Source organism: Heterocephalus glaber, unplaced genomic scaffold, assembly GCF_053883595.1.
Source record: "Heterocephalus glaber isolate CG9 unplaced genomic scaffold, H.glaber_assembly_v1.0 deba00001190, whole genome shotgun sequence".
Lineage (NCBI taxonomy): Eukaryota > Metazoa > Chordata > Mammalia > Rodentia > Bathyergidae > Heterocephalus > Heterocephalus glaber.
The window spans coordinates 1981-553019 of record NW_028258211.1 but is presented as its reverse complement, the minus strand read 5'-3'; the positions used below and the strand labels follow the sequence as shown (position 1 = coordinate 553019).

At 39.6% G+C, this 551039-nt stretch overlaps 9 protein-coding genes, 1 long non-coding RNA gene and 3 pseudogenes across 35 annotated transcripts; 5 read left to right on the top strand and 8 right to left on the bottom strand.

Annotated features, from left to right (window-relative positions):
* The first annotated feature begins 2880 nt into the window (after positions 1-2880).
* Positions 2881-3749, top strand: LOC101721353 (ATP synthase F(0) complex subunit g, mitochondrial pseudogene; annotated as a pseudogene).
* Positions 3750-77188: 73439 nt separating this feature from the next.
* On the bottom strand, positions 77189-110629 carry LOC147828238 (uncharacterized). 2 transcript variants are annotated; one of them, XM_087210723.1, is made up of 5 exons: positions 110314-110629; positions 102550-105200; positions 102034-102212; positions 82273-82351; positions 77189-80128 (listed from the first exon to the last, which is right to left on the bottom strand). In XM_087210723.1, the coding sequence occupies exons 2-5, from the start codon at positions 102701-102703 to the stop codon at positions 80109-80111; spliced, it is 432 nt and encodes a 143-aa protein (XP_087066849.1). In that variant the 5' UTR covers positions 102704-105200; positions 110314-110629; the 3' UTR covers positions 77189-80108. The 2 variants fall into 2 exon arrangements, 1 of the variants encoding a protein (XP_087066849.1); XR_015451115.1 differs by lacking the exons at positions 102034-102212; positions 102550-105200; positions 110314-110629 and adding an exon at positions 84403-85322.
* Positions 88537-89731, top strand: LOC101699698 (vacuolar protein sorting-associated protein 26A pseudogene; annotated as a pseudogene).
* Nemp2 (nuclear envelope integral membrane protein 2) lies at positions 102205-164204 on the top strand. The gene is given in 14 exon segments (XM_087210724.1): positions 102205-102503; positions 110623-110738; positions 114490-114721; positions 114841-114913; positions 117156-117249; positions 118021-118135; positions 120521-120746; positions 125016-125192; positions 125684-125793; positions 125796-126081; positions 132217-132361; positions 135575-135777; positions 136145-136221; positions 138168-164204. Coding segments are annotated over 10 exon segments (1245 nt in total). The 5' UTR covers positions 102205-102436; the 3' UTR covers positions 125831-126081; positions 132217-132361; positions 135575-135777; positions 136145-136221; positions 138168-164204.
* Positions 132043-199654, bottom strand: Mfsd6 (major facilitator superfamily domain containing 6). 12 transcript variants are annotated; one of them, XM_087210720.1, is made up of 9 exons: positions 196966-197091; positions 182494-182634; positions 176812-178426; positions 150928-151025; positions 138197-138358; positions 137282-137380; positions 135662-135942; positions 133967-133991; positions 132043-133813 (listed from the first exon to the last, which is right to left on the bottom strand). In XM_087210720.1, exons 3-9 carry the CDS (start codon positions 178383-178385, stop codon positions 133803-133805), a joined length of 2250 nt encoding a protein of 749 aa, XP_087066846.1. In that variant the 5' UTR covers positions 178386-178426; positions 182494-182634; positions 196966-197091; the 3' UTR covers positions 132043-133802. The 12 variants fall into 12 exon arrangements, with proteins under 12 accessions (XP_087066846.1, XP_004869031.1, XP_087066847.1 ...); XM_004868974.4 differs by lacking the exon at positions 182494-182634 and having other exon boundaries at positions 196966-197104; XM_087210721.1 differs by lacking the exons at positions 182494-182634; positions 196966-197091 and adding an exon at positions 196148-196430.
* A 22052-nt stretch (positions 199655-221706) lies between these two features.
* Positions 221707-249458, bottom strand: Inpp1 (inositol polyphosphate-1-phosphatase). 7 transcript variants are annotated; one of them, XM_013067151.3, is made up of 6 exons: positions 249345-249458; positions 234329-234591; positions 232056-232116; positions 229000-229200; positions 226547-226721; positions 221707-225029 (listed from the first exon to the last, which is right to left on the bottom strand). In XM_013067151.3, exons 2-6 carry the CDS (start codon positions 234530-234532, stop codon positions 224474-224476), a joined length of 1197 nt encoding a protein of 398 aa, XP_012922605.2. In that variant the 5' UTR covers positions 234533-234591; positions 249345-249458; the 3' UTR covers positions 221707-224473. The 7 variants fall into 7 exon arrangements, with proteins under 7 accessions (XP_012922605.2, XP_004869038.2, XP_004869034.2 ...); XM_004868981.4 differs by lacking the exon at positions 249345-249458 and adding an exon at positions 249228-249242; XM_004868977.4 differs by lacking the exon at positions 249345-249458 and adding an exon at positions 248953-249083.
* An 18441-nt stretch (positions 249459-267899) lies between these two features.
* Hibch (3-hydroxyisobutyryl-CoA hydrolase) lies at positions 267900-332859 on the top strand. Of its 4 annotated transcripts, none has more exons than XR_015451113.1 (15): positions 267900-268053; positions 274902-274944; positions 281299-281439; positions 283189-283273; positions 290226-290306; positions 294527-294579; positions 300907-300985; positions 304332-304477; positions 309702-309788; positions 313213-313271; positions 313881-313962; positions 320261-320380; positions 327039-327124; positions 328907-328940; positions 332227-332859. XR_015451113.1 is itself a non-coding variant. In XM_004868982.4 (14 exons), exons 1-14 carry the CDS (start codon positions 268019-268021, stop codon positions 332340-332342), a joined length of 1161 nt encoding a protein of 386 aa, XP_004869039.1. In that variant the 5' UTR covers positions 267900-268018; the 3' UTR covers positions 332343-332859. The 4 variants fall into 4 exon arrangements, 2 of the variants coding, with proteins under 2 accessions (XP_004869039.1, XP_087066835.1); XR_002390593.2 differs by having other exon boundaries at positions 326982-327124; XM_004868982.4 differs by lacking the exon at positions 327039-327124.
* Positions 313277-315650, bottom strand: LOC147828237 (uncharacterized). Its single transcript, XR_015451114.1, has 3 exons — positions 315565-315650; positions 314319-314474; positions 313277-313554 (listed from the first exon to the last, which is right to left on the bottom strand). It is a non-coding gene; the product is annotated as an uncharacterized LOC147828237 (long non-coding RNA).
* A 699-nt stretch (positions 332860-333558) lies between the features above and the next one.
* On the bottom strand, positions 333559-538193 carry Akap19 (A-kinase anchoring protein 19). 5 transcript variants are annotated; one of them, XM_087210710.1, is made up of 5 exons: positions 538130-538180; positions 530388-530465; positions 405910-406045; positions 403802-403952; positions 333559-336780 (listed from the first exon to the last, which is right to left on the bottom strand). In XM_087210710.1, the coding sequence occupies exon 5, from the start codon at positions 336635-336637 to the stop codon at positions 336365-336367; it is 273 nt and encodes a 90-aa protein (XP_087066836.1). In that variant the 5' UTR covers positions 336638-336780; positions 403802-403952; positions 405910-406045; positions 530388-530465; positions 538130-538180; the 3' UTR covers positions 333559-336364. The 5 variants fall into 5 exon arrangements, with proteins under 5 accessions (XP_087066836.1, XP_087066837.1, XP_087066839.1 ...); XM_087210711.1 differs by lacking the exons at positions 403802-403952; positions 405910-406045 and having other exon boundaries at positions 538130-538193; XM_087210713.1 differs by lacking the exons at positions 403802-403952; positions 405910-406045; positions 530388-530465; positions 538130-538180 and adding exons at positions 360613-360704; positions 392788-392882.
* LOC101700046 (mitochondrial import inner membrane translocase subunit Tim21-like) lies at positions 373016-411035 on the bottom strand (annotated as a pseudogene).
* Positions 452555-458989, top strand: Mstn (myostatin). Its single transcript, XM_004868985.3, has 3 exons — positions 452555-453072; positions 454843-455216; positions 457114-458989. Exons 1-3 carry the CDS (start codon positions 452700-452702, stop codon positions 457492-457494), a joined length of 1128 nt encoding a protein of 375 aa, XP_004869042.1. The 5' UTR covers positions 452555-452699; the 3' UTR covers positions 457495-458989.
* Positions 501791-502590, bottom strand: LOC101700407 (translationally-controlled tumor protein). The gene is given in 2 exon segments (XM_013067138.3): positions 501791-502464; positions 502466-502590. Coding segments are annotated over 2 exon segments (516 nt in total). The 3' UTR covers positions 501791-502073.
* On the bottom strand, positions 516157-538193 carry LOC147828236 (peptidyl-prolyl cis-trans isomerase FKBP8-like). Its single transcript, XM_087210715.1, has 4 exons — positions 538130-538193; positions 530388-530465; positions 524587-526054; positions 516157-523150 (listed from the first exon to the last, which is right to left on the bottom strand). Exons 3-4 carry the CDS (start codon positions 524745-524747, stop codon positions 522064-522066), a joined length of 1248 nt encoding a protein of 415 aa, XP_087066841.1. The 5' UTR covers positions 524748-526054; positions 530388-530465; positions 538130-538193; the 3' UTR covers positions 516157-522063.
* Positions 538194-551039: the final 12846 nt, after the last annotated feature.

Genomic DNA, 551039 nt, shown 5'->3' with positions numbered 1-551039 from the left:
CATCTCTTGGGAGCCTGACAAAAAAAGAAAAGCGCGCCCGGCCCTCCCCATCCGTGCAAGCTCGGGGCGCAGGTGGGCGCCAGGTGCAGCCCCGGCGGCTCCGGGGAGGGGGTGGCAGGTGCGCGGCTGCTGTGACCTGTCCGCCCCCGCCCTCCTCCGTCTGGCTTCAGGTGCGCGGAGGGTGGGGTAGGGAACTGGAAATCTACAGACCGTAGATGCAGTTTTGACCACTGCCTCTTCTCGCTTGGTAGCTTAATTCCAACCTTCTCACCTCCTGATACCTGCCTGTTATTTTTCTGGTCATTTTTTTTCGATTTCCATAATGTGGAAAAGGACGGCATTAGCACAGTCTTGGAGTGTGTCAAAATAGAGTTCTCAGGACGCAATATAGAATGTTGGAGTTTGGTTTGCATAAACTTTTCTAGCCAGAGAAAGTATTAAAACACTGCCAAAAATGTACTTAAACGATTGCCAAAAATTTAAGATACTTTTAAATTTTATTTTTCATTTTTGGGGAAAGAAATGGAAAAATGAAAGACTTCAAGATCTCATACTGTGTTCTTGAGGATAGAGAGCATTAGTTAACACAAAATTACAATACAGGTAGAATCCTGCTTTAGCGTACATATAAAATGCAGTTTTATATAGGAGGCCATTCCCACATCCTGGCTGGCCTCCCAGCTCCTGCCTACTTTGCTGATGAGGATACAAGGCCTTCTTTGAGACGAAATTCTTCGAACCACATCTTTATATTGCAGCAATGAATGGGATGATGATAATATCAAAAGAAAAATTCTTATTAAAGAACTGGATCTTTTTTTTCCTTTCGCAAAAAAAAAAAACCCCACGTTATTCGAATGAGCAATGTCACAATGGAATGTATGTCACTAAAGTTAGATCTTTTCAGTCTTAGTGACAGGGTCTGTCTGGAGTAACTGAGTTGATATTTCAAATAAATAAGTACTTTCCCCAAATTCTGCACCTGAAGAAATCACTGCTGGAAGTTTCTCTTAGCTTCCCTGATCGTTGAGGTTTGGCTGCCATGGATCCTGTTCTGAGAGGGAGAGTTAGCTTAGGGGTGCTACAGTACGGCAAAGACTACGCAGTTTCTTGGCTGATTGCAGAAGGTGGGGGCTAATGAATGTTCAAAAAATGAAATCTGCAAAATTCTTTTTCCTCTCTGGAGTCTTGATGGTTTGCAGACCTTGTTGGTTCTGAACAGCTAGAGAAAAAGAACTTTTGTTCAGTGGTTCATGAGTCACAAAATGTGTGGACTTACCTGCACTGTTGGGATTGCTTCTAGAATTGGAGAGACAGTAAGTCCTTTCCCCAAGCTGGTGTGTGTCTGGCTGAATGTGATGCTGAAAGGAAATTGTGTCAGAGCAGGCTCTTTCTTCTGACTTGTAACTGGTGGTTTCTTTTCACAGTTAAATGCTGAAATCTCTCGTTTGGTTTCTGGGCACATTTAGATAGCGTATTCTTCCCACATTAAGAATGGCATTTTTGGCCCACTTTGCTTTGCTTAAATGCCCTGTGGCACTGGGGGAGGTGGTGGCAGGGAGGAAAAAGAAGGAAAGATAAAATGTTAAGGTTTTAGGCATCCAATTCTGTGTGTCAGTATGACAACACTGCAGTCTGCACGAGTGCTCCAAGAGAATTGAGGCATTTACCTGTACGTGAGACAACTCGGAGTCCAAGCTTGGGTCCTTGTTTGACATTTTACTACCTTTCCTCGACCAAGCCATCCTAAATACTACCCCCCACAAACACACAGTCTTGTCGCACTCCCAGGCCCTAGTGATTTAGGGGAAAAAGAAGAGGTATACAATCCATTCTTTTAAAGTAACACCACAAAATTATGGGTGCTGAAAGCTCTGTTAGAGATCCATTTCAAGGTTTTAGAGTTTTTTCTTGGAGGCAATTCCAGGCAGGTGTATGAGAATATGGAAACACAAAGAGTACTTATTCTGACCATGTGGATATCTGTTATTAAGTATCCATGCATGCAGGATGGTAAAGCACCAAATGGGGACCAGTGCTTCATGCAGATATGGCAATGCATGCCTGTAATCTCAGCTACTCTGGAGGCTGAGGCAAGCGGGTTACAAATTCCAGGATGGCCTGGGCAATTTAGTGAGACCCTGTCTCAAAGTAAGAAAAGGCTAAGGATGTAGCTTAATGGTAGAGTGCTTGCCCAGCATGTACAAGGCCTTAAGTTTAAGCTCCAGTACTGCCTGAAAAAAAAATCAAAGCACTAGTTTTGTTTTTCCTGGTTTCATGTTACTGTGAATACTTACGTATTTAAGTTACTCAGTACAGCTTGTCAAGTGCCAGTTCCAGGTTTGAGGCTGGGGCCCTGGGACATCAAGACACATTACACCATGGTTCCCTGTTTCCTGGGCTTTTCTGTGAAACAGTGAAAATAAAAAGAACAAAAGGAAGTCTAAGCAAGGCTACGGAGAATGCTCTGTTTCTTTTTACTGTTTTTATTGGGGTTTTTTTTCATACTCTCAAGGATGAGTGTACAAACTGAGAATTACTGAAGATTAAGATAAATGATGTTCTCCTTAATGTTCTTTTAAATTCCAATCACAATAATAAAATACAAATAATTTTCTTAAAAACAGAAGCATGATTTTCATGCTGTAATTCAATATGAACCCAAAGGATACTGGATTGTAGTTTCTAAAAGGGTAGATGTTTTTGTCTGCTATGGTCAACCATGCTGCTATCAAACCATTTGCGCAGAACACTGGCCAACACATACTAGTCTCTTAATGAATATTTGTTGACTAAATGAAATGCAAAATATAAACTGATTAGTGGAGTTTTTTATTTTATAAATGTTTTTAGTATGAATTACATTTCCTATTAGAAGTCTCTGAAATGTGTAATTATCTCCTTCTGATTAAATATATGACATTTCCAGTGAAGTACCGACAGTAAGAATATGTTTTAAAATAATAAGTAGGGCCAGGGATTTAGCTCTGTGGTTCTGGCGCCTGCCTTGCAAGTACAAGGTCCCAAGTTTGATCCCCAGTACCAAAAAAAAAAAAAGTAATAAGTACATTGTAGTTTGAGAATATTACTAGAGCAATTCATATTACATGTATAGGCACGAATTTCTTTTTTCTTTTAAACAAATTACATAGAGCAAGTTTTGAGTTTTAACACTGTTTGAAAAGTGGCCTTGGGAATACATCAATCTGTTTTCTCATTTATTTATTAATTTGTGTTCATTCTTAGGAACATCACCTGCAGGTACTATGCCAAGTTTAATTCTTCATCTACAAAAGTCAGGGTAACTGCCACCCTAGAACCATGGCCCAGTTCCTCTATAACCTCACGGAGAAGGCCCTGGCGCTGGTGAATGCTGCTGTAATTTACTCCAAGCCTTGAGTGGCCACATTTTGGCATTATGCCAAGGTTGAGCTGGTTCCTCCAACTCCTGCTGAGATCCCTGTGGCTATTCAGAGCCTGAAAAAAATAGTCAATAGTGTTAAAACTGGTAGCTTCGAACAGCTCACAGTTAAGGAAGCTGTGCTGAATGGTTTGGTGGCCACCGAAGTGTGGATGTGGTTTTATATCGGAGAGATCATAGGCAGGTGTGGCATCATTGGCTATAATGTTTGAATATCTTTAACATCTGATTATATTTAATGTAATATTTGGGTGTTCTTGAATTACATGATGAATCACGTGATCAGAATGTCTGCTATCTGAATAAAATGTGTCAACTATCAAAAAAATCAGGGTAATACAGAGCTATTTCTGTTGGCTTAAATAAACACAAGTCATACAGTTTTAAATTTTGAAAAGACTTCTTAAAAATTTTATAAGCCTTTTAGATGGTTGGCCTGATTTTTTTTTTACCGGATACAGGTAGATTTTGGAAGAAGCTTGTTTTACAGTTAGTTGCTAATTTTAACCAATACTGTGGAGGATGTCACAGTATACAGCCAAATCTGATATTATTTCTCCTCTCTGAACACCAAATTTTCCCTGTTGAGTTTAAAAATTAGAGATAAAGGCCAAAATGTTTCTGAGCTTCTGAGTGGGAGTTGACATTGATAAGAGAGTAGAATATTAAATGCCATTGAAACTATACAAACTATGCATGTGATGCACCTTTGAAAACAAGATTAGTAAGGGAAGAGTGCTCCTTGGCTTTATCTTCTAGTGGCCCTCACAAGGCATGGGAAGCATGCTGAGATGACTCAAGATAGAAGTGATGGCATTAAATAGCAATAAAGCACAAACTAAGCAAGTTATTTCTTTTCAGCCTTTCCAACGGTGGAAATCTGAGTTAGTACCAATATGCCTCTAATCCCTCCAATACTTGGTGAATTCTGTTTTTCTGTGCTTGTTTTTACAAAGAGGAAAAAGGCTTGTGCTCACAGCCTTTGGCATGCCTCAGTATATAGCTGGAATTTAATAGCATTGTTTTATTTGCTTTTATGGTTACCTTCTATGGAGGCAAATGAGGTTCATTGTCTAGAATAATGATATAAAAATATCCTCTAAATAGACTTGAGTAAAAGAAACCTGAATGTTTAAAATAAAACTGGAGGGGTAGAGGAAAGGAAAGAAGGGAAAGGGAAAATATGAGAAAAGGAAAAAATGGAAACAAAGTCTTTGTAAATAAGGAAGAGTGGAGGGGGTGAAGGGAGGGCAGGGGAATGGGGAAAAAAATAAGAACCAAGATACATCGCGTAAAGGTACAAGTTCCCAATGATAAGTGTAAATGTATTGTATACCTAAAATGTACCAATGAAAGAATTTAAAAAGAATAAAACTACTGAGATGAAAAGGCAAATTAGTATAGTCATGATGAAAAACAGTATAAAGATTCCTCAAAATATAAAAAACTGGAACTACCGTATCATCCAGCAATCCCACAGTGGATATATATCCAAAGAAAATGAAATCCGTGTGTTAAACAGCTATCTGCACTTTTATGTTCATTGCTGCAGTATTTTCAGCAGTCAAGGTACCAAATGAACTTAAATATCCATCAGTGGATGAGTGGCTAAAGACAATGTGGAATATGTACAAAACCAAATACTGTTCCGCCTTTTAAGTGAATGAAATCCTGTCACTTGCAAAAATATGGAGGACATTGTGTTAAATGAAATAAGCCATGCACAGAAAGACACACATGATCTCATGCAGAGTCCACAACACTTGATCTCATGGAAGTGGAGAATAGGGTGGGGGGCTGGGATGGTTGGGGACAGGATTCGCTGGGTGGATGTTGGTCACAGGATATAAGATTTCAATTAGGAGGAATATGATTGGGAGAGCTGTTGTAGAACTTTGGGACTCTAGTCAAGAATATAATACATTCTTGGAAAATGCTAAGAGTGTATATACTGTTCTCACCATGAAAATGATAACTATGAGGTAACATATATATAAATTAACTATTTTTAGTCATTCCACAGTGTATATATGTACTGTACCTCAAAACATCATGTTGTATACAGTAAATACCTACAACATTATCTGTCAATTTTAAAATGAAAGGAAACTATTAGTTACTGTTTTAGGGGTACAAATAAACAACATTTATTAAGGACTCATCCTGTACTATAGCACCTTGTAAGTATTAATTCATTTGATCCTTGCTACAGCACTGCAAATCCTATACCACTACCCACATCATCATCAACTGTTATAGACATCAGGAAACTGAAATGTGAGGTACTGGAATACTGTTGAGGTCTCACAGGAGAGCTAGGCTTCAAGGCCAAGAACCGTCCCAGAGCCCATGTCTCTGTCACCCCAGTAGGCTCCAGAATGTCAGGTCAGTGCTGGGGGGTTTCAGAAACGCTGACTCACATGTCTCTCCCATCTTTGGAAGTCCACGTGCACTTCTCTATCATTTCCCTCCATAGTCCCTGCTTTCCTTACTCCTCCTACACTCACCTTCTGTGCCACATGGAGGTTCTTACAGATGCTTACATCTTTAGTCACTTCATTGAGCTCAACTTCTGAAATATAGTGTCAGCCCCCTGGGAACAGGAGCTATGTTATGTCTTATGCTCTTGCATTCAGTAAACACATGGTTAACAAGATTTTTAAAAACTGATTATTGAGAATAAGAAAAAGTGCATTTACAAAAATAAGGAATTCTTTGACTAAAAACCCATTTCCATATTGTGAAACTAAAAACGTCTTTAATAAAAAAGAAAAATGCAAGAAAAAAATAAAAAAGAAAAAGAAAGTAGTGGTTCTGACATTTGAGTGAAAATTTTACTGAAAAAGCATTAATTTATTACTTTGAAAAGATTTCTTTAAAATGCTTCAGTGATTCAAAACAAAAGGGAGCATAATAGATTTCAAATGTTCTTAGAGGAAAGAAAGAATAACATTGTGGTTTATGACCTACAAGATCTAAGATACAATATAATTCTATCATCATATTCTATTATTACCTTAGAACAATTCTATACTTAACAAATTTTCCACTCTGTGTGGTGATGGCCCTACAATTAGGTGAGTCATGTACAATATTCATATTATTAGAAATGTAATTAAAATTTCCCTTATTTTGCAATATGAAATTTAAAACTTTGACCATGTATTGTAGATTAAATAGATTTTTTAAAGGTATATTAATAAGGATATATAATAACTGATGATTTCAAGAGCCATGACTTTAAAAAAATAACTACTCTTCTAAAAAAAAAAAGGAAATTGTTATGTACTGCATTTTATTACAAAATGCTATAGAGTCTTAAGTGTAAAGGATTATAAAATCCATCTAGTTCAACCTCCTTTGTATATTCAAAGTATATTAAAATACTTTACAGAAAGTCAGCATACAGGGCCAGGGATTTAGCTCAGTGGCTCCGCTCCTGCCTGGCAACCATAAGGTCCTGAGTTCAATCCCTGGTACCAAAAAAAAAAAAAAAGAAAAAGAAAAAGAAAGTCAATATACTACTAGTTTAGTTTCCAACAGTATATTTATAAATTGATAATTTTGAACTCATAATGCAATAATCCCTGTTGAAAGAAAAATATGCAGTGGGTGAAATGATTAGATTCCTTGTAGAGACTACAAATTTGTACATAATGCAAGGGAAAATATTCTATTACAGACTTTAGGGGACATCAGTAGGGTCTTAGAAGTCATCTGATCCAATTGGCTTCTACATCTAGGGACATTTATACTGTACACTGCTAACATAAAGAGAGTAAAATATAACATTAGTTATTAAGTACAACCAAATATTTAATTGAATGAAGAGTACTTGTGGTTTGAGTTTTAAAGTTTAAAATAGAAGCCAATATAAATGGAAACTTTTGAAGAGACTTTCTAAGGAGAATCTCGACATTTTTAAAGGATTAGGGCCTTGTTTTTCTTTCTCCTCTATTCTCTCCCTAGGCAACAGTGAGTACAGCTCAGCTACTCTGTTCTTCTCTTCCCATCTCTTCCCTTTTTTCCAAGTGTCCATTGTACAGGACTTGTATCATCGACATGCCGCAGTATTATCTTAGGTCTCAGTGACGTTGCTGACACCTCATCCCTGGCCATCCTAATTTTTGGCTAAAGTGCTCTGCTCACCATCTCTGGAATTCATTCAAGCATCTTCCATTTGCATGCATTTGATTCTTTGATGTGTGGTTCCTTGCAGTCCATGTTTGGTGTTAACTTCTGTACCCAGTTTGCTGATATTAACATCAAGCCTGTCTTGCCTACTCTTCCTGTCCAGTCTCTGACCTTGATTCTTCCTCTAGGTCTATGCTCTGCAGGTTGGAGGACCCCCTTTAAGTACTTCACATAAGGGTGGGAGGAGGATTCTGTTTTCTTGACAAAAGCTCTGTGACTGGTCAGCCAAGATGTGAATCTTTTTCTGCTCATAAAAGGAGCAAGGGAATAGAAAGAGAGCATAAAAGGAAGAGAGATTTTCATGAAGCTAATGGGCAAGAGTTGGAAGAAAGTGGAGAGAGGAAGGGAATTGAAGAAGGTATCTGCATACTCAGGAGGAGCTGACTAAAGTGGGCATAGTTATTGTGAGAGAAGTGAAAAACCAAAGAAAAAGTACCAGGTTCATGACCACCCCCACCCCGCCATGGTGAAGACCAAAATGAGGCAGAGAAGAGACTGGCCCCACATCTGTGCCTCTGAGCTAGCCTTGAAATCATGCTTTGGCCTGGGACAGATGTGATGAAGGGATGGAGTAGCTGACCTCCTCCCTTGCTTCTCTTGCCTTTTGTCTGGACTGGGCGAGCTGCTTTATAGATCAGGTGCACTTCCATGCAGGAAGCGCTTAGAACTACTCCACTGCACCAGGCGCCTTCAGTGTGCTGGCTGAAGTAGCATCCTGAGCTCCCTCATCCCTCACAGCAGCCACCGAGAGAGAAGTGGAGCGTGTTCACCCTGGTGAGTCGGGCTCATTGTCACAGCAAATCACTCAGCACTGACCAGGGCAGACCCTGTGAAAGGGCAGTGCAGGTGTTCTGCAGCAACTACTGGAATAAAGGACTATCACACGTGGTTGTGTTCACGTGTTGCAAAGTTACATTTTTACATCTTGCATTCCACTTGTTCTTACCCAGACTAGGACACAGTGACTCAGCAACTTGCACGGGATTGGCAATCATGTGTGGTGGTTGAAAAATTGTAAGACTTTGATTTCTTCATTTTTTATTTATTACTATTTTTTTCATTTCCTGTTATAACAATCTAATACTGCAAAGAGAGGGTTTTTTCCAACTCTAAAATATTTTCCTTAAGTAAAATGTTACCCATCCCCCTGGTATCAGTGAGATTAAGGGCTCCTAATTGCTATTAAAAAGTAAACAACCTTTAGAAGGGCAATTTGACAAACTGGACCAAGCATTTCAAAGTGTTCACGGGATTTGATCCAACAAATTCATCTCCAGGATATGATACTAATTTCATAGACATTTAAGAAAAGGATATTTATCACAATATTATTCACAAAATTGAAAACCAAGAACATCCAAAATAATTGGTTAAATCAATTCTATCACATCTATATTATAGAAAACATTAGATTAATATATAACAGTCTTATATTGAATGCTAGTAATATGACATTATAAGTCAAAATAGAACAGAGCAAAACAATCTATAATCTCTCTACCTAAATAAATATGGAAGGAAATTTACAAAATGTGACCAGTAGTCATCTTAGATAATGGCCCTATAGATAGATGGTTTTTATTTTCTTTCTTATATTTCAAAATTTTTTTCAGAATCCCAACAAAAAACATGCATTATTTTGAAAATTGGGGGATGTTCACATGTTATTTTTAAAAAAGATCCTGCTTCACAGGCAGTTTATAATAAAAGAAAAATGAAAATAGCCAGGTGCAGCGCATCTGTAATCCCAGCCACTCGGGAGGCTGAGGCAAGAGGATTGCAAGCTCAAGGCCAGCCTGAGCAATTTAGCAAGACCCTTTATCAAAGTAAATAAACAAATAAATACTAAAAAGGGCTGCAAATGTCACTCATGCTCAGACATTTGCCTAACATGTACATGGCCCTGGATTCAATTCCCAGCACCACACACACGCACACTGTAGTTTACCATATTCATCTGCTTGTTTGAAGAGGGCAACAATATCAGGAGCTTATCTAAAACATATGTACTGAGAATTTAGTATAAAATCTGCCCTGTATAGCCACGTTTGTTGAGTCCGCCATGTTTCAGATATGTGTATGTGCAGGTGTGTGTGGTTGAACTGCTTCAGTCTCTATAAATAGTCATTCTCTTTATTTTCATTAAAACATGTAACTGCTTGTGTGTCCTTCTTGAAGATTCTGCTGTTTCAGGGAACTGTGTAGTCCCAGGACTTTTGTACGTAGTGACTTTCACTGGGCATCCAGACCGAATGGTGACAGAATTAACCTCTGGGCAGGCTGTGGGCCTGGGTTTCTTGCCCTGTTAGCTGCGAAGGCTGGCCCCACAATGCTGCTGGTGGGCACTGTGGCTCTTCCGGGAAGGGTCCAGGGCCTACTCCCTCGCACGCTGTAGCTTGCAGGCTCTGCGGTTCCTTCATTGCACAAGTGCAACCACCTCCCAGGAGCCCTGGCCAGCATCAGTCCAGGCCCAACTGCTGCCCCCGCCCACCCCAGCCGGGGATCAAACCCCCAGCCATGGCTCTCTCAGACTTTCGCAATAGAAAGGGTCTGGATTTGTTGACTACTCCTTTCTGGTTTCAGTCAGTTCATTCTCCTCATCGTCCTTCCAACCTCATCTGCCCAACAGTGGAGGTTTGCCTGCATCGGGACTGTGACACTGCAGCAGTTCCTCGTGACTGGCTGCGCAGATGCTTCTGTTCCAGATCCTACACACAGGGTCCCTCTGTGTGGCCCACTGTCGCCCTCCATGCCCACTCACTCGTACTATGCATGGGTAAGAGTTTTGACCCTGGGATCAAGCAATAGGCAGGTTTCACTGACTTACAAGGTGGCATTTCTTGGGCAAGCATGGACTCCGACAAGCAGATGCAGTGTGAGGACAATAAGCGGTAGGAAAAGATGTAAGTCTCCAGAATAGTCCAGGATTCCCACCCACCGGGAGAGTTCTACCTGGGCAAGGAGGAGGCTTGGCTCTGTGCTGCCCAGAGCACTCGATGGCTCTGCCTCCGCAGGCCCTGGCACAGCTCTGGGCTCCACCAGCTCCCTCCTCTCCCTTCCTTCCTTGCTGTCCAATCCCTCTTCTTCTCTCTTTTTTTTAAGAGTAGGAAGAATTTATTGGGAGAAAGAAAGGTTGTCAGCTCACCCCACTTTTCAAAGATGTTTTATACAGCAAAGCCATGTGGTGAGCCGAATACAAAGTGGGACGAAACTAGAAGACTCAAAGGAAATTTTCAAGGTGGGCATGAGGTGGGCCAAAACCACAACCAACCAATAAGATTACAAGTACAGTCACCCAGGTAATACTGATCAAATGGAGGGGGGCAAGTCACGTAGCAAGCATACAAGGATTTTCAGTAAGGGTGGGTCAGGGATACTTCCTGGAAAGGCCATGTTAAGACCTTGGCTCCCCCTCCAGGGGATTGATACCTACTTAGAATATCAATCACTGCTATTCATCCTAATGGGTGTGGTGGTTTCTCTCCTTTTACAATGCTGGCCTTCAGTGACTGTGTCTTCACTGTCCTCCATGTTGGCTCCTCCTGGGCTGGCCCTGTCTAACTGCACACAAGATATCTAATTAACTTACCTATCTGCAATATTCTCCCCTCTGAAGAAGTACGCCTAACTGCTGTGAGGGGGGAAGGGTGAAGACCGTTCTGGCTGCTTCCAGCTACTTCTCCCAGGCACCTAGCATGCTTCCTATGTCTGGGTTTGTTTTCTGAGAAGGGAGAACACGATGAGTCGATCCAAATATACCTGGGGGTGTTAGGGTGGCAGGGTGCAACTTTTCCAAAGATGTTTCCACCTGGAGATTATCTGCTTGTTCAACAATTAAGTACCGACTCAAGGAGACACATTCAGCACAAGAGAAAAAAAAAATTCAGTGCCCTAATTCCTGGTCTAGAAAGTGGAAGAGACCCAGAAACCAGCAGTTGCGCTCACTGTAAGATGTTCTTCATCATGCAAAGAAAGAGCAACAGTCCTGTGGGCAGGACAGAGGGGTGAAAGGCCTATGGTCTTTCCAGAAAGTCACCACTGGACAAGTCTTGAAGGGTGGACTGAATAGAAAAAATCAGGAAGTGCAGGCCCTCAGCAAGACACAAACACAGAGGCAGGGAAACAGCCTGAGCAGGGAACGAGAGAGAAAAGTGCAAAATGAAGCAGGATTGGTTCGAAATGACATCGGAATGAGATGTGAAGGGGCCAGAAAAGGAGGTCGCAGGGATCAGATTATGTAGGGGCCTCATCTTGTGCTAAGAAGCAAGGATTTGGTTGTCCAGGTGGTTCTGCCTCCATGAGGTCTAGAAGTACTGGGGGTGGGGGACATCAGAGTATTGGGTACAGTTAGGGAAGAGGGCTGATGGGGCAGGAAGCACTGGGGTGCTGGCAAGGTTTCCTTCCTGTTCCAGGCTGTACTTAGGATGTGCACTTTGTAATAATGTAGTGAGTGGCACATTGATGTTCACTTCTCGGCTGTTAAAAAACGAAGAAAACATCAAGCTGGGTTATTGTACAGCGCAGAATCTGGGGCCTAACTCCCAGATGTAATGATTGAGTAGGCTGAGACTGGGACTCAGCAATCTGCACTGTTTCCAGCAGTTACCTTAGAGCAGCCCAGCCGAAGCCAGGGGGACGCCCTGGACCACACTCTGAGAACACTTTCAGGGCATTTGGGGACCCACTCAAAGACGGAAAAAAGATGCTAAGCACAAAGATTTGTGTCTCATTGTGCAGAACAGCAGGAGAGGAAGTTGAGGGTGGGCTTCCCCTCATGTCATATTAGCACTGACAGGTCTTGTGTCCCATTGCTTTTGTGCTTGGTATAGACTGACATGGTATTCTTCCAAACTCTAATCCCTGGGGGAAAATATGTCAAATTGTGTTGCAAAGTTGTTTTTCCTCTAGTGATGACAGTTTTGGAAATAGAAAAGGGGAAACCTTATTGGCCTTAAATAGAGAATGAGAAAGTCTAAACACCTGACATAAATTTCGCACAGACTTTCCCCCTCATAATCAAAGCACTAAAGAAATGCCATAGGATGTTTCAGTTGCCACACTTGACTTCTTTGAGAGCAATGTGCCTCCATTCATCACATCAGCAAAACATTTAAAAACTGACAACACAAAGAACTGGTTAGGATTAAGAACATAGAAACTTACATACTGGCAAGAGTATAAGTTGGTACAACCACTCTGGAGTTCAATTTGGCAGTATTTAGTCAAATTAAAGGTGTGCATACTCTTTGACCCAGAAATTGCAATCTGAGGTATATTCTCTGAGATTTCTTACCTATGCCCAAGGACATATATGTAAGAATATTCAAAGCAGCATTAACTTCAATCTTAAAGAAGTGAAAGCAATTTATATTAGATCAACAGAAGAATTCATGAATAAATTGTGAAATGTACAATAGATATATCTGTGAAAATGAATGAAATCTATATATCTCCCATGGAAAAACCTTGCAAATATGATGTTGAATAAAAGATAAAGCTGCAGATGAATGTGTAGAATATATTTATGTCCAGGTTAAAAACTTGTAAATATCATTCTTGTATGGGAAACTGTCTTGATACCACGGCAGCCTATAAGTACGTTAACCAGCTAGGTCACAGAACAGAAAGTCTGGTGGGCCAAAACGAGATTCTCAAATCTAAGACTTATTAGCTCAATTAAAACACTTCTCAGAAAGCAAGGCGAAAGGGCTGGTGTAGGTTAATACATTTAGATCTGGTGTTGGCAGAGTGGAAAAATGACACTTGAATCCTCAATCTCTCACACACACACACACATACACGCGCACACACACACCCACGCACACATGCACGTACACGAGCCTTTCTCACTAAAGGGTGTGCTCACAGGAACCAGAGTTAGAGATTTATACAAAGTGACCCTGCAGGCAGAAGATGTCCAGCCTTGGGAGCAAGCATGCCTGCCTGGTAGCCTGAGTCTGCCAGTTGGCCCCATGAGTGCCAGGGATTTCCTTGTGCCGAGGATGTGAGGAGCCAGCAGCTGGCCAAATTAAGACTTTGGGAGTTGCAGTGTCTTGAGTGCCTGAAGCATCTCCTGTGTGTCATGCAAATTTGATGATTCAGGCCTCTTGTATATTTAGGGTATCATGACTATTAGGTGTTCCTTGTTCTCTCCATCCTTTCTAATTATGTTCCCTGCACAAATGCTCTGCTCTATATATGTCTAACATACCCCACAGGTTACTAACTTGTCCTCATTTAATATATTTTACAAATTTTACTTTTCTCATGAGCTACTTGTCATAGGCCTTTAATTATATGGGTAATGTGTTATTAATATGTATAGTGAGTATATGGGTATTTATTATATTCTTTATAAATTTTGTGCATCTGAACCTTCTCAGGCTAAATTTAAGAAAAGTTTGAAATTATAGCTATGTACTTAATTATTTCTAAATCCTATTCTGAATACCAAATTAACTTTAAGACATATATTGTTGTGATCTTTGACATATAAAGTAAAGATATGAAGATGTGAATACATGAATCTTATGGAGTTACTTTGACATGATAACTGCTGTCTGACATTGTTGAAGGAAGGTGTGTTTCCTGCACTCAGAGTTCTCTGTAGTTTGTCAACACAGACCTGTGGTCAGAAATTTCACATGATCATCTCAAAGTTGATGGGGCCCTATTAGATCCTTTACTCACACCCAACAGGAAGAATTCAGGCTGTGCAGTAGGCCCACTGGTTTCCAAACTGCTTCATCTGGTTGAGAACATAAACATTTTGGAAGACACTGTTTCTTCCTTGTCTAGAATTCTGCAGTTATTTTCTAGCACCTTCAAAAGAATTCCAGCTCATCATGTTTTAAAAATTCTTGAGATTTTTGTAGCTGGTGCGCATGCTTGGCCTCTGGAAAAATTAAAAAAATAAAATCTGCAAAGGAGCATTATCATTTAGAGGGGAGACTAATGGCAATGTGCCTTTTACCGTAATAAACGTTTAAAATTGAAATATTCATTGTAGTTTTGAATCACCCCTTGTATTATCTGATAACTTCTGGTTCTTAATTATAGTTGGAATTCTTGAGATTTTGGACAAACTGGACAAAGGGCTATGATTGTGCTGTGTGATCAGAAAACTTGTGGATTCAATGTCTTAGGAAAGTTTTTTCATTGAGCGTAAGAGGAAGGAACTCTGGGCTTGTGTCAGGATCAGCGCAGTCTCCTGAGGGGCTGGAACCAGGAGCCAGGAAGCTGTAAGAAGCCAGGAACCTTGCTGTCTCCTCTATGTTCTTCTCTGTAGATTTACTTTTCTTTCCTCTTCATTGCTAGCAATAGCTGCAGATCTGTTTTCAGTGCAGGCTCAAACACTGCCAATCCTCGGCTCCCCGTGCAGAAGCAGGAGCGGGCAAAGATGAACGAGTCTTTCTGCTTCCTCTCCCAACTCCAGCGACTCCGCAGTGCGGCTGGACCCAGGAGAGGACTCAGCGGTGTGTGTGACTGCAGAGGCTGGGGCGCCAGGCAGTGCAGACCTGACTGCATCTTCCCCAGGAGAAACGCAGGCCGCAGGCTACGCTAGTGCAAAACATCCGGTTCCATGGGCTGCACATTCTGACCAGCCTCAGGCAAAGAAGCCAAGCCAGTGTCTTCCCAGCCCTTCTACCAGGGCACCGGGGCCACTGCTCGCCGACCTGTGCTTCCGCAGGACACGACGCCCAGGAAAGCGTGCAGAGCAGCCTGGGGCCAGCGCCCTCTCCAAGCTGACCCAGGGGGTGCAGCGCGAAGACTCGAAGCCAGGGTCCATGTGCAGAAAGCCGGTGTCCCAAGAGCCGGTCCAGAGCCACTCAGTTCCGGAACGCTGCGACTGTGTGGTTTCAGCGGCAGGAACACGAGGCAGCACCAGGAGCAGCTGGCGGCTCGGAAGGGGCCGCTGGCCGGACTGGCCCCGGGCCCAGGGTGGGCGGCGCAGCCTGCGCCCCGCAATCTGGTGCTCTCTGCTGATTAGCTTGGCACGCGCCCTGAGAAATGTACGTCTGCGTCTATTTCTGGCTTCTGAATGTGTAAAGGGAACACAACTTTATTATTTTATTTTTGTACCGTTAAAGGCAGAGACAGATGCCCCTAAAGCGGCTGCATTCTCAGAGTTCCTCTTCCCTGGAGGAGCATCTTTGGAAGCAAAGCCAAGGACAAATAGGTCATTGCCTCTGAGCCTCCTGGAGAAAGACAGAATCATCAGCATGGTAACTCATGGAGATGAGGGAAATAAAACCTGGGAAGATGTAAAAAAAAAAAATTTTTTTTTTAACTTTGAAAGGAAAAACAATGAAGTAAGTGTTGATGTAATATGAATATGTTTTATTTGTTAAACACTAAAAATACAGCAGTTTTAAATAGCTTTTAAAATTTTTAGTTTAGAAACATGTGAACACTTGTAGAAATTCCCTTGCCAGAGTATTTGGAAATCTTTAATGCTTTGTGAATGGTCAGTTAAATTAGGAATGAAAGAAATCTGGAAAATAAAAACACATTATCAATACAATAAATATATTCCTGACAGGGAGTGGTTATGATAAATTTAACGTCATTGGTAGTGCCATGCAGCTAAAGAAAAAAATCTTATAAAACAAAATACAATGGCATTCATTTATTGAAAAATTATTTCACGTGCTGTCCTAGTTACTTTTCTGTCATTGCTGAGACAAAATACCCAACACCCAAAGTTAAAGGGGGAAAGGTTTATAGCTCAGTTTGTAGAGGTTTCAGTTCATAATCAGCTGACTCCCAGGCAGGGTGGCTTGGGAGAGGGCATCACAGAGGAGAAATAGTTCATGGCAGGCAGAAAATAGCAAAGCAAGCAAGGGACGACTACAACTCTTTCTAGCCCTTATATCTTATCCAGGCTACTTAGGGTGGGCAGCACTCACACCTTTAATCCTAGTGCCCTTGAGCTTAGCATTGCACCATGAGTGAATCCTAGTGTCACACACTGTAGATTCAGCCACCTCTGAAAAAGCCCCACCTATGACTGCAAGAGGTTTTGGGGGGACATCTGGACACAAGCCATAGCAACGTGCTAAGCAGGAGAATGCACAGGTAAAGTGAAAGGATTGTCTTTACATTAATGTTCCTGCCCAAACTTTGAAAATATCATAATTACCAAGTTAAATATGTGGATAAGGCCTGAGAGATCGATTCGTCCAAATCTCTATTTTAGACTAAGAAACTAAGGCCCAAAATGTTGTATAGGTAAAACTGGCTGTGCTCTTAGCCTATTTTTGTTCTTTGAAAGAAATAAACATTTCTTATTCTATAGATCCTTTTTTAAATTCTCAAATTATACAACATATAACAAATGTAGACATTAATCCATTTCAAAATACTCTCTATAGACTTTCATTATTCCTCTGCTTTTCTGGAAATGAGACAGGAAATCATTTTTTTAAAAAAAAATGCTGTGGTCCAATTTTCAATATCTAATCCAGTTTTTTTTCAGGAAGTGTTAGCCACGTGATTCCTATTACCATCAAAAATAGTGGTATTGTGTGATCCTGGCCATCTGTTTAAGATACGGCTGACACACTTGGAAAATCCTGAATAATGGAAACTTAAAATTATTATTTGTTAGGTTATCAGTACAAGAAGCCACTTTTGGCACATGTGGATGAGGCATTATTAGATGGACCATCTGTGTCTCACGCCCACCTGTGCCCTAGGCTGTTCATGTGTGTCACTTAGTCGTCTGACCTGCAGTTGTACTGGACTCTTAGCGCAATGCCTGCCTCCCACAGGATGTTGTGACAGTTGCTGAAGTAAATGCTATACAGCATTGTGAGCAATTCAAAAGAAAGGTGCTGCTTAACTATCTGAAATCATTACCCACCCACAGGTACAGCTTCCCCCCCTACACTCTTAATACGGTAATATAAAAGGACACTCCTCAGGGTTTATTTAAATTTCTGTGTGTGCTTCATTGCATTTGTTGTTCATTCTGAATTTTAAATTAGTTATTATTTCCAGAATATTAAGTTGGCACTAAAAGGAACTTATCACCAGTTTAATATTTATACGTCACTGCTATGGACTGAATGTGTCCCTCCCCAATTCACATATTGAAATTTTAATCCCAGTGTGATGGTATTAGAAAGAGGAGCCTTTAGCAGATGATTAGGTCGTGTGTACAGAGCCCTCCCTCATGAATGGGATTGGTCCCCTGACAAGAGAGATCCCAGAGAGCTCTCACCCCTCCCACCATGTGAGGACACAGGCTGAAGTCGGAAATCTGTGGACCACACCCTGAATCTTCCTGTGCTTTGACTTTGGCCTCTAGAACTGTGAGAAATAAATGTTTGCTGCTTAAGCCACTCAGTCTATAGTGTTCTTATTATAGAGGCCGAGATTGACTGAGGTAGTCACCGTATTTGAAAAGGAATTAGTGCTATAATTAGAGAAGTATTTGGGTCTCTAAAAGTCTTCTGTTAATTTATGGCTAAAATTAATTTGTTCATGGTTTCCTATCTGAATCCAGATGGTTCAACCATGGAATCAGATATGTCAAAGACACATGTGTGGGAATCTATTTGGCTTGATGACTTGCTTTGAAGCTTCAAAGTAACACACACACACACATATAAAATTAAACACAAACTAATCAATGCAAATACCTGACAGCACTGAAGCATCCAGGCATTATGGTGTCCTAAATCATCATCAATCATTTTCTATATAGTTCTCTTTTTTTCCTGCTTCCTGCTTTTCTTCTTTCTTTTTTAAGCAACAGATTTATTGAGATGTAATCCACATACAAAAAAGTTTGTATATGATTTTAGCATGTTAACAAAGTTGTACAACCTTTATCACTAATTTCAGAACATTTTCATCATCCTAAAAGAAACCCCAAACCCATTAGCAGTCACTCGCTATCTTCCCCCAGTAATCTTAGAAACCATTAAACTACTTTCTCTTTTTATAGATTTGCCTATTGTGGACAGCTAATTCAAATGGATTGTGTGGTTTCTTTTACTCAGCATAATGCTTTTAAAGTTCATTCATCTGCATTCCTTTTTATGGCTGAATAATATTCCATTGTATAGCTATACCATGTTCTGTTTATCCATTCATCAATTGAACATTTGGTTGTTTCTACATTTTTAACTAATATGAAATATGTTGTTTTAAACAGTAGTGTACAAGTGTGTATACATGTATTTTTAATTCTCTTGGATATTCAGCTGGAACTAGCATTGCTGTTGTATGTTTGACTTTTCAAGGAGCTAGCAAACTGCTTCCAAAGTGACCGCATCATTTTACATTCTCACCAACAATGAATGAGGGCTCACATTTCTCCACATCTTGTTAACAGTTGTTGTTATTCATTTTTTTGATGATAGCTACTCTAGTGGATATGAAATGGAACCTCATAGTTTCAATTTGCATTTTTCTAACAACTGATGGTGCTGAGTATCTTTTCATGTGGTTATTAGCCATTTGAAGAAATGTCTATTCCAGTCCTTTGCCCATTTTTCAACTGGTTTGTTTCTCATTTATTTTTGAATTATAAGAATTTTTATATATTCTGATACAAGTTCTTTATCAGATACTTGATTTACAAATATTTTATTCCATTCTGTGGTTTGCCCTTTCACTTTCTTGAAGTCAGGCATGAAAGTTTTTAATGTTAATGATGTTCAATTTTTGCTTGCTTGTGCTTTGGTATCATCTCTAAGGAAACATTGCTGATCATAACAAAGACATACTCTAATGTTTTTTTTCTAAGAGTTTTATAATTTTATTCATAGTTTCTTTCCATATAATTCTTTGGTGTGATTTTAGTCAATTATTATACAAGAAATTAGGTCAGGATCCAACTTCTTTCTTTTCCATGTAAATATCTAGCTGTATCAGCACTATTTACTCTTTTTCTTTGACCTATCTGGAGTGGTTCCCTTACAGAAAAATCAGTAAATGTGAGGTTTCATTTCTGAAGTCTCAGGTTTTCCGAGCTATATGGCACTTCCACACTGTCTTAATTACTGTAGCTTTGTAGTAAGTTTTGAAGTAGAAGTGTGAGCCAATTTCTATTAAAAAGCAAATTGTAATTTTGATTTATATAGCATTGAATCTGCAGATCAATTTTGGGAGTCCTACCATCTTAACAATATTAAGTCTTTCCATATATGAACATGAGGTATCTTTCCATTTATTTAGATCTTTAATTTTTTCCATTCACATTTTGTAGTTCTCAGTGTATGAGTCTTTCACTTGTTTTGTCAAATTTATTCCCATTTTACTCTTTCTGATGTTACTACAAATGAAATTTTAAAATTTTATTTTCACATTGTTCATTGTTACTGTATTGATATTTATATATTGGTCTTGTGTCCTGCAGTCCTTATAGATTTTTATTAGTCTCAATAGTTTTTAAAATGGATTCCTTAGGATTTTCTACCTACAAGGTTACATCAGCTGCAATTTTTACTTTCTCCTCATCAGCATAAATGCCTTTTCTTTCTTTTTGTTACCTACGTGCCCTGTCTAGAGCTTTCAACACAGTGCTGAGTACAAGCAGAAAGAGTGGACATCTTTGTCTTTTTCCTTACAAAGAGAAACAGCCAGTCTTTTGCCATTGCGTATGATGTTAGTTGTAGAGTGTTGTAGATGACCTTTGTCAGCCAAGAAATTCCCCTGTATGGTTCTCATGTAATACCGCTGGCCAACAGGGCTGGAGGAATGGAATGAAAGTTCTTTTGGCCCTTTATGTCCCTTTCATTATTTGTAATAAGATTGAAAATGCCTATCAGAGATAAATTCATGTTTTCGTGTTCTCTCTCTGGAAAAGGCTAGATGTTGCAGAAGTCTCTCTCTCTCCCTGCCCCCTAACATTCTCTCTTACTTCTGCCCACTCATATGAAAGCAAACAACCAATAGTGGTAGGTAAATTTAATACCTTTCCTCCATTTTAGCCTTATGCTTGTAGGATGCAGTACATTTGTGCATGAATTTTGATAGTACATATGCCATGAATGTTGTATAAAATAAGCTGCAGGAAGTCAGTAAAGGTGTCAATTCCAGAAAACTTATCTCAACAAATTTCTAGGAGGAAAAGACATTTATTAAATCTAACTGAGAGGGCTGGGGATTTAGCTCAGTGGTTGCTGCCTGCTGCACAAGCGCAAGGACCCAAGTTCGATCCCCAGTACCAAAAAAACCCCAAAAACCCAAATCCAGCTGAGAGTTTAGTTCCCACTTGGGAAAAAGAACTGCTGGTTTCAGTGAGGACAATGAAGATGATGATGCATAACTTACAGAATAAGAGCTTCCAGTTGCTCACAGTACCGTTAAGAAGCTAAGACCCCTGAGCAATGAGGATAAGCCATCAGGTAAAAACAGCCAAGGAGAATACAGTGTGGCAGAACTAACTGGACGGCTTTGCTGACTGTTCTCCAACTTGCTATTGCCTGTTAGCTTGCTGTTTTCCCCAGCAGTCTGTATTCATCTCCCACTCTCAATTTTTAGCACTTTTTTTTAAAATTTTTTGAAAGCCTAGGTACCAATTAATGGTACCCTTGGCTGCCCCGTGAGTCTGTCCCTTAGATGACGGAATGAAAACACTACATTGTTCTCTTTTCTGGAACTGACCCTATCCACACCCCAGGTTCCACTCTGTTCAGCTTTGCATTATTTATGACAATTATCCATATCATTTAAAAAAATCTTTAAAAGTCCGTCTTGTGTGTTCAAAGCCAAGTAGCAAATGACTTGCTGTGAGTCTTAATAATAAGCCAGTTCTGCTCTTTGAATTGAGAACTAGTATTGGTATTTATGATAGAAGAGAAATTATTCTTTGCTTACTTCCATCCTACCAATTCCAACATTTTAGGCAAGAATTGTAGGGATTAAAAAAGAACTTTAAAAGAGCAAAAGATCTTCCATTTCAGGTATAACTCCAATTCAAAGATAGAGAAAGTTAAAAGTTAAATAATTGGAAATTACTGCCTTTGCCCAAAGATGCTATTATTTATCCCTAGCTAATAATTGGTGGCTGGTGGAGGGAGTATGGAGCCAAAAGCGTTGGGTGCATGGACACTCGCAACAGTGCCATACCTTTTTCAGGTCTTGGTGGTGGCGGCGTTTGGGTTTTTCTCATTACAGTGTTGTTAATCACCGTGACCAGATATCCACGTGTCTCCCTGTGAGAGATACATGGTTGTGCTCCATGCTGGCTCGGAGAGCCCAGGAACTGCTAGAACCTGATGATAAGAAGTAAGGAACTGCTTAGAACATCTGGCAAAAGGGAAGAACAGATGAGAAAAGAGAAACAAGACTTGTGTAACGTGGCCTATGCTATACAATGAGATAAAACGATCAAAAGGCAGGATGCTTTTGTTAAGGCTTTGGTGAGGTATCACACGGTCAGGCCGTTGGCAAAGTGTACAACCTGCTCAGGTCCTGGGCTTCTGAGCCAGCTCTGAGGTGAGGCACCATATCCTCAGAGGTCTCTCCTTCAGCCCTCTCTAAGGACCCTAGAAGAGCAAATTTCCATTTAGCTACTTGATAGTATAAGTCACACCCTGGTTTTCAGACAGTTTAAAGAATGGGCTGTAGCTAATGTCATAGTAAAAGCTGAAAATGGAAGGAAATGATCACAAAACTCTAAAAACTATTTTCAAGACTGAATCATAAAAATGTAGGCTAAATACTTAAGAGCAATAATCAGGTGATAGGAATAAAGAGGACTACACTGCAACCAAAGAAGTCATTTCAGTTCCCACGTGAATGCTCTAAGACAAGTAAGACTCCAGCCTAAAGGAAATGTCAAAACTTATTTTTAAAGTTATTAAGTCATTTTCAAGGGAATTTGCATTTGTGGTTATATTCTGAGTAAATTTCCCCAGAGAATCATCTGGGGATGTGGAGAGTATAAATAGAGTCAGAGTAAGAAATGGAAGTGGCACTCTGAAATTAAGTAGGGATCAAGTGGAAATACTGTGCAGGTGAAGCATCTTTTGGTCCAGTGAATATTCCTAATCTCTTTGATAGGGGTAATTAATTTTGGGCAGAGATAGAGTGAATTGTGGCAGGATAGAAGTAAGAGAAAATTGTGGTATCCTTAAAACTATGAGACTAGATAGAGAAATGAAGAATATAAAATCCACTTTTGTTTGTGCACCTGGATTGTTCTAAGCCATTTACAAATGGAAAATACTTTCTCAAGAATACTTCTAAAGACAGATTACTCACCCTCTAAATAGAACCTGACTTCAGATGACATAAAGCCCTCAGGAACGCCCTTGGGCAGTGGACTTTAATTAAAACCGAAATGTCATGGGTTACCTAAGGGCTAGGAATAGAAGTGTTCATAAATGCAATATTTAAATATTTTGAGGAAAATACAGAATTTAGTATCTGAATTCTACATTGTGTAGGAAACATCTTTAGAAATAAAACATAATCACAGTATACAACTAAGATTATTAGCAAGAAATTTTGATGAGGAAACAAGCCTCAATGTAGGATCAGGAGCCTAGCCCATGCACTCTGCTTCTGTGAGCTCCTAGGGGTGGAATTGAGAGGGAAGCAAAAGTCTAGTTTCCTTCTGCTCAGGAGAGGGGACACTGCAGTGTGATTTCCTTTGTTGTGGGGTTGTGAGCACATCTCACCCAACATGACCCATGATTTAGGAAGCTCAGTACTTGTTATGTAAAACTTTACTCTTCTAATCAAGTCAACTTGAGATAGAAATTAGTTTTAATCGTTTCCATTTTAACACATTTTATTGTATACTGAGTTATTATACTGCATAATAATTAGACATAAATACTACTCTGTTAATTTTTTCTTCTCATTTTGTCATTTCGTCAACATCTAAAACCAAACTCAGTTATTATATTTCCAATGCCAAATACCATTTAACCATCTGTCTTAGTCTATTTTCTGTTGCTATAATCAAATATCCAAATCTTGGTACTTATAAAGAAAAGAGATTTATTTGGCTTGGAGTTGGGAGGCAGAAAATCCAAAACACTGGCTCTGGCCACCCCACCAGCAGCAGCAGTCCAGCACTTACATCCCCCCATGCTGAATGGCAGGGGCATGTGTGAAAATGAGAGGTCACGTGGCTGGGTGGATGCTGAGGGGCATGTGGCCAGGCCTGCTATTCTTCAAACAAGAGAAAGAAGGGTCCCATGAGAACTCCCCTCAGCTCTTAGAGGACAGTGCCCCCGGTGACCTCAGTAGGGTGACACATCTACATCACACACTGAGAACCAAGCCTTCAAAGCATGAATGCTTGGGAGGCAAACTACATCCAAACAAGAGCACCATTACCCCTTTTCACCCTTAATTTTCTCATCCTGTACATGATTCACCATACCCCTCAGTACCTGAGCCCATGCCCTTGGGCTGGAGTCTTCTGTGTCTGCCTAGTTTATCCAGACATCTCTCTGCTATCCCCTCACCCTACCCATCCCTGCTCATTATGACTTGGGCAAGGAAAAGTTAAGGAGGTAGGAACCATGAGGCATGAGATTTAATTGCAGACTTCCACAGAAGAGTAGCAGTAATATCAAAAGGTTGTAGGTAAGGAAGAAAGACCAGAGGCGGGAAATGGAAGGTGAAGAGGAAGTAAGGAAGTGAGCATAGAGAGAACCAACTGGAGATTCTTGGAGACCTTAAATTCCTCTCTAAGTTATAGTAACGTACTAATGGTCCCCCAACTCCAATAGAGCAAAGCATGCAAGGGAGAGGTAAAATAACAGGAAATACACATCTGGTCTCTGCCCCTACCCTCCTAGCATACAGCTCCTAAAACCCTTGGAATTTTCTCAGCTCTGTCTTTTTTCTTGCTCATGAAATGATCCATGGCTGGGGCCTCCCAGAAAGTCTCTGGGTGGGGGCTGGTTGCTCAGGGAACCAACCAGGTGATTGGAGGGTTGGAACTTTCATCCCTACCCCCTCACCCCTGCAGACAGGAGAGGATTGGAGCTGAAGGTTGTGTTAATCATACAGGCCAACGACCGAATCAGTCGTGCCTATGTGATGAAGCTTCCCTTAAAGCGCAGAAGGATGGGATTTGGAGAGCTTGTAGGTTGGGAACACATGAATGTTCCTGGTGGGTGGCAAACTCAGAGGACCTGGGTGCTCTATGCGCCTCCACCATATTTTCCCTAGTAGTCATCTCTTCCAAATGACAATTCATCAGTATCTTTTGTAATATGCTTCATAATAAACTGGTAAATACAGAGTTTCCTTGGTACACTTGTAAACAAGTAAGTGTCTCCCTGAATTCTGTGAGCCTTTCTAGCAATGAGAGGGAGGTCTCAGGAACCTCTGATTTATAGCTGGTCAGTCAGAAGCAAGATGACAAGCTGGGGCTTGTGATCAGCCTCTGAAGAGAAGGGAAGTCCTGAGGAACTGAGCCCTTAACCTGTAGGATCTGCACCAACTCTGATTTGTGGCAGAATTGAGTTAAATTTTAGAGCACACCCAGCTGGTGTCAGAGAATTGGTCAATGTGGAAAAAACCAACACATGCATTTTGGGGGTGAGAAGTGTTGTGTGTTGAGAGTGTAGCAGGGGAAAGCACTTGGTAGGTTTTCTTATCACACAGACTTCTTTGAGGACTATAATGGATAATGCAGGAACCATTCAGCTATCAGCCTCTTTTTTGTTGTTGTTTTTTTGGTACTGGGGATCAAACTCGGGACCTTGCACTTGCAAGGCTGGCGGCGGAACCACTGAGCTAAATCCCCAGCCCCTCTCAGCCTCTTTCGAATTGCCTGGGCTGAAGACAGCTCCCTGCCTTTGGTCACAGCCCCTTCTTGTAGCACCCCATACCCAGCAACTACTCAAATATAACACCCATCCCCTCACCCCAGGGGACATCTCTGCAAGTCCTTCTCAGCTTCAGAATCCTCTGTGAGGTTAGCTGAGGCTTTCTTTGAGACTGTGTCACAGCCCAGTGTCTCTCTCTGCCTGTGCTTCTCTCCTTTCTCTTCCACAGGTAGAAATCCCATGAGCATTCCCTAAGATCCTCCCTGCACCAATCTGCTTCCGGGGGTGGAGGCCAACCTGCAGGACTGGGTGTACACCAAAGGCACAAGCAACAAAAGAAGAAATGCACTGGACTTCAAAATGAAAACCTTCTGGACTGGAGATGTAGCTCACTGGTAGAGCGCTGGCCTCATTGGTATTTGTGAGGCCCTGGGTTCCATCCCCAGTACTGCAAACAAAATCCTTTTCACATCAAAGGACATCATCAATAGAGTGAAAAGCAAACCCATGGAATAGGAGAAAATATTTATAAACCATATATCTGATAAGGGATTAATATCAAAGGTAAAGAACTCCTACAACTTAACAACAGAAGATCAACCCAAGTTTTAAAATGGGCAGAGGGGGGCCAGGGATTTAGCTCAGTGGTTTCGCCGCCTGCTGAGCAAGTGCAAGGACCCGAGTTTGATCCCCAGTACAAATAAATAAATAAATTAAATAAAATTGGTAGAGGACTTGAATAGCCATTACTTCAAGTAAGATACACAGGTGGCCAATAATATAATAATATAATAATATATTATAATTATATAATATAATAAAATATTATATTATGTTATTTATTATATAATAAATTCTCAACATCACTAATAATTAGGGAAATGCAAATCAAAACTGCAACAGATCCCACTTCATACCCATTAGGATGTTGTTGAAAAATGAATAACCAGAAAAAAAGTGCTGGTGAGAATGTGGAGAAATTGGAACTCTTATACATCACAGATAAGGATGTAAAATGGTACAATCACTGTGGAAAGCAGTATGGCAGTCCCACCAAAAAATAGAGTACATCCAGTAATTCCACTTCTCACTTCTAGGCACATCCCTCAATTCACTGAAAATAGGGAGTCAAACATATTTCTGTACCAATTTTACAGCGGAATTATTTACAATAGCCAAAATGAGAACAGTAAATATCCATCAGCAGATGAATGGATAAATATGGTATGTCCATATAACCGAACGTCATTCAGCTTTTAACAAGAAGGACATTCTGATACATGCTACAGCTTGGGTGGATATGAAATAAACCAGTCACTAACAGACAAATACTGTGTGATTCTACTTGCATGAGGTACTGTTATGACTTGTGTCTAGATGTTACCCCAAAGCCTCATGAGGTCATAGGTGGGGCTTTTTCAGAGGTGGCTGGATCTAGAGTGTGTGATGCTGGGATTAAGGATGTCTGACTACTAAATTAGTCCACTGCTTAGACACGTAAGGCATGTAGCATGGATATAATATAAGGGACAGAGGAGGGCTGCTGTGGCCACTTGCTGCTTGCTACTTTGGTGCTTTGCTGCCTTCTGCCCACCATGAACTGTTTCTCCTCTGTGATGCCCCTCTGCAATCCACCCTGCCTTGGAGCCAGCCAGCTGTGGACTGAAACCTCTACAAACTGTGAGCTAAATAAACCTTTCCTCTTTTAACTGTGGGTGTCAGGTATTTTGTCTCGACAATGAGAAAAGTAACTAAGACAGGTGCTTAGAGAAGTTAGACTCATAGATACAGAGTAGAATGGTGCTTGCAAGGTGCTAGGGGAGGGAGGAAAGGGAGTTAGTGTTCTGTGAGTACAGAGTTCAGTTTAGGATGATGAAGCCCTGAAAGTGGAAGGTGATGGTGGATGCACAACAATGTGAGTATCAGCAGAGCCCATACCCCCTCCCACCAGTACCCCTGAGGATTTGGCCATCTGCTTATCTTTCTGCCTCGTCTTTCCACCATCACAGCCAATCCATGGCTGAACCAAATTACTTGTCACTTACCCTCTCCCGTCAAGTCCTGTCTGACTTCTGTCCCTTTGTTCATGCTGCCTCTGACAAGTCTGCCCTACTCAGACTGATTCTAGCCCTAGTGGACCCCTCAGGGAACTTGTCCTCACCATGCCCCATGGCTGGTACCGGGTGTCCTTGCTCTGAATGCTGAGCGTTCTTCACAGGCAGCCCCTGTACTACAGGCTTTGTGAATCTGCACGTTTCCTGGGGCAGGACTTAAGTCTTTCTCCCATTCCCAGTGTGAGCTAGGAAGCCTGACACCAACAGAGTTGTCAGTAGATGTTAGTTGAAAAACTAGATATCTTTAATAGAAGACCATTCATTCCACAATTTAAAAAAACAATTTTTAAGCCAGTGCACTGGAAAGAATTTGTGTGTCAGTGTAAATAGGCTGTTTTTTAAAAATTAATTGAGCCATTATTATGCACCGGGGGTTTGTACTAATGCTTGGCTTGGAGTTTCTTTTTGAATTTTCATGGCAACCCCAGGAGGCAGGTACTATCATCTCCATGACTGAAACAGAATCATTTCAGACAGGTAAGGAACTGGTCCAAGATGACAGCTAGTGTGCAGCAGAGCTGGGAGTTTCAGCTGGGATGTAAGTGATGGGACGGAAACAGAGCAGAAATGTAAGAGGCCACTTGCACTCTAAGAAGAGGACAGGGGCTGTGACTGGTGGGAAAGAAGAGGCCACAGGCAAAAAAGATAAACTTTGAAATCTTTCATAGTTTGCTCAGGGCTCAGCACACTGTGAGTAGAATGTAAGTCACAGGAACAAAACTGGAAGGCAGGCACCATGAAACTTGCTCCTCAGATGCGCTGCAGTGGAATTCAATACAGTGTTTTATTGAGGTTCTTTGTCTGCCAAAAAAGTGCGAGACTCCTGGGTTCCAAGTATAAGGGGTGACAGATCTTTCCCTCTAAAGAGCTCTCACTCTTGTCGGGATGAAAGGAACACTACCAAGAGATACTCCAAGGACAAAGGTATGGGTTCTTATAATCGAGGTGTGTGTGAACGTACAAAGAAATTAAGTTTTCTGGGAAGACCGAAAGGGTTTTACAGTGGAACTGACATATGAACTTGGCCTTGGTGCATAAGTATGTGGCCAGAAGGAAAAACGAGTTCAGCGCTGGCAAAAGCACAGATTAGTGGTTTAGGAGCCCGTCGGCAATTCTGGGATGTGGCGGATGTCTCTGCCTATTTTGTGTTGCTATCACAGAACACCTGGTTTATAGGCAGGCTGATTTATAGGGAGCAGGGATTTGTTTCACACAGTTCTGGAAGCTGGGACCTGCACCTGGCAGGGCTTCTTGCCTTGGCCTGTGGTGGAAGGTGGGAGGGCAAGAGAGCACAGGGAGGAGGAACCGTCCTTTTGTCAGGAGCCCCCTCCCAAGGCAGCAACTTTGGCCCATGCACAAGGCGGAGTCCTCCAACCTAATCCCTTTTAAAGGTGCCACCTCAGCCTCAGGGCACTGGGGACTAAGTGCTGGGAAAGGGGGCACATCAAGCCACAGATGCGAGTAGTGGAGTGGGGTAGGGGACAAACTTAGGGGTCTCCTATGCCATGCTAAGGAATTCTGACTTTTTTCTGTGAATTAATAAAGTAAGAGTGACATAACTAAATATGTACTGAAGGAAGGAAAAATTATTTTGATGGCAACATAGAGTTTTGAATGCAGGAACAGTTAGAACTTTTACAAAGTTTGTGTGTGTGTGTGTGTGTGTGTGTGTGTGTGTGTGTGAAGCTGTAGATCTTGGTGACTAATTGAAGAAGGGGAGTAAGAAAAAGAAAAATCAAATGTCCCAGTTTTCTGTTTTAAACAACTAGGTAACTTGATTGAATTAACACAACTGAGAACATAGAAATATTTCACCATCTGTTTTGATCACATGGAATGTAAAGTGACCAAGGGACATACATGAACATATGTAGGAGACATGATTATGCGATCCAAGATGTCATGTTAGGGACAAAACAGAATAACAGTATTATCATTTTTAAAGAAACGAATGTCCTCTTGCCAGATGACATTAAAGCACATCTGGGAGGCAGAACGTTGCAGAGGTCATGGGCTTCTTTGCTGAAGAGACCCAGGCATCCAGATGCTTCTACTTAGTACCGTCACCTTGAGGATGTGACTTGGCCCCTCTGCATCCCACCTACAAAAGTGAAATAACATTAGGCTGCCCTCAGGGTTTTGTTCAGACTAGCAATGGTGTGTGCAGGGTTGGCACATTGTAATTTTTGTTGTTCAAGCACATGGAAAAAGATGATTGGCTTCAAGTTCAGGGAAGGGATTGACCTGCATTCAAAGGAGAAAGAGAAGCAAGGGAGGAAATGAATTTGCCTAAAGTGCCCTGATTAAGGCAGGGTAGAATTACCAGGTTCCAGAAGAAGGTATTTGGGGTAGTCCATACACCTTTTCCATTTGATCCCTTAGTTACCCTCAAAGGACAGAAATCACTGTAGTTTTAGGGCGGGTCTCTAGGGTGGTCCTATTTATGCCCTTTTCATGCTCCCTCCCCTAGGGGGAAAAAACCCCCCAGAATACAGGGAAGCCAAGGAGGAAGGAGGGGCCTACTGATAGTCAGAGGGCCCTACCTATCTGCTATTTATGCCTGGATTTCCTTGAAGGTGTGACACATTCTGACATTTTATAGTACAGGACAAAGTAAATGAAACTCATTAATCCTAACTGTTATCAGTCGATTAAGTAGAAATGATTCAAAGGAGATCCTTTCCTATTCTGATAAGAGGAAGGAATGAAAGGACAGGAGAGATTTGAACATTAAAAATAGGTACATTGTTGGGAGGGTCATTTAAAAAGGAAAATTATTTTTTAAAAAAACAGGAAGATGAAGAGTAAAGACATAGAAAACATACTTCAGATTTGGCCTTGAACTGGTTTCAATATTTGATAGACAGTGGCCCGAGTTATGATTTTTGCTATATGCAGATGCCAAACATGGCAGCTGTGCTGCGAAATTGTTGTTGTTATAAGCATTTTTGACTTTGTTCTAACGGAGCATTGTTCTCTGAAAATTTCCAACACTACCTCAGTATCCTCTGCCTTCTAAAATGCCAGAGCTCCACAGCCTTCAATGTTCAGCAGTTCAACACACAAGGATGCACCTTAGGCAAGATGTGAGACCCGACACCCAGGAGTAAGATGAATCAAAGGTAGCCCCATTCCCAAGGGGCTCCCGGTGTGGGGTGAATACAACTGGTGATGGGGTGCACGGAAAACATAACCACATAAAAAAGTATATTTGTTACTTCCCAAAAATGACCAGAGTCCTCACTGTTTGTATCCATTATGTAATCACTGAAACAAGTCCAGCTAAATTATTCAAAAGTCTCCAAATGCCAATTCCTTTTCATTTTAAATAACAAGCATCCCTGAGAGGGATGATTTTTCAGAACGATGACTAAGGGGAAAATATTTTCCAGCAGGGTTTTTGCAAAGGAGGAAAAAAAATCATTACTTCCATCCCTACATCCCACATTCCACACCACCCCTGGGTGTAAAAATATTTGTATTTAAATAATTTTAAATGTCATACATTTATGATTAAAAGCAATTCTGGGCTCAGAGAAACAGAAATTACTGACTTTAAATCAATGAGAAAGATTAAATTTTCCTCAAAGGAAAATTTCATGAGATTCAAAGGTAGTTTAAATGAAGTTACTGGATTAAGCCCATTGGTTACAGATGATCCGTGGTGGTCACCGAAATCCCTGCTACCTCCAGGGACAGGAGTGTACAGGACATTCTAGGAAGAGGCTTTATTTCTCCATGTGATCTTTCCTTACTCCTTTCTCTTCCCCATCTTTAAGTACCCCAGGACTACATTTACACAAAATGCTTTGTTTCCTTCAAAACCACGCTCCCCTACCCCTTACCTCTGGTTGGTGTGTTATTCTCATTTTCCCTGCTCCCATCCTTTCTCTGGAACACACAGCCTCTCTGTGCATCATCCGCCCCATCCAGAGAACAGCATTTGCTTGGCCACAGTGAATGGTTCACGTGTGGGCATCTCAGCCTTTACCAAGGAAGAGACAGAGCAGGAAGATGGGGAGGGGATCCCTGGGGTTCTGCTTGGTTCTGGTTAGTCTGGGGGTGTCGATGTGCATAGGATCTAGTGCTCAGTTGTTTGGTCAGCCTGTTTGTTTTGTTTGTTTTTGCTTTTGCAGTGCTGGGGAACGGACCCAGGCATTTACTGACTCATACCTCCAGCCCTTTCAAAGTATTACTTTGAGACAGGATCTCACTAAGTTGCCCAGGTTGGCCTCAAACTTGAGATTCTCGTGCCTCAGCTTCCTGAGAAGCTGGGATAACAGGTATGGGCCACTGTACTCAGCTGTTTTTAATTTTAAGATACAATTAATATTTCATTAGTAGACTTTAGGTAAAGTAGATTATTCTCCATAATGTGGGCGGGCCTTATCTGATCACTTGAAGGCCTTATGTACAGAAGACAGGGTCTTCCCAAAGAAGAACGAATTATTCTCCAGACTGCAGTCTAGAAACCCTGCCTGAATTTGCAGCCTGCTTCCCTGCAGAATTTGTCCTCAAGACTGCAGCATCAACCCCTGCCTGAGTTTCCAGCATGCTGGCCTGCCTCACAAATTGTGCCCGCAATCGTGTGAGCCAACTCCTTCAAGTCCCTCTCTTTCTCTCCCTTCCTCCCGCTTCCTCCTATTGATTCTGTTTCTCTGGAGAACTCCTGCTATTGCACTAAAGTTGTATCTTCATCCTTGAATTACTCAGGCTTTTATTTGTCTGTTTTCACCAGCTTGAGTTACACTTCTATCACTTGAAAGGAAAGTCTAGAACTGTCCTAAGTGTAAGTGGTAGGGATCCTCTATAGGTTAAAAAAAAATGGAAGATTCTCCCAGAATGCTTCCTTCCTTATCAGTTACTATGCAACACGGTACTTAATGGCAGAGATTGTGTCTGATGCTTTCTGCTACTGCCATTGCTTAGAATTCTTGGCACTTGGTCAGCTGAATAAATGTTGGCTGACCTGAATGGCAGGAGGAGATGGCCTGCAGGACCCAGCTCTTGGGATAGTACTTTTATTTGGATGTACAGATGCCCTGATGCTGAAGAAGCCCAAAGGTGATTATGGGTTTTTATCGTCTGGGTATCAATATACACAGGTTTTGTACAATATACACTGGATGTTTGGATTGGACAGTGCACGCTGCTTAACTCCAGCAGCCTTCCAGGAGCACTAGACAGCCCATGGCTACCATAACACACCACAAACAACAGGAACCTGCTGTCTCTCAGCTTTGGATGCTAGAAATCCAAGTGGGCAGGGCCCTATTCCCTCTGAAGGTGCCATGGAAGTGACATTTCCAGACCTTTCCCCAAGTTTCCAGTGGTTCCTTGGCTTGTGGCAGTGAAACTCCAGCCTTCACATGGAATTCTCTGTCTGTATTTGACAAATTTCCCCCTTTTATAGACACTGGTGTTATTGGCTCACAGGCCCACCGCACCCCAGTATGATCTCCTCTTAATTAATCACACTTGGGACAGTTGTCTCCAAGCAAGGAAGCATATTCCGAGATACTAGGGGCCAGGACTTCAATGTGAATTCTGAGAGGAGACAAGTCAACTCCTAGCAATTGTGTGTGTTCTCTCAACTTTCAGAGCCATGTGAGTGACCAGAGGACAAGAATGCTGGTTTGCAGAGCCAGGGGCACATTGATAACTCTGCCCACTTGGCCCCATCGCCCCCGCTAGATGCTCCCAGGTCAAACCTCGAATTTCTATTCTGGCAGCACCAGCCTTGACTTAAAATGCAGCTGATGAGCCTCCCCTTGCTTCTGCCCTAGTGAGTCCCTTTCCTTCTCCAATATTTTCTACTTTTAAAAAACTCTATTTCTGCCTCTTCTCAGAAGAGCAAATAATCTAGAAATAAGAGTTAGAAACCACAGAAAAAGAAAGGAGGAGATGAAAAAGAGTTTCAAGATAAAGTTGCTAAAAATGGCAAATATTTTGTTTTCTTGACACATAGAACAGAGACAAGAACGCTTCAAAAAGGAACTCGCTGAGGTTCTAGCTGCTTGTTCCACTCAGGCAGGGCACTCCGAAGACAGGGCCGTTCATTCTGCCGCTGCAATCTCTGTGTTGCTGCAGGAGTAGGCCATTGCTCCTGACCCTGGCCAGAGTTGGCCCGGGTGACTGGGGAGAGGGAATGTACTGAGATGAAGCAATGGGTTCTGGGAGGAGGTCAGGGAGTCTGAAGACAGCCACGGGGTCCCATGTGCCATCTCGGTCGTGCTTGCTGTCTGTCACAGGCATGGACTCTTGCAACCCTCCAGCATGGTCCCTGGTGCCTGAAGATGCGTGAACACCTGGCTTGTGTCTGTTGACAATATCACATAGCTCCTCCACGCCAAGTAAGCCAACACCGGATTAGAGCCCCAGCCCTTCGCATAAAAGACTCAGATTCTAAATTCAAGGAAGAATTAAAAATAAAAATTTTAGAATGCACTGGCAATGTTCATACTACTGCTATGGATGGATACATAACATTATAGCATGATTTTAAAAGACATATCTTGTTTTAATACTAAAATAAAAATGTGATTAAATTTGGTCTAACTCCTGGCTCACAGTCAGTGCTCAAGAAATGCTGGTTAAAACAAATTACAGAAGGGGGGAACCTGGTGTGTTCCAAAACAAATAAATCAAAACTAGCTAGTGTAGTGGTATTTTTTCTATTCTCTGAGAGCAAAATACAAGTCAAGAAATGTAAATCGCAAATAAAGGTACGTCCTTAAGTTTCAGGTTAAGATGCATATTACTTTCTAGTCACACTTAAGATGTGACACTTCGGGCCAGGAGTGAGCATTCTAGGAGGCTGAGGGAGGAGGATCATGAGTCTGAGCCCAGCCTGAGAAACTTAGTAACTCAGCAAGACACTGTCTTAAAAAAAAGGGAAAGGTTTATGGATGTAGCTCAGTGTGAAGGCTTAGGTTCAATCCCCAGAATAATAATAATAATAATAAGAATAAGAAGAAGAAGAAGAAGAAGGAGAAGAAGAAGAAGAAGAAGAAGAAGAAGAAGAAGAACAAGAACAAGAAAAAAATAATAAGAAAAATAATAAGAATGTGGATGTGGCTTGGTCATAAAGTCAATATTGTATGTAAATTATAATTTTTAAGGTAGTATACTATTTTAAGCCTTTATGGCATCATGATAAAATAGATCTAAGTAACTATTCATTCCAATTAAAAAGTATCTCACTAGTGGAAAAAGTGAGTAATTTCAGAATAGCAGTAAGTTCTAAGTTATTCTGCTAAAATGTGTTTTCAGCAGCTCATCAAAGTGGTTTGCAAAGCATAGGGGCAGAAAGCAGAACACTCCTGACCCGATTCCAAGCGGGAGGCCAGCAGGGATGCAAGTTGTGAGAACATGACGGGTCCCCAGCGCACCTTAGGGCAAAGGCTGGAGTCTGCTCAGGCGCTCTGGAGAAAGGCAGCTATAAATTACAGAGTTTAAAATATCTGTGTAATGCTGGCTTGCCTTGGAATAAGATCGGTTTCCTAAAAACTCTTGTGAGCATCTTTGAGTAACTTCCATAAATAGAGGAATCTGGAGAATAAAAAGCTCTCTCTCCCACTCTCCCTCTCTCTCTCTCTCTCTCTCTCTCTCTCTCTCTCTCTCTCTCTCTCTCTTCTCTCTCCCCCCCCCTCACTGCCTCCCTCCCTCCCTCTGTCTCTCTGAGTCTTCTCTTACCCTTCACTAAAGGTCCTCATCTCAGCCTGAAGCAGTGGTCTTTCAGCTGAGGTGACTTTGCACAAAAGCAGATATTTGGTGTTGTCCAGAAACATTTCTTATCGTCACCTGAGGGGCCAGGCGGAGGGCTGCTCCCAGCTCCCAATGGGTAGGGGCCAGGGATGCAGGGCACAGGATGCCCCTCAAGGCATGCCAGCCCCAAATATCCATAGTTCGGAGACTGAGAAACAATGGCCTAGAGGTATCAATGGGGTGAGGGTGGTATTGGCCCACAGACAAGTAGAATATTTTCATAATTGGACTCCAAGGGCCCTTTGAAACCCACATAAGCTGGCAACCTTACAGACCAACAATTGCAGTAAAGAAATCCAGTTTTCAAATTGGATGAGTGAAGAAAGCTCAGAGAGGATTGCTTTATTATTCGCCCCACCCCTTCCCCCAAGTAACAGTTCCAAAAGCATTGTAGTAAACAGTCAGATGCTACCTTGGTATTCTTTATCCCATCCCATCCCTTTGGGTATTTTGCTTTGTTCTTCTCCCTCTCCAAACCCTCATTCCAGACTCCAGTTAACTGTCAGGTCCCAGGTCTCCTTTTAGGGAAGTTATTTTGTGGATCATAATGGGGTTTTTGTCATCTGCAAGCTCGAGGGAACTTCAGTGTGATTTTACTTTCACACACCAACAGTCACAGTGAATGCCTTTCTCTCTTGAAAATCACACAGCAAGTTTCTATCCCCCATCCAGTCCTCTGTCCCACCTGCCAGAGCTCTGCACTGACTGTGCCGGTGACCCTAGTGGTCTTCAGGCTGCCACCAGAGGGTGGAACAGTGTCTGCTCACAGTAAACCCACTTGAGTGGGGGTTAGTGCAACTAAAATTTCAGCCAGTGTCAGAGGCTTTCAAAGTACAACTGTGCAGTGTTAGGAACGTCAGTTATATTCGTAGGAACCAAACACATAACTTTAAGCAAATAAGCACCATTTAGCAAAATTACCTGTGAATGCCCTTCCAACAAACAGAATGCAAGAGAAAAAAGGGAATGACCCATATAATTAACCTGTAAAAAATAGCAAGGACCCATATAATTAACCTGTACAAAGTGACACACAATATACTTTTAACAGTAAGAATCATAGAATGTCGCCCTGCTCAGATGGGCTACATGACAGACTCTCCTTAGGGTTTTTTCTTTTTTCCTCTCTCTTGCTTTCTTTTGGTGATGAAGGAATGAAAGACAGAGTTGGGCACACTCATCTAGGGAAGCTGTCAAAGTCAGAACTGGAAACAGAATGAGTCTTCCTCCACAAGAATAAAAGGCCCAAAACACAAGACTATGCTGTTGCCAGGCAGACTTCCGGTGCTTCTTTTTCTCCCTTTTTCTCTCTTAGCCCAAATTCCCAGCTCTTTGGATAAACTATTTTGGAAATTAGAAAACTTTTTAAAATGCAAATAATGCCTTTAAAAAAAAGTCGTAAACACCCACGACATTTTTATGTGTAGTGACTTGACGCCAGCCATGAATATTCATGGGTGTATTGGGATCTATAAATGTCATTCGTATATTCATATACATTCGTATACCAGATTTCCAAATCTAGTTGTTTTTATTCACCTCCCAGGACAGGAGTGCATCTGACATTTTGACAGCATAGTAGCCACCGTGCAGTTCCATCATGGGAATTTGAATTATGGACAGGCTTATGGTGATGGTAAAAATGTATTTCTTGATGGTTTCTTTCCAGTCATGTAAAAGAGAAGCAGTCAGTACTTTTCTGCAGAATTGCTTCTCTCCCCCTGCTCTGCAGAGGGGCCCTGGCACAGGGCATAGTTAGAGCTGCTGATAGATTCGTCTCTGCAAACCATATTCTGTGCTTTCTGTAATCATACCTAAAATATGTAAGTAAGGCACACAACCCAATTTAATTTCATCTTCATCTTCAGACTTGAAAATAAGTGTTATTTCTTGGCAAGTGTATTTGGCAAGTTTTCTACTTAAACCGCATATATGATATGATACCAATCTTTTAAAATCGTGTGTGTGTGCTTACAGACAAAAAGTCTATATGAATGCTTAGCAAGATGTTAACAGTGGTTTTCTTTCATTGGCAGGGCTTTCCTTTATATTTGTGTGTATTTTTTGAAAAGCTTATTTATTTCTTTAGTACTCAGAAAAAGTATGTATTAAGAATAAAATGATTATGTAAAAACTTCTCAGATGACACTTTGTCCTTCTGATTCACTGGAATTTGCATAGTTCTATTTATTCAACAAATATTTTTGGAAGACTTGCCATGTTCAAGGCCCAGTGCTAATAGCTGTTTGATGAATACTTTTACTATGTCACAGAGATGAAGCCTGTAAGTTAACAGAGGTGCCTGTTATGTGCTCAGAGCTACCTGCTGTAAGCTCAGGGTCCATTGGAACACAAAACAATGTCCTTGTCTTCAGGAGCTTATATACCATCCACACATAAAGCAAACATAAATAACAGTGATGTGTGCTGTGAAGGAGATACTCTTGGGTAATGTCATAGATGGTGACTGGGACAGTGTGGTTGCCCTAACTGGGGTGGTCAGGGAAGGGGTCGCTCAGGAGGTCACATCTGGGTTGAGGCTGGAATCTTAGGAGGAACCTTGATGAAGACAGGACCTTGAACAGAAGGAGTAACAAGAGGAAAAGACCAAGATGCAGGTAAGTTTGGTGTATTCAAGGAGCAAAAACAAAGACAGACAGGGAGCAGAGAAGGAAGAGAACTAAGCAGAAACTCATTGTGCAGCCTTCAGAAGAGGAGAAAGTGCTTAGATTTGCTTCTCATCACTATGAAAAGTCGTTGGTAAGTTATTGGTAGAGAGGTGGCATTCCCTGGCTTACATTTGCTAAAGACCCTGCTTGCTGTGAGTCACTAGTAGATTTGAGGAGACAAAAAATGTACACAGGGACGTCAGTCAGGATGTTGTTGAGGATGCAGCTAGAAGCCACCTCAGAAAAAGGACAACAAAGAGGGGAGAAACTAAAAACTTTAAATTGGGAAATTGATTTAGGGCAAAAACAGCAGAGGAGCTTCTGATCTTCCATTAGGCAGCCACTGTTATCTTTCAGTTTTTGTCTTCTGCAGTATAGCTGAGATTGCTCTCAGTATCTGTCCTCCCTTTCTTCCTATAATAGAGCTTCCCATGTTCAGGCTACACACAGGGCCATTCAATTAGACTATATTTCCTAGCTTTTCTGGCCACCAGGAGTGACCTTCTGCCTAAATTCAGACCAATGGACATAAAAAGAAGTAATGTGTACAGCTTCTAGGTTTCCTCAAGGACACAAATACAAGAGAGAAGGCGTCACTCTTCCCTTGGGCTGGAACTCAGGGCATCCACTGAGCTCTGACCAGAATGTCACCCTTGAGCCTAGTGGAGCAGCCAGATAGAGGGACTTGCTTCCCCAGGTGACCTCGGGGACAGAGGCCTCTGCCTGGCCACCAGTGCTCATCTTCCATCTATCTTCCATGAGAAAAATTAACTTCTTTCTTCTTCGAGTCCTGCTGGGGTCTGGGGTCTTTCAGTTAGATCCATTGCCCAATACCCCGGATTATTTGAGGAAGCCCAGGGAGGCATTGAAGCAGAGAAGGCAGGGCATGGCAAATGTCTTTGTGATTGATCAGCAGTTTTAATAAGAGAAAGGAACAGTTCTCTCTGCAGTGCCTCCCTGCCTGAGGTGGGAAGAAGGCATAACCAAGAGACAAAAGCAACCTAAACTCCAACCACCAAGTCAGAAGCCCAGAAACACACCTAAGCCCTGCGGGAGTTCTGACCCTCAATAAGATTTAAGGTGCTTAGTGAAGGAATATTCCAATCATGAACTCTGTATAATGTTCAGTTTGTGATTTGCTAATAAAGAAGAGACAGGAAGATAACAGATTTGTTTTCTTTACCAGTTATTTTTAAGAGACTTTACATTTTGGATTAATTAGTCTTAATGAATAGTATGTCCTCCCTATACATATAGAAAAAATACCAATCTCTAAGTCAATCAAACATATTTACACACTCGGTTACACACTCAGCCTTGACCCCATTGGTGTTGGGGGACTGAGCCATCTAGTCTCATCTGATGACACTGTTCTTAAACTGGAAGCCTTACCAACGAAAACAAAAGGTCTCTCAAGGTTAAATAGGGAGAAATGGAGGCAAAGGACAGTTTTTGTATAGCAATAGTAGGTGAAGCAACCACACATGCATGATAAAATAAATTAAGTCTTACTAAACATTACCAGAGGTAAGAAAATAATCTATAAATACAGGGAAACACTGCCTCTCTTATATGGTTTTTGTGAGGATTAAAAAACAAAATGTATGTGAAGCAGCCAGCAAATTTATGTTGTTAGTTTCTCCTTTCCTGTACTTAGTCAAGGATTCAGCTTTCAAATTTCAAAATACTTTGAAATCTGCCTTGGAGCCCTGAAAAAATAATCAAATGGTCATTCCTAGTAGTCAGATAACTTGGCTTTTCTACATCACTAAGTGTAGAGATGGGGTGAAGGGTGGAGAGAAGGGAGACTGACATTTGTGGGTCAGTCACCTTGTGTACACTTTACATGGGTTGTTTCCTTGGTCCTCATAACTCGGTGAAGTGGCACCATCTTCCCTATTTTAACAGTAAAGAAGCTGAGTCTCAACAGAGGTTAAATTCTTTACACAGTCATGGGACTATTAAGTGGTTGTTAACAGCAGAGCTGAAATTCAAGCCCAGGCCTTCCACGCTGGAGAGGCCTGAGCCTCGTGGTGTGTGAAATTTGAGTGCTATGTGGCATTCGTACACATAGTATGGGCTCTACAGCCATTTTCCACTTTCGATTTTCCTTTTTAATTCCAAGAAAAATTAAGCATTTCCTTCTTTGTGTTCCCACCTAGCATCCTGCACACACATCCCCTTGTAGAATAATTGTTGGTGTGTAGGCCTCCTCACGGATGCCCCTACTAGACTGCTAGCTTTCTGCAGGCAAACACCTGAGAGCTGCGTATTCTCAAGTGCCAAGTACACTACCTGCAGATCACAGGCACTCAGGAGTTATTTACTGAATCATGTACCACCAGTTCCCTTAGAGAAGTGATGTGTCACGGTGCAATTGCTGAAAGTTAGCCATGACAGTTTCCAGGTGTCTCTTGAGCGGTCTTCAGGTTCCAGACCTTAAGCCTCATGAGGTTTCCATGAACAGTGGCAATGACATGTATCCGAAGGCAAGTGAACTGTATCAGAACTGTCACGCACCAACTAATATAAGCAAAGACCTTTGGAGGTCATACTTTTTGTAACCACAGAAACCTTAATTAGTACGTTTAAAAAAAAAAAAACCTCTTCCACTCTGTGTGGCTTTGAGTGCTTGAAAAGGCTCTGAAAGGTCACATCACACACACACACACACACACACACACACACACACACACACTGCAAGCTAACATTATCCCTCTAGTACCAGGAACTTCCTGACCTGCAATCTCCCTGCGTGGAAGCTGAATCACAATAGTAAACAGAAGAGGAGCTTTTACAACAAAGTCTTTAAATACATTCATAGCTGTAGGCAACAATACTGGATTCAATTAGGCAACCCTGACTTATTGCAGTCTTGACTGTAATTAGTTCCATTGTTTCACCAGCAAGCACAGGTCATAGAGGGGCATACTCTCCCATAGGTAATCACTCCCTGGACCTACAAGTATGATTGGCAACTGGTAAAAATATATAAAATCTCCTCCCGTGTGTGGTAACACAAGGAGGACAAATAGTGCTGAACTACTCATTTCTATCTTTGCCAAAATGTTCTTAGTATAATCTTGCTGAGCCCATCAAAGCGTATAATAGAGTTATCACTAAGAGTGAGTGGGCAACATAGGCAGAAAGTAGAATGAAAACGAGATCATCCTGTAGGGCTCTGTGTTACGGTTGTTGTTTTACAATCTAGATTATTTTTCAGTGGTGATAGTATCAAGAACTATTAAAAAATCTGATGTTTTATGGACTCCAGTAAAACAAATTAAATGGACAGAAATAGGAGGGAAAGGATGGTTTATTACAGCCATAGCAGTTAAATCAACCAGACTGGCCTAATTGCCAGGTAAGAAAAAAATAAAAGCGTCATGTCCAGGAATAGTTTGAGCAGAGTCCTACATTTTCAAAATAAGTCTACATAATTCTCTACCTATCACATACTAATCATTACCCAAGAGGCAACTAAGAGAAAATGATCCTTTTCTGAGGAGAGTTGTGTTCAATAATCAAATTAAGGTGTGTGGATCCGGAGGAGATAAGAGATTGGAACTGGAAATATTACTGAGGAGCCATTTGTAGTAGTCAGCTTTCTACCTACTCAAAAAAATATCTGACACTCACAATTTAAAGGAGGAGAGTTTCATTTTGGTTCATGGTTTTATAGGGTTTAGTCCATGACTGGCTGGTTTCAAGGCAGAAGCATCATAGTGGAAGGGCACAGTAGAAGCAAGCTGCTCAAGCCATGGCAGCCAGGAATCAGAGAAAAAAAGGAGGAGCTGAGGACAAGAATACTCCCTTCCAGGTCATGACCCCAGTGACCAGGCCTCCTTTCCTACTAGCACTTTCAGCTATCAGCTGATCAAAGTATGAATCCCCTGTTGAGCTCAGTGCTCCCATGACCCATGATTGAATACAAAAGTCCCACCTCTGAACACATGAGACTTTGGGGGATGTTTTAGATCTAAAATATTAAACCAGGGCCTGGTGATTTGGCTCAGTGGTTCCAGTGCCTGCCTTGCAAGCACAAGGTCCTGAGTTTGATCCCTGGTACCAAAATAAATAAATAAATAAAATAAAATATTACACCATTCCAGTGTTTCAATATACCTGATGCCCATGGATGGCAGGGAGCATGGAAGTTTCATCAAATACCTTGACTGTCAGCCCACTGTTGAGTGGATTTTGTGCTTAAAAATACAAAAGCATACTATTGGCAGACTGCAAATGGTGCCAATGGCCAAAAACATGGATTTGTTTCAAGAGCCCCAGTGGTATGGCCAGAGTTCATTGATCACAGAGAACAAAAACACCATAACCTGGGAAAATTTCTATAGCAATGAGCTTCTCCATATCCCTGAGAGGGAATCAAGAGTCAACTGTAGTCAATCTCCATAGTGGACAGGGTCAGTGCCCCACGTGATGTGTCCTCTCTCATTGCAAGACAAACAGCCCAACTCTTGGTGGTAGTTGGATATCTGGCATGTACCAGCAGTCTCTGCATCAAGAACACTGGCACCTTTGTCCCCACCTGTGACAGTAGATGTTTCCCCATCTGGTGCTGTGATGGAGCCAGACAGCAATGGTGACAAGCTTGGTAGTACTGGCTTAATCATGAGCATGTAGACTCCTAGCATGGGCTTTGTCTGAATAGTTCCAACAGCACTTATAATTACTATAGTTTGCAGCCGTAAACCATGGCCTTTCAACCTACTGATCTTTTAAGTGACACACCAAGCAGCTTGACCATTGGCAACAGCCCAAGAATCAGTGAGGATGCTACTGGCCAGAGCTGTGAGACCAGCCTTGAGTTCTGCCCAGTGAGCAAAGCAACCTCATGCATTTGTATTTTGCTTTGCTGGCACTGAAGTTGGGCAGCCACAGTAGCCCAGTGATTACCAGGAGGTTTTAACTTGACAAAATAATGAAATGTAGGCATTTAGGGAAATGGCTTGTAGCTGAGGGCCCTACAAAGCCAGTGACTTTGCTTCCATTGGCAGAGTGAGTATTTGTGTTAACCAGCTTCCCATCCCTGTGACAAAATACCTGAGAAAATCAACTTAAAGGAAGAAAGATTTATTTTGGCTTATGGTTTCAGAGGTTGTAGTCCATTGCCACTTGGCTCCATTGTTTCTGGGCCTATGCTAAGATGGAGCATCATGGTGGAGCAGAGCTGCCCACCTCATGACAGCCAAGAAGCAGAGAGAGAGAGAGAGAGAGAGAGAGAGAGAGAGAGAAGGAGAGGAAAGAGCCAGGGACAAAATATACCTTTCAAAGGCACCCCCAGGGACCTGCTGACCCTACAGAAAAAAAATCAAATCAACTAGGCCCCACTTCCTAAAAAGTTCCCTGTCTTCCCAGGACTGCCACCAGCTGGAGACCAAGCCCTCACCACAGGAGCCTTTGGGGGAGTCCATTCCAGACCTACTCTGCAACAGTGGACCTCTTATATATGAGGCTAATCTGGTTGTGTTCTTTCAGTTATTCTTTTTTTTGGGGTACCAGGGATCGAACTGGGGTCCTTGGCTTGCAAGGCAGGCGGCGGAACCACTGAGCTATATCCCTGGCCCAAGCTGGTTGTGTTCTTGAAAGTACCATTTCTATCCGGCTAGTGAAGTTGTTTCATTCCTCATTTGTTAGTTACTGAATCCAAGTTGACTCACCTTAAAATAGAAATATCATAGCAGAAAGTCACAAGGCTTTCATGTGTCAGGCATTCAGTTTTGACAAGAGCACAATAGTAAGCTAATAGCTACTTTTTCAAAAAGGGTGTTCCTGGTAGCTGAATCAGGGAGGTAATGAGTCCAAAATCTCATGAAAAGAGCCTTTGGATGGAGACTGTCTCCCCTTTACCAGGGATTCCAATCAACAAATCATCAATCACAGAGACTTGTAGCTCAAAGGGGTCATGAGAGCTACGGGACTCCAAAGTAGAGAGTGTTTTAGTTTGCTTTGAAGGCTTCAAAGGCAGCTTGTTGGTTTGAGTCCCATTTGAAGAATGATGAGTTTCAAATTAGCCCAAAGAAAAACTTAAATAGAATTCCCCGCATGAGTCACATACTGTTTCTAGTAGTCAGAGTCCAATATGGCCCTCCTTTTTGGTGGTGAGGGTTACAGAGACAGTAGTTTTTCCTTGAATACCCATGAAATCAAGTCTTCTGAATCCAACTACATAGTTCCAAGAAACCTTGATTGCCCAACAGGTCCCTGAGTTTGTTAGGGTTTATCAAACACTTCTCATAATAGAAGAATGGTACTACTGCAGTTAGGGTGATTAAAGCCAGGATTTTGATTGATGATTGAGAAGAAATCATCTATGTTTTGACAGAAGAGTCCAGGCATCCCCTAAATCCTGATGCACACACTGGCAACCACATTCTGTTATTGACCCCCATAGCACCAACTGTTTTAGACATTGTGACTGCAACTAAATCCGTTTTGCAGACTGGTAGCTCACCAAACCACTGCTCTTAAAGATGTAGGCTCAATCGCAAGGCCTCCAGGATAGAGTTTTAGTGCTCCTCCAGGGGTATCTAAACTCCCCAGGCACTAGTAACATTTATGTGTCCCATTAGCATTCTCCACCTGCAGCTCTTCTCAGGAGAATCCTTCCTGCCACTTACAGGACAGGCAAGTGCAAGCATCAGATCCTATTCAGGTTGAAATGTAGAAGCAGCAACAATAAAACATTGGATTAACTTGAAGGGTCGCACTCAAAAAGCTAGCTTCCTTTTCCCACTATGAATCTTGCCCAAAGCCCATTAGCTGAATCTGCATGCCTTTTCCTTCCATGGGGCTAGGTGGGTTTGGGTAGTCAATGGAGTCCTAAAAATTTGATTTCCTTCTCTCTCCAGTGTTCTCAACATACTGAGATGGATGTGTATGGTCTTTAATCTCCCTTAAAGACAGGTAGATCTTAGTTGCATTTCTAATCATTTCTTCTTAAAATAAATGAACTCAGGGGAGTGGAGAGGAGAGGGAGAGGGAGAGGGAGAGAGACAGAGTGGGGGGAGAGGGAGAGAGAGAGGAAGAGACAGAGACAGACAGAGACAGAATGAGAATGGGAATGAATATAAATTTGTTAATGGCCTGGATCCTAGCCAATGTCTCATCTATGGTTTCCCACAGGAGTTTTTCTTTCTGGGAAATCTCCCTAAGAAGGCCAAGCTCCCTTTTAGCAGGCACAACTCACTGCAAAAAATATATATATTCTGAGACCTTTCTTTGTCATCTGCAAATGAATTTATCATCAGCACTATGATTTCTGTAGGGGCTGAGCTATCAGAAAGCCCAGCTCTGCTGTTCTTCCTTAATAAGCATTGCATATCCACCCCCTCATCTCCTAAGCAAACCAACCACAGTTTTAATGATTTGCCTGGTTTTTGCCCATGGTAGTAGCAAAGTTTCCTCCTTTCATGCTTACTCTAGATGAGTATCTCTGTAACCTGTCTGGAGGAGGGTGGAGCCAGCCAGGAAGAATCTTAATACTGGCTTTGGCAATGTAGATTTGAGGTTGACCTCTCCATTGGTGAGGAATTTCCCCAACCCAGAGGAGAGATAGCAACAAGCAGGGCACTGTTCAGGCAACTCTCTCTGCCCTGCTTCCTGATACTTAACCTGCAGTCACCTTCCCCTTCCTCCTTATTAGCAGGCAATAAAGTAGAAGACAGTTTATTTCCTCTTTGTCTATACAGTTTGGTCAATTCACTTCTTTTTTTTTCCCCATTAAATTTGTTGGTACATTTTAGGTATATAATACAGTTACATTCATCATTGGGATCTTGTACCTTTACATGATGTATCTTGGTTCTTATTTTTTTTCCCTTCCCCTGCCCTCCCTTCACCCCCTCCACTCTTCCCTATTTGCAAAGACTTTGTTTCCATTTTTTTCCTTTTCTCATGTTTTTTCTTTTCCCTTTTTTCCTTTCCCCTACCTCTCCCACTTCCCCTGCTCCTTTAGAGCTTTTCTTCCTGTTACACAATATCAATTATACATTTTTTAAATTACAATATCAAGATCTAGGAGACATTACCACAGATTTTACAGAATTTAAAAGGATATAGAAAGCATATTACAAAAATCTTTTTGGAAATAAATTTGACAACTTCTAAGAAGTACCTTGGAAGACAAATTATTGAAACTAACTCTGGAGGAAATATAAAATTTGAATAGCACCGATTAAAGAAAGTATATTCCTAGCTTGAAAACCTACCTATATGACAACAGCAGGCTCATATACATTTTAACTGATAAATTATATCAAACAACTAAAGCAGAAAAAAGAAGGAACACTTCTCCCCTCATTTTAGGAACTAAACATTGTGCTAATCCTAAAACTGGATAAAGATAATAGAAGAAAAAAGTATGAACATAGATAGAAATTTGTTTAACAAAACAAACTATTAGAAGTCAGGTCTGGCAGGATGTAGAAAGTGGTTTTGTTATAGGGATGGCAGTGTTGGTTCAGCATTGGAAGATCCACCCCCAAAAGTCATCATTTTAACAGAGGAAAGGAAAAAGCCATATGATCCTGTCACTAGTTGGAGAAAAAGTATTGGACTAAATTCTACAGCTGTTCATGGTAAAAGCTATCAGGAGACTAGAAGTGGAACAGAACCTTCTCAACAGATTAAAGACATGTACTCCATACTTCCAGTGAGAATGCCTTATATGAATGGAGAAGATACAATGCTTTCTCCTTAAGGTGGGCAACAAGGGCAGATATGCTTACTCTTTTTTTTTTTTTTTTTTGGTACACAGGATCGAATTCAGGTCCTGCACTTGCACAGCAGGCAGCGAAACCACTGAGCTAAATCCCCGGCCCTTGATATGCTTACTCTTTATCTGTCCATTAAACTTGGAAACCTAGTCCCCACCAAAATAGTCTGGCAATAAAATGACACAATTAGGATAGGATTGGCAAGGTAGAAGCAAAATCTTTATATGTAGATGAAATGATCATCTACAGAGAAAATACTAAGAAATCCCTAGGAGCCCCAAGAACTTGTATTTTAATTTAGCAGGATTAGAAAACACAAGGTATATATAAAAATTCAGGTCTGTGTATACTTGCTATAAATGAAGAATTGGATATTGAAATTTAAAAGTTATGTAAGAGTACAAAGGGCCTAGAAAAGTTAAAAAAAACAAAAAAAAAAACCAAAAAACAAAAACAGTGTTGGAAGACGTTTAGTACCTAATTTTAAGACTTCTTCTAAAGCTACAGTAATCAAGGCAGTGTTGGTGTAAGGAAAGACATATAGATCATTTGAATAAAACAGAGGATCTAGAAATAGGACCACACATATATGGTCCACTGAATTTTGAAAGATTATTTAACATTAGCATTTTATAGAATATAAACTCAATTCAAGAGCTGAGGAAGAGATAGTGTTTTCAGCAAATAGCACTAGAACACCTGGTATCCATATATAAAAAATTAACCTCAACCCATTATTTCCATACATGAAAATAACTTGAAGAGATCTATGAACCTAAATATCAAAGCCTAAAAGTATAAAAGTTTAAGAAGAAATTATAAGGGAAAATGTTTATGAATTCAGGGTAGGCAAGAACTACCTAGGATACAAAAGATATGATATATAAAAGAAAAAATTGATAAATGAGATTCCATCAAAATTTAGAACTTTAAATGAAATCATTAAAATGAAAAGTAGTCCTTAAACAGACCATATTTACAATGCATATAACCCATGACCAGAATATATAAAGAATTCTTAGAGCTCATTAATAGACAACCCAATTAAAAAGTAGACATAAGAAGATGATAAATATCCAGTATAGCACAAAGAAAGGTGTGCAACTCTAGAATCAGAAAAATTCTAATCAGTACAATAACAAGATTGAATTATACACTCACTAGGGAGATGAAGTTAAAAGTTTTAAAAGCCTTGTGATGACTTTTTCTTTTTGTTGGATTCTCCTCCTTTGCATTTAATTTGTCATGCCCAGTGGATTTATTCTGCTGGGCTTCCTGGGGTTGTGATTCTCATTGTCTTTTCCTAGGGTATTGTCTAAAATTTTTTGGAGTGCCAGTTTGGTATTCATGAAGTTCCTGAGGTGCTCTTTATCATGAAAGATAATTTCTTATTTCTCCATCAATTTTGAATGATAGTTTTGCAAGGTACATCAATCTGGGTTGGAGGCTGTTTTCCTTTAGGGCTTGAAATACATCACTCCAAGCTCTTCTTGCTTTGAGGGTTTGCGTTGAGAAGTCTGCTATGATTCTGATGGGCTTTCCTTTGTATGTGATTTGTTTCTTTTCTCTCACTGCTTATAGAATTTTGTTCTTCTGTTGGATTTCTGGAATCCTAACTATTTTATGCCTATGTGTAGATTTTTTTTGATCAAGGCTACCTGGACTCCTATATGCCTCACTTATCTGTATGTCAAGTTCTTTTCCCCTGCTTGGGAAGTTTTCTGCCATCACTTCTGTGAACAGCTTTTTTATGTCATCTGCACTCTCTCCTCTTTCATCATTGACTCCACTCAGTCTTATGTTATTCTTCTTTGCATCATCTAGCAGCTGCTGATTTGATTTCTCATGTTCCTTTACAATTTTAAAGCAATTTTTCCTTTCCCAGTCACTAATTGCAATCTTTTCTTCTATATCTGAAATTCTGTCCTCACATTGGTTCATTCTGCTATGCAGACTTTCAGTGGAGTTTTTAATCTCCTGGAAATCTGTTTGCATCTGTTTTATGGATTCCATTTATTTCCTATGTTGGGATTCCATCATGTTCCTCAGATCCTCTATTTTTTTTTATCTGTGTCCTCTCTAGATTTATTAATCATGTCTTGCACCATGAGCAAAATCTTTGCTGTTATCTGAGTAATTATTTCTGATTTCATTTTTCCCAGGTCCTCTTTTGTTGCCAGTTCAGAGAGTCCAGGTGGTTGAGTATCAGATTGTTCCATCTTGTTTCCCTTTGGGGTTACTTTAGGTGATCCAGAAGTCTGTTTTTGAGGCTTGTTTATGTGTCTTCTCATTTCTACAGTGGGGGGGGGAGGGTGCTTCTGGTGCCCTTCTCTGCCCTAGGAGCTTGGGATGGTGGCAGGGGAGCTTCCTTCTGGGTGCTGGGACTGGCTCACCTTCTCTGCCCTAGGAACTTGGGATGGCAGCTGGGGAGCTCCAATTCACTTCTGATTCCCATGAACTTTCCCTAAATCCTGTTCATTGGCCTGTTCACTGGCCTCCTTCTCCCTCTTCTAGAAAGCTATGTCTCGGTAAGCATCTCACTGTCAAAAAGCAAAAAGTTAGCCAGTGGTTTTAAGGATACTGGTAGAAAAAATCTAGCTCCTTAGATAAGAAATGAAGAACACTTTTATTACTCACATCAATAGTTACATCTAGAGTAGCAGTGTTTTTGCCTCTGTTCCCCAGTCCCAGTTCCAGTAGGGTTATACAAAAGGATAGGGTGACATCAGCCCATCCAGTAGGTTGAGTTACTGAAGGAGAATCTGAACTTAGGGGACCCAAATTTTTTATAATAGAAGAATGCTTGCCCTCTGCTTCAGAGAGAGAGATAGTACCTCTAATTTTCAAGTGTCTTTGCCTTAATAAATATCCATTAAAAGGAGCAAACAGCAAGTCAGTGCTTTGCTCACGAGGTGTACAGAAATGTGACAGATCCATGGAGAAGGGTCTCCATTAGGACAGAGAAATGTCTAGGAACACTGGGAATGGCACTCAGATACCAGTGACAGGGTGTTGAATCACCATCTCATGAGATTATGTATATGATGTGCATGGGGTTTTGGGGAGTTTATGGTTATGTAAATGAATGTCTAACTCGACATAAGAAGTTAAAACAAAAGTCCCCACAAGAGGAGGAAGGTTGGAGATGTGACTTAGTGGTACATGCACAGTGCCCTGGGTTTGGGTCTTCAGCACTGCAAACAAATAGGAGGAATAATCTGAGAATTTCCATCTCAGAAGGGAAAATTGATCTCAAGGCATGCTTTTTAAACACACACACACACACACACACACACACACACACACAAACTACATTAAATTCAAGGATTGTTGGTAATTATTGAATCAGAATGGTGAGTATCTAGGAGTTTCTTTTACTAGTCACTTTATTTTTATGTATTTAAAATGTTTATAATAAAAATTTAAAATATTTTTAATTAAATAACTTGAAACAGTTCTCCATTGAAAAGAAGGCACATAGGATAAGAACATCTATTGGTTGCAGTTGATATAAAAAATTTCTACCCCATAAGATCTCTACTAAAAAAGGAAGAAAAATATACAAGCATTTAAATCTATAGATAATTGAAATTTTAGTTTTAGAAATTGTAGATATATTTTAAATATGGGGGAAAGACCTGGGCTGAAAGAAAAGTGGACAATCACATTAAATTTCATTGAATGACAACTGCTGTGTCCAACATACTAGAAGGATCTAGTGCATAAACCAAGGATCCCTGAAGTTCCAATGTCCACTGAGAGCACAAGGATGATGTAGATCTTGAAAGTATTTATAACAGAGACTGCTGGATGACTTTAAGAGAACCTAGCCATCATTGAGAATCAACCAGGTGTCAGGCTCTGTGGTAGGTAAGGGTATCTAAAAAGGGAATATGGTTAGAATTTTTAAACTTGTGATCTTCAGTATTTTCTGCAATGTATTATCCATATATTGTTGATAGTTCTTACATTATTTAGGACTTGAGTGCATTTTTGGAAAGGAAATATAGAACGAAATCTGAAAGGTGACAGACACTTTGGTACAGTCTTGAAATGATGAAGATTAAATGAGGAAATATCACATCAAGCTTAGAAAATGTGTAGGAAAATTTTCTGACAACCTCCTACATGGACAATAAGCAAACAATTTAGGGCAGATTAACCTAAACTCTGATTATAAAACCATCATCTCCAGATTATCCACCCAAAGCCCTACAAGTGACTTGTTGCTCTTGCTCCCATTTCATAGCTACCCCTAAACCCGCAGCCTGCTGGTTGCATACCACTGCATCTGAAAGGGCCCAGGGAGAGGTAGGGGGTGGGGCTGCCCTTCAGCCCAAGCACCACATAGCTAGAGAAGCAGAGAAGGGTCAATGGGCTCTAAGGAAGGCATTAACAGAACCAAGAAGGTCCCTATAATGGTTAATCTTGGTTGTCAATTTGACTGGGTGGAGAAATGCCTAGAAAATTAGAAGAGCTCACTTCTGGGTGTGTCGGTGAGGTTGTTTCCAGAGACCATTGGCATGGAGGCCAGAAAACTGAGAGGGAGACCCGCCCTGAATGTTCTCATGTTCTCTCTCTCCCCTACCCCTTTACCCTTTACCCTCCCCCTCTCTCTTCCCCTCCTCCCTCTCCTTTCCGCTCCCCCTCTCCCTCTCTTTACTGGCTGCCTTGAGGTGAGCAGTTTTTGTCCACCACACACTTCTAATGGCATGAGACCAGTTTACCATGGGCTAGAAACTCTAAATCCATGAGCCAAAAAAAATTTTCACCTTTATGTCATTATTCCCAAGTTTCTGCCCCAGCAATGGAAAGCTGACTGATACCATCCCTTAGCGGATGACCGCTGGGGAAGGATAATATTAATATCATTAAAATCTTTGAGTGACCTTCATGATGGGGCCCAGAGCTGTGTATACCATTGTACTAGCTGTACCCTGCAAGGACACCAGCCAAGGGCATGAACTGGGGTGGAAGTGCCAGGCTGGCTTTCTAGCCATGCACCCAGCTCAGGGCTGTCTGCCTGGAAGAGGGAGCCCCCTTACTACAGCAATGCCTGGGGAGGGCACCATGTCCTATCTGCATAAGGCCTAATAACTGCAGCCCTGAAGTGAAAACATCCTCAAATCCTGGAATGCTAAAACTCAGGGGCATCCATTGAAATTCTATGAAAGTGGTTTAAAGATAAATAAAAGATGGCATTACTTTATACAGTGGGTAGTAAACATATGGAACTCATTATCCTCAAGATGTTGCATAGTCCACAAATATAAATAGGATAAAGAAAGATTTAGATAAATTCATGCTTGCTAGATTCACACGAGCTGCTAGAGCATTGTTAGAAACACAGAGGGAGCATCTCCAAATGCTTTCAGGAAAAACACCAGGTTTGTCTTCAGAGAGCCCCATGGTTCCAGGGCCATGAACTAAGCACAGAAAATGTCTAGCTTTCTTGGAGAAATCAACAGCCACAATGACTACATTTTCTAAATAAGTGAGGGTTAAACTACTATATTGTATGGATTTGATTTATATAAGCAAATTGTATAAAATTAATTCCTCAGTGCTGGCACGGACTTTTATGTGGTCTTGAACTGAGCTAGCTAGCCTTAACCTTTCCCTGAGAACTTTATGTGGTCTTGAACTGAGCTAGCTAAACTTAACCTTTCCCTGAGAACTCGGAATTCTCATGAACACCATCATTGTACTGGCCTGTAGAGGAGTGGTTTCTTAGAGTACAGGGTGTTAACTGAGACATGTGGCACTATTTGACTATAACCTGGTTCCAGGGAGCAATGGTGGGTTTTTTTCTTTCATTTCTTCATTGTTTGAGCTTACTTCAATAAAATATTTGGTCTTCTCCTGGGATATTCAAGACCCTGTTTTCACTATTGTGAATGGGCTTATAGGAAAAAAAACCCTTTCACTCCCAATGTGCTATTCTCCCTCTTGGACCTCAGGGAAAAGTACCCTGCTCTCTTTTTTGTCCTGTCATCTCGATGTGAATCAAACCTACCCTTACCTTGCCACAGGCGCCAGAGAACAGGCTGCACTTTTACTCAGCTTACCAGAAGGTTGTGGGATGACAGAAGAGAAGCACATTTTGATGCTACTGCTAGATGCTGACCAAGGAACCCGGGAGGCCAAACCCACTCCGAGTCCTGCCGAGGACATGCCTAGTTGGGCCCCATCCTTGTCCAGCTCAATCTAACTCCAGAACTGGGCCAAAGATATCTACAACTCCAAGTACAAGCTCATGACAAGTGTTCAGAGATGGAAGGAGATTCTCCTCTCTCTAGGCAAAGGCCCACTTCTCCAATCATCGTGTATTGACACCAGCACTGCATTACTCTTCCCCAAAGGACGGACCAGCAGAATCAAGAACTTGTCCCCCAGTGCCTGGGAGCACAATACATCAAGGCAAATAATATTCCATTGAGCTTAGCTATAAAAGAATGGAATCTTGTCACTTGGAATAACATAGATGAATCTGGAGGACATTATGTTAAGTGAGATGAGTCAGGCAAGGAAAGACAAGTATCACAAGTTCTCACTTCTATGTGTGGAAGCTAAACAGGGCAGCATGGAGGAGCTCTGCTCTGTCCAACCCACACCTTGCCCACCAGCGACCAGCTTAGCTACCTGGTTTCACACTACAGACAGACAGGGGGTCATAAAGGCCATTGTCCTGAGCTCCAGAAGATAGGGCAGAAGTGAACAACAGAAAGAGGGCCTCTCTCAGGCTCCTTGATGAAAACTGAAGCCCAGTAGAAAAGTGAAGAGAATCTCTGCAATAAAGGCACACCAGACCACCATAGTTGGTAAGTTGGAGGGATCACCATCTCCCATCAGAACCTCGACTATCTTCAGGGGAAGGGCAGCTGGAACCTGCAGTAGAACCTTGCAGAGTTCAAACCTGCAGGAGGACAGGGAGCTCAGCTTGGGACTTGCAGCCAGAAATCTGCCTGAATCTCACAGGTCTGCTACTGGCTTATTGAGACTCATTGACTTATATCTGCACACTGCTGCCCACATTGTCTATTATGACAGCAGAGACATAACTTGAAGGAGGCCCTTCATTTTTATTTTGTATTTGTTATTTTCAAAATTTTTTTTTGCTCTTATTTTCATTTTTATTTTTTTCTTTTCTACTCTTTTCAAATTTTTATTTTTCACTTCTTTTTTTTCTTTCTTTTCTCTTTTCTTCCTCTCTCACTCACTCTCTTGCTGTCCCACATTGTTCTTCATTTCCCTTTTTGTTCCTGTTCTGGCCCTAATTTGGATTTCTCCTTTATTTTTCTTTTCTTCTCTTTTTCCTTCTCTCGACTGTCATTAGTGTTAAAGAAAAGTAAATACAGTTTCTAGCCTCCCTTTTGCTGTTAGGTTGTTCTGTTTTCATCTTTGTTCTTTCATTCTGTCTTTAACAGTTTCTTAGAGTGTGTGTGATCTTCCTGTGTCCTCTGGCCTCATTGCTAACCTTCTCCTATCCTTCTACCTATCTATCCCTCCCTCCCCAACTCCTTCTAACTCCCCATCCCAAAGGGAAAAGTTGCTATATTGAAGAGTTTATTCACTATAAACATATGTTGGGTTGGTTCTCAATTTTGATTTAATTCACACAGTTAAAGGTGATAGATTAATAATTACCACAAATTGTCATTTTTCTAAGCTGTGCTTGATGCTATGGTGTTGCTAATTGTATAACGGGTTAAGGAGTTGTGATTGATCAGGAGTTGTCCTTCCTGGTATAATGAAAATGAGATAGCCTCAGAGTCATTAGAGACTCAAAACCTAAAGACCAGCTATATCTGGAAGACACCTCTGAGAAGCAATCATTCCATAAGGGTTCTAAATACAAGCAACAAAGATACAATAAGCAATTTTGAAGTATCAACCCAGGAATTAAACCAAGGACAGTAACAAAAACAAAAATGAGAAGACATTTAAGCAAGGTACAAACTCAGACTTCCACCCACCAAAAGCAAATTCTGGGGGAAACAAGGTGGAAAAGTCTAATAATCAACCACCTGGACACCCTGAACTGATAGCACAGAAAGTAACAAAACAGATGACTGAGGCCCTAGAAAAATTCAAAACAGAAATAATTTCCCAGATAAAAACAGAGATAGTGAGCAGAGTGAAAGACATGATTAGAGACTCTAGAACAGAAACAGATAAAAAAAATAGATGAGCGCAGAACCATGCTGGAAGCCATGAATGGCCAGCATAAGAAAGAAATGGAAACCATGATCACCCAACAGAAGAAAGAAATGCAATCCATGAAACAGATTCAAACAGATATCCAGGAGATTAAAAATTCCACTGAAAGTATCCACAGCAGATTAAGGGAACGTGAAGACAGAATATCAGATATAGAAGACAGGATTGCGGTTAATGACCATGAAAACAGAGATTTCTTAAAAATAGTAAAGGACCATGAGAAATCAATCTAGCAGCTGCTAGATGATGCAAAGAAGAATAACATATGACCGAAAGGAGTCCATGAAAAAGCAGGAGAAAGTACAATTGACATAAAAAGCTGTTCACAGAAGTAACAGTAGAAAACTTCCCAGACAGAGGTAGAGAAGTAGACATACAGATGTGAGGCATATAGAACTCCAACAAACCATGATCAAAAAAAATCTGCACCTAGGCATATAATAGTCAAGATCCCAGAAATCCAACAAAAAAACAAAATCCTACAAGCCGTTAGAGAAAAGAAACAAATCACCCACAAAGGAAAGCCCATCAGAATAAGAGCAGACTTCTCAACACAAACCCTCAAGTCAAGGAGAGCCTGGAGTGAAGTATTTCAAGCCCTAAAAGAAAATAACTTCCAACCTAGACTGTTGTATCCTGCAAAATTATCTTTCAAAATCGATGGGGAAATTAGATACTTCCATGACAAACAACACCTGAGAAATTTCATGAACAACAAACCAGCACTCCAAACAATTCGAAGCAATATCCTAGAAAAAGACAATGAAGGTCACAACTCCATGAGGCCCAACAGAGGGAAGCCACCAGGCAAGGCAAGAAACTAACGGGAAAGAGAGGAAAATAAAAAATGAAAGAGCCAACAACAGTAAAACATCATGACAAGGATGAGTCAATATCTATCAATTATAACCATCAATGTTAATGGCCTCAATTCACCAATCAAAAGAAATAGACTAGCAGAATGGATTAAGAAGCAAAATCCAACAATCTACTGTATACAAGAAACACACCTAACTCAAAAAAAAATTCATAGACTGAAAGCAAAAGAATCGAAAACAGTTCTCCATGCAACAGGAACCCAGAAAAAAGCAGGGGTAGCACTCTTATTTGCAGAGAAAGTAGATTTCAAACCAAAACTAATTAAGAGACACAAAGATGGTCACTACATCCTTGTGAAGGGAACAATCCAAGAGGAAGAGATGACAATCCTAAATATATATGCACCAAATATGAATGCCCCCAACTATACAAAACAAATATTAATGGACATGAAAAATCAAATAAGCACTAATACAATTGTAGTGGGGGACCTCAATACCCCACTATCACAAATAGACAGATCAGGGCCGGGGATTTAGCTCAGTGGTTTTGCTGCCTGCTGTGCGAGCACAAGGACCTGAGTTCGATCCCGGGTACCAAAAAAAAAAAAAAAAAAAAACAACCAAATAGACAGATAATCTAGAAAAAAACAACAACAAAATTCTAGAACTGAACCAAGCTATTGAACAAATGGACTCAATAAATGTTTACAGAGTGTTCCACCCCACAAAGTCAGAATATACATTCTTTTCAGCTACACACGGGTCATTCTCCAAAACAGACCACATGCTAGCTCACAGGACATGTTTAAGTAAATGTAAAAGAATTGAAGTTATCCCCTGTATATTATCAGACCATAGCGTAATAAAATTGGAGATCAATAACATAAGAAACCACAAAACCCCCACAAAAGCATGGAAAATGAATAACACCCTCCTAAACAACCAATGGGTCACAGAGGAAATTAAAGAAGAAATTAGACAGTTTCTACAAGTAAATGATAATGCCAGTACAATATACAGGAATTTATGGGACACAAAGCAGTTCTACAGGGAAATTCACAGCAGTGAATCCCCATATTAGGAAAACAGAGGGAACTCAAATAAACAACCTAATGAAGAATCTCAAGCTCCTAGAAAAAGAAGAGCATAACAAACCCAAAATTCATACAAGAGAGGAAATTATAAAGATCAGAGCAGTAATCAATGCAATGGAGACTAAGAGAATGATACAGAAAAATCAATGAATCAAAGAGTTGGTTTTTCAAAAGAATAAATAAAATTGATAAACCTTTAGCCAACCTTATCAAAAAAGGAAAGAAAAGGCTCAAATCCATGCAATTAAGAACGAAAAAGGTGAAGTCACAACAGATCCAGCAGAAATCTAGAGGATCATCAATACCTACTTTGAGAACCTGTACTCTAATAAAATGGAAAACACAGAAGAAATGGACAGATTCCTAGATGCATACGAATTGTCAAAGTTAAATGAAGAAGATATAGAAATTCTAAACACTCCAATTACAACAAATGAAATTGAAAACATAATTAAAAATTTACCAACAAAGAAAAGCCTAGGTCTTGATGGCTTCACTGCTGAATTCTACAAGACATTTAAAGAACTATCGCCATTACTCTTTAAACTCATCAAGGAAGTTGAAAGGGAAGCAATACTTCCAAATTCATTCCCAGAAGAGAGTGTTACTTTGATTCCAAAACCAGGGAAAGACCCAACCAAAAAAGAGAACTACAAGCCAATCTCCCTAATGAACATAGATGTAAAAATCCTCAACAAGATACTAGCAAACAGAATACAGAGGGTCATCAAGAAGATCATACACCCTGACCAAGTCAGATTTATCCCAGGGATGCAAGGATGGTTCAACATATGTTAATCAATAAATGTAATACACTGTATTAACAGAGCCAAGGACAAAAACCATATGACCATCTCAATAGATGCAGAAAAAGTATTTGACAAAATCCAACACCCATTTATGATTTAAAAAAACCCTACAGAAAATTGGAATAGAAGGTCTTTATCTCAACCTGATTAAGGCTATCTATGAAAAACCAACAGCCAACATCATACTAAATGCTCAAAACTGAAAACTTTCATGCTAAAATGAGGAACAAGACAAGGATGCCCACTATCACCACTCCTGTTCAATATAGTTCTGGAAACATTAGCCACAACAATTAGAAAAGAGAAAGAAATAAAAGGAATAAAGATAGCAAAGGAAGAAGTTAAACTGTCATTATTTGCTGACAATATGATACTTTACATAGAAGACCCAAAAAACTCCACCAAAAGACTTCTAGACTTAATCGACAGATTCAGTAGAGTAGCTGGATACAAGGTCAATTCTCAAAAAACAATAGCCTTAGGCCGGGGATTTAGCTCAGTGGTTTTGCCGCCTGCTGCGCAAGCGCAAGGACTCCAGTTCAATCCCCAGTACCAGAAAAAAAAACAAAAAAAAAATAGCCTTCTTCTTTTTTTTGGTTTTTTTTTTTTTTGGGTACTGGAGATCGAACTCAGGTCCTTGTGCTTGCGCAGCAGGCGGCGAAACCACTGAGCTAAATCCCCAGCCCACAATAGCCTTCTTGTACAGAAATAACAGACTCACTGAGAGAGATACTAGGTAAACAATTCCTTTTACAGTAGCGTCTAAAAAAATGAAATATCTAGGAATAAATCTAACAAAGGAAGCAAAAGACCTCTACACTAAAAACTACAGCACTCTAAAAAAAGAGATCGAAGAAGATGTAAGAAAATGGAAAGACATCCCTTGTTCCTGGGTAGGAAGAACTAATATAGTGAAAATGGCCATACTTCCAAAACTGCTATATAGATTTAATGCAATGCTAACTGAAATTCCAACAATATACTTCACAGAACTAGAGAAAACAATCCAAAAATTCATTTGGAACCAGAAGAGACCTAGAATAGCAAAAGCAATTCTAAGCAACAGAGAGATGGAAGGGGGTATCACAATCCCCAACTTGAAACTATACTACAAAGTTCCCGTGATAAAAACAGCATGGTACTGGCAAAGAAACAGACCTGAGGATCAGTGGAATATATTAGAAGATCCAGAAACAAATACAGACATACTCAGCCACCTCACCTTTGACAAGGGAGCCAAACACCCTCTGGAGGAAAGGTAGTCTATTTAATAAATGGTGTTGGAAAAACTGGATTTCAACCTACCAAAGATTAAAAGTAGACCCATATCTATCACCATGCACTAAACTAAGATTAAAGTGGATTAAAGATCTAAATATTAAGACAGAAACACTAAACTTGCTGGAAGATAAGGTAAGTAGAACTCTTGAAGACATTGGCATAGGAAAAGACTTTATGAACAAAACCTCAGTAGCATGGGAGCTAGCACAAAGAATCAATAACTGGGATCTCATCTTATTAAAAAGCTTCTGCACTGCAAGAGAAACCACCAACAGAGCTAAGAGACAACCTACAATGTGGGAAAAAATTTTTACCACCTGTTCCTCAAACAAAGGACTACTATCTAGAATGTCTAAAGAACTGAGAAAAATCAGACACCGCCCCCCTCCCCAAATATAAAGACCCAGTTCAAAAATGGGCATCTGAAATGAAGAGACATTTCTCAGACAAAGAAGTAAAAGCACCAAATAAACATATGAAAAAATGTTCAACATCACTGGTCATTTGAGAGATGCAGATGAAAACAACACTGAGATTCCACCTCACCCCAGAAAGAATGGCTGCTATCAAGAAGTCAACCAATAACAAATGCTGGTGGGGCTGTCAGGAGAAAGGAATCCTTCTCCATTGTTGGTGGGAGTGCAGACTGGTGCAACCATTGTGGAAATCAGTATGGAGATACCTCAAAGAACTAGGACTAGACATCCCATTTGACCCAGCTATTCCCCTGCTGGTTATCTTCCCAAAAGAATTAAAAGAATCATACCACAGTGATATATGTGCACCCGTGTTTATAGCGGCACAGTTGGTAATAGCTAAAGCTTGGAACAGCCCAAGTGCCCATCAACTGGAAACTGGATAAAGAAAATGTGGGTTTTTAAAAATAAAATGGAGTACTACTCAGCCATAAACAATGAGAAACTAGAGACATTTATAGCTAAAATGGATGCATATTGAGGCCATACTCTTAAGTGAAATAAATAGGACACACGTGTGTAAATACCAAATAGTTTCTCTAGTGTGAGAAACTGAAAGTGTTAAATGAGGATTAAAATAATTAGAATGAATAATTGATAATTTGAAATAGGAAGAAAAGGTCCAGGGCTGGGGATTTAGCTCAGTGGTTTTGCCGGCTGCTGCGCAAGTGCAAGGACCCGAGTTTGATCCCCGGTACCAAAAAAAGAAAAGAAAAGGTCCAAAGGGGTAGGGGAAGTGGGAGGGGAAGGGGAAAGGTAAGAAGGGAAAGGAAAAATGATGAGAAAAGGAAAAAATGGAAACAAAGTCTTTGTAAATAGGGAAGGGTGGGCAGGGAAATGGGAATGAAATAAGAATCAAGATGCATCATGTAAAGGTACAAGTTCCCAATGAGAAATATAAACGTATTGTATACCTAAAATGTACCAATAAAAGAATTTAAGCAAAAAAAAAAAAATAAGGAGAGAACAGAACAGTGGTTCCTAGAAACCAAGAAAGGAGACATGGGTAAGGGGGATGGAGAGAGGATGGTTAAAGAATACAGCATACAGCTGGATAGGAGGGACAGTGATAGTTGACAACAACTGTTTACTTCAAAATAGCGGGAAGAGAGGACTTTGGATCTTCCCAACACGAAGAAATGACAATTATTTGATGTGATCATTATGCCAATTACTTTGATATGATCATTACCTATTATATACATGTACTGAAAAATCACTATACCCCATCAATATGTGCAATTCTGTGTATCTTTTAAAAATTTTAAAAAGAGAATAAGCTTGCTGAAAATGTTGTGATTGAGTTGTTACTGTGAAGGCCTAACTGGACAGACGCCCAACTCCAGAGAACACATCAGTTGAGGCCACTTAAGGTGTTTCAGACTTTACAGACAAAGAATAGGAATCTAATATTTCCTGAAAACCTTCCATGAACACCTTCTAGGGGGGTCAATAAAGCTTCAGAATTAAAACTTGTGTGATGGATGTCTGTGATGTGGAAGACAGTTTGTTGGCATGAAAAAGCGATACATGATTTTGTTAATCTGTGTCAAAATATGGAATTCTAAGCTATAAGAAAGCCTTAAGTGATAGTTCGGTGGATAGTGTTTTTGCATATAGACATATAAAATAATGATGCTTGTTGATGGGACAGTGGTCCTCACCCCACAGTCCATCTGTTCCTCCTACTTCCCCTGGTCTTGTAGGGACCTTGTGCTTTGTGGCTAATTCCACCTAGAGGGAGATGGGTAGGAAATGATTTGTGTTATTTCTGGACTAAAGCGTAAAAATTAGCTTTTCTTATGACTCATTGAACCTAAAGCCTATGGAGGTGATGGGGCCTTGATCAGCACATGGCTTCCCTGTGCCTAAAGCAGAGGTGAGGCCCCAGTGGAGTCTCACTGTAGCATGAAATAAATTTTTTTTTAGTACTGGGGATCAAACTCGGGACCTTGTGCTTGGGAGGCAGGCAGCGGCACCACTGAGCTAAGTCCCGGCCCATGAAATAAATTTTTGTAGTATGTGGCACCAGTGTTTGGGAGCTGTTTTTTCTACATCATAGTCTAACATATTCTTACTATATAATACAGTTCATGCGATAACTAATGACATCTTGCATTGGATGAAATAAAGTATAGGCACACTCCGGTTTGTGGGTAAATACTTACCAACCAGCTCTCAAGTGGGTGGAGAGTCCCTGATTTGTAGCTCTTTTTGTGGTCTCCCATCATGACCTATTTCAAACTACTAATGTGACCTTAACCAGCCTGCAAAGTTCTCAAAACTTTAACAATCATCTCTGGTAAACCAATACAAACAGGGTCCAGTGTAGCACTAGACATACACTGCAAACACTGCCCCAGTTTCCCTCATAGAACATTTCTTGGTTAAGGCTCAACTTAACAGAACACATCTCTCTCTCCCAATATATTATTTTTGGCTATATTTTTGTTGGAAAACTGTATACCTATTTACACACTCAAAAAGCAATGGAATATTTTTAACAAAGTAATACATGAGAAATGAAATACAATTAGCAGACACTCAGAATCATATGCACACATTTTAAAAAGTGCATATGGTCAGAAAAGATAAGTTCCTCTGACACTGATACTAAGAGAGGCATTATGGCATATAAAATAGGTGTTAACAATTGTTTCAATTCTTCGATGACCAGGAAACATTATGTAGTCATTTTACTTTATAACAATAGTTTGTAATACACACACAAACACACACACAAACACACACACACACACATATATGCATTGTACTGTGTTTTGGCTACCATTTAAGACATTTGTTGGTTTCAGGTCAATGTGTTCCACATTATAATTTTTCCCATTTAAAATAATGGGAAATAGGCTTCTAGTCAACATTTTCTAAATAGAACATCTGATTTTTCAGTAATGGACTACTGCCATAAAGTGAGAAATGCTGATTACCTAAATACTAAAGCTTTGAGCTCTTACGAGCTTTAATGCATACATTTAATAGCACCTATTTTGCCTGCTCAGGGAATTTCATGCATAATTCTTGGTTCTTAGCTGTGCTCCAGATGGACAGCACTGTCGGAGAGCTAAGTTGTGGATGGTTGAAGCAAGTAATTCTTATATTCTTAGTACAGTTTAAAATATACGGTACAACATTAGTTACTATCTGTTCTGAGATGAGAAACAGGGTGGAATCTAATTATTCCTGATTCATTGAAGCAAAATAAATGAGTATCCACTTGGAAAGTAGTTAACAACTTTAGTTACTCCGTATGCGCATATGTCTTTCCTTTGGACCAAGACTATCATCCTGTGGCCTTCTCAGTGCTGGTCAATCAGAATGACACTGAGACCCTTCCTAGGACTCTTCTGAATGCTGTCACATGACCTTTGTCCTTTTAAAATTGGGTAGGACCAGTCTGTGGAGAATCAGAAGACCACTTAAATAAGACTTTCCACCTGTCAACATCTGACATTTTTCGGATAGAGCTTTCTCCCTTTGGAAATCTGAACTCTTTTTTTTTTATTTAAAAATTTTTTTTTATTTTTTTGGTACTGGGGATTGAACTCAAGACTTTGCGCTTGCCAGGCAGGTGCAGTGGCACTGAGCTAAATCCCTGGCCTGGAAATCTGGAATCTTAAAGAGCTCCCTGGGTGAGGTCAAATCATAACTCCTTTCCTCTCAGATCCTTTACAAGAGATTAAGAAAATTAATCTATGAAATCAAAGTCTTGAGAAAAACAAATCAAAGTTCTCTCTCAGGAAAAGGCATATTTTAGGAGTGTGAGCCAAGCAGATAAGAAAGGACTGAAATGAACTTTAACTACTTGATAGTGTCACCTGGAATTCCCAGGATGTCCCTGACATTCAACCTAATAGACTGGGTTATCACGACCCTAGGGAGACCCAACCCAGTGCACACTAGCCTCTTACTCCCTCACATGTGCCCCTGGAAAGAGAAAAGTGATGGATGTTAGATGCCATCTCAAGGCTTCTCTCCTTTTTTACTATTAATTTTGTGATTTCGTGCATGAAATGGCATTGAATCTTATCCTCTGAGTCACTGTGTGCCCTTGTCCAGAAAAACGCAGGCTTTCCTCCCAGCTGTGCTTTGAGAAGCGAGTGGACAACCACCATCAACATCCCATAGAATTACAGAACCCTCGCCCTACTGAATCACAATCTGCATTTTAATAGATCCCCCGGTGATTCTGGTGCACATTAAATGTGAGAAGTTGCATCAACAGTGCTTGGAAAGCTAAGGATGTTCCAAGAGCTCTGTACCGTCCCTTAAGCACTCGGAATGTGTCTAAAGTGGGTGGTCAACAGACATCTGAAAGTTATTAATGACTGCGAAGAAAATCCCAACATTCTTTCAGTACTACACAGAACTTGACTGGATCTCGCCTAGAAATCGATAGAAGTTATTCAGGAATGCCTAATGAGAGCTTTGGTCTGTTTTTATTGAATGTTTCTCCTCGGTAAAGAGCATAACCTACTTTCTTCACATTTAGTTTGTTTGGGGTTACTGGGAAAGACGTATACCTCAAGTTATCAGTTATTTACATGCTGTGCATACAGCCTGTCCTATAACACTGGTAATCACTCAGTGGACATTTTGTTGGTTGACCATTTAATATATATTTCATATCTAAGACACTTTAATAAAAAACTAGTTCTAGGGCTGGGGATTTAGCTCAGTGGTTCCACCTCCGGCCTCACAAGCGCAAGGACCTGAGTTCGATCCCTGGTACCAAACAAACAAATAAACCTAATTCTGTACGGCTTAAAGCATTGCATAGTACTAGAATCATAAAATCTCAGAGCTTTTGCATACAATTCTTCAGAGTACCTCAAATACACCTGTATTTGTGGTTTAAATTTCCCCTAAACATCCAGTAACCAGAAATCTTCTCTCCATTTGAATACATGTAATAGCCTAATGTTACTCCCGCCATGGCCATCTCTCCTGGTTTTGCATACCTATAACTAGGAGTTCTTCCTCAAATTGAACTAAAAATTCTCACCATTCATCTTTGTAATTATCCATTGCAATTACTAATTCTACACCACATTTCTGGTAGCTGGCTGATATTTTTTGTTAGAAAAATTGGGAACCAAGGCATAGAAATATAGTAGGGATCCAAAGGCCATCAGAAAGCACACGAAGAAACTAAGACTAAAAAGCATGTATTTATAATTTACAGTTCTACACACTAGACTGACAAGAAATGCCGCTCTGTGACCAACACCATAAGAATACGGAGGCAAAAACATCAGTCCCTGGGAAAAATCAGGGAGCAGGGCGCGGTACGAATTCAGAAACTGTCTCCCTCCCTCGTGGGTCAAACATTTGGCAGACATCCTGGGATCGGGTCAGATCTGAGGCCAGCAGCCACCACGGGGAGCTGATTTGTTCCCACACAGGAGCCGAACTCCCCGGCAGCTTGCAATTTTCCTTTGTGAAATGGGTGTTCCCGGAGCTCCACATAAAGTCCTTCCTCCTTCCCTCCGCCCCCGCGCTCCAGCTCCACACCCCGAAGCGCGCGCACTCTCTCCCACTCCTGCATCAGTAAAACCCCTCCCCGAGACGCATTCTGCACGCACGCGCACGCACACGCCCCCACAACTTCCTCCGCAAACACTCCCACGTCTCTCTCGGACACACGCCCAGGCATTCTCGTGCTGTCTTTCTTCTCGGTGCTCCTCACCCCCCAGGCCTCCCCCTCTTCTCATCACTGCCTCTTCTACGTCTTTGTTTCCCTTCCCTCACCCCTGTCCAGCCCCCTGGCTCCCTGGGCCTGGGATGTTGGCACCGCAGTCGTGTTCTGCACCTTGGTAGCCTGTGACGAGCAGGACCGCCGCAACCCTGCGTGTGCCTACCTGTTCTGCAGCGGGGCCAGGAGGATGGGAGGGAGCTGGCAGGCAGTGCTATTTCTGGAAACTACAAAAACTCTCATTTTCTCTTCTTAAATTCCTCAGGAACCTCTCCAGCTTGGCAATAGTCACCGTCACTCCCCCCCTCCCCACTCTGTCAAGTTCTCTCCTCTCCTTTCTTCAGATTCGTCTAGGCCAGGGGACCCCACAGACGTGGTGAAGGGCAGTAAGACTGATTAACCAGACCTTTGGTAATTTGAATGGACACCAGTTTTCTGGACTCTGTCCATGGATATAACTTGGAGCAGTGCAGAATCAGTGAAATACAGGACCGATCACATTTGCAGCATTTCCGTGCCCGTAGTTCCTGCTAGCTGCACTAGTGATCTTGGGAAAATATTTTGCCTAAATTGCCTGTGTTCTTTTTGACCTTGGTGAGGAGGCTAATAGTTTAGCTAAATAAATATCAAGAGCAACGGGTGTCTTCTATTCCTTCCATTCTGAGAATGCATGAATTTTTAATAATTGCTGCTATTTATATGAAGTAAAGGTTAAATATATGCTATAATATTGCCTTGGACATTAAACTAAACAAGATAGGTACTGTTTTGCTCACTGAAAGTTTAAGATCTACACAAATCACATCAATCAGACAAAAAATATGAGTAGCCAGAAACAACTTTGATCATTTTCATTTAAATGATAAAAGAAAAGGTTAGTGGGTTCCCCACTTTACAAAGAATGAAGTTCTAACATAGAAATCTGTCCTTTAAGAACCTAAAAGTCTTGGTTTAATGCACCTTTTCAACTCTTGTTTCCCATTTCCCTGCAAACACTGTAGCCTCCCCCAGACCCAACAAAAGCTTGAGGCCAGGGTCCTGCCATTTCTGCCTATGTCCCTGCAGTTCCCGCCCAGTATGTCATGCTGTACTTGCTATATAGACATTATAATTTTTTTGTTTTTATTTATTTATTTATTTTTGCAGTATTGGGGATTGAACTCAGGACCTTGTGCTTGTCATGAAGGTGCAGCACCACTGAGCTACATCCCCAGCCTAAATTTTTTATTTTTATTAGTACATATTTGTGGTATATAATGATTGCATTCATCACAGGGGGTTGGTTCATGCACATAATACATCTTAATTCTTTTTACATCCCCTTCCTTTCTCCCCCCCCCCTCCATTTTATGGCCCCTTCCCTTTTGCAAAAAATTTCCCTGTTTCCTATTATCTGTCATTTATTTTGTGCTTTATTTATACTTTGAGTGTCTCGTATAAGAGAAACTATGTGATATTTAAGCTTGTGTGTCTGATTCATTCGCTGAAGATAAGCTGCATGAGAACCAGGCAGTTATAAATAGGGTGAAGTTTAGAATTTACACGACTCACTGAATAAAGAAAAGGTGTGTCCTCTTTGCTTATAAAGTACGTGCTCTGTCTCTATGTGGCACCAATACCCTTAAGCATTCGTGAGCATCAGCAGTGTTTTTCGGTTGCTATAACTGCCCGATAATGTTAATGTGTTTCATGGCTCTGCGAGGTGCTTCTTGAAGCTCACAAGTTCAGGCCTCACAGCTCATTTGACTGGGTTTTACCAGAGGCTAACAGGTTGCTATCACCACCCGTATCCAAAACACACAGGAAACATGTCAGCATGGCACAAGTAGAGACTGGAATCAGACCCCCCATACACTGGTTAATGCACCCATATTCAGGAGCATATAAAAATTCATAAGCTTTATTAATTTCTTCTCTCCTCTCTCCCCCATTCGCTTAATATTTAGCTCTGTTTTGCTTCCTGTTTTATTTAACATAAAAAAAGTGCATTAGTTTCAGAACTCCCATCTGTCAACAAACCTTGAAAGCTGGCCCTAGGTCTAGAAATCATTGTTTTCTGTCCCAGGGTTCAGATGATGTGAATCTCACAGTCACGGATACTACCTGATTCAGAAAGGCATCAATACTTTCCCATGGCAATGAACATTGTAAAGAATGAGCCAAAAACGTGAAAAAGACAAAAAAAAAAAATTCTCATAGTAATTGTGAATATAGGTCACTAAAATTCAGAGGTGATCTTAATACTCTTTTGAACCATGAATTTCAATTCCTGCCTTTCTCCAAAGCAGCACATTTTAAAACTCAGAGTCATATGAGAACACCTTTAAATTAATCTCATCTATTTGATGACTTTTTATTACCAGTTGGAGGTAGTAACAAGCCGTGGGACAGCTCATGAGAACAGTAAAAGAGAAAGAAAGATTTTGCGAACCCTACAAACTGGTTAATCAGGTCATGTACAGATGAAAAAAAATTTTAAAGTTATACATTTTAACCATTAAGATTATATTACAAGGAAATCTGAACATTAGTAAAGTAAAAATATATGTATTTTATAAAAGAAAGTACTACACCAGGTGCTTCAGATTTTGGAATAAAAATAATTGAGCAAAGCTCTGCAGAGCTGGGGGTGAGAGGGAGGAAGAACCATTTGTTGAGGGTGGCAAGCAACTGACATTCGGGGAGCCCCTGCAGAAACAGTCCAGAAAGTAGATGGAAAAAGCCTAGGGGTGGGAGGAGGGTGAGAGGGTAGACTGGTTGGTGGTGATGGCTAAGGAGCATGGGGTTTCTTTCTGAGGTAATGAAAATGTTCTACAATGGACTGTGTGATTGATTCACAACTCTATGGATATACCAAAGGCCACTGAATTGCACACTTTACATGGCTGAATTGTGAGTTCTATCTTGATAAAGTAGTTAAAAGAGAGAGACAGCAGAGACAAAATTACTAAATCTTGGAGTTTGAGAATTTTCTGAATCTAATCTAACTCATTTTAATCTGACTCATTCCCCTTCAATTTTGAAACCATATTTTCCTTTCATAAGCACAAAAGTCTTAACTGCTCTTCAGTGTATTCAAGCCAAGAAAAATAAAAAAGGTACTTGAGTTCATAAGCTTTCTAGAGAACAAGCAAGGACTTGAATCATAAGCTACTATACCTTTGACTCACCTTATTTTTGTTTATTTTGCAGCACATTTAAGAAAATAGAGATTTTTGTCATAAGAATATATGTGAAGTTCATAAATATTATGAAGAAATTTCTATAATGTTGAAGGAACAATAATAAATAAAATGAAGCCATAGTTCCAAAGATAAGGAAAAGAGATAAAGATGGAGAGAAGCATTGGATTTGATCCCAGCTTTCCAGTTTCCTAGTTGGATTACATAAGGCAGAGCACCAGCCATTTAAACTTTATTTTTCTCCTTTACAAAATGGAGGGTTTTATAATACAAGGTGTGATCAAAATATATGGTGAATGTTCGTTTTTTAAAATTTTATTACAGTAAAAGACACATTGCCATTTGCCCCTCCTTGCTTCTAACACACTTATCCCATTGCTCTTGCCACTTTCTGAAGCAGATCTGGAAGTCCTTTCGTGAAAGTCTTCAGTTACACTGTGGTGCCAGCTTCAATGTCCTGAACTGATTCAAAACTTTTATCTTTCATGGTTATTTTGGCTTTGGGGAAGAGCTAGAAGTCTCATGGTGACATTCCATTGAGTAAAGTGGATGAGGATGCAACTTTATATATATATATATATATATATATATATACATATATATATTTTTTTTTTTTTTTTTTTTTTTGTACTGGGGATCGAACTTGGGACCTTGCACTTGCAAGGCAGGCAGCGGCACCACTGAGCTAAATCCCTGGCTCAATTTAACATTTCTATTCAAGAGAAATGGCCCTACCAGACGTGATACATGACAGAGACGGTTGTCTTGATGGAAGATCAAAGCATTTGCCTGTTCCCAGAGCATTTTTTACCCACGTGGTTTCTTACACACTCTAACATACCATTATAATGTCCTGCACTCAGCTTGCCCAGTCCCACCAAGGTCAAAACCCAATCAATACCACCTTGGATCTCGACTGACCCACTTTTCTCACATGAGAAGAACCAAGTGAGTTAGCATTGACAATCCTGAACCTCAGGATCATATCCATAGACCCAAGGATCACCTTCCATGATGACATAGCTTAAAAAGCAGAAATCTGAAGCAGCAGGATCTAGCAACTCCAACAAAATGAACAAATGCTGTTGCTTTTGCTCCACAGTCAAAACATGTGGAACAAAGTTTACACTTCCTTCATGTTCACATCTGTTGTTAGAATGTGTTGAAGGGAACCACAGTTGAAACTAGTCACACACTCTTACTAATGATCGACACGGCACTTCTTGTATTGACGATCCGTATCTTTCCATTAGATGGTACATGGCTGCAGCATTCACCCTAGGATTTGATTACACTGTGTACAATTGTCTATCCTTATCCTTGGATGATGCATTCCAAGACCACCAGTGAGTACCTAGATGAGTACCAATCCCTATATATCCCATGTTTTTATCCTATACTTACATACCATGATAGCATTTATACTATAATAAAATTGCCAGCATCACTACTTTTGCAATTATAGAAAAATAAGAGTTCTTTGAACACAAGCAGGGCAATGAGGATATGGTCACTGTGACAAGTGAGACACTACTAGGTGATAATGGGAAGGTCATATATACAGCATGGATACTCTGGACAAAGGATTTATGCTTATCTTGGGAGGGATAGGGTAGGACAAGCATAAGATTTTGTCACTCAGAACAGCACACAGCATAAAACATAGGAATTGTTGAATTCTGGAACTTTCCATTTAATATTTTTAGACTATAGACCATAACACTATGGAGAAAAGAAGACTACTGTACCCAAGATTGCTCTGAAAATTAACAATAATGTGCACAGATACCTAACACAAAGAGAGAATTAAATGACTGAATGGTAATTATTTACTGTAAAGGACATATATTGAGGCTCTACCATTGGTCCAATATCTTATGCATATTATATCATTAATTTTGAGACAATCTTCCCCAGTATGAGTAGGGGAGATTATGTTACAATAACAGACAATGACAGCAGCTTCAAAAAGCCCAAAGACTTCTCCATTTACCACCAATCCATCCATTGTAGGTTGGCTTGGGCCAATGTTCTGTGCAGTCCTTACTCTGGAACTGAGGTTTAAAGAGTGGGTATGGCCTGAAACACTTCCAGTTGCATGGCAAAATGAAAAGAAAGTGGCAAATATACAGACTTTTAAAACGTATGTCTGGAAATGGCACCTTATTTCTACTTCCATTTCCTTGGCTAAAACAAGCCAGAAGGTCATATCTCTATTTAGGGGGCCAAGGAATTGTGTTTCTGACATGCATAGAAGATGGGAAAGCAGGATAATTGTCAACAACCCTAATGATTACCACATAACCTTATGAGGGAGGTATTTGTAGTCTCAATTTTTAAATAATGAATCAGGTACAGGGAAAATACTTGCCCATGGCTATGAAGTGTCAAAATAAGGGATTCAGACTCATGTCCTGGGTTTTTTTGTGTTATTTCCAGCCAGATTCTGAAAATTGAAAACATTCTACCTACAAGGATATGTGAATATGTCTCTTAACCCACATTTATAGAAAAATGTGCACATTTCCTTTGGGAACAGATGGGTAACTGCCTTCTCAGAAACCAATTTGGAACAAAAATATTAAGAATCATAAAATGTTCACACACCCTTTGACCTAGTAATTTTAGTTCTGGGAATGTATCCTAAGAGAATCATCCCCAAAAGATAAAAAAAATACTGTTCATGAAAAGATCTATTGTAATTTTTTTAAATAGTGAAGAACTGGAAAGAAATCCACACTTTCAACAACAGGTTTCATTGATTATATACTCAATTATTGTAAAGCCAGTACTTTATAATTATGAAAACCATGTGGTAATATGACAAAAAATACTACTTGAGTACAACTTAAGTAAAAAGCATAATAAAAGTGGGTTTTTTTCTATATCACAACAATGTGACACATTTTTATGGCAGGGACTGCAAGCCTACCCCATAACTGTTCACCCCTTCCTTGTTTTAGTAACAGAATCTCCACTTTGGTGTCTGCTGGTCACAGGGATACTCAACCACTTTCCAGGCCTCCTTTGCACTCAGCCATTGTTGCCACATAACTGAGTTCTTGGTCACAGGATAAAAGTCGAACAAATATGTGTCATTTCCCATTTCGTCCAGAAAAACCATGAAGCACATGTTCTATAATGCCTCATTACTCTCTCTTTCAAGAAAGAAAATCAGGGATTTCCAAACCATTTGCCTTAGGACCAAAGATGAAAGACACAAGTTATGAATATAGGCATTTTTTTCTTTTTTTCTAAAACTTCCTTAATTCAGTTTTTATTATTTTAAAAAGATGTTTTAGCTATAGTTCTAATGCAATTAGTTATCAAGGTTTGCCTTAAATATTGCTTTCTTTAAGGGAGTGGTGCTAGGAATCAACCTCAGATCCTCATACATGCTAAACATGCTATCAGTATCTTAGTTATTTTTCTCATTGCTGAGACAAAAAACCTGACATCCAAAGTTAAATGAGGACAGTTTTATTTAGCTTACAGTTTGTAGAGGTTTCAGTCCATAATCGGCTGGCTCCAAGGCAGGGTGGCATGGCAGATAGGCATCGCAGAGGAGAAACAGTTCATGGTGGGGAGAAGGCAGCAAAGCAAGTGAGGGGCTCCTTTTATCCCCTATATCTTATTCAAGCTACTTAGGGCAGGTAGCACTCAGACACTTAATCCTAGTGCACCTGAATCAATCCCAGGGTCACACACTCTAGATCCAGCCCCACCTATGACTGCATGAGATTTTGGGAGGACATCTAGTCACAAGCCATAACAAACCACCGAGCTACCACAGTCAGTACATTTCTAAAAGGAAAATAGATCCTCTAGTATTTGTGGAGATGTTTAACCAAAACTTATTTTTAAAACCCAGGAAATAATGGAGAAACACATAAAAATGACATTTCTGCCCCACTTTGGTCAATTTTATCTTTCTGAACAGCCACAAATCATCAGGAAACATAATAAAGAAGGGCTCTAGAAGGCATCCTGCAGGCTGGAGGTAGAGAGATGCAGACAAGTCCAGCCTGGGGCAACAGGATGCTTCCAAACTCTGTGTGTGTGTGTGTGTGTGTGTGTGTGTGTGTGTGTGTGTATGTGTGTGTGTGTGTTTATGTTAGGGCATTATCAGTATTAGTCTATTGAAAAAAGAAGTGGGGATACAAGACAATCCATTATCATTCAATTTTACCAAAACCTACCTTCTCTCCTCTCCCTTTCATAAGGCAGTATGGAATATAACATTTAGTAGCTCAAGTAAAACCCTGTGATTTGACTTTAGGAATCAGTTTTTTGGAGGGAGAGTGCAGTCCTGGGACTTGAACCCAAGGCATTACACATGCTAGGGAAGCACTCTACTATGGAGCTACATTTCCAACCCTAGCATTTTAAAACTATCTACTAATGCAAAGCCGGAAAATATTGTATACCTGGAAATTGTTCTTTCTTATTTTTAAGTTGACAGACATTAATTGTATACATTTATGGGGTACAATGTGATATTTCAGTACATGCATACATTATATAATGATCAACCCAGGATATTTAGGTTACCCATCAACTCAAAGCCCATCTGAAATCTCATTTATAATTTCTGTGTGATTGGAAATTCTGAATAGAGAATCAGATTGTCATGGCTACCTAAGATTTTCAAGGGAAAAGTTTTGATTCAGGAAAAATATATTAATAGCTAACATTTGTTGAACACTTACAACATGCCAGACACTATTCAAAATATTTTACATATAGTAATTAATTTAGTCCTCCAAAATCCTACTGGATGGATATGATTATTATTTTTATCATTATCTTTTTTAAAAAAGTAAATTAAGTTTCAGAGTATTTAAGTAATTTTCCTAAGTTCACATAGCTAATAAATAAATGAACACCAAACAGTGCTGAATTGAATTTTTATTCCCTATCTGCACTCCGCTAAACATAAATTAAGTCCAGTGAAAATATGTAAGCAAGATCTCAAATAATGAATTTGCTAATTGGTCTTCCTTCATGCTAATATTAACCTAGCAGAATACATAAGCTGATGGACAGAGTTGTTTCATTTGAATTGAACAACATGGCAGTTACTAAAACATGTAAAGATGGCTGGCTGTGTGCGTATCAAATATCCATTCTCCCCTTTTCTCTCAACTTAACAGAACTTCTATTTTAAAATGGTCATGTTGCCACCCAGCTAGTGGCACCATCTCCAACATGCTTGCAGCTATGGGCAGAATCCTCATACTGAGACCCACATGGAAATAGCATGGTTACTTCCTGGAAAGTCTCCTCTAGTGGGAGACTTCTCTTCTTCTGCCTTTCTGCCCTCTGGAGTGTAGATGTCCTGGCTTATGCTTCCTGACAGGGAGACTTACACCTTCTCAATGTAAGGGCAAAAGCTGAAAAATGGCTGGGATCTTTGATGAGGAGGAAGGCACCATACTAGGCTTGGGCTGACTTTCTCCAGAATTCTATTTACAGGAGAGAGTGATGATCTAATTGTTTAAACTACTATCTCACTTACAAGTGTAAGTTCCTTGTAGCTGAACTTCCTCCAAACTCATTGATGAACCCAACATTACATAGTTTCCATTCAGACTTGGGAATATAAAAAAATCATTTACAGGCATGCAAGTTTAACTAGAGCCCCATCCTCCCACCCACACCACAGATTCTGAAATCCACACATGTGCAAGTCGCCTATATAAAATAGCATAATATTTGCATAAAACGTATGCACAACCTCCCACGTGGATTGAATTATCTCTAGATTACTCAGATTCCTTACACAAATGTTATGCAAAGAGTTGCTATACTGTGTTCTTTAGGGAACAATTACAATGGGGGAAATCTGTACATGTCCAGATTTTTTTCTGAATGTTTTTGATCTACAATGAGTCTATGAATGCAGAGGGCTGACTATACTTTCATTATAAAAAGACTACCTAAGTGACTACAAGTCCTTATAAATCACAGTTTTTATAGTACCCATTTAAGGCTGTGATCTCCATCCTTTTCTGTGATGTGACACTCAAAGGAAATTATGGGAATTGTACAGTTCTGGATAAAGGAGTTTACCTGCTCTTGCCAGAGTCTACTGATCCAGGGGACCCCACATGCTATGGGGCTCAACTCAAGCCCCCAACTTCACTACAGCCTGGCTTTAGCAGCATCCTTCCATGAGTGGACTGGTTGAAACTATCATTAGATCAGATTTGAATCTGGAACTCTTCCAAACTCATTCAAGCTTGAGGAAAGTCAAGGGAATAAATTATTGAACTTTTTTTTTTTGGTTGGGAAAAGAGTCTCACTGCAAGACTAGTCAAATTACACAAAGGTGTTTCTTATTTCACATGGGGAAATTAAAAATGACTTCAATATTCACATGTTTACTGAGTATTTCTTCTACACATAAAATGTAAGAGGAGGATTCCTGTGATCTAGAGAAAGAGAGAGATTTCAAAGAATGAGTGTAGACTACTGAGAACCAGGGACCTCCTTGTTTGAAGAAAGAAGGAAAACTTCATTGATCGTTTTCAATCTTCCCGTGCTTCCAAAGGTGTTTTCCCATTTACTTCTTTCTCTCCGTAATGAAGATGATGATTTTAAAGATTAGGAAGCTGCAAACAGCTGAGTTAAATTCAAATCCAAAGCCCTTCTTAAGTGTTACACGGCTGGATGCATAAGTGCAATTGCATGGAATTAAACAGCTTAATAATGGTTATAGCGAAGACTCCAGTCCTGATACCCAATGAAACCACTTTCAAGCTTTCCCTTTTTTAGCTTTGAGGATGTTTTCCTCCATAGATCAAAAATAAAATGCATATACTGTTGTTTTTCCCTTTAAGGTGATTCATATCCTCACACAGGTTATAAATGCATAGAGTTTCAAAAACCAGGTCACTCTTCAGAGACCTTAAGAAAAGAGCAGGCTGTTTTCCTGAACAACTGCATAGACTAGCTCTATTTCCACGGTCAACTCTCTTAGCTGTTTCTTTTGGTATTTATCTCCATATTTCTGACAACTATTTCTTAATTTTTTTCAGTTCCAGATATTATCTGTAACTCCTTTCTATGAAGGATATAGGTTTAGTTTCATATCCTCCTCTTATTCTCTCAATATACTTACCTCACAATGTTTTTCTCAGTTTATTTAATTTTTATTGAATACTGTCTTTAAGATAATGTAAATACTGCTCACGGCTGAGGTATATAAAATGCTATTATTATACTAACTTGCTTGGTATAAATTTGTTTTCTCTCGAAAGGATAGTTACCGTGTGTTATTTGTCTGCTTAATTTTTCATCTATCACAAATCCATCCCCTATCCTCTACCAGGAATGTCAATATCCTCTTACTATGTTCACATTCATGAAGCATTCTACACATTTTTCTTTTTTCGGAGACATCCTTACTGGTGTCCTGTGTCCTCCTGTGTCAGTTTGAATTTGTTGTTTTCTAGGCTTCTTTTGGAGCTGTTATGCTCAAATCAACTTAAATTCACATAATTCTCTTTTCATCTCTATTGTGAGCCCATCTTTTGGGGGTCTGGTGTTTTCCTCTTTCTTGTTTTTCTCTTCTACTTTTTAAGATCATATCCTGCGATAACTTTTTGTAAAAGAGTGCCTAGGACTTAAATTTCCTGAATTCTTCTGTGTCTGAAGATATTTTTATTCTGCCCTCACACTTTATTGATAGTTTGGCTGGACATTGAATTCTAGATTTAAAAAATTATCTCTCACAATTCTTAAGGCATGTTTTTTGCTTTCTCTAGTCTAGTACTGAAGTCGAGAAGTATTTTAATTCCTAGTTTTAGCATAGCACTTATTCTTTCTGCTTTTTCTGGAAGCTTTAGAAATTCTCTTATTATTCCCAGTGGTCTGACACTTCTCAATCATGTGCCTTAGTGTGGGCCTTTTCTATTTCTTGTAATGAGTACTATACTTAGTAGCCATTTTCAATTTTGAGTTGTGTGACCTCTAGTCTAAGAACTTTCCTTGAATATTTCCCCCTAATTTCTTCTCTTTCAGAAGCTCTGTCTAGTCATATAATGTACCTTCTGAAATGATTCTGTAAGTCTCATATATTTTCTTTTTTAATGTTCATCTGCTTATGTTCTATTTTGGGGTTTAATTAACTTTATCTTCTATTCCTGCTATTTAAGCTTTAAAAATGATATGTTTACTTTCCAAGAATTCTGTTTTCCTAATTAGTCTTTTATGGTAGCATTTTACTTTTATTTTATAGATACAAATTTCATAATTTTCAAGCTATAATCATACTTGAACAGTGTTTTTCTGTTCTCTGTAGTTTCTCCTTTTATTCAATTTTCCGTTTTCCATGTTGAGTCTTTGTTTTAGGTTGGAGGTGTGCTTTACCTGCCTGGTGGTCTGTTTTGGTCCATTAATATTATAATGGGGGCTACTTAGCTGGTGAAAGTCTCCATGTGGGTGGAGGGGTTTACAAAATGTAGACTTCACTTTTGGATGGTAAATACTTGTTTCTTTTCTGGGTCTGTTTAGCTTTTTCAGAAAAAAAAAAACAACTCTAATTTCTTGCCCAGGGAAGTGACTTGAACATTTTTGACAGTAAGAAATTATTTTCCTGGGCTGAGGATTTAGCTCAGTGGTTTCACCACCTGCTGTGCAAGCCCAAGGACCCGAGTTCAATCCCCAGTACCAAAAAAAAAAGAAATTATTTTCCTTCCATTCCTAGTCAATACACATACATATGCATGGGTGCTTGTAGATATATGCAAAAATATATATGCAAATAAATATACAAAATCTTTCTGGAAACAGTAAGTACTTTTCATTCTTATTATGTAATCTGATTTTTTTCTATGCAGTGTGTAGAATTTTATTTTCTTTGATGTTTCTGATGGCCCTTGGGATGCACCTAATGGATGCTCTGCAATGAAGGGACTCAGCACTGTCCCCAGGAGCACTGCTGGGTGAGTGTTCAGCTGTCAGGCCTGCCAGGGTTTCCAGATCCAGAGCTGCCCTGTCCAAGTTCTCACTGCCTGTGGCTACATCCACCGAGGGAGGGAGGTGTGTTGGTTTTCTAGGGTGACCATAATAAAATAGCCCAGGCTGGGTGGCTTAAACAGTAAAAAGTTTTTTTCTCACACTTTCGGTGGCTGAACGTCTAAGATGAAGGTCTTGGCAGGTCTTGTTCCTCCCTGGCTTGCAGGCGGTACCTTCTCACATGTGTGTGCCCACATGGCTTTTCCTTTGTGGGTGTGTTCTTTGGGCCCAGGGTGCATTCTCTTCCTCAAAGTCATCAGTCTTTCAGGATTAGGGCATCACATTAACAGCTTCATTTGAACTTTATGACCTTCTTCAGGACTTTGCCTCCAAATAAGGTCACATTCTGAGGTTCTGGGTTTTGGGACTTCAACACAGGGATTTTGAGGGACACAAGTCAGCCCATAGCCGCTGGTAAAAGCCAGCCTCAGCTGGGACAGCTCTGAGGAGCTTTGCAGTCAGGGCCCCAGTGCTGGCTGAAGTCAGGGCTTGTGACACAGCTCTGCTTCTCACTTTGTCCAACACTACAGCCTTCCACAGATGTTGACCCCAAGAGTGCAGTGCCCCTGCTACACATTCTGAACTCTCAACTCTGCCTCGAAGTCTGCTTCCTGGGGAACGCAGCCCATGAAACGAATTTCATAGACCGTTAATTGCAACTGATTTTGTAACTCACAGTTTGGAAAACACTGGCCTAGGGATAGTTGCCTAAGGACAGAACTTTGGTTGTGTTGCAAGGGAGAGAGCATTCCCAGTACAGCCAACCACCCTGGTGCAGACTTACAGTTCTTTTCACTGCTTGCATCCACATGATTCATCCCTTCTTCTATCAGGCCTGGTTCTTCTGATGCCCAGGCCTTTCTTCCTAAGAAAAACCCTCTATCGCCTCCTGGCACAGGTGGGAGCAGCCTGCGTGCTGATTTCCTGTGCCTGGAGCACAAGAATAATTGACTGTGCTGTATGTAAGCTTTCAACTTATCTCAAATTTTATGCCCGCACCTCACCGCCTCTCTCTGCCAAAACCCATGACTCCAAATCCTGAGCTGCTTTTGGATTCTTCACAGTAAAATTCTAGCTTATACCTACTACATAGTTTAGCTTTCTTTCCCGTTAGGAATGTTAATTGTCCTCCTAACAAATATTTTGTATTAGTCATTTTTTGTTGTTATAACAAAATACCTGAGGCTCAGTAATACATCAAGAAAACAGGTTTGTTTAGCTCACAGTTATGGAAGTTCCAGGGGATGGTGCTGGCTGGGGCAAGGGCTTCCTAGCTACATCCCAATATGGCAGATGGTAGCATGGCATGAGCCAGTGAGAGGAGGAGAGATCACATGGTGACTCAGACAAGGGACAGGCTTATTCTCTTATAACAATCTCTTCCATGGGAACTAGCTGGGGTCCCATGAGAACTACATTAATTCCATCCCAAAGCAGTGCCCCCAGTGCCCCAGTCACCTCCTACTAAGCCCTGCCTCTTAAAAGTCCCACTACTTCCGCAAGGTCAAGCTTCTAATACATGAACCTTGGGGGTACATGCACAAGCCATACCCAAGCCACAGCATATTTATTTCACTGTTTCATCCATTCATAACTCCTCTCCTGGTCTCTAATGAGGGGACGATTATGCTTATGCTCATTCTGCCATCTTCAGCTAGAAGTTAGCAACTTGAAACTTGGCAGCCGTCATATCACCACTGTAGCTGTGAAGTAGGACAGGAGGGATTTGATTCTTGCTTTTGCACCTTCCTTGCACCTTTTTTTATATGAGGAGATTTTTATGTAAAGAGCTCTACTTATATGAGGATATAAAGTTAAATCATATAGCAATCTGCCATAAAAGTCTTGATGAGCTGATAAGCATTTTATGGCTACATATGATACAAGAGAGAAAGTGATAAAATGCAGGAGAGCAGACCAAGTTTTGTGGAAATTTAAGGGAAAGGGTAGTTATATTCAAAATAAAGAGTAAAAGACTGGGGGATATAAAGTGGAATAAAATTGGCCCTAAAGTTTAGGGCAACCAAGAAAAATCACCAAAGATATGAAACAATTTTCTAGTTATGGATCGAGTGCTACTACATGTCAGGTACCGTGCTATACCTGGGAGAGATAAAAGAGGAAGAAAAATGGTCTCTGCTTTCCCTTGAAGAGTTCATATCAATTGTGATTGAGAAAGCAAAACAATGAAACAAATATACATATAAACAGGGCCAGGGATCTAGCTCAGTGGTTCTGCTGCCTTCCTCATAAGTGCAAGGTCCTGAGTTCAATCCCCAGTACCAAACAAAACAAAACAAAATATACATATAAACAGCAATCAGTTGTACACTCTTCAAAAATTCACTATTTTGCTCAAGAGTAGATTTGTAATATTGCAGAACTGATTTTGTTCACACCATGTGTCGTATAACCTAGCTCCTCGAGAAGATAAAAATAGTTGCCATGAATGGCAAGCAACTCCCACAGTATCTTTTTAATTCTTCATACTTTAAATACTGAGGGGGTTCAAGAAAGAATCTCTCCTTCTGGAATGTTAGGCATAGCAACATCAGGGTGATTGGGGGAAGGCTTCACGAGTCAGTTAAAAAATGCATTAAAACAGCTGAGGCAGGCTCCTCGCCTCCAGGAAGGAGGGTGGGTGCTGGCAGGGCTTCGATGAGTGGCTTGGGCCTCATTTCTGGTGTTGGCTCTGGAATCTTTCTGGCATAATTCACAGCCAATTAATCTTGTCAGGCAGCCTGGTAATGCCAGCTATAGCTCCGACACCATCATTCCACCATCCCGGCAGCCATTGTCTCATTGGTGGAGCCATTCACCCAAAATCTTAATAAAATATTTTCAATTGGACAAAAGGGCACCTGTCCACAAAGAAAGAGGTTACAACCCACAGAGCAGATACATTTTGATAGTTTTCAAAACCAGAAAATTCAATTCTTATGAGCATTTTGAAAAAAATAACAAGAATAAAATAACTTTTTCAATACCCATTGTGCTTAAAGCTTGTTAATGGCAAAGAAAAATTTGTCATAGTAGAAAAAAAGACCCCCTACCCCCCCCCGCCCCCCAAGCACCGCACTTTGCTAAGCAGTGGAAGTGTGAAGGTGTTTCCCTGTGCGAAGGAGAGAAGAGTGGGCGGCTTGCGGGAGAACGAGAGAGGGCGGGACATGGTTTGGGTCACTTAGCGTGTGGGAGGAGCACTGAGTCACAGGAGGAGGAGGACAGGACTTGTGGCAGGGAGTGGGCAGACAGAAAACTGCAGAGCCACTTGGCCTGCGAGTGTAGTAAGGACAGTGCAAAAGAAAAATAGAAAACAGGTCTAGCACAAAGAACAAAAAGTGATGCCTTGCTGATAATGCCACTGTCAGGTAAAAGGGCCGAAGACCAAGACCAGACCAGGCCACAACAAGCCTTTATTAGGGGAATAGATCTGCCGGGCTGTCTCTGAACAAAGGAGAGACAAAAGCAATATGGCTGGGGCAGGGAGAGTCTTTTATAGAGACTAGGGTGGGGCTTGTAGGGGCTGAGGCGGGGTTGAATGAGGTAGTGACTAGGGAATGGAGGAGCCGGTGATGTCACTAGGTGGTAGGAGGTGAGCGAGTATTAGGTTACTGTCTAGGTGGGAACAGGGGCATGCTGGGAAGAAGGGTTTGTTCTTTGGTGGGAGCAACCATCTTGGCATGATGTCACACAGGGGAGGGGGCAAGGCACCATAGGAAGAGGGCAGCTACTATACTTAATAGCTGCTGAGGTGGTGGGAGACCTAACAGCCACCTTACGGGAAGTGGTCCGAATTGTTGAGGTGTGTTTGTTATGTGGTTTTCAGCCTGATAACTGGTGGTGAACCCACTGACATCAACAGAGAACATTTCAGCTCCCCTTAGCTGTAACAGCAACCTCAGAGCTGCCTCCTTAAACCAGAGTAGCCGGGACACAGCAGGGGATGAGCTGAAGACAACACTGAAGAGATTTTCTGTCTGAAATAAGCCTTAAAGCCTGGGGAAGAAAGCAGCGCTTTTCTTTCCCCATTAGTCAAAGTCATTTGTTTGTTTTATTTGAAACTGTAAATGGATTTTTTTTTTTTTTAAATAATCTGCCTCCAGTCTGAAATGGGAATATGGACTCATAGACATTAGGGTGAAAAGGAATCATAGATCATCTTGATAAACACTCACATTTTACAGATGAACTTAGGCTTAGAGGGTTTAAAAGGACTTGGCCAACATGTTGGGTGGGGAATGGGAAAAGTTGGATGGATGATCAATCAGTCAATCATCGAGCAAACATGGATGAAATGCAAGGTGCCCCCTCACCACAGGCACCTCCCAGGACAGGGGAGGGAGGAGCTGGGGTGAGTTCCTGACTCGTGGAGAAGTAAGGTGCTCGGGCTGCCACCGCAGGATGTGGGTATGAAGAGCCTGCCCCTGGCATGCCTGTGTGTGGAGATGCTTTTCATGCATGTTTTCTGTGTATTGCAGACATCCAGTCAAGAGCAAGATGAAACAGCTGAGCAACAGTAACTGTACAGTACAACAAAAACAAAGGTCCTTTCATTAAGAAAAAAATTGGTAACCTGTGAGACTCTTCCAGAGGCCACTGAAATACGACACTGCCCGCAGTACAATCAAGTAACTGAATTCATTGTTATGAAGATAGCTGGGATGTTAATTGCAATACCGACATTAGGGTATTTATAGAATGTGTAAATATTTAATTTGATTTGTTTTACAAAAGTTGACAAATATTGTGTTATGGGCCGAACTGTGCTTTCCTCAAATTCATATGTTGAACTAGTGCCTCCCAATGTGACTGCATGTGGAGAGGCAAGCAGGATGGGCCTAACCCGGTATGACCGGTATCTGTGGAAGAAAGGTGGATAGGACAGAAACTTGCATGGAAAAGACCATGCGAAGATGGATAGAGGAGATGATAGAGAAAATTTAAACTATGGTTAGTTATTAAGGTATCTGAAGTAGAATAAGTAATGCATTCCTTTAAGATTTACCTTTCCCGTAAGTCTTGTTGTTTAAGGTGATGGCTAACTGACCCTTTGACCTGGAACGTAGCTGTAGATAACATTTAACCTGGAGAAAAACAAAGTAGAAATGTTTGGGTAGTTTACAATGTTTGTGTTTTAAGTGCCATCTGTTTGTTATATGTCTGTGACTATAACCATTAACAGGAACTAGTTGTAAAAGGGAAACAAATTTTACTGACTAAGACCACCAGGAATGAGGTAATGGCTAAAAGAAGATATAAAAGGAAATGTTAAAGCAAAGGATGGGGCAGACATTGATCAGAGGAGTTTCTGGCGATCCGCCCGCTTGCAAGTAAAGGTTTTGATTTTTTACCCAAATTCTGTGTCTCCGTGCATTTCTTTCCGCGATTACAGAACAGAGACAACCAAACCTGTTGATGCTTTGATCTTGGACTTTGAGCCTTTAGAATTATAAGAAAATCAAGATCTGCCACTTAAACCACAGTGTCTTCTTCGAAGAGCAGACTAAAGCATATGGTCTTCACCTTTGCCACACCCTATAAGAGTTCTCACTCTGAGACATGGTTAAAGTCCAAGGCAGAGATTTCTCTTTCCTACTTCCTGAGTCTTCTCGGTGGTTTGAGAAGAGGGTCCTGTTTGTAGTAAATCGTCCTCGAAGAAGAAGCAAGCTATGAGAGATCAGATAGGCCTGAAGGAGCAGGGAGAATCCAGTCCTAGGGGAAGGGGAGGGTGGGCTCACAAGGAAAAGGAATAACAGGGCCAGGGAACCTCCGCTCCAGCTGCCCAACAGTGTCTCTCATTCCTTCAGGGAGAAGCATTACAGGGCTGGAGATTTAGCTCAGTGGTTTTGCTGCCTGCTGCGCAAGTGCAAGGACCCGAGTTTGACCCCTGGTACCAAAAAAAAAAAGAAGCATTACAATGCCTCTTACTGGATACACCTCTGTTCCATTGGAAATATTAATACAGTATATAAATTCTCTGGGTAACTCTAGAAACAAACGGTTTTGATTTCTGATTTTTAAAAAATATTAAACTAATACTTTTATACCAACAAATATAGTATTTCAGTACTTTAAAATAGCCTGGAATATGAAAATTGATACTTATTTTCCTAATTCTACACAGAACAAAGCCCAGGGAGCTCACAGTTTGCAGGATTAAGTTAAAGCAGCCTAACTTCCTACACACCTTGGGGATTAGTTATGTGAATGAACTGAATTAGAAATAGGCCAATGGCACCATCAAACAACAGACACACTGAACAATCTTTTTTGTTGGAAGTTAATAGCTGTAAACTTCTTGCCCAGACTAGGCTCTCAATAAATATTTATTTTACCTAAAATCAAATAACATAGTTGTCCAAAAGTTCAAAGATTAATTCCAGATGTTCAGTTTTTTTTTACAAGAAAGCAATTGTTATACAAACATAAACTTTTCTTTAATTTTGGATTATGTATACTTTTAGAGTATAATTTTCAAAAAGGTAAAATGACAAACATGGAAATGAAAACGTAAAAAGATTTTATTCAACACAATGACCACGAGACAACAGCAAGACGTTAAACTCAGCAAGGACTGAATGTGGGAATTCAGGACTACAGGCAATTTTAAAAAGGAAAGGGTCTGGTTGTGGTGTCTCAGGCCTGGAATCCCAGGATTTTGGGAGGCTGAGGCTGGATGATTACAAGTTTGAGCCCAACCTGTGCAATTTAGTGACTTAGTAAGACCCTGTCTCAAAATAAAAAAGGGCCGTGGATGTAGCTCAGTACAAAGACTCTGGGTTCAATCCCAGTACCACGGTGGGTGGGCGTGGGGAAGAAATGCACCCAGGGATGGCCATTAGCCCAAAGACCACTACATTCATTATGTGCCCCTGTCCACTGTTCCCAACTCCAGCATTCCTGTCCCAACAGCCGGAACTGCTCTTACCTGGAGATTCTGGGACTCAGCAATTAGAGCCCTGTTGCCTCATTTTACCCTGAACTGTGCTCTGCAAGGACAAGTAGCCCTCTCCCATAGGTCCCAGGTCTGGCCTGCTGATTTTATACCTGCACTGGCACTGGCTTATTCCCTATTCCGGTTATAGTCTTGGCTACACCTGCCCCCCTCCCAGGACTGAGCTCGTGGCTCACTCACCCTGTCCTCCTTTACAGAAACTGCAGGCCTGCACTGGAACCCACAGCAAGGTTTGCAATTCTGCAATCTGCTGATGGATTTCTGGGCACCAGCTATCTCCCCGGAAGAGCAGCCAAACCCCACCTACTCCCGACCTCTGTGCTTATTCCTATCTACGCGCCTTCCCGGACACACCTGATTTTATTACAACCCTTCTCCCCACAACTGCTTGCCCAACCGCCACCTCTTTTGTTGCTACCCCCAGCACATGACATCCTCCTGCCTGCAGGTCTGACCTTACTAGGCCTTTCTCCAGCCTCGGATACTGCTGACTGTGCCTCTCTGGGAAGCTCTCCTGTGGCTCGGGTAGCATTCTGCTTTCCTGGTTTGCATCTCCGTTTCTGTTACAGGCTCTTCTTTTCTGCCTCTTCTTCATGAAGATGTTCTTCAGGACTCTCTCCTCGGCCCACTTCTCCACTGACTCTTCACTCACCCATCCCGACAATTTTATCCCGGTCTCTTGGCTCCAGTGTGGACACGGATGCTCCAGAGTCCCAAATCTTTCCTCTCCACCTCATATTTTCCTGAGCTTCAACTCAGCTACCTATTAGAGTCACTTCCCAGTGGAATTACTTACCAAACCTGTAGTTTTTGCTTTCCTTCTGTCCATGAACAGAATAGCCATTGACTCAAGCGAAAGAAGACTCAAAATCACCTTCATGACCAACTGGTGGCCAGTTCCTGTGGATTTTAGTGCTGCCAAACTGCCACTGCCTTGCCTTATATTCTAAGTAGTCTGGGCTCTCTGTAATTTCAATGGTTTCTTGTTTCTCTTCCCCCATCCTTTATATTATCACCCAAGTAATAAAACATTGTGAGGTGCACCCATCAGGGAATTGTGCAGCCAATTTAATGGATTGCATTAACTTCTCTAGATGAAGTAGATTAGAATGGAAAATATAAGGGTAAGTAAAATGTTGCTGTATTTTCATTTCAGAGATACATTCATATATGTATACATGTGTGTATATACGAACGTTCAGTGTGTTAATCACCATATTAATGTAAGTCTTACAAATGATCAAAGAAGTTCAAAAGCCATTCCTCTAAAACACACAAGTGAACACTTTACTTTCTTGCAAAAAAAACTTCATTGGCTCCTCTGCTTCTAAAGAATGGAGTCCAAATGTTTGGCAAAGCTTTCAAACTCCCACGGTGGGGCTATAGCCAACCTCTCTGTTTCCTCTCATGCCTGGAAATGGGAGAACCCATTAGGTTTACATGGTGATATGCTAGGAGGTACTCAGAACCACTGGCTAAACACTCTATGTCTCCATACCACAGCAGTTTTACCTGCTGGTAAGTAGTGTCCAGTATTCTCTTTGTTTTCAAACAGTACAGGTACATTATGACACAGAATTTAAGATTTGTGTGAATTTTAAGGGAAAATACTAGAATGTAATGGAAGATTTCCAGAGATTTATGATGAGGTCCTCCTCCTCTCTGCCTCTCAGAGCCTTCCAGGGTAAGCATGTGAGAGGCACTGCCAGTCACCAGAAATGCCCTGCCACCATCCTTGGGGGCCATGGAGGGACCCATGTCCAGCTTCCTCGGGGGCCCACTGTGAAGGGGGAGACCGGTGTGCAGCAACACCCAGGTACAGCAGTGCACACAGAGGTGCCTGGGCCCTGCAGACGGGCAGCAGGCCGCACAAAGTTCGCACCTGGAGTTGATGTTAGCTAATGAGAGAAAGCAAACCGCAGAGGGCAGGGCCACGATCACATGCTACTTCTGTCACAGGCTTTAAGGTGTCAGGCAAGCCTCATAACCCCATGGACAGTGAGAAAGCTCTGCCTGCAGCACCTGTCGCTCCATGGAACTGCAGGCAGCGTGTGCCTGGCCAAGCCTCCTGAAACAACCTCACAGATGTGTCCCCAGAGCTGAGCCCTCCAGGGTGTTCTCTGCAGATAGAGGCAGTGAGAGCCTGCCCCTATATCTTAAGGCATTTAGGTTCTCTTAGCTCAATTTCTTCTTCTGAATAATGGGACTCACACTAAGGATGCCTCCCTAGGGGGGTTATTTGAGGATTAAATGTGCTAATGTATATGAAAACGCTGTAAACAGACCTCCTCTTATACAACAATAAGATTATTTTTGTAATATTCAGCTTATAAATTGCTTTGTACCTGTTTTATATAAAAAGCTGTTTTCTATTAATGCCTGAAATACCTAATTTTTAAAAATGGCTCTAGAACACAAAAAGTTTCTCTCTTTAATCATACAGAAGCAGGCTGGGGAAAGTAGGAGATCACAGCATTTTTAGAGGATTTTATAACATTGAGAATATGTTCCTTAAGTCCTGATGGAGAGACATAAAATTATCAAAGCTTGGGAGTTTAATAGCAATTCAGCATTTCCAATTCTTGTGAAAATGGGGATAGGGAAGAGAATATTTCCAATCTGTTTAGTGAGTTCTGGAAAGATGATGGTGACAAGAGTGTATGTTTAAATCCGAATCTCAACATGAAAACACACCTGTAAAACCAAAGTCCATGGATATTTACAATGAGACTTAAGTTACAAAGCATTCACACCAACTTCAAGATGCATGGGAGTGAGGAAACCCTTCAGCTACCACAAGCCCCGCATGCTATCAGCAGCAGAGGGAGAAAGCAGAAGGAAGCTGGGTGGGCTGGAGAGCCCAGGACAGGGTGGCTGTTTACTGAAAGCATTCGGGAAGGTTGGCCAATGCCTGCAGGGCTCTGTTAGAGGCATGCAGGTGGTCGCCAGTCTGGACCCCCGAAGGCCTGGGTGGAAACTGAGCTGCTCTGCACCACCAGGACAGGCCAAGGCCCGGAAGGGAATTGCTATACCAGGGAGTGATTATGGAGTGGACCGGGATAAGGGGAAATTAGAAAGCGGGCCCAGCTGAGAGCAGAGGAGGAGGGTGGGATAGTGGCTCGCCTGGCATGCAGGAGACCCTGGGTTCCATCTCCTGAAAAGCAGCGGGAAGGGAGAACAGAACCAGAAAGTCTCTCAAGGCACCCCGACCCTTCCACCAGCATAACAATGGACAAGGAGTTCTGTAAGTTAGGAGAGCTACCCGGAAACAAAAGTCCTACTGAGAGTTCTGGAAATCAAGCTGAGCATGGGGGCACAGGCCTGTGATCCCGCATTTGGGAAGCTGGGGTAGGAGGAGCGCTGAGAGTCTGAGGCCAGCCTGAGCTACATACTGTAGTAAATTCAAGGCCAGCCTGGAATATATGGCAAGGTCCTGTCTCAAAATAAATAAGTAAATCTTAAAATTAAATTAAAAAAATAAATAAAAGTTCTGGAAAATCATTTTCACACACAAAAAAATGAGAAACAGAAAAGTATTGAGACCAAATCTCTTGCAGCTATTTCTAAGAAAAAAAAGGTGCTAAATAGCATCCCTAAACCAGAAAAACAGGCTCAGAGAACACATCAAAACCATAACTTTCTATTTCAAAGGAGCTAAAATGCATTGAAAAATACATGATATGATTAATCCAAAATTTTATGAAAATACGTTGAAAAATACATTGTATTATTAATCCAAAATTTTAAAGCTAAGAAATAAGATGATAGAACTCAAGAGACAATTAGAAATAAAACTAATTTCAGAAATGAAACTAAACTACAAGGAACAGAGGAACAAAGAAAACAGATCAGTCTAAAGAGAAGTAGAAGATAAAAAGCAAGAAATTTTAAAATGAAAATGAATAAAAAGATTTAAAGTTGAGACAAAGTGACATGCTGAAAAAGATGGACAAAGAAGATTCAATTACAATCAGAATCCCTGAAGAAGAAAAGCAAAACAATGGGACAAAACTAGTAGAAAATTTTCCTTAAATAACAAAAATGAAACTACCTGTTGACAAACCACATTATTTAGCTGAGAATACTAAGCTAGAACAACCAACATCGAGATATATTTTCAGTAAAATGAATAAAAATGAGAAGCAGAAAAGTATTGAGACCAAATCTCTTGCAGTTATTTTTAAGAAAAAGTATTCTGTATCATCAGCATAGCTTCTGACAATGCTTTAGGCTAGAAGAAAGCTCAGTGGCTCAGTGCCTGCCTGGCAAGTTCAATTCCCAGTACCAAAAAAAAGCAGGAGGAGGAGGGGGAGGGGGAGGAGGAGAAGAAGAAGAGAAAAAGCAGATGGAATAACAGATTTAAGAGACTCAAGGAACAAAATGTTAATCAACATTTAAAGGTTCACATGAGGGCGCACCTGCCGGGCCGGCGGGTTCTCTCGGCCATGTTCTTTGAGCGGCTCTGGGGGCCCTGACAGGGCTCCCAGCCCCCGCCTCTGCAGGGGCTCAAGTGGCGTCCCCTTCCAAGAGTTTTCTTGGAGGCTTTTTCGGTCCCATTTGTGAGACTGATGTTGTCCTTAATGATGGGGAAACAAGGAAAAATGGCAGAGATGAAGACTGAAGATGGCAAAGTGGAAAAACACTATCTCTTCTATGATGGAGCGTCTGTTTCAGGAAAGGTAAACCTAGCCTTTAAGCAACCTGGAAAGGGGCTAGAGCACCAAGGAATTAGAAGTGAATTTGTAGGTCAAATTGAACTTTTCAATGACAAGAGTAATACTCATGAATTTGTAAACCTAGTGAAAGAACTAGCTTTACCTGGAGAACTGACTCAGAGCAGAAGTTCTGATTTTGAATTTATGCAAGTTGAAAAGCCACGTGAATCTTACATCGGTGCCAATGTCCACTTGAGGTATTTTCTTAAGGTGACAATAGTGAGAAGACTGACGGACATGGTGAAAGAGTAAGATCTTATTGTTCACCAACTTGCCACCTATCCTGATGTTAACAACTCTATTAAAATGGAAGTGGGCACTGAAGATTGTCTACATATAGAGTCTGAATATAATAAATCAAAGTGTCATTTAAAGGATGTGATTGTTGGAAAAATTTACTTCTTATTAGTAAGAATAAAAATACAACACATGGAGTTACAACTGATTAAAAAAGAGATCACAGGAATTGGACCCAGTACTACAACGGAAACAGAAACTATCGCCAAATATGAAATATGGATTGTGCACCAGTAAAAGGTGAATCCATTCCAAAAGGACTATTTTTAGCAGGATATGACCCAACACCAACAATGAGAGACGTGAACAAAAAGTTTTCAGTAAGGTACTTTTTGAATCTAGTGCTTGTTGACGAGGAAGACAGAAGGTACTTCAAGCAGTAGGAAATCATCTTATGGAGAAAAGCTCCTGAAAAACTGAGGAAACAGAGAACGAACTTTCACCAGCGCTTTGAATCTCCACACTCACAAGCATCTGCTGAACAGCCTGAAATGTGAACTGAATAGGAGAAAAAAAGGAAAAAATCCATAACCATTAAGTTCAGCAGTTTAAAGATGGTTGCAGCATGTAGGGGGGGAAAGAGGACAAAACTCCATATATAATAGTCTTTCTTTATCTTACAGTGCTGCATTTATTTTACAATATAACTAAATGTTCTTCATGTATAAACACTTTAAAAAGTGCTTTCTTTGAAACGCTGGAGATTTCCTAAGCTGCCTTTTTTATTTTTATTTTTTTTAACTGCACACTTTGATGACAAGCACTCAGATATTGCATCAGCATAAACACTAAAGATTTTCATTTGAATAGGAAAAAAAAATAAAGGTTCACATGAAAGGCACAGGACAACACTTATTAATATGCTCAAGTTCAGAGAATATTGTTGTAATTAGCCCTTCCTGAAGAATTAACTAGTGTATCAGTTTGAGAGAACTGAGTTCGATCCCCGGTACCAAAAAAAAAAAAAAAAAAAATGAACAGAGAGGCATCAATATAAGGACTAGTGGTATACATTACAGACAGACTTAGCTGAATAAAGAATACTAAATGAGTTAAAAGCATAATACATAAAGGCTATGTTCTCATATAACATAGATATGGTACAGTGTACAATGGGATAGGAAAGGGAAGAGCATATAGAAAATATTTTAAGGTGTTCTTTGTAGTTATGTTGGTGGTGATAATATGTGTATTGTTACGCTGAGCCTACTGTGTGCATACTGTGGAATAAAGTAAATGAAGGATCACGAGACATTCCATCTATGGTATAATGGTTAGAGAGTTTGCTTCTCCCCCAAATCCACACGTTGGAATCTTAAGCCCCAAGGTGGCAGTGTTAGGAGGTGGGGCCTTTGGGTAGTAATTAGCCATGTGGGCGGAGTTCTCATGAATGGGATCAGTGCCTGTGTAAAAGATGCCCATGGGGTTTGTTCACCCAGTCCACTATGTGAGGACACAGTGGGAAGAATCCAGGGAATGGACCCTTACCAGACACTGAATCTACTGGCACTGTGATCTTGGATTTCCCAGCATCCAGGACTGTGGAAGTTTAGTTTATAAACTACTCCATTTGTGGTATTCGGTCTTAGCAATCCAAATGGACCAAAACACTATCATTTACTGTACCCTTTGGAAATAGCAATCTTTATATGGAGGCAAAAAGACTCTGACGTAGTATAAAAAAAGGCTAAGAAACCCTCATGGCCCTGGTTTTAATTGGAAATATCAGTATGATCGTTAGGAATCTTATGTGTGAAATTACATCTATATGTACACTTATTGCTAGACAGATTTCCCAGCTCTGTTACTGAAAAAGCCCCAGAAACAGTAACCAACCTAGCAGTACTACAAATTAGCACCCAAGTTGTGAACTTTTAAACATATTTCCCAATGACAGAAGTCAGGACTTTGGAAACACGACTGATTCCATGTCTGGGGCAGGAAGCATAGAAATAATCCTGGAACATCTGATGTTAGATATGAGGAAGGTTAAGAAAAATATTTAGGCTATGTCAAAAGGGCTCAGAAGCCAACTTGAAGAGGATTCTACTGGCCAGAGATAGGACAGTGAAAGCTCCAAAAAAGTAATAGCTGTGGGGTGGGGATTTAGCTCAGTGGTTTCAATGCCTGCTACGCAAGCTCAAGGACCTGAGTTCGATCCCTGGTACCAAAAAAAAAAAAAAAGTAATAGCTGCTATTGATTGAATCCTTATTAATATGTTGAAATCCATGAGTTCATCATAATTTTTTCTTAAAAAACAAATAATTATTCAGCCTTAGAGGAGAATAAGAACTCATTCATTATCTTAAAAACTGGTAACTAGGAGCAAAGAACCAAGCAGTATTCTGCTTTTTCTATTTGAACTGACAGTGGGTAGCCAAATGGTAGATGAGATATACCTCTTTATAAAAATACTCCAACTAATAAGTGAAAAAGAAATAGTGGGATTTTAGTGTCACCACTTTGCAGCCACCGACGAATTAATGGATCTAGACATCAACAGTCACGAGTTAGCCAGACACAGTATGCCACACTATGATGAAAGACCATACCAACCTGTAGTCTTACCCAAAGGGATAAGATCCCAGTCTGAAGCTGCTGAATCCATTTACCAGTTCACAGGAAATACAGAGGGCAGAGGAACAAGCCAAACTATATCATAAGACCTTAAGTCTGTAAACAATAGAATCCAACTGTTTGAAACTACAAATCAAATACCTCCAGTTTTGAGGTGTGTGTGTGTGTGTGTGTGTGTGTGTGTGTGTGTGTGTGTGTGTTTGGCATTAGGGACTGAACTACAACCCCAGCCACTTTTTAAATTTTTATTTTTGAGACGGGACCTTGCTAAGTTGCCCAGGCTGGTCTCAAACTTGTGATCTTCTTCTCCCACCTTCCCAGAGTGCCCCAACACAGCCTGCCTGCCCCACTACTTTAAAAGGTAAATCAGAAGGAAACGAAACAGTGTAAGGGTGAACAGTGTAGATTGCTGGAGTCTTACATTCAGAAAAAAATAGTAGAAAAATACAGTGGTGATGATATACACTCGGGCTGCCCAACTATAAAGAAAGGATGGGGGATGCTTGCGGAGGAAGGAGGGTTTATGTTGGAACACAGCACCTGATGACCTGCTGGAGAAGCTGGGCGTTCTGTCTTGATTTTGGCATTCACTAGAAGAATGTTTGCCATACCAGAACTCGTTAGAGTATGTGTTTATTTTGCATGGCTTTCTAAATCTACTTATTTTACAGTAAACATAAAGATTAAAAGGAATAAAGATCTATATAACTTAAATGATAGCTGTCACAACAAATGGAGATTTTCACCAAGATTCTCTCATGTGTCTTACTCGAGATTTAAAATATTGAACAGTACCTGTAATATTTCCAGGGATAATTATACCTGCCGAGGTGTAGAAAGAGGAAAAACTAGGGCAAGGCAATAAAGAACAAAGCGGACTAGTGAAATGGAAGGCAGGAAGAATGACCTCTAAATCCTAAAAAAAAAAAAAATCCAAGAAATCTTGTGGGTATAGGTGAGTTGCTTGCTCTAAAGTGGACTTAAATTTTGCATAGAGGAATAAATCTTTATGCAGGCCTCATTACTTAGAAACTCTGGCCGTTTTGAAATTTGGGAATAAAAATTTCCTTTCTGAGGATATTGCTGAGTGGCAGAGAGCTTCTCTGGCATGTGGGGGTCCCCAGCCTCTCAGGAAAGAGGAAAGGACAGGGGAGAAGAGAGGAGGCCAGGGAAAGGGGGGAGGGGAAGGAGAGGTGAGGGGGAGGAGGAGGAGGTGGAGGAGGAGGAGGAGGAAAAGAAAAGAAAAGAAAAGAAAAGAAGAAAAGGAAAAATAAGGAAAGGAACGGAAAAGAAGGAGAGGTAAAGGAAAGAAAAGAGGAAAAGGACGGATAAAGCCGTAAACTTTTGGGCTGGGGGGTAGCTCAGGTCCAGAGCAGAGGGTTAGCTTGCACAACCTGCACTCAATTCCCCAGCAATAGCAACAAAGCTTCCTTGGCCTGCTCTAACCTTGCTTTAATTACTGCCAGGAGACGTTATGAGCCTGAAATACTTAGAAGGCTTGTTGTAAGGATCACTCTTGGGCAAGGCACACCGGGTGGGGCAGGGGTGAGGAAAGGAGTGCCTCTAGAATCCCAGGGCCAAGCTCTGTGAGCACGCACTTCCGCACTTCCGGGCATACCTGGCCTGCGGCGGGGGACAGATTCTGACCTGCAGAACGCAGGCCTGGAAAGGACTCTGCTGCCTTCTTCTTTCTACTTTTTGTGTCTGGTGCCTTAATGTCTCATCCCGCCCATCGCTCCAAGGGGCAAGTGACCTAGTTAAACTGAACCCTCTCCCATCCGACCGTCCAGATTAGTCGCTGTTCATTCGCTCCACTCCTCCTTTTCTCCTGCCTTTTTCATCTTCTGCAAATTCTCTGTCCCTTACTTTCCTCATTATAACTCAATCTCCTTTGTGTAATTTTTCTCCTCTTTCATCATAAGAACAGAAAATATTTGCCAGTTAAGAAACAGAATTATTCCGAATAGAAATGTTATGCCAATCTACTGAAAATCAATAGAAAAAAATAACATCATTTATATAGAAGCAACTCCCATTTTGAGTCAGTGTGTAACTCCAGAAATAGAAATCATACTTGTCAAAGTTCAGAATAATGAATAAAACTCACTTGTTAAGTCACCAAAAAATTTCAGATTGCCATTTTCACACATTTATGAAAGCTTTGGGAGTTGTCAAAAATATCACCATAGTGATTTTTCCCCCGTCTATTGCTATTCCAGCTTTTGTCTTCTATGAAGCCACTTCCCACCATATGCCTGATAACCGACCCCCCACACACACACACACACAGCAAGGGTGTGTGCTGGTAACTTGCCAATGGGACAGGTGAAAGAGTCCACTGAGAGGCGTTTCATCTTCCTGTTCAAGAGATGGAAGGGAGGGACAGTCTCTCTGTTGTAGGCAGCTAAATTAGATGGAAATTAATATACAGTTAGAGGAGGACTAGGCCCTCAATGAACTCAGCATGAAATAAAATAAAAACATCAGAACAGTGGCTGGAGGTGAATCTGAAGACAGTCGGGCCTCAAGATGGAGAAGCAATAGCCAGGCCTGCGTGTCTGCCTGGAGATAAATGGCAACTTGGGATTAGACTGTAATCAGCCCCAGACAGGCATTGGACACACAGGTGTTGGCCAAACACCTGAACCCATGCTCCCCTCCCTTTCCAAGAATTCCTTTGATCTTTCCAGGTATCCTTGATACATGACTCATTTTTTTATAGAATCAATATTAGCTAAACGGCTATACTTATAACCTATAGGTTGATTATAGTTTGACAGACAATGTACCACATTGTGATTTTGCTGTATAAATTACCTCTGACAAAAGGCCTTGGTGGCCATCTTTTTTTGGAACCCCACCTTCTCTCAGGAACTTTCTCTTACTAAACCTTTCCTATCTTAACCTCCTTTGTCCCTTGGAATTATTCTTCGATATTCAGGGGACACAAACGGCACATCTGACATCTAGCAGGTCAGGAGTTATATTTTTCCCATATCACCCCTACATTTGGTCACAGTTGATATGTTGCCCTCTATGACAGCCTTTTTCAATTCTGAAAAGCGTAAGGACAAAGTGCATCAAACGGAGAGGAGAAGCAGAAAGTTGTAAACAGCCTTCATCTTTAACAGCATGCTTAAGCTGCTGAATCAACTTGTTTGGGGACTTACTGTCCTTCCTTCCATTCACATAATAAATGTTCATGGTTTAAAACACTCCTGTTGTAAGCTCTGTTACTTGTTGCTGGAAACATCCTAGCTGATACGTATCTTGAGAGTGCAGGTAAAATTCTTAACTCTGTTGGTAAGGACCAGCCTGTGTATCACACACAGCAGGGGACGGGAAGTAACTGCAAGGTACTAACAGTTATTATTCTTTTTCACGTGATTTCACAGACTTTGCTTAGTGCAAGCAAAATATGTTTAATTTTATTTAGGCTTTAGAGGCAAAATATGATTAATAACATTAGCAAAATGAGAAGTATATTAGGGGAATTATTTATACATTCCATGATCTCTTTTGAAACATGACTAGTCTAGAAATTATGATTTTGTTATAGAAACAGTTCAGAACAGATAGACTCACTTGTGTCAGTTTTTTTCACAAAATAAAATACTAGGAGTATCTAGGTTAAAGTTTCTTCCCAACAGCTGCTTACATTTGCTTTAACATTCCACTCCTATGAAACACAGTAACACCCTAGAAAAATAAGGGAGTGAGAAAATGTACAGTAACTCTAAAATACAATTGGCTGGAGCCAGATATAGAATACAAAATGATAGCAATATTGGAAATTGAGACTACTAAGACCTGACATTAAAAAAAAAAAGAATGAAAGAGAAAGAGAGAGATAAACAAAAGAACAAAATATGAGACTTTGGTATATTTATTTCTGTCTCCCAACTTCCACCCACCCCTTTTAAAAATATTTGAGTTATTTCCAAAGACACATAAAAGAAAATAGATTGAAGAATTTTCTGGGTAGACTGTGGCCGCTGGGGATATTGTGAAGTGGATGATCAGGAACCGAAAGTGAGAAAAGAAAATTTCTAGGTTTTAACTAAATTGATAGGTTCCTGAATCACACACAAATATTTTTCAGTCAATAAATGTCTAATGAAAGGAGTTGAAGAACGGAAGCTAAAAGGCTTCCTGCTGTTTACAGCGCTCTCCAAAAAGGAGAAACACCTTTAAAACATGATTCACCTGCTCTCCATATGTCATTTTAATGGAAATTGCCCTAGCGCAGCGCAAGGAGGAGGCACACTAGATGGTAGAGACGGGATGATTAAGAAAAATACTTCTTAAGGTTGTGTTGATTGTCAAGAAAACAGCAGAGGCCCCTTAGCAATCAAGGGAAGTGGAACAGTGGGGCTGGATGGTGTGACCAGGCAAGGACTAGGGTCCTTGCTGGGAGAAGGTATTTATAGTGCAATCCTGAGCCTACCGCAATTTAACCCTATTTCTCTCTGTTCTTGTTTTTTTTTTTTTTTTTTTGGTACCGGGGATGGAGCTCTGGTCCTTGCGCTTGCGCAGCAGGTAGCGAAACCACTGAGCTAAATCCCCGGCCCAACCCTATTTCTTTAACAATAACAAATAATAAGTGATCAGTTGTCTGTGTTCTACTTCCTTCAATGTACTCTTACAAAGCTGTAATTATTCAAATCTTTTTTTCAGATTAACAAATAATACTATTCCTTTACCATGGATATCATTTTTTAGTCATCAATCACTTCTGAATTTTTCCCCCACCACTAAATTTGTTAAAAGGAAAAATCATAAATTCAGGCTCCCAGGCCATGGATCAGACCTACTGAATAAAAATGTTCAGAGACAGAACTTCTATTCAAACTAAGATTTGAGAACCACTGCTTTAAGGGGTTCCAAATAATTGACTATTTTTTAACAAGGGCTTGCAATTTAGTGTAAAGAACATATTGGCAATTTCTAAATAAATCATGTATTCTAATTCTTCCCAATAGCACTTACTTATACTGAAAAGTTGTTACTATTAAAGAGATGGTAAATCAACTTCAACATATTTCCTAAATGCTAAGGAAAACATGATCCAAGACTTTATATTTTTATTTTTTTAATTTAGAAGGCTTAGGGAGTCTTTTCTCTCTCTCTCTCTCTCTCTTTTTTTTTGGTACCAGGGATTGAACTCAGGTCCTTGTGCTTGCGCTGCAGGCGGCGAAACCACTGAGCTAAATCCCCGGCCCTCGTTTTCCTCTTAATGTGTAAGATTTTAAAAACCATGGGGAATTTTTTCCTTAGGAAGAAATGACGGCACCCAGCCTCTGTAATCTTTATGGTACTACCTGGCACCACTGCAGTAAGAGGCTGTTTTTTTTATGGAACAACACAAAGTATCAGAACTCTTCCTATTTTGTTCTAACTTATTTAATTAAATGTTCTACCTGGAAACCAAGTGGAAGCTCCTAAAGAATTTCTGACATGAGCTGAATTTTTCTTCTGACCCATAGTGACTATAATCCTACAACCATTATGGGAAATTAATTAGATATAAAGAGCAAGAACTCTAGACGTAAAAATGCAGAGGCTGAAAACTGAATTGTCATCTTCCTTATACCCCAATGAACTGTCTGATGGAATTTTTAAAACTTAGGTCACTAAAATGATATTTTAAGAAGACCTTTAATATATGCTTTTTTAAAATCAATACCTATATATCCCACTATAGCAATGAATTACCTAACATGCACATATAATATTTTACTTGTGATTACAAAGTTGCACAAAATGTTACACTTTTGTCAAGCAAGAACCCTCTGAAGCTCAAAGTTTTGTGCATGCTCCTAATGCTTTTGCCTTGGGGACTCAACTAGAATCTCTTGACGCTATGCCCCGGGGATCTGCATTTATAACATTCAGCAATTATCATTACCCACACTGTCACTAGCATTCTGACAAGGATGCCAGTTTCTTTACCGTCTATGAGATCCAGATCCTCCAAGATCCCACACTTCATCCTGTCTTAGAGATATACACAAGCATTTGTCAGCAGCTGACAGCTAGGGTCCATAAGCACAAATGGGCAGCTGCTTCAAAGAGGGGATGAATTCTGACCTTATTTATTTATTTATTTATTTATTTATTTATTTATTTATTTGGTACTGGGGATGGAACTCAGGCCTTGAACATGATAGAAAGTGCTCTCCCACTGAGCTATATCCCTAACCCTGTCCTGTTAGCTGTTGTTTTTGGTGTAGAAATGTATGGGGTAGTGATGATATTCAGATGCAATCGTCTTATATCATCTGGGCAAATTTAATGATGACTTCAACTTTCTCACTTTACTGAGTCACTGATGGGCAAGCACTTTATATATTCTAATGGAAATGTGGAAAGAAAGTCTGCACAGGAGGCTTTGAACAGAAGATTCTGCAGGAGCCCTGTTTATATAGGGTTTTGTTGTTATTGTTTAATCAGTACTGTATAATTCATCTCCTAGAAATAGGCACACAAATCTTGGTGTAATTTTAAAACAATGGACAGCAGCGATTAGTTTGTTAATCCCAGCCAGTCCTTGCAAGAAGGAAGCATTTATACATGATGCCATCCAAGGACCCTTAGGCACCCTAAACGTGACCACAATTTCCATTCTGTCTTCCTGTATTTCTCCTTCTCCTTGGTGTCTTAGGGTGGAGGGTTATTCTCATTGCCATCATGGCTCAAACATGTTTATTTATCAGTACTGTAATATTCTAGCCTATGCATTCTCGAGTTCTTTATAAACTAAATTTGACTTCAAAATAAGACTCCATGATGATTATGATTACTGTACTTAAGATTCTAAACTTTGTGCATGGAATGTTCATAGATTCAGCTTGGGAAAAATAATTATTATGGCTTAAATTCTGGTAGAATATAAACACAAACCAAGTGCTTGTGTCTAATTCCTCAATGATTCTGCAATACCAAACAAGATTATTATGGAAACAAGACGGCATTATTGGGAAAAAACCTTAGAGCTAAATACTGGGTAGGGAAAGTTAAAGTAGTTTTCTATCTGCTATTGATTGCTGCATAATGAATTAAACTTAGCAGGTGGGAATAATGAACACTTATTGTCTCACAGTTTTCCAGGGCTAGAAATCTCAGAGGAGCTTACTAGGTGTTTGGGCTCAGGGTCTCTTACAAGGCTGCATCAAGTTATCAGCAAGGGCTGCAGTCATCACAGGCCTCTGTTGGAAACCTCCACTCACCCACACAGGGTGTAAATGACCAGAGAGGGTGACAGAGAGCACTCACGTTGGAATCCCATCTTTCTACAACCAAACCTTGGAAGTGACACCATCCCTGCCATAAACTATTCATTAGGAGTGAGTCAGTATTTCCAGCCCACACTGAGTGGGAGGGAACTCGCAAGGGAATGAGGACCAGGAGGTGGAGAGGATCACTGGGGACCATCTTAGTGGCTGCTTATTACAAGTTTCTTTCCTGTAGGAATTTAAAAGTACAGTCACACATCACTGGACAGTAGGGATGTATTCTGGCAAACACATTATTGGGCAATTTTGTCATTGTGTGAACATCACAGAGTGGATTTAGCCAAACCCAGATGGTGGAGCCCACTACACACCTAGGCTCTATGGTGTACACTGTACCTTTATGTAGTCTGCCATTGACTAAAACATGATTTGGCAGTGTATGACAATATATATACATATTTTTTTCTAGTACTGGGAACTGAACCTAGGGCCTTTGCACTGAGCTACATCTCCAGCTTTTTTTTTTTTTGAGACAGAGTCTTGCTAAATTGCCAAATTTTCCATTTGGGGTCAAACTTGTAATTCTCCTGCCTCTACTTCCCAGAGTGCTGGGATTACAGGGTTGCATCATCATGCTCAGCTTGCATGACTGTATCGAATACGCAATTCATCACTGTGGGATTGTGGGGTGATACAAGCTGTCTTCTCAACTGTTTGATCTTGAAGTCCTTCTATTTGCTTTCATTCTGCCAATATCTATCTATCTATCTATCTATCTATCTATCTATCTATCTATCTATGTAGAGTAGCTTAGTTAATGCCCAAGATAGGATCTTTGGACCAGGGAGTTTGTTAGAAACAGAGAACCTCAGGCCATCCCCAACCTATTTAATTATGAGTAACATCTCTTACTTTGGAGTATACAGTGTCTGATATTAATATAACTACTCAGTTTTCTTTTGATTGGTATTTATATGGCATATCTTTTGCACCATTTCTTTTTTATTACATTTCAGGGTTTCTTGTAGATTGTTTAAATAAGCTTAGCTGACAGTGTCTACCTTAGCTGGCAATATCTGCCTTTTAATTAGGGTGTCGAGGCCATGTATGTTTTCTATTATTATACATATAATAGGATTTAAATCTACCATCTTTTTATTTGTTTTCTATTTGTCTACTTATTCTTCAACCTTTACCCCTTATATTTTTGCTTTCTTTTAGATTACTGTATTATTCCATTTTATCTTTATACTAGTTTATTAGTTACACTTCTTTTTAAAAGATTTTAGTGTTTGTTCTAAGGTTTATACTATATACCTTTAACTTATTAGTCTAACTTCAAGTACTATTAAATTATTTCATATGTGATATAAGAACCTTATAACAGTATGCTTCCTTCCCTTTCTTTCATCCTTTGTTGTATTGTCATATATTTTAATTCTAAAGATGTATAAACATCACAATACATTGCAATTTCTTTTGCTTTAAATAATTATCTTTTAAAGTGATTAATTTCAAAGCTTTGTTTTCATTTTTGTCATTTCTGGAGCTGTTTCTGTGTCTAGATACAAATTTCCATCTGTCACATATTCCTTTTGTACGAAGAACTTTTTTTTTGGTACCAGGGATCGAACTCGGGTCCTTCCGCTTGCGAGGCAGGCAGTGGAACCACTGAGCTAAATCCCCAGCCCTGAAGAACTTCTTTTAACATTTCTTGTAGTGAAAGTCTATCAGAAAAGAGGAAAAGCAACATTTGTCTTCATTTTTTGGAAGATATTGTAGCTGGGTATAGAATTGGGGATCAGCAGTATTTTTTTCTTCCACTATTTCAAATATGTCACTCCATATTCTCGGCTTACATGGTTTCTGACATGTTGTTTCAATAAAGTGTCTTTACAGATGTTTACTAAGGGTCTACCACATGAATAGTGTAAATATTTAGTATGTTACTGTCTGTTCTTTTTTTCCTTCGGTACCAGGGATCGAACTCTGGACCTTGTGCTTTTGAGGCAGGCTGTGGAACCACTGAGCTAAATTCCCAGCCCTACTCTTATTTCCCTACCGATTCATCTGCAGGAAAATGGAGTCATCATTCAACAATCTATTCCTTTTAGTCACTTTTCACAGTGGCATCCAACATTAAGCCAAATCAAAATAATGAATGTGGCTAGGTCAAAAAGCTGTCTTGAGGGCCGGGGATTTAGCTTAGTGGTTTCCTCACCTGCTGCGCAAGCTCAAGGACCCGAGTTCGATCTCCGGTACCAAAAAAAAAAAAAAGCTGTCTTGCAAGAGGCAATGCATCCATCACTATAGGAACTTAGAGGAAAAACTGGGCCAGGAACTGCTATTTCTCTGGAGACACCCTGCAAGGGTGACCCATGGCTTATTTTTTAAAAATCATCCCCCTGAAGAGTCCCTTACAAGGAAATTTCTGGACATTAAAAAGTCATATATGGTATTCATAGGGTGCCAAGTGCTTAAGGGCAGTTGGCTAAGCCTTCCTTTAGATAAGGGAAACCCTACTCCATCGTGCTCAGACCTTCAGGAAAAATGAGGCTGAACTACTTTTAAGAGGGTGATTTCTCACATTGGATTTTCTAAGGGATCTCAGTAGAAGGCCAGTTACAAAACAGAAAATGACTTTGTGTTCTCGTCAAGTATGGAATATTAAATCACATTAATGGGTTCTGGCGCCTTAAGGTCTGTTCTTAAAACCATCCTAATTATCAATCTTAAGACTTACACAATATATCTTTATATATATTTTAATCCAATCTATTTTTGAGGCATGATTGTTATGTTGGTGAAGGAACTTTTACAGCTTCTTTGTCCTTTGAAATGTTTATTTATGAGCTCACCCATACAAGCCATTTATTTTAAGCAACCCAGTTTCCTGTTCGTTAGTTACCAAAGACGGGAATGAAACAGGTGAAACAAAGACACTGGCTTTTATCTATAAAACCGTAGCTGGCTGGCTGTCACTCACCCGGGCGCCCCAAGCCCAAGGGTCGTGGGTCGCGAAAGTTTCAGTCGACCTCACGGAGGAGACACCCTCCGCCAGCCCCTCCTGGCGCCAGACAGCATCCGGGGTGGGGCGGAGCCTAGCGGAGGGCGGGGCGATGCCCGAGGAGGTGGGACGAGGCCGGACGGAGGGCGGAGCGAGTCCTGGACGGGGGGCGAGAAACAGGAAAGAGGCGGGGAGAGGCTTGAGTAGGCGGGGCGCTGCCGCGAGGAGGGCAGGGACGCGGGCCGGACCCCCCCGCCCCCCGCCACCCCCCCCACCCCGCGGTTCCCGCCCGACGAGGGGTCCTCCGAGCCTTCCCGCGCGGGCCGCTCCATTTCCGCCGCCACCCCGCGGCCACCCGGAAGCCGCGGAGCCGAGCCGGGCGATGTGGTGGCCGCTGCTCTGGCTGGGGCCCGCGGGCGCCGTGCGCGGGGAGGACGCGGCGCTCTCAGGTAACCGGGGCCCCCTGGGCCCCCGCGTGTCCCCCGGGACCCGGACCTTCTGTGGTCCCAGGACAGGAACTGCAAAGCCAGGCCCGTTCCCTAGTTTTCCCGCGGCCGCCGAAGCGCACAGCTGCTTTGATTTGTCCGGAGCCACCCAGCCCGTCATGGGCACGCCCAGCCCTGGGCTCTGGGCCTGCAGCACTGTCCATCGGTTTGCGTTACTGACCGGCGTGGTGGTGCACGCCCGAAACCCCAGCGCCCCGCACGCCGAGACCAGAGGACAACAAGTTCGCGCCCAACACGGGCAATTTAGGAGACCCTGTTTCCAGGAAGAAAACCTTCTTTTTAAAAAAGGCTTGGGGTTGTAGCTCATTTTCGAAGGCCCTGGGTTCAATCCCCAGTACCACAAACAAACAAAACGCCTTATATCGCTAGCTATTCCTGTAAACTCAAGACTGGAGAGGGTAAGAGCTTCAGTCTGAGGATGAGCCAGACGCTCCCTTGCCCTTGACTGGCTGTAGTGACCTTGGGTAAGTCACCTAACTGGTCATGTGTAGGCTTCTGATGACACCTCCAGGGTCCTGGGTCGTTATGGTGTGCCCAGAACTGGTAGCTTCTCGTGGTGGTCATCGTCCGCGGGGTGATCCCAGGGGGAGTCAGAAAACGCGAGTTTGGACTCCAGAACTGCTTGTGATTTGCTGTCAGTTTAATTTCCTCTCTTCTTTCAGTTTCCTGCCCATAACACTCTTTAAAGGATTTCTTGAGCGCACCCTTCACGCTCTTCCTTCATTTTGTTGGTCACTCCCCGGTTGCAAGGGAGGGTGCCAAGTGTTGTCTTTAAGCTGGAACTGGCCTTCCCGCACAAAGCCAGGATTCCATGGATTCCTGGAAGGACTCTAAGGAAGAAAGAGAGAAGGCAGTTACTGTATTTGCTCTGCCGCAGCTGCCAGCCAACAGATACATGCAGTGAGTTCCACCTTGGGGAACTGTGCGCCAGCTTTCATCAAACACATAGCAGGTGTTCATGCCCTGGGCAGTGTTAAAAGTTCTTTAGCCTAATTATCTATTGTATTTAATAATCCTAGAAGCTCATTAGAGGTAGGTAGCAGTTATATTCCCATTTTACGGATTGGGAAATGAAGGATTAGTAATAAAAAATGTAACAAGTACATACTACTGAAAAAAATAAACACAGACCTCCCTAAGGAGGAGGGTTTCTGGGCATGGTAGCAGCCAGAGGATTAGAAGTAGCCCTACCAACACCCAGAACCTCAGGGTCTGGTTTAGGCATTACATTCAGCCGCTGCTTGTGATATAACCTGGGGTGAGGCTCATAGTCTTTATAGACCAGTTTTCTTACAGGAAAATGAAGATGTACTGCCGAACAGTATCCAGTATTTTCTGCACCTTTTAATTGCCTCAGAGAACCCAGTGTTCTTCAGGTTTCTGTATTACCACACTTAATGGTAATGATTTTCAGTTTTGTTTATTGGAAACGTACATAAATGCTTACCAGGGCTCCTGTTCTGCCTGAGACATGGAAGATGCCTACTGAATTGATAAAGTTCTAGTCTGCAGCTAAGCAACAGCAGCTTCTGTGGGCATCAAGTGAGGCTTGCGATTGCACATAGAAAGACTAGGAAGTACCAAGCTCGAACCATCCTGTAGTGTCCCAGGGCCACCATATTGGAACCCCTGGATTAAACCAGGCCTGAGAACTACTGCTGCTCTGAAGTTGATGTATGAGGAGACGAAACAGCTGGTACATTAGGTGCACCATCCACAGGGAATACTCTTGTTCCAAGGCCCCAGTGGATGTCAGAGATCCCTGTGTGTACTGCTTTCCTGTACATACACACCTAGAGTAAAGTTTAATGGAAATTAGGCACAGTAAGAGAATAGCAGTAATAACTAATAGAACAGTAACAACAATATGCTGCAATAAATTATTTCAACTTATGAATTGTGTATCTCTGGAATTTTCTATTTAGTATTTTCAGACTGGTAACTGCAGCCTCAGTGAGCAAAACTACAGGTGAGGCAGAGCTACTGAACATCATCCTTCCATAAAGTGGGGCCATCTACTACAGGAGAGGCTGGGTGGAGATGGGACACAGGGCCCTTCCTGTCGGAAATTCTGTCCTGGGGACACACAATTCCTTCCCATGTGAGAACATCCTGTCACCCTCTTTGGAGGAAAGTCAGGCAGTTTGCACTGGAGGCACAAGTGGCTGCCTGGCTGAGAGGAAGAGAAGCCTCACACCGAGGATTACTGTAATTTGTCACCACTGGATGAGGTCCCTGGGATGAGGTTCAGGTCACAGGAAGGTTCCCCAGGCTTACACTACAGGGATAGGTCATTTCCGTTTCACAGCTTTCTGTTCCTCTGTGGCGGAGGAAGATCTCTCCTGGAATTTAGGTCAGACCTGACTGCACATTAGCACCTGTTGATCTCACTTTCATTCTTGTGTCTTGAAGGAAGAAAAATCAAAGTGTGTGTTCAGATTAAAAACAGTCAAGCAAATTGGGGTTAGTAGAATAGAGATGTTACCTGTGTGCTACACCTTTAAGCATACATTTACAAAGGAACACCAAGGACAGTCCTAACCCCATCTGGGACCAGTTGGTTGCACTTGAACTCCCACAAGAGAAGGCTGGTTTGTGCTTGCTTTTTGTTTTTCTTGCTCTTTTTCCCCACCTTTGGTCCTAAAAGAAAAAGAATTACAGGTCAAAAGGAGAAAACATCAGTGTAATTTAATAAGTGCTTATTCTTATTCTGTTATAGTTTAATTTGAGGATAGTTTTTTATATGAGAGCCATCAAAGGCTAAAATTTCAAGAGGAATGTTGGTTACTATTTTTATATGGGAAGTACTTTAAGATCTGAGATTTGAGAAGTATTTGTGCTTTTTATTTTTAGAATATTCGGTAAGTCAGTTTAAGTACTACCTGCTCTTTTCTAAAGTTTTGACCGAATATTTTTACTACATGTATGACCAAACTCTTAAATTTAAATATATACTTAGACATTTACTAATAAGTGGCAAAAATACTACAGAGGAGTGGTTTTTTTTGTGTGTGTGTGTGTTTTTTGAGACAGGTTCTTACTATGTAGTTCAAGTTGGCCCTACACTTGGTGTGAAGCCCAGGCTTGTGTTGAACTCAGTGATCCTCCTGCCTCAGCCTCCAGACTGCTAGGCTTACAGGCATGTACCACAAGGCTCAGACGAGTAATTGTAAATTTAACTTATTAATTAAAGCAGGTAATACGCAGCTCACCCTCAGTGGGCACTTGAAACCTCAGTGCTCACCCCCATTTATGCTATGTTTTTTCCTAGATACACCTACCTGCAAACAAGTTTAATTTATAAATTAGGTACAGAGATTAACAATGGTAACTAATAATAAGATAAAGCTAATAAAACAATTATAACAATATACTGTAATAAAAGTTACTTAAAACTTATCTCTGGAATTTTCCACTTAATATTTTTGGACATGGTTGACCAGGTAAGTGAAACTGTAGAAAGTGAAACCACAGTACAGGGAGGACTCCTGCAGTCCTAAAATTATCGAAGGTGAAGATTTATAAATTGGCCCAAGGGCTCTGATCACAGGTTCGGGTAACCTTGACTTGCACCCCATGGTGATGTGAGTACTGTATTGTGGACACAGCGCCCCAGAAGTGCATGCTGTCCAGAAGTCAGGTTTCTCAGAAGGACTGAGAGCGCCTCTCTCCCACCCCAAGTCGGATTTGAGGATGTTAGCAACTTGGCTATGGAGCACCCTCCAGGGTGAGGGCATATTTCAGCCCCAAGTGGGAGCAGTGGGTCTCCCGAGGTGGTATTGTTCCCTTCTGGCTAAATGAATGATTGTCACTGCATTTTTATAAATTCTCAGAAATCTTTTCCATTTTCTGGATTGCATGATGCAGGCATTGTTGTTGGGATGTATCTTGAGTCGCCCACAATTGCCAGCAAGAGGTTCCTCATAGCAGAATTAGCCAGCAAAATCGAGGGCTGCATGAGTAAGTGAAGCTCACATACGGATAGGCGGCTGGCTTCTTGGCCTTCATTGTCCCTGCTTCTTTGAGGACAGAGGTGAAACAGTCAAACTGATGATGTTTTCTATTTCCAGCTCACCTGGACAATGAGCAGTCTTGAAGGTTACTGAAGGAAGGAGGAGAAAAGCCTAGGGAAGACAGGACTTTGGTAACCAGCCTAAGTAGAAAGACCTGGTCTCTGACAGCAGCCTTGTCAGAAGCCACAGTCTCAGGTCTTGTCCTATTAGGTCATGGCTTATGGTTCCCGTGAGCTCATTTGGGGTGAGGCCTGTACCTTCTTGTGGCTGACAGAGCTGCTGGTCTTTTAGATATTTCAGAATTCATGTGTGGGTTGATTGAGATGCACTCACCTCAGGAGAGGGGATAAGAACACGACCACCAGAGGACAGCGTGAATGCTGACACCCTCTCTATACTGTCTTGTGTGTTTTGTAAATTCTACATCAGCTTCACCTTGGGACCCAGAGGCCACTGTGGAGAATTGCAGGGAGATACTGCTGGCAACATGCTTTTAGTAGTGTGTCTAGTTGACAGTAGTCAGGTGGCCTCCCTCCATCTGTTATTCCCTTGATGTGCTTGAAGTCTGAGGGGCAATTTAGAGCAGGCTCTTTCCTGCTAACCAGGATACACAAGATACACAGAGGTGATTGCACTTCTTGCTTCCCCTGCCCCTCCTGTATCCAGTGAGGAGCGAGAAGGTGGTCCCTGGCCAGGAGCTCTGCAGGGCCCCAGGCTCAGCCCTCTGGTTAAGAGCTCAGTGGTGATGAGGTAGAGGAGGAAGCCTGAGGCTTTGCATATGGCCATCTGTGTGTGGGTTCTGCAGGGGTGGCAGTGGCCCAGGCTGAGAAGGTGTCCTGTTGCATCAGGAGGGCTCCAAGGCAGGGCCACGGGCTCCTCTTCTGGTGCTCACTGGCACTGGTGAGGCTCTTAGCAAAACTGGTTGGGTTTTCCCTGGCTGGGCTGCACTTGCTCATGTAATCCTTTAATTCTCTTGAATTTCCACACGCACAGATGACAGATATTTAAATGCTGTGGGATACACGGATGAACACACAATGTCCCTAACTCTGTAGGGGGAGTTAATATATTCATATATAATATGAAGACAGAAAAAGCAGAGTCAGCAGGAAGCAGACGCCCATGCTGGGTGTGTGAGTTCGGGCAGTGGGTCAGAGGGACCTGCCCAGGAAGGTGAAATGGGAGCCAACACCAGCTGTGGGACGCTTCTGCAAGCAGGGAGGCCAGCTAGAAGGCTGTTACGGTAGCCTAAGTGCAAGATGAATGTGGCTTGGTGACGGAGAGTTGTTGACGCAAATTCAAACTATGGCACCATACTCGGACTGCATGTGACTGCTCTTAACATAGAAGCTGCTGGTGTCAAACGCTTTAGAAGACAGTCAGTCCTAGGACCGGGTGGGAAAGACCTCGTGCCAGAGTTCAGCCCCACACAGAGGGTAGTTCCTCAGACCCTCAGCAAAAGGAAACTGCTCTGTGCACGTGGACTCAGCCCTTGGGTGGCAGAGCTGACCAGGAGAGGAGTTGCTGGGAGGGCCCTGGAGGCACCCGTAAGAAGCACAGGCACACAGTGATGACAGCACTGGACGGAAGTGAACCTTCTTGTAATGTCCTGGGACCACTGGGGCTGTGGACCCAGACCGCATGTCCTTCACCTGTCTTCCTGGAATGCGCTCCTTTGCAGGGCTAGGTAGACCCCTCACTTGTAGAGAGGACTCCCAGGACCATGTTCTCAAGCCTGGGCATCCAGCTTGGCCGCGGCTCCTGCCCAGAGCCCATAGCAGAGGACGGGATGCGGGCAGGCCAGCCAGGCGGCCTTCCTGCCTTGCTGTGTCGCTCACCACACGCTAGCTCTCGTGCGATCAAGCCCTTCGGGGTTCTCATTCTTTCCTGCAGGTACCGTCTACCTCTTGATATCCAGGGTTGCTCTTCCCCACACTGCCCTCGGCTGGAGTGGAGTGCATCTCAGGCCCTGGAGTGCCTAGCACTGCTGGTGGGCGTGTTCCATTCCGAGCACTGGTTCTGTGGTCTGTGCTGGGCTCTTGCATATAGACCATACAGGAGTGCGTTTTTAATTTTTAGTGTCCTGTATTTAACACAGAGCCTCTTGAGCTTCCTTCTTTTACCGCTTTGAAACCTGGCTCTTACCCTGGATTCTTAGATTTACATCTCAGACTCTCCAACTAAAAACTTGTTGATGTGTTTTTATTTTTTTGTGTGTTTTTGTTTTTGTTTTTGGTACCAGGGATCGAACTCAGGACCTTGTGCTTGTGAGGCAGGCGGCAGCACCACTGAGCTACATCCCTGGCCCCATTGATATGTTTTTAAACAGATGTATTTCCTCACAGTGTTAGGAGTGGGGATGGAAGGGTGTGACTGTCACAGTGGTGTACCCTGGGTCCTCATGGAACTCTGCTCTGTGTAGCCTCCTGGGAGACCTGAGGCTCAGGCAGCTGTGTTTCAGGAGGTGGGCATCCTTCCCCAGGATCTCTTCCCCAAGTCCGCCTTCACTTTTCTCCAGGTGAATGCTAAGGGCATTTCAAGCTCACACAGGGACCCATCTGAGCTCATTCAGTACTATTCCCTAAAGGGATGTGATTGCTGACTGGTTACTGCTGGTCACCCAAGCCTTCCCCCACGTTGGGGTAGCAGGACCTTCTAGCTTGATTTCAGGTTTTTTGTAGACATAGCTGGTCACCCTTTCCTTAGAGGAGCTGGGAGTTGGGCATAAGGCCCATTTCTCTGGGTACCCATGAAGGTTCCCTGTTCCTGTTTTCTATTTGAGAGACTTTCTGTTTGACATGCTATCTTGGATTCAGAAGAACTTATTTCATTTTAAATGCAAATACACCCATGGTCACCAAGGAAATTGAACCCCTTTAGTTTTTAATTTTTGTAGCATTTACCACATTAACATTCTGTATACAGCACCTGTTTTTCTTTCTCTCACATGTTGTGTTGTATATAATTATTATATAGTATATATACTACATGTACTTGTACCAAACACTCATACAGTATATATGTGCCTCCAGCCATCTCTAGCCCAGTTTCTCCTGTGCTGCAGACTGATTGTCTTCATTTAGTCCCACCAGTGAAAACAGGGTACACGTATGTCCAAAGCTGAGCTCACCCCTTCCTCCCCCAAGTATTTCTTCTTGGGTGAAGGCCCTCACTATCTCTCCACTCACCAGGAACTTTCATAGCATTTCTTCCCCTCCTCCTGCAGAAGAATTTCCAAAGCCTGTTGACTTCATGTCCAGTGGGCTCTTGAGTCTGTTCCTTCTCCTTCCTCACTTAGTTCCTAGCTCCAGTAACACGGGGTCCTCCTCTTGCTCTTCCAGGCCTAGAGCTGTTCCAGGTTTCCTGCTGCTGTTGTGTCTGGGAGCTTCACAGTGCCTTGTCATTGGTGCCTTACCCCGGCCCACAGCCTAACTGATCTCTCCTCAGTGAAGCCCTTTTGCTGTCAGCACTGTCCTGCAGGGGCTCTGATACTCACCTGTAATTCTTCAGCGCCTGCTTTCAAGATGAAGTCCACATTATTGGTGTAGGAGCAAGCACTGGTTACTGGTCCAGCTGCAGGTGTGAGGTCTCCGGGTCCCCCTCCACTCCTTCCATGTTCTCTCCGTGTAGCAGTCACACAGTCCCGAGCTGAGCCACTCCCATAAGTCCTCTCATCTCCATGACTTTGTGCACATTTGCCACCCCCCAGCCCTGGCCCTGTCCCCTGCCCTCCATCTTACCCTTCAGTCTTCCGCCCATATCTCATCCTTTCTGAGACACAGCTCTCAACCCCTGTCCTCCACTTCAGGACTGGAGACAGGCTTGTTCTCAGTGACCTTCCGTGCCCTCCATGTGTCACAAGAGATTGACACCAGACATACTTTCTGTGCGGTTCTTGCTATACTGGAAAGAGTAAAGGAATATAATTACCATGTAAAAGAATTTACTGGTCACAAAATGTCAAAACTCTTACTATCTCCCATTGGAAAAACTTTTAAGAGTCTAGGTGGTCATATATTTTGGAAATTATTTCTTTTTCCATCTCTCAGCTTCAAGATGTAAAGATTTGAAGGAAATGGATTTAATTAAAACTGCTGGGTCACACTGTTACTGCTACAACCCGAATTCTCAAATACAATGGACATATATGTGGTCAACTCCGGAGGTAAGGCCTACTTTTAAATCATGTCTTAAGGACAGGAAATGAGAATACACCATTTCAAGAATAAAAAGTACATATGGTGTGGCATGTGGCTGAGTATCAGGATGAAAGCTGACATCCAGAACACGAACAGGAGTGAGGAGGGGGATGTGGAAGGGGACATCTACTCCTCCATACACTCCTCCAGCCCCTTTCCAGACCACTCCAAGTGAATACACCATCTAAATGAGTACAGTGTGGCAGGTTACAGTATTAAAAGGAGAGGTCAGGATGGTTCTCATTGAAAAGGTAACATTTAAGAAAGATTTCAGCAAAGTGAGTTACCCAGAAGGGTATGTGGGGAACAAGTGCTCCAGGCTGGGGGGACAGGAGGAACATTGTTATCAGGAGGTACATGATGTTGATTTGTACCATTACCAATAATGCATGCCACTTTAATCACCCACTGCAGTGTTTGTCATGCCCTTACTTTAAAATTACTACCATTTCCCCTCAATGAATATTTTGAGAAGATAATTTCCAACTGTAGATACTCTCTTCCCCATCAAACTTATACCTCTTAGTTTTATAATCCATTAATGATGCTTTCTTGAACCAGTTATCATCATGATGTTTATCAAATGGTAATTTTCTAATTCATTTATTCTTTTTACATTCATTGGCATTCTACTAGGGAAGAGATTTTACTCCATTTATTAATTACTTTCTTGTTATCTACATAACCTTATGAATTGCCAGTTCATTCAGTGGGATACAAGCCATTACTCTTGTTAATTATTTTGATACTCACCTTGTCCCATATGTGGCAAGTGGGAACTCCTTCCGACTACCTCCTGCATCCCTTTTTGAGCACTACTTTATTTTCTAGCAAACAAGATATTTTAGGCTCAGACAGTTTCCTAGACCCAACCCTGCAATCATATATTTTTCCAAGGAGATTTCAGCATGAGGTGTGATTGTTACTAGGATATCATTGCTGTACACACACACATACACACACACACACACACACACCCTGCGCGTACATCTGTTTCTCTCTGCTTATTTACAACCATGAGTTCTGATATCGCAAGATCACAGGGTTCATTCTAGCCTTCCATTTTCCATATTTGTAACTTTCCACCATCCTCAGTGTATTTATTTGCCTAGTATGGAATTTGTTGAAAGTAGTTTCAGAATTGCTAAGTTATGCTGTTAGAAAACCAAACCTAGTAAGAGGAGCTTGATATTTGTTTATAGTGTTTTATCTGTACAGTAGTTTGAGGGCGTAGAGTCTTAAGTTTTCCACAAAAAACTTCCTTGGGTTGGTTCATGCCCATCCACCCCTCTTCAGTATAGCTATATCATTCACTCAAAATACTGTTTGTTTTTATGTGTTTTCATCAGAATTTATACCCATTTTGGTTGATTTTAATATTATCTTTGAGTATATACAACATTAATATGGGTTAAAAGTCAAAACTGTTCACAGAAATGTTCTCAGAGAGAGAAGCGTCAGTCCTGCAGCCCCCAGTCCCTTTATTCTCACCTGGTGCTTGTAGGCAATCATGCCTTAGTTCCTGGTATCTTCCCTGTGTCTCTTTGTGCAAAAGTAAGCAGCATTGTATCTTTATAGACATAGTACTTAAAACCATGAGACTAAGGAGTGAGATTAGATGGAGAAAAGAACTGTGTTAGTTGTTCATCACTGTAATGAAATAGCTGAAGCAAGCTACTTTTATAAAGAAAAGAGCTTTATTTGGCCTACCATTCTGGAGGCTAAAAGTCTGGACATCGTGGCCCAGACTCTGGCGAGGGCCCCCATGGGCTGCATCACCTCATGGTGGGTGGCAGCGGCAGGAGCACATGTAAAATAGGAAGCCAAGGAGATTCAGGGATTAGTCTTGTTCTTCTAACAACTTGCTCTGCAGAGTGCTGCAGCTCCCCAGTGATCTGAGGACCTCCCATCAGGCCCGCCCTGTTAGGACGCCATCACCACTCAGTGCTGCTACACTGGGACCATGCTCCGAACATATGAACCCCTGGGGGCACACTCAGACCATATCCAGATGACAGCCAGGACTGTGGCTGAGCCTGGGTCAATTGGGGAGAAGGAAGGAGCCAGCAGAAAAGAGGAGCGAGAAGTGAAAGTCCTGGGAAGAAAGTGTAACAGAGAGAAGGGAGAGACCAGCAGTGGCAGAGGTGAAGTAACTGAACGTGCAGTTTAGGAATGTGGTGGCAATGGTGACTTCGTCAGGACAGCCTGTGGGGGTGAGAGGCTGACAAAAGAGGCCAAGGAGAGAATGAGGAACTGAAGCCTGCAGATTTGGGCAACTTAAAAAGGAATTGTATTGCAGTAAAAAGTATAGAAACAGGAGACAGCAATGGGAAAGTGGAGTTCTTAAAAGATTGTTGTTTTTGTTGTTTTAAATGGGAAAATAAAGGTATGGTCTAGTAGAGAGAAGTGCCAGTGAGATGTCCTTGTTAGAGCAAGGTGGCCATTCAGGTTTGCCTTCAGTGGAGCATATTCATTTTCTCTGGCAGAGAGCCTGTGGCTGCAGATGCTGACAGGCAGGTGGCTGTGGGCAGAGGAGCAGGGCGACACTGACTGCTGAGAAAGATCATCAGCTGAGAGTGAGGATGGGGAGCTGCAGGAGTCTTTGGGAAATCATCTGTTGAGAGTAGATGAATGAATGCATAGGAATGTGGGGTGTGGATGATGATAGCTTCCAGGTCCCACTTTGGGCTCACTGTCAAGGATTTGAAGCGAATCTGCTGTGTGTTTCTATGATGGATATGGTAGCACAAATGCAAGAGTGCAGTAGGTGGAGAGCTGCATTTTTCACAACAAAGCAAGAGGGTTGCAAAGGAGTCATGGATGGCTTATGTTGATCATGGAATTTAGCTGGGTAATAAGGGACTGAGGACATCAAGGGGGTGAGGAGTAGGGAAAAGATGTTCTGATCCCTGGTGGGGGGCCAGGGTGCCAAAGGAGACATGCTGGAGAGATAGCAGGTGGTGTGTGGGGGCTGCAGTTTGCTACTCATGGGTCCAGGGCACAGCTATGAGAATGATTAGCTGAGGTGAGGTGGAAGACAAGAGCATACAAGGAAAGAGTTCCCAGAATGGAGAGACCCTTACATGTCTCTTACATGCCACAATGACTTGCTAGAAGAGAGATGTATTAGTCACTTTCCCATTTTGGGGACAAAATACCCCACACCCGTAACTTAAGGGAGGAGAGGTTTATTTGGCTCAAGGTTTCAGATGATTCAGTCTATGGTTGGCTGGCTCCAAGGCAGAAACAGTATGGTGGAAGGGCATGGCAGATAGTAAGCAGAGAGGAAAAGGAGGAGCTGGGGACAAGAATACACCCTTCCCGGTCACACTCCCAGTGACCCACATCTTCTGACTAGACCCCACCTCCTAATAGCACATTCAGCTAGGTACTCATCAGTGGGCGTATGCATTGATGGGTTTAACAGCCCCATGATGCATCATCTTCCAAATGGATGAGACTTGGAGGGGACACAAGAGTTAAGACAACTGTAACTCAGGAGAAGAAGCATCCATTTTCAAAGATGTTTGTGGTCCAGTGTGTGTTTGGACTAAATGTAGGTGTATAGGGTCAGCCCTGAAGACCAGAACATGACTGCGTGCATCTATATGTCCTTTCCTCAGGCAGTCTTAGGTTCTCCTTCCTCCTCTGCCCACCCTTTTAAGAAGCTTATGAAAAGTTTTTACTTCTGTGTTTATGGATTTGTTTGTTTTGTAGGTGAACATCACCAGTCCAGTCCTCTTTAGTATTGTATATATCACAGAAAGGCATAATTGCCAGTATCCAGAAACGATTCTATCTGTTATCAAATGTATATTTCATAACTTTTGGACACCAAAGGAGTCTAATAAAATAACCATAGCTATCAGTCCATACAAGGAGACTGTGTGCTTCACTGTGAACCCCATCAAGAAGACATATGTCTATACAATAAGTGTAAATCGAAATAGTAAGTCTGTTTTTTATTATACTTTGCTTCCTGGATTCAGTTTTTCTGGAATGACTTGTCTCTTCTTTTACCAATGTTATATTGACACAAAATATTTGTTGTATCTTTTTTTACTCCAGTTGTGGATTTCAAACTCTTCCTTGTGTTTGTGGCAGGCATTGTCCTTTACTTTTATGCAAAGACCTTAAGCCAGTAAATATTAATTTTTACATTCTTAACTTGTGATTTCAAAAGGAGATAGGCCATGTTTGACTCTGTGCTAAATATTTGCACACCTCTGGAGAGCTTGCAGTTCCTGCTTTAGGTTTTGCAAACAACAGATGTAAAGATAGTGTTTGAAAGATCTGTAAAGACAGCAACAGTTATGTGTGTAACCAGATGTGTAGTACACAGGGCTTTCACATACAGTATTTTGTGCATCAGTATTTCCATAACAACTACGTGAGCTCTGTGTCATTGGTCTCATATTTTTTTTTCCAGTACCGGGGATCAAACTCAGGATCTTGTGCTTGCAAGGCAGGCATGGTGCCCCTGAGCTAAATCCCTGGCCCCATTGTTCTCCTTATATTGATGATTAAAAAACCAACATCCATCATCACACGAGCAATCCTCGTCAAAGCCAAGCTTCATCCTCCTGTTTTCTAATCAGTCTGCTTGCTCTGTTATGTTAGAGGTGGCTCTGATACAGAAGATTGAACATAACAAATATCAGACTCTGAGAACAGTATGTTATTCTGATGTTTTGTTTCTTGCCATTTCCTCATGAAAAAGCAACCTCTAATATTTTACCTCCCAACTTGCTCATGCGAGTTAGTACCCAGCATTTGTCAGCTCTTCTTGGCAGTGCTCATCTTTGAGGTCTTCCCGATAGCACAGTCAAGCATGTGGAATGGCTGGCATCATCCCAAGGCTTTGTCAGCCTGACCCTGTGTACAGTACATGGTAGGAAGAGTGGAGCTGGACTCTGAGGAGTGCACTGTGACCCTGGGTCTCCAAGGTAGCATGTACCTGCTTGGGAGACGTGTGTATGTGGAGGAGGACCAGGATCCTACCGGGGGTGCCCTATCACTAAGCTCCATCCCTGGCCCCCATTTTTTATTTTATGAAAAGAATATTTTCACAACCGAATAATAAAGCAGTAATAATAGTGACTAACCCTGTGTATTATTATCTTCAAAGTACTCAGTACGAAACTTAAACCAAAGATTCTTACAAAAAAGAAACAAACAGGCCGGGATTTAGCTCAGTGGTTTTGCCGCCTGCTGTGCAAGCGCAAGGACCCGAGTTCGATCCCTGGTACCAAAAAAAAAAAAGAAAAGAAACAAACAGGTAATAAAACAAGCTTCTTTTCAATGAACTAAGATAAACTTTTAGTATAAGTGAAACAATTTAGCATATATATTGAAATAATTAAAACAATAGAATATATAATTTGAGGAAGTATTTGAAGTTTCGTATAAGAGAAACCATGCAATATTTGAACTTGTGTGTCTGACTTATTTCACTTAACATTATGTTCTCAAATTGCATCTATCTACCTGTGAATACCTCAAGTTTATCTTTATGGCAGCGTAATACTCCATTGTATATAAATACCACCTTTTCCTTATTCATTCATCTATTAGGTGTATACACTATTTCCAAGATCTAGCTATTATAAATTGTGTTTCTATAAACATGAGTATGCATGTATCCTTATAATATGATCTTAACTCTTTTGGGAAGATACCTAGGAGGGAAGTAGCTGGGTCAAATGGAATTTCAATTTTCAGGTTTTTGACAAATCTCTGCACTGATTTCCATAGTGGTTGCAATGGTTTATATGCCCACCAACAATGTACAAGGGTTCCTTTTCCCCCATATCCTTGCCAGCATGTGTTATTTTTAGATATTTTGATGATAGCTATTCATTCTGGAGTAAGATAGTATCTCAGTGTAGTTTTAATTTGTATTTTTCTCATCCAAGCCCCTTGTAAATCTTTATTTATTTATTCATTCATTTGTTCAGTTTTGAGACATAGTCTCGTTGAGTTGCCTGGAATTGGATCCTCTTGTGCCACCATGCCCGACTAGGGGGAGAGCAAAGCTTCTTGGTGCTTTAATTTCCTCTGTAAAACTTAGATGTGGATGGTTGTGGATGCATGTAAAGGTCTCAGACAGTTGGCTCCTATGTGTCAGGTGCTCAGTTATTGTCAGATCAGATTCTGAATAGAGAAGGTAACTCAAGCATTCATTTTGAAGTTAGTGACAAGGTATTTACCATACATTTCAAATACTGACTTCAATTTTAAGAGTATAAGATGTGATTAGAGTTGTCCTTTGTGTTTTTCTTCCATAGTATTCATTATGGCTACCATTGCTGTATCAAATATATGTTCCATATAGAAAGTCCCACTTAGCATTGAAACAGTTTTTAATCTTCTTGTCTTGACAGAAGCCCCATTTTCTATTACACCTCAGGGACGGTGCTAGGTGTTGTGATGACATTAGTCTTTGTCCTGCTGTTGGTGAAAAGATACATCCCAAAGGTAGGTTACTATGTGCAGATAAATAAAACATGGGAACTATGACCTCATAGATACAAAAAACTAATGGAAATTATGTAGCTCATTATGCATTTCTTAACTTAAACTTACTTTAAAATGTGTCTTTGTGGAGAGTACATTTTTAATTATTACTATATGTAGGCTTATCAAATTATTAAGTATTGGTGATACATTTTTTGATACTCTTTTGTAGGTAATTTTTTTTAATGAATGAAAAGAGATTCTGTATTGAGTAAAAGCTTTTCTCATCTTGGCAGAACTTGGGAATCTCATGATGCTAAATCTTTGTGACCTTAATTAATAGCATTGCTACATCTAAGGGTTTCTTTGTGATTAGTAGTTCTCCAACACACCTTCAACAAAATAAGGCCCTGAACTTAGCTGAAGGTAAAGTGTATTAATTTATGATGGTGATGTTGCATTTACCTATTAAAGCTTATTGCACAAGCGTTACTTTGAAATAAGCACATTCTTCTGAGTAGTGCTTTTCCAACTCTAACGTACATGGCAGCCCCCGGGATCTTAGTAAGATGCAGGCTCTGGTCTGCAGGGGGCCAGAGAGTCTGCATTTCTCACAGTCCCCCCGAGCAGAGCTGATACTGTTTGAGGACTGTGCCCTGAGTCACAAGATGCTATTGACTTCAGTTCAGTTTGATGCAGAAGTTTCTAATACAAAGGGTTTATTTGTTTCTTCTATTTTTGTAAGAGTGACTGAACCAAAAAAATATGTCATTTATTTTCTTCTGTACACAGTATAGCACCTTTTTGGCTTTAATGCTTGGTTGTTGGTTTGCTTCAGTTTATGGTATATACCAATTGATGGAAGAGCTGAAGTGGCTGTGGTATGAAAACGGAAAATATATATTAGGTAGGTAAATATTTTTAAAACCACATTCTGTTGGGCCAGGGATTTAGCTTAGTGGCACCGCGCCTCCCTTGAAAACACAAGGTCCTGAGTTCGATCCCCGGTACCAGAGAAAAAAAATGCACTCTGTTACAGTGAAGCTGAAAGTACAACCAGAGGACTTTTTCAACATGGGTTTCTCCCCAGCGTCTAAATTTTCATTTTGAACTAAGGAGAGATGCTATTAAAGTAATATTTTACTCATTTTATCCTCATAACTGGTGATTTCAGTTCATTCAGGCTTCATTTTAAACTATTTCTCTATAGTCTTTCTTAGTTTTCTATAGTAATGACCAGAAGAGTAAAAAAAGCCAAGGATAGTGGTGCACACTTATAATCCCAGCTCTCTGGCTGAGCCAGGAGGATTACATGTTCAGATACAGCATGGGTAATTTAGTGACTTAGCAAAACCGGTATCAAATCAAAATTAAAAATACAAAAGGCTGACGATACAATCATTATGAAGGCCCTGGGTTCAATCTCCAGTACTGGGAAAAAATGCTTTAAAAAAAATTTGTCCCCATGACTACATATGTTTCTGAATTGTGGTTAAACTCTATCCACATCTAACTTGTCAAAATTTCTCAAAAATGTGGCTCTTTTCTTTTTTCGTAATTTATTCAGTATGAAAGGTGAGAAATTCTAATTATAAATTGACTTAAAAAATGACTTTTCAGAAAGAGGAGACTAAAAAAATTTCTTTGCCTTGTTTTGTTACCAAAAAAATGTTTTTAAGTTAGGAAATAATTGACAAGAGAACCCTTAGAACCAAATTTTTCACATAAACATACCACGCCTGAAACAAAAGCAGTCATTTTTTCTTTTACCTGAAAACTTTATGCGAGGCCTCAGGCATGCTGGGCAAGCCCTCTGCCAGAGCTGTGTCCCTAACCCCTTATTTTTCTTTTCATGTCAGGTACTTTTAAGTAAATTACAGATGACATGGTATGGACCTCTAAATACTTTGCTGCACATCTCTAAAAGAAAAGAACATTTTCTATATCGTCAAATAACGTTTTGTTTTGTTTGTTTTGGTGCTGAGGATTGAAACTCTACCACTAAGCTACAGCCCTTGCCCCACTATTAAATTTTTTAAAAATTAATAATTACATAAATCATCTATTATCCAGATCATGCTAAAATTTCCCTGTTGTCCTTAATGGCTGATTTGAAAAAAACTAGTATGTAGTCTAGAAACATAGCCTGCATCCATTATGTTCTGTAAAGCTCTTAATCCATAGTAGTTTCTTTTTAAATCACGGTGGTATGCTGAAAAGACCAAGGGAGTTATCTCATAGACTGTCCGCCTTCTGGATTTACCTGATGACTGTGGCATAATTCCACTCATCTCTCTCTCCCCGACATGTCCTGTACATTGGCGATTAGATCCTGAGGTTTGCTTAGATATAAATTACCCCTTTTGGGTGGAATAGGAGGCGATGTGCACTTTACCTTGGCCCACATCTGAAAACACGGTACCACGCAGTCACACCACTAGTAACGGTTAACTAAGCACTGGCTTAGGAGAGTGACCATCTGACCCCGCCTGCCACTGTAAAGTTACTTTTTCCATTTGTGACAAGAAGATAAAAAAATGTAAGATAAGGCTTATAGCAGATAGTGACATCCACTGTGACTTATTTCTGACCCAAACAACCATGATAAGATTTGCCCATCTAGGTCACTGGACTGAAAACAGACATGCTTATATGAGACAGGATCGAAAAATACAGTGAATGTTTACTTTTTTTTTTTTTAATTACTAGTGTCTTTAGTTGTGGCTGCCTAGATGTCCTGATTTGATTCAGAACTTTACCTTTCATGATCGTGTTGACTTGGGGAAGAGCAGGAGGTTCTACAGTGGCACATCCAGTGAATAAAGTGGATGAGGACACGCTGTAATGTTTTTATGAGCCTGCCTTTCTGATGGATGGCACTTGTCGGTGACATTCACCATTTTTTAATGACATTTCATAAAGACTCGCAAAAGATGAACTTCCAGAAGTATCAGAATGTGGCAAGAATGATGGGATGTGTGTTTGAACAAGGGGGATTAGTGGCAATGTGTCTTATAATACATTTTCTAATTCAAACATTCACCATATATATGATCATATTCTTATATCATAAAAATGATTATAAAGCCTACATTATTACAAAAGGCAGCCTAATATTTCATTTGGTATGAAAATGAAGCTCTAAAAGTAAGATTTTTTTTCAACTTTCATCGCAAAAAAAAGAAAGTCAAGTTTTCTGGTAGCACTTTTAAGTCGAGACTTTCCCAGGTTTTCGCTTAGTTTTTGTAAGTTCAGATTTATATGTTTATGCCTTCGTCTTCTTCTTTTCCAGGCTATGTCCTGTTAGTCGGATGTCTAAGCTTTGCTGTCTGCTACAAACACGGGCCTCTTGTTGAGGCCCGGAGCAGAACTCTGCTGCTGTGGGCGCTGCGGCTGCTGTCCCTGGTCCTGATCCACGCCGGCGTGGCGGTGCCTCAGCTCGCCTACGCTGCAATGCTGCTGCTCCTGTGCTCCTAGAGTCTGCACTACCCACTAAGAGCGCTCAGTTATCTGAAGAGGTACGGTTCGGTTTTGTTCCCAGAAACGTGACACAACAGGCTCTGGTTTTATTTACTGTTTGGGGCATTTTTTGTGCATATCATATTTGATCTTATAATTACAACCAGTTACTAGGTTGTTAGAGCTCACTCAAATTTATTAAACTCAATGGTAAAATCACTTGGGCCCTGGGTTACCTAAAATTTCTACTTTTATGATACATTTTCTTTTATTAAAGTCACAGACTGCTTTAGTGATATTAGTTGTGCTTATAAGATAAGAATTAGGAAAAAGAAATGAATCATAAATGATTGAAGGTGTTCTTCAGTCCACTGTATGAAGGGATTTCTTTTCTCTTAGGTTTTAACTTAAGGCCTAAGCCTTTTGAAAATATATAAAGATGAATTGACTTCTGTTGTCATGGCTTTTTGTGTCTTCCTCAGCCCTGGAGTCTGAGCACCTGCTTTTGTGTCGGGTGCCCAGATGGGGATGGGCCCTGCCCTGGGGAGCACTTGAGGAGATATAGGCATCCATTTCTATATTTTAAATGTTAAAACAGAGCTTAGTGGGTGTGGTGGTGCTTGCTTGTAATCCCAGCCCTCAGGAGGCTGAGGCAGGAGGGTCATCATGAGTTCAAGGCCAGCCTGAACTACATAGCGAGACCCTATTTCAAAAATAAATAAATAAATGAATAAATAGAGCTTGCCTAGGAACTAAGATATACAGAAATTTCAGGAAAGCTGTCCTGCAATTGATATCACTGTGCTGAATCTTAAATAATGAACCAAAATGCCTTGGTGAATAAGCATGGAGAGTTCCCGAGAGAGAAAAGGCCCATCTGGTACCATTCCGAGGCAGCAGGTGAGGTGGGTACTGCCTGGGTTGGGGTGCATCACAGCCCGTGCCGATGAATCTGGTCTGATTCCCTCTGCAGGGAGCAACTGACCAGGGTGCAGCTTGGTCTGTCTTCTATGCAGGGACAGGCCAGGGTGAGACTGGGTGACAGGAGGACTAGGGGAATTCTGCAGTGTGCCCTCAACCAGAGAAGCAGTTACCACTCAGCTTGAGCTGATTACCACCTGAGCATATGAGTCCTGCATTGCCGGATCTGATTTTCTAGAAAACTAGAAACATGAATTTGGATTAGAATGTGAATCCTAATGGTTTTTAAATGTTGGCAACTCATCTAATCAAAATTTAAAATACATTCAACAAACAGAAATCAAATCAGAGACCATGAACATTGAAGAGCCAGTGGAATGTGGTCCCTCTGTCTTCTCATACAGGAGATGGGTGGTAAGGGAGACCTCTGTAAGAGGAGACCTAGCCTCAGATGCCACAATCATCTGGACAAGCATGGATAAGGACCCAAACAGGGCAGTGTAGTAGTCACTTTCCTACCACTGGGATGTGGTACCTGACACCCACAACTTAAAGGAAGAGAAGTTTCTTTAGGCTCACGGTTTTCAAAGGGTTCAGTCCATGGTTGGTTGGCTCCAGGGCAGAAATGGCACAGTGGGAAAGGATGGCTGAGTAAAACTGTCGGACACATGGCAGCTGGGAAGGAGAGAGAAGAAGAGCTGGGGATGAAGACACCCTTTCAGGTCACTCCCCCAGTGACCCATCTGCAACCAGCCCCCACTCCTAAGAGCACATTGAGCTCTGAACTCATCAGTCCACTGTGGAGTACAGTTCCCTCTTGATCCGGTCACCTCCACAAGCTCACCTCTGGACACATGGGACTTTGGGGGCCACTCTAGAGCTGCACCTTAACAGGCAGTGAGACCTGTGCTGGAAGGGGAGTGATTTGGCCATGAACCAAGAGACTCTATGGTAACAGGTAGTTTATGGATCTGGTGACTGCACAGCAGTGTCACAGGGTTGAAAATGCACCAGTTGACGGGCCAGGGCGTGTACACAGAAGCTGGTGGTGAGGCTGGAAGACACCAGTGCCAGTCAGAGGGGTGGACCCTGAGTGGTCCCAGAGTCCTTCTGCTGGAGAGGGCTGGCCACCCTCATCCTCCAGGCCCTGGATCCTTTGCCAGGCTGTGGCCCAAGGGACTCAGGACAGAATTCCTTCCTCCTCCTCTTTAACTGTTCAACTGCTCTGCTAAGAGCCAAGCAGGTCCTGTCACCTGCACAGTGGTTCTTTTCTGTGTTTGCTGTGCATTCCATAATAATCAAAATGTACTATAACTCCCTCAATTTTAAATTTTGCTAGTGAATAATTATATGATGAACGAGGAATAAAACAGAAGCTCATAGGTTAATAAACCAGAGAAATAATATCTTGATTTTGTGTAGTACGTTCTAGTTTGCAAAGAGCTGCTTCCATATATTTTACTATCTTTAGATTGTCCTTATTGAACACCCACCTTGTAACTCTAAGCCACACAAATCTCATTTAATCTGTGCAGTGACTTCATGAGTGTTCTGGCTAGTATCTAGAGCCTCGTGCACTCATAGCTGGGGCTTTTTAGAGCTGGCTGGATCTAGAGCAGTGATGGTAGCCTTTCACAGGTGAGTCCCCAAACCCACTTATTTATTCCCAGCACTGCAATTAAACCTGAATACGGAGGTTTTATTTTTTATTTTTTATTTTTATTTTTTTGGTACCGGGGATTGAACTCGGGTCCTTGCAGTTGTGCAGCAGGCAGCGAAATCACTGAGCTAAATCCTTGGCCCAAGAATACTGAGGTGTCAGTTTAGACAAACAACTCATACATTAACGTCTTTTGTCTTAAAAGAAAAACAAATAACATACATGCCATAGGTTTGCCACCACTGATCTAGGGTGTGTGATATTGAGATTAAGGTGCGTGATTACTAAATTAGTCCACTGATTGGTTTAGCATAGTTCTGGGTCTGGATAATGGGAAGGCCACTCTGGGTGGACTTGTAGCTTGGATGGGATAGAAGGGGAAGGGAGGCTTGCTTTCCTGTGGCTGCTTGGTGCCTGCTGCCTTCTGCCTGCCATGCCATAAGCTGTTTCTCCTCTGTCATGCCGCTGTGCTTGGAGCCAGCCAACTATGGGCTGAAGTTCTGCAACCTGTGAGCTAAATAAACTTTTCCTCCTTTAACTTTGGGTGCTGAGTGTTTTGCCTTAGCGATGAGAAAAGTAACTAAGACAACGAGGTAGATCTTACTGCTTTCATCATCATCATCATCATCATTATTATTTGGTACCGGGGATTGAACTCAGGACCTTGCACTTGTGAGGCAGGCAGCAGAACCACTGAGCTAAATCCCTGGCTCCTGCTTTCATTATTTTTAAATGAGAAAAGTGAGGCTCAGGACATTAAAGAATTGCAGTTAGTAAACCTCAAAGCCAGGGTGGGGCCCCAGACTTCTGGCTCAGAGACCAGGGCTTTCCTCCAGGGAGACCAGGCGGAGGATTCAGAGGAGATGGAGGTAGCATCCGTCAGTCCATCCCCAACTGGCACCTCAACCTTAGATGCTCTTAGATTTTTGAAGTCCTGACCCTCAAGAAAATATACATGTTTTAAAAACCACCCGGTCATTCAGATGCTTATTCACATTTGGAAATCTCTGGTTATATTAGCTTTAATACTAACCCAAAACTTTTTTTACACTCACTGATAAATATAAATGTTTCTAAAACTTTATCATCATTATTCTTTTTTATGAGATTCTTATATTCCTAAGTTTTAGATACCTGCATTTTATGAGGTTTAAGACTTTCTAGGTTGGAAAAAAAATTCCAACCATGAGCCTGTCAGCATATAGTATAAGAACTAATATAAATTATGGTACATAAAAGACTTTTGTATGGTATTTACTCTTTCTCTCTAGGATCAGTCAGAAGCACCACCACTAGGTGGAAGTGATTTTCCACAAATCCAGCTTCCTGGACTAGAGAAGTGGCAAGCGTGCATCGTGCTGGGTCCCCATAAAAGGATATCTCAGCAGCTTGTCAGTTCGTGCCCAAGAAAACCAGCAGGCCAAGCATAAAGAAGTCAGACTTTTATCTGATTTTGGGATTAGAAATCACTGAGGAAGAAAAGCACAATAAATGTCTCTGTCCGAACTTGATTCTCAAAGGCCTCAGAACATTATTTACATTAGCAGGAATCAGGGAGGCCTGAATTAGGCCCAACTGTACATCCTCTAGGTCTCAGTCGTAGTGGTTACAGTAATGACAGTGGAAAGTGTAGGTGTGACATTCAAGAAGCTAAGCAGTATTACTCTTACTGTCTGAAAGGAGTATTTTATAAATCCTAAGTATTGACTTGGGCAGGAAGCTAGCAACCAAATGCCACTTGTTTCAGGAGAGTGAAGCAGTGGCTTGCACTGGAGTGGCCAGTGGCTAAACACCTCACTGAAGACGAGTACAGGGAGCAGACTGAGGTCGAAACAGCCCGAGGTCTGGAGGACCTGCGCCAGGCCTGCCGCCAGCCCGGCTTCCCGACGTGGCTGCCCATCTCCAGACTCCAGGATCCTAAGAAGTAAGTCCTGCTCAGCTGCTCCAGCATGGCTTGACTTTGGACTATTCTGAAAACAGTACAGTGTTGTGGGACAGGTACTTCAGCTTAGAAGCAAATGATGCCGAAGTTGTCAGAAGTTCTTTTCTTCAGTACCCTGGCCTTGCAGTAGGACAGCTAATGTCTAAGTTAATATTGATCTGCCGGAGTGTACTGATCTTATGTGAGGTATTGACACTAAAATAATGAATGATAAATCTCAACATCTAAAAACTAGAGAGACGAGAAGGAATTAGCAGACAAGAGTGGGTACATTTGGCTGCCTGTTTCCTTCTCCCTTCCCTGATGGCGGTCACATCTGCCATTCCTCCTTTATACCCGGAGTAGAAGTGCCATCCTCTATCAAAACAAAGTCAAATTTCATTAAAGGGGATAAGTAGCAAGGGCACATATTATCTTCCCAAATAAACCTTTCCGTGCTAACAAAACTTTAAGAACAAAACAATTGTTATTAGATTTGCAGACTTTGTTCTTGGATCGAGCCACTTGTTGCCTAAGGAAATGAGTCTGCATGAAGAGCAGTATGGCCTGGGGGGTGCCTTCTTGGAGGAGCAGCTTTTTAACCCGCCCCTGACTGTCTCCCTGCAAGTGGACCTCACTGAGAACCAGGACACAGGCACGGGGCAAGGGGCTTGATACAATTGACCAGAGCTACTCTGACAGCAGCTGTAGAGAAAAATAAGCCAACTGGAAAGGAAGATGGCTCTTACTGAAGGGAGCTTGGTATTCCTGGCAGGTTCTGCTACCTCCTGTACTGTAGGTGGGCACCACGCTTCTGTGACAGCCATTACCGCTTGCTTCGATGAAGGCTTTCATTAGGAACAAGGAAATCATGTTGCTCTTCAAGGAACCAGTAAGTGACGGGTGCCTAGGTAACACGAGGCACTAATCCTCTTAATCCCCTGAACCAGTGTCACAAGACTGCGTTACTCTCCTTACATCTCATCAGTATCAGTGCTGGCAGAGACTGGAGTTACGCTGTTTCAGGGTTTTTCAGAGTACTAACATGAGCCAGAAAGGGATCTGAGGTCAGCTGAGATTGATCAAGGTTAATCGAATATACTGCAGGACTTCTCAGAGCCTTTCTGATGCTGGTGTACACTGTGACTCTCCTAAAAGGGAAAAATCATGCAGAGTTTCTGACTGAATTTGACCATGGAACCCTTTTTAATGAAATTAATATTCTTCGGAACACGTGACTGGAAAAAGTGCTTACTGGCAGAACTGCAGTGTGGGGAGGTTAAAAGACTGGTCCAAGAGCACAGAGCTAAGCAGAGGCAGTGCTGCTAGAGCTCCAGCCCTGGGGTGTCTGTCCCTTGGCTCAGGGAGAAAGAAGCCTCCCTGAGACCCATGCTGAGGGCCAACCCTACTCCTAAGGTTGCGCTGTGTTGGCTTCCTTTTGATTTTTTATTTTTCAACAGTGCCCACCTGGCTATTTAATAACTGTGATAAAAAGAAACGTTTCCTAAGATTATATTTTAAAGTTCTGATAGGACTTCCATATACATTTATAAGGACCAGAAATTGTAATTATTTTTTATATATTGAAATGGAAGGCATTTAACCTTTTGTGACATTTTGAGTCATTTTAAAAAAATTATTTATGTTTATAATGATGTCCTACAAAACAGACCTGTGATACTTTTTACACAAGTCTGTTTTGTTTCTTGATTCCTGATGTTAAACGCAAGTGAAATAAGGACTGAGATCCGACCCAGAGGGAAGGAGGCCAAAGTAGAGGTCTGCAGTTTGAACACAGCAGAATAATCCAAGCGCAAAGATGTTGCTGAATTGATTCTCTGAGAATCCAACCCAGGTGTTTTTCTGATGCGATCATAAAGGACGAGGAGTTCCTTTTATTACGGATCATGGGGGAGGGACCAAGAGAATTTGGGGACTGGATTCCCTGAGCCAGATTTAGTAGAACTTCTTTTTTTTGTTTTGGACCCGAGGATTGAACTCAGGACGTTGTGCTTTTGAGGCGGGCGCCAGAACCACTGAGCTAAGTCCCTGGGCCATTAGCAGAACTTCTTTACCCTGTGTGGTAGAGTGCAGCTGCTCAGTGAGAACTTGCTAGGTTGATTTTCAAATGGTGTTTCTTTTGAAGCCATATGTCAGTTTTTACAGATGTGCTTTTGCAAGACCTCTTTTAATGTCAGGAGCCTGGCTTTTTTTGTAAACCACTAAATTCACTTGGAGCCTTTATGTAGACTGATGTTAAACGATCAAAGCGTAGCTTCCATTCACTTTTATGATGATGGCGCAAGCAGCAGCTCTGATTACTTCTGTGACAGTTGAATCTGATTTTTACTTTTTATAACTATTTATTGGTGATGTTAGTGTATGAGGTAGGGCAGTGTGCTCACCCAGCTCGTCTCCTGAAAGGAGTCTGCCACCCACATGGTGGGTGTAACGTGAGCATCCGAGGGAGGGGACAGCTCCTTGGGCCCCTGGCCGGTGACATCATGATCAGAACAGCCTGCGAAAGAGAAGAGAACACTGCCAGGATCTCATTTCTCATGTTTGTTTTGAGAGGAAATCACGGATTTGTCTGTTTCTGTTACTTGAGTACCATGAGAAGCTGAACAATTAAAGGCATTACTGGTGATGTTGCTTGGTGTCTAAGTTGTTGTTTTATTTCAGCTTTAATATAGAACTGATCAAACTCAAATCCCCATCAAGTGATGCGCAGATTTTCCCCTCCTTGCTTCCTCCCTTCCTCGTTTTCTCTTTCCTTCCCTTTCTCTGTCCTGTTAAAGGTCTTTAAGCACTTTAAGGGACGATGCAGTCAGACGGCAGTGTCCCCCCTTGGGCGGAAGCTGGCTTCGTGCTCCCCACCACCATAGGTGTGGAGTTCAGGGCAGAACGAACCCTTTGCCGTGTTCTTCCTTACACTAGGTGCCTCACAAAAGCCTGCCGTTGTTAGCAAATTGGACTGTTTGACACCGCATGTGTGGGTGACACAGAGCGTGGGTGGCCATGCTTAGACAATCATATCATTCAAATGTTATTTTAAGGCGGTTTTAAAAACATTTTACATATCACAAAAATGCTTTGTGAATTTGTTATATAATTTGCCAATACTTCAGGTTGAATTACAGGGGAGTGTCCATCTGACATTTAGGACATTATTTGAATTTATGGCCTTTTTTTAAATCTGGAAATTTAAAAGATTGTAGAGTTTACAAGGTTTGGAGTAGATGATGGATTGCCTCGATGTATCCAAACATACAGATGAATTAAGACCTTGAAATGATGCCAAGAGGAAAAACAGGACCTGACATTAATCTGTGTGACTAGGCCCCAGAATTGGAGATGTGCATTTGTTTAAATTAGCTTTTTCTTCTTGAGCAGGCTCCTGTGCGTAGATAATAGGAATGGTGTTGGGATTTTGGTGAAGCCTGCAGTTGAAAGAGGTACTTTTAGATGACCCAGGAGCAAGCTGCTTTCTGAGTCCTTGCCGCGTGCAGTGGCACTGATGAGGTAGCCAGTGGGTGACCCTGGGCCGTCTTGACTCAAAAGTCTGATTTCTGCCATTGTTCTTTAAGATCTGTCTCCTGTTAGCCAGTTTAACGATTTAGTCCGTCCATTTAGTGATTCACAGTCGAAAATATAACTGGCATGAGGATAAAATTGCATGCCTTGGCAGCCTGGCACATTTGCAGAAGGCAGATTTATGTGGGGTCAAGTCAGAAGAAGCTTCCTTGGTAAACGGAAAGGGTGAAGAGTTTTTTTACAGTCCACTTGTTTGATGTCACGAGGCCAGAGTCCACTGCAAACACTCTTGGTGAGACAGGCTCGCTGCTGGGATGAGACACCCAGTCTGTGGCGGAGCCACCCCTGCCTTCGTCCACAGCCTGCCAGCGACCTCCTCTGTGACCGCTGGTTTTCCATCTTTATTCTTGACCCAGCACCCTACCCCCTTTCAGCAGGCATGTTTACTCAGGGCTGTTAAAATCGTCAAGCCTTTCTCTGGCCTAAGAGTCATACCATCTTTCTAAGGTAACTTTACATGGTTTTAGGTATGACCTTTAGGCGTGGCACGTGTCTTCATAGGTCACCAGCAATTTGGGATGGGCATACTTACCAGGATCAGTCTTGGAAGATGCTTTCAGTGGGATAGCTTCTTTTATTATTTAAAGAATTTGGAAGCAGTTTTTTAGATTTTTTTTTAAATTAGTGGTCAAAAGAAGAAGATAGTATCAACATTTATTGCTTTTGTTGATACTTCAGAGAAAGAGAAAATGGAAATTACGGAACAGCTCTTACAGGCTCTCTGCAGGCCTTGTTTGTTAAGGAATTGTTACTTATCTTTTTTTATCTTCTTCAACTTATGTTTTGATCAATTTTATTTCTCAATCAAGTCACATCTCCAGCCACTTAGTGTTTACAGTACATATTGGAACTGAAAGGTTTATTGCACAGTATATTTCGCAGGCACTTCAGTTTGTATGGAATGCTTATAAACTCAAATGTCAACAAAACACTCAGATCGAGGCTCTGGTTGGGAAAGAGACAGCACTGCTCTTGCAGGGGCCCTTTGCCACACAACTATATCCAGGCATTTATGCACAGGCACGGTGTCAGGTAAGCATCAGAACAACCTATAAAACAGACACTAAAATTACCTCCACTGCAGAGGTGGCCTGAGGCTCAGATGCTCCAGCGCTCACCTTCCCAGCCATAAGCCTACAGAGGTCCCTGAGTTGCCACGTGAGAACTGGGGCTTTCCTGGAGCTACAGGGGGCAGATGGGAGCTGGGTGAGTTGGGTACCCACCCGGACTGGCTCACATTTTCCCATCCCAGAGAGCAGTGTTTCCAGTTCCTTCCCTTAAAGCCACAGCTTGTGCCAGCAGACAGTCTGATACTTTCTCACTGGAGAAACCACTCTTCACTGCTCACCCCTTTTTCTGTCCCCATCCAAGCATCAGTCTCCCAACTGCCTGATGGTTTGGAGTTCTGGAGTCTGGTGTTCTTAAATACACAGGAGTGGTCTGGGGCTCCACACGGAGCCTGTTTTGTTCTGATGCACAAAAAAGGCTGACGAGCTTCTGAATGAAAAACCTTTTTTGATCCCTATGGGTCACCTCCATCACAAGCATACCCTCATCTTCACACACTATTAGAGTCCAGCTTCTCACACAGAAGTTGAGGAAACTGTGGCCCAGAGGTCTCCCACAGGTGATCTCCATACCTGTGCTGTCCACTATGGTAGCCCTGAGCCCCATGTGGCCATTCAAAGTTAGAAATTAAGTGCTCAGATGCACTTACCCATATCTCAAGAGACGCGTGGCTGCATGTGGCTCATGGCCGCCATATTGGACTGCACAGAGAATTTCCATTCTCGGAAGTTGGCCCAGACAGTGCTGTTCTCCAGGCTGCTGCCCCAGGATGCTGAGCTGTGACACATCTGTCTGCCCTTCCGATTCCAGGGGCACTGGTCTTAGGGTCCCTTTCCACCTCCAGCTTTTCTCTGCAGAGCTGCCAAGCCTGTCACCTGCACAGCATTGAAGGTCTGGGATTATCACCATTAACAAAGCGTCAGAAATTTGAAAGTGCTGGAGTGCCCAGAAACCCTAAATAGAATATAACCACACACCTGTCTGAGGCATCTATGGGACAGTTCCGGCCAGGGTGGCCTTAGGGTTTGCTCTACCGCAACAGAACCAGGGAATGGCTGCCCTGTCTCCTGGGACAGAGGAAGGTGCTGGGCAGACCAGGCCTTTGGTATCAGGAGAACTTGAGTTTGAATCCCAGCTTTGTGATTCTCTAACCTAAGCCAGTGATGGCAAACCTCTCAGAGCTTTCAATGATACAAACAGCCTGCTGCTCCACAGCATGCATGCCATAGTTCACCACCACTGACCTAAGCTCTGTTAGCTTCTGAATCCTCATTTTACCTGTCACTGGGGACAGTGACAGGTACCACCTGGGCTTCTTGTAAAGCTAGAACAATCTCATCAGCACACTCAGTGACCACAGGTGTGGTCCCCTTTCCCAAATTCACTGCTCAACTCCTAGTTGGTTGAGAGGAGTATTGAGTAAGCAGTGCCCCCAACTCCCCAGCAGCACTGGAAGGAACTGTAAACCCAGAAGCAGCTTCCAGCCAACTCTGCTTCATGTGCCCTGGCGGCACTGATGGCCTGGTAAAGCAGCACTGTTCTTCTGAGTGCCATAGGCTTTCCAGGAGGTACACTGCCTACTGGAATGTATTTAATCTATTCTTCTGCTTAAGGCTGTAAGAACAGTTTAATAATTAGCAATTAGCCTCTTTGGACCCACACAAACTCAACACTCTGGGGTAATTTACTATTTCTACAATCACAGGAAAAAGTAGGAAAATAAGTCATTAAGGCAGTGATTATCAGCCTGAGCTCTGTGACACCCCTAAATATTTCTTGGATCTCAAGAGGGGCTAAAAAGTTCTCCAAGCAAGATTTAATCTGAACTCACTTTAGTATTTCTCCAAGTGGCATGTGGCATGTTGAGCACAGGAAGAAGTCACAAGGTCCACAAACTCATGAAGGTGTCAGTTCAGAAGGCTGGCAATTACTGCATTATTGGGCCAGTTTTCATAACAAACACCTCATCGCAAAGGCATGTTGAGTTTGGTCTCATTCATGACAGAGTAAGGACTTTCACTTGTTTGCCCACATCTTTATCATTTAAGAAATATTTTAAAATGGCATTTATTTTTATTTCAACATGTCCACTGTGCATTTCCAAAACAGCAGGCTTTTCAGAGAATTGTAAACACAAGATAAAATATGAAGTTTTGACTTCCTACAGTCAGCTTCACAGAGTCACATACTGTACATTCACAGGTGAGGTTCAGCCCATCACCCACTACTTTATTTCAGTAATTACACAAGGATAATAAATACATCTGATTTTAAAGGTCACTTAAAATGAGTCACGATAATTTACAGTACAGTACGTTTCAGTTCAAGTGCAAAAATAACTATTTGCTTAATTCTTTTCTTTCAGTTACTTTATCTGTAGGCTGTGTTTTGTGGTGAAGCCAGATATCCAAGCAAGCATAGGATTTCTCCCAGATGCAGTATCCAGGGGAGCTGTCATGGACAAGCCTCTCTTTACAACTGATCTCGTCTAAGCATGGCCAGAGGCTAAAGTGAGTTGCTCATTTCTGACTGCTCTTCCTCTGTTTTAGGCTCCTCCACAGCTATTATGCATGGTACCATTGACCTTCATTCAGCTAAAGCAGCGATTCCTTTTCCACGGCCCTCCCCATGCCTCCCCTTAACCTCCCCTTTCACTCTTAGCAGCAAGCTTTCCATGTGATTCACCCAGCCACTGTTCTGACTGCAGTTGTAATATGCAAGCTCCGTACCCGAATCCAAACTGTCCAGTGTCCGACAGCATCTTCTTAGGAAAGAATATACTGAGATTTATTTCTTCAGTCATTAGAAAGTACTTATTCCCATCCTTCCCATGCCTGGTTGCCTATTTACCACCTCACAAACAAAACTGACCCATTACAGAATTTTAAAAAATCATATGGTTCCCCCAGGCACTTAAATCTTATACTGTTCTTTGTAAATAGTACTGCTTAAGTAAAGGAACCCTTTGGAACTTAGTGATTTTTGTTTTATTCCATCAACTAAGTAGAGCCCAAATCACTATAAAACAGCAAATAGTGATCAAGGCTATTACAGTATCACCATACTCTGTAAACCCTTCTCCGTCAAGCTGCAGGATACTGAATTGGTTGGTTTTTACTTTTTTCTTTTTTCTAAAAATAATTCCTCTTTTCTAGTCATTCTGAAATCCAGTTTAAAACAAAAGGCATTTTTAAAGCTCAGCTTAGCTTGCAGTAGTTGGTAACAGCTGTTGCTGCTCAGTATGACTATTTTCATTATATACCATACATATATAAAAATATATTTGCTAGGGATATGCAGGGTTTATAACGAAACATTAGCTTTTTTCAAAACAAAAAGCATCTACTAACTTTCACCTGGTTACTTTTTAAATATGTTTATAATTTTTAAATGGTTCTCTTCAAGAGAAGCAAAATTATAGATCTACTCTGATCCTTCCCCGTTTGCATGAAGAAGCCAGTAATTAGAATAAATAACCAGAAGAGGGAAATTCACGCAGAGACGAACACGAGTGTTCCCTGCACTTGGTGCCACTGGGGTTCGCACCTTGCTGCCCATCCAGCCCAGCCTAGATCCTTGCTGATCGTCTCCCTTCTGCCCTCCGCCGGGATGTGTGTGCTGTGGCTCAGGTGTGTGTGTGCGGGTCACGTTAACGAGTTTAGAGATTGAGAAGCATATGCAGTGTGTTCAGGTTGGGGCCGCGCCTTCTGTCCCAGCCAAGGAGCCCGGTTCCATGCAGGCATGGGATGAGCAGGTTGCCCTCAGGGTCCTTCCGCAGTGGGCTGAGCCCAAGGCTCCTCGGTGTCCCCGCTGGGGTCCCCACCAGGGTGGGCAGGGCTGGTCTGCAGCCAAGATGCTGCTGCAGCAGGGGATGGCTGGCTTCTAGGTGGGTCAGAGTGGGGCTCGCGAGGAACATGCCGGGCTGCACCTGCTGGGGCACTTTCCTGATTCTCACTGGTCACCTGGAAGGAAATCACAGATGCCCAGTGGTGAGGGACAGCAAGTAAGTGCAGCGCTTTGCATGTTTTCAAGTCAGACACAACACCCCCAGGAAGGTCAACCGGAGTGCCCATTTCAGGGCCCGAGTAATAGAGGATAAGGAGAAAATGGCTTACCTTTCATCTCTTTTCCTATGTGCAACTGCCAGAGCCGCATGAAAAGCACAAACACTATAAGCAGAGGTGTCTTGTGGATAAAGGAACGTTATGACCCCAATACCTAGCACTCCCAGGCAAGTCATTTCCAGTATTACTGCATGCCCCAGCCACATGGCAAGTCACTGAATGGAGGCCTCTTGCCAAGACCACAGAATTTAAGAGGTGAAGACACTTGGTCTAATTAAAGTAAATAGGGATTATTCTCATCCTGGAGAGAGCTGGGGACAGAATGTCCTGTAATTAAGAGTCCTAATGTATTTCTGAGATTTCAAAATGAGCACTAAGAAATTAGGAAAAGACAATATCTGCATGAAAAAAGAGGAATGTAAGCTAGCACTATGTAACTAATGATAACAATACACACACTCTAGTACCTTTTTATAAAATGCTGTATCGGTTTTACAAGTCAGGAACCACAATTTTTTAAAAAACGTTTTTCCTCTAAATTAGAACTCATTACTTTCCAGTAGATGAATACTCAAAAAAGAGACAGACAAAAAGAAAAAGGTTTCCAATCTCATGATTCTGAAATGTAAAAAAGCAATCTTAAAAGAAGTTTTCAATGCTACATAAGCTTAATAAGGACCTATGAAGACAAGGCTGGATGTGCAAAGGAAAACACTGCTGCTGGAGGAGCGGGCGTCATCCTTCCTCCTGCTTCACACGCCTGCCCTAAGGCACTGAAATCTTCCCCCCACTGCTCCTCCCCCAGCATCTAGTTCTGGACTGGGCAGGGTATTCGTGTGTTTATTATCTTGATAAATAGAGGATCACTCATGGGCTGAAGAATGAGATTGGGTTAAAGTTACATGAAGATTTTGCATTAGTTTACAAAGGCCAGATAAATTCAACTAAGGTCCTTCAATGAGCTTTCTAAAAAGGAAACTATGTAAACTACTCTTTCCTCTTTATTTTTAGTCTTTCCTCCATTTTTTTTTAACTTCTAGATTCTCTTAAACTACCCTAAATATAGAACTTGTGTGACTCATCAAGTAAGTAAAAGGGAGAGATGCATTTTAAAGGGGGAAGTGAGTTTATTCCCTCGGCCAGACTTTCACAAGAGTCACCCTTCCTTCCTTCCCCAAGTCACAGTACGCTCTGACCACATAAATTACAAGCTTTTTCATTCCTCTCAAAACAAGGAAAATCACATACTTTTATTTTTCAGGTGTAGCCACCACAGAACCATACTTCCATGAGTCAGATGTCCTGTCAGAGCTATACAGTAGTTCGGGTTGCTATCTGACTTAACTAATCGAACGGATATTTACTGCATTCCTCTTTTCTGTAAAACTCCCACCAAAACTCTGGGATTAGATCAATAAGTGTGGTCCCCCAAAACAAAAACCATATATTCCCACTACAACTGGTATCAATCAACACTGAAATTCGTAAGAAGTTAAAATGAATTTATTTATTTATATATTTTAAGAATTACGATCCCTATTGTGAAGCCTTCCTGAGCTCATACGTCAGAATTTTCCCTCCAAGGGACCTTGTAAAAAGCCCTAGGACACAGATATCACAGTGTACTGAAACTCTCTGTGCATCTATTTTTCCCACCAGACTTTGACTAAATCTCGATGGATAAAAAGTCATTAACTGAGTGTCTTCAGCGAAGACAGTACTGCTGGCCCAGCGGGCAGAGGTTACCTGTAAAGGCTGGATCTCAGAAGCTCGGTTTTCTCTTGCCAACTGCATCATCTCTTTAATTTGGTACAGTGCATAGACGAAGGTCACCCAGGGAGAAGAGCTGACCCCCCAAGCTGGTTTGTTCACATCTTCCTGTTCTTCCTGGTGCTTGGTTTTCTTGGGGGGAAGTCTGGGCTCAACGCGTGGCATGACATCTTCTGTCTGTTGCTGTACCAAGTCGATGGTTGCTATGGGAACAGGACTGGAGGGAACAGGAATCCTTTCTGCCAACATTGTTTTGTCTGGAGAGAAAACAATGTTTAAATTATTTTTCAGGGTTTCTACATATTTAAACAGAGGTACAAAACAATAAGCCAGGCATGTGTTATCCCAGCTACTCGGGAGGCTGGAAAGTGGAAAACAATCAGTGTTGGTCTTTTTTTCTGAGTAACTCATTGGGATTAAAATCGATCTCTGCAACAAGTGAGTTTTTCTCATTAACAGAAGCTTCGGAAAGATGGAGCACCCTAAGAAGATGAGCTGGGACCAAAGAGTTGAGCTGCAATACGTGCATTGCACTGGTGGGTCTTTTTCACTAAAAAGTTGATTTGTCTTGTTCTCATCTACACATTATATTTGACATAACTTCTCTTTCCTATAATAATTTTAATAAAGGCCACATGTGGCTCTGAGAAAACTTCAAATTTCAGATTTAGACTCTTGAAAAAATGGTAAAGGCATAGAGAGTAATATCATTCCTTATCCTTAGTACAGTGGACCCTCGAGTTACAACCAGCCTGACACATGAACAACTTGGGTTATGACCGGAATTTTAGTTTTAACTTATGACCAAAGTCTTGAGCTACGACCTAAATGCCAGCCCCTTGTGCTTCCAGATGGTCTCAGATCCAGACTTAACGCTTAAAGAGTTCTGAAAGAACATTACAACATCCTTTCCTGTGTGGGGTTAACTGAGAAATCTTGGGCAGTGTCTCTCTAAGGACACTGAGATCTGCCTGTATAAGGAAAGAGTCTTTGAAGGCTGTGTAGAGGAGCCCAAGCCTTCACTGACCAACTTGAATTACAGCCAGCCCTCAGGATGAATTGAGTTCATAAGTCAAGGGTCCAACTGTAGTAAAACTGCTGTGAAACCTTATGTGTATTTGACTTGAGTTTGAAATCCTTTTAAAATACCAGGGAAATTTGGGCTGGGGATTTAGTTCAGTGGTTTCGCTGCCTGCTGCGCAAGCGCAAGGACCCAAGTTCGATTCCCAGTACCAAAAAAAAAAAAAAACAGGGAAATTTAAAGCAGTACTTCCCTAGTACTTTGTATCATAAAACAAGAAAACTCCAAGCTACTCAACCACCAATATTTTTTTCCAGCATAGTAGGTAGTTTTTCTGTAAGTGGCACACACGAGTCCACTGGTACATCACTGAGAAAACCTAGCCAAGGTACTGGGTTTCCATGGAGCACATGCAGAAGTCCTCGGGGTTTGAGTCCTAATGGTGTGATCCATTAGAACCATAAAGAAATAATGGAGGGCAGGGATTTAGCTCAGTGGTTTCCCCACCTGCTGCGTAAGTGCAAGGACCCGAGTTCGATCCCCGGTACCAAAAAAGAAAGAATGGGAATGTTTACCTTCCTCCTCATCTGGCACCGCCAGCCACTGGATCAGGGCAAAGAGCAGGAGGATCACCAGGCAGGCCATGCCAATTCCCCGGAAGGTTGCAGCAGCCCCTTTGAAAACAAGCAGAACATGCTAGAGAGAAATTCCAGGAGGTGCAGGTTGTCCTCCAAAACTCAACGTTCTCAAGTTTGGGGCAAAGGAAGCACAGTTTTCAGTGAACCAGAGAAAAGTGCCCTTCTGCTAGCTCTGTATAGCGGAAAAGGCACAGGGCTGGAGCAGTGTCAGGGGCCCGGGGTGCTGTGGTGCCGCTGGTGATCTGGTAGAGCATGGCATGTGGGAAGGACTGTCACTGAATCCCTTCACAGTGCCCACCATCACCCACTGTTAAACAACCCGGCCTGCATAGTGACTGAGGAGCCAAGAGCCTTGGCGCACAATCATCTCAATTCCATCTGAGCCCTGTATTTCCCATAAAGGAGATGGGATGAGGTTGACAGTGTTACACAGATGTACTGACACAGGCAGAGCCAGTGCGTGGTCACATTTTCCTGGGTCAAAGTCTCCTGATGGGATAACTGGTGAATTTTCTTTCCTTTGGTGTTACTGTCAGCAGGTTTTGGGCATCCTGCTTTAAACCAGAAGCATGTGTGCTAATTCACTGGGGAGCTTACGGCTTCGGGGCGGTTATCTGTGTCTCTTCTCATTAAACTGTCAAGGCGTGTAAGGCGTGTGCACAGTTACAGCTGGCTCGTCACCCTAACAAACCAGGCTTTGCAATTATGACTACCAGGAAATCGAGAAAGAGAACACAAATTCTAGAGTGTAGCCTCTGGCAATATTCGGCAACAATCTGAGTGTTTATTAAGGTGTTACTGAATAATCACATTTTCACCACAGGAGCCAAAGAGAGAGAAAGCCATTCTTACCGAAGTAGTTGACTAGCAGGCCTCCGATCATGGCGCCACAGCCTCGTCCCAGGCCCAGGTGCAGGCCCTGCAGGATGCCCTGAGCAGACGTCCGCAGCTCGGGGGGCACAGCCGCACTGAGGTACGAAATGCAGGCCGCCCAGATGGCCGCGTGGGTCACCCCTGGAGAGGAAGAGCGGGAGGGAGTGTAGGGCCTGATCTAAATCCCTTTGGCTACCCTTTGGGAACTGTGAATTACTTATGTAACGAGGCACCTATTCTGTGTTCACAGATATGTATGTACATGTATAAATATATATTTTATGGTAAAATACACATAACAAAATTTATCATTTTAACTATCTTTAAACATGCAGCTCAGTGGCAATAAGGACACTCAAAATGTTGTGCAGCCATCATCTCCAGAAATTTTTTTCGACCCAGACTAAAGCTCTGTGCCCTTTCATCCCTCACCCCAGCCCTCCCTAGTAAGCACCATTACTCTGTCCCCAGGAAGAGGGCCACTCTGGGCATCTCATACATGGGGTTTCATACAGTTCTTGTCCATTTTGTGTCTGGCTTATTTCCCTTAGCGTAGGGCCTCCAAGGTTCATCTATGCTGTGGCATGTACCAGAATGACCTTCCTTGTTACAGCTAAGATTCCACTGTACGTATCAAGCACATTTAAGGTGCGTCTTTCTTCCAATGAGGGACAACTGTTTCCACCTTTTGACTACGGTGACTAGTGCTGCTGTGAACACTGGTAATGCAAGTGTCTGTGGGACTCCCTGGTTTTAATTCTTTTAGGTATGCATTGAGTGGTGGACCTGCTGGGTCATACAGTCACTGTATGTTTAATTCTTCGAGGAACACCAGACTGTTTCCTGCACCGTTGTACATTCCCACCACACAAGCACAGACCCAATTTCTCCACTTCCTTGCCAGAATTTATTTTTTATTTCTTTTAAGTAACAGCAATCCTAAAGGGTGTGAAGCAGTATCTTACTGTGTCTTCGATTTGCATTCCCCTACTTGTTACAGAAACCAAGCATCTTCAGGTGCTTATTGGCCATTTGTGTATCTTCTTTTGAAAAAGGTCTGGTTCAAGTCCTTCACCCACTTTTGAATTGGGTTGATTCTTTTGGTACAGAATTGCAGGAGTTCTTTATAGGTCCTGGATATTCACCCCTTAGTGGCCACCTACTTTGATATTAAGATTATTTCTATTTTTCCCATTTAAATTAGCACAATTCACATACCTTTTACATACCTATATTAACTATAATTTGGTAAGTGATGTTAATGATTCCAAGGATAAAGCAAGTTTTATGCTTCTGAATATAGAGTTTGAATTGGTTTTCTTAGAGTACAGAGGCACATTACCATGCCTCTTAACTATTTTATTTTTTCTTCACATTTGTTGGATGGAACAGAGAAAGGAGATAACAGGTTAAAAATCATTATTTTAATACATGGGAACTGTATGTTGTCTGAATTAAAATCTTCACTGAGGCACTGTTTTAAGTGTGATTTTTAAAAGATAGCATCAAAACAGTTTTACAGCTAGAAGGGATGAAGAAATCATCTGGTTTTGCCTAGATAGAGCCATGGCTCCCTCTTTTAAAAATAACCTCATTTGGAAATAAGATCATCAGAAGCTCTTAACCTATGCTTTCGAAAATTAAACTAAAGGTCAGTATCTTTTAAGATTTGACTTAGCATTAGTCTGTTTCTGGCCAGAAAAGAATAGCAGGGGCTGCATTTACTCTCCTTTCTGAAATAACTTAAAAATGGGACAAAGCATATGAAATAATGTTTTCCTGGACACTGCCCATCAGCAGTGGAGACTGATCCCTGAGAGACAAGAGGGCAGAGGCGCCTGCTTACTGTCCGGTGAGTCCGGATGGGGCAGGGGATGGAAGAGACGTGCTGGTCGAAGCTCTATGAAGCCAAGAGGAGAAAGCTTCTCAGGGAGAAGCAGAGGGTTCCCCTCAAGTGTTCAGCAGTGTACTGATCAGCACACTCACATGCAGAAAGTAGACCACCCAAGACCATTACAGAGAAAAGTACACAGCCCACCTGAGGCTGGGAATAGCATCTGTTCCCACCACCCAGACTCAAAACAACTGGGTCAGTATTATAAAATAATTATTCCTGATGGTGGGCACAGTGATGCACACCTATAATGACAGCACTTGGAAGACCTAGGCAGGCAGAGCTCTATGAGTTCAAGGCCAGCCTGGGCTACATTGTGAACCTGTGTCTCAGAACCAAAAACCAAACAAAAATAGCCCTAGACTAACAACTGCTCTAATTTCATGTAAGAAATCTTAAAAAAAAAAGACCCAAAAGGATCATACTATTTCCAAATGATGTAAGCATGTCCCATATCAAAGCTCAAGAATATTTATAGAAATGCAAAAATATTCAGCACCCAAATAGGGAAAACTCACAATATGTGGCATACAATCAAAAAATCACCTGGGCCAGAGATTTAGCTCTGGTTCTGCTGCCTGCCTTGCAGGCGCAAGGTCCTGAGTTTGGATCCCCAGTACCAAAAAAAAAAAGTCACCAGCCAATGGTGATCTTACTACATAGATTCACAATAGAATAAAACACTTATTTTTACACATTTACACATGCTTCATAGTTGACTAAGAAACATCAAACTATTTTTCTATGCCTTATACATTTTTCATTTAACTGTTTTTTTCCTTAGTACTGGGGACTGGACCCAGTCCAAACACATGGTAGGCAAGCACTCTACTGCAAGCTATAACCCTGACCCTAAGCAGTTTATTTCTTAACAAGAAAGATGGACTAGTTAGTAGTAACATACACAATTAATTAATTCCCAGAGCAGTCAAATAAAATATTTTCTTTATCTTGCTTAACAATGATAAAACCCTAGATAATGGCAGCTCTCTCAGAAATGAATAATACCTGAATAGAATCTCAATTATGAATGCTGACACAGTGGTACTCTGTGGGAATATTTTCATTATATTATTAAAGATGATGTTAACTATTTCTTTGCAGATATGCATATTTTTCATTATCAATACTAGAATAAAATTTAAAAGTATTCCCAAGAAATAAAATTGATTCAAAATTAGACTCTATAGTAAAATCTAAATTGCTGATTCATCCTTAAGAAAGGATTTCTAAAGATCTGAAACTACGTCAAAAAGTTGTAGGTTAACTTTACTGGTGACTCTGTCCAAGCAGTCAACTGCAGGATTTGTAAGTAAAGATGGGCATCGCATATATGCATATATATATATATATATCACAACATTAAAATATATTTTTGGTTATAATCTTAGATCAAATATAATTTTTTTTTTTGGTACCGGGGATCAAACTCAGGACCTTGTGCTTGCGCAGCAGGCGGTGGCACCACTGAGCTAAATCCCCAGCCCCATCACATATAATTCCTGAAGCTATTCTCTTATGGCGGAAGGCTTGGACACATACAAAATCTTCCAATAATGGGCAGTCTCTCTCTCTCCCTCTCTCTCTCTCTCTCTCTCTCTCTGTCTCTCTTGCTCTCTCCCTCTCTCTCTCTGTCTCTCTCGCTCACTCCCTCTCCCTTTCTCCCTTTCCTTCCTTCTCTCTCTCTTCCTCTCTGGGTCTCCTTCAGAATTTGAGTCTTTCAAGATAATTAAAGCATTTTTAGCTTTACTTGCAATGCTTTTAAACTATGTTTAGAATTTGTTTGCTGGTATTAAGTGGCACTTGTAAAAGATTCTCTCCAGTTAGATTTCTAGTTTTATTTTTTTTTCTTATTGGTTTTTGGGACTGATTAGATAATTGGGAGCTACATACTTTAAAGTACCTCAGAACTGGAAAAAAATAAGTCAGGCACAGAGTAAGAATTTGTTTCTGGTACTAATAGCAGAAGGAAAGCCATGCGGCCTATATATATAATCCAGTATTATACATATTCTAGGCAAGATGTGGGATTAAAATTGATTTCTCTGAAATAACTTATTTTGAAATATCTTATCAATGAAAGAATCAATTAAATCTATCCTACTTCCTAGGGGGAAAAACTGCAAAACTAAGCAATCTATAAGAAGGTACTGATTGAGTTAGTATCACCTTTAAAAGTTGTGGTTCTTGTGCTTAAACTTAAATACACAACTTTCCAGTAATCTTTACAATCTCAAACTCCTGTCAATGTTTTTACAACTGTGTTCTGCTCCTCTAGTTTTAAAATAATAAAAAGGCAACCCAGAAATCTAAAAACCTTCCAGAAATTTCCATTGCTATATTACAAAGTTAAGGATGTCTTAACATTTGCGCTACTTACAACAACTGTACTGTAAAATTTAGGAGGTAAAAAGTATCATAATCCACCAAAATGCCTCTGCTTTCTTTACCTTTTATTAGAGTACTAATAAAAAAGCAGTAGATGATTATTCTGTATGTGATGAAATAAGCACACTTATTTGGCGGCACTGTTGAGTGTATTCATACTGGAGCAACAAAATGATAAAGCCTTATGTCTGGGAACTCTGTGGCTAGATCAAACAGAAAAATAAAAGGCCGTAAAAAAGACACACAAATCCACTCTCCCAGCAACAGGAGCGAGCCCTTTGTTGGCTGCTTGTCAGAAATCCTCTGATGCACCCTAAGTGACAGTCCATCTCCACACCACAAAATACGTGCTTTGTAAACGTGATGACAGGTAATGAATGACTCTCGGGGACCGTGGAGGTCACACAGATTTAGTGTCTCGGTACTTCTTTGCCTTTACAGGGTCCAATCAGGGTTAGCTTTGAGGCCTAAGGGAAATAGAGGTATTTCCAACACCTAATCATCGGAGATTCGCTACATGTGAATAACCTAGAATCACTAAAAGTAATGATTAATACATTTTCTTCATTAATAGTATCATTGTGGCAGCTCACTCCACAGAAAACGTTGCTATTTTATACACACTATTTCCTTTATTCCTCCCAATCACAGGTACTACTATTCCTTCATTTTCCGAAAAGGAAACTAAGCCACAGAGAGATCAATCAGAGTGCTTTCTTCAAGGCCCCACAGACAGTGGAGCAGGGGACAGGATCTGAACCCAAGATACAGTATCTAAGTTTAGAACTTAAGGGCTTTAATGCCTCACTGTGTCCTCCCGATAACTAGTAATACTCTGTAATAAATGTAACCATCTGCTCTGAGAGCTTCTGTTGATATCAAGCATGCATAGCAATCTATCTTCTTAAAATAATGGATACTGTATTAACTACCTCCTTCTGTTCCTAAAGAGCTAACATATCAAGCATATTATCATATATATTTATAGGCCCTACCTCTTTACCTTATAATATTCAATACTGATAACCGATTCTGCAACATGCATTTAAAAATTACTCTGTCTTGGCCACAAGAGTGCTCCACTGCAATGCATGCATGTAGGAGCAAGAAAACAATTCCTCTCTTCTCTAGTAGCCAGCTGCGCTTTGTGAAATGCTGTGTGGCTTAGGGAAATCACATCATAATAGCTGGGAGGAGCAAGAACTGACAAAGTATTGCAAACTGGGATTGTTGTTTGTCCTGCTTCTGCCACTGATGCATGCTCACTGAACAAAATTATCCCCTCAGTACCGACAGAGAATTAGCGGTGACAAACCTTTCCCAGTGACAGACCAGAGCATAATTTCACTTAGTTCAGTGCAATTCTCCAGTGCCAGGGTGAAAGATGCTTCCAGAAGATCAGCCTGGTGAACATCAATGAGCGACTGCTCCACCTGAGAAAAGGCCTTCGCAGGGCAGGCAGAGTCTGGATTGATCACTTAAGGTGGTGCTAGCTGTTGTCACAGAGAATCCCCAGGATCTTCGTGGCTTTATCCCCAGATACTTTCTTTTCTTTCTCAGACAAAGTCCACTGTGCAGGAGGCAGGAGGAGCAGTGGCTCCACTCCATAAAGGAATTCAGGGACCCGGGTACAGAGACTCTGTGCTCTTCAATGCCTGGTTAGCCGGATGTCACTGTCCAGCTGGCAGAAGAGGGAGAAGACGGTGCATGGGACATTTTATGGGCACACATCATTTTTGTGTTCATTTCACTGGCCAGAGGCACTACCTGGTCAGACCTAAAGGATGCTGGGAAATGGAGTCCAGCCGTTGGTCCTCGAAGAGGAAGACAGCAGCTGAAGAGCAAGCCGGGCTCCTTGCCAGAGCCGGGGCCACAGACAGCACAGGACTCTCCAAAGCCAGAAGCCCTCACAACATGCTAGGAACCTAGCAGCGGCAGCACAAGTCTTCAGTGTGCCACACGAAAGAGACTTTATAGAAGACATGTTAACAATTACATATTAAAGGCCAACACATCCATGCCCACCAATGCATGACACTGTAAGACTCACCTTCATACATTTAGTCAGCACTCTTTACTGAACCACTGTACTACGCGCCAGTTACCCTGATAGGCTTTGAGAACATGACAGCATACAAGAAATGTCCCCAGACACCAGAGTTCCGTTGAGAGGGAGAACAGGACAGGATTCACCTGAGTGAGCAGCAGAGCAAGTCCCTGAGCAGACCCACCTGCCCAGCACAGGGGTTGGCACAGCTCTGTGGCTGAAGAGAATCCCTGGGACTAAGCCTTGGCAGGAGGAAGGCACTTTGGGTAAAAAGTACCCTGCACAGGGCTGGAGAAAACTTCCAAACCCCACACACGAGTACAATAGACAGAGGAAGTAAAATAGCAGACCTTCTATGAGCTGTAGCCTGCAGGTTTTTAAAAAAATGAGTTCCTGAAAAATAAAATCTACTCTTGATACGGCAGTGTTTGGGGATTACGCATGCTGACACTGCCTTCGGTGTGTTTTCAAAGCGGGTTTTAGAGATTACCACCCAAAACGAAGTGTGTTTAATGGCAAGACTTCACACACTTTACACTACATGCTCAGTGTTGTCCCACAGGAAGGCACATATGACAACTGCTTTTGTGTCAAAGCCAGCAAAAATGTCACTTCCTCAAAGAAAACTTCAAGAACAGTATGCACTAGATAGTCACGATTCCTTCATGCTCAGAGCCTACTTATAGCTTCCATGCATAATTGCAGTTTAACCTCTGAGAGTAGACTCTTAAATTCCATGCCCTGGTGCTGATTTATGTATGTATAATTTGTTTTCCATTTTTGTTACCGTATATCATCTGACATCTACTGGATGCTATGTGTCACGTCCTGTGCTAACCAGTTTGAATGGAGTGGTTTATCTAATATCCATATCAACTTCCATTATTAATGGCTCTGGAGTGTGAGGCTTAGAGAGGCTAAGTGTCCTCCCTAAAGACCACAGGGCTTGGGAAAGGGAGCTGGAATTCAAACTCAGTCTAATTCAAGCCTAGCCACTTTCCAGGTTCCAGATTATTGCACATTTTACAGAATGAGGTGAGAGAGTAAGTACATGATTAAAATCATCAGTGTTTTTACAGATGTGCCATGGAGGGCAAGCTGTCATGCTAGGAAGAACTATGATAGTGAAGGTTCAACTGTTAAATTTAGTTCTGAAATTTCTTTCAGATATTTATAGATTTTTTTGAGCTGGAACTTCATGTATTAGTCAAGAGATTTAAAAATTGGAAAATGCCTGAAACGTGGGACTATACGATGAAACAAGCATTTATAGTATATTCCCCTATATGCATAACTCTTCGGTGAATTTTAAAAGTATAAGGTCTTTGTATTCAAGAATTTAAACTAAGGAGACATAACGAGTACTTGTAAAATAGTAAGAGAGTACCTAAGTGCTAAAATGTGTACCGCAGTCCATAGCTTGAGAAGGACTCAGAAAAAGGAGAGCTAAGTGTGGGATTTGATTGCCAGAAAAGGATTCTTGGATCAGAGGACATTTCAGATGACTACCAAATGGACAAAATAATTCCTGTTTTGAAGAAAATATTTTATAGGAATTCTTAGTAACTATAAACCATAGGGTGACAAAGAATAAGATTATTCTATTACACTTCAAAAGACTTTTGATTAAAAATTAATTTTAACAGTAACACAAATGACTTATTTTAATTGTTGTTTTTTGAGACAGGGTCTTGCTATGTAGTCCAGGCTGGTCTCAAACTTGTGGTGATCCTCCTGCCTCAGCCTACCAGTGCTGGGATTACAGGAGTGTGAGCTACCACTCCTAGATATCATAGGTGACATTTTATGTCATTTTACCAGTTGAAATTCTAATGCATATCTGTCTATCTCAGTTATTCATGTCACAAAATGTTTGTATTTAAAAGGTTAAGTCAGACAAAATTTCCAATGTGGATAATAACCGAATGGAACCATGTTTAGAAGGTCTACTGTCAGATAGGGGCTGCATAGTAATCCTCTTATAATTTCCTCAGAGGAAGGAAAATGTGGTTCTTAGTCAGTGGAGTAGGCATGCTATTTTAGGCAAACAGAGGAAAGCTTCATAAATGTCAGCCCAGGCCCTCCTACTGGTCACATTAAAAAGTCATCTTTCATCAAAATCTCAACCCAGCTCCTACTGGGAGCACATTTCACAGAGAAGGAGCGACCCAGCCATCATTTTCACCCCTCAGCCCTGGAGCTGTTCACTCAAATGAGCTAAAAAGGCTCCTTTAGTTATAGGAGCCCTTGGGCTCCCTTTACATCTTGGTAGCAAGAGTAATCTTGATCATATGCATCTCTGAGTTTTGCAAGGATTTACTATAAGCAATACTCACATAGTTAAGGAGCATAACAAATTCAAGCCTGATTTTTATCAAATGTTTATATTCTTGATAACCATGCATGCTAAAGTGCTTCTTATACAAAAGAACAGGTGAACATTCCTATGAGGTTTGAAAATGAGATCTTGAGAAATAAATATAAACTCATCATGTCACCACCACCATCCACCAATGCGTGTATGCACTTAGTTCCGCTGTCTCTTTTTAAAAATATATTTTAGGCTCTTCCTGGGCAAGAAATATGGCTTGGGCTTCTTGACTAACATGTTTGCTGTAAATGGTAGCCGAACTGCTGAAAGGATCAGACTACAAAAGCACAGGGGCTGCTGAATGTGAGAAAGGTCACAAGAAACAAGCTCACAACACCAAACAGTACCTAGTGGTCTCATCTTGGCCCCCAAGACAGATGCCTCACAGCCCCTTTCCCATGAGGCTGGCCAGGAGGACATCTTCCCCCACCCACCTGCTAAGTCCTATCCACATGTCCTGAGGAGACAGAACGGTGAGAGGGTGATCCAGAACTGAAGGAAAACAAGGAATTCTCCACTGTTAGTTACAGACAACACAAAGGGGGGGGGAGCTGGCTAGTTGGTGACGGCGACCACAGCAATACTGTCGTATCCCACCTTCAGCTGCCCATTAAATGGTACTGGCTGCAGGATAATTGGGGGATGAGCCAAGGGGTGAAAGCTGAAGAGACTGAATTCACTATATCCTTTCTGGAAGACTCTCATGTGACAAGGAAGTGCTGGTCGTTCAGTGTCAAAATTGTTAGGGATGACGGGTAATAGTCCACTCCCAGCCTCCCTTCCCAAGACACTGATAAAACTCAGGCAAGAGGTGAAGTCAGTGATTGAAGGCGCATCTACCACGGTAGTGTTCTTATCCTAAAATTAAATCCTTCAGTGTCTTCTTGCATCCTAAGTAGAGTCTCCTTTAAGCACGGGGACTTTGAAGTCTTTTGGACAAGCCCTGTCAAAATCAGCAGAATCAAGGCTGCCAAAACAAACCTTTTTAGTCAGAAATGTATTCCTGTGACACAAGATTTATTCCACATGGATGACCCACTACTTTCTGTGGTATGGGCACAGATCCAACAAAGGCAAGCGATTTTGCTTTTGCTCTACAGCCGAGATACTCAGCACTTCCTGGTGCCAGGGAATGAAGCCATCTCCTCCAGCTTTGGAGACAGCGAGCTCTGGAACCTGCTCACAGAGCCCTCTGTTGGATCTGCATTTACAGATCTTTGTTTTCACTTGCTTCAGATCAGTAACCAGGTTCCTACTGGCACAGGGGAGAGTACGAGACACGGAAGTATAAGCCATAGCAAAAAGCCTGTTTAGAGTCAGAACATGGCCAGCTCCCAGATCCTGGGCTCACAGGCCCTGAGGTGCAGATGGGAACAGGAAAGATATGTCCTGAGTTGGCAGCCTGGGTAGGGACCCCATACAGCCCTACCTACACCACCCCCCACTTATATCCCTGATGCAACTTTTCCACCTTCTGCTTCCACTTATCTTCCACTTCCCACGTCCACAACCTGACAAGCACCTTCTCTCCGCTGAAAGGCTGAAGGCCACCTCTGAAGGCCACCGGGAGGATTCCTAGTGGCCCTTTCTACTCCAGCTCAGTGAGATTTCCTTGGGGAATTTCTCGGTCAAATCTTCATCCTCCACTCCCTGATTCACAAAGTTAATTATCCCCTGCACTGAGCTCCTGCCTGTTTCCCAGCACATCTTCCTGTGATTCCATCTAACACACTGTATAGTAATTATGTGTTTACACATCTGGCTTCCGGAACAGATGGTGAGACTTTGGACCTGAGTTAATTATTATTATTATTATTAATATTCCCAGCACCAGCATGTTGTCTAGCTCTTAGCAGCCATTTAATACATCTTTGATAAACTAACAGGAAAAGAGGTTTTAAGTTCACAATAACATTTGATTTTTCCTGATATTTTTCTGTTGTTCCTTTAACCATTTTATGAATGCTATTTTTCTTGAGTCTCTTATGCAAACTGTTCTTTTCTGTCTTCTTTTTATCTTTTACTTTGTCAGTGCTGGGGATGGAATCCAGGGCCTCATACATACTAGGCAATCACCCCACCACTGAGCTACCCAGCCCCAAACTGTTCTTTTCTATATAACTCATATTAAAAGGAGGAAAGGTATGTGTATATATTATTCCAATACACTCTTTACAGTAGGCACAGAAATCTTGTTATAGAGTCTATACACAGTAATATGCCAATTAAAAAAGCAATTAAGCCAGATACAGAGAAAAGAGGAACTAGAAGTGGGAAGTCTTAAGAACTGGATACATGTACCTTGTTGCACAATTCTTTTTTTTTTCCAGTACCAGGAATCAAACTCAGGACACCTTGTGCTTGCCAGGCAGGTGCGGCACTGCTGAGCTAAATTCCCAGCTGCACAGTTCTTTCTTGTAGTTCACATTCAGTGTTTTGTTATTCTGAAATACCTAAACCTCATACGTGTGCCTTACCTCAAAACGTCTCCTGAGTGGTCATCATTGCAGTCATTTCCTTTTACCTATTTGTAAATAGATCTCCTTTCACCAGTTACATCGCACAGAAGTCCTAAGAAAAAGCACCCTCCAAGTGTGTATAGTTTTGAATTTTATAACTAGAATATGACTATAAATTATATCTCCTTTAAGTTAGGGTGCTCTTTCTCATCACCATGATGGAGTCTGATGAATGAGGTTGTGCCATTTTTGTACATTTTGTAAGGATGGTAATTGTGAATCTTTCATCTGAAAAGACTGAAAGGGCTGAGTTGCATTTGCATCCACAGGGTCAGGAAAAATGATAATGGCAATCTTTACTAAACAAGTTATACAAAATCACTGTATAATTATAATTAATGATTGTATAATTAATGATACAGGAAGCTACGCTGTCACAGTAGATTCAACTCCAGTGATCCTGTCCTTGTCCTAAGCCTTTTTTCCCCTTTTGTGGTACTGGGGATTGAACTATGGGAGTATTGAGCTACATCCTCAGCTCTTTTTATTGCTTTTTTTGAAATTCTGAGGCAGGGTCTCATTAAGTTGCCAAAGCTGGCCATGAACTTGTGATCTTCCTGCCTCAACATGGGATTACAGGTGTGCACCATCACGGCTGACTTCTAAGCCTTTATTTTAATCATAATGTCAATCACTAGATAGGTTAGTTGAGCTGCTAACAGGGGTTTTGGGGATCTAGTCAGGATTATATGGGCTAATATGGCAATGAGCTTTGAATATAAATCCATGTTTTCAATGCTTTTAACACGTTCACGACAAGGCTGTAATTTGTATGCCTTGCTGCTGGACAGCTCTGAACCACCAATGGTACAGGCATGACTGTCCCAGCTGGTGATATGGGACAGTCCCATGTGGTGGTACAAGCCACCCGATGGTGCAGTCATGCCTGTACCACCAGTAGTTCAAGCCAGGCGGAACATGTTAAGCCACAGAGCAAGAGCCTCCTAGAAAATTTTTAAGAATTATACTTTGATGGAAAATGATGCCCTAAGAAGGAAAAGAACTTGGGTCAGGATACCTGAGCTGAGATTTAGAAGATTCATGGAAAACAGTCATATGATTGTAAAGCTCTAGCTACAGGCCACCAGCTGGAATAAAAGTATCTGGAGATAAAACAATTATGACAAAAATATTTTTCCAATAACTGTAGTTAACCTAAAAAACCAAAAGAATCTAAAGCGTTGAAACATAAAATCCTTTTTTAAAGCCACCTTTGGATGCCTATGCTTATGAGTGTCACTGGAGTTTATCTTGAGTTCCCTCTTTGTTTAATCACCAGGGTGTGGGTCAAATCCTGCCTGTTTGGCTCAACACAGAGCAGCACCCTGGGTAACTGAGGAACCAGCGCCCCGACGTCATCTCTTCCTTGACAACCACTTCACAGTCATGTCACAGGAGGCCCACCTTCCTTTGTAGAAGCATGTTGAACCCTTTTGCAAAGATGTGGCATGGTTAGGTTGAGAAACAACCCCAATTCCACTTCTAACTCACCTTGAAGAACTTCCATGGGGAGCACAGTCCAGGCATTTTCCAGGTAGGAAATATAAATATAGCGAGCTGTATTGCAGGCCAAGCCAATATACAGAACCCTAAAAAAACCAAAGGAAAATAAATTGAGGCTACAGTAGGAAGCACAAATCATCCAAATATTATCTACTTTTTTCCCCTCCTCAAACCACCCATCACTTAACAGACAATGTTCCAAGCTTAGGACCAGGAAAGCTAAAGGACAATTAAATTTAAGGAATTTAGGAATAAGAAGACTGCTTCTAACCTACCTGCCCTCAGCGTTCCCCAAATGCTTAATATAAAAGCGAACCTCACCCTTCCTGAAACTCACTAGTAGCAGAGACAATGCTTTTTTAAGATAGTCTGGGCACATTGCCATCTGTAATGACATTACTGGCTTCCTTCCAAGTGGCTGTAGGGTAAATATGCCCAGGATTGAGGCCTCTTAACAGTGACGGGGGGAGGACGGGATCCGAATTAGAACATATGAACACGAATGTGGTCTCACTTATAATACCCAGGACACCATGCAGTTTTACAAGGAAACTCAAGATCATTGAAAACTATCATCTAATGATGAATAATGAACTACTTAGAAATCAAATACTTTTTCCTATCTGTTCAAACGATACGTTCATTATTTTTAAAAATATTCATAATATCATGTGCTTAGAAAACTGATAAATATATATTCACCTCTTAATTTCCACCACCGCCAACATTACCACCACCAAAAGTCTAAGTACAAACAAAATAAGCAAGGCCCTGAAGTGGTACTCCAAGCATAAGATTACAGCCTCTCTCATTCTGAACTGGAAAGGCGGGTTGGTTTGGAAGCACCTGGCAGCTGCTTCTTGTACAAAATACAGTCTGATGGTAGAATTTCTCTTTCTCAATTGTCTTCCATTTTTTGGCTCATTTTCCTAACCTTCATGTTTTTCTTGTTTTCTGAGTCCAAACAGATGAAAGCCAGAAGGTAAAAGAAATAAACCAACATGACTACAGTACTGTCCTAATTTTGCTCAATTATATTTTTATATTAAACTCTGTCATATAAACAGTTTGTTCTGTTTTTCCAACTTTGAATCAAGGAAAAGAAACAAAAGCACCTGGGTGGCATTAATCATAAATACGGGGAAAAGACAAAAAAGGGTTGTGGGGTAGGAAGAGATAAGAAATGGGGTTAAAGGGACTTCGGGGTTCTCCCTGGAGTATCAGAAAGGCCGGGTGGTCCAGTTCTATGGCCATTATATCTTTCAAACTTGTTGTCTGAGGACAAAAGTTTTACTCTTTGATACAAATTTTGTTGAATAAACTTGCTCCAGCTGCTAGAGAAAGGAAGTTAAAATGCAAAATATACTAAAAAACCCCCACGCACACACAAAACATGTTCCACGATCCTCCTTCTGCTTCTTTTTTGAGCTGCGGACTAGCTCTGTGGATGACCTCTGCCTAGTGCAGCCCACACCTCAGCCCGTGTTTTCTAGGAGGGGCCATGAGGTCAGCAGTCTAGGCTTTGAGGCACACAGTCTGCTACAACTGCCCAACCGACTGTGCTGTGTGGAAGAAGCCCGACACAATACGTAACTGACTAAGCACAGCTGCACTCCAAAAAAATCTTGTATTATGAACAATGAAATCTAAATTTTATATAATTTTCATGTGTCATAAAGTCTTATTCTTGTGATTTTTTTTCTCAACTATTTTAAAGGTAGAGATGATTCTCAGTTTGTGGGCCATATAAACACAAGCAGCCAGCCAAATTTGGCCCATAGGCCATACATAGTATTGGCAGTACACGTTGACTGGTAATTATAATAAAACTGGTATTTTTTTTCAACAATGTGGAAGAAATAGATATAATTAATTGTGAAGTCATTCTGAAATTCCTAACAGTGCAGATTAGCTGTTGTGTCCCACTTTTCTAAGTTTAAGCAATTACAATATGGCCGAATGGCTTTTAAGTGACATACAAAACCATAATGAACATTAATTTCCTAATAAACATTTATCACAAGGTACTATACACTGTGCTGGACCCAAGGGAATGAAAATGAAGAGGAAATTCTCTTTGCCTTCAAGGAATTTAGTCAAATAGGTAGAAAGACACATACGCAAATGAGTCAAATAAAATATGCTAAAAGACATGTGCTATGGGAACACAAAGAAATGGCCCTAAGCCACCTATCCAGACCCCTGGGTCAGAGATGGACAAACAAGCTGGGGAGCATCACCACCAGCAGGAACAAAGTGAACAACGGTTAACCATTAAACATCACACATCTGTGGCCAAAGGTGGTTTGAAAGATAGAAGGGTCATAATCTAAGGACTGACGAAGAGATAAGTGGATTTTTCTAGTCCAGACACATTCTAGAAACTATTCCAGAGACAACACAGAGTGTGAGCAGCAAAAATGGCCTCCACAGGCTCTTCCTATCATGCTCTTCTGCATCTTTCCACATACTCATCCTTGGTGTCAGAGAATGAACAGAGATCCGGCCCTGTATTTCACACAGCTATAAAAAGACAAGGAAATGATGCATGAGTTTGGGCCCATGGTTCTCCAAGCTGATGGGGTCTTTATCTGGGTTTCTATTTTGGCTTAAGAATGATGCAACATCCCAGCTAAATTAGTATTCAGTATTATTACTATCTCTTGTATCTCTTGGGAAGCTATATGTAAATAAATCAGATAGTTGCCTGGTGTTTTTTTAAGGCACATGAAATAATTAGTGTTGCTATAATCATTTTATTTCTGGACAAAGAAAATGATAGTCTATAAAGATAGACTTAAGGAAAGTGCTTGTTTCCTTCAAGAGTCAGGGGGCATTTGTAACACAATGGGGACAACTGAACCAAAGCTGGTGAGATAAACAAGATTATATCACAGAATGTCTTTCCTTGCAGCCTATCTGGCACAACACTCCACCTAGCTTCCTGTCCTCCAGCCCCTATGAATGCCAGAGGGACCGACTGGGTCACAGTCTCCAGCCATGCCTCATCTTGATGATCTTGCTCCTCCTTATCTTACTTAGCTCTATCTCATACCAGGCCCAACCACCCCCCTTTACAGCTTCATGTGCCTCTCTGCATAACACTTACTTGTAACTACAGATGTGCAGCCTGACCATATCTCCATGGAGGGTGAGGACTCCAATATTATGTTAGCTCACTTTTATCCCCAGTGCCTGACACATTAACAGGCACTCAATAAATACTCATCAACTCGAGGGAAAATATGAATAAGTCTAACACCAAGTAATAGTTATTGAATACATTCTGTGCTAAATACTAAGGATACAGTGAACAAGATAATATATATATATATATATATATTATGTACATATTATACTTAGAATTGTATATGTATGTATTTTAAGATACCCAGTTATGGTATAGGGTTTGTGACAGAATGAATTGACTTATTTCTCCCCAGAAATAGGAAGATTAAAAAAATAGACGTCCATAATTAGCAACTGTTTTGGCTAATGTTAATAGGTTGTAGCTGAAGATAAATATGGTCACTTATGTGTGTGGATATGTGATAGTTCAGTGAACAACTGACCACAGCTTGCTTTCAGTGGGGGACATTCTGAAGCACTATGCAGTGGAACCTAACACTTGTACAAAAGCAGATAACAAGGTTCTGCACGCCACAGGCCGATCTCACCAGATTAGAAGGAGTTAGCCTGCAAGCCACAACACACAGCCACCGGTATTTTCATGAGACAGCTGAAGGGTTCACCAACAGAGTCCCTGCAGGCCACTAAACAGCGATCACCAAGTAGGGACAGCTGGCCCCTAACTCACCCTTACAGAACATAGCCTAAGAACTATACTGTATGTCAGGAGAGTGAATGAGGGCAAAACCATAGCCATCTGGCCATGTGTGTTTTATGCAACTACCAATACTTTCTTCTATTGTTTCTTCTAGAAAAAGAAAAGGCACAAATGAAGTACAAGCTGGGTGTAGTACTGCACAACTATAAATACCCCAGTTATTCCCAGTGTCTTAGTTTTCTTCTCATTGCTGAGACAAAATACCCAACACCACAAGTTATAGGAGGAAAGGTTCCCTTCAGCTTGTAGTTTGTCCAGGTTTCAGTCCATAGTCAGCTGACTCCAAGGCAGGGTGGCATGGCAGAGGGGCATCACAGGGGAAAAATAGTTCATGGCAAAGCAGGGAAGGCAGAAGGCAGCAGGCAGCAAAGCAGCAGCAGAAGGAACCAAGCCTTATATTTCATCCAGGCAACCTGCCCTTTGGGCAGTCCCAACCATACCCAGGGTGGGGCATCCTTAATCCCAGCATCACACACCCTAGATCCAGCCACTTCTGAAGAACCTCACCTATGACCACATGAGGCTTTCGGAGGATATCCACAGATACAATCCATAACACCCAGCTACTCGGGAGGCTGAGGTGGGAGGATTGCAAGTTCAAGGCTAGCGTGGGCAGCTTAGAGACCTCTCTACCCTGTCTCCAACAACAACAAACAACAACAATGTAAAATGTGGGTCTCTGCTGGGTTTAAATCATTCTTTATTTTGCAACCCTCAGTTCTTTCCTCTCTAAATGATTAATAAGCTAAGAGTGTGATTACCATCAGTAGAGTCACTGTGCTGGTTTCTGGCTATATTTACATCTCTTCATTGTTCCTTTAATTCATCTGTCTACTTTTAATTTACTGGCTACTTATTCTTAGTTGTGTGCATTTCCAGGTAGGCCATTAAGGATATTCAAAACCAAACAGAACCTTGATAAATGGAATCCAACCACATAGAAGACACAATATGCTGTTTTGATATGTTTTCCAGTTGGTAAAAATCAAATGAACACACACACACGCTATGATTTTGTTTAAAAACTTTTCATGATGTGGCCTGAGGTACACATACAAAACAAATGCTATAATTTCCCAGGAAGGGTAACTGATATTTGGTTTGGCATAGTGGTTAATTTGCAAAGGACCTCAATAGTTTTAGTTGGCCCAAACCTAAATTAGAGGGAACTAAACAAGTTCATTAAAATTCAGACTGAAGGAATACGATGACCAAATCACAAGAAGAGAATCATCCCACTGTTCTTGACTTTGGCTAGACCACAGCAGGAATGGATACAATTAAAAGTGATGCATTTTAAGAGGTCAATGATAAAAGAAAGAAAAATATGAAAAGAGCCAGAGTAAGAGGGGAAAAGAAAAGAGTGTCTTGGACAAGATGACGTGGAAGAAATCCCTTGGGAACTGGAGAGGCTCGGCTGCAGGTGAGACATTCAAGGTGAAGGCTTTTCGGCTGAAGAGGGCGCCACAGTTGGACCCAGACCAGTCAGGACAGCAGAAGCCACTGTCTTACCTGACTGTCTTTTTCAGCTGAACTTGACCCTGGAGCTGGCTAGGACCTCCTGCATAGCCTGGGTTAGCTCAGCCATGGGAGACAGTGCTAACAGGAGACTCCCAGGTTCTGGTCACAGCATTTGAGATCTGGTTAGAGCTCCACCTAAAGCCATTTACAGACTTTTCACTTAGATGACACATTCCCTGTTTTGTTTAAGCCATTTTAAGTTTTCAGTCACACTCACTGATAGTCCCAAGTGACACAAAAATCTTAGCTGTCTTGTGAGGTAGCAAGTTCCCCATCACTGGACGCAGCCAAGGGAAGGCTAGGTTTCCACCTGTCAAGGACTGTGATAGGAAGCCAGGTCTACGTGACTGCATTAATATTCTGGAGCTGCCATAAAAATACCACAGATCCTGTTTAAGTAATAGAAATTTATCCCCTTACAATTCCGAGGGCTAGAAGTCCAAGCTCAAGGGTTGCCAAGGGTTGAGCTCCTCCTTGGCTGGCAGGTGGCTGTCTTCTCCCTGTGTCATCACGAAATCTTCCCTGTCTGTGTCCTAATCTTTTCATAAGTACGTCAGCCATAATGGCTGAGGGGCCATCCTAATGATTTCTTTCAACTTAACCACCTCTTTTAAAGATTCTCTCTCCAAATTCAGCCAGTCTGAGGTTCTGTGGGTGAGGCCCTCAACACAAATTTTCAGAAGTCACAACTGTAGCCATCAAAATGCCACCCAAAGTCACTTATAATTCTGAGACAGCAAACTTCAGCAAGGAATGTGTCTTCCTGAAGAGCTACTAACTTCCTGGATTAGTATTGCAGAAGGTGATGCCTGCAGTCAGGCAGAGGTGGTGGCCTTACAGGATTGTTAGCCTTTATCATACCACCTAATCTAGCCATATTTGCTCATTGACTTTATCTGGGGGATTGCTATTTACTTTCCCAGTAAAGCAAAAGGCTTGTACAAACAGTGCTAATTACTGTGTTTTCATATGGGCAGCCAGTGGGCAATGGGCTGCCTCTGGCTGAGCTGGTAGAATTCCTGACATGGGCATAGTTGAAGTGGGCTTTTCTCAGGAGTGGTCATAACTGCTTTGGTTACATTTTTTAAAAGATCAGATAAGCCTATAAAGGAAACCTGCAAAACATTGTGTAAATCCGTAAACTATCATTATACCAGATGCAAGTATTTTACCAAGAGCAACCATAACTGGTACAGATTCTGCCTGAGCTCTGAATACATAAGAGAAAAGGCTGAGATTTTATGGTGCCAACTTCCATTCAGGTCAGTTGGCTCCAAAGAAAGAAAATTCTGTATACAGATGTTCCTCCTTTAACAACCTACCTGTTTAACAACTGTTCAGACTTTTACGACTTACAACTGAGGTGTTTGGACTTATGACTCACACTACACTTGCTTATATAGTACTGCAATTTTTGCATAAAACATAGGTTTTATGTTCTATTACACATTACAGTACTGCATGTAAAAGTTATGCAAATAAAAGCAAAGTCATCAAGTTGGAGTTTCCTTTGATCATTTCTTTGTTTTGAATCTTGTACCTACTATAGTGGACCCTTGAGTTATGACTGGCCTGACATAAGAACAACTTGGGTAACACTGGAATTTTAGTTTTAACTTATGACCAAAGTCTTACATTATGACCCTAATGTCAGCCCCTTGTGCTTCCAGATGGTCTCAGATACAGACTTAACCCTTAAAGAGTTCTGGAAGGAATGTGACAACACCCTTTCCTGTGGAATTAACTGAGAAATCCTAGGCCAATGTCTCTCTACAGATGCTGAGAGCTGCCTGGAAGAAAGTATGACCTAAAATTATACAGGAGATGGTCCCGAGTTCAATCCCCGGTACCAAAAAAAATAAATAAAATAAAAAATTATACAGGAGAGAGACTTTGAAGGCAACTGACTAACTTGAGTTACAACCAGCCCTCAGGAATGAGTTGAGTTTGTAAGTCAAGGGTCCACTGTATATATAATTCCTCATCTAGCAACCAATTCACTTAATGACCTAGTCACAGGAACAGAGCTTGGTCATTACATGATAAGTGTCTGTACAGATACCAGTGCCTCTATTATAAATCACATCCCTCCCACTGGTTCGACTGTCTGTTGTACCTGGCATGGACAAGTCTGCATGGATGGCTTTGTGCACATTTTTTTACTTCACAGCAAGAAACATTTGAAGTTTAAGCATGGGAGTGAATGATAAGAGTAGGCAGGGAAGGGCAAGGTCGACAGTGTGGTTTTCACACTAAAAACCACCAAAGCAGAAAGCTGAGCACTAGAGGCAGAACTATCAGAAGCTGCAACATCACCTCCAACTCTCATTTCACAGACAAGGGAAGAGAGGTCCAGAGAGGCGGGATGGGGTCCCAAAGTCAGCTGACCAGTGGATGCTGGAGGTCACTGTCCACCTTGTCCTACAGCACTCCCTTGGAGACTATGCACTGTGCCCCTCTCCTACTCCTTTGCAGCCCCTCTGCAGAGGACTGGCAGTGTGGAGCAGTCAGACTTCTGGACCCAGCTGTGCATTTGGATTAAGGAAGCTGATGTATATTTGCATTGGCTTTCGAAGACAACTGACATTTTAAACTTTGACAAACCACAGGTAAGATTGGGGTAAGAGGAACGTAGAAAAGCAAATGCCACTCAGCAGCTGCCCAATATCCTGGATCACAAAAGAAACAGCTTACCCAGAAGCGAGTGTTATGATGAAATGGGCCCAAAGGCCATGTCTGCCACAGAAACTGCAGGTGCATCTGCTGGAGCAGATGAAGGGGAGTGGGCCTTCCATGCACTGCCCACTGGCTGCACAGCGGCTACACTGCCACACACAGAGCAAACAGGATGGCGAGAGGTGTGTGTGGGAAAGGTCGCTGAGCCTGCAGAGACGTGGCTGGGCACAGGCTGCATCCGGCATCCACCCTCTGAGCTGGACCCACGATCCTTCATGTGTGACACTCAGGGAAAAGTCTTGACCAGCACAGAGGCCAGCTGGGTTTGGGGTCATCTCCCTCTCTTTCTTGAACTTTCACCACTTTCAGACATAGTGCAATCCAGTCTCTACTCACAATGCTAGACACCTTCTCTGTCTGCAGGCCCCCTTAAGCTATGGATTTTTCAAGTAAGGAAAAATAGCATAAATACAGTTACGATCAACTCCTACCCCAAACCTGTCAACTAGTTAAATTTTATGGCAGGAAATTTAGCTTCATCTTTTTTTTTTTTAAATAGGGAAGCCTGATTGAAGAGATTTTGTTCAAACCACTTCTGCCCCTCTTTCTGGGACATTAAGGAGGAGAAAACATCAGCTATGGGGACACAGGAGACCTGCACTTAATGCAAGTCTGGCATCATACTGACCTCTTAGTCATATTTTTATCTGTTCTCCAATATTTTAGCATTTTTCCTTTTTAGTATCTCAAATTTTCCCTTCCAATCATCTTATGAAATAGGAACGACAAGGATTACTATCAATCCTATTCTACAACTAAGGCAATCAAGGTCCTGAAAAGGGAGCCAAACTGGCAGGGTCACGTGGCTAACCAAAGGCACAATCAAGGCTGAAACGTGCTCTTCTGCTGTCTTATCCCAGGCCCTTTCCACTGTGGGCAGAACTGTCCCACCCCAATCGTAAACTTTTGGGGAATTTAAAATCTGTTCCTTTTTCACAAACAAAGTTAATGAACAGCCAGGCATGGTGGCATGATCCCAGCACGCTGGGAGGCTGAGGAAAGAGTATCATTAGTTGGGACCCATCATGGCCAACTCAGTGACTTAGTGAGACCCTCTCTCAAAATAAAAAATAACATGAGCTGGGAATGTAGCTCAGTGTGAAGGCCCTGTGTTCAACTCCAGTGCTGGAACAAAAAAAGTTTTAATGACCATTTTTCCTTAAAATATTGTTTCAAAAAGATTTGTAATAATATTCTAGCTGTATGTGAAACATTCAGTTTCTAACAAAATCTCATTAACAGAGCCAAGAAGAATATAATTAACAGAAATAATATGAAGGAAAGTTATAATTAATAGGAATATGATTCATGGTAGTGAATTAGTAATGATACCAGTCTTCATTTACTGTGATCCCACCAACATCAGTGTCTGGTATATATAAAAAAGAAAATGGGATTTATAAGGCAGAGAGCCTAGGATTATAGTCCCAATCTCCTCTCAGAAAGGTAGATGTTGGGCAAATCATAGCAAATCTGTTATTTTCTAGGCTTGCTTGGTGGATCTGCCCGACCAATCATGTATGTGCTACCAGGAATGTGCATACATGCGGAAGAGTCAGTCTGTCACTGCTGGATGCACTCCTACTATCGTCCCGCTGTGCCAAGCCCTGAGACCCGACGCTAGCGCCCTCTGACTCTTCACAGAGCTGGGGATCCCAAGGCTCTATGGCCACCTCAGCTCTCCCTGCTCTGCTCTCTATTCAGACGTGCATCTTGGTTTCCTGGGATGCCATAACAAGATGTCACAGAGTGGATGCCTTAAACAGCAGATCTTTATTTCTCCTGGTTCTGAAGCCTGGGAGCCTGAGACAAGGGTACTGGTACTGTCAGGTTCTGTGAGGGCATCTTCCTGGCTTGCAGGTGACCTGCATGTGTCCCCACATGGCAGGGGGTGGAAGAGGGAGGGATTGGGGGTACAGAGCAGAGAGAGCAGCTCGAGCTCCCTGGCGTCTCTTCTTATAAGGGCACTAATCCCATTCTCAGGGCCCCTCCTCATGACTTCATCATAACCTCCTCCCCTCCCAAAGGTTCAGACTCGATACCATCTCATTGGTGGTTAGAGCTCCAACATATGAATGCGCGGTGACTGGGAAATAACCCAGTCCACAACAACATACTTCTGGTCTTTAACACTTGCATTCTTGAACATCATTAGGAACCAGCCCGGGGCTCCAGGAACCCTGATGGCTCTCAGGCACTGCACCCCAGCCCCCCAAGAAGATGATCTGATCTATTCACCAATATCAGGTCTCACTGAGCCACTGTAAAAATGCATATAATTAAACTTAACTGTTTTGCAAGGTAGTTTTAACAATAAAATACTTGTGAAAACTATAAATTATAAAGCCCATAAGAATTATTTTTATTGGTGACCTAGACATTAAAACAATCATTATGTGATGTAGTCTAATTAGTTAATACCAGTGTTTATCTGTTTTGATGGTCCCAACATTAGTGAGCAAAAATGAGCTAACCTTCCTGTCGCATGTGACATTTCCTTTTTCATTTTATTATCTGGCCCTACCAGAAGGTGAACTCCATGGGGAGGGGCCTTGTCTGTCTGGTTCACCACTGCATCCATGGGCTAGAACCTCGTCACCCAGTTAAGGCTTCTTTAAAGAGATCATGAATGAACACAATCTTTAACTGTGAATTAATTCTTTCTCTATGATACACAATCACCTTTAGAGATGACTGTTTTGTCACTTATACTCAGTATGAAGTCACTTGGTCACTGACTCCCGTCCTGACAGTGCTAAGAGAGCACCCTGGGGCATAAGCATTTCTCTGGGGGCTGAAGGAGTCATCTGGGGGAACTGGGGCACTTCGGAGGAATGGAGAGCTTGACAAGAAGATAGAGAAGAGGCCTGAAGGTTGACAAAGTTGTGCCAGACACTGGTCACTCAGAACAAACACCTGGTGCCTAGGATTTGTAAAGCAGCAGCTGCGAATCTGCACTTTGGAGCCTGAGTAGCTTGAGTTGAAACTCGACCTCTATTGTTATAGTGCTGTCACCAAGGGCAACTTAACCACCAAAATTCTCATCTTTATAATGAACATAGCAATGCCTACCCCACAAGGCTGCTAATTACAAGGAGTAAACCAGGGTGCATAGGTAAAGCACTTAACGTCTGTCCTTGTGGGTACTTTATAAGTAATAAAGATTCAAATGACAGTGTGATTACTATTATTTTAAAAATATTTTCCTATAATTATATTTTTGTTATGGTTATAGGGTTCTGTTGGTTTTTTTTTACTGTACTTTTATTTATCCTGTAAATTATAGGACTATGCCGAAAGCTTGAAGTTACTAAAAAAAAAAAAAATCTTTCATCTGGACTGGGAACACATGGATCATGAGCTTATGAGTCAAGAAAAAGAACAACTCATAATTTTTCCGAAATTCAAAGAATGAAGGAAGATGGACTTTTCTGAGGCTCTATGAAATTTTTTTTTTTTTTTTTTGGTACTAGAGATCGAACTCGGGTCCTTGAACTTGCGCAGCAGGCAGCGAAACCGCTGAGCTAAATCCCCGGCCCCTAAGATGGAATTTTCTAAAGCAAGTTAAATAATGATTAAAATACATTCTCTACCCAAGTAATTGGCTATTAAAAACATGGAAGCAGAAATTTGCCCACCTTGCTGCCCTGTGCTTTCCCACACTCTGGACATTCACGCCCTGATCTCCTCTGCCCCCAGGTCTTCACTGAGGGGCTGCTATGTCCAAAGCCCCCTCTCCGCCTGGCACACTCAAAGCCTCTCCCTGCACTGTGGGACCCTTCACCCCGCTTTGTAACTCATCTCTACCAAAAGTAAATGGCCTGTTACTGCCTATGTCTACCCCAGTGGAACACGAGTCCCAAGACACCTCCGCTGTCTACCTCACTACATACTCCATACAGTCCCACAGTGTATAGGAGTGCCTCTCACCAGCCTGTGAGTAAACATACTTGTTAGTCAGGCACACTGGCTTGTGCCTGAAATCCCATCGCTCAGCAGGCTAAGGTGGGGGATCACAAGTTCAAGGCCAGACTGAGCTCCATAGTGAGGCCCTGTCTCAAAAAACCCCAAACTTACTGAAGGAGTTAATTAGTAACAACTGTAATAATACTGCCTACTACTCATAGCCGAGCACTTCAGGTGCTATATATTGTCTCATTTTATCTTAATAACAATGCTATAAAGTTAGATTAGTATAACTAACCGGTCTTGAAGAAGCTGAAACTTAACAGCTTAAATTATTGACTTACCCTAGGTCAGTAGAAGGTTTGAATCTAGGTCAGATTAAGGTGCATGCACATCCATGCATGAGTACACACACACACAGTTTGTAGTTGAACTGGCAAAATGAATAAAAGGAAACAAAATAACGGCCAAACTACACAACCGTCCTAGGGCTTATGGAGATCCATGGAGCCACGCATGGACAACTTTGTTCTCTTCTCTCTCTTGTGCTCCTGCCTGGGTGAAATGTCTGGCCAGGAGTGATAAGGACCACCCCCCAGCACCCCACGACTGAGGACTCCTCCAAGGCCAACCACAACCTGCAGGCGGAGCAGGGTCCAAAGCCGTGGAACACAGATGAGCATAACAGGCTTGTTCTTTTGGATAATGTCAGAGCTCCAATCTATATGCTATTATTTTTTCAGGAAGGGGAAAAAAAAGGTAAAGAATAATTGTTTAATATTTCAGAAATCAGATTTTTTTTCCATTCAGGATGGGAAGGCTATGGGGAGATACATCATAAAGTAAGCTTCTGAAAGTTTATTCTCTTCTCTTCCAAAGATCCTGCAAAATTATGTAATTGCAAGCTACCAAATATTTCCATGGATGTGTAGAAATAGAATTAGCCAGATTACATAGGCTTTTGATTTCTGTAAAAAGGCCATAAGTTGACACTGTATGACTCAAGATAATTCAGCAGCTTGTGCCAATACCCAGACAGTCATAAACTTAATGCTGTTTGGGACGACACTGTGCTTTTTTGCTATTTCTTTCTCTCTGTCTATTTGCGTGCATGTGTGTGTGCATGTGTGTGTGTGCGTGCATGCGTGTCTCTCTTGTCCTAGGGAGGGACTCTCACTCTAAGCAGTGCCTTTCCATTGAGCTACATCTTCTGCCTCTTTTTTAAAATAAAGAAATATTAAAATGACTACTCAAATCAGTTGTTGGGCAGTTTGATTTTGTTTGGCAGTGCTGGGGATCAAACCCAGGGCCTTCCTCATGCTGGGCAGTCGCTCTACACTGCATTATACCTCAAGGCCCTGAGGTTAATTCTTAATTAGATATCATACACTTGGACTTGATCTCATTTTAAAGAGAAAGAAATAAAACTTGAGGTCATAGTACTTATATAAAATAGAATTTTAGTCATTTATGCTATTTAGAAAAAGTATATATAACAATGTACATATTAGACACACAAAATCTCAATGCTGATCTGATAAATCTGGATGAACATATACAGCTATGGGCCAGGGATTTAGCTCAGTGGTTCTACCACCTACCTCATAAGCTCAAGGTCCCGAGTTTGATCCCCAATACCAAAAAAAAAAAATATATATATATATATATATATATATATATATAAACAGCTATAATTATACATGTACACATATATTTGGTCCTTCTAGGACCATTTAAGTCTATAAGGGCAAGTGCACGCATTAAGACTACAGCATATCATGCACCAGTAATAGAAAATTATGAGTAGTTTGTCTTATTTCCTTAAAGAAACCAGTATCACAAAGTACAAGTCTTCTTTGTTTGCCATCTTTGCTCCCCTTTGTTCCTTTCTCTTTTCATGCTATCCAAAAAGCCAGGTCTAATATGAATTTAGAACGTTTTCTTCCCCTCCAAATTCAAGCATTTTTCTAAGAATATTACTATAAACCATTAAAATGTTCAACTTTTAAAATTTGTTATTAAAATTTCCATAAATGTACCACACTATGTATCATTTTGAAACCTGCTTTCTCCCTCCATTCAATATATTTTTGAGAGCTTTCATACTGACCCAGTCTATTTCTTTTAACTGCTTGCTATTCCATCTTATGACTCTACTCGATTGGATGTACCCTTTCCTCAATCAATGGCTATTTAGATTGTTTCTGCTTTTCACTGTAAGAAAACTGGAGTAAGCTCATAAGCAAAGTACATGTCTTTGGGCATGTGCGTTAGGGTTCCTCTAGTCAAGACTTTATCTTAAAATGCAGTATTTAGGTCCTAGAGAATTCCAACTTGAACATCACCATAGACTGCTAAACTAGTCTCCATGGTAGTCATATAGAAAATGAGTTTATGGGTCTGTCTCTATGCTTGTCCTGGGGGACACTGACCACCAACCACCTTACCCACTGTTAGAAGGTGACAGTCTATAGCCACCAAATCTATGGCACAAATGCAGTTGGTCCTGCTGGGTTTTTTTTCTTCCAGTACCAGGGATCAAATTCAGGACCTTGTGCTTGCAAGGCAGGCGTGGTGCCACTGAGCTAAATCCCCAGCAGTCCTCCTGTCTTTAGTGCAGCAAGTGCCTCAAGCTACCCAGCCAATGATGGTGGAAGGTAAAACTGAAAGCAACCACCATAACTAAAAGCCCTGGACTCATTTATACTACACCTTGCAACAATAGCCTTTTGTTCTGAACCATGAATAGCTCAATTATAAGTAGTGATGTTACTAATAAGTCAGCCTGGTAGCTATGATATAATATGGTAATGTATTTCTTTGCAAAGATATTCTTTCAAGGAACTACAACAATCAAATTACTCCCTTTCAATTCCAGATCATAAATGCTTCTATTTTTGACATTCTACAGCTTACAATTTAATGATAAAAATCTATATTTAAAATGGCTCTAGGAGGTTTTTTCTGTAAAAATGGGTATCAGTGTCTTTGAAGGTAAAAAGGAAAGGAATAGGAAAATAGAAATCTACCCACCTGTAAGTAATAATAGGTACAATTACAATTATTGCTTATGGAAGCCATTAAAAAGATGGTAGTTTGCTATCACCACACCCTGAAACCATGGCACTAAGGAGCATATAGACAATTTACTTTATATGTGACATCTTTTAAAATCACCAGATGTGTTGTTCTCTGGTTTTCCTTTGTTTGTTGTAAGTGCTATGATATTAGTAAGTCTGTGTATCCTCCATGTATTAATTAAGGACACAGAAAGACAGGAATAATCCAGCACTGTTTCTATTTTTAACAGTTCCAGTCCTCTCCAGTCTGTACAAAATGAAAAATAAAATCCAATAATTACGAGCTCACACTGACCTAGTCTCATGGTCTCTCAATCAAACATTCACATCTCAGAGTACACTGTGGACTGCACTTTTGTCTAAAATCAAACAAAGCAAAAATTTAAGTCCCTAAATCTGTGTTCTCCAATTAGAAAAGCTCTAATTAGCTGTTAGAGCAACGCGTTGTGTTAACATCGTAAATCCATCTGAGATTCACCCAAATGCACTAGTATTTTTATACTTTGGTATGTCAAGACGGGCCTGTAAGGTGTTTTTCACTGCGCCTATGAATCAGACAGGAAGAGCACCTGCTTGGCTTCTTCTAAAACACTCAGGACTGTGTTACATGTTAGGGCTCTTAATAAATGTCTGTGGTGATGGCTCGCGACCTGTCTTAAAGAGGCCTGCACAAGCCAGCTACATTCTGAGAGCGACACACTGGGGCATCCTTGAATCCCTGCTAAAACCTTCGGGTCCCTCCATCCATAACCACCTAAAATCTGGCTCATTTTGAATTAGAATCAATACAGTCTTCGATGACTCTCTACAAGTTAACATGTGAGCACCGCTTTAAAGCCCAAGATTAATGGCACAGAGACCAGGACTAAGTATGATCTCTGGCTATCCCAGCCCAGTCCTAGGTCAAGCTGACTCCAAACAAGCTTACTACAAACAATAAATGCCCAGCTACCATAGATTTCCTATCTTGGGCCGAGATGGAATTTCTACTTCATAGTTCATGTTTTATTAGCTTCTTTAAACAACAAATGTGGCCTCACTTCTCTTCAATTTTGGAAACACAATCGGCATTGCCCAAAATTTTTGTCAGAAATTAAATCCCAACGAGTCACTGAGCCAGTTTTACTCCTGACAAATACTTCTCCAGGCAGAAGTACTTGCCAACTGGGTTGACTGTTCAGGAAGCTAGGGAGCTGTAGCAATGGGACAAAAGGACTTGACAGAAGTCAGCCAGTGCCTTTCTGTTGGGCAGAGTCCTCTACTGGGAGTTGAGAGACCTAGAAGACTCCCAAACTGCAGCCTGGCAGACACCGTGCCTCCCCCTGGCATCCCTATGCACAGAACCGAGAATTCCTCAGGGTTTGTAAGAATTCCACAATGAGTGGAATTTCCTTCCGACGAAGATCAGTGTGGGCAAATGGAAGCTTGGTCTCAGGGAAGTAAATCTCATCACAGGACAGGGGCACCTTGGGGATCATAGGGTGGCAACAAAGGTATTATCACTTTGAGAGAGTGCTATTGTGTGGGTGGAATTTTTAAAACTTAATCACAAATATTTAATATTGAAATTCATACTCAACTGGCCAAAAGATAAGTAGGTAACACATTTTCCCCTTCTGGCACCAGTGCTAATACATGCTCTATCTCCTTTGCAAATTACCTACAAGAAGGAGAAGGAGGAGGAGGAGGAGGAGGAGGAGGAGGAGGAGGAGGAGGGAGGGAGGGAGGGGGGAAGGGGGAGGGGAGGGGGAAGAAGGGGGGAAGAAGAGGAGGAAGAAGAGGAGGAAGAAGAGGAGGAAGACGACGACAACTGCTCACAAGTCATAGCTCTGTAATCCTTAGAGTTTAAAGGGAAAGGGGAAAATGGCCTTACTTCTTTCCATGGAGACAATCACCTATAGGAAGCATTAACTCCTTCCATTTTACCATGTCAGGAATTATTTGAAAGCAATTATTCTAATGAAAAAAGAAGCATGTATGATGTTTCTTCCAACTGATTCTGCAAGTAAAATTTCTAAATCAAGGCACCAAGAGAGGAATAAGGTCTTACGTTCTAAGTCTGCACCATAGGAAATGAATTATTTTCCCTTTTTTGCATCTTGCATGGTGCTATGTCCCATCTGTGGGAAACATGAAGAACCAGTTACTCAAATCCTCTGTGTTCTGAGGAACAGTGTTGAGAAAGGATAGCAAGCCCACAACATTCTAGCCCTTCCAACAGGGCATAGTGTGTTGGAAGAGGAAGGGGGGGGGCAGGAGAAGAAAGAGGAGGAGGAGCCAGAAAGGAGGAGAGGGGAGGGGAGGAGGATGAAGGGAAAGAGAAGGAAGGGGGACAAGGAGGAGGAGGACAGGGAAGAGAAGGAGGAGGAGGAGGAGGAAATTATGAAAAAGTAGCACAGAACACATCTGAGTCTATGGTTTCGTCTGTGAAATATGTAGATTCTATGCTCTTAAATACGCTGATGAGTTAGAAACAACCAACTCTTCAGTGTCACCAAATACCGTCCCAGTGACGGCAACTGCAACAGCTCCTGATGCTTTCCACGGCCTTGCTACTGCCTGGCCCCACACCACGTGCTTTACGTAAATTTCAATGAACTTTTCTCCAATATCCCTGTGAGTATTGCCAGCCTGATTACAGGTGACTAGAACCAAGGTCTGCTTGCACAGCACGACCAAGATGACGCAACCAAGTGAGGGGCACAGCTGGGGGAGCCGGGTCAGCCTGCGAGGCCAGCCTGAAGGGTGGAAGCCTTCTCTTGAGGGCCCTGGCCCGTTTCATCTCTAATGTACTCAGATTAGTATGCTAGAGTCAATTTATCAAAATATCCAGAATAATTTTTTGAAAGGAAAACAGTTATGTCCCTTCTTGCCACTATGTGATTTTGTATAAAAAGACTGAAACTTAAAATAATACCTACAACTTTGTCTTTGTGAAACGATTGCTTTTGAAAGAAATGGAAATTGCTTGACAGACCCAAAAACTCACTTTCAAAAGTTTAGCAACAGGGACTGGGGATTTAGCTCAGTGGTTCCGCTGCCTGCCTCGAAAGCGCAAGGTCCTGAGTTTGATCCCCGGCACCAAAAAAAAAAAAAAAAAAGTTTAACAATAAAGTTACCCAAAATGATGAAATTGTTAATCCCTATAGAAATATTTGGCTGATGTGGCCTGACATGTGTTTTCTTCTGTGCTTTACTGTACATTTTATATAAAAATCGAACAAATAGGATTTTAAAAAACCCAAAGCTGAGCTATGGAGAATGATGACAAGGAAAACTTCAGAAGAACCCTAAAGTCTCCTTACACAAAAAGCAAAGAATACAACAGTCTCTTCAAGTCTGCAGTCACCTCACTCAGATCTTGTGAATAAAATCCAACTGACCACAGTAGAGGACTCGCTCATTTCCCATTCCCAAACCTGGTCCTGATGTCACAGGGAGCCGCAGGTGTGGCCGACCTCTCCTCTCTCATGCCATCACTAAAGACAGTCATGCTTCAAACCTGAAGCCACGGTCAGTTCCACACACCACTCCAGAGGGAAAATACGGGCCAGAGGGCCTCCTCGTCTTACCAGTGGTAAGAGTCATCCCGCTTTATCTCATTAACTTGCCAGTATATACCAAATCACCAGTTTCTCACGTACACCTGCAAATTCTAGAAGACAAAAGTACTTCATTTTCTAGTACTAATTAACTTTAAGACTAGACCAATCCCCTAAGGCCATTATATGATTTGTAAGAACAAAGCATTCTATAATATAAAAGCTATATCTGGTGGTGCACTTCCAATTTAATACAATTCCATTTCTTTTGACAATCTATAGTCATAAACTGGCAAGAGCAATCCCAATTTGACCAAAGTGTTTGTGAAGGGGGAATATTAGGTTTTCTGAAAACCCCAAACATCTTGATTTGGCAGCCTTAATGATCTGTACACTTCTGAGATTTGTACTTTTATTATATTTAATGGGTCTTGTAGTTATAAACAATGTATCAGAAGATTGACAAATAATAAATTAGCTGAACTCCTAATATATGTGGCGAAGCCCAACCGACCTCCATTGTTGCTTGACAAAATTCCAGCTGGGGGAAAGAAAGGGTGGAACACATCGTACCCTCATGTTTTATTTTTTCTTGCCGTAATGTTTATAATTGTTACTCTGATCATAGGAGTCATTGTGTTTGTGACTAACAACAAACTCTCCATGAGGCAAATTGGTAATGATATATTAAAATCTGATATGGCTCACAAGTCCCAAATTCCTGTTTCTCTTAGTTCTATTGCCACATCCACTCCTAAAGAAACCTCTCCTAAAACCCCGTTTCCCCCACTACTATAACTCCCCCTCTTATTGCTGACATTCTTTTTACTAAAGGGGTCTTATAAAGAGATTGAAAGGACAGATTTTAGATGTAAGAAACAGTGGAAAATGGGAAAAAGAAAGAAAGTTAAGACAGGTAAATGCATTAAGGAGGCAAGTTACTCAATATTTCTCAAAGTGCTGTAAATATCTCCTGCTCATGGACTATGAACTTAAATGACATTTAGTTAAGATGAACAGAGGTAAAGAAAAATAGAGAGCTAATAGCAAACTATATTAACCATTGTGCAGTTTCTCAAGGGCCAGCTGGTGACCACAAGTTTGACACTTAGTTGATTAAATCTTGCTTGTACCCCCGCTGATATAAAGATTTTGATTAAGTTACTTTCTGTTCTGTTTAGGTGTGGGTAAATAAGGGGACAACTGTAATTTTTAAATATGTATTCATGATGTTCAATAAAATAAAACAGCTTAGAGGAATTGTACTTTATTTAACAAAAAATAACCTTTACTTCAATAGAAATTGCTAAGGCAACTTAAAATGTAAACATGTTCCGCCCAATGCCTCCCAGCTATTGCTTAAAGATATAAAAATAAATCAGACCCTGAGACTTATCAGAGGGAACCTGAACATTGCTTGAGAAGGTTCTTTTCTCATCGCTGGCCCAGGACATCCCTTCCTACCCTACATCGACATCGATTGCAGCTGGTCTGCGGCATATATGCTAATCAGCGCTGTAGGCAATTACCATATTTTATCTCATTTAGTCTTCATTTTAAAAAAAAGTTGAAATAGTACTAATAATATACTTATTTAATGATGGCAGAAAAGAGATACAAGAAAATTCTGTCACTTGTCAAAGACCATTAGGTTTCAAGTGGCAGATCCAGGCTCTGAACCGGGCAATCAGACTCTGAGACCATGTTTGTATCCATCATGTAATACTAATCCTGCCTTTCATAAGTAAGAACAGGAGGAAATCTTTCCCTGGAGAGAGCAGCTATTTCTTTTCTCTGCTTTCCTTTCTTTTCCTTATTCTCCTGCTTTATTTTCTTTCTCCCTTGCTTATGTCTTGGGTCCACTTATAAACACCCACAGCAGGTGCTGGCTCAGGCCTTGGTGCAGAGGGTGCTCAGACAGCCAGCTGCCCCTGAAGCAAGAGGTGGACACAGGCTGCAGTAAAGACCAAAACGCCACGATCCCTGATAACACCAAGTATGCACGGTAACGCTAAGCACAAGAATACTTACTCTAAGCAATAAAGCATAGACCAACACTTCAATAAGATCAGAAATTGGGAATGATATCTTGGAGACAACAATAACTGATTTTCCATGGCTCATTGCTCTCCTGAGCCCTCACAATGTCCTTGACAGTCTTACCCATATTTGTGGTTTAACTGTCCCCAAACTGTATCCACAACCCTAACCTCTCCATTAAGGTATTAAGCTTTTAATAGTAATTGTTTGATACCCCCCAGATGCTTCAGTTTCAAATTAAACCCAACACTAAATTCATGATCATTATGCTCCTGCCTCCCCAATCTACATCTCTTTTCTGAATTTCCATTAGATTTAGAGGACCTGGCACACCAAGCCGAAGATGGGTCTCCGCCTCATCTCTCACATCCAAACCGTTCTACCAGTTTTATCTCCCAAGTGATAAATTCAATTTGTTATGAAAACAGAACCTTTTAGAACATTGTTTTTTACCATGGTAAAAATTTTATAAAAGAATTAATCCTCCCTTAAGAGATCAAAAGGGAAAGAAGAGTTAAGGCCCACCACTGCTTTGTTTTTGAGTCAGGAACTGAGTTTTATTTCTGAGCTCTTTCCTCACTGTGGTGACTGCCATAAGGAGTCCTGAGCAGTGGAGGGAGCTGAGGGAGGTGGCTGCCATCAGGGAACCGGGCACCCATCGGTCTTCATTCAAGGACTTGGTCGGAGACCTGGAGAGCTGCAGGCAGCCCCCACACAGCCAGGTCAGAAGGATAAGGTTAGGGTGGAGATGCTGCCCAGGCCCAGGCTGCCCGCTGTGGGTGGATCCACAGCTGAGATGCAGCGCTGTCTTGGAGGGAAGCTTCGGGATAGACAGGGCATGGAGTGGAAGAGACAGGGCTGAGATTTCGGGGGCCAGGATGAGCCCTGGAGTGGAGAGACCCAGAGAGTGCCCAGAGATTCCACCTCTTACTCCGAGCTCATGCACAGTGAGGGAACTACCAGAGAGCAGGAAAGAACCACCCGGAGGGAGCAGGAGAACCATATCCAAAGTCACACAGATACACTGCATGCACTAGAAAGACAGGAAACTGCCCAGAGTTTCCTCTGTCTGCCTCCCTCCCATCCTCCTCTCACCTACGCCCCTCATGAACTCGCTGGTTCTCAACCTTGGCAGCAAACTGGAACCTAGGAGGGGGCTTTTAGAAGTACGCAGGCCTGGAGGGTCTGAGGTAAGTGGGCTGGATGCAGCCTGAGCTTGAAGAGGCCTTCTGGGGAGTCTGCTACTGGAGAACAATGCATAGCTGAAGCCAGCAGAAGACAGGACACCGGGTCCCGGAAGCACTCTCTGTACAGGCAGAGGACAGTCTGAGAGCCAGCAAGTCCAGGACCAGTAGGTAGCATGAAGAGATGGGTGAAGCAAAGAAAAAAACACCAAACAAACAGAAAACACAGACAGACCCAATCCTTCCGTCTTTCAGGGACTGGTTCAAATCGGTCACCCCCACTGCAGTGTCTCCCTCTTCTCGCTGTTTCTCCAGTGACTGCCCACTCACACCAACTCCTGTGCACCCTCCGCTGAGTGGGGGCCAGCCCCTCGCCACCTCTCCCGGCTTTTCCTGCAGTGTCCTCTCGGGAAAGCCTGGTGCTCCTCCTCTTGCTGTATGCATCACATATTCCCTTCTTTCGCAAACTGAGCCAGCCCATTTAGATACTTGGCTATTAAGTAGTAATTCATAGCTCAAATAGGTGACACATTATCCCTTCTCCATACTAAGTGCCGGGTAAAACTGAGCTTAGATGGAAGAATTTCGGGGTGAAGGCTGGGTGTGGAGACACACCTACAACCTGCAACTTAGTGACTTAGTGAGACTCTGTCTCAAAATTAAAAAAAAAAAAAAAGAAAAAAAGTCTGGGTATGTATATGTATCTCAGTGCAAAGGCCCTGGGTTCAATCTTCAGTACCACAAAGATAAAAAATAATTTTAGGTTAAACTTCTCTAGGAGATGTACATGTCTCTTAAAATGAAAATAAATTTAAATCAAATACCATTGGATAACAATGATTTACAAATTTACAAAGCACTATTACTATTGATGTTGGTCACACTCCTATTCATAAGAGTTGAAATATTCAGCTAAGACACATAAGATACGTCTAGTTAATTATCCTTACATAAATGGGCCTAAAAATGTACTTTCTGTACAAAGAAATTTATTCTCTTAGTATAAGCATTAAGTTATTTCCCTGAGAAAGTTATTTTTTAGAGGACATAATCCAGGGCCAAAACCCAAAATCATTTACTATTGTGTGTGTGTGTGCGTGTGTGCGTGCGTGTGCGTGTGCGTGTGTGTGTGTGTGTGTGTTAGGCCAGTACATTATTCCCTGAAAATCTGGGCCCAAACTGTAAAACACTGCCACTACTGCCACTATGTGGCTTGGAATGTGCTTTTTTTTTTTTTTTTTTTGGTTCTGGGGATCAAACTCATGTCCTTGTGCTTTCAAGGCAAGTGGCAGAACCACTGAGCTAATCCCTGGCCCTGAATGTGCTATTTTTTAAAAACTGTTTTCTGGTATAAATTCTTCTTCAGTCTGAATCTATGTAAAGAATTTGTGAACATATGCTTCTATGTTAGTATATACAATTTTTTTATGGTAGTGCTGAATCTTAAAACTCCTAATATGATAGTGAATACTGAAAAAATGTACAGGAATACATAATGGCCCCAGAAAGATCTCCCTTTATGATCCTACAAGGAAAACGTAAAGACTAAGGATTCCTCAGCTTTTTAACATGGTATTCTTCCAATTAAAATTTAAGCTGTCACCACTATACTTAGAAACTCTTAAATCTCAGCAATCACCACCTGTTTGGACTCTCAAAATTGTCATCAAGAGCAAAAGATCCATTCTGTCTGAGTACAAATGTGGCATAATCTTACGTCAGCTATCATACTCATTAAACTGTATTTAAAATAATCAATACTTTTTAATGGACAGAATCCAAATACAGAAGCAGCACATGACCATGTTCTGATGGGACCCCAGTAGGTTCCTGTGACCACAGGGCCACCTTCTTCCATTACATTGTTAAATAAGAAAGGAGGGGCCGGGGATTTAGCTCAGTGGTTCTGCTGCCTGCCTCCCAAGTGCAAGGTCCTGAGTTCGATCCCTGGTAACAAATAAATAAATAAATAAGAAAGCGGATGTTTTTTATACAGAAAATCAGAAAATTAAGGGTAAGTGAACAATAGGTTTTTCAAAGTAATGAGTAACACATACTACTCAAAAAAGAAAAACACAACTACATGCTTATGCAATTATCAAAAGTAGTCATGAACCCACTAGGATTTATGAAAACATCTACTACAGATAAAAGGCAAAGGCAGAAGAGAATGTGAGAGGAACCCAATGATATCTTTGAAAACAGAACCTACATGCACATTCTGTACTAAGTTAGGGTTCACCTGATGAAAAATGACATCTAGGAATTTCCCTCCTTGGCAACACATCACTGGGATGAATCACTGGTTCTAAAAGTACTATTAGCAATGAGATCGCTCATAAACCCTGGCTGTAGAGAAGTCTCTAAGTCATCACAGTGCATCCACACAGCTGAGAATGCAAATGTGGCCGGCCAAGGCTGAAGGGCATTCCCCATCCTTGCCAGAAGAAGGTTCCTTTTCAGCCGGTCCCACTGGTTGAGCCGAAGGGACTCTGTGGAGCTGGGCACCATCACACAGTGCCTGACTTTGTTTAATGACAACAAAGGGGTCAAAGATTGAGAAAGAGACAGGCAGGGCACAGCCTCCCAAAGTAAAACCAAGCCGAACAAGGACAAATATGCACAACAGTTTAGGAGAAAGGAATGATTCTAGGTTGAAGCTTTAAATTAGAAAACATCTTCCTCGATTAGAAAGGAAACAAAAGCTATAAAAATAAATGTTTTCCAACTCTTGCCATTGTCTATTTCTGCTTTTTGATTTCCTACAGAAAGAGTGGATTTAAAGACTATCACACAAAAACAAAATATACACATTTGCTTTCTTTTAGTGATGGCAACTTGAAATTTTAGGGATAGAGATGTCATACTTTTCTACAAAAAGGAATGTTTAAGAGTAGCTGGCTGCACATTTTACAGCCATTAATAGAGCACAAAGAACACCAAGGTACCATTCACTTGACAGTTATTAATGATATCAAAGAAACAGCAGGCTTTCATTGGTTTTGTGTAGACACTTTGTTTTATTTTGTTTTGATGGTTAAAAGGATAACATACGAAGTTTTTTATTTTGTTGGGTTTTTTTCTGGTTTTTGGTACCGAGGAACGAACTCGGGCTTGCGAGGCAGGCGGCAGAGCCACTGAGCTAAATCCCCGGCCCAACATATGAAGTTTTAAGAAAAGGAGATTTTTAAATACCCTAAGTCCTCAGGGCAGACCAAAAGAAAAAAGAAAAAAAAGCAAAGATTAGCATTACAATTACAAAAGAAGTTATATAAGAATATCTTCCAGGGCCGGGGATTTGGCTCACTGGTTCCACCACCTGCCTTGCAAGTGCAAGGTCCCGAGTTTGATCCCCAGTACCAAAAAAAAAAGAAAGAGTATCTTCCATGTGATATGATGGCTTTGAATTATGGTGGGTTATGTCACAGCTCTATGAAACATAGTGGTTTTCTTTTTTTAGTGCTGGGGATCAGACTCAGGGCCTTGTGCGTGCCAGGCAAGCACTTTACCACTGAGCCACATCCCAAACCCCTTGTCATGTGTATATGCCATGTAGTCAAGCTCTATCTGTATCAGTAAGTAATGTGAGAATAAATGAAGTGCGGAAATATACAACGCATTCTATCCACAGAAGCCCTCTGTCACAAATGCCTGAGACAGGCAGACCCTTCAAGTCTATGGGACAATATAGTTGACTAAGATGCTGCTCCTATATCTGAAAACATTACGTTAAGAGTCTTTCAGCACATGGTCAGGTGGCCTACAGATCACTTCTGAGCAGTTGGAGAAAGCAGGCAGTTAATACTGGTTTGCTTGCTTGTCTTAGACAATCCAGCTCGGTTCCTGCTTTCCTTCCATCTCTATATTCAGGAGGAACAGCAACAGATAGCCCCATCCCTACCCCAACCCTACCCTCAATACAAATTCTTACATCCTTCATTATGCTAAAATTGTTACAAGCTGTAAAAATATGAAGCTCGACTGCTGAGGGGCAGCAACAGTATGCATTTTCTTACCTGATGTGGCCAATCAATTCGATAAGCTTGTGACTAAAAAAATATGCTGTCAGCTCTGACACGTGGCTCAGAACTGAACAGACCCCAAAGAGGGTTGTGGTTCCATTCAAATCTTCCAAATGCCAGTACAGAAAAGTGAACACGAAGCCATAGCCAAAACCCATGAACCAAGCCACGAACAACACGGAGCCATACTGCACACTGCACAGCAGTTTGATTAGGTCCCAAAAGTTGAAGGTCTGTGAGTGGCTTGTGGCAGACGGTGTCTCCTCAGAAGACTCCGTGGAGGCATTCCTTTCCACCTGAGGGATCTCTACCTCTTTTCCTCTGTTATCATTGTTTTTGAAGTGGCTGTAGCGGAACCGGAACTGAGTAGCCACAATCAAGGCCATGGTCATGAGAACTCCAAAGACGATGAAGACGATCTGGTAGTTCCGGTACTCTGGGGGCTTACAGCCCTTTCCATCGATCAGCACTTCTATGTGGGTATAGTCGATGCCAATGCCCACCGACAGCATGGCCAGGCCCCAGCCCAGGGACCCCCACATGCGCTGCAGTCCATAGCGGTCTCTGTGTTTCCCCAGATACTGGAGCGTCACCGTGTCTACAATTGTGACAGAAGAAGCACTGAAAAATTCTCCTATTATGACAACTACTAAGATCACCAAGAATATAGCTTCCACTTCCTGTTGGTCATAAACAAGAGTGACTTGAGCAGAAGGTAAAGATTTGGTGGTGGTGACAACAGCCGTGGTTGTCTCCCTGGTTACATTTCCTGTGGGGACGGAGGTTACTGTGCTCGTGTTCAAGATCAAGTCCATAACATGGTCAGTCATTTCACCTGTCTGGGGCTGCAGACTGGGTTCAGTGGTCCTGGCTGAAGGCATTGCAAAGATATCTACCTCTGGGTTATCAAGCCCCGTTTGTAAAGTTGGTGGCCAATCGAAACTAGGCAGGTTCCTTTTCTCACGCATTTTTGGTGATGTGTTAAGGAAAGGCAGCACAGAGGAATTCGCTGGCAGGATGGTTGACAGGTGACTTGCGTTGGTGGGGTGAGTCGTTGGGGCGATCTTTGGTACACATCTCAAGGTAGCGGGTTTGACAAATCCGATGCCCAGGTTGAATAAAACCCAACACAAAAGAGAAAAGAGGAGGACAATTTTGCCTTTTTTGAAGCGATCTGCAACCACCCCCCAAAAAGGAGCACTACAGAATTCAATGAAGTACCGGATACCTACGAGAAGTCCGCTCTGGCTTGGTGACATTCCCAGCTGTTTATAATACACAGGCAGAAGTGGGTAAAGAGAGCCATAGGCAGAGTAAAAGAAAAAATAAAAAACTTTGGAAATTAGAAGATCGTTGTTTATTTTCACACAATGTTTCTCTATCCAGTCTATTTCCTCCTCCGGAATAGCAGATGTTTCTGTGGAGGAGGGTGTTTCATTTGAAAGTGGTTCTGGTTCCCTGGAAATACCATTGAAGGGATCAGCAAGCACATATTTTCTCTTCTGTTCCTCTTCATCATCCGTCAAGATAGCAACTTTATCATCCGCTGCCATGGTTACCACCACCATCAGAAAGTTTATGGTCTTCCTTCAAAATTTTGATCGCTGATCTGTAAAGCAAAATTTAAAAGATGGCTTAGCAATGAAAATCACAGAATACAGAACTTCATCTTGCAGGAAGATGAGGAATTTCAAATTACAGCTAAAATAACCGGTGAGAGAATTCTTATCATTGGTCACTGACACTTCTAGTAAAGAAAAATACCTTAAAATTAAATACTTATTGTGGCCACTGATTCATTACATCTTTCAGTGGCAGGCTTATAAAAGTTCAGATTCATTCACAACCTTTTCATCAATTTCCAAGGAAAACGTAAAAATGATAGAGATTATGTCTAAACCAAATATAGGGAGTTGAAAATAAACACTATTTATAACTTCTTGATTTTACAAATCCACTGCATTATGAAGTAAGCATTTTTTAGAAATTAAAGTAAGCTAAAACCATTCAGTATCTAGAGAAAAACGGAAAAAAGTACTTAACTACAATGACAAATATAGTGAAAAAGAGGGAGTCGAGAGCACTTTCTCAACTGGCACTGGTTACCAGAACCAAATGAGACCTCTGGTAAAGAGGTAGCTTCCCTTTGCTTCCTTTATGTGTATTACTCCAGATATGCTTTGATGGATTGCAGTTTAGGAAAATACTGGAAAAATAAATAGATCACATTTATTGGGGCCTTGTGTTATGGATTGTATTTAGATATTCCTCCAAAGCCTCATGCAATCATAGGTGTGGCCTTTTGGAGGTGGCTAAATCTAGGGTGTGTGAACGTGGATGAAGGGTATTATACTGGGATTAAGGTGAAAGGTACTGGAATTAGCCCAATAATTGGTTTATCATAGTTCTGGGTGTTAGTAATGGGAACCCTTACTCCGGGTGTGGGTAGTATCACCCAAAAGGCTTATAGCCTAAGTGGGATAAAAACACAAAGGAAGCTTGCTGCTGCTGCTTGCTGCTTTCTGCCTACCCTGGTTTTCCATGGACTGTTTATCCTCTGTGATGCCCTTCAGTCAGGCCGCTCTGCCGTGGAGCTAGTTGATTATGGATTGAACCCTCTACAAACTGTGAGCTGAGATAAACTTTTCCTCCTTTAATTTCTGAGTGTTCAGTATTTTATTTCAGCAGCAAGAAAATTAACTACGATAGCTGGGATGTAGCTTAGTGTATAGCACTTGTCTGGCACGCTTGAGGTTCTGGATCCAGCACAAGGAAAGAAAGAAAGGAGAGAGAGAGAGAGAGAGAGAGAGAGAGAGAGAGAGAGAGAGAGAGAGGGAAGGAAGGAAGGAAGGAAAGAAAGAAAGAAAAGAAAGGAAAGAAAGAAAGGAGAGAGAGAGGAGGGAGGGAGGGGGGAGGGGGGGAGAGAGAGAGAGAGAGAGAGCAAGCAAGCATAGAAAATTCAGTCTCCTAATCTTTTTTTAAAAATCTGTTGAGGATTTACTTTGTGCCAGGTAACATTTAAAGGGCTTTACCTGTATTAATTCACATTCTCTCACAATGCCTATCATTACATTCATTTCACACATGAGAAAAATGAGAACTAGAGAATTTAACTAGTAAACAGCAAAGTCAGGATTTGAACCCTGGTATTATGGCTTCTGCACACCTGATCTAATACACTCTACCAGACTGCCAAATGCTACATTTTAGATGGTAAAATGCTAGTAACCCTTTTTCAAGGACATGGTGTTTCATACGAAACCTTAGGAAAACATCAGCAATTTTACAGGAATTGTATCATGTTCCATCAGTGTTTCCCATTTCTTCTGCTATGTATAAGTGATTAAAGAGTCAAAAGGTTTCAACTGCACATTCTGATGTTAAGAGGTACATACATTAAGTACTTGTTAATTCCTTCTACCTTCTCTGAGAGAAATACCAACTTCACTTGGCCATCCCTTGTAATGATCTTGCTTTTTCCAAAATGAATTAGCATTCATAAAATCTTCCAGAATTGTGTAGGTTTTAATCTCCACAAAGCTCCCAGGTGGACATCAGAAACACACTTTAACGAGGCCTGTGTAATAAGTCAATTTATTTTTTATCTCCAAAAGCAGGACACTATGTAGCTACTAGCTTTGAAAATGTTGGTGTATTTTAGATTTTTTAGGTTAAAAGAATTTGTAACTTTAGGTTACATTCATATAACTTAAATTAACAATTACATCTTAAATTCCATGGCATTTCAAATGAACATATCCGCAATGTTCAATGGCCACCATCTCTATCTAATTTCCTTATCTTGTATTTCTTAACTGTGAAAAAAAAAATTCTTTCCCCTTCACAAAACTTCAAGGAAAAGCAAAATGAAGGGTTTTTCCTGCCTGGCCACAGAAGAATGCTCTATGTTTTTTTTCTTCATTAGTGTCTTAGCTACCCAGCTCAGCAGCTCCTGTTCTCTATTCCATCACCTGAAAAGAACAAGTTCTCCTTTGGACTTATTTCTTAAAGTAGTTTAATTCTTGAGCCCAAAACTGAAAGAAATGTTTGTTGTGTTTATAATATGTATAACTGCTGGGTGAACAGGGCCTATTAAACATGCCTAGTTTGGCTCCTTCTCTATACCCCACCAAAATGACAACACGTGCACACACACATGCACACACTCACACGCTCTCTTATAGTCATAACCCAAGCTTGGAAGCATTAAAGGGCAATAATAGCAACAAAATAAAGATATTTTACACATGCAATTTCTCCAACAATGTCTCCTTTCTCTCTTTCTCAGTGTGTGTTCTGCTATACCAAGGGGATAATCGAGAGAGAGCACGGCACAGAATGCAGGAAATAAGAGCTCCAACATGGGAGATGGGCAAAGGGAATATGGGAATGGCGGTGACCAGCATTCCCAGGATGACAGCTGTACATCAGACCCAAAGGGCAGTGGGGCAGGTCAGATGGAAAGGCTCCTGAAGAGACCTCTCAGCTAAGTTGCACTGGATAGAATCCCAGTACATTCGAGTAAGCACCAAGAGTAAACTGAGACAACTGCCGAAGAGTTGGGGGATTAATTAGTGATAAGTACAGATAAAGTTAAAAGAACATGACAAGAAAACAAAAAATCGCACAGGAAAAGAAAAACGAATCAAAGCTTACTATATTTCCACTATGATTACAGTCATACCAATGTAATTCAGAGCGAACCAAAATTGCCACGTAACAACCCTGGAAGGACAAGCGAGGAGAAGGCTGGGCGGGTAGAGACAGAGGGCAGACAACAATGCCTGCATTCAAAGGTCATGAAGCAAAAAGAGCAAAATCATCATGGGTAGGCAGAAAAAGCAGTTGCCTCTGGTAGGAGAAATAAGAAAGAGAGGACACAGGAGTCTCAAGACGTTTTTAACAAGCCTTGCAAGCTGGTTCATTTTTTAAAACTTTGTACATATATAGCTCTCTTTTTAAAAGTAAAAAGGGATGAATTGTATACTTCAGAAAATATAAAGTTTTCATTATAGAGAAGTGATAAATGTCTGAGGAGATAAGTATGTTTAACCTGTTTTAAACACACTACACAGTGTATATGGGTATTGAAACATCATACGACCCCACTGATTTGTACAATTTTTATGTTGTTATAGATCAGTTGAAAATAAATTTAATTTTACAAAAACGTATATAATCATCTCAGCTTTGGCTTCGTAAGAGACAATAATTTCAGGCAGATATTTCCACTCTTCTGTAGCTGGCTAAAAATATTTTTCAGAATTGTACAGAATGACACTTGACTGCATGAATTCTAATTGGGTGCCCTGTGGAGGCTTTTACCTAATTATCTCTCATAAATCAAGTGCTGAGACTTTACCAAGTAGGTCAGAGGAGGACAGAAAGTCCTCTTAAAAGGAGACAATTCCATGAACTGTCCAAGTGATAATGAACAGCTGGTGCCCAAATGGTAATCCAAAGCTGCAGACTATCTTACAGCAGGATTTTGGTTTAGATCCTGAAGCTGATGTTTTATCAAACCACTCTTTCCCGTCCACCTTATTCAAATGATTTTTGATTATCATACGGTCACGTAAGATTTCTCTTGTTACATAAGTCTAGATGTTAAGTTCTCTCAAAGTATCAACAAATCCAAAACAGTTAAGGAGTGTCCTCCAATATAACTTTCAGTACCTTTTAGATGAAAGTCATACTCAGTAACTTTTTTTTTTTGGTACTGGGGATCGAACTCGGGTCCTTGCGCTTGCGCAGCAGTCGGTGAAACCACTGAGCTAAATCCCTGGCCCCTCAGTAACTTTTATAGGAGCTGCAAACCTAAAATTACAAACAAAAATTTTCAGTTTAAATTCAGGACAGTAAATTTTAGCTTCAGTACCTTCAGGTAATGTTTCTATTTTAATGAAAAGGAATCAAACCACGGAGAAATCACAGACAGTAATGAAATAAAGCATACACAGTCATCTGTGTCATCACATGATTAAGGACAAAAGAAACAAACCAAATTTCTGTATTTTAATAAAATTATGCTCCAAAGAAGTGAGTGCATCTTTGGCTGAATGATACTGTGTAATATAACACAAGTATGGATAGAGAAAAAGGAGAAATAAAATCATATTTATGTGCTGAGCGAGGTACTTAACGTTTACAGAGGGGACATTTTCTTTACTACGAGTTTGGTGTGGGCTGAAAGCTTGGTCTGGCCTCCCCAAATTCAGAAGTTGAAGCCCTGATCTCCCATGTGACTGTGCTGGAGGCAGGTGCTTGGGTTCAGAAGACCCAGTGGCTGGGACCCTCATACTCCAGCAGGAAGACGGAGAAATATCTCCTCGCTTGCTAAAAAAAGGCCATCCAAGGACATGGTGAGAGCTGTCTACAAGCCAGGGTGGAAGCCCCCACCAGGAAGCACGGTCATCGCATCTCAATCTTAGACTTCCCAGTCTGCACAACTCTGAGAAATACTGTAAGTTGTTTAAGCCCCTCCCACGCATGATACTTTGTTTTGTTATAGCCGCTCAAGTAGATCTACACAAGGTCAACACTCACCGACCCATTCAGCCAATATCTTGAAACAAGTTTGAAACAAACTTCAACATCTTAAAGGTTTTTTTTTTTAAAGAAAGTTTTAAAAAGAGTGGGAAGACATTACAAATCATACACAGCAATCTATGAAGATTTCTATGGGAAATCTTCTCTACTGCAGGTTTGCTGTTCATCCTAACGGGAAGGGCTTTTGTTTATGTTTTAGAAAACCAGAAGAGTCTTCTCACCTACCACACTCTAGTGATAGCAATCAACACCACGACTGTGAAAATATAACATAGGCTTTTCAAACTCGGAAAGGCATCTGAGCAGTTACTATGCTGAGTCATTCAAATAGCAGGTATTTCTGAATTATTGATGAGAGGCAATGAAATCATGTTCAAATTGATAGCTTTCTTTGTTAAGTATTTAAATTAAAATTACTCAAACGTACATTGTTATCCATACATAAATAAGGGCACGGAAATGGATTAAACTTTTAAGGAAAAAACCCTCGGACCTGAATACATATTTGGAATAATCATTGCCAAAGGTCAGATTTCCAAACACGAAGATAATGTGTGCTATGACACAGCAGTGACATGACATCAATGATGGAGAGGAAACAACCCAACTAACACAGAAGGGACATTTTCCTTGTGCCACTGTCACTGTAACTCAGTGTTGTTCAGAGACCAGGACTGTGGCTGCGAACAGGAAAACCTACCCTACCAGCTGTTACTGACATCTCAAAGCCTTTGAGAACTGAGAGTCCCTGAGCAGGCCTCCACTGCTGCCACTTACAAGACACAGACAGAGAAACCACTGTAAACGAACCTCAAGGTCCTGGTATTTGCATACTACACTCCTGAACATACAGCACCTCCCGGAACACAGCTTCCACCCAACAGATCACTTTTTAAAACTCAGGTCTGCTGTAGCATCTGCTAGACGTTTAGCCGATGTCGTGAAAAAGGGTACAGGCGTGCTTTACAACAGTTACACAGCTTTAAACTGTGCAAAGGTGAATGACTGTTTTGGACTCTTCCTCCTTCTCCCAGGGTTTGTGACAGGGCTGCTTTAGGGCTGAGACAACTGGAAAAGCAAAACTGGTCCTAGTCCTGTCCGTCCAGTTTTTAGCTGGAGCCCTCCGGGCACTCGGCACCGCCCCCAGGCTGCCTGTCCCTGCCACCTGCCCGTGTCATTCTTCCAGAACCTGTCCCAGGCTCCTTACAAACTATGTCTGCTAGGTGACAAACAGCTCCATATGGGCAAACTGATCCATCTTGACAATGCAATTTTATCTTCACAGGGGCCTGGTGCGCTACCCAGTCATCACTATTACTGACTACCGCACCACACTTAAGTAACACTTGCCAGAGGTTAGCAGGAGTTGACTATGTAATCCTCACAACAGTCCTTGGGGTGGGCATGATCGCTTTCTGACCTTACAGCTGAGGAAACAGAGGTACAGAGAACACTAGCTCCACGTCACGGCAGGAATGGTAAAAGAGCTGGATTCAAACCCAAACAGCACTCAGATGTTAGACAGAGATGCCAAACGCCTGGTCCAGTGCCTCAAAGACTAGCTTGATAGTAGACAATATGAGCCTAGGACACAAGGAAACATCGAATAATGGGAAAGAGTTAAGTGAAAGAGAAGCCGCACAGCACTGCATAAAGAATTATAAAAAAGAAAGGTCACAGACAATACGAGTACTTCCGGGGTCCTGAGTAAGGAGCCTGTACTACTTACAGGGGCTGGCAAGAGAATGGGGTCTTCAGTGGAACCCTGGAAGACGAGAAGGCTTTACCGTGGGCAAAGATGACTGCAGAAACTTCTAGCCCAGGGGATGAAAAGGAAACAGAGCCTCTTTAAGGGATTTGTACTAGGAAGGTGAGCTACATGGGGTTACCAGTTGGCAAGAGATAACAGAAGGCCTTGAGTATCAGGCTGAGGCTGATATAACACAAAGTAGAATGCTGGAGACCTACACTGAAAATAAAGACTTTTTTTTTTAACCCAACAGCTATAAATTTAGAGGGGACAGGTGCTGGTGACCCACAGTTCCCTTGGGGAAGACCACGCTGGAGGAGATGAGGTGCGCACAGATACAACACACTGCGCCAAACCTTAAGACAGGCGACACTGAAGTCCCCGGGCCAGGCCTCGAGGGAGCCCAGAAGGACATGAGCAGCAGCCCGGAAGAGAACACTGTGGGCTTACTGAGGGCTGAGGACAGGAGGACAAGGAGGCAGAGAGACTGCAGAGACCGGAGCCCCAGCACCAGGCCTGCCAGGTGAGCTGAGGCCCTGGAGAGCTTTTCCAGGCTCAAAGTGTTAGTCTGCTTACCTACAGAGGAGGAACATGACGCTTTTCCAGTGGGGCAGCCGGAAGGGTGGATGGCGTTAACACATGCTGGACTCCTCTCAGTACAGTGCCTGAGGGACACCAAGAACTCGGAGGTATTGTTTCTGCTGACAGCAACGGGGAATCACTGGCGAGAGCGAAGCAGGAACACAGGATGGCCACGTTTACATTTTACATACATCACCCATCAGGGCTGCAGCCAGGAACATAAGAGGCCAGGGTTGTGCTCCAGCAACCTACTAAGGATGTGCTGACATTCTGATTTTTGTTACACTGAGCCAGTTTTACCACGAATGGCAATAACACCTCCTGTGATGGTTATCGGTTCAGAACAAAGGATACTTTGTGAATTGTACCTAATGCAACCTTTTATAACATCTGGAAATAGAACAAACTTGTAACACTGTCCTCACTCCATCCTCTGTATCTGGACATTGCTCTCATACCTGAGCTATGATGGGATCTATAGGTAATTTTATTATCACTATCTTTTTTTCAGATTTCTCTTGTCTATACAACAAGAGTATAACCCCCCTAAGAGAAGAATATAGTATTTTGCATATTGCCCTTTACTTCTGTAATCTCTCAACAAATACTGATTTTCATAAGCACTTGATGACAATATATGTATGAGATTTTTACCGAAGTTTAACATGGTCAGAGATTAATTTTAGAAGTAAAGCAGAGAGAAATCCTAGCTGTTCTCTTGGCTTTGACAAATCAATGCCTCTTTGAGCCTCCCTTTTCTAGATGTGAAGAGAGGACAAAAATACAAACTCAAGTCAACTAAGCCACAGAGGGCTTCTAGGGCTTACATGAAATACTGCATAAAAATGCATTTGGTTCATTGAAAAGCAACGTATGAACATTGGGTGGTGGTTGCAGTTTTATTGCAGGATATGCTATGTATTTTGGAATTATTCCAAATGCATTCTTCCCAGGTGAGTGTTCTAGAGTTCTCCAGCAGTACCCCTGGACAAGGCAAGGTGGGGTTTTTTTGGTACCAGGGATTGAACTTGGGACCTTGCGCTTGCAAGGCAGGCGCCTGAACCACTGAGCTAATCCTTGACCTAAGGCAAGCTTTTGACCCATAAATATTCGTGGATTTGTTCTCATGTTCTCTTCTTCAGTCTACAGTCCATCAGAAGGTGCGGGACGCAGGCTCACTAGAGAACACCCCTGTATTATGGACTGGAATGATAAGGCTCTCTCGGCCAGAAATAACTATGTAATTAAAACATTTTCCTCTGTACAACTATGTTACTCACATTTGTTACATGAGAAACCTGCAAGAAAGGAGCTGAAACCCTCTCTAACATTCCTCTTCAATCTGCTAAAAGAGTAAAAGGAACGATTTTTATCTTTAAAAGGTGGGGGAAGTCACTGTTAACCATAAAAGTGGCCTAATAATACAAAGACAAGAATATTTTCACTTTCACTTTGTAAACAGAAACAATTAAATGTCAGTTTTTTAAAAAATTACAACTTAGGCCCTTTCAACCATATCAATCTCATAAAAGCTGATTGCTATTTGTTTTAGGCCGTTAATTAACTACTGTGCCAATATAGGATAGTTTATCATCTAAATTTGAAGCTGGCTCCAGAACCTCATTTCCTTCCACCTCTTAAGTAAACTTTCTGCCCTAACACAAGCCCAGCATTAGGAACACACAACACTTCATATTACAGCATGAAAAAAAAGTTTACAAAATATATTTATATCTTGTGATTTTTTTTCTCCAACCAAAAAACTTCAATAGAGATTCCAATATAGGAAGTGAAATTCATTGAATTTGCTCTGATTCGGTGCATTTGTTGAGGAGGAAAACGAGTGAGTGAGGCGAGAGGGTCACAGAGGCCTCCGTGAAATCCTTCACCGTCAGCAGCAGGCGAGGCAATGAAATGCTCTGTCTGCGATAACCAAACGGACAGGCGGGGTCTGCAACAGGCACTGTGCTTCAACACTGAAGTTTAGAAACCAAGTCCCCGTTGAATAACATCACCAAGAGCAGGAGAACCATGGTTACGGAACTAAGAACCAAAAGGTTACAGTGCGTACTTTTTAAGGGGAAATTCTCTCCAAGTGGGGCGCCAGCAACACAGCTCACTGGGCGTTCCCACCAGGCCTCCAGATCCTACTCACGCTCTTCCAGCCACAGACCACGGACGCCAAGGCCTGGCATCCTCAACCACTCACAGACTCCATGCTAACAGTCCCAACAGTGGGGCCCACGACACTGTCAGGGGTCTCTGACAGCCCTAGCAGCTGGGTGCGGTGCATTCCTGTCATCCCAGCACTCTGGGAGGCTGGGGCAGGAGGATCACAAGGTCAAGCCCAGCGTGAACAACTTAGTGAGATCATTTCAAAATTAACCAGAATGGGGGAGTAGGGGTGGTGATAGCTCAGTGTGAAAGCCCTGGGTCCAATCTCTAGTACCAAAAAAAAAACCAAAACGTCCTACTAAACGTGTCACACATTTACATTCTGCTCATTTTCAAATGTATGTTCATGCTACCATCATTTATTTCTCTAATAAATGTTAATGCAACTCGGCGGTGGGGGGGGTGGCATTGGGGATTGAGCCCAGGGCCTTTGTACTGAGCAACATCCTTAGACCTTTTTAAAAAATATTTTTGAGATAGGATCTTTCTAAGTCAGTAAACTGCCCATGCCAGGCTCAAACTTGTACTCCTCTCGGAGCACAGAGCACTGGGATTACAGACATGTACCCCACGCCTAGGTGTGCAACTCTTCTCACCTTTCCATTACCATGTATTTGCTCAGACAGGGAACCCTAAGGGAGCAACTATCAGCATGTGGGAGCCTGGAAAATCTACATACTAAAAAGGAGTCTTCAAAGAACTACAAAGGCCAATAAATACACGAAAAATGTTCAACATCTCTGGCCATTAGAGAAATGCAAATTAAAACAACACTGAGATTACACCTTATTCCAGAAAGAATGTCCATCATCAAGAAATCAAATACGAACAAATGCTGGGGGTGGGGAGAGAAACCCTCCTACATTGTCGGTGGGAATGTAAACTAGTACAACCGCTATGGAGATCAGTATGAGAGTCCTCAAAATACTGAAAATAGAAATTCCGTCTGACCCAGCTATTTCCCTTCTAGGTACCTTTCCCAAAGAGTTAAAGACATGATATTACAGTGATACATGCACGCTTCATGTTAATAGCAGCACAATTCATAATAGCTTAACCTTAGAAGTGGTGTCTATATCCATCAACAGATGCATGGATAAAGAAAATATGGTATTTATATATAATGGAATACTACTGTGCCATAAAGGACAGATTGCAGTCATTTTTAGGAAAATGTAGGCAATTTGAGACCTCAATCTTAAGGGAAATAAATCAGACACACAACCTTAAATAGCACATGGATTCTCTTACATGAGAAACCCAAAGTATAAAATAAATAAAAGAGCAAAATAAGACATTAGGAAACAGGAAGATAGATATTTCGCAAAAGGGAAGGGGACAAAGAAGGGGAGGGAGAAAGGGAGATGGGAGAAGGGGATGAGAAAATAATAAGATGTGTTATATACATGTCCCAACTCTCCATGAGGAACGTAATCCTTATGTGCTACAAATGTGTACTAATGAAAAAATGAATTTAAAAAGTAAAGTGGTGCTTCCAAACACCACATATGCAACTCAACAGGTAAAAGGCTGGGCGGGAAAAGGGGGAAGGACAGAATTTCACACCGTCCAGGTCACAGCAAAGCTGAGTGCCACGGAAATTTACACTGACCACTGGAAAGCCATCTGTAGGATCAAATGATTTATTATTTCAAGGAATATAAATCTGTTTGTATGCCAACAAGCACAGAAAATGTTAGACTTCTGGTCTTTTAATATTATAAAACAAAGGATTTTTAAAAGTTTGGTACTGAAAGCAATTATTTATTTAAGGTTTTACAGAAAGATTTTCCTCAATTAATTACAGTTTGTTATACTTTAGAAGCAATTTCAATAGAATATATATCTGCTTTTTATAAATTATAATTTGAATGTTTTGGGGCTTCTTTTTAAACCTAGTTAGCCAAATTCCAGTTTCATATACAAATGCACCATTTTCCCCCAAATCTTTTCAAAAAAGGACTGACTTAGATAAATATAGTTACTATAGGACTCTAGGTTCACAAACACAAAATACTAAGAATACAGAAAAATATGAATTATAACAGGAAATTAAAACCATCTACAGGTATCAGTACTATATCAATAAGTTATAGCACTGCCTCGTGTTATATACTATATTTATAATAGGTCCTTAATAAATGCTTTTTAATAACAGAATGGTATTACCACTTGGTTTTTCTAATACTATTAGATACTGAGGAAGTTAATAAGGCTAAAGAAAGCACAACTTATCCAAAGGACAACATTTTAAGTAGGCCAAGCAGTTTGTTTTTTTTTCCCGGTACCAGGTATCGAACTCAGGACCTTGCACTTGCGAGACAGGCATGATGCCAGTGAGCTAAATCCCCAGCCCTGGCATATCCTTTGAGCTTACAAATGTAAACCAGAATATAGACCTCAAAGTTTAACATACATTTTCCTACAGACAAGTAGTTACCATCAATGATTTTAAATCCTAAATGTACAAAGAAAAATTCAGTATATGCTTAGCACATTCCACTATAAATAATCTAAAAATTATTTAATTTTGTTTCTTATGTTGTTTATGATGTGCTATCAATCCTAATGATGTAATTACTTCAGAAAAAGGTTTATTACCTGGCTTATTTTTTAAAAAGGTACTTTAACATACATGCTATACCAATACTGTTTTGTTTTTGTTTTTGTATTGAGGTACTGGGGATTGAACCCAGGGCCTTTACACTGAGTTATATCCCCAAACATTTAAAAAAATTTTTTTTGAGACAGGATCTGGCTAAGTCACCAATATTCCCAGGCTGCTCTGAAACCTGTGATCCCCCTGCCTCAGCCTCCCAGAATTCTGGGATTATAGGCATGTAACACCATGTCTGGATAGTGATACTTTTTAAGTGAAGATATTCAATGCAGTCGAAGATGAGGAGTCACAGGCTCTCTCATTCACTGAGAATAGAAATATAAACTTTCTAGAAAGCAAAGATTTAAGTTTGAAGATATTTACTGCAATAGTTTTTATAATAATTCAAACTGAAACAAAGTAATAAGCAATCAATAATAGGACAGTTAAGTAAATCGTGGCATATTCATATGAGAGAAAAATTAGAATCTTATGTCCATATGATGGGAAAACAGAATTTAATTACATGGGAAAATGTATCTCATTAAGTGAAAAAAGCCATATATAAACTTCTATGCATAGTAAATTTATATCTGTAAATCTACAAACCACATATGAAATATATTTTACAGAAAGACTTACAGAAAATAATACCAAAATGTTACAAGGAATTATCTCCATGTAGTAAAATTAGGATTTAGTGTTTTTCTTATACTTGGCTAGATCCTTTTTCTTTATGGGTACCAGGGATCGAACTCGGGTCCTTGCGCTTGCGACGCAGGCGCAATGCCACTGAGCTTGGCTGGATTTGTTTTCAGTGAGCACTTACCCTTGTTAAGAGACACTATTTTAGTCACGAGACACTGGGGCACCTTCGGGATACCCTGGACCCTTCAAGTTCCGGGAAGACCACAGGTTCCAGGAAGCCTGACTGTCCTCCAACATCTGGTGCTTCCCCAGAGACAGGACTGAAAGGCCTTTGAACTTGGAAGGGGGAACAAGAAAATCAAAATGTGTGTCATCTTCACTGAGCCCTCACTCTTCTTCTTTTTTTTTTTTTTTTAGTGCCGGGGATCGAACTCAGGTCCTTGGGGTTGCAAGGCAGGCGACAGAACCACTGAGCTAAATCCCCGGCCTGAGGCCACACTCTTAAGTGAAGTAAATAGGACATGCGTGTAAATACCAAATAGCTTCTCTGGTGTGAGAAACTGAAAGTGTAAATAAGGACTAAAAGGTATAATAGGTAATGTGAAATAGGAAGAAAAGGGGCGAAGGGGAAGGGGAAGTGGGAGGGGAAGGGGAAAGGAAGGGAATGGAATACGAGAAAAGGAAAAAACGGAAACAAAGTCTTTGTAAACAGGGAGGGGTGGGGGGTTGAAGGGACGGCAGGGGAAGGGGGAAAAATAAGGACCAAGATGGATTATGTAAAGGTGCAAGTTCCCAATGATGAACGTCACCATATTGTATACCTAAAATGTACCAATAAACAATAAAAAGTGTGTCAGTTAAACCCTTTTAAAAATAAAACAACAAAATCTTTTATCTAAACTCCCTTCTACAGGTGAACGGGTGGCACGCGTATCCACTGAACACGACTCCGCAGACATCATTTTGGAGCAGCAGTGAGAAGCCTTCAGAATCTCTGAAGCAGCTGGACCCCTCCATCAAATCAGGGTCATCAGGAACAGTGCACAATTAAGAGTCACAGAGGATGTGTGAGCCCCTTCGTAAGGCTGGGCTGTGCGTTCAGTCAGGGGACTTGGCCCTGTGTGAGAGGAACCCTGTTTGCCCTGGTCCCACCTTAACCCGTGTCCCTAGGAGCAGCCAGAACAGTCCTGAGAGGGGCGTTCCGGACAGGGGACCCAGGAACCCACTCCTGCCCGCTCTCAGGCTCTGCAGGCCAAGTACCCACTTCACCCGTGTCCAGGGGCTCACGGGGCCCTGGCTGTGGGCTGAAGGTTTCCCTGCGTCACCCCACACAGGCGGCTACCAGCCCAGACTCGTCCCTCACTTTCCCCTGGCGCAGCCAGCCCACAAATCAGGCATGCACAGGCAGCACCAGTTCCTCCTTCCAGTTCTCCTTTTCTTCCCCCGCAAAGGCTCACAGGAGCTCCCTCTGACAGCAGCTGACTCGTGATGTGCCTGGCTCCCCCTCTGTCTCCCCAGTCAGTTCCCTCCCGGTCTCAGATCAAAAGGCTTCTAAACTTTTCTTCAGAGTCGTTCTGAGTTGGACTTTCCTGTTTTCCACTTAGAGAATGTTTCCTGAATTAGACTCCCAAAGTGTCCACAACAAACGTCAAGAAAGGTGTCCAAGCCCTCCTTGATTCAGTCCTTCATATGGCTTTTTTAATAGCCGGAGTTTCTTCCGTCTTTACTTCATTCTCTTACCTCACTCCCACATCCTAGAATTCAATAGGACCACGGAGTCCAAAGGAACAGAGCCCGAGTTTACATTTCCAAATCGCAAATGCCTCCAACGCAGCGGTCAGTATCCACGGCTCAGTTTCGTTTACAGGGTCCAAGGAAGGTGGCGGCCACCTGAACACACCCAAAGTGCCTGGTGGGCTTGGCTTTGGCTGGTGCTGAGGTAGGGGTGTGCATGTGTCTGCATGTTTTAAAGACAAAATGTAGCAACCACAGTGGTAATACACAGCACACACGTTAATGTCTTAAGGCAAGGCAAGTGATCTAAATGCAAGATTTAGTTGTTTCAGTTTTAAAACTTTGTTTTGGTTTTCTTTTTCGGCTTCTGCATCTACAAATCAAACAGGGTTTGTCTTAACAAATGATTAGTAGTTACCCAAAGAGCAAACTTGAAACAGTGTCATTCTACTAAACAGTAAATAAATATCTTCAAATTATAGAGAATCAAAAAGTTACAACACAAAGGATACTGAATCCAGCTATGGGGCTAGGTACTCGGTAGCCTATCATTCAGGACCTATGAAAGACCAAGACTGCCACAAGCCCCTTTTACCCTCCAATGCCAGGACAGGAAATGGCCACAGAGAGCTAATGCTGGGTAGCTAGGTGTTCCACTGCCTCACAGAAAATTCACATCAGATGTGTGTTTGGTTTTCCCAGGAAGCCAAAATGCTACACCTGGAAAATGCTGTGACAGTTTTGCTTTAAGGAAAAAAGTTTCACCCAAACTTGCTTTTTAGTAGGGTAAGATTTTGCATTTGATTTAAAAGAGTCCTAAATCAAAACTTTGAGATTTCCTTTTATCTAAAACATAATTAAAACCTTAAGTGAAATGTTACACGACACCTAAAATTGTCAGTCTCTCTTTTGCAAAATAATCTAATTATCTTTTTCTCAGGATTACCTATAATGAATCTATAATGAACTGAATTTATTCAGATTTCCTTCGTGCAGAAAACATGAAGGATGTTTCTTGATTCTGAAAAAGTTGGAATGTATTTGGTTCTGGATTTCTAAGTCTGAGCAGGGATGTGTCTTAATTTAAGATTCTTACCATTAATTTTTGTTAACTTTACACAGAACTTGAGGGCCAAGGATTTAGCTCAGTGGTGCCGCCACCTGCCTTGCAAGTGAAAGGTCCTAAATTCAATCCCCAGTACCAAAAAACAACAACAACCAAAGAAAACACAGAACTTGGCAGAACTGTAGGATTCTATTTAATAAACATATATGCATCAGTCTAGATTATGTAAGGGTGACCTGCTGCTCCTGATAACATTATTAAAAATAATTACACATCAAGTCACAGTTTCATGAGAAACTACAGCCATAACTTCACGAGAGACAGACCCGCCAAACTGATTTTTCCTACTCTACCTTCTACAGACCGCTCTGTAGAGAAGAATGATGCTTCCCATGCTTATTGCCACTAGCAAGACCAGGAAGAAAGGAATTCTTCTGTGGTGTGTACCAAAGCCTTCTGATTGAGGAGGGAAATTGAGGAATGTAGAAGATGCTACAGCTCCTGTTAGACGACCGATTTTTTACCCCAAGACTCCTTACTCTCCAGCACCTGCAAAGCCACCAGGGTACCGCCGTTCTCTCTCATCACCTGAGTCTCGTTTCACTCCCTTAACAACACGATAGTTCAGGCACACACAAATTTCTCTTATTTGCGATTTTTATAAAGTGAATTAATTCTATTCCTTTGCTTCTCTTTTTAGTTTATATAATAGAAGAACATACGCTTGTTCCAAATATTTTTGAAAAGCCCAAACCTGACTTTATAAGGTAAGAAGTAAAAACACCACCTCCATCCCACCCCACTTCCTTAAGGTACCCACTTTCAACAGCTGGTACTTGTATGAAGATTGCAGAAAAAGTATATAAATATATCTTTTTTTTTTCCTAAGCCAATGTACCAAAGCAGCTGGCAGACCCACATGTATTGCATTTTTCTCACAAGAAGAATGCTAAATCAAGATTTACCAAACACGCATATAATAGATAATGTGAAATAAGAAGAAAAGGGGCAAAGAGGAAGAGGAAGTGGGAGTAGGGAAAAGGTAAGAAGGGAATGGAATACATATGAGAAAATGAAAAAAAGGAAACAAAGTCTTTGTAAATAGGGAGGGGTGGAGGGGTTGAAGGGAGGGCAGGGGAAGGGGGGAAAAAAAAAAAAGAACCAGAGATAGATTACGTAAAGGTACAAATTTCCAATGATGAATGTCATCATATCGTATACCTAAAATGTACCAATAAAATTAATTTTTAGAAAAAGATTTACCAAACACCAAAAGAAGCAAAACCAAAAAGCTAACATACACTAATATTCATCCATTACAGATATATAGTTATTCTCCCATGGGTAAATGTTCTCATGTACACGTAAACTGAAATGAAGTCAGTCTTCAAAGGCAAGAAGCAAGTAAAGTAGCTGGCAGTGGGAGCACTTAATGAGTCCTAGGTAGGGAGGGACACTGTGAATTTCCTGGGCTTTGGAGCCAGACACACGGGCTTAACTCTAACTCCACCTCTAACCGATTATGTGGTTAGCCCAAGCTGCCTAACCCTTCCGAGTTTCCTTTTCATCACGAACACAATTAAGGGAAAGACACCTTCAGAGATTTAAAAATGAACTCTTTAAGATGGTGTTTCAAGCATACTAAGTGCTCTAAATGTGTTTTAGGACTGATATTATCCACACATTGTATATAATGAAACTGGTGACCAACACCCACAACACCGAATACCTGCGAGCCGGCTGTTTTGTCCTTGTTTTCAGATTGCTGTCAGGTTTTTATATTTACCTTGTGTTAACCAGGAGAGTGCCTTAGAAATAAATTACTTGTAAACATGCTTGGTAGCTTTCATGCAGCTTGAAATACGACCCCCCACCCCGAGTGTCTTGCCCTGGGCTCATTAACAACGTTGCAACATTTTCCTAAGCAATGCTAAATTGTACTTACAATTTGAAACAAAAACCACCCATCCTTCTAAATACTTCGCATCACTTAGAAGCTGAAAACATTCCCCGTCTGCTAGTGACCAGCCGCAACTGTAAGCCAAGAGCTGAGCTTCTCAACAGCGAAGATTCCTTCCGCTTTTTCAAGACCATCAATGATGCCTACACCTTGAGCGGCTCAAGGCCCACACTGCAGACCTAATACTCTCTTACACGGCGCTGGTCCCTCCACTGTGTGCACCCACTCTTTAGTCCACCCCGCTAAGGAGGGTAGGCGGACACCTACCGTGGACTTCTACAAAGGCTAAGGCGAAATTCGGGTGCGGTACCATCCGACACCAGAGAAAATGGGCCCAGGACGCGTGACCCGGGCACGCAGCTGGACAGCAGTTTAGGATTTTAAGGTTCTTCCCAGCACTCCCGTGAGGCGTTATGGGCGTCTGGGTGAAAGAAAAGCTGCAAGACCCCCAGCGCCGGCCGTCCCGGGGGGGGGGGGTGTCCAGCTGTGTACGTGGGGAGGGCGAAGGAGGGGAGGCTGCGCCGGGATTTCGCTGGGCTCAGACTCCCGGTCGGGCAGGGGACGCTCGGACCCGGCGCCAGGCGGGGCGGGACGGGGCGGGACGGGGCGGGACGGAGCGGGGGGGGGGCAGGAGCGCGCCTTCTCCGGGATGGAGGCGCTGGAGGATGGGCGCCCCGCCCGCCCGGGTTTGCTCACCCGGGAGCGACGCCTTCGCCGCCGCCTCCTGCGGCCCCGCCAGGGCCTCGCCGCGTCCCGGCCGTGCGGGCGACAACCCGCTTCGCTCCCGGCGTCCGCGGCCAGGCGAGGAGCCTGGACCCGGCCCGGTGCCCACGCGGGGCTCCCCGGGCGGCGCCTTTGTCCCCGGCTCCCGTGGCGTTTCCGGAAGCGCTGCCCGCGGCGGGCGCTCCGGGGCCCGCGACAGCCACCCGCGCCGCCGAGGGGGCAGCGGTCCAAGCCGGCGCGGGCGGCCGGGGCGAGGCGCGGCAAGGCGAGGCCAGGCGCGGACCCGAGTCCTCGCCGCAGGTGCGAGCGCGGGCGGGCGGCGCTGGCGGCCCACGCGGGTCCCCGGCCCTGGCCCCACTCACCTGCGTGGCGGCGGGGGCTCAGCTGTCCCCGGGGCGCGGGGCGGCGGCGCGCGGCATCGCAGCCGGCAGGGCGGGTACCTGGCGGGGGCGCCCTGCTCCGCGCCGCCCTGCTCCGCGCCGCTGCTCTCGCCTGCTCGAGTCGGCCCCGCCCGCCCGCAGGTGCAGCGCCCGCCTCCTGCGGCGCCGGATGCGCGCCCGCCGCCTCCCGCCCCGCCCGGATACCGGAGGGGGCGAGGAAAGGAGGCCAACGGCGGGGTGAGCTGAGGGGCGCCCGGAGCCCCAGGCCGGGGGACCTTCCTGGCCGAGCCCCTCTGGAGGACGTGTGCGCAGTTCCGAGTGCGATCACAGCCTGCTTCTGGTCCAGCCTGTGGAGGTGCGGAGAGAGCGGAGCGGATCGTACAGTTACTCAACAAGTCTGTTTATGCCTGTGATGAGCCCGCGGGGATGCCAGACCCTGTCCCCGGGAGTTTACGGTTTGTCCTGGCACAACAGTAATAGCAGCTAACATTTATGAACGTGTGTTATGTACGAGGCACTGTTCAAGTGCTGCCTAAGCCTTTTCACAGCCCCATAAGTATGGGTGATATTGGTCCCATTTTACAACAAAGAAAACAACGCCTGAAAGTTAACATATCCCATCCAAAATTACTAAGTAGTGAAAGAGAAAGCTGCTTTTTTTAAATCCAAGGTTTAAGCTGCTCATCATGAAATATATTGAAGAGAATTTTATAGAGCCTGCAGCTTCGGGATTTGAAGTCCTTTCTTAGGAAGAATTAAAATAATTCTAAGTACGGAATAGCTGGTCCCTTCAGGAGCACATGAAAATTCTCTCTTGATAAATCCACTTGCAGTATTGACACATAAAAGCAAAACTTCAGTTTCAAACGAAAGCCATAAAGACTGTGGTCCAGTGTCCCCCGGAGATAGTGGCTTCCTAGTGCATTATTTGGAACTAAATGGCTCGTAAAGTCCCCAGTTGGTAGCTTTCACAGTAGAATTATTCTTCTTCTCATCACTTTGGCTGTTAAAGAAGCAACATGTTTTTAAAGGAAGAAGAGAAAGCAGACTCCAGGTCTGACTGCTTCATGCCTTTTTCTACATGTGGAGAAAGAGGAAAGAGAACAGAAAGAACTTGGGCAGCAACTGGACAGGTTTTGACCTACAAAGGCAGCTCCACGTTGAAAATGAAGCCAGGCTATCCTGGACAGCACAGCTGGCATCTCTGTTTCAAACAGGACAGGGTCAGCGTCAAGGACAGTGATGTTTTAATTGGCCTTGTTAGGGCAGAAATTTTTTCCTGGCAGCAACAATCCTTTTAATATATCAGGAGTTTGGGCCATTTCTTATAGGTCATTCTTCCAACTCATATGCACACTAAATGTTACCATGTTGAAATTTTTCTTAATTTTTCAATACAAAAATACGTAAAGAAAAAGGGACTTGTTTCTCTCCCCATACCTTCATGCCTTTTGTGAAATGACTAGTGGGTGTGGTGTGGAAAATTAGCCTCCAAATACACCCAGTGAGCCTCTCCCAGAAGGCTTTGCAGAGAAAGGCTCAAAGCAGAATTCAGATGTTGAAATCACAGGGCTCCTTGGAGCAGCTTAAAACACACAGCAAGAAGCCAGGGAAAGAGGCTTGCTTACCACATTCAGGGTAGGGTACCAATGGGTGTATATTTTATGAATATATTTTATGCATAGATTCCTGCCCTTCCTGCCTCCATTCCCAGCTGTATTATTCTTCCCTGCTGATGGGGTTATTTCAGAGGCCACAGGGGAGGTGAACAGGAAGCTTGGTAGCGGAAGGTGCCTGGGCCCGGATCTAACACACACTTGCTCTGTCAGGACACAGACACCACCAGTTAGTGTGGAGGGTAGCTGTGGATCTCATATGCATTTCTCAGGCAGAGAGCAGCCTGCACGGTGTCAGCCATGAGTGATCATTTTAAGCCTTGCCGAATATCGAATGCCTCACTAATATTTGGCATAATGAGCATATTTGGGCCCTACGTGGTCCTTCTAGCTTTCCTCTTCACACTAAGCTCATACATGCACTCCTTACTTTATCTCACAAGCTACTTTCATTTCATGTATCACCCTCATAATATCTGTTTCTCTCATTTCCTTGGGCAGAATTGTTTATTCTTGGTAAGAAAACACATTACAGTGGGTCACATTAATAACAAAAAGGCCACACACTTACATAGGACTTATCATGTGCCAACCCCTGTGCTCTTTCAATATATTTATCCACATAATCCTCACAGCAATCACATAGAGGTACCACTGTTATTGCCCCATTTTACAAGAGAGCCAACTAGTGCCTATAAAAATGAAGCAACTTGAGCAAGGTGTCACTCAGAACTAGTAAATGACAGCATGTGCATTTGAACCCACATGGTCTGGCTTCAAGCTCTGGCTCCTAACTACTCATTCCTCCTGTTCACTTATACACTTGTAATCGTGGATGGTCATACATGGCACGGTGGGGGTTTTATTTTTATGAAAATGGTGTCCACCACTCCTTTCTCCAGCTGTCAACATTGGCTGTGATGCCCCTCTTTGAAACTTCCCTGGAAACTGACTTCTGTGACCCACAGGCCAGGTTTTCCTCCTCCTCCCTGGTGACTCTGAATGCTCCTTCTCACCCCCTGGCTTCACTCACAGATTATCTGAAGGTGCCGGGCATCTCTCTGCAGGCCAGCTCCTCCCTGCAGCACACACCCAGTTGGCAGCCGTGGGGATGGGGATAACAGGTTGGATTTGAGAGTTGTTCCCAGGGTGCTGCAGTGGACATGGAGGAGAGACAAGGCGAGGACGGTGTTAAGAGTGACTCAGACTTCTGGGTGGAACCACTAGGTGGGTGGTGATGACCTTTATAGAAAGGGAGGCGACTGTGGGAGGAGCAGGCTGGAGGGGAGAGAGAGAGAGCTGGAAGTTTGTGGTGTGACCACAAGCCTTGCAGGTGGAGCTTCCAGGTGAGCAATTAAAGATTCCAAACCTGGGCTGCGCTTGGCATTCAACACTGAGGAGCTCTTTTCAATCATGAAGAGAGTCACTTAGGGAAAGGATATATTGAGAGAGCCCTGAGAGAGGTCAGCACTTACCCGTGGGTACAGGAGGAGAAAACAAAGGGGGAGGAAATTCAAGAGGAGCTTTGTTCAGGGAGTGAGTGGCTCACACTCTAGCCCTCCTTCAGAACCCATATGAAATACTCTTCCACAGAGTCTTGTCGCCCCTCAGCGCCTTAGTTTACCATGTGTCTCCTCTGTCGTGGCACTCATCAGAACATCTCTGATGATTTCTTTGACTTCCTTGTTAGACCTTGAACTCCTTAAAGATGAGGAACAGCTTTGCATTGTTTAACATCTTTATTGTTTGGTAGAAAGAGTCCATTGTAATAGCTCAAATACACTAGTTTAAACAAGATAAGAAGATGTTTATCCCTCATATAAAATTGTAGGTGAGTAGCCGAATGATGAGGGGAACCAGGGGATTTATACTCTTGATACATCTTCCATATAAAGCTTCTATCTCAAAATCCAAAATGTCATCATGAAAATCAGACATTCACCTCTCACTATGGTGTGCACGTTCTAGCCACGGGAAAAGAGGAAAGGGGAGGCATGTTCCTCCTTTTCAAGAACGTGAGCAGAAGTTGTCGATATTGTTTAAATTTCAGGGCCAGAATTGGTCATATGGCCATCTAACTGCAAGGAAGGCTGAGAAATAAGTCTTGTACAGAGCTAAAACTTCTATTACTGTGGAAGGAGAAGAGAACAGGTACCGGGTGCAGCTGGCATCCCTGTCACACCCTTATGGCTGCATCACAAACCCAGTGCCATTTCCGTAGGAAATAGTTACCACCTTTGCCTTACCCAGAGCCCGACTGTAGAATGTGCAGAGGAACGATCACCACCAAGGTGGGAAATGGAAGGGGGATGGAGGGAGAGCTACAAACATTGTCGAATGATCAGTAATAATAAATGGTAAACCCAGTGATGGCCAAAAATGCGGCTGGCTCCTTTTAGCTCCCCTTACTTTTCTTTCTCCAGCACTGGCTCATGGAGAGAGTGGCCTTGCAGTGTACTCAAAAGATGACTTGTGACGTAAATAGGAGGAAAGAAAGCTAATTTAATTAAATATTCTATTCTGATGTATTTCCAACTAATTCTCTTGAGTTTTTCAGGCAGATAATCATATCAAACTATAAATACTGATACTCTGGTGTCTTTTTTAATACTTGTATCTATTTTTAAAAATCTTTATTACAACTAATAAAAATGTTACAGTGACAAAATAATAGTAAACATTCATGATATTCCATAGCGGTCTCTTGTCTTACTTTCTTTGTTCTTACTTATAAGCACCTCTGTTATTTTACCACTAACCATGAGGCTGGATACTGCTTTGAAATAGCTGTTCTTCATGAGATTAGTAAAGTATCCTATGTATGATTTAATAACTTTAAAAAATGAGGGCCAGGGATTTAGCTCAGTGGCACCATGCCTGCCTCTCAAGTGCAAGGCCCTGAATTTGAGCCCTGGTACTGGAAAAAAAATGAATAGGTGTTTAGTATAATTTTCTAAGTATATTTTCTAAATTTTTTTATCCATTTTTAGTTCAGTTCCATATTATACGGTGCTTATTGCCTCCTAATAATGGTCTCCTTAAATAATAATAAATGTCATGGGGCAAGGAGACAAGCCCAGGAGATACAAGGAAGAACAAAGTCAGGCCCCTTTTATTAAGAGGCATGTGACTTACTAGCAGAGACACTGCTATAAATAAATCAATGATAATTGTAACAAAGCATATTCCATGAGTGATACAAAGATTAACTCTTCAAAAGTAATATCCTCATCAGGTTTTTCCTCTCCTAAGAAAATCTATTAGATCCTTATTGCTTAAAGCCTAAAGTCCAAAATCTTTAACCACTTTCAATCAAACATGACGATGCTGCCAATTTTATTTCCTTGGCATATGTTTGATCTTACTCATCCATCTCTACATATCCTTATGCACATCCGGTCTAACTTAGGCCCTAGTGCAACAGTCTCCAAATGCCTTTTCTCCTCCTGGCTCCCCACTCAAATAGATCACTCATATATTTTTTTTTCTTGATATATATATTGATAAATATCTTGATTATCTGTATCAAGATAATACATCATGGCTTTAAGTATTCCTATATTTCAATTTATAAAATGTTTTATTAGAATATAGAAAACAAAGAAAAGTGCACACATGAATATAATTCAATGAGTTATAATACATACTATGTACTCACCCCAAAGCAAAAAATCAAACATTACCAGCATCTCAAAAAGTCCCCTTGTACCTCTTAAAACTGCTCCCCCCTTTTCCTCCTCAGAGGTTACTATATTCTGATTTCTAACCTCACAGATTAGTTTAGCCAAACAGTACGTGATCTTTGATGTTGGATTTCTTCAGTCCAGAATTACATTGCTGTATATAGTTATTTAATTTTCCGTACACAAAGATTACACATTATTTTTTTCCTGCTGTTGGACACACAGATTTCTATTCTTTGGCAACTACAACTGACACTGCTATAAACATCCTTGTTTTTGGCTTTTGGTACATGTGACCATTAATTATGATACACCTAGATTAGTAAAGTACAGTTCTGGGTGTAGCTAGATGATTGGCATGTAGGCCAGCAAACTGAGGGGAAAGACCTGCCTGGTTGCGGTATTACCAAGCAGTAGGCTTATAACCTGGATAGAATAAAAAATGGAAAAAAAAGAAGTGTGACCAGTTTGCAGAGCTCCAGCCTTCGTGAGCAGGTGCATCCTTTGCTGCCGTTGCCTTTGGACATTGGTCTCCGGGTCTCTAGTTTCTTCAGCCTCCAACACAAACTCTCCCCAGTGCTCTCCAGTAAGCTTCCAGCCTTCAGCCTTGGACTGGTGCCACATCCCTGACCCCTGTTGTTCTGTGGCTTCCAGCTTCTTGGCATGAGCTAATCCTGAATCCTTCGGCTCTCCAAGGTCCAGGTGGCTATCGGGGACTCTTCCGCCAGTGACCCTGCCAGCCTGCCTAATTAACCCCCTTGCATAATTATACATCTGTTTTCTATTGGTTCTGTTTCTATAGAGAACCATAATACATATAGTACACATATACCAATTTCTGCCATATATACTTAGGCACATACCTGTTAAATCACAGGGTATGCAGGTTTTCACCAAGCAATTTCCAAGGTGCTTGCAGAAATGTATACTCCTGCTGACAGTTCTCTCTTTTCACAGCATTGCTCTCATTCGATAGTGTAACTCTTCTTTTTATTTTTAAAAGAATCTCATATTGAAATAATTTTATACTTGCAGAGAGTACAGAGTGTTCCCACACATGACTTAGCCAGATTCCTTCACTGTTAGCATCCTGTATAGTACAATTATTGACACTAAGAAGTTAATGTGGTCACCAATACCCTAAACAAACACTATGAGAGAGCCTATTTGAATTCCACCGGCCCTTCCAATGTCCTTCTTTGGTTCTAGGATCCAGTGTGAGATTCCACATAACGTCTCTGTCTCCCGTGTCCCCAAGCTGTGACAGCTCCGGTTCTTTCCTGTCTCTCATGACCTTGACACTGTGAAGGGTACTCGTTAGGTAGCGTGCAGAATGGCTCTCAGTTCAGGTGAACTGATGCTGTCTCATGGTTAGATCAAGGCCATATATGTAGGGGGAAGAGTGTCACAAAGGTGATGTCCCCCTCCCTGACCCTGTATCGGGGGCATATTTGTATCCTGACATCTGCAGTGTGGATCTTCATTCCCTAAGGTTCTGTGTATTAAGTTTGTCCACTGTCAAACCAGTGCTCTGGTTGAGTATTTGCTTCCCTTCCAAAATTCATGTTGAGACTTAATCCCAAATTAACAGTAGTAAGAGGTAGGGGCTGTAGAAGGGGATTGAGCAACAAGGGCTCCACTCTCAGGGATGGGATTAGCTCTTTATATAAAGGAGCAGGAGGTGAGTTTTCCCTTCCATCCCCCTTTGCACTCTGTCTCTTCCACTATGTGAGAACACAGCAATGTCCCCTCCAGACTGTGCAGCTGCAAACCACCAGCTTGGAAGAGAGCAGCCCTTATCAGACCCCCACCCCTGGCAACCACTTACTGCAATTTTGTCCCTATAGTTTGCCTTTTCCAGAATGCCATGTTAAGGGAATAATACAAAATGTAGCCTCTTGTAAATGACTTTTCTCATTTACCAATATCTGTTTAGAGTACAGTGATACTGTTATATGATAATATTGTATGAATCAATGATTCATTCCTTTTTATTGCTAAATAGTATTCCATTGTATAGACAGCATAGGTTTTTATCCATTCACTGCTTGAAGGACATCTAAATTGTTTCCGTTTTTATTGATTATTAACAAAGTTCCTAGAAACATTTGCAATTGAAAACAAAAATTTTCAGTCAACTTGAGTAAATACCTAGGAGTAAGATTCCTGGAGCACATACATGTTAAGTATATGTTTAACTTTGCAAAAAAGAAAACCCAAAAGATTTTCAACGTGGCAGTAACAATTTGCTTTCCTACCAGTAATATGCAGCAATTCAGTTGCTTTGCATTTTTGCCAGCACTTGCTATTTTTGGTGTTTTGATTTTAGCCTTTCTCTATGAGTAGTTGTGTCATGGAATATCACTATGGTTTTAATTGTCCCTAATGACTAAAAATATTCAGTATCTTTATATACAATATTTGATATGTTTTTCCATTCAGATCATTTGGCTATTTTTCATCTCTCTCTCTCTCTCTCTCTCTCTCTCTCTCTCTCTCGGTCTAATTAATGTTACCTAGACTGAACTTGAACTCATGATTCTGACTCGCCCTCCCAGGTAGCTGGAATGTCAGGCATGTGCCACCACCATGCCTTTTTTTTCAAACCAATATTGCTTAATTTTATGAAGTCCAACTTAACTTAAAAACCTTTCATGTGTTATTCTTTTGGCATCATGAGTAATTTTTGCCAAATCAGTAAATTTAGAAGCTGGTTTTTTGAGAAGTTCAGTAAAATTGAAAATCTTTTAGCCAAATTGAATAGAGGGTAAAGAGAAGACAACAATTACCAATTCTAAGTATGGGAGAAAGGTTATCATTACACATCCTATTAAAATGATAGTAAGTATATTATGAATAACTTTATGGCAATGAATTTATCAGCTTAGGTGAAATGCCCTCATCCCTTCAAAGACATAAATTATCAAAACCACTTCAACAGAAAGTAGAAAATATAATAGAAATGAGCATATATCTATTAAGGAAATTGAATTTGTTGTGTAAAGCTTTGCCACAAGAAAACTGAAGGACCAGACATTGGCAAATTCTGCCAAACGCTGAGCTAAGAAGTAATTCTACTTCTATACAAACACTTCCAGAAATTTAATGAAAGAATTCTTACTACCCTAATTTATGAGGCCAGCATTTATTATTCAGATCCTAAAACCAGACAGAGCTATCATAAGAAAAGATTATGCCAATATCCCTAACATAGATGCAAAACTTATTAACTAATTTATAGCAAAATGAATCCAGCAATATATTAAAAAGCCTGTCACATTATTACCTGTTGGATTTATTCCATTGGTTTAATACTAAAGACCAATCCATGTCAATCACTGTCTTAACAGAATACCACATGAGCCTCTCAATGGATGAAGAACAAACATTTGACAAAACCCAACATCTATGCACAAGAGTAGTAGTGCATATGGAAGAGATCGCACAGGAGGACAGGAAGCCAGGCAGTGGATGGGCCAGGCTTGCACTTTTACAACTAGTTATCTACTCTCACGGGAACCATCTGGTTCCCACAAGAACTGCATTAATCCCTGCAGAAGTCAGTGCCCCAGTGACCTAATTCCCTTGCACTGGACCCCACCTATCTTAAAGGTCCCCCCCCCTGCATTGGCATGCCAAGGCCCATGCTCCCAACATGTGAACACTGGAACCCCTGCGGAACACACTCAAACCTTATCTAAGCCATGCAGCTACAGAAACAGTTCACCAGAGAGAGGACAGTCTTCCCAACGCAGTGCCAGACAATTGGATATCCATATTTTAAAAGTGAATCTCGATTTTTACCCCATACCATATTAAAAATTGACTTCAAATTAATCATAGACCTGAATAGAATTGCCAAAACTATAAAACTTCTAGAAGAAAACATAGGGAAAACTTTACTTTTGACTTGCCAAATTTTCTTAAGTAGGATATAAAAACATAAGCTATGAAAGAAAACATTAATAAACTAAACTTCATAAAGATGAAGAATGTTTGTTCTTCAGGACACAATGTTATAAATAAAAACTCAAGGCATAAAAAATGGGGAAATTATTTCAAATATATAGCAAATAAATTGCTTCTGTCTAAAATATGTAAGAACTCTCTTGTTCTCTCCCTCCAAGCTAGGCATGGTGATTCATGCCTGTAATCCCTGCGCTCTGGGAGGCTGAATCAGAAGGATCGCAAGTTTGAACCCGGCCTGAGAAACTTAGTAAAAAGGGTTGAGGGTGTAGCTCAATATGAAGGCCCTGAGTTCAGTCCTCAGTACCACAAAATAAAATGCATAAGAACCATCACAACTCAGCTGTAAAACATAGCTTCTTATATTGGTATTGTTGAAAATGTGACTGTAATATTAATGTTTCTCTGTGTCTTATATTAAAATTGTTGTGACATGGCACTTAAAGAATATAAAAGCCTATCTTCTATCTTCACTTAGCTCAACTGAAAGTTGAGTCTATTAAATTTAATATTGCTAAAAGAAAATAGAAAGTATGTTTTCATCCTTAAATGTCAGGTAATCATTTTTATCATTGATAATAAATAAGTAATGGACTATCAATAATTGAGCAATTATTCAGTTAATATTTATGAAGCACTTGAAGTTCTGGTACAGTTCTTATTGAAATGGAGTGACACAGAGACAGAAAGAACAGACCAGATACCAAAGAACTTGCAGTCTCAGCAGAGAAATAAATATATTTAAAGTGTATTTTAGAAATTTGTGTTATTTGAAGAAAATTACATAGCTATATTCTTAAAAATATTCTTCCATAAATTCCATACATAATACTTCTTTGGAGATAACTAGATACAGGAAACCAGATCCAGTGTTTTAATATTTATGTCATATATTTTTGGGCATATTCATTCATTCATTCATTCAACCAGTGCAGTATTTATCAAGTGCAAATTTTGTAACTCACACTATTGCAGTACTAGAAACACAGCCATAAGCAGACACTGTCTCTACTCACCTTACCTTATATTCATTCCAGAGGGTATGTGTACCTTGTAGCCAAAACATTACTTTCTTAATGAACTATATCTACCTTCGTGCCATTGTTTTCCCTAGTTATAAGAGTATTTCTTGTTTATTGGAAACAACCACCATAATACAGAAAAGAAAGATATTTTTGTTTTATCCCTTGGTAAAATTGTGAATAGTTTGGTGTGCTGGACTTTTGAAAATATTTTTAAAACTTTACAAACTGGATCACTCTTCTATAAATTGCTTTTTCCCCCATGTGTACCTTTTCATATCAATGCATCTGGACAAAACTCTCCCTTTTTATTAGTTGCAAAATATACCATTATATATGGACTACAGTTTATTTCAATCATTCTCCTATTAAGTTATTTCTGATTTTTCTATTATAATTAGTGCTTCAAGTGTTAAGAAATTCTTGCCTAACCTGTAGTATTTTCAAATTCACAATTTGGGGCTGAAAGAGACAGGGGGAGAATAGAGGGATTTTCCAGCATTCGGCTGTCTAACCGCTGGGGAGACACAGATTGTAGTTTGTAGTTTATGTATTTGCAGCAGCCAATATCTGAGAGTTTATGAAATGCAAGTAGTGAGAAGAGAGAAATGCAAGTAGTGAGCGTGGTGCTCTGCATCCAATTTATCTTCAACACTTCTGTTTCAGAAGATACACATCCTGAGAGGGAAAGGGTGAGAAACCCAGCAAAGCAACTAGATGCTAAGAAGCTCAAATCTGAGTGATTTTGACAGTCTCACCTGTTTCCTTTGCTTCTTCTCCCATTTTGTAACAGGCTAAGGGGCAGCAAGAAGGTCTTGAATGCCAAACTAAAGCCTGTTTGCCCAGCAAAAGTCACCAGAGGGCTTTTAGGAAAATGAGACCTAAGAAGCAGTTATACAGAATGGGCATTGGAGGGGCCTCTTTTGAATGCTGTACCAATGAAGGGACAGCAGCCCAGGGGTTGTGCCCCACCTGCACCTACGGGTTATTCATGAAAGGAGGGCCTGGGCCACTGGCCCCTATTCTAGGATTCCTTGCAGTACTGCAGGGGGCTCAAGTGTCCTCTTGGCCTGGCCATGTGTGTACCAGTGTGGGCACAGGCAAGGAGAGAGTTGGTCAGAGTGCTGAATGGGATGTTGGGTGTTCCTTTGAGAAAGAATGTGAGAGACTGAGAATCAGAAAATTGCAAGTGCTAGGTGTCTAGGGGAAGGTGGGAGAGTACAGACAGGATAGGAAAGACGATTATTTGGGGAGTGTTATGGTCTGGCAGGACAGAGAGGTGGAAATGGCCAAAAGATGATTGGACACATGAGTCTGGAGTTTAAAAGAGAGATTAGGGCTTTATTCAAACCCATGCCTTCTTTAATTCCTTCCTTTTATAAATTTGGGAATTGAATATGTGGTTATTGTTGAGGTTATAGAGACTGATGGGGTCTTTAGGTGAAATGCATATGCAGAATGGCATATTAGGGTTTTACATCTGAAAAAGAAAAATCAGTGTAAGTCATCTGACTCATCATAAAATCTAGATGCTAAGGCTGGAATCTCAGGGAAATGATCATCTGACTTTTACCTGAGTCTTTCTAACATCTGTAGGATTGATGGTAGCTAGAATACAGTCAATTCCGTAGCTGAATGTCTCAAAGCTTTTGGAAGATTCTTGTATTGTGGTCAAGCTTACTTCTCCCTAATTTTTGCTCATTCATTCTAACATACTAACTTTTATCTACCTTCCACAATAAAACTGTATGATCCAAGGAACACAATAGGCTTCACTGGTTATTTCTGATTGACCAATTAATCTCATCTGCAATAATTAAGTTCTAAAGGAGAGCAATGAAATGTTAAAAACAACCTGATCCTTTTTCACAAAAGACTTTGAATGATTTATAATATTTAACATTGGCAGGGAGGTGGGAAATGAACATTCTTATTTTCTATTGGTGTTGTCAACTGGTACACCACTTCTGGAGAACCCTTTGTCAATAAGCACCCCAACTGTAAGGAGAGAGTTTTTATTTAGCAATTCCACTTCTAAGAATTTATCTTAATGAAATACTAACAGAAGTGTTCAAATATGCATGTTCATCAAATACTATATCCATGACTCATTTTTAGTTACAAACTTTTCAGTTAAAGTATAACTATATGTAATAAAACATATATAAATTTTAAGTATATAGATTTTTTTACAAAATGAACACTCCTATACATCTGTCATCAGAGGAGAAGACATTATTTGTACCTCCAGGAACCTGGCTCCTGCCCTTTCGCAGCTGTTACCTCTCACAAAGGTAGCTCTGCAGGAGCTCTGGAGCCAGAGGGCTCTTCAGTGTTAGGCCAAATTGGGATGTGGATTTTGTTCTCAATCCCAGTCTGGGAACAGTCTAGGACCTGTGGCTGTCTTCAGCTAAAATACTTCCCAAGTCAGCCTTCATTCCCAAGGGGAATCCCGTTAATTCTGCTAGCTTTGAACATTATATAAATGGTATCACAGAGTACTGTATGTACTCTTGTGTGTGTTGTTTTCATTCAACATTATGTATGTGAGATTAATCCATATTGTTTCATTTCATTTTAGTATACCAAAATCTATTTATCCATTTTACTGCAATTAAACATTTACTTCAAGGGTTGGGTTGGCTGGTACAAGTGGAGCTGCTATGGACATTCTTGTATGTCTTTTGATGTGTATTTTTTTTTTTTTTTTTTGGTACTGGGGCTTGAACCCAGGACCTTGAGCTTGCAAGGCAGGCAGAGGCACCACTGAGCTAAATCCCCGGCCCATGATGTGTATTTTTGTACATGTCTGTTAAGTATATACTGAGAAAAAGGTCATAGAATACCCATATGTCCACTTTATTAAATACTGCCAAGCATTTTTCTGAAGTAGTTGTACAAATTTATGCTCACACCAGCAATATAAAATTTTAGTGGTTCCAAGTTCTCACCAATTCTTATTGGTGAGATATTAGTTGTTAGGTTTTAGCGATTCTGGTGAGTGTGGTAGGTTCTCTCTCTATGTAGTTTTGACACATTGTTCTGATACTAGTGATGCTGAGTTACCTTTTCATGTATTTATTGGCCGTTTGAATTTTCTCCTTTGTAAAGGTCCTAACAGCCGTTTTTAAATTGGGCTTTCTCTCTTGTTCTTGTTGATTTGTGGGTCTTTATTTTCTCTGGATGCAAGTCTTTTTATATGCATTGCAAATATCGCCCACACTGTGGCTCACGCTTTTATTCTCTTATGCATAGAAGAAAAATAACTCTAGAGAAATTAACTGCAATATGAATGTCTGGATGTTGGATTTCCCTTTTTATTTCTTCATATTGTCCAGTTCTTTAAGGAACATTTAAAACACAATAAAAGGAGTGATTTAAGGAAGATGAAATGATTCAGTTAAATAGTAACCCACTGGAAGAGGTTAGCCAACCCCAGAACTTTGCCATCAGTTGCCTTCAGAGTTACTTTTGCGCCTGTGCAGATCTGCTAGCGACATCTGGTGGGCAGCATTGGGTTTACAGCAAATACTAGATTGTGCTCTCTTGGCCCGGTGAACAATGCCCTAAAACGCGCCCTGGTTCAGTGGCATCTTCATTACTTCCATTTTCAAACAGCTAAAAAGAGCCTTCATTCGGAGTAAACCTAGATTCCCTGTGGGTTAGTTGGGGCCCGACCAGCATACATGATAAAAATTTAGATAGCACAAAAGGCAGTAAGGTTAGAAGTACAAATGGGACAGATTTGGGGCCGGTACATGATCTGTGGGACCTAGTGCAAAATGAAAGTGTAGGGTCTCTTCTAAGAGCGGGAGGAAAGTGCCATCGAAGGTATCGAAGTCAAAAGGTTTTCCTCCCTTTGTTTTCATGGCGTCTCCCAACTTGTCACGGGTTTCATGTTTTGTGGTGCTATTTAATATCATTCTGAGCAAAGAAAAACTTTAAATTTAAAATGTTAGCGTGAACGTTACTACTTTTTATATTGTATGCCACTTTTTAAGGCAGATATGACTGATTTGTGAAATCATCAAAAGCACACAATTCATTTTCATGGCTCATCGCATGATGTGTATTTTGTTGTTACCAGAACAGTGGAAACACTGGCAGAAAGTAAGTCAGTGCTTTCATTTCACTTCTTGACACCAACACATTCCACCACTTTCTCTGTACAGGGCTTACCCGTAGGTAGGGACCGAAAGTGACTGCGGGTGGCCCTCCTTTCACACCAGCATCTTCAGCCTGTGTGATTAGCCACCAATAGGGAGAATAACACAAAGAAAAGAGATGTGACTGGCTTCCTTGGCTGTTCATGTGTCTTCGCAAGCGGTTGCATTCTTTTGTGCTCTAAGCAAGTTCCAGAGAGCTGCCAGTGACTCCACTTGGTCACAAATACAGTACAGTTGCCAAATACTTCCTTTCAGTCCCTACTCCCATATACTGCAGGTACACATGAGTGTGTTCAGGGAGCGCTGCAAGCACTCTGGGAAAGGAACTGCAAAAAGGCAATGCACATAAATTCTCTACCTCTCTCCTGTCTTGTGTGGTTGCAGTAAGGAGACGGTCAAGGTATACTTTCACAAATCACATGATTCACTGCCATGCAAATATTTTTTTTCGGTGCTCACAGGGCAGGAAAATAATGAGAACAAATCTCACAGGCAATGTTCTTCATAGGTAAGGTACAGTGCTTCACAGATAAGCACACAGTGAGTTCCAATTTTATTTAAATCCAATGACTGAAGTCCATGAGGGCGGAAGCAGGCCCCAGGGGATGGAATGTCTGATCAACTTTGAGGTCACCTGTCCAAGAGAGTTTCTCAGGAAACCTGGTTTGACCAGCACAAAAGAGATCCATGACCCCATATGGCTGGCTTGGAGGCTCACACTGTGGCCCTGCCACACCCTCAGTTCTCAATCTGTCTGAGAATCTCTGGGTTCATGTGTTTCGGAGTCCAGCAGTTGAGGCCAGTTATTCACCTATGTGGGCCATAAGTTGCACTGTAGCATTCTATTGCACGGGACGATTACACTCCATGTTCTCATCACAGCAAAACACGAGTCCCTCAAGCAATGTTTGGAATCATTTCAAAGTCACCTAGCACCTCTATCCAGGCACGTGCTCCCTTGTCCCTCCGACTTAACTTACAAAACCCAAGTTCAAAGATGAAATGTTTAAGAATTTCGGCATAGCAGTAGCAGAACAGCAGAACAACCTCAGTGAGCTCTGAGGGAGGAGCCTTGTGCAGTTGCGTAGGTCACCAAGGTTGCAAACCCATGAGGCCAGCCCAGAAATGCTTTTTTTTTTTTCTGAGTAAAGGGAGAAAGCTCTTAATTCTGGATGAATTAAATGATGGCTCCTTTAAGATTAAGAACATTGAAAATACAGCCTAGAAAAGAAAAATCTTATTTAGAATTACAGGTATTTTATTGGAACCAGAATTTTGTCTAGCTTGATTATTATTATAAAACCTTTTTTAAAAGGTGTCCATGATCAAAACAACCACCTTCCCAGATCATTTTCACAGTCTGTTTGAATGCATACCAAGCTCTGAGTTCCAGCAGCTCTCAGTGGACATTTGCAGCTGCCTGGGCTTGTTTTATGAACACATTTTTCACCCTAAGTGCCAAGCCAGACATAAGTAGAACTAGTAACTACTGGAGGGAAAGGTTACAGCTTCCTGTTAACTACTTTTTTAGATTTTTTTCTCCATTTTTATTTTTTACATTAGCACCTGAAATATTGCAAGGAAAGATAAAGGACAAGAAACATTGCAGGGCACTTTTATTTCTTTCCCTCTTGGAAAAATAGCAAATGTGTTCATCTGTGATTCATCCTCTTTGCCCTACGATGATTGGTCCCATTTCCAGTATGGCACCTTTGTTTAAGGGTGGTTACAGTAACATGCTCTGGGCTGTGGATACTGAAGTAGGAGGTACAGCAAAAGCAATAAACAGCAGGAAGCTGTGGGACAAGAATTAAGAAACCAGAGCAAGGACGACCGTGTGAAAACATCAGAAAACCAACGGATGAAGAATCACAGAAATTTCTCAGAGGTCTCCGGAGAGGAAAAGCTGTACTTGCATTTGCCTTATATTTCCATTATGCTTGTTTCCAGGAAGTTCCTTAGCTTTATCATCTGGATGAATGCAGATGTTCACAGCACTTTTAATTATGGGGGGCGGGGGTGGATAAAAACATTGTAAGTAGGTGAGTGCGGCTTACAAATGGTCAGTGTGGCTGGGAAGGTCACAAGACCTCAGTGACAAAACCAAGGGATTCATGATCAGGTGAGGTGGGGTCAAAGTGGGGTAGCTCAGTTACACTGAGTCATAGAGATTGCAGTTGTCTTCCCGTACCTGTTTCCTGTCTTCCATGGCGACGGTTTTGGTTGGGTACATGACTGTCCAGAAAAGAGACTGCATTGTCCAGGTTCTCTTAGCTGGGTGTGGTCATGTGACTAGTCTGTGGCCAATGAGAAGAAGGCCATCCACTCCTTCCTTCTCTGTCTTTTCCCATCTGACCATGGAACCATGGAAACGAGGGTGCAGAGTTGTAGCCAATGAGGAAAGGGGCCATATTCTGTGGATGCAGGAGTAGGGAGAGGAAAGGAGCATGAATCCCTGAGGCCTTTAGGGTAGAACTGGCTTTCAGCTCTGGACCATGTCCACTTTTGTGAGAGAGAAATTGCTGTCTTGCTTACACCATTGTTATTTTAGCATGTCTACCACTCATGATTAAACCCAATGCTCCCTAGAATCAAGTATTGCTGCAAACATATTCTGGCTGGACTTCCTTAGGGCAGAAGGGCTGGCTTATGGACTCTATGCAGAGTACAGATTTTAACATCCCCATCATTATAACACAGCAGAAAGCCTTTTACAGAATACTCGTCCTGGGCACTTCTCAATTTCATATGGGGTCGGCGGATATAATTCATAGCTCAATGGTATAGCACATTCCTCAAACATGCAAGGCCCTGGGTTTGGTCCTCAACACCATAAAACAAAACCAAAAATCTCATAAGGGAGCTATGAAAAATTTTTTTTTGGTACTGAGGATCAAACTTGGGACCTTGCGCTTTCGAGGCAGGCGGCAGAACCACTGAGCTAAATCCCTGGCTATTTTTTTTTTTTCTATCCCAAAGTTAAAAGCACATCAGTCATGCCTACCATTTATTTTAGTCACAAACCTACAGACCCCTCAGTACCCTCCTTAGGCCCTGGCCCCAGCAATCCAAAGCCAATGACCCTGGGTGTAGGTGGTATGAGGGCAGGGAGTGTCTCTTGATAACTCTGAGATCAGGGATCCTCCAAATAGAGAGCTGGGGGGGGGGCAAAGTTTCAGGATGACATAGCTTCTGAGTAAGGGGAGATCAATTAAAAAATCAGATAAACAAATGGCGGATACAATATGCATTTGCAACCCTTCCTCCAAATTTCTGCCTTATAGAGAGCTTCCATTTTCCCAGGCTGGGGAATCCCCTTCACACCATTCTGCAAGTTGTGCTGGGTACTGGTTTGGGCGACTGGAAGGGATCTCCACTAAACCCCATCACTGTCCCAAACAGCCCCTCAAAGAACAAGGCAGGTCTGTGCCCAAGGGTGGGGGCCTAACTCTCAATCTGGAGATGGGTCTGGGAAGCCAGGCCACACAGCTCTCCATCTGCCCCTTCCAGGACAGCAAGGTCAGCGCAGAGCCGGCCTAGGTCAGGTCAGGTGGGTCCCAGGTTAAGGTGGGGAGCTTCAGCATTGCACCTCCCCGCAGTGTAGAATGCTCGTGTGGGATGTCGCTAAGGGCCAGAGGCAGGGCTCTGAGTAACTATGGGGAGTCTTAGTTACTTTTCTCATTGCTGAGACAAAATACCTGAAAAATAACTCAAAGTTAAAGGAGGAAAGATTTATTTCAGCTCAGAGTTTGTAGCGGTTTCAGTCCACAGTCAGCTGGCTCCAAGGCAGGGTGGCATGGCAGAGGGGCATCGCAGAGGAGAAACAGTGCATGGCAGAGCAGGAGGAGGCAGGGAGCCTGCCTTCTTTCTGTCCCTTTATTGTCCATCCAGGCTATGAACCTATTGATTGGTGCTACCCACAGTAATAAAAGGGTGGGGCTTTTCTCTTCAGCAAATCCTTTCAGCCACACCCAGAACTACACTAATCCAACTAGGGGGCTAATCCAGATAGTACTCATTCTTGGTCCATATTCACACACCCTAGATCCAGTCACCTCCAAAAGCCCAACCTATGAGTGCATGAGGTTTTGGGGGACATCTAGATACAAGCCATAACAGGAGCCTATGACAAAGAGGTCAGAAGCTGGGGCAAAACATTGAAAACATATAAAACACATTAAAGACAATACTTTTCAGGTTGCTACTCAGCGTGTGGGAACCAAGCCCTGAGAAGAGTTGGGCTGAGTTAGAAATGATGGCAAATGGAAGCAGGGGACTGGTGGAGAGACTAACAGGTGAAGAGAGTGTGTAGAAGATGTATTTAAAAGCAGACTTTGAAAAGTTAATTAATTTACTCAGTATTTTTTTAATGTAAGTAAAACATAGTCAGTTGAAAAAGACAGTGTTATGTTATGACAGCCAGAGATACATAATTTTGCTCATTATTTTATTTTTTTCTGTTTTTTTTTTTTTTTTTTTTGCGACAGGGTCTTGCTATGTAGTTTAGAGTAGACTTGAACTCACTATGTAGCCCAGGCTGGCCTTGAACTCACAGCAATCCTCCTGCCTCAGCCTCCCAAGTGCTGGGATTATAGGTGTGCGCCACCACACCCAGCTTGCTAATTATTTTAAATAATACAATTCAATCAAACCAAGTTATAATAAAGGAAACATCAAGTACATTCAGAAAAAATTGTCAAAATTATTGACTAAGGCATAATCTCTGTTTTCGTTTCCTGATAATTTTTAGTTTGACTACATTAACCATAAATAGCAAAAGTATGAATAGCTATATTTTCTTTTTTTGGTACCAGGGATCGAACTTGGGTCCTTGTGCTTGGGCAGCAGGCAGCAAAACCGCTTAGCTAAATCCCCAGCCCTAAAACTACTATTTTTAAATACCAATTGCTTTTATTAGTGAACTTAGTGCTTCAAGAACTATTATTTTGTTATTAAAATATACTTCACCCTAAATTAAGTTATTTCATTCCAAAATTTAAAACTTTTATTTCATTTCAAAAAGTGAGATGACTAACAGTCAGATTTGATAGCAGACCACAGGGCATAAGTGAAGCAGATCATTGCTTGTGACTGAGTCAGTACCCTGACCTGTTGCTGGGAAACAGCTTGTTCCACCCTTATTTCTGTAACCTGCTGCCTGTTCTGCTGTATTTCTTACCTGTGGCTCCGTGCCCTCCTGTCAGCTCAAGTCTGAAGACAGCAAAAACTCCTGCAAATGGACAGCCACTACCAAAGTAGTTTATTAAGTGTTTTTTGGTAGGTGATACTGCTACTAGGAATACTTACTAGATTCCAAGGAAGGTAGCTCCTCCTCTCAGGCCGAGTGGTTCCTTCTACCACTTCAGCATACAGCCATATGTTTAGCTAAAACAAAAGATTCATGAGATAGCATTTGCCTTTACCAAATGTAGTACGTTCGGACATTTCCTATTCTATTAGATTTAATTTTTAAATACTTGAATCATCACCCACTACACTAAACCATGCACTACTCTACAATTTGATAATCTAAAATGGAGATAATAAAATTCTCTATACAAAATTATAAACCCCATCCAACATTTTGTTTCATGTCCATTGATTGCACAGTAGTGACAGAAGAGCTATTCTAGGTGGAGGAATAAATTCTTGGTTTAGATTTGGTGGGATTGTCCTAAAACTTGTATGAGAAAAAGATATTTTAAATGCCATTTGCTAGACTATTTTCATAACTCATTTAGAATAATTTTTAGTAATGGAGACTATTTGATATCCATAGTAATATAATTCTAAGACTATATATACACATTATTTGAAATGAACATAAAATATTTCATGTTTATAAGCTCTGATTTTAGAGAAATTTTATTTTGACTCCTGTGATCAAGCATGGGTATATTTTCAATCATTAGTCATGGGTTTTTACATTCCTGCATATTAAAACTATAACCCAGTATTTGTACTTTCATTGTTCATAGCATCATTATCCACAGAAACCAAAAGGTGGAAGCAACCTAAGTATCCGCTAGCAGAATGATAAATGTGTTAGCTAGCTTTCTCATCACTGAGACACAATGCCTGAGACTCACAACTTAAAGGAGGAGAGGTTTAATTTGGCTTACGGATTAGGGAATTCAGTCCATGGTCAGCAGGTTCCAAGGCAGGAACATCATATCAGAAAGGAGTAAAATTCATGGTGGCTGGAGAGCAGAGCAGGCCAATAGTGCCAGAGAGGAAGAGATCAGGCATTGGACACAGACCCTGAAGCCACACCTCCATGAGCAGACACCCGGAAATGTGTTCCACCAATCACCTGAGTGGCTCCCCAAGCCAATCAAATTGACACTCCGCCTGAATCACCACAGTAGATAAACAAAATATGGGGGTACACGCAATGGAATAGCATTTGACCTTAAAAAAAAATGAAAATTCTGACACATGCTACAGCCTAGAAGAACTTTGAAGAAAATATGCTGAGGGAAATAAGCCAATCACAAGAAAGACAAATGTATGATTCCACTTATGGGAGGCACCCAAAGTAGTCAAATTCACAGAGACAGAAAATACAATGGTGGGCATCAGGGCCTAAAGGAAGGGAGAAGTGGAAAGTTTCTGGAACAAGTTTGGGAAGATGAAAAAGTTCTGGCAATGGATCTGTTGGTATAGCAATATGAATGCACTTAATGCACTGAACTAACATTTAGGAATTGTTAAAACGGTAAATTTTATCTTATGGATATGTTACCACAGTTTTTTACAAAGCTAAAAAAAGGGTCAAAGATTCTTAAAAATAAGCAAATATTAACACTTTAAGCTTTACTTTTATTTAGTGGTATAGTCTATTGAAAGTACCAAAGGGGGCTGGGGATTTGGCTCAGTGGTTTCGCCGCCTGCTGCGAAAGTGCAAGGACCCGAGTTCGATCCCTGGTACAAAAAAAAAAAAAAAAAGAAAAAAGAAAGTACCAAAGAAAGTTTAAATGGACCCCATTCGTGTATCAACAGGCACAAATGCAGGGTCTGAGTAAGCACTTTGCAATAGAAAGAGGAGATGAACTCATGCATAATTTCATTTTCTGATAGCTACATTAACAAAAGTACAATGAAACAGGTGAAATTAATTATAGCAATTTATTTTCTTTAGCCCTACATAGTCAAAATATTATCATTTCATATTGTCATCAACATAAAGAGTTTTGAGGGCTGGGGGTATAGTTTTGAGGTAGAGCACTTGCCCAGCATGCGTGAGCCCTGAGTTTGATCCCTAGTGTCACAAAAAGAAAAAAATGTTTAGCTTTTTTCCTTCATAAAATCCAGTGTGCGTTTTCCCTTACAGCACCTCTCAGTCCACACCAGCCACACTTCACACGTATTCCAGTCACCTGAGGTAGGGGCCGCCATACAGGGATCGCCTAGTTGGATCACAGTTCTCAGAATAATCTGGATAATCCTTGGAAAACACAACAGAATTTACCTGCCACGCTTGTGCTAGGCAATGGAGATGGACGACATGTGACAATCTGTCCTTGTAGGGCTGATATTCTAGAGGAGAAGATGGACAAGGGATGTTGTACAATATCTTAGAAGGCAACGGGGGCTGTGGAGGGAAGTCGGAAAGGGGGCAGGGTGCGCAGAGTTGGGTAGGAGGCATGGGGTTGTGCTAGAGCGATAAGCGATGACCATACCAGAACAGTGACATCTTAACAAAGTTTTGATGGAGACGAGGGAGGGAGCTATGCTGGTACCTGGAGAAAGTTTTCCAGTTAGAAAGAGGAGCAAAGGCAAAGGAGAGAGCCTGATTGGCAAGTCCAGGGGGCAATAAGAAAGGCAGAGTGGCTGGAAGGAAGTGAAGGTCGAGAGTGTCTTAGGCCACTTGGGATGCTATGAGAAAACACCATAAGCTGGGGAGCTTATAAGCAACAGGGATTTATTTCTCACAGCTCTGAAGTCTTGAAGTCCAGATCAGAGCAGTGTCAATGTCTGGCTCACAGATGACACCTTCGTGCTGTGTCCTGACCTACGGGAAGGGGTGAAAGGTCTCCATCAGGCCTCTTTTATAAGGGCACTAACCCAATCACCTCCCATGGGCCTTACCCTCAGGGCCAGCACCTTGAGGGTTAGCATTTCAATATATGGATTTGGCAGAGGACACAAACATTTAGACTATGGCAAGAGGTGAAAGCAGATGACATCCTACTCATGGGCAAGTAGACAGTGTAGACTGTGCTTTATAGGCTGTGTAGAGTTTGGCTTTTACCCTGAGAGACTGAGCCATTTGGAGGATCTTGGACAGCACAGAGACTGATCTATGTTTGGAAGAGATCCCTCAGGCTTCTGCACTGAGAATAAAACATAACGGGGCAAGTTAGATGTTTAAGGCAATAATCTAGGTGAGGTATAAGAGGGGCTGGAGCAGGATAGGGGTAGGAGGAGTGATGAGGAATGCTGGAATTCTGGGTATATTTTCGAAGGGGAGCCAAGAGGGCTTTCTGATTGAATACATTGCTTAGGGCTCCCAGAGACTGCTTTTATTGATATGCAATAGAAGCTGTCTTTTTACCAGTGTGCACCTAAAGCACTTCCAGAATAATCTGTCCATTCTCCTGTAAACACACTGATGGTGTGTGTACAAGACACCTGACCTTTGTGGCCAGGTGTCTCCTCCCTACCATGCCTCTTCCCCATGGTCCCCAACTCTTGTTCCCAACAAGAGAGTTGTTCGTGTACTGAGTTGCTGAATTCTTTCCAAAACTATATCCCAATTTTACTTTCAATAATTAACTAAATGTAATGGAAAATACTGGAACATGAGTTTGAAAACATAGAATTAAAGGCCTTGTAAAGGTTGATAAAAGTGAGTCTTAAAAAACTATTGTTGACTCTTCATTCTGTTGGTTGTTTCCTTTGCTGTGCTTTTTAATTCAATATGATCCCATTTGCTAATTCTTGGCACTATTTCTTGTGCAATTAGGGTTCTATTCAGTCGTTAGCTATGTCTATGTCTTCAGGAGTTTTACCTATTTTATCTTCCAGTAGATTGTTTCAGTTTCAATATTTAGATCTTTGATCCATTTTTATTTTGGTTTAGTACTAGATTCAATCTTCTGCATGTCGATAGCCAGTCTTCCTTTGCCGGCATCATTTTTTAAAACGGTTATCTTTCCTCATGTGTTCTTGGCCCTTTTGTCAAAGATCAGATAGCTGAATGTGCCTGGGATTGTAACTGCATCCTCTATTGTTTCATTGATTCACATGTCTGTTTTTATGCCAGTACCATGCTGTTTTTATCACTGTAGCTTTGTAATATAACTTGAAGTCCAGAGCTATGATCCCTCCTGCTTTGCTCTTGTCGCTCTGGGTTGGTTTTGCTATTCTGGGTCTCTTCTGGTTCCATATTAATTTTTATGATTGTTTTCTCTAGTTCTGTTATGAATCTTGTTGGTATTTAGACTCGGATTGCATTGTCTGTATATCACATTTGGAAGTATAGCCATTTTGACAATATTGTTTCTGCCTACCCATTTTCTCACATCCTATTCTATTTCCTTCCTTGGAGTAAAAAAACTTTGCCAGCTATTTCTCAGAGAACTAACGTTTAGAATATAAAGATTCTAAACATATAAAAATTAGATCTTGGGCCAGGGATTTAGCTCAGTGGTTCTGCCACCTGCCTCGAAAGTGCAAGGAGCTGAGTTTGATTCTCAGTTTCCAAAAAAAAAAATTAGATCCCCCACAGTAAAACTGGAATGAATAGACTTCTGAAAAGAAATACAGATGGCCAATAAATACATGAAAAAAGATGTTTAACATTGATGGCCATTAGAGAAATGCAAATTGAAACAACACTGAGATTCTTTCTTATTCCAAAGGAATGGCCATCATCAACAAATCTAATAGACTGCAAGGAAAATGAAGTCTTCAACATTGTTGGTAAATTTTAAACTAGTACAACCTCTATGGAAATCAGTATTGTTTCCTCAAAATACTGAAAACAGAAATTCCCTTTGACCCAGTTATTTTCCTTCTAGGTATCTTCCTGAAAGAGTTAGACATCATATTACAGTGATACATGCATACCCATGTTTATAGCAGCACAACTCATAATCGCTAAATCTTGGAAGCAGCCTATATGTCCATCAACAGATGAATGGATAAACTGGTATTTATACACAATGGAGTACTACTCTGCCATAAAGATAAGCTTGAGTCATTTGTAGGAAAGTGAATGCATCTTGAGACCATAATGTTAAGTGCAAGAATCAGACACACAATCTTAAATATCGCATGGTTTCTCTTATATGAAAAACCCAAAATATAAATAGCAAAATGAAAGATAGATAATAGCTACTTGTATTACATTGAAATAAAGTTTTCCAAAAAAAAGATGAAAGGAAATAGGGAGCAAGATCTTTTTTACAAAAGGGAAGAGGAACGAGAGATGGAGAGGTGGGGAAGGGGATGAAAGAAATGAGATGTTGTGTCCTGGGCCGAGGATTTGCCTCAGTGGTTCTGGTGCCTGCCTCGCAAGCGCAAGGTCCCGAGTTCGATCCCTGGTACCAAAACAAAGCAAACGAAAAAGATGTTGCGTCCATGTACCAACTCCACATGATGAATGGAATCATTACATATGCAAACATGTACCAATGAGAAAGAACAAATGCAAAATTAGAAGGGAAAGTTATAAAGATTCAGAATGTTTATGGCCTTAATTGCTTTGCAAATATTTTCAAATTCCTCCTGTAAAGAAATTAAAATTAGGAATCATATTCACTTGGGTGTGGTAATTATGCAAGAAAAACGTAGACCTGTCCAGACACAGGCTTTAAGAAAGGGCCTCAGCTTCTCTGTAAAGATTCTGAGTGTGTGGGGACCACTCAGGACCAGATGAGGATTGTGTCCCGAGGCCCCAAACCCACAGGTGCTCAAATCTTCTGAAATGGAGTAATAGTCACATAAAACCTATGCATCGGCTCCCATATGCTTTAAGTCATCTCTAGATCACTTTTAATACCTCAATTCAATGTAAACAGTTGCCATATTATACTGGCTCAGGAATAAGGACAAGAAAAAAAGTCTGTGAACTTCAGTGCAGGTGAACTTAACAAAAATATGTCCCATCCAAGGTTGGTTGAATCTGTGGATGTGGAAGCTATGAATACAGAAGGCTGACTGTGCATGTTTACAGAATGTTTGATTCCTTCTTTTCTCCAGCTTTTTTCTCTTCTAATTAACTGAGAAACTGTCTATTCAGATCTCATTGGAGATGACTGTTTTTGCTGAATGTTAATTTACATATTCTAAAAATGTTCTTACTGACAACATATGCTTTTTTTTGAACCATATTTTATTTCTCCATGCTGGTGCATATGGGGCCAGAAGTCCTGGATTTTCCTAATGTGGTTTGTGAAGAATGAACTGACTTTGACTTCAAATCAGCTCTTTAAACTAGACTGTCAGTGACAAAAATATGCATCTTGAGAGTCCACAGCCAAACACAGAGCACAATGAAATTAAAAACTTGTAACCCCATCACTGTATCAACCACAGAATCTGCTGTATGCAGCAAAGTTCTGAACTGTTTGACTACAGAAACACAATTTCATTTGTCAAAGAGATATCTTCACTCCCATGTTCATTCAGCAGTGTTCATAATAGACAAGGTATGGCATCAACCTAAGTGTATATCAATGGATGGATGGATAAAGAAAATATATGCTGTGTAGACGATGAATGTTATTCAGTCTTAAAAGAGGAGGAAATCCTGTCATTTGGAATAACATGAACCCCTGGAAGCTATTATGTGAAGAGAAATAAGCCAGACATAGAAAGACAAATCCCCCACAATCTCACTTATATATGAACACTAAGGAAGTCAAACTCATAGAAGCAGAGAGTAGAATGGTGGTTACTGGGAGTGAGCAATGAGGATTGGGAAGACTTTGATCAAAGGAACAAAATTTCAGTTAGGTGGAAAGATCTATCTTACAATGTTGTCACTACAGTTCATAACAATACACTGTATACTTGAGAGTTGCTAACAGTAGCTTTTAAGTGTTCTCACCACAAAAAAGTGAGACAGTATTATTAATATATCCATTGCATAATGTATACATATTCCAAAGCATCATATTATACAACATAAATGTATACAACATTCGTCAATTTTTTAAAATCTAAAGACATTAGAAGAAAAAATGGAGTGTTATTTTCATTCCTTTGTAATTGTAGGGGAAAAAAACACCTTTGGCCCCTAGAGGGTGGTGGGCAGAAAGAAGTCAGAGCTGAGTGTCTGAGCCCCCCTCCTGCACCCCGGGCTGCCAGGCCTGCCAAAGAACACAGGAAAAGTGGCCAGTGCACATCTCAGAGCATTCAAGTGTGGGACACTGTTATACCCATGGGTTCATATATCTGAAGCCTCTCTCTGGTTTTTGGCAAGAGTAGTAAATATGCAAAAATTACAAAAGCCTCTTTACTCCTTTACATTCTCTCCTACACAAATGGAGTGTCTGCATCTTTCTCTCTCTCTCCACCCCCTCCTCTCTCTGTGCATATACCTAGCTTTCTCTCCTGAGTGCTCCAGGCTTTCCTTCTTATGAGAAACACAAGAATAGTATGAAAATACTTGAACTTGGCTACATTATGCAAATTCAAAGTTCTAAACTGGCAGATTTTCCCATCAAGACAGGAAACAAAACCCAAGCGAACCCCTTTAGTATTTTCCCTGATATTTCAGTGGTATTCCTCTTATAACTCAGATGTTTAGAGTAGCCCTACTAACTGAACAGAATTTTTCTTCTGCAGTATTTTATTGAAGTGTTTCAAGCAACATTAGCAGTACAATATTTACTGTAAGAATATCATACTTAATTGCTGCATGAATGTCATTAAGTTACCAAAATTAACATTATGAACACAAAATGGAAAAATGCTCCTCAAAAGAGGAAGATGTGCATTAACCACCAACAGGACAACACTATCTTCAAAAGACAGAGATAATGGAAAATAGTTCAGTCTATGTGTACATTGAGATCAGAGCCCTTCTATGTCTGTGACTCCAAAGATGCAAGATTTTGGAGGAGGTGGCTCAGGAAGGTCTCCAGCCGCTTTCTGGACCTGTATGCAATCAGTCCTCCCTTGTTGGCCCAGCGATCGACCCCAGTGGCTCCTGTGTTTTCCGTGTGATACAGCAGCTCCGGCAGACTCAGCCTTGCTCCTGCACTTCTTTCTAGGCATCCTTTCATGTCCACAATCCCCCCACCCATAGCCCTCAGGATGGCGTGCGGGGCACAGGTGTCCCACTTGAAGGTGGTGTCTTCAGAAAAGATGTAAACATCCACAAGGTCTTGGACCACACAAAGGCTCTTGTAACCAGCCCCAGCTGCCCGGAAGATGCTGTCTTCACACACCCGTGACAGTGCAGCTTTGATGGTCTCCTTTTCACTTGTACTAATGACAGCGGAGAAAGGGTGGGGGGATTTGCCCTCAGAGCTGGTGCTTGCAGGATGGGTTTTGCCACTGTTTTTAGAGGTGGTGGGCTGGAGTGAATAGATGTTGGTCCCCATGTAAGAAAGGCCCCAGTAGCACTCTCCTTTCCACCTGGAGAAGGAAAATTTCAGTTGATGGAATTGGTTATTTCATTTGCTTTCATTATCCATATTGCTTTCAAATTTAAGGACATGAAAAAATACATGATTCATCATTAACATGAGTTTCCACATCCCTAAGCCTGGAAATAGATATCAAATAGCTAATTTGTTTCTAAAAGTTACTCCTATGCATGCAGCTACCTGTATTGTTACAGAGTTAGGAATGCTTTCAATTTTATTGCATTATCGTCTCAATCTGGGACAACACTAAAATATTTCTGGGCTTTCCGGTCTCCAGAAACTACAAACTTTTATTAACACTTTTGGCATTTTAAGTTTAGCAGGAGAAAAGATGAACAGATACATCAATCTGCAAATTTCTTACAGTCTTTTATAACAAGTTTTCGTCATGGTGTGTCCTTTTTATTCTTGTATGCACTGGTTCCACTTTGGCTTGACACCAAAGGAGACTCACCATGTGGTTATTTTTGGCAAGAATGATGATAACAGCACTTTCCATTTATTAATGCATTTGCCTTCTATGTTGGGTAACTCACTCTATTTGCAGTTGAGGAAACAGAGGCTTAGAGAAAGTAAGGCGCCAAGGCCCAGGCAGCTCATATGTAGTAGTAGAATCTGCTTTCAAACCCAAAGGGTCTTACTCTAGAATCTGTAGCACTAACTGCTTTGTCCACTACCCCCAGTTCTAGGCCAGGAGTATGTCTGCACACTTCCCCAGTACTTCCTAATTTCTTACTGACCTTTTAAAGATGATTCCAAACCACATATTTCCTTTGGAAGAAAAAAGCAAGAGGTAGAGGGAAAATATCAAAATTCCAGAAATGTCAACTTATGTCTGTTAAAGAGTAAACTATTCTTATCCGAAGTAATTCAACATTTGATAAACATATGTAGTTCTATATGAATGGAAAAGTATGACCTATTTCAATAAAAAAACCAAGGCTGCTTTTTGCACTTGGACTTCACTATGCTGTCTGAGATTTCACAGGAAGGCCAAGGAGCGGGGAGGCTGAAAATACTGCCAGTGTGTGTGAGAACAGACACCCGAGTTGGGCTCACCCTGGCCACACCGATCAATCTTTGCATTGGACATTTTCCACACTTTTTTTAGTTTTGTCTAAGCTAAAGTTTAGATTTTACAAAAGTTCAACTGGATGTATAGTGATGACATCTATCTTGCTCCAAACGTATTGTAAGACAGAGTTTGCCTCCTACTAATTATATTTTGAGTGGATTCCAGAAACATAGAACAGGGTTGCTATACTGCACATATGAAAGGATGATTTCTGAAGATGTTACCTCTTAAAATTCCTACCAGCATACATGTGGGTCCAAATAAAATTATGCCAAATCCAGGACTGAAAATACAAAGAACTTTAATTCAAACCTGTGGACTTTTAGCAAGAACCCCCTAATGTATCCAGTCCTGGGAATGGCATGGCAATAAGCAAAACTGAGGTTTTAAGTTCTAAAAGCTATAATAGCTCAAAAGTGTCCATCTTTTACCTGAGTGTGTTTAGGTCTTGTGACACAAAAGGTTGGTTGATGACTCCCATCAGAGGCATCCCTGTCTGTATGTCATAGACACCAATTAAAATGGTGACACACTGAAGGCCACAGGGGAAAATCCCTTGGTTGGCTTTAACGTCAGCAGAACCTTTAATGTATTGATAGGTTGAATCTGAAAAAATGAAACAAACATGTTGAGATCCAGGTAAAGATTATTTAGAAAATAATGAATATATCTTGGCTTTCCTCACTGTGCAGACATAACAGGCGACACCTGCAAATTAAAGGAGGCAAGGTTTAGTTTGAGCTCGTGGTTCCAGAAGTTTCAGTCTATGCATGGTCGGTAGGCTCAAATGCAGAAATGGTATGGGGGAAGGGTTCGGGAGGAGGAAAGCTGCTCACATCATGGTGGCCAGGAAGCAGAGAGTAGGGAGAAACAGTGGAGGAAGTTACATCCACCCACATCACACCCCAGTGACCTGGCTCTTCTGACAAGGGCATCATATTCAGCTATTGAACTCATCAGTGGATGATTCTCCCATGATCCACTCACTTTCAAAAGCTCCGCCTCTGAACACATGAGGCTTTTGAAGGACATTCTAGATTTAACCATAACACATCTCTCAATTTTGTCCTACATCTCAATTTTATCTCTTCTACCCCTCTGGTTTTACCTTCGGATGTCACTGTATTGACTTGTTATTTGGCTTCTTGTATTTTCCTGCCTATATGAGAACTGATGGGAAAGGACATGTCCATAGTTCCTGTGGCATCTAGCACAATAACAAACACTCAAATATTCATCACATGGCAAAAGTATCTAAAAGCTAACAATTCAGGGAAACTGAAGGACTAGTCCAATGCAGATGGAAAAGCTTCCTTCCAGGAAGCTGGCAGAGATGGAATCACATATTACTATTCTATTATTTGGTTCCTCAAGTTAGAAGGAAGAATAGACAATGGTGAGGGCATAAGAGGAAAGAAATTGATGGTGCTCCTGTGAGGAGGAGTTGAAGAGCTGTGTTTCCCCTTAAGGGATACATCCAGGGAGCTAGCACACAGATAAGGATGTGCCTGGTAAAAGGTCTAGAGAGCTACAGTAGGTAACAGGGCCGCTTCAGGGTAGAACCAAGGGACAGGGGCTCCCTCTGTTTCTGAAATCCTAACTGATGCCAATGTACCCTCAAGTGAGGAAAGATTTTGGAAAAGAGTGTTCGTCTTCATATATAATCCAGTGGTGAATGTTATGTAATTCTCTGATAAACCATTTTTTTTCCTTCTATCTATCTTTCCTTCCTTCCTTCCTTCCCTTTCTCAATTTTTTTTCTTTCTGGTACAGGAGATGGAATTCGGGACCTTGCACTTGGGAGGCAGGCACAGCACCACTGAACTAAATCCCTGGCTTTGTTTTTGAGAAAAGGTCTTACTCTGTTTCCCAGGCTGGTCTTGAACCTCTGGGCTCAAGTGCTTTTCCTGCCTCAGCCTCTCAAATAGCTAAGATTACAGGTATGCACCACCATGCTCGGCTAGTGAAACCCATTTCTGTAACACTGTGTTCATGTGTCGTGGGATGGGCAGATTCGGGGAGGATGCCTGCTCAGCATAACATGGGCTCTCAGCTGTGTTGGGTGGTATATGTCAGGGAAGGGAAAACCATGTGAGGAACTTTTTAATATTAATACTGAAGACTTTGCATTAATGGCATCATTGAGAACATGGGCTACATTTTTTATTTTTTACTTTTTTTGGTACCTGGGATCGAACTCGGGTCCTTGTGCTTGTGTGGCAGGCGGTGGAACCACTGAGCTAAATCCCTGGCCCTGGGCAACATTTTTTAAACAATGAGCTATAGATTATGGTCCTCCTACAATAAGGACAAAAAATAATGGTAAGGTTTACACAGGCTTACAAACTGACTGCTCGTGAGACAGGGCTGTGTTCTACCTGACCTCCACTGTGTTATTCGCTGTTGCCTTATTTAATTGAATTAGTCAATGGTTAAAAACTGGGAGCTCTGACTTTAAAAACATGGATTTTGGTTTCTTTTAAAAGTCTGAAGATCTGGCCTGTATGTCCATACATCAAGATCTATTGGAGCTCAATGCTTTTCTATTAGCACGTGTCTCAATTGGTCATAAGTATATCATTTCATGCTCTCACGTACCAGTCTGGCCCCTGAGGTCTTTTAAAGATGAGTTAGTTCATTTTGTTAGAGATGTGCATATAAATGTGTGTACACGTAGCTGTAATATGCATGTCTATATGCAGAGCCATAACACAACATTACAGCATGTCTCCACCCTTATCATTTTGAAACTTAAAAAACTTCTAGGAAAGTGAAAACTACATTCTCAATAATTTTTATTTTCCCAAGGCAAAAAATGAAAATAAAAGGATGGTAAGCAAGAACACATAAAAGCAACCGCAGCAAACACAGTCTCTATACTTACCTATGGGATCCACCCAAATTCCCAGAATGTCCTGTGGAATGCTGATGTTTATGGAATCCAGAGCTGGGTCTCCGAAGGCAACATCCTGATGAACAACCTTGGCCAGCGCTTCAGATGCCAATCTGTTACCACTGAGGACTCTGCTAAGAAGCTCTGTGGTTTCTTCCTCTGTTGAGCACAGTTGTATGGTAATCTTTTCCCCTAGAATAAAGACAAACTAAAAGCCATTGCATATCAGGAGTTTCGGTGGAGAAAAAACAACATGAGGGTGGGTGAAAAGAGAGAGAAGGCCAAAGAGGAGGCGGTAAAAGCCATGCACTTAAGACTATGTGAAGGCATCCAGGTGTGGTGGTGCATGCCTGTAACCCCAGCACTCTGAGGCCGAGACAGGAGGATCACAAGTTCAAGCCCAGCCTGAGCAACTTAGTAACTTATGAGATCCCATCTCAAAGTAAAAAATAGAAAGGACTGATGATATAGTTCAGTATGAAGACCCAGGGTTCAATCCCCAGTACTGCAAAAACATTACACACACACACACACACACACACACACACACACACACACACACCCCAGGCACACAGAAGACTAGATGAGGGTAATGGATCCACACTTGTGGGTCCTGGACCTGGCTGACTGGCAGAATCACCTAGGGAACTTCACCAAGTCGCAAATCCCCAATGGCCTGATTCCCTTAACTCAAGAGGGCTTTGTATTCCAGGAACCAAAAGGCCTGCCCCCCAGAAAAATCGCCATGGACAGAATTTTGTATCCAATTTAAGGGGATCTATGGATTAGTAAAGAAACCCTGTGAATCCTTGATAAAATATTAGTTATTTCTTTTTTCCTTTTGACTTTTATTATGCATATGTTACTGTTTGCATAAAAATGTTATTGAAAAGAATGGAGGCTTAATAAGCATGCTGAAGGACTTCTACCTCCTTCTGTAATCCTTTTAGCTGAAAATTGTTTCAGTTCATTAATATAAGATGAAGTTTATTAATCTTTAAACATAGTAAAGTTATATAATTCAAAATGACACAGATAGGGATAGCTCCCCTCTACAGCACTGAGAAGCAGGATGTAAGAAAAGTTGCTTCTCCAAGAGAAGCCAAAATTACAAGTCCAAGTGCTTCCCCCCAGACTCCAACCGAAGGGAGGGAGGAAGTTCCTACAGATGGGCAAATTAATCATAAAAACTGACAGCAATGAAGAAAACAAAAAAACTCTCTAAAAACGAAAACATGGCACTGTGGGGCTCCCCGTATGCATTCACATACTCCTAGCTCTCCTTTCTGTTCCGCACCTGCATCCCAGGCGAGCCTGAGAGAAACTCACAGCTCCAGCCTCACCCCAGACCTGTTGAATTTTAACAAGATCCCGAGGTGAAGAAGTGATTGGTAAGGTTTGGGAAGCACAGTGTGAATCTACTACAATGAGGACTTGGGCTTTTGATTTTTTGTTTTTTCTGGGCTCGTGATGAGACCCAGGGCCTTGTACATGCCAGGCAAGCGCTTGACCACTGAGCTACGCCTCAGCCCACAGAGACAACTCTGAATCAGCAAGAAAACAGTCCCTTGAGTTTACTGAAATCACATCCAAATGAGACAGTTAAAGTTGGGGAATAATAATTCTAATCACTCCCAGATACTGAGCACTACTTTGGGCAAAAACTCATGGGATCCTCGTTCCAATGAGTAGTCATGTTGTACTACTCCTCTGCTTAAAACTGGCCAGGATATTCCCATCACACTTGGAGAAATCCAGTTCCCTGTCTATGATCTGCCGCTGCCTGCGCTCACACCATCTGGCCATCTTTCCGCATCTCCATGTTTCTTTGCCCTTTCAACACGAAAATGGATATGGAATGAGGCTTTTGTCCCCACAATTCTTGATAAATGGAGTACTAAAATAATATGAAATATTAAAATAATATGAAGTAGTCAATGGTAGGATTTCAAATGAGGGCTTCTTGTGAGCTAATTACAGGAGTCATTATTAACCTTCAGAACCTTAAAGGGGCTTTCTTTCTTCTTACTATCTTAGAACTAAGTGCATTGTAACACAGAGCCCATGAGAGACTACAAAGTTTTTTCTCTTTGTGTGCTTCTAGATATTTAACTATTTGTCCCATGATTAATGTTTTTTTGTTTTTTTTGTTTTTCGGTACTGGGGATCAGACTCAGGACCCTGCGCTTGTGAGGCAGGCGTAGCACCACTGAGCTAAATCCCCAGGCCCTCAGGATCAATGTTTAATGTTTACTATTTTAGAATTCTACCATTAAACAAAAACCCAAACAAACTAAAAAAAATCTCTGAAAATAATCAGATATTGTGATATTTTCCCCCTATAACACCAGGAGACTCTACCCACCGGAAACTAAGTAAGACTAAAAACATGATACCAGTCGTGCATGGTGGCACACTACTAGAGTCCCAGCTACTTAGGAGGTTTGGGTGGAGGGATCACCTAAGTCCAAGAATTGAGCCCAGCCTCGGCAACACAGCAATACCCCATCTCAAACAAAACACAGTGCCCAAACAAACAAAAAACTTGGTACTAAAAGGAACCTTTCAGTTGGTTTAAGTACCTTTACAGACATTCTGAGACCCAGAGAAATGAGAAGGTGACTGGTTTAAGATCACCCAGTATTTCAGGGCCAGGACCTCCTCACATTCTTAGCTAAGAGCCATGGACCCCTCAGGACATCCACAAATGGGCTTCTACCTAGGAACCGAAATTGTCCATACCACTGTACATCAATCTGGGGACACCAGGAACCCCCATTAGATTCCCAATGGGCCATACAACTTTCCTAAAGGTTAACTGACAAATTATTTAAATGATACATGGACTTGCTGGACTACTCTAAGAGAACATAAATCTCTAACTTAAATGGCATGATATTTCAATGAAAGAAGTTTAACATTCTACTATATCATGTTGTCTACACGGAAAGGCTTTCAAATATCCATTTATTTCATGGTGTAAATTGGAGATCAGAATACTATAAGAAAATTAAGTAACAAAGACATATTAAGATTCTTATACTTACCCAAATCATTAGTAAACTCATTAGATTCTTCTCCAAAAATGTTTTTTTCCAAGCCTGGAAACTGAATGATTCAGAATATGACAAAACCCAAAATAACAACAAAAACCCACACACATTTTCAATTCTGAACAGATTTCCATTTTACATTCCAAGTTAAATCACACAATTCTGAAATTCAGGAATTTCTAATTCTAGAAACAAATTGACATACGAAACTGAAGCCAGCTTGGTTCAGTGCTCAGTTTTCTAACGTATTCCTGTTCATCTGCCACTCAGAAAGTCTAAATCATGGTGGAGGACTGGTTTTTTTATGTCTTGTCCTTCTCCCATGTATAAGGACCATAGAACTAGAATGCTTGCAAAGGAGATATTTTAACTATTGCTCTTAAACAGCACACGAATGGCTTACACAAGGTAGTATTATAGGTCAAGTACCTAAATTACTAAGACTAGAAAGAAGAAGTGAGAAGATACCATTAGATTTTATTTGCATTTTTCAAATGGGTTTGTACCTATTGGACTTACCAATAGCTTTTTTTCAATATTACCTTGCTAGCCTGAAAAGCAAACTATTTTATTGACCAATAATTTATATATCAATACCAAATGAATAAATGGAGTCGTCAGAGCCTCCTCTCATCTCTGTATGATTGAGCAGCTTTCTGACACATATTGTTTCTGATCCTCAGTCGTAAAGACATTTTTCTCAAGATATGTGCCAAATGATGTTCCCTGATGATGTTCTCAGGGAACAAAAGCAAGGAAATGCTTCAAATACTGTAACTCCATTGCCTGCAGATGGTCAGAAGCTTTAATAATGCCAACAGCTACCACTTATTTTTTCCTCTCTCTTTACAAGCCTGCAAGAGCTGGCAACCAAGTTACTCAGCACGGACTAACGCTTTGTCTCCTAAGCCTGCTTACAGATCTTTGCTAAGGCTACTAGGATATGAAATAAAAATATTGTATATAACCGAAATTGAGTGACAGTACATACATTCTGGCGTTTACTTCATGAAGGAGCAATTGCCTGAACTTGTTACAACGCTCTGGGGTAAATATTAGCCTATAAAAATGAATGTCAATACATATCTAATCCAGTTGTTCAATTGTCCCTCAGTAACAAAAATAAAAGTTCTTCACTTAGTTGACTGGAGCCAGATGAGGCAAGAAAGAATATAGTTTGTAGAAATTTCATGGGGTCATTTATTCTTTTTTCCTGCCTATGGCTAACATTTATGTAAATGATTCTAAATGATTCTCCAAATTAGAATTTTATAGAATATATTCCACTATTTTATAATGCTTTCTGTCATAAGGTTCTATCTTCCTAAACATGGAAACATTATTGGATTATCATATAAAAGGCAATATAGTATTGCAAATAACAGACTCTGGAGCCAGCTTGTCTGTGTTCAAAAACTCGCCTGGCCACTCATTTTCTGTGTAATGTTAAGTTACCTAAATTCTCCATGCCCTTTTTAAAAATCCATTATATTAAAATAATGGTTCTTACCTCACAAAATCGTTATAAAAATTAGGTAAGTGAATATATTTAAAGTTCTTAGAACAGGGAGTATGTATCTGCTAATATTATTACCATTATTAATACTATTTTTGAATACCATTTCTCCAATTAGCTGAAGGTACTTAGAATCACCATCACTGTTACTTATGACAGTATTTTTCTAGTAGAATAAATGGAAGCTTTATCTAGGCACAAGCCCATAACAAAGGCAAATATGAGATAAATGATTAAGTCCAAAAGATAAGACTTAACTATATCAAGTTAAAAAATTAAGGTTATGAAACAGTGTGCTCTCATTTCTGTTGAAATAAATTATATGGGTCATGTGCACACAGGAACATGGAAAGAACATATTCTAACAATATCTAGCAGAACACAGCTGTGGTTTTCTCTAGTGGTGGGATTAAAAGGATTCTTAATTTTGCTTATGTCTCAGAGAGTATGTATTGTTTATTAAGATGAAACTCATTAATAAATGAGTGATTTTTAGTGAAACCCAATAAATGAAAGATTCTATACAGAATGTTCATCTCTAGGTGTTAAAATTGTGATTCTTGTGTTTTCTGTTCTGTATTTTAAAGATTTTCCTCAATGAATACTTTATTAATTTTGCAGTCCTAACAAGGGTGGAAACCCCAAGGTGTGTATTTGAAATCCAGCCTACGGGAGGTCAAAGTTATGCTATTCCACGGGGGAAAAACCACAGAGGCAAACTCCTGAGCCACCATCCTGTGACTGTTTTTACCTTGTTCTCCATGTTCTGTTTTATAACTTCCTGTACCAGCACATCAGCCAGGGTCTTGAAATCCAAGGTGAACTTCTTGTTCTTCTCTCCCTCCTTCTTCTCTTCGATGAGCAGCTGGAAGAGGGCTTCTTGCTGCCTGCACGCCCGGGCGATGTTGGCCGCTTTCTCGGAGACGCGGAGCAGCTCCCGGAGGATGTCGGACATTGCTGCCCTCACTTTTCAGCAGTGCCCACAGAAGGGGCACCCACCCTGTGAGCCGTCAGCTGGGGAAGCAAGCGTGAGAATGTGAAAGAGAAAGCACTGCACAGAGTGATGTCAGGGGCCTCCTGACTACCAGCAACCCATCCATCGGGCGGCCAACCGGGTCAGCCCCGCTGAGCAGCTAGCAGACCCACAGACAGAAGCTAACATCAAGAAACAGTATTTGCACTTGCAGAAATCCCTGAGACGAAGAACTGAATGATCAGAGAAAGAAAAATCTTGTAATGAGAATTTCTTACATACAGATCCCTAGCAGACAGGGGGCCACAGCAGTGTTAAAGGAAAGTCAGATTGCAGTGACCTTAAAATTATCCAGACCTTGAAGTGACCACATAGGTGCAGATGTGCTCATCTGTTCATTCACCCTGTGAGGAGGAGGGAGAAGTGGACAGATTTAGGCTGTCAGTTCCAGGCAACTTTCTTAGTGACAATCAGGCAGCAAGCACTGTGGAATCCTGCATTCTGAGGCCACTCTGGGTTCATCATAAGTTACTTTTCAGCCAACTTTCTCTTATCCTTCTATGAAAAAAAAAATCCATCTATGGGTTCCTCCACTATTAGTAAAATGGAGTGAACGGACAACCTGTTGTGAGTTGGAAAGTTCTGGCTTCTAAGAGTTTTATGCTATATTCCTTGGTCTATTGGGCCTATCTTGTCATTAGGAAACATTTCTCACTTTTTAATAGTAACCGCCTCTAATTAAAAGATTGAAAGCCAGATGTGGTGTTGCAAGTCTGTAATCCCAGCAAGGAGGCAGGGAGATTGCAAGTTTGAACCTAAACTGGGCAATTTCACAAAAGCCTTTCTCAAAATAAAACATAAAAGAGCTGGGGATTTAGCTTGGTGCAATAGCCTTGGGTTCAATCCCCAGTAGGAGAAGAAAAAAGAAATAAAGTTAAGGAAAAATGCACAAATAATTCCCATCTCCTCATTTGAGAATTATTGTGAAATTGTCTTGTTTTACAGTCAGGGAAACAAACTTAGGAAGGTTAAGTAACTTCTGCAAGGTTACGCAAGACTAAACGGCTGAGCTCAGAATCACTTGGATGCTTTACCATCGTAACAGATCATTTCCTCCATTGAGAGGAGTTTCCTGAATGGACTTTGAGAGACTGAAAATTAGTACATCTATGAAGATTTGGAACCAACAGGGTTAACTGAATAGTCATAGTGCTTATCTTAAGTTCGCTAAAAGAGATGTTTTCCTAGGATTATGGGTCGATTACCATGAGATCATACAGAATGGATCTCCAACCTCGATGGTAATAAAAGGAACATGAACAAAACAATGAGATATTCTCTTTAATAGTGATATATGTGTTTTGTTTTGTTTTTTGGTACCAGGGATCGAACTCGGGACCTTGTGCTTGTGAGGCAGGAAGCAGAACCACTGAGCTAAATCCCCCGGCCAGTGATATATATTTTAAAGTTAACATTCATCCCACAAGGGGTATGGTAGAGCAACTGTGACCCTCTGCAAGTGGACATTTGACAAAAGTGTACCAAAGCCCTACAGATGAAACTGATTTTTTAGTAACTCCAGACTTTCCTTAATTTGTTTTGAGAAATCAGGGTTGAGTTAAAATATTTTTACAGGAGGTAGGTAATATTTACAGTAGCAAAAGGTTGAAATAATCTTAAAGTTGGCTGGGGATTTAGCTCAGTGGTTCCGCTGCCTGCCTCACAAGCACAAGGACCCAAGTTCGATCCCCGGTACCAAAAAAAAAAAAAAAGAAATAATCTTAAAATTGGTAAATCTAGCATAGAATACTATAAGGTCAGCAACATCCTGTTTTTAAAGAATACTTAATAAAATGGAAATATACTAATGGTATGTCAAGTGGAAAACAACCTATGGCCATACATAGAATGATAATATGTTACCAATTTGTGTTTATACAGAAAGAGAAAGTGACAGAAGAGAAATCAGTAGGTGATATTTTGCTAACAGTTTTTTCTAAGTAGTAAGTTTGTGAATTACTTTTTTTACATTAGGGTTTTATGATTTTCAAATATTCTAAGTAAATATGTAGTGGTTTTATGATAAGGAATGTCATTTTAAAATATCTTAGGGCAAATGTCCAAACAAAATGGAACTACGGTAATAAACACAAAAAGCTTCCAGGTGGCAGAGAAGACGTAGTAAACGAAAACACCTGTCTACTTTCAAATCCCTTTTCTTTTAGGAATATGTTGGAAGATTCACCTTAGTTGGCTTGGAAAGGAAAACAGTTGCATTAATAAGCTAAGACATTTTGACTGGGAGATAATTTATGGCCATATGTGACATATAAGTGGCACAAATTACAAGCTATGTATAAAATACAGTGGACACTCGAGTTACAACCAACCTGACATACAAACAACTTGGGTTATGACCAGAATTTTAGTTTTAACTTATGACCAAAGTCTTGAGTTACCACTTGAATGCCTGCTACTTTTTCTTCCAGATGGTCTCAGATACAGATTTAACCCTTAAAGAGTTCTGGAAGGAAAATGATAGCATCCTCTCCTGTGTGGGGTCAACTGAGAAATCCTGGGCAGTGTCTCCCTGAGGACACTGAGATCTGCCTGTGTACAGGAGAGAGACTGTGAAGGCTGTGTAGAGGAGCCTGAGCCTTCACTGACCAACTTGAGTTAGAATCAGTCCTCAAGAACAAACTGAGTTTGTAAGTCAAGGGTCCACTGTACACAGAAAGATGCAAACACCTCCAGTAAAATAGAAGCCCAAGACTACAAATGTCATAGCCATAATTTTCACTTTCTACTAAATATTTTAGTTATTATAAGTTAAAGGAAAGGAATCAATGAACCAATAGTATTAAAAGTTTTTTGACTTAAATAAGGAGTGCAAAGATGTTAAGCTCAATTTGAAAACTTCAAAGTAAACAACATCAGTATTGTCTGTTACAGTCACCTTTGTTAAAACCTATTTGGTTTTTTTTCTGAAAAGCAACACTGTACAACTGAACTGTTGGGTACCCAGATGAGTTTCTTGCAGCTGCCTCCGGGAACCTGGAGCTGCTCCTCTCTGGATCTGACCTTCCTATCCTCCATGATGACCACTTCCTCACCTGAGCCTGGCTGCTTCTCAACCTGACCCATGGGAAATAGCTTTCAGCCGTCAACCAAAACAGGCACACAGACTTTAGAAACTCACAACCCCAAAGGGAATCCAGAGTTATCCCCAACTTCAGCCTCCATCACTCCCTGCTCAGTCCTGAGGCATCACTGTTGTATTTTACCAAACTCCAGGTGGAGCTCCCCAGCTTCTGGTTAATCCTACACTTTCTCCCACCACCCTAAATGCAGCACTTCTTCAGCTAGTTCTCTTTCTCACCAGGGTCCCAGATCTCTAAACTGCTGCCCACAGCCTACAGACAAGACTAATAATCTGCAGCCAGGTGGACATGGTATCAGATGCCTGTAGTTCCAGCACTCGGGGAGGCTGAGGCAGGAGGATTGCATTTTTAAGCCCAGCCTGAGCAAGGTCATTTAGCAAGACTCTGTTTTAAAATAAAAAATAAAAAGGGGTAGGGATGTAGCTCAGTGTAAGGGCCCTGGGTTCAATCCTCAGTAGTGATATAAAAACTAATGTGCAGTGGACCTATTACTTTTTGGCTGAATAGACCATTTCTTCCGAACAAATTAGGTCTCGTACTGTTTTCTGTGTAAGCTGCTTCCTCCTGCCTCCCTCTGTCCCCACTCAGGTGCAGCAGTCATGCCGCAGTCCAGCGGGGAGCCCTGGACAACCCATGCTCACCTTGACTGACCCAGCTTGAGATCGTTTATCTACAGAGAAACTGAGGGCTACATCCAATCAGAATGTATGGTTTATCAATACTTATTAACACTCATGGAAAATATCTTTCAGGATTTTAAAAGCAAATTTACACACCCACCATTCCCCTTACACACTTACGCCCCTCACTTCAGGGCCAGCTGGTGAAACCTTACAGGTACAATGGTGCTGCTATCAGCCATTCATGTGGACAGTAGGTCAAAGGTGGTTTAAGTTAAACATATTTTAAGTTATGGCACTTATCATAATTCAATGGCCTCGCCTAGAGAAGAAATTCCTTTTGATAAGTTTCTTAAAAGGTGTTCTGGGCTGAGGATTTAGCTCAGTGGTTCTGCCACCTGCCTCGCAAGCAGAAGGACCTGAGATCGATCCCCAGTACCAAAAAAACAAAACAAAATACACAAAAGGTGTTCTGAGAATCACCTGTATCAGAATTACTACTGTTGTTAGTAGCCACGTAAAGATTCAATCCCCAGCCAGTTGACAGAAGCCTACACTGTTAACCAGTACTCAGGCCAATAAAATTATTTTCCATAAATTGATAGCTGTTAAAGAAATTACTAATTATTGGATAATCATCAGCACCTTGGTATGATACACATTACACAGCAAACATATCTAGCTGACGTCTGTGACCTATCTGAGCATTATAAATCACTTTTTGACACCTGACTTCCCTTTTATTCTCAATAATATAAAACCTTTTCTCAGCTGATCCTCAGACTCACTGTCAAGTATGCTGCTGGGTAGTGAAATTTCACCCATCGGTTTCCACTGGTCTCTCTTAACCATCTGCCCAGCACAGGTGGTGGACTGGGATAACTCATGTGGCATCTCTAGTGCTTTTTCTATTAGTTTGTTGTCTGAAACTGTTGCTAAGACTTAATGACAGGAGTTGATGTTCTCACAGTTCTTGGGGCTGGAAGGCCAAGGTCAAGGTGTCAACAGCTTTGGGTTCCCTAAGTGCCCCTTGGCTTACCGCCAGCCCTTCTGTGTGTCCTCACCTGGCCTTTCCTCTGTAGGCATGAATCTCTGGTGTCTTTCCCCCCTCTCAGAAGGACACTAGTCAGATTGGATGGAGACCCCCTTGTATGCCCTCATGTAATCTTTAAGGTCCTTTCTCCAAATGCAGCCACCTCTTGATATCCTGGGGGGATTCCAGGATCCCCATAGTACAAAATATGTGAATGCTCAAATCTCTTATATAGAATGATAGAGTATTTGCGTATAATTTACACACATCCTCCTGCATGCTTTAAATTATCTCTAGATTACTTATAATACTCAACTCAACGTAAATGCATATTATACTGTATTGCTAGGGACTAATGATAAAAAATGTGTACATGTTCATTTTAGACAATTTTTTCAAACACTTTCAATCTGCAGTTGGTTGAGTCCATGGGCACAGGACCTGTGACTACGAGAGCTGATGGCACAGTCACATGTAGGAGTGCTTCGACACACGAGTGATAGAGGAACATGAGTTCCTCTCCTGAGAGAGATGCCCGGGTGATCTCAGCGAATGCCAACGCAATCTATTCTTTATCTTTTGTTTTCTAGCCAAACAGAAAAAATGGATTGGATTCTCTTCCTCATTTACATGGTCAGAATGCTTAATTCTGTGAGGGGAACTCTCCAAGGAGGAGCTTTTCACCTCACCAGCCACATCACTGGAGATGGGGTGGGCAATGAGATAATCTCTCTCATAAGCCTTGCTTTGTGTTTTTTTGGTATCTGGGACCAAACTCAGGACCTTGCACTTGCAAGGCAGGCGGTGGCAGAACCACTGAGCTAAATCCCAGGCCTCATAAGCCTTGCTTTGTAAGAACTTATTTCCAATCACATTTCAGTGGGCTTAAAGAAGTTTCAGTCCTCACCACCTCCAACTAAATGTAGATCTCTATAGTAATATAACACTATATCGCAATGCCAGAATTAGAAGCTTTTCAGTGATTCTCAAGTCTGGTTTTAGAAATAGTTTTAAAAACAAAGATCAGGAAAAAAAACTAACCTCGACAAAGATAGAACTGAAGTTTTAATTCTAGCCATTCTATCATCTTATTAGATCATCAGTGGCTTAAAAATCATATTTGGGACTGGAGGTGTAGCTAGCTCAGTGGGGCCTTGGGTTTGATTCCAAGAGAGGTGGGGAGAGAGAGAGGAAGAAGAAAAAGGGAGGCAGGGGACATATCTGAATAGTTCACCCATATTTCAGGGGCAGTAAACAACATAATGGGAAAGACACAGGCTTTGAAATCCAACAGACCTGGCTTCAAAACCTAGCTCTACTGTTACCTACCTGTGTACATCAGGTAATTTACTTAGCCTCTCTGGCCTCTTCTCAGCTGTAATGTGAAGGCAATACTTACCTTGCAATGATGCTATGAAGATCAAATTCTATCTCACTGGGAGAATACTCAGCACAGAGCCCTGCACACAGTCAGTAATAAGCAGCAACTGTGTCTATTAAATACACTCTCACAGAAACCACAGTCATGGGTCTTGAGAAATAAGAGGTTGGCAAGTTTACATGGGTCACTCCAACATTTTTCTGAAAATTTACAGTCTACTAAATCCAGAAGCCTGGGAACACCTTCTAATTCTCTGAATCACCCAGATTAAAGCTACTTTACGCAGGCTAGCTCTGATTGCTTCCGTTTCTGGGCATCTGGGCGGAAACTCTGGCTCCTAATGGCTGGCAGACAGACTACTCTGGCTTCATGGTGGGCCATCCGCAGGGGCGTGGGCGACCCACTTGCCAAGGGGACATTTTATCAGGAGACTTTCTGAGGACTCCAGGACCCTGGGGGGTCTGTTCTTATGTGGAGAGCCTGTCTGTACCGGAAGCGGGCTGTGCTCACTGTCCACAGGGACAGAGCGTGATGACAGAATAAGGACCCGCAGCCAAACAGACTGCTCTAGTGAACGGCAAATGAGTCAAGTCATGTCCCTTGATGTCCCCTCCTTCCAGCAGAGGCTCCAATACTTCTGCAGAGCCCAAGTTCTTTTGTCCCTTAACACTGACTCCACCCAACCCCATCATTCAGGCTCAACCCAGCCTGAGGAATGCCAGTGTGAAGCCACTGTGCCGTAGCTCTGCCTGCCCGAGTGGCTGCTGTGGGAAAGGGCTGGCTTCCACGAAGTACCTTGGTGATTTCCAAGAAGGTGACTGTCCTGACCTTGCTTAAGGGGGTCCAGCTGTCCAGGAGTCCCCAACATGGACGCGCATGGAGGTGTGGCCAAGGCTCTATTCAGCTCACATTACTCTTAAGAGGGGAAACTGACTTCATTCCACCTCTCCTTTGTTCCATCCTTGGGCTGCCTCGGGAGTGGAGATTGGAAGCTGCCCTGGCAAAAGGGACAGGGGAACGGAAGCACTGTGTGCACCACCCAATATAGTAGCTGATTTCCCACTTCCTATCCACTTACTCTCATGCTCTAGAAATTCTATATCCTCACAAATGAGGTTCCCACTGGTTGGCGTGACTTTTCACTTGCTTTCTCTACCACTCATCTTCTCAGAATCAATTCGAGGCAAGAAACCTCATTAAAAAAGAATTATCCAAATGGCTAATAAACATATGAGAAGGTAAGCTACTTAATTAGGAACTAGGAAAATGCAACTTGAAATCTCAACAGAATACTGCTACATTTCTAGTGGAGTAGCTAAAATTAAAGACTAAAATTTTCAAGTTTTGGTGAAGATACCGAGCAATGGGAACACTTTACACAGTGCTAGCAGGAGTGAAATTGGCACAACCATTTTGGAAAGCCACTTGCAATGTGTGGAATTTAAGCATAATCCATGATAACAATTTTCCTTCTATATACATACCCAACTGAAATTCATGCACTTATGGATTAGAAGACATGTTCCAAAGTATTTATGAGCAGCATTATTTGTAATAATCCCACACTGGCAATAACCCATATAATTATCAATAATAAAATAAACGGGGGCCAGGGATTTAGCTCAGTGGTTCCATCGTTTGCCTTGCAAGCGCAAGGACTCGAGTTCAATCCCTGGTACCAAATAAATAAATAAATATAAAATAAAATAAAATAAACGGTAGCATATTCATACGGCAAAATACCACACAACTGTGAAAGCGAATGAACTCCTACAATAGGCAACAATATGGATACAGCTCATAAAAACAGGGTCAAGCGAAGAAATCACATGTGAAAGATACACTGCTATTTAATTCAGTCAAAGTTCAAAACTAGAGAAAACTAAGCTGTGGTGTTAAAGTCACACTGGTGTGTACCTTTGGCAAGCAAGGAGGGGTTAGTGGTGGGGAGGCTGTGAAGGCAGCTCCAGGCAGCTATGCTTTGGATCTGAGTATGGCTGGTGACATGCATGGCTGACTTTGAGTAGATTCATTAAGCTATGCACTAAGGAACTCCACACTCTTAGGCGGGCATTTTTTTTTTTTGTGCCGGGGATCGAACTATGCATGCATTTTTAATTCAACAAAAGGTGTGTGTGTGCACGTGTGAGTGTGTGTGTAAGGAGGAGACTCAGTTCAGCTCTTGGCTTCTCCAGGAGAGCCATTCCTGACTCCTAGGGCATGGGGGAACAGAGATGGCCAAATCTCCATCTCCGCTGTCCTGTAACACACCGTCTATCGGTTTACGTGTGCACGCTGTCTGGCAAGAGATCCCAACATGGGTAGTTTCTTCTGAGTCTTGGCGCATACTTCAGAGGTGTTCAATAAATGTTGGCTGATGACTTTCCTCTTAGCTTTGCAAATACAGAATTCATCTTTGTCATCGTGTTTATTGTACTTTGATTTTATCAACACTACCCAGGTGCTGTTAGGCACACAAGCCCATCTTTGTTTATATAAAAGTCTATCTCTATTCTGTATTCATTTGTAAAAGTGAACCACAGCTATATCTGGATGACTAGCATTTTGGAGCACTAAATCAGAATCTGAAATGATACTTTATCCTTGACAAGATTAATTAGCTAATTAAATTGCCAAAAACAGTAAATTCGGTTTTGTTAAAAAAAAAAAGACATTCAATATGGGATGTACACAGCCATCTATTTAATTCCAATATTTCTCATGCCCTCCTTCCCAACCTTCAAATAATGCTAACAAGCAAGCCACATATACACTGGTTGCATCCTGGCTCTGCTAAGACCATTAAAGGACCACATTAGCCCACATTTTTGCTCACTGATGCCCAAAGCAATAGGCCACTGTTCAGGTAGCTTGTCTGGTGCTAATGCTATGTTTTCCAAATTACTAAGGTCAACCACTAATTGGAACATGTTATAAATTCCAATGTTTGAGATCTTCCCCTGGGAGATACTGAATCAGTAGATCTGCTCTGAGAAAAGGAATGGCCCCGCAGATGGTTTTTATCTGGTACTCTACGGAAAAGCCAGGTACCAGGGTCTCACCTCTGTCTGTCCCTTACTGGTGACTTAGGAGAAGAACTGGGACTCCCAATGGCCACTGCTCTTCAGATGAGTCAACTTAACTTTGTCCTTTTAAACAAAAATTTAGTGCTGGGGAGGAGATCCAAGTTGATCTACATTGTGACTATTCCACATTAGAGTAACACTTATGTAAAGCAGGCATGTCAGAATTCCCAGCACTTAATCTGAAAATTATGAACGTATTCCACTTGGAAATACTTTCATATTTCTTATTAGTACATGTTTGCAGTACATAATGATTACATTCACCCTGGGGGATGTATATATGTACATAATACATCTTAACAGAAATATCTTTAGGGCCGGCGATTTAGCTCAGCGGTTTCGCCACCTGCTGTGCAAATGCAAGAACCTGAGTTCGATCTCCGGTACCAAAAAAAAAAAAAAAGAAAAGAAAACAGAAATATCTTTAAACTGGAAGTGACCCCTTTTATCTTTTCCATAGTTAGGAACATTTCATATATAGAAATTTCCTTCATTTAGACTTTTTTCTATCTGCTATGTTCCAACTATATGCTTAAATGTTTGTATGCTGAGAGGTTTTTAGAACACCTGAAATGTCACAAATGAAATCTAAAATTGCATAAAGTCCAAAAAATAAAAGATTCAGGGCTGGGGATTTAGCTCAGTGGCACCACGCCTGCCTCACAAGTGCAAGGTCCTGAGTTCAATCTCCAGTACCAAAAATAAAAAAAAATAAAAATAAAAATAAAGATTCAGTGTAACTATCTCAATTAAATTTTTTTCTTTTGGTACCAGGGATTGAACTCGGAACCTTATGCTTGTGAGGCAGGCGGCAGAACCACTGAGCTAAATCCCAGCCCTATCTCAACTAATTTTAAAAATATAAATTTAGTGCATAACTCAAGGCAAAATCCAGAGACAAGCTATATGCCTTGTAGAAAGAATACAGATGCCAGTAGAATGTTATTTATAGTTTTGATCATTGTCAGTCAGAACCTAGAGTCCTACTACTCAAGTCCTTTTTGAATGGAACATTTATTGATCATTAAGGGAAACTGGCCAGCTTCCTGGACTCTTGAAGCCCTTACAGGGAGCATGGACTCGCTTCATGCTCGCTGTGTCTTATCTTCACATGCCATCGCGCGTGTGGCAGAAAGAGGCTTGCCCTCAATTCGGCCACAGCACAGCTATTCTCAGGCTCTGCTCTGCCCTTCAGAGACCCAGGGTACAACCCTGGCCATGGAACTGAGGCTCCTGGGGATTCATTTTTCTCACTTTTGTAAGCATAAACGAGAAAGAGAAGAAGGGCCGTGACGTCTGGGTGGGATGATTTCGGTGGGCTGTTCCTCTTCAAAACTTCCCCATATCGTTTTGTTTTTTGTGGTACCGGGGATTGAACCCCAGTCTTTGTCCCCAGCCCTTTTTATACTTTAGAGACAGGGTCTCGCTAGGTTGTACAGGCCAGGCTCAACCTTATGATTCTCCTGTCTCAGCCTCCTAATGTGCTATGATTACAGGTGTGCACCACCACACCCAGCCTAAATGTCCCTGTTTTTTTGTATCTAGTTTCCATATTTAAAAAAAAAGGTGGGATTATTCGGCCTTAAAAAGCAATGGAATTCTGACATATGCAACAACACTGGTTAACCCTGAAGATACCATGCTAAGTAAAATAAGCCATCCTCAAAAGGTCAAATACTACATGATTCCACTTAGGAGGGACCCAGACTAGCACACTCAAGTACACAGAAGTACAACGGTGGCTAAGGGGCCAAGGAGAGCGTAATGGAGAGTGCTGTTTAATGGGCATAAAGTTCTAGTTCGGGAAGAAAAATTCTGGACATGGACAGGGGTGATAGTTGCACACTGACATGACCATACTTAATGCTGCTGAGCTCTACATCAAAAGATGGTTAAAGTGGTAAACCTGATATACATGTATTTTACAGGAAGTCACAGGGAATGCACACCTTAAAAGCATCTGACATTCCTCCTCTATCTACCTAAAAAGCATAATAAATGTATAGATGGAACGAAGCACACAAAAAAGAGGCTGGGGTAGGGATATGAAAATTAGGTAGAAAGAAGAGCGCTAGGTTATTTGCCTTGATGCTGAGTTTGCAAAGCAATCATGGAGGTCTTTAATATGTGCCCTGTGTTTCTGTGCAGTGGTTTGGGTGTGGGTTGGGGGTGGGGGGGGGGCAATGGACTATGAGGAAAGCTCCCAACTCATTCCTCTGGGCATACAGCTGTCTCTATTGTAAAGACCTGGAGAGCAGGAAACTCGCTCCATCTCCCCAGGATACATGCACTGTGGGAATTCTGGAAACGGATTGATTTTCATTCCATTAGAGATAAACATGTTTAAAAGGATTTTCTTGCACCAAAATTAATCTGTAAAGGATTATTCAGTATGCAAATTTTAGGATTACAACTATTAGAAAACATGAGTTGAAAGAGCTCTTCAGAGAGCCTTATGGAAGATTATTATTTATTTCTGCAATAATAAATTACTTGATCTAAAATACATCTCCTGAATGTTAAAGTAAGAAAGCAGGTGTTATAGAATATTATTTCTGGGTGTAGCAGTGTATTTCCTAGCATTCTATTTATTGTTCCACTCTGTACAAGTAAATTTTTGGTTTTTTTACAAATATTTGCAAAATGAATGCTCAAATATAATATTTGCCTTTAAAGGAACACAAAGTGATAAAAGAATATTTATAGTATCTTTTTATTTGATAAGTTCAAAGTACTAAAATGATATAAATGGCTCAGTAAAACCACAGTAATACATAATTATACTAATTCTTTTGCATTCTTGCTAATTCTTCAACCATAAATAAATGTCTAAACTGGTTAATATTTATTTTCTTGATCTGATTATTTTTATTCCCCTCATTCTTTGCTCTCATGAGTCTTATAATGTCATATTTTAATAACAGGCCTTTAATTATTCCCTCTCAAAAAAGGAAGAAAAGAAAAATGCAATATAAGGAGAAGGAAGAAAAATATAAATTCTGATAGTTTCCATTATGGTAATTAATCTAAATGAATTAGTTAATATTTGTTGTTTAGGATTTTTAATATTTTAATGTTTAATATTTTAACTATTTTGCTAATTTGTTTTTATATATAACTATTTTTATGGCCAAGTAAAGTTTTCTTTTTTTGTTGTTGCTGGCTTAGGGAATCAATTTAGTAAAAGTTACAAATAGGTTACTTAGGGTTTGGGTTAGGGTTATTTGGATGCTTACCTTTCTTATATTTAATCAGCACAAAAGTGGTAACAAACCTGTTAAAGAAATTATCAGGTGCAATATTTTCCTGTGGATGATTGCTCACAGTAATCTGAATTAAATACCCATTACTAAAATATTCCTGTACCGTGAAAGAATATTGCATACCACATAAAAGAAACCAAATATGCAAAAACAGGTTTACAGAATTCACTCACTTAACTACGAAAGGATAGCGAAGTTTCAGATTTCCTAAATGAGTGACATCATCAATTACTCATAGCTCTCATTTAAGAACATTTTACGCGCTGGAATCTTAAATTACGTCAGCCGCTCATCTCACTGACAGTGGTTTACCAATCTATCTTTCCAAACCTGCTGCGGGGGCGGGGCGGGCTCATCTTTTAAACTTTCACCATCTGTGCCCACTTGGAAGTATCTTCTTTCCATTAGAATTTTACCAGCTTGCAACCTGGGAATCTTCAATTCCGGCCCTGCACCTGCCAACTAGCCTAGGCATTTCAAAAATCACTCAAATTTGGGAAACTAATCATGGGAGATGGGAAGCAAAATTTTTCCACTTTCTACATAGAGTGTTAGCTTCATTACTAGATTTAAAATATTTTAACCGGGACCTTTATAAAGTCTCACCCCTGGAAAAAGTTCTCATATACACCGTCTTCACCCCTAAAAAATGAATGTTTGTCGGCACCGGGGATGGAGCTCAGTGGTTCCGCCTCCTGCCTCGCAAGCCCAAGGTCCCGAGTTCGATCTCCGGTACCAAAAAAAAAAAAAATGTTTGTTTCTATTGATCACTTTATATATCATAAAATCTTTGAGGCGATTTCTGTATAACATGAAACAGCATGACATTTTCTAATTGCTTTAGAGATAGAAATAAAAGAGCAAATGCCTATATAATGAATTACCTTTATGACTTGTTCCATAGGCCTTTTGTGTCCAATAAGAAATTTCTTTTTTTAGGGCCACTACAAGCATGGCTATAATTTAAATCTATAATAAGATATTTCACATCAAAGGGCATGTGTCTAAGCTGTAATTTCCAAGCATGCAGTGGTTTAGTTCAAAAGTTTAAGTGGTAGTTTATTCGACGCAAAAAGTAGTGCAACTAAACTTTAAAAGTAATAAAAATATCCTCAAGAACTTAAAAATAAAACCCGTACTAAACAGCAAACAAATATCTGCATGAAAAAATAAAGAGTCCTTCCACTGCCTTCAATTTTCTCCTGGTATCCCCTATTTGAAGAACTCAGAGCGAGGCCAGTCAACTAATTGAGTCCAGAGTGGTTGGGGGTTATTTTCACACTAGGTTATTAGCAGGCTGAGCAGAGCTAGGACTCAGGAGAAAGGGCCCCAGACTGCTTTCCTACCTTCCGCACCTCGGGCAAATCTGCTGCTCCAACGCCTCACAGCTAGCTTAACGCTGGAAATCTCCAAAAGACACGCCGAGGCCGTGCACACTGACTGCCCTTCTCAGGAGGTACTGGGAAAGGCAGGGGTTTTCGTGCACGCCGCGCGTCTAGTCGCCCACAGGTCGGCCCACCCCGTGTGAGCGGTTTCCTCCACCCCTCGCGACTCTGCACCTCTCAGAAGACCTCCTCCCAAGAAGACCAAGAGCAAGGGCTCCGCGATTTTCCGAACCGAGTCTGGTCCTGTTTACTTATCACGCCGGTGGCCAGAGACAGCCGGGCGCCGCCCCTCGGCCGCACCTCTCAAAAGCGGGGGCCCGGGCCGCACAGCTCCGCCGCCGCCCCGCGCTTCCGCCCGGCGGAGCCGCTGCGCTCTTTCAGTGGCGGCGACTGCCCCCTCCCGCCCCGCTGCCCTCGGAGCCGGGCCAGGACGCAGAGGCAGGCGGGCCTCCCTCGCGGCTGGCCGCGCTCACCTGCCCTCGCTCCGGGGCGACGCTGGACCGGGCCCGACTCAGCGAGCCAGGGACGCGGGAGGAGCGCGCCGGGCCCTTCGGGATGCGGAGCCGAGCGCGAGGCTGCAGCCGGGCGAGAGCGGAAGCGGCGGGGAGGTCACAGCCCACGCGCCGCCTCCTGGGGGCCCGGGGGACCCGGCGATCGCAACGGCGTCACAGGAGAGCCGGGGGTTCGGGGGCGGGCGCGGGGTCACCTCCGGCGCACGCGTGCTTCCCGGGACCGCCCGCAGACTCACGGAATGCGGCTCCGGCTCCTCCCGGCCCGGCGCCGCAGGGTCCCGGGGACGACCCCCGCTCCCCACCCGGGTCACGGCCCCGCCGCCCGCCGGCTCCACCCCGCCCGGGCCCCGCACCTGCGGAGCCGCCCGCCTGGGACAGGGAGGGGGGGACAGGGACGGGGCGGGGATTTAGGGGCGCCGCCCGCTCCGCTAGCTGGGGTGGCTGGCGGGGTCGTCTCGCCTCCTACTTCCTCTCCGCGGCCGCCGGTTGGACGAGGCTGCAGACCCCAGGGCGCCGCCGGGGCAAGAGGCTGCTGCTGCGGACGGCCCGCCCTCCCCGGACGGCTCCTGCCCCGTGCGGCTCCTTCCTGGGTGGGTGCTCGCCCGCGCCCCGCGGGCCTCCGTTCCGCGTGGCCCAACCTGGTGCTCAGTCCACCTTCCCGGGTCCATCCCGCTGTTCTGCCCAGTCTTTAGCCCCACGCTGGTACCTAGGATGGCAAGATCCGGAAATCACTTAAACAGGTCGCTTAGAAGCAAAGAGATAAATCAATTCCAGAATTACTTAGCAAGGGAAAGAATTTGCCTTTAGGGAGCAAGGAATTTGGAGAGGCCAAGGAGGGGCAGGGATGTGAATCCTGACCACAGAGCCTCCCACATCTCGCATCTCAGTGGGTTTCCTCCATGCTTCAAAGCCTTTTGGCTCCCCAGCTCTGGGAATCAAATCGAGTTCCTGGGCTTGGCATTCAAGGCCCACTGCGCCCCCATGTGAGCCCCCCCCCCACCCGTTTTACTGCCCTTCACCTCCTTTCCTAAAACTGATTTCCTATCTCTGTAGTTATTGAGTTTCCCTGGAGCATTCTCTTACTGCTATAATAATTCCTAATGGCACTGCGCTAAGTACTTCGTGTGTTTTATAGCTGTTAATTCTTACCTAAATCCTACGCAGGCCTTCCTGTTGTCTCGGGTGTAAGCAAGAAAACAGACGTAGAGAAGTTAATTTACTTAGATGCGTATTCTGTGGTGAAGCTAAATTTGAACCCAGCAATTTGACTCCGGGACTCACATGTTACCTATTCATCCTCTTAAAACCTTTCTCAGAGGCTAAATGTGAGCAGGATTAAAATACTTAATCTTTTTCAAATGTTTTAAAAGGGCAAGGAGAAAATATGTGATTGAAAATATAAGTGATAAGAAAATATAAGTTGCTTTTAATCTCAGAGCAACAGTCAAAATTTTAAAGGAAAAGGGACAAGTTTTACTGTTAAATTTTAACTTCTTTCATTAAAAAAACCCATAGAGTAAAATTAAAGGAAATAAAAATTATGCAGAAGTTGCAAAATATATCAAAGATGAGAAAATAACACAAAATAGAGTTCTTAAAACCAAATTATAAATAGACCTTTCTTTTAAAAATGAACAAAAATATAACGTAGCTAAGTCATGAAAAAAATGTTAATAGCTAAGCATTTTTAAGAGAATGAAAACTTAAAATGGTGCATCATCAAATGGGCTCAGAATAAAATAATCCCCAGAGCTTGGGATTTGGACCAGCAGCCTCCCCGACAGGAAGCGTGGCAGATGACCAAACTCATGGTTACCAAGAAGGGCGTAAGTCAGCTCCAACATCCTCAGGGCAATCTGGCAGAATGTAAGAAAAGCTTCAAAACATTCACACCCTTGGACTAAAAACTACATTTTGGGGAATTTATAATTGCTCTATAATAGGCATTGACAAAAGTCATCTATAAAAAGCCAGAGAATAAATACTTAAGGTTTTGAAACCCACATTTGTCTCTGTTGCTTTCCTTTCATATTCATGCTTTTAAAAAATCCTAAAAATGTAAAAACTATTAGTTTGCCAGCCATAGAAAACCAGATAGTGGCCTGGAGTTGCTGCAAGGGAAGAAATAGGTACAAAGAACAAACTGCAGGAAGTAGTTTGGCCAAGAGAGAAACCAAATTAAATGTCTGAATATTTACATAGCTATAATTAGGTACAAAGAGACAAGTTTTTACAAAATTTTAATTTTTTTTTTTTTAGTACTGGGGATCGAACTCGGGTCCTTGTGCTTGCACAGCAGGTGGCAAAACCAGTGAGCTAAATCCCTGGCCCTAGTTTTAATTATTTTAAATGTTCCAGAATGGTATCTGTTGCACAAAAAAATATTTATGATTTATTAAGTGCAAAATGTAGTTTACAAGAGTATTTATGATATAATGAAATACAGCATAACCATATGTGTACCTATGCATAGAGAAAGACCTGGGAGGGGCCAGGAATTTAGCTCTGTGGTTCCGGCACCCGCTGCACAAGCGCAAGGACCCGAGTTTGATATCCGGTACCCCCCCCCCCCCCAATTGAGAAAGACCTGGGAGGAGAGGAACACTATCTGGTCTCAGGGTAGGAGGTAGGATGTGGTTTTATTAGACTACGTGGTTCTTTGTTGAATGTATGTTTGGCTGTCATTGTTTTCAGTAAGCAAAAGTATAAGGAACTTTGCTCATGGTACAATAGAGGATCTCAGTGGTCAGTCTGAGAAGATCTTCCCAGACTCTGCTGCTGCAGATGGCGCTCACTGCTTTCTTTTCAGTGGTTCTGTAACTAGCACAACAAAATAGCGCTTTAAATATTAGATTAGTTTTTGTTTTAGAAATAAGTGACTTTTCCCAACTTCCTACAGAGCTCATAATGGACACCCCCTCCTCTGCTTAGCCTAGAGAAACAAAAAAGGTCATGCAGATCTTGGGCCCAGGTCCAGGAAGGACAAAACAAGCCTGGAGTTGTCTGTCATTGCACCCTCTTCCTCTGATCCTTGCTACAAAAGACCTCTGTGCACCTGGGCACGGGTCAGATGGTGGTCTGGGACAAATGGGGCCTCTTTCTTCTTGGAGCTAGCTCTTGAAAGAATCATTTTTCCTGTTCACCAAAAATAAACAGCCTCCTTTGGTTGGGTCAGCAGCAAGCAAATGAACGTCCAGCACAGGGGTCTGAGTGGCCAGTGAGTTACTGGTTCCATAATAGTTTTGGAGCACTTAACTGTAGAATGGTTAATACCATTATCTAGTTAGCTTTCGTCTGTTGCTGGGCATCAGAGGTCCCAACAGTTTGCTGTTGGAAGTTGGCTGGTTTTTCTCACTTGCTGTCCAGTGGATTTATCTGCCCTGTCCCCCATCTGCTAGGCTCAAAATGTGGAAGGAACTTTCCTCATTGGGAACTCTTCCCTTGGGGCCAGTTTAACCACCGGTAGACACCAGGGGGAGACACCTCAGGAACCTGAAGGATGGAAAACAAGAAAGGTTGGGATATTTCTTCCCATCCCTTCCTGCTTCTGGTGGCATTCTGACATTGGCTTTGAACTTCTAAGGGAACCATAAAAGCAGCGCCCCCCCCCGCCCCCTTTCCATTGGGCTCTGCCACCATGATTCCCACGTTATTCCTTTAGGCCTAGCCTCCTCCACAGCTTCTTGCAGTTGTGGTGCCTTCCAGTTTCTTGTTTTCTCTTACCAAACCTTAAACCTAGCCCCAGCTTCGGTAAATAGTCTCCTCAATAAAACTCTTTGGTTGAAACATCTGAATGGAAGCTGGTTTCTGTTAGGACAGACTGACACATATTAGGGAACACCACTGAACATCACAGAGCACAAATCTTTTATTCCTTATTGCAACCGGCCCTGAAAATTTTCCTTATTTACGTCTGAGCTTTTGACTACTTGCTAGGTATTCATAGAATAATTTACGTTTCCTGAGCGGGAATTTCAATTGCCATTGTGATGTCAGTGGGAATGTAGCACTGTATCATTCTCCGTTTCTCTAGTAGATTTTTTGAAAAGTAATACTTGTTTTTTTATTGAAGAAATCATATACTATAGTATATTGGTATTCAAATTTTGATATTTTCAGTGAACTTAAGAAACAATTCTTTTTTTTTTTTTGGTACCGGGGATCGAACTCGGGTTCTTGCGCTTGGACAGCAGATGGTGAAACCACTGAGCTAAATCCTCGGCCCATAAGAAACAATTCTTACATGGAGCCTACCATGAAGATTAGATGTAAGTCAAATTGTATTTGAGACAGAGGGGAACTGTCTTCCTACTTTTGAAGCTAACTTGGGACACCTGTAAAGAATGCCAGGGCTCTTTATAACAGTTTGAAAACAGATTTGGAGAGCTCTGGAGTTTAGGAGACATACCCTTCATAAATATCCAGTTAGATGTATAGAATTACATTGTCAACAATGTGATTTTACCAATTGCGCTTCAAGATGCTTCTCACAATGAGTGACGTTGCCTAACTCATTACTGCATCTATCATTAAGTGCACAACACACACACACACACATGCAACACTAATTTCTCATCTTAGTTTTAGTGCATTTTTATTAGTTGTGAATTTTTTCATGTTTATTATCCATTTATATTTTCCTTCCTTTCCCATTTGTTTTTAGTTGCCTTTTCATATTTGCTATTTCTCTATTTATTCAATACATATTAATTACTTAGATAATGATCGAGGCATTATTCTAATGAATATAAATCCCAAAAAGACAGTTATACTTCCTCTTTCATGGAACTCCCAGACTAGTGATCCTGTAATTTTATTCTTTATTCTTTTTAATAATGTAGCAAACATGGCAACCTTTTGTCACATTTGTTGCAAGATGTTTAGCTGGCTCTTTTATATAACAGTTTTTATTACTGCAGAATTTTAAAAGTAATATGAGCAGTGGCACTTGCTTATGTTCCCAACTTTTCTGAAAGCTGGGGTGAGAGGATCATTTGAGCCTAGAAAATCCCTCTTGAACCAAGATCAGGTCAGTATTCATTTATAATTCCTGTGATATTTTTACTATTTGATTTCTAAAATTTAAGACTTCAGTAACCTGTAAATTATTTTGAGAAGCTCTGAACTGATCCCTTGACCCCAATAGTTAGTCATTTTTTCTGACATTTGCTAAACTTTCCTTTTTTATTGATCTGTAATGACTAAAGTATTATGCATTATGTTCCTTTATGCAGGATAGGCCATATTTCTGGGTCCTCTCTTGTTTCCTTCATCCCCCTGAGGTAGGATAAAAGGAATAAAGATAGGTAGAAAGGAGACGAGGTACACTGTAATTTTAAAATTGTACTTTTAAGAAAAACTGCAGGTTCAGAACATGAAAGTTGACCCCCCAAATTCAAAGACCCAATTCAAAAATGGGCTTCTGAAATGAACAGATATTTCTCAGACAAAGAAGTAAAAGCAGCAAACAAATATATGAAAAAATGTTCAACATCACTTGTCATTCAAGAGATGCAGATGAAAACAACACTGAGATTTCACCTCACCCCACAAAGAATGGCTGGTATCAAGAAATCAACCAATAACAAATGCTGGCGGGGGTGTGGAGAGAAAGGAACCCTTCTCCATTGTTGGTGGGAGTGCAGACTGGTGCAACCACTGTGGAAATCAGTATGGAGATACCTCAAAGAACTAGGGCTAGAGGTCCCATTTGACCCAACTATTCCCCTGCTGGGTATCTTCCCAAAAGAATTAAAAGAATCATACCACAGTGATATATGTGCACCCATGTTCATAGCGCCACAGTTTGTAATAGCTAAAGCTCAGAAGCAGCCCAAGTGCCCATCAACTGGAAACTGGATAAAGAAAATGTGGTTTTTTATTTATAAAATGGAGTACTACTCAGATATAAAGAATGAAAAACTGGAGTCATTTAGAGCTAAATGGATGCATATCGAGGCCATACTCTTAAGTGAAATAAATAGGACACACATGTGTAAATACCAAATAGTTTCACTAGTGTGAGAAACGGATAGTGTAAACAAGGGTTAAAATGATTAAAATTAAGTTGATAATTTGAAATAGGAAAAAAGGTCCAAAGACAAAGGAGTGAAGGGAAGGGAAGGGGAAAGGAAAAGAGGGAAAGGAAAAACTATGAGAAAAGAAAAAAAAATGGAAATGAAATCTATGTAAATAGGGAAGGGCGGAGGGGGTGAAGGGCGCGCAGGTAATGGGGAAAAAAATAAGAACTAAGATATATCATGTACAGGTACAAGCACCCAATGATAAATGTAAATGAATTGTATACCTAAAATGTACCAATAAAAGAACAAAAAAAAAGAACATGAGAGTTACTCAGTCCTTTTTCCCCTCCAAGAAACTCACACAATAACCCTGAAAACTGGGGACTAGGCACACATCTTTCTGCAAATCATGCTCTCTCCTAAGGACCTGCAGCCACACAAGGTGCGTTATTAAGTGAGCATCACATCTCAGCTTCCAGCACACATCCACCAGATGAGTGACCTGGCAGACAGCAGAAACGCATCCTAGAATCATGGACACCTCAAGGTTGCATAAATGTACCCAGCCACAGCCCATCTCTCTCTCCAGGCCTGCACTCTGCTTTCTTTTAAGACTCTGCCTAATAAACCTCTTTATGGCTCTTTCTGATGTGTCTTAAAAATTCTTTTTCTGTGACAGATGTCAGCTGGCCTATAGATTATTCCATGGGTGTGATGAGCTCTGTGTTGGGGAACCCTCTCCAGTGACCTCTTTAAACCACAATACCAATAGCATAGCTTTTAAATAGCAATGGGTTAATTCTCTGGCAAAACTCACTTTTTCAACATATTACTAATATATTGCTAGATGAAATTTATTTACTATTTCAAGTAACATTTTCTGGCTGTAAAAGTATTGTGAAAAAGAAGTTTGTGGAACCTTTGGAAAATGTGGAAAAAATAAAAAAGAAAACAATATACTATGATTACTGACATTTTGGTGTATAACTTTCTAGTTTTCTATGTATATATGTTTTGTTTTTACAAATACTACTAAGCATATTGTCTATGAACTGTTCTTTAATCATTGTACATGAGGATTTGCCGTGCCATTCAGTTTGCCATTAAAATACAATTTTCAGTGGGACATGAGCCAAGGTCTCTAGAATAAGGGTCAACAGCAGTGGTATCAGTAGCAACTCTAAACCTTTCTTGACTAAACCATAACCTTTACTCAATTATATCAATTACAGCAAGCTAGAATTGACCTTATCAACTGACACCACGCAGATCAACAGTGTGTTTTTCCCACTACTGCAACTCACAACTCAAAATCAGCTACTGGAAACTTGAAATTATTTCTGACTGCCGTTCATTGGATTGTAGTAAGTTTTGCAGCACTTGCACCTGTATCTCTTCTGTTAGGCACATGGGAAATGGCCCCACCAAGGCTACAGGTAGTTAATAAAAGGGGAGTTATTCTCATAAGCACCAGATTGGAAATGGATTATTTGTAAGAGATTCTGGCACCATATTGTACAATCAGATTTTTGTGTTACCTTTAGGAGCAAAGTTATGATATTAAAATTTGGGAGAAGAATCCTTAACATTTGTAATAGAATATTTATCTGAGCGCCCCCCCCAACAGTACTAGGTTTTGAAACCCAAACCTTCGCACTAGGCTACATCCTCAGCATCCCCCCACCCCTTTTGAGGTAGGGTCATGCTAAGTTACTAAGCTGCCCACACTGGACTCACTTATGATCTTGCTGCCTGAGCCTCCCAAAATGCTGGGATTACAGGTGTGTACCATCATGCCCGGTTTAAAGCTATTGAGTTTTTAGAGTGCAGTACAAGGTTAGTAAACTATATAAACAGAGGAAGTCAAGCGTGGTATTGAGGTCTACAAGTAGCTAATGTATCAAGAGCAAAGGATACATTTCTGGAACAAGTCATAACAAATATATTCAGTCACTTTCAATGCACAGGAATGTAGGATTCTCTCTAACAAGATTTCACTGGACCTTGAGCATATATCTTTATATTCTCTCTCTGTCTCTGTCTCTGTCTCTCTCTCTCTCTCTCTCTCTCTCTGACACAGTGTGTATATGTTAAACTTTATAAAATGGGAATTATCTTTTTTTACTTACCTTTCCACAGAAGTGCTGCTTACTGAATTCCCAGATATAAAATATACATGACAAATCTTTGAAGTATATGAATCCTTGGGACTTGAGTTCGTCCCATTTTGAGGTAGTTAAAGACTGGAATCTGAGAGTAAAAAATTCAGGAAAGGGACACTGGGTCACCTCTCCCTGGGTTCCATACCCACCCGCCTTCCCCTTTGTAACCCTAAGTCTGGCCTCCACTGATTAGAGTCTCTGCGCTTCAGCACAAAGGTTATCCTGTGAAGCAAGCATATTATCAATGAGTCATTTCCTTCTATTCTTAAACTTCCCTGGATATTTTCGTTTACTTTACCTTTCTACAGAAGACTCTAAAATCAACATATGGTTGGATTCTCCTTGATGCACTTTAGTTTGCAAAATCATTTTTTATTGTGTACCTGTCATCTGAACATTTATACCCTCATTACTCATTCCTTTTTTGTGTATTTTGCTTTGGAATAAGTTTGCCTATTTTTACTTTTAGAACTGCAAAAAATTTGGTAATCTACCTTTTCATGTTTTGTGGAAAGTCTGAACAAGACTAATTTCATAGGGAATAGTTCATTAAAAGTCATTTCATTTCATAAGCATTAAAAGTTGAACTTTAAGAGGCTCTTTGAAATATCTAATAGGCAGAATAAAATTCTTTTCCTAGACTGCACCCATCCTGCCTCCTCCATACAAAATGATCCTGGTAAAACCTTAAGCTATCAGGGAAATGGAAAGGCAAGAGGAGCCAAGAAGGAAATCTCTCCTGTGCTGGTGATTCTGTTTCTTGAATTTGCTAAATCTCCTCTCTGATCTAAAATGGCTCATTAGGTACTAGTTGGAAATGTAGTAAATATTTTTGGATGCTGTACTATTTCTTCTAATACCTCATGACTTAAAAATAATTTAATTTTCCAAATGCCTTCACACATATTGAATATTTGGACTAATTGCCTTTCCCAAGTGTTTTGTTTGTTTGTTTGTTTTGGTTTTTTTGGTACTGGGGATTGAACTCCGGTCCTTGCACTTGTGAGGCAGACGGTGGCACCACTGAGCTAAATCCCCAGCCCCTCCCAAGTGTTTTTATAGTGTGTACCAACACTGGAATATTTGCTTAATGTGACTAATTGAGAGTTTCCACAAGTGAGCTGTTTTAAATGGAAAGCAAACACTGGAAAATCAGAGGCAATATACACTGGGCCCGTCCTTTGTTGTTTAACTTACTTCACTGGTTTCTTTCTTCATAAACATCTCCCCCTCCTTCTTGGATTTGTGCTTTCCTTCTTTGATTCTTTCCACAAGGCTGTGAAGGCAATCTACATATATTATTTCATACACACAGTTAAATTCTGTCTTGGAAATAGCAAGGAATCCACTCATCGGATGCTCCTGGGAGGACCAGCGGGTTAAGTGAAAGTTGCAGACCACAGCCTAACACCAAGATGGAAAGAGGAAGCTAATTCCAGTCATGTTCTCTGGGTTCGCATTCCCCAGCCCATCATGCGCTGATGGGATCCTTCGGCTAAGTGTGACAGTCACCTCAACACAGTCCAGAATCAAGGAGGAGGGCGACACACAGCAGCAGCTGTCTCTGATTTGCCATCATTGTTGAAATTGAAACTTCAAGAGAAAAAAAACTTCGGTGTTACCATTTATCAGCTGCAAATTATTTTCTAGCTCATGTATTTTGAGTCTTAAAAACACATATTTAACGTTGCTGTCTTGCCTTCCCCTTTCTTTTCTGCTCTGAGTGACTCTTTACTCCTAAACATAGGCAGAAATTATATATATTTAAATCAGTTTTACCACTAGTATTGTGGGAAGACACATTTTTTCTTTTATTATTATATAATTTTTATTGATGATAAATATTTATATGTTGGTATTTACATTTAGCTTTTAATTATTTTTGTTTTCTGCTTGTTTTCTTGGTTCTTGCTCTTTAGTTTCTTGGTTACTTGAGCAATTTTTTGGATTTAAAGTGTTTTTGAGTGTATTACTCTAAAGCTGTTTTACTGTTTGCCTTGGGTATTCTAATATAAATATATGGCTTGTCACCGTCTACTGATGGTGACATTTTATCACCTTGTGTTGTGTAGAGTCTCGTTCCAACTTAGGTCTCTTTCCCTTCTTTATCATATTTCATTGGCTTGAGAATCAGATAGTGTTCATTGTTTTCATATCTTCTTTCATTCTTGCTAGATGCTATTTCTTGCATTAAGCTGGCTGAGACACTTGCTCCCACATTCTGATGTAATTCGTTACTATTGAGGTCTCCTAATCATTTGAGGAATCAGAATACTTTCTGTCAGATTGTAAGGAAGGAACCTTTTATTCTCAAGGGTTCTGTCTCCTACAAGTCTAGCAATGGAGTCCACCCTTCCTCTTCATCTCTTGGACCTTTTCTGTTGTTCTGACCAAGGCATGCTGTTGACTTCAATATTTTAAGAATTTTCTTATCCCGCAGATGTTTTTCAAATGTATCCTTGAAACTGGACATCCTTTCAAGCTGGAGTTTACTTGCTTGTTTCCTCTTCTTTTCCTTCACGTTGTCAGCCATGCAGTTTGTTTAGACCAGATTAAAGGAGGGGAGCCTCTCTGAGGGGGCAGCCTGATGGGACATGGGTGGGACTGTCCGTCCCCAGGTGACTTTCCCAGGGTGGCCTCAGTTGTCCTCCAAACCTACCCTGGCTGGGTGGGCTCCCCTGCCCCCGGAAGACTCATTTTTTAGGATTTGGAGGCAAGAGTTTCAAAGGAGGGCTTCTGAGCACAGTAGCTGAACATCAGAATACAGAATTTTGATATTTACTATTTTCTCTTTCCTTACCTCATTGTTTACCTTCCATAGGGAAAGAAAATATAGAATTATGAATAGTAGAAACTTTCCCAGTAATGAATACTAGAACAATATAAAAAACTGTAAAGGACTTAAAATTTTCCTGCATGAGTGGGAAAACAGACCATTTAATGCTCATTTTATTTTAGTTCTTCTCCCTCAGTGAAATTCCAAATATTCAGAAATGTAATGTTCTTCAGAGGGACTTTATACAGCTTTATGTTTATTGTTTATTATTACTGATATGTATATACATCCCACAAATGTCTAGAGAAAGCCAGAGGCATTTAAGATCATAATTATAACAGATGTTCTTATTTATCCAGTTCCCCATGGGACTGACTAATGCCACAATCGGTTAACAAACTTACCAAACTTGGGGAGGGGTCAGTTTTCCTCATTTACTTCTTTGGGGATGTTTCAGTGGTAATTTTAAAAGGTTTATTGCTAAGCTGAAGTCCTCAAAACTGTATCTACATAATGTATATATTTTTAGTAATGAAGATAAGTTGACATTTCATAACATGCAAATTATTAGAAGTCTACAGATAGACGTTTTACTGTTAACTATACACCAAGGCTTATGGTCTTTGAAAATACGGGACAAAGTCCTTAAATTGTCAGTGTTACATCTTATGATGTGACTGTTATGTAATTAAATTTTAATTACCAGGGGGATAATTTGGCATGGCATATATCAGAATAATATATGAAAGCTTTTTCTATGAAATCTGATTCAGAGGGACTATCTTATGGAAAAGCATAAACCTTTCAATCACCTTTAATGTGCTACATTCACTACCTGGTGGCAACTGAGTAGAAATCAAATGCATATAGGAAAGAAAAAAATTGTCCAGAAGTTATTTTGTGAATTACTCATACAGAAAAATATGGAAGATTATGTGTAATGTCGCTTATTTCCTTAAAATCACATTTATTTTTGTTACAAAAATTTTTTTCTCAAGTGAAACAATTGGAAATTTAAATAACTATAGGAAAGGAATCATCTGTTATTTCCATCACCACTGAAGTGTAAGTACTGTTAACATTTTGAGTATAGATTCCTCTAGAACGTTTCCGCATGTGTATATACACTACACACGTATTATTTTCCTAACAGAAACCATCTTTTTAAAAATTTTGCATTTTCTAACTCCTCCTTACCTTTACCAGCTGCTATTTGAGTCAATGCTCTGAGCAAACATGTTGGTTGATGACATGGGAGATAAACAGTCTTTGCTTGCCACACCCCACCATCTTGAAATCCATGAGCATCCCCAATATGGAGACAGATAGCTACCCTCATGGCTTCTTGGTCTAAGGTGGCCTGTTCATAGCCCAAAAAAGTTTAACTAGGTTAATGAGATTGTACTGCTGAGTCCAGAAAATGAGACCCAGGTGAGCCAATTAGCAAGCATGGCAGAAATATGTAAATTAATAATACTTTAAAAGTGGTTTTGTAGGACGATGTCCTGGAGCAAAGTTAAGATCAGAGAAACCAAGGCAAGCCAAAGCCTAGTGCAAGTCAAGATAGTATGAAGGAAAAAGGAAAAATATAGGGAGGAGCTTGGGAAGCCAGATGTTATGGCTTACATGTGGATGTCCCCCCAGCACCTATGCACTCATCAGTGAGGCTTTGGGGAGTGACTGGATCATGTCACATGGACTAATCAACTGATGGGTTTATAGTGGGGTGTGATGATGGGTGTAGGAAGAGGTGGGTCACTGTGGGCAAGGCCTGGAACATGACATACCCCTCCTCCTCCTTCTGAGGCTTCCTGCCTGCCAGGCCCATTCACCATGCTTCCATGCCTCGGAGCCAATTGACTCTGGACTGAAACTCTACAAAGTGTGAGCTGAAATAAACCCTTTTTTCCTTCTACTTGTGAATGTTGGGTATTTTGTTCCAGCAAGGAGAAAGTAACTAAGATACCAAACATATTTCCTCTGATTTGCTGGACATGCCTCAAAATGATCCTGATAGAATTCAAATCTGATTATGACATATTTCTGCTTAAATGTCCTTAAGGTGGCTTTGTAGGTCCTCGGTGACCTGGTTCTCCTTACCTCTCCAGTGGCACTGTCAGGTTGGTAGAGTTATTATTAGGGTTCATTGGTGCAGAGTTTTTGACTAAAACAGTCCCTTCTACTGGAATACACTTTCTAATATCTATACTCTGGCAGGTGGCACTACTGTCTGTCCATGGCACCACGTGGACTTCAGGGCCTAACACCTAATGGTACCTGGGTTATATTGTTCCTTCCCTGACTAGAGAGAGTACTGAGAGAGATGTAAGCATTCTGCAAGTTTGCATGGGAATCCACGCAGCCAAGAGGAGAGGGAGATAGAGAGGAGAGGGCTTTCAGATATGGCTCCAATTTTGTGCGATGTGATTCTTTCAGTAGCCTCACCACAGTGCCCATGGTCCAGTCCTGTTCTCTGGGCTAGACGAATGATTAGCACAAGCATAAAAGAGCAAGGTAGTCTTCAGAATGCTGAAGAGTGATGGTACAGTGCAGCACTTTGGGAGTAACTCCAGCACATGCCTTGGGAGGACAGCCTGACTGTCAGCAGGCATAAGCTTTCTGGTGTGCCAGCCCTACTGCTGGGGGTGGGATCTGGACCCACTGTGACAGAGGAGGCTGAGGTCTAGGGTAGAGCGCTGTGCCAGCCAGCTGACAGGGGCCAGGCTGGTCCTTAGCAGAGCTCACCTGGGGCTCCTTGGGGACAGAGTGACTGAGTCACCTGGTAGCTGGCAGCAGCTATTTACATGTGAGTTTGGAAAGTATTTCAACTTATTAGCAATTTTACAGCCATTCCGATGCTTATTTGCTAAATAGTAACTCTGTAGAAGGATTATGTCATTTGTTTTGGGTACTGATTAATAGGAAAGGGAAAGGGTCTAGATTTCATTACTCAACCCCAGGTACTGCTAAAACCTTGGGGTCCGTAAAGCCCGTAGCCTAAGAGACAAAACAGCAGAGAAGTACTGTCGGGTCACAGGCACCACGGTATTCTACAAAGCTTGTCTTGTGACATGTAAGAGAGGGAGTCCGTACCCTCTCGGGATCAGTAAGTTGAGGTCGACTTCACCATCTGAGCCACTGAGTCAGGTGTTTTCTACACTTCTTGTCTGTAATAGCTGAGCAGTGCCCTATCTCCTGGCCTCTAATTGTTCTTGTTTGAAGACATCTGGAACTTTCAGCAGGTGGCCTACATTTTGTGCATCCTCAGGCTAAGAGATGCAGAGAGGCCACCGTGCTCAGTGCTTTGAGGTAAGGACCAGTGACACCATTGACTTACTCTACAGCTTGGCAAAGAACACTGGCATCAAAAACACTTTACCCACCAAAGGCCGCTTTGCAAAATTTGGGAAATTATGTGTGGACAGGAAGGTACATAGTCAGATTTTTAACACCATTCTAAGAGGTGTGAAGGCAAAGGGTAAAAACTGAACCTGGAGTCTTTCTTCTCAACTCATGAGCACAGAAGCATGGCAGAGCAGACCAGGCTAGACAGCCACAGGCAGGTTACAGCTAGAAAAAGGGAGGGTCCCCAAGCTTCCCCCGAAGTGGGCTATTGAAACAGTCAGAGTGAACATCTCATTCCTGGGCCTGGCTTTCTCCACTGGCTGGGCAGGTTGAGGAATGGGGCAGGGCTGGGTGTTGAGGATCCTGAGTTCAACTATGGTCACTTTTGGGCTCTCCAGAGACCTCTATTGGCTGCCAATCATTGACTTCAAAGGACAGTAGGAGGGAATCCTTTTCAGTTATTCAGCTCTGGTGAAGGCTTCCGGATTGTGGGTACTTAATTCAAAGAGCAGTTATGTTCTGACAACTTTTGCCACCTTATTTTTCCACACCAAGGCCAAGTTTACCTTAATTAAAATATAAGACTTAGTGTACACAAAGTCGCCTTCATGATCAGGTAATCGGTGTGTCAAATCTATAAGCCTGCTTACCATGTCCTGGCTAAGTTTCCCTGGCTGGCTTCAAGCTGTGATTCTCCTGCCCCAGGCTCCCAAGTAGATGCCACCACAGCCTACTCAGGACTGCTTTTTGAAATATTCAGAGATAACATCTGCTAGAGTCCCTATCCTCAAAGTACAATTTGAGACAGAAAATTAGCACTCAGCAGTAAGTTAGGCAAGAAATAAACAATGAACTATGTTACTGATTGGAAGTGTAACTCAAAGTCAGGAAAGAAGAATTGAATATAGGTTAAAGACCATTGCAGGAAAATTCCACTGAAGCGAAGCCTTCAAGATAAAGATTTTAGAAAAGGATAAAAGGGAACAGGTTTTGTGGTGTGGGAAATACAAGAGCTAAAACATAGAAGGAGAATGCAGCTGTGGATTTAGCTCAGTGGTTCCGGCTCCTGCCTCACAAGTACAGCAGACCCGAGTTCAATACCCGGTACCCACAAAAACAAACAAAAAAAGAAAACAGAGGGGGGAAAGCAATGTTTTGTGCTCAAGACACCCAGGAGAGACCTGTGTGACAGAAAAAAGAGCAAGTGGACAGAAAATAAGACTGGACAGCTATAGAGTGAATTGAGTTGTTTCTGTTTCTTCAAAAGTCAGTCAGTTTGAACTGAATGCTATAGACTGGCACTAACACAGACCTAATGTAGGCCACAAGTGTAACTGAGTTTCCTAGTAGCCACATGTAAAAGGGACATGAAATAGGTGGTTTATTTTAATATATTTTTACTAATATATACCCAAAATATTATCACTCTAACATGTAATACATATAAAACTTTAACACTTCTTTAGCCTTTCAATTTAAATGTTAGGAATTCATCAGGTATACTAGCTACATTTTAATAGCTCAGTAGCCTCTCGTGTCGGGTGTCAACGTAGCCATGGATAGTCATGAGGTGACTTAGCAGCTGAATAATCAATAGAAAGTGGCAGCTCTGGAAGATTTGTTGTCTGTAAGGTGCAGGATGAGTTGGAGGGAGCAATGGCTGAGGTTGGAGAGGGGAGGTAGACCTGGAGCAAGTCAGAAGTGGACTCAAATGGCAGCAATGGGAAGGTGAGAGGGTGGGGCAAACCTGAGAGTCTTTCAGAGAAAAAATTGCTGTGGTTTTGATAACTGATTGGCAATGAGAGGAGAAAAAATCCACTGTGGCAGCCAGCCTCAAACAACCCTGGGGGACCCACCTGGCCGTATTCTTCCCATCCCGTACTGCCCTGGGCTGGCTTGTGTGACCAGCAGGATAAGTGGTGGTGAGGGTTTGTCCTCTGTAAGACTGGGCTGTGAAAGATACGACGGCTTCTGCCTCCATGGTTCTCTCTAGGGTCTCTTGCCGTGGAGAAAGCAAGCTGCTACTTGATGAACAGCGTTATGGAAAAGGTCCTGGTGGCAATGACTTGAAGCCTCCAACAACCACAGGGGTTTGGAAGTGCTGCCTTCTGGCCTGGGGGCATTCAGATGACTGAAATCCCAGCCAATACTGCAGCCCCATGAGAGGCCCTCAGCCAGAACCACCTGACTCAGCTTCACCCTGATTCCTGAGCCTCAGAATCTCTGAGAAGTAATCAGTGGCTACTGTTTTCACCTCTAAATTTGGGGGCAATTTAAAACAGCAATAGACAATTACAGTATCAAATAACAATCAAATAGCCCAATTTAGAAATAGACAAGAAATCAAACAGGTACTTTAAAAAGAAGATAATAAGCATTTCAAAAAGTGCTCAACATCATAGACACCAGGGAAATGAAAATTAAAGGCATAATGAAATAACAATACACACACACACACGACTAAAATTAAAAAGCCCAATAACACAAAATATTGAGGATATGGAGCAACCAAAATTATTTTTTTATTAATTCAGATATAATTTACATATATACAGTCCACCCATTTAAAGGATACAATGAAATATAATAAGTCCTGACCCTAGCACACTTGCTGAAATGGTTAATCATACAGTTACCATACAACCCAACAACACTGCTCCTAGGTATATGGAAATAAAAACATAGTCCACATAAAAACTTGTTTTTGGATGTTGCACAGCACTATTCATAATAGCTAAAAAGTGGGAGCAATCCAAAACGTCCAACAGCCAATGAAAAGGTGCAAAAGTTACATATTCATATGACAAAGGAAAGGTGCTGAAGTACTGAGGCACAGTTCAGCACGAATGAATCTTGGAAAGAAGCTGCTCACAGAGATTACGTTATATGACTCCACTTCTATGAATGTTTAGCAAATATATGGAGACAGGAAGTAGATCAGGGCTCGCCTAGGGTCGGAGAGGAAGCAGGAGGAATGGAGGGCGACAGCTCAGAGTGACAGGGTTTCTTCATGGAATAATGATTCTAAAATGGATGGTGATGCTGGGGGTGGGATTGGTCATATAACTTGTAAGCCTAGTGAAAAATGAAAATGTGGGATACCTTGTTCCAAAATTACTAAGAGCAGAACAGTAAAACCAAGCACGAGGCCCTTCTGAGTAAGGAAGCTTATGAGACACAGGTGGTTTGCAATGAAGCTAGGCAGATGAGGAAGACTGGAATCTCAGGCTGTGACAAGAAACCCTGGGCTCTTCTCAGGAAACCATGAGACACAATGAGGTTCAACTGCAGCTGGTTCAGGACTGACCGCAGGTCTGGTGTCGTGACTTCCCTCTGTTCAGTGGGCATTTCCTTATTATGTGTGGCCTAGGATAGAAAGGCAATTTTTGATCAAAGGTTTTTTGTTTTTGTTTTTGTTTTTGGTACCAGGGATCGAACTCGGGACCTTGCATTTGTGAGGCAGGTGAAACCACTGAGCTAAATCCTCTGCCCTTTGATCAAAGTTTTGGTAGTGTATCTCTTTGAATATCAAGGAGCCAATAGTAATTCCTATAGGATTGTGGGGTGCAAGATGCTTGCCTAGCATGTGAGAGGCTGTGGTTTGATCCCCTGGAACACAAAAATAAAAAACAAGAACCCCTCCCCCCCAACAACAACTCTCCCAAACAAAAACTCCTTTAACTTCTGGGTCTCTGAAACCCTTCATTGAATTCCTTACTTTGGGGGGGGCGGTACTGGGGATTGAACTCGGGTCCTTGTGCTTGTGAGGGAGGCGGCAGAACCACTGAGCTAGATCCCCGGCCAAATTCCTTATTTCTACCAAACATATCAATACTTAATTGGTGATGAAAATTTGCTGCCAGACACCTGGGTGGATCTGGAAACAACTCCATAGCAAATCCTAGCGGTTTAGTTAAATCTTTGCTTCCTTTAAGAATAAGCTACTTTCTGAATGTAATTATGCTTTTGCAGGTAACAGTCACTTTTAGTTTAGTTGGTGAAGACACATCTATCACCTCTTAATCAGATATTCTTGTCTGTCTGTGAGGAAGATGGGGATTTGTAACTTCCCAATAAAATGGGAAGTACCCCAATTAAAATGTGAACAGAGTTTGGCTATATCGGGGTAGTAAATTACATTGATAGCTCCCTGTTACCAAGTGTATTTTGTCTGTTTGATTCTCAAAAAATATTATTTATATTTTAAAAAATTAAAGTTCTAGAAATGTTTTCATATCTGTACTGTGATCAAATTAACAGGCCTCAGGGAAGTAAAAGAATTGGTTATATACATGTACCTACTCTCCACGATGAATGTAATCAGTCATTATGTACTGCAAACGTGTTCTAATAAAGATAAAAATTTAAAAACAAATTAGTGGGCCGGGTCAGGCCAATGGTTTTTTTCCCAAAGTAGCCTCTAGGGGGCAATCTATCTTTCCGGCTAATCTAAAACTGCTCCTTCTTCCTTCCGTCAACTGTCAACTCTCTCTCCAGGCCTTGGCTGTGGCCCCGCCCTCGCCCGTGGCCCCGCCCATCATGTAGTCCCGCCCCCATTCTGGCCCCGCCTCTCCGCTCCGCTTGGCGAAAAGCCGGCGTGGGCCGCTCTGGCCTCCGGGAGGACTTGTTCTCGGTGTCCGGCGGCCTGCGCGTGCCGCGGTGGGCGGGCCTGACGTGGGTCGCGACGGCCGCCTCAGCTGCTGAGAGTGGTCCGCGGCGCCATGGTGTCGCAGGGCGTGCTGAGTCTGGCGTCCAGGTGAGCTAGGGGGCGGCCGGGCCCGTGGGAAGGGCTGGTGGCGACTTCTGGCCCGCGCCCCGCGCCCTTGCGGCCCGGGCCCTGCGCTTTCCTTGCGACCCGACTCTGTCCTTTCCGACGGCCCGGGCTAGGTTCGGGGACAGCCCGGGACCTGTTCTGCCAGCTCGCTCTCCAGCTCTGCTGGGTGTCGCACGTGCGCTCGTGGTGACTTGGCTCTCTGGGTTTATCCAGGGTCTAAACCCCAGCACTCGGGAGGTGGAGGCAGGAGAATCGGCACGAGTTCGAGGCCAGCCTGGGCTGCAAAGCAAGACCCTGACTCAGGACAAACAAAACCCCCATAGCGAAAACACAGGTGCCTCCTTTTCAGCCCCATGAGGACGTGTGACAGTGCTCTGATCGCCGAGGACACCTGGCGGCGGCCTGGAAGCCTGTCCAGCCCTGTCCCTGACAGTACTACGGCCGGGCGCCCTGCCAGGGAAACCCTCCTTCCTCCTAGGCCTTAGTTTGTTTTAGGGGTCGCCCCACAAGGTGGGGGGGGGGGGTTTTAGGAATAGTTACTGTTTCCGAGAAGGGAGGAAAGTGTCCAGTTGTCTAACATTGTATACGCTGACCTGACTCTGAGATGTTATACACTTATTACCAATTTTTTTGATAAACAACTGGTAAGACGTTAAAATTAGCTACGTTGGTGGCTCTTGCCTATAATCCCAGCACTGAGGGAGGCTGAGGCAGGAGAACCACAGTTTGAGTTCCGTCTGGGGAGTTTAGCAAGACCTTGTCTCAAAAAGGACTGGGAATGTAGCTCAGTGCAAAGGCCCAGGATTCCATCCCCAGTACCACGAAACAAAAAACAACAATAACAAATGACATGCAAAAACCGACAGCCTGGTTTTATTCCATCCCGTATGTCAAGATGCAGACCGACCGGGTGAGCCTGGAACCGGCTTGGGGTTTGGATCAGATCCAGCCCTAAGCAAAAGGAAGACCAAAGGCCAAGCTCATCTGCAGTGGCCCAGTGCCCGAGTACAGAAGGGTGAGGGTGCCCCGGCGTGCTTCGGAGGGGAGGAAGGGCCTGTGCCTGTGAACTCTGGACTCTTGTGGCTTCTCTTAGTACCTCGTACCTCTCATGTTCTTGCTTCACTCTTCAGTATTTATCTTGTCCCCGTGTTGGTTCAACCCGCAGACAGCCTTTGTTTCCAGATCACCTCTCTGAAGTCTGAGAGACCTGGTTTTTCCCGAGCTCTGGTGCTGGTTATGTCCATCTGAGTTTCTCAGTTGTGCATTGTAATCACCTGGAGAATTTGTTAAACGGATTTCTAGGTCCAGCCCGCACGGTTTCTTGGCAGTGCAGGTGGTTTGCTCTTCTAACAAGTCCCGGGGGTGGGCGGTGGTGGGTGGAGCTCCAAGAATCACCCAGGAGGTGAAATAATCCTGGAGAAGTGAATTGAGAAGTTAGCAAGCTCTCTTCCACTCCACCAGGTGGCAGTGTTGGGGCCACTGGAAAGAAAAGACTAGAACTCCGGAATTACAGTAACTGGGAACTCTGAATTCTCAAGAGCATGTTTTGAGATTTAAAGTTAATACCAGATTTTAAAAACAGTTGAGCATGAGTTGGACTAAATGAAAGCAGTCTGATTGTGTAGAGTTCGGCAAGGGTCTTAAGCTGTACTTTGTTTTTTGGTCATAATTGGTCCAAGAAATTTTGTGAGCTATGAGTTGTGCACAGTGTGGCGCCCTCAGATTTGGTAGTTATGTTAACTTCCTCCGAGTCAAATCAGATTATCAATTAATCCCATTCTCCCTACCCCCAAGCATACTTAGGTACATGCAGCATTCACTGTTTTGTTATCTACAACTTTGAAAAAGATAAAATTGACTCAAGTTGAACAAAAAACTTACTGTTAGGGTAAGTGTAGTTCAGATATCAAAAGTCTAGAAAATCCTAATTAGAAAATACTCCTAAGCTAGTATCTGTCACATCAATTTTTTCATTATCAAATATTGGCTTTAATGACCTTGCAGCCATTTGGTAGAACTTCAAGTACCTTTGCCTGTGTGCCACCTCTAGCGTTTATGATTTAACTGGTCTTCGATGTTACAGGAGTCCGTGTCCTGTAAACCCGGTTATCATTAGGTGATTCTAAGCGCAGACAAACTGCGGACCCCCTGGCCTGAGATAGGGATATTTCTTTTTTTTATTAAGAGTAGGAAAAATTTATTGAGAGAAAGAAAGCTTCTAAGACAGAAGGGGGACCAGAAATTGGGTTGTCCGCCCACCCCACTTTTCAAAGATGTTTTATACAGCCATGCCATGTGGTGATGCGGGTACAAAGTGGGACAAAACTATAAGACTTGATGGAAATTTACAAGGTAGGCTCGAGGTGGGACAAAACCATGACCGACCAATAAGATTACAAGTACAGTTACCCAGGTAATAGTGATTAAACGGGGATCAAATCGAGGCAGCAAGTCACGTAGCAAGCATACAAGGATTTTCAGTAAGGGTGGGTCAGGGATACTTCCTGGAGAGGCTGGGTTAAGACCTTGGTCCTCCCCCCCCCCCCCCCCCCCGGATTGATACCTATTTAGAATATTAATCACTGCTATTCATCCTAATGGGTGTGGTGGTTTCTCTCCTTTTACAGTGCTGGGCTTCAGTAACTGTGTCTTCACTGTCCTCCATGTTGGCTCCTCCTGGGCTGGCCCTGTCTTAACTGCACACAAGATATATAATTAACTTACCTATCTGCAATATTATCCCCTCTGAAAAAGTACGCCTAACTGCTGTGAGGGGCACAGGGCGAAGACCAGTCTGGGTACTTGAAGCTGAAGAAGGTCGTTTTGATCAGAAGTTAGAGTTACTCTACAGAGTCTATCTAAAGGCCTTCGATAGGCGCCAGGGATTGTCACCTTGGTACCTGTATCACTTTGAGTCTGGAAAAGCCAAAGAAACAGTTAAGAATACATGGGCCAAATTATAAGATCAGCAGGATTGCTATGAATATAGCCAACAAGGGTTTCCACTGGGAAGAACTAGTAATAGCCTCCCATAAAGAGAAGGTCCAGGGGACTTCAGAATCCACCATAGAAGTCGTATAGTTTAGCAGTTATGAGCTGGGTTTTTTTGTTTTGTTTTGGTACCAGGGATCGAACTTGGGTCCTTGCACTTGCAAGGCCGGTGGCAGAACCACTGAGCTAAACCCCTGGCCCTGTTATGAGCTGTTTACCAGGTCAATCTGCTGAATCCTAGTAAAAGAATTCTAGCACATTTGTCATTGGTTCCATTTGCATGACTGCTTGGAGTTTGGTCTTAAATACCCAGTAGAAAAGAATAACCAAAAGAGGTATAAAATAATGCCATAGTAATAAAGGTAGATATAATAAAAAGGGGCTCCAGTCACTGACCCCTTCTGGCAGTTTCCAGCTCTACTAGTAGCTGACCATGATTATGGATTAGGAAAAACTAAGGTAGAATCTATAAGAGCTCAGCTAGAGTTTTATATTTCTTAGTGAAATTTGTTCATCAAATTGTCTCTTCCAGCTAAAACTAGAGAGATTTATGACAAAGTATCAGACTTATAGATAACGTCTATCAATGAAAGAAATTAGGAGCCAGCAGGTTACAGTCACTCACTATTCCAGTATCTAAGTGTGACTTTCTCCCCAACCTGCCCGTCCATTCTAGTGTGCTCATGCTTAGAATTTTCATGCTCTAATTTCTTAAGTTTTGTTTATTCTTGCCTAGAGGGATATTTCATTTGTGGTAAGGTGGATTCAATGTATCCTGGTGCAGGAATGTGAAGTGTGACTGATTTAAGTAGGTGATTACAACCTTTATTGTTGTGCTACTCAGTTTGAATATAATTAAAAGTAATGATTCTGAAATCAGAGGATTATTATTTGTTTGCTATATTAGGGATTGAACCCAGGGCCTTCACATTGAGGTACATCCTCATCCTTTTTAAATTTTTTGTGACAAGGTCTCCCTAAGTTGCTGAATTGCCCAGACTGGGCTTGAAATTGGGTTCCTCCTGCTTCAGCCTGCCAGAGTGTTCAGATTACATGAGTGTACCACTGTGCCTGTCTGGATTACAAATATTTCTTTTTTTTTTTTTTTTGGTACTGGGGATCGAACTCAGGTTCTTGAGCTTGTGCAGCAGGTGGCGAAACCACTGAGCTAAATCCCCAACTGGATTACAAATATTTCTGTATAGTCGGTCATCTAAAGTGTGGCTACAAGTGGTAATAACGGTCATACTGCCTTTTTTTAACCCTTGGCTAGACTGTTGCTCCTCAGATAATGTCAAAGTGTCCTTGAAATGAACAGACTGGCCATTATTCATACAGTGTGTGTGTCTTTGGGTACACACAAGCCTTATCAGGCTGCTGTGGCTACTGACTGCAGCTGTGATTTCTCTCTCTCTGTCTTAAATATAGCTTTTAAAACAAGAAACAAGCATCCCAGTATATTTCTGGCAACAGTGTTTTTATATGCATTGTCACTACAGTTAGTTTCCCAAGGGTAAGAGCTGTATCTTTCTGTGAACTTTCAAAAAGTTCTGTGGCATAAAGATACAATTTGATGAATTTTTGCAAACCAAACATCCGGATTTACTGGCATTTGATGCAGGAAGCAAGATAACGCCAGCATCTTAGAGGCTGGCTCAGCCCTTCCTGTCACTATCCTTCCCCGGTATGGTTTTTGGTTGGTTTAATGGGAATTTATTTGCTGCTGTGAAGCTGATGGTGTCTTGGGCATTTACACGTGTTGTGGGCCTGTGTCAGGCATCTGCATGGTCTTCAACACCACCTCTTTCTTCCAGCGCCTTGCCAGCTCCCCCTACCTGCTGCCGTGCTGATGGCTGTTACTGCTGTGCATTCCTAGTTTAGCAAAAACAACAGCATTAGAAATGTTTTGTTTCATAGCTTGCTTTCTTTTTGTAATTTTGTTATAACCTTTCCCTGAGTTTTTTTTTTTTGGTACCGGGGATCGAACTCGGGACCTTGTGCTTGCGAGGCAGGCACTGGAACCACTGAACCAGTGAGCTAAATCCTTGGCCCACCATGAGCTTTTAAATATTTCAAAATAAGAATCAGTGGCCATGTAACTATATAATTATGTATATAGCTCTGTTTACTTTTTTCCAGTTTCTCCTTCATGTAAATAATTGTTATGAACATCTTTATAAGTCAAACTTTGCAGATACATGGGGAATTTTCAAATTTTTATTTTACTTATTTTTTATTCTAGATTTATTTTTGTTCAAAAAATTACTGTCTCAAGACCTAAATACAAATCAGAAAACAGTACAGTTAGAGCAGTGGAATGTAGAGAACAGTAGGTTAGGATAATATTTGAAGCATTTTTAGCTGGTTGTAAGCAAAGCTGTAAGGACTGCCTGCTTTCACACTTTGTACTCCTCAAGAGAGTGAAAAATCAACTGAGTTTTAAAATTATATGTGCAATCTTTAGTTCTAGGAAATGCAGTGGTGTGTAAGACAGCATATACAGCGCTTTTGCACATAACTGTTGATGGCAAATCTGTTAGACTAGTTTTGTTTCATTTGTTATTAACCATGACTTATTTAAATAATTGTATTTTATCATGGTCTTTTAGCTAACTGTGGTTTTTGGCTACCACAGCCTAATTCTTACTGATTTCTCCCTGTACAAACTGGAAGCCTTTAAGTGTTCATCTATCTAATGATATTCTTGTCTTGTAAGCATGCTAATGCATGGGATGAATAAAAAATATACCTCAAGAACTGAGAGGCAACTGATGATAGATACCCATGTAATATAAATTAGTATTTCATTTTAAATGATGTCTAGTGGCCTCAGCCTTGGAATATGAGTGGATGGCAAAATGCCAAGTAGCCAGGTAGTGTTTCTAATTCACTTGTGAAAGGGCACAAAATTTTAAAGGTTGTGGATGTATATTTCCATACTGCTTACTGGAAAGGCAGTGCCACCTCATACATCTCACAGCATGTCTAAAAATGCTGGTTTTATCACATCCTTACCTAACTTTAAAAATTCATTGAAAAATTTTTAGAGCATTTTTAAGTATACAGAAAAGTTGAGCTAAAAATTTGAGCAGAAAACTTTTGACAAATGTATAATGCCGCATACGTGATAACAGTGTCATATAGATTAGCTTTACTACTCTGCGCCATCTTCATCTCTACCACAGATTCATACTTTCCTCCCAAACCTCTGGCCACTCTACCAGTCTTTGTTGGCTCCTAGTTTTGCCTTTCCCAGCATGTTGTGTGCGGAGTGGTCTTTTCCGTTGACTTCTGTGCTTAGCAGTGGCACTGAAGTTTTCCCTGAAGTGTCTTTTTGTGGTCTGACAACTCACTTCTTTTTACAGCTGTCCAGTGGATATACCAAGGTTGGTTTGTCCTTTACCCATTGAGGGACATCTTGATTACTTCTACATTTTGGCAGTTATGAATGAAGCAAACATAAAATTCATGTGCAGGTTTTTTTTTTTTGGTACCGGGGATCTAACGCAGGTCCTTGTACTTGGGAGGCAGGCGGCAGAACCACTGAGCTAAATCCCCGGCCCATGTGCAGATTTTTTTGATGTAACTTTTTAATTTATTTGTTAAAGTCTAGGAGTGGGATTGCTGGATTGTGTTGGGTTTTGTAAGAAACTGCAAACTCTTTTAAGATGGCTGTGTTGTTTCATTGTTGTACCTATCAATAATGAATGCGATTAGGTCTTTAGTTTTTTTATTCTAGTAACTTTTAAAAGATTTAAGCAAAAGGAGAATACAGTATTTGTGAGCTGAGACATAATCACCCAAATCACTGTGTTCACTGTATTCTGCATTTGTTTCAGATTTAGTTCATTCAAAAGAACCAACATTATTCTGCAACATTTGGTAAGTTTGAACTTTGTTTTGCTGACCTTATTAGTTTTATGTGTACTTTTAAATGCCTTTGTTAGGAAAGGGAGAAACACTGGGAAGGCAGGTTTCCTTGACCCTGGTCCATCATTGCTCTCATTTTGTGGTGTGAAGCCCTGGCACCAAGTCTTGGAGAGGGTGGCATGGGATTATGGTGAAAAGCATGGGGAAGTCTTAATGCCCAGGTTTAAATAATAGGCTCACTACTTATTCTTATGTATATAAAATGAGGAAGATGTATCTGCCTTGTATTGCTCTATGAGAAGGTTAGCATATTGTGTGATATATACATAATTTTATGTTAGTAATTGTGCTAATGGTAACCACAAAGCTTAAATAGCTTTAGTTTATCAGATTGCAAGAAAGAAATAATTTTTATTCAATTTTATATCCCTTGTAGATCTTGACAAGTACCTTGCACATAAACATAACAAGTTAGCTAGGCATGGCGGTGCACATGTGAAATCCCCTCACTCTGGGACACAGGGGTAAGGAGGATCACAAGTTTAAGCTCAGGCTGAGTACTAGTGACTTTGAGACGGGGCTCATTTGTGAAAATAGTGTATGACATTCCTGGTGCCCCTTCCAATATGAAAGTAGGGAACAGAACTCCAGAGGGAGGCTAAGGCTCTGCACTTCTGCAGGGGCCAGTCAGCTCCTGTAGCCAGGCAGTCAGCGGATCCTGCTAGCGAGGCCTCGTGTGTGTCTTTCTCTCCCTCAGGCTCCTGTCAGAGCAAACCCAGAACCACTTAGCCCTCAGGACTTCAAGAGAGTCCAGTTTGTCTCCTTCCCTCAAGTGCCTTCTGGCCCATGTCACCACAGTCCCCACCTGATCTGGACTGCAGTGTCACCCTGTTCCAACATGTCTAAAATAGTGTGGCTCACCAGGCTGATTTGGACATGGACAGCTAAGTTAGATAAAAATGTAATAGGCAGTCAGACAGGGCTGAGCCTACAAGAGAGTCTAGAAAAAAGGTAAAAACACACAACTGTGGCCAGAGACATCAGTTAGAGGCTGGGCCTCAAGATAATGACTAAAGGACCAGGCCTGCACACTTCCCCAAGGGATAAGTGATAACTCTTCCTCTGGTAAAGTCTACGTCGCCATCAGTCACCTCAGTGGGTGACCAAGACCCCCAGATCCATCACCTTCCTGAGAAGTTCTTTGTCCTTTCCATGTGCTCTTGTTACACAACTTGCTGCCCTGTTGGATCGCTGTTACCTAAATGACTGTACTTGTAACCTTATTGGTTAATCATTGCTGTGACCCACGTTGTACCCATGTGGGTTTTGCTCTGGAAAACTTCGCTGTAAAGCAGGATCCCTGGTTACCCACTGGGGACCTCTCCTGCCTCTCAGGAGCTATCCTCTCAATAAATATCCCCTACTGTTAACCTCCATTGTTCCTAGAATCCATTCTTCAGTTTTAGAGAACATGAACTCGACATGTCAGACATCTAACAGGTTGGGAGTTACAATATTTTCCTTATATCATTTGGAGGTCCTATTTCATCTCCTATAACAGTAGTACTACAAAAATATTCATGGAAAGCTCTTTTTTTCCCTCCTCTGTAATGTATTTTAAACTCTTAATGTGGAAAAGCTCATTTCTTCCATATAATCAGATTGTAGAGAGAGCTGAAGCCCATGTCTAGTAACTTAGATGTTTTTAAACTGAATGGGGACTTAACATTTTTGAATGGAATGACATCAGGATTGTGCTTTGCAGTCTTTCCTCAATGGTCTCTGAAGGATAGACTGTGGGCAGAGATTCTGCAAGTGTGCTGCAGAGCTGACTGTAATACTGGTGCTATGTGGATAAGGCAATGGGAATGGAAATAATTATAGACAAGAGTCTTTTTTTTTTTTTTTTTTTGGTACCAGGGATCAAACTCAGGCCCTTGCACTTGCAAGGCAGGTGGTGGAACCACTGAGCTAAATCCCCAGCATAAGACAAGAGAGAGTCTGTGGTCCTTAGTAACTGCCTCAGGTTGCTAGCAGAGATGGATAGAGAACAAGTAAGAATCAAAGATGACCAACATTTTGAGCCTGGGTGACTGAGAAAGTCGCCACACTTTTACCTGCTATGAGGAACAGGAGAGACACGGTTGGTGGAGAGCACCTTTGGTGCTGAAGGTGAGAGACATTCCTGAGTGTCTGGGGCTGGGCCCTGCAGCTACTCCTGTCCTGGTCGCTGGAATAAGAGCCAAGGCTCTGGAGAAGTAGGTTTGAGCCAGCTGCTTAGACTAAGCATGCATCTCAGCTGCAGAATAGATGGCATCACAGAAGTTGAGAGAGTAATGCACAGCTAAGGACAGTGTGGGTGTTAAATTACTGTCAAGTGGGGTATTTTACCGACAGAGTTTGAAGTTGGGAAGGCTTGCTTGAGGGTCATATAATCAGTGTTTATTACATGCTTTTTTAGATGCTGAGAATTGTCTTGTGCTCTTATGTTCCTATTTATGTTGTAATTTAAATTTAATGTCATTCTTTGGTATTGGCTGGAAATTTATGAAGATTGAGGGGCAGAAAGAATAGACTGGTAAAGATGAAGGAAGCATAGCATATCAAAAACATCTGGGTGTGTCTTTGAGCTGCCCATTCAGTGGCTGTGAGTGCTGCATGTAGTGAACAATGTGTGTTTGGGATCAGTACTTAGGTATCCACAGGGAGTGACTTGTCCCAAGCTCATGTCACAGCAGGACCACATCATGGAATGATGGATTACTTATTCAATGGATTACACATTTTGGGGACACTCACTTTGTACCAGGCACTGGGTTTTTAGCAAAGGGAATGTTTACAGGGTTGAAGATACGTTTCCCAACATATGGTCTGTAAAGTACAAGTCTCAAGAGATACACATGAGAAAAACTTCTTTGATCAGTAAGAAATGTTGCCTATTGTATTTTAAAAGTTTGTATTGTATATTTGCATATTAAAGACTGAAAAAATCTTACAGGAATATAACTTGTTTATATTGGTTTGAGTTTTTCCCAACTAATTTCATCACTGGGCATTTTTCCCTTCCATATAACAGCAGTAAAAAAAAAAAAATTTTATTTTCAGTACTGGCAGTTGAATCCAGTGCCTTTATACTGAGCTACATTCCCATCCCCTTTTTAAAAATTTGAGAAATTTGCAATCACTGAGTTACTCAGGCTGGGCTTGAACTTGTCCTCCTGCCTCAGCCTTCCAGAGTGCTGGGATTATAGGCATGGGCCACCACAGCCCACTTATGTTTTGGATATCATGGATAATTGTGCACACATATATTTTGTGTGTATTTCATGTATATATACACATATATATAAATACAATTTTTGTGTATGGGGAGGAGGATTAAATCCAGGCCCTTCTAGGCAAGTGCCCCACTGATGAACAGCATCTCCAGCACAAAACATACTTTTTTTTTTTTTTTTTTTGGTACCGGGGATCGAACTCGGGTCCTTGCACTTGCGCAGCAGGTGGCGAAACCACTGAGCTAAATCCCCATCCCTCAAAACATACTTTTTAAAAAGAGGCCTTTAAGTAATCCAATATTGTTATGCTTATGGTAGAAATTTGAGAAATATAGAAAATCACAAAGGTGTTCTTTCTACGGAAAATCACTTTACAGTTTGTGTATCTCACCACTCTTTTTTAACATACTATAATCTATTATAAATATTTTACTAGATTTTGGCTTATTTCTTGAGGATAAATCTCAAAGTATTTTTTCAAAGGCACAAACATTTTGAAGATTCTTACATTTTACTAAGTAACTTTCCATTTTATGCCTTCCCTTGTAAACAGGTTAATTTTAAAGTTTTAAAAAATATTTTCAAGTATGTCACCACTGCAGTTGTGCAGTTCTTTGTATGTTGGATTAAATCACATTTAGATTGGTTCTCCTTTAGATAGTCGGTAAACTTAAGTATTTAATCAGCATTATAGAAAATAAAATTAGGCATTTGGAGGTCTGGTTTCTTTTGTGATTTTTGTAGTTTTATTTCACTACAAGTTCTTCAGTACCAATAGGATGAGAACACTAAAGATACAGTTTCCTAGTCATATAGCTTAGTATGTTATAAGCCTAATCTGTCACTTTATTTACTTATTTTGGTATCGGAGATTGAACTCGGGACCTTGTGCTTGTGAAGCAGGCGCCAGAAGCACTGAGCTAAATCCCTGGCCCTCTGTCACTTTAAAAAAATTACTTAAAATTTTGTTTTGAATAAATAAAAAGAATTCAAAAAATTCAAAAGGGCTCTCCAACCCATCTCTCAGATGTCTGGTTTTCCCTTCTGGAAGCAAACATTTTAGCAATTTCTGGGTATCCACCCAGAACTCTGTTCTAAATTTGTGCCCACGTATGCAGAGGATAGTGCCATAAGTTGTCTGCACCTGAGACTGTTCTGTAATGGTGTATGGAGAGGTTGCTGCTGCTTCATCTTGGTCTTCCTGACATACAGTAATTGTACATATTTATGGGGTACAAGGCTGTGTATCAATACGTTAATACAATGTGTAATGATCAGGTTTGGATAATTGGCATATTTATCACCTCAGACATATTGTATTTGTGTGATGGGAATAGTCAAAATCCTACCAGTTGTTTGAAATAACTAGTTGTTGTCAACTGTGGTTACCCTGCCATGCTGTGAAGCATCAGCAGTTATTCCTCCCATCTGGCCCAATTCCTCGCTTATTCATTCTGTTTAAAGGCTCCCTCACATGCATCATTTGATCATAGTTTAAACGACATTGCACTTACAGCCTTGTATGTATTTTATTTGGCCCAAAGTAAGTTTAGTCTGTAGGTTAAATTTATGAAACAGCCTTTACTGTGTCAGGGTGTGTACTTTTGAAAATGTATTGTCAGATTGTTTCTCCTAGGCTCTAGAATAGTTTATGCTTCCACAGTATGTGTTTATGCCCTCTCTGGACATCAAAAGATATTAAACCCTTTGATCTTTATCAATTTGCATAAAAGTATATTGTACTACAGTGATAATCTTAAGTAGATTTGAATTTCTTTAGTGAAAAATTGTAATTAAATTGAAAAGATGCAACCCTGTTTAAAAGCCTTTCCTTTTTTAAAAAGCCTTTTCCTTTTAAGTGAATATAAATAATTTTTATGATAATGAATTTTAATAAAAATTGACTTCAACATTATGCAACATGATTTTATAAAGAAGTTGAATGGTGTATGTATGTTCCTTAATGCTGTCAAAATATGGACTTCTGTGTTTTATCAGATTTTAGTTAAGTCTGCTGTTCAGTTTTAATTGCCATACTGTAGTTAAAATTTTTCAGTTTAAACTGACTTCTAATTTTATATTGTAGTCTGTTCCCATGTGAAGTTTAAAGTGTATTATCCTCGGAAGAAGGAAGTTGTTAAGAATAATGGTGCTGTGTGAACTAATAGTTGTGACAGAATCATGTGAGATTGCTATTCAGTTAAATCCGTCTTTCTCATAGGTGACCTATTAGTAAGGACTGTGTAGCACATGAACTGTCAGGCATGGTGGTTAAGAAACATTGTGGAGGCCCTAAGTCTGTGTATGGGCATCTTCTTCCCAGCTGTCATATGTACTCTGATTTCGCTTTGGACTATAGATCTTCCCTTTTACCAACTATGCAACACATCCAAAACTTAAAAATCTGGTCTGGAACTGGTTATTTTGCTTCCCTCACATCACTTATGCTTCAGCCAGCCCTTGTTCTGCTCATGTTTAACTACTCCTTCTCCGACTCCTCTTGCTCCCACCTTGGTACTGGGGGTTGAACTCAGGGCTTTGCACATACAAGTGCTTTACCACTAGCTCCATCCCCAGCCCATGTTTGACATCTTAATGTTTCCAGATACTTATCGCCAATGGCTCAGTGTGTGTTGTTTCTCCCACCTACAATTGTCACCTCCCTTTTTCATGTTGTATATTAAAGCCCAGCCCAGATACTTCCTGTGTTTCCAAGTTGTCCATGGCTATTATTATTTGCCCTAGTTAGAATTATTTGCCCTCTTTTATTCATCTTCATTTTCTCAGGACCTAATAAAGAGCTTGGAATACAGTAATAAATTAAAAGATTTAAGGGTATTTCATAGTCTAGGAAATTTTAGGACTGGGCTGTATTCTAAATCAGTTGATGCAGCTCACTCAGAAGTAGAAAATGTGTAGTAGTTCGGTTTGGAATTTGTCCATCTACAGAGTCTAACTTTAGAAAGCTTCATCAAATGTACATAGGTACCCATTCCTTTAGTTGTTAGCATGAAAGCTTCACATTTGATATGCATGTTTTGATGTAGGGTTGTGACAGGAGCAGTGACTCTTCCCCTTGTTTGCACAGAGAGCATGGAAGCGCACTGAAGCAGCCGGAGAAGTGCTGCTGGGAAGAAAAGGCTGTGTGGGAGTACTGACGCTGAACAGGCCTGGGTCCCTCAATACACTGACTCTTCATATGATTCGGCAGATTCACCTACAGATAAAGGTTGGTCATTTTCGGAACGCATCTGTGTGGATCCTTATTGAAGCCTATCTCAAGAAAAATAAACTTGTGAAGTATATTGAGATAGAGCGCTGGATCTCACACAGGCCCTGTGGTTCTCTGCTTTGCTGTGGGGTTACCCTTAAATACTCTTGGAGAGAGGAAGTTTGCTGCCCCTTTTGCTTTTTCACAGCTGACGTCTCACAAGTTTCTTTTGTGTTCTGCCACTTTTTTCTGACTTTTAACCCGTGGTGTTGGCTCTGCCTCTTAGAGGTGAGTGCACAGATCTGATCTGCTTCCATGGCAGCCTTTTGGTTGGAAGACACCTTTTTCTCCTCCCCAGGCTGGAAATTGAGCCCAGGGCCTTCACACTGAGCTACCTCCCCACCCCTTACATTTTTTTTTGAGACAGTGTTTTGCTAAATTGCCCAGGCTGGGCTTGAATTCGAACTCCTCCTGCCTTCAAGAGTGCTGGCATTTCAAGCATGCATCACTGCGCCCGACTTGAAGAGAACTGTTTTAAGAGTGTTAGGCGTACTTTTTCTTAGAGAAGGCCATAAACTTCTAAGTGAATTGTATAGATGGTAGATAAATGTAGGACTTAAAGTCAGACTACCTGTGTTTGAAACTCACATTCAAACTTACTGCATAATTTGGAAAAGTGAATCTCTCATGCCCGTCTTTCCTCAGCTGTGAAATGAGGATGATGATCTTTGATAGCATGATTGTAAAGATGAAGTGGTATTTGGAAGTACCTCATATGGCCCACCCTGTGGGTGTTGCATAAATACCAGTCCTCTCCTAACCTCTGATCCTTAGTTCTTGACAAATCCCTTCCGGTCTTGTGTTTCTGTTTGGGACTCATTTAGACATGCATGTCCTAAACCGTGGGACATAGAAATAAGTCAACTGCTGCAGATCAGAGTTAGTCTAGAGTAGAAGAAAGTAGAAACTCCAATATTAGAATAACATTTTTGTTATTGTTAGTATCGCATTCTTTTGAAAGTTACATCTTTCTGGCTACATTTCTTTGTGTATTTGTTTTTATTCTCTAAGTACTGAATTTATAGAAGCCCTGTTAATTTTTCTAATTTTTCATTTGGGTCATTGTTCTAGTCTTTTGAATTTCATTGGTTCTTAATTTTTTCAACTATCTTTTTTTTTTTCTTTTTCATGTTTTGGTGGTGTTGGGGATCAAGCCCAGGGCCTCATACAAGCTAAGAAAATGAGCACTCTACCGTTGAGCACCCCCAACCCCATTCTGCTTAACTGTCCTTAACCAATCCTAAGTCATTTGGATATTTAATCAATATCTTAAGTGGTTCCATTCTGATACTTTCAAATTTTTCTATAGAATGAATCCCTATATCACAGTAGAAAGGTTACTGCTCTATTTGTCAGCAGCACTTGGGTTGATTTGCTCACTAGATTTGTGAGTGTAAGTAACAGTATGAGTAAACTATGATTTATTCATCTTGGTCTCAGAGTTATGGTAGATATTTCAGATATCATGAAATTTGGATCATAAAATATACTCATCTAGTAGCATTGTTAGACTAGCCTTTACTTTATCTCACAAAAGAAAATGGAATGATTGGAAGGAATAGAATCCATTCCTCTGTGTGTGCTTTCTAGAAGGCAGTAGATAGGTACCACATGGATGTGTGTGAGTGTGTGTATTTGTGCATATGGATATGTCTCCCTCGAGTTTGTATTTACAATATGCTTGTACCATCTTCTTTTATATGATAGAAATGGGAGCAAGACCCTGAAACTTACCTGATCATTATAAAGGGAGCTGGAGGAAAGGCTTTCTGTGCTGGGGGCGACGTCAGAGGTAAACTATTCCCCTGCCCCATGTAAATGTTTTTCCTCCCTAGAACTGATAAAGTATTGACAGGTTTATAAGGTAATTTGTAATTTGCTTTATTTTTTGGAGTCTCTTGTTTCAAGTTAATTCTTTCTTTTTTTATTTTTTGGAAATTCTTTTATTGGTACATTTTAGGTATACAACACAATTACATTTCTCATTGGGAATTGTACCTTTACATAATGCATCTTGGTTCTTATTTTTTCCCCATTCCTAGGCCTCCCTTCAACCACTTCACCCTTTCCCTATTTACAAAGACTTTATTTCCATTTGTTCCATTTCTCATCATTTTTCCTTTCCCTTCTTTCCTTTCCCCTGCCCCTCCCACTACCCCTACCCCTTTGGACCTTTTCTTCCTATTTTGCGTTATCAATTATTCATTCTAATCATTGGTACATTTTAGGTATACAATATAATGACATTCATCATTGGAAATTTGCACCTTTACATCGTCTCTCTTGGTTCTTATTTTTCCCCCTTGCCCAGCCCTCCCTTCAACCCCTCCATTCCTCCTTACTTACAAAGATTTTGTTCCTACTTTTCCATTTTCTCATATTAATCCCATACCCTTCTTTCTTTTCCCCTAGCCCTCCCACTTCCTTCCCCTTTGCCCCTTTTCTTCCTATTTCACATTACCGATTATACAGTTTAGTCCTTATTTACACTTTCAGTTTCTCACACCAGAGAAACTATTCGGTATTTACACGTGTGTCCTATTTATTTCACTTAAGAGTGTGACCTCAGTGTGCATCCACTTAGCAATAAATGTCTCTAATTTATCATTTTTTATGGCTAAGTAGTACTCCATTTTATGAAAAAACCACATTTTCTTTATCCAGTCTCCAGTTGATGGGCATTTGGGCTGTTTCCAAATTTTAACTATCACAAACTGTCCTGCTGTGAACATGGGTGCACATATATCACTGTGGTATGATTCTTTTTAATTCTTTGGGGAAGATCCCCAGCAGGGGAATAGCGGGGTCAAATGGGACTTCCAGTCCTAGTTCTTTGAGGTATCTCCATACTGATTTCCACAGTGGTTGCACCAGTTTACAGTCCCACCAGCAGTGGAGCAGGGTTCCTCTTTCCCCACAGCCCTGCCAGCATTTGTTATTGGTTGATTTCATGATAGCAGCCATTCTTTCTGGAGTGAAGTGGAATCTCAGTGTTGTTTTCATTTGCATCTCTCAAATGACCAGTGATGTTGAACATTTTTTCATGTATTTATTAGCTATTTCTACTTCTTTGTGTGAGAAATGTCTGTTCATTTCAGATGCCCATTTTTGGATTGGGTCTTTAAATTTGGGAGGTCTGATCTTTTGAAGTTCTTTATAGATTTGAGATAGTAGACCTTTGTCTGAGGAAGAGCAGGTGAAGATTTTTTCCCACATTGTGGGTTGTCTCTTCACACTGCTGGTGGTTTCTCTTGCTGTGCAGAAGCCTTTTAATAAGAAGAGATCCCATTTGTTGATTGTTTGTGCTAGTTCACGGGCAACTGAGGTTTTGTTCATAAAATCTTTTCCTACACCGATGTCTTCAAGGGTTCTACCTAACCTCTGTTCCAACTGGTTCAGAGTTTCTATTTTAATATCTAGATCTTTAATCTATTTTGATTTTAGTTTAGTGCATGGTGAGAGATACAGGTCTAGTTTTAATCTTTGGCAAATTGAAGCCCAGTTTTCCAGCACCATTTATTAAAGAGGCTATCTTTCCTCCAGTGAGGGTGTTTGGCTCCTTTGTCGAAGATGAGATGGCTGAGTGTGTCTGGCGTTGTTTCTCCATCTTCTAATCTGTTCCACTGGTCCTCAGGTCTGTTTCTTTGCCAGTACCATGCTGTTTTTATCATAGTAGCTTTGTAGTATACTTGCAGGTTGGGGATTGTGATACTCCCTGCCATGTCTCTGTTACCTAGAATTGCTTTTGCTATTCTTGGTCTCTTCTTGTTCCAAATGAATTTTTGGATTGTTTTCTCAAGGTCCATGAAATATGCTGGTGGGATCTCAATTGGAATTGCATTGAATCTATATAACAGTTTTGGAAGTGTGGCCATTTTCACTGTATTAATCCTTCCTACCCAGGAGCAAGGGATGTCTGTCCATTTTCTGATATCATCTTCAATCTCTCTTTTCAGAGTGCCATAGTTTTCAGAGAAGAGGTCTTTGATTTCTTTTGTTAGATTGATTCCTAGGTATTTCAGTTTTTTGGATGCTATTGTGAAAGGAATTGTTTGCCCGATTTCTGTCTCAGTGAGTCTGTTGTTCATGTAGAGGAAAGCTATTGATTTTTGTGTATTGACCTTGTAACCAGCTACTTGACTGAATTTGGTTATTAAGTCTAGAAGACTTTTGGTGGAGTTCTTGGGGTCTTCTATATAGAGTATCATGTCATCTGCAAATAATGACAGTTTGACTTCATTTCCTATCTTTATTCCTTTTATTTCTTTCTCTTGTCTAATTACTGTGGCTAGTGTTTCCAAAAGTATATTGAACAAGAGTGGTAATAGTAGACATCCTTGTCTTGTTACTGATTTTAGTGTGAAGGATTTCAGTTTTTGACCATTTAGTATGATATTGGCTGTTGGTTTTTCATAGATGGCTTCTATCAGTTTGAGGCAGAGACCATCTATTCCAATGTTTTGTAGGGTTTTTATCATAAATGCATGTTGGATTTTGTCAAATGCTTTTTCTGTGTCTATAGAGATAATCATACGGTTTTTGTCCTTAGCTCTATTGATATAGTGTATTACATTGATTGATTTGTGTATATTGAACCATCCCTGCATCCCTGGGATGAATCCCACTTGATCAGGGTGTATGATCTTCTTGATGATCTTCTGCATTCTGTTTGCCAGTATCTTATTAAGGATTTTTGCATCTCTGTTCATTAGTGAGATTGGCCTGTAGTTCTCCTTTTCGGTTGGGTCTTTCTCTGCTTTGGGGATCAAGGTGATGCTTGCTTCCAGGAATGAATTTGGGAGTATTGCTTCCCTTTCAATTTCATTGAAGAGTTCAAATAGTAGTGGCAGCAGTTCCTCTCTAAATGTCTTGTAGAATTCAGCAGTGAAGCCATCAGGGCCTGGGCTTTTCTTAGGTGATAAGTTTTTAATTATGTTTTCAATTTCATTGGTTAATATTGGGTTGTTCAGAATTTTTAGGTCTTATTCGTTCAACTTTGGTAATTCATATGTATCTAGGAATCTGTCCATTTCTTCTGTGTTGTCCATCTTATTAGCGTATAGGTTCTGGAAGTAGGTATTGATGATCCTCTGGATTTCTGCTGGGTCTGTTGTCATTTCACCCTTTTCATTCCTAATTGCATGGATTTGGGCCTTTTCTTTCCTTTTCCTGACAAGGTTGGCTCAGGGTTTATCAATTTTGTTGATTCTTTCAAAGAACCAACTCTTGGCTTCATTGATTTTTTTGTATCGTTCTCTTAGTTTCCATTGCATTGATTTCTCCTCTGATCTTTATAATTTCCTCCCTTGTATGAGCTCTGGGGTTGTCCTGCTCTTCTTTTTCTAGAAGCTTGAGGTTCAGCATCAGGTTGTTTAATTGGGCTCGTTCTGTTTTCCTAATATGCATATTCACTGCTATGAATTTCCCTCGTAAGACTGCTTTCATTGTGTCCCATAGATTCCAGTATGTTGTATTGTCATTGTCATTTAATTGAAGGAACTGTCTGATTTCTTCTTTAATTTCCTCTGTGACCCATTGGTTATTCAGAAGTGTGTTGTTCAATTTCCATGTGTTTATGAAATTTTTCGAGTTTCTTTTGCTATGGATCTCCAATTTCATCGCACTATGGTCTGATAATATACAGGGGATAACTTCAATTCCTTTGCACTTACTTAAACATGTTTTGTGTGTGAGTGTGTGGTCTATTTTGGAGAATGACCCGTGTGCAGCTGAGAAGAATGTGTATTCTGATTTTGTGGGGTGGAAGACTCTGTAAACATCTGTTAAGTTCATTTGTTCAAGAGTTCGATTGAGTTCTAGTATTTCATTACTTACTTTTGGTCTAATTGATCTATCTATTTGTGACAGTGGGGTGTTGAGGTCCCCCACTACAATTGTATTAGTGCATATATGACTTTTCATGTCCATTAATATTTGTTTTATATAGTTGGGTGCACTAGTGTTTGGTGCATAGATATTTATGGTTGTCATCTCTTCCTCTTGGATTCTTCCCTTTACAAGGATGTAGTGTCCTTCTTCGTCTCTCTTAATGAGTGTTGGTTTGAAATCTACTTGATCTGCCAAGAGGATAGCTACTCCTGCTTTTTTTCAGGTTCCTGTCACATGGAGTATTGTTTTCCACCCTTTAACTTTCAGCCTATGAGTTTCCGTTTGAATTAAGTGTGTTTCTTGTATGCGACATATTGTTGGATTTTGCTTCTTGACCCATTCTGCCAGTCTATTTCTTTTGATTGGAGAATTGAGACCATTAACATTGATGGTTATAACTGAAATGTATTGACTTGCCATTGCCATGACTTTTTCTTTTTGTTGGGTTCTCCCCCTTTACATTTAATTTCTTGTCATGCCAGATGGGTTCATTCTGCTTTGCTTCCTGGGGTTGTGATCCTCAATGTCTGTTCCTAGGCTATTGTGTAAAATTCTTTGGAGTGCTGGTTTGATATTCACGAAGTTCCTAAGGTGCTCTTTGTCATGAAAGTATCTTATTTCTCCATCAATTTTGAAAGATGGTTTTTCAGGGTACATCAATCTAGGTTGGAGGCTGTTTTCTTTTAGGGCTTGGAATATGTCACTCCAAGCTCTTCTTGCCTTGATGGTTTGTGTTGAGAAGTCTGCTGTGATTCTGATGGGCTTTCCTTTGTATGTGATTTGTTTCTTTTCTCTAACTGCTTGTAGAACTTTGTTCTTCTGTTGAGTTTCTGGAATCTTAACAATTACATGCCTATGTGTAGATTTTTTTTGATCAAGGCTATTTGGAGTCTTATATGCCTTCCTTATTTGTATGTCAAGTTTTTTTGCCCTGCTTGGGAAGTTTTCTGCCATTACTTTTGCCAAGAGAAGAAGTTTTTTTTTATGTCATCTATACTCTCTCCTGTTTCTTCATTGACTCCAATCAGTCTTATGTTATTCTTCTTTGCATCGTCTAGCAGCTCCTGGATTGATTTCTTGTGTTCCATTATAATTTTGAAACAATTTTTCTTTCCTTGCCATTAATTGCAATCTTATCATCTATATTTGAAATTCTGTCCTCACATTGGCTCATTCTGCTGTGTAGACTTTCAACGGAGTTTTTCATGTCCTGGAAATCTATTTGCATTTGTTTTATGGATTCAATTTGTTTCCTATGTTGGGATTCCATCATGTTCCTCAGCTCCTCTCTAGATTTATTAATCATGTCTTGCACTAGGAGCACAATTTCTCCTGTTATCTGAGAAATTATTTCTGATTTCATTTTTTCCAGATCCTCTTTTGTTGCCAGTTCAGTGGGTCCAGGTGGTTGAGTGTCGGAATGTTCCATCTCATTTCCCTTTGGGGTTGCTGTAGGTGATCTGGAAGTCTGGTTTTGAGACTTATTTATGTGTTTTCTCATTTTGACTGGGGGGGCAGGGGGGATGCTGTTGGCATCCGCACGGCTCACCACCTCTGAGCTGGGAGAGGTGGGCCAGGGGCCCTAAGCCGTGGCAGGGATGGTGGCCCGAAAGCCCCTTCCTCTGGGCCGGGAGCGGTGGGATGTTTGGTGGCCTGGAAACCCCTTCCTCTGGACCAGGAGCAGTGGGATGGTAGCTCAGAAGCCCCTACCTCTGGGCAGGAATTCTTTAAATGCTGAGAACTTGATTAGCTCCAGTACAGTGGTCTGATGGTCTAGTGTCCTCTGTGTCTTTGTAGTGTGGAACCAGGTGGCTGTACAGAGAAGAGGCCAATGGGGGGCGGGGGTCCAGTGGATTGTTGTTAGGGCGCAGGCTGATTTGGTGTTTTCTGTGCGACTGACCACCTCAGGCGCAGTCCTGCCTGTCTGCAGTGGGCTGATTCGGTGTTTTCTGCACGACTCCAAGTTAATTCTTAAAAAGAAAAATTTAGGACTTAATTAGAAAATGAGAAGAATAGGGATTTTTTTTCTTTACTGTACACGTACTCTTATGAAATTTAGATATTTTTACTATGACTCATCCTAAACAAAATGTCCAGTTGTGGTATATGGGTCCATTTTGTATTTTAGAATAGATGATCTTAAGGAGTCTTGGGAGAACACTTACATTTAGTGCTTTATTGTAAAAAATACAAATGATTAGATGCACTTGGCAAGGTTTAGGGAAAGGGCATGGAGCTCTGTGCCCTCTTTCAAAACGCCATGTATTTGGCTACACCGAACTTTCTAAACCCTGAGCTTCTGGCTTTCTATGTAGAGCTCATTGCATAACATGGTGGAAGCATGTGAAATGTGATAGGCTAGAAGGGTTTAATGAGTAGTAGCTGAGTAGGGAGACCCAGGGGGCTGGTCTGTTCAGATTCTTCTTGCTGCTGTGCAGATCCCTTCCGCCTAGGTCTGGGGCGGACTCCTCAAATGAGGGTCTTGTCATCTGCTCTCTGACAAGATGAGTCAGACAATGACTCATGACCAGCTCCACACCAGGAGGGCAGGGAAACATTAGAGTGTGTGGCCCGCTTTAAGGAAGAGAAGTTATAGTGACAGAGCCAAGAACTGTGGATGGAAATAAAATCAGCCAAGCAAACAAAATCATTATAACTCAGTAAATAAAGTAGGAAGTTTTGTCTTGAAGCTTTGACATTGGATGTCTGTGGCATGGGTAACTTCAAAACTTTAACAAGCAATTTTAGAATCCCTCTTCCCTCCAGTATTTAATTATCATAGTACTTTTGATTTGTTTGACCATCTTGACTAGAAAATACTTTTTTGATTTGTAATTGTTCCTTTCCTTCCTTAGTAATCTCAGAAGCTGCAAAGGCAAAACAGGAGCTGCCCCGATATTTCTTCAGAGAAGAATATATGCTGAACAATGCCATTGGTATGTGTGCTCTGGGAGCTTAGAGAGTGCAATCAAGATATGGGTGGACAGTATACAGTATGATTTAAGATATGCCTGACAGTGTGTGTGTGTGTGTGCGCGCACATGTGTGATACTGGGGATTGAGTCCATGGCCTAAGCTACATCTGCAGACTTTTATTTTAAAGAAGGTTTTGCTAAGTCACAAAGTTGTCCACACTGGGCTCAAACTTTTGATCCTCCTGCCTCATCCTCCCAGAGAACCGGGATTACAACCTGTGCCACTATGCTGGCCTCCCATAGGCATTCTTATTTCTGTGTTTGGCATAAGTAAAGCTAATTAAACTACTCTGGCTGCTTATTTCAGAGCAATTATACTTTAATATTTTTAGGTTGCACCTAACTGGTATTTCTCATAAAATTAATATGAAAATATGGATTCATGATCAGATAGCTAGCTTTCTTAGTGAACAAAAAAGTTGGGTTCCTGATTCCTGTGTAAAAGTATCATTTCTTAATTTTTGAGGCTCTGGGGTGAAAATTTCTTTATAGTAAGGTTTTAGGTTTCAGTGGAAACAAAGCAGTATTTTATCAAATGTGTATTCAAAAGATAAATTATAGAGAATAAGATACTCTGTACCCAACAATCCAGAAAAACACATTTTTTTTTGCTTGTTATAAAATTTAAAGGAAATATAATACCAGTTTTAAAATTATGGTTCAACCATTTTGTGATTTTTTTTCTTAATACCTTTCTTTTCTCTCACCAAAAGCAACCATTGCATTAATTTATATTGTATCCTCTTAGACTGTATTTTATATTTTTACTACGTTTATTAAGACTATTACTGTGTGTTTTAAAAAATCCATAAATACTGTCTTACTAAATGTTGTTGTTCCCAGACTTATGATGATGTGAAAGCACTACACATTCTGTGGAAACTGTCCTTCAGAGTTTGGATTTTGATCTTTTTGTGGGCAAGTCATATGGAGTATGATAGATACATTTACGATGCTCAGCCGCAGCAGCAGCCTGCAGTTCCCAGGCAGCCATGCAATGCAAGGGTTCACAGCTGGTGCTCTTGGTGTGCTAGGTGGCAAAGCTATGATGTTGCTAGGTTAGATGTATTCATACTTTCTTGATTTGTAATACTTTCAACTTATGATGGTTTTATACTTTGTTTTTAAATTCTTTGCCAAAATACGACTTTTTAATACATCTTTTGTCATTACTCTTTTTGTAATCTTTCATATGAACTTAAAAATTTTTTTGTATGATTCCACAAAACAGCCTGTGGATGAATTGTGGATTTGATGTGGGGTCAACTGACATCTTTGATATTGAGTCTTCCCTCCGTCCATTCTATCTCTTCATTCATCTGGACTTCAGTAAATTTTAGTAAAGTTACCAAGTTGTGCAACTATTACCATATTAGTTTAGGACATTTTCATTCAGTTGACTTTCATGTCCTTTCTTAATGTCTTGTAATTTTTCTCGATGAAGATCATTTAAAAAATTTTAAAGGTTTATTCTTGGGTAGCGTGTGGGTTTTTTTACTACATTGAATGATTATTTTCGTATTATATTTCCTAGAGTGATTATTTCTGGGATCTAGAAGTGGTTTAGATTTTAATATATGTAGCAACCTTGCTGAAACTTATTGTTAATTCTAATGATATTTCTGTAGGATTTCTTGGCTTTTCTACACAAGCAATTCTATCATCTCCATATAATTTTTTCTGTATCTTTCTAGTCCCTATATTTATGAGTTTTATTATATTTTAGTTAGAACCTCAGAAGATTGAATGGGTATCATACAGAAAGGGTTTTTTTTCATTAAAAATGCATTTATTTAAAAATTTGCAATCATCCTTTTGGTGTATAATTCCAAGTTTTGACAAATGCATACTCTTAGGTAATTACAACGAACATACAGAAAATTTCCATTACTAAAAGAACCCCTTATGCTACCACTTTGTAGTCAAGAAGTATGCCAGCTTTAACCCCTGATATTTGCTGATGTTTTCCCTCCATCCTTATGGTTTTGATTTTCCAGCAAATATACAAAATTAAACAGTAGCCTTTTAAGTCTGTACTCTTCTATCTAGCACAATGCATTTAAGATTCATCCAAGTTGATGCATGTATGGTTCATTCATTTTTATTGCTGAATAGAATTTTACTGTCTGGATATATTACAGTTTATCTATGCACCAGTTGTAAAGGTATTCTCCATAGTATTTTCCTCTATTTTTAGTGGTCTATAGGTTACAGAAAGTTTTTAAAAGTTCACAATTGATATAAATCTCTTTATAAGGGAGATTTATATCAATCTCCTTATACCAAGTTGAGGACATTCCTTGTATTCCAGCTTTGTTAAGGATATTAAGGATCTTTGGTTCAGTTTTAATGGTGGTGGTTATCTAGTGCTTGAACATCCACTTTCTCAGACTTTCTCTCTTCTGGGTAGAGACCAGGCCTCCTTACTGAGTTCCTGAGTCAGTAAATGGAGTTTTTCTAGTCTTGTTTTATAAATAGAATAGCTCCTCTTAACTTGAAGCTTTGTGCAATTAGCTAATTGTATAATTCATAGTCTTTGACTGTAGCTTCCACTCAGCTATTGACTTTGGGTTTCTTATGTGTTTCTGGCACCTGCAGATTTCCTGGTACCTGGAGATTTCCAATTTCAACTTTGAAATTGAATATAGATTTAGAATTATTTTTTCTATAATTCTTACGGTTTTGGAGTAAGAGAGGAAAAAACTATTTCCTTCATTAGCCTAGTGAACCAAATGGAATGAATATCTGTCAGTTCTTTAAATCCAAAAATTCCACATATCAAACTTACTTATAATTTTGTGTAGATTCTCTACACTAGTGCTGTCCAATAGGGGTTTCTGCAGTGATGAACATATTCTGTATGTGTGCTGTCCAGAGAGCCAGTGGCCACATGTGGCTGTTGAGCATATGAAAATATGGCACATATGACTAAGAGACTGAATTTTAAATTTTACTTAATTGTAACTAATATCTAAATGGTTTATATGATCCACGGCTGCTATTTTAGTGCAGGTTTATATTAAATAAAGAGGAGAGGGGAAAAAAACCCCTAAGCAGCTTGAAAAGAGAATTTGGTAAGATGTTAATATACAGAAAGTCTTTGGGGTATAGTTTTTATATGCTGTAATGACATAGCCAATAAGACATTGAACAGATTCTGACTTCAAGTCCTGCATCAATTAGTGTCTAATAGTTTATATCTGAAATATGTGTATCTGTTGGTGAAGCGGGGTCTGTGCGTATATCTGTATCTCTATCCTAACCAATTTCTTTTTGTAGTTTCTAGGGAACTACAGGTCAAAATTGAGGGCAATGAAAGTCCTTGTGAATGTGAAATTCAAGTTGGGCTTTGGTGGCTAATTGGGAATACTTTCAGAATCGCTCAGTGGATCAAAACTATGCAGTTCTACACTGGCCTTTGTAGGGAGATTAATATTGGCAGTAGCTAGGAAAAAATACAGTGATTTATATTTTTTTTTGTTCTAGTCAACTGTCCCACTCAGAGGAAAAACAAAAAAGAGAACGAAAGACAGTAGAAGTTTATAACAACTGTTAAGCTGAAAAGGTTATCTGAAGGCATATGTTAAATCTTGTCATTTTATAAATGAAGAAGTTTATTGGTGTATATATATGTATATATATACGTGTGTGTATATATACATATATATATATGATACAACTTTTTTGACATGCATATATATAAAAAATATCCGTGCATATTTGTCATGTAATGCCTGGTTGAATTACCAATTAACTTAATGATAAAGCTGAGACTGGAATCTGGCTCTTTTCACTTCCAGGCCTTGTTTTTTCTTACACTGTATGCTGTGTTTTGCTGTATGCATCCAGTACTTCCATTTTAGAGAAAACAAATGTGTTCTTTAAAATACAACTGTGTACATAAGCATTGGTGGCAGAGCTTAATTATACACCCCTAGAGTTATATAAGACTTATATTTGTTTCAAATTTGAGGCTGAATTATTAAACAATAACGAATAATTAGTATTGCATATGGATTGGTATTTTTAAAGTATTTAAAAATTTTTTTATGAGTCATAAGATTCTCTTTGATATTTCTTGCCAAAGTTTTCTAGGAAAAATAGTTCATATAATGTGGTTTTTAGAAAAAGTGAATATATTTTAAACATTGCAACTACAATTGCAGTTCTCTTTCTTTTAGCTTCTTGCCAGAAACCATATGTTGCACTTATTGATGGAATTACAATGGGTGGGGTAAGTAGACTTTTTACTCTCTTCATTGATAAGAACAAGCTGAAAGGAATAAGTTAATAATTATTAAGCAGAAGTGAGATGAATGTAATACCATAGAATTAATTGAAACAGAATCATGTATGGACTGGATTTTGTATCCTGCCAGATTTGTGATATCTTTTCTTCTAGTGCTTTTAGATTATCTCACCCTAAAAGGAAATTGTATGTTCGGGTTACATACTGTTTTAACTTTGAAATTAGCAAGCTTTCTTAAGCAATAGACACTGAATACATTTTTTGTTTATATAGACATTTTTCTATTTACAAATTAACTGATTGCTTCCAACAGCTTCAGAAGAGAAACCCAAATGCTTAGGGTTTTTTCTTAGACTCAGTAATGGAGATGTGGTTGCCTAGGTTGTATCCACTTAGTGGAAGTGCTTGTAATCTTTATGAAATCTCTAAAACTGAATTCCTGTTGGTCAACAAATGTTTTACCTCTGTGGTATTATAAATAAGTCTGAAATGTGACTGGCCTTGAAGAACTTGATATGGAGTTAGAGAAAACATAAATGACAGAACAAGTGGGAAATTGCACAGCCCTGACCATAACAGGAGCCTTCGAGGGAGCAAGGGGCCAGAATGGATCTTCATGGCAGAAAAATGGCTGCATGGAGAACATGGTGAATTGAACCAAGCCTGGAAAAATAGTGTAAGGGAGAAAAAGTAACAGTTCTCACACCTCACAGAGGTCATGGCTGACACCCCTAGGACAAAAGAGAGAAGCATAGCAGATCTGTGGAATCTAAGTTTTACGACACGGGAGGCTTCTGAAGTGAACACCTGAAGACCCTGGAAACTTTATGCTCAGGTTCAGTGCAGAATGGATGGCTGGGTAAAAGTGGATTGGATAAAAGGGCATGAGCTTGTGACAGTAAACTGGATAGAACTCAGCAAGGGCTGTTTGTTCAGATCTTCTTGGCCTTGTGGTGTGGTATCCCTTTCCTCTGGATGTGAGGCAGGCTGCCCTTCACATGAGGGTCTACTGAGGTACTTTCAGGAGAGATGGGTCAGGGAATTCCTTTATTGCCTGCTCACCCCCAGAAAACTATGAGAAAGTCAGAAGTGACCTCCAAAATATGTACTCTTGGGCTGTCATGTTCTGAACCCCAACAGTTGATAGAAGTTAGGTAGGCAGCAATAGGAGGCCAAAGAGTGGAATTTCAAAAATTCTACCTGTTTAGTACCTCAGAGATTTAGTTATTTGGAACACAAGACGTACCCCCTCTTGTTCTTGTAGAACCACTAATTGACATCTCTTGTATACCAGAAATTGCCCAGATCTTGCACATCATTTTGGAAAAGGATTCTGCTAACAGCTCTGTGGTTAAAAAGCAGAATCAGCAGCAGTCTGTTCCTCTGTTGTCGGCAGGTACCGAGCATAGTTTGGTTGTACTTTTTCAACCTGGGGGAGATAACATGCAACTTTGAAAACCACCGCCTATGGCACTCACATTTAAACGTCCAGCAGAATTCTGGTTTAAAGACTGATAAAAAGTATGCCTTCATTCTGAAAGTCGTTTATGTACTTTAAATACAGAAAACACACCAATAGGAAGAAGCAGCATCACCTTTATTCAGAACACTGCTATTTTGATCTGATCTATTTCAGTCTTTTCCTTAGGATGAGTGGACTATTCATGGCTGTTATATGTGTGGGAGTATATGTGAGCACCACTCTGACCAGCACTGATTAAGAACGGTGCTGTCTGTATTAACTAGTGTGTGGTTCAGGTTCACCCAAGGACCTTTCTAAATTTCCCAGATACACTCATTTTCACACTTTATTTTGTGTCAGAGTCGCTTGGAGATTGTTCATACAAAAGAATGCTATACAAATTATTGCTACAGTGTGAACAAATCTCACAAACATAATATTGACTGAAAGAAGTCAGATAATATATATCTTAGGATTTTACTTATAGCTACATAAAAACCAGGGGGAAGAAAAACTAATCTTTCCCTAGAAGTCAAGCTAGTTGTTACATGGATGGAGGAACTAGCAACTGACAGTGCAAAAAGGGATTTCTGGTCATTTTTATCTGGGTTTCAGTCACATGGATGTATTCATTTGGGTATAATTCAATGAACCTGTACACTTCCTAACTTACTATTGCTGCTTGTATATTTTGCATGTGTTAAGAAAATTAAACTATAAAAATGTTTACTATAAGAAAGTTAAACTATAAAAAGAAAGGACAAGGAGGAAAGTGGAGAGTGGTAGACCACAAGATTAGGGAGATAGAAATTGCCCAGACTATGTAGGATCTCAGCCGTGATGAGGATTTGGACAATATTTTAGTGTGATGAGACGTCCCTGGAGAGTTTGGGGCAGAGAATAGCATGGTGTGTTTCACATCTTCATAAGCTTCACTGTGTAGAGGATGGAGATGGCAAGAACAGAAACGAGACAGTGGCCAGGGAAGAAGTGATGGTAGCTTCAAGTAGGGTTGTCAGAGTGGAGATGTTGAGGACGTATTTTGGAGTTAGATTTGTCACAGCAGGTTCATAGGTTGTAGGGTAAGAAAGAATGTAGCATTAAGATATTTGACCTGAGCATCCGCGTGAACGGTGATGCTGTTTATTGATATGAAGAAGATGGAGAGAGAAGCACATTTCAAGAGAAATCAAGAGATTTACTTTTTCTCCCTCCTCTTCCTCCTGCTCCTCCTCCTCTTTGGTACTGGGAATTGACCATAGGCAAGTGTTCACTCTACCACTAGCTATATCCCTAGCCCAAGAGATTTTTAATTTGATATTTGGCATGCTGGGAACTGAACCCAAGGTCTCACACATGCTAGGCGAGTGCTATATCACCTAACAACTTCTAAATTTTGAGACAGTGTCTCACTAAGTCGCCCAGGCTGGTCTTGAACCTGGTTCAGCCTCCTAAGTAGCTTGGGTTACAGGTGTGAAGGTTGAAATACTAGACATTAAAGTGGAGATGTTTAATAGACAGCTGAGTCTAGAGAGATCAGGGATGGGAGAATACATTATTAATGTTATAGATAGTGCTTGAAGTCCTGGGACTAGAGATCACCTAGGGAATGAATGTAGACAGACCAAATTTTAGATAAAATGGAGTAGAAAAATGGCATCAGATTAAATTTTGAAGTTTTAAGGGGGCTTATCACAAATAGCCTGTCCTTTGATGTAAGATAGAAAAATTATGAGTCTGCCACGGGATTCTACACCTACTTCAACATGGATTTGCATTTATAGTCCAAGTCATGTGGCTTCAGTTTTCTTCTGTCCTTTCACTTGTGAGGCAGGTGGCTGAATATTCAATGAGCTCTTAATGACATTTCTGTCCATGGTCTCTTGTTCTGAAAATTTTTTGTTAAAAATCTCAAGGTCTTTTATTTCATTCATTATGTTATCAGCTGAGGCTAAAAGAATTGTATAATGCAAAATAGAGAACTGAATCAGGGAACACAGGATTGATGGTTTCTACATGATAGTACATGGGGCTTTAACATTTTTCCTCTGTGGAGTTCAGCAGGGGCAAGAAGTTGGTCTATTAGTTTGGAAAGGAATGTGGTTTCCTGCACTGTGTTGGGCATGGCTAGTCTGGGATAGCAGTGGCGGGGAAATCACAGAACGGCAAATTGAAAAGAACAGAGACTCAGACAGACCCACCGAAAAGAACAGGACAGTTAGGTGTAGAACTTCAATGGGAATCTGAAGATAAAACAACCTGCCTTATCTTCTGGCAAGTTGGACTGCAGGCGTGGGCTTTCGGCATATTTCAGTAGTGTGTTTGCCTGTTTTCTCTCCCTCTCATTGCCTCTGCTTCTCTGCATGTTTGTTTTGTTCTCTGTATGTTTGTTTTGTTCTCTGTGTTGTATAAGCTGCAGCCTTCTCAGGTTTTTGGTGTCTGCCCCCAACTTTTACATGGCTGCCATGTCTTCAACTCAAATTTCAGATGGCCTTTAAGCTTCATTGCCTGTCATCAACCAGCGGCTGCCCACTGTGTTTTAGTTTAAAAAGCTAAGTGTAGAAACTTTGCCTAATTCATCTCCCCCTCACTCCCGGGGCCTCTGAATTCTGGTTTGTTTCAGTTTGCTGCCCTTGGTCCACTGCCATCTGCCCTTGAGAGCTGCTTGGACCAGAGAAGGTCCCTCGGCCGGGCAAATTCTGTTAAAGAGAAAAGGCAGTGATTGGGCAGGTGGTAGCCTTCTCTTGTATGTCTTCCTTACTTTAAAATTACACAAGGCATTGAGATTGTATAAGCTTACAATTTTGGAGGAATAACGTGAAGCCCCGTGGCCAATGAAATGAGCACAGGAAGCTGAAGTGAGGTGGCTGGGGAAGATAAGGTAGAGCCGCATGGGCCATGGAGTGGAGTTTGGAAAGCAAAAGCAAAACAAGGAAAATGTGTATGTGTATCAAGCTCCGTTCCATACGATGCAGTGTGATGTAATATGTGATTCACGTACTGTATATTGTCATAATTTATAATGCATATCAGGTAAATATGCACATATTTGAACAAATACTAGAGATATATAGGAAGAAAGCTGAGGTCTCCTTGCCAAGGTGTTAAAAGCTGTGTGTGCCTGGGGAGAGAATGACAAGACTAGGATTGAGAATTGTGGGTAGACTTCACCTTTACATGTTATGTTCCCTAAAGAGCACAGCCATGTGGTGCTCATGGAATTCAGTTAACTGAAGAGGAGGTGGTAACCGGAGGAGGTAGAGCTGAGGCAGGTTGGCCTGCTGAAGTCGGGCCTGGGAGGCAGCTCTTCTGAGTCGCGGGGCTCGGTACAAACTCATTCAGTTAAAGCCTTTCTTTTAAAGTTTTGTAGCACATTTCTGAACAGTTATACACTTTCAGTTATGATGTGATAAACTAAAAGTAAAGAACGGGGATTATAAAATATAGGAAACTATTAGTCTAGTGTTTTATTTTTATGAAAATTGTAAGATTTTACTGAAGTCTTGAAGTATATGCAATCTATTTTGGGTTAATATTATCCTGTCCTGATACAGTACCTATAACATAAATATACCTACATAGGGTGGGTGTACTATTATGGATATAATTTATAAATGTTGATACCAAAGGATGTAGAAAATGACTAAACAATTTTATTCATTTCTAATTTTATGGATATGAATTAAATTTTTTTTGCTACCAGGGATAGAACTTGGGACTTTGTGCTTTCGAGGCAGGCGGCTGAACCACTGAGCTAAATCCCCTGAACTACTTTTTTGTTGTTGTTGCTGTTCTTTTTTTTTGGTACCGGGGATTGAACTCGGGACTTGGTGCTTGCCTGGCAGGCACCAGAACAACTGAGCTAAATCCCCGGACCCCCTGAACTATTAAATTTTAAGTTTAGCACACAGTACATAAAGTTTATAATAAATTGCATGTGTTTCTAAGTATTAATGAAATGCTTAAAAGTTTTAAGAACTTAGAAGCAACTGAACTGAATGTGAAAACTTTTGACATAGTTGAGGAAATTTTCATGAAAAAAGAATCAGAAGCGAAACCCTTTCTATTTAGGTGACAAAGAACTCTTACTGAGGGCTTGGCATTGTTTCAGATAATACTTCACTTGTTTAATTCATTTAACACTGTGGTTTCAAAGAGCAAAAACTGGTTAGGGAGGATTAATCATAAAAGGAAGGAGTATGTTCTGAATATTGTGAAAAGCAAGACATGACAGTGATAGCAGTTGACATAACTTGGATCTTACTCGTCTCGTGTACTCCCATTTCAAATATGTGTGGTATTGAGAAACAACTGGTATTTGCCATTTTCAGTGATGTTCAACAAGTTTGAGATGTCCTTTAGCAATCAATTTTTTAAGAATTTTATAATTGGCCTCATTAAATGTATCTGAGAAAAATGACGTGGCTGATTTTGTTTAAAGTATGTAAGTAAATAAAGTATGTTAAATGTTCTTTTCAAAATTCTTGGAATTTGCTAGGATAACTTGGTTGTGTTGTTTTGCTTATTGGTGCCAGTGCTAAGCAACGCTCTGTGCTTCTGGGAAGAGTCAGTATTTTATTCCGTGTCTGTTTTGAAATGAGAGCAAGTGGGGAGGGGACCCTGAAGCCTAACACAGAATACTGATGGAAACTATTTTGAATATAAATCTATTTTGAATATAAGGGATTTGCTTCTATTTCTGTTCAGCAAGTTCATCTGAAATTGTATGCTTCACCCTGAAACAAATTCCTGTGGAGTATAAAGATTATTGAACCGCTTTGTAATATTTATGTTTATGCTTTTAATTTTTACAGTATTTTAAAACCAAAATGTTTTCCTCATTTCCTTAGGGAGTTGGTGTCTCAGTTCACGGACAATTCCGAGTGGCTACTGAAAAGTCTCTTTTTGCAATGCCAGAAACAGGAATAGGTAAAAAGTCAAACATTTTTCATACTTTTAGAATCATCTTTCTTTAATACATTTCAGGTTCTATTGTTGTTGAAGGAATCAGTGGACTCTTGTGTGAGATAGAACAATGAAAAGACTTTTAAAAATAAGAAGATACCTAAAAGTTTACATTAATTCAGTAATTATGTCAAAACACAAAAGCAAGAATATTTAACTGGAAACAGTAATACACTGTAGTTAATTTTAGGTAAAGGGTCATTAAGGAAAATATTCTTGCATTTAGATCTATGATCCGTTTAGAGTTAATTTTCATATATAATGTGAGGTATACATTAAAGTTTGTTAATCTATACTTGGAAATAGCCATGCCAGCAGCAGTTTTTACTATAACATTGTAAATTTTTTTTTATTAGTACATATTTGCAGTCCACGCATTTTACAGTCATCTTGGGACATGTACATAATACAACTTGCTTCCTTTTTTAAAATCCTCTTCTCACCTTTCCCCCTCCCTTTCTCCCTCTTCTAATTCTCCTTTCTCCATTTTATTCTTACTGATATTATTAATCTTAGCTCATTTTGTAATATAATATTTACATTCATGGAGGTTCTTAGGTCCCTGTAATGCATGGCACAGCTTTATCCTGCTTATTTCCCCTTCTGTTTCCCATTCCCCCTTGCCCTTGGTCTCTTGGACCCTTCCCATTTGCTGTTTGCAAGAGATGCATCCCCTCATCTCATTCAATCCATCTGTCCATCCTTTATTGATCTCTTTGTTTGTACTTTGCCTTACTCAAATGAGAGATACCATATGGTATTTAAACTGTGTGTCTGGTTTATTTCACTCAACATTATATTTTCCAGGTACATCCATTTTCCTTCAAATGTCTCAATTGGTCCCTCTCTACAGCCAAGTAGTATTCTATTATATATAGATACTACTTTTTCCTTTTTTTTTTTTTTTTTTGGTACTAGGGATCGAACTTGGGACCTTGCGCTTGTGGAAGCAGGCAGAGGAACCACTGAGCTAAATCCCCAGCCCCCTATACCACATTTTCTTTATCCAGTCATCTGTTGATGGGTATACAAAGTGCTTCCAGGATTTAGCTATTAGGAATTGTGTTGCTATAAACATTGGTATGCGTGTATCACTGTAATATGATGTCTTAATCTCTTTGAGGAAGATATCTTGAAGGGGGATATGGAAGGGGGGATATGAGTCATGTGAAATTTCTAATTTTAATTCTTTAAGAAATCCATATCGATTTCCATATAGTTATACTAATTTGCATTCTCACCAGAAATGTAGGAGGGTTCTTTTCTACCATCACAGTACATTCTTTTTTTTTTTTTTTTCACCTTTTTTGGTACCGGGGATTGAATTCGGGTCCTTGCGCTTGCGCAGCAGGCGGTGAAACCACTGAGCTAAATCCCCGGCCCCGTCACAGTACATTCTTGAGAGTACAGGTCTAGAGAGAATACATTTTGATTTGGACTAGTGTGGAGGCGTAGAGTTGGACAGAATGAGTAGATTTGGAGTGTGTGGGAGTTAACTCTTGTTGATGTGCTGAATCGAGGGTGCATCCAAGATGTTTAGCTTCTGCTCCTGGGTGGACGACACTGCTTAGGGAAGGAGCTTCGCAGTTGGAGGGATGTGAATCAAGAGTTCTGTTTTTGCTGTGTTCTTTAGGATTGGCTTATTATCCATGTGGTTGTAACTGGAAGGCAGATCTAATGTTGGGTATTTAAGGGAAAAGCCATAACTGGATTTGGGAATGTGTTAGTCCACTAGGGCTGCCATAAAAATACTCTAGATTGAGCGGCTAAACCAGCAGACGTGTATTTCTCACAGTTCTGAAGGCTGAAACTCCCAGACCAAGGTGTCAGCAGGTCTGGCTCCCTGGGGGCCTCTCTCCACGACTCTTACATGTCTGCCTTCTTGCTGTGTCCTCACAGGGCCTTTCTCTGTGTGCATGCATCCCTGGTGTCTTCTTACAAGGACACTAGCTGTGTTGCATCGAGACCTCTTCCTTGTAGCCTCACTTAGCCTTAATTACCTGAGACCTGTCTCCAAATACAGACATACTGTAGGTTAGGGCTGCAGCATATCCATTTGGGAGTGATGCAGTTCAGTCCATAACAGGGAGTAATCGGCATAGAGATGTTATTTAAAGCCATGGGAGCTAAGGAAAATGCATACGAAGGGGAGAGGAGATAGCCTGATGAAATGGAGTCAGTGAGGGAGCCTGGAAGGAAGCAGCTATGGCGACGGCAGGTGAGTGGGTGGGAGTGTCACTGAGACTCTGAGGTGGAAGGGGAGGAGAATGTTGGGTAGAGAAGACCAGAGTGGCAGGAGTTTGGGGAGTGACTGGTAAGAGGTGTCATTCAAAGCTGATAAAGGGCCTAGAAGACTTGAGTAAAGGTGATTGTTCTAATCCAGAAGAAGCAGGCAGCCATGAAAGATTTGAGGAGGAATCATTCGGACGTTGTGACTGCTGAGGGTAAAGGAATGACACCAGAGAGGTTGTCAGGGCAGGTAGTTACTCCTTTTGTTGAGGTGGGTAACGACTGGGGCAGGGCCTCAGGAGTTCAGCTTCAGACCTCGCTGTTTATGAAGAGCATTCTTATTCCTTTAAATCTAGGACCTTTTTGTCGAGCAGAACTGGAAATAATTTGAAGGCTTATGTGTTTATCTCAACTTATTAAACATCCTTAGAATAGCCATGTAAGTTATAAACCAGGGTCACAATTATTTAAGGAGCTCTAAAAATCAAAAAGTTGTACGCTGGCAGTTACTCACGTGTATGCTATTTTCAGTTGTTGCCAGTAGAGGGAGAATTTTGAAAATACTGATGGTTAAGAGAAGAGTAAATTATTTTATGAGGTATAAACTTGCTCATTGAATAGGACTAATGGTTAAGTCTTTAGTTTCCTAAAATAATAGATGATTAAGTTTGAGAGAGTTTAAATGGTATTAATGAATTTTCGCATAATTGTGACTATGGTTTTTGCTATGTATGTCATTTGGAAAGAAAATATTCTATCCATTTTTATCTATGTCAGAGATTCCTAAGAATAAATTAGTGGCAAGAAAATTTCGGTAGCATCATCGAATAATACATAAAACATTGTGCCATCACTTTACTGACTTCTGTAGAAATGACACATGAAGATTTTGAAAGATACCCTAATTAAGTTAGCAGAGTTCATAGCAAGTTTTTTTGTGACATTGATTGCATCGTACTTAGTAAACATGGTAGTATAGATAGTATAGATTAAACCCCGCAGAGACATGGTCATGCGAGCCAAAGGGATCAGTCATCACTCTTTGAGTCATTGCTATAGCTTTGTGTATATCTAATTACAGGACTGTTCCCTGATGTGGGTGGAGGTTATTTCTTGCCAAGACTTCAAGGAAAACTGGGTTACTTCCTTGGACTGACAGGATTCAGACTAAAAGGAAGAGATGTATACAGAGCAGGAATTGCCACGCACTTTGTAGATTCTGAAAAGGTAACTGGAGGCATTATGAGTGGTTACAGTCACAGAGTTTTGCTAAATATGGCTATGAACCCTGACCTGTTACTTATATATAGCATAGGAATTGTGCATGACCTTCCGGATTCTCAATTTTTTCAAGTAAAACAGAGGTAATAATATTGGGATTCAGTGCTATCTTACCTCATACTTTCAGTGAATATTTTTAATGAATAGAGTCTATTTTAAAAGTAGTGCCTGCCTTAATAAATTCTCATATATAAAATCAAAATATGTAAAAAGAAGGGCCTTTTTAATAAATACATTTTTAAAAATTTTATTGGTACATTTTGATGATAGTATAATGACATTCATCATTGGAAATTTGCACCTTTACATATAATATAATACAGTATAATGACTTTCATCATTGGAAATTTGCACCTTTACATAATCTCTCTTGGTTCTTATTTTTACCCCCTTCCCCTGTCCTCCCTTCAACCCCTCCATCCCTCCCTATTTACATTGTTTCCATTTTTTCATTTTCTCATATTAATTCCATTCCCTTCTTTTCTTTCCCCTGCCCCTCCCACTTCCCCTTCCCTTTTGCCCCTTTTCTTCCTATTTCACATTATCTATTTTACTTTTTAGTCCTTGTTTACACTTTCAGTTTCTCACACTAGAGAAACTAATTTGGTATTTACACATGTGTGTCCTATTTATTTCACTTAATAGTATCGCCTCAATGTGCATCCATTTAGCAATAAATGTCTCTAAGTTCTCATTTTTGATGGCTGAGTAGTATTCCATTTTATTAAAAAAACCACAGTTTAAAAAAAACAAACCACACTTTCTTTATCCATTCTCCACTTGACGGCCATTTGGGCTGCTTCCAAGTTTTAGCTATTACAAACTGTGCTGCTGTGAACACGGGTGCACATATATCACTGTGGTATGATTCTTTTAATTCTTTGGGGAAGATACCCAGCAGGGGAATAGCTGGGTCAAACGGGACTTCTAGTCCTAGTTGTTTGAGGTAACTCCATACTGATTTCCACAGTGGTTGCACCAGTCTGCACTCCCACCAGCAGTGGAGCAGGGTTCCTCTTTTCCCACAGCCCCACCAGCATTTGTTATTGGTTGATTTCATGATAGCAGCCATTCTTTCTGGAGTGAGGTGGAATCTAAGTGCTGTTTTCATTTGCATCTCTCAAAGGACCAGTGATGTTGAACATTTTTCATATGTTTATTTGCCGTGCCTACTTCTTTGTGTGAGAAATGTCTGTTCATTTCAGATGCCCATTTTTGGATTGAGTCTTTAAATCTGGGAGGTCTGATTTTTAAAAATTCTTTATAGATTCGAGATAGTAGACCTTTGAGGGACAGCTGGTGAAAATTTTTTCCCACATTGTGGGTTGTCTCTTCATACTGCTAGTGGTTTCTCTTGCTTGCAGAAGCTTTTTAGTAAGAAAAGATCCCACTTGTTGATTGTGCTAGTTCACGAGCAACTGGGGTTTTGTCCATAAAATCTTTTCCTACCCCAATGTCTTCAAGAGTTCTTCCTAAACTCTTTTGCAGCTGGTTTAGTGTTTCTGTTTTAATATTTAGATCTTTAATCCGTTTAGATTTTAATTTAGTGCATGGTGAAAGATATAGGTCTAGTTTTAGTCTTTGGCAAGTTGAAACCCAATTTTTCCAGCACCATTTATTAAAGAGACTATCTTTCCTCCAGTGAGGGTGTTTGGCTCCTTTGTCAAAGATGAGGTGGCTGAGTGTGTCTGGCGTTGTTTCTGCATCTTCTAATCTGTTCCACTGGTCCTCAGGTCTGTTTCTTTGCCAGTACCATGCTGTTTTTATCACAGTAGCTTTATAGTGTAGTTTCAAGTTGGGGATTGTGATACCCCTGCTATGTCTCTGTTACCTAGAATAGGTAACAGGTAAATAGCTTTTGCTATTCTTGGTCTCTTCTTGTTCCAAATGAAATTTTTGGATTATTTTCTCAAGGTCTATGAAGTATGCTGCTGGGATTTCAATTAGGATTGCATTAATCTATATAGCAGTTTTGGAAGTATGGCCATTTTCACTATGTCAGTCCTTCCTACCAAGGGGCAAGGATGTCTTACCATTTTCTGATATTGTCTTTAGTCTCTTTTCAGAGTGCTGTAGTTTTCAGAGAAGAGGTCTTTGATTTCTTTTGTTAGGTTGATTCCTAGGTATTTCAGGTTTTTGGATGCTATTGTGAAAGGAATTATTTGCCCTATTTCTCTCTCAGTGAGTCTGTCATTCGTGTAGAGGAAAGCTATTGATTTTTGTGTGTTGACCTTGTATCCAGCTACTTTACTGAATTTGGTTATTAAGTCTAGAAGACTTTTGGTGGAGTTCTTGGGGTCTTCTATATAGAGTATCATGTCATCTGCAAATAATGACAATTTGACTTCTTCATTTCCTATCTTTATTCCTTTTATTTCTTTCTCTTGTCTAATTGCTGTGGCTAATGTTCCCAAAACTATATTGAACAGGAGTGGTGATAGTGGACATCCTTGTCTTGTTCCTGATTTTAGTGTGAAGGATTTCAGTTTTTGACCATTTAGTATGATATTGGCTGTAGATGGCTTTTATCAGATTGAGGTAGAGACCATCTATTCCAATTTTCTGTAGGGTTTAATAAATGGATTTTTGAAAGATTCTCTTGATTGTGAGTTTCCTTGTGGATATGTTTAGAATAATTGCATTTGTAAAATATGGTCTTAGGACTTTTCTAAACCATATCTGCTGAATGGATACATGTTACTTATCTTTGTCTTTTGTTGTTGTTGTTTCTTGAGACGGTGTCACTGTAGTTCAGGCTGGCCTGGAATTCATGGCCATCCTCCTGCCTCAGCCTCTCAAGTGCTGGGATTCAGCCGTGCACCACTACACAATGCTCTGTTTTTGTTTTGTTTTTTTAACAATATGGCCAATTTTCTTAGCACAGGAGAGTATAGCACAGAGTGTACAAATAGCCAGAGTTTAAATCCTAGCTTGAATTTAGCTGCTCAATATTCCCATCTGTAATGAAGTTGACAATATTAGCATAATAGTTGAAAATTCTTTGTGTTATATGTAACAAAAAACCAGTTTGAGATGGTTTTCTCCCCAGAATTCTCAGCAAGAGACCTAGGACTTACTCTGTTTTGGCTGGCTTAGCTCACTGTGACTAAATTGCTTCTCTCACTCCGAGCCACATGGGAGGGTGGGTTACACAGCTGGCCAGACTGCACTGAGTGTGTGCTCTGTCCTTGGAATTGTGGGGTGAAGCCCTCTCCCCAGGAAGCACGTGATCTTTGAAGGGTACCTCAGCTTGAGAGGAGGATGTTTCAGGAGAATGGAAGGACTATTACAAAATTAAATTAGAAAATTTATGCTACATACTCAGCTCAGGAACTTTCATATGGTAACATTCAAATTTTAACTTAATATTTTTAAATTCAGCACATAGTGTGTGTATGCTTTTTTTTTTTCAAAGAGGTGACAGATTTTTCTTTGAATCACTTACATTACACAGGATGAACTACTGTATCCATGTGCCACTTTCTAAAGTTCTTCTGTTTGGGCCACTGGACCTTGAGACTATTCTACAAATCCCTAAGGATGGTTTACAAATCATAAATCTTTAATCTCACACAACCTCTCTGGCCTACCAACCAGCAAAGTAAAACAGCTGGATAACAAAAATGTACTGATTGGCTGCTAAGAGAATTCTCTTCAAAGTTTATAAAATAGCTGTGAAAGTTTTTATGTTAGTTGCCCTTGGTCTTGTTTCTCACACTGTTAATGGATTCTGAAAAATGTACTTCATACGGGAAATCGGAGGTGGTCCCTGTCCAGTGTCACAAGTTGAAGCTTCAGGTCTGTCTCACGTTGTGGGTGTCCTCAGACACATGGAGTAGGCACTGTCCCTTCCTTCCCTGAGCTGAACTGAGAAGTCTGCACGGGGTCTCTGGTGCCCATTCAGGCAGGGCCACCCTTGACGATAGTGGAATTTAGTTAAGAGTAGAAGAGAAAGTGGATGTGTAGTCTTTTGCCCCCTTTGGCACCTTGCACCTTTGTCACTTGCAGCAGATGAACTGCCATTCACAGGGCCTATAGGAGACACAGAAATGAGTAATACGCATTGAGGGATGGATTGGAGGTGGGCACAGAAGGTAAATCACCCTCTGTCTCACCTGGCAGAGTACAGTGTGATGAGTGTAGAAACAGGATATGTGCAAAGAAAGTACTCAGGATTGGAAGGAGGAAGAGCTTCCTGTAAGAAAGGACTACAGGGGCAAAGGGGAAGGGAAAGTGGGAAGGGTAGGGGAAAGGAAAGAAGGGAATGGAATTTACATGAGAAAATGAAAAAAAATGGAAACAAAGTCTAAATAGGGAGGGATGGAGGAGTTAAAGGGAGGGGAGGGGAAGGGGAAAAAATAACCAAGATAGATTACATAAAGGTGCACATTCCCCATGATGAATGTCATTATATTGTATACCTAAAATGTACCAATAAAATTAATTTCAAAAAGAAGGAAAGACTAAAGCTTTTTTCTCAAGGTTGCAGTTCAGCTGGCAATTACGATGAATACTGTGAGGAAAAAGCACTCCAAGTCGAATAAATAAACCACAGTGGCAAGGAAATAGCACGAAGTCCCCTTGGCTGTAGGACAGATCATGGGGCTTAGGTGGCAGAGGGGGTGGGACTGTTATTACAGAGCTGTGCGGTGGTGACTATAGTAGCATCTAATGTGTGGCGAGCTTACTTAAAATTAATGTAGGTCGTACCTCGGTTCACAAACTTAATTTGTTCCATGGTTTTGGAAAAGATGGCCACGGTCATGTTTGTCACCTGATGTAGAGTTTGCAGACAAAAACAAAATTTCCCAAATGCTTTTGTTTGTGAACCAGATTGTTCACAATTTTTTAGCCGAGGTGCCACTGTAAATCAGACCTTTGGTTGCAATGCAGGGTCAGTATCTTTTATCTGAAATGCTTGGGACCAGAAGTGATTTGGACTGGATTTGGGGTGCTCCTTAGTTCCTGCGATCTCTGACCATCCTTCCTGAAGCAGCATTGGGTGTACAGGCCTGGGTGTGCATTGTACTCATTGCATATGTGTTGGGCTCAAGCTGGAGAGAGAGCACCCGCATTTTGAGGCAAGGATTCTAGGAAAGAATGAGATTATTTAGTAGTTTTTTGTTTTTCTCTGGATTTCTAATCTGTTTTCCTTTTTCCCTTCCTTTAGTTGGGCATGTTAGAGGAAGATTTGTCAGCCTTGAAATCTCCTTCCAAAGAAAACATTGCAGAAGTCCTAGGAACCTACCATACAGAGGTAATCCTGTGTGTTCTCCCTCAGGGTTCTATGCCTGTGGAAAAAGTGAGCTGTTGGCAAATCTTAGGGTCATTTTGTCTTGTTGCCGATGGTGAGCTTCGGCACAGGGCCTTGTGGTCGGCCCTTGCCAAGGCTTTCACCCTGCAGTGTGGCATTTCTGCTGCAGGGGCCCATGCCACACTGTAGAGATGCTAAGTGAAACCCATCCCTATCTTTAATAATAACATATGTAGCAGTGTTTCATTCCTTACTTATGTTATCTAACTTAAATTTTCTTATAAAAGCCAAGACTATCAAAACACACAAAATCTAGTTGCACATCATGATAATGAATTCACACTTCTTTGTGAAACTAAAATTGTAATACGGGAATAAAAAGGCATAAATCCACAAAGTCAAATAGAACACAAGAGGAGACAGCGGCAGGTGTGAGTTGTCAGGATTTTGGAGCTTAGAGCAGGAGGAGAAGGGTCAGGGTAGCTAACAGACCTGAGAATGCCAAAGTCGTTCTTCAGTGTGGGCAGCGTGGGCAAGAGGCGAGTGGACTCTGCTCTAGATCCTTCGAAAGGAGCCAGCTGTCTCTGAAGACTGGCATGCAGGACTGGGGAGTGACTCAGCGGCAGAGATTTGCCTAGTGTGTGCAAGCCCTGACCTGGATCCCCAGCACTGCCAGAAAAAAGAAGAAAGACTAGAATGTGGATAGGGGCAGAAAAACAATGTGTTCTAAGTTTTTATAAGCAGCGGTTAAATGTTCAAAAGTCCTCATCCTATAAAACCAAGAGTGGCTGTCTTCTCCTAGCCTAGCAGCAGAGTAGAAACTTGCTCTTTAGAGACCAAAGCAGACAGGTCGAGGGCAGGTTGGTGAGGTGCTTCAGTGAAAAGAGGAGGTGCGTACCCCACAAGAAAACCCACAGCCCTCTGACCAGTTGGCTTGCAGAGCCAGTGTGGACCACTGACGCCTGAGCAGTGGAAGGAAAAGAAGCCCTGTAGATGCTGACAGTCATAGCCCCTTAATGACAGACACATTGGTGTTTGGTGATCTCACAAGCATCACATCATTCATAGTCCTGTGAGTTGACACTACACAGAAAGCTTTCTGTCCTGCGCATAGAAACAAGTGTTGCTGGGGCAAAACAAACAAGGCAATAAAAGATAGCAGACAGTGCAGAGAAGAGAGGAAACTTTAAAAAACAAAACACCTGCAAAAACTTACAATTGTTCTCTTCGGATGAGAGAAAATGACTCACCAACCTAAGGAACACCACGTTATAATGAGAATAAGAGTATAAAATGCTAGCAAAAATGGGAAAAAGCCACGGCAGAGTGATTAAAATTGACAGTTGAGAAACTCAAAAGGGGAAAAAAGGATAATGTGATGGAATATATGGGGGTCCATCCAGTACACAAACTGAATTCTTTCCACAATTCTGGTCGCAAACTGAATTGGATGAGAACTGAATCAAATTCAGTGGTTAGGTTTAACATTGACCTTGTGGGGACATTTCAGAAACATGGGAAGAATTAGTTCCTAAACCAAGGTGCTAGTTTAATTAGTAAGAATTCATTACAGAGAAGATGAGGTAAAGAAATATTTAGAGAAACAGTACCAAAAAGTTACTCAGAACTGAAGGGCTCCAGAGCAGGACCCGGGCCCGCGAGCCCTGAGTGCTCTGGGTGTAGCTGGGGAGGCCTGTCCGCGGCTGTCGGGCATTGGGGTCCCTGACCTTGGTGTGGAGGCTGCAGGGCCTTCCCAGAGTTCTGTTCCATGGTAAGTAGCAGTCTGGGGAGGTCATTTTGGACTTCTTTTTTTCAATGATTGGGATGAGAATGTTGGCAGCATTTTGATCAAATTGACTTAAAACTAAGAAAAGTAAGTCAGGGAAAAGAATACGGATGCAAAAACAGCCCTTTGAGTTTATTTTTGGTACCGGGGATTGAACTCAGGACCTTGTGCTTGCGAGGCAGGCAGCAGAGCCATTGAGCTAAATTCCCGGCCCCTAGCCCTTTGAGTTTAGAGTGATCTGTCTAATAGTAACTTGGGAAATTGAGTAAAGATAAGTGAGAATGAAGTACTCAAGGTGTAGGACGAATTCGTAGTAGAGGATAGGAGGAAATGTAGCCTTCAGCCACAGATTTTTTTTTTCCCCAGTACTAGGGATCGAACTCAGGACTGTACTCAGGACCGTGTGCTTGCAAGGCAGGCACAGTGCCACTGAGCTAAATCCCCAGCCCAGGGCACAGATTTGTTTCAAATTTAGTTGATTGGAGCTTGGAATAAGTAACTGAGTAATGGGCATGGGTCAGCACTAACTAGTGGTGTCCTGTTTGCAAAATTGTATTCAAAACGAGCATGGCCTGTGAGCCCTGTTGCCTTTCCTTGTGCTCAGCTGTGACCCAGCCCCACCTGCAGCTGTGATGTGTGGGCCTCACTTTAGGAATGACCTTGGCAACACCTGGATTATGAGGCTCACAGCATTGTGCTGTGCGCTGAATCATTAAGGAGAAACAGAGTAACTGGAAATACAAAGACGAGGGGACTGAACAGCAAGAGCTGATGACTGGCGCTGTCAAACACCTTCCTCTGCCTGCAGGTCAGAACTGGCAGTCACCAGGAGGTAATGGGAATTTCTTGGTTAGATGGAAACTTGGCAGGATGAGCTCTCAGGGTCCTGCACTCCCGAGATTCATAGGTGGATTTAGATCCTCATGACATACATAAAAATACAGGAACACTTTTTGCCTCTGACACTGAGGAGCTAGTGTGGCGTACATGCTCTCTGGGGGTCGTTACTTATGAGACTCTTAGATGTAATTTGAGTGAAAGTCGTAATCTGTCACAAAGTGTATCATTACGAGTAGGGAACAGGGAAAGGAGACGCAGTCCTAGAACCTCTGCAGTTAAGTCCTAGTCTCCTGCGAGCCATGGCAGTACACGGCGAATTACAGGAAAGGTAGAAAAATGAGACTGAGAAGAAGCTTGAGCTTTGGGTCTGATCAGTGCTGCTCTGGGCTGCAAAGACGAAAGCCCCCAGCTTACCACACGTTTTATTCAGTACATCGGGAGAAACAAATGTAACAAATGACTTGCAGAGAGTTCAGTACATCTGGGTAAACAAGATGCTAACAGTCCAAGAACAATGAGGAACTGAGTAGATGTTTGTTCCTCCCAGGATGTTTTCAGCTCCCAGGATGTTTCTTGTTCTGGAGAATCACAGCACCACCGGATCATTGAGGTCTCAGTTGTGACCTGAGGCCAAAATGGAATTATGTCTCGGAATTCCATAGCTGGGCTGTAGGCAGGAGAACTAAGCTAACCAAATGATTTTTCCCTAAAATTATGCAGCATTGCTCCCAACAATCACGTGAGAAGTTTTAAGAATTTTAAAAAGATTTGAGTTACTTCAAATTATTTCTTTTCAAACAGTCCAAGATTGATCGAGACAAACCTTTTATACTCGCAGAACATATGGACAAAATAAACAGGTACTTTAAAAGAGATCTCAATTATATCTGTTCTTTTGGAAAGACCACATTAAATTGAATTTGGTAAAGTTGTAATTGTGCTTGATAATGCATCGAATTCTGAGAATCAGGTAGCATAGTGCTTTTATTTTCACTTAACTTTGAAAGTAACTTATGCTTAGGTAATCTTCCTTGCTAATTCTTTTTAATGCAAAAGTAATGATAGAGCTAACGTATCTTCTGTCTTCGCAAAGTCATCTTCTCTAAAGGTGAATGTGTGCAGTGACTTAGGAAGACAGAGCAGCTAAGGAAGGAAGAGCAAGAAAACTGTTAGAAAATAAATAGCTCCATCTCTTCCTTTTAGAAGCATGTTTTCCCACAGTTGAGATTTTTTTTAGCATCATCCATGTAAAAATGCAAGAGAAAAGATTTAGGATTTATTTTACACTAAATGTAGACTACAAACATCCTTACCCAGGGAAGTAATATTCTCTTTCATTATTCTGTAAAATAAGTTAGAAAATTCTTCATTATTGAAATGGGGCTGAGGGAAGCCTGTGTTCAAATTTGTTTACAGTTTAGAAATAGGAAATTGCACATTGGTGAAATCAAGCATTTGCTTTTTTATAGGTGTTTTTCAGCCAAAACTGTGGAAGAGATTATTGAAAATTTACAGCAAGATCGTTCACCTTTTGCCTTGGAACAGTTGCAGGTAATAAATGCTTGGCTCCTGTCTGCCCTGAGTGCAGTGAAGTCTTAGGGCAGGGAAGCCTCTGTGAGGAGTCTCCGTGCTCTGTGGTGGTAACATAGCCTTTGAAAGTACAGTGGACCCTTGACTTACGAACTCAGTTATAACTCAAGTTGGTTGTAAGTCAAAACTATTTTTCTCAAAAGAAATAATGGAAATACCCATTATGCATCCCAGACCTCCCAAAGCACCCCTTAACTAACCTCCTCATAGTAAAAAAAAAAAAATTTACCAGAAACACCAATAACTTTCCTAGTGTTTTTACCAAAAAGTTATAAAATGTGCCAAGTTTACGAGGAACAATTTCATGCTATACTCACCATTCAAGTTGCCATCTTTTGCTTGCAGGAAGGGAGATGAAATGGAAGGTGGTTATTGTTTGGAAGGAGAGTCCCCTTCCATAAGAACATCAGGAATCTGGCTCTCTGGCATCTTTTCCTTGGAGAGTCTGTAGCCCACTAGGACCTGCTTCAGGACTAAAAATTGGTTAAGGTTGTCTATTTCTGTCTTTTCTTTAACACTGCTCTGAAGTATGATATGACATTGTCATGAAGCCAATGAATGCAGTTACTGGCTTTTTCTCTATCTGGGTGGGTCTTTTTTTACAAATGTTTGTAGCTCGGTCCTTTTGGGGGGGGTGTTGAGGGGTATCAGGGATTGAACTCAGGACCTTGTGCTTGTGAGGCAGGTGGTGGAACCACTGAGCTAAATCCCTGGCCCTGTTCTGTCCATTTTTTGAGGGTTTCCTTTATTTCAGAAGAACTTTGCTGCATTGATTGTTGATACCCCTCCTCTTCAGAAATCTCCTCAGCTGCCATTTTCTGTTGCTCAGCCAGAAGTTGCTGAAGTTCCTCTGTAGACAGTTCCTCTGAGTGTTCCTCTACCAGTTCCTCAACATCACCACTGTCTACCTGTAAACCTATGGACTCCGCTAGAGTTACAGTGACATCAACCACAGGGTCAATTGAAGGCTCAGGCTCCTCTACACAGCCTTCAAAGTCTCTCCTGTATAATTTTAGGCCACACTTTCTTCCAGGTAGATCTCAGTGTCTTTAGAGAGACATTGGCCCAGGATTTCTCAACCCCACACAGGAAAGGATGTCTATGTGTTCCTTCCAGAACTCTTTAAGGGTTAAATCTGTAGCTGAGACCATCTGGAAGCACTTCAGGAACAGTTTTTGATTTATAGTTTCTTAAAGTTAGCTATAACCTGCTGGTCGGCTCTAGTAGAGGAGTTGTATTAGGTGGGAGAAACTCAACTGAGAGCCATGGGAATTCTTCAGCCAATTCTTCTAAATCTCATGGGTGAGCAGGAGCATTGTCCATGATGAGGAGAGCCTTCAGTATAAACCTCTGTCCTCTAGGTATTTCTTAACAGTGGGACAGAAAGCCTCTCTGATCCACTCAAAAAAAAGTACTGTTGTTACCCAGGGTTTTGTGTTAGATCTCCACCTAGCCTACTCTTCATGGCTTTGTTTTCTGAACACTCTAAGGGTCTCAGTGATAAGAGAAGCTTTATCGTGAGGTTACCACTTGTACTGGCACATAGCAATAGGGTTAGCCTACCTTTCATGGGCTCGTGGCCTGGCATTTTCTTCTCTTCTTGGGTACTATATGTCCTGGGCATTTCCTTCCAGAAAAGGCCAGTTTCATCACAGTTGAAAGCTTGATGACAGCAAAAGCCATTTCTTTGTGTCATCATTTCCAAGTGGTGTATGTAATTTTCAGCAGCCCTTTTATCAGCACTAGCTGCTTCACCATGCCTAGTTACACAGTGAACCCCACTTCTCATTTTAAAATTGTGAAACCACTCCTCACTGGGACGAAATGTTTCACCATTATCACTCACTGACAGATTAGCCTTTACAAGATCTACATTTATAGCCCTAGGTTTTTCACAAATTATAGACTCAGGCTATAACCTGCCACCTGCTTTTTGTTTATCCACACTAATGATAGCCCTTTTTACCTCATCTAACCCTGTTGATCATGACTTACTAATTTGAGTAACACCTTTGACAACACTAGCTTCCTTGCACAGTTTTTTCCTCTGTAAGATTGTTGATACTTTTTTTTTTTTTTTGGACCGGGGTTTGAACTCAGGATCTTGCACTTGCGAAGCAGGCGGCAGAACCACTGAGCTAAACCCAAGGCTCCACTGTAAGGTTGTTGAGATGGTGGATTTCAACATGCTGTTCATACTAGTAAGATCAGTCACATGAATGCCACTCTAATTTCTCCAGTTTCCTTCTTTTTGGTTGTGATTGTTTTCTTTACCTTCCTTTCCTTCCTTAGCTTCTTTTCTAGCTTTTTTGGGGCCATTTTAATAGCGGCAATTGTAGTGATTATATAAAGCACTGACCTAAATCATGTCCACAAACGTGCACTTGGGCTCAGACTGACCCGTATGCTTACATATGATTTTCTGGCATCATGAGTCTTTGTTTACAACCGACTGCACAAGCAGCCAGCATTGGGGTTGTAACTCAAGACTTTGGTTGTAAGTTAAAACTAAAATTCTGGTCATAACCCAGGTTGTTCATATGTGAAGCTGGTCATAACATTAGGGTCCACCATATTTCCACTAATCCTCGACCTAAACCTGGGGGCAGGTCTCCCTGTTGGCAAAGTCAAGCTGGCTGTGTATCCTTTGAATGTAACAGAGTAGGACTTTAGTAGCCATATGTATTAGTCACTTTCCTGTCAATGGGACAAAATACCCAACACCTATAATTTATAGGGTTTTTTTGGCTAGTGTTTCAGAGAATTCAGTCCATTTTTGTTTTGGTCCAAAGAAGAAATGGCATGGCAGAGGAAGGGTGCTCAGCCCATGCTAGACAGGAAGCAGAGAGAGAAGGGAGGAGGGTGTAACAGCACCCTCAGCTGTGAGTTCCTCAATACTAATGAGCATGGAACCCCCATGAACCAGTTGCTGACTTTGAGGGATGTCGTAGATCTCAACCATAACACCGTGTTTCATTTCCAAATAGTCCCTCTTGTTTTATGAGAGACGCTCTCAGGCATACTTTATTAAAAGTATTGGGTCATTGAATAATAGTCACCTGATGATATATTACATTTATGATATCTGCCTAATATACATTATGATCTTTTTAAATAAGGTTGAAAAATGAAACAGTCCTATTTAAATTAGCAAGAGACTCCCATCTACTGCCCCACCGTAGCTTAGCCTCAAGTAGTGTTTTTCAAAATTGGGGACACTGACCTGAAACAACACTGGTTTGGCATAAATGTATGCACAGTGGATATTGACATTCTTAGACCGGTCATATCATTATGATAGCAATACTGGAGATTTCTAGACAGAAGAAAGAAAAAATATCTCTTCATATAGTACTTAAAGGTGTTTTATCTCGTCCCTCTCCAATAGTATTTTGTTTTTCTGTTTGTAGGTATAGTCACAGCACTTCAGTTCCCAAGAAACTTACTGAAAAAAATTTTAATAAAGTAATATTTGTGAAAATAAAACCATTTTCCCATTGTCACTGTATTTTTAAGAGGAAACCCCAAGTTATTTTGCCTCCTAGAATTTGATTAACTTTCCAAGATAGGCCTAGAGTAGGTAGAGCAGGCATACATTTCCCTAACTCACACAAGTAGGTTGTTATTTTTAACAGCTTGGTATCAATGAGGGTGATCATTTTATATTTCAAGGGTTCTGACTTTCAGTTGGTTCTCTTGTTTGTAGAGCAGTATAGAAACTAGTGTTCCATTTTTTTTCCCCAGCAGTAAGGCCCAATGAAGTACTTTTGGCAAATTAAATTACGTTGCAGTTGGCATTCAGCTACTTCATTTGAGTGTAGTCGTGCAGCATATTACAGTACCTTGTAGTCTGTACACTGTCACTTTACAGCACAATGTATGCTGTAAAGTATTGTTTTAAAACCACTAGCCTGCCTCCAAACTGAAGGGTGGGAACCGGGTGGCCTTTGAATTTTCTTCCCACGTGATTCCACATTCGGAAGAGTCCTAGATAAGCCTCCCTTCACAGTTGGGGTCATGGTACTTTCATTGGAGGGGGAGATTTTCAGCGTTAGTCATTGACCACCTCAGCTCTGGTGAATGAATGTGGCTCCAGAATATCAGTGTCTGCTGGGAAGATCGTGATGTGGGGCTCAGAGGACTGTCTTCCTTGACAGAGCTTAGTTACAGGGCTCCTTTTCATTATGTGAACCACAGATACGCCAAAAACTAACTCAGAGGTTAAAGAGAGTTGTTAGCGACTTGTTCAAAGCTTTGTCAACGTATTTTAAAGATGATCGAACACTTCTGTCTGCAGACTTCTGGGGGCTCCTCACCCCACCCCAAGGGCTTTTGGGAACCTCCTCTTCCTCCCTTAGACCCCACAAAGCCAGGCCGTGTCTGCATTTTTCCTTGTAGCTACATTCCCTTTCTGGGCAGTTCCTTTCTCCAGGAGGTAGTCTGTGGGGCTGACACAGTTTTTTGGTGTATTTGCTAATTATCAAATAGGAAAATAAATTTAAAATTCTTAAGTTTTAAACATTTTTACTGCTGCTATAAGATAGCCTATGAGATTTAAAAAATAGCAAATACAGAGGATTTGGAACTTTCACAGTACTTCATTTTGTGACTTCTAATTTTCTTAGATTTTCCTTCAAAGTCCCCCTGAATCTTTTTTTTTTTTTTTTAATGCATAAGGTTGGAATTCCTAAGACCTTTTATTTTCTTAGTTTTGGTTTTTTGAGACAGTCTCACTATGCAGTTTGGCTGTCCTTGACCTCACTGTGTGGCCTCCAATTCATGGGCGTTCTCCTGCCTCAGCCTCCTGAGAGCTGGATTACAGGCATGCACTGCCATCCCCAGCTTCAAACCTCATTTTAGTCCCTCTTTTCAGGTTGAACAGAGTGCCAAATAGTCCATAAGCTAGTGGGCTAAGCACCCTGGCTGACAGGTGGGTGGCTTACATTAGAGAACCTTAATAAGACTCCTCATAACGCACTCATGTTCACACAGTTATGCTTTTAATTGTGTAAGGTATGAGTGTGCACAGTGTAAAACTACATCGTGACCACTGCATGTGGCTCAGTGTTATTAGGTATACTCACTTCATGCAGCAGCTTCCTGCATGCTTTGATCCAGCACAGCTGAAACACCCACTGAACGGTCTGCCTGTTCCCTCCCTGTGGCCCCTGGCCACTTTGACTTTTCTTGCTCCATAAGTAAAATCATACAGAGTTTGTCCTTTGTGACTGCCTTATTTCACTTAGCATGATGTCCTCGAGGTTCATCTGTGTTGTGGCGTGTGTCAGAATTTCCTTCCTTTCTAAGCCCAAAGATTCCTCACCACATAGGCATAGCACGCTTTGCTTATCTGTTCATGTGTTACGGATACTTGGGCAGCATCCGCTTTGGGGTTGCTCTACAGTAATGTGATATGAATGTGGGTGTACAGATAACTCTCTGAGGCAATGCTTTTAATTCTTCTGGATGCACACCCAGTAGTGAAATCGCTGGATGGTGTGGTAATTCTGTTTTTCATTTCTCAAGGGGTCATTGTGTTTCTACTGCAGCTGCTGTCTCTTACATTCCCACCGAGAGTATGAAGGTTCCATTCCCTTCAGACCCTCGCCAGCACTTGTTGCTTTGTGTTTTCTTGATAGTAGCTGTCCTAATGGTCATGAGGTAATAGCTCAGCATAGTTTTGGCTTGGATTTTCTAGTAATTACTGATCTTGAGCATCTTTTCACATGTTTGTTAGCCATTTGTACATCTTTGGAGAAATACCAGTACAAGTCTTCTGCCCATTTCTGAGTTGGGCTTTGAGGGGACTTTTTGCTGTTAAGTTATAGGAAGTATTTTTCAGTGCTGGGGATTGAAGCCAGGGCCTTGCACATGCTCAGCAAATGCTGCTAAGCTATGGCCACAGCCCAGCCCTCACTTCTGAATGTCCCTTCTCTGGTGATGGGGGTACCTACCGCACATCCTTCACTTCCTTATGTTCTAAGATAAAGTGTCCTCTGTGGATATGAGTGGCACTGCTTAGCTAATTGAGCTCCAAATGTAGATATATAAAGTTGTAGGTAAAGAATTTGTTTGTGACAGACTAGAAAAATTTTGTTTGGTGCTTTGGCACCAAATCTTTCACCGATCTTTCATGAGATTTTGGCATATGAAGGAACCTCTAAGTGCCATATTTTAATAATTTACATAGAAATTCAGTTAGTTTATTATAAATAATAAGGGAGCTGTTGATCTATAACTAGTACTTTTTTCCCCAAAGGTGATTAATAAAATGTCTCCAACATCCTTAAAGATCACACTAAGGCAACTCACGGAGGGGGCCTCGAAGACCTTGCAGGAAGTATTCACTATGGAATATCGGCTAAGTCAGAAGTTCATGGTAAGAATATTGATTATTAAAAGTATTGTCACTGTGTAGTTAGGAAAGTAATGTATTCATTGTAGACCATGTCAAATACGGAAAAAGAGAAACAAAAAAATAAAAACTATCTGTAAATGAAAACCAACATACCAGTTCACTTTGGGTGTGTTGAAATACTCCTACCCAGAATGCTGGCAAGCCTTCCTGAAATGTAAGCATAAGAAGGCCTCTAATCTCATGTGAAATTCAAAATAGAAAGTAACCAAGCATGGTTTCTGTAACCTGTGGCAAGAAGCATAAACACTCTAAATCTTAATTCCTATATTGGTAGAATCAGAAATAGTACTTAAAGACAGATATATAATGCACAGAGGGAAGTTATTAATCTGTTACATGTTTTATAACCAGTAGGTTAACATTGGAAGTACCATCATAAGTACACTTAGCAATCACAAGGGATGTTCGTGTCTGTTCCCATATGCTAAGCTTTTTATCATTCCAATTTTAGTATATGTGCTACTGAAGTAAGCACAACTTTTTTTTAATTAAATTCTTTTATTGGTACATTTTAGGTATACAACACAATTACATTTCTCATTGGGAATTGTACCTTTACATAATGCATCTTGGTTCTTATTTTTTCTCCATTCCTAGCCCTCCCTTCCCTATTTACAAAGACTTTATTTGCATTTTTTCCATTTCTCATCATTTTTCCTTTCCCTTCTTTCCTTTCCCCCGCCCCTCCCACTCCCCCTACCCCTTTGGACCTTTTCTTCCTATTTTGCATTATCGATTATTCATTCTAATCATTGGTACATTTTAGGTATACAGTATAATGACATTCATCATTGGAAATTTGCACCTTTACATCGTCTCTCTTGGTTCTTATTTTTCATTCCTTGCCCAGCCCTCCCTTCAACCCCTCCATTCCTCCCTATTTACAAAGATTTTGTTCCTATTTTTCCATTTTCTCATATTAATCCCATTCCCTTCTATCCTTTCCCCTAGCCCTCCCACTTCCTTCCCCTTTGCCCCTTTTCTTCCTTTTTCACATTACCTATTATACATTTAGTCCTTATTTACACTTTCAGTTTCTCACCCCAGAGAAACTATTTGGTATTTATACATGTGTGTCCTATTTATTTCACTTAAGAGTATTGCCTCAATGTGCATCCACTTAGCAATAAATGTCTCTAATTTATCACTTTTTTATGACTGAGTAGTACTCCATTTTATAAAAAAACCACCTTTATCCAGTCTCCAGTTGATGGGCATTTGGGCTGTTTCCAAGTTTTAACTATCACAAACTGTCCTGCTATGAACATGGGTGCACATATATCACTGTGGTGTGATTCTTTTTAATTCTTTGGGGAAGATCCCCAGCAGGGGAATAGCGGGGTCAAATGGGACTTCCAGTCCTAGTTGTTTGAGGTATCTCCATACTGATTTCCACAGTGGTTGAACCAGTCTACACTCCCACCAGCAGTGGAGCAGGGTTCCTCTTTCCCCACAGCCCCGCCAGCATTTGTTGTTGGTTGATTTCATGATAGCAGCCATTCTTTCTGGAGTGAAGTGGAATCTCAGTGTTGTTTTCATTTGCATCTCTCAAACGACCAGTGATGTTGAACATTTTTTCATGTATCAGCTATTTCTACTTCTTTGTGTGAGAAATGTCTGTTCATTTCAGATGCCCATTTTTGGATTGGGTCTTTAAATTTGGGAGATCTGATCTTTTGAAGTTCTTTATAGATTTGAGATAGTAGACCTTTGTCTGAGGAAGAGCAGGTGAAGATTTTTTCCCACATTGTGGGTTGTCTCTTCACACTGCTGGTGGTTTCTCTTGCTGTGCAGAAGTCTTTTAATAAGAAGAGATCCCACTTGTTGAGTGTTTGTTGTAGTTCACGGGCAACTGAGGTTTTGTTCATAAAATCTTTTCCTACACCGATGTCTTCAAGGGTTCTACCTAATCTCTGTTCCAACTGGTTCAGAGTTTCTATTTTAATATTTAGATCTTTAATCCATTTTGATTTTAGTTTAGTGCATGGTGAGAGATACAGGTCTAGTTTTAATCTTTGGCAAGTTGAAGCCCAATTTTTCCAGCACCATTTATTAAAGAGGCTATCTTTCCTGCAGTGAGGGTGTTTGGCTCCTTTATCAAAGATGAGATGGCTGAGTGTGTCTGGCGTTGTTTCTCCATCTTCTAATCTGTTCCACTGGTCCTCAGGTCTGTTTCTTTGCCAGTACCATGCTGTTTTTATCACAGTAGCTTTGTAGTATAGTTGCAGGTTGGGGTTTGTGATACCCCCTGCCATGTCTCTGTTACCTGGTATTGCTTTTGCTATTCTGGGTCTCTTCTTGTTCCAAATGAATTTTTGGATTGTTTTCTCAAGGTCCATGAAGTATGCTGCTGGAATCTCAATTGGAATTGCATTAAATCTATATAGCAGTTTTGGAAGCATGGCCATTTTCTCTATATTAATCCTTCCTACCCAGGAGCAGGGGATGTCTGTCCATTTTCTGATATCATCTTCAATCTCTCTTTTCAGAGTGCCATAGTTTTCAGAGAAGAGGTCTTTGATTTCTTTTGTTAGGATGATTCCTAGGTATTTCAGTTTTTTGGATGCTATTGTGAAAGGAATTATTTGCCCTATTTCTCTCTCAGTGAGTCTGTCATTGGTGTAGAGGAAAGCTATTGATTTTTGTGTGTTGATCTTGTAACCAGCTACTTGACTGAATTTGGTTATTAAGTCTAGGAGACTTTTGGTGGAGTTCTTGGGGTCTTCTGTATAGAGTATCATGTCATCTGCAAATAATGACAATTTGACTTCTTCATTTCCTGTCTTTATTCCTTTTATTTCTTTCTCTTGTCTAATTGCTGTGGCTAGTGTTTCCAGAACTATATTGAACAAGAGTGGTGATAGTGGACATCCTTGTCTTGTTCCTGATTTTAGTGTGAAGGATTTCAGTTGTTGACCATTTAGTATGATATTGGCTGTTGGTTTTTCATAGATGGCTTCTATCAGTTTGAGGCAGAGACCATCTATTCCAATGTTTTGTAGGGTTTTTATCATAAATGCATGTTGGATTTTGTCAAATGCTTTTTCTGAGTCTATGGAGATAATCATATGGTTTTTGTCCTTGGCTCTATTGATATAGTGTATTACATTGATTGATTTGTGTATATTGAACCATCCCTGCATCCCTGGGATGAATCCCACTTGATCAGGGTGTATGATCTTCTTGATGATCTTCTGCATTCTGTTTGCCAGTATCTTATTAAGGATTTTTGCATCTCTGTTCATTAGTGAGATTGGCCTGTAGTTCTCCTTTTCGGTTGGGTCTTTCTCTGCTTTAGGGATCAAGGTGATGCTTGCTTCCAGGAATGAATTTGGGAGTATTGCTTCCCTTTCAATTTCATTGAAGAGTTTAAACAGTAGTGGCAGCAGTTCCTCTCTAAATGTCTTGTAGAATTCAGCAGTGAAGCCATCAGGGCCTGGGCTTTTCTTAGGTGATAAGTTTCTAATTACATTTTCAATTTCATTGGTTGATATTGGGTTGCTCAGAATTTTTAGGTCTTCTTCATTCAACTTTGGTAATTCACATGTATCTAGGAATCTGTCCATTTTTTCTGTGTTGTCCATCTTATTGGCATATAGGTTCTGGAAGTAGGTATTGATGATCCTCTGGATTTCTGCTGGGTCTGTTGTCATTTCACCCTTTTCATTCCTAATTGCATGGATTTGGGCCTTTTCTTTCCTTTTCCTGACAAGGTTGGCTCAGGGTTTATCAATTTTGTTGATTCTTTCAAAGAACCAACTCTTGGCTTCATTGATTTTTTTTGTATCGTTCTTTTAGTTTCCATTGTATTGATTTCTCCTCTGATCTTTATAATTTCCTCCCTTGTATGAGATCTGGGGTTGTCCTGCTCTTCTTTTTCTAGAAGCTTGAGGTTCAGCATCAGGTTGTTTAATTGGGCTCGTTCTGTTTTCCTAATATGTGTATTCACTGCTATGAATTTCCCTCGTAAGACTGCTTTCATTGTGTCCCATAGATTCCAGTATGTTGTATTGTCATTGTCATTTAATTGAAGGAACTGTCTGATTTCTTCTTTAATTTCCTCTGTGACCCATTGGTTATTCAGAAGTGTGTTGTTCAATTTCCACATGTTTATGAAATTTTTCGAGTTTCTTTTGCTATGGATCTCCAATTTCATCGCACTATGGTCTGATAATATACAGGGGATAACTTCAATTCCTTTGCACTTACTTAAACATGTTCTGTGTGTGAGTGTGTGGTCTATTTTGGAGAATGACCCGTGTGCAGCTGAGAAGAATGTGTATTCTGATTTTGTGGGGTGGAAGACTCTGTAAACATCTGTTAAATTCATTTGTTCAAGAGTTCGATTGAGTTCTAGTATTTCATTACTTATTTTTAGTCTAGTTGATCTATCTATTTGTGACAGTGGGGTGTTGAGGTCCCCCACTACAATTGTATTAGTGCATATATGACTTTTCATGTCCATTAATATTTGTTTTATATAGTTGGGTGCACTAGTGTTTGGTGCATAGATATTTATGGTTGTCATCTTCCTCTTGGATTCTTCCCTTTACAAGGATGTAGTGTCCTTCTTCGTCTCTCTTAATGAGTGTTGGTTTGAAATCTACTTGATCTGCCAAGAGGATAGCTACTCCTGCTTTTTTTCAGGTTCCTGTCACATGGAGTATTGTTTTCCACCCTTTAACTTTCAGCCTATGAGTTTCCTTTTGAATTAAGTGTGTTTCTTGTATGCGACATATTGTTGGATTTTGCTTCTTGACCCATTCTGCCAGTCTATTTCTTTTGATTGGAGAATTGAGACCATTAACATTGATGGTTATAACTGAAATGTATTGACTTGTCATTGCCGTGACTTTTTCTTTTTGTTGGGTTCTCCCCTTTCACATTTAATTTCTTGTCATGCCAGATGGGTTCATTCTGCTTTGCTTCCTGGGGTTGTGATCCTCAATGTCTGTTCCTAGGCTATTGTGTAAAATTCTTTGGAGTGCTGGTTTGGTATTCACGAAGTTCCTAAGGTGCTCTTTGTCATGAAAGTATCTTATTTCTCCATCAATTTTGAAAGATGGTTTTTCAGGGTACATCAATCTAGGTTGGAGGCTGTTTTCTTTTAGGGCTTGGAATATGTCACTCCAAGCTCTTCTTGCCTTGATGGTTTGTGTTGAGAAGTCTGCTGTGATTCTGATGGGCTTTCCTTTGTATGTGATTTGTTTCTTTTCTCTAACTGCTTGTAGAACTTTGTTCTTCTGTTGAGTTTCTGGAATCTTAACAATTATATGCCCATGTGTAGATTTTTTTGATCAAGGCTATTTGGAGTCCTATATGCCTCACTTAATCTGTATTTCAAGCTCTTTTCCCCTGCTTGGGAAGTTTTCTGCCATTATTTCTGTGAAGAGATTTTTTTATGTCATCTGCACTCTCTCCTCTTTCTTCATTGAGCCCAATCAGTCTTATGTTATTCTTTTTTGCATCATCTAGCAGCTGCTGGATTGATTTCTCATGTTCCCTTATAATTTTGAAGCAATTTTTCTTTTCCTGGTCACTAATTGCAATCTTATCTTCTATATCTGAAATTCTGTCCTCACACTGGCTCATTCTGCTGTGTAAACTTTCAGTGGAGTTTTTCATGTCCTGGAAATCTATTTTCATCTGTTTTATGGATTCCATTTGTTTCTTATGTTGGGATTCCATCATGTTCCTCAGCTCCTGTCTAGATTTATTAATCATGTCTTGCACTAGGGGCACAATTTCTCCTGTTATCTGAGAAATTATTTCTGATTTCATTTTTTCCAGATCCGCTTTTGTTGCCAGTTCAGTGGGTCCAGGTGGCTGAGTGTCAGAGTGTTCCATCTCATTTCCCTTTGAGGTTGCTGTAGGTGATCTAGAAGTCTGGTTTTGAGACTTATTTACGTGTTTTCTCATTTTGACTGGGGCGGGGGGCTATTAGCACCTGCACGGATTACCTCCTCTGAGCTGGGAGAGGTGGGACAGGGGCCGGGAGCAGCGGTAGGGATGGTGGCCCAAAAGCCCTTTCCTGTGGGCTGGGAGCAGCGGGAGGGCTGGTTGCCGGGAAGCCCCTTCCTCTGGTCCAGGAGCAGTGGGATGGTGGCTCAGAAGCCCCTCCCTCTGGGCCGGGAATGGTGGGAGGGATGGTGGCCCTGGCGCCCCTTCTCTGGGCCAGGAGTGCTGGGACAGAAGGTGGCCCAAAAGCCCTATCCTCTGGGCTGGGTGCACCGGGAAGGATGGTGGCCCGGAAGCCCCTTCCTCTGGACCAGGAGCAGTGAGACGGCGGCAAGCACAACTTTTTAAAGGCAAAATCATTTTACATTCAGAGTGCCCATAAAAAGTTGTTTTATTTAGATATATAAATTCACGGTCAGAAGGGAATATTTGGCTTAATAACCAGAAGGCAGACATTGCTACTGGACTTACATGTCTTGAAGTAGTTATTAAGATATTGAAAGTAGTTCATCTAATTAGCAATAAACTCTTGGCCATGTCTTAAAGTCGCTCCTTGGAGGATGTCAGTGGCAGCTGCAGTCTCCAAAATGCTTGTTATGAGCAGGTGCTGTGCCGGTCACCTTACCTGCTCTTCCTCCGTGAAACAAGATGCACTCTCTAGCAGGATGGGTACAGTTACCTCTGCTGCCAGAGGAGGAGACTATAGCATAGAGAAGTAACCTGCAGCCGCTTTGTGGCAGAAACAAGGTGCGTGCAGCAGATGCTTTTTGCCCGTCACCTGCTTTCCTCGGTACTTGTGTCCACTGCCCCGCCTCCCTCCCTCCCTCCCAGATTTGATAGCTCCTGGCCAGGCACTGTTCCCAGTGTTCAGGTTAGGATCCAGAACAGTCAGGCACAATCCTTTATTTCATGCAGATTAGTTTACTGAGACAATAAAAAAGAACTAAACAAAATAAGGTAATTGTATCTTATAGTAAGTGCTCCAAGAGAAACTCACAGGCCTGGTTATAGAAGAAAATGCCACAAGGACCGGAAGGAGTTGGGGAAGCAAAGGAAAACTTGGCTGAAATAGGCAGGCCAGGGAAGACGTCTTTGAGATGTCCCTCATCGGTGACCTGAAGGAGGAGAAATGAGAATGTTGAGTGACCTCTTGGCTTTAAAGCAGGGGGTGATTTGGTTTTTCATTTGATTGTAGTAAGTTTGTTCTAAGAAGGTAATTATTGCTACTGCCTAGAGAGAGGGTTGAAGGGGTTCAAGCATGGGTAGAGGAACCAGAGAGACGTTTACTGCAGTGATGGGGTGCTGACTAGCAGTGGGGTAGGACAGGTTGGCAACCCTGGAGAGAAGCGGATGTGGGAGGCAGAACTGGAGACATGGATACGACGAGGGAGAGAGGATGCACTAGGAATTGCAGTTGGAGATGTGGGTTAGAGATTTAAGGCTGAAGGACATTAACACCTCTTTAATAACATGTGGGGGTTTATTTATTATCTCAACAAGAGTACTTAGCATGTGTTACCAAGGGTTACTGTAGGTAAACAGCACCGACAAATTCCTCCCTTGGTAGGACTGACTTTATAGGGGAGAAATAAAATGCAAATAAGATAAATACATCAAATCTATATTAGTATAAATATTAAAGAGAACAAAATGAAGCCAGGAAGGAGGATGCAGGATAGATGGGTGGGATGAGCAGAGAAGGCCCTGCCGAGATGTTCTCTGAGTGAGGACATAACTAACAGGTGGGGAAGTGGCGGTGCCTGTCTGGAGGAAACGCTTCCAGCACAGGAGAGCTGGGGCTGTGCAGTGACCAGGAAGGGAATGGGCTTCGTAGTGGGCTCCGATGTGAACCCGACACTTGAATGCATGTGCTGGACTCCAGTGACCAGGCTGGGAGGACAGAAGGGGACAGGAGACCTCCTCAGGTCCAGGGGAGCTGTGTCCCGGAACGCTGGGAGAGGGTGGTCCGGTCAGCAGAGTCAGGAGAGGAGGCAGGGGCAGGTGGCTGCTGCCGCAGCAAGTGTTTCACTGCTGAGAACATGAGAATGTTCATTTTTTTACTTAACTGACGAAAGAGGTTAAGTCATTAGCTGAGATTTACAGCAAGAGTCAAATGTGCTCCAAGGGTAGGGGTCGAGAGAGCACAAAATAGTTTAAATCCTGATCTTGGGGAGAGGGGAAGAGATCTTGGAGTGTGTCAGGGTTTCTGTGCCTGTTTAAGATTTGTGGCCATGAATTTTATATGAAACCGCTCACAGTTGTATGATTTTTCTACAGCAAGATAAAGCTGCTCAAACACAAGCAGAGCTCAGTGGTGGGGATTTGGCCGGGGAGGATGAGGACATTTTCCAGGGAGAGGAGGGGAGGGGCTGGGGGCAGTGGGGTTCGGGGGTGGGGTGGACAGTGGTGCGTGTGGTTCTCAGAGGCTGCTGTCGGGTGTCTCGCGCACACGGCTGGTGGGTGAAAGAGGGGCTCACCAGGAATACGGACGCCCGGAAATGACCCTGTTTGATCTTGGTCCTCTTCCAGAGTCGTCACGACTTTCATGAAGGCATTAGAGCTGGTAAGTGACAGAGTTGTTTCCCATGGGCCACCAGGGAGGAGGGATTTGTGAGCATACAGTTAATTAATGGTGGCAACTTTATTAATGAAAACTAAACTTTTGTAAAGATCGCAAAGTTGTGTGTGTTAAAATATAAGCATCTGCAGCCAGGCGTGGTGATACAGCGCTGTAATCCCAGCTCCTCAGAAGGCGGAGGTAAGAGGGTCACAAGTTCAAGCCCAGCCTAGGCAGTTTAACAAGATCCCATCTCAAAATACGATTTTAAAATCACTGAGGATATAGCTCAGTGGGAGAGCACTGACCTTGAATGTGGAAGGAAGGCCTGGGTTCACTTCCCAGCACCACAAAAATAAAACCATCTAGAATATAAAGGGAGGTCAGTCTTTGAAACTAATATATTATTATTATTATTATTATTATTATTAGGTACCGGAGATCAAACTCAGGACCTTGCACTTGTGAGGCTGGCGGTGGCACCACTGAGCTAAATCCCCAGCCCCAAACTAATATTATTTTTTAAATTCTCCTGACTTGGCCACTGCTCCCTTATTTGCTTACAGGTCAGAGCCAACCCTGCCCACAGTCAGGTGACTGCTTCATGGGCTTGTGAACTAACTGCTTCTGAGGCCTGAGACGTTTTTATTTCCTTGCAGAAAGCCCTTGGTTCTCCCTCCCTTCCTCCCGCTTCGTACTGGGCAGAAAGTAGAGCAGTGGTCAGACCCTGCCATCTGCCTTCTTGTCTGTCCCTGAGCAGTTAGACCTTGACGTGGAAAACACATAGGCCATTATGCTTCCACTTCTGCTCATCATCTCCGTAGCCAGCATATTTTTAAAAAGCAGGTGAAGTCACTGATTTTTTTTTCCTAGCAAACTACTTAAAAAAGTACAGGCTTTTTTTTCTTTCTTCTTCTTCCTTCTTCTTCCTTCTTCTTCCTCCTTCTTCCTCCTTCCTTCTTCTTCCTTCCTTCTTCTTCCTCCTTCTCCTCTTCTTCCTCCTTCTCCTCCTTCTTCCTCCCCCTCCCCCTCCTCCTCCCTAGGGATTGAATCCAGGACCTCACACAAGCTAGGCAAGTGCTCTGTCACTGACCCTCCCCAGCCCTGGGTAGGCTTCATGTGAGTGAAAAGTTTGTTCTCTGAATCTAAGCTTTGGTAAACACCAACCCCTGCTGTAGAATTCTTAATTTCTGACATGATACAATACCCAAAACCAGCACAGGGTTCCAACCCTTTTGGAAGATACATGAGGTTGAGTCAGAGCAGATGGCTGTATGTTTTATAGAAACCAATTAAAATACAGATTTTCCACACCAGTGTCCTGCAGATTCTTGCTCAATGGGGATTAGAATCTAACCCTGTCATTTTAGGAGGACATGTGTACTATTGTATTTGTATTATGTTGCTAACATATTCATTGTTATGATAGTCCTCCAAAAGAAAGGTATTATTATTATTATTATTATTTTGGTACCAGAGATTGAACTCGGGACCTTGCACTTGCAAGGCAGGCAGCAGAACCACTGAGCTAAATCCCCAGCCCGAAAGGTATTATTTTTAGAAGTTTTGTTATTTTAAGAAAAAAATTGAAATCAAGCAGCATCAGAATTCTGATTCAAAAAGAAGTGCTTATCAGCTGCCTTTTTAATGAGAGAAAATATTTCAGAAATATTCAGAAAGAACATTTATGACTTGAAAAACTAGTGTTCTTGCTACAATTTGGTGACTATAAAAATAAGCAAATTGGGAAAACAACTGTTTAAAAATTCTTACTCTTAAAATCTGGATAAGCTTTCTGGTAAGAGAAGAAGAAAAGATGGGTGCTCGTGCCAGATCTAAGTAGCCACCACATGGAGGTTGGGTGTCTCAGGAGGCCTCCTCGAGCTGCTGTATGGCAAGAGTTTATTTCTCCTCTAGGCAAAAGGGTTTGTCGCTTGAAATAAAGGGACACCCAGATTTGATTAGTAGTCTAGTTTTGTCCTTCATTGGAACCTCGAGGAGGTAGACAGCATTGACCAGAAGACTTAAAGGAAATTCTCACGGAAGGAGGGTCCCATGGTCATCGTCTGTGATGTCCAGGGAAGAGAGAACTCAAACTGGTAGGGATCAGAACATCAGTATTTGATATCACTGCCCTGTCTCACTCCAGAACCCCAAAGTACATAGCCAAAGCCTGAGAACCTTCAGCATTGAGCCAGGCACAGTGATGTTTACCTGTAGTCCTACCTACTGGAGAGGTTGAGGCAGGAGGATTCCTGAATCCACAAATTTAAGATCAGCCTGAGCAACACAGATCCTGTGTCAGAATCAGCATTGCAGTATCCATTTCATTATATATAAAGCTTTCTTCCCTCCACCTACCCAGGCAGCCTTCTTAACTGTTTAGCCTTTTAACACTTCAACTAGGTTTCTCAGTTCTTTGTAATTTGTATATTTAAATGTTCCCAGTCCTCACTGGAATTGTGCACACTTAAGCATGGTTGAGATTTGCCACCACAACTGTGCTTTTTAAAGATATTGTGGATTCACACACAGTTGTGAGAGATAATATTGAGAGCCGCCCAGTTTCCCAAATAGCATTTGTGTCACTGTAGTGTACTGTCACGACCACGAAATAGGAACGTTCTTTCTGAGAAGTGGTAATAGATTGCTTCATGCTCTCAGTCCTGTGGGGATATTATCTGGTGCGCTAAGTGATGACCACATTGAAATAGAAGTAGAAGGTTTCAGGATAACCCGACTGTGGTATGATTTTTAAATTTGGAGCTATCTTGAACTTGAGGATTTGCAGAACAGTAGCAGTAGTCGCCACATTTAACGATGGCTAAAGTCTTCCCTCCACCTTAAGTGGTTAGTTTTCCTCCCAAAACCAAATGTGGAAGAGGTTGCAGAGCTGACCCTTTGCCTTCCCTGTAAATAACACCAACACTAGTGTTAGCTGTTTTGTAGCATGGAGATTTTATTCAAAATTTTGTCTGAAGTGGGAAAAAAGAATGTTAAACCACTGAATTAATTCAGGCATTACTAAAGCTGGTGACATGAAGGTTAGAGATGAGAAAATACTTGCACTGAATAACAAAAATACGTCATCTGTTCAAATTCTTTGAGGTTTGAATTTGGAAAAAAAGTAGAACATGTACAAAACTTTTTTAACTTTGCAGAGAAGACGTGCTATAGAAAGATACACCCATTCAAGAGAGTTTGTCGGTTTAGTAATTAAAATCTGATTGTACCAGAAAGAAACGTCCCAACATGTGCATCTTCTTTTAACATCTGTATTTTTTTTTTACAGTTTTAATTGATAAAGACCAGAGTCCAAGGTGGAAACCAGCTGACCTAAAAGAAGTGACTGATGAAGAGTTGGATGATTATTTTAAATCACTGGGAAGCAATGATTTGATTCTTTGAAGTAACTGTTCTTTTCAAAATACTGCACATTTTGGAGCAAGGGTTGGCAAAGTATAGCACGTGGGCCAAAGCTGGCCTGCTGTCCATTTTTATCTAGCCTGCAAACTAGGCATGGTTTTCTATTTTTAAATGGTTGGGAAAGAAATCAAGACTAATACTTTATGACATGTGAAAATTGTAATAGCTCAAATTAATCTTTATGGGAACATAACTGCACCGTCTCCTTACGTGTTGTCAGTGGCTGCATTGAGTACTGGCAGCAGGACGTGGATGACCTGCAAAGCCTAAAATCTTGATTGTCTCATCCTTGTGAGAAAGTTTGCCAACCCCAAAAGGGGAAATCCTAATGCCTCTGAAGATTAAGTAGTTATATCTAATTGAATTAGGAGCTTTGTTTAAGCAACATATAAACCAGTACTGAAAGCTAAATACAAACTTGGGTATAGATTATAAAAAAGATCTTGAATTTTGGGGGAGTATTCTGTGTAAATGCTCAATAAACTTTTCTTTGAGTATATTTTTAAGTAAATTATTTTACCAGATGAGTTCCTTTTATAATCATGAGAAATCATGGGCAAAGACAGATGTGTCTGTGAAATCATGTCTACAACACATTACGTCAGCCTTGGCCTGACCAGCATGCCTTCTCGTGGAGAGAGAGCATCATTTTTTGTCAGGCGGAGTATTTGCTAGTGGGGGATTAATAAACTCCAGTCTCTAAGACACACTCTGCTGTTTGTAATTTAAACTTTTGTATAAAAAGTTAAAAGCAGTTTAAAAAACCTTCAGTAATTGGTACAAGTGTTTTTTAAGGTATGCAGGAAGCTTCAGGTTGTTCCAGGCTTAGCATCCTAAAGTCCTAGGTAAGAATAATTTCTATGTTAAAGGTCAATGTATTGTTTATCTGTAACTTGTTATAGCACTTCCACCCAACCCTGAGAAACTGTGAACTTTAAGTATATGAGAAGAAAAATCCAGCAGGGATGAAAGGGCGTCAAGGTGACAGCCTGCATCCTCCTTACAGATGCGAATATGCAGCCCAGGAGGCATTGCTTAAATTTTCTTTCAGAAAATTCAGGAACAAAGTTGGAATAAAGATGCTATGACATGTTTACATTTATATTTTTAAAACTCTCAAATTGGACCTAAATAATTCAAGAAATTACACAAATGTTGATTCATACAGTGTTGAAAAAATTTGCTTCAAGTAAATAACTCATAGGTAATTACAACTGGAATTTATTGTACATTTACAAAAATGTACTCAACAGTATTTGGAAAAATATAACACTTGACAGCTAGCTGTTACAGGCAAGGGGATTTGCTAACAGAAGCTGAGTTTTGTAAATTAAGACACAGGCGACACTCCTGAGCAGTGCTCACAGGGCTTGCTTGGTCATTACAGACTGAGGGCGAGGGCATTTTGATTGAACCATATATTTTTTCAGAACTTTGCTTTTAAACTACTGTTTTCTGACATTATGTGTCTCTTACCTTGTGATTTCTGAAACTTTGCAATACAAGAGTAAACTTCCACATCACCTCATGAAGTGCCAATCCTACTTGGTAGGAGGTGAGTACCATGCTATTTCAGTGTTGATTTTTTAATGCTAAGTTTGACACAAATTCTTTTGGGACTAAAATGATAATAATTTTTGTCTCCTTCAAAATTGTGCTAATAGCCAGAGGTGGTTTGCAAACCAATAAGGCAACAAAAAGTGGAGAATCCCAGGACCAGGGGCCTGGAACTGAAAGGCAGCAGCGCGGGAGAGGCCACTGGGGGGTGGCAGTGGGAAGCTGGCTGGTGGGGCTGGTGGGGTCTCTGACATCTGGAGCAGCTCGTTTATTTCCGTCAGTGGGCTTTCTCAGCTCCAGTTGTACTTCCTGTACCAGGAGAGGCTCCTGTCCTGACCTTAGTGCAGCAGGACTTTCCCTTTCCAGTGTCAGTGGCTCTTGCAGCATCCCATTTTATAGGGCTTCTTTTGTTCTACCTTTTCCTGAAAGTTATCAAAGACGTTGTCATTGTCACTGAGGCCAAACTGTACCCTCATAATTGTCACGTGTAGCGTAATTTTACTTATTCTTCCCCCACATGGTTTATCCATTGGCTCACCAATTATGTACGCCTTATGGTTCCTTGTTCAGGGTTGCTGCTTGGTCATAAAACTGCTAGATATGGATGGGACAGGCTCATACTTCTTTCGGAAATGGGGGCAACAGGGCACAGGATTCTAAAGTTAAACTACTTAGATGGAACCAGAACACACTAGTCATATTTCTGTTTATTCTGGAAAATTTGTGATGTGTTGCTTTATGTTCTCACTATAGTATATATTATTTTATATACTTATCTTTAAATGGCAAATGACCTTGCAGCAAAAGTATCTTGAGTTGAGGTGGAAAATGAGTGAAAATCATCTAGGCTTTTGTCTGAGTCCTTAGTATAAACACTTTATGAGTTGTAAATGTTTAGTACTTTAGGAAACTTTCTGCCCTTAGCCTAAAGACTTCAGACCCTTGTATGAACAGGAGGGGTTCTCTTCTTATACAGGCTGCAAATACAGTGGAACAGTGTAAATCGTGGGGCGAGGTGAAATTCAGGCTGAACGATTAGGTGTCCAAAAGCAACCGAAAGGTGCCATACACCCCTCATTTTATCTTTTCATTGTGGGTTTCAAAGTATTGGTAAAAGTAGAGGTAGTTTTTCTGTTGCTTACAGGGCCAGAAGCCGCCTTCTACTTTAAGATTTCAGTAACACTGGTGTATTATATCTTAATAAAAGGATCTAACACATATGGGCTTAGTTTCCAATCAAGCTCACTGTGTAGCAAATCTTGACAAAAAAGATGATTCTAACCTAGAGACTTAATCCTGTTTTTATCTTTGAACTACAAATACTATTTAATCCTTTTTAAAAGTATACTGTGACAGTTTTAAAAAGCTTAATTTATGAAGATATAGGATATAGGAAAAAAATGCCCTACAGGCATGTGCTACACCTAAAAGCAATACACGTGGATTCCCCCTGGAGAAGCATTCTGCCTTGTGTGATGCGACTGGAAGTGCTCACCTATGACCTAGAAAGTGACTGCCCCACGGTTAGTAAATAACCTGGGAACAAGTGGCCCCTGACCAGCAGCAGCATCTCAGCCAGGAAAGTGTCCGATCCAATTCATGTTAACACTAGCTTCCGTTTTCTACCTTGCAGGCGAGGCTTCTGCTACTTTTAAGATTTACTGACTTTTTATTTTCCTAAAAAGCAATTAAGTTCATGGTTTCTTAATTGTATCTTAAGATGGCTGTACAGTAAAACCTTGGTTTGTGAGAATTCATTCCACCCGTAAACCAAAGCATTTGTATATCAAAGCAGTGAGGGAGAGAACCGGTTGTGATCATGTGACATTCCGCATGATGTACTACTCATCAAGTTAAAATTGCTTAGAAATGTTTTGCTCATCTTTCAGAACACTCATAAAGCAAAGTTACTCGCAATCCAAGGTTTGACTAGATGCAAAGTCAGCTGTAGCTCGTTAGGGCACTGAGGTTCCAGGTGGAACCTCTTCTGGACATACGGCTTTCTCACCCTGTGGCTTTGACAGACAAAACTCACTGCTGGTCACTTTGGTGTGAGTTCCTTTCTCTTGCCAAGGCATTTTGAGAAAAAAAACACTTCCTGTCTGGGAATTTTTTTTGGTAGACATTAAATTAATTTTCTGTTAATTTTTTGAATTTACGGCTTTTTATTCCTCAGTGTTTTCTTTGGTGATGCCATTACCGCGTTGGATGAAGGTGGTGTGACATACACCTGAGTGCTGGGTGCTATAGGTCCCCCATTCAGCCCTTCCATGACCAGACCCAGGAGCAAGCAGAGCTGCTTGCCACACACCTCCTGAGGTGTTCCTGCACTAGTGACATGACCACACACGTTTTCACATGCACTTAGTTTTGCTTTTGGTTCATGTATTTATACTAGCACCGGCTCAACCCACAGTTGAGCAACGTGCGACACCCTGCATGCAGGGTCAAGGGCCCTCACTCTCAATGTAGGGGATGTCCTGGTACTTGATGCTGTTGCGTGCCCACTGCTGCAAGGCATCACGCAGGATCTCCCGGGACAGGCAGTCTGCATACTCGGTGACCCTAGGCTCTGCCTTCATGTCCCCTTGGGCGTTACATGGAGAAGATAATCTACATAACCTGTCTTCTGGCATAAACCTTTCTTCACTCCCACACTGCCTCTCCATCTCAAAGTTGGTAGGAAATGGGGAAGTTTGCTTTGATTTCATGCAGCCCATGTTACGAAGAGTCCTGAGCAAACGAGAGCAGTAGCAGAGGCTGCGCCAGTAGTATCAGTGGAAAGCAGTGCAGGTCCGGCTGCCCAGCGCTTGTCTTCTCCCCTGATTCAGTGGTCAGTGTTCCCTTCACTCTTCATCAGTGTCTGTCAAGAGAAGGGAGTTTGCACGTTGAAGTCATAGAATGCAAAAGAATGTTCCACTCAGTGATGTGGACACTACGTTCTTTTTACTACTTTGGTCACTTGGAAGAAATGTGAGGTAACACAACTTTGCAAGTAAGGAAAAATCACTCTGTAAAATCAGCATTTAAAAAAAAACAGGGAAGCAGTTTTTCAAGCTCTTAAACTTTGCTCTCTAGATTTGTCTATTCATGTGAACAATAGGCTTTTGGACTAAATTCCAGCCACCTGTTTAGAACACAGCCATGCTCATTTTCTATGTGTGGTCAAGAGTGGCTTTTATACTACCAGAATTGAATAGTTGTGACAGACTGTGGCCCATAAACTAAAATATTTTCTATCTGGCCCTTTACAGAAGATGTTTGCTGACCCTGATCTGCATTGTCAAGAGAATCAAGCATATCAAACTATTCCTAGAGCAAAGCTGGTTGACAATGGAGATTGTCTCGGTTGTTATCCCGAACATGTAGTGACTTCGATGTGTATCTACTTTGTGCTGTGAGGGATGGTTAAGAACTGCACACAGTTAACATACAAAATATTACTTAATGAGTCTCATAAAAGGCTGTGGGAGAATCATCAGAATTGCCTGTGTTATCTAGGATCTTTGGTTTTGCATAAGCAGCTTTTTCTTATTGGTACAAAGTAACTAGTGCCTGATTTGCTCCCTCTCCCAAAACAACTTTAAACCTGGAGAAAATACATGTGACCAGGTATTTTCAGGCATCAGCAACCCAGTACTGTGATCCCTGAGAGACAGGAGATACAAGATGTTAAATCCCACACAGTTGAGCATCCCAGGGAGGGTTTGCTTGATATCTTCTAGCATTAGCATAGAGAGACTGGGCCCAAGATGGGCTGAAATTCTGTTAAGCAGCATCAGAGGTTTGGACTACTTGAATAACTGAATTTAGAAGACAGAGTTTAAGAAAAGGAGAGCCAAGGGAGATAGGCAGAAATTTGCATGAGGACTTGCCAAGGATAAGGACCACTAAGACCTAGCAAAAGATTTCCTGCTTTGGGACCTAGAGTGGAACAGTGAGCCCAGAAGTTATATAGTACTAAAAATTCTTGGTGTTCAAGTGGAGAGATCTCCTGAACACACAGGCATCAACTACTACTCAGGAGAATACCCTAAAACGGAATTGGCAAAGGTTTTCTTAAAAGAGCTAGAAAGTATGTGGCTTAGGCTTGTGAGCCACATTGTTATAGACCAAATGCTCCTTCCCCCGCCCTTTGCCAAATTCACAGGTTGAAACCCAATCCCCAGGGTAATGTCATTTGGAAATGGGGCCTCTTAGGGTGTCAGTGCCCTTATAGAGGAGACCCCAGAGAGCTCTCTTCCCCTCACTGCCACATGAGGACACAGCAAGAATGTGCTATCAACTAGGAATGAGCCCTCAACAGACACTGATTCTGCTAGTGTCTTGACTGAGTGGACTTCCAGGCTCTGGAACTATGAGAAATATATTTCTGTTGTTATAAGTACCTAGCCCACGGTATTTTGTCATGGCAGCCTGAATGGACTGAGGCACATACAGTGTATGTCACAATTACTCATTTCTGGTATTACAGTACAAAGTAGCCACAAACACTGTAAATACGTGGGTACTTCATTTACAAAAACAGTCAGCTTGGCATTGGCCAGGTCAGGTTAAATTCAAGTAGTCTCACTCTTAGACTAGAACTCAATACAAGAGTGCTTGGCCGCAGGCTGACACACCATCGGGGAGCTGCGCCTCGACCTTCCCTCGCCTTGTACTTTCTACCCAAGCCCCACTGGACCCCAACTCAGACCCAGCCTGGCCGGGGTGGCGGCCTGGGCACAGGGACTGTTGCGTGGGCCAGGCGAGGAGCTGACGCCTTCCTCCCTGATGGTGCCTGGTGCGGGTGGCAGTGAGCATGGCATAAACTTTCCGCCTGGCTGCAGCTACCAATGGGCTGATAACTCAATGAGGAGGCACACCGGCTGCCAGTTTGGCCTTGTGGTCAGACACGGGTAGCTGTGCCCTGCTCCTAATCCTTACGGCTTGCTCCACTCACTTGCATCCGAGAGACCATGAGGACCCCCCCCCCCCCAGGCCCACCGGCCATCCAGCCAGCATCCAGAATTCACTGCTGAATTCTACAAGACATTTAAAGAACTATCACCATTATTCTTTAAACTTATCAAGGAAATTGAAAGGGAAGCAAAGCTTCCGAATTCATTCCTGGAAGCAAGTATTACTTTGGTTCCAAAACCAGGGAAAGACACAACCCAAAAAGAGAATTACAGGCCAATCTCCCTAATGAACATAGATGCAAAAATCCTCAACAAGATACTGGAAAACAATACAAAGGGTCATCAAGAAGATCATACACCCTGACCAAGTTGGATTTATCCCAGGGATGCAAGGATGGTTCAACATATGTAAATCAATAAATATAATACATTATACTAACAGAGCCAAGGACAAAAACCTTATGACCATCTCAATAGATGCAGAAAAAGCATTCGACAAAATCCAACACCCATTCATGATAAAAACCCTACAGAAAATTGGAATAGGAGGTCTTTATCTCAACTTCATTAAGGCTATCTATGAAAAACCAACAGTCAACATCATACTAAATTGTCAAAAACTAAACACTTTGATGCTAAAATCAGGAACAAGACAAGGATGCCCACTATCACCACTCCTGTTTAATATTGCTCTTGAAACATTAGCCAAAGCAATTAGGAAAGGAAGAAGTTAAACTATCATTATTTGCTGGTGATATGATACTTTACATAGAAGACCCAAAATACTCTGCCAAAAGACTTCTAGACTTAATTGACAGATTCAATAGAGTAGCTGGATATAAGGTCCACACTCAAAAAACAACAGCCTTTTTATATACAAATAGTAGACTGAGAGAGAAATTAGGGAAACAATTTCTTATACAATAGCATCCCCAAAAATGAAATAGCTAGGAGTCAATTTAACAAAGGAAGCAAAAGACCTCTACACTGAAAACTATAGCACTTTGAAAAAGGAGACTGAGCAGGATATAAGAAAATGGAAAGACATCCCTTGTTCCTGGATAGGAAGAACCAATATAGTGAAAATGGCCACACTTCCAAAACTATTAAATAGGTTTAATGCAATGCCGATTGAAATTCCAACAATATATTTCACAGAACTAGAGAAAACAATCCAGAAACTCATTTGGAACCAGAAGAGACCTAGAATAGCAAAAGAAATTTTTGGCAACAGAGATATGGCTGGGGGTATCACAATCCCCAACTTGAAACTATACTACAAAGCTACTGTGATAAAAACAGCATGGTACTGACAAACAGACCCAAGGATCAGTGGAATGCATTAGAAGATGCAGAAACAACTACAGATATGCTCAGCCACCTCATCTTTGACAAAGGAGCCAACCATCCACATTGGAGGAAAGATAGCCTATTTAATAAATGGTGTTGGAAAAACTGGATTTCAACCTGCCAGAGATTAAAACTAGACCCATACCTATCACCGTGCACTAAATTAGGATCGAAATGGATTAAAGATTTAAATATTAGGGCAGAAACACTAAATTTGCTGGAAGATGTTAAGTAGAACTCTTGAAGACATTGGCATAGGAAAAGACTTTATGAACAAAACCTCAGTGGCACAGGAACTTGCACAAGGAATCAACAAGTGGGATCTCATCTTATTAAAAAGCTTCTGCACTGCAAGAGAAACCACCAACAGAGTTAAGACACAACCTACAATGTGGGAAAAAATTTTCAGCAACTGTACCTTAGACAAAGGACTACTATCTAGAATATATAAAGAACTGAAAAAAAATCAGACCCCCCCAAATTAAAGACCCAATTCAAAAATGGGCATCCAAAATGAAGAGACATTTCTCAGACAAGTAAAAGCAGCAAATATATGAAAAAAATGTTCAACATCACTGGTTATTTGAGAGATGCAGATGAAAACAACACTGAGATTTCACCTCACCCCAGAAAGAATGGCTATTAAGAAATCTAATAACAAATGCTGGTAGGGGTGTGGGGAGAAAGGAACCCTTCTCCAGTGTTGGTGGGAGTGTAGACTGGTGCAACCACTGTGGAAATCAGTATGGAGGTACCTCGGCAAACTAGGACTGGAAGTCCCATTTGACCCAGCTATTCCCCTGCTGGATAGCTTCCCCAAAGAATTAAAAGAATCATACCACAGTGATACATGTGCACCCATGTTCATAGCAGCACAGTTCATAATAGCTAAAACTTGTAAGCAGCCCAACTGCTAATCAACTGGAGACTGGATAAAGAAAATGTGGGGGTTCTAAAAAATAAAATGGAGTACTAAGCCATAAAGAATGAGAAACTAGAGACGTTTATAGCTAAATGGATGCATATTGAGGCCATCCTCTTAAGTGAAATAGGACACGTGTAAATACCAAATAGTTTCTCTAGTGTGAGAAACTGATAGTGTAAATAAGGATACACACAGATGAAATGGCCTAATAACATTTCTTGGATTGTGTTTCCATCCCGTGTCATATGACTATCGAAATTTAAATTAGGGAGAAGTTTGGCTTATGTGGAGTCTGCTAACGAGTTTTTTTCCAGATCATTATTTGTTCAATGTTGGTTTTGGAGATCTTTCTGAAACAAATCACATCCTCTGGTGTCTTGTTGGTGCTTGAGATGCTTTTTTAAGTTATATGGAAAAATATTTAAGTGCTTTTCAGTTTTGTTTTGGTTGAGTTCTACTGTATTTGAATATTATTGTAATTTTTTCCCCTTGCATTGTTCTTCTTTGAATGGTTTTAATGTTTTGTATCTGTGTGTTTGATAAGTTATTTTAAAAATTAAAAAGATGAAGATGACATAATCCAGACTAGACACAAGGAGTAATCAGTGTACTTCACACAGTAAAATAATTACTAGTTATGCAGAGAAGCAAGAAAATGTGACCACAGTCAAGAAAAACAGCCATTAACAATGGAACCCAAAATGACTTAGCATTTGATAATTAACAGAACTTTAGTTAATTAAATATATTCAGGGGTACAAGGGAAAATGATCATAAATAGTGAACAAATAGAGAAATCAGAATTATAAGATGGAGACTTGAGAATGAAAATAGTTCATTCTGTGGGCTAATGGACATTCCAAAAGGACTGAATTTGAACATAAATCCATAGATTTACCCAGTTTAAAAGTCAAGGCAATTTAAAAAATTGAACAGAGTAACAGCTAAAAGGATAATGCAAGTATGACTTGAAAACAATCAGGATTTGATATATTTAACTCTGAAAAAAGGAAAGGAGGAATATGGGGAGAAAGAAAAATAGGGGACAGTTAAACAGGTGACCAACTTCCACAGAAAAAACTTTTATAGAAAATGGACTAAAGATTTCAATTAAAAAAGCAGAGCTGATTAGATTAGTTTAAAAATAAGATCCAGGCAGCACAGTATATATGTCTGTAATCCCAGCACTTTGAGAAGCTGTGGCAGGAGGGTTACTAACTACAAACCCAGAATGGGCAATTTACTGACGTAGCAGACCCTGTTTCAAATAGATAAATAAATAAATAGGTCTGGGAATGTAGTTCAGGGTCAAAGCTCTCGGTTCAATCCCCAGTACCACAAAAATAAATCCAGAGTTCAGTCCCTAGAACCACATAGAGATCCAGACCACAGAGAGTAAATGGTCTTGGCTAAGGAAATACAAGGGAGAAAACAGTTTTTTCAACAAATTGGATGAAAACATCCACATTATAAAGGAAACCCTAGACAAATTACAGCCTTCAAAAAATAAAAAATGGTTCACAGAACTAAAATATACCACACAAAGCTGTAACATTCCTAAAAGATAACACAGGAGCAAACCCATAAATGACAATGGCTTCAATAAAAACTGTTGTTCATAATACATTGTCAAGAAAATGAGAAGACAAGCCACAGACTGGAAGAGAATGTTATGAAAACATTTGATAAGTATTGTTATTCAAAATATATAAAGAACATTTAAAACTCAATATGGATTCATCAAGAAGATGGTGGTACAGTAAGCTCCAGTGGGTCAGCCTCTGAGACTCAGAATCCAGACATTGGAATATAACAACTTGGAGAAGAAGAGGAGGAAGGTAAATCACCAGGACCCAAGAAGGATCTGAAGGAAGAATTGGAGCCCACAATGAAAGTGAAGAGACAGACCAGTGCCAAATAAAAAAGGGGTAAGCTTCACTGTCTCCCTGACTCCTGGCTTGTGGGGTAAGAGGAGGCGCAAATCTACAGATACAGTGAAGGTGGGGGACCCCAGAGGACTCCACAGAGAAATCCACCAGGGGAACAGAGCAGTGGATGATGTAAACTACACCCGGTGAGTGTCTCCAGTCCAAGCATCCCCTAGAAAGGGAGCTTAACCAGAAGCCATTTTAGGGAGTGGCCAACTGAACCCAACTCAGAGCAGCTGTGGATTGGCTCCCTCTCAGAGCTCCCACCAACTGGGTAAGGCACCACTGAGGGAGACATCTAGGGTCAGGGAGCAAAGGTCAGGCTTGAAAGAGGCACCCAGACTATTGAAGGCTGAACAGGTCAGGCCCCAACCCCACAACCAGAGGCAAGGATCAGCCTGAACTTGTGTGGAGCTGAAAGCACCAGAATCGGCACCCCACACTATTCCTATTGCAGGCTTGCTAGGATCATCCAGTATGGATCTGGGCTCTGTCTGACTCCTTTGTCTACCAGAGACAGTGAAGACAGGCTTTGAATTGGAAATTACCACAAAACTATAGAGCCCAGAAGATAACCACAAGCTTGAAATCACAGAGAAATTTTGTTTTTCTTTTTTCTTGATTTTTGTTTGCTGTTTCATGAGTGTGAATATTGCTTTTTAGTTCTTGGTCTTATCTAATTTTTTACCTGAAAGATTATTTTCTCTGTAGCCTCATTTATTTTTTTTTCACCTCTGTAGTTATCAATTCAGAAAGTTTAACTATGTGGCTTCTGATTTCCTCTATCTCATTGTTCCCTGGACTTATCTTTGGTTGGCTGGAGATCTGGGGTTGTGTTTTGCTTCTGCATCTTGTCATTTTCTAGTTTTTTGGTTTTGTTTTCTGAGTTGTTGCTTGTAGATTTCTTTTTTTTTTCTTTTCTTTTTTTTTTTGGTGCTAGGGATCGAACTCAGATCCTTCCACTTGCACAGCAGGCAGCAAAACCACTGAGCCAAATCCCCGGCCTGCTTGTAGATTTCTTATGGTATGTAGCTTTATCATTTATATTGAAGTTTCTTTAGGAAATGTCTATTCTTCAGAGATGTCTTCTTGGTATAAGTGGTTCTTGGTTTTTGTGTCTATCCTAAGATTCTACTGTGCCAATTTAAGTGTGTGAGGTTGCTATCTATCTAGCTCAGCACCCAGTCCTTTGGTACTGGACTATGGCGATGGTTGTGACCCCAATCACAGTGTTGTCATATAAAGAACAACAGATTACAACAGGTATGACCATCTTGACTAAAGTAATTCAGTTAGCAATAACAACATCAAGCACATCATAGCAGTTGACACACTGTGGTAACTGTTGGTTTGGTACCTTTATCTAAGCAAGCTCTGTTTTATAACAAAATTCAACATGAACTAGGCACTTGTATACAATGAGTTTTCCTTTAGTAGAGTGATTTTTACCCTGTGGGGGGACATTTAAGAGGGATGGGGACAAAACAGACATAAAAGAAATAGTAGAAGCAAGGCTGGAGGGCACAGGATGAACACCCAGGCTTTGGAAGATTGGAGAAAAAGGCAGGAGAGAAATAGTGGAGAAGAAAGCAAAAGAATATTGAGGTGAACCAGAAAGGAGAGACACTGTTCCCTCACATGAAAATACTATAAAAGCAAGAAAGATAGTTGGGGAAAGAGGATGAATAGAACAAAACAAAAGGTAAAAAAATAACCTAGACAACCACACACACAAACCAAAACAAAAAAAAACAGAAAACAAATCAAGAAATCAAGCAATCAGAGAAAAAGGAAAATAATAAAATTCCTCTGGTATCCACAGCTCTGTTAGAAACCCCAACAGAGCCCAAAATTGAGCTGTGTAACCCCAACCAGACTGCAGTTGGTACTGAGTATGGGGCTGATTTTGGCCTCCAAATGTGGGGGCTGTGGCCATTCTTCAGCCAGCAACTTTTGAGATATTGCCCAGGTGGCTTGCACATGTCTCCTCACTGAGGCTGTTTTCATGCTGCTCTCTTAACTGTTTTGATGCCCTCCGGTGGAGCCAGGCCAAGGGTGCTTCTGGGTTGGTGCATTGTCCCTCCTGGACCCTGCTGCTTCCTTATTCCACTCCACTGACTAGTTACATGAACTGGTTGTATGGGAGGAGGGGTGCCCTTGGCCTGTGGCTGGCTAAGGTTGTTTGCCTGCTGCCTGTCACAGGGCAGGGTGGAGAGTCCCCTTCCCATTACCAGCCAAACCGCTTGCCCATCCTGCACCTCTGATCAAAGAACAGGGAGACGCCTCTAGTCTTTAGTGGGGAGGGCTAGTCTGGGTAGTCCCAAACACCTCTTCTCAGCAGCATTTCTCTGAATATGCTGTCCAGCTGCCTGTAGTCTACTGTAAGGGAGCTCTTCCCTCTTCCACTTTGGGGCATTGGCAGTGCGGCAGCCATAGGGGTATTTGGGGTGCAAGCCCCAAGCTTTTTGAAATAAGATGGTGACCCCACCTCCTCTGTTCCTGTGACTATGTGGAAAGACTGTTTCCCTGCACTCAACAATTGCTGGCTCTGGGAAGGGCCACTCAGGAAGCAGTGTCTCATGGTCTTGTTGCTATCTCCAATTACATAAAATTCTTTTGATCCAAGTCCAGTCTGTTTTGCAGTGTACAGCAAAATTGTTTTTGCTACTTCCCTGAGGTGCAGCTACACCGCACTGCACCTTGAGGTCTCCATCTGCGTCACTGAGTGATTTCTTCTGTAGAAATGGATCTTATTTTCTTCTTTGTCCATTGCCTTGGGTTCCCTGTGCCCTTCACTCAGTTTGCTCTCCAAGTTGATGTTTTCCACGCTCCAGGGACTTTGTCTTGAAGAAACTGTTGCTGGTACTCACTGCTCTGCCATCTTCAATCCTTGTTTTTGTCTTTTCTTTCTTTCTTTTCCTCTTGCCTTCACCAGTCTCCCAAAGTGTAATCTTCCTTTATCCTTCAGCTTTGCTTCTAATCGCTTTTACTTCTTTTATTTCCTCTTATCCCCTTTATATTTTCTCTCCTGAGGATAAAATCACTCTATTGAAGGAATATTTACTGTATGTAACTTTCTGATTTTAGATTTTGTTATATAACTAAATCTTGTACTCACAGTTTAAGGTGGCACATTAAAACTTAACCACAGTTTGTCATTTACTAGACTATACCTGATACGCTTATTATTAATTGCACAACTTTAGCTAAGGTGAAATAGTTGTGGTCAGTTGTTCTTCCTTCTTTACCAAGATGGACTGGGGTTCAGAAAGAGTACCATAGGCCAGGACCAGAGAACTGGGTCCTAGGCCAAATAGGCAGCAATTTCTCATCCCTAATAAATTGAAGAGGCAGGATCTTGGGACAGACCCAAAAGCAAGAAGCCAGCTAGACCTAGAAGACTTCTCTGAAAAGTAGTTATTTCCTAAGCAGGTCTCAATATTAGTAACAAAGCTATCTACTTATAAGCAGTTTACAAGCATCAATGCAGAAAATAAATTTTAAAAGAGAAAATGAGAAGGCATGGAAGCAAGATGCAGCCTAAGACCTCCAGTTTACCCAAGACAAATCCAGGGGGCACTGAGATGGAATCAGGCAAAAGACACCCAGCTAAACTTTCTGAAATGGTAGCAATGGAATAAAGCTCTAGAGACTTTAGGAAAAAACAACTCAATTTCACAACCAAAGAAAGGATGACCATAATGAAGGACATGGTTAGTGAATCTAGAGTAGATGCAGATAAAAAAAAAAAATAGAGGAACTTAGGAAAGTGATGGGAACTATGAATGCCCAACATAGGAAAGAACTAGATTCCATAAAATAGGTTCAAACAGATATCCAGGAGATAAAAAAATCCTATTGAATGTATATGCAGCAGAATCAACCAGTGTGAGGATAGAATATCAGATCTAGAAGACAGGTTTGAGTAGTGGTCATCAAATGACTTATTAAAAATAGCAAGGGACCTTGAAAAATTAATCCAATAGCTGCTAGATGGTGCAAAGAAGAATAACAAGACTGATAAGAATCAAAGAAAAATCAGAAGGTAGCACAAAGGACATACAGAACCTGTTCACAGAAGTAATGGCAGAAAATTTCCCAAGCATGGAAAAAGAAATTGACATGCAGATAAGTAAGTCATACACTGAAAACTCCAATTAGCCATGATCAGAAAAAAACTACACCAAGGCATATAACAGTCAAGATTCCAGAAATTCAACACACGAACATAATATTAAAAGCTATTAGAGAAAAGAAATTAATCACCTATAAAGAAAACCCCATCAGAATTACAGCAGACTTTTCAAGTCAAACTCTCAAGGAGAGCTTAAAGTATTTTAAGCCCTGAAAGAAAACAACCTCCAACCCAGATTGATGTACTTCACAAATTATGTTTCAAAATTGATGGAGAAATAAGATGTTATCATGATACAGAACACATGAAGAGATTCATGATCGTCAAACCAGCACTCCAAAAAATTCTGAAGGAAAAAGACAACAAAGATAGCAATTCCATGAATCCTAATAGAATGAATCCACCAGGCAAGGCAAGTAATTAGAGGGGAAAGGAGAACCAACAATTGGAAAATAAGGATAAGTCAATAATCATCAATGTAAATGGTCTCAATTTACCAATCAAAAGAAACAGATTGGCAGAATGGATCAAGAAACAAGACCTAACAATATGCTACATGCAAGAAACATTTAACTCAAAAAGAAATGCATAGACAGAGTCAAAGGATGGAAAACATTACTCCATGCCACGGGAACCCAGAAAATAGTGGGTAACTATTCTGTTTGCAGACAAAGAAGGTCACCACGTACTTGTTAAGGGAATGATCCAGGAGGAAAAGATAATCATAAGTATATCTGCACCAAATACCAGTGCATCCAACTATATAAAACATTAAAGGACAAGAAAAATCAAATACGCACTAACAGTTCTAACGGGGGACTTCAAAACCCCACTGTCACAAGTAGATAAACTAGACAAAAAAAAATTGACAAAGAAATACAAGAGCTGAACCAAACCTTTGAACAAATGGACTTAGTAAATACCTACTGAGTGTCCTCCCACAACAATACAGTCTTCTCAGCTGCACATGGGATCTTCTCTAAAACAGACACATATTAGTCCATAGAACATGCTTAAGTAAATGCAAAGGAAATGAAATTATCCCACTCATTTTCATATAGTGCAATTAAATTGGAAATCAATGGCAAAAGAAACCACAAAAACTGTATAAATACCTGGAAATTAAATAACACCCTCCTGTACAACCAATGGGTCACAGATGAAATTGAAGAAATTAGGCAGTTTCTACAATTAAATGATAATGCCAACACCACCTACCAAAACTTAGAGGACACAAGGGAAATTTATAGCTATGAATTCCCACACTAGAAAAACAGCAAGCTGAAATAACCTAATTTTGAACTGAAGCTTCGAGAAAAATAAGAGCAAGTTAAACTGAAAGCACGTATAAGGGAGGAAATTGTAAAGATCAGAGCAGAATTTAATGCAATTAAGAAAATAATACAATCAACTAAAGAGTTGGTTCTTTGAAAGATTAAATAGACAAACCCTTAGTCAACCTTATCAAAAAAAGGGCCGGGGATTTAGCTCAGTGGTTCCAGTGCCTGCCTCGAAAGCGCAAGGTCCCGAGTTTGATCCCTGGTACCAAAAAAAAAAAAAAAAAAAAAAGGTGGCGGGGGCGGGGGGGACTCAAATCCATGCAATTAGGAATAACTAGGGTGAAATCACAATAGATCCTGAAGAAATCTAGCAGATCATCAAAACCTACTTTGAGAACCTGTTTTCTAATAAGATGAAAAACACAGAAGAAATGGACAGATTCCTAGATACATATGAAGTACCAAATCTGAATCAAGAAGGTCTAAAAATTCGAAATAACCCAGTATCAGTCAATGAAATTGAAGGCATAATTTAAAAAACTAACCTCCACAAAAAGCCAGGTTCTGATGGATTCACTGCTGAATACCACAGGAAATTTAGAGAAAATCTAATCCCAGTAGTCCTCAAACTCTTTAATGAAATTGAAAGTGAAGCAGTACTCCCAAACTCATTCCTGGAAGCAAGCATTACCCTGATACCAAAACCAGAGAAAGGTTCAACCAAAAAAGAGAACTACTGGCTAATCGCCTTAATGAACATAAATACAAAAATCCTCAATAAGATATTGGCAAACAGAATACAACAAATCATCAAGAAGATTATATATCATGACCAAGTAGGATTCATCCCAGTGATGCAGGGATGGTTCAACATACGCAAATCAATAATGTAATACACCACATTAATAGAACCAAGGACAAAAACCACATGATTATCTCAATAAATGCAGAAAAAGCATTTGACAAAGTCCCACACCCACTCATGATAAAAATCCTACAGAAAATTGGAACACAAGGTATTTATCTCAATCTGATAAAAGCCATCTATGATAAACCATCAGCCAACATCATACTAAATGGTCAAAAATGGAAAGCTTTCACTCAAATCAGGAAGAAGACAAAGATGCCCACTATCAACATTCATATTCAGTATAGCTCTGGAAACATTAGCCAGAGCAAGTAGATAAGAGAAGCAAATAAAAGGAATAAGGATAGGAAAGGGAAGAAGTTAAATTATTATTTGGAGATAACATGATAATCGACATAGAAGACCCCAAAAACTCTATCAAAATACTCCTAGATTTAATAACCAAATTCAGTAGCATAGCATTATACAAATTTAACACTCAAAAATCAATAGCATTCATGTACACTGATAAGCTCACTGAGAGAGAAATCGAAGAGCATATCAGAAAATGGAAAGATATCCCTTGTTCTTGGGTAGGAAGAACCAGTATAAAATGGCCATACTTCCAAAATTGTTATACAGATTTAATGCAATCCCAATCAAAATACCAGTAGCATACATCACGGCATTGAAGAAAACAATCCTAAAATTCATTTGCAAGCAGAAGAGATCTAGAATAGCAAAAGCAATTCTGGGCAATAAAGGGAAGGCAGGAGGCATCATAGCTTGAAATTATATCACAAAGCTACTGTGATAAAAAGCATGATAACTGGCAAAAAAAAAAAAAATCCCCCCCAAAACAGACCCAAGGATCAGTGGAACAGAATAGAAGATGTAGAAACAACTTCAGACATGCTCAGCTACCTTATCTTTGACAAAGAAGCCAAACACCTTCTATGGAAGAAATCCTTAATAAATGGTGCTGGGGAAAATGGCTTTCCACATGCCAAAGATTAAAGATAGACCCATATGTCTGACCATGCACTAATCTAAAATTAAAATGGATCAAAGATCTAAATATTAAAAACAATCTGCTAGAAGATAACATAGATTAAACTCTTAAAGACATAGGTGTAAACAAAGACTTATAAACAAAACCCTGATTGCGTAGGAAATACTACAAAGAATCAACAAGTGGGATCTTATCATATTAAAAAGCTTTTACACAGCAAAAGAAACCACCAACTGAGTGAAGAGAAAACCCACAGAGAGGAAAAACTTTTTTGCCAGCTGTTCTCAGACAAAGGACTAATATCTAGAATATATAAAGAACTGAAAAAAAGACCCCCACATTTAAAGTCTCAATCCAATAATGGGCATCTGAAATGAATAAGACACTTCTCAAATGAAGAAGTAGAAATGGCAAATAAACATATAAAAAAATGTTCAGCATCACTAGTTATTTGAGAAGTGCAAATTAAAACAACACAGATTCTCTTTCCAACTAGTAGATGAGACAGGCAGGTGTGTGTGTTTCTCCTTGCAGAGCAAACTGACAAGAGTTCACATCGAAGTAAGAATGCAGCTCCCAGTCCTAATCCCAGGCTCTTCCTGGAACACTTGTTGCTCCAACAATATTTTCTACAATCATAAATGTTTTTAAATGTGCAACTTCCTCTTTTGAATTTATAGAATTAAATTTATTTAATTCTATAAATTATTCTATAAATTCTTTAAATTATAAATTTATTTAACTCTATTTATTTGAATTAAGTATTTCCAGTAAAGACCTGTACAGCAGCTCCCTCTCAGCCTCCTGTTACTGTGTTTCATCGCCCCTGCATGACCAGGTCTTGGGACCAGAGCTTCCCAGCCCCAACCAGGTCTGTGGCTCCTACCACAGGCCGAGCTATCAGCTCTGGTCTTCGGGTCCAGTCTTGGGTAAAATGGCACACACATCTTCAGGCTGTGAGCAAACTGACTGCTCCCGTGCCCAGCTCGGGACTTGCTCGTCACTTGCGTGGCCTCATCTGTACTAACCTAATCAGACTTAGTGTTGTGCTTTCTATACCTCAAAAGCCACTTATGATTTCAGCTTTATCATGCATAAGAAAGTATGATCCAGAGACAAGATGTGGCTCTGTGAGAGACTGCTCGCTAGCACATGCAAGGCCTTGAGTCTGAACCCCACCACCACCACCACCACCAAAAAAGGATCCTTAAGTCAGAGCTGGGGGCCGTGTCCACAGGATTGGCTGTTTATAATTACAGCTGTTCAGATCCTTGATAGACAACCATAAGGCAACTGTAGTGCAAGCCTGTAAATTATTAAATAAGCTTTGTGTAATTTCAGTCTCCCCTAATAGAATAGTTGGTATATAATGAAGAAATGGTTCCACAGTTAGCCTTAATGCAGGACAGCACTTCAGCTCTCACGGCATCTTTTATGCCTTAATAAATAACTTCAGGATAGACAAAGGAGTTGTCTACAAAAACATCCCTTAACCATCCAGGCAGCCGATACCCAGTGTCTACTATGTGTTCAGGACCAATGTCCATTAGAATGTTTTCAAACTTTAACAAAGTAGCCAGGCATGGTAGCACACATTTGTAACTCACGCACTGCGGGGGGACTGAGTCTGGAGGACTGCAAGTTCAAGCACATCCGGAGTTTGATCCCCAGTACCAAAAAAGAAAATAAAAGAAATAAGAAAGGGCTGAGAATGTAGCTCAGTGCAAAGGCTCTGAATTCAATCCTCAATGCTGGAAAAAAACTTTTAACAAAATAAGTGTGTGGGGGGGGATAAGAATTTACTCAGGCCATAAGAAGGGTGGATGCCTGAAGAGATCTTTAATCTGTGTTATCTTTGTCCATTTACCGAGGCGGCTGATTGTTCCCAACACTGGCAGTCAAAACTAAAATCTAGCAGAGCTTTTCCTCCCCCTTCCCCTGAATCTCACTGTGCAGACGCACGCACACCTATCACACAGCACACAGGAGGCGAATGCTCTTATTGCGAGATCTCAGCGTCACTCCTAGCCTTCAAAGCACTGAGTATCTGAACTGTGCCGGGCGGCGCCCTCCCCGGCACTTCCTCGGGAATGGGCCTTGCAGCTGCTGGCTTGTTGGGTCCTTGAAAGAGACACCGTGGTGCTGTGATCCTCCACGGGGCAGCGCCTGCAGGAGGAAGCTCCCCAGGAGCGTGCCACGGAAGACAGCTCCAAGAAGTTGGGCCCCGGAAACACAACCCCAAACTCTGAAGGAAAGAGGAAAAGGAGTCGGGGGAGAGGGAGGGGGAGGGGAGGAAGTAGCTTGTGACGTCTTTGTCAACGGACAGGCTGCCAAGCCCCCAAAGGCCATTTTAAACGCTAGATTAACAGAGATTTGTTTTCCTGCCCTCTCGCGCGCCACAGTCTCAGCCTTCACACAGGTTTCTAAGACGTCTTTTAAGTTAGGGCTTAAAATGGGCCATACTTTGTTTTTTGGTACCGGGGATCGAACTCTGGTCCTTGCGCTTGTGCAGCAGGTGGCGAAACCACTGAGCTAAATCCCGGCCCCAAATTGGCCATACTTTAATTAAATGCAAATCTGTTCCTTTTTGGGGGGGGGGGGTACCAGGGATCGAACTTGGGACTTTGCACTTTCAAGGCAGGCGGCAGCACCATTGAGCTAAATCCTCGGCCCCTTAAATGCAAATCTGTATATAATAAAAACCATGCTGTGGTTTTTTTGCGTTAGTTTTTTTGTTTTGCTTTTTGCAGTGCCGGGTATCAAACTCAAGGCTTTGTGTATGCTAGGCAAGTACTGTACCCCTGAGCTACACCTTGCCCATGCTGTGGTCTTTAAGTATTAAGCATGTGTGTGTGTTTAGTATCAATCTGAATGTGTTACAGTGAAAATGCCAATTCATTAAAAACACATCAAAGCTCATTAAAAACATAACTGAGTTCCTAACAGCATGTTTGTCATCCTTTGTTCTCTAACGTACCAAGGGTTTGCCTTATAGGGGTCCTGGAAATGTGGACACAGATGGAAGTCTGTGGAAGTCTGTGAACTGGGTACACTGAGTATCACTGACTTGGGCCATAAACTCCTAACAGGAGCAAATGACACCAGCTAAACAAGCAAACAGAAATGGACTGAAATTTAATGCTCTTTCGCCAAAAAGCAAGAGCTAGGAAATACATAAATATGATTTTGATTGACCGGAAGGTCACCAAAAGACCACCAGAGTAAGGTCCTCCTCAGGCTCATGGGACACACGCAGTGTGCAGCTCCTCCCTGCAGGGCAGCTCCAGAAGCTCTTCCTGTGTCACACAGGGGCCAGCACTGCTCAGTGTAGGGGCAGGGACAGTAACCCACAAAGTTCAAAGGCAATGCTTGGGATTCTGATCTGGATAGGGTCAGACAGGCGTGTGAGTTTGTTATGCAAACTGGGCATTGCCTCAGTCATAAAATGAAGTGAAGTATCTAGACTGTCTTTGAACAGAAGTGTTGTTACTCCCTTACCTGTTCTCTCTAGATTGTCCCCTGAACTCATTAACATCAAATGATTTCTTGTTTAAGTACTTATTTGTATCTTAAGATTATAATAAGAGAAAGAAGTGTACTCTAAGAATGTTAACAGTCATTTAGGTTTTGAAGTAGAATAAGGTGGTACATTTTTTAAGTCAAGTGTAAATACATCATCTTAATCACCAGGACCTTTGGTTGAAGAACCAAGCTGTGTCCCTTCAGCGTTTGTGGGCTCACTCTGCATACACGTGGCTTCACCTGGCCACTCCTACTTAGGAAGAGAAATATAGAACCACAGCAATTCCTAAGAAAACCTGGTCTAGGGCCGGGGATTTAGCTCAGTGGTTCTGTTGCCAGTCCTGCAAGTGGAAGGACCCGAGTTTGATCTCTGGTACCAAAAAAAAAAAAAAAGAAAGAAAACCTGGTCTATATATCAAATTAAAAAGCTTCCGTACAGCAAAGGAAACAGTGAAAAGACAATCTACAGAATGGAAAAAAATGTTTTGCCAGCTATTCCATGGACAGAGGACTAACACCAAGAATATATGAAGAACTCAAAAATAATGAGACCTCCAAAGCAAACGACCCAATCAAAAAGTGGGCAACCAAAACGAATTGACACTCCTCAGAAGCAGCCGCACAAGTGGCCAATAAATACCTGAAAAAATGCTCATTATCACTGACAATCAGAGAAATGAAAATTAGAACTACGCTCAGATCCCATTACCCCAGAAACAATGGCTACCATCAAAAAAATCTAACAACAACGAATGCTGACAAGGATGAGGGGAAAAGGAACCCTCCTACATTGTTGGTGGGAATGTAAACTAGTACAACCACTATGGAAATCAGTGTGGAGAGTCCTCAAAAAACTAAAACTAGAAATCCCATTTGACCGAGCTATCCCTCTCCTAGGTACCTTCCCAAAAGAGTTAAAATCATATTACGGGGCACATGCATACCCATGTTCCTAGCAGCACACATTGTAATAGCTCTATCTTAGAAACAGTGTATATGCTCATCATCAGATGAAAGGATAAGGAAAGTGTGGAATTTATACACAATGGAGTACTACTCTGCCATAAAGATAAATTTGATCTGTAGGTACATGGATGCAAGTTGAGAACACAATGTTAAATAAGACCCACAGCTTAAATATCACATGGTTTCTCTTATACGAGAAACACTGTATGTGTATACACACACACAAACAGAAAGAGCAAAATAGAAGAGATAAACAGGAAGGAGAATACTTCCCCAAATTACATGTTCCATTGTTTTAAAAGTATTTCAATGTTTGCTTTCCTTCACTTATACTAATTATCTTAGTTTGTTGAAAAGAAAGTTTATGTTATTATCTGTTTCTTTTTTGTAAGAATACCATATCTTTTGTTTAGGTCTCCTACTGAGTAACTACTTTGAAGGTAACAACAGTACAGTGCAATAACTAGTGTTTTGCTCTTATTTCATTATGAAAGTTTCATTTTTTCATAAAATGATAAATAAAACCTGATTGAGAACCTCTGCATGCTTTCTTTGTGCACTAAGATGGTATGTTAGCCCTGAACTCTGTCTCCTTGAGTCACATTTCTTGTGTGAATTACTGTACGTTACAAGTGGACCCTTGACTTATGAATTCAATTCATTCCCAAGGGTTGGTTGTAGCTCAAGTTGGTCAGTGAAGGCTCAGGCTCCTCTACACAGCCTTCAAAGTCTCTCTCCTGTACACAGGCAGATCTCAGTGTCCTTAAAGAGACATTGCCCAGGATTTCTCAGTTAATCTCACAGGAAAGGATGCTGTCACGGTCCTTCCAGAACTCTTTAAGGGTTAACTCTGTATCTGAGGTCATCTGGAAGCACAAGCAGCCGGCATTAAGATGGTAACTGAAGACTGTTCATAAGTTAAAGCTAAAATTCTGGTTGTAACCCAAGCGGTTTGTACGTCAGGCCAGTTGTAACTCAAGGGTCCACTGTATACATAATGAAATGTTTTGAATCATGCTCACTGTACTTCATAAGTCTGATTCATAGTCCCCAGTCACTGAACCTAGGGAGGTAGAAGAGCTTTTCCCTCCTGTATTGATTCTAGTCTTTATGTTATATAATGAAACTAATTCAAATATTGAACACAAGCAGGGGGCATAAATAATAGAAGAGTATTGAGTGCTGTCCCCTGAATTAAATTCCAGGCAGCACTATGTTTACTTCGAAACACTGAAAAGAACCATTGCCAATACGGAGACATGGAGACACAGTGTTCAAGCACACTTGGACTCTAGGTCAAAAACCACAAAGTCACAAAGTCTGCTATGTAAAGCTTAGTAAATCTTTCACAATACTTAGGCTACACTTCTTTCCACGAGGAGCTGTTTTGGTTGCTGCTGTCTGTGACTGCACGTCAGGATTGGAGGAGGAGGAAAGGTACACTTACACACGGGGGAGTTCTGGTTTTACCCACTGGATTCTCACCTACCCAGGGAGGTTCCTGTCAAGCTCATCTCCTTGCCACACCAATACCCACTCCCTCCTCCTACCCCTCTTTAAATTGGGGCACACCCTCCCCTTCTCTCCACCCTGCGCCTTTCCCTCTTTCCTGCTTACACCTGAGAGGGCAAGCCCTATCTCCCCCATGCAGACCTCCCCGAAGTCCTCTAGCCTTTCCCCTTCTTGAACTGGTGTCTATTTAACTGATATATGTGAGAGCTCCTCGAATGAAGATTAAAAATTCCTCCTGGGCAGAAGTCACTTTTCCTTCCGTTGCTCTGTACAGAACAATCTCCTGCACCAAGGCACTTCGGCCCGAAGTGTGTGGGATGCTGGGAGGAAGGGTGAACTTCACAGTTCTGCCTGCGTCAGGGCGCTTACAAGCAAAGGATGTGAACCTGCAGTAGTGCTTGGGCCAGTTTCATTTGACCACTGCAACGTACAAAGCGTTCTGAATTAGGATACCTCCAAGCTGGGCATTCACTCCAATTTACAGGTCTCCCTTACAGTCTTGTGTCTGTTACCCATCCAGCTTCGCTAATTTGTTAGTTAGCTCCTAGGAAAACAATTTTACTTTTACAGCTCTTGATTTGAAACAAAAAAAGATTTTGTGGTGCTGGGGATTGAATCCAGGGCTGCACACATGCTAGGCAAGTGCTCTGCCACTGAGATGCATCACCAGCCCAACCCTTAATTGTTAAGGAATAAATTAATTCTTAAAATCAGATACTGACTAGAGTTATTAACTACTGCCAAAACTTTCAAATTATAATACCAATTATAATTGGTGGTATTTTCCTCCACCAATTTCATGCATGTTGTTCACTGTATACTTGCAATGGGAAATAGGCCCCAGTTAGAAAATTCTCAAATCCAAAGGCAGATGGTATATTAATTAATTAGAGAAAGAAAACAGAACTGCTCAGCACCTGTTTGCTGCCTTAAAAGCAAACGAGCTTCAAGCTGGAAGGGCTGGAAACCTCACTAAGATGCTCTGAGGGGCAAGCACGAGGGATCACTTTAAAGAGCCCGTCTTCACTTCACCTCCACGGGGCCCCAGCGAACCCACAGGTGTGAGCACAGGAGCCGCCTGATAATCTCCAGAACACCTGGGGCGAGGGCTGATGTCTCACACACAACTCGCTCCCCCGAAAATGTTTTTATTTCTTAAAACTGAAGAAAATAATTCGAGTTCTTAAGCATTACAGGCTATTTAGCTTGACACCAATCTCTGGGAAATTCTTAATCTCTGGGAAATTCTTACTCTCTGGCAAAAAGACTGTCAATCACAAACAGGGAGTATGGGGTGGGGTGGGGTGGCAATTTCTAGGAATTACCAGTTCACTAAGAAGCATTCATTTTTAATTCACATTTACTTTTTGATACATTAGGGGATATTCAGGGTTTATTTTTAGCAAGGCACTGGATTCAAATTTTTCTCATATTCTTATGAAGTAGATTGACCTATGGACTAGAACAGTTTATGGATCCAAATATACTGATTCACTGAAATAAGACAGTGCTGAGTTCAACTGATTCATTCATTTGAGCAATATCTACTGAGGACAAACTAGATTTCCAGCTAGTACTATAGTGGTGCATTCAGTACTTGGAATTTAACAACTATCCTGAAAGGCAGATGTTTCTAACCACATTTTATTGATATAGAAAAATAGTTTCTCAAGATCACAAAGCGAGCAGGTGTCAGGGCCAGACTTCAAAAGCGGAAAGACTTCCCGACACTTGAGCAGTGACTTGAGCGTCTGGTGAAAACTCACCAAGTGCGCAGAATTAACACGAGGAACATCACAATCAAGATTAAAACGTATCAAAAGCAGGAGAAAAGTACAAATTCAAGAAATGCTCAACTGCACTATTTAAAAGTTAAAGCCTACCTTGACAACAAAGTTGGTGGGGGCATTTACTTTGGAGTATTTGAGGGTGGAAATATACTCTTCTTCACTCTGGATTAGTTCAATTTTGGGCTAAGTATCTTTAGCACAAAGAAGGGTCTTTGGTATGGAAAGATACAAAATGATTATTAACGATAACATGTACCAACTTCTGGGGCCCTATGCTAAGTACCTTATGCACATTATTAATTTCATTCTTACAACAACCCTCTGGCAGACAGAGTACACTTACTACAATCCCATTTTACAGAACAAAATAAAATAAATTTTAAAAGGCTCAGGGATATGAAAAGGAGAATCGTCAAATAGACCTTTGTAAACTATTTTTTGGTCATGGACTCTTTTCAGGCTCTTGATGACAACTTTAGATCTTTGCAGAAAAACTTTGCATATAATTTCAAAAGTTAGAGGGCCCCTGGCAAAAGCGCGACTACTGGGAAACCTACAGAGAACAGCTGGAGGGAGCGGCTGCCAGTTCGGGTGAACAAGGCTGCGCTCAGGGGCGGGCGGACCCCTGGGCCGCGCTGCGCTCTGCCCCAGCCTGGCCAAGCAGAGCGCCGCTGGTCCTCGGGAGCGCTGTGGAGGAGCTGGCGGAGCGCGCCAAGGGCCGACCATGCTTTACAAGTGCCCCTTTGCTAAATGTCCTGGGCACAATTAAGTAACTTTTGGAATTTTTGCTTCATGTCAAAGTAATGTTAAAAAGTGAAGTATTTTCCCAAACCATTCTGCTTTACCTAAATAATGCTATTTCCCATTTCTTTATGACAGCTACGTCAGGTACTAGTAAACACCCCATCCAAAGGAAAAAAGGAAATTCCAACTGTTGATTTGGGGTCGATTTCTACTTTGCCATAATAAAGCCAGATTCCTTAAAGATAAATATCACATGTGTCAGATCCTAAAGAGATGAAGTCTTTGACATGAAACCAGTGGTCTGTAATTTTTCGCTGACTGCTCTGTAACAGGACCAGATCGAGGCGCAGGGGCAGTAGCCCCGAAGGCTGGAGTAGCTCCGAGCCCTGTCTCCCGGCGGGGTCTCCTGCGTGCCCCGCCTCGGGCTGGTGCAGCGCCTCCTTCGAGGGCCAGCCTCCCTCCCTCGCCCTAGCCGACTCCGGCCCACGCCGCGCCACTCCGCGGCGTTCCGGGCGAACCCTGCATGCAGACCTCCGTTTCCTCCTCGGCGGGGAGGGAGGGGCACGAGACACTCGCTTACCGCGGGGCGCCGAGGCTGGGAGCCGGCTGTGTCCCGGGAGCGGCGGCGGGGAGGGAGCTGGAGCCGACGGGCGCCCGGGAGCAGGGCGCTGCAGCGGGGAGCTCGCGGACGGACGAGACGCGCCGCCCGCAGCCTCGGAAGCCCGCCCACTTCGCCTCGGCCCGGCTCGCGGGCCCGGCGTCGCGTCCGTCCCGTCCGTTCCAAGGGCAGCGCCGGCTCCAGCGGTGCAGGACGGGGCGTCCTTCCGCGCTTCCGGCGCCTCCGCTGCCGCGCCCGCCGCGCGCTCCCCGCGGGTTCGCGCCCCGCGCCGGGCCGTGCGGGGGACGCGGGTGGCAGCTGAGGAGCGCGAGTGCCGGGCGGGTGGCTCGGCCTGGCCCACGCCCATGCAGGGATGCCCGGTGCCGCCGCCTCACCCCTGCGCCTCCCGTCCCGGGCCACCTGGGCTGCAGGCGTCTCCGAGCGGCCAGGCCGCGGACCCCACGCCGCACGTCTGCGGGCGAGGCGGGCGCAGTTGCACTTCGCTGGCTCCGCACCTGGGCGCGAGCAGAGTGCTAGAAGCGCTCCGACCGAGAGGACGCGTCCGGCGCGCCTCTGCCCGCCTTGCCACGTGACGCCGCGTCTGTCCAGCCTGACCCGCCACGGTGACAGCCCGAGGAGGCCTACAGGAGGCCCTTATGAGCCCGGGCTCTACAAGAGGTCAGCCCCGCGGGCCGGTAACTGCCGACCCCTTCACCTTCACGCGGGGGCCGAGTCCAGCTGCAAGTGAGCAGGGAAGACTGCAGCTTCCAGGCCAGGGCTGCGGATGGCGGAGACGGCACGGGACAGCGAAGGCCAGGCCCGCCTCGTGGGGCAACTAAGAAACGAGTGATAACAATATTTGAGACCTCCACTGAATCAGCCTTACGCTTTACTCTGCTTCAGTTAGCTAAGGTAGCTTTTGTATACATATTAGTAGCCCAGAAATGTAATTTTTCATCAGGCTGATGTGATTAATGGAATTGAAGTGGGTATATCCTGACAGTCATCCAGTTAACTGAGTCGTCTGATATACGTGTGTGTGTATAAATGTTTGATGTATACAAATAATTATGCTAAGATAGGACAGATATTTGGCTCTCTGTACTTCAGGACACCACTCTTAAGTATGGTCAGACCCCAGGCTTTCCCCTCAGGCCTACTTCACTTGTCATTTGCTTCGTCTACCTGCTCCAGCTTTAGCACTTTGTAAGCTGCTGCCGGAATCGCCCTTAAGAGGCCCTCACGCACCTCACACACCGAGAGGCAGGTGATGTCTTCTGGAAAAGAGAAAAGGAAATTTGTTTGTTTTGCCTCCTAGTTAGCAGAAGGGAAAAGTGGGCGAGTGACCAGGAAAGCACCCAGGTACGTGGACATAACTTGTCTTTCACTTAAGTTCAAGGACACACTGGGCCACCTCTCCCAGGCGTCAGTTTCAGAGGCTTTGCTCTAAGAGTGGCGCAGGCCATGGGGAGCACAGAGCTCCTCGCCGTGCCCAGCCTGGAGACCCCGCGAAAGCAGGCCCAGCGTGGGTCTGGTAGGAGGGGCTGTGCCACTGCAGTCTGTCCTCAGGAGTGCAGGCCGAGGCTCGGGGACGCACACAGCCCTGGGCGCACCTCCACTTGCATTTCTGCTCCAGGCTCAGCATCACAGCTTGCGCCTCTGCAGGAAGGGAAGCCCCTTGCCCTGAGGACTCCAGGCAGGGTGGTGATGTGACCCAGTCCCTGTGAGGAGCGCTCTGCACCCTGGGGCTCACTTCTGCCATGGGGCTCCTCCCAGCACCCCAGAGAGTCAGGTCGGAATTTGTTTTCTGATAACGGAATGTTGAGCTCAGGCTGTGAGTGTTCATTCACACAAAGGCGTGGGCATACCGTCTGTTCAAGAAAGGCTGCAAACCACAGAAAAGAATAAACAAATATTCTCCCCACCCTAACCCAGAAAGTCTCTCAGGTTCTGAAAAAGAAGCCAAAGTCAATTGGGCAGGTGGAAGAAAATGCAAACACTAACTCAGCTAACTGAGGAGACAAAAGAAGAGCCCTTTGGATTTGCACCCTGCTAGAACTAGGTGTGTCCTAGGAGAAAACTCATTTTGAGATCCTACTTCCTCATTTCTCATAGTAAACTGGTGTAGGGGAAGAAAAACTTTTAGTGGTTATTGAAAAACATAAGTTACTCCTACAAATATTTTTTTCACTGATCCAGGTTTTATGTGCTGTTTTTTAAAAAAATATATTCAGGCCAAGATGGTCTCTTTAAAAGAGTGCACTTATCTTGCATGTGCTAAGATTTTATTTAGATTTGGCTGAGAGAGCCAGATATCTTCCCTGAGTAGGCGACAACAGGCAGATTTTCATATCAGATCCTAGATTAGGGTTTTAGGATGCCAAGCTTTAAAGACCCAGAAGCAGAAGTGGTGGGTTGATTCTTTAACTTTTTCTGTAGCCAAGACACCAAAACCTGTTTCTTGATGGAGAATGAGCTGTTGGTGTGAAAACAGTCTCATTCTTTTTTCCTATAAATGCCTGCACCCTTCATGCTACTCCCAGTTGTTCCTGTGCCCAGGCAGGTGTCAAAATCTCGTGTGCCTTCATCACTCGGTGGTGAAAGCCCTCTTGCTTAATTAATATTTCCCAGGATTAAAGACGGATCGTCAGATTACCTGACCTTAACACGGGGCCAATTTTTATGTGCGAATAAAGTGGATAAAAGACATTGTCAAAAAACATAAATATTGTAACAATCACTGCTCCAAAATTTATTATTTCAAATTTCATATTGTAGTGCATTTTTTGTTTTTTTACTTAGGGCATATGTGCTTTTCAGAATGACTCACTGACCGGATTGTTAAAAAACAATCTGTCCCAATTTGATCAAAATAGTTCAGTTTCCCCCCTGGAATTCTGGATTTTTCGTGTATTTATTAGCTCACAATTTTAAAGTCAAAGCAGCTTAGTAAATGGTGGCAAGAATAACTACAGAAGGACTAAGTTTATGGAGGGGAAATAAGTTGATGAGAAAAACAAAGCATCTTCTATGAATTCTTTTTCTCAGACATTGTGATAACTCAGGCCATTATATTTTTTCATATGGATTACTGCCGTGCATTTGTTTTATGCCTCTAATCTCTATCCTCACATTCAGTGTTAAATCTGTTTGATTCTAGAACAATTTTTATTACTTCATTTTTAACGTTTAAGATCTTTCAGGGGTGTCTATTGTTTATCTTACCAAATCATCCTTGCTGGGCACCAGTGGGCCCCTGCCTTCCTAGCTTTTTCTCTAAAATTCATTTTCAAACTTAATGAAATCACTGTCCATTGAGTTTATACACTTGAAGTAAATGGAATTTTTTTCTGGCCACAAAAGTAAAATTAACTACTAATCATACACTTTAAAATAGAAGTGAAGTAAAAAGAAATCACCTCAGAGGCAAGGTTATTAGCTAAATCCTAGGGAACTAAGAATGTAAGAGAAAGGCTAGTATTTTTAGTTTTAAAAAAATGTTTGCAGTAAACATTGATTACACTTGTAATAAGAAAAAATCCATTGAAATGATTTTCACTTTGAAAAGTTGAATGAAAAAGTTGTAGAGTACTCTAAGAACTATGATCATTTTAAGGAGTTCTTGGGTGGGAATAGCTACTAATGTCCCTCTGGCTTTCATTTTCAGGTCTTTCTTGGACCTTCAGTAAAATATTTAGACAGTATGAACATTTCTCTGTTTATCTTTTTTCTATTTTGTTTGCTCTCTTCTAAAGGGAGTTCACGTCCCTGGAAATTGTTACTTTATCTGATCTGGAAATACCCAGGTTTTCTGTCCAAGAAATTCAACATACTTAGTCTCTGGTCAACATACGAGACCCCCAACCAGCCTTATCTAAGAACTGGGATTGATTTTCAAAGTCTAATTTAATTAAAGTAATCAGAAAAGATTGAATCTACCTAGGGTAAGTTACTCTAGAACATACTTAAAACAACTGTATGATCCAGAGGGGCTGTTCTATAGTTAATGTTAGTATCTTCTGTATGACCAAAATTAAAACTCATCCATATTCCACAGCCCAACTATGGGACCAAGCTAAGGGTAAGGGGGAGGAAACAGAAACGGGAAATTAACATTGCTTGGATTAAATCACCCGGAAAACATGTAATAATATATGTATATAGAGAGATGAAGAGATGACTCACTTTCATCCTCTTAGCGATACATCATTGGTGGAGAAAAATCTACACCGCATCTGATCAGAAGTAACCCAACTAGGACTCATCCTTGTAGGACTGCAATGGCCTAAATGTTTGTGACCCCCAAATTCGTATGTTGAAACTGTAATCCCTAATGTATTTGGAGATGCTTATGTCAGGAAGGTAGAGCCCTCGTGATGGGATTAGTACCCTTAGAAGAAGATCCGTGAGAGATTGCTTCCCCTCTTTCTTTGTCCATCTTGTGAGGACACAGCAAAAAGACAGCATCTGCAACCAGGAGGAGGACTCATGGAGCCCAAGCATGGTGCCACTCTGATCTCAGAAGTCCTACTCTCCAAAACACAAGAAACACATACATTTTATAGTTTAAGCCCCCCAGGTTATTTTATGTTTGTTACAGCATCCTGCGGTAAGACAAAGATGGACACCTTCACTTTGTGAATACTTTTGAATAACTTTTGTCTTCTGATATTCTCACCTTCAAAGACAATAAGTGCTGTGGCAGCCTTGATTTATTTGTACAACTTTAAAGCTATTAATATTCTTTCCAGAAAGCCTCCTGTGTAGCAGTGCTAATGCCTGAAAACCATTTTCCCTTCTTTGAGCTATCCAGCTAATATGCTGTATCTCAGCCCAAACAAGTTAGTCCTGGGCAGTGTTACCAGGTAGGCCAAGTTACCCCGCGTCTCCAGCGGCGAGTGCATATTACCTCATGGAGCAGCTGATCCCAGTTCACGATGCCCAGTGCTCCCTCCACAGATGTGCTGGGGCAGAAAATGCAAATGTCTCTAGTGTCTGCTCATAAGAGGCCAAACCACCTATTTCTCCACTGTTCAGACCTCAGATCTTCTCTCCATCTTGTACCTCACAGCAAATGCTAGCCAACTGTGCTCAGTGAAACTGAGAAAGCCAGGCCCTGCTCTTCTGCAGTGCTGTTGGAGAGCCTGCTGCTCCTAGTGAGGTGGTCCCTTTCATCTAAACCACCTCTCCATCCTGAGCTGCAGATGTGAGACCATGCTGCAAAGCTGTGGACCTCATACATGAAATGACATCTAAAATTAAAATATTTTATTTATATTTTGGCCCGGAGTATTTTCTATGTAGACAATCATGTCCAATCTGAAAGATTTTTTTCCTTTCTACTCCTTTATCATTGTTTTTTGTTTTTTCTTACCAGCTGTAACTGAACAGAAGTAGCAATTGAAGCACTTTCGGTTCCTGATTTTAAAAGGCATGTTTCTATGTTCTACTATTTAGTACAGTGTTTGCTATAGGATACAGCAGTTTGGATGAGAGGGCGATCTGGCTGCGACATCTGTCACCCCACTGATTGCCAGGGTGGATTTGGCTGATCTGGGTGTCCCCTTCCTCACTGCTCCATGCACATCCCTCCTGAAGCTGTGCGCTAGGTCCCCCCAGAGAGGAGGACTGAGGAGGACAGAGGAGGACCATTTGGTCAAGGGAATACGAGTAACGGTGCTCCCTGCTAGAACCTCCAAACAAGCTTTCAAGGATATAGCAGTTTTTTTGTTTTAATCAGATTAAGGAAGCTCCCTTCTATTCATCATTTTCTAAGGTAGTTTTTCATGAATGGGTGATTCATTTTTCAATGCTTTTTTTTCCATCTGTTGAGATGCTCAAATGATTTCTCCAATTTGATCTGTTAATGTGATAGATTTTTAAATGCTAAAACATATTTTCATTTTTAGCATAAATAAAACTTGGTTATAATTATTTTTAATAAATTGAAAACATTGGTTTACATATGTTTTCTTGGTAGTTTTGAATTATATTCATGAATGGTATTGGCTTATAACTTTTGAAATGGCTCTGTATTGTTATTAATGCTATAGTAGCTTCATAAAAATGAATTAAAAAGTTCTCTATTTACTTTAGTCATTGAGCTGTGATAGGAAAATCTGTTTTATAAATGTTTACCAAACCCTACCAAAAAATGAAAATAAAATGGGTCTGGGAGATTTCTTTTTTTTTCTTGGTACCAGGATCAAACTCAGGACCTTGTGCTTGTGAGGCAGGCAGCAGAACCACTGAGCTAAATCCCTGGCCTGGGAGATTTCTTTTTAAATTCCTTCATATATTTAAGTTTGTACTTCTTGAGATAATTTTGGAAATTTGTGTTTTGCTAGGCAATTAGCCATTTTCCCTAAGTTTTACAATTTATCAACATTAGGTTGTTTTCTATTTTAAATAACTGCTATATATGTTTCTCTTTTCATTTCCTAATATTAATTTCTTTTCCACCAGCGCTGCTTACATTATGTTCTTTGTTCTAGATTTCAGTTCCTTCTGCTGTTAGTACATACTTGAATTAATCTTTCTGTCACAATCTAAGTAGTAAACTGAATCTTTATCTAACTATGACTTTATCTGATTTTCTTTCTTAGATATTTTAGCTGGGCTTATACATTTAAGCTGATCAGGATCCTCTCAGCCTTTTGAAGCATTATTCCACTCCCTCAATTCCTTTGAATGCACTCTTCTCTCATTGCCTTAATATTCATCCTTACATGTGGCTCAATACAGTTCTACAACTCAATATGAACCTCTAATTACTGTATTCTGTTTGAAATTAGAGTTACTTATATCTGAGCACTAATATGTCATAGAACCTGAAAATGTTCAATTGTTATCTCTTTGACTATTTATTGCCTCCTCCCATCTTAACTAGAATTTCTCACAGATATATCCTGGATCTTCTCATTTTATTATCAACATCTCTTAATTATTCATATTTTCCATCTCTGTATCTTTGGTGCATACTGAGTAATTTCTGTAAATTAGAGTTCTATTTTCAGTTGTATCTAATTCCCAACTTAGCTCATGGCTTGAGTGAATTTTTATTTTTATTACTTTACTTTTTTCACTTCTTAAAATCTTGTATTTTTTAAATTTAATGTTTTTATTACTATGATCATTCTGGCTCTTTTTTTTTTTTGTACCTTTACATAATGGATCTTGGGTCTTATTTTTTCCCCATTCCTAGCCCTCCCTTCACCCCCTCCACCCTTCCCTATTTACAAAGACTTTATTTCCATTTTTTCCATTTCTCAGCATTTTTTCTTTCCCTTCTTTCCTTTCCCCTGCCCCTCCCACTACCCCTACCCCTTTGGACCTTTTCTTCCTATTTTGCGTTATCGATTATTCATTCTAATCATTGGTACATTTTAGGTATACAATATAATGACATTCATCATTGGAAATTTGCACCTTTACATCGTCTCTCTTGGTTCTTATTTTTCACCCCTGCCCAGCCCTCCCTTCAACCCCTCCATTCCTCCCTATTTACAAAGATTTTGTTCCTATTTTTCCATTTTCTCATATTAATCCCATTCCCTTCTATCCTTTCCACTAGCCCTCCCACTTTATTCCCCTTTGCCCCTTTTCTTCCTATTTCATATTACCTATTATACATTTAGTCCTTATTTACACTTTCAGTTTCTCACACCAGAGAAACTATTCGGTATTTACACATGTGTGTCCTATTTATTTCACTTAAGAGTATCGCCTCAATGTGCATCCACTTAGCTATAAATGTCTCTAATTTCTCATTTTTTATGGCTGAGTAGTACTCCATTTTATGAAAAAACCACATTTTCTTTATCCAGTCTCCAGTTGGTGAGCATTTGGGCTGTTTCCAAGTTTTAGCTATTACAAACTGCGCTGTTATGAACATGGAGGCACATATATCACTGTGGTATGATTCTTTTAATTCTTTGGGGAAGATCCCCAGCAGTGGAATAGCAGGGTCAAATGGGACTTCCAGTCCTAGTTCTTTGAGGTATCTCCATACTGATTTCCACAGTGCTTGCACCAGTCTACACTCCCACCAGTAGTGGAGCAGGGTTCCTCTTTCCCCACAGCCCCGCCAGCATTTGTTATTGGTTGATTTCATGATAGCAGCCATTCTTTCTGGAGTGAAGTGGAATCTCAGTGTTGTTTTCATTTGCATCTCTCGAATGACCGGTGACGTTGAACATTTTTTCATGTATTTATTAGCTATTTCTACTTCTTTGTCTGAGAAATGTCTGTTCATTTCAGATGCCCATTTTTGGATTGGGTCTTTAAATTTGCGAGGTCTGATCTTTTTAAGTTCTTTATAGATTCGAGATAGTAGACCTTTGTCTGAGGAAGAGCAGGTGAAGATTTTTTCTCACATTGTGGATTGTCTCTTCACACTGCTGGTGGTTTCTCTTGCTGTGCAGAAGCTTTTTAATAAGAAGAGATCCCATTTGTTGATTGTTTGTGCTAGTTCACGGGCAACTGAGGTTTTGTTCATAAAATCTTTTCCTATACCGATGTCTTCAAGGGTTCTACCTAACCTCTGTTCCAACTGGTTCAGAGTTTCTATTTTAATATTTAGATCTTTAATCCATTTTGATTTTAGTTTAGTGCATGGTGAGAGATACAGGTCTAGTTTTAATCTTTGGCAAGTTGAAGCCCAATTTTTCCAGCACCATTTATTAAAGAGGCTATCTTTCCTCCAGTGAGGGTGTTTGGCTCCTTTGTCAAAGATGAGATGGCTGAGTGTGTCTGGCGTTGTTTCTGCATCTTCTAATCTGTTCCACTGGTCCTCAGGTCTGTTTCTTTGCCAGTACCATGCTGTTTTTATCACAGTAGCTTTGTAGTAGAGTTGCAGGTTGGGGATTGTGATACCCCCTGCCATGTCTCTGTTACCTAGAATTGCTTTCACTATTCTGGGTCTCTTCTTGCTCCAAATGAATTTTTGGATTTTTTTCTCGAGGTCTATGAAGTATGCTGCTGGGATCTCAATTGGAATTGCATTGAATCTATATAGCAGTTTTGGAAGTATGGCCATTTTCACTATATTAATCCTTCCTACCCAGGAGCAGGGGATGTCTGTCCATTTTCTGATATCATCTTCAATCTCTCTTTTCAGAGTGCCATAGTTTTCAGAGAAGAGGTCTTTGACTTCTTTTGTTAGGATGATTCCTAGGTATTTCAGGTTTTTGGATGCTATTGTGAAAGGAATTATTTGCCCTATTTCTCTCTCAGTGAGTCTGTCATTGGTGTAGAGGAAAGCTATTGATTTTTGTGTGTTGACCTTGTAACCAGCTACTTGACTGAATTTGGTTATTAAGTCTAGAAGACTTTTGGTGGAGTTCTTGGGGTCTTCTATGTAGAATATCATGTCACCTGCAAATAATGACAATTTGACTTCTTCATTTCCTATCTTTATTCCTTTTATTTCTTTCTCTTGTCTAATTGCCGTGGCTAATGTTTCCAGAAAACATTCTTGCTCTTATAAAGTGGAGTAAGGGCTCTCTACCCTCTCTCTGACCCTAGAATATAGCTATAAAACCTGGACAGAACAGCTATTTGAAGACTCTGAAAAGTAAATCTCAAGCCAGATTGGGAAAAAGTCTCCGAATTGGAAGTACCACCAATCTGGCACGGGTTTCCATATTTTTCTCTCCAATGTGCCCTAGCCTGGGCTGGGCTCAATCCAGTCCCCAAACCAAAAGTAGGCACTAGGGGTGTGGACAGAGAACTCTGAGACTGTTTGTTTCTGGCATGCAGCTTTGGAGTGTCAATTGCCTGGGATACATTTTAAAGTTTTTATTGGATTAGGATTACTGTACCATTCAGGTGGCATAAATCAGTGTCTAGGAATAATACCTAGAATTCTCAATTTTCTCTCATAGATGCAGCTTTTCAAGAGTGCCCATTTTATGCATGAATCTTGGCTCCCATTTCTGACTTGCGTAGGGCTAAGACCATCTCTAACCTGAGCCCCCAGGGACTAGCTCTACAGCCTTCTGCCCTTCTTTCCCTACTCCTACCCTCTTTGGTGTCAGCTCTTTTATTTACTTCTAGTTTTCAGTTTCTTCCTCTCTTGGAAAATACCTGAAAATTTTTGTTTGTTTTTTTACGAGGCCAGTGTACATTTAAATTTGTTTGAGGATGTAGCTCAGTCCAAAGGCAGTGTGTTCAATCCCCACTATCCCCCCACAGAAGTCCACAAATGATGGAGATCCTATCATTTCAGACACGGGCTGTGTAATACCTATGATTAATACATTCAAAAATAGATCACATAGACACTATTAAATGGAAGTTTAAAACTGAAAAATGTAATAACTAAAATTAATAACCTAAACAGGTTATTATAGATTATGTTGAAAGACTAGATACAGCTAATGACAGGAATAGTGAAGAGAAAGATATTAAAAACAGAAAATAACCACATTAAATCATGAAAACTTGAAGACAAAATAATTTTAAAATGTAAGAAACAGGGACAAGATGAAAATGTTTACCATAGGTGAAATAAGAGTCCCCAAAAGAAAGAAGAAAATGGGGCATAAGTAATTGAATAGATTATGGTCAGGAATTACTCCAAACCAATGGAAGGCACCAAGCCACAGATTCAAGAGCCACTATGGAACCTAAACAGGTAAAATTCAGGTAAAGCCACACCTGCACACATCATGGCAAAACTGCTGAAAACCAAAAACAAATAGAAAATCTTAAGCACCAGAGGAAAAAGACATATCACTCCTGACAGCAATAATACGTTTGTCAGCTGCCTTTCAAGAGAAATGATAAAAGCTGAAAGACCATGAAATGGCAGCATCAAAGGAAACAAAACCTACCTATACTGGTCTTTTTTCAGATCCTGAGTTGGCAAATATTTCTTACAGAACACAAAAAGCCTACCTATAAAGAAAAGCATATTCATAATTAAGAACTTCTTTTCATTAATGATATCAGTATGAAATTGCAAACCATATCACTGAAAATGATATTTGCAATAAAGATATATGAGAATCATATGTTAATGAAAAATAACTTCTCTAAGGACAGGTAACTCATTTTCTAAAATGGGCAAAGAACATTGATGAGCACTTTACAGAAGGGGATATCTAAGTGGCTGGTAAATATATTCAAAGATGCTCAACTATTAGTCTCATCAGAAGTGCAAATGAAGACCAGCACAGGATCCCAATATAATCACTGAAATGACTAAGACACTAAGTGTTAGGAGGAGAAGCAACTAGAATTCTCATATCCCACAGCTGGGGGAAAACCTGGGGCAACCAGTTTGAAAATGTTTGACATTATCAGCTGAACCTAAGTGAATGTTTATGCTCTGATTTGGAAATTATAATTCCAAATGTACAGGCTGACTACCCCTTATGCAGAATATGTGGGACTAGAGGTGTTTCAAATTTCTTTTTGGATTTTGGAATATTTGCATATATATAATGACAGGGGCTCAAACCTAAACATGAAATTCATTTGTTTCATACATATTTATTTTTGGTACAGGGGATCGAACTCAGGACCTTGCACTTGCGAGGCAGGTGTGGTGCCACTGAGCTAAATATCCAGCCCAAATATATATTTTATACACACAGCCTGAATTAACTTTATACAGTATTTTTAGTGCAACTACATTTTGACTATGACCTGTCACACAAAGTCAATGTGAAATCTTCCAATTGTGACATTGTCAGTGCTCAAAATATGTTGGATTTTGGGTCATTTTAGATTACAGATTTTCATATGGGGATGCCCCACAAAAATGGACAAATATGTACACTAAGAGACAAATATCATAGCATCAGTACTTATAATAGCTCCAAAAACTGGAAATGCCTGAGAATTAGGACTATATCTAGAATATATCACAACATTAATGGATGTAAATTTTATTCTTGTTTAGTCTATGAAAGTCTTTCTATATTTTATAGATTCCCAAAATATGCCCAGATAAGAACTGATAACATCTCAGAATACTGGATTATATATAATTGAAAATGCCTAAATAAAATAACTCTAACCTCCTGCACTGTTACATTTTTACGGTAGATTTAATCACTGCAAAAAATCTTACCTTGAAAAACCAATATTCTAAGATTAGTTATAAATTAGATTTGATTTTATTTTTAAGATGCATGCTGTAATCCATTTGGGTATACCCTCTTCTCCCTATTTTTTTAAAAAAATCTTTAAAAGTTTATTACGCATACAAAATAATAGTTTTGTATAATTGATAAGAAACAATCTACTGGGAAGGCAGAAAAACTGGCTGAGAGACCTAACCCAAATTAAGAGTTCACCCTATCACTGAAAGCAGGTTCCCTCAGGGAGAGAACAGTTCTGCTGTGACATTTCCATACTTCCCAGACGTGTGAAATTTTTAGAATTAAAGTAATAAAACACTTAAGACAGCAGTTAAACCAAAACTTTAGTTCACTTAAATAAGGAGATAAACTAAGCAAGGAAACAAATTTCCTGAAGATCTTTCTATCCTGAATATGCTAGGATCTCAAAAACCCATCAGAAACCCCTCCACTGTCAGTTCTAAAGAACAAAGAATTAGTGCTGGGGAATCCCCATTCTGAAGCCTCCACAGATAAGGGGCCACAGAGCACTTTAGTTATGTAATAAGGACTTGTAAGTGAAAGTCACTTTTTAATAGGCCTCCAGCAAATATCTCAAATAAAATAAAGTGTTCGTATTTCAAAAATATTTTTTGAAAAGGGCCTCACACACATTTGAACAATTCCCACTTATTTCTGGCATTCTCTTGGCAGTGTCAAGTATCAGCCTATGTTCTGAAGGGGCCGGGGACACCTCCTGGCGCCTCTATGGTCGAGGCACTTGTACCCATCATCTCAGTCACCAGCCAACCAGGGAACAGTGAGGTCTGATGAGGCCGAAGGACCTGCACAGCCCACACACCTGCTAGAACAGATGGAGTGAGAGCCAGTTCACCAGATGGCAGAGTGTGTTCTCCTCCCACAGTAGACAGTGCCTCCAATCACGGAGTGGGAAACAGGAAATAGATTCATTCCTAAGCCATACAATTTCCACAACCTTCCTATGAGGTATTTACTATCTAATTGATTATAGTCCTCAAATACTTTCATATGTTATCTTAAGAGATTCCAAATTATATGGAAGATGTTTTTGACATTTTTTTTCCTCTGGTACTGGGGATCAAACTCAAGACCTTGTGCTTTTGAGGCAGGCGTGGTGCCACTGAGCTAAATCCCCAGCCCTTGACATTTTTCTTAGTTCTAATTTTTTCTGCTGGGTTTATATAATTATGTAATATTTAAAAAACCCAAAATATTGAAATTTGTTTTATTTCCATGTTGTAAAACATTCAGTAACAAAAAATTCTCATCATGAATGATATTAGAGCAGAAATACTGCTGTAACTGAAAATTCACTAATAAATATGCTCCATGATCTATTTGATGATTTTTCACAAGAAAGTCTTGTCTAAATGCATCAAATATCCTATTACATTCACCTTTACGAGTGATATACTCCTGTCTTACTCTTCTGAACAGATTCTGGAAGAGTTCTGAAGAACATAATGAATCTGCACCATTTCACACCCACCAGGAAACAGTATGCTTGCTTGATTCTTTTAATTATCTTGGAATCGATTATCTTCAATGATAATGGTTCTTCTAGGATAGGATTCCACTTCCTCAAACATGTACCGAAACTCATATTCACCATTCTTTGGATTCTCTTTCACTTCCACATGCACTGTTCCTTGTTTCCCTGGCTCAGACCCTTCAATGTAGAATTTCACACGTGTGTGTTTCAGCCCATCTTTTACATGTTTGATAAAACTGACATGATGCCTTCGACCACATCTCGTCATCCCCCCGTAGCCTTTAACAGGCTCACCAAAGAAACTGATCACCTCGGGATGCGTTCTGCATTTTTCTAAGGCTTTCCCATATATCTAACTAAGACTGGATGAAGGAAAAAAAGTTCTTTGAAAATCACGTAAAACAAGCCACCTGTAATGCTGATTCCAAAGAGTACCACTCTTAAGTAGGTGAAATCTTTTCCAGCTTCTTTCACTTTGAGTCGTTGGGATAGCGGTGTCCGCTCTCTGACCTCCGTGCACAGATGCTTGCCGCTCTCCTCTGCTTTCTGGGGTCGCGGTCCCTGCGTCCAGATAGTTTTCTGGGCGACTTCAAAGACAGATCCAGGTCACACCATTTTCTTCTGCTCTCGAAGCCCCCACCTCAAACTGGGCCCAGTCATAAAGCAAGCTTTCTTAAGCACAAAGTGCAGCCACAACAGTCGTCTCCCAGAGGGTCCGTGCAGGTTTTCTGCACTCTGTATAGCTCGTAAAAAGTAAAGATCGTGTTCACAGAAAACTTCCGCGTAGTGACGGTGCTAACTACAGTCAGCAAAGATTTACCACCCAGCCAGACACGTACTGAAATTCACACGTTTGTATTACAGGAGCCTTAGATTTATATTGACAAAACGTCTCCTGCGAGAATGTTCATCTTCCTTTTGTCCTCTTGTTATATGAATCAAAATGTCCGGATTACCTCCCATGCTGACATTCCCTCTTCTCCCCATTGAATTGCAGGGCCAAGCTTTTCAAATAGATTATCCTTTAAGCAGACAAAGTAATCTGAAGTTATTAGATTCACTAAAGCCTCATCATTACTCAGATTTAGGAGCTGGGAAGCCACCCTCTTGGTCTCTGCATAGACCTTTATGACTGCCTAGGTTTTTCAAACTTCTCCAGCTTCCTTTCTAAATGATGGCTGAAAAAGATGTAATAGATGTAATCCTAATCCTGAAAAGTACTAGTTTAACAAACTATACATACATAATACAAACATATATGGAACTTAGTATATTCCTGTTTAAAATTCATGTATATTTTTAATGAAAAAAAATGGTGAAACAAGTCATTCAGTTATCTGATCGATTTGAGATCTGACCCCATCCTCTCACAGATATGTCCATAGTCATAAGTACTTAACTGTAATGAATCGCTTGTATGTGGTGTCTTCTCCTTTAAATATTCTTAATTCTCAATTAAGCGCCTTGTACTCAGCAGGAACTCAAGATACATAGGAAAAAACTAAAGGAAGATATAACAAAAAGGAGAACTGCAAATTCCATGCTAAAAAATCAGATTTGCAAAACACAGAGCAACAGTCAATTTTGTAGGATTTGATGTCTTACAGATGATGTAATAATCAAATTTCTAAAATTATAAAGTCTAGAAATATACCAGTTGGCTAACATTTAACTCAAGATGTTCCAAAAATCTGGTGAGCTCAACCTTGAAACAAGTTTAGCCATATTTATTATTATTTATATTTACTATTTGCTGAGAATGTAGGCCTGCGAAGCCTGGATGTGCTGTTTATGGAAGATAAATATGGTGTGACATTAGATGGAATGCATGAAATTAATAGGTATGCTATTTGAAAGGCTAGAGAAATGCCTCTTCAAGACTGACTTCGCCCCCTTGGACCACCCATCTGGGGCTGATAAAATGAAGTGATGGAAACTGTTGTCACCACAGGTGTTATTGGCCATTTTTGGAGGCAAGGACTCCACAGGGTAAGGTCTTCCTTCAAACACCACTCAGCGACCTCACTGCAATGAGTGGAAGCCTCTCCTCAGCAGCAGCTAGAATAAAGCGTGTTCCCCACAGCTGGCCCTCTTCTGCTGCAGCACTTCACAGTGCTGGTAGACAGACAGCTTGGCCTACCTAGCAATTCCCTCTTGGCTTTGGCAAGGATGGAAAAAGCAAGGTATGAGTCCTATTGTAGAATTATCTTCAACTCCAAGGAGGAATATCAGAAAATTACCCTTACTATACACAGAAGATAGCTTGAGAACCCAGAAAGCAGTGGACTGTTAATTAAACTGTTTCTCCTCATACTTGCTTTCACTTTCCACCAACTATATTTTTTGAGAAAAAAGATGAATTACAAATCCAATAATCCAAAGAGCTACATTGAAACCCTTGTTCCTGAAAAATTGGGAAACTTTAAAAATATTTAAATCTCTTAGAGACTGTGTATCCAGAAATCTGGGATTTTCCAATGAATCATGTAAGACCAATCATAAAGTTCGCTCTTCGCAGTCTTCTTCTGCCAGTATTTGATTAACGTCACATTTAAGAGTTAGTGACTGACCACAAGCTTAATTCTACCAACTACTGGCTCTTTTAAAATCAAACGGAATGAACAAATTACTGTGTCTTTCAAAGATAAAACTTTTAAATATTTTGATATATTTATTGTCAATCATTTATATCTTTTATAATTTTTTTGTATATCCTTTTATTGGTACATTTTAGGTGTACAATATAATGACATTCATCATTGGAGATATGCACCTTTACATACTGTCTTGGTTCTTATTTTGTCCCCCTTCCCCTGCCCTCCCTTCAACTCCTCCATCCCTCCCTATTTACAAAGACTTTGTTTCCATTTTTCCATTTTCTCATATTAATCCCATTCCCTTCTATCCTTTCCCCTAGCCCTCCCACTTCCTTCCCCTTTGCCCCTTTTCTTCCTATTTCACATTATCTAGTATACCTTTTAGTCCTTATTTACACTTTCAGTTTCTCACACCAGAGAAACTATTCAGTATTTACACATGTGTGTCCTGTTTATTTCATTTAAGAGTATCACCTCAATGTACATCCACTTAGCAATAAATGTCTCTAATTTCTCGTTTTTGATGGCTGAGTAGTGCTCCATTTTATAAAAAACCCCACATTTTCTTGATCCAGTCTCTAGTTGATGGGCATTTGGGCTATTTCCAAGTTTTAGCTATTACAAACTGTGCCACTATGAACATGGGTGCGGATATATTGATGTGGTATGATTCTTTTAATTCTTTGGGGAAGATACCCAGCAGTGGAATAGCTGGGTCAAATGGGACTTCCAGTCCCAGTTCTTTGAGGTATCTCCATACTGATTTCCACAGTGCTTGCACCAGTCTTCACTCCCACCAACAGTGGACCAGGGTTCCTCTTTCTCCACAGCCCCGCCAGCATTTGTTGTTGGTTGATTTCATGATAACTGCCATTCTTTCTGGAGTGAGGTGGAATCTCAGTATTGTTTTCATCTGCATCTCTCAAAGGACCAGTGATGTTGAAAATTTTTTCATATGTTTATTTGCCATGTCTACTTCTTTGTGTGAGAAATGGCTGTTCATTTCAGATGCCCATTTTTGGATTGGGTCTTTAAATCTGGGAGGTCTGATTTTTTTAAGTTCTTTATAGATTCAAGATAGTAGACCTTTGTCTGAGGGACTGCTGGTGAAAATTTTTTCCCACATTGTGGGTTGTCTTTTCACACTGCTGGTGGTTTCTCTTGCTGTGCAGAAACTTTTAAGTAAGAAGAGATCCCATTTGTTGATTGTTTTTGCTAGTTCACGGGCAATTGAGGTTTTGTTCATAAAGTATTTTCCTACCCCAATGTCTTCAAGAGTTCTACCTAACCTCTGTTCCAGCTGTTTTAGTGTTTCTGTTTTTATATTTAGATCTTTAATCCATTTCGATTTTAGATTAGTGCATGGTGAAAGATATAGGTCTAGTTGTAGTCTTTGGCAAGTTGAAACCCAATTTCTCCAGCACCATTTATTTTTTAAAAATTTTTCCCCACTAAGTTATTGGTACATTTTCGGTATAAAATACAGTTACATTCATCATTGGGATCTTGTACCATTACATGAGTCTCTTGGTTCTTATTTTTTTCCCCTTCCCTTGTCCTCCCTTCACCCCCTCCACACTTCCCTATTTGGAAAGACCTTGTTTCCATTTTTTTTCCGCTTCTCATGTTTTTTCCTTTCCCTTTTTTCCTTTCCCCTACCCCTCTCAATTCCCCTGCTCTTTTAGACCTTTTCTTCCTGTTATACAATATCAGTTCTACATTTTTAAAATTACAATATTTAGATCTAGGAGACATTACCACAGATTTTACAGAATTTAAAAGGATATAGAAAGCATATTACAAAAATCTTTTTTGAAATAAATTTGACCACTTCTAAGAAGTACCTTGGAAGACAAATTAATTAAACTAACTCTGGAGGAAATATAAAATTTGAATAGCACCTATTAAAGAAAGTATATTCCTAGCTTGAAAACCTACCTATATGACAACAGCAGGCTCATAAACATTTTAACTGATAAATTATATCAAACAATTAAAGCAGAAAAAAGAAGGAACACTTCTCCCCTCATTTTAGGAACCCAACATTGTGCTAATCCTAAAACTGGATAAAGATAATAGAAGAAAAAAGTATGAACATAGATAGAAATTTGTTAACAAAACAAACTATTGAAAGTCAGATCTGGCAGGATGTAGAAAGTGGTTTTGTTATAGGGATGGCAGTGTTGGTTCAGCATTGGAAGATCCACCCCCAAAAGTCATCATTTTAACAGAGGAAAGGAAAAAGCCATATGATCCTGTCACTAATTGGAGAAAAAGTATTGGACTAAATTCTACAGCTGTTCATGGTAAAAGCTATCAGGACTATAAGTAGAACAGAAACTTCTCAATAGATTAAAGACATGTACTCCATACTTCCAGTGAGAACGCCTTACATGAATGGAGAAGATACAATGCTTTCTCCTTAAGGTGGGGGAACAAGGGCAGATATGCTTACTCTTTATCTGTCCATTAAACTTGGAAACCTAGTCCCCACCAAAATAGTCTGGCAATAAAATGATACAGCTAGGATAGGATTGGCATGGCAGAAGCAAAATCTTTATATGTAGATGAAATGATCATCTACAGAGAAAATACTAAGAAATCTCTAGGAGCCCGCAGAACTTGTACTTGAATTTAGCAGGATTAGAAAACACAAGGTATATATAAAAATTCAGGTCTGTGTATACTTGCTATAAATGAAGAACTGGATATTGAAATTTAAAAGTTATGTAGGAGTACAAAGGACCTAGAAAAGTAAAAACAAAAACAAAAACAAAAAAGGTGTTGGAAGACGTTTAGTACCTAATTTTAAGACTTCTTCTAAAGCTACAGTAATCAAGGCAGTGTTGGTGTAAGGAAAGACATATAGATCATTGAATAAAACAGAGAATCTAGAAATAGAACCACACATATATGGTCCACTGAGTTTTGAAAGATTGTTTAACATTAGCATTTTATAGAATATAAACTCAATTCAAGAGCCGAGGAAGAGATAGTATTTTCAGCAAACGGCACTAGAACACCTGGTATCCATATATAAAAAATTAACCTCAACTCTTTTTTTCCATACATGAAAATAACTTGAAGGGATCTATGAACCTAAATAAGAAAGCCTAAAAGTATAAAACTTTAAGAAGAAATTATAAGGGAAAATATTTATGAATTCAGGGTAGGCAAGAACAACCTAGGATACAAAAAACATGATGTATAAAAGAAAAAAAATTGATAAATGAGATTCCATCAAAATTTAGAACTTTAAATGACATCATTAAAATGAAAAGTAGTCCTTAAACAGACCATATTTACAGTGCATATAACCTATGACTGGAATATACAAAGAATTCTTAGAGCTCATTAATAGACAACCCAATTAAAATGTAGACATAAGAAGATGATAAATAGCCAGCATAGCACAAGGAATGTTGTGCAACTCTAGAATCAGAAAAATACTAATCAGTACAATAACAAGATTGAATTATACATTCATTAGGGAGATGAAGTTAAAAGTTTTAAAAGCCTTGTCATGACTTTTTCTTTTTGTTGGATTCTCCCCCATTGCCTTTAATTTTTCACACCCAATGGATTCATTCTGCTGGGGTTCCTGGGGTTGTGATCCTCATTGTCTTTTCCTAGGGTATTGTCTAAAATTTTTTGGATTCCCTGTTTGGTATTCATGAAGTTCCTGAGGTGCTCTTTATCATGAAAGTATCTTATTTCTCCATCCATTTTGAAAGATAGTTTTGGAGGGTACATCAATCTGGGTTGGAGGCTGTTTTCCTTTAGGGCTTGAAATACATCACTCCAAGCTCTTCTTGCCTTGAGGGTTTGCATTGAGAAGTCTGCTGTGATTCTGATGGGCTTGCTTTCCTTTGTATATGATTTATTTCTTTTCTCTCACTGCTTGTAGAATTTTGTTCTTCTGTTGGACTTCTGGAATCCTAACTATTATATGCTTATGTGTAGATTTTTTTTGATTAAGGCTAGCTGCAGTCCTATATGCCTCACTTATCTGTATGTCAAGTTCTTTCCCCCTCCTTGGGAAGTTTTCTGCCATCACTTCTGTGAACAGTTTTTAAATGTCATCTGCACTCTCTCCTCTTTCTTCATTGACTCCAATCAGTCTTATGTTATTCTTCTTTGCATTGTCTAGCAGTTGCTGGATTGATTTCTCGTGTTCCCTTACAATTTTAAAGCAATTTTTCTTTTCCTCCTCACTAATTGCAATCTTATCTTCTATATGTGAAATTCTATCCTCACATTGGTTCATTCTGCTGCGCAGACTTTCGATGGAGTTTTTAATCTCTTGGAAATCTGTTTGTATCTGTTTTATGGATTCCATTTGTTTCCTATGTTGGAATTCCATCATGTTCCTCAGATCCTCTATTTTTTTATCTGTGTCCTCTCTAGATTTATTAATCATGTCTTGCACCATGAGCAAAATCTTTGCTGTTATCTGAGTAATTATTTCTGATTTCATTTTTCCCAGATCCTCTTTTGTTGCCCGTTCAGAGAGTACAGGTAGTTGAGTATCAGATTGTTCCATCTCATTTCCCTTTGGGGTTGCTGTAGGTGATCTGGAACTCTGTTTTTGAGGCTTATTCATGTGTTTTCTCATTTCCACGGGGTGCTTGTGGTGCCCACGAAGCTCACCTTCTCTGCCCTAGGAGCTTGGGATGGCAGCGGGTGAGCTTCCTTCCGGGTTCTGGGACCGGCTCACCTTCTCTGCCCTAGGAGCCTGGGATGGAGGGGGGTTTCCTTCCAGGTCCAGCACCATTTATTAAAGAGACTATCTTTCCTCCAGTGAGGGTGTTTGGCTCCTTTGTCAAAGATGAGGTGGCTGAGTGTGTCTGAAGTTGTTTGTGGATCTTCTACTCTGTTCGACTGGTCTTCAGGTCTGTTTCTTTGCCAGTACTATGCTGTTTTTAATCACAGTAGCTTTGTAGTATAGTTTCAAGTTGGGGGTTGTAATACCCCCTGCCATGTCTCTGTTACCTAGAATTGCTTTTGCTATTCTGGGTCTCTTCTTGTTCCAAATGAATTTTTGGATTGTTTTCTCAAGGTCTATGAAGCATGCTTCTGGGATTTCAATTGGGATTGCATTGAACCTATATAGCAATTTTGGAAGTATGGGCATTTTCACTATGTTGATCCTTCCTACCCAGGAGCAAGGGATGTCTTTCCATTTTCTGACATCTCCTTCAATATCTTTTTTCAAAGTGCTATAATTTTCAGAGAAGAGGTCTTTGATTTCTTTTGTTAGGTTGATTCCTAGGTATTTCAGTTTTTTGGATGTTATTGTGAAAGGAATTGTTTGCCCTATTTCTCTCTCAGTGACTCTGTTGTTTGTGTAGAGGAAAGCTATTGATTTTTGTGTGTTGACCTTATATCCAGCTACTTTACTGAATTTGGTTATTAAGTCTAGAAGCCTTTTGGTGGAGTTCTTGGCGTCTTATATGTAGAGTATCATGTCATCTGCAAATAATGACAATTTGACTTCATTTCCTATCTTTATTCCTTTTATTTCTTTCTCTTGTCTAATTGCTGTGGCTAATGTTTCCAGAACTATATTGAACAAGAGTTAGTGACAACTAACAAGTGATAGTGGACATCCTTGTCTTGTTCCTGATTTTAGTGTGAAGGATTTCAGTTTTTGACTATTTAGTATGATATTGGCTGTTGGTTTTTCATAGATGGCTTTTATCAGATTGAGGTAGAGACCGTCTACTCCGAATTTTTGTAGGGCTTTTATCATAAATGCGTGTTGGATTTTGTCAAATACTTTTTCTGCATCTATTGAGATGATCATATGGTTTTTGTCCTTGGCTCTATTGATAGAGTGTATTACATTGATTTGCATATGTTGAACCATCCCTGCTTCCCTGGGATGAATCCCACTTGGTCAGGGTGTATGATCTTCTTGATGATCTTCTGCATTGTTTGCCGGTATCTTATTGAGGATTTTTGCGTCTCTGTTCATTTGTGAGATTGGCCTATAGTTCTCTTTTTTGGTTGGTTCTTTCTCTGCTTTGGGGATCAATGTGATGTTTGCTTCCAGGAATGAATTCAGGAGTATTGCTTCCCTTTCAATTTTGTTGAAGAGTTTAAACAGTAGTGGCAGAAGTTCCTCTCTAAATGTCTTATAGAATTCAGTGGTGAATCCATCAGGACCTGGGCTTTTCTTGGTTGGTAAGTTTTTAATTATGTTTTCAATTTCATTGATTGATATTGGGTTATTTAGAATTTTTAGGTCTTCTTCATTCAACTTTGGTAATTCATGTTTCTAGGAATCTGTCCATTTCTTCTGTGTTTTCCATCTTATTGGCATATAGGTTCTGGAAGTAGGTATTGATGATTCTCTGGATTTCTGCTGGGTCTGCTGTAATTTCACCCTTTTCATTCCTAATTACATGGATTTGGGCCTTTTCTTTCCTTTTTCTGATAAGGTTGGCTAAAGGTTTGTCAATTTTGTTGATTCTTTCAAAGAACCAACTCTTGGCTTCATTGGTTTTTTTTGTATTGTTTTCTTAGTCTCCATTGCATTGATTTCTGCCCTGATCTTTATAATTTCCTCTCTTGTATGAGCTTTGGGTTTGTCCTGCTCTTCTCATTCTAGAAGCTTGAGGTTCTGCATCAGGTTGTTTAATTGGGCATACTCTGTTTTCCTATGATTATTCACTGCTATGAATTTCCCTTGTAAGACTGCTTTCATTGTGTCCCATAGATTTCAATATGTTGTATTGTCAGTGTCATTTATTTGAAGGAACTGTCTGATTTCTTGTTTAATTTCCTCTGTGACCCTTTGGTTATTCAGAAGTGTGTTGTTCAATTTCCATGTGTTTATGAAGTTTTTCCAGTTTCTTTTGCTGTTGATCTCCAGTTTCATCACATTATGGTCTGATAATATACAGGGGATAACTTCAATTCCTTTGCACTTACCTAACTATGATCTATGAGTGAATATGTAGTCTATTTTGGAGAATGACCTGTGTGCAGCTGAAAAGAATGTGTATTCTGATTTTGTGGGGTAAAACACTCTGTAAACATGTTAGGTTCATGTCTTCAATAGTTTGATTGAGTTCTATATTTCATTGCTTGTTTTTTGTCTAGTTGATCTATCTATTTGTGACAATGGGGTATTGAGGCCCCCCACTAGTATTGTATTAGTGCTTATATGGTTTTTCATGTCCATTAGTATTTGTTTTATATCATTGGGTGCACTAGTGTTTGGTGCATAGCTATTTATGATTGTCATCTCTTCCTCTTCAATTGTTCCCTTTACAAGGATATAGTGTCCTTCTTTGTCTCTCTTAATCAGTGTGGGTTTGAAATCCACTTGGTCTGTAAAGAGGATAGCTACTCCTGCTTTTTTTGGGGTTCCTGTCACATGGAGTATTGTTTTCCACCCTTTAACTTTCAGACTATGAGTTTCTTTTTGAATTGTGTTTCTTGTATGCAACATATTGTTGGATCTTGCTTCTTAACCCATTCTGCCAGTCTATTTCTTTTGATTGGTGAGTTGAGACCATTAACATTGATGGTTATAACTGATATGTATTGAATTATCATTGTCATGACTTTTTCTTTTTGTTTGATCCTCCCCCTTTGCTTTTAATTTCTTGTCGTGCCCGGTGGATTCATTCTGCTGGGGTTCCTGGGGTTGTGATCCTGGTTGTCTTTTCCTAGGATTTTGTCTAAAATTTTTTATAGTGCTGGTTTGGTATTCATGAAGTTCCTAAGGTGCTCTTTGTCATGAAAATATCTTATTTCACCATCAATTTTGAAGGATAGTTTTGCAGGGTACATCAGTCTGGGTTGGAGGTTGTTTTCCTTTAGGGCTTGAAACACATCACTCCAAGCTCTTCTTGCCTTGAGGGTTTGCATTGAGAAGTCTGCTGTGATTCTGATGGGCTTTCCTTTGTAAGTGATTTGTTTCTTTTCTCTAACTACTTGTAGAATTTTGTTCTTCCATTGGGTTTCTGGAATCTTAACAATTATATGCCTATGTGTAGATTTTTTTTGATCAAGGCTAGTTGGAGTCCTATATGCCTCGCTTATCTGTATGTCAAGCTCTTTTCCCCTGCTTGGGAAGTTTTCTGCCATTATTTCTGTGAAGAGTTTTTTATGTCATCTGCACTCTCTCCTGTTTCTTCATTGACTCTGATCAGTCTTATGTTATTTTTCTTTGCATTGTCTAGCAGCTGCTGGATTGATTTCTTGTGGTCCCTTAAAATTTTAAAGAATTTTTTCTTTTCCTCCTCACTATTTGCAATCTTATCTTCTATATCTGAAATTCTGTCTTCACATTGGCTCATTCTGCTGCATAGACTTTCAATGGAGTTTTTAATCTCCTGGAAATCTGTTTGCATCTGTTTCATGGATTCCATTTGTTTCCTATGTTGGCATTCCATCATGTTCCTCAGCTCCTCTATTTTTTTTATCTGTATCCTCTTTAGATTTATTAATCATGTCTTGCACTATGGGCACAATCTTTGATGTTATGTGAGAAATTATTTCTGATTTCATTTTTTCCAGATCCTCTTTCATTGCTAGTTCAGGGAGTCCAGGTGGTTGAGTATCAGAGTGTTCCATCTTGTTTCCCTTTGGGGTTGCTGTTGGTGATCTGGAAGTCTAGTTCTGTGGCTTGTTTACCTGTCTTCTCATTTGGATACGCGGGGGTGGGGTGGGGGTGTGTGTGCTCTTGGTGCCTGGGTGGCTCATCTCCTCTGGGCTCGGAGCCACGGCAGGCCTACCTGGAAGCCTCCTCCTTCCTGGGAGCCATGGCTCGCTGATCTGGAGTTCTCCTCTGGGCTCGAAGCTGTGGCATGTCTACCCGGAAGCTTCCTCTATGCTGGGAGCTGCACCATGCCTACTCGGAAGCATCCTGCTGCCTGGGAGCTGTGGCACGCCGATATATCTTTTGTAATTAAAATCTACATATACTCATATTTTATGTAGAGGGTCTTATACATATGCAATATTATAACATGCATTCATCTCAGTGCATATCATATTAAATAGGATTGACTTTTTTGTATGGTATTGACTATAAATTTATAGAAATGAACTAGATGAAACCATATTTTCATTCAGGGAGATAATTCATTCAAGATATATTTCTTTTTTATTTAAAGCAAGTATGACTAGACTTTTATGTAACTGTAAATAAATATATGGTATCTTTAGGGCAATGTCACTGTTATATTAAGAATTAAAAGTTACTTATCCAGGCAATTATTACCCTGTATCTGTCCTAGAATCTTTCAAATATTTGTCATCCCTCATGCTGAAATCTTTTTATTGTTTAAAAGTTAATATCTAGATTTAATTTTTCAAAGCTTATTTTTCTTTTAAAAAAAAGTGAAGCTTGGCATAGTGGAGTACACCTATAATTTCAGCTACTCAGAGGCTGAGGCAGAAGGATTGCAAGTTTGAGGTCAGCCTGGCCAATTTAGTGAGACCCTGTCTCAAAATGAAAAACCTTTTTAAAAGGACTGAGGATGTAGCTTAGTGGTAAAGCACATCTGGGTTTGATCCCCAGTACCATAAAACAGACAAGCACTTTATGAATCATTCTAGGATAAACACAAAAGTCTGGTAATACTTTAATTGAATGAGAAAGAAGTATATTCTAATATTTTAACTTGTATCCCATTCTTTTAGTCAAAACACAATTTTGATTTACTCTTATTTTATAAATATTATGGGGGAAAATTTCAAAGTATACTCTTTTAGTATAGGATATAAGTTACTCAACTTTCACAAGAACTATAAATAAAAGGCCAAGAAACTTGATATTTTGGATTTGGTATCCTGATGTGAGGTCACCAAAGAGGAACGTGGATTGATATGCTGGTGATCCTAATTTCCTTTAAAAAAAAATTTTTTTTCCTAGCGCTAGTACCAGCTAAGCAAGTAGGAAAAATGGATAGGAATAGAGGTTGGAGATTCTAGAACAATATCCAACAACAGTCCATAAAATGACCTCATCATCAACTCACTCTGAGGCCTTTGAATATGTAGCTGTTTGCAAAGGAAGTCAATTTAAGAAAGAGAAAAAAAAATGATCAAAATAACCTGAGGTTGAAAATTAGGTAAAGACTAGATCCATGAAAAGCTCAGCTGGTTTTTGACTTTCCCTTTTAAGAAGTTTCGAATTATATCTTTAAAAACGAACCTCCACTGCCAGTGTAATTGCTTGGATCTAAAGAAATGTCTTCATTCTAAACTAAAACATTAAAAGTGTTTGTCTTTTTTTTTTTTTTTTTTGGTACTGAGGATCAAACTCCGGACCTTGCACTTGTGAGGCCAGCGCCAGAACCACTGAGCTAAATCCCCGGGCCCATTAAAAGTGTTTTTAAAAAGCATTCACTAACATTTTATTTGCAACAAATTCTAAACTCATAAAATGACCTTCAGTGTGGCAATGGCAAATTCTAGTTCATAATATCTTAATGTTTTCAGCTACAGACGTGGGTTTCAAAAGCCAAGGAACAGGAGTTTAGAAAGGCCAACAGTGGCTCTTAAGAGTGGACAGTCGCAACTTGAACCTTTCCCCATTATTCTCTCATTAGCTCCCTTGATACTTTCCCCTCCCAAGGATGCCACAAGTCTGGTTTTGTGAGTCACCGAGTTCAGGCTTTTTCTTACCGTGACCTCTCAGTTTGAGACACTGAATGTTACTGGCAAGCTCTGTTACTTCAGTCACGTTGGCTAGAAAAATGAAGTTGCAAAGCAGTCAACAGGCAACAACCACAGGGACAAGAGCACTTGGAACACTGCGTTTCAGAAAACAAAGGGAGCTCCAAGGCGTGAGTTCCACTCACAGCCAAACATGACAGAGGCACAGCACTGTTGGATCTCCACAAGTTGAATAGAGAACGTCCTGAATTCAGTGAAGAAAAGATTCCCAGAAATTGAGTCTAAACAGCCCGGCTCACAACCAGAAAAAGGACATTCTGTCCTCACAAAAATACCCTTGTTAATAGCAACTTACAAAGAAAGTGAGCTACAACAGTTCCGCACAGCAGTGCCCACCAACCCAGGCCTCCCACACCCTCCTAGGAGAGCGCCTTTCAGTCCGGCCACTGTCTCCAGCCCCTGTGCATAGGGGACTAGCTGGGACCCACCGGCAGTTACCGCACCACTACAATTTGTACCGAACTGGGTGGAAAACAACTGCAAACCCTACCTTGCATGTCCGGGAAGAAAGGCAGGTTTCCAAAATCAGACCCCGACCCCTCTCCTTCTCTGGTCTCCTATGATGAGTGCATTGCTCTGCACATCAGCCTCTCCCACTGCACCCTCGGCCTCCAATTCCACCCTATGAACCCTGCATTCTCACCTGGCCCTAGGCGTCCGTTCCGCCTCCTCCTCCAGTACCGATGCCCTGCCAGCCTCTCCCCGGCCCACGCCCACGCCCGTCTCCCACAGGGCCGCTCCTCTGCTTCTGCGGGCGTCGCCTTTGGAGCGTTGTGAGCACACCCTGCCCAGCTCCTCACTCCAGCGTCCACCTGTCACACGCAGCACACGCCCTTCCTGTTCCAGGACCTGGGCTCACCCTTCTCAACGCCCAGGGGTCGGCATCGTGTAGGACCGCCTGGAAACGCGACCCAGTTCTCTAATGGACTGTGATACAGCGATTCCCCTCCGGAAGTGATGACTTTGTGATTTAAAAGTCATGTGGTTACAGCTTGTATATAACCAAATGCATTTAAACTCTATAAATATTCACGATTGGAGAGAGAAATTTCTTACTATTTCCTACTCAATAGGTGAAACCATTGTTTCATTTACTTCACATTAATTCACGCGAGGGGCCGGGGATTCAGCTCAGTGGTTCCCCCCGCCTGCCACGCAAGCGCAAGGTCCCGAGTTCGATCCCCGGTACCAAAACAAAAAACAAAACAGAAAAAGAAAAAAAAAATTAATTAATGCGAGAAATAGTATGTAACTAAATTTTTAAATGAAACTTCTTATTTGAGGGATCTGCATATATATTAAAATGTAGACTAAATTTTACTCTTGCCAAAAAAACCTTACTTTCATGACTCAGGGTTTAAAGTCTTACATTTAAGTCTGGCACATAATCAGTACACTGTCTCATATCAGTGTTAACTGTTTTAAGTTCCAGAAACATGGGAGACATAATCTTCAGATCATCTTATATAATTACTATCATTATTATATCCCCATTAATGTACATTTTTTCACAATAATTTTAGCTTTCCCTTCCATCAGTCATGCATGCTCATTTAAAATAATACAATCAAAAAATTAAAAACCAAAGTAAAAACCAAATTCTTAAAGAATTCTATGCTAATCATAAAAGGTTCTCTTTCATACATATCAATATGAGATTATATCCGACATAATTTTTTAAAACTGCACATAGTAAATTCAGCTTCCCTGTAAGTCACAATGTTAGTAACCTCATGTGTAACCTCCCTTACCTTTCAGGAATACCTTTCAGACATATTCTAGGTAGACAACCTGCTGCGGTGTGTATGTGTGCATGTGTAAAGGTAGGAGTCATTTATTATAACTATGTGAAGTTGTCTTATATACTTCTCTGTTTAGGTTTTCATCCTGAACAGTGTACTATGAAAATTCCCCTAAGTCAACTGGTATAAAGAGGAAAAACAGTGGTTTTGAGTAGCGTTCATGGTGGCCCTTTAAAAACCCCTCTGGGCTTCAGCTCTCTTGGTAAGATGATTACTGTCTATCTCTTGCAAGGTTGTTGAGGGCCAAGTGAAGGCTAGCTCAGGGAAGTGCCTGGAAAAGGAGATGCATTTGGTTTAATGGCAGCATGAGATGGGTGCCCTCGAAAGCCTTTTGCCTGCTGAGGGGCGCCCCCTCCCCCTTCCATCTCCCACTATCACAAATAATGCCTCAATAAACATCTGTGTCTACTTCATGAGAAGTGATTTCATTTCCATGTGGACTCCTAAGAGTGTGACAGGTAAAGGTATTTTAAATTTCAATGGACCAGATTTTTTTTTTGGTGGTGGTGGTGGTACTGGGCTGGTCTGCTAAATTGTCCAGAAGACTGAAACTTCTAACCCTTCTGCCTCAGTCTCCCAGAGTGCTTGGGATTACAGGTGTGCACCACCATGCTTTGCCAGATTGCATTTTTGGGGGGGGGTACCAGGGATCAAATTCTGGCCCTTGCGCTTGTGCAGCAGGCGGCGAAACCACTGAGCTAAATCCCTGGCCCCCAGATTGCATTTTTAAAAGGCTAAAAACAATGACGCTATCCATTCGTCTGAGAGTACCTTTCTCCCCAAGTTGCTCTTCAGCAGCAGGAATTTTTATTTTGATTTTTTCCAACCTAATGGCTATGAAATATGATACAGTTCTGCTACTTTATTTGCATTTCCTTACACCTAGCAAGGCTCAGCATGATTTCTTTTATCTTTCTTTCTTCTGTTTTTGTGCAATATTGAGGGGTTAACCCAGAGCCTTTGCGCTAAGATACCTACATCCCTACTCCATTTCATGTTTTTCTACTTTTGAGAGTAGGTCTTGCCAAGTAGCTAAATTGCTCTGGCTGGGCTTGAGCTTGCGATCCACCTCCCTCAGCCTCCAAGAGTGTGGGATTACAGGCATGGGCCACCACACTCTGCTGACTTAATGTTTATTGGCCTTTTGGATATGCTTTTCTATAAATCTCACTTGCCCATTGTTTCTGTTTGGTTAGCTATGTTTCATCGGTTAGTAGGATTTGTGTATATTTCAGCTCTTCCCTACCATGTATTTCAAATAAATAATTTCCCTTAATTTACCATTTTCTTTTAGAGAGTTTCTATTTAACCATAACTTTCATTTTCTTTTTATTTACATTTAATCCTTTGCCATGCAGATTTTAAGTTATCTGTATCTTTTTCTTTGCAACTTCCAGGTCCCATCCTGGCTAATCAAGTTGGAGGATGTTTGTGTATACATAAACCCTGTTATTTCCATTTTCTTTTCTTTACTCAATCTGGAACTTATCTTGATATACCTTTTTTTCCCCCAGATTAATAGGCTGTTGGATCAGCACCATTTTAAAAATACCCCATCTCTTCTCTTTTAATTGAAATAGCAGTTTTGTCATATATCAAACACCACATGTACTGAAATCTATTTCTGAAATCTCTATTCTGTTCCTCTGAGTTTTTTTTCAGAGCCCAAGCCAAAGCCAACAAAGAGGTCATGGTATGCCTCAATCTGGTGAGGCACGCACGCTGTGCCTCACTCACCACTTGTTTCTTTTCTTCCTCATCCAGCCCCTTCTCCTTTCCTTCTTTCTTCTCCTTCTCCCCCACTCCCCCCGCCCCGCCCTGTTACTGGGGATTGAACCCAGGGCCTTTGCAGCCCCCTTTTCATTTCACTGGGAAGCACTGTCTCATGAAGCTCCCCAGGAAGGACTTGAACTTACAATGTTCCTACCTGAGCCTCCCAGAGTGCTGGAATCACAAGCATGCACCACCATGCCCCCAGTTTGTTTCCCTTTTACAGAAATTGTTCCATATATCTTTAAAAAGAACTTTATCTAATCCCTCCCAAACTCTACTCAAATTTAAATTAGAATTATATTTACTAAATTTTGGAAGAATATATGCTTTTATAATATTAAATTCATTTACAAATTATTTAATGTCCTTGTATAATATTTTTTTCTAGGTACTCCTTTAATTTTTTCCTCTTTTAAAGTCTGTTGCTAGTACAGAAAAATGCAATTTATCTGCCTGCCTTTGGCCAGTCCCAACATTAGTATCTTTCTGACTGTTAGCGCTTCTCCTTCCCTTCCTTAATTCAGGCTAAATCTATGGCTCTGTCAGCTTACAGTGAGGAAAAAACGCAAAGATCTGGCTTCCAGAGGCCAGCCTGTGCTCTTTCTCGCTTTTCAGTAGTTGGGGCAAAGGCAGGAAAGGAGGGGAGAAAATGTCTCCCTCCTTGTGGAAAGCTGTAGTCCTCTGTGTTGGCTGTCCCCGCCTCTGAGGCTAATGCCGAGAAGCTCATGCTCAAATGCTGGCTTTCTCTTCCAGCTCACATATGTTCTTAAGTCAGCTTTGGGAAAGTGGCGGAGTATCCCTTGTGGAGATCCACCCACAGGCCTGTCTCTTTAGCTCCTTGTGAATCTACCTCAGAGCCTGGAGCAGACCCCACTTCCTACCCAAATGGCCACAGTGTTCTGTAGTTTCTCCGTAAAAGTGGAGTTTGTATGCCTTTCTTGAATCTGGGGTCAGTCATATGACTTGCATTGGCCCATGGAATATAGTAAGATGTGACTTGTAGGATTGTGTGAATGATACAAGGCATACTTCCATCATAAAGCAAAACACAGCCTTATGCTGTATAAAAGAGACACTCCTAAAACAATGCAATTCAGCCAGGATAAAAATAAAAGTACATGCAAATATGAACAACTAGAAAGCACTGGCAGTGATCTTGATATCATGAATACAGAGTTCCAAAGCAATTTATGAACAATATTTTTAAGCTAAGCCTTTTTCTTTTTAATGCTAAGCAACAGTATTAAGTTCAGTCAGTGTTGCCTTCCTTTTCTAGTTCAAGTTCCTTAGCCTTAAAGCAACCGTTCTCAACATGACTCTTGTCTATGATTTTCCCTTCCTTTCCTGTCACTCTGGAGGCCTTGATGTATATAGCTATGGAAGAAACTAGAAGGATGGAGTCACAGTCAGAATAGTTCATGGCATCTAAGATTTCACAAACAAGGTGGCCCCTGGTCCAAAGAGTGGCCCCTGGAGTTATGGATGTCAAGGAGGTCTGAAGTAGAATTGCAGGGTGAGCTGGTCAGCCGGTGGGGCAGAGAACAAAACTGCGACCCAAGAATACTGTGCTCAATAAATACTGGAGCACGAGGCCTATGTGACTACAACTTTATCTACAAGTATGTTGCTCTGTATAAATCATTTATGCTGTGCTCAAAATCACTGCTTCTCTTTGCATTTAAAATGGAAGCAAAACTCTAATATAGCCTCCACATTCACGTCCCACAAGTTCTCTCCCAGCCTGCATCACTAACCTCACTCTGTGACCCTCTTTTTCTCTCTTTTCTCTCCCTCTCTCCTCTCACCCCTTCTCTCTCCCTCCCCGTCTTGTATGTGCACTGTTGCTAAATTTCAGTCTACAGAATGTGCCAGGCTGCTCCTGTTCTCACTTTAAATTCCACCTACTAAGGCCTTTCCCGTCAACCACCTCCCTATCATCTAAATTAGACTTTTGATTACACTTCTTTACATTTTCTTTCCTATTAGATTTTGTTTAATTTTTAAAAAAATTTCAGTACATGTTTGCAGTACCTACTGATTACATTTCTCATGGGGAGTTAGTACATGTATGTAACATATCTTAATTCTTTTTACATCCACTTCCCCTCCCCTCCTTCCTACCTCCCCCCATCTCTTGCATTTATATTAACTTTTTTGAAGACTTTTGTCCAATGAGACCATAGCTCCATGAGAGTAGTAACTGTTTTGTTGAGTACTTTTAAAAATGTCTGATGCACAGTCATCAGTAAAGATTTGTGAATAAATTTAATCTTCATAATAACCCTGCAAAATGATATTCTTGTCCTCACTTTTCAGATATGGAAACCAAGGCTCAGAAATGTTTGGTGATCTACTCGACATCCCAAAATATGGATCCAAATCCAAATCCTGTGCTCTTAAGTGCTATATTGTCTCCCAAATGAAAATAAAGTGAGGTCTGGAAGGGAACAGGGACCCTGGCTCTGGGGTATGAGGAATGGACAGAGGAGGATCTGTTTGTGGGAACTGAAAATGAAGTAAGGGCCTTAGGTTTCAACTAGAGTAAAACCGTGATGGAATATTCTGGGAAAATGTTGAAGGTACAAAAGAGTGGGACTTTTGAGGATGCAATGGGATGAATCAGTTAAACTGGACATGAGGAGGAAAATGAACAGGAAAGACCACAGGACTTCCTAGCAGCCTCGGGGATAGAGGGTGAATGGATGGCTGACTGGATGCAAGTGCCTCCTTCTTTGGGAAGTATGTGAGAACTCTGGGGACAAGAAGCCTGGGCAAGATTAGAGGGGCTGAATAAAAAGTAATGATGAATAAAAAGTAATACGATAATATTACTGGGTTTACTGCGTCCATCACTGAAACAAAATAATTAGAATTAAGAAAAACTATACCTTAAAAGTGGAATCCAAATAGTCAAAACAGATATCCTGTAAAAGGGCAGAATGTGCAGGCTGACGAGAGTGAGCAGGCTGATGGCTCCTGAAAGGCAACAGAGCTGGTTCCAGAGCCCTCTGCCTGGAGACAGTTGCTAGGCAGTGCTAGATTTGCTCACAAATGCAGTTTTCACCCAAGTATCAGCATTATGATAGCACACATGCTGCCTCCCAATGGCGTTTCCTTCCCTGTTTCATTTAAGAGACTCTGGGAAAATATCACTCATGATGGCTAATAGTCTCATGGAGAGCAAATTGTACTTGGTCATTTCCTGGGCAAAAAGATGAAAATCTGCACTTTACATGTCTGTGAGCACTTTATAAAAGTCTGAAAGCTGCATATGTCATTTGTTCTTTCTTTCTTCAGGGTGAAAGTAAATGTTGTCCAGGAACCAGAACAATGGAATATTCTCTTTCAAGTTCTGCTGATTCACAGAAAAACCAATACTGCAGGGCTGGGGGTTTAGCTCAGTGGCGCCTCGCCTGCCTGGCAAGCACAGGGTCCAGAGTTTGATCCTCCGTACCCTGCCCCCCCGAAAAAAAAGAAAAAAAGAAAAACCAATACTGCAACTCATTTAATTTAAATTCACTTTAAGAAATATTCAGTAGACAATTCTGATAATTTTAATACATAAACAAAAATATCACCATTCCAGAATTTTAAGGCTCTCTTTTGTTTTGCATTTTCTTTCTGCCTATAAATTTGAGGCTCAAACTTCTATAGTCTCTTAACCATTTCCTGCACTAATGACATTATTAGGACAAAGCAAAGCTAGGCTGCCTAGCTTATGACAATATGAATGACACAATATGATAAGTTAAAAAGTTTGACACTAGTAGTAACGTGCTGAGTAATACAAAGGATACAAAGTAAAGTAGGAGCAGTGCTGGTCTGAGTGGAGTGCCTTCTGCCGTATCTGCCAGGTCATTTAGTGGGTGTGCTGTGCCTGGTACTTCCAAAAGCAAACATATCTGTTCTTCAAAGCAGCTCTGCCCCCATAGTCCCTCTATGCCCAACGCACTAACATATCACTGATCCTTCATACTTAAAATCCGGGAGGCACAGTTGCTTCCTCTATGGCAGGTTCTCTAATATCTAATACTCAAAACTTCCAAGTCCTTTTGCTCTCTGTTCTACTACACTATTCTGTCTACTAATGTTTTGCTGTATTACTTTATTCGCTAGTTAGTAAAAAAAAAACTAAAAGCAAAACAACCAAAACCAATTTCCATTTCTCATAGTTCACACTATTTCTTTTAATTTTTAAATTAAAAAAAATGTTTAGTCTGGAATGATGAAGATCCAATCTTTGCTCCTCAACTGCCTAACAAGTCTGGCTATAGTAACTGTATGCCTTCCTCAAAATTCTTGATCTACAGTACACATCCATATATTTATTTATTCCTGCCTCTAAGTCTGTTTTACCTGAAATGCCCTTAATGTTTTTGTCTCTAAGTCATTACCAGGTTTAGTTAACCCTTAAAAGTGTTCTAAATTCCTGCTTCCTCTGTGGAACTTTCAAATTCACAAAATTAATAGAATGCCCTTGTTATTTTTTTTTTTGGTACTGGGGATCAATATCAGGTCCTTCCGCTTGTGGGACAGGCGGCAGAACCACTGAGCTAAATCCCTGGCCCTCCCTCACTATTATTTTTCAGGTCAGTGGATTGGCATCTCCAAGTGTTCTAGAACGGTTATCAATAAAGAATCTTGTCATAATGAGTTGAAAGCTATATGGTGTTTATTTTGTACCAAGCACTACTTTCAATACATATATTAGCTATTACAAGAACCTCAGAAAGTAGACACTAGTATAACCCTTATTTTTCAAATGAGGAAATTGAGGCACAGAGGATAAATAACCTGCCCAAGGTCACACAGTAAGATGCAGTTAGAACTTAAAAGCAAACACACTGGTTCCAGAATTCATGGTCTGAATTAATAATTATTATCATGGGTTCCTTCCAATTTTAAAATTCTTGTCTGATCTCGGCCAATCTCGTCTCTTTTTTAAAAAATTGGTACATGTTTGCACCACACAATGATTACATTCATTGTGGGGAACTGGTGCATGTACACAGCACATCTTAATTCTTTTTACACCCCTTTCTCTCTCTCTTGTCCTTCCTCCATCTCTGGGTCCCTTTCCTATCTCTAAAATATTTTTCTACCTGTTTCCTATTGTTTCCTATTATCTATCTTTTACTTTGCTCTTTCACTTACTTATATTTTGGGTTTCTCTCATCATCTGATTGAAGGGAAACCAAGGAAGAAAAATTCAGTGACCTGCCTGAAGCCACAGATAGCAGGGTTCCTGGTAATTTGGTATGCATGTCAGTTACCTAGGGTCTTTTACCATGCCGACTCTAATTCAGTATCTTAGTAGTTGTATGTTTCTAACAAGTTCTTACTGGCCCACGTTCCCCACCTCAAGCGGCATGAACAGAGAAATCCCAGCTCAGGCTGGAACTCAGCTCCAGTGCTACACCCAGTGCAGCCATCACAGGTGAAGGGAAAGAACACGATGGGGAGAAGGTGACGGGGAGAAATCGAACTCGCTCTTTATTACCCCAGATTTATCCATTATCAACTCTTAGTTTTTCCACAATCTTTTAATAATCCAAAGATTAAACATAAAAAAGGGTTTAAAATGTTTTTTAATTATCAGAGTAGTGGCAAGGGAACAGCAAGTAAGCTGTATTTTGTGTAGATTTTGTTAAAATTTAAATCTGAAAGTTTCTAAAATTAAATGATCTTGTTGCTCTGAAAGAGCTATTAATCAGTAAAATTCTACTTCTTGGCATATAGCCTACATAAATACTCTGAATAAACTATTTATGTACACATTGCTTAGTACTGTTCATAATCATTTATAAATAATTGTAACAAATTCAGTACTTAATAGCATACAACACTTAATATAAAAAAGGCAAATGTGTCATGCAAATGATAGTTTAAGAAAAAGGATCTTCTTATCAGGAGAAATTAAAATGTGTACATTACATTTAAGGTTAACTTTCTATCAGAGACTTTAGCACTGGTGATTTGGAAAAAGGAAGTAAACTTCTTATGCTTAAATTCATCCTTCTTTACTATGCCATTTAATCATTATCAATTTAAGAAGCTTCAAAAGTGTAAATTAATGTTTTCTCACTGGCTTCTCAGTAAATAATTATAAATTATAATGAGTATAGCTTTATGATATTCTAAAAAGTTCACATGGTCTGGATATATTTTAAGAGCATTTAATAAATTACCAATAATTGATGAGTCAATCAGTTCTATGTTAATCCAGTCCCAATTTCTATAGTTTAAGGCTTTATTTTGTAAAGCATATTTCAATTAAATTACTGCCTGACTGGCCCAAGGAGTTGAGCAATTTTCTAGCAGAGCTCATCCTTACTGGCTTACTGGCTTGTACTTCCAAAGTATGAGGCCCAGTATACACGTGTGTTTTGTCAGGTAGGGGTGGCAGTTATCTGTGATTAGAACACTTAAAATTCACTCTTAGCAATTTTCAAGTACACATATATTGTTATGATTATTTTATTTCTAAAAACTAACACAGTATTATATATTCATATGTTAACTATAGTCATCATGATGTTCAATAGATCTCTTGAATTTATTTACCCCCAGCTGAAATCTCTGATTCTTTGGCAATATTTCCCCCAGTCTTCCCCAACCCCAGGCCCTCAACAGCCACCACCCTACTCTGGGTTTCTATGATCTTGCCTCCCACAGGTCCCACATGTCAGTGAGGTCATTGGTATTTGTTTTTCTGTGCTTGACTTATTTCACTTATTACATCCTCCAAGCCCATCCGTGTGTTACAGATGGTAGGATTTCAACATTTTCTCTCCTTTTTTAAATGGCTGAATAGTGTTGCATTGTGTATCTATAGCACATTGTCCTTATTCTGTTGATTCCCTATCTTGTCTATTGTAAATAACGCTTCAGTGAACATGAGAGTGCAAGTGTCTCTTCAATACTGATTTAATTTCTTGTGATACAAAGCCAGTGGTGGGATCAGTAGACAATAAGGTCATTTTATTTTTAATTTTGGGGGAACCTCCATGTTGTTTTATGTAAGAGCTACAAAAATTTACATTCTCAATAACAGTGTACAAGGGTTCTCTTTTGGCCATACTTGTTGTCTTGGTAATATCTATTATACTACATGTGAGAGTTATCTCATTTTGGTTAATTTGCATTTCCCTGATAATTAGCGATGATGAGTATTTTTCCATATATCTGATGGCTGGTTGTCTTCTTTTGAGAAATGTCTTTTGGTCTTTTGGCCATTTTTTAATTGGGATGTTTGCTAGTCAGTTGAGTTCCTTATATATTTTCAGTATCAACCCCTTGTATGATATGCAATCCCATTGGATTGTATTGCTCTGTTCATTGTTTCCTTTGACAAATAGAAGCTTTTTGTTTGATATAAACTCATTTGTCTACTTTTGCTTCTGTTGCCTGAGCTTTTGGGGTCAAATATAAAAATCACTGTCTAAACCAATGATGTGTATTCTTCCTCTCTGTTTTCTTATAATAGTTTTCATATAATAGGTTTTATGTTTAAGTCTTTAATCAATTTTAGTCAACTTAACCTTTTAATCAAATTTATGTGTGGTATGAGATAAGGGTTCAATTTTATTTTCCTCCATGTAGACAATCCAGTTTTTTCAAGAGCATTTACTTGAAAGTACTGTCTCTTTCCCATTGTGTATTACATTTATTTTGTGTATGTTGAACCTTCCTCATATACCAGGTAGAAATTCCATTTGATCATGGTGAGTGATCTTTATAATGTGCTGTTCAACTCAGTTCACTAGCATTTTGCTGAGGCGTTTTCCATGTTTCTTCATCAGGGACATTGGCCTGTAGTTTTGTTTTGTTTTGTTTTTTTCTTGAGGTCCTTATCTGGCTTTGGTATCAGAGTAATGCTAGTCTCATAGAAAGAGTTTGGAAGTATTCTTTCCTCATTAGTTTTGGGAATAGTTTGAAGTATTGGTATTAGTTTTTTAAATGTTTGGGAGAATTCAGCAGTGAAGCTATCAGGTCGTGGGCTTTTATTTGATGGGAGACTTTTTTATTCCTGATTAAATCTCCATACTTGTAATTTATGTGTCCAGATTCTCTATTTCCTCATGGTTTGGTTTTGGGTAGGTTGTAGGTGTGTAGGAATTTAACCATTTCTTCTAAGTTTTCCTATTCTGTTGGTGTATAATTTTTATAGTAGTACTCATGATCCTTAGTATTTCTGTGGTAGTAGTTATAATGTCTCCTCTTTCATTTCTGACTTTATTTATTTGAGTCATCTCTCTTTTCTTATTAGTCTAACTAAAGGGGTGTTAATTTTGTTTATCTTTTAGAAGAACCAACTTCTAGTTTTGTTGATCCTTTCTAATATTTTTCTAGTCTGTATTTCATATATACCTGGCCTCATTTTTATCTCGTTCCTTCTACTAATTTTGGGTTTAATTTATTCTCCTCTTACAGTTTTTTGAGATGCATATTAGAATGTTTAACTTTTTTCTTTTGATGGACACATATATTGTTATAAACTTTCCTCTTAGAATTTTGTTGTATTCCGTAAGTTTGGGTATGTTGTATTTCCATTTTTATTTATCTCAAGATATTTTTATTTCTCCTTTGACCCACTGGCTATTTTAGAATGTGTAATTTCCACATATTTGTGAATTTTCCTAATTTTTATTCATGGTTTCATGGTGTTGTAGTTGGAAAAAAATACTTGATATAATTTCAATCTTCTTGAGTTTGTGGAGACTAGTTTTGCTGCCCAGCATATGATTGATCTATCCTGGAGATTGCTTCATAAACTTTTTAAACAAAGCATATGATGGACTGAGTACTCTCAACAGTAAGGCAACTTACAGTTATTCTGAAAACCAAAAAGGAAATCTTGATGAACAAATAACTGGAAAGAATTCATGAGTAACTGAAAACATACAAGGACTTGGATCAGGAGGAAAATGGTAACCTAGGACATATGCAAGAGCCATTAGGAAAATAATCAGCAAAAAGATGATTGCAGCAATAAAGTGAAAGATGCTCTAGGACCAACTCCACATTTGTATGGTACTGGAAAAAAGATAAGATTTAACCATAGGTGTCTAGCTATGCTCTGGATGAACAGAAAGTAGCCAAGTTGTAATATACAGTTAGAAAGGCACATCTTACAATCTCTCTCTTACTGAGATCTGAACTAAGTGCACACCTAGCAGCTTCTTCACCTGTATGGGGAGGATAAACAGAGACACCAGCAACTCTAGCAAGGACTATTAATAACAAAGATGAACTCATCACCAAGAATCACCAAGTATTTGAAACATCACCACCATGTTATGAAAGAGTCACAAACACAATTAGAAGAAAATACATTTTTGGACACTGTAAACAAGTCTTCGTTTTAAAGTATGAAATTATCGAGCAAGAAGGAGGGTGCTAAAGTTAGGAAAAAGAGTAAACAAAATGAATCATAGTACTAAAACCATTAACTGATAAAATTACAAAAACTTAATAGCTAGACTAAAGAGTGGAATGGTTACAACAAAAGAACAAATGCATAAACTAGAAAATTGGGCCCAGGAATTCTCCTAGAAGATAAAATAATAAAGAGAGAAAATGTATTTAAGTCTTTTTTCTTAGTAGGCACATTTTTACTATTTGGAAATAACTAAAGTTTCTTCTAATATGTTAAACTCTAAACATTTTGTCCTTTGTAAACTTAAAATTCCTAGCTAAGTACATACTTTTTCTTTAGATCTTATTCTCATTTTTAACTTTTAATACATTTATGAAAACAGGATGGAAAGTCACATTTTAAATAAAAGGCTAAGACACAAGCTTTCCATTTTCTTTATTTACAACATTTTCAATTAAATTAACATGTTACAGATCACTAAGACAAAAATATATGCATTAGAAAAATTACTGGCAGAATAATTACCAGAACTAACAGTACACAGTTTGGTTGATGGGATGAAATATACATTTGTCTCTCTTTCCAAATTTTCCTTAAACATGTAACATTTTTAAAAAGCCCCATGTACCTAAATTACTTAATTCTATAAATATAGTTATGATATTTCTATTATTAAAAATGATAATTTTTAAAGCCCTAGGGAAAAACCTTAATACTATAGGAACTTTAAAGCCTATTTACTATTGAATAAATCCTCTCTGGCCTTCCCTTCAAAATGCTGCCAAACATTTATGTATTTACAAAAACAACTCCACATTTCGCCTTCTTTTTCATCAAATAGGATCTCAAGTCATCACTATATGGTTTCTGTTCTATTTAACACCTTCCTGCAAACCCACACTCACATATCTTTTCAAAGAACCCTGTTTTGTGGTTCAGAGGGAGTAAAAAGAAGATGAGACAAAAAAATAGAATAAAATATGGGGAAGTGAGTAAGAAGAGAGGAAGAAGAAAATTCAGGAATTCTACATTAGTCAGCTCTGTGTTAATGTAATGAAATATTTGAGGCAGCTAATTTTATAAACAGGAGTTTTTAATATGTGTTTTGGAAGGTCAAGGATATGGATTGCACAGACTCAATTATGGCGAGGGCTTCATTGCAAATAGCTGATGGTAAAGGTGGAAAAACAAATGACCACATCTTGGGGCAGGAAGCAGAAAGAGATGGGGTCTCACAGATTCTCTTAGGAAGCCTTCCAGCTGACTTAAGGACCCCTCACTGAGCCCACCTGAGAAAGGAACCACCACCTCCTGCTAATGCTGCTCTGTGGACCAAACCTTTAATGCATGAGCCTTTGAGGGGAACACAAGTAGACCACACTCAAACCATAGCAAGAAGAGAAGAAAACAAAATCAGAAACAGAGTGGCAGTAAATAAGAGAGTCCTCTGGTGTTTGATGAGCCTTTGGCACAAACATTCATTTCAATGAATACTTTTGGCAGCAGAGTGGATGCTTTGAGTCTTCCAAAAGATGAGTTGAACTAGAATATTGACAGGCACCAAAGCCTTTAGGGAAAATGGCTATTGTGCATCAAGTATTCTTACTAAGCTACATTTATATTGGGTCTTATCTCTGTAAGATACTTTTGAGGAGTCAGATTTGAAGCAACCCATCTAAGGGCTTGTGATTTATGCTAGGATTCTTCAGAAGGTCCTAGAATGAAATGGATCAGGAAAATTAAAAAATAGATGTCAAGTCCTTCGCATTCACTCTTTATACACCCTAAAGCCACAGAACCAAGCATGTCATTTGATGGATTGTCTTCAGAGGATCATGTGAAGACCATGTGGGGCACCATATACCTAGCATTTCACCAGAATCCAAACAAGATATTAAACAAGGGCAGGAAAACAAAATTAACAATATTTCTCTCTCTTTTGTGCATTATGACTGCTATAATTATGTACTGAAATATTAGAAACCAATTAGAAACTTGGACCTAACCAAGATATATTGAAGCCTGATGAATAAAAAGACAAAGATTTACCTTATCCCACATGTATCTTCCTTTTTAGTATTTGTTCCCAACATCTAAATTCCAGTTTCACTACTGGAAACATTTCAAGTTAAATTATTCCCCCAGTTAAAATTTAAATGCCCTAGACTACACAAAGCATTATGCTACCAGCCTGCAAATCAGCAACTGTAACTAATTGGTCATTAAACCTAGTAACCAATCATTCCACTCCCTCTTTGAAAAACTGACGGGAGGTTGCAGTAGAAAAGCAAGAGAAAAATGTCTGGAGTGATGACAGAATATTAGTTACAAAATAGTTTTTAAAATCTGTGTAACCAAGGCTACCAAGGGTAGCCTCCCTTGATTTTACTTGTTCATCTCCAAGGTGAAAGGTTGGACTACATACAGTCAATTCCTGTTTTAACTCACCATATCTCAAGGACCCAAGTCTAAACCTGTACAAAAAGGACAAATATAGGCAGAAAAGTAGAAGAGGGCTCTGAAGGAGCCAAGTAACAGCCAGAGACAAAACATAGCCTGGGCTGGGCCTCAGGGAGGAGGAGGGCCCTGACGAGGGGAGGAAAGACAGAGAAGGCCTGTGCCCAGTGCCACGTACCCTGGAGCCAGCTCTCTTCAGACAGGCCTGTCTCTCCGAGCCTATCCGTGGAGGCTCTCCGAGGGCACTGCTCACTGCGGGCTTCCTTGAAAACAGTGATAGACACAAGACTCACATCTCCTCCCTCTCTATTCGTTTACTTGCTAGTGTTATTGCCTCTGTTTTAATAGATGCTGCGCCCTTTCAAGAACTAACTGGAGAATACGGTACATACATATGAATTACTTTCTTCTTATCACCTCTTTAATTTTTCAATATTGTGTTGGCACTTCTGAGTTTGGACTGGTTATTTGAAGGAAGAAAAAAAATTGAAATGAGATGATATACTTAAAGAACATAAACATAATCATGGTATATGGCAAACATTTACATAATTTTGAAAATAAGTGTCTTAGTTACTTTTTCTTATTGCTGAGAAAAAAATACCTGACACCCAAAGTTAAAGGAGGAAAGGTTTATTTGGCTCACAGTTTGTAGAGGTTTCAGTCCACAGTTGGCTGGCTCCAAGGCAGGGTGGCAGAGGGCATCGCAGAGGAGAAACAGTTCATGGAAGGCAGAGGGCAGCAAAGCAGCAAAGTAGCAAACAGCAAAGTAGCAAGCAGCAAGCAATGACAGCAGCAAGCTACCCTCTTTCTGTCCCTTATAGTCTGTCTAGGCTATCTGCCCTTAGGGTAGGTAGCACTCACATCCAAGGTGGAACAGCCTTAATCCTATCTTTGCACCATGAATCAATCCCAGCATTATATCCCTGATCTCAACATCATACACTCTGGATCTAGCCACCTCCAAACAGCTCCACCAATGACCACATGAAGCATTGAGGGGGACATCTAGACACAAGCCATAACAACAAGAATATTAAGAGTTTGAAGTGATGGTGACTATCAAATTTTTATAGAGATATTTAGAAAGTCATCTTTATGTTGATTGCATATATATCTTAATTATACAAATAATTTATGCATTCAATTTTATAATGGAAATATTTTAGCATAAAAGAGGGAAACACTACAACATATAATTTTTCAGTTACCACATTATTATAGCAAAAAATTAAATATAATTTAGAAATCCATAAATAAGGGATTAAATTATAAGACTGCAAAATAGAATGTTCTGTGACCTTTAAAAATTGAGGTAGATGCACATGTACTGATTTATACAGAGGCCAACTATATGCCAGTTGACATATATATATATATATATATATATATATACTGACTTCTACACAGACAAAAAATATGACAATTGTAACATTATGTGTAACTTGATTTCAATTTTGGTAACTATGTACACATATTCTTATTTACTTATGTCATACCAATAAAAAATTACCAAGCTCAGAATCTACACATATGGTAGGGTACTCTTTGCAAAACTCAAAGAGACAGTCATAGTATACAATGACTATCTGTTGGGTAGCATCCTCAGTAGGCATGCAACAAAAAGCCTCTAAAGACTCATAGTCTTTGAGTTTGGTATGTTACATTTAGGTAGTTGTAATATTAGGAACTTACTTCCAGGTGTAACCCTAGCACTTGAGAGGCTGAGACAGGAGGATTGCTGCATATTCAAGGCCAGCTTGGAATACTCAGTGAATTCAAGCCTGAACTACAAAGTGAGACCCTGTCTCAAAAAAAAAAAAAAAAAAGAACTTACATTTTTCTCCATTGTACATTTTTGTGTTGAGGGGTTTTGTTGTTTGGCTTCTTTTGTTTTTGTAGAGCATATGTAACATAAACTTCATAAACATGTACATATGTAAGCAGATATGTAAACATACCAGGTGTCCATGACAAATCCATGTAAGAGGAAAAACCATACATGTATAAAACACCCATTGAAGAGATCCCATGAGTCATGAACATGCAGCATTTGTGCACCTTACCTTGCATGGTGGCGAGGTCACGGCACCAGGCCTGGGCAGAGCTAGCATGAGAACTCCAGAGTTACTGAACCCCACCCTCCTCTTGTCTAGGAAAAGGACTGACGTCACTGAGTGGAGGCTGGATGCCTTCTATGACTTCAGATCAATCCACCTGTAGCCAGCCAAATACTTTTGGTTATTACAACATCCAGTGTCTCTGTAAAAATATTCTCTGTACATTCCAAGCATTTTTAGATTCCTTGGACTAATTTGTTTTTATTACATTTTAAGTCTCAGTGGATTTTTTGTATCAGTTTGATTTGATGAGGTCTGTGAAAGCCCTAAATAATGTTAACAACACCCATGTAAACTGGTATCCCACTTCTCTTCTTAAAGAGACATTTGATCCACTGGAGGAAAAAGACATGTGTTGTCATCTCCCCAGCACTATAACAAGATACCCGAATCAATCACTTATAAACAGAAAGGGTTTATTTTTACTCACACTCTCAGAGGTTTCAGCCCATGGTGGACTGTCCCTGTTGCCTTGGGCCTGTGGTAAGGCAGCACATGGCAGAGCAATGGTGCTCACCTCACAACCAGGAAAGGAGAGAGAGATGGAGGGATGGAGGGAGAGGAAGAGGAAGGGAGGGAAGAAGGGAAGGAGAGGAAGAGGAAGAAGAAGGAGGGAGGAAGAGGACGGGGGAGGAGGGGAAGGAGAGGGAGGACGAGCAAGAAGAGTGCAGCTGCTAGGGCCCACATTCTCCCCAAGGGCACATCTCCAGTGACCTCAAAACCTCCTGCTAGGCTCATCTCTTACAGGCTCCACCACCTTCCAACAGCACCACTCTGGGGACCGAGCCTCAATACACGGGGCCTTTGGGGACTGTCACGATGCAAACCACTGCAAGACTGACATGCTTATTTCATCTTAAGAATCAGAGCTTCTCTCCTTACAGTATTACCCACATTAAAGTGAGTATCACGCTCATATTCCCCCGCCGCCAAATAGTACCTGTACCCTTGTCTCCTTGTTTTATTAAACTGACTTGCTTCATTTCACATAAATGCATTTATTTTAATTTTGTATTTGTGAATTCACAGGCTAATGTGTTTCATTGTATTGTTCCTAATCACTTTAAGTAACTGACTATACAGATACAAGCTCCTTAGCCGGGCATGGTGGCACAGGCATATAATCCCAGCACTCTGGGGGACAGGAGTAGGAGGATTGAAAGTTTGAGCACAGCCTGGGCAACTTGGTGAGACCCTGTCTCAAAATAAAAAAGGTCTGGAGATGTAGCTCAGTGTAACAGCCTTGGGTTCAACCTCCAGTACCATAAAAGCAAAACAACAAAAACAAAACCCAAAAAACTCCTTGTACCTGATGAACACATCTCATGTTGCATCAGCAGTGTATGCACTATGCTTTTGAGGAAACACTGGTTATGGACATTTGGATCTACTGGAGGAGGGGTGAGTGAAAGAAGGAATTTAAAAAATAAAAATAATATTGACATAAGGTTACAAAAATATAATTCAATTTAAAAACAACTCCAATGATAGTAAACATTGCTTTTTTGGAATGGTTTGACTTAGATTTAAATTCACAAATTATTCATATTCTACTTTAACATTTGAATATAATTTCTTCTTACAGATTTTATGTGGTGAATAAAGTTTTATGGTGCTTTTCTCACATATATTTTTTACTTTGTAGTACTCTAAGAGCTACATTTACTTAACTCTAAGATTGACCACCTCTCTTAAGAATGTATAAATATGAAACTTGTTCAAGATCTATTATCCATAAATTCATCATTCACTTCTCTCTATCTCACTGACCTACTGCTCTAGGTAGTGATTTGGGGATATGGAGTTGGAGGAAGAAAGAGTATTTCAGTGGAAATGGGCTTTCCAAGATGCAAAAAGTTAGTGTCTGGACATCAACCATGGACATCTGGGTATTCATTCTGTTTGTCCCTCTGAATGAACTTGTTGTTGAATTTGACTTGAGAACTACAAGTCCCAGATGTCTTCATTTTTTTCCCAATAGCTCACATATTGCTTAGATTCTTTCTAAATAGCAATGTATGTCCCTGGTATAAAAAAGATCTGGAAGGTCTTACCTGTGGAGGTGGAGCAAACAGCTGCAGGGCTCTGAGGCTGTGGGAAGCTGCACTAAGATGTCCAGGTCTGTGGTCAGCTGACTTCCACTAAGCCTGCATGCCCTCGGCCAGATACATCGGAAATGAGCAGTGTATGCTTTCTCACCAGGTACCGATAGTTTGAAAAAGTGAAAGAGAGAGAGAGAGAGAGAGAGAGAGAGAGAGAGAGAAAGAGAGAGAGAGAGAGAGAATTCCTTTGATGTCTTTTATTCACATCTACCATTTAAGTAAGAAGTATCTACATTTTAAATACTTTTTTAAATCATTCTTGTGTCACCAAATCTGTGATTTTGTGGGCTAAAATTTATTTGCTTTCTTTTCCCTTACCTAACATCCTATTCTGTTACTTCTTATTATGACCTGTGTCTAGATTTCCCCCCAAAGACTCATGCAATCACAGGTGGGGCTTTTTTAGAGGTGGCTGGCTGCTGAGTGTGATGCTGGGATTAAGAATGTGTGTTTAATAAATTAGTCTACTGATTGGTTTGGCATAGTTCTGGTTAGGATTAGGGGTCTCCCATCCTAAGGGCAGGTAGCCTGGATAAGATATAAGGGACAGAAAGAGGGTTGTCACTTGTTGCTTGGCGCTTGCTGCCTTCTGTCTTTCAAGAACTGTTTTTCTCCTCTGCGATTCCCCTCTGCCATGCCACCCTGCCTTGGAGCCAGCCAGCTGTGGACTGAAACTGCTACAAACTGTGAGCTAAATAAACCTTTCCTCCATTAACTTGTGGGCATCGGGTATTTTGTCTCAGCAACAAGGAAAATAACCAAGACACTTAGTCTAGTGAATAATTATGTATGCAGGAGCTTTTATTATGAATGATGAATAAATTAATCAACAAATGAATATTCTTTTATTATGAAGGAAGGACATGAAACAGTATTCCTTAAATTTTAAAAATTATTATTATTATTATTTTATTTATTTATTTATTTTGGTACTGGGGATCAAACTTGGGACCTTACACTTGCAAGGCAGGCGCCGGAACCACTGAGCTAAATCCCCAGCCCTAAGATTTTTTTTTTTTTTTTTTTGTACAGGGGATCGAACTCGGGTCCTTGTGCTTGCGCAGCAGGCGGCGAAACCACTGAGTTAAATCCCCGGCTTAAAAATTATTTTAAAAGATTTTAGGTTATTAAAATCTCATGTATTTTTCATAATGGTATATAAGTAATCTATTGAAAATTTATAGTTCTGAGACCAGTCATGCTGTTTCATTAATTTGTTTCCTCCAAATTCCAATTTAGTGTGTGTATACAAGGAGCATTTATTTTGTTCCCCACAGCATGGCATTCATGAACTTAGATTCTACTCCACTGATTTTCATTTTAGTAAAAACCACCTTTGCAGTGCCACATTATGCACCATGGTGTTTGTGTGACAGGTTTTCTAACAAACATCTCAATGTCTTTTTCATACACAGAGAATACGAAAAGAGAAAGCTCTTGAGACAGTTTCAACATTGCTCCAACACTGACTTCTGAATCGATTACAGAGCGGCTGATTTCTTGGTTTACCTCATCTAGATCAAATCCAAAATCAAGTCCAAAAAATCTGTACTTGGCAGAAAGCTGTTTTTAAAAGCACAAGAGGATCCAAAAGTTTCATTAGGGTAACACTGGAGAGAATCCTCTAAATTATGCAGAGAGCATCATTTCATTGCCAGGGATGGGCTCCCTGCAGCGAGTTCACAGTGAGTCACATAAGCCTGAGCCATCTGCAGCTGGCAGTGCTAAGGATTTATATTCTCCAAAACTTGGAGGTATGCAAGCTAGAAAGAATTAAGACAGTTTCTGAAAATACACTTGAATTAAATGTGGAAGACCCAAAGTGCAGAAGGAATTTAAAAGCTAATAGTGTTATCTTTTGATAATCCTTATGAAAGGACAGGACTGATTTTACTGCATACAAAATAACCAGGCTTCACACCTAAGCACCAACCTTTGTGTGTGGGGGAGGTAAAAGATCTGGGAAGAACAAGCAGAAACAAAAGCCACAGGTTGTTTTGATTAGATCAGAGGGCATCATAGAGACCAAGGATAAACTAACTCCTAGGCCCTTAACCTGTTACTCAATAAAAGCAGGATTTATATTTTCTTCTGAGGCAGACTAGGACTTTAAAACAGTTTTTAATTATTATTATTATTTTTTGTAAAACCTCTGACTTTTCACTTGGGCCTGTGGATGCCCAATAGATAGTTAAAAGCAAAGTAAAGTTTGGCCTTCATTTTGTATCCATTACTACCTTAAAACTTTGGATGTAGGTATATTAATCATTTAAGAAAAAGTAGCAAAGCAAGCTTTATTAGCCCTAAATTTACCAAGCCTAACCCATCTTCCTTCAAGTCTGAGGACATCAAGATAAGAGTAACTAAATTACTTTTCAGGCTTTAAGGGGACATCTAATTACCAACTTTCACAATGTCCAGCTCAGACACCCTCCCACAGCAGCACCTCAAGTCTCTAGTCGTGGTCCTGAATCTGTGAACACCTGGAGTCCAGGGAAAGCAAAGCCTTGAAGACCAACCCATGATGAGATCATCCTCCTGAGCAGAAACAATCGTCTCAGAAACTCAACTGCCCCTCAAGTCATGAGGATTTCTCCAGAGCTACGAAACTAGGACTGACCACAGTACCCCTAAAACTAGTCTCCATTCTTTTGTGGATGGGTCAGCCTGGTCCTCTTTATCTGAGTGTGCCCCCGACCCACCTCCGCCAGCTACTCAGGCAGGAGTCCTTTCCCTATTTTTTCTTACTTTCTTTTGTTAAGGGGCTGGCTTGATCTTTGTTGGGTCCTTAAGCTAAAGTCCCTTACCATTTTCTCTTAGTTTTCAAAAAACCTTTTGCCTGTAAATTAATACCATTACTTTACTTTTAATTTCCATGATCACTAAAGCAAGGACTCACACTAGCCAGAGACATCTTTACAGGTAAAATAAAACTATACGAAAAGAAAGTTAATGTGAGCTAGTGAAGAATTAGAATGCTATAGAACAAAAATGATTTGACAACAAAAATCAAGAAACACTGAACAATTTTAAGCTTAAAAAGGATTAGTGTGAAATGAAAACTGAGGTAAGGGTCAAGTAGATTTTAAAAGCCAGATTAATGGGCCGGGGATTTAGCTCAGAGGTACTGCCGCCCGCCTCGCAAGCACAAGGCCCTGAGTTCAATCCTCGGTACCCAAAAGAAAAAACAAAAACAGATTAACATATCCAACAATTAAAAGATTCAAATTCTTATACAGATGTATTCTTTGAATATTCTCTGCTTCATGTAAAAAGTGATTATCTTAAAAAGAATAATATCTGAGTACCACTATGTCAATGAACTTTCATATTTATACAATACAATGTAAAGTGGAATTATTATAATTAGTAAAAAGCATTTGTGAGGAATAAAGATTACATCAAACTTTAAAAAGCTGAACACTGTTGTAGAGCCAAAGAATAATGAGAATGACATTTATAATCATGTCATAGGAAAAACTTGCCTGAATTAGAGAAGAATATGGCCTGAACTTCTTCAATCATAAAAATAAAAGAGGAACTGACAAAACAAGTTAGTGTGAGTCAACTACAGTGGTCTTGTCAAGGGCATCATCTTTCAAGAGACGGAGGTGATGAAGTTTCAAATAAAGTAGGAAAAACTACGTAAAATTAACCTCCAGGGATCTAGTTACAGGCACCCTTTCCCCACCCACCCCCACCATGGTTGAAGAACCATCTTCGAAAGAACCAAACACACTTCTTCACTTGTTCCTTCACACTTGGAAAACAAATGCCCCACTTACCATGGCCTCGAATGAAATCATCTACTTCTTTTCAGTTACCAATTGACCACTAGGTTGCAGTCTTAGCTCAGTTGCTTCTTTTAGAGCATCTATTCACAAGCAGTTCATAATTTTAACAGTTAAACAAAATTTACTTCTCTTTTAAGACAAAAGCTGATACAAGCTCAGCTTATCCATCAGTTCAGGGCCTACCTAGATTCCATAGCAGATACACTATTTTTTAAGGGCATCATAACTCACAAATTTTCCTGCAAGAAGTTCTCAGTTATCTGCAGGCAGCCTCATTACAAAGCATGTGATTATGTAGTGAAAAGAATCATTCCATGGGTACTTTCAGCTTCTAGTTTCAGTAGAGGACCAATAATTAGGTAATAGGTACATAATTACTGCTCTCTTCATTTCCATTCTTTTCTTGGATCCTCAGGTCCCCATGTAAGAAATCAGTCTTGCTGATTCCTTAGAAAAGTCCACCTCTCTGTATTCTTTATAGGCATTTTCACTAATAGGATCCCCCCAAAGCCTATATAATAGTCATTCTTTAATTCCTGAAGGCATATTTTAAAAGAACTTGACACTCTTTAAAAGGAAAAAACCCAAAGATATACGAAAAATAAGGAAATAAAACAGCATCTTATTTGTAATGTGTTTGAATACTTTTAACACTTTTTTGATGCAAGTCCCCGTAATGTTGTACCAGTTCTCTTCCATAAATGATTTATACTTTGTGGGTTGTTTTGAAGAGGGGACATAGTTATTGCAATTTTTTTCCTGTAGGAAATACTTGAATTTTTTGCTTGGAATATATACTTTTAAATAATTGCCAACAATTAATAGAGTATCATGTTATACTTTCCAAATAAGTCATACGTAATGATGTCAACTTCCCCAGATTCATAAAGCATAAACCAACTGGTAGTAATCACATAAATAGACAACATTCATTAACAGCCTAATACATGCCAGATCTCGTAGTCGGTGTTGACATGTACTGCTTCATTTAATCTGTCCGAAAATCCTGTAAGATGTATTTCTTAGCATGCAACCAATCTCTGCTTTGTGTGGTAGTGCAGGACTTTAAAATGACTGTGAGAGCTGAAACTGCAGAGAGATGCTGTAGCAGCATTAACTCAATATTGAAAAGTTTGTTAGCTCCGGAAGACAGAGGCTTGCTAAATCCTAACAGTTTACCAGTAATGTCATGAAACACAGAGTGGGTACAAATACACTCCTTAAGCAGCCCGCATCCTTGCACACAGGCATCAGGAAGCTGCTAAGGCGGCCGAAGATGGCCATCCGTGCTAACAAGAAGCGGAGTTACAGAAACCTTGGGAGTCTGGATGGCTTCAACCAGAGACAGCCCACCCTTGTGGCCTGCAATTCAAGAATAACTTCTTGATTTTATTTGCATCCCTCTGTCCTCCCTTCTCTGAATATCCCTTTAAAACTTCTTGCTGGCCCTGAGGAACAACATGGACATTAGATAACAGTCCTACATCTTCTCCATCAGTTAAGTTTTTGAATAAAATCATCTTCTTTGCCTGAACACATTGTCTCTCAATTTAGCTGGCCTGTCATGTAGCGAGCAGACAGACTCGGGTCCAGTAACAATCTTCAAAATCAAAGGGAAAAATTAAAATTGTTTCATGACAAAAATTGTCAAATTTTAAAGTTCTCTTATTCTTTTTTATAAATGTATAAGAAAATTACAAATTTTTGTAAAATGAGCAAGTTAGCATACTATAATTGAAAGCATAGAAAATTAAAATGTTTTATTCTAAGAAAAGAAAAACCAATCAAGAGTAGTTTGAATATTTCCAGGCTTCGTCTTCCTGTCATAGAGTCAGATTTAACACAAATGAGGAAAGAAGTTGGAATGAAAAAGATAAAGATGTCTCAGAGGAAGTGTTGTTGGTAAAAGACTTCACATTAAAACAAGTCTTGGACACGTCTGATGACACAGGAAGCACAAAGGATGGGATACTGTAAGCTGATCCAAGCTTAGAAAGAAGTATACAACTTGCCAATACATAGAAAAGATGTCTATAATGTATTATAAATCATATGGCAGGAAGAAGGGGACTGTAAGTATTCAAACTACTCTTAATTAGTTCTTCTTTTCTTAAAAGAATAAAACATTTTAATTCTCTAAATTATGTACACATTAGAACTTTATAAAGACAGGACAACTGGTACTTATTTTATGTATAAGAACCATTAGAAAAATATAGCAAATTGCCCAGTATTATATAGCAAGTTAGGGGCTTTCTAAAACTGGCTAAGTCTAGACTGTTTTTATAGGTCAGGTCCACAAGAAACCTGTAAGGTACAGTTAGTGGGAAAGCTGCCTAATCCATTTTAAAATGCTAATATAGTCTTCATTATCAAAGCTGGTTAGAGAAGAAAAACAAAATTATAGACTACTTTTCAATATAAACATAGATACAAAAGTCCTAACCAAAGGATTAACCAAGTGAATCCAACGTACTATAAAGAAAAATAATAACAATACATCAGAAGGGTTCATACTAGAAAGGCCAGATCTAATGGAGAATAATCACGTGAATCAATCAGCACATGTAGAAAATCAATCTGATGAAAGGCAACAACTATATAATAAAAAGATTTTAAGAAAACTAGAAAAAGAATTCCCTTAATTCAGAAAAGTTATGAAAAGACTATAGCAAGAATCATATTAATGGAAAAACTTTTGAAGCATTCCCTTACATTCAGCATTCAAGAATAAGATAAAGAGGGCCAGGGATTTAACTCAGTGGTTTCGCCGCCTGCTGAACAAACACAAGGACCTGAGTTCGATCCCCGGTACCAAAAAAAAAAAAAAAAGAATAAGATAGAGATACTTTTTATTGACACAAACACTGTAGGTAATGGTCAGTAAAAGACCCAAAATGAATAAATACAAAGAAATAAGTATTCTGAAGTGTTAATATGAGATTAACACATAAAAATCCCTAGTGCTCCTTTTCTCGACAAAGAATAACTATCATTTACAAGAGTAGCTGCTATGGTTTGGATATGGTTAAGGGTGTCTGTCTTCCAAAGGTTCATGTGCCAGAAGTTTGGTCCCTAGCATGGTGGTGCTAAGACGAGGTGTAAAAGCTTTAGGAGCCAGTAGGGGGTCGCTAGGTCATTAGGGTGCTGCCCTTGGAAGTAGCTGACGTAGCTCTTCTGAGGCTCTGGTTAGTTTGAGATGGTTGTTATAAAAGAGTGAAGGTGGCCCCTCCCCAGTCTGTCTGTTTCATGTGTCACCACGTGATCACTTTTCAAATGTGCCCTGCCCTGATTCCATCCCCCTCTGAAGCAGCCAACAGGGCCCTCACCAGGGCTGAGCAGATGTCAGCTTAGAACCTCTAAGCTTTGAACCTCCCAAACTAAGAGCCAGATAAACCTCTTTTCTTTATACCTAGCCTCAGATATTTTGCTATAGCAATGAAAAAGGCACTAATGCAGTAATGAGCCTCCCCTCCCATAAATCTACAGTAAATATGTATGGAAAATGTAAAATATTACTAAAGTTTACAAATAAAGCCTAATGGAGGCTATAACCATGTTTTCTTATGCAGAAGTGACAAGGAAATAAATTATTCTAAATAGCAACATGAAAAAATGTTAAAACCTAATGTTGAGTGAAACAGTAAACAGAACAGGGCTTATATATTACATGTAAAATTTATAAACAAAAATAACATGCATTTTTAGGGTAAATGTGTGTGTGTGGGTGTGTGTGCACAGACAGACATACACACATGTCTGGCATACACATATCTCTGCTTCTCTATTATCTATTTTTCTATCTATTCCATTTTACAGACAAACATTAAAGACCCAGGGAGAATTATTACTAACTGCACAAGTGCCTTAAATGGTAACATAGGCTCGTCCTAAAAGACTTAATCTCTCTAAATACCTAGCTTAGTTTACCTAGGATTGAAAGAGATGATGCTGGCACATTCACTAGGTTAGAGTAATAATAAAAATCCTCCAAATGGATTCACAGTGTAATATCATACCTCTACTTGGGTTTATTAATGCAATATCACTTGATGGCTAATGGACACTGGGCACTTGAGGCTCTGTCTTCTATTTGAGATGATGTACGACTCAGTAATTTGATTACTAGTATTGGGACTCAGCCATGAGAAGGAATCTGATTTCATTTCTGGGGTGGAAAGAAGCAAAGCAATGAACTTCAACTCAAGTTTTGCTTTGCTTTGTTTTCAAAGTTGGCATTTCTGTAAGCAGTCAGGGTCACTTGACAGCTCTCGTCCATCTCTTAATTTATAATTTCCTTCATGTTATCAATTTCCTCATCTGCCCCTTGTACTCCCAGGTGCTCTATGCTCTCCTAGAGGCCTAAGCCAATGCCCTTGGCATAAAATTAGAATCAGTGTTTTCCAATTGTCTACCAAAACCCTTTTGAAAGATTAGGAGTCATAAAGAAAGTTGTTCTCATCTCGCACCCTGTATTTGGCACCTGGGGCATTGTGGAAACCCTATCTTACTTGCTTGCCCAGCATTCTTAGTCTCCTGCTTATGGTAAATTTACATGTGACAGTTCTGAGAGATGGAAAATGCAGCAAGAGAAAGAGCCAGCATCCATAACAGCTATAGGACGTGGCCAAAGCATTTCATTCCCCAGACTTTAGCTTCCTAGATTCATGGTTTCTAACTTCTAGATAAGTTTTGAGACTAAGAAAATCTTTTATAATAAATAGCCATGTTACAGAAGTGACATAATCATTCTATATAAAAGGATGAAGTATATTGTTAATTTTCTTGCCATTCTGTTATCTACGACTGTATTTTTTCAGCTTATATTTAAATCATTATTATCCATTCATTATTGCACTCTGATTTCAACTTACACCCGAGGAAAGTCTGAGATAATCCAGGATTAGCTATTAGAAAAGGGCCTTTAAAGAAAACAAAAATACTTAACTCACTCCCTAATGTCCCAAGAGGAACTAGATGCAGATGGAACTGGATGCAGACTGCTGTTTTAGATGGGTCTGGAAAAAAATGCTCTTTATTCTCTGTGAAAATTTGGATAGTGTTGATACCAGTGAGATACTTGGAGGTTTCTGAGATGATTCACCATCTCACGCTGTGACATTTTGCCTGAAATACTGTCATTTTAAAATTATTTTTATCAGTACGTATTTGCCATACATAATGATCTCATTCATCATAGGGACTTTGTACCTTTACATAATATATCTTATTTCTTCATTTTTCCTATTCCCCTTCCTTCCCACCAACCCTTCTTCTCCTTCCCATTAACAAAAGCTTCATTTCCATTTTTTTCCTTCCATTCTCTTTTTAAAATCCCTTTTCCCTTCCTTCCTTTTTCCCTTCACATTTGAGCATCTTCTTCCTACTTCCCAATATTTATCCTCCATTTTGCTCCTGATTTACCCTTTGAGTTTATCACACAGGAGAAAGAATGCAATATTTAAACTTGTGTGTCTAGTTTATTTCATATAAAATTATGGTCTCTGGGTGTATCTATTTACCTAAAAATGACTCAAGTTTATCCTTCTTTATGGCAGAGTAGTACTCCACTGTATATAAATACATTTTCTTTATCCATTCATCTGATGATGGGCATATGGGCTGTTTCCAAGTTTTAGCTATTGTAAGTTGTGTTTCTATAAACATGGGTATGTGTATATCACTGTGGTAATGATGCTTTTAACTTATTAGGAATAGTTGAGTCAAATGGAATCTCTAGTTTTAGGAGTTGTTTTTTTGTTTGAGGAAAATTCAGACTGATTTCCATAGTGGCTGTACCAATTTACACTCCCTCCAATAATGGAGATGGATTTTTTTCCCCACAGCCTTGCTAGCAGCTGTTATTGGTTAATTTCTTGATGATAGCCATTCTTTCTGGAATAAGATGGAATCTCCTCAGTGCTGTCACTTTTTAAGATAAAAGCAACTTTCAACTTACTACAATCTAGCTTTATATTCCTTGGCCAAATATACCTTTACTCTGTGATATTTGTGGGAACAGGTGTATCACCGAGTAGTAATTCAGACATTCTGATGTTGCATTATTATGTTCTGTTGTAATTCTCTCTAGGTTCATCCACAGTGTAACCAATGGTTGTTGAAATGTGGTTGCTGCCTCAATAGCATCAGTGTCACCCAGGGATTTTTAAAAATCCAAATGCTCAGACTGTTTGTCAAACCTACTGAGTCAGAAGATCTGGAACTGGGGTCCAGCAATCTCTGTTTTAAGAAACACTCCAGGTATTAATGATGCATGCTAAATTTTGAAAGCCTCAATGTATGGCACCCTATGACCAATCATACTCTCAGTAAGTGGCACTTACAGTAGCACCATGGGTGTCTAAATTAAACTGATTTTTAGACATTTCATTTTGCTATATGTAGTCCATTTCCCTAGGGCTCATAGGGCCAGTACATACCTTGAAATTACAGGTTTCTTCAAAAAAAAATGGTCAGTCTCATTAAAAGAACCCTGAAAGATGCAGATCCTGGGATAGACAATAGGAACTTAAGACTTCTTATTTTTCAGGTGAGTGGGGAGCATTTTCTTCTCCCTGGACATGGAAATTATCTGGGCCTTGGGAAGAGGCCATTCCAGCCTAGGACAGAGTGGCCAAATGAAGAAGAGTGCCCCTTCCCTAGAGGCTGGCATGTGGTGGAGAAACATTACCAGTGAAGGGTCTGCTGGAGTTTTGGATTTCGTGAGAGGCTGTGTGACCCTCCCCCTGAGGATCTCAGGAGGCTTCTGCCTACAGAGGTGGTGGCATGGAGGTCTGATGAGGAAGGAACCTGTCTGACAGTTCTTGGGACAATTTTAGAAAAACCTCGAGAAAATACTACAGAAGCCAAAGGCAGGTTGGGAGCTGCAGGCAATTATAATGTTGGAATTACAAATAAATGTTATACCCAAGCCTGGTGAACTCTAGATAGACCTTTTACATCTGCTGGAGTGCTTTGTTACCATAACTCCTTCAGCTCTACTTTGGTGACCCTACAATTATGACTCTGGATTGCCCAGTTTTCCTGTATTGCACAACACAACTACATTTTTCCTCTTGGACTTGGAATACCCTGTACAAAAAAATCAATGAAATTTGAAAGGCAGGAAATAAAAATTTCATGGTTAATTCAAGAATACTATATAACAGCACACTTTATAAATACAAATTCTTCCTTCATTTCTCCCACAAAATTACAAACTAGTACTAAGAAGTAATCAGAAGGTAAAGAAAGTAAAAATCTCAAATAAAAATTTCAAAAGGCAGAGCTAGATTTTACCTTTCTCCTGTAAAAATTTTTTAAAATTAAGACAAATTTCAGCTATAGTTCTAGCTGACCTAGTAGGCCCTTGTTGTTTTTGGATATTAAAATTTTATGTTTAAAAATTTTTCGAAGAAAATTATTTTCTTTTATGTCTTGAAATGATACCTTCACAAAATTTTATTAAAAATCCTAGAGCGCTCAAACAACAAACTTCAGGTAGGTCACAGAGCCTTTAATCCACCTCCCTCACTTGCTTTCCATTCTAACTTCTTAATCTTGCCTTCTTTTCCTGATCCCAATACATCACTCTCATACGTTCCTATGGATTTCACAAACGGGATGCCAAGATTATGATCTTAGGTGAAGCTCTCATTCATTCTCCCTGAATCCAGTCATTTCAATCACTTCAGCATTACTTCAGGAATATCCACCTCTTACCCGAGGTGTTTGCCATTTTGGTGCCAGAAATAATTCCCAGTCAAATCAGAGAGTAACTTGTGGTCTTCCCACACATTTTTTGTAGTAAACAGCATATTATAGTAAGTTAGTGTTCTTTCTAAAACTCTAAGTGATTATGTCAACTTATATGTCTTTCTGAATTGTTGTTTGGACAAGGTCTCTCAATTTCTGCATAGAACAGAAATTGTGTCACCAAACGGTTTAGTAGGAAATGTACTAACTTCAGTAAACAAAGCTGGCTTTGTTAATGTGGGCACGTTACTTAGCTTGTCTAGGCCCCAGTTTCTTCATCCATAAAGTTAAGGCGTTGGAGTGTGATCTTTAATAATATTTAAAACCTTGGTAGTTCAGACATAAATATTTCTGATACTGTAAAATTCTATTCATTGATCTCTTCTTTTGCATCACCTCACATTGTTTGGTTGAGTTTCTTTGCATAGAATAGTAATGCTACTGGATGACCATGTTTCCAAAACTGTGTCCTGGCATTGATTTCTTGAAGCACCCACACCCAACTGTGGATGACTCCACTCTTTCAGCAATGCACTTCTGGAACAAGCAGTACTCAGCTGCTGAAGGATGAGGCTGGACATCATCCTGAAATCAAATAGACTCATTGAAATAGCCTACTCTTATTGGCAAACCAGCCTGCTGCCATGTTTTAAAAGCTAAAATAAACATCCTTTTCACTTTCTTCTACAATTTGAAATGCTGAGACCCAGTACATATGGATAAATAAGAAGACAAAAAGAAATATGGAATGAACACTTTAATGAAAACTTGTTTTAAATAGCTGCCAATTTTAGGCCAAATGTTCTGTCAGGTACTTAGAACATCTTTTTTATTCATTATCTTGACAACTCGGTGAAGTTAGTGTTATTCTTCCCATTTCACAGATGAAGACATAGTCTCCGATACATTTGGTGACTCGCCAAAGGTCACACACCTAGCAACTATCAGAATCAATTACAACCCCAGGTGGTCTGAATGCTCTTTCCACTACATTACCCTGCCTCTCACATAGAAAGAGAGTAATAAACATTTAACTAATAACATAGAAACATAATAGCATAGATATTTGAGTAAGATGAATATTATTCCATATAAATATGGCTCTTCTTTTCAGTACACCTAGAGGTAGCTCACACAGTTGCCAAAGATTACTTGGCAGTCTCTAGTTTCAACTCTTCTCGCGGCAGCTTATGTTTCTTGTTGGCAGAAGAGGACGATCTAGGAATAGAATCTCCTCAGTTGGGTGAATTTAAGCTGTTCTCCAGTGATGGTTACCATTTAACATTATGACAACAAGAAGCACACTGTTGCTAGATTAATTGTTAATTTTACATCCTAAGGTAAAAACATGTCTTCTTGAACTATTACTACTTTTTGTTCTTTTAGATTTTTGAGACAAAGAATTTAGCCACACAAAACCATTTAGTTGAAACTACTTAATTTCCTGGATATTTAGGATAATGATTGCTCTAAGATATCTCAGTTGGACTGTGATGAGAATTTACACAGACGATAATTAATCTGAACTGAAGAGATAAAGGCCTCCTGGTTGCCAAAATAAGAATCCTCTAGGAATCAAGCTAATAGATAATAAGAAGAGAAGACAGAAAGTTTAAAAACTGTCAATGGTCAATAGTTAGACAACAATTAATCATATGGATATCAGTGGAAGTAGGATAGGGCAAACAGAGTGGGAGGGATGATGAGGAATAGGATTAGAATAGGATTAGGATGTGTACTTCGACATAATGCCACAGATGGCTGGGAATGCAGGAAGGACATTTTTCTAGGGTAGAAATCACAGAAGCTCAGTAAAACTGATATATACACATATATATTCAAAATACATTAGACTATATACACTGACCATCTCCAGTGACACAATTTTCAGATATCCATAGTGTCAAAGCCATTTTGATTCCTTAGAACACATAATAGATAGGCATATGAGCCAAGTTAGGTGTAAACACAGAAATATGGCTAAATTCTATTATGGTATATCTATAACTTTAATGATGATATCTTATATGCCTCACATATAAGAAACATACATTTGCTTTTTTTTTTACGTTTGGTCTTTAACCATATTTTTAAAAGTTTATAAGCCAGGTTCTAATCTTGCCACACAACATGCATGATTTCTTTTGTTCCTACCTATGCTTCTTACTTTAGTGCCCTGTCATTCATTCCAGTCCTTATTCACTTGTTTATGAAGCACTTATTTCTAGCACTCCCCATGTGCTAGGAAATCTGCTGTGTACTAGAGGAATAGAAATGAATAAGAGAAGATCTCTATCCTCAAGGAATTCTGCTTAGTAGGACAAACACACTTACGAGCTCAACTTCCAAGACAGTGTGATCAGTGCTAGTCTGTGGCATGTTTGCTGTCTGCCAGGAGTTTAGAGACATAGCTAGGAATCCCTAACAGCGCAGCTGAGATTGGAACCAATCAATCTGCAGTGGAATCAACTCATTTTGCTGCTAGAGGGAAAAAAAATATAACAATGCAGGTAAAGAAGCAAATAAATTGGATTATTTCAGATCTAGAGATTTGAAAGGTTGTAGGGTAGGGAAAAATAAGAATAGCAAGAAAGAGCTCAGTCTAAGCTTCCTCAGGTGAGAAATTAAATTAAATTAGGTCTGGAGAGTTTATAATTTAGAAGAAAAGAAGAGCAATCAAATAAACTAGGGGTCTCAATAAGATGTGAAGAATAGGAATCGAGGGTGATAATGAATTAGGCATTTTGGTTCAGTAAATCAATTACCCAATAATTTAGGGTATCTTTACAACTTATTACTCAAATTGGGTGAAGAACAGCGAAGAGACTGTTAATAATTACTTGAGGCAGTAAGGGTAAGCTGAGATGATGCTAGGGTGTGTAGCTCCCTTGTCAAAATCCCATATGCTAAACACTTAGCTGAGCACTGGGGATTAAGGTAGAAAACCAGGCAGAAATGGCACATGCCATTATGGTCATATACCTAAGACACACACTGAGCAAGAAATTGTCACTCCCATAAGTGTAACTAAAAAGAGAGGTGAAGGAGCCACAAATGTTTATGATGGAGGAAACCAATGCCAGTAAAGGGCTCCTTTAGGGCCCTTTATCAATGAGACTATAAAAAATAAGTAGGAAATTGAAGGAGAAAAAGAAAGGTATGAGTGTCAATTAGAGATTAGAACATTTACAAAAGCCTTGGGATGGGACAGAACATTATTTTATTGCTAAATTTACTAAAAGATTTTTTCAAATCTTTACTTTTACCCCATGGTTCTTTTCTTCCCTTATAGTCAGTAATCCCTCCTTCATCCACTTGAATATTTTAAATGTATTTTGTTAATATCTATTTCACATGATTCTACTCTTTCAAAGCTTTGACTTTTACTTCTTTCATTTGCTGGCTCTAACACAAAGTTGTGTGCTTTATGGCATGCTTTTCCATTCTGATCATGATCTGGTCAAGAGAAGAGAGTTCTCGGTGAGGACAGTCTACGGGGTACTTTTCTGCTGTCTCAGCTTTACTGAATGAACTAGATCCCTTTGTAGGTTGATTTCTCAGCTTCAACTCTTCTCCACACAGTTAATGCAATTTCAGACTCCCAATTTGTGCATGACATAGGCCTAGGGTTTCGATTTCTTGTAAATGACATTTTCTCATTCATGATCCTGGAATACTAATAAACCTGTTAATGTTTACCTAGGCTGATGGGCAGAATTCCCTTTGTCTCCATTTCAAATTCAGAATAACCCTTTATGACTTCCAGATTTATCTAAGTAGCTCAGTTCAAGCTTTCTTCCCAGGCACTGATATTTGGATTCTCCTTTCGGGGAGGTTACTAGAATCTATCTCAGGTTTTAAGGTTGATATCTGGTTGCAACAATGCTGGGAGCTGTTCAGGGATAGGATTCTGACTATGAGGTCACTCTATAGTTCTGAGACTTGTGGGACTATCTATCATGATTTCAGGTTCAGTTAGACACTTAAAGAAGTTTTAGTCATATGTTATTCTGATTTTAGAGCATGTTTCCCATCAGGTCATGTTACAACACGATTAGTTTGAGAAAGTGTTTTAAAAACATACTCACTCATAGAAAGCATTTATAGAGCACCTATGATTTCTAAGTATTTATAAAACTACAAAGTCTAAAGAGGAAAAAGGGCATGAGATAAGGTTGAAGAGTAAGATAGAGTTCTATAGACTATGTTAAGTGTCTCAGCCACTTTCCCTGTCATAAAGATACAAAATCTGACACTCACAATTTAAAGAAGGAAAGGTTTATTTTGGCTCACAGTTTAGTCCACAGTTAGCCAACTCGAAGGCAGAAATGGCCTGCAGAGGGGCATGGTGGAGAAAAGTGGCTCACATCATGGTGGCCAGGAAGCTGAGAGAGAAAGAAGAGCCATGGAGGAAGCTCACTTTTTACAAGCAGACCCTAGTTCCTCACAGCAAGTCAGTTATATCACATGATTCAATCACATTCCAAAAGCTCCTCCTATGCGCTCAGGAGGCTTTGGGGGGACATTCTCAATCTAAACCATATTAAGAATTTAGATTTTTCTTCAGAGCAAATGGGCAGCTATTGAACAATTTTAAGTTAAAAGTTTTAATTTTTTAAAAATATGGAATAGAGACAACATTGGATCCAAAATAGGATAGATGTGGTGAGAAGTGTGCAGTTATTTATGTTGGTGGCCTGAATCAAAGTAATGACAATGAGAATAGGTAAAAGTGAATGAACATAAGAGAGATTCAGGCAATTAATTTGATAATACTTGCTTATGGATTGAACTGGGGACCTTCGTGTTGCCAATTATGCTTCCTTTCTGCAGTAACTTCAGTCTGTTTGGGTATCCTTCCCATCAGCAAATAAGTATTCTGAAATACATTCCTTCTTAAGGAGGAAAAGGCATCCTTGATAATAATTTTCCCTCCAGCTGTTGTTCCACTGCTAGTTTTTTGACAGGGGAGATAACATTCTTTTTTGTGGGGGGTACGGGGGATCAAACTCGGGACCTTGCGCTTGTGAGGCAGGCAGCGGAACCACTGAGCTAAATCCCCGGCCCTGGGAGATAACATTCTAATAAGAGGGAAAGAGGAAGGATGCATGAAGATACAGATAGGATTGTAAAGTTGATATTTAAAGAGTATGATATCTCTCTGAGAGTATGTTATTCTCTGTAAGTAGATGAAGTAGATGGAGTAGATGAAATCATCTGCTGCAAGAAGGGGGTAGATAGGTGTAAGGACAGAGGCTTGAGGAAATAGAATTTCAGACTACATGAATTGTGGAGATACAATGGGCTTGCCAGGCATTGCTGACAGCTCAGAAATCTGCCAGTTCATATGATTTTTTTTTTTTAGTAGTAGGCTTTATCAATAGGTTCTACAAAAGGATACCAAGACAAGATAAATTGTAATGTTGACAGGAACGTGGGTGAGATGATGAATTATAAAAAACTATGGATTATGGAGCAGAAAACTATGGATATAGATATATCTATATCTATGGATATAGACGATGGAGCAGAAAACTAAGTACATGATGGAGATGGAACAAGAGGAAGACAGAGTGGGCAATGGGCTGAGTGTGGCCACGGAAGTATGAAGTCATATGAGTAGCCAAAATGACCTGTCCACAAATCAAGAATGTGAGCTTTGTAGAAATTCCAGAATTGTAAAACACAACACTTCAGCTCACTTTCCCATGTCCAGAAATAGTCGTAGGGTCTCATCTATTTACGATAAGTCTGGGGAATCTGAACAAGTACATGGAGCAGTAAATGTCTCTCCACAGGCATCTGAGAGGAATGAAGGAGGAAGTGGCTAAAAACAAAGTGATCATGGACCATCTCCCTTGATGGATACCAGAACTGCTGTAGGATGGAAAAAACTGAACAAGCTTCCCTGAAGGGGAGAGCAGCTGTAAGTTTCTGTAGATGGCAACAACGGGGTGAAGGTGAGTCTAAAGAGCAGGATTTTGGCCTCGGTTGAGAAGCAATTGCCCAGGAAAATGTATTTGGCAACAATAAAGAAATGCATCAGTTGGGGCAATAGGATCCTAAACATTCCACCAGAGCTTATTGGAACAGGACTGTTGCCCAATAAGGCAGTATGGAGAAATAAGAATGATCATACAGTTGGTCCACAATAACAGAATGTTATTGAGAGGATGGGAAAAACTAAATTTGTCAATATTAGTCAATCAAAAATCAATATTACAAAATTTAAAAAATCAATATTAATTGATTTTGTCCTGGAATTTCTTTCTCCCCTTTTGGGTTTGCTTCCATTCTCATAGCTAGGCTTTACTCCCTGCTTATAGGTAAGAACTGTGGCAATGTGTAAAACAAAAGGTCCCATATGTGGCTTGTAACTTCTAGCTCATGAATACCCTGGCCATGAAAGAATGGAATGAGGTGGTAGGCAGAATAACGGGCTCCCAAAGATGTTCATGTCCTAAGCCCCAGAACCTGAGAATGTTTTGGGTTATATGACAAAAGGGTAATAAAGTAGCAGAATTTGTTGCTTATCAGTTGACCTTACAAATAAAGAGATTATTCTGGATTATGTGGTTGGGACCAAAGTAATAACAAGAATTCCTTGAATGTGGAAGTTAGTGTTAGGGTCATATAGCATGTAACGACTTGAATGGCTATTGCTAGTTTCAAAGGTGGAATGGAAATGAGAGGTAAAGGGGTTGAAGGGAGGGAAGGGAATGGGAAAAAATAAGAACCAAGATATATCATGTACAAGTACAAACTCCCTATGATGAATGTCATCATTATGTATACCTAAAATGTACTAATAAACTTAACTAAATAAAAAAAGGTGGAATGGAGCAATGAATCAGGAAATGATGAAACATATCCCCACCAACACCTTGATTTTAACCCAGTAAGACCAATTCCAGACATCTGAACTAAGAACTACAAGATAAATTTGTGCTGTTTTAACCCTGTTTGTGGTAATATAATATCAATAGGAAACTAATACAAAAGGCAAAGAAAAAAATTTTGAGAACTGGAGATCTAAGATAACTGCTATAATTTGAATGCTTATGTACCCTTCGCATTCACCATGAAACAATCTCTACTGCAATGAGATCAAGTGATAGGGTCCTTAAGGGGAGATTAGACCACAGAGCCCCACCTTCATGGGTGGGACTAGTGGTTTTATGAAAGGGCTTCAGGGAGTATCTGAATAGGTAGGGAGTTACCTATCTGCCTTTGGCCAGGTGAGGGTGCCACCAGAAGAAGACACCATTAATGGAACTGGCTCTAACCAGATGTGGAACCTGCTGACACCTTGATCATAGTCTTCTAAGTCTCCAAAACTATGAAAAGATAAACTTCTCCTGTTTATAAATTACTCAATCGGTAGTATTTTGTTATAGCAGCACAGATGGACTAAGATAGGAATTATCTTAGAAGAGGAAAGGCAAACAATATCAGAGCAAAAGCATTACATCTTGAACAACAGTAGCAAGAAAAGCCCAACATCCTGCTTTCCAGAGGAACATACAGGTGAGTAGCAAACTCCCTGAGATAGGGCTGGTGATCAGAATGTACTTTATATGTGGGAAAAGTGCAGGGAGACACCAAGATCCCTAAGGAGAATGGCTGTGTGCTACATTAGTTAGAAGGCTCCAGAGTTAGCTTCATGCAGAGTTCATATTATTTTGTCCAATAGTACTTTGTCTCCCTGATTCTAGTGCAATCCAACACAATATTCTTTTTGTTTACTGTGGTAACTTTGCAGTGTGCCAACCTAGCCAGACTGCGCTAAATTTCTTGGATTTTCTTTTCTTCCATGTTTCTGGTTAAAGTGGGCTGCAGTGAGATCCTGTGAGAGCTGTGGAGGGCAGGAGCAAAGCAACAGCCATGTTGCAGGTCAACAGTGTTGACCATGTGGTCACTTGTTGTCACTGACTTTCACTGGTATGAGGCAGCTGCCATTACTGAAATGGTCTCACTTGCCACTACATCACCCCACTTTGACTCCTGAGCCAGGTATGGGAGCTAAGTTCCATGAATGAAGACCTGATTTCTTCAATAGGCCACCCATACCAAAGTCACCCCCAAGGTCATGGACAACAAGAAGTGATGTAGGTTTTAGTCTGTCCTGTGGGGATCATCTCATCCTGGTGGGTTCCAGCTTATTCTTGTTCTCCCTTGCTGACCTTCACGGCTGCCTGCCTTGGGACTTCAAACTCCAAGACCAGATCTGAAGGCAACAGCCTTACAGTGATTACTTAACCAGTTCCCCCAACTATGTGAGGTCAAATCCTTTTGCATATCCTACATAAAAATATAGTACAATAAGATAATGTATGTATATACTCTGCTTCTTTTTTTTTTTTTTTTGGTACTGGGGATCGAACTTGGGTCCTTGCGCTTGTGCAGCAGGCGGCAAAACCACTGAGCTAAATCCCCGGCCCTATATACTCTGCTTCTACAACTGAATTCTAATCAACTTCCCATCATATTAGTTTCTGATTATGGTGCATTTGGGCTGCTATAACAAAGTACCATAGGTTGGTGGCTTATAAACAAAGAAATTTATGTCTTACAGTTATGGAGATTGGAAGTGAAAGACATGGTGCCAGCCTGGTTGGGTTCTGGTGAAGGTCCTCTTCTGGGTTGTAGGTTGCCATCCTCTCGTTGTATTTTCACATGACAGAAAAGAGACAAGGAAGCTCTTGGGGCCTTTTATCTAAGGGGATTCGTCCCACTCATGAGGTCATCTTCAGGCCCAATCACCTTCCAAAGGTCCCACCTCTAAATATCATCACACTGGGGATTAGGGTTTCAGCATAGGGATTTTGAGGGGGACATAAACATCCAGTCAATTACACTGATATTACCAAGAGTTCTTTTCATTCTGTGGGATTGGTAGCAATTATATTTAGTTCCTCTCATGGATTATTAGCCTGGTCATTACTCTTTCAATTTATCCCTCACTTTCTTTGAACATTCTTTTCCTTGAACCAGCAGAATCTGAAGGACTCATTTTCAGATAAAGTAATTTTGCTTCCTACTTGAAGCTATCTATAAAATGTCTTTCCTCACCTCTCCCTTAACATCCTCCCAAAAGCCTTGAAAAGATCATTCAAAACACATAACTCAGATATGATGCTAATAAGGAGCCAGCAATCCATGAATAAATTATAAATAGTGACAGAAGGCAAGGCAAGTTTGTGATTCAGCTCAATAGACTGCTGGCAGCGAAACATCCTGTAATAAATCCTTTGATTGCTGAACAACATGGTTCAAAATTATATTTAAAATATATACAGAGAAACAGAAGAACAAACTCTCACAGACTTAGAACTCTGCCTCCTCCCTTGCCCTTTTAAACAAAACTGAAGCTTCGCAGAAAGACTGAAGGATTTGGCTGTCAGATAGGTTTGGGTTTAAATTATGGTCCTGGCATTCCACAGTCCTGTGACTTTGAGCCAATGATCTAACTTTTCAGAAGCTCAGTTTTCTTATCTACAAGAGGACAGTAATAATTTCAGCCTTATAGGGTTGCAGAAAATATTAGAAGTAACACTTCTGGAACACAAAAGGAACTAGGGTAAATGGCACATGTTTACCTTTTGTTAATACCTTGTTAAAATATTATTTTTCTCAAAATAATATCCTAGAAAATTCTTACAGAAGCATAAAAATCATGTTCTCAATTTTTTCCCCAGAGTCTAGGGCAAACTAAAGTGATGTAGGAGCTCACCCTCTTTATTGCTAGAAGATGGAAGCTGTTGGCAAGGGGAGGAGCCTTTCAGAAAAAGTAAGGGTCTGGACCTTAATCAGGAAGCTGCTGCTTCAGCAGCTGTACCGTGTTTGGTCACGAGACAGGGGAAGACAAGAAAAGACAGGTCTTTCTTGGCCCGAGTGGGAAGGACTGGTTAAGTAGGTTGCTTCCTGCTCCAACTGCCTTTACACATTTTTCACCTCCTCTGCAGGTTCCCACAGTCAAATTACCAATCCACAGAATCCCTAAAGTGAAAAATACTATGACAGCAATGTTTGGACTCTACTAACAACATTTTAACAATTGCACAGAGGGCCAAATTTGACCTTGACATTATAGGAAGCTTATCCCCAAAAGACTGAGTGAAAATGAAGAGATCATATAAATTTTTTAAAAAGAGGTGAAACTATGGATGAAGAAGAGAAAATGTAAAAGCAAAATATTATTCTATTAGAGGCAGTAACTTACATATTTATCAGGCAGGGTCCAAATATTTACATTTTATAGTCTTAAAAATCTATTTCCCCCTTCTGTTACAAGGCATTCAAGAATGTTTATTTTCTTATTCTTCTCACATGTATTTTAAAAAATATTTAATGACTTTTTACTGTAAACATTCATCTATTGCCCTGATCTTTACATCTGTATTGTCCATATTTTTTTTTACCTACAGTGTGATGTTTCTTTAGATTTGTAATCCAAAATCTCCCAAATATAGACATCTTCCCAAATATAGACAATATTATATTCCCCAAAATGGAAAAGTTATAACAGAGTATTTCTAGTACCTCCCTTTTCCTCTGCTTCTAGCAATAGAAGACATAAGCAGAATTCTACTTACGGAAGTTAGAATTAAACAACAGAATTCTGCTTTTAATTGCCAACCTTCTTCTTTGATCAAAACTATTCCTTCAAAAAGGAGAAATTTTTCAGAGATCAGATGGACAATGATTTCTCAAAAGGCTACCCTCGGCTGTAAGGATTTTGGGAGAATAGGCACTTTTGAATATTCCTTTTAGACATAAATCAATATATATTTCTGAAGGGTAAGTTAGAAAAGTGATTTAGATCTATAAAAATATATGTTTAAAATGTATTTGTATAAAATATATTTTTTCACAAAAATTTACTAGCAAAAATACAACTTGAAGCGTCATTATAACAAAAACTTGAAATAAATGTTCTACAACAGAACATTTATAAATGAAGTTGTCAAATATTAATATGACCTAATCCCATTATACAGTCATTAATAATGTATAAAAGTACTTAATGACTGGGGGAAAATATTTTAGTCAGTCAATTTTAGTTTATTTATTGAGTACATAAGCCAAAATGTTAATGGTAATTATTCCTGAATGAGGAATGAGGAATTAGTTTTATCTTTTATATATTTCATAAATTTTCAGTAATAAATATGCTTTTCTTTGTAATTATAATCTTTTTAAAATTATTAAAATTTAATTATTAAATCAATAATTTAATGCAATAGAACTATAATATTTTAGTTATTAAATTATTTAATTATTAAAATCATTAAAATTATTTTAGAAACCCAGAATTTTAAGCATACTTAGTTTATGTGATCATAATTAGAATAATGACATTTCATAGATGTCAACTAAGAGAGCCCAGCAATATTCTGGTGCAAAGTCTAGATCCAAAGTTTTATGTAATAATGCTGGAAATGGCAGCTCACGCTGTCACTGAGGGTGGCAATACCAAGCTGTCTCCAAGAGGAAGGCAGGCGCATATAAGAAGGAAAAAGGAAGAATGAGATTAGAGTTGCCCACCATATGCCTATTAAGAATTACTCTGAGCTTAGGGTAATGAGGAATACCACAGACCTCAGGCCAAAGAACCAGAAAGTACTATTCACAGTAGAAGAAATTGCCTTTCTTTGGCTCCTGGCATAATGGAACCATTATCAACTTTTGCATAGTATTTGGAGTTTGAGGAGAGGCTCTGGGGCTGTCTGAACCCCTTAGAGTAGTCCTAAACTGAACCAAAGCTCTAAAAATCCTACGATTTAGGATTTAAGATGAAAGACTTTAGTTTTAAAACTTAGGAGTTCAATGGCTTTCTGGGAGTTATTATTAACTTTTCTGGATGCTGAGCTTCCAGCTTTGTAAAGACAGCGATCCCTGTCTGTGGTATGTGTACAGTCACTGTATTTTGGGGGCAGAAACATACAGTCTTCAAATTAGAGCTGGCACTGCAACGCCAAACATGGTCTCAGATACATGAACTACTCTATTTCTGGCTTCATATACATAGCAAATTGACTGTGGGGAAGTAGATACAATTTATGTAAGTATAGAATTATAGAATTCTCCGGGACAGTGTAGAATTCTCTGTTCCAAAGGAATTAAATACATCTTAGGGGATCAAAAAAAGGAACAAAGAAAAAGCCCTTCAGGGTAGGATTAAATTCCACTACCCACAATACTAGTGGTCAAACCCAGGGCCTTCATGCTGAGCTATATACCCAGCATTTTTTTTTTTTTGAGACAGAAATTGTAAAGTTGTCCAGGCTCAGACTGGATCAAACTCATGATCCTCCTGCCTCAGCCTCCCAGAAATTTTGTGTGTCTTAAAAAAATGTACACTCATATGTTTAAAGAAATTTGTTCATCACAGTTCTCAGAGGTGAAATTGCTATGCTAATGAAATAAGATAAATTCTCCTGAAATACCCCAGAGTACATGGAGGTTCGTTATCTCCAATGACAGGGTGAAGAAAATTAATAAATAAATAAAAGAATCAAACAACAACAACAACAAAACAATTGAAATGGGTTTTCCTGAGTATCTCTGAGGCACAACAATTTGGACCAGAGTATGGACAGGGTCTATGTAGGTCTCAAATAAAATCAAAACAAAGAAAGGCCAGCTGTGATGAGTAAACAGTCAACTAACTACAATATACATAAAAGATGACCAGAGTTAGGTCCCAATGTGACTATAGTGCCCTCTGCTGGACCCTATCTTAGTTTCCAACTTCAGAATTTCCGCTTGTGTAAGGATAACTCAAATTTTCATAAAATAATTGAATTTGAAAATTGGGAGACGGCTTAGGGAATATTAAGTATTACATTATTATTTCATAATTGACAAATAAGTCTTGCTTTAGGTCATACAGCTGGAATTACTAAAATATAGAGACATCTGCTCAATTCTTGGGCCTGTTGTTACACATGTAGAATTTTATGTCACAACAAAAGTATCTGTAACCCACAAAATAAGAAGGGTGAGCAAAATCTCAGAAACTTAAAATGATTTTAAAACATCACTTGCCTTGATTAACAAGAACATTCATTTGATCTAGTTAACTAGATCTTAATTTTGCTGGAAATTTTTCTCATTGATATTAACATGTCGCTTAAAATTATTTTTAGAATGTCAATTGTTCTGTCCTTTACTATGTTATCTATGTCCTCCATTTCTACCATTTTAATTTTTTGGAAATATTTCTTATGTTTCAGTATGCTTTTATGTCTTTTCTCTTTTTCACTTCTAAAACCTACTGGAATGTGCTAAGAAAAAGAACAAAAAAGAAGTAACACAAATGGTAATGGTTCCTATACTGGTGTGTTCTGGGGAGCCAGACTCTGATTCTTACCCTCGGCTCTGGGCTCAGACATCACCCATTCCTGAGTCCTCTTTGCTTCTTCATCTTCCTTCCACCAATCAACATTTCTCTTTCTCAACCCCTAGTCAGAGTTCCCCAGGCATACCATGACCGTAGGCTGTATGCATTCATTCTCCCATTACTGCACTAAAAGGTAGACTCCCGCTCCCTGATTATATTCTTAGATAGTTATGCAAGTTTGGTGAAGTCACTTACTCTTTCCACATTTCAGTTCTGTCATCTTTAAATTAAGTGTAATAATATCAGTTATCCTTAAAGTGTTTCAGTGAGGATCTCTGAATTTTTTCCTCTCCAATCATTCAAGCGAGTAGTTAGGTTCTTTCCTTTTTCTTTCTTCTGCTCTTCTGAAATTTGAAGCTATGGGGAAAATTTAAACTATTTGAGGTTTAAAAAATCTTATCTGTTATAGAAAAGATTATGCTAGGAGCCCTAGAAGGAAAGGAAAGGAGGGCTTTAAGATGGAGAATGAGATAGAAGTTTGTCCCATTTTTATTAGAAAGGTTATAGAGGTTTATTGGTTCCATGACTAATGGAAATACTACTGAGTCTACCATGAGGCTGTCCTGAAGAAGGTGACAAGGCCTGGAGTGAAGGGCTTCACGATGCTTGTATCAAAACTTCATTCTGTCTGGCACAGAAAAAAATCACAAGCAGAGATCTACACTGATTCATGGGCAAGTGGCTACTGGCCAAGGAGTCAAGAGTCTTGGAAAACAGTATTGGAAAACTGATTAAAGGAATGTCTGAAGAAGAGTTTTTGGATGGGCCTCTCAGGTGGGCCAAGTGAAGGTATTTGTGTTTCAAATGAATGTTACTAAAAGGCTTCCCCTGTGTTTTTTTTTTTAAAAGACTTTCAGTAATCAAGCAAGCAAATGGCCAATGCTGTGGATGCCAGCTAGTTGCCTCCTTGCCACCCTGGTGCTTGTATGAACTCAGCGACCCTAGGAACAGAAGGCTGATTTTCTGTGGGCTACAGACCATAGCTTCCCTTCACCAAGGCTGACCTGTGGTATCTTCACCAACATCAGAGATCGACGCCGAGCTCCTAGCATGGCACTGTTCCCAGCATCTGCCAGCCTCCTGATGGATGACACTGCATCTCTATTGCCAAGGAGGAAGAGATAACCTGGACATGGGTTTCCCTTCTTTACCTGAAATGTTTCTTCTAGTGCCACTCTCCATAAAGTTAGGGGTTGCCTGAATCACTGTCTTAGAACCTCATAAAACAGTGCTTCTGGGTAAGCAAATTAATTTATCAATCAGAACTAAATAAATCACTTCATGCCTGTACAGAGATATAATGGTACATGGTGGAATGACTTATTGACACTATGTGTGCTATCACTTGCAGTGCTATGGACCTCTTCCACAGTTAATGGCATATTCTCTGAGCCAGCAACTATATATACTGTTATTTCTTCCATAACTAGAATGCTTAGAAACAAGAACCAAAATGAAGTTGTGTTAGTGGCTCCTTCTTTACTATCCCTAGAATCCTACTTACAAACTTTTGTTTCTAGCCCCACAATGTTGTGTTTTTAGTTTCCAAAGGAAAAAATATTTCATCTAGCAAACACAAGAAGGAATTCCACTGAATGGAAGCTGAGGCTGCCACATCAGCCACTTTGGACTTTTTGTGCCACCGAACTAACAAGAAAAGAAAGGGATCACTTTATTGTCCAGGCAATTAATCCCGACGATAAACTGGGGAAAAGGCTGGTACTACAATAGGGTCAGGGGAAACTGTCTGTACGCCAAGGGATTCTATGCCTAGACAATTCTTAGTACTCTCCTATCTGTGGTAAAAGTTGTTAGGGTTTTAGAATAAGTCAAGGCAAATGAGAACTGCTAAAAGTTATTGTAATATACTTCAGGATGAAGGGTTAGATTACCTGATAAATGACAGATCCCCAAAGCGTTAGCTGATGGCAAAGAGAATATGGGAAGGGAAGTAGAAGAGAGAGTTGAAATACACAGTATGGTTTCATAAACTGTGCAGAAATTAAGACTGTAATCATCATGTATATTTTCCAAATTTTCTCATTTCCATTTCTTTCTTAAGGTCTTTCAGGTTTTGAACCTAATTATGGAAGGCCTGGGTCTGGAAGCGATGAGAAGTACTGGGTATTAACTTCGAGGAAATTCATTTTCCTTCTCCAAGTCAACTACTGCAGGTGAAATAATTACAAGTTATCAAGCAAAGAAAGACTGTGATGATCAGACAGAAGAAGAGAACTGCACCTACTAATAACCAAGCCTTAGCAGGATTTGGTAATTTAATTTATTTGGATTCATTAGAATCTACCCAAATATTTGCATTCTTGGGATCCCTTTCTCCTAATTAATGCCTAGAAAAGGCAGCACTGTAATGCAGAAAGCTGCAGAAACAAAGTTAGGTTTGTTTTATGGCAATCTCAGTCCCACTGGTATAAGAAAGATATCCTTTCAGGTACTCAAGGAAGCTTTCTGTTCTCTGACACTGTCCTGGGATAAGAATGTAAGCTTCTGTATTTGTCATTTCCTTTCTGTTAGTCTTCCAGTGTGATCAGAACCGCATCCAGAGTCTTCATATCATAATTGGCACCATAACACTTTACTGCAACAGCAACTTTTTCTCCTAAAGCTTTGTCATTAAAAGATATCTGATCATAGGCACCAATAGGTGATGATTTAAGGAATGTTTTGTCACTGCATGGTACAACCTACCACTGTCCTGCTTTCCACTGACAGTGAGGTCATTACTGACTTCAAATCTATGTATACATGTGAATATTCACGTGTGATGTGCTCAGATTATGTGGTAGACTGCGAGGAGAGAGGGGAACACAAATGAAGGAAAGAAATGGCCCCTGACTTCAAGTATGTTGTGATGTTAAACCAGTAGCTAAAATAGTTCTGCTCACCTTCAGAGAGTAAACAAGATTCTCTGAGCTGCCCGATTTCCTCATTGCCAGATATCAGAGGACATTGCATGTGTTAAACTGAGTTAAAGATGAGAGAAATTATTTCTTGCAATCCCAAGTATTTCTCATCATGCTATAAATGGTGGTTACACTTCCACATTAGTTCCTCAAAGCCTATTTAATACAAATGACTGCTCAATCACACTGCTATTTGTGTACACAGTGAATTTCTGGCAAAATTACTTATGGGCTTTAATTGAATAACTAGGAAACCTAACTCTCATCTAGATGTTTTATGATAAAATATATTTTAAGTCTAATGTAAAATATTTAAAATAACACTTTCTTTTCCCTGCACCCAGACATACACGTCATGTTCTACCCTGGCATCTGTGGCTGAACGGAGATGCTGCTCTCTCAGTCACTCCCAATGTGCCATGTGATGGGGAGAAATCACCCAGATGGGCACCTGGTGGCGTGGAGAACACCTGGCAGTGGGATTCTAGGAGAGTGTCAAAGCCCAGGCTCAAAGTTAACTTATCTCACTCTCAGGTCCCTTTCTCTATGTTCCTCAATACTTTCTAGGAAAATATCATCTTAAAATAGTCAACAAGAGTCATGGTAAATGAAGCAATACCTCCTATCCATTTTAATTTTTGAAAGCAGTAGTCTGAAACCAGATAACACATTAATATCACCTGGAAGTTTCTAAAATCATCTAGAGTCTCCTTCAAAACAATTAAATTAGACTTTCTGTGGGCAGGGCTTTTTTTTTTTTAAGTTCCCCATTCTATTGTAATACACATGTTGAGAACCACTCATGTAGTATAATATAAAAAAATAAGCTGCTGGTTACATGACTCTGAGCAAGGTATTTACCTGCTTTAAGAGAGGAGATTGTAAATGTTCTCATCCACAAAATATGTGAGGTAATACATATGTTAAATAGCCTGATGTGGCCATTTGATATATCCATGTATCAAAAACATATAACCATATATCAAAACACCATGTCGAACACCATAAAAATACAGTTCTTACTCATCAATTAAAAAATAAATATAAGAGCCTAAGCGTAGCGGTGCATGCCCGTAATCCCAAAATTCTGGAATGCTGAGGTAGGAGGATCATGTGTTCAAGCCCAGCCTGGGTCACTAAGCAACTTAGTGAGATTCTGTCTCAAAATAAAAAATAAAAAGGGCTTGGGATGTAGCTCAGAGTGAAGGCTCTGAGTTCAATCCCCAATACAGCAAAAATAAATTAATAAATAAGTAAATAAGTTCAAGATATGTATTACGGAAAATTCATGAGGATTAGAAAGAGTTATTTGAGCTTCTTTCAGTGTCTAGCATATGATAAAGACATAATAAATGGTGGCATTAATAGCCGGAGACTGTTATAATGGAAGGAGTGTGTTTGGAATTGGATAGATCTTGTTTCAAATCCTAGTTCTACTATTTTTAGCCTTCAGAAAATAAAAGTTCTGTACCTGATTTGCACAATTATTACAATAATTCCTCTATTAATGAACTGTTGTGAGAATTAAATAAAATAATGTATGTAAAATAGCTGCTGTGTTTCTTCTATTGTTGTGACCCAGTTATGCTAGTGAAAATGCCACTGAAAACAATCACAGACTGTCCCTTATACTTACAGATGTTCTGCTAGATGTAGAATATGTAGCTTCTGTATTTAGCACAACACATTCATCTACTGTTATAGGTTACATCCTGTTCTACACTATTCCCTTCTATGGCATAGATAATGCATCAGGATTTGGTGGCTGGGTATGATGAAGGGGCTCAGATAAGTGAGAGCAAAAAGAACACTGGGCCCAGGACATTGGGCCCTACATTGAAGATGAATGCAGGCATCATGGCCCTTCCACCCATGCTGTGTGGGAGAGTTGTTGCTTGGACATGACCTCAAATGCAGACCTCAGTGGCCCAGAACCCAGAGTGAGCCAGCTTGACTGTCCCCACTGCCTGCATGACCCTGGGTCTAGAACAGTCCCTACTTGCTTACATCTCCATACTGTCAAGGCTGCAGGAGTGGGGGTTTGCCATCAAGACGGAATGTGTCAGCAGAATTAAGAAACATCCCTGCTCCATTTTGACGACAAAATCTATAAATAGGAGATCTGCCCATGGCTCACACCAGACCCTTGTATAATTATCTGTCTTCACAGGATGTGCCTGGCACACAGGGCCTATGAACCTGGAACGGTGCCTGACATACACGATGTAGTCAATACATGTCCCTTGAATTGAACTGACTAGTCTCCTCTGCCCAGAACACTTGGCTGACTGGAGCTGGATGTGAACATTTATTGGGTCTTATCAAGTGCCTGGCCCAGTACTAGGTACTGTATATAGAGATGGCCTCATACACTTGGCAAACTCCTGTCCATCCTTCAAGACTTAGCTCAAATGTCATCTATTCTGTTAAACCTTCTTGACTCCCTCAGGCAGTGTCCTCTGTGCTTTTGCATTGACAGCTCTTTGCTCAACCTTCAGAAGAACACTTACCACTTTCTCCTTTAACATAGCTGTTTCCAAGTCATCTCCCCCACCAGAATGTGAGGTCAATGGGGGCATCACATCTTTTTTTTTTCTTTTGGTCAATGGTACTTAGCATGGAACCTGATGAAATTAATTTTTAAAACACTCTTGTAATTTTGTTGATTAAATAATGTCACATTAAATGCATTTATTCAAAGAACTACATCCTTCTAAAATCAGCTAACATTTTATATAACTGAGAAAGATGGACATTTTTTGGATAACTGAGGAAGAATGAATTCTATATATCTGCACTTGTCAGCTGCACAAACCAACACCTCACAGGAAGTGCCTAACAGGCACCCACCAGCAGCTACTTTGGAACCAAACTGGTGTTCTCAGGGTAGCTATTTTACCTGGTAACTGTTTGCTGGCAGGGCCAACAGGCTACAATAAGGAGAAGCATGAGAAGATTTGTACATAAACACATAACACAAATACACCCCAAGTATTATTGCCCACAATCTTAAATTCAAATACAGATGCTTCTTGCCTGACAATGAAGTTATGCTGTGTGATAAATTCATCATTCACTGAAAACATCACAAGTTAAAAATAAGAACCAAGATATTCATGCAATGGTACAAGATCCCAATGATGTATGTAAATGTATTTTATACCTAAAATGTACCAATAAACTTAATGGGGGGGGGAAAAGAAAACATCACAAGTCAAGAATGTATTTAATATATGTAATCTAGTGAACATTTTAGCTTAGCAACACAATACACTATAAAGTGTCAGTGGTTTACCTTGTGACTGTGTAACTTGCAGCTGTGGCTTGTTGCTGCTGCTACTGAAAAGCATTACAAGAGAATATCACACTGCATGTTGTTAGCCTGTGATATAGTTTAGGTCTTAAATGGTCCCTAAAGGCTCTCTAGGAAACGAAAGAAAGAGCAAAACTGGGGTCTCACAGTCCGCTTTGAGAGCACATACCCATGACCTAAGAACATCCCACAGGGCCTGCCACCCAAAGGCCCACAACACCCCAGCAGTCAACACATGGACCTTGGGGGGCATTCCTCAGCTAAGAGATAGCACCCACCAAGAGGGCAAGAGGGGCTTTGCCTAGGCTTATCTAACACTTATGTGAGAAACTGTATTTCACTGATAATTTAATTTTGTTCTTACTTAGTTGTAAGTGATGTCGAACATCTTTTCATACGTTTATTGGAAATGTGTATTTCTTTTTGTCGTTTTCAATGGGTTGTTAATTTTCTCCTTATTTGTAATGGTTCTGGATTAAAGAAGAAAGTTCATCTTTTTTTCTTGTCCTAAGTGTTGTATTCCACATCACATCTGCTGTGTTATGTTTATATTTTACGGGACCTTATACTTCAGGCCACATTTGATTATCTCATACTATACTTGCCTTTCTCTCTAAACAATCAGAACACAGGATTTTTTTTAAAAGCTGATTTGAGAAATTGGACAGTATAGAATGACTGTAATTCCTAAGAGAAGGCAAACAAATGATGTGATACACAGAATTCTACAAGAGGTACATTCTGGGTTGGAGTGCAGAAAGGAGAACAACAAGCAGACTACAGTAATCTTGCTAAGTCAAGGAAACTGCGATTGAAACTGTGGGAAGGCTGATTTTTTTCCAGCTATATATATTTTTCCAAATTTGATGAAGATGTTGGATTTTCTGGCCACAGGCCAGAGAGGAGGGGCTATGCAAAGAAAGACCCTAAAAGTCTGCATAGAAGTTCCCTTAAATCTGAAATAGGCTGTGAATGGATAGAGTGAGACTTCATGGACCAGGCAAAGAACTCCAGAAAAGCCATGTGTTAGGTAACTGGATTAAACTAGTGCTGAAGTAAAGGTAGTTGACCCACCCTAGTCAGCACTGAGAACATTAAGATAATCTACAAGTAAGTTAATTACTTGTATAACACAATTTCAGCACTACTTAAAAAGATAACAAAATTCCAATATTTTGCAACATATTTTCAATTGCCTTCATCCAATAAAAAATTTTAGAAATATTATTGAGTAAGAAAATGTGATTCATAATCAAAGAAAAATAGTCAATAGAAATAGACAAGACACAGATGACAGAATTAGCAGACAAGGATTTTTAAACTGCCATTACAAATATGCTTAAGATTTAAAAGGAAAACATGAACAAAACAAGGAAACAAATGGCCACCATAAAAATAACCAAATAAATATTGATGGATGAAATATACAATATGTGAAATGAATTCATTTGATGAAATTAATAGGCAATTAGACACTGCATTAAAAAAATCAGTTAACCCAAATAAATAGGAATGGACTCTATCAATACTTAAACACAGAGGAAAAAAAGGATGAAAAATAATATGAACAGACTTTGTAACATTAAATTGTCAAATTAATATGTCCCAGGGGCTGGGGACTTAGCTCACTGGTTCTGCTGCCTGCCTTGCAAGCACAAGGTCCTGAGTTTGATCCCCGGTACCAGAAAAAAAAAAAAATTGTGTCCCAGAAAAGGATAGGAAAAGAAAATGTGTGAGTAAATAATGGCTATATTTTTTCCCAAATTTCATGAGATCTACAAATTCCCAGAAAGCTCAACAAATCCCAAGCAGTATTAACACACACACACACACACACACACACCCCACACCACACCATACCACGGTATATTGTAATAAAAGTACTGAGAATAATTGATAGACAATCTTAGAAGTAAGCATGGAAAAAGACACTGCATAGAGTGACAATGACAAAAAATTTTGATTTCCTGTTACAATAATGCAATCTGGAAGGTAGTGAAATAATCTCTTTAAAGTGCTTGAAGAAGAATACTGGTAATACAGAATTCTATATCCAGTGAAAATGTACCTCAAAAATAGACGTGAAATATCTTTTCAGATACACAATCATCCTACAGTGCTCGGGATAGTGCCCCACAACAAAGAAGTATCCAGTACAAGATTTTAATAAACCTGAGGCTGGGAAATAGTATAAGAAAACCAAGGGCACTGAAAATTATGAATATATGCATAAATATATATGATTTTAAATAAAAATGTGTTTAATGTGCAAATATGAGCAATATTTAGGAATTCATAAAAGGGTTGTGTTGGTTAAGAGTTCTCTAAAGGAACAGAATCAATTGAAAAATATATAATTATGCTGGGGGATTTGAAGGTAAGCTTACAGGATCAGAATTTCAGACACTGAACCATGTCTGCATTACTGGGATGACTAGGCTTGCTTTTTATATGGTTCTTTCAATGTATTGCAAAATTTTATTTGTTATATTTAATAAAAAATGTAGGTCAATATTTTTGTTGCTTTCATTGCCAAGTTTTAGATAGTTACTATGATAGGTAAATTTTTGCGATATTTCTATATTTATTTATATTTTTTATTGTAATTCTAAAACAGTGCCTTTTAGAGTATTTTGATTGTGACCTTCAACTTCAAAAGAAGACTTGATATGCACACTGATATAGTACTTCCCCTTTACTCCAAGTATGCACTGTATTATTGTTTCCAGTAAAAAAATGCACCTCAAAACACTATTTTGAAAAATAATGTTCTATTTTATCTGTCCTTTGAAGACTTGGAAAAACTGTCTTTAGAGGGTCTCTTTTCAGAGAGATTCCACTTTCTTCCTTGGTCGTGTCTTTTCTAGAAATACTATATATCTTAATTTCTTATAGATCTTCAAATTTATTTGCATAATACCTTTGCCATATTCTCTTTTAATTAATTCTCTCACAGAGTATGTTTCATGAGTATATTATCAATTCTATTGTTTTGCCATATTCTCTTTTAATTAATTCTCTCACAGAGTATGTTTCATGAGTATATTATCAATTCTATTGTTTTGCTATTTCTGACTCAATTTCTGATCAATTTTTTGTTTTTGTTCTGCTTTTTTGGCTTAATTTGTAGTCTGTTTTATAGTTCATTTTCTTAGCTTTCAAATAATATTTTGTTTTCATGCTTCATATTTAGAAATAAATGTTTGAAGCTATGAATATCTGCTAAGCACAGTATTAGTTGTATCCTACAAGTTTTATTTGAATTGTTTTAATTATTATTTTGTACATAATATTTCCAAGTAGCATATGTGGACTCATATTTTGTTATTTTATTTTTGACTAATTACACTGTAACTGTATAACATGGTCTAGATTATTTCTATTTTTAGAATTTACTGAGAAATTTTTGTAGGCCAATGTGTAGTCAAAATTGATAAATGTTTCATGAATTTTTAAAAATGAGATTGATTTTCAGTTATTAGGCTATAGATTTTAATACAAATCTTTTTCATCCACCTCAATGACTTTGTTATTCAAATATTTTGTATCCTTATTAACTTCATGAAGTAAATTAAAGTCTGATACTGGCAGTTTATTTCTTTTTTTAAAAATTTCTACCCATTACAGGTTTTAATTAAGTTTATTGGTATATTTTAGGTATACAATATGATGACATTTATCAATGGGAATTCATACCTTTACATGATACAACTTGGTTCTTATTTTTTCCCCATTCCCCTGCCCTCCTTTCAACCCCTCCACCCCTCCCTATTTACACACTTTGTTTTCATTTTTTCCCTTTCTCATATTTATTCCTTGCCCTTCTTTCCTTTCTCCTACTCCTCCCACTTCCTCTTCCCCTTAGACCTTTTCCTCCTGTTCACTTTATCTATTAAACATTCTGATTCTTATTTACACTTTCAGTTTCTCACACCAGAGAAACCATTCGGTATTTACACCTGTGTGTCCTATTTATTTCATGTAAGAGTATGGCATCCATTTAGCTATAAATGGATCTTCAACAGATCTTTATCTAAATATTAAAACAGAAACACTAAACTTGCTGGAAGATAAGTTAAGTAGAACTCTTGAAGACATTGGCATTGGAAAAGACTTCATGAACAAAACCTCAGTAGCACGGGAACTAGCACAAAGAATCAACAACTGGGATCTCATCTTATTAAAAAGCTTCTGCACTGCAAGAGAAACCACCAACAGAGCTAACAGACAACCTACAATGTGGGAAAAAATTTTAGCAGCTGTACCTCAGACAAAGGACTACTATCTAGAATATATAAAGAACTGAAAAAATCAGACCCCCAAATTCAAAGACCCAATTCAAAAATGGGCATCTGAAATGAAGAGACATTTCTCAGACAAAGAAGTAAAAGCAGCAAATAAACATATGAAAAAATGTTCAACATCACTGGTCATTCTAGAGATGCAGATGAAAACAACACTGAGATCCCACCTCACCCCAGAAAGAATGGCTGCTATCAAGAAATCAACCAATAACAAATGCTGGCAGGGCTGTGGAGAGAAAGGAACCCTTCTCCATTGCTGGTGGGAGTGCAGACTGGTGCAACCACTGTGGAAATCAGTATGGAGATACCTCAAAGAACTAGGACTAGAGGTCCCATTTAACCTAGCTATTTCTGTGCTGGGTATCTTCCCCAAAGAATTAAAAGAATCATACCACAGTGAAATATGTGCACTCATGTTTATAGCGGCACAGTTTGTAATAGCTAAAGCTTGGAACAGCCCAAGTGCCCATCAACTGGAAACTGGATAAAGAAGATGTGGTTTTTTAAAAAATAAAATGGAGTACTACTCAGACATAAAGAACGAGAAACTAGAGACATTTATAGCTAAATGGATGCATATTGAGGCCATACTTTTAAGTGAAATAAATAGGACACACGTGTAGATACTGAATAGTTTCTCTGGTGTGAGAAACTGAAAGTGTAAATAAGGATTAAAATGATTAAAACAAATAATTGATAATTTGAAATAGGAAGAAAAGATTCAAAGGGGTAGGGGAAGTGGGAGGGGAAGGGGAAAGAAAAGAAGGGAAAGGAAAAATTATGAGAAAAGGAAAAAAATGGAAACAAAGTCTTCGTAAATAGGGAAGGGTGGAGGGGGTGAAGGGAGGGCAGGGGAATGGGGAAAAAATAAGAATCAGAATACATCATGTACAGGTACAAGCACCCAATGATAAATGTAAACGTACTGCATACCTATAATGTAGCAATAAAAGAATTTAAGCAAAAAGATTTTAGATCTTTGATTCACTTCAATTTTAGTTTAGTTCATGTTGAAAGATATGGGTCTAGTTTTAATCTGTGGCAGGTTGAAATCCAGTTTTTCCAGCAGCATTTGTTAAAGAGGCTATCTTTCCTCCACTGAGGGTGGTTGGCTCCTTTGTCAAAGGTGAAGTGGCTGAGTATGTCTGGAGTTGTGTTTGCATCTTCTAATCTATTCCACTGATTCCTGGGTCTGTTTATTTGCCAGTACCTTGCTGTTTTTTTTTTTTAATCACAGTGGCTTTGTAGTATTGTTTCATGTTGCAGATTGTGATACCCCCTGTCATGTCTTTGTTGCCTAGAATTGCTTTTGCTATTCTAGGTCTCTTCTGGTTCCAAATGACTTTTTGGATTGTTTTCTCTAGTTCCGTGAAATATACTGTTGGGATTTCAATTGGGATTGCATTGAATCTATGTAGCAGTTTTGGAAGTATGGCCATTTTCAGTATATTGGTTCTTCTTATCCAGGAGCAAGGGATGTCTGACACTTTGTTTCTTATAATTTGTCCTTGGAGTTCTGCAGTTTTTACGTCTTTATTTTTTAATTTATTTTTTATTTTATTTTGGTACTGGGGATTGAACTCAGGACCTTGCTCTTGCGAGGCAAGAGGCAGAACTACTCAGCTAAATCCCCAGCCCTTTATGTCTTTATTTTTATTATTACATTATTGGGGTTTGTGAAAGGTATATTCTCTTTATGCCCTGTTTCCTTTATCATCATAAAATTTCCTTTTCAGTCTTCACACTTTCTGCCTTAAATTCACTCCTGTCTGCAACTAGTAAGACCCTAGGTTATTATTTTTTGTTGTTAGTATTTGCCTGGCATGTTTTCTCAATTTTTTTTCTAGTTTTCTAGTCATTTTATTTTATAACTTCTTCTTTTGTACATTATGTATATCTGGTTCAATTTATAAATTTCAAATGTTACAAAGATTTATAATATAGATTGTTAATGATATAAATATTATTAGGACCTATTGGTTAGATGTTGAAGTTTATTTCAATATTTAATATTTATCAAGCTTTTACTCAGTACCAGGTACTGTTTGTGGCCCTTTACCTTTTTCTATTTAGTCCTTTCAATTTGACGGATATTTTCATTTTGTTGAGGAAATAAAATTTAACTAATGTGTTCAAAGTCAAAGAGCTTACAAAGAAAAAGTCTGTATTTATTTATTTATTTATTTATTTTTGCTTAAAGGGGGTTATATCCCTGTTCCCAGTATCACATCTGTCCTCCACTCCCTACTCCCGAGTCTCCCATGTATACAAATTATTCTCACCACACCCCAGAAACTGTTGGCTTGTCCTTCCGTCCAAACTTCCTGCCATAATTCTGCACTTGCTGAAATACTCTTTTATAACTGTTGCCCACCAATCTCTAGAATTAGAACAATTTTAAAAATAAATATATTTGTGCATATCCACAAACACTGGGAGTTAATAAGTATTAGAAGAAATACAATTCTAAGTAAGGAGTCTGCCACACCGTATTTAATATTTGAACGTCATCGGATTTCTCTTCTGAGTTTGAATGGAGATTAAAACTAAATATACAGAGTTCTGTATATTAAGGACTTAGATGGAGAATTTTGTCATATTATTAAGGATTTAAATTCATTGCATCATGTTAAAATGTTCAATATCCAACAGAAATTTTGAGTCTTAGTCATAGTAGTCATAGTCTTACTTACAGATTTTATTCAATAAACTCTGCATGGTACAGAAAAAAGAGAAGATATATGAAAATGAAGTGTAAGTTTAAAATGAAGTTCTACTGACTTTAGAAAAATTGATAGTACAAGCGATGTAGTTCTTAAAGCACCCAGCAGGGGCCAGAATGTTCAAGCTAAATCTAATTAAATGAAAACAATTTACTAAAATTCAAACTGGTATCTATTTTAAAATCAATTGGAAAGTCAAAGATAGAACTCTTATGGTTAAAATTATTGGAGAGTACAGACTTGTTAATTTTAAATTTCAAGAATATAAGGTATATAATTTAAAATATTGAAAAATGAGTAAACAGTGACATCATGTAACAAAAGGCTAGCCCCCAAATATGAGCTGAGCGTACTGTCATCCAAAGTCCATTAGTTAGTAGACACTGCAACTTCTATCCTAATGGCCAAAAGTGGGTCATTGGGTCTTTCAGCTGTCAAGCCAGAACCATGGATTGGGTCCAGGAACAAAGGGCACTACTGTGGCACTGACCCAGGAAATTGAGCACTGGCCTTGTTAATTATAGAGCGTTTTTTAAAAATGCTTAACATAAACAAGTACTTGGTGCTTCAAAAGTATTTCATGCAAATTGCCTTTGTAAATGAAATAAACTGGTCTTAATTTAATTCTAATTTAAGTCATGTAACCTCTTTCTGGGCCTCAGTCTCTCTGTCTGTTTATAAGCAGATTGGATACAATAATCTTAAAATACTTACGGTCTTAAAATTCAATGTTTTTCCTTAGGCAAAAAAAAATTCACTTTTGTTTCTCTCTTAATACCTGGCATAGTACCTATCAAAAACCAGGCCTCCAGTAAGTGTTTAATGAACAAGTAAGTGAATAAATAACTATATTTTAAAATGGTTCTTTCTAAGAATTTACAAAAGAATTTGGAAACAGAATGCCTCTGAAATTCAAGCCTCTGTGAATTATGAAAACAATGCTCTAGGCAAGTCCAAGGAAATAAGAAAACATTTTCTGAACACTCTTGGGAAAAAACTGAATTGTTCTAAGGCTATCATTACTTTCAATCCACTAACTGAATATAGAGAGCTGCAAAAAATTTAAAAATAGTTTCCAAGACTTCAAATTTAAATATCTAAATATAAAATAATTAAAGTTTTCTTATTTGCAGAAACATATTCTGTATTTGAGTCCCCCTGAAATAAAACCTTGAAAATCACAAGCTTACCTCTTAACAAGAGTAAGGGCCAGAATATTAAAACTAAAGCCATCTTTGCCAATTTAGTCTGTCATTATCAGTTCTGGAAACCTTGTGCTTATTCTAAAATAAATCAAAACCTAATGAAAATAAAGTTATTATACTCAATGTTCCATTTGGAGATCTTTGAACTTTAACTTCATTAATTTTAGGGGGAAATATACAGCTGCAGGTGGAAGTCTGTGCTTATTCCAAGCAGGTGAGCAACAGTGTGGAAGTTTCTAAACCAGTAGTGAGGATGCAACTACACATACATTTGAGAACTCAAATAAAAACTATGGTATCATTTATATGAGGAAATCTGGAACATTCCTACATACTTTTTCACTACATGTACACTCAACATAAACAGAAAGAAATTCTAAAGCCACAAAAAAGGATAAATTAGTGAGTCACAGACCTTTTCCATATACAAACCATGGCCTTAAATGGCTATGCTTGTTTGCTACTGATAGAATAAGAACATTACTTGAGTCAGTTATTCAAGCTTGAATAATGCACAGACTCCTTTTAAAGGAAAAAAAATCGAGAAGTCCCATGAATACTGTGTAAAAGTCAACCTCTGTGACTTTAGATGGCACTTGATGCCAACTCAGTTATAGTCAAAAATTCAACTGTAAACACTGACTTTGTAGGCAGAGTACAAACTAAAGATACAGAAGCAATTCTCAGATGTGAAGTTGCTATGTACATGATCCAGAAGATCTAGGTTTTAAATGACTTATGGAATTCACAAGTACTCCTAGAGGAGGGGTTGGCAGAGAGGGAGAGAGAGAATTCTGGAATTAAGGTTCAATTCTAGTCAATCTCTGCTGGCTGTTCAAAAAAACTAAGCCTTCCAGGGTTAATCACTAAGGTTTGGGAGGAAACTCCTTCCTGATGGTATGAGGAGAAAATAGGGAAAGAAAGATCACTGAAAAACTTTTTAAAAAGAATAAAAGGAAAGAGGAGAAGACTGACACATATACCTGTGATCAGTTCACAGTTCTCCCCACCATGTCAAGGCAAAATATATTGTAATGTTCTGGTCTTGCTTACACACACACACACACACACACACACACACACACACACACACATTCTCTCTCGAGACGTCAGCTCTACTCTATGGTTATGTTTGATGCACATTAAATTCAATTTGACCTAAACATGTACCTGTGTTGGATAAGGGATCTAGTCATCTCAAATAGCAGTGCCACAACCAGCATGCCAGTTCCCCAGCATTGTCTCCATATAGTGTGGGTAGCCATAGAGCTAGTACCACAGATCATTAGATGCAAACGCTGCTCTGGTGTATTCAAAGTGCTCAGTGCTGTACCGGAGATCCATGCATGTGGCAAGAACACTGAGACCTGTAAGAGGGAACTCAACAGAAATGTATGAACCATAGTCAGAGCAAACTAAAAATACAACCAAAGTCATTTAGTCTATACTATTACATCTGTTGAAAAATTAGAATGTTGGAATTTCTGATATTTAGGAGATATTCATTCATTCATTCATTCATTGGCTTGATTACTCAACAAACACTATTCTGCCCATCTGATTGTATGTCAAGTACTGGGCCAAAGAACAAGATAATTCCATCCTCAACAAGTTCCTAGTCTATTTAGGGGACAGAGAGGTAAAGATCAGAGGACAAATAAGGAAAGAAAACACAAACATGTGAGAACTAAAACAGAGGAGGGCAACCTATACAATTTTAACACTAAATCTTTGCATTTAGTACTTTTGTTCAACGGAAAAATAAGGAAGCTAAATTATAACTGTGTTCTTATTTTCTATATTTCAAACTTATAAATAGACTAGGGCTCCCAGTTTTGGAGGGAAGAAGGGAGGGAGAAAACTAGATTTCAAGGAACAACAGAATGCAGAAAGTTTGTTGACTGAGACACTATTATGAGGCACTGCCACAGTAGGGATGTTGCCACCTCAAGACTGGGCAGAAGGCCATCCTCAAGAAATCCCTCCAGGCTACATGCGGATTTCAATATGTCCTCAAACTGACAAGTATTCTGCAAAAATCCTCTAGATTGACTAGTAGTAGTTTAAAGTTGGTGATAATATAATAGTATATATGTTTCTTCCCTTGGTTATAACTGTGTACTATTAAATCTATATACAATGTTTAAAGATTACTATGGCGGATCTATCATTCAAACCAAAGCCATAGTATTGGGAGGGAGGGGGCTTCAAGTGATAGGGATGGTATTAGTACAGTGTAAAGATGACAGCTTTGTGGCTATGTTTCTCAAAGTGTAGTCTAAGAACTCCAGGGTGGTTCCCAAGACCTTTCCAGAGAGTCTGTAAAGTAAAAACTATTTTCATAATTATTCTAAGATTATTTTTGCATTTCTCTCTTATTCTTTCTTATGACCACAGTGGAGTTTTCCAGAGGCTCCATGATAAATGCTGACATAGCCACTGTGTCAGCAAATAGAATGTTTGAATAAATCCGTAAACTAAAATTTCTCAACTTTAAGTCATAATATGTTAAATATTGATTGATAGGACCCACACAAACATAAGATTGGGAGATTCTAAACAATTTTTAAGAAGCATCTTGAGAACAAAGGGGATAAGCCTTAGGGGATAAGCTTCAATTGGAAGGGCACACTGTGTACAATTTCCTATTTTATATAAAGAAATTAGAACATAGGTTTCATGAAGACAGGAATTTGTCTGTTTGGTTCATAGTTTATATTCAGATTCTAGCATAATTCCAGGTACATAGTAAGGATTCAATTATTTCATAAAATAATTAATTATACATATGGACATACATATATTTATAAAGTTTGCTAATTGTCTTTTTTTTTGAGACAAGGTCTTGCTGTGTAGTTTAGACTGGCCTTAAACTCACTCTGTAGCCCAGATTGGCATCAAACTCACAGTGATCCTCCTTGCTTCCACCTCCCTTGTGCTGGGATTACAGGTGTACGCCACCTCTCCCAGCCCAGCTAATTGTCTTCTTTAGGGTTATATAATATACCAGCAGCAAAACCAGAACTATATCCTGGTCTTCTGTCTTCTATTCCTATACCTTTGCTTCCTAGCTCTATAATAGGTCTAAGTTTTCTTTTAAGTTTTTGTCTCATAATATATTAAAGCCGTCATCAGTTCTTATCAATGCGCAATAACTATTTTCTTATGATGTTATATGATTTGAGCACTCTATAATTTTTTTTCTGGCTTTAAGAATAATCATTGTGTAGTAATAGCAAAGGGTTACTATAGAGAAATGGAAAAGATAACCAGATAAAATACAACTTTCTTGGTGTTTTCCCCAAACAGTTTAATTTTTCATAAACCATTCTTTTCTTTCTTTTTCTTTTTTTTTGGGGGGGGTACCGGGGATTGAACTCAGGTCCTTGCCTTTGCGAAGCAGGCGGCGAAACCACTGAGCTAAATCCCCGGCCTGAACCATTCTTTTCTAAGTCTCTTCCTCCTCCTTTTTGGAGACACACAACAATCTCATTAATACTCTCAATAATTTGCGAATATGGAAGGAGTAAAATCATAAACCTCTTGTTAAAAAATATGTTTCATACCCTTAAGGTTGTTTTGAGACAACCCATGGATGTTGCAAGACAGATCAGAGAGGTTTCCTTGCCCCCTTACTGAAAACGTAAGGCCTGCAACACCCCATCTAGTATAGAGAAGAACAAGTCCTGTGAGATGCTGCCGTGGCTACCTGACTTAAAGATGCTCACCTGACACAAAGAACAGGCCGACAGACCAAGCTCTCCCAGTCGACTAGAAACTCTTCTCTCCTCAATCACCCTAATGTTCCACTGTCCTGCCTCCTTTACAGGGCGGCCCCTGCAGTCATCACAGAGACAGTACCTCAAGCTGGGGAGCCCTCCTTCTCTGGAGCCGTGGGAAGGCTGCATTCTGCCATGGGGAAGGAACAAAAGTAACTAAAATTGCCTGAGTACTTCTTAACCCATTCAATAATGTCCTCTGGAGCAGTTGATTAAATACAATCAATTCTTATTATTCATGATAGGTACCTTAGTCTAGAGTCATCTCCAACATTAAATTAGCAAATACTGAACCATTATTCCTCGAGAAAATACAGGGTTGGGTGAACTCTAGTCACATCTTTTTCATGAGCCAATTAACATATTTCCTTGTTCTTTATATATTTCTGTGTACAGAAACCTGGTGAATCATATAAGGGCTAATCAAAATATACAGAGAATGTTTAATTTTTAAAATTTATTACAGTAAAAGACATTGTCTTTAATTCTTCTCAAAATACTTCCACCCTGCTTCAAACACATTTATCACAGCATTCTTGCCACTTTCTGAAGCAGTTCTGAAAGCCACTTTCACGTCTTCACAAGGTGTGATCGATATATTGAGTGCTGCCGCCAAGTGCCATCCAAAGGAAAGGCAGGCTCGTAAAGCCATTGTGGTTTGTCCACAACTGCCTTCTTCACTGGATCTGGCACTATGCAACTTTTGGCTCTTCCCCAAAATGATCATGAAAGGTAAACATTTTTAACTGATTCAGGATATCAAGGCATCCATGTTATAACAACTAATGACACTCACAAAAGAGGACTTCCTGAACCGTGTCAGAAGTGGCAAAAGTGATAGGGGAGTCAGGAGGAGTATAGTATTTTGCGGGGAATTAATGCAAAGTGTCTTTTACTGTAATCTTTATAAATATAAACAATCACCCTGTTTTCTGTAACGTCTTGTATAGTGTTCATTCACTCACATTGAATTCACAGCCAACAGTGCTAAATGCATGCTGGACATAGCTTGTCTAACACAAGTAGTTTCCATAAGGAAAACTTTTTCCTAAGATATATTGTAGCTTTTTAAAAATTGTGGTAAAATATATATAACATAAAATGTACCATCTTAACTATTTTAAAGTATAGAGTTAAATCAGCAACAATAAAAAGCACAAAAATGTAAAAAAACCATGGCACTAAATAAAACTGAGAAGTAGGCACTTGTCCATAGTTTGAGAGCTGAAAAAATGAGGCAGCACACTGCCACGTCTGGCCTCAGCTTGGAATCTGTGGGTCAGAAGTCTCAACTTTTCACTGCTCAGTGAATGTCAAGGAGTATTAGCAAGTAAGAAAATTTGCAAATATGGGATCTATGAATAATGAGAAGCCATCTTTATTCCATTCCAGGTAGTAGGAACAAAGAGGTCATGCATGTAACAGGCTGCCTTAGAAAATTCTGCCTCAGAATGGAGAGATTGACTATTGATAATTAATTAGCAGCCACAACTTCAAACAGTTTAGTTCACATGGAGCATAATTTGAAGCATAATTTCAAGCTCCTCTGCATGAAACAATGAGCAAGCACTCAAGTACAAGTTCTCAGTTACTTACCAGAGGACAGTTGCTATATTTAGTATATTACAAAGAAAAATTAAGTACTGTCACTCATTACCACAGAGTTAGAAGTGGTAAGTTTAGACTTGAACTCAGATCTCTGACTCCAGAGCTATGCTCTCAACTATTATTCAATTCTAAGCGTGTAAAAAAAAAACAAACAAAAACATCAAACTTGACTTACTAAGAAATGTACAAAAGAACATTACAATGATTACAGCATTACAAAGACTTTCTTATTGAAAAACAAATTTTTCAAACAAATAAAACTTTATAAGCCTAATCTAATATTGTCCCACAAAAAAAAAGAGGATCTGAAATCCTCAGGGTATCTGGTTTGTGTCTGGTTTTCCTTAATCTTTAATGATGGGCAAATCCAATGCATTATGTAAGGCCATCTTTTTCTTAAGAGATATAGATGTCTCTTAAGAATTTGATGAAAATGCATTAACCTTTCAGGCTATTGAGTTGTATTTTAGTGCACTGAGGCAGTAAATTGGTGTACAGGGTGTAAAAATGGTAGTGACCTAAAAAATAAATATTTGATATGAGCTACTGCATTTTCTTGAGAAAAAAAGTAATGGATTAAATCTCTTAGGAGTCCTTAGCTTCCCAAAAATGAGTAGAAAGAAGAAATCTCCTGTGGCCTGGAAATATCTTCTGTTCTTACTGGCTGTGTTTTTTAGCTCTTTAATAGTTCGACTGATTTGATCCTGTGGCTCCCAAAGTAAAGGGTGAGAGTTTGATCCCTATGGAGGCCACTTAAATTTAGAAAACAAAAACCTCTATTCTCTGCTCCCAGAACTTACCCTTGTCCCTGCCAGGTGTCTGCCCTCTGGGCAAAATGAGAAACTGGCAAAGGGGTGCAAACCTATCCTGGCATTGGGAAACAAGTAAAGGGCATCCCTGTATTATGGCGCTTTCTCTTTTATGTGCTCATAATATTTTCATAAATTTATAGAAAATAGATTTTACACTTTTACTTTTTATACTGGAAGTATAAGCCCAACTGTAATAAATAAAAATCCATTATTTTTTCCAATTCTAAATTCAAAGATTTTTTCCAGTGGCTGACATTATTTTCTTGGCAACAAACAATGAAAAATCCCATCTGAATGATGTTAATCTGCATCTTTAGAATATGAAAAACATAATACTATTCTGTCAAAACTGAGCATAATTTTCATATTAATAAAAGACATTAAGCTATTTAAAATTAATTTCATGCACAATATAACATTATAGTAATGATTTTCAATATGTACTAAGAATTTAATGAGGAAACCAAGTTTCTCAAATTATAGATGAAAATTTTTCACTAGTTCCACAATCTTAACTTTTCTTTTATTTCAGGCCTTCCCAATTTTTATTTTTTAATTACAAAGAACTAAAAATAATTTAATAAAACATATAAAAATATTTTACTTCAAATACATGTTTAAACATTATAAAATTCTAATTTCTGAGGAAGTAACATTTCATATTTTAATTATGAAGTGTAAATTAAAATTTAAATCATAAATTTATAAGATTAATAAGATTTAAATATAGTTTATATCATTAACATAGGCTTTAACTTTTCAGAAGTCACATATATCTTTCATTATTTGTGGATTTATTTCTTCTATGAAGTAGTCAAATGAATCAGCTCACCCTTGACTGTAACAAAATACTGCTTGGTGACTTGTGACAGACAGGGTTTTAACCTCTGACAGTGAGATTCATTGTGGAGCAAGAGCCAATCATAGATCCTGACGACACTTGTCTCATCTAAGTCGGAATATAAAAAGCCACTTCGATTACAGTATAAAAGATTCACTGGTGTGGCAAGTTGTCTCTCAGACTGTACATGCATTAAAACTTTGCTTGGCATTACTCAAAAGCAAAAGAAAAGTAAAAGGAAGAAATAAGAACCAGGAAAAAAATTGGATTGATTTCAAAATCATGAAAAAACTGCAAATCTATGTTTATATTTACCTATTTATGCTGATTGTTGCTGGTCCAGTGGATCTAAATGAGAACAGTGAACAAAAAGAAAATGTGGAGAAAGAAGGGCTGTGTAACGCATGTACATGGAGACAAAACACTAAATATTCAAGAATAGAAGCTATAAAAATTCAAATCCTCAGTAAACTTCGCCTGGAAACAGCTCCTAACATCAGCAAAGATACTATAAGACAGCTTTTACCTAAAGCTCCTCCACTTCGAGAACTAATTGATCAGTATGATGTCCAGAGGGATGACAGCAGTGATGGCTCTTTGGAAGATGATGATTATCATGCTACGACAGAAACAATCATTACCATGCCTACAGAGTGTAAGTAGTTCTGTTAGTGTGTATCAACAATCCTGCTGACTGTTGTTCTAGTGTTTATGAGAAACAGATCTATTTTCAGGCTCTTTTAACAAGTTGCTGGCTTGTATGTAAGCAAGAAAGAAAAGGTTTCTTTCTTCCAGATTTTGTGAGAAATGTTTTAAGACTGAAATCTATAGAATGTGTTTTCTTATGGAGTAAAAAGCTAAAAATTAAAATGCTTGCACAGCATTAATATTTTTAGTCTAATACGGAAAATATAGCATGCTCATGTTTTTATTAATACTATCAAGGAAAGGCCTGACAGATAGTACCTAAAACTATGTTAGAAACTTATATAAAATTTCAGAATTGCTTTTGATGATCTAAAATGTACATTTTTAAGTTTTTTTTACAAATAATAAAGGAAGAAATTCACTAGATGTTTAAGCTTATTTGAGCACTGCTGCACATCTGGAGTAATTTCTTTTATTCAGAATTATCTCTCATAGTGTTTTTATGGTCTTCACAAATTATATTTAATTTTAAAAGTTATTACACTGAAAAGAAATTTAAATATTTAATATATTAGTAAGAGCAAGGTGAAGTAAATACAGCATAATGATAATCATGAGCTAAATATCAGAACATGCCTAGGAAATAAACATATTAATCAGGTAGGTGATAGCTCACAGTGTCCTACTTATACCTTGATCACGATACTCTTGTTGCAAGTACCCAGGTTGCAAATTTCCAGGCAGACACATTGCTTAATAACCTTCTAAAATATTTATTCTTCATAAGAGGAAGGACTACTACCTGTGGTATCATAGCTTCTGAAAGACAATATATTTCATAAAATTCCTTTTATTCAGTCAGCTGAAAAGAATACTTTGTCCAGGAAATGAAGACAGGTACCTTGACAGAGAAAGCATGACAAGAAAGATTTTTGTGCCATGTGTCTGTGATCTTGCTTTACTACATTGCTCTACATACTTTAAACCAGCTTGAAAAACTTTCACATTGTTTCCCTTATCAAATGATCAGATTAGAATGCAACAAATAATTTTCATTTAAAACTGCAATCAAATAGTCATGGAGTAGATTTTCTTTATGTATACATAATTTTGGAAAACCAAGGGGGAAAAAAAAAACCAGAAAAAAAATTGCTAGTTGTTTGTGCTTACAGTGACAGGCTGCCTCCAGAGGCAAAACTTTCCAACTTTTAAGAATGCTTGAATATGACATCTAAATGTTTGTGTTAATTACCTGCCTAGTTTTGTTCTTCTGACACATAACAGATGTACTATATTTTCTGCTCATTCCTGAGGCTCAGTAAGTTAGTTGTCTCGTCCCCAGGTAATTCAGGCTGGGGGGGGGGGGGAAGGGTTCCTTGGTCCAGACTGATTGGTGCAGCTGCTCCGTAAGTGTAACTACTCAGATTCCCAAAGAATTCTAAGTGGATGTTCCTTCACAGTGTCTCTTGTTCTCTCTAATCATCATCATTTTAAAATTTCATCCACTGTTCATTCCTTCATAAAATTTTCCTTAGTCCATAGTTTTTTGGAAGGGGAGTTAGATTCCTCATAAATAGCTGAAAATACATATAACTAAAATTCTGAAAATCTGAAGTAATTATTTTATTTGATATTTTAAACATGGTATTTCATTTTAAAACAGTATATGTGCATACATTATCCCAATGGGAAAATGTTCAACCATTAGTATGAAGGGATTTTGTTCAATTTTTAAACAGGAAATAATTTTAATAACTTCTTTCTTATTCATTTACAGCTGATTTCCTAATGCAAGTGGAAGGAAAACCCAAATGTTGCTTCTTTAAATTTAGCTCTAAAATACAGTACAATAAAGTGGTAAAGGCCCAACTGTGGATATATCTGAGACCCGTTAAGACTCCTACAACAGTATTTGTGCAAATCCTGAGACTCATCAAACCCATGAAAGACGGTACAAGGTATACGGGAATCCGATCTCTGAAACTTGACATGAGCCCAGGCACTGGTATTTGGCAGAGCATTGATGTGAAGACAGTGTTGCAAAATTGGCTCAAACAACCTGAATCCAACTTAGGCATTGAAATCAAAGCTTTAGATGAGAATGGTCATGATCTTGCTGTAACCTTCCCAGGACCAGGAGAAGATGGGCTGGTAGGTGATAACTGAAAATAACATTCTAATAACCTCGTCGTGTTTTTATTTATAATATGAATGAATAAGAGTGGAAAATAACTACCAGTTTCCTGTACTCATAAACCAGACAAAAGTATCTTAGCCCAACAGTAGCCCTGTACCCAACAAAAGTAGGTGTCCCCTTGATACTCTTTGCATAAAGTTAAAAAAAATTATACCATGATTCTTAACTTTGTAAGGATTTCTTCAGATTGAGAATGATCTATAAAGTGCTTTTCTTTGATATGATGCATGATTATATGCATAAAATATGAATTTTATATAATTGACTAAAATCAAAACTCTTTTATTCCCAGTTTTTCTTTCCCCCAAATGTGTTGAAAATCTCTGGTTTTGTATAAAGCAGAAAAAATACACTTTAAAAATTACAATGAAAAATATTTTTTCCTATAGCATGAGATATATTATACTTAGGGTTCCTCCCTGTAATTATGTTCGTTACTTGTAAGAAGTTGAATGCACTATATAGATATTTTTGTGGAATACCACCAATAACATTTTAATTTCTAAGCTAGTTAACCTTTACCATCTAGATTATTTCTGAACTGTCTTAACATTCTTGCATAAGAGTTTACTTAGGGAATGCCAATAATTCAAGCCAAAGCTAGGACAATACCTTAGATATTATAAAAATTAATAAAAACCATTTCAAAACTTCATGTGAAACTTAAAATTATTCTGCTGGTTTATGGAGGTTTCTGTTTTCAAAGGGTTCTGTTTATTTAATATGACCATATTTTTTACTTCCACTTATTGGCATAATTTACAACAGGTTATACTTGACACCAATAAACAAATTTTAATTTTTTTTAATCTTTAAATGGTGTTGGTTATAAAGATTATATAATTAGCAAATCTAATCTGTTATGAACAAAAACACTGTTTAAAAGACTATACACTTTCTAAATAAACTATTTTTCTTTCTATGTGCTATTCTGAATTTTATTGGTTCTCAAAGTGATATTATTCTTTTTGGCAACAACTACTAGGCTTATTTTCATTTTGATATAAGGTAAAAGCTACTAACAATTATTTAAGGAAGTGTTTTTAGGTAATAATTCTAATTATCAAAGTTGCTAATGTGACAAATTTTACTTATTATTGATGAAGTGGTTAATATGACATATTACTCGGATTTTTTTCCCTTTAAAAGGAACTAAAGTTTCAAAAGTATTGAAAGTTTGGAGCAGTAACAATGTTAGCAAATTATTATTTAAATATTTGAAGAGAAATATTTTTCAGTTAAAAATAAAGGAACCTCTTCTTATGACTCTGTCCTTCCCTCTGTTACGGGTTCTTTTTCAACCCAATATAAATAAAATCCCTTTCATCACCCTACTTTTCTTTTCCTCATTACAATCCATACGCCACCTGATGGTAGCTATTTTGCTTTGGTATCCAAGTCACCCTAGTAAAGACCTGAAGAAGAGAGGCCAGATGAGCACACTTCTCTCTCCAGGAATCATCAGACATACTTAGCCAACACATGTAATCAACTATCATGAAGCGAGGAAGCACCTCCCCCTCTCCTCCCTCTTCCTAACACCTCAGTTTCTTACCAAACAAAATTTCAAGGAATCTGTTTTATGATAGGAAGTCTGATACTCAAAGTGGGAAAAACAGAAGTTAAAAACACATAGAATGAACTGACCTTAGGGAAATCTATATTGCTATTATACTCTTTTGAGCCATAAGGGGGAAAACCAGGCCTAGAGTGAGGTAAAATTTCTTAATACTGCATTTAAAAAATTAATGTGGTATAAACAAAATGATTAGTTTCTTCTAATGACTTCTTAATAGAGGAAAGTGTTTCAAGCTCTATTAATATTACTAATTGCTCTTCCTTTCCACACAGAATCCCTTTTTAGAGGTCAAGGTAACAGATACACCAAAAAGATCCAGAAGAGATTTTGGACTTGACTGTGATGAACATTCAACAGAATCACGCTGCTGTCGTTACCCTCTAACAGTGGATTTTGAAGCTTTTGGATGGGATTGGATTATTGCACCCAAAAGATACAAGGCCAATTATTGCTCTGGAGAGTGTGAATTTGTATTTTTACAAAAATATCCTCATACTCATCTGGTACACCAAGCAAACCCCAGAGGTTCAGCAGGCCCTTGCTGTACTCCCACAAAAATGTCTCCAATTAATATGCTATATTTTAATGGCAAAGAACAAATAATATATGGGAAAATTCCAGCCATGGTAGTAGACCGGTGTGGGTGCTCATGAGATTTATATTAGATTCATAACTTCCTAAAACATGGAAGGTCTTCCCCTCAACAATTCTGAAACTGTGAAATTTATGTATCATGGACTATAGGCCCACAGTATGCCATAGTCACTTAAGCACGGCTACAGTATATGAACCAAAAGAGAGAATATATGCAATGTTTGGCATTTAACTATCAAAATAAATCATATAACAGGAAATTTTATAATTTCCAGAGTTGTTGAACTAGAAGGAGATCAAATTACATTTATGTTCATACAGTTAGAGCATAGGCAAGGAAATGAAAGCTGTTCTCCTTGTGTTCTGGAGAATAAAAGGAGTATGTTTTGAAGTCTATTTCTTTACAGTTCCACTTATACTTACAGAAAAATCTACCATATATATAGTATTGATAAAATATAGGATTGTTATATACCATCATTTGAAACATCCTTATACACTTGAATTTATATTATATGACAGCATGGTTGGTAAGGCAAAATACCACAAAAATAGTGATGGTATACCATGTGCAAGTTTCCATTCCTATTATGATTGGACAGTATATTAATCCATGCCAGTGGTGCTAATACAATAGACTGAGTGGCTGATGTTGTCGGGTTTATCAAATTCAAAGTATTGAGTAAAATAGTAATGTTCTCCTTTCTTCAGGTGCATTTTCATACACCTCCAAATGGGGAAAAGATTTTCTTTAATGAAAGAAGAATCACTTTTCTAGGGGTCAGAATCTGATTCTACAGCATACTTGGAGAAGCTGTGTATTCTTAAAAGGCAGCCAAGTAGTATATATCTGTATCAAAATTTCAAAATTATACCCTGCCTTTGCAAAATTGCAGTTTTATGGTAAAATAACAGAAATGACTGATTCTATCAATATTGTATAAAAGACTTTGAAACAATTGCATTTATATAATATGTATACAATATTGTTTTGTAAATAAGTGTCTCCTTTTTTATTTACTTTGGTATATTTTACATTAAGACTATTTCAAATTAAGTATTAAGGCACAAAAATATGCCATGTATCACAGAAAAGCAATTGCTTACATTTCAGAGCAAATGAGCAGGTTACATAGTGGTCTTAAAACTCCTTATGTTAATGGTTAGATGGTTATATTACAATCATTTTATATTTTTTTACATTATTAGCATTCACTGATGAATTCATGATGGTTGTATAATGTGAATGTAAAATTTCAGTGGTTTACTGTCATTGCATTCAAATCTCAACGTTCCATTATTTTAATACTTGTTACTATGCATATCAAAATGATAACACCATTATCTAAAATGAATAAACATGGTATCTCAATGAGAACTGTTAACTTTATTTTATAATTTGATAATAATATATTTCTGCATTAATTTACTTCTATTTTGTAAATTGAGATTTTGTTAATCAATTCATTGTACTGATAATTAAGTAAAATAATTTCTTACATCTAATGTGTAGAAATAATGTAAATTATATTAAACTTTTCACATTTTTGAGAGACATAATAGTTTTATGTTATAATCATTGATTGTGGATTTCTTTTTTTGTTTGCTTGGGTTTTTTTGGTTTTTTGAGACAGGGTCTCCCTATGTAGTTCAGGATGGCCTCAAACTCACTATGTAGCCCCGGCTGGTCTCAAACTCACAACAATTCTCCTGCCTCAATCTCCTGAGTGCTGGGATTACAGGTGTGTGCCACCACGCCTGGCTTGAGTATGGATTTCTGATTCTCACTTTAATACAAAGCTCTAGTGTCTTAGCACAAAAGCTGGTTTAGGAACTTCGGGTCTGTTACCTTAGTTTTCATGAGTACAACTCCTGTTAAATCGGTCCTGGTCAGGTTCCTCAGCACATACGAAAGCAAGAACTAGTTATGTCTATTTCATTTCTTTTTATCTCGACCTGAAAACTATTTATATTTTTTCATAGATTCAATTTCCAAATGCATTGCCTTTGGCAAGGGTATATGGTCCTAGAGTTACAAGCCCCATTGAAGCCATAGGAACACAGGGAAGCTGCGTCCTTTTCTCAGCACCGAATGATACTGGCACATTTATCTGAGCATGCGATGCACGCGACCAATTTTCAAAATGAACAGCAAAATACTACGAAGTACCTGGAAATCCTAAGTGTAACACCATATAGAAGTATTTCTGGTGTGAACCCTTCTCTCTGCCTCCATCAGTTTAGGAGTTTACATAAAGCAGTGATTAAGTTTAAAGAAGGAGATGGTTAAAATTTTCTTATGATATAATTTCTAAGTACATAATTAGTAATTAATATAAATGTAATTTTAACCATTTGTATTTTATATAGTAATATAAATCTAAATTCAAATACACTTGTTTTGTTATTCATTCTAATCGTATCTGTTCAAGCTGTGACGTGATAAAAATCCATTTAGAATAGCAAATAATCACGTTTTAAAATAAACACATGAATACTACTAATACTATAAGAAATTAAACCATAGGTAATGAATGATATGTAAGTTACAATTTGCCCAGCATGTGACATTTAGTGTTGAAATTTCATTTGTGTAGTCAATTCAGTTCCAGTTTACACACTGGAAAACATCAAAATAAACTCTACTCAATTTGGTCATCTCTGAATAAAATGTCAAGCAATACAAAATGGCACTAAATTTAGTTCATTCATGTCGAGATGGCATCTTGCAGAGGAAGTGTTTGGAAATTGAATACAATTCCATAAAATAGCATGCAGGATCTTTGGCAAAATTATCTTTGTTGTCATTTAAAACACTAGCTAGAGGGGCTATTTAAATAATTCTACTAGGTTGCTTATCAAAATATCTCAATGAGTATCATACCCTAGCAAGAATACAAGATGTAACTGAATGTAAGATTTTATACATGAGGCTGTCCAATTTGTCTGTAGGTATAAATTGTGTGTATAACAATGACAGGCAACGTCCTCACAGTATAGCTTATAAAGGTTTAATAGTTCACAACAGGTTTAACATTATACTAACTATTCCTGGTACAGAAATGTATACCTTGGCAATGAACCAGACACACATGTGTAGCTTTCAATGATTCCAGTTGGATTACTGTAAGGAAGAAAAATTTTTAGCAATATAAAGTTATTTCTGCTTCATAACAAAGACTGTGTTTTTATGAAACACAAATGCATATACTTACTTTCTTTAAAAACTGAGCTTAAATTTTTCTAGGTTTAGCTCTATATATGAAGTATAGGCAAAATACTAGTCATAGAATTAATTTACAGAAATCTGAGACATATTCCCACATTCTGATCCTATGGAGATCTGTGAACATTCTGAGAAAGGCCAACTCTTAATTGACTGAATTAATCTTAAAGATAAGTTTAAGCCAAAAATGTAAAAATTAGCCTACTAATTCACCTCTTTAATTTGTTTTCTTAACCATTCAAGTTTATTCTGTTACAACTTTTCCTACAAGTGTTAGGTTTTGTTTTTCCTACTGTCTTATGAAGGATCCTATTCAGAACAAAATTTGATTACGCGGTTTTGTCCATAGATCTTCCACAAGAGTTTCCCATATCCGCTCCCACGGGCACTAATTCTGACTAAGAAGCTAAACATCTCTTGGCTCTGTTCCTAGGAACACAGAATTTTGGCATTACCTTCAAGAAGCAAAAAAACAAAACAAAACAAAAAAACCCCAAAAACCTATCAACACAAGAAAGTTGCCTTCATGACACCATCAGAAGCCAATAATGTTAAGATAGAATGCTGAAAGTGGAAATCAAGCATAAACCACCACTTTATTAAGCACAATGAAGTGACTGTGGGAGAAAGTCCAAATTGTTAATTGGAAATAATCGGGAGGTCACTGAGGCAACTACTTGGTTTCAAGTTCCAAGAATATCTTCCTGAAAGGCTGCATACTTCTCAGGCAATCCAAGTAATGGAGTGAATGATGTGTCTGCCTATCCTAGGTGAAAGATTCTACTGAGGAATCCCAGGTCCTCTGAGGCTCTGAACAGGGCAGGTGCCATAGGATATAAATGATAACAAAGAAGAGCAGATGAGAGTAGTCCTCGCTACTTGTAGATATGTCTTCAAAGTTTGTAAAATTGTCCTGAATTCTAAATGTGTGTCTTACAGTAAACAAGTTCCTTACAGCCCAAGAGTCAGACAGAATCTAAAGCAGCTGCATAGGGCTGATGGAAATTAGCCATATTTCTTTGTGCTCATAGGCTAAAGTGCATTCCTATGATTTTAAAAAAATTTATTAGTATATGTTTGTGATACATAACAAATTGGTACATATACATATAGCATCTTGGTCTTTTTTACTTCTTCCCCTCCTCTCCCAACCATCTCCCCCATCCCTAGATTCCTTTTCCATCTCCACAAAATCTATCTCCCTGTTTCCTATCATCTTTCTTTCATTTTACTCTTTGAATTGTTTATAGTTTGGGTTTCTTATATAGGAGAAACCATGAGATACTTAATTTTCTGTGTCTGATTTATTTTACTTAGCATTATGGACCCATTTTGCTAGAAATGACTCAAATCTATCCTTGTTGGCTGAGTAGTACTCTGTTGTCTATAAACAACACATTTTCTTTATCCGTTCATCTGTTAATGGGCATATAGGCCACTTCCAAGATTTAGCTATTCTGAGTTATGTTGCTAGTATAAACATTGGTGTGCATGTACCACTGTAATATGATGGCTTCTACTGTATTAGGAAGATATCCAGAACAATAACAGCTGGATCAAATGAAATTTCTGTTTTTAGTTTTTTGAGGAATCTCCATATTGATTTCTCCACAGTGACTGCACTAGTTTACATCCCCACTGCCAATGCACAAGGGTTCTTTTTTACCCACAACAGTGTTGTCAACATTTGTTGTTTTTTGAGTTCTTGGTAGACTAAGATGGAATCTCATTGTTGTTTAGATTTGCGTTTCTCTAATAGCCAAAGATGTACAGTATCTATTGGCCATTTGTATTCCTTCATCTAAGATATGTCTATTCATTTTAAGTGCCCATTTTTAAAATTAGGTTTTTGAAATTTGAAGATCTAACTTTTTGAGTTCTTTATATATTCTAGGTATCAGTCCTTTATCTGAAGAGTAATTGACAATTTTATTTCCCCATTCTGTAGATTGTCTTTTCACTCTACTGGTTGTTTCCTTTGTTGTGCAGGTTATTAATTTAATACACCAAGTAGACCTCTCACAGAAGAAATAGCTCTGCAACTGAAGGCCAGCAGAGCTCCTTCCTTTGTTGGTAGAGATGTGTAGTCTATGAAAAATGAGCTGAAAAGAAAGTGGTATTTCAATGCCAGAATTTGTGACAGGGGCTGGAATTTGACAACAGTCTTAATTGGTATATTACCTGGTTAGTGTGTTCATAAATCTTGTTCAACTTGGCAAAGAATAAATAACTCATAGGATCTTGAATAAAACACATGAGTATGTAAAAGAAAAGCACATTTGTATAAATATTCATTATCTCCAGTTTTAAAACAAGAAATGTGATGCTCAGAAAGACTTATGACTAAAAAAGTGATTATGACAGTTGCATACGTGATATATACAAATATAGTGGTATAATTTTCATAACTCACAACTCAGAGGTGAAAAAATGTAATCTTTTAATTGTTGCAAAACTGACCTCAGCTTTTACCTCAAGCCTTCTCATGCTGTATCGCTATTTATGCTTTGTAAATACAACAGTATTGAGAACTACTCTGTTAATATTTGTCTTCCTCATGGACCTCATTCAGAAAATGATGCCCAATACTTCCTCTTCCCGTCCTCAAATATATGAATTTAAATGAGGGGGTCTAATGTATCTCTACTTTTTTACACCCAATTCAACCCATGACATAGAGCATCAAAAAGACCAATGTCTAAAGCCTCTCTCCTCATAATTTCTCTCCTCTTAACTAATTCTTATTGTCAGCTCATACAATCTTTATGTGAAGATATAGGAATGGGTTCTGGTCAACCGAATCACCTTATTCAGTAACTGAACTTTTTATATTTGATACTTGAGCTTAGACTTTTGAACTTAAAAGCTAAATACTTTGTTACTTCTTTTTATACTTATATGACAAGCACTCCCTAGCAAAATATAGCCTTTTAATCCACATTATTAATTCCCACTAATAATAAAAATAAATCTTAAAATTATGTTTCACCTACAAATTCACTACATTTTTCTGTTATTATTTAATATTAGTAAGGGTGGTCAGAAATGGACACTATCCATTGCCTGTAGAGATGCCCTGACCAGTCTCTCCCAGTTTGGAATGTTAAATGAAGTGTAGCTGAGGCTGACTCTAAGCTCTGGTCGCTATGTAATGAACCGCAACTTAACTTAGAAAGTAAAACTAAAAGACTATTTGGGGAGTATATTTTATAACAAATAGCTGGGCATCAATCACAGCAGCTGAGCTTCAGCCAATCACATGCTGCCAAATGATCAGACTATGTCCAAACAATGCAAAGGTGGAGCTATGACCAATCAAGCTGTTTCTGTACCTCACTTCCACTTTCTGTTTCTAAATGCTGCCTGTCCACCTGTAGAGCTCTCTGAACCTCTTGCCAGTTCTGAGGGCTGCCAAATTGGCAAATTTTTCTTTGCTCAAATAGATTTTGTTTAATTTATTGAAAGCTTTTCTCTTTCACTAACAAGATTGAGGTTCTATATGGTGATTTTACTTCGAAAATTTTATCTGAAGAAAATATAGGTCCAAACATTTAGATCTATATAAAACCACAGTGATTTGCTGTTTTTAACACTGGAAATAACATTTCATCTATAGGGAAATATTTATAGTGGATTTAGTAATTTTACATGCAAATTTAAATATATATTCTATGTGTGGTGTGGATAGACATATACATATGTAGATACATGCCATATATGTATTTATTTATTTAGGGTATTTTCATCTGTAAACAACAGAAATCCCAATTTCTATTAGCTTAAACAATAGAGAAATATATTATTTCATATAAGTCCAGATACAAGACAGCTCTAGGCACAGTATGATCAGAAGCTCAATATTTACATGAAGACCTAGATTCCATCCACCTCTTCTTTCTGCCATACTCATTGTGTTTACTTGGTTCTTGAGTTGTCTCTTTGGTTACAAGAAGGCTGCTTTAGTTTACCTGACAATGCCCCTGTGTACTGAAAGAAGTCAGCCACACTGTATGTGTTGCCTGTGAAAAAGTTCCTTTGCGAAGTCAATTGATATGCTTATCTTTAATTTTAATAGATAATAAAAATTTTTACTTTTAGAGGTTGTGCCAATTTGCGTTTCCATTAACAATATATGAGATTACTTATTTCTCATAATTCTCTGACACATATTGCTTGTCTGAGAGGTGAAAAATGGTATCTGACCAAGATTTTAACTACATTTTTCTATATTGAATGGAGTTATTAATTTTTTCATTTAATGGTCATTGGTATTTCCTTTTCTATTAACTGTTTGGTTTTATCCTTGGTTCAGTTTTTCTATTGGTTGTTGATATGTTTTTAAAAAATTTTGCAGGTTTAAGAATTTAGTCCTTTATGATGAAAGCTGGAGTTATTTATTCTAAAATGCATCTTACATTTTTAATACTTTTATTATTTGATATTTACTTAAAAAATCTTTAATTAAATATTTTGTCTTAACTATATTTTGTCATAAATGTGGCTTCAGATGACCCTTCATACTTCTCATCATTTATAATACCCAATGGAGACTTATTCTAACACTCACATGTATTCATGCATTCAAAAGTCACTTTCCTATCATTTAGTATAGTACAGGAAGCCTGGGGTGAAATCAGGAATCCCTTTGAAATCTAACAATGGTCAGTGCAAATGAATGTGAAAACAATAGGATATTTGATAATCATAGGGCTTCTGGCCAGTTGGGAATGACCTATTGAACTCCACATATATTCATTCATTTATTCCATCCAAATTTTTAATCCCTGCTTCTCTGTAGGCACGGGTCACAATAACAAAGTCCTTTTAGTAGAGCACCCCTCACCTCTATTGAAGCCTTTATCACATGACTCCAGAGGGGAAAATGTATACGTCCCTTCTTCCTCAAAACAACAGAGCCTCTCCCCAGTCACTCCATTAGTAGATTTACCTACCCAATCTGACTAAGCCTCACAGAGGAGTAATGCTTTCTTCCACTGTTACCAGAAGAAATGGGACCAAAAATAATTCTGAATGTCTCTGGTACTTTCACTCCGAAATAAGACATTAATTCTGTTCATATTTGTGTGCTATTACATTTTACCTTTTGCAGAGCTTTAGACACTACTGTGAGAACTATGCAGAAAAGACAGGAGAGGAATAAATCATAGTCTTTCCTCAAAGAACTCACAGTCTAGTGAGATCAAAAAAACAAAAAGTAAAAGAAGCACTTTAATAACATGGGACAAATGGTGCCTAGTTGATAGTCCACAACCACAAGGACCCTTACACAGAGTGCTGTGGAAGAAGGGAGGAAGGGCCCTTTAGTCCATCTAGAAGTCCATGGACACTTAAAGAAGGAGGTGATGTTAAAAGTTTTTAATAATGAATAAAAGTTTGATGAGTGAGTGAGGAGAAAGAATAAATGGGGAAGGAAGAAGAGCATTCCAAAACAAACACACAGTCTACAAATACAGCAATTTGAGAGCAGAATGGCTTCCCGGTCCTTCACATAGTTCTGAAAGGCTCGAGGAATAGGCCCTGGGTGTGAATAACCAACAGCGGGGCTATAGGGATAGCTGACACCCAGGGCAAGTTTTTTATGTTTCCCTAAGTACTTTATACTTGATTCTGTCAATGACGGCAGCCAGTGCAACATTTTAAGGAGGGAGTGATATGGTTAGATATCATTTTTTAAAAACTCACTTTAAATAAGGTGTTTTAACCTTTTTTGTATCAAGATATCTTTTGAAATTCAGAAACCCTATAAGTTACTTCTCAAAATAATGGTTTAAATGCATCTATTTACATAAGAAATTAATAAAGTTGACTTATCAAATTGTCATTATTTGCAGATGACATGATACTCTATATCAAAGACCCCAAGAACTCCACCAAAAGTCTTCTATACTTAATAACCAAATTCAGTAGAGTAGCTGGACACAAGGTCAACACACAAACATCAATAGCTTTCCTCTACACGAACAACAGACTCACTGAGAGAGAAATAGGGCAAACAATTCCTTTCACAATAACATCCAAAAAACTGAAATACCTAGGAATCAACCTAACAAAAGAAATCAAAGACCTCTTCTCTGAAAACTATAGCACTTTGAAAAAGGAGATTGAAGGGGATATCAGAAAATGGAAAGACATCCCTTGCTCCTGGGTAGGAAGGATCAACATAGTGAAAATGCCCATACTTCCAAAATTGCTATATAGATTCAATGCAATCCCAATTGAAATCCCAGAAGCATACTTCATGGACCTTGAGAAAACAATCCAAAAATTCATTTGGAACAAGAAGAGACCCAGAATAGCAAAGGCAATTCTAGGTAACAGAGACATGGCAGGGGGTATTACAACCCCCAACTTGGAACTATACTACAAAGCTACTGTGATAAAAACAGCATGGTACTGGCAAAGAAACAGACCTGAGGACCAGTCGAACAGATTAGAAGATGCAGAAACAACTCCAGACACATTCAGCCATCTCATCTTCGACAAAGGAGCCAAACACCCTCACTGGAGGAAAGATAGCCTCTTTAATAAATGGTGCTGGAGAAACTGGGTTTCAACTTGCCAAAGACTAAATCTAGACCTATATCTCTCACCATGCACTAAACTAAAATTGAAATGGATTAAAGATCTCAATATAAAAACAGAAATGCTGAACCAGCTGGAACAGAGTTTAGGTAGAACTCTTGACACTGGGGTAGGAAAATACTTTATGAACATAACCTCAGTTGCCTATGAATTAGCACAAACAATCAACAAGTGGGATCTCTTCTTACTAAAAACCTTCTGCACAGCAAGAGAAACCGCCAGCAGTGTGAAGAGACAACCCACAATTTGGGAAAAAATTTTCACCAGCGGTCCCTCAGACAAAGGTCTACTATCTTGAATCTATAAAGAACTTTAAAAAATCATACCTCCCAGATTTAAAGACCCAATCCAAAAATGGGCATCTGAAGTGAACAGACATTTCTCACACAAAGAAGTAGACAAGGCAAACAAACATATGAAAAATGTTCAACATCACTGGTCCTTTGAGAGATGCAAATGAAAACAATGCTTAGATTCCACCTCACTCCAGAAAGAATGGCTGCTATCATGAAATCAACCAATAACAAATGCTGGTGGGGCTGTGGAGAAAGAGGAACCCTGCTCCACTGCTGGTGGGAGTGTAGACTGGTACAACCACTGTGGAAATCAGTATGGAGATACCTCAAAGAACTAGGACTGGAAGTCCCGTTTGACCCTGCTATTCCCCTGCTGGGTATCTTCCCCAAAGAATTAAAAGAATCATACCACAGTGATATATGCGCACCCATGTTCATAGCAGCACAGTTTGTAATAACTAAAACTTGGAAACAGCTCAAATGCCCATCGACTGGAGACTGGATAAAGAAAATGTGGTTTTTTTATAAAATGGAGACCTACTCAGCCATCAAAAATGAGAAATTAGAGACATTTATTGCTAAATGGATGCACATTGAGGCGCTACTCTTAAGTGAAATAAATAGGACACACATGTGTAAATACTGAATAGTTTCTCTGGTGTGAGAAACTGAAAGTGTAAATAAGGACTAAAAGGTATAATAGATAATGTGAAATAGGAAGAAAAGGGGCAAATGGGAAGGGGAAGTGGGAGGGGTAGGGGAAAGGAAAGAAGGGAATGGAATGAATATGAGAAAATGAAAAAAAGGAAACAAAGTCTTCATAAATAGGAAGGGATGGAGGGGTTGACGGGAGGACAGGGTAAGGGGGAAAAAATAAGAACCAAGAGAGTATGTAAAGGCGCATATCTCCAATGATGAATGTCATACTATACACCTAAAATGTACCAATAAAAAGATATAAAAAATAGTTGACTTACAATTTATCAAAATATTTTTAATACAAGATATAATAAAATCTAACACCAAACATTAATAAAGTAACACTTAGCAGGATGTTGAATTAACAATTCAAAAGTAGTGTGCATAAACAAGATGCCTGAAATAGCCGTAATCTGAATTAAATATTTGTGATATCTGTTGGTAACATGGTCATAGGTATTATGAATACTTCTGAGATTTCAACCTATAGTCAGGATAGAAAGGTGTCAAATTTCAATTCAATATGAGTTAAAGATTTAATTTTTCTCATCTAATGCTCAAATTCTCTGAATTCTGTATAATAGTATACACAAAAAATTCTATAGATGAGTGTGGGAGCAATGAATTCAATTAGAAGGAACTAATTTAGGGGAGAGGTGATAAGAGTCTGAATATTATTAGTTAAAATTGAGTACTTCCTACATTCCAAGAACTGTTCACTGTCTTTACATGATTATCTCATCTGCAGAGGTAGGACTATCATCCATATTTTATGAGGAAAGAAACTAAAGCACAGAGAAGTAAGAAACTTCATTCAGTTCATACAGCTAGTGAAAAGCAGAACCAAATTTTGAATTGTAGTAGTTGTCCTCTAGAAATTCACTCCTAACTACTGTTTTGGCAATAGTTTAAAAAGAACATATGAGAGGCATGTAGGAAATACAATGAACAGGATATTGGAATTACGAAGAGGGAGAAATCTTCAAAGGCACTCAGGTGAAGTGAGTGATGTTTTACAAATATTTGCCACTCAATTTTTTTCTTTCTTGGTAATTTTCCCCCTTGTTCCCCTCATTGATTTTGGTCACTAAGAGTAAACCACTATGCTAAGGGCTATTTGCCTGGAAAGGGAGAGAAAACACTACCTAGAACATTGGAATATGACATGATTTTTGAGGGGAGGTTGGAAAAATAGAAAAGAAGTAAGAAAATGAAAGACCACTTTCAAGTGCCCTTACCCCCATTTTGGAGGGTAAAATTGGCTTGACAAAGGTAAGTAGAGTTTAAAATCTAAACAAACTGAGAACATCAAAGAATATTGGGCTAATGTTCTGATTCCTGTGTAGCATGGAGAATCAGGCCTAACAGCATTCTTCTTAACATAGTACAATATCTAATAATGGTACCAGAATGACTGAGTAGTAATGAGTGAGTAGCTGCCTAGACTGAAGGCATTCACACTGGATCCTGAACTTCTCAGGTGGTGTCTAAGAAAGTATCAAAGAGATACCAGGTCTTTGAGGGACTACGGTTTGGTGAATGGACTGCTGGATTGGTTGCTAGGTTTAGATGTGGTTGTTAGGGTTAGGCATAGTATGAGGACATCACAAAGGGAAGTAATTATATGGTCATCAATATTAGGTGCCAGCACAGTGTTTCCCCAAATCAGATGAAATTAGCAGTACGTGAGGCATTGCCAGTACAGGACTCTCAATCCCCAGGGAGCCTAGGTAAATTAAAGCACTTATATCAACAATGCATTATTTCCAAGTAAATCATTGTTTCCAAGTAAATCAAACCATCTTACATAATAAGTCTGTAGAGGCCAAGTAATCCTTCTGCAATGCCACAAAGCTAAGTGAGTTTCTCTTTTTCAAATTCATCTAGGAAAGCAGAATAAGGTGGAGAAAGAACCTTTTGATGTGAGAAATGCCCTGAGACTAAAAGACAACTCCCCCCTCAAACCTCTCATTTATTTGTAATTGTGGTAAAAATAAATAGCATACAGTTTAATATTTACCATTTTTAAAAGTAAACATCAGTAGTGTTTATCCACATTGTAGTACAAATCTCTAGAACATTTTCACCTAAAATTTTAATTGCCAAAACAGGTACTTTTGATCAGCAAGCCCAATAGAGGGAGTAGAGTTTTAAAAGCAAGGTGAGATCCATTGAGGAAAATAAAGAGAGTTACATCTCTTCAATTCCAGTTTAGGATGATTACAATTCACCCCAGTAGATGTGGAATCATGCTGTGGGTACTAAGGAAGAAAAATTATTAATACCTTGAGATTGACTTTGGCTCAAGAGCAACATGGACATCAGCTGAGCTTTGTGTCTTGTAAAACAAACTTCACTATGATTTTTTTCAGTCCTCTTAAATTATTCTTAAGTTACTACCTGAAAATACCCCTATCCTGGTGATGGAATCTATTCTCTAACTAGGTCCAAGACCACTTTATTTAGGACCTGAGTTATCTTTGCCTTCCCTCTCTAAAAGTTAATACTTCCTCTCTTCAATACTTGGAAAATTTAGAGTTCAAGGAAAAGGACATCCCCTTCCAAGCTTTGTATAGGTTTATTTTCACAAGTTTTTGGCCCTGGCTTCAGATTCACTTGGATTTCTTAAGATTTATAATAAGCTTATGATGCAGATAGAGGTTGTGTTTAAATTATTGGGCATCCTAGACAGGTTCTGAATGACTGTGACATTTAGTATAAGTGAATATTACTGTGGAATGGTATCCATCTCCCAGTCTGGGTCACTATGGTAGAGAATCAGCTTAAGTCTTAGAAAGCCAGAAGAAGGCCGGGGATTTAGTTCAGTGGTTCCGGTGCCTGCCTCACAAGCACAAGGTCCTGAGTTCAATCCCCGGTACCAAAAAAAAAGAAAGCCAGAAGAAGCCAAGTCTGACTACCCAGCAAATAAACTCCAAGGATGTCTATCTCTGCAGGTTGAGCCATTTCCCTTTTCACTGGAATTTGCCTTCAGGTCAAGGAATCATCAACATCATCATTATCAAGAGGCTATTTGGTCTTCTTTGAAGATGAAATGAGACCTCAGAATTTCTTGCTTGATGACTTACTGATTGTGCTGTGCTATAAATTTCAAAGGCAATTATATAAATTCCTTTTATAAACTGCTAAAATTTGCCTACTAGCATAGAGTAATCCCTGAGTATATACACCACAGAGTAGAGTGCTTGCACCTTCTTAAAGCAAGCTGTATACTTAACCTTTGAAAAAGTTGTTCCAGCAGTTTTAAATCAATCTTAAGGGGTACACTAGATATCTAGTAAAGGGCCTCATTGTGGCATGTAATAAATGGTACTGAAAATGAAATGTTGAAAGAATATATATGACTCTATACCATATCAAAATAAGAACTAAATAAAACACTTTTAGTTTCTAATATAACTGCAAATATGTCATAGACTTAAATCCAGGTCTGTCTAAAACTCTGATGTTTAAAAAAATACTGTAAAGAATCTGGAACTCTTGACTTAATCAAATTATTTCATCAGGTTAAAGAATGCTATTCTAGGATGCTATTGTTTATTTTTAAAAATATTTAATACATAGAAAGGATACTTTTTTAATTCTAAAAAGAACATATTTGACTCTCTATATAAGGCTTATCTCTTCTGTGGCAGCCTCATTTAAACAGAAAAGTGAATCCTCTAAACTCTGCAATCTCATAAGATACAGCCTGATGTAAGCCCTGACTTTCCTAAATCCAAACATGCTGCAAAGATTGAGTCAGCTGTAATGTGCCATGGCCCACAGCCACATTGTGATTTTGGGAGCACATAACTGGCAAGACTGCATTATGGTTTGTCCAAGGGAACTCTAGCCAGGATCTTGCCAAAAGTAAGCACCAAGATGTCTTGATAGTTGCCTCAATGAGTCTTATTGCTTTGAGTAATAAAAATAACCAAGCACTTTAGGTCTAAGATTTTTTGTAACAGAAATTTAAAACTGAAAAATTTGAACAGTTTTCTTAGTATAAAATTTTGCACTGATATGCATTGATTATTTAAGGAAATAGTACACTGCTTTGGAAGATAGTTTGGCCATTTCTTGTAAAAATAAGTATAACTTATCATATTACCTAGCAGTCTATACCTCGATATTCACCTAAAAGAAATAATACATACATATGTATAATAAAATCTATGAATGTTCAGTATTGTTTCACCCATAATAGCCCCAAATCAGAAAAAATGTAAATGTTGTCTAAATGGGTGGCACCTGCAGAATGAAGAAACCAATGTGGCACGTCAATGAAATGAAGAGTGCACTAGCGGCACATACAAGTGAACAATGATGCAAAGGAATGGGTTACTGATGTATGCAACACCACAAAAGACTCTCAAAAGTTTTCTGTTAAATGAAAGAAGCCAAACACAAAAGGTCACATGCTGACTGAATTTAGTTATATGATAGTCCAGAAAAATTCAAAATTCTAGAAAAGAAACAAATCAGTGAATTTTAGGAGCTGAGAATGGGTAAAAAGATCACAAAACGGTATGAGGAAAATTACTGTGGTAGTGGAAGTATTCCATCGAGTTCATTCCAACTCCTCTATCTTTATACTTTACAAGTGTACATAATATTTTTTATATTATGATCTCAATAAACCTGCCTTCAAAAATAACCTGAAGCAGGAACAATGGATTGGGGAATAGATAAACTGGCCAAAGATTGACAATGATTAAAGTGGGTGATAAGCCAACAGGGATTCATTAAATTATTCTGTTTTAGAACATGTTTTAACTTTTCCATCATTAAGTTGGAAATTTTTTTACACTGTAACCTGCTAGGCTTGAACCATTTATAGCACTTTGACCATCCTGCCCTGTCCCACTTTTTTCTGTAGTGGAAGTATAAAACTTATACAACTTCCACACAACTGATAAAAAAAATTTTTTAAAGCCCATTAGCTATTTTTCAACATATATACACAAATTAAAAATAATTTAAACTACCTTAAATCCAATAGTTGATAAAATTAAGTTCAGAATTTTAAAAATGAAGTTAATTAAAAGCAAAAATATTTAAATGTATATATCCTTGTAGATATTTCTCTGGTCTAACAAAACATTTAAACACAACAAAAATGAAAAGAATAAAGCTGTGATTATTCATTCACTCAATAAATATCTCTAGTCACTGTGTCCTGAATACATCATAATATCTCTTTAGTCCACAAATACGAATACAACTAGTCCCAATACTACTAACAAGTGTATGGAGAGAAAAATCCATACTGTCTAGATTGGAGAGAGGATATGAGTGAGGAGAAATGGTGAGAGCACTAGAAAAGAATCTACAGATATCAAAACCTAGTAAGATGTTTAGAAGTTTACATGGTTTACATGGCTGGAAGAAAAGGGTAGATGTGAGGATAGAGAAGATAGGAGAAAGAAAAGGAGAAAGAAAAGGAGAAGATTTCAGGGTTATAAGATAACATGACAAAAGATATGAAAACAGAGTTAAAGTATGTTTGAAAAATGTCTAGAATAATTGTACAAAAGCAGCAAAGCAACAAAACTGAGTAATTAATTTATAATCAGCCCAATCTGTTACTGTCATGTCTGAGGACTACCGAATTTATAAATGCATCTTGCTAATGAATTCAGGAGTATATTCTATAAACAGATAAACTGATCTTTCTTGTGGTTAAAAGGTTATTAGCTATTAGGCAAAGACATATTGTTAACCATGAGACAAAACTGTACACATATTAGTTACCATTACTGGAAAACCAATTTAGATTTCATGCCATCCTTATTTTTGTCTACAAAAGATATATTTAAGATTATTTTCAGGCTTTTCTTAAAATTCTAGGAGGATTTATAGAAAAGGAGAATAATTTGCCAGTTTAAAAAGAATATATAACTATTGATCAAGGAACAATACTACATCATTTTGCAAGCACTATAATCATGTTCTTGCCAGAGTAGAAACTGAGGCATATACAAGTAATAAAATTATTAAATTGCTACTGAAAGGCTGATTCCCTCCTGCCTAACTATAATTTTATTGTTGGCATGGCTTGGAATAAATTCATCCATATAGATCTGTTTATCATTATGATTCTTTTGTGAGAATAAGAAGCTGTTTTCCTCATATATGATATCAGTGAGGACCCATTCTTCTCAATTTCTTCTCCTTCATCCACTACCAACAAGGGAGGGTTGTTTGGGCTTCTTTTATTTGACTCTCTAGTATATAAATAGTTTCTGAATAACAAATATGAACTTCACTGGAAAACAATTCTTTCAAATATTGCATTGTCTCTCTGGTGTGAGAAACTGAAAGTGTAAATAAGGACCAAAATGCATAATAGATATTGTGAAATAGGAAGAAGTTGTTTGAAAGGAAAGGATAGCTCGGGAGGGGGGGAGGAAAGAAGGGAAAGGAAAAGAAAAAAATGAGAAAAGAAGGATGAAATAGAAACAAAGCTTTGTAAATAAGGAGGGGAAGAGGGGCTGAAGGGAGAGGAAGGGAATGGGGAAAAAAAGGGGATCAAGATATGTCATGTACAAGTACCAATTCCCCATGATGAATGTGGTCATTATGCATATCTAAATTGTACCCAAAATTAATTTCAAAAGCTAATAATGAATTATATAAATTCTTATACATGTAAGAGCATATTGACGCTTCTAAATTAAACTCTGAGGAGAGAATATTTTAGGGAAATGGGATTACTTGTCATTGTGCATATGTATCCGCAATGGCATGCTTTATAGTAGATGATGATTCAAAAGATAGACAAACATTCATTAGGAAAAAAGCCTCAGATGTTTTACTGAGGAAATCCACAGTGAAAAAATATAGATGGTCAATTTTAGTCGAAGGAACAGGCCTAAACACACTTTTCTACTGCACAGCACACTTGAACCTATTTTAAAAGCCACACCAGTAGGGGTGAAAAGAGTTCAGGTCAGTTAGTCCTTGGCACCTCAATTAAGATTGCCAGCATAGTTATCAATTAATGTTGCAGTGGTTTCGGTAATGCACGTGTCAAGTATATACTATACTGAGGCCACCACTTCAATTTACACATGATCCTGAACACCTGTCAGGTCATGATGATTTTTCAGTCACTACTGACCCAGGATAAATTTTAACAGGTGATAGGCTTTGGATCAAATTACCAATTCCCTGCGGCATCTAGTCCTCCCAATCCTAAGTATTTTTGGCATGATTTATATATTCTTTAGCTTCCTTTATAACACAATGTAGAGTTTTGTCAATTTTGGTACTATTCCTGAAATTCCTATAAATTTACAATTCCTATAAACAAGAAAATATCCACCAATACATTTTCAAGATCTTCTTAACAGAAAAGTATAAACAAAGAAAAATAGCAGTTAATGTTGCAAAACAGTAAGAGAATATTGGGAAAATTCAAGCCATTGCATTTAATTTTATATATAATTGTCCATGAAGGTAGGATTGATGGATATTTTAAAACATACATAAATAAGATACTTAAAATTATCTTAACAATACACAAGAAGATCAATCTTTTAAAAGGAGCACTTAAAATTATAAATTTTGTTATTCTAAAACTAATCTGTGAACTTTAATGCTTTCCTAGCATATCTTCAATTTAAAAAAGCAGATCCAGCATTTGCCCTATTTACTAAACATAAATCATTATTCCCTGCAGGACAGTGGAAGTCCAGTCATTTGCCAAGCCCTTGTAAGCATGTTATCATGGGGTAAGGCTCAGCAATGCTGTTACTACTATTCATTGCTCAAACTTTCCACTTGACTGGTGATTTGTGGCTGTTTGTCTAAGGTGTTGAAGTTAAGTAACTAGTTTCTGAATTCCTCTTTTCAAATAGTTTAGTGTTTACTAATTTCCAGAAATTCTCCATTAATTAAAAAATAAAGCTCTAAAGCTCTATGGTAATTACAATTTCTATATTGAGTTTAGGGTTTATTTTTCATAGTCAAAGAGGTCTCTAAGACTTTAAGGAAAATGGTGGATTTCATTATTCCTGTAATACTTTGTAAAATGAATGTAGGCAATTCTATGTTGATTTATCAACCAGATATAAAATTTCAGCAGTCAATGAATCTAAATGTCTGAGAAGAGCTGAATATAAATGTAAGGTAAACTAATTAGTATGGAATCAAAGACCTTTCACACTTAGGCTTTAGCTTACTTTTCAATGAAGACTCATCTCTAATCTGCCCATCTCTACTCCATATGCCATGCTATTGTGTTCTAATTCCACTAGATTATTTGCAATTTCCAGAGAAGACTGATGATTTCCACACCTTCAAATCCTTGCTATATTGCATCTTCTGTCTGAAATACTCATCCTTCCTTCTGCCTGGCATTCTGATTCCTCACTAGGGGTTTCTCAGCAGATGATGATAGCCTTTTGCTTCCAGGGAAAAGCAGTAGCCATCCCCTTATCTACACAAGCCAGGAAACTCAGTTATCTTTGATGGACCCTCTCCTCCACCTCTCCAACTGCAGTCCACCATTAAATACTATCAATTTGTCTTCTTAGAATCCCAGAACACATCTACTTCCTTTTAGGTAAGACTGTTTCTCTGCTTTTATGTTTCTTTCTCTCAGAAGAACCAAGGTGACTCTTGGCTGATATTGGAAAGGTACGTTCGAAAAGTTACATATTGTGGTGAGCTGGGTGCTAATGTTGAGTTAGTAAATCCACAATTGGCCCATCTGTAAGAGAAATTTGATTGAAAGCTAAAGCCTACATAAGAAGCTGAAAGTAGCTATGGGTAAGTGATTATTGTAAGTGGGTGTGAGATTAAATTCCCAAGGCAGAATTGGCTACTTGTCATCTACTTGCATGAATGTCCAGATGAATTCTCACATGAGAATGCCCTAGGAGATAATGTAGTGAAAAGATGAGAACAAGGAGAAAACCTTGATGGACACCTATGTTAAGGGGATAGAAACTAAAATCAGAAGCTGGCAGCAAAATAAATAGGAGAGCCAAGAAAAAATATATATATATTATCACAAGATTGTATTAATTTTGATAGTCTAGAGGGTTTAGATAATAGTACTCTAGCTTTTAAAATATATATATACTTTGGTTAAAAAATATATACTGTGTATATAACTAGATGGAGAAGTGCTATAAAAACCAGGGCAAAGAGATTACTAAAAAAAGAAGTATGTACAGTAATGCAAACATGAGGTGATTTTGCAGCAGATAGAATAGTGAACTATATTTAAATATTTCTTTATCTGGTATATGCAAAATGTTGAACTATATTTAAATGTTTAAATATATTTAAATACATATGTAACATGGAAGATCATAGAACTCTTAAATCTGTTATGCCATGAACCTATTTTCTGTGAATCAAACAATACAGAAATATATAAAGTAGAATCAACTATAATTTTCCACAGAGAGCCATCTACTGTTAACTACAGGGGAACATTCTTCTAGATATAGACAAGGGTGATTGAAAAATACAGTGAATGTTTAAGTTAAAAAAAAACTTTACAGAAGGAGATATGCCACCAAGAGTGATGAGATAAATGTGTGTGAAACAAAGGGAGTATTTTGAGGGAGATTATTGGCAATGTATCCTCTATTGTAATACATTCATTTAAATGTTCACCATCTCTTTTGATCACCCCTTATGGATGTATGTTCATTCTCTCTCTCTCTCTCTTCGTCCACACACACACACACACACACACACACACACACACAATTTTTACATATATGATAGAGACTAACAATCTTAAATTACAGCCTATTTCTGTAAATAAAGTTACACTGGAAAACAACCATGTTCTCTTGGTTATACATTGTACCTAGCTACCTTTGCACTATTCAACAGGAGAGCTGAATATTAAAACAGAGATTATATAACCTTCGAAACTTAAAATATTTACTACCTCACCTTTAATAGCAAAGGCTGCCAACCTTTGATACACAGAATTTTTCTATACATGCTGTATTATATCCTGCTTCTTTACTCAATAACACATCATTAATATTTTACAGACCAATAAATACAGATTTAGATTATTTTAATGGCCACATGAGATTCTATTACATAAAGCAACCATAGTTTATTTACTAAATTGTCTATTGATGGATATTTAGAGTCCCAATTCTTCTATGGTATAATCACTGTAGCTACAAAAATACTTATTCATCTTATCATGTGACTATCTCTTTAGATACAGATTTATGGGTTCAAAAGAGCTGCATCTTTTACATTAGTTATATATTTTTAAACTGCTTTCTGGAAAGAGTTGAAATACTTTTTATATTTATCAATATAGAGTGAAAATTTTAATTTTCTGCTATTTCTTGCCAGTCCTGAGGATAAGCAAGTATTCTGAATCTTGATTAAAATAAAAATCAGTTGTTTTCATCCATATTATCTGATTCTTAAAAAAGCAAATAACTTTTTGATTATTGGCCATTTGTGTTTCTTTCTTTGTGAAATAATAGATTTACTGCTCTATACTTATACATATATACTTCATGTACTATATATTGCAGCATTTCTTACCCTTTTTTTTTTGTAGACCTTAGGAATAAACCCAGAGTCTCACACATGCTAGACAAGTGCTCTACCATTGAGCTACATTCCCACTCCTTTGTTTTGTTTTGAGACAAGGTCTTGCTAATTGCCCAGGGTGGCTTCAAACTTAGAATTGTCTCGCTTAGACTCCCCATTATGTGTACTTAATTGATAAATAATTCAACAAATATATACATAAGGTAAAAAGCACAGGAAATATAGGTTTGGTGTTTTTTTTTTGGTACCAGGGATTGAACTCTGGTCCTTGTGCTTGCAAGGCAGGCAGTGGAACCACTGAGCTAAATCCCCCGCCCAAGGAAATATAGTTTTAAAAAAGCAAAAAGGTATAGTGACAATCCAAAGTGGACAAGAGTTATTTTGTGTGACATAAAATAGAGACATTCCTAAAATTCAATTAATTGTTTTATAAACATCTTTTAGGAAGAGCAACATCATGAAAAAGTCAAACCAATAAATTTGAAAATTAATCTAGTCAAAGGAAATCTAGATGCTTTTTTCTTTTGGGGGGAGGTGAGGGGAGGTAGTGGAGATTGAACCCATAGTCTTTGCCCTTAGTTCTTTTTAAATTTTTTACTTTGAGACAGGGTCTCTCTATGTTGCTAAATTGTCCAGGCTGGGCTTGAATTTGCATTCCTCCTGCCTTGGGCTCCCAGAGTTCTGGGATTAGAGGTGTGCACCACCATAACGTGTTCAGGATTGTCTTTAAAGCCTGTACATTAAAAATTGTACTAGCCAGTTTTGAAAAGTTGCTAGAACACTGATACTAGTGTCTTCTGTGATCAAAATAATCATTTCTTCATTTTTCTAATTCTTAAAACTCTCAAACAATACAGGAAAATATAAAAAAGCCACCTAAAACCTTCCACATAAACATTCTTCTATATTTATTATTTCTCCTAATGTTTGTACTTTATCTGAAGTATATACCATGGAATGAGGATAATAAAAGAAAAACAAAGAAAGGAAAATTAAGGGTATCAAAAAAAGGGAAATCTGTGTAAAAAGTAGCAGAACATAAATAAGTATCCTTTCTGCTTTAGGTGTCTTCTGGGGTTATGAAAAACAGACAGTAAGAATTGAGTTTCTTATATGAAATTACAGTTTGAAATTCTACAATGCTTGCTTTGACATTGTAAAATGAAGCACATAAAATCACCTTAACCTCAGTGCCGGGGATTTAGCTCAGGGCTTCTGGAGCCTGCCTCGCAGGCTCAAGGTTCTGAGCACAAAAAAAAAAATCGTCCTAAAACTTAAGTTTATAATTGTGAACAAATATTATACATGAATGAATTTCAAGACATTCTAGACACTCATTGACTACCTGTTTTAAAGCCTAAGAATAGCAGGCTACCACACACTTGTAATTCTTGCGAAATGAACAAGGGAAATTGATAAACACCACTGATGACAGATATTTATATCAAATTCACATAACTGTTTCCCATTATAAATGCAGATATACATTCCAGGATTATCCACAAGTATTACTCCTATAATACATATTGCGGTTACACATGCACATTGAAAGAAGATATGCTCTTTCACCTTTTATATACTACTCAGAAATATTAGAGTATCGCCAGCTGCCATAAGGGTCACACTGAATTTTGGGTGCTAATTGTGGTAGACTTGTATACATCACTTAATTCAAAACTAAAAATGTCATTCTAAATCACTGTAGTAATTCTTCCTGCTTAAGTGAAAAGTAAAAGTCTCCTAAGAGACCATCTCATATGTACTCCCTCATTTATGCAAAAGGCAGTTAATTAGTAGATACAGCATGTGAAACTTGTAGAGAAACCAGTTGGCTGAAATCTCCAGACAAGTCTGGTGATTAGAACACAGCCAATGCATGACTTGCACCGACTCTACTAAGAGGAGCAGTGTGCAAGCACACCCCAAGCTTAGATGTGGGGCACAATTGTCATGTGGGGTGAAGGCAAGGGTTAAGGGGCAAGAGATATTACTCTTTTAACAAGTGGTGCTGGGTATGAAGTTAATGCTAACTAGCATCCTTACTCTTTCCAGGGGCCAATTTAAGTACGTATATTTTAGTGCATGCAGTAAAGTTGCTCTCATATTCTAATTCTGGAATTTTGGGTCTGGGTTAGACTGAAGTCTATCATTGAAGTATCTATAAATGATTTGTTAGATAATTTAATGTGTTTGTGGAACAGTAAAATTTATCCTATTCTTAAACTCAAGCACTTTAACACAAAACATCTCAGCTGTGTTGTACTAACCCCCAAATGCCGTTTTCACCCACATCTTGCTGCCATGGCTCCTGCTTTCTCTTTTTAAGCAAATTTTATGTCAAGCTTTCTTGTTTCAAGAGCACTTTCAAAATCCTTAAAGTATGTATCATTTCTCCCCAAAAGCCTTATTCCTTCCATTTTACACACTCAATTTACTCTTTACTCCACACTTTTTCAGCACTTTTCCCCTGTAACTTCTACTCAACAGTTCTTTCATCATATCTCAGGCACAGTCAGTTGTCCACATTTCAGCCTCTTTTTCTAGACCATGAATTACTTGGTGGCAAGGAATGTTCTTTATTAATCCAAACATTCTGTATACTACATGCTCAGGAATGTTCATTTAATCTCACTCAAGAAGCTTTAGTAAGCACCTACTAAGTGCTAATAGTCCAACTACTTTTAGGAAGACTCACTACAGTGTTAGCATGAATGAAAATGAGGAAAGGCTAGAAGCACAGATATTAAGTATGGACTGCCACCCTGAAGGGTTATCTGGGGAATGAAACAATTAAGTCTTAGTGATCAATAAGATATGGGAGCCAAGATGGAAAGAGGTATTTGAAAAGAAGCACTTCCGCAACTGGATAGTGATGCCAAGAGTAGAGATTAAAAATATAAAAAGGAGCAAGTTTCACATTTAAGAAAATGAACTCCATTTTTGAGATGCTGAAAAGCACCAAGTACAAAATAAACAAGATTAATAAATTATTTAAAGTGATCATAAATGTATTTTGACATTTTCCTTTACAACAAGGCATAAACCACATAGATATGTTATATCAATTGCAGCCTAGGCTGTAAGTAATAAAGGACTTAATTGAGAGGCATATGTTGGATTAGAACCAGATTTTAGAATACAACATAGGACTCCTAATGCTTCCTTAGAGGTTTATAAATAACTCGAGTCAGCATGGGTGAACTTTTTGCAGGTCCCTCCACCCTACCCTGTGTCCTAGGCGCTGAACATGTGAGCTGTGCACAACAGTCTTCAGTGACGTTATTTTGAATATGCCTCTACATGCTGTGTCTTGGGACGTGCAATACAGGTATTCCTCATCTACTTTAGCATTACACAGAATCGGTGCTCATCTACAGTTTTATGGGGTATATTTAAATCCGACCTTACTTGTCTAGTCCCTTATATACAGTGCAATGAATTTTGCATCCTAGAAATGAATATATACTAGTTCTGCGAATCTTACCTTGTTGGTTTTTCCCTCACAAAAGCTTTTAAGGTTTCAAGGGCATAGCCTCAAATCCCTACGAAGCCCACATGTACCAGGGTTTGTCCAGTGACAACAATTGCTGTAACAGCACTATGGCAGTCAGGATGCTGCCTTCTCATTTGCTTACTATACATAGGCCATTTGCATTTGCATAACATCAAACATGTTCACTATTGTATCTAGTGCCCCCTGCAGGACATGGCAGCAATAGGTAAAGATTTATAAATCCAATATAGGAAATTCATATAAGGAAAAAAATTGATATTTTCCCTCTTTGGTAGAGTTTTGACACTCAGAAAACATAAAAGATGTGATTAAAATTCAGTTAGAAATATTATAATGTAAGTAATACGTATTTACAATTTAGACGAAGATTGGGGAATAACATAAATTACCTACAGGATAATAAATATTATTTGAGGCTCTGTTAATGCTCTAAAATATCTCCATGCAGCTTGTTTTTCTGAAGTTTCTAGTAAGGTAATCTTAAAACTTAAAATATTATTTATTAAAAATACATATCTTTAAATTCTTACTCTTTAAAACAAAAAGAGAATACTGGAATGAAAACAGAGGATTTTTCTCCAAAATGATTAACTGCCTCAAAGCATATTCAAATTTTCCCACAAAAGTATCCATTAGAGTGAAGATTAGTATGAAAACCATTACATACACATAAAATATGTTAAAGCCTCATATTTTATCTTAAATCATATAAATTTTATTTTACTCCATAATATGCTTGTATTTGTTCTAGTGTAAAAGTTATTTCATGTTACTACACTATTTTTAAATAAGTTCAGCACGTGGCAGATGATGTACCACACTTATCCTGTGGTTCTACCAGTGCTCTCTGGCCTCAGATATTCTTTATCTTGAGATGAACTGGTCAAGAAAATTTGGGATCAACTTTTAAAAACACATTTTTATTTATTTTGCAGTTTTGTATTAGCATAAGAAAGTAGTATATAAATATTTTGATAAATATAAACATAATTTATAAGTAAATCTAAATGAAATAGCTTGGAAACATTTCTGCTCAAATATAAATATAAATGAATGCTTGGCTTGGAAACTTCTTTCTGAGCCTCATTTCCCCCCTATTATTAGAGACTGAACTCAGGGCCTTTGCACTGACTACATCTTCAGTGGTTTTGTTGTTGTTGTTGTTTTCTTTTTATTTTGTCACAGAGTTGCCCAGCTAGGCTGGAACTCACAATCCTCCTGCCTCAGCCTCCTAGAGCTCTGGGATTACCAGTGTGTAACACCACACTTGGCCTTTTTGAGACTTAATCCAAAAAGAAGCATAGGTACTGGCGTGGCATTCCAGGTAGAGAGCACCTCTTCCTTCTTTAAATCCCCTCCTCTGAGGAGGCCCTCTCAACCAACCACTCTGTCACCCATCTGATCCTTTTACTTATCGTAATGAAGCAGCATGATAAAATAAAAAGCTCTAGCCTAGAGGCAATAAAACAAGTGTGTGGCTCTGTAACCTAGTGTATGACCTCAAGAAATTCCATTTACAGAAAAAATAAGAACTATGGAGGACATTTGAGACATACTATTTAACCTGAGAGGTAAATATTCCCTATCCCGTTCCTAAACCTCAAAATGGTTTAGTGATATGTCCAGTGTCACCTAGATAGTGCGCAGCAGGACCTAGATTGTTACGGTTTTTTCAGATATAATAGGTGCCTTGCTCCTGGTTATTAAATTAAGTTGATAAATGTGAAGGTAAATAATTCACTGTAAAGAAGACGTGTCTATTTATTTTGAAAACAGGCAGAGTAATTTCAAACAGTTAAGATATATGAATGAGCTCATTTTAGGGAGTGTAATTTTCTTTTAATCTTTCCTTTTATTAGTGCACGTGCACAGCTCATGCGGCTCACAGCGTGAGAAGTGGTTACACGCGCACGCCCCAGCCCTTTGCTTTTTCACACCCTCCCCCTACCCTCTCCATCTCTCTCCTCCTCCAATCCCCTGGTCCCATTTTCATATCTGTTGACATTAATTTCATCTCGTATTATACCATATGTTTATATTAATTAAGGTGATTGGGTTCCCATACGTGGCATATCATAATTTTCATAATAATCACTAAGAATTTACCTTTCCATAGACCCAATGCCGAATTATTTTTGCCATCTTACCTTGTATGATTCATCCTGCTTTCCTTTACTTTTACTCTTTTCTTTTGGTGCTAAGATGAAAATTTTTCTGCTAGAAGAATATATATATCTCTCTTCTAGCAGAAAAATACTGTTAGTGGTTACCACTGAAATTTTTATCACATATACTTAATAAAGTCTAACCTTAGACACTGTCTTAGCCCTCTAAATTAAGAAAAAGACTAAGCTGTTTTAAATAAAATGTTTATTTATCTTTCTTTCTTTCTTTTTTAGTTTGTTTTTATTTTGTATCGGGGATCGAACAGGCGCAGTGCCGCTGAGCTGAACTCCTGGTCCTTTTTAGTTTTATCTTTATTAGTCCGTGTTTGCAGTACGCAATGACCACATTCACCGTGGGGGATTCCTACATGTACATAATACATCTTAACTCTTTTATTTCCTGTCCCCATCCCTTTCCCTCTCCTCTCACCTTTCTTTTTTACATTTACAAGCTCCCCATTTACAAAGCTTTATTTCCATTTTTTTCAATTCTTTTTTTCCTTTAAATCCCTTTTCCCTTCCTTCTCTCCCTTTCCCCCATCTTTTGTTTCGCTTCCCATCTGAACAAGGTCTTCCTACTTCCTAATATCTATTCTCCCTTTTGCTCCTTATTTATACTTTCATATTAGAGTCTCGATGTGAAGAATCCAGGTGTTTCTGCTCCATAGAGCAGATCACTCAGGGTCCCAGCCCAACTTCATATCATTACAGTGCCATCTGTTAGGCTGTTTTCCTTATCTGTATGGTCAAAGTTAGATTACTGCCATAGCTATTCCATGGGGTGGGAAAAGAAAGAAAATCTAGTTCATGCAATTTTAAGTTGCATAAAGACTGTCTAATAGCAAGAAATTAGCTACAAGCCAATACACCTGCAAGTCAGACTGGGAAATACAGTCTTTAACTAGGAAGAGGAAAACAGATCTTTTGGGGATCTTTTTAGGAGTCTGGTAATCCATGCATACATGGAAAGGACTCATTCTGTCTCTATGAAATATAATGTAAGATTCCATTTAGACCAAAATCCAAGGGGATGCAATATTGTTTCTCTTCTGAGCATATGAGGCTCCTTGTAGTCCTATGAACAATATACTATTAGCTTGTCCCCTAATAAGAAATGGTGGAGGAACTTTTGAATAAATGAAGAAAATATAAGGAATGAGAAATCTGGAAAATTTTTAAGAGCCCCTTGGCCTGTTTGTTAGTAAATATGGTTTTTAGTTTACACCTTGTTCTGATATGTTAGAAAAAAATTCCATAGCATCTATGGCCTCTGCCTTTGTCTTACAGAGCCTCTTCCTTGTTCATAATCTTCTGTGGCCTTATCTAATTTTGTAGAGAGCTTAGGTAGCAAGAAGTGGAATGAGGGAGTGTACTTGGCTAGACTGGGTTTGGTAGGCTCAGGATTGCTTTATGGATTAAACAACCATAGCATTTCACAAGTCTTATAGATACACTTGCAGTATAATTCCCAAAATACCTTAATAGGCTTATGTTCTATTTATTTTCAGTCTACTTATATGCCAATAGCTATATGAAAATTTTATGGGGTTTTTTTGGGGGGAAGGGATCTTCTTGGCTCCCTCCCTTTTTTACTTTAATGATGGCTACTCTGAGGTCATCTGAAACAACAGGTTTAGGATGCAAGGCAGCATCTTTCATTTGATCTTTTTCAAAGAATTGGCTTCTTTTCATTAAGGAGACTTTAGGGAAAGTTTTTGAGCCATAGTCTTATCTCATCCTATTTTTTATCATACATTCCTAAAAGTGGAAAGGAATATATGTTGACTATCCTTGCTGCTTTTAGCAAGGTATTATAAGAAAAAGATGAGCTAAGGCAAAAATATGCCAGTATGCAAATAGAGAAGGAAGGACCTAGAGAATTCAGAAATTCGAGCCTCACAGCCTGGAAAAGTCAGCTGCTTTTGTACCCCAAACAACATAAGACCTACTGCCTCACTGCTAAGTCCTAAATTTTTCTAAGTCAAATGGCCTATATTTTAAGTTTCTGTAATTGTGTCATTCCAATTCCAAGGAGTTAAAGTTATGGTTAAGGTTATAGTACTCTAAGAAACACATCTAAAAATACAAAGGATTAAATAATAAATTTCTAACTCATGTTATGGTATGTCTCTGCTCTACTTAGTCATTCAGGGACCCAAATGATGATGATGATGATGATGATTTTCTTTCATCCTATCTACAGGCTGCATCTATATGGTCAAAATGGGTGACTATGTTGTCCATGTTATTTTCCAAATGTCAGAAAGGAGGAAGAGAAGTCCAGGATAACCCATTTCCTTTTAAGCAGCATATGACTCAAACTTACTTACTGATGAGAACTAGACACAGGGCCACAGCTAGCCTTATGAGAAGCAGGGAATTGTAGTCTTTTATGTCATCTGTCCAAGAACCACCTCAGATTTTAGGAGATACCACACCTACAAATTACTGCTCCCCAAACATAAAGATTTTAAATATTTTAACTATAGGTAGCCTAGGTTCAACTTACATTGTTTTTTTGTGGGGTTTTTTGGTACCAGGGATTGAACTCAGGACCTTGCGCTTGTGAGGCAGATGGCAGCACCACTGAGCTAAATCTCCGGCCCCACTTACATATTTTTTATCTGAATTTTACTTTTGCTTTTTTAAAAAGATGCCTCAAGTTAGGTAATATTACTTATTTTTATAAAGAAGATTAGATTTATCTATGTGTTTGTCAATTTATATGCACTTCTTTTTTATACTGTATTAATTTTCTATTGCTGTATAACAAATCACCACAATCTTATCAGCTTAAAACAACACTCATGCATTAGCTCACAGTTTGTATGTCACAATTTTGGCACATCACGGAGGGGGGTCCCATCTCAGAGTGTTCAGAGTCTGAAACTGTCAGGAGGTTCTAGGGAAGAATCCACTTCCAAGTTCATATTTTGTTTGCAGAACTTGGCTCCTTGGGGTTGTATGGCAAGGCCTTCCTTTTTTAAATTTTGCTGCCTGCCATTCAGAAGACTCTCTTATCTCTGTAGAATGCACTCTCTGGTCCTTTCCGTGTGGCCACCATTGGCACTTCACAGCATGGATATATGTGTTTGAGGCTGTCAGGAGACTGTACCTCTTACTTCCTCACATGCAACCAACTGAAGTGGTGTGTGTGTGTGTGTGTGTGTGTGTGTGTGTGTGTGTGTGTCTTATCTTTTCAACTGCTCTTTTCCAAATATTCACAACTAGGAAATGTTAGCCTACACCCAAGTTTCAGCCCAGGCCCTCTTTTCCCTTCTATATACTCCAATAAGTATTCTGCCTCATAGCTTTAAATACCATTTATGAACACATAACTGCCAAAATTTACAGTCTGGATTTCTTTCTGAGATCCAGACTTTAGTACCCAGCTGTTTATCTACATGGGTACTAACAGGGATATCAAATTTTCTTAGACAAACATCATTTTCAGTACCAGCATTCAATATTTAAAATTTTAATATCAGTCTGAAATTATTCTATGGAAGTTCTTTGGATGACTGGAACCAAAGGAGATATTTGAATGAATGTTGATATTTATCAAACTGAGTTAGTCTAAAAGACAACATTCAATTATATTTCAATCCTTTAAACTGAAAAACAAAAAATTCACTTTATAAGTTTCATTAGGGCAAAGACAGTAATCCTTCTTTCTAATATCCAGCATATAGAAAGTATTCAATAAATATTTGCTAATTAAATGCAGTTTAAATACTATATGCGGAATGAAAGATAATTCAAGGAAGGAAAACAATAAGGTGATAAGATGACCAATATTATGAGTAATCAAATAAAGGTAACTAAAAGCCACAGATATAAATTTATGACCATGATAATGACAAAACTTTAAATGTCTGACAATACTAAAGTGAGGGTGTACAGAAATAAACATTTAAATGCTGATGAATATAAAGTGCTACAATTACTGTGGAGAATGCTTTGGCAATACCCTATGAAAATATGTATATCTTCTGATCAATATTTCCATTCATAAACACATAGCTTACAGATATTCTCTCATAAGGCTATATGCAACAAATATTTATAGTGTTACTGTCTGAAATAGCAACATTCTGGATAACGTAAATGGCTATCAACAACAGAATAGGTTATTAAATTGAGGTAGTATATTAAGATCATGGAGTATTGGGTCGGGGATTTAGCTCAGTGGTTTCACCATCTGCTGTACAAGCACATGGACCCGAGTTCAATCTCCGGTTCCAAAAAAAAAAAAAGGAAAGATCATGGAGTATTACTCAACATTTAAGATGAAATAGTTATGTCTTCAATACTATATCTCAAATACAACACTGAGCAAAAAAAAGATGAACTGCAGAAGAATAAATACATTTTCATTCCATTTACTGCAAGTTCTAAAATATGCAAAATACCACCATATTTCTAAGGCATAGTTTTTTGTTTGGTTGATTGTTTTTGGTACTGCGGATCAAACTCAGGACCTTGCACTTGCGGGGCAGGCAGCAGCACCACTGAGCTAAATCCCTGGCCCTCTAAGAGACAGTTAATAAAACTAGGGCTGGGGATTTAGCTAAGTGGTTCTGCCGCCTGCCTCGTAAGAGCAAGGATGCAAGTTCAATCGTTGGTACAAAAAAAAAAAAGAGTTGGAGTAGAGCCCCCCCCCCAGCACCGAGGAGGTGAGCCTCTTGGGCAGCCATCCCACCACCTGAGTGCTGAGGAGCAGAGCGCTCCCAGCACCAAGAAGGTGAGCCGCATAACACCCCGCCTCACCCACCCATGGCTGTGCCAAGCCATTACCTGGATCCACATCTCAGAGTTACAGGGGTCATAAAGGACATTGTTCTGAGCTTGAGAAGTAGAACAGAAGTGAACAACAGAAAGAGGGCCTCTCTGAGGCTCCTCGATGAAAAGCCAACCAGAAAAGTGAAGAAAATCTCTGCAATAAAGGCACACCAGACCACCTTAGTTGAAGGAGCAGCGGTGTGGACCAGAGCAGAGCTGTGCGGCTGCAAGCAGATCCCAGCCAGGGCTCCTCCCTGACCCCAGAGGCTGGGGCACACTGGCCCAAGCCAAGGGCCTACCTCGAAAAGAGCTGCACAGGCACACAAGCAACAGTCAGAGGTTCACCCCGATACCATCAATAATTGCACAAGACCCTAGCCAGAAGCTTGCTCACACAGTAAGAACTGGGGTGCACAGCCCTCAGCCAAAGGCCCACCCAGACAACAGCTACATAGGGGCACTAGTCAGAGGCTCACCTAGATATCATCCCAAGTGTGCACAGGCCCCAGCCAGAAGCTCACCCAGACAACAGGTCAGCTCAGGGATCCAGAAGGCCACCATTCTGAACCCAGAAATTAGTGTACTGGTGAGCAGCAGAGAATTGGTGGCTTGCTGAGAAATGAAGACCACTGGGTAAGCAAAAAGTTGCCTCAACAAAGGCACAACAAGCTGCATCTGTTGAAATGAGAAGACAGGTAAACAAGTCTCAAAACCAGACTTCCAGATCACCTAAGGCAACCCCAAAGGGAAACGAGATGGAACAATCTGAAACTCAACTACCTGGACTCCCTGAACTGGCAACAAAAGAGGATCTGGAAAAAATGAAATCAGGAATAATTTCTCAGATAACAGCAGAGATTGTGCCCATAGTGCAAGACATAATAAATCTAGAGAGGACATAGATAAAAAAATAGAGGAGCTGAGGAACATGATGGAATCCCAACATAGGAAACAAATGGAATCCATAAAACAGATGCAAATAGAGTTCCAGGAGATCTAAAAACTCCATTGAAAGTTTACACAGCAGAATGAGCCAATGTGAGGACAGAATTTCAGATGCAATTAGTGACCAGGAGAAGAAAAATTTCTTTAAAATAGTAAGAGACTATGAGAAATCAATCCAGCAACTGCTAGACTATGCAAAGAAGAATAATAAAAGACTGATCGGAGTCAATGAAGAAACAGGAGAGAGTGCAGACGACATAAAACAAACTGTTCACAGAAATAAGAGTAGGCATATCTGCCCTTGTTCCCCACCTTAAGGAGAAAGCATTGTATCTTTTCCATTCATATAAGGCATTTTTTTGCCAGAAGTATGGACTACATGTCTTTTATCTGTTGAGAAGGTTCTGTTCTACTTCTAGTCTCCTCATAGCTTTTATCATGAACAGCTGTAGAATTTAGTCCAGTACTTTTTCTGCAACTACTGATAGGATCAAATGGCTTTTTCCTTTCTTCTGTTAAAATGATGACTTATGGGGGTGGATCTTCCAATGCTGAACCAACACTGCCATCCCTATAACAAAACCACTTTCTACATACTGCCAAATCTGACTTCTAATAGTTTGTTTTGTTAAACAAATTTTTATCTATGTTCATACTTTTTTCTTCTATTATCTTTATCCAGTTTTAGTATTACCACAATGTTGATTTCCTAAAATGAGGGGAGAAGTGTTCCTTCTGTTTTCTGTTTTAAATGTTTGATATAATTTATCAGTTAAAATGTATATGAGCCTGCTGTTGTCATGTAAGTAGGTTTTCAAGCTAGGAACATACTTTCTTTAATAGGTGCTATTCGAATTTTATATTTCTTCCAGAGTCAGTTTCATTAATTTGTTTTCCAAGGTACTTCAAGGAAGTTGTCAAATTTATTTCAAAAAAGATTTTTGTAATATGCTTTCTATATACTTTTAAATTCTGTAAAATCTGTGGTAATGTCCTCTAAGTCTTGATGTTGTAACTAAAAAATGTATAATTGATATTGTGTAATAGGAAGAAAAGGTCTAAAGACATAGGGGAAATGGGAGGAATAGGGGAAAGAAAAGAAGGGAAAAGAAAAAATATGAGAAAAGGAAAAAAATGGAAACAAAGTCTTTGTAAATAGGGAAGGATGGAAGGGGTGAAAGGAGGGCAGGGGAATGGGGAAAAATATAAGAACCAAGATACTCATGTAATGGTACAAGATCATAATGATGAATGTAACTGTATTTTATACTTAAAATGTACCAATAAACTTAATGAAAAAAAGAGAATAAAACTATTCAGAAAAATGTGGGATTGATAAATATCAAATACAACATGGTGGTAAACTTTGAAAAAATACTAGAAAAGAAGGGTATAAGCCAGGAAAATTACATAATTTTAACCATAATTGGTACTGTTTTATGCCTTAAGCTTGATGAGGGATAAGTAAGTATTCATTATGCTATCATTTAATTACTCTTTATCCTTTTGGTAATTCTGAAATAGTTCACAGTAAACATTTTTCCCATAAAAAACTCACATGTATAAAATGATTACCCAAAGCTTAAATTACAATGTTCATTCTATTAATTCAATGAAATTTTTGACAGTTTTAATAATAATAGAGTGTATCTTAGTCTTTTCAGGGTCCTATCACAAAATACCATGAGCTGAGTAGCTCATAAAGGACAGGAATTTATTTCTCACAGTTCTGGAGTCTGGGAAGTCCAAGATCAAAGTGCCACAGGATCTGCCATCTGGTGAGGACTGCTTAATTCATACAATAGTTACTTCCCTGCAACTTCACATGGTGGAAAGGACAAGGCATCTCTCTTGGGAGTCTTCTATAAGGGCACTAATCCCATTCATCAAGTTCTTCTCTCAATACCTAACTGTCTCTCAAAGGCCTCACCTCTTAATACCTGGGGATTATTTTTCAACATATGGATTTTGGCATACACAGGCAATGAGACCAAAATAGGGTATGAGCAAGAAAGTAAAAGTTCACATTGGCACTGCTTTTATGATGTAACTCCATATATATATTTGTATGTGATACATGTACCATTTGTTTCAAAACTTCTAAATATATTCATAGTATTTGACTCTCTCTATGTGTTTTTGGGTAACAGAAAAATCCTATTAGGATATTAGTACTTTCCAATTTTTTCTTTAATAATATATATTGCTTATATAATAAACTTTCTTATAAGAGTGAGATTTAGAGAAACAAAAGAAACTGATATTGCATGATGAACTGAACATTTAAAACATTGGACAAAAACATTCTAATTTTAATAATTCTATTGCCTTAAAGATTTTAGATTTGGGTCATATGGAGAGGGGTTATATATAGTATTTGAATAGTTTTTGTTTTCATTCTTTCTTCTCAATCTTTCTGAACCCTTTTGTTTCAGATATGCTTATTATATTAGTGCCCAGTTGTATTTATTAAATTTAGCCAATCTTTGTTGCTTAACTACAATTAAAAATATTTAATCTGTTCACATTATAACTCAGAAATTTTATCTACCAATTATATTGCTTTTTTTGTTTCACTTGTCTTGTTTTTCTTTACTTTCTTATCTACTTTTAGATATACTAAGTGCTTTCTAGTAATTCTATTTTTCTTCCTCAACTAGTACTCACTGTTCCTTATTCTTTTAGCAGTAACTATGGTGTTCCATATAATATGCAAATTTATCAATTTCTATGTTAATCAAAGCTTTTTTTTTTGGTACTGAAGATTGAAATCAGGACCTCATGCTTGCCAGGCAGGCACTGTGCCGCTGTGCTACATCCTTGGCCCATTGCTTTTTTTCTTGAACTACACAGAATATTTGATTTCTCCTTCTAGCTTACATGAAAATTTAATTATATCTTTTTTTACCATTAAACTTCATTACTCTTAAGACAATGTTTCAACTTACATCTCATCTCAAACCTTTTAGCTAGGATCACTTTGCTTTTGAATGAAGCACATCTCTTTTAGTGAAGTTTGGCTCAAGATAATATCTATTTTAGTATGGTAATTTCCTTATTTCACCTTCATGTTTGAAGGATCTTTTCATTAAGTAGAGAATACTAATTTTGTGGCTATTTTATTTTAGTCCATTAAAAATATATTCAAAGTCTGCTTCTGCCAGGGTAGTTCCTTTAAAGCAGTGTGTTTCTCTTTTCGGTTTTCTGAAGATACACTCTGATATGTCTAGGTGTATAAGTTCAGGGAAAAAATAGATGTGCAACAAGGAAAACAAAAATACCATAGTTTAAAATGACAGATTAAAACATAGGCTTTCTATTCTTGTTGTTCGGTGGATGTGGTCCACAGTCTTTACCAGAAACCCAGGTTCTTTCCATCTTGTTTCTCTCCCATCCCATAGTCAAAACCATGTCTTGCTTTGATTTACACAACAAGGAAAGAAAATGAAGATAGCTTGTATGTTTTTAAGGTCCCCAGATGAAAACATTATGTTGGCAAGAAATTCGACACAAAGTCATTCCTGCCATAAGAAAGAATGGAAAATGCTGAGGAGTTGAGAAGTCACATTATCTGGTAATTCTACTAACATAATGAAAGAGAAACTGCAATTTGATGACTACATTGCTGTTTTTACCATTCTAACTGCAGATTTCCTTTACTATTTTGCTTGAGGATTATTAGCTGAGCTACTTAAACCTGTGGATTGTATTTTTCATAATTTCTGGAAAATTTTTAGCTGTTCTTTTTTAATTGAAATTTTTATTGAGATAATTGTACTTTCATATAGAAATGATAAGAACACACAAATCCCATGTACTTTTGCCCAGGTCCTACTAATGGTAACATTTAGCAAAACTATAGTACCAAAAACAGTGTACTAACTTTGATGACTGATAAAATCCACTGGTCTTTTATTCAGATATCCCTGGTTTTATTTGTACTTATTTGGGTGTGTGCATAACTCTCTATAAGTTTATCACATGTGGAGGGTTATATAGCCACCACCACAGTCAAGATACAGAACGGTTCTTTCAACTGTAAGGATCCTTGTGTTGTCCATTTATAACCACGTCCACCTCTCCCTTGCCTCCTCTTTCTACCTCTAACTCTTTCTGATTGCAATTATGTTCTCTATTTCTAATTGTTTTTTGTTTGGAAATGTTTCAAAATGTTCAAATTTCATTTCCATTTCAAAATGGAAGCATATAGTACGTAACTTTTTAGGACTGAGTTTTTTCCCCCACTCAACAAAATTCCCTGGAGATTTATCCAAGTTGTTACATGTATCAAGATTTTGTTTCTTTTTATTGCTATGTAACATTCCATGATACATTTGCTCCAAAATTTGCTTGACTAATACCCATTGAAGGAGATTTGAATTGTTTCAAAAACATTACAAAATGTGATTTCTTACACTATATTATAATAGGTCCAAGTTTTGCCAAAATATCTAACCCATATTAGTGAGCATCTTAAATAGTGCTGTGTTGAAATTTTTAAATGAATTTTCGTATAAAGAGTTAATAAAGTTTCGTTTTCCAAATTACAAATACATACATATAGAAAAGTTCAAATAATAGTCAAAGAACATATCAAAATATATTTATTAAGAAGTAAATCTCAACCTTCATCACCCAACACTAACATCTCCCTTTTCTTCCCAGAAATGACCAACATTAACATTTAAGGTATATATTTATCTTGGATCTATTCAGATCTAAAAGTTTTTCCATTCATTATTTTTCACTTGGAAGTATTTCATTTTATCTGAAGTAATAGTTTTTCTTTTCCAGTACAGTATTAATGTTGCTTACATTTCTTACTTTTTAACAATATTTTAAAAGAAGATATTAGGTAACATCATTAATTTCTTTTGTGTTTCTAGCTTTAAAATACTTATATATTTACTAAGGTTTCCATTACAGTAATAAAATGCTTTGACAAGATTTATGTTCATTCATTTGTATAAGAATTTACTATAGATGCCGAATCACCCCACTGCAGACAGGCAGGTCTGCCCACACCCTGCCGAGGTCCTGAGTCACACGGAAGACACCGAATCACCGCACTGCAGACAGGCAGCCACCTGATTCCACATTACCAAGGCGCAGAGGACACCAGACCACCAGACCAAGGTACTGAGTACCACTGTTCCCGGCCCAGAGGTAGGGGCTTCTGAGCTGCCGTCCCACTGCTCCTGGTCCAGAGGAAGGGGCTTCCCAGTCACCATCCCTCCCGCTGCTCCCTGCCCAGAGGAAAGGGCTTTTGGGCCACCTTCTGTCCCGCTGCTCCTGGCCCAGATGAAGGGGTTTCCCGGCCACCATCCTTCCGGCTGCTCCCAGCCCACAGGAAAGGGCTTTTGGGTCACCATCCCTACCGCTGCTCCCAGCCCCTGTCCCACCTCACCCAGCTCAGAGGAGGTAATCCGTGCAGGCGCTAACAGCCCCCCGCCCCAGTCAAAATGAGAAAACACATAAATAAGTCTCAAAACCAGACTTCCACATCACCTACAGCAACCTCAAAGGGAAATGAGATGGAACCCTCTGATACTCAACCACCTGGACCCACTGAACTGGCAACAAAAGGGGATCTGGAAAAAATGAAATCAGAAATAATTTCTCAGATAACAGAAGAAATTGTGCCCTTAGTGCAAGACATGATTAATAAATCTAGAGAGGAGCTGAGGAACATGATGGAATCCCAACATAAGAAACAAATGGAATCCATAAAACAGATGCAAATAGATTTCCAGGACATGAAAAACTCCATTGAAAGTCTACACAGCAGAATGAGCCAGTGTGAGGACAGAATTTCAGATATAGAAGATAAGATTGCAATTAGTGACCAGGAAAAGAAAAATTGCTTCAAAATTATAAGGGAACATGAGAAATCAATCCAGCAGCTGCTAGATGATGCAAAAAAGAATAACATAAGACTGATTGGGCTCAATGAAGAAACAGGAGAGAGTGCAGATGACATAAAAAATCTCTTCACAGAAATAATGGCAGAAAACTTCCCAAGCAGGGGAAAAGAGCTTGACATACAGATAAGTGAGGCATATAGGACTCCAAATAGCCTTGATCAAAAACAAATCTACACATAGGCATATAAATGTTAAGATTCCAGAAACACAACAGAAGAACAAAGTTCTCCAAGCAGTCAGAGAAAAGAAACAAATCACATACAAAGGAAAGCCCATCAGAATCACAGCAGACTTCTCAACACAAACCATCAAGGCAAGAAGAGCTTGGAGTGACATATTCCAAGCCCTAAAAGAAAACAGCCTCCAACCCAGATTGATGTACCCTGAAAAACTATCTTTCAAAATTGATGGAGAAATAAGATACTTTCATGACAAAGAGCACATTAGGAACTTCGTGAATACCAAACCAGCACTCCAAAGAATTTTACACAATAGCTTAGGAACAGACGTTGAGGATCACAACCCCAGGAAGCAAAGCAGAATGAACCCATCTGGCATGACAAGAAATTAAATGTAAAGGAGGAGAACCCAACAAAAAGAAAAAGTCATGGCAGTGACAAGTCAATACGTTTCAGTTATAACCATCAACGTTAATGGTCTCAATTCACCAATCAAAAGAAATAGACTGGCAGAATGGGTCAAGAAGCAAAATCCAACAATATGCCGCATACAAGAAACACACTTCATTCAAAAGGAAACTCATAGACTGAAAGTTAAAGGGTGGAAAACAATACTCCATGTGACAGGAACCTGAAAAAAAGCAGGAGTAGCTATCCTCTTTGCAGATCAAGTAGATTTCAAACCAACACTAATTAAGAGAGATGAAGAAGGACACTACATCCTTGTAAAGGGAAGAATCCAAGAGGAAGAGATGACAATCATAAATATCTATGCACCAAACACTAGTGCACCCAACTATATAAAACAAATACTAATGGACATGAAAAGTCATATATGCACTAATACAATTGTAGTGGGGGACCTCAACACCCCACTGTCACAAATAGATAGATCAACTAGACTAAAAATAAGTAATGAAATACTAGAACTCAATCGAACTCTTGAACAAATGAATTTAACAGATGTTTACAGAGACTTCCACCCCACAAAATCAGAATACACATTCTTCTCAGCTGCACATGGGTCATTCTCCAAAATAGACCACACACTCACACATAGAACATGTTTAAGTAAGTGCAAAGGAATTTAAGTTATCCCCTGTATATTATCAGACCATAGTACGATGACATTGGAGATCCATAGGAAAAGAAACTCAAAAAATTTCATAAGCATGTGGAAATTGAACAACACACTTCTGAATAACCAATGGGTCACAGAGGAAATTAAAGAAGAAATCAGACAGTTCCTTCAATTAAATGACAATGACAATACAACATATGGGAATCTATGGGACACAATGAAAACAGTCTTACGAGGGAAATTCATAGCAGTGAATACACATATTAGGAAAACAGAACGAGCCCAATTAAACAACCTGATGCTGAACCTCAAGCTTCTAGAAAAAGAAGAGCAAGACAACCCCAAAGCTCATACAAGGGAAGAAATTATAAAGATCGAGGAGAAATCAATGCAATGAAGACTAAGAGAATGATACAAAAAATCAATGAAGCCAAGAGTTGGTTCTTTGAAAGAATCAACAAAATTGATAAACCTTTAGTCAACCTTGTCAGAAAAAGGAAAGAAAAGGCCCAAATCCATGCAATTAGGAATGAAAAGGGTGAAACTACAACAGACCCAGCAGAAATCCAGATGATCATCAATACCTACTTCCAGAACCTATACGCCAATAAGATGGACAACACAGAAGAAATGGACAGATTCCTAGATACATATGAATTACCAAAGTTGAACGAAGAAGACCTAAAAATTCTGAACAACCCAATATCAACCAATGAAATTGAAAATGTAATTAAGAACTTATCAACTAAGAAAAGCCCGGGCCCTGATGGCTTCACTGCTGAATTCTACTAGACATTTAGAGAGGAACTGCTGCCACTACTGTTTAAAACCTTCAATGAAATTGAAAGAGAAGCAATACTCCCAAATTCATTCCTGGAAGCAAGCATCACCTTGATCCCCAAAGCAGAGAAAGACCCAACTGAAAAAGAGAACTATAGGCCAATCTCACTAATGAACATAGATGCAAAAATCCTTAATAAGATACTGGCAAACAGAATGCAGAAGATCATCAAGAAGATCATACACCCTGATCAAGTGGGATTCATCCCAGGGATGCAGGGATGGTTCAATATACGAAAACCAATTAATGTAATACACTATATCAATAGAGCCAAGGACAAAAACCATGTGATTATCTCCATAAATGCAGAAAAAGCATTTGACAAAATCCAACATGCATTTATGATAAAAACCCTACAAAAAATTGGAATAGATGGTCTCTACCTCAAACTGATAGAAACCATCTATGAAAAACCAACAGCCAATATCATACTAAATGGTCAAAAACTGAAATCCTTCACACTAAAATCAGGAACAAGACAAGGATGTCCACTATCACCGCTCTTGTTCAATATAGTTCTGGAAACATTAGCCATGGCAATTAGACAAGAGAAAGAAATAAAAGGAATAAAGATAGGAAATGAAGAAGTCAAACTGTCGTTATTTGCAGATAATGTGATACTCTATATAGAAGACCCCAAGAACTCCACCAAAAGTCTTCTAGACTTAATAACCAAATTCAGTCAAGTAGCTGGTTACAAGGTCAACACACAAAAATCAATAGCTTTCCTCTACACGAATGACAGACTCACTGAGAGAGAAATAGGGCAAATAATTCCTTTCACAATAGCATCCAAAAAACTGAAATACCTAGGAATCAATCTAACAAAAGAAATCAAAGACCTCTTCTCTGAAAACTATGGCACTCTGAAAAGAGAGATTGAAGATGATATCAGAAAATGGACAGACATCCCCTGCCCCTGGGTAGAAAGGATTAATATGTGGAAATGGCCATACTTCCAAAACTGCTATATAGATTTAATGCAATTCCAATTGAGATCCCAGCAGCATACTTCATAGACCTCGAGAAAACAATCCAAAAATTCATTTGGAATAAGAAGAGAGCCAGAATAGCCAAAGCAATTCTAGGTAACAGAGACATGGCAGGGGGTATCACAATCCCCAACCTGCAACTCTACTACAAAGCTACTGTGATAAAAACAGCATGGTACTGGCAAAGAAACAGGCTTGAGGACCAGTGGAACAGATTAGAAGACGCAGAAACAACGCCAGACACGCTCAGCCATCTCATCTTCGACATAGGAGCCAAACACCCTCACTGGAGGAAAGATAGCCTCTTTAATAAATGGTGCTGGAAAAATTGGGCTTCAACTTGCCAAAGATTAAAACTAGACCTGTATCTCTCACCATGCACTAAACTAAAACCAAAATAGATTAAAGATCTAAATATTAAAATAGAAACTCTGAACCAGTTGGAACAGAGGTTAGGTAGAACCCTTGAAGACATCGGTGTAGGAAAAGATTTTATGAACAAAACCTCAGTTGCCCGTGAACTAGCACAAACAATCAACAAATGGGATCTCTTCTTATTAAAAGGCTTCTGCACAGCAAGAGAAACCACCAGCAGTGTGAAGAGACAATCCACAATGTGGGAAAAAAATCTTCACCTGCTCTTCCTCAGACAAAGGTCTACTATCTCGAATCTATAAAGAACTTAAAAAGATCAGATCTCCCAAATTTAAAGACCCAGTCCAAAAATGGGCATCTGAAATAAACAGACATTTCTCAGACAAACAAGTAGAAATAGCAAATAAATACATGAAAAAATGTTCAACGTCACTGGTCATTCGAGAGATGCAAATGAAAACAACACTGAGATTCCACTTCACTCCAGAAAGAATGGCTGCTATCATGAAATCAACCAATAACAAATGCTGGCGGGGCTGTGGGGAAAGAGGAACCCTGCTCCACTGCTGGTGGGAGTGTAGACTGGTGCAAGCACTGTGGAAATCAGTATGGAGATACCTCAAAGAACTAGGACTGGAAATCCCATTTGGCCCCGCTATTCCACTGCTGGGTATCTTCCCCAAAGAATTAAAAGAATCATACCACAGTGATATATGTGCACCCATGTTCATAGCAGCACAGTTTGTAATAGCTAAAACTTGGAAACAGCCCAAATGCCCATCAACTGGAGACTGGATAAAGAAAATGTGGTTTTTTTTATAAAATGGAGTACTACTCAGCCATAAAGAATGAGAAATTAGAGACATTTATAGCTAAGTGGATGCACATTGAGGCAATACTCTTAAGTGAAATAAATAGGACACAGATGTGTAAATACCAAATAGTTTCTCTGGTGTGAGAAAGTGAAAGTGTAAATAAGGACTAAATGTATAATAGGTCATGTGAAATAGGAAGAAAAGGGGCAAAGGGGAAGGAAGTGGGAGGGCTAAGGGAAAGGATAGAAGGGAATGGGATTAATATGAGAAAATGGAAAAATAGGAACAAAATCCTTGTAAATAGAGAGGGCTGGAGGGGTTGAAGGGAGGGCTGGGCAAAGGTGAAAAACAAGAACCAAGAGAGACTATGTAAAGGTGCAAATTTCCAATGATGGATGTCATTATATTCTATACCTAAAATGTACCAATGATTAGAATGAATAATCGATAATGTAAAATAGGAAGAAAAGGTCCAAAGGGGTAGGGGTAGTGGGAGGCACAGGGGAAAGGAAAGAAGGGAAAGGAAAAAATGCTGAGAAATGGAAAAAATGGAAATAAAGTCTCTGTAAATAGGGAAGGGTGGAGGGGGTGAAGGGAGGGCTAGGAATGGGGAAAAAATAAGAACCAAGATGCATTATATAAAGGTACAATTCCCACTGAAAAAAAAGAAAAAAAAGAATTTACTATATACCAATGTGGTTTTAAATATGCTTTGCTGAGCTTGACATTTTTGTCAAGGACCAGAGACTGAGGCAGATAAAATCACAATTTGGAACTATTTTTTATATATAGAAGGTTGATATATGATTTTTACATTCCTAGAAATAGGAATGATATATCTTCTAGTATTAAAAGAATAAAAATTCTGTGACTAGTGGAGTACAGTAAAGGCAATCCTACTCGAATTAAATTTCTGAAACCAAGCCAGTATATATGGCAGTGTTCTGGCACAATAGGTTTAGATCTCTTGATGGAGACCATGACCAATCTACCTTTGCCTTCTCCAAGCTCTCCTACCTTCTACCCAGGGAATAATCATAAATAGGATCCCATACCAAGGTATGCATGTATGTAAAGACCATGTTGTGCATCCCTACTTTCCTTTGGTAGGATGGAATTGATACGGAGTAGAAAAAAATATATCCTTTGAATTTCCCAATTGTCTTAGATGCTAAACTGCCCCTGAAATAGAATGAGGCAGTATTTGAGCATTTATGAATATTAGATGAATACTGATCAAAGAATGGGCAAAACTCTAGTGTAAATATCTAAATGATATGATCAAAAATATGATGAATGTTTAAATTTAAAATTACTATAGTAAAAAATATTCTATTAATTCTCCTCAAAATACTCCCCTGTCTTCGAACACACTAGGCCATTGTTCTTGCCACTTTCTGAAGCAGTTCTGGAAGTTAATATTATAATATATACATTTTTTAGTTTAAATGTTTTTTATTTTTAGACTACCTACATGACATGTTTTTTTCCCCTAAAAAACAATCCCTCCACTCCAAATAAACCACAGTCAAAATAAACAAAGCGTTCAAGATGACATTAGTCCCATTTGTCTAAAATCCCGGTGTTGTGTGGATGACAAGCAGCAGCCAGTTATGACAAGTGATTGATCCAAGGTAACCATGGAATCCATTAACATTTTTCCATTTCTAAACCATCCTTAAAGAAAATCATAAATGGGGTCAGACCATCCTCACGGTAGTCCAGGACAGCAACCACGCCATCTGGATTCATATTTGCACCAATAAAGAACTGATAGTTTTTGAAATTAGCAAGGATATGTTTGATTTGTTCTGCAGCCCCTGTCATAAAAGGATTTACTCTTTCTGGTCTTTGTTCTTCAGGTTTGCCTTTCACTGATTTCATATAATCATTGATGTACTCCTTGTAGGCCTCTTTTGTGAAGCTGGTTTCCTGCAGGTGAGGGTTCACAACAATATCCACCCCAGTGACTGCTGTGCTTTCGGTACCTTTGCCCTCCGAGCCTTCAGCGGACGCATTTCCACCAATGAGCGAGTCATCAGTTACCCTCTGTTCTACTGACTATCTTACCCTCCACCTCCAGGCACAGTCCGCCCGCAATCTCCCGGATCTTGTAAATGTCGGAGAACATGTCATTGTGGCTGATGAGGTCCCGAAAGGTAATCATGATAGTGGCTGAAGGGAGCCGCGGCTGCGCTAGTTTAGCAGGAGCCCGGAGCTCAGAGCGAGCGCGGTGCAGCCAGAGCGGCGCACGGGGTGGGGGGTGGGAGCGGGCGAAAAAGCTAATATGATAATATTTCAAAAATAATATTATTTAAATATAAGTTAATAATAATTTTTTAATTCATTATATTTGTTGATTACGCCTTGTAAAATCCAGTATAGACTGGAATGTGTGAAGCTGCATGTTATTCTAATGGAATATAGAACAGGGATAAATTTTCTCCCTCAGGAACCTTGCATGAATCAGTAGTTACCCAAGGCAAATACCTAACAGCAGGTGTATGGTAAATACTAGTAATCATCAGGAAATTGTCAAATACATGATATGTACCAAAGTAATGTAAGATCAGTTTGGAACTTGATTCTACCAAGGCAAGTTGAATTTTGACTGAACAAAAAGTATACTTTCATCTTTTTTCATTTTTTTTTTTGATCCCTATAGACAAAGTGACTCACTAGTACTTTCCTGTGAAAAAAATTAAAAATTTATACAACTATTACATTAGAATTCTTTCATTTTATAAAACGACCATGGAATATATGTAATGATAATACAAATATTTCTGGGCATGTATTTTGTCATTTCAAATGAATATAACATTATCTACTCCAATAAAAATTATAAATAGATTTTTAAGCTAATGAATCATGAAATATTTTGTTGAGTTACAAGTGAGCCAAATGGTCCTATTTATTTTAACACCTGGAAAAAGTCAGGATATGCACAGCTGGCTGTTAGCTTGTCACACATTCCTAAGTTTACAATTACTACTAGTGTTCTCAAACCAAGTCTACTGACAAACAGTTGCAGGTGGCCAAGATGTTTATGTGTGGAAACAGCTTTACTCAGCAAAACCTAATAACATATCAATAATATAATCACACTTACTTTACTTTTGAAAACAGTATTTAAGAATGGCAATTTCTAAATATGTTTGAATTATTTAAAGCATGCATAATACTTCTGAGAAATGTATAAATATTACCCTAATTTTGAGAAAAATTCTGTAAATCAAAGAACATTTAAGCATACTCTTAAATATTGATCTGTTAAAGTCTAATTATTGGACTATTTCATATGCTGGAAATAGCCACATGCTTATCCCCAACTCATTCTCTAGACCGTTAAATCTAGATGAAATGCAGCTAATATCCCAGAGGAGGCAATAACATAGTTTTATAAAATAACCATTTTTAGGTTTTTGAATTCTATTTTTCTAGTAATTTCACTTTGTTTTATATTAGTATATAAATAACATATAATGAATAACCAAGATGGGTATTTACACACCACGACCTAATTTTTGAGAAAACAATGACATGGTCATTGAAATCCCAGATTCCCCTTCCTGCCCTCACTTCCCCTTTGTCCCTCAGAGATAGTATTTTTCTCAATTTTGTGTTTCATTTTCTTGCTATTTTTAAAGGTTGTACCACATCCAGTTGTATTTCTAATCAACTTATTGTTACTTTTAAACACTGATATTTATATTTGTGAAAAAATACTATGAATGTTGATGGACACTGGCTTATCTCCAGTTCTTCCCTTACCCAATGACCCTAACAACTATTTTGCACAATTTTCTTGGTATAGGTGGCCAGAGTTTCTATTAGTATATGTGTGTGTGAGTGCATGCATGCATGTGTGTGTGTAATGTACTAAATAGGTAAATACACATTGTGCATATATGTATATCACACATGTCAAAATTATATTACTATATAATTTGTCAATTTTTTTCTTTTTCAGTACTTGAGGTTGAACCCAGGGAGTGCTGAGCTATGCTCCTAGGTCTTTTAAAAAATTTGAGACAGGGTCTTACCAAATATGAACTTTTGATCATCCTGTCTCAGCCTCCTGAGTAACTAGGACTACAGGCATGCATCACCATGTTCAGCATTAAACTGTTTTCTAATATGCTTTTCATCTATTTGTACTCTCAAAAGCAGTACAAAAGTGTTCCAGTTGTTCTATGTTCTTGTCAGTATTGATATTCTCAGACTTTAAAATTTAGGACAAGCTGGTAGGTTTACGGTAGCATGGACCTGTGGTTTTAATGTGTATTCCTCTAATTAGCAGTTACCTTGAATATATTTTAGGCAGTTTATTGACCATTTCAATAACTTCTTGTGAATGTTAGTTTAACTTTCTTGCCCATTTTCCAATGGAGTTGTCCTTCTTTTTCTTAACTGACGAGTAGGACTTCTTCATATGTTGTGAACATTAATTCTTTGTCAGCCATATGTGGAAAGTATCTTTTCACAGTGGATTATCTTTTCATCTTTTTCTATTTGTCTTTTGATGGACAGATGTTCTTAATTTTAAGAACATTAAAATTAACCATTTTTGTTTTTTCAAAACTATTTTGCATAGCTGTTAATAAATATGAAAAATATCTTACTATAGGAACTAAAATACTATATCATAGAATTATGAAAATGCCCTTGTTTGATGACAGAACAATATCTTTTTATTAAACTACAGAATTTGATATGAAAAACTGTGACTGAGACAAAAGGTAGCTAAATGATTATTCTGGTGGTAGCTGGCTTCTTAATCAGTTAGTTTCCTAGGTGATAAATCTGGGCAACAAAAGGCACAGATTCCTGAAAACTTTTCTGTGACACTTAACTGTCGTAAATACCGTGAGGACTTGTTTGTAGAAGACACATCTGTGATATTTTAATTAATAATGGAGTTTATAAAAAAAGAAAATATAAAAAATAATAGACTTTATGTCCTTCTTTTAACCAAAAGAGACATATATGTATATGCATGGAAATTTTTTAAGTAATGAGAAAGAGGCTTTTTAAAAACCTTTTCCCACTCAACCTCTTCTGCAATAGGAGAACATCATATCATGAGCATGAATTACCTTTATAATGGAAAGCATTCTGATATTCTCCAGGCTGAACTAAAAATTGTAAGAATATTAACATGCTTTAAAATGTATATAATATGAAACTTATGATTTTATTTTAATGTAGCACAAAATAACTTTGTCACAGTTGTATGTAAGGTTTTGGAGCCATAACTGATGTTGAAAATATACATTATGAAAAAAATAAAGAACATATACATTATGAGTTGAAAATACCCAATTCTTAATTTCTTTGGAAGATCTTTAAACAGACTGTAAGTTCTGTTAGTTCCAGCATCATAAATCACATGTGAACATCTGCCCTTTTGCCCAAATTTTGAACATAAAAATTATCATCATTTTATAAAGGCAAGAGAACAAAACAAATATGTAATGAAGACCCGGACTGTGACTTAGCTCGGGTAATACATACTTGGCATGAGTCAGATCTATGTTTATTTTCTTAGCTTAAGATACTTATATTACTTTCTTAACTTTTAAGATCATACTGAATTCAGTTTTTAAAAGACCTTCAGTGGAATAAATTTTTAAAAGACATGAAACTGTTTTGAAGCTTTTCTTGCTTTTTCACATAATAGTGGTTATGATAAATTGTATGTTCCTAGATCACATTACAGTAAGTATTTGCTAGCTGAATAAATTAAAGGGGAATTTCCTGCAGGTCAAAAATACTGGAATGTATGTAAATATTACAGTCAGTCAAATATCAGTAATAAATATACAAAAATGTTTAACTGCACGCTCTAATCTGAGCAGAGTTGGAGAGCTTGCTTTTTGTTGATAATGTTTGAATACTGAGAAATCTTTGAGAGTCAATAAAATTGCAGTAAATTATTCTGAGATATGACAATAGACGTCAGAAAAAAATGAATCATTTAATGATAAAAATCAAAGTGTTAAAATGTGTAAAGTGTAAAAAGTATAAAAAGTTTAAAAATAGCTGGGGATTTAGCTCAGTGGTTCCGCCGCCTGCCTTGCAAGCACAAGGACCCGAGTTCGATCCCCCAGTACCAAAAAAAAAAAAGTTTAAAAATACATACATTTATCTAACATTTAATATTAGATTCTCATTTTACCATCTCTTCACCTGACCTTCCTGGTAGAAAATACATCATTTCTTTTAACCATTACCTTGAATTCTTTTCTGACAATGTTTTAATTTTGACAATTCACTTGTGAGCTTCATTGATTCATTCAATATCATAAACAATAAACAAATAAAAGATGAAGTTAATAGTTAAGAGGAAGTTAATAGTTAAGAGCTGAACTCTGAAGCCAGTTAATGTAAATTTGTATCTTGACTCTGCAAGTCAATAGCCATTAGAGCTTAGAAAAGTCACTTAACTCCTGTTCATCAGTGTCTTCATCTGTGAATATAAGAATATTAACAATATATATCTCATATGTTGTGAAGAATGAGTAAATCAATATACTTAAAAGTCATATAACATTGTTTAAATGCTAAGTCATATAAATGTCAGCTGAACTAATAATAATATAATTATTATTAGAATACCTATATACCAAGGATTCTACTGCATATTTGGATTACATTGGTGAAGTAGCAGACAAGGCCTTTGAGAAAGCCCTTTTGGATGCAGCTGGGCTCCATTTTTGTTCCCCCAGACTGTTAGTTGATCACGTCAGGCTCCTAAGTAGACTCTGGACTAATCATGCTAGTCTTTGGCTATCCATACTATCATACAATAGTAGGAATGAAAAACATTAAAATTAAACCACCAATAAAGTTGCAATCCCCAGGACTGTTACTGTAATAACAAAAGCAACCTGATTCCTATTTCTAATTTCCAAAATAAAATCTTCATAATATTGCTTTCATTTCCAAGATCTAAGTGCGCATTAAGGAGAAAAATGGTTTTGTTTCAGTTCCAAAAGGGCTTGGTTTAGAAGACTGCAATCTTAAGCTCTGTGAAAAATCACTGACTACCTTAGGGCAGAGGAAGAAATAAGTTTCCTTTCTTGTGTAGAGGAAGAAAATTTCCTTCTACCCTCCTAGGTTCCATAGCTATGCCTGAGAATTAAACTAACATAAGAAACATTAGCAGAAGAGGAGCACACAAGTTTTATTTAATATATTGACATGTATAGGAATCCCTTTAAGGAAAATGAGCCAAAGAAGCTGTTGGGCCCAAAGGTTTATACAGTCTTTTGAAACAAAGACTGATAAATTATGATGATGTATCAAGGCAGAGGGGCTTGGACTGGGGGCAATAAATTGAGAGACAGTAACTAGAAAATATATGGAGAAATGTAATGGAAGATAAAAGTTATTTTAGTAGCTTTGTACAGGTTCATTTTGACATCAAGTCCTAATCTCCAGTGTTAATGTTCTTCTCTTCCTGGTTGAGGGAGGGCACCTTTGTCATGGGAATTTTAGGACCTGCTTTTAGGTAAGAATGGAATGGAGATCAGAGCGTCCTTCCTTGCAGTTGGTATTTTTCAAGTGTCTTCAACTCAAAATGACCTTTATTTCAGAATGGTATATTTTGATTTCTTACACTTGTTTTCAAAAATACTATCTAAAAATTAGTATGAGAGGAATGATTCTCTTAACTCTAGACTTTTAGGACTTGCAAGGTTCTTGTGAAAATATTTCAGTATAGTGAAATGTAAGTAACAGTTACTGGTTTTATCTACACATCTCCTTCCTTCTACTCCAGATTTGGATTTGGAAGTGCTTGAAATATTTACCAAAGGATTAAGGAGTGAAATGTAAAATAAAAGTGTAAGAGAACTAGGAAATATATAAACACCTACATAACTTTGAAGTGAAAATTCTATCTAAACTTAGCCCCAAAAGTAAGCCAAAAAGAAAAAAAATGAGATTCTACCCTGTAAAATTTTTTAAATTCATAAGACAGGAAAAAAGTACCTGAATTAAAAGTATTGCTGGATTTTATTATGTATATGCTGTATGTATGCTAACATGTTATATCTTATGTCTTATATAGAAGAACACTTTTTTAAAAAGACCCTAATAGAGAAGTTACTTGGCAATTGATAATTAAAGTGACACTATAAGTTCAATACACTAAAATGGAAAAATGTGTTCTTGGCATGTTTATTGGGGTGGGTATGTAAGTACATACATATCTGTGTTAGGTATATATGCAAGTATGTACGTGGATATGTTTTAAAATAGAGCCCATAGGAGTATGGACTGAAATATTGAGTATTGTGGGAAGCAGAACTATATGTAATTTTTGTTTTGTTTTATTACCTGAAGTGTGGGGTAGGGAAGGGACATGTTATTGTAACAATAAGAAAAGGTTCATTTAACAAACAGCTTAAAAGCAAAAACTAAACAGAAAAAGAAAATAAAGATGTATATGAAGTTTTGTGTTCACTAAGCTTCGGCAGAGTCAAAACTATAATTATCCTTCTAATGTGAACTTCATCTTAGAATTTGTACCAATTAAGACAGTAAAAAAAATGATGTTTAATAGCCATGAGTTAGTTTCTTCCTCTGTTAAACTTCAGGATACCATATGGTAGTACATTATAAAGTTAAGAATGCTATTCATTTTTAATTCTCCCAACTTACAGCAATTAAGCTAATATTAATAAGGCAATATTTACACACTGCATACAGTGTGCTTGCCACTGTAATAATGCCAATAAATGGTAAACAAAGGTACTTATTATATGTTTGTATCTCAGAATTCAAACTCTCGCATCAAGTCAAGCTGGCATAATCCATCAGTGACAATTTGGTAAAATTTCTAGTCAAAATGTCAGCAGCATAAATCCCTTATTTCAAATTTCTATGTTATATGCCATCTTCAATAAAGACAACCCTATTGGTCTACCATCAATAAAGTATATACTTTTGAATAAAGGAAACAGATTTCTCTTCACACAAATCTGAAAACTCTGGTTAGAATAAGAGTTCACCAAGAGTTAGCCAGCTTAGCCCTACAGCATTAAATCTGTAATTGTCACTTGATAACAATAGTGATATATAACTAACATTTTTGAGTTCCAGATAATATGCTAAATAATTATCACCAATTTGGACTTCTCATGAAATTCAGTCTAGGAGATTATGAAGCTAGCTGAAGATCACATGTCTAGTATTAGGATTTGAACGGACATCTAACTCCGAACAAAGAGCCTCCTCTTTGGAAACATCTGCCTCCTCATTCAATTCTTTTTATAAACTTAGCTACTAAGTAATGTTAGATAAAGTAGAAATGGTTTAACACTACTAAGATAGCTTAAAACTATACACTTATAAAAATGTTTGACCACTTCATCCATATTTGAAGACTATTCAGAGCCAAGATGTGTCAAAAAGTTACAGAAAGTAGGCATGTATTAAGTCAAGGAGATGGGCTATCATATGCAGAGGGAATCAGATGGAATTTGAGGGAACATACTGACCTTTGTCTGCTAATAATTCTTCATATGTGCTAAAACTAAAGTGCAGTTTTAGGTCTAACGGTTGTGGCAGTTAGATTTGTTAACTTTTAGGAACAAAAGAAAATAATTTCTCACTATTAGGCATTTTTGTTTCTATTGATAGGAATTTGGGAATGGCTTAGTTGGGTGATTCTGATACAAGTCTCATACAGTTGTATCAAGGTCTAAAGTCATTTGAAGGCCTCACTTAAGGTGTAGGATTTACTCCCAGATGCCTCACTCACGTAGCTGTTGGCAATAGTCCTTTAGTTCCTAGCCACATAGACCTTTTTACGGTGTGAATGTCATCATAGTATGTCGGCTGGTCTCCCTGAGTTTGATATGTTTTGGAAAACATAAAGCACCTTCATTACTATTACCACAACCAAAATACAGAACATTTCCATTATTCAAACAGCACCTTTAGGTACCTGTGCCATCAAGCTTTCCCATAACTCCCGGCCTAAGGAAACTATGATCAGCTTTCTGTTACTATTGACTGGCTTACATTTTCTAGAACTTCGTATAAATGGAATTACATGGTATGTAGTTTTTGTGTAAGTCCTCTTTCACTCAGCATAATGGTTATGAGATTTGTTTCTGTAGTTGCATCAATAAATGATTACACTGTATTACTAAGTAGTGTTTTTTTTACATCATTATACCACAAAAATGTTTTTGTGGTATGATTATTAATTGTACTTGATCAATAAAAAATTTGTGGGCATCTGTTTTCTTTTTCTTATTATGTAAGTACACACATAATATCCTCAGTTTTGCTTCTTGGCCTGTGAAGCATAAACATTACTACCAATCTTTTACAAAAAAATTTGTTGACCTTTAAGTAGCTAAATTATTCATGAGCTGGGAGCCACTGCAATTGCAGATTCCCAAATCTCATTCTACAACTATTGACTCACAATCTGGATTTTAACAAGATCCCAGAATTTGTATACCAAAGTATGAGAAGTAGATTTATGAGTCCCACAAGAAAATAACACATAGTGTACATATGAAAATGTGAGCTCACATGTGTGAGCACGTGTGTATCTCTGTGCAGTGACAAGCTGAACACAGTCATTCATGTCTATGACTCTCAGAAAATGATTGATGTCTAGAATTTAAAAAATATGGACACATATATATATTGACAATGCTAAATCTTACTTTAAAATTGTCTTCATTTGATATAAATATTCATTATTTTATAATTCTGTATTATAAAATTATTAAATGTTTAAACATTTTTCAAAAGAGCCAATGTAGCATAAGTAAGAACCATCTGTCAGCTGCATAAGGGTGTACCAGTGATGACTAGAGATTAGCAGGTGATCATCTTCATGCATGTGATCAACAAGACCCAAAGGTCACCAGGGTTTTAGTTTACCATATGCTGCAAAATTCATGCATCAAACCTACCTAGCCTGTGCTTTCTATATTATAATGACTACTCACCAAATTAGAAGTTGAACAAATTGTTCACTTGAATTCCTATTAAGATTTGCTCAATAGGTATCTGGAAATTGAAGGTGTTTTTTTTCTTCTTTATGCAAAAAGTGTTACAAAGACATTTGCAAGTCAGAGAAAACTATATTATAATTATTTAAAATCTGTTATGAAGAGTAACAAGCAGCATTTTACTACTAATCTCAGAGAGTTTTGTCCAGTTTATGATCATCTCATATAACTACCATAACCACTTTGGATTCCTAGACTACCCTTGAAATTAAATTACATTATAATTCTGTAACTATTATTTTAGATAGAAAGTTTCATACTTTCACTGATTTAATTCTGTCAATTCTAGGTTGCTATTTGTGGCTCAACAAAAAATTTTCAAAATAAAGAAAACATTTAAATCATTTGTCCATATTTATTTAATCAATGTGAGCTTGAAAATAGCAGTTTCTCCTTTCAAACAACCTTTTCTAGAATTTCTTGATTCACTTTGTATCTTTTCACACACGTTAGTTCTAAATATATATCTGAACTCTAAATGACTTCTGTTTATATTAATAGTCCATAACAAGCTATTAAATCTTCCTTACAGCGAGCAACAATATGCCAAAACACTTGCTCTGTATTTTGGTACTTAATGAATAGAACCTATAAACACTGAAAAATAATTAAAATAGTCATTTTTCATGAATAAATAGTCTCTTCTCTGCTTATTGAACAAAATTAACCAGTAGTCAGAAACCATTATAGGCTAGGATTTTTCAGATTTATTTCATTTTATCTGAAAATGCACATGCATTGTACATAGAGGCATATTATCTGCTCCCTTTAAGCCCATCAGAGAGTCACCAAGTCCTGCTTTGAAAACTGACAGTTGTTGCAATGGTATTGTTGGGAAATTCTATCAAAATAAAGTAATACAAAAATATATCTTTTTTGTTAGTACTTGGGGTTCCATTAATATTTATTACTCATTCCAAACATAGCCTTGATTGTAAAAAGCAAAATAGGTAAATTATATTCTATAAGACCTCATTTTAAAACAAGAAATCATTAATAACAGGAAAAATACAATACAAAGGGGCCTGCATTTTAAACCAGTGTGCTTCTCTGAGACATGCAGAAGGAAAATTAAAAGATTTTGTGAAGTAAAAAATCAACAGAATATAAAAAAGGCACTCAAAAAATTCTAAGTTTAAATATAGGTGAGCAGAGAGCCTATACATTATTATGTAATAAGGTCTGATTTTTTAAAAAGGCAATAAAAATGCTTCACCCTGAGAGAAAGCCTTTCAAATTTGTAAAGTAAAAAATGGAGAAAAATAGAAATAATTAGTGATGCATGGGCCAGCAAATTATAGTAAAAGCCAATTACAATTATGGAATCTGCATCTATTCATTACAACTTTGTCAGTTTTCCAGAATATGAGGCTAGGCAATTTTTACAAGTGACGTAAATGGAAATGTGTTTAGAAACAGCTAAACAATGTGTGCAACACGCAAAAAATGTGATGTTACAGCTAAAAAGGAATTCACTGTGCTTCACATTACTATTTATATAGACTCCTCTTGGTTCTATTTCTATAGACATTTTTCTTACTCTGTATAATTTTGTCATTAAGAGACTGACTCAACATTCTTTGAATATTTGAAATTTCTACTACTTTTTCTAAGCAGGTTACGAAACATCAAGGTGTAGAATGCCTTACAAAAGATTTAAATGTTTTGGAAAATTTGCCTAATAAGTATGTGACAAATGTTTAGATGAGTAATCTCCTTAAGGCTATTTCTAATGCACAGGCTCAGCTTTTTGAGAAATCAATGAACTTTTGAGGTCATGACAGTTAGCTGAGAAAAGGCTGTCTAGATTAGTAAGAAAATTCATTTTAAGCATATAAAGTAGATTAATTTTTAAAAATGATTTAAAATAAAAACAAAAGAATTAGTCTAAAGAAACTTAAAACAGATTTTTAAAAGAGCAGATGAGCAATTACCACTGTTCTGTGACATCATAATCATTTAGAAAATGAGAAAAATGATAAAATTGATTTATCATTAAGTAAGTTTTTAAAATATGGGTATTCTCCCACCTCCAAGAGAGTGACAGCATCCAATTAACATATTAAAGACTGCCAGCAAGGGAGAAAACAAACCACTTGATATTTTTTACATAAAATTCCCATTCTTTTTTAGAAAGCTTCAATCCATGTTTCCCCTCAGAAGATAATTTTAAAATGTTTTGATAACAATAAATATTCAGACAGCAGAACGTCAGGAGAAAAATTGGCCCACATGTGAACAATGACTAAAAAATGATCTAAAAATTAAACGTAAAAGAAATAGGGAGAGGGCCGAGGATTTAGCACAGTGGTGCCACCACCTGCCTCGAAAGCAGAAGGACCCGAGTTCGATCCCCGGTGCCAACAAACAAACAAACAAACAAAAGAAATAGGGAGGTGACCCTCTCCTTTCCCGTTATTAATTCATCCAGTAAATATTTACTGAGTGCTGAGTTGCCAAACACACTGCTAGGCAGTGTGTGCACAATTCTGACCTTCCAGGAAGCTGTCCCTACCCTACTTTCAAATACCCCTCCAACAGAGATGAGGATCCTAACAGAGAGGCACTTCTTCATATGAATGAACTGCCAAGTCTAACCCCATGTGACCTTGACTCAGAAGCACTGACCTTAGTGAAGGTATTTAACAAGCAAAACAACAAAACACATACACTCACACAAAAACAAGATAAATGCTAATTCTATGATAGCCTTCCTCAAAATTGAAAAGTGAAAAAATAGTGAATGTTTGCCCAAGTTAAACAGCGACAAAGTTTTGAAGCTAATGAAAACACCTTGAAGGCTAGGGATGTAGCTGAGTACTAGATCCTTGCTTAGTATTCATGAGGCTCTGGGTTCAACATCCAGCACCACAAAAAAAAAAACGAGGAAAAACAGAGAAAGAAAAAGAAAGGAAATCTTTTTTCAGTAATGAGATAGAGAATAATCTAGAAATGAGATACATTCACATAACAAATAACCTTGCCTTTTAGGACTATATATGATGATTTAAATATTTTAAATAGCTTTAAGATATTAAGCTAATAAAGAATGCCCATAATTCATACAGCTTTTAATTAAATTTTAGCAGTATTGCAAAACAATGCTGTCTCATTTTATCAGGTGACATGTTCAGCCTGAATATAAACCAGCCTGAAGATCTCTCATTGGTCAAATCTAGGATAATGTTAAATCAAAATAACTAATAGTAATGGAATTTAAACACAGAATGAAGGACCCTATTAGCCCTTATTAACAATAGTAAGTAAAATGAAAAGGGAAAGTTTTTAAACTATAGTTCCATCTAATTTTTTTTCATTTTATTTTATTTACTTTTTGTTTTTTAAGCAAAACATTTATTGGTAAATTTTAGATATACAAGTGATAACATTCATCATAGGGAACTAATAAATGTAATATTAATGTCAGAATAAGGGAAAATATCACCATTTTTTCATGAAATAAAAACAAAGTCTGAGGAAGGGGTTCAGAGAGACATGACAGCTAAATACTAGAGATACTAGATCAAAATGAGAACAGTAGGACATTTGGAAAAGTTCTGAATGACATTTTTCTTTTGCTATTAAAGACATTAGCTGAAAAACTGGCAAAATTTAAATTTTGTAAATTGCGTTAATATTTTATCAATGATAATTTTCTGTTTTCTATATGCTGTACAATAATTATGATTATGTTAGACATTAACATTTGGGGAAAAAGAGGTACAACTTCCTGTAACTTTTAAAAATAAATCTAATCAGGTGTGGTGGTGCATACCTGTAATCCCAGCAGTCTAGGAAGCTAAGGCAAAAGGATGGCAAGTTTGAGTCAGTCCAGCCTGGGCAATTTAGCAATTTAGTGAGACTCTCTCAAAAAACGATTTTTTTTAAAGGCTGAGCATATAGCTCAGGGCAAAGGCCCTGGGTACAATCCCCAGTACCACAAAAATAATTAATAAATTAAACCTAAATTAATTCAAAACAAAATTCAAAACTGAAAATAAAAAATATACCATTCCACAAATAACCCTAATTGTTTCAAATAAGATTCATCAACAGTAAAACAAAGTATTTGCAGAGTCTTAAAATATGTCCTCACAAGATACTTAGTGATTTTAAGGTGTAAAATACTTTCTCCAACTCTACCATGGAGAAACCTGATAAATCAAAGAGTAATGGGAAAAACTGGTATCACAGGGCTTCAAATACAATGCACTGAAAAAGATGCAATAGTACTTCTGTAGTATTTTCCCCCAAAATCTATTACCCAAAAGTAATATTGAGGAAACACAAGACAAACTCTGAATGGGGGACATCCTAAAAAATAATTGGCCTATAACTCTTTAAAAATGTTAAACTCCTGAAAGAAAAATGCATTCTGAGAAAACACTACAGGTTAAAGGCTACTAAATAGACTTGACAACCAAATGTAACATGATCATGCAATAGATCTTGAACCAGAAAAACTATTTGTTTTTTCTTTTCCTTTGCTATAAAGAACATTAATGAGACAGCTGGCAAGATTTGAATGTCTAGGGGATTACTAATATAACTTTCTACAATAATGAAAGTGTTGTCTATCTATACTCTCCAATAGAATAGCCAATGGACTGCCTAGCGTTTGAAATGTGACTAGGATGTCTGAGGAATTGAATTTCGTTTTTTTGGTACCGGGGATCAAACATGAGACCTTGTGCTTGCAAGGCAGGCGCCAGAACCACTGAGCTAAATCCCCAGCCCTAACTATTTGTATTATTTTTTTTTGATTTTTTAAATTTTTTTCCTCTCTGCACTCAGCTTTTAGGATCCTTTTTAAAGGCATGCTCTTCCTTTACTCATCTCATCACTACTGACATTTCTAAAGATTATGCTCTAGACTATTATCCATTCTTACTGCACACATTATCCATGGCTGATCTCATCCCACATTCTGGTTTAAAAACCATGCATTGGAGTTAAAATGGCAGTGTAAATTTGGGCAGCATATCACAGCCTGTTCAGGACATGGACTCTCAACAGTGAAAACAGTAACTCAGTGAAAAGAAAAGGAGGAAAACTCTGGCAGCCAAAAAAAAAACTGTTCACAGAAAAATGAGAAATCACATAGAAACTGGAGAAACTGAAGAAACTGAAGACAATACAGAGACAAGAAGAAAGCAGGCTGGACAACTAACCCCAGCTCCATGGGTGGGGGTAGGGGAAAAGGTGGCAGCTCCAAGGACAGGGACACTGGAGCAGCTGAAGGGAATGTAGCCCCCCTAGGGCAGACACCACATGACTGACCACGCCTTGCAGAAAGGGTGGGACAGGACTCAACTCACTCACACAAAAAGGGAGTAAGGAAACAAAGCAGGACTTAATAGTCACCCATTCTCCATGCCCTATAGCTGTGGATTTCAATAGTGCAAGTCCTGAAAACAGAGCACTCATTCAAACACATGAAATTTTAGACTCATTTACCTTTTTGTTTGTTGGGTTTTCAGGGTTTGGTTTTCCTTTCTTTTGCTCTTTTATTCTTTTTCATCATTTTTCTTTGTTTTCTTGTTTGCTCTGTTATATTAACCTAAATCTATTAATTTTCTTTTACTCTTTAATTTGACCCTTCATCTAACTTTTTTCCTTTTTCTCATCTTCCTGTTATTTTTCAAATTTTACTGCTTTCATTTTTCCCCTTCCAATGCCTTCATTTTCATTAGTACCACTTACTATTAAGCATTAATTTCAGATACTTAGTTTATGCTATTATTATTGAATTATTTTCTATTGTTAATGGTTGTACAACTTTGTTCTATTGTTAATGGTGCATTTAGTAGATATTTAGTGTATGTCAATATTTGTTTTGTCTTTGTGTCTATACTGCTATTGAAGATCTCTCTTCTTCTGTTAAGGGTAGTACAGTGGCAGTTTTTATTGGCTATTATGGTATGTCAACATTCGGTTTGTCTTTGACCCTATTATTGTGGATGATCACCAGTGCAGGCATGTTGTGGCCATTGATTGGATTTTACCTTATGCTAATATCTGGATTATCTTTGTGCTATCAACATTATTGTTGCTCCAAGAACTGGATGCTGGGCCAATTACACCTGCCTCCCAATATTAACTGAGGTGGGTGGACCAATGCAAAGGCCCATAGTTAGCCATGCCCTGAACACAGCCTGCAGCCAGGAGGCAGACCAAGAGTGCCATCTGAGTCTACAAGCAACCTTGCTCACTAGCAGACAACTGAACAAAGCATGGGGAAGAAGAGGGCCCAGCAATTTAACTCAGACAGGATTAATTAATACAAACAGGACTATGAGGTTGCTATGATTTTGTGTTTCTACAACTGCTTGGCTTTTTCTTTTCTTTTCCTCCTCCTCTTCTTTCCTCTCTCCCCGCTTTGGTTATCTATTCTCTTTTTCCACTCTTTATTTCTATTCCTTTATCTTCCCCCTCTTTTATTTCTCCTTTCATCTGATTTATATGTCGGAGGTGTCTGTATGTGCGCAAAGAGAATAAGAATGAATCAATGTTTTAATAGTTCCTTTCATGGGCAAGTCAGGGTAACCTTCACCAAAATTGTGCACAGGGAATCCAAACATAAGCTAACTACCAACATATTACTGTAATAGGTTCTAACACTTTCACAGCTTCCCCCAATCTCCAACTATAACATTTCCTCTGAATCCCTTCCTCCCACTCCCACAAACATTCTCAAATCCCCTCAACACTAGCCCTCACTTCAGCTATAAAATAATTCCAATAGAGTCAGATCACCTGTTTTTTATCTATTGCTATTTCTCTTTTTCCTTGTCATCTTAATGAATTATCATCTTCATTTTTCTCTTCCAACCTCCTTCCTTCCTCTCTCCATATCACAGTCTACATGTTAGTAGCAGTATAATACACTCAGTATGTGCCACTGATAAAGGTAAAATTGTTTTAAAAAACACAAGTTTTAATGCATATGACTGATGTATGGTTCGATCTACTGATGTTGACATAACCTGTAAGGATTCTCTCCGTGCAATACAGCAACCAAGTCCAAGCCTATTAAGCTGAGTAGTTCGAAGACGTAGATAAATACCAAAATGCAAACAAAGCTAATATCATACTACTGGTAAGCATACACTTACAAAATAGATCTTGATACTAGTAATAAAATGTTTCCATTTTATCCCACATCCCCACCAACATTTTGGTATCTTCCCAAAAGAGTTAAAATCATATTACAGCGATACATGCATACCTATGTTTACAGCAGCACAATTTATAATATGTAGCTAGATCTTGGAAACAGCACATATGTCCATCAAAAGATGAATGGATAAGGAAAAAGTGATATTTATGTACAATGGAGTATAATGCTGCCATAAACAAAGATAAATTAGAGGCATCCGTAAGTAAATGGATGCAAACATCAGTGTTACATGCATGACTGTCCCATCGGGTGAATTGTATCCCTTCTCAGGAAGTCTTTGATTACAGTAACACAAAGAAAAGTGTTGATTTAGTATACCAGATGTCATCATGTTATAGTTTCTTAAGGAAAATACTGAGATGGTATAAAAAATTTCTAATACAGCTATTTGTGTTACAGCAGCTGTAAACACACATTATACACACATTATATACACCACATGATATACACCGCATTATATACACCAGCAATGGGGTACTTATAAGATTTCCATGTTAAAATTTAGAGAATTAATGATTGATAAACTATTAATGAATATAAATAAATTTCTTTTAATGTAATGAAATAAATTTGTTGATTACTGTAATGATTTTAAAAATTGGTATGAATAGTATTAATATTTATATTTAGGCAGTAGTTATTTAAGTTCAAGCAATAAACTAGATTTGGCCCATTTATAGATTTTTAAATTAATTTAATTTTATTAACTTTACTGTACAAGCCACCTGATGGGACAATCATGCAGGTCCCACCAGAGGTTCAAGCCAGGAGAAATATGTTAATGAATATGCTAATTTGTTTCATTTGTCATACTAGTCTATCTTCATTGTAAAGCAAGTTTTATGTAATTAGCTATTTCTTCTTTGTAAAAATCTTTTTGGTCTATGTCTTGTTCTCTGACTACCTTGAGGACAATGATACACGGAGTATTAACTATTGCTATTCATCGATTATTTTGTTATAAAATTTGGTTTCATTTTTTCATAATAAAAAAATACTGCCCCTCAAATTGACCCTTAACCCTCAGCCTAAAAATCAACAGAAAACAAGGCAACAAAATGCCTCCAAAAATCCCAGCTTTCCCAAAGCTGATCACAGGGCAACAACAGGAAGGAAATAAAAGATCAAATGGCTGAATTATATGATATGGTAAAAGGGGGGAAAAAAATCCAGAATAATAAAATCTTCATTTGAAAATGCGGAAAAAACAAGAACAAGAAACCCAGGAGATAAAGAATTAAACTGAAAGTATGGGCAGCAAAAGTGACCAATGTGAGGAAGAGTGTCAGAACTAGGAGACACAGCTGAGCCAAGATTGGGGAAAGAATTTAGCAAACAGATAACTCAGTCATACAGAACCCAAACAGTGATGATCAAAAATGACACATCATAGTCACAATCCCAGAAGTACAACATAAGGACAGAATCTTAAAAACACACAGAGAAAGGCAATACGTCACTTATAAAGGTAAACCCATTAAAGTCACGGCAGACTTCTGAACACAAACCTTAAAGGCCAACATTTGTGGAACATGTGAACTCTGCTGTGCCAATGCAGTCACTGTGTCAGACTTAGAACAAATCTGAATTATTTGTAAGTCTGGGACATACTGGGCAAGAAGCACATTTAATCCAAAAGAAACTTATGAACTAAAAAATCAAAGGATGGAAAACAAGGTTCCACACAACAGGAGTCTGAAAGCAAGCAGAAGTAGCTATGCTATCTTCTGACAAAGTGAACTTCAAGCCAAAACTGATCAGAAGAGGCAAAGAAGGCCACTACATATTGGTTAAGGAACAGTACAACAGGAAAAGGTAAAAATTGTCATACTGGTGCACAAAACTGCATAAAATAACACTAACGTACATAAATGACCAGATAAGCATTGATGTGATTATAATGGAGGATCTTGATACCTCACTATCACAAATAGATCACCTAGAAAACAAATGAATAACTAAGTATCAGACTTAAACCACACTTAAATGAGAAACCCAAAGTATAAATAGTTTAAAGACAAAGTAAAAGATAGACAATTGGAAACATACAGAGCTTTTGCATATGAGAAGCAGACCTAGAGATGGAGGAATAGGGACTCAATTGGAAAGAAAGGGGATGAAAAAAGAATGAGATATGTTGTATACATGTATCAACTCCCCATAAGGAATGTAATCATTAGGTACTGCAAACGTGTACTAATAAAAAATTTTAAAAACATGCGTAACACATACAGACTGAATTCAAAGAGCATTGTATCCTAAACCATCCCAGAGGTAAATACAAATGGACTTACTAACATGTTCAGTTGAGGATCTTTCAGGAACCTCTAATTCAATATGTCAATAACTAAAATTATTTCTGATCCCTATAGTTCTTCCCTCAAAACTGCTTTTCCGAGGGCCAGAGATTTGGCTCAGTGGTGCCACATTTGCCTCGCAAGTGCAAGGTTCTGAGTTTGATCCCCGGTACTAAAAAATAGTTGCTTTTCCTCTATTTCTCATTTTAATGAATGGCATCATTGTTTGCTGAAGACAGAAACCCTTTCCTTACATTTAAAGAATTACCAAGTCACATACAGTATTCCACTTAAGAAGAGAGTCTTGTCATTTGCAGTAGCTATGCTCTATAAATTTACCGTGAATATGAAATTACCAAGTACTAAACTACAATTTGTGAAAACCAGTAAGTGTTACAAAAATTTTTTGAAGGATACGAAAATTTTTAGTGAGCAGGTATAACTGATAATACAGTATTTGTGTGTATAAGGGTCAGTTCTAGCTGATGAATCTTCTTCTGTCTTTCTAATCCCATGTCTGGTATCGATGACTGTTCTATCCATTTTACATGAATCCTCATAACTTTATTGAAACTAGTTTTTGGCAAACTCACCAATAAGTCCATGCCGTCGAATCTGATGGTCACTTATCTGTCTCATCTTCCAACATTTCCTAATAATGCCATCAAATATTGCTACATTGGGGACACAGCTGACTACTCTATTATTTTTGAAATAACTTCTTCTCACAGCCTCTTTTTTTGGGGAGCGGGGGAGGCTTTATTTCACTGTGGGAAGCGGACAGGGCAATAGGCAGGTGGGAGGGCTGGTGCTGGGCCGGGGCTGGGGGCAGGCCGCCCGGGGCTGTGGAAAAGAGAATCTGAGGCCTGACCCTGGGGACAGGGTGGGGGCAGGGAGCTAGTCTGGAGGAGCACCCCCACACACCCCCGGCCGCTCCCTCCCTCCGGGCCACACCTCACCGTCCTCCGCCCTCTGTAGGCCCGTCACTCCGTTCACCGTCCTTCCTGCCCCGGCCCGTGGGGAGGGGCTAGGCCAGCGGGCAGTGGACAGGGAGCCTGGGGGAGGAGGGACGGGGTGGGGCCCATGGTGTGAGGAGGGCGAGGTGGCCACCTGGGTGGTCAGTTCCTGGCAGCGATGACTACAGAGAGAGCCACACCCCCCAGGGCAACAGCGGTCGCCCCAAACAGCCACTTCCATGGGATGGACCAGGCGCCCTTGCTGGGACACTTGGCAGGCAGCCGGCTAGAGTTGCCCAGCATCTTCTGGTACAGGGCAGTCTCTGTGCTCCGCTGTGCCGCATGCTTCTTCACCAGCTTTGAGAGCTCAGCGTGAATTGTCTTGTTGCAGGGCTCCAGCCTCAGTGCCGCCCGCAGGATGGGGGTGGCCGCGCTGTACTCGCCCTGCTGCGCCAGCACCTTGCCCTTGCGGAAGAGCGCCTTGATGTTGTCGGGCTGGCGCTCTAGCACCAGGCTGCAGGAGCGAAGGGCGGCGCGGCAGGGGTCCAGTTTGAGCTGTGAGGAGGCCAGGTTGTTGAGACACTTGACCTTCAGCTGCAGCAGCTGCTCCTCCTCCTCGAAGGTCATGTCCACTTTGGCACTGGAGGTGATGGCCTTGATGGCCAGGTCATAAGAGTTGGCGGCCAGCACGAAGTCCGCCCGCTGGTAGTGGACGTTGCCACACTCACGCTTCTGGTTGCCCAGAGCCACGGGCTCCTGGCCAGTGAGCAGCTCCAGGTTGGGCCCGTCCACTGCCGTCTTCAGGGTCACCTCCAGGCACAGTGCCGCGTGCAGGGGGATGTAGGGGCTCCTGCTGCCCTGCGGGCTGTAGCAATACTTGGAGTCCGCAGTGACCATGGCCGTCTCGCCCACGTCCATGAGGCGGACGCTGAGGTCCAGGGCCTGGATGACCTCGAAGTCCCCCAGGGTGGAGGCCACCTTGGGCTCCTTCTGCACCCACGTGCCGTTCTCCAGCGACATCTGCAGCTGCACCGTGACCACCTGGCCCTTGGTGGGGCAGCCGGAGCCGGGTGGGCCCGGGACCAGCATCTTCTTCCTCAGCAGCCTGTTCCCCAGAATGTCCAGCCACTCTTTGGGGGCCAGAGCTGGCGCAGCCACAGGCTCCACAGAGCCCAGGAACTCTCGGGCCAGCGCCCCAGGCTGCTCAGCCTCCTCCACTGGGGACTGTCCCATGTCCTCGTGAAAGACCCTAGTTAGCAAGACAGAATCCATATTGCTGTTTGACCCACCTGCCTGCCCTTTAGGTGAATTCAGAAGGAGGAAGCTTAAAAATCTCCTCCCTTTTTATAAAACAAACACATTTTCTTTATCCAGTCTCCAGTTGATGGACATGTGGGCTGTTTCCAAGTTTTAGCTATCACAAACTGTGCTGCTGTGAACATGGGTGCACGTATATCACTGTGGTATGATTCTTTTAATTCTTTGGGGAAGATCCCCAGCAGTGGAATAGTGGGGTCAAAGGGGAGTTCTAGTCCTAGTTCTTTGAGGTATCTCCATAATGTGGTTTTTTTTAATAAAGTGGAGTACTACTCGGCCATAAAAAATGAGAAATTAGAGACATTTATAGCTAAGTGGATGCACATTGAGGCGATACTCTTAAGTGAAATAAATAGGACACACATGTATAAATACCGAATAGTTTCTCTGGTGTGAGAAACTGAAAGTGTAAATAAGGACTAAAATGTATAATAGGTAATGTGAAATAGGAAGAAAAGGGGCAAAGGGGAAGGAAGTGGGAGGGCTGGGGGAAAGGATAGAAGGGAATGGCATTAATATGAGATAATGGAAAAATAGGAACAAAATCTTTGTAAATAGGGAGGAATGGAGGGGTTGAAGGGAGGGCTGGGCAAGGGTGAAAAATAAGAACCAAGAGAGATTATGTAAAGATGCAAATTTCCAATGATGGATGTCATTATATTGTATACCTAAAATGTACCTTAGAATGAATAATCGATAATGCAAAACAGGAAGAAAAGGTCCAAAGGGGTAGGGGTAGTGGGAGGGGCAGGGGAAAGGAAAGAAGGGAAAGGAAAAATGCTGAGAAATGGAAAAAATGGAAATAAAGTCTTTGTAAATAGGGAAGGGTGGAGGGCGTGAAGGGAGGGCTAGGAATGGGGAAAAAAATAAGAACCAAGATGCATTATGTAAAGGTACAATTCCCAGTGAGAAATGTAATTTTGTTGTATACCTACAATGTACCAATAAAAGAACTTAACAATAACAACAACAAAACCCTCCTCCCCTTAGAGAGTCTCTTAGAAACAACAATTTGGGCCAGGGATTTAGCTCAGTGGTTCCGGCGCCTGCCTCACAAGCGCAAGGTCCCAAGTTCGATCCCCGGTACCAAAAAAAAAAGGAAAAAAAAAAGAAACTACAATTAATCAACTATTGTTTTACAAATGTTCTAACAGCAGGACCTTCCGCTTCTGTACCTTTTGCTTGCTTTACTAGTTCTATCCCATAGGGGGGCCTAGAAACTGTTGGCCTCAAAGGTGTATAAAACATGTTTGTCAACCCCAAGTCGAGGCTTGAGTCCGATGCTCGGCCCGGGTCCCGGCCGGTAATAAACTCCTGTGTGGATTTAATATCGGTCTCTAGTTGGTTCTCTCTCACTGGGTGTAACACTTGAGTGGTGGCAGCTCACTCAGGTCATCATTATCCTCTTCCTCCTCTTCCTCAGCATCTGCATCCTCAACCCTGTCCAGCATGTCAAAATCCTCAAGTGGGGGAACCCCAGCAGGCAGTGGGGCAGCAGGCTCAGAGGGCTCCTCAGCACACGATGCCATGCTTCTGGGGGATGGGAACTGGCCCTCGGCTCCAGGACCCCCGCCTGGGGTCCTGTGCCCCCTCCCTGCCCCCAGCCCTCTTCTCACAGCTTCTGTGACATGACAGTCCTCTTCCTTGTAGCCAATTTCTCTTCAGTTTTCTCTGCTTGTCTTCCTCAAATTGCTTCTGAAAGTTAAGAGTGCCAAGGCTAAAAACATTAACAGAAACAGGCATGGTTGATAAGCACATTTCACACAAAGCTGTAAATAGCTTTCAGTCAAACATGGCCAATTAACGATGTGCCTTTTCTCTTCTTGAAGAAATTCCATCAAAATGGTAGACAATTGTGAAGGTGCAACACCAAGAGGACAAGAAGAGAAAAAAGAATACTACTGGCAAGATATTTCAAATTCTGGATGATATAATATAGATAGAGATGTAGCATCTGATTTAGTAGAACAAAGGAAGCTAGAATTTAAGTTACTGTGGTGGGGACAGTTTGATAATGAGATAATATGCCCTGCAAATTCTAGAAAGCTCTAAACCTTGGAAGCATCAAGTACCAGAGGAGCATTTTATGATTTGGATCTGGAATGTCCACCAAATGTTCATGTTGAAGTCTTTGTCCACAATGCAGCAATATTCAATGGATTCTTAATCTGATGGCATTACTGGGAGATGGTGGACATCCCCCCCATCCCTTCCTGGCCACCATGAGGTGACCAGTTTTGTTTTGCCATGCACTACCTGCCATGATGTCTGGTTTCACCTTGGACTCAAAGTGATGGGGCCAAGGGACCATGGACCGTAACCTGTGAAACGATGAACAAAAATAAATCTTTCCTCCAAATAAATAAATGAACAAAAAAACTTTCCTTCTTAAGGTTAATTTTCCTATGTATTCTGTCAGTGTCAGAAAGGTGACTTACACAGAGGACTTATGTGGTAAGCCAGACTGAGGTCTGAAGTCTTTTCCCCTGGAACCACTCAGTCAGAGCACTATTCTATTCCTTTCCTCCTCCTGAAGAATATGAGAAATTTATTTTTTTTGAAAGATTGAAGCATGCAGGTTTTAGGCATTAGGGCACAGGGCAAAGAGGAAAGTGGGGCTGAACTGTCAGTTTGAAAACAGAAACATTAAGCAAAAATGTATACACAATGGTACCCTCACACCTTGGGACAGTACTATTATTTACTAAGATCTATGTTTTTCTTTAGTAATAGAACATCCAAGTTTTAGCAAGGTACATACCAGATAAAAAGTGTTCTTCTCAGCCTTGATTCCTGCTGGCTATGAGTTGAAGTGGTATACAACTTTCATTTGAGCCTTAAAGATAAAAGACATAATGCTCTCTATTTTTTTCCTTCCTTTGCCAACTGGTGGGAATGTTAATGTGATTAAAGGATCTAGAATAGCTACCCTAGACTGCGGTACAAGATACATATTGAAGGTGAAAAAAGTAGAAGCCTAGGAATCAGACATCTTCAAATCACCACATCAGTCCTTGACTGATGGCCCCATGAAAGAGGAATCCGTTTCTTGTTATGCTATACAAATCTTTATATTGTATAATCCTGGAAATATAGTGTTACTAGAAAACTGAATATGTGTGGCTCAGCAGCAGTGCTGAGGGCACAGAAGTTTTGTGTCATTATCTGTTTGTTTCTTCCTTGTAGGAATGATTTTGGTCTGTGTCTTGTATTCTGAGTAACTACTTTGAAGATAATGACTCACAGTGTATTAACCATTGTTCTTCTCTTATGAAATTTGGTTTTCTTTTCATGAATAAAAAAGAGATGTACAAGTAGAACTCCAGTCTTTGCCTTCACCTTGGCCATCATTTGCAGTCTTCCAGCACAGATCCTTTGCCCGCCAGCACCAACTCTTCAGTCTTATGATGCAGACCCTTCGGCCTCCTTATTTGGACTTGCTGGGGACACTACAGTGAGCTGCAGGCCTTCAACTTGATTCTTCAGATCTCTGCCTACACACAGATCTTTCACACTCTTCCTCATTTTACTCTGTGGGTGGCCATTGTAAGCCAATCTTGTAAATTCTTACATATTTGTATGTCTTGCATTAAATCTGTTCCTCTAGTAAGAACTGACTGATACAGTGACTGAGTGGGATCCTCTCTTAAAATAAAACATGAAAAGAGCTGCAGATGTAGCTCAGTGCAAAGGCCTTGGGTCCAACCCCAGTGTTAGAAAACAAAAAACAATGCAGTCATGATTAAAATCCCAACAGTATATTTCACAGAAAAGAATCCAAAAATTCATTTGGAACCAGAAGAGACCTAGAATAGCAAAAGCAATTCTAGGCAACAGACACATGACAGGGGGTATCACAATCCCCAACTTGAAACTATACTACAAAGCTACTCTGAAAAAAGCAGCATGGTACTGGCAAAGAAACAGACCCCAGGATCAGTGGAATAGATTAGAAGATGCAGGGGTGGGGATTTAGCTCAGTGGTTTCGTCGCCTGCTGCGCAAGCGCAAGGACCTGAGTTCAATCCCTGGTACAAAAAAAAAAAGATTAGAAGATGCAGACACAACTCCAGACATACTCAGCCACCTCATCTTTGACAAAGGAGCCAACCACGCTCACTGGAGGAAAGATAGCCTCTTTAATAAATGCTGCTGGAAAAACTGGATTTCAACCTGCCACAGATTAAAACTAGACCCGTATCTTTCACCATGCACTAAACTAAAATCAAAGTGGATCAAAGATTTAAATATTAAAACAGAAACACTAAACTTGCTGGAAGTTAGGTTAGGTAGAAATCTTGAAAACATTGGCGTAGGAAAAGACTATGAACAAAACCTCAGTAGCATGGGAACTAACACAGAGAATCAACAACTGGGATCTCATTTTATTAAAAAGCTTCGGCATTGCAAGAGTAACCACCAACAGAATTAAGAGACAAACTACAATATGGGAAAAAATTTTTAGCAGCAGTACCTCAGACAAAGGTCTACTATCTAGAATACATAAAGAACTGAAAAAAATCAGATCCTCCAAATATAAAGACTCAATTCAAAAATGGGCATCTGAAATGAACAGACATTTCTCAGACAAAGAAGTAAAAGCAGCAAATAAACATATGAAAAAATGTTCAGCATCACTGGTCATTCGAGAGATGCAGATGAAAACAACACTGAGATTCCACCTCACCCCAGAAAGAATGGCTTCTATCAAGAAATCAACCAACAACAAATGTTGGCAGGGTTGTGGGGAGAAAGGAACACTTCTCCATTGTTGGTGGGGGTGCAGACTGGTGCAATCACTCTGGCGACCAATATGGAAATACCTCAAAAAACTAGGATTAGAGGTCCCATTTGACCCAGCTATTCCCCTGCTGAGTATCTTTCCAAAAGAATTAAAAGAATCATATCACAGCGATATATGTGCACCCATGTTTATAGTGACATAGTTTGTAATAGCTAAAACTTGGCAGCAGCCCAAGTGCCGATCAACTGGAAACTGGATAAAGATGATGTGGTTTTTTTTTATAAAATGGAGTACTACTCAGCCATAAAGAATGAGAAACTAGAGTCATTTATAGCTAAATGGATGCACATTGAGGCCATACTCTTAAGTGAAATAAACAGGACACACATGTGTAAATACCAAATAGTTTCTCTGGTGTGAGAAACTGAAAGTGTAAATAAGGATCAAAATGTATAATTGATAGGGCCAGGGATTTAGCTCAGTGGTTCCACTGCCTGCCTCATAAGCCCAAGGTCCCGAGTTCAATCCCCAGTACCCCCCCCCCAAAAAATGTATAATTGATAATGTGAAATAGGTAGGAAAGGTCTAAAGGGGTAGGGGAAGTGGGAGGGGTAGGGAAAAGGAAAGAAGGGAAAGGAAAAAATATGAGAAAAGGAAAAAATGGAAACAAAGTCTTTGTAAATAGGGAGGGCAGGGCAATGGAGAAAAGAACCAAGATACATCATGTAAAGGTACAAGTTTCCAATGATGAATGTAACGGTATTGTATGCCTAAAATGTACCAATAAACTTAATGGAAAAAAATAAAAAAGAAGAGGCAAGGGGAGAGGAGACAAAGCGGGGGAGGGGAGGGGAGGGGAGGGGAGGGGAGGGGAGGGGCCTAAGTCTCACAATTTATATAATAAATAACTGGGTGCTAGGGGTACGGCTATCTGATAGTACTTACCTAGCATGCATGAGACCCTGGACTAAATCCTTCACACACAACCCCCCCACACACACACAGCAAAAAACCCAAAAACCCCTCAAAATTGATCATGGACTACACTATAAAATGTTACTATATAACTTTAGTTGTAGTTTTACATTGTTTTGGAAACAACCAAGATATTCTTCAGTGGGTGATTGGTTAAACAAAGTATAGTACATTGATACCAGGATATTACTCAAGAATAACAAAATCAATAAACTACTGATACATTTAACAATCCAAAGAATTGCACTGGAAAAAAAAGAACACAATCCCCAAAGGTTACATACTGTATGATTCTCTTTATATAATATTCTTGAAATGACAAAATTATAGAAATATCATGAGAATATGTAATTATGAGTATAATACATGAGGAATTCTTGTAGTTATGGAAATGTTCTGCATCTTGGCTGTATTGACATTAATGTCCTGACTGTAACATTGTAGTGTTTTGTAACATTGAGGGAAACTGGGTAAAGGCACACGGGTTCTCTCTGCATGATTTACAAATACATGCAAATCTACAATTGCTCAAAAAGTTTCACTTTTAAAAAGACTTCAAAGTAGAAAGCGGTAACAAAAGGCAAATTATTATTTCTGTCTGGAAAAGTTTTCTACTACATAGTACAAAATGATAATTTTATTGCTTACCTTCTATTCTATATGTTAGGTTTTGATGGACAGCAAAAAAAATGATTTGAATAAAACAGTAATACTGAATAACTATAATAGAGCTGGCTAAATTTAACATAATATGTAAATTTTTTCATTTTAAAACCTGATAATATAAAGTGGCATTTCTTGTTACTGCATGCCAATAAAATGTTTCTATTCTTATATTTCAGACAGCTTGCATGCAAGAACATTTTGCCTCTTAAGAACTACCTTATAATGGACTTCTATATTAAATTTCCTCTAGCGATGCCTCATGACATCGCTGATCCTAGTTAATCTTATAAACATTCTCCTCAGTGTCAACGGAAAGTACACTGAAATAACCATCTGTTGGAGGCTGAAATCTTAACTCTCTCTATGAAAATGATTAGCTAGACACTTTTAATTTAGGGGAGTTGAGGAAGCAAATGCACACAAATATCATTTGGTATCTGTGATCATGGCCAATTTGCTAAGCATCTCTGAGTTTCTTTTTTTATATATAAAATATAGGTGCTATGATAAATGACAAAATAAGAATAGAAGTAGTTAATATCTATAGAAGTCATTAATTTAATAAAGTATATTTTAATAATAACATATTTCTATGTGAAGGCATAAATAAAATAATATAGCATGAGTAGAAACTACAAAATGCTACTCTTTAAAATCTCTTGAAGCAAAGAAAGTTTATTTTGAGGAAGAGGACCAGAAAGATTGCTGGAGCTATCTCTACAAAGTAACAAAATTAGAGTAAAATCATATAGAGGTATTTGAAAACCATTACTGCATTATGATACCTGTGTCATGGCTCACTCCTGATGGTGCTGAAGAGTAGCTTTCACAGTCATTATGCGAGGAGATACCAAGTCCTGGAGCTAAGCAAAAGAGTGAAAATGCCAGGGTTCAAATCAGGCTCCACTACTTCCTAGATGTAAGATATTGGTCAATTTATTTTATGTCTCTAAATTTGAATTTTTTCATCCATAAAATGGGGCAATAATATTATAAATAAAGTACTTTGTACAAAACTTTTCATAGAGTCAGAGCACAACAAATGTTATATATTAAATTGTGATCAACACAATTGGTTCAAGGTGATACTGAGGCAACATTTTAAATATCTCCCCTGACAAGGTTAATAAAAATCATGGGAGGCATCACAATTCCAAACTTAAAGTTACATTACAAAGCTGCAGTGATAAAAACAGCATGGTAATGGCACAAAAACATAATGAGTTTTATAGAATGGGAAAAAACTTTTGTCAGCTGTTCTTCAGGCAGAGGACCTAGAATATATAAAGAATTCAAAAAAAATTAGAGCACCAAAGTAGGCAACTGAGATAAATAGAAACTTTTTACAGAAGTACAAATGGCCAATAAACACACTAAGAAATCATTGGCATCACTGCCCATTAGACAAATGCAAGTTAAAACAACACTGAGGTTCTATGTTAGCACAAAAACAACGGCCATCACCAAGAAATCAAATAATAACAAATGCTGGTAAGGCTGCAGGGGAAAAGAAACTCTTCTATATTGTAAGTGGGAATGTCAACTACTACAAGCACCTTGGAAATCAGTAGAGAAATTTCTCAAAAACAAAAACTAGAAATTCTATTTGACCCAGCTTTTCCATGTTCATAGCAGCACAATTCAAAATAGCTAAATCTTGGAAGTGACTTATATGTCCACCAACAGATGACTGCATAAAGAAAATGTGGCATTTGTATACAACAGAGTACTACTCTGCCATAAAGAAAAATGTGCGTCATTTGTAGGAAAATGGATGCACACGAAGGCCACAATGTTAAGTGAAATAAATTAGACACACAGCTTAAAAATCATACTATTTCTCTTTTATGAGAAACCCAGATTATAAAGAGCAAAATAAAAGATAGATAATAGGAACTAGGGAGATAGATCTTTCTCAAATGGGAAGGGGATGGAGAGAGAGAAGGAGGGGGAAGGAAGGGGAGGGAAAGGGGATGAAAAAGGGAATGAAGATGTGTTATGTGCATGTACGAACTCCATACAAAGAATGTAAACACTATGAACTGAATACATATATTAATAAAAATAAAAATCATTTAAAATTCAAATAGTCAGAATCAAAGCATAAGGCTATTAAAATTTAATTTAAGTAATTGAAATAGTTAGCATGATGGTTTGCCTGAATAAGTCATCATCCCAAGAAAGTGCTATAAGTTCGATCCCCGGTACCAAAAAAAAAAAAAAGAAAGCACTATGCACTCTGGCACATAAATATCTAATGAAAGAGTCATAATTTCCTAGTTAGTACATTGATGGCAGTCTTCAAGTATAAACCTAAAGTTATGATATTTTAATAATCATCTTTACATTCATGGACAAGTCTTGAAAAATAAACAGATTTAAGAAATATTTATCCTATCAAGAACACTAGTCAATTCATGGAAATAGTTAATAAGAATTTTACACACATAAATTTATCACCCTAATACTCAAATAGCTTATATGAAATACATAAAGATTAGACATTAGGTCTTCTAATATTAAAACATTTGGGTTCAGGAAGGAGAAATTAACTAAGAAATTCTATAATTGTAAGTAACAGCTGCACAGTCAATATTTAATCACTATACTGTGAGACAGTTCAGTAGTGGAAGACAGGATTAACATATTGCTTTAAAACATTCCATTACTTTCTGCATCTGTTTACTGATAATAAAAGACACAGCTGTTCTAAAGGATACACACTGACAGGTGTAAAGTGCCAATTTGGCATTTTACATAAAAGTTACTCCTCATTTCCTGTTGGAATACTCCAAAATTATACTGACCCATAGCTACCAATAACATAAAGGTTTTTATATTAATTTGGGTTATTCTAGTCATTAAGGAAAAGATATGCTTCTTTCTCCATGAACTCAGAGGTTTTTAAACAATACACATCCTGAACCACTTATAATTTTCCTTGATGTTTTCCATAAAAGTGGTCACATTTGAACAGTTTCTTTTGCAACTGCTCTACAACAACTTTAGTGCAATTGTAAGATAATTACAAAGTCAATATATGTGAAAATATTAAAGAATTGGTAGAATATTGTAAAATGTTTTAATTTAGCCATTATATTTACTTTTAATATATAACACTTAGAGAAGAAGTCAAGGGAAAATATCAAAGGAGTCCAAAGTGTTTCAGTCATTTTCTTTTCTTTTCCAAAGATAGAGACATTTGTTCAATTAGTTTTAGAAAAACAAATTCATTGACATGTACATTTAAAGAGTCTTTGAGACTGTCTATGCTTTGGCAGAATACATGAGGAAAAACATGTAATCTATATATTCTTTGCTTATTCGAGATTAAAGCATTCAGGTCTTCCAGTAGTTTCTTTTCTGTTTTAGCTTAGGTATAGATGATTTTAAATTTTAGAAAAATGCACTTTGGCAGTACAGGGGCCTCAGTCAGGTCATTATGTCACAACAGTATTTCTGATCCTTCTGGAAACTATCTATATTAATGGAAATTCTATTTGTTGCTTAAGGATTTTTTTTAAGGGGAGGGATGGAGATGCTGGGGATTAAATGCAGGGTCTTATAGATACCAAGGCATGTAAACTCTACCACCAAACTATAACCGCAGCCTCTGTTCCTTAAGTTTTGAAAAAAAGCATAAAAGGTATTTTTATATGTAAAAATCAAGGAAAATATGAATTTTATTATGAAATCTAAAAAGGATTGTTTGCAATGTAGTAAAATGATGTTACTTCAGAAACCTACCATAGATTTACATGATTGTCTGATTTTTAATCAAATATAGTCTACATATATATGTACATATATAAATATGTGTATATAATACAAAATCATATGATATAAAAGTTCATGAGTTCTACAGACTTTAAAAATCTCTCAGCCTTCATAAATTTTATTACTATATGTAACCATTTATCCAAACTACTTTAATCTTTATCTTATTTAATTAAAACAGTATGTCAGAATGTTGATCAAGAAAAAAGTTTATTATTTAAAATTATGTACATGTTTAGTGTACCAACTTACAAAAAGTATAGTACATATTTTTAAAGACTTTTAAGCTCTTTTCCAAACCATTTAAAATTGTGAGTTATTGCTACAACTGGATATACATGTATATTCTAGTAATTACGTATGTTTTATATTTCTAAGATGTTCATATGAAAACTTACACCAACCAATTGGTATTATTAAAAAGAAACAGTTGAGGTAACTATAGAAGAAAAATTAGGAGTAGAAATAAATAAATAGAAGCTTTGTTAGAAAACTGAGATTTTTAAAGCAATATGTGCTAAAGAATGAAGCAATTCATATAATTCAGGGAGATAAAGGCAAAAATGGCAACCAAAAGATGAAATGAACTGTCAGTTCATTAAAGATAGCAAGAATAGCAGTTTAATGCCCCTTTAAAACCCAATTTACAAAAAACAGACCTTAAAGTAATTACAAAACGGACTTTTCTAATAAAGCAAAATTTCTGTTATAAACTTGGTCAAATTTCTGTATCAAACATAAATATAGTCAGAATCATGAGATACTGGCATAGTGTTTTTTTTATATCATATAGCACTTCAATACAGTCCAATAATCCCTAACAAATTACAACTGTAGTTCAAAAACTTTAGAAAGAGAAGAAGTTAAACATCTTCTAAAATTTAGTGATCTTAATGCATGCACCCCCTGCTTCAATCTCAAAAGCTGACATTATTGGGCCAGGGATTTAGCTCAGAGGGACAGCACCTGCCTGGCAATCATGAGTCCTGAGTTTGATCCCTGGTACCAAAAAACCCCCCAAAATTGACTTTACTTCCTCTAAAATTGGTAACAAATACATAATTACAACCCTACATTCAAATACATTTTAATAAGGTAGCATGATAAGAGTGGCAAAGCTCAGCTTTTGTGTTGTATAAAACAACTTCAAAAACTCCAGAGTATTGTTAGGAATTCCTAAAGTCAAGATGTGCTTGTCCATCTGGTAAATTCTGGGGACATAATAGTCTCCTTTTTTCCACCTCCTACTATGCAATATTTCTTTAGATAGAGCAGAGTTCACCATGTACATTCTTTAGTTTCCAAAGATTGAAATAAATCTTTGCATCAATATGTAAACCCACAGAGTAAGAATAGGTAGGGAATTTCCTTGTAAAAATATATACAAATTTAACTAACTTAGAGAGAGGGTTGAAGGGAGAGAAAATATAGACCTTGGAATAATTCTTTTTGTTTGCTATCAGAGTGCACTGTCCAAAATCTTATAATAGTACATTTGGTTAGGAAAGTATAGTTCTACATGTCATTCTAAGGAAACTATTCAGGCAAGGACAATGGAACTTCTATTTGTGATTCAAGATTTTTATGATAATATCAACCCAAAACAAAAACCACAATAAAGAAATGACTATGCTAAAATAAAATGGAAGGAAAGCACAAAGATTATAGCAGAATAAATGAGACAGAGACTAGAAAGCCAACTGAAAAGATAAACAGAGTTATTCTGACAAGTTAAAATTGACAAACCTTTAGCTAGACTAACCAAAAAAAAAAAGGTGACTCAAATGACTCAGGTAAACAAAATCAGAAATGAAAGAGGAAAAATTAAAACTGATACCACAGGACTTCAAAGAATCCTAAGATTACAGACATACCTTGTTTTAGTGAACTTTGCTTTATTGCACTTAGCAGATAATGTGTTTTTCACGTTGAAGGTTTATATTCTGCATTAGCAGAATGGCAGTTGTCATTGGTTTTAAAAGACTTAAAAATCTAGATTTTTTTGAAAAATAAATTATGAAATAATTGTATTATCCAATGTGTCTTAATTTTGTTAAAGACCTAAGTTTTCTTATGGTGAAAATGAAAACATATAACCACTGAATATAAGTATTTATTTGTCAATCTTACTTATTGAAGACACTTTCAGAATCAGAGGCCTGTTTAATCATATGCTTCTCTCTTTTGAACAGAAAATTGACAGAGATATATAAATATATATATATATATATATATTTAGTAGCAACAAATAAGAACTATATAATACTTTGACATATATAGTCTTGTTTCATCCCACATAATCCTGGCAGATAATGACTGGTATTCTTGGCCCCACTGTTTAAGTGAGAAACTAAGGTTCAAGGGGATAAATGACTTTCCTAAGGTCAGAGCCATAGCTCAAACATAGCTATTGACTCTATATCTAATATTCTTTGTAGTAAACACACTGATCTTTTTTATGCCACATTTTCTCTCAAGATAGGTTCTATAAATGTGAGGATTAAGGAGTGATATCCACTAATACTAATAACTGCACAAAGGTTTAGAAAATCATTACTCTTTTTAAATATCTTTTCCTAAAAGTGATTTTTTTTTTTTTTTTTTTTTTTTTTTGGTACAAGAGATTGAACTCGGGACCCTGCACTTGCGAGGCAGGCAGCAGAACTACTGAGCTAAATCACCGGCCCCTCCTGAAAGTGATTTTAAAAAACAGGTCTTACTGTCCCTCTACCACACAGTGACGACTCAATAGAAAATTGCTTTTTCATTTCACATTAAGGAACTCATGTAAGGTTATGTTTTCTTGCGCTGTGCTCACAATTTTAGTATCTTCAGAGATGACTAAGAGAAACAGGGAGTAGGAACGTAGCTCAGTGGTAGGGAATGTGCTTAGAAAACCCAGCGTCACAAAAACAAAACCCCCAAACAAATCAATATCTTTAGAACAAAGTATCATTGGACCCATAATTCTGTAAGTTACTACACAGAATGGAAAACTAAACCAAGAGCAAAGAGATTTGAGAAGGGACTAACTTTGCATTAGTCATTTAAATACTTTTGTCTTTCATTTGCAAAATGAAACATTAACCTATTTCTGTGAAGTTTACAAAAATACTTATAACTTGTAATGTAAGGCAACTTTTAAAGCAACAAGAACTGTATAAATGTAAAGTATCACATTAATGATTTGTTCATTATATTTCCTGATGTAGATACTAATCAATCCACATATGCAATTAAATTTATTTTGAGCAATAAAACTGTTACTAAAAAGTGTACATAAATAAAAGTAAGCAAATTCTGAATAATCTAAACAATCACTCCTACTTAACACTTTCAAATTCAAAATTTTACATATAAGGGATAACTATAAAAATTCCAACTTTACTTTGTACAAATCATACACATACTCTTGCAACCTTATGTAAAGTACATCTTTACAATGAATCGTTCCCATTTCCAATTCAGAATGCTCTAACACTCTGAGTTCACTTAATGTTTTCAGTACTAAGTAGTAGTCAAATATCTACTGTCTCTGACGCTGATGATGTTACTACTGATTTTCCAAGAAGTGAAACCACAGTAAGATACACAATAAAAACTATAGTAAAAATGTAACCTTTATGATCTTGCCTTACTTTAAGAATTATCACAAACGTAAGCCAATAAATCTTTTCCCCTCTAAAAAAAAATCACTATGAATGTAAATTACTATTCCATATTTTTGGGGGGCGGGTACCGGGGATAGAACTCGGGTCCTTGAGCTTGCACAGTAGGCAGCGAAACCACTGAGCTAAATCCCCGGCCCCTTACTATTCCATATTTTTAAAATAATTCATTTATCTAAGAAATGTTAGGAGCATATTTTTCTTTTCTTTGGTACCGGGGATTGAACTCCGGACCTTGCACTTGCGAGGTAGGCGGCGGAACCACTGAGCTAAATCCTGGACCTCAGGAACATATTTCTAAATATGTTTAACAGAAGTTAAATATGTGAAATTATACTATTTTTCAAAGTCTTTGTATTATTTTAGATGATTATTACTCTATAATCTCTAATAACTAAAATTAAACCTAATAACATATTCAGTAGTCTTTATATCTTTCAAAAAATTGCTCAAAACGTATGAAGTTATATGAGGTATGTTAACTGCCTTGCCCAAATTTTATTTTCTGATCTATGATTTTTCTATAGCTTGCAATTCTGATTTCTCCTAAAATACTCAAAAAGACTATTTAGAAACATTCTCCAATATCAATCCTAATCCACACTAGCTATTTCCTTTCTTCCTCATCTCCTAATTGCTAATAAGTTTCTTTCTTCTTATCACATCATCTCCTTAAGAGATTACTGTCAATGAAAGGACAGGAAACTATATGCTGGCAAACTACCGAATAAAATAGAAATCTTCCTTATTTCCACTCTCCTCTACTGATAAAATTCAAACAAGATATTTAAATAATGAAAAAAAGAGCCAAGTCTAGGTTTTGTTCTGAACATGGTCAGAACAAAAAAGGATAATGTCTGAGACCTGTTACACACAGATGGCATTTATGCCATACACATGTTTAGCAGCACTTATGCAATACTTGTAACAGTGACAGTACACATCAGTTGACATATTGAATCCAAAGCTTTAAGAACAAAATGAAAGAAAGAGAAATTACTCATTAATCAACTAACAAACTATTTCAAATTGTGCATTAAAAAATTTTAAAAGGGCTTTTAAATTAGAAAAGCAGGAATTACCAAGAAGTTCCTGGTGATTTTCTGAATTCCTCATTTGTAATTATATCAAACTTCTTAATTCTCATATTAAGTCTCTGAAAATAAATGAATATTTTATAAGTTTTAAAAAATTTAACATTGGAAGCAAAAAAAAAAAAAACCCACTCAAATACCAAAATACAAACAAAAAGCTAAAGAAGACAACATACATAATTATAATTCTCAGGAGAAACAACAGGTAGGATAATTAAGAACAATATTTACAGCCTCAAACATCTACATATCTGTAGAATTCTAAAAGAAGACACATGAAATTTTAACAGATGAAGATGAATATAATCTCCTAGGCTTCACAGAAACATAAAAACAGAAAGTTTCTCCTTCTAGATATTAAAATTTCTTAGGTACCAATAATTATAAAAGGAATGGTGCTGATAACAAAATAGACTCTATTAAGGCTAATAAAAAAATGTAACAGGAAAAAACTCTCATTTACTGGTCATATAATATGGATAAACATTTGATTTATTTGTTTTATTCATACATTTAAATGATGTATTTTTAGCATTTGTGATGAATTTATGAATTTATTATCTCCGTTTTACAGATGAGGAAAGGAAAATGTGTCTAATTTAGACAAAAAACACAGCTTTATTTTATGCTACGTTATTAATAATTCTGTACATAATAAGTTAGCATAAGATAAAGGTAGAACTACAAGTAAATATGACTTATTCATTCAGTTCAAGAGACAACTGGATAATATTTTTAAGAAGGTAAAATACTCATGTTACTTTTCATACCAAATTAATTTCCATATGAATTTTAAATTGAAATGAAAAAGTATAAGAAGGAAACATAAATATATATTTTTATTATTATTTTGAATTGAGATTATTCTCTTTAAGAAGGATGTCAAGAGCAAAAGCCATAAAAGAAACCTCTTAATATGACTGATTACATGAAAACTAAAAAACTATAGGGTAAAATACATCACATCAAGTTAAGTACAAATAATAAACTGGTAACAATTTTTAATACTAAGGACAAAGTTTTATTCTGTTTTATTTTGAATTCTTACAAATAACAAAAATACTGATGCCCCAAATAGAAAAAAAATGGTAACGAAGAAATAGAATGACACAAAATTTTCACATATATGAATTTATCCCAAGGAAATAAACAGTTATACATTTTTGTCAAGATATGCTTGTGGAAAAAAAGAAAAAAAAAAAAAGAGATGCTTGTGGGCAATGTTAGCTGATAAATCCCTTTATTCTTTTTTGTTTCCAAATCTGACTACAAAAGTCCACTACGCTTTTACATATTCCTATATATGACATACTTTCACCTTCGCTCAATAGATATTTATTTACCAGCTTTTACAAAACCCCAAGTTTCCCCTTCTTTCATGAGATATGTTTCTCATTAATAAGCAGCATCCCTACTGTAATAGACTGAATAAAGTTATATCCATTGTGTAGTCTCTGACAAATGTGAAAAAGTAGGAAAACCATTAAAGGAAAATACAAGAGAAAATATTAATAATATTAGAGTAAGGATTTTTTTATTAAGATAGCAACACACTAATATAACTCAAAAACACTGTACAGTGATGTTACGACTTGTATCTCGATGTCCCCCCAAAGCCTCATGAGCTCATAAGTGGGGCTTTTCAGAGCTAGCTCAATCTAGGGCATGTGATACTGGGATTAAGGATGTGGATAATAGAAGCCCCACCCTGGGTGTGAGTGGCACCAATCAATAGGCTTGTAGCCTGGATGTAATATAAAGGGACAGAAGGCAGCCTTGCTGCTTATGCTTGCTGCTTCACTATCTCCTGCCTGCTTGCCATGGACTGTTTCTCCTCTGAGATGCCCCTCTGCCATGCCACCCTGCCTTAGAGCCAGCCAACTATGGACTGAAACCGCTACAAACCGTGAGCTCAATAAATCTTTCCTCCCTTAACTTGTGGGTGTTGGGTATTTTGTCCAGCAATGAATAAAGTAACTAAGACAAGTACAAGTAGCTATGAAAAATAATCTTGAATTTATATAAAGTTTAAAAGTTGTTTGTGTGGTGTGTTTAGGGATACAACCCTATGTAATAAAAATATAGCAGGAAGGATACATAAATCAATTTTAGAATAGCTGTCCCTCAAAGGACAGAGAGAGGGAGGGAGATAGAGTAAGATGGAGGAGGAGAAGGCTTAGCTGTATATTGTCTTTTCTTTTAAGAAATATTTACAGCAAAGGTTTATTAAAATACAATTTATAATTCAGTGAGACTGGGTGCCAGGGCAGCGGTGTCGATCCTACACTTCTAAAGAGCTCCCACATGACACACAAGTTGTTGAGTTATGGACCACAGTAGAGATCCTTGGAACTAAAGAAAGTATGCTCTTTTTACTAAACCTTGATGTTGAGCACAAAAGTATCTATTTTTTGTATGTTTGAAGTAATGCATAAGCAAAAATAAAAATAAAGTTCAGGAGAATTCCTAACAGCCTCTAGAAGGTGCTACCAATCAGTAGTAAAAAATGCTGTTGTTAACTATATATATAGCTTGGGGTGTTCTCATTTTTCACACATAAAATAATATTTAGAATACACATAAACACATATGAAAGTAAGAAAGGCATTTAGAGAACTAAGAAAAATGCCATGATAGTAGCTTAAATGCTTGAAAAACTGTTTTATAGTAGATATTCACATTTTACTTTTTTGTCATTTAGTCCCTAAAAGTTGACAGACTATGTAACCTAACCCTAACCTAGTCACTTGTAATTGATGAGATACTCCCGAAGGGCACTTTTTGAGGTGTTCTTAAGTTATAAAAAATGAAGTGCAAAAGCATTAATTCAGATGAACATTTAAAGTACAATAGATGTACTGCAGATTAATATTTTGATTATCATAAGCAAATAACCTCACAGAAACAGAACAAACTGTTTCATAAGTGGATATAAATTTTTATATCATCAAATAGTGAGTTTAAGTTTGTATTAATTTATTAATCCTTAAATATAGACTATAAGGCCTATAGAAGATAGAATTTTGATTTGTACTCTATTATAAGAGGGGAAGGGGTTTATTTATCTTTAATAAATTTTATTTTATTCCATCACCCCCCTCAAGCCCCCTTCCCTTCCCATGTACAAAAGCTTTGTTTCCATTTTTCCTTCTATTTTCACTTTTTTCTCATCCCTTCCTTCCTTTCTCCCTTTTCCTCCCTTGTTCCCCTTCCCATTTGAACTTTCTTCCCATTTCTCAACATCCATTATACATCTCAGTCCTTATTTCCACATTCAGTTTCTCAGAGAAACAGTGCACCATTTAAACATGTACTCTACTATTTTTCAAGCATCAAGAATTGTTTCTGGCATACAAAAGCAAATCCTCAAGAAATATCAATCAAATGAATAAATGGATAAGCAAAACTTTGTTAGTAAGTCCAATATACTAGGATGTTGTAAGGGTCATAAGGACAAAATCAAAAGATGGCCTTGCCTTTTATGATATGGACATAGAGTGGAAAAGACAGATACATAAAGTTAACTTATATATCATATCATTATATTATACATAACAAATAATATAGATACACTTAGAAATCTATATATTTTTATATAGTAGAAACAAGTATGGTGATGTAGAATGGATGGAAAATACATACTTAGGAGAATTGTATGTTTCTAAAATGGAATTATAAGATGAAAATTTGAGAAGCAAAGGGTAGACAAATTCAACTAATGTCCAGAATTTCTTGAAATGGGCCTCCAAAATGTTCTCTTATTACTTTCTTTGAGAAGTTATAAATATCAGTTTAAAAATCCATATTCTAAAGCAAACTTCATAGGACATATCATACATTATTTTTTAACGACATAAGGGCTCTCCTTCATTAGCTTAAGTAGGAAGTTAACCAGAATGTATAGCATCACATTCTCGTCAGTATCTCAGCACTAAGACGGTGTGGGATTCTGTGATACTATCACAATGAGTAACTTACCAAGAGATATTTATGTTATACTTGGGTGCACAGTAACAGAATTTTCATTTTTAAAAATGCTTTGCTTTTTAATTATAAAATTCCCTTAAATGGGTGAAAAGAGATAAAAGATGTGACTCATTCAGTGACTATGTTCTAGGCATTGTACTAGTTGCTTCATATTTCATCCTAGTCTTTATGAGCTCTACAAGGTAAATATTATCCCTCTTTAACACAGAGGAAACACACAGAAATTAAACAGTCTACATAACGTGGGTACTAGTCATGGATAGAACTGAAACTGAATCCCAAAGGTGTCAAGCTCCAAGGGCCACAGACTCAGATTGTATTAATGATTTTGAAATACAGGACAAATAGGCCTTATATTTGAATAGAAGTTAGAAATTTAAAAGAAGCTTGCATATTTTACTGATTTATAATGTGCTTCTTTTAAACTACTATCTTCACTTGTGGTTTGTTTCTTCCTCCTTTGGAAAAAGAAAGGATGTAACATTAGGCTTAGTCTTGCAGGTAGATGTGAATAGGCAGTTTATGCCTTAAATTTTCAAAAACTTGACCAATTAGAAATTAATTCAGAGTAGCTTGATTTCTTTGAAAACTTACCTATGCCATTTATCTACATCATAGTTTTTCTCCTTTAAGATAGAATGCAATTTAATACCATTTGCTTTGTTAGAAATTATTCCTAATTATTCCTCTGAGTAAGGCCAACCAAATTATACATACACACAAAAAAAGATATGTAGATATAGATATATACAGATGTGGTGCTGGTTTTACAGGCATGCAGAACACAAAGCTATAGGTCATAGAGGCTTCCACCTAGATTTCAGAGGCAGGCCTGGGAGACCAAGCAGGGTTCCCCAGGAAGACAGTGCGTGAAGCTGTGAGAGAGAAGCCAAAAGTACAGTGGAGACCCTAGGACAGTGACGGTGAAACTTTCAGAGCCTTCAATGATACAAACAGCTCACTGTGGCATGCATGCCCTAAATTCACCACCACAGCTCCAGGAAGCTGAAGATGCCAGAAGCATGGAACAGCTGCTGAGGAAAGCTGCAGGCAGTGAGCAGAGCCACCCAAGGAAAGGGGCTATGAGTACTGCAACTGGAAATGCTGTAGGGCAGTGCCACCCAATCCCTTTGGAGCTCACATCTGGCCACAATTTGCTCCGGGTGCTGGACATGGAACTACAGGATTTGATGTCTGTCCTACTGGGTTTCAGTCTTACTTTGATCCGATTCCTTTCTATCCGCCTGATCCTCCCTTTTGGAATAGGAATGTTTACCCTGTGCCATTTTATGTTAGAAGTGTTTAACTTTCATTTTTTATTTTTACAGGGGTTCACAGTGAAGAGTTTGCCTTAAATCTCTGAAGAGACTCTGGATTTGGACTTTTCAGCATTGGTGGAATTGTTAAAATTTTGGTAACTCTTAGAGATGGACCAAATACATTTTGTATAATGAGATAAACACGAGCCCTTTGGAGGCCAGGGGTGTGTTAGGTATTTTGTCCCAGTGTGGGGAAAGTGACTAAGACAGATATTGGTACCAGAATAGGGTAGTTGCTGTGACTGTACAGGACCATGGGGTTTAGAAGCTTTGGAACTGGTTTATGATCTAAAATGGTTTAGATCTAAAATGTTCCCCCAAAAATCTCATGTCCAGAGTTAGGGTCTAGTTGGAAAGGGTGAGCCACTGAGGGTGTAACTTAGAAGGGTATATTCTTATTCTTAGGTCCTCTCTTCTCTCTCTGCTTCCTGGCCACTATGCAGTAGACAGTTCTTCTCAACTATGCCCATCTACAATATTGTTTCTGCCTTGGAACAAGCCAACCATGAACTGAAACCATGAGCCAAATAAACCTCTCCTCCTTCAAATTGCTCTTGTCAGGTATTTTGTCCTAGTGCTGGGAAAGTGACTAAGATACATGGATAGGTGAGGATGGAGAATTCTCGTGATTATGTGGCAGAGCTACAAATCAGATCTATGAACTACCTCAAAAGTATTGTTGTCCTCAAACACAAAAGCAGTATCATAAAACATGAATCAAATATAAAGTATTTAATATTACAACATTGTAATAAAAAGAAAATGCTATGTATTACATAAGCAAATTTACATTATGTGAAACCAAGACCATAATACTATTTGCATGAAAATTTCAGATGAATTTGTAACATCATTTTCTGAAAGCCTGAAAGCACATTTCTGTAGTAAGCTCCTCAGGGTAGCATGATGTAAATGTCCTATTTATCTATCTCCAAAACCTCATGGTTTAATAAATTATCTTTCAAAATTCTGTGGATTAACAAGCTCAGGTAGGCAGTTTTCATCACTCTAGTTATCTCAAATAGATGTACAGACAAAGATGCAGTTATCGGAGGGCATCATTACTCGATGTCTGGCACCTGAGCTAGGACAGCTGCAACTAGGAAAGCGTCTCTATCTCCATATAACTTCTTCACCTAACTACCTTAAATGCTTTCTCACACAATGAAAGACTAGGGTAGACTGCTTCCCCAGAGCAACTGTTTCAAGATGCCAGGAGAAAACCTGCAAGGTTTCTATAACTTAGCCTTGGAAGTCATATAGGATTGCTTCTGTTATTATATATATGTCATATGGCAAAGTAATAATAAGCCCACACAAATCCAAAGGAATGGAGGAAGAAAATCCGCTTCTTATTGGGAGAATGGCTTATATGTACAAGAAAGGAAGAACTGATGATGCAGCCAACTACTTCAACAACATGTTTTTGGAGAATTTTTGAGAATATATCAACCCAAGCTAATAAAAAAATGATGTTCCACAGGAAAACATAAAGCTGACTTCCCAAAGAGAATGGAGACCCTAAAGTGGTCCTTTATTTTTCAGTATACATTTGAATTTAAAATATGTATTATATTTTGAAAACAGCATTCAGCCAAAGGATTTTGTTCACTCTTGTACAACTGTGTGATCCCTGAATCAGCAGCATCAGCAATCCATGGGAACTAGTCAGAAATGCACAATAATATCAGACTCATTCTGTACCTACTGAATGAGAGCACGCCCAGAGATTCATATTCACTTTAAAGTTTAGGAGATACTGACTTAGGCAATATACTAGGACAGAGTACCCTTATACTTGTCATCTGAAGAAATCTAGACAATATGAACTACTCCTCTTAACTTTGGGGGAAGAGAAGGATTATATATATATATATATATTTTTTTTCTTTTTTTCTTTTTTTTTGGTACCGAGGATCAAACTTGGGACCTTGCACTTTTGAGGCAGGTGCCGGAACCACTGAGCTAAATCCCCGGCCCTATCTTTTGGTTTTTAAAGGAAGAAAATAGCTAAGCAAAATAGCTAAAACTTGATTGTTCTAATAAAATTCTCTGAAAATTTAAAAAATGTATGTGTGAGAGGATTGTCTTGTTTTCATCTGGGATGAAAGATCATCCTTATGTATGTGGAGAAATGTTGATTTTATAACAATTTTTATATGAGCAGGAAAATCAAGGAGAAAAAAAGCCAAGAAAAAATAGATAAGTACATTATATACATTCAATTATTTACATGTATAAACACATGAAAAACTTTTCGCTATCATTAGTGAAATATTTAGAGTATACATTTGGCATCACTGTCTTGCAAATAACTAGCTGTAATTTACCAGTATCTCTAGATAAAATGAAAGCAAGTTTAAAATAAAAATGCCCTTTTGAAAGAACAGTAAGTCAACTTTTGAAACATACCATTTCCTTCCAAAAATATGTTCAATCCATTTACAATTTCTTGCCTGTTTTAACTTGTCATTCATTTCTACGATCTACATTTTTAAAAAACCTAATTAAAATACCTATATGAAAGTTTTAAAAAATCAAATAAGTTCAACATTAAAGATTACCTAAATCACAAGTTATTATTTTGATGCTTGATAATCTAGATATAAATGCTACCTAGAAAATTATATTTGGGGCTGGGGATGCAGCTCAGTGGTGCTGCGCCTGCCTGGCAAGTACAAGGTCCTGAGTTCAATTCCCAGTACTGGAGAAAAGAAAGAAAGAAAATTATATTTGGATATTTAAGCCCTTTATAAACAAAAACTTGCATTTAAGAAAGAACTAGAGGGCCGGGGATTTAACTCAGTGGTTCCGCCACCTGCCTCACAAGTGCAAGGACCCCAGTTTGATACCCGTTACCAAAAAAAAAATAAAAGGTAGTACAAAGAAAGAACTGGAAACGTTAGGTTGGCTTCCAAAGTCCCAGATACATTTTACAGATAAAATGTAAACACTTGATTTAATAATTATTTAAAGGGGATATTTTGGTTTTTTGTGTGTGTGAAACTCAGAAAGATTAGCTGAAAGCATACCAACTTTCCAGTGTAGAAAAGAAAGGCAAGTAAGTCTCTATTGTAGTACTCTCCTATCATCATTGATCAGCCAAAGAGGAGGAGAGACCTCTTTTCCACTTTAATTTTATTACGGCAGCATCTTATAGGATCTAAAGTGAAAACCTCACAAGGCAATGCAGATGTCAACAACTCTTTTCTCTTTTGTTACTACAGACTTTTTATCTCTTTCTGACTTTTTCTGAATTTTCGGTACCCTAATAACTTGGCTTATAATAATTTGGCTAACATGTTCTCAATTTTATTTTCCACTTCTTTGATTAAAAATTGACTTAGGGGAACAAAAACTCAACTCCTTAAATGCCAGATACTGCCTATCATTCTAATCCAATCTCCATTTATTCCATTCCTGTACTCACCAATGCATTTGCATTTGCAATTGTTGTTCTTCCTGCCTCACAAATCCTGTTCTTAGGGGCTGCGGATGTAACTCAGTGGGAGAGCGCTTGCCTACTATATACAAAGTCTGGGGTTTGAGTCCCGGCACTTCTCCTCTATTAACTCCTCATTCAGATTCTGCTCATTAGTTTCTTCCATAGGTTTCTCCATTTGGGAGTGGGTACCTGTCTAGAGTATCCACAGTACATACTACACAATAAAACTTGTTATATATTGTAATTATGTCCCCTCTAAAGAACAAGAAATGTCCTCTCATTCAACATTGAGTGTGATACTCAATAAACGTCACCAAATAAAGAAATGAATATACAACTAAAGTAGAAATGGGGGAATTTGCTATAGTGATTTCAAGTCCGATGTGTGCAAAGTGGGAGAAATTTATCTCCACTTCTCATTACTTTACAAGGTTTTTTGAAGACTGAATAATTATGTAGAAATAATTACTTTAAAAGGTTATTTCAGATCCTGCTGTATGAATATTCAAAACAAAATAAAAAGTTACATGATGTTAGAAATGATTGTGTATTTGGAGATCAAGTTTAGCATCTTAATTTCAGAAATGGTTATTTCTACCAGCATAATCAGGGGAAGGTCTTCTAAGTCCTACTTTTCTATTTACTGAAATGATGAACTTAGAAAAAAATGTGCTTAAAGAAATGGACTTGAGATTTGTAAGAAACTTTGAAATTCAGAATAGGGTATTATTCTTCAGAAATGAAATTTCTGTTCCTATCCCAGTTGCACAGAATCAGAAGCTCTGGGCATAGTGCCCAGCAATCTGCTCTCTTAGTGATTCTGATGCATGCTCAAGTTTGCTAACCACTGGAATAGAATTTTAAAAGTTAGAAAGATACATTTATGTGTAGTACTTTAAGGAGGAATAAAAGTTGTGATCCAAAATCAACTAAGTAGAGAAAACAATCTCAAGGCAGCAATGGTGAGAATCCACTTGTGTGTTATTAGTATTACTGGAAACAATGAACAAGCCTTGTAAATTTAAAATTTTTAAATTGAGGCAAGATTACCAAAAGATCTACAATAAAGTTCTCTTGATCTCTCATGCTCATGGAGAAAGTCAGGTAAAAACTGAAAACCTCACTTTTCATTTAGATTTGCAATGACTTTTTCTGTATTTAAACTTTGTTTTGTTAATGGGAATAACATTTGAAATGGAACTAGTAGAGTACTAAAATAGTTGTGTGCACCCAGTTAAAACTAGTCACTTTGGGCTTCTATTGTCTTATACATAAAACTGGTTGGATAATTTTTTTGGCTACTGTTTTGATTTTTGTTTTTGGTCAGTACTGGAGATCTAAGCTGCCAATGAGCTACAGCCTTAGCTCCTTTTAATTTTCGAGACAGGGTTTCACTATGTTGCCAAGGCTGGCTTCAAACTCTTTCTTGCCTCAGCCTCCCTAGTAGCTGGAATTATAAGCATGAACCACTGTATCTGACCTTCACTAGGAATCCATGAATACCAGCTTTCTCCAAATATTTCCCAAACAAGTCTAGTTCATTTAAATATTCTAACATCATTACTGGTATTTAAATTTGTCTGTCAATTCTAGTTAAGTCAGTGATCAACATTTGGGTGTCTCATATGTATTATTTTCTTTGCAAGTAGGTACAAGAAGAGTTCATCTATTTTTGGTTTTAAATTTAGACTCCAATCCGAAGTTATTTAGTGGCTCCTCCTTCCACCTTCTCAGAGAGACTGGAGGAATCTTGCAAAAGTACAATGAAAATAAAGAGATGAGTCAAATGTTTGGAGATGGAAAAAATATATCAAATTTACATTTTTAGTTAAGAAATTTAGGTGTGGTGGAATGCATTTCAGTTTCTAAATCTGAGCCACTAAACTTTAAGATACAAGCAGAGTATCAAATGGCCAATGAAAACAACACAAATCTGTCTGAATTAAGCTTCACATTCTTCAGGTTAAATAGTGTATCTAAAATCTAATAAATAAAGCTGCACGGTGGATGGCGACCTTCCCGACAAAACGCGTCCTAGAAAGACCTGCAGGCCTCACCTCTGCTCCGGTCTGGCGGCATTGCTAGGGCAACGGAGGCTGGGATGCTAAGTTAACACCTTTAGGAGCTGGGCTTGGGAGAAGGATCCCAAGTTCGAGCCCAGCCTGGGTAATTTAGTGATTTAAAAACGAAAACAAAAACACTAAAAGGGCTGGGGACGCAGTTCAGTGTGTGAGTCAGGAGGGAGAAGAGGACTTTGAGGGATTCACATCTGAACGTCCTCCATTTTTCTGGCCAACACCATAGTCTTGAGAAGAGGCAAGTGGGTAATTTGGGGAGGATTCTCTCTCCCTGGACATCCCAGCCTCGCTGTTAACTCCAAGTCAACTCCCCAGACTCACACCCGCTACCTCAGTCCCGAGGGCCCTGCTGTGCTGCGGCCATCTTTCCCCGGAGCAAGCCGCAAGGGCTTGTGGGGCGGGCGCGGCAAGGGCCGAGGCCCAGCCGGGCGCTGCTGGGGACCAAGTCGCCACCTCACCGGCTCTGCCACTCCAGGCTCTGGCCAGCGAAGATGCAACCCAGCACTGACTCAGCACAGCACTGGTCAAAGTGGCGTCGGGCAGTTCTGTATTCCCCTCGTCCCCATATACTGTATACCTGTCCTTTCTGGGCCCAGATGGCTCATGAGAACTTATTTTCATGGCAGGCTGTGTGACCTGCTCCAGGACTGCAGTCTCAATAGGACATGCCACCCGAGATTTGTTAGGCTGAAATGAGGTCATACAAGATAAATGCCCTGCTTTATCTAGTATATGGGTGGTAAATACTCCATTACTACTAAGCAGAGGTGGCAGAATTCAGGACTGGAAAGAAAAAATGAGTTTCTTCATCCAAGAAGATACTGTAGGACCAAGAGAGATTATCAGCTAAAAAATGAGTCCACATTTTTATGGCTGGTGCAAATGTATGATGGAAATTTTGTTATCCTGTTTCCTGGTGAGCTGCTCTTTATTGTTAATTAAAGGGGGTTACTACCTGGAAGGAAGTAAATTTATAAAAAGGAGTCGTGGGTGAAAAATAGTAGCATTGGATCATGGGAAACAGGATGCCCCCAGCAAGAGTAAAGGGTGAGCTACAGGCAGAACTCCAAGTATTACAATTTGTTAAAGATCTTAATATAAAGACGATCCATGAGAATTATGGGAGATGGCGTGTGGAGACATTATATTCAGCCTAACATATTTTACACAAAAATAAATTCATTAAAAAATGTTTCAACTTTTTGTAAAGTATCTGTACACTCTGTAGCTGGTTTTTGAAGAGACAAAAAAAGATCATAAGCTAAACTTTGTCAAAAATCTAAACCTTGCCAAGTTCTTCAATGAATTCTAACCCCTAAAGTCCAATAATTATATAAAACAAAGAAGCAGCAATATCTAAGCTGCTCCCTCAAGATGGAGGTAGGTAGGATTTCTCAAATTATGTTCTGTCCTTCCTCTGAACTTCATTTTCTCCTTCTCTGTCTCCATTCCACTTTAAACAAGAATGACAACTTCTGTTAGATATGCCAGCTGAATTTGTGTATTCTCCTTGCCCAGGGATGACCTAGTATACTATTTCCCAGTTGTAGTCTACAGTTTATAAATTATTATGAAGGATAATCTTAAGAATAAAATTAAATAATCATCTCTTAATTTATTTAAGTTTTTTTTTTTACAAGTTTTGAAACTGTTTTCAATATAAAACCCAGTGAATCTTCTTTTATAAAATAACCATTTGACACATGATAATACAAAAATGGTTTAAAAACCGACTCATTGTCTTACGACCATATCTATTTCTACTGTGACTAATTTTCTTGTATTTAATCATGAAGTTTCTGGAAGATGGGTGAAATGATGAAAAAATGGGCGGCCATGAACACACCCTTTAATTTCATTTCCAAACTGGTGCTTCATTCTACAGATAATATCTTGGATGTCTTCTTTTGATAAGTACATGGGTAATTGTCTAGACAGCCGAACTGCTTCTCCCTGTGAAAAGAAAGAAAGTCAGACATTATTTACCCTGAAGCAGAAAGCACATTATCCTAACAAGACAAAATTATTTTCATCTTATTAATTCACTCAAAAAATACCTATTAAGCATC

What these genes read in the sequence shown, in the direction of transcription:
- LOC147828238 (XM_087210723.1), bottom strand. Translation starts at nt 102,703, where the DNA reads ATGGACAGTGCTGCAGGCCCAGAGCCCAGGGCTGGGCGTGCCCATGAC. An exon ending in CTGTCCTGGGACCACAGAAG is followed by an intron (nt 102,213 to 102,549) that starts GTCCGGGTCCCG and finishes CCCCCCGTCCAG; the next exon opens with GACTCGCTCCGCCCTCCGTC. An exon ending in CTTGGGCTTGGGGCGCCCGG is followed by an intron (nt 82,352 to 102,033) that starts GTGAGTGACAGC and finishes GTTTTTCTCCAG; the next exon opens with GTTAAATGTTATCTACAGCT.
- Mfsd6 (XM_021247743.2), bottom strand. Translation starts at nt 178,385, where the DNA reads ATGGTGGTGGTAACCATGGCAGCGGATGATAAAGTTGCTATCTTGACG. An exon ending in GAATTGATTGGCCACATCAG is followed by an intron (nt 151,026 to 176,811) that starts GTAAGAAAATGC and finishes TGGTTTTTTTAG; the next exon opens with GGTTCTGTATATTGGCTTGG. An exon ending in CCCCATGGAAGTTCTTCAAG is followed by an intron (nt 138,359 to 150,927) that starts GTGAGTTAGAAG and finishes CTTCCTCTCCAG; the next exon opens with GGGTGACCCACGCGGCCATC.
- Inpp1 (XM_013067151.3), bottom strand. Translation starts at nt 234,532, where the DNA reads ATGTCCGACATCCTCCGGGAGCTGCTCCGCGTCTCCGAGAAAGCGGCC. An exon ending in TGAGTTTACTAATGATTTGG is followed by an intron (nt 229,201 to 232,055) that starts GTAAGTATAAGA and finishes TCTTTATTCTAG; the next exon opens with GGGAAAAGATTACCATACAA. An exon ending in CAAGACCTAAACACACTCAG is followed by an intron (nt 225,030 to 226,546) that starts GTAAAAGATGGA and finishes TTCCTTCTCCAG; the next exon opens with GTGGAAAGGAGAGTGCTACT.
- Hibch (XM_004868982.4), top strand. Translation starts at nt 268,019, where the DNA reads ATGGTGTCGCAGGGCGTGCTGAGTCTGGCGTCCAG. An exon ending in ACATTATTCTGCAACATTTG is followed by an intron (nt 274,945 to 281,298) that starts GTAAGTTTGAAC and finishes TTGTTTGCACAG; the next exon opens with AGAGCATGGAAGCGCACTGA. An exon ending in ATGGAATTACAATGGGTGGG is followed by an intron (nt 294,580 to 300,906) that starts GTAAGTAGACTT and finishes TCATTTCCTTAG; the next exon opens with GGAGTTGGTGTCTCAGTTCA.
- Akap19 (XM_087210711.1), bottom strand. Translation starts at nt 336,637, where the DNA reads ATGGGCTGCATGAAATCAAAGCAAACTTCCCCATTTCCTACCAACTTT.
- Mstn (XM_004868985.3), top strand. Translation starts at nt 452,700, where the DNA reads ATGAAAAAACTGCAAATCTATGTTTATATTTACCTATTTATGCTGATT. An exon ending in CATTACCATGCCTACAGAGT is followed by an intron (nt 453,073 to 454,842) that starts GTAAGTAGTTCT and finishes ATTCATTTACAG; the next exon opens with CTGATTTCCTAATGCAAGTG. An exon ending in GACCAGGAGAAGATGGGCTG is followed by an intron (nt 455,217 to 457,113) that starts GTAGGTGATAAC and finishes CTTTCCACACAG; the next exon opens with AATCCCTTTTTAGAGGTCAA.
- LOC147828236 (XM_087210715.1), bottom strand. Translation starts at nt 524,747, where the DNA reads ATGGCATCGTGTGCTGAGGAGCCCTCTGAGCCTGCTGCCCCACTGCCT. An exon ending in AGTGAGCTGCCACCACTCAA is followed by an intron (nt 523,151 to 524,586) that starts GTGTTACACCCA and finishes CTTGCTAACTAG; the next exon opens with GGTCTTTCACGAGGACATGG.